The sequence below is a fragment of the Carcharodon carcharias genome, chromosome 5, assembly GCF_017639515.1.
Source record: "Carcharodon carcharias isolate sCarCar2 chromosome 5, sCarCar2.pri, whole genome shotgun sequence".
Classification (NCBI taxonomy): Eukaryota; Metazoa; Chordata; class Chondrichthyes; order Lamniformes; family Lamnidae; genus Carcharodon; species Carcharodon carcharias.
In genome coordinates this window covers 141331051-141907766 of record NC_054471.1, presented here as the reverse complement: position 1 = coordinate 141907766, position 576716 = coordinate 141331051, and the positions used below count along the sequence as shown (strand labels likewise).

The 576716-nt window shown below is 42.7% G+C and overlaps 3 protein-coding genes and 1 non-coding gene across 6 annotated transcripts; 2 read left to right on the top strand and 2 right to left on the bottom strand.

Annotated features, from left to right (window-relative positions):
• The first annotated feature begins 95578 nt into the window (after positions 1-95578).
• Positions 95579-413032, top strand: bach2b (BTB and CNC homology 1, basic leucine zipper transcription factor 2b). Of its 3 annotated transcripts, XM_041187260.1 has the most exons (7): positions 95579-95698; positions 174791-174872; positions 199212-199320; positions 338857-339111; positions 386387-387925; positions 406487-406693; positions 411830-413032. In XM_041187260.1, the coding sequence occupies exons 3-7, from the start codon at positions 199285-199287 to the stop codon at positions 412313-412315; spliced, it is 2523 nt and encodes an 840-aa protein (XP_041043194.1). In that variant the 5' UTR covers positions 95579-95698; positions 174791-174872; positions 199212-199284; the 3' UTR covers positions 412316-413032. The 3 variants fall into 3 exon arrangements, with proteins under 3 accessions (XP_041043194.1, XP_041043193.1, XP_041043195.1); XM_041187259.1 differs by lacking the exons at positions 95579-95698; positions 174791-174872 and adding an exon at positions 146577-146691; XM_041187261.1 differs by lacking the exons at positions 95579-95698; positions 174791-174872; positions 199212-199320 and adding an exon at positions 335623-335719.
• Positions 404262-404368, top strand: LOC121278521. The gene has a single exon (XR_005943185.1). It is a non-coding gene; the product is annotated as a U6 spliceosomal RNA (small nuclear RNA).
• Positions 413033-472092: 59060 nt separating the features above from the next.
• LOC121277768 (gap junction alpha-10 protein-like) lies at positions 472093-480465 on the bottom strand. Its single transcript, XM_041187406.1, has 3 exons — positions 479820-480465; positions 475127-475665; positions 472093-472168 (listed from the first exon to the last, which is right to left on the bottom strand). The coding sequence occupies exons 1-3, from the start codon at positions 480463-480465 to the stop codon at positions 472130-472132; spliced, it is 1224 nt and encodes a 407-aa protein (XP_041043340.1). The 3' UTR covers positions 472093-472129.
• A 63-nt stretch (positions 480466-480528) lies between these two features.
• LOC121278014 (calcium and integrin-binding family member 4-like) lies at positions 480529-575176 on the bottom strand. Its single transcript, XM_041188014.1, has 6 exons — positions 575128-575176; positions 573186-573220; positions 541246-541342; positions 531459-531606; positions 519993-520099; positions 480529-480643 (listed from the first exon to the last, which is right to left on the bottom strand). Exons 2-6 carry the CDS (start codon positions 573197-573199, stop codon positions 480617-480619), a joined length of 393 nt encoding a protein of 130 aa, XP_041043948.1. The 5' UTR covers positions 573200-573220; positions 575128-575176; the 3' UTR covers positions 480529-480616.
• Between the last annotated feature and the right edge of the window lie 1540 nt (positions 575177-576716).

The following is a 576716-nucleotide window of genomic DNA, read 5'->3' as shown; positions in this document are numbered from 1 at the left end:
TAGCCTCCGCTCCTACTTTTTTTACCTTGTAATCTTTTCAATCTTGTATTGTCTGACATGCCAACTCAGCCCAGGCGAGAAACGTGCAAGGCAGCATGCTGCTGGAGCCTTCTGTCAAAGACTGCAGAGCCAGTTGCTAGTAGGCCACACCCCTTTTTTTACAGCATCAGCTGCCATAAATCATGTGAGTCTAAGGGTCCAGCCAACGAAAAGGTTGGTTTATCAAGAAAGTGGTTAGAATTTGGAGGGGCCCATCGGGCATTTGGGAGGTTCTGGTCCTCAGGGATGGGAGAGAAAAGTTGGAGACCTGAGAGAGTGGACAGTCGGGAGTGTGGGGGTTGAGTTGGACAGTCAGCAGTGGGGGAGGAGGTTGGATTAGGTTATCCCTTGGGGTTAGTCAGAGATTGGGGGAGCCCAAGAGGGATGAGTTCCATGGTGGGGCAGCAGGGCATTGGGGGGAGTCCTGTGGGGGAGGAGTCCCTGGTGGGAGGAAGCCCATGGGAGGGGGGGGGGGTGAAGGTGGGGGCAGGTGTCCCGTGACTGGGGTAGTTGGGGGGATGGGGAGTCCCCTGGGGGTCGGGCTGCAGGAGGGTTTCGGTTTGGGTCTGTGCAATAGTTACCCAGAAGCTAGAAGCCAGAAGTACTTTTAATTCTTCTAACTTTTTCTGGGTAGGTATTGGTGTAAGACAGTTGGAACCATCTGAAGTTTGTGATTTAAATCACATTTTCAGATGACTCCCAATGCAGGGCAATTGTCCATCAGAAGTTTGCACTTCCTGGGCATTTGCTGTGCAAACCTTACCTGGGAACTTCCAGGGTATGGTGAGTTCCCCAGCACATCTTTGGGGAACCCCTCAGTTTCACTGCCTTGGAGCTCAGAAGTTATGGCTTTTTGTTGCCCAAAGAGCTGAGCCAATATGCCTCTTCACAACAAGGAAAGTCCCTCACCCACTCTTGGACAAAGTCAGGGTTACTGCAGGGGTTATATCTCCAGTTACCATACCAATAAATAATGTTCAAGAATGGTCACAGCCAAATGGCTCAATTAGAATCTGCAAAGACTTGACTCAAATAATTACATCAGTGGCACGTGAGATCAACCCAATGGAAGAAGTGGATGAGAGTCTTGCCAAGTTAACTAACAGCACCCTGTCCACCAAATTAGATGCAAACAGTGGACAAAGAATCCAGACTGCTGACTACTTTTATAATGCCATTCGATCATTATTGCTTTAATAGATTGCTATTTGGAATTGTATCCACTCCAGAAATTTTCCAAAGAACAACATCTCAAAAGACATGGAAAGAGTAATATGTCAAACGGACGACATATTCATACTTTACTCCAAGAGAGAAAAGCTTGCCTGGAGAGTGAGACCAGTCCTGAAATTCTTACAGAATGCAGACCGAACATTGAATGAGTAATGTGAGTTCACCAAACCTATGATTAAATTTCTAGGGCACATGGTGCAAGCTTCAGGAATAACAGCTGACCCACAGAAAAAATAATCACAGAGTTTCCACAGCACAGGAATGTTACAGAGCTACAGAGATTCTTTGGGATGGTCAACCTAGTAGGCAAGTTCCTACCAATGTGAAAGAAATCAATGAGCCATTGAGACAGCAGTTGAGACAAGGTCAACAATGGTGCCTGAATGTGGACCAGCAAAATGCTTTTCAGAAAATGAAAAATCCTCTTAATTTCCCTGGAAATGTTAACACACTATAACCCAGAAATACCAATCATAGTAGCAGTAGATGTATCGTCTACAGGTCTGGGTGCAATATTATTCCAAGTACAGAGAGACAGTAAACGTAGACCAGTTTATTATGCCTCAAGGTCACTCACAGACACAGGAAAAAGACATGCTACAATTGAGAAGGAAGCAATATGGGCGTGCGAGAAGTTCTCAGACTAAGTGATGGGATTGTGGTTTAAAATTGAAACTAACCATAACACACTAGTCACATGAAAGAGATTGCGAAGATGCCGCTTAGAATCCAACACTTCAGACTGAGGTTTATGAGGTATGATTCCATAACCGAGTACATTCAAGGGAAGCACCAGACAACAGCAGGTACCTCAACTATACCAGCTGAAGGAACCAAATGGGAGGATTTAAATTTCATTGAGGATATGTAAGTGTATATATAAGTGTATACTAAACATCTACTGCAAAGAAGCAGCAGGAGATAATACAAGCACAACAGCAAGATAACAAATGCATTCGGATAAAAGAATTCTGTCTGGAAGGATGGCAAGACTATTCTCTTAACAATCCAGTACTACAGCTGTACATCGAACAGAGAAAGCACCTCACAATCATTGATGCTCTCCTAGTTTTAAATGACAGAATAGTCATTCTGAGAACAATTCAGCTTGATAGTCTTCAAAGAATTAATCAAGGTCACTTAGGGATAGCAAAATGTTGAGTGACAGTCGAGCAATCAGCCTGGTGGCCAGTTATTACTTGTTCTGTAGAACAAATATTGAATTGCCTTACATGTGCAGTGAACAGCCAAGAGTGAAGAGAACCATTGTCACCTTCGACTTTTCCATCAGGGCTGTGGGAGTGCCTGGGAATGGATTTATTTGATTTTAAAGGCAAGATATTCCTTATTGTCATTGATTACTGCTCAAGATGGATTTAAGTGAACTGATTGCACAGCATCACATTGGAAGAAGTCACCCAATCACTGAAGAGAATTTATGCAAGATATGGCTTTCCAGACATCATAATGTCAGACAATGGTCAATGGACAATAGCAATTTGCCAATTAATTATTCAAAAATTTTGCGAAGGAGTATGGATTCTTTCATGTGACTGGGTCACCTTGGTATCCTCAAGCAAATGGAGAAGCTGAAAGATGTGTTTGAACCATCAAAGACTTGGTGAAGAAAAATGAAGATCTCAATTTAGCTCTTCTCGATACACCACTACAAAATGGTGTCTTACTATCACAGTTGGAAATGGGAAAATGACTGACAACCCAACTTCCAGCTCTGCAACAGAAACTAGAACCTAATATCACCTCAAGTGACTGTGAGAGGGTAAAACAACATAAGGAAGAACAGAGATACAAACAGGCTTGTAACTTTAACTTCAGGTAAAGAGCACGAGACTTATCAATGATGAAGCCTGCGTAGAGAGTCTGGGCACAAGACCAGCAGAAAAAAGGTGTACTAATTAAAAGAGCTCCAGAACTGAAATTGCAGGATTGAGGCAGACCAGCTGAACTATATGGAGAAACTGCAGTGCCTTAATATCCTTGGAAGGAAAGCCAATAGAAACTTAAGCTTACTACTCAGAACCTGATGGAGGTAAAGAAGAAGAAACAAGACAAAGCCCTACCGCTGCTCAGGAGAAGGACTCCCACACTGACAGAAGGGAGAATGCAGAATGTCCTCAACCCCAGAAAGAGATCAGAACAAGATCAGGGAGATTTGTAAAGGTGCCTCAGAGACTAACCCTGTGAAGTCTGAGACTTTGGGGGATATGTAGGAGGATGTAAATAATTGGGATAAAGATTTGGAGGGGGATGTAGAGGAACAGGTAACATCAGAAGCACCTAATGCCGATGTAATGATGATGTAATAACACATGACTGAATAATAGAGATCTGGAGGGAGCAGAAGTTCTAATCTCATGCAGAATTCCTAAGATGTACAATAGAACTGTAAATAAATAATAATGGTTTTAACAAGCTCCAGTCTTAAGCAGCTTACTTTGGGAGACTAGACAAATGCCAAAGAACCCTAGCCCGACCCCAAACACACAATGAAACATAGTCCACTCTATGATCTGGTGTCCCTGCTCTCTTTGATCCTGATCTAGATCAATAAGATTTAGCTTCACTGCTTCCTCCCACCCCAAGACCTGAGCTTCCAGTCACTCCACACATATGCTCCAGGTACTAGACTCTCAATTTACCAATTTGCATAAGCTGAGCCCCAGGCCTCCATGCTATCTCTTAGCATAAATCTAAAGAGGCAAGGCATCATACCTGACCCCTTCCCTAACAGCTCCATTTCAGGGCATCCTCCCTTTCAGACTAGTCTCATGATTCCTGCCAGCATAAGACCTTGTTCCACTTCTTGCAGGCCCAGGCCCTGTCCTCCTTGCTCCCTTCCAGGCTGAGAGCAGTGCACTACCTCAGGTTTGACCGTTGCCAATTACTATCTCTCAACTCCAAGTCCTAACTACCAGCTTCCAGTTTTGACATTACTGGTCAGGGCTCTGACTCTGGATGAAATGCAAAAGGAATAGGAATTCTATCCATGCCTGGTCCCATACTCTACTTCATCCACTGTATCCAAGGAGAGACAGGATAATTTCTGTGACTGTCCAGGTTACATTTAAATTTCAGACATCTCAGCTTGGGCCTTTGGAAGAAATCATCCTAGATTTGCACTAAGTGTGGTAGCAGGCGGTAAAACGACGTTTTACCTGTCAGCCACAATGGCAGAATTTCACGCCATATCATCCTAAACACGTTGCATTAATTATGCATTCCCAGGAAACATGCCGTTTCCATGGCAGGTGGACTTTCATTCGCCCACCACACTATTGCCTCACTGCTTCATCACGCCAGGCGCCATATTTAAAGTCCAGCCACGCTCACATCTCTCAGTGCTTTCAGCCCACACCTGCTGCAAAGAAGACATGGCCTTGAAAGACAAGAAGACCGCAGCCCCCAGCTTCAATCACTTGTCCCTCAAGCACTTTTTGAATGTAGTGGAGGCTTACCGGGATGTCCTCTACCCCTGCTCTGGCCGCAGGATGGGCAGCAACATCACCAATCTGGCTTGGGAGATGGTGGCAGTAGTTTCAGTAACAACACCCTGCAAAAGAGGACAGCCATCCAGTGCCGCAAGAGGATGAATGGTCTCCTCCATTCTGCTAGAGTAAGTCACTCTTGTCACCACACTCAAGGCACACACTCTCAAACCCATCACACATCCACAGGGCCCTCACTCACCACCAGTTCAAGGGACATCATCATTCACTCTCTCACACACTTACCATTGTCCTCATCCCGCCCATGGGACCACTCACTTAGGCCAGGCATACTTATCATCTAGCCTGGCTAGCATCCTGATTACACTCTCTCTACCTCTATTCATGCAGATCAAGCTGGCACAAAACAAGAAGGAGAGGTCGCAGACCAGTGGTGGAATGCCCGAAACCAAGATCCTCATGGACTTTGAAAACAGAGCCATCCAGCTGGCCGGCGAGTATCTGGACATTCCTGTACTGACAGTGAGGTCACTGGTGCTTTACCAAGTGAGGATCCAACAGTGCAACATTCATTAGACAACCATGCTGTGGGCGATATGTCCTGTTTCACAGGCCACTGCCATGCAGTAATTATCTCTCTTTGCTCTCACAGGGCCTCCAATCAAGCCACATAGAAACCTCTGAAGAGAAATCTGAAGTCACCCTCCTTGAAGTCCCGTCACAGTTCTCAACGACAGCCTTCACCAGTGCAGAGACACACACCTCAGTGAGACTTACAGTAGCCTCAGGATCACAATCTGGTGAGCACATCACACTTTCTGATCCACAGCAGGCAGCACCAGGGACTTCCCAAGTGTCTGACACTGGGAGGACTGCTGGAGGCCAGAAATTTGCTTAGTCCGAGTCAGATGACGAGCCTCTGGTCTCAGTCATGTCACAGTTGCTGGAGTTGCAAAGGCAAGCTCGGGAACATCAGGAAGGGATGTCCACTGCAGTCTTCAGAGGGGTCCATCCGCCTGAGGTGATAGCAGCGGCATGCCAATGCACCGCGGTCAACATTGGTAGGATGACGGCTGCCAAGGAGCCCTTGGTCCAGAACGTCACTCCTGCACAGCTGCGCGGGATCAACTCCATCTCTCATGCCACAACAGTGTGCATGCGAGAGGGATGCCAAGCAGCCCAATCTCACTCCAGCTACCCCTGCTCCTCAAGGAGTCAGCCAAGGGCCCTTGGACACCCATAGGGAGGAGGATCAGCAGGTGCACAACCCAGGTGACTCTAGGAGTATCCAACCAATCTGAATCCCCTTTTCATGTGACTCTAGCAGTTCCAGCTCCACAGCTCGAAGAGGGTGCCACTGCCATGCAGCAGGACCCCAAAAGCAGGCCAAGGCTCTCCAGGTCTCAGCCCTCCAGAGGATATCCGTCAAGGTCATCACAGATAGACAGATGAGTGAAAATCAGTCAGCAGGCTTCCTCACCTCCTCTGTTGATGTCCAGGGAGCACCAAAACGGCACAGCAGTGTTAGGAACGTTAAGGAAAATTATTGCACAGCCTGGGCACGTGTGTTAATCACTTGTACATACAGCCCACTATTGTCAATTACCTCCCAAGAATGTCTCCCTGCCTATGTGTCCTTGTTCTGATGAACAGTGTTTGTGTCACTCAGATGTGAACCTTTCCACACATGATAAAGGCAGGTGTCTTAATCCAGGGCCTCTTCTCTATGCTTTGTGCAGCCTTCAGACCAAAGTGATGGTCCCGTCTCACGCTCCCTGGACATATTACTGATGCCTGCATCTCGACAGTGCTGGTCATTGCTGCCAGAATGTCGTGGGCAGGGGCCACAGAGTTCCGTCATACTCTCTCTGCATTCTCAGCATCTTTAGGATCAGGCTGGCCCTCATCTCTTCAGCATCTGTGACCAGCGATGCTGTGCTCCTGAAGGGCTCAGGTGTTGAAGATGGATAAAGGATCAGATACTTTTAAAGTTTTGTTACTGCATCCCCATGATATGACCCTGATCACAGAGGGCAAACAAGCTGCCCTTGGCCAGATAGGAGTCAGACATTCTCAGAGACTATGTGAAGATCTATGGTGTCTCGTCACTGCATGTTGTCATCATCCACCTCAAATCTAGCAGCAATGAGGGTCTTCTGACATGCCTGCATTGTCTGGCCAGTGCGAGGGCCTCACTGCTGTCATTGTCACCTTCGAGGACCTCCTCACCCTCATCACCATTGCTATCCTCCTCACCGGAGAAGACCTCCAGCTCCTGCATCTCCTTCTCAGCCAGCTCCCTCCCCGTTGCAGCACCAGGTAGTAAAGGGCTCAGCAGGCGACCACGATGCGTTACACCCTCTGTGGATTATATCGCAGGGCCTCACCAGACCGGTCCAGGCATCAGAACCTCATTTTCAGCATCCCAGTGGTTTGTTCCACCAAGGTGTGAGTTGCAGCATGAGATTCGTTATAGCTTAAATCTGCTGCAGTCTGAGGCTGCCGCACGGGTGTCATCAGCCACATCCTCTGTGAGTAACTCTTTTCCCCGAGGAGCCAACCCTGCAGCCTCTGTAGACCCTGGAAGACGTCAGGGATCTGAGACCAACTGAGAACGTAGGAGACATGCACAACTCCTGTGCGTCCATGGAAACCATGCGCACACCTGTAGGATGAGTTTGTGGTGGTCGCACACCAGCTGCACATTCAGCAAATGGAAACCCTTGTGGTTGACATAGTTGACTGCTTGTTGCGATGGAGATCTGAGTGCCATGTGAATACAGTCGATGACACCCTGCACCTATGGGAAACCCGAGATCTGGCAAATCCAATTGCTCTTGCATCCTGGCTGTCCTGGTCCCAAGCGGAATGCACAAAGTTGTGTGCCCTCATGAAGATGGCATCCGTGACCTCATAGATGTATTAGTGGGCGGAGGCTTGTGAAATCCCACAGAGGTCACCTGTAGAGCCCTAAAAGGAGCCACTGTCTTAGAAATTGAGCGCTGCTGTTACTTTCACGCCACTGGCAGTGGATGCCCTCCATGTCTCCATGGTGCCAGATCCTGCAGTAGCTGGATCCCTAGACATGTGCAGTCTTCTGTGACACTGGTTTTCAGTCATCTGCAGGAATGAAAGGCGGTGTCTATATACCCTGAGTCTAGCTAGGCACCAAACAGCGATGGCTCGCAATGGCTCTTCAGCGACATGTGCAGGAGCCCCAGCCGCCCCTTCTTCCAGAAGATGCTGGTCCTGCCTCTGCACAGCCCGGCATCTCAGTCACTCTCTTCTCCATTGTCTTCACTCTCTGTAGGCCATCAGGCAGACAGCTAGTTCGCCAGGCTCCATGATCCCGATGTACTCCTCCTGCAGGATGAAAGAGAGAGAAGCATGGGTTAGCATGGGTGTACTAAAAACTTCTCTTAGTTATGTCTGAAGGGCCCTTAACATATCCCGGAGAGTGCTGGCCACCACTTGGATGGCCAGAGATTAGTGTGCTGCCTGGCTGCCCGAAACCCCACCCACTTCCACCCCACTTCACCTGACCGATTGGTGACAGCTTTTCCCACTGGACTGCATGCTGTGCTCTCTGTTCGGGTGCAGGAATTCTCATAATCCCTCCTGCAAAGCTGGTGGTTAGCTTGAACCATGGGGGAGACTGGTCCAAACCTGGATAATGACATTGCAAGGGGCTGTAGGCGCCTCCACCAGTGGGGCTGTAAGCACCTCCACCAGTGACTGCTCCACGGCCAGCTTTAGCAAGGAGATTGTACAACATGCCCAGTCATCCAACTGTTCTGCAATCCATTAAAATGCTCATGAGTTTGCAGTCTGTCCCCGAGGAGTAAAAAGCTCTGGAACACTTGGTGGCACTTTGATGCCTCTGCAATTGAGTGGACAGATAAGCTAGAGTCCTAACTCCAATCATATCAATGTGGTTGCAGGTGAACTCTCTGAGCTGATTTTTTAAAAATACTTTTCAAAAATGTTATTATTTTATGTACTCATGTAGGTTTCAGCCAAGCTCTCCATACTCCCTGGCAACAGAATACTCAGTAAAGCCCCCCTCCACAACCCCAACACACTGTTTCTCTCTCCACGGAAGCTGCCAGACCTGCTGAGGTTTTCCAGAACTTTCTGTTTTTATTTTAAAATGTTTTGCTTGCGGAAAAAGGAAAACAACTATTATAAATTGAAAATAAAACAAGAAATGTTGGAAGTATGTAGCAAATCAGGCAACATCTATAGAGAAAAAAAATGAATGGTGGTTTTAGGCAGAACTCTCCTTCAAATCCAAAGAATAAATTTCATAACAAGAATTCTCCCGTTCAGAGTGAAAGCAGGAAGCAGCATCAAAACACTCAGCAACATAAAGACAGAAAAGGCCAGGGAAGGGGCAGAGGGTGTATGTACCTCATTTGAAAAGGTAAGAATAGATGGGATGTGCGTGGGTTTCCAAGGGATATCTATTGTCTCAAGGGAAGTGAATAGCATTAACCAAGAGTTTCTTCAAAGTGAGAATAAACTCAGCCCAACACAAAAGGTGGTGGTAGGTGAAGATTAGTTAGGCTGCTATCAACAGAATAATCAAAAGAAGTTTTGGAGACTGTCCATGGACTGACAGAGTGATCATACTTCCATTGTGACAAAGAGACAATGAGAGCTGGAGAACTTGAAAGCATCATAGTCACAGAGAGAGTTAGAAAAGTCACTGATATAGATGTTAAAGGCTGGACAAGAAGAAAAAGAATGGAATCTGAAAAACTCTGCCCAAAACACCAACATGTATTTTCCCTCTGCAGTTCTTTGCAGTCACGTAATTTCAACATTTTCTGGGTTTTCTCCGATTTTATTTGTTTTTATTGGTATAAACTAATGTTGGTTAGCAGTATTCCTGGATGAATAGGTAACTTCGGGCTAAAAGCTTTGAATCTTAATTTTCTGCCAGACCACAAATTTCAGCCAAAGAATGCACTTAATAGTAATGAAGAATGACAGTTGGATATAAATACATAAAACAAAATATATTTAGTTAATTTTTTAAAAATATTTTTCAGGCCAAGTACTTGCAGCCCTTCTAGCACACTCTTGGCAAGTGGGCCAGCAATTGGATCAGAACTTGATGCACCAGCTCCCAGCATCATTGTTTGTTTAAGTTAGAACCTCCATTCACTGCAAACCAGGTCAATGCCAGAGGGACTACTGATTCACCAAGTGGACAGTTTAGAATTGACATGTTGCCCTTTCAGCCTGTGGAAATGCAGACTATCTTGAGTTCCATGTCCAGGCCTGAACTCATGCATAATTTTTTGGTCTCTTTATAAGGAGTCATATTTCTGGAAGGGTCTCCAGCCCTTCCTGGACCAGGCAATCTGTCACGGGTTTTTGCCTTCCTTCTCTGTCAGGTGCTGAGGCGCACCAATAAAGCAAAAGGGATTTCAATTCTACAGATTGGTTGTCCCTGTCCGATCTGTCACATGACTGTACAATAATCTAAAGCTACCAGCAAAGGCAGAATAACTGACCAGGATGCCATATATTGAATTATTTCCTCTCTTTGGGGCAATGCCAGGACTACATTTTGCAAGTTCCCACATTGGCGCATTTGAGACTATTAACTATCAGGTAACATGGATTAAAATCCATGATATCACCATGTGCTGGTTCTCCAATGCATTGTTTTGCTCTTACATCATAGTTTTAATTTTGTTTGAATTTTACATCCAAAAGAGAATAATTTAGGGTGCTTTAGGAAATTTATCACATTGTAATGAGGGAATGCATATTCCATTTTTAATGGCCCATTGTGTGATCAAAAAGAGGGCACAGGTAACATGATTCAAATCACTGTCTGAGAAAAATATGATCTGAAAATAATAACATATTCATAACAATTTGTTTGGCATACTTCTTTGTGTTTTAGGAGACAGATAAACCTTATGGCATCCTTTTTGGGTGAGAGGTGGCTTGGTATGGAGCATGAACAAAAAACAAGTGAGCCAAATGTTTCTGTGCAGTAAATTCTTTGTAATTTTATTTAATTATTTTAACTATTGTAATACTTAAAATAAGCGATCATAATAGTTTGGTGTTCCAAAAGCGCAGCCAAGATCGGGTGTTGTCCTTTATCTCAAATAGCTCCTCGGGTGTACTGGATATTAACATGGGGCACTGTAGCAGGGACTGTTCAGCTGCTCACCTCGACATCTGGGGCCAATTCCCAGCTTCCCACTCGCTCGTGCTGCCAACAGTGAAAAATGGGTGATGCAGTGTGACATTTAAATTTGATTTATGTCGTTGGATTGTACAATTTGGAACAAAACAGGAAAATGTTGGCCTTTCCATGACTCTGTGCCTTCTTCTGTAAAATGTGATCTGATGAAAGTTGATGCTATGTGTGAGTCACCATACATTCTATACAATAATCATTTCCAGAGGACTTGAACTAAAATCTGGATTTTCTTCGCATAAAGATGACAATTGTGCTATTTTTAGAATTTTCAGTGCTCTACAAACAAGCATTAAAAAGCAAGCTTTCAACTAATATCTGTGAAGTATCAGATGCCCACGCATTATTCATGCTCCCAGCTTATATTTGCAAGTGGTAACCTATAAAACTAGACAATTTTGTCAGAAGAGAGCAAACTGTTAATGGTTTCATGAATATGTAATGATACACAACTAATGTTGATCCAAAGCAAAATCCATATATGTGTAAACTGATGAGTCATCACAGGGTTTAATTTCTATTTCAATCATCAGATAGACTGCAATAGTTCAAGAAGGTGGCCCACCACCAACTTCTCAAGGGCAATTAGGGTTTGGCAACAAATGCTGACCTAGCCAGCAACACCTACATCCCATGAAAGAATAAAAAGATAATTGAGTAAGAATGGATAGCTGCGTGCACTTTACTTAGCAATTGAGATTAGGCAGATTATTGAACAGATGAGAATACAAAACAAACACTTTAAAAAGTCTATCATTGGCAATTTCTCCATGGAGTAACAGTAGCTTATATTATTAGCACTTAGTCTGACCACATTATTGTGGGGCTAGTAATTTATTTTCCTTTGTGGTTTTGTTACTTCATTAAACATATTGAATAATTTTATAGGCTACAGTAACATGAGATCTGCAAGTTGAGTAGAACTATATGATTTCCGCATGTTCTATGGGTTCACTTGTGTTAATATGCATCTACTTGAGCATTTGCGTTATTTGTCACATTTGGAGTACAGGTATAATGTCTCAAATCCGCTATCCAAAAAACAGCGATGTTTGAAACCTGACATTTAAGCTGCGATCACTTGACTTTCTCTCCTCACCAACACCCTGGACTGATTGTATGGCTGGGGAGTTGATTGGACTGCTCCCACTCCAGCACCAACACTTCACTGAAGGAGGAACCCATTTACATGCGTAAGAAGAGCTTCTGCCAGGCTTCCAACAAGGCAACACTGACAGATCTGAAGTAGCTCCAAAGAATTTCCTTGGTTGGTCTCTATTTTTTTCAAACCTTTTCGATGCTTATTTGAAAATCACACTCTCAACAATCTATATGCCCGACCCGAACCACCTGACCCGAAAACCAGCAAAATCTGAAATCTGGCAGTGACATGGTCCTGACGTTGTCGGTTTTGAGACACTGTACCTGTATTTGATTTTAAAAAACTGCAAAAAAATTGTCTAAAAATTTTCCATTCTTTTTCATGCCAAGTTTCTCTTTACTGCTCCTTTCCCAAGGGCACTCAACTCCTACAGGAGTTCAACACTTGCTGAATAAATGTAAAACAAGAACTTTTTTCTTTGTCTCAGATTGGATTTTGTAGTTATGTTGTTGAGGGAGTGGGGATGGGGTCAAGAATCCACAGCCCTTCCAACACATGTCTGCTTCAATTCTGGTGCAAGTATATTGTTGGACAGCAAATTTGGCCAGAACACAGGTACTTTGGGCCGCAGTCCAATGTTAGGAATTACACTGAACATTTACGGAGTGGTGTGAGGCCCGGGATGGTGATTCTAAAGCTAGGAGGATGGAGTATAAAAGTAGGGAAGTCTTTCTACAACTTTTCAGGCCATTGTTGAGACCAGACCTAGAGTACTGTGTACAGTTTTGATCTCCTTACTTAAGGATGGAAAAACATGCATTGGAAGCAGTTCAAAGAAGGTTCACTCAGCTGATCCCTGGAATGAATTAAGATGAAAGATTGAGCAGTGGGCATAAACTCATTGGAGTTTAGAAGAATGAGAGGTCATCTTATTGATTCTGAACAGCCTTGATAGGCTAGATGCTGAGAGAATGTTTCCCCTTGTGGGATGGGGGTGTACCTCAAACACAGGGGCACAGTTTAAAAATAAGGGATCTCCCATTTAAGGCAGAGATGAGGAGGATTTTTTTTTCTCTCAGAGGGTTGTTAGTCTTGACTTTAAAGGTACTGTACTGGGTTTGAGCAGTCATATATTGTCTTGGTGGTATTGTGTGCAATTAAGAGTCTTTTTGTCAATTTTGAAGAAATGGCTAAAAGGTAGCTTGAACTTAGGATGACACCTTATCTTTAAACAAAATCATTCATTGGTTTAATTGATTAATCATATCTGTTGGGCAGAATATCTTTATTAGAGGAAATCTGTTTCTTTCTGACATCATGATAAGAAGTGTTATTAATATTTACGTTTAATGGCTTTAGTATCTGTGCGGCTTGGGTTAAAATATGTTGAAGAGGATGTAACTTTGTTTGTAACTGCTCTGTATCTACAAGGATATGCCATTTGATCACAAGGGATTGCAAACTCAGGGAGCCCAGGGAATAAGAGATGGACATTTGTCTTCAGTCTACATGACAATAGCTACAGAGGTGGGGTGACACCAAATGACTTGTACTCTAAGCCAATGAATGAGGTGAATTTGGACTATTTCCAGATAAGGGATTCCAAAATAATGAAAAGTAGGGATAAAAGTTGGAAAAATCAGAGTTTTTGTCGGCACAGTTTCACCATGACCTCTGTGGTATGAGACACAGTAACATCACTTCAGAGACAGAAGAAGAAAGGTACCAAATGTGCTGGTAATGCTCAGGGAATTCTAGAACTTTAAGGGACATAAAACATACACCTTGTCTTTACTGTTTTTGTTAAGTATATGTAAAATCCTGCTTAATTAATTCTACTTGATTAATAAATTCTTGTTATTCACACCCTGCTAGGTCAGGCACAACTGAGGGCAATATTTTTAGAAATTAAGATTAGGAACTTTAGAGATTTTAATTAAAAGGGTTTTATACCTCAAACCCCCAAAACCTTACAGACTCCTAAACCAGATTCAAATTTTTGTTCCGTTTATCTTAGAGCCACTTTCCAGTAGGGTCCTGATATAGCTTTGAATCCAAAATCCCAACATTTTCTGGATTTTCCCACAGTAGACATCCTAGCTGCTCCCCTAGTGTAAATTAAGGAACTTCTGCCAACCAGTAAGCTTAGCAGGGTTAGCGCTGGATGTCTCAAGTGATATACCTGGCACTTAATTCAGGATGAGGCCATTATGGATTTTTGGCCCCAAGTTGCTTATGAGCAGGCAATTGATGATACATTTATATCATTCTTACAGCACTTCTTCACATTAAAGCATCTCAAAGTGATGCATATAGCAAATTGCTTTTGGTGTACTATAATTACTGTTATGTAAGTAACGTTATTATCTTAGAATTTTTAAAAATTCATTTATGGGATGTAGGTATCACTCGCCAGATCAGAATTTATTGCCCATCCCTAATTGTCCTTGAGAAGGTGCTGGTGAGCTGCCTTTTTGAACTGCTACAGTCCATGTAGTGTAGGTACACCCACAGTGCTGTTACAGAGGGAGTTCCAGGATTTTGACCCAGCAACAGTGAAGGAACGGTGATATATTTCCAAGTCAGGATGGTGAGATGCTTGGAAGGGAACTTCCAGCTGTTGGTGTTCCCATCTATCTGCTGCCCTTGTCCTTCTAGATGGTAGTGGCTGTAGGTTTGGAAGGTGCTGTCTAAGGAGCAGGAATTGATGAATTCCTGCATTGCATCTTAATTTATCATACAGAGGTGCAATGAAACAGAGCCAGGTGTGGAATTGACAGGTGTGGACATGCCAGAGCCAAAAAGGAAAGGTAAGAAACTCATAAGGATTTGAAATGGATAGTCCCTAAAGCAAAAGAAGTGACCACGAGCATCAACGCTCAGAATTATGAGAAGTAGGGCTATGCAGGCTGAGCTACCAAAGAAAAGAAAAGAGGAAAACTCGTAGTATAACAAGTAACCAAAATGAGACAAGTGAAGAGGGCACTCAGTAGAGTGCATACCTCCACCATGCTTTATTAACTCAACGTTATTACAATTCCACAGCTCTTCCTTAAGACTTTTCCCCGCCTCATTGATGATCTGTACTTACAAAGCTGAAAAGTAAATATTTTTATTAAGGGCTTCCATCTCACTGAGGAGGCATAATGCCAATCCACACCCACCAACCTGCTCTGAAAATTTTACCCACATTTTGACAGCTATGACAAATTCCAACACAGCAACTGAGACAACCAACAACATTCTAAATCAATCAACAACATTGCAAATACAACAATCCACAACATTCCAAAAAAGTCAATTCATCCAATCTCCCAATGTTAATGGATACTTTGAAAAATTCCAGGTCCTGTATCCAGATCCGCATCTTTGCCAAAAACCAAACAGTTCTTCCTATCTGTGTACCAGGTTTTGTTAAAATCTGTCCATTAATTTTTGAGATATAAGCCTGGATTTTTACTGAATTGGTATGGATTGGGAGCCCTTTAAAAATGATAGTCAGTACCCAGTTCAATGAGTCCCAACCCCATTCCTGGGGTTTCCAATTTTCAGAAGTACCTTTAAAGGGTGCGAGCAGGTTTTGATCAAAAACCATGTACTTCCGTTTTGGGCAGATCCATTGTGGGTTGAGGCATGTCCTAGTCCTCCAAAATTTTCATGGACTCAAGCCAGGTTTTCCATGGGCAGAATTTTGCCCTCGGATGGCGGGCAGGCCCCACCGGCTCGGCGGCAGGCGGACAGCCAACCTCCACCACCGAAACGGGGCCCGCCGCCATTTTGAGTGGGTGGGCCAATTAAGATCCGCCCAGCGGCCTGCCCAACAGGAAGTGCTATGTGCTTCCTGAGCGGGGGGAGGAGGAATTCCCCATCTGTCAAAGTACGCACTGCTCCCTGAGGCAAAGTCCTGTCTCAGGGAGATTAGTGACAAGTAAGAAAAGTCAAAAAATAGAAAAATTTAAAAATTATTAACATGTCCCCTCATGTGACAGGGTCACACGAGATGGGAAATGTTAATGAAAATGACATAAACTTTATTAGACTTTTTAAAAACGGACATGAAACCTCATCCCACCAGTGGAGGAGGTTTCATGCTTTATCAGAAGCCCGCTGGGGCTCCTGGCCTGCCTGCCAGCCTTAAGATTGGATGGGCAGGTCTTTAATTATCTTAATTAGCCTATCAAAGGCCTTAATTGGCCATTGACAGGTCGGCGGGCGGACAGCTGATTTCACCTTCCTAAAAAGTTAAAGGGACCAGGATGACGGTCCGGGTCATTTTCCCATCCGTGAGTGGGCCCCGCCCCAAATCGCCAGCGGGAAAATTCAGGCCCATGAGTTGTGGTTCACAGAACCTTAGAGGTGTCATGAACCATAGTCTGCATGAGGGAACCTTTAAATGGTAAGTTCAAAAAGTCCTCCTTGTGCCCCCCATGCAAGCTATGTCCACCAGCCATGCCTATGGCTCCTCATGCCCCCTATGCCAAGCTTTCCCCCACCCACTTCCCCATGGCCCTCATTCTCCTCAAGCCAAGGTATGCACCCACAAATAATCCTTATGCTTCCTCACACTAAGTGATGGCATTTACATGCCCATTTACCAACTATAAACCATATAGAAGCAATGAACCCTATAGTGATGGTAGTATGTGTGAGAAATGCTTTTTAAAAGTCATTCATTCATAACTTTACACTTTCTTTAAAAAAAAAACTCCATTTTACTGCCAGGCAATAAAAGTGTCAATCATCCAGACCCTTTAAAGTTTCAATGGCTGAAACTGCAGGCACTTGAAACTTCTTAACCTTGTTTAAATAAACATTGTGAAACTGACAGAAGAGATAAGAGAGCTAGAGCTGTCAATCAAACAATATTTTCTCTGGGGCTCAGGGGTTTTAGTACTCAAATATGTCTGGGCTCAGCCAAGGACAGATAATAAGACCTGACTGAGAGCCCAGAGATCCATTAGTCTGACGAAACCCAGCCAAACATTTATAATGGCTAACTTGTTCCTAAAACCCATAAACAAGGCTGCCGTGGTCGACCCATTGTTTCAGCATGTTCCTCCCCCAAAGAACTGTGCTTTCATCTTATCTTGGCTCTATTTTTCCTCCCCTTATGTGGTCCCTTCCTATCTACATCCCTGAATCTTCCATTGCCCAACATCATATCAACAGTATCCAGTTTCCTGACCTAAACCGTTTTCACATAGACATCCAATCCCTTTACACCCCCATCCCTCAACCAGGACAGTCACAGGGCTCTCTGCTTCTTCCTCAAATGAAAGTCTAACCAATACTGATGCACCAGCACCCTCCTCTGCCTAGCTGTGTTTTTTCTCAGTCTGAATAACTTTTCTTCAACTCTACTCACTTCTTCCCAATAAAAGGTGTCGCTATGGGTAGCTGCATGGTCCCTAGCTATGCCTGCCTTTTTAAGGGATATGTGGAACATCCATTATTCCAGTTCTCCTCAGGCCCCTCTCTCATCTCTTTTTCCAGTACATTAATGCCTGTATTGGTGCCACTTCCTGTTCTCGCCATGAACTGGAAAATTTCACTGACTTTGGTGTGGATTTTCATCCAAGACTCGGGTGCATAGAGTCAGGAAAATTCCCTGCCCCACGCACCCGACTTTTAAAAATGGCTGTCAGGCATCAGATTTTCAGTTTGGGTGAAGAGCATATTAGAAGTCTGGATGGGCGACCAGGAGGAGTCGTGAGGAGGATGCTAGGTGAGGAGGTGGACTGGGCAGAATGCCGGCCTCAGGGCTCCATCTCCGTGTCCAAACCAGAGTGAAATAGTAAGCAATAATTGAAAAAAATGCATAGGCCAGAATTTTCCCGTCGGCAATTTGGAGGCAGGGCCCGCTCGCCGACAGGAAATTGACGCAGGATGACATCAGGATGAACCCCCGACGTCATTCTGCCCCACTTAAGTATTCAGGAAGGCGGGCGGATAGCGAAATCAGCTGTCCGCCTGCTGACCTGTCAATGACCAATTGAGGCCATTGACAGGATAATTAAGGTAATTAAAGGCCCTTCCCATCCAACCTTAGGGCTGGCGAGCAGGCCAAGAGCCCCAGCGGGCTTCTGAAAAAACATGAAACCTCATCCACTGGTGGGATGAGGTTTCATGTCCGTTTTTAAAAACTTTAATAAAGTTTATGTGCTTCTTATTAACATGTCCCATCTCGTGTGACATTGTCACATAAGGTGACATGTTAATTTTTTTATTGTGCTATTTTTGATGTTTTTTAAACTGTCAGCACACTCCCTGAGACAGTATTTAGTCTCAGGGAGCAGTGCGCTCTTTCACACGCGTGCGCGAAAGAGTGCACTTTGACAGTTGGGGAATCCCTCCCCCCCGCACTGGAAGTGCATAGCACTTCCCATCGGGTAACCCACTGGGTGGCACTTAATTGGCCCGCCCACTCAAAATGGCGATGGAGCGCGTTTTAGTGGCGGAGTTCGGCTGTCCGCCCGCCACCAAGCCGGTGGGGCCCACCCACCCAACAAAGGTTAAATTCTGCCCATAGAGTGTTAAAACAAAGGTTGGGAATTTTAAGTCTTGACAGCTTGATAGATCCCCTTGACAAGTGTTTTTGAAGGTTCTTCTTGGCACTTCATATGGATCCTCCTGACAGGTCCTCTTGACACTTTTAAAAGGCCTCCTGGCACTTTTGACAGGTCCTCTTGACCGTTTTGACAGGTCTGTTGACAGTTCCAATGAACTTGAAAGTTAATATATTTATGCACATTTTACACACATTCATGGCGATGTTTAACAATTCCAAAAGGCACCTGAATTCCTTCAAAGGTATCCCAGGACCAGATCGAAAGAGATACCGTACCTCCCTAAAGGGTACCCTGTCTATCCAAACAAATCCACAAAATTCAGATCTGCTCTTACTAGGTCTAATCTGCATCTTCTGATTTTACACTCCTGGGCCACCAAAATCTGATGTGAGTGGAGGCAGCTGGTGATTTAAATGTACCAAATGCAAATTACCCCATTCCCTCACCCCCGTGAAAATAGAAAGTGCCCTGTTCGGGGATGGGACTTCTGATTTTTGCTATGATGGAGAGGCTGTCAACTGATAGGCTAACAATGATAGGGTTCCCCTTCTCCTCACCTTCCATCTCACCATCCTCCATATTCAACAGAGATTTTCTCCATCTTTAGCAGCTCCAGCATGATGCCACCATCAAACACATCTTCCCTTTCCCTCCCCTCTCAGCATTCCGAAGGACCGTTCCCATCTTGATACCCTGGTCCACTCCTCAATCACCACTAACATCCCCTCCCTTCCCTACAACGCCTTTCCATGCAAGCACAGAAGATGCAATACCTGCTCTTTCACTTCCTTGCTTCTCAACATCCAAGGACCCAAATACTCCTTCCAAGTGAAACAGCAATTTACTTGTACTTCTTTCAATTCATTATACATATTCCCTGTTCACAATGTGGCCTCTCCTCCTGGGGAGAGTGTCCTGCAGTCAGCTTTGCGGTGAAGCAGTCTGGGAAGAGTGTCCTGCAGTCAGCATCATGGTGAAGCAGTCTGGGAAGAGTGTCCTGCAGTCAGCATTGTGATGAAGCAGTCACTTCAAAAATTGATGTCAGCACAAAGGTGAGTGCTGATTGGTGAGTAGTGAATAAGTGTTTTACTCCAGTATTTTTCTCCAGTTTTTCTCCAGTTTAAAATAAATTAAGCTAAGGAAAGGTAAGAGTTCTAGTCTTTATTTAAAGCACATAGATAGTTTAACTTTTTTTACTGTATTTAACTTAAAGTAAGGGTTTTTTTTCAACTAGCAGCATGGCAGGGCAGCTCATTCTCATGTTATGTACCGCCTGCAACATGTGGGAAGTTCCAAATGCTCCTTGAGCTCTGACTGACCACATGTGCAGGAAGTGCCACCAGCTGCAGCTACTTGAGATCCGGGTTTCGGAGCTTGAGCAGCAGCTGGAGGCACTGACATAAATCTGTGAGGCTGAGAGTTTCATGGATAGCATGTTTTTAGACGTGGTCACCCCACAGCTTACGGATGTGCAGACAGCAAGGGAACAGGTGACAATCAGTCAGAAGAAATGTGTCAGGCAGGTAGTCATGAAATCCCCAGGGTGTATCTCGCTCAAGAACCATTTTTCTGTGTTAGAAAATGGCAAGAGTGTTGATTCCTCAGTGGAGTGCAGCCACGCTCATGGCACTGTGAGTGGCTCAACTGCACGGGGGGGAGGGAAAAGAGGGGAAGAGCAATAGTGGTAGGAGACTCGGTAGCAAGGAGAACAGACAGATGTTTCTACTGCCATAGGTGTGACTCCAGGATGGTATGTTGCCTCCCTGTTGCCAGGGTCAAGGATGTCACTGAATGGCTACAGGGCATTCTAAAGGGGGAGGGCAAACAGAACAGAGATCGTGGGATATATTGGTACCAATGACATAGGTAGAAAGAGGGATGAGGTCCTGCAAGCAGAATTTAGGGAGCTAGGAAACAGATTAAAAAACAGGACCTCAAAGGTAGTAATCACTGGATTACTTCCAGTGCCACGTGCTAGTGAGTATAGAAACAGGAGTTTAGTCCAGATTAGTGCATGGCTGGAGAGATGGTGCAAGAGGGAGGGCTTTAGATTTCTGGGACATTGGGACCGTTTCTGGGTGCAGTGGGACCTGTACAAGGCGGACGGGTTGCACCTGAACCGGAGTGGGACCAACATTCTTGCGGGGAGGTTTGCTCGTACTGTTGGGGGGGTGGGGGGGGGGGGGGTGGAGTGGTGGGGGGGTGGTGCGGGTGTTCAAACCAACTTGGCAGGGGGATGGGATCCTGAGAGAAGGTTCAGCAGGGGAAGATGCACAGCCAAAATTAGAAGAGAGAGCAAGTGAGTCTGGAAGCCATAGAAATTATAGGTCAGTTAAGGCACAAGGGAGTTTGGCAAGGTTGGATGGTATTTATTTTAATGCAAGAAGTCTGACAAATAAGGGAGATTAGTTGAGGGCACAAATTAACATATGGAGATGTGATGTCATTGCTGTCACAGAGACATGGTTGAGAGAGGAGCAGGATTGGCAGCTCAATATTCCAGGATATAGTATTCAGGCGAAACAGGGAAGGAAGTAAAAGAGGAGAGTGTATCGCAATATTTATCAAGGAATCAATTGCAGCAGTAAGGAGGGATGACATCTTAGAAGGCTCCTCAAATGAAGCCATATGGGTAGAACAGAAAAACAAAAAAGGAGCAATCACATTGGTGAGAGTGGACTATAGGCACCCAAACAGTCAGAGAGAAATAGAAAAGCAGATATGTAGACAAATTTCAGAGAAGTGTAAAACTAATAGGGTAGCAATAGTGGGGGATTTCAGCTTCCCCAACATTAACTGGGTTAGTCATAGTGTGATAGGTTTAGAGGGAGCGGAATTCTTAAAATGCATCCAGGAGAGCTTTTTCAGCCAATACGTAGAAGGCCCTCCAGGAGAGGGAGCAGTCCTGGACTTAATTTTTAGGAATGAAGCTGGGCAAGTGTTAGAAGTATCAATGGGGAGCATTTTGCTGATAGTGATCATAACTCTGTTAGATTCAAGGTTGTTATGGAAAAGAACAAGGGTGGGCCAGAAATCAGAGTTCTAAACTGGGGGAAGGCCGATTTTAATAAGATCAGATATGATTTGGCCAGAGTGGACCGGGAGCAGCTACTTTTAGGTAAGTCTGAGTTAGAGCAGTGGGACTCATTCAAGAAGGAAATAGGGAGAGTATATGGCCAACATATTCCAGTAAAGACAAAGGGTGTGACCAACAAACCCAAGGAACCCTGGAGGTCGAGGGATATATAGGATTAGATAAAGAGAAAAAGGGAGGCTTATGGCAAATACCGAAGGCTCAAAACTACGGAAGCCCTAGAGGAGTATAGAATGTGTAGGGTGAACTTAAAAAGGAAATTAGGAGAGCAAAAAGGTTGCATGATAAACATTGGTAGGTAAAATAAAGGAAAATCCAAAGTTATTTTACAAGTACACTAGAGTAAGAGGATAACTAGGGAAAGAGTAGGGCCCATTAAGGACCATAGTGGTAATTTGTGTGCGGAGTCGGAAGATGTAGGTAGGGTTCTAAATGAATACTTTGTGTCAGTGTTCACAAGTGAGAGGGACGATGTGGGTATGGATATCAGGCAGAAGGACTGCGATATAATTAAAGAAATTAGCATAGAAAGAGAAGAGGCTCTAAGTGGCCTTGCAGGCTTAAAAGTAGATAAATCCCCAGGCCCGGATGAAATGTATCCCAGGCTGTTGAGTGAGGCAAAGAAGGAGATAGTAGGGGTATAGGCAATAATTTTCATTACCTCTCTGGCCATAGGTGAGGTGCTAGAGGACTGGAGGACAGCCAATATGGTATCATTATTCAAGAGGGAAGGAAGGGATAAACCAGGGAACTACAAGCCAGTCAGTTTAACCTCAGTTAAAATATTGCAAGCAATTCTGAGGGACAGAATTAATCTATACTTGGAGAGTTAGGGATTAACCAAGGACAATCAGCATGGTTTTGTTAATGGGAGATCATGTCTGACCAACTTGATTGAATTTTTCTAGAAGGTGACCAGGGGTGTTGATAAGGGCAATACATTTGACGTAGTCTACTTGGACTTCAGCAAGGCTTTTGATAAGGTCCCTCATGGGAGACTGATAATGAAGGTAAGAGCCCATGGGATCCAAGGCAATTTGGCAAATTGGATCCAGAATTAGCTGAGTGGCAGGAAGCAGAGCGTGATGGTTGAGGAGCGTTTTTGCAACTGGATGCCTCTATCCAGTGGGGTTCCACAGGGATCAGTGTTGGGTCCCTTGCTGTTTGTGGTATATATAAACGATTTAGACTTGAATGCAGAAGGGTTGATCAGTAAGATCGCGGATGACACAAAAATTGGTGGGGTGGTAAATAGTGAAGAGGATAGCCTTAGGTTACAGGAGGATATAGATGGGCTGGTCAGATGGGCAATGGAATGCACAATGAATGGTAGGACCCTGGGAAGTATTGAGGATCAGAGGGACCTTAGTGTGTGTGTCCACCAGTCCCTTAATGTACGGGGACAGGTAGATAAGGTGGTTAAGAAGGCATATGGGATACTTGCCTTTATTAGCTGAGGCATAGAATATAAGAGTTATGCTGGAACTGTATAAAATGCTGGTTATGCCACAGCTAGAATATTGCATGCAGTTCTGGAATCTGCGTTATAGGAAGGATGTGATTGCACTAGAGAGAGTGCAGAGCAGATTTACCAGGATGTTGCCTGGGCTGGAGAGTTTTAGTTATGAGGAGAGATTGGATAGACTGGAGTTATTTTCCCTGGAGCAGAGGAGATTGAGGGGGGGGCATGATTGAGGTGTATAAAATTATGAGGGGCATAGATAGGGTAGACAGGAAGGAACTTTTTCCCTTGGTGGAGGGATCAAAAACCAGGGAGCATAGATTTAAAGTAAGGGGTAGGAGGTTTAGAGGGGATGTGAGGAAGAATTTTTTCACCCAGAGGGTAGTGGGAATCTGGAACTCACTGCCTGAAATGGTAGTAGAGGCAGAAACCCTCATAACATTGAGGAAGCATTTGGATGTGCACTTGCGATGCCATAGCATACAAGGCTATGGGCCTAGTGCTGGAAAATAGGATTAGAATAGTTAGGTACTTGTTTGACTGGCAAAAACTCGATGGGCTGAAGGATCTTTTTCTATGTTGTAGACCTCTGAATCTATGACTACAGTGGAGAGACCAAATGTAGGCTGGGTGACCACTTGGCAGAACATCTCCATTCAGTCCACAAGCATGACCCCGAGCTTCCTGCCACTTATTATGTTATAATTCTTCATCTGGCTCCCACTCTGATCTTTCTGTCCATGGTGTGCTACAGTGTCCCAATGAAGCTCAAGGAACAGCACCTTATCTTTCATCATGGCACTGTACAAACTTCTGGCCTCAATGTTCAGTTCAGCCTCTTGTTCTATGTATTTTTTCTGTTACTTTTCTTTTGCTGGCTGTTTCTTTATCCCTTCATGTTGCATTCAGGTGGCTGCTATTTTGCCATTCATGCCTCATCTGGACACAACGGACAGAATTTTGCCCTCGGTTGGTGGGAGGGCCCCACCGGCTCGGACGGCCGACCCCTGCCACCGAAACGGAGCCCGCCTCCATCTTGAGTGGGCGGGCCAATTAAGGCTCGCCCAGCTGCCTGCCCAACAGGAAGCGCTTTGTGCTTCCTGTGCAGGGGATGGAGGGATTCCCCATCTGTCAAAGCGTGCACTGCTCCCTGAGGCAAAGTCCTGTCTCAGGGAGATTCGTGAAAAGTAAGTCAAGTCTAAAAATAGATAAATATTAAAATTGTTAACATGTCCCCCTCATGTGACAATGTCATACGAGATGGGACATGTTAATAATAAACAAATAAAATTTATTATATTTTTAAAAAACACTCATGAAACTTCATCCCGCCAGTGGATGAAATTTCGTGAATAATCTGTAGCGCGCTGGGACTCCTGGCCTGCCCACCAGCCTTAAGCTTGGACGGGCAGGTCTTTAATTATCTTAATTAGCCTGTCAATGGCCTCAATTGGCTATTGACAGGTCGGCAGGAGGACAGCTGATTTCACTGTCCACCCGCCTTCCTAAAAATATAAAGGGATCAGGATGACGTCGGGGATTTCTCCTGATGTCATCCTGCGTCATTTTCCTCTCGGCGAGCAGGCCCCGCCCCCAAATCATTGAGGGAAAAATCCTAGCCAACTTTTACTATAGCCATTACCACTCTCTTTAGCTTTTACATGATGAAATATTTTGTTAGTTAATCTCTCCTGCCCACTCCTGCCCTCAACCCAACACGAACCTTCCATTTTGTTCTTTCTGCCTCCTCCCCCTTTCTACTGGTTTAAAAACTCTTACATTTCTATCTCTCTCCTGTTCCGATGAAAGGCTATTGACCAGAATTGTTGACTCTGTTTCTCTCCACATATGCTGGCTGACCTGTTGAATATTTACTGCATTTTTGTTTCTTTTTCAGATTTCCAGCATCCACATATTTTGCCTTCACAAAATTGTCAATAATTGGCTCAAGTTGCAGTAAATTTGTAAATTTACATAGAGAGAGCACAAGAATGGGTAATGTGGAAATTACAAAATGCATGTTAACATTTTTAATGTCCTTGACAATAAGTACACTAAGAGCTCTACTTCAGCCTAATGGACTCCATCTTCCGATGAACAAGATTTAATTTGCTGATAAAATAAGATGATTAGTGGGGATTAGCAACAATTACTGTTATACAAGCTGGAAATTAATTTATTGATTCTCTGAATAAACAACAGCAGAGCTAATCAAATAGTATGTTTGAGCTGGTTAATCCTAGCAATATCACCCTCTTGATCTGAACCCAAGGCAAAGAAATAGATGGCAACAATGATTTTTACAGAGCAGTGCTGGCTAATTGGGTATAGTTTCTTTTGCATATTCCTAAAAATTCTTAAACCAGAAAAGCCACAGGGGATTATCCCAACCCACTTCCATGGAAGATCAGCAGAAATCTTTGCAAAATGGCTGTTTATTCTGTTCCTCACCGAACCTATAGCAGGAGAGGTCCACAAAATTTCTACACTTTGCATTCTTATGTAGAATAGGCAAAATATGATCTAACTTCATGTCCAGAAAAGCAGCTTGTGAATCAAATGAAGGCCCAAAGCCCCTGAACCCTGTCAATTCTATCCTCCAGACCCAAGCATCACTGCTTTACTTGTATTTTTGTGCTAATATTTGTGTTACTACAATACACTACATTTGCACATGAATGCACAATGCTCCTCCAACTAGCAGTGCTGTTGGAGCCATACCCAGCCTATTTGTTATTTATTGTTTGGTCCTGAGTGAATCCTGTCAACCTGCAAGTTATATGACATTATCCCAAATCATTTTTTTAAAGGAAGAAACTGTTCCTGTAGATATTTTTTAATGCAGACAAATGAAATAGAAGTGGATCTTTAGTGATAACAGAGATTCATTTTTAAAATATGTTATTTGAATTACTCACTGGAGAGTTGTCTTCACAACTGGCAATCTGAACCTGGGCCAGAATTTCAAATTTGGCGTGCGGGCTTGGCGGGGGCGGTCAGGGAGCCAATTGCCACCCGTGATTTCACACTGGCGAGCCAGTTCAGGTCCACCCTGAGTAGATAGCAAGCAGCAGCACTGTGCGCTGCCTGTACGGGTGGGGGGAGGAGGGAGAGCGGGCCTGGAGTGCAGTTCACGCGTGCACGCGAAAAAGCACTTCAATCTCCCTGAGGCAAGGAGCTGCCTCAGGGAGATCGAAGCACTTATTAAAAACATTAATAATAATAGTAAAAATTTAATGAAACATGTCCCCTCTTGTGACTGTATCACATGAGATGGGACGTTTTTAATGGTAAAAGGAAGTTTTTATTTAACTTGTATTAGTTTTAGGAAACCTCATCCCGCTTGTGGATGAGGTTTCCTAAAAAATGTAAAGGCAACTTGGCCTTTTCCCCTGCCCATCAATGGTAAGGTTAGCTGGCCAGCGTAAAATTCAACTTAATTACTTTGTTAATGGCCTTAATAGGCCTTTCAATTATTGGTGGGCGCACCGTCGAATGAAATATTGCGCGAATTCACAATGACATCGGGACGCATGCCTGATGTCATCGCGCGTCCTTTTACGTTCTAGTGTCTTGGGCCTGCGCCCACACACCGAATGTAAAATTCTGGCCCTGGCTTCCCATGAACAGCTCAAATCTGTGTCCACATTAACTGGAAAATCAGAAAATGTAAACAATATGAAGGGCATTTGCAAGATACTGTGCTATTAAAGTCACTGAGCACCCATGGCTCCCCATCTGCTCTTAATCTCAGATATGTGAATATAGGGACCTGGAGAGCAGAACCTCAAAGAGGGAGGTAAAAAGCAGAAGAGTCATTGTGTTCTTATATACCGCCTAGTGGCTGGTTTCAGAGTGACGATATTCGTAGAGACTTGGAAGCTATCATCTTGTTGACCAGAGAAGGTACATACTTTGGATGTCCAAGAATGGGGAAACAAAACAAGTGCTTACAGTAAGAAAAAATGGAGTCAGCAAAGAAATGGCTATATATGCCCCGATTCACTTGACTATTTTGGTTTGTCTTGCTTTTCTTCACAATTCTGATTCTAAACTGCTGCAAGAGCAATTTTCGAGGTATTTTTCATTTGTCTGCAATTCACAAACATAAAAAAACATGGTGCATAAAACCACAAATATTTGCACAAAACCCTCAAGAAAGTGTTTTGATATACAAAGTATAAATTGTTCATAGGGTTTGCACAGTTGTAATTAGCTCATAACCTGGAACATGAAGAAAATAACAGATGAATCAAGTTTATTTGACTGGTTTCAATTTTTTTAAACAATTCCAAGTCTAATGCACATTAGTTGTAAAGAAATGGACTATGGTTGAATATAACAGATATGTTTATTCACATAACAGAACACCTCTGGGTGAAAAACAGAAAACCACATTAAAACCAAAAAACCACCAACGTGTTATCCTCACACCTATAACAGAATTTAACTACACAATAATAAACACACCCAACTTCAACTTCATTAAAAAATGAAACCATGAGCACTAATCTATTGATTAATTTATTTTTAAAGAAAATGGGAATATCCTATTGTTTTGTTGCATCTGCCTCATGCTGGTCCAGATACCTCATCTCCCTCTGAATTACTAAGGCTGCCGATACATCCTGATTCATTCAATTTGAGTACAGTATAATTGTTTTCTCTTCCAGGTGGCTCAATACTAGTTCCCATAAATTTAGGTTATTCCCTACAATCTGGAAGCATTTCCTCTCCAAAAATCTGCCATTGGCAGAGATTCAATCCCAAGGGTCAGCCATTACCCTACTAGCAGTAGTAAATTTATTGAATTAAGCATTACCTTGCAGTACTCCCCCAAATATTCTTTAAATTAGATATTAAACACAGAACATATTTAAGAGGCTAAAGGAATTAAGTTCATAAAAACAAATTAATATATGCAGCACAAAATTTTGTAAGGCACTAGAAGTACAATATATGAAAATATATACATCAAGTGTAGCAAAATTGTAAGCATATTTATAAAAAATGGTTTTAAGATTTTAAAACATCTAAAGCACAAAGAAATTCTTTGTCTACAATTTGAGAACTACACAATGGGCCAATAGCATTTCTGAAGAACCGTGTCATCTTAAAATAACAGTCCCTGTAATTTTCAAAGATAAAGCGCTACTTACTGCTACAGAAAATTCTGTTGCTTCCATCTCTTCATATAGTTTTCTGTAAAGCTTTTGTATATTACCATATTTCTCCAGTAGCAGATTGTGAATTAGGAAGTAGTCACTAATACCAAACTGTCAACAGATGTAAAACTATTAAGGTGGATTAAGAATGGAGTGGGCTGAAACATCAACATGTTGCACTGCAGCTTGGTGAGATGTGCATTCATGCTCACAATTCTCCCTTCACTAAGTTCTTTTGGGCTGATGTTTCTGCACAGAAGTAAAGTGCTTCGCTGTCAGAAATTGGAAAAATTTGAGGGAAAAACTCATACATTTATTGCTAATGCTCTACGCTTACTAAAGACCATTTCAGTGAAGCAATGGGGGATGCCTGAGAGAAGGTAGTTCCCTGATATTTTGGCCTGACTTAGTATGATTTTTTGATCAATGAATAGAAGATATTTTTACCAACAGATTGCTTCACACTGAATAAGGAGCAACATAAGAAGAGGAGAAGGTTATTCAGCAATTTGAGCTTGTTTCATCATTCAAATTGATCATGGCTGAGCAGTACCACAACCTCATTTGTCTGTCTTTGATTAAAAAAAAATTAAATTACAAACAGTTTTCTCAATTTATGGAATTTATTTTACATTTATTTCATTGGCCTTTGCACCATTTTGTCCAGATTCTATCCCATTTATCACCCAGTATAATGATCCATAGACACATAGCTAAATGCAGAGGCTAGGTTAATTACAGACAAATTAACTCAAAGTTGTGTATTTTTCTATATTTTAGTAACTAGGGAACTTTATACCCTGAAACATAGACAAATGCACATTTTTGTGTTTATTTGCAACAGTAGACTATTGTCATGGGAAAGCGTATCCATTTTGTTGAGAGACTGAGAGCACCTTGGAACATCTTACTTCATTAAAGTAACTACATAAATGCAAGCTTTGTTCCTGTATCCCTATTATGAATTTAACATTTCTCAGTCAATGAGAACCATATTATAATTCTTTATGAAATCCACTTTGAAGAATAAGCTGGCCTCTTGTGAATTCTTTCCTCAGACTACTCAATAATCAAATCATGATCATCCAAAATTTTTTTTGCATACCAATAAATTTACATGATAACATTCAAGTTAAGCAATGTTAATGGCACAACAGTGTGTGAAATTAAAGTTAAAATTTTGAATTTCAGATCATTTAAATTAAATTACTTTGAATTAACATGAATAAACTTTATTTCACTAAAGACATCCAGGGAGAAATTGATAAGGAAAACAGGCACATAACGTACCAGTTTCTGGGTATTTCCCCAGATGCCTGAAAGGTATCCAAGCTCATATGGGTCAGTTGAATTTTTACCCATCATGGGTGGCCATCTAAGACAGGCATTAGAGAATCTAATTTTAATATTGTTCATTTCTGTTTTATGGATTTCAAACGGGCATAACAATAACCAATTTAATAGAACAGAGACTCATAGCCAATCTGCGTGGATAGATGCCCAAACTTTGACTTGTATTTCAAAGCCCTGAGTGGCCTAACTCACTGTCTTTAAAGGAACAGCTCAAAATAAGAACCCCAGAACATCGACACATCAGATTTGAGGATTTGGAACAGAGCTGGAGTGCACCTCCTGGCTCCACCAAACAACCTCAGCTCCTGGTGGCCCACGCTTGTTCTATTCCCAATTCCAATCCCAATCCCAATCTCAGTCACATCCATGCCCACGACCTAACCACCGGCCTTAGCATGGTGGGAGGGAAGAATTGGTAAGGTCCTGAACTGCCCTCGCAGCTGATCTAACTTATTCTGGTGAAGCCCAAGGAAAACTTCAGTTGCTCCTCAGGCCTCTCTGTTCCAGTGCTGTCTACTTTGGGGTGTTAACAAATTTATGGCCCCAGATCCTTTACAGGTGTACATGTGGGGACCTAATACCTGTTTTAAGATGCAATAGGAGCTGTGGGCCTGAATATGAAAATGGAGCATTTTGTATGATTGAGCAGACCAGCAGAACCTGCAAGTGCACTTCAGCAAGACCTGTCCTAATCTGGCCTTATCAGGTGGAGCAGACCTGAGGTCCTCAGTAGTTCTCTATGCATACTGTAGTTAACTGAGAATTTTAAATTTATTCAGCTTCTATTGAAGCTATTTATTGCTGCAAAAATATAATATGCCCCTTCCTGTAATGGGATTGATTATCTTTATAATGCCAGAAAATGTCTAGGAGACTTTTTTGAGCTCTTCCTGGGGCCTCAATGGGACTCTTGCCAGTACAAAATGCTCATGTGCTGGCAATGCATCGGGAGCAGAATAGAATACTCTCAAACATTAAAAAAACCCTTTTTAAAAATCATTGTACAACAATTCTCTAATCAATAAAACAAAGAAAAGTCTCTGGAGAACCCATTTCAAATATGTACTGTAACCAGCCATGAGGCACAATGTTGTACAGGTTGATGTCTTGGCTCGGTGGTAGATCTCTCAGAACTTTGTGGATTCAAGCTCCACTGAATGATTAAACGTGTAGTGATTTTATTCCTGCAGGATTTCTCCTGACCACCCCTGCAACTTTGGTGAAAGATCTGTTGAAGCTCCAAGACACTGAGATAAAAACAAAAAACTGGGGATGCTGGAAATCCAAAACAAAAAATAAAAAATACCTGGAAAAACTCAGCAGGTCTGGCAGCATTGGCAGAGAAACGTACAATTGATGTTTCCAGTCCTCATGACCCTTCAACAGAACTAAGTAAAAATAGGAGAGGGGTGAAATATAAGCTGGTTTAAGGGGCGGCTGGGGTCGGGGGTGGGGGGGGGGGGTGCGGTGGGAGGGGAGAGAAGGGGGGTTGGTGGTTGTTGGGACAAGCAAGCAGTGATAGGTGGAGAGAACCAAAAGATGTCACAGACAAAAGAACAAAGAGGTATTGAAGCTGGTGATATTATCTAAAAGAATGTGCTAATTAAGAATGGATAGCAGGACAAACAAGGTACAGATAGCTCTAGTGTGGGTGGGGTGAAATAAGACTAAAAGGGCATAAAAGGTATGGATAAATGATCGGTGGGATACATTAAAAATAATGGAAATAGGTGGGAAAAAACAAGGAGGAGGGGGAAGAAACGGAAAGGGGGTGGGGATGGAGGAGGGAGTTTAAGATCTAAAATTGTTGAACTCAGTATTCAGTCCGGAAGGCTGTAAAGTGCCTAGTCGGAAGATCAGGTGCTTTTCCTCCAGTTTGCATTGAGCTTCACTGGAACAATGCAGCAAGCCAAGGACAGACATGTGGGCAAGAGAGCAGGGTGGAGTGTTAAAATGGCAAGCAACAGGGAGGTCTGGGTGATGTTTGCGGACAGACTGCAGGTGTTCTGCAAAGCGGTCACCCAGTCTGCATTTGGTCTCTCCAATGTAGAGGAAACTGCATTGGGAGCAACAAATACAGTAGACTAAGTTGAAGGAAATGCAAGTGAAATGCTGCTTCACTTGAAAGGAGTGTTTGGGCCCTTGGACAGTGAGGAGAGAGGAAGCGAAGGGGCAGGTGTTGCATATCTTGCGTTCGCCCAAGACACTGCCATTTCTGCAGCATTGCTGTGGATTTTACACTGAAGATATGGCAGACAATCAGGAGAATGTCTGGCCAAGTTCAAGCCCATAATCTAGGCCGACACTTGAGTGATGTTTTAAGGAAGAACTGGCTTGTTAGAAGTGTTGTTTTCTGGATGAGATGTTAAAGCAAGGCCATGTCTGCCCTCTTGTGTGGATGTGAAATGTCCCATGAAACTATTTGTGAAAAGAAATAGATTTCTCTGAAGTAATTCCTCAAGCAAAACCTTATAATCAGCAGAGAGGAGGTTGAAGATTTCCTGGAGAGTTTGGGAAGAGTATCCCTGATTTGCCTGGCCCTCAAGGAATCCTGGCAAAAATGGTTTGGAAGATGAGATTGTAGAATATTTTCATGATAGTTCCCTAGAACAATATGTTGTTAAACCAACAAGGGAGAAAGTTATTTTAGATCTAGTATTGTGTAATAAGGCAGAGTTAATTAGTAGTCTCATTGTAAAAGATGCACTGGGAAAAACTGATCATGATACAATTGAATTCCAAACTGAGATTGATAGTGACATACTCTAGCCTAAACAAGAATCTTAAACAACTCCAATTTCATAGGCATGAGGGGAGAGCTGGCTAAGTTTAATAAAGTAAATAGACTATAAGGTATGGTGGTAAATAAAAGGTGGGAAACATTTAAAGAAATGATTCAAAATGTTCAACAAAATCATGTTCCCTTAATTATAAAAACTCAGTGTGGAAGATCCATCTGTGGCTTATGCAGTAAATTGTTGATAGTATTAGTTGAAAGAAAAGGATTATAATGTTGCGAAAAATAGTAGTAAGTCTGGAAGAGTTTTAGAAACCAACAAAAGGTAACCAAAAAACTGATAGAAAGGGAAAAAGTAGAATAAGAGAGTGAATAGCCATGAATATAAAAGCAGATTATAAGAGTTTCTACAAGTATGCAAAAAGGAAGAGAGTAGCTAAACTAATTTTTGGTCCCTTAGAGGCAGAGACAGGAGAAATTATCATGAAGAGTGAATTTCAACAAATATTTTGTGTCTGTATTCACAGTAGAAGACACTAAATAAGAGGTAATAAAAGGCCTAATAAGAAGGAGGAACTTATAGCAATTAATGTCAACAGAGAAAAGCTATTGGAGAAACTTAAGTGACTAAAAGCCACTAAAACACATGGACCTGATGATTTACATCCAATACTTCTAAAAGCGGTGGCCGCAGATGTAGTGGATGCACTGGTTATGGTTTTTCAAAATTCTGTAGATTCTAGAATGGTCCCAATGGATTGGAAGTTAGCAAATTAAAACCATTATTCAAGTAAGGAGGAAGACAGAAGGCAGCCCAGTTAGATGACCTCAGTCACTGTGAAAATGGAATTTATTACTAATTATGTCAGAAAAATGCACATAGAAAATCATAATGTGATCAGACAATGTCAATATTGTTTTACATAGGAAAATTGTGTTTATCTGAGTTTTTTGAGGATGCAGCAAGTAGGGTAGACTAACGAGCCAGTAGATGTAGTATATTTGGATTTCCAAAAGGCATTCAAAAAGATGCCACATAAAAGGATAATGTACAAGATAAAGGATAATGAAATTGGAGGTACAATAATATATTAGGATGAGTAGAGGATTCGTGAACAGACAGGAAGCAGAGAGTGTGGATAAATGGGATATTTCCAATTTGACAGTCTGCAACTAATGGAGTGATGTAAGGATCAGTGCTGGGGCCTCAACTATTTATAATCTATGTTAATGACTTAGATGAAGAGAGCGAAAGTAATGTATCTATGGTTTCTGATGATACAAAGCTAGGTGAGAATGTAACCTGTGAAGGACTTATCTGCCAGACTGGGCCTGTGGCAGGTTGTGAGGTAACCAACATGAGGGAGAAAAACAACTTTACTGTACCCTCACCAATCTACCTATCACACTTGCACCTGTCCATGACAGCATCTGGTAAGAGTGACCACTGCACAGTCCTAGTGGAGGCGAAGTCCCCTCTTCACGCTGAGGATATCCTACATTGCGTTGTGTGGCACTACAACCACATTAAATGCGATAGATCCAGATATAGCAGCGAAAACTGGCCATCCATGAGGTGCAGAGAGCCATCAGCAGCAATAGAATTGTACTCCACCATAATTTTTAACCTCTTGACCCAGCATAATCTTCATTCTACCATTGCTATCAAGCCAGGAGATCAACCCTGGTTCAATAAGGAGTGCAAGAGAACCTACCAGGAGCAGCACACCACATAAAAATGAGGTGTCAACCTGGTGAAACTACAATACAAAATGAGCTGCATGCCATTCAGCAAAAGCAGCATGTGATAGAGATAAATGATCTCTCAACCAACGGTTCAGATCAAAACTCTGTAGTTATGTCACATCCACTTGTGAATGATGGTGGACAGTTAAACAACTATCCCCATCATCAGTGATGGAGGAGCCCAGCACTTCAAGGCAAAAGACAAGGGGCAGAATTTTCCATGCCTGCTGGCATCAAGTGTGCTCAGCAGCGTGAGCAGACAATATGGCAAAAAGGCCAGAAATCAGTTTCATAACATCGTGAAACCGGTTTGTGATCATCCGTTCAGCCCGTTGAAGGCGCGCAGTGTTCCTCGCCACCAGATGTCGGAAACCTCATTGTAATACATATGCATATTATTATAAAGTCAGGCCTCTGGAATCATTCCCACCCCCCACCACCCACCCCCCCCCCACCGCCTCCCTCCCCCGCACCCCCCCGCCCCAAACTCTGCTGGATCATCCGCACACCGACTTGTTTCACAACAGCATATAGAAGGTGTGCACTTTGAGGGGAACTCGGAGGTGACTACACAGTATCGATGCACAGCGCTCGCCAAGGCCGCCTGTTAGACTTCAAGGTTGAGGCACTTTGGAGGGGTGGGGGCAAGTGCAGCCTTGTGGTTGATTGTAGTGCACAAGCACGCGCAGGGTGAGGGGGAAGGAAATGGCCACACATTAGGGAAACCTTGTATAATGCGACCATTGTTCTGCAGCTGAGACAGTTCAGTGGCAGCCACATTGATATGCTTGGAGTCGGGCCTCTAGCTTTTCTGCCCACCCAAGCAACGCAGAGGCATCAAAGTGCTGCAGAGAATTTCACCCCTTGGGAACAAAGTGCAAACTAATGAGCATTTTAGTGGACTGCAGTACAGTTGGACAACTGGGCATGTTGTACAATCTCCTTGCTAAAGCTGGTGATGGAGCAGTTACTGGTGGAGGCACTCACAGCCTCTTGCGATGTCAGCATCCCAATTTGGACCAATCTCCCCCATGCTAGTCTCAGCTACTCTCCTAACCAGTGCTGCAAGGTAACACTATTAGCTTGAACTATTGGAGAGACTGGTCCAAACCGGGATGATGACACTGCAAGGGACTGTGAGTGCCTCCACCAGTAACTGCTCCATGGCCAGCTTTAGCAAGCAGATTGTACAACGTTTGTAGTGGTACAACTGTTTTGCAGTCCACTAATTCACTCATTAGTTGCAGTCTGTGCCAGGGTGAGTGAAAATCTCTGGAGCACTTGGTGGCACTTTAATGTCTCTGCATTGAATGAGTGGACAGGTAAGCTAGAAGCCCAACTCTAATCATATCAATGGCTGCACTTGAACTGTCTCAGTTGCAGAGGAATGGTCACTTTATATAAGGTGTCCCTAACACGTGGCTGATTCTCCCGCCCACCCTACCTCCCATCCCGAATACTGGTCCACTACATTAAACTGTGAGGCAACCCATGTCCCCTCCCCACAAGTCGCCCCAATGTAGGGCTGCCCTTGTCCCCCGCCCTCTACAAGCCACCTCAGCTGCAAGGCAGCCCTTGACTGCCCACTAGTTGCCTCAATGATGGGGCTGCACTCGCCCACTCCCACAAGTCGCCTCAACCGCAAGGCAGCCCTTGACAATCCCCAACAGTGCGCTTCAAGCTTGAGTCAACAGGCAACCCTGGTGAGCACTACATATCATTACTGTGTACTCACCTCAGAGTTCTTGCCAAAGTGCAGCCCACCAAGTACACGCCTTTTCTCTGCTGATGTGAAACATGCATGTGCGCTTTCCCACTGACGTGGATGGGGGAACGATTCCGGTGGGCTGGCCTAATCATGATATGCAGATGTATTACAATGAGGTTCCTGATGTCCTGTGGCGGGAAACGCATCCACTATCGATGCCGTCATGAAACCGATTGCGCCATATTGTCCACTCACACCACCGAACACACCTGATGACAGCAGCCACAGAAAATCCTGGCCCGTGTCTTCTTTGCAGCAGTCTGGAAGCACTGAGAGGTGTGTAAGCAGCTGCACTTTAAATACGGCGCCCGGCGTGATGAAGCAGTACGGTGATTGCGTGGCGGGCAAATGAGAGCCCGCCCGCCATGGAAACAGCGTGTTTCCTGGGAATGCATATTTAATACAACAGGCTTGGAACAATACGGCATGACAGGTAAAACAGGTTGTTTTACCCACCCGCTACTGCACTTAGTACAAATCTGGGATGATTCTGCCCAAGGCTAATACATTTGTAATTATCTTCAGCCAGAGATCCAGGTGGATGATCTATCTCGCCTTCACCTGAGGACCCAACATCACAGATGCCAGTCTTTAGCCAATGCAATTCACTCCACGTGATATCAAGAAATGGCTGAAGACAACGGCTGCACCAAAGACTATGGGCCCTGACAACATCTGGCAGTAGTACTGAAGACCAGTGCTCCAGGAATAGCTGCAACCATAACCAAGCTATTCCAGGTCATCTACGTGACAATGTGGAAATTGCCCAGGTATATCTTGTCCACAATATCAGGACAAATCCAATCCAGACATTTACCACCTATCAGCCTATTCTCAGTTATCAGCAAAATGATGAAAGATTTCGTTGACAGTGCTATCAAGTGGCACTTACAAGGCAATAATCTGCTCACCAATGCTCAGCTTGGGTTACACCAGGACTACTTGGCTCGTGACTGCATTACAGCTTTAGTCCAAACATGAACAAAAGAGCTAAATTCAAGAGGTAAGGTGAGAGTGACTGCCCTTGATATCAAGGCAGTATTTGATGGAGCGTGGCATCAAGGAGCCCTAGCAAAACTGGAGTCAATGGGAATCAGGAGGAAACCCCCCCACCCCCACACATCCCCCACCCCGGTTGGATTCATACCTAGCATAAATAAAGATGGTTTTGGTTTTTGGACACCAATCATCTCAGCCCACGGACACAATTGCAGGAGTTCCTCAGGGTAGTGTCCTAGACCCAACCACCTTCAGCTGCTTCATCAATAACCTTCCCTCCATCATAAGGGCAGAAGTGGGGATGTTCACTAATGCTTGAGCAGTGTTCAGAGCTATTGGTGACTTCTTAGATATTGAATCAATCATTATCTATATTTTTACAATTGTGTGGCTTATAAGATTCTTCACAGTATCATTACAGTGCAGAAGGAGGCCTTCAGCCCATCAAGTCTGCACTGGCTATCTGAAAGAGAATTCTAATCAGTCCCAGTCTCCTGCCTTAACCCGTAACCTTACACATCCTTTCTTTTCAGATAGCCATCAATTTCCTTTTGAATACCGCGATCAAACTTGCCTTCACCGCCCTCTCAGGAAGTTCGTTCCAGACTCCAACCACCCTCTGGGTGAAAAAAATTTTCCTCACACCACTTCTACTCTTTCTGCCAATTATTTTGAATCTGTGCCCTTTAGTTCTTGATGTTCCCTTGAGTGGGAACAGTTTCTCATTAATTACACTGTCCATATGCCTCAAAATCTTGAATACCTCTATTAAGCCTCCTCTCAGCCTTCTTTTCTCCAAGGAAAACAGTCCCAACCTCTCCAATCTATGCTCATAGATACGGTTCTTCACCCCAGGGATTATTCTTGTGAATCTCCTCTGTATTCTCTCCAAACCTACACATCCTTCCTCAAGTATGGATGTAGTACTCCAGTTGAGGCCTATCGAGTGTCTTATACAAGTTCAACATGACCTCCTTATTCTTAAACTCATTGCCTCTATTAATAAAGCCTAAAGTACTATATGCTTTATCAACTGCTCTCTCAACATGCCCTACCATCTTCAATGACCTATGTATGTATACACTGACGTCCCTCTGTTCCTGCACCTCCTTTAGAGGCTCTCCCTTTATTTTATACTGTCTCTCCCTGTTCTTCCTGCCAAAATAAATCACCTCATACTTCTCTGCGTGGAACTTCATCTGCCACTTGTCTGCACAATCCACCAACATGTCTATGTCCTTTTTGAAGTTCAAGACTATCCTCATCACAGTTGACATTTCCAATCTTTGTATCATCTGTAAATTTTGAAATCATGCCCTGAACACCACAGTCTAGGTCATTAATATATATCAGGAAGAGCAAGGGTCCCAACACTGGGGATCTCCACTACAAACCTTCCTCCCATCTGAAAAACATCCATTAACCACTACTCTTTGCTTCCTGTCACTCAGCCAATTTCTTATCCAAGTGCCTACTTTTGCTTTTAGTCCATGAGCTAGAATTTTGCTCACAATTTTGTTGTGTGGCACTGTATCAAATATCTTTTGAAAATCCACGTACACCACATCAAAAGTATTGTCCTTATCAACCTTCTCTGTTACCTCCTCAAAAAATTCCAGCAAGTTAGTTGGCTTTCCTTATTTATCCTGCACTTGTTTAAGTGACTATTGATTTTTCCCCGAACTATAGTTTCCAAAAGTTTCCCTACCACTGAAGTCAAACTGACTAGTCTGTCGTTGCTGGCTTTATCCTTGCACCCCTTTTTGAACAAGGGTGTAGCATTCACAATTTCTCTAGCCCTCTGGCACCTCCACTGTGTCTAAGGAAGACTGAAAGATTACCACTAGTGCCTCTGCAATTTCCACCTCATTTAGTCCTGGTACCTTAGCAATATTAAGGAACAATAACCTTTCTAAAACTTCCTCCTTCTCAACTGTAAATTCTTCTAGTGTACCAGTTACCTCCTCTCTCACCTCAGCCTGGGTAGCATCTTCTTCTTTTGTAAAGACAGTTTCAAAGCATTCATTTAATACCTCTACTATTTCTCCTACCCGGACTTGCAAGTCCCCTTTTTAATCCCTAATCAGCCCTACTCTTTCTTTTACCACCCTTTTATTATTCTATGCTTATAGAAGACCTTGGTATTCCCTTTTCTATTAGCTGCCAGTCTTTTTTCATGCTCTCTCCTTCCTTTTCTTATTAGCTTTTACACTTCCCCTCTGGTCCTTTTATATTCAGACTGATTCTCCATTATATTTTCTACCTGACATCTGTCATACACACACTTCTTCCTTTTCAGCTTCACCTCTATCTCTCTTGTCATCCAGGGCTCTCTGGATTTATTTGTCCTACCTTTCCCCTTTGAGGGAATATATCTTGACATTGCCTGCAATATTTTTTCTTTGAAGATAGTCCATTGATCAGCCACTGTACTTTCTCACATGACTCCGATGCATTCTCATCCCATTGAAGTTGGCTTTCCCCAAATGAATTATCCCCGTTCTGGATTGTACCTTGTACTTTTCCAACCAACCTAAACCTTATGACATAATGGTCACTGTCCCCAAATGCTCTCTCACTGATATTTGATGAACTTGGACCAAGTCATTTCCCAAAGCCAGGTCCAACAATGCCTTCCCTCTTGTTGCACCAGAAACATACAGCTGCAGAAAACTATCTTGAACACATTCGAGGAACTCTCACCCTTCTTGTCACTTTGCACTATTGCTATCCCAGTCTATATTTGAATAATTGAAGTCCCCCAGTATAAATAGTCTATAATTCTTGCACCTCTCTGTAATTTCTTTGCAGATTTGTTTCTCTACATCCCTTCCACTAGTTGGTGGTCTAGATGCTACACTGATCAATGTTATTGCACCTTTTACATTCCTTACCTCTAGCCAGAGAGATTCCATCCTTGATGCCCCTGGAACATCCATTCTCCCCAGCACTGTAAAATCATCTTTCATTGAAAATGCCACTCCACCCCCTTTTCTTCCTTTCCTGTCTCTCTAAGTGCCTTGTGTCCAGGAATATTTAATGCCCAGTCCTGCCCTTCCTTGAGTCAGGTCTCTGTTATAGCAATGATATCATAATTCCATTTGTCAAACTGTGCCTGCAGCTCACCAATCTTATTAACCACATTCTGTGCATTCTCATACATGCACATTAGCCTTGATTTTGGCTTTTTTACTTTCCCCCCCTTCCACCCAATCTAATGATTTACTAATGCCTACTCTAATTCTATCAAACACTCCAAGTATTCTATCTTCCTTGATACTACTTAGTGATATCCTCCTTATCAGTTAATATTTGAATATTACTGAGAGAAGAGATATGTCTAAGCTTTTCACCTTGCACTCATCAGGACACTCACAAGAATACTAATAACAGGGGGGAAAACAACAATTTATGCTGTATGTGAAGAGAGTGCTGATTGGTTGGCAAGTGGTGTTGCCATGGAAAATGCACCACTGACAGTGACTGACAGTTAACTATCAAGCATTGTTTGAAATTTAAACCAGGCTGCTTGACCCTGATTGGTCAAGGCATTACCCTGAGGAATGAGTCAATGAATGGCTGTCACTTATTTTGTTTAGCTGGAACAGGCACAATGTAAGTATATGTTCTTTCTGCCTGCAAAGAACTGGACCCTGTCTATTAATATATGCAGCTTCCAGTACACACAAATGCACCATATTGCGAGCCCGACTGACAATCTTAAATTAGTTGTCAGCACAATTCTTAGCACATTGGATAACATTTGCTAAATAATTCTCAATCGCAGAATCACAATTAATGTTGGACACTGTTTTGAGTTTTGCAATCACGGGCTGTTTGGGTATGGTCTCTTGCAAACAGCGGCTGGGACATGCTGTTTGATATGATCCGCCAGACTTTGGGGTGTACGGCCTACATACATGGCATCACACTGACACTGAAATTTATACACCATATTACTCAGTTGTGTGATAGGCTGAACATCTTTTTGCCTTGATGGCAACATCCTGTTAGTGGCGAATACCACTTGTGATGCTACTGCATTGTAGCTCCGTGACACACCTAGCTTCACCTGTTGCTCAGATTTTTGAGATACCTTGTCCTTCCAGGGTAATTTGAGGTACACTGGCCACTTTTCAGGGCCGAAAGTGACGGCCATGGGTCAGTTCATGAGTTTGCATGATATACACCGGGAAACGATCCCACCAGGGTAGCCATTATCCTGCAGGATGCCTTTGATAAGCCCTATTTCAGCATCAAGCTTGCATGGTAACAAATGGCTTGGGCCCTATTTACAAGGTTGCTGATAAGGCCAATTTTATAGCACGTGGAACTGTAAGAATCCCAATGCGTGCATTGACCAGTGAAGGAAGGCTTGCGGTAGACTGTGGTAGAGAATCCACCTGGTAGATTTCTCAACCAGTAGGTGAAGGAAGGGGAGTTCATTTGATTGCTCCATTTTATACGTAAATTTGAGCGCAGGATGGAGCCCATTAAGACGTGTAAGGTAATTGTTACATGCAGCTGCGGATTTAAATATAGCAAATGTATCATCCACATATCAGAAATATTGCGAAGGGTAGGAGGTTAGTTTTCATTCCATCGAAGACACAGTTCTCATGGAACCCAACAAAGATGTTTGCGAGAGCTAGGTCTAGAGGGGATCCCATGGCAACACCAACTATTTGGGCAGACAGAGTGTCATTAAAACTGAACTCAACTGTGCAAATTGCCGAGTTCATAAGTTCAATGGATACTGATGCATGCAATGGTGACGGGTCTAGATCGCCATGATATAGTACTACTGCGCAAATATCTATGGCTTCCTTAAGTGAAACATTGGTCAATAGACTAGTAATGTCAAATGAGCACATGGTCACAGCATTGCTATCAATATGCAAGCCTTTTAGGGCCTTCGCAAATGTATGTGGAAAACTTGGTCAAAACTGGTTGTAACAATTCACCCAACCATTTGGTTAATTCATACTGTGCAGAGCCGGTCATAGATAAGTTGGGGCATAGAAGGGCATCACTTTTGTGTGTCTTGGGCAGCCCATACGTAAATGGATGTAGCAAACCGCGAGGACAAACCCTGTCATATATATCACACGGTACCTCATCACTCTTACACAAGTCCAGCAAGTATTTTTTTAGGCTACTTTTGAGCAAGGCTGTCAAGTCATGTTGAGCAGCAGGTCCATTGGATACGAATTTGGACCCGTCATTAAGAAAGGCCTGTATTTGGTTGATATAGTTATGCTTGTTAAGGATGCCTATTCCTGTCCCTTTGTCAGGTTTACTGATGTGTATGTCTGGATTGGTCTTAAGACCTCTCAACGTTGTAAGACGTTACATATGAAAGTCCAGAATCCCACAATTTGGGTGTGCTGGATCAGCCAGGTGCACTTTCAAGGATTAAGCATCTTCAGTGGATGCTGGTTTGTGGTAAGATAGTTGGGAGTAGAGGAGTTCAAACTCAGCTAGTACCGCTTCCCGTTTGATTTGGGATGAAGGCACACCAAAACTGAAACCATGCACAAGAACAAACTCCTCGCTTTCTGAGAGTAAATGCCAGGGAGATTTGTTACTTATTTAGTGGCATCATTAATTGTGTTGCCAAAACACTTCTGCCTAAGTGAGTTTATGGTGTGGACATGTTTCAAACGGATACTGTTTATGGTACGGTCATCTATTGAAGCAATATAGCAACATAAACGGATCAAATTGAGAAATGAAAGAAATTTGCAAACCTCAGACTATGCGCAGTGTCGGGCCTGGTGTAAATTAGTAATTACTAATCTATTCAATCTCAGTTAGTATTTCTCTACTTCCTACTGCCAGTTTCTCTCCTCTCCATTCTGAATTTCCCCTCAGGGTCCAATCCTCCCCTTCAGCACTAGCAAACCTCCCCATGAGGACTGTAGTCCCAGTCTTGTTAAGGTATAACCCGTCCTTCTTGTAAAGTCCCACTTGCTCCAGAACCAGTCCCAATGCCTCAGAAATCTAAAGCCCTCCCTTCAATTCCACTTCTCCAGGCACATGTTGAACTACTCAATCTTCCTATTCTTATGCTCAGTAGCACATGGCACTGGGAGTAACCCTGAAATTACTGCTCTTGAGGACCTGATTTTTAATTCCCTTCCTAACTCCCAAAAATTTGTTGTCAGGACCTCACCACTTTTCCCAATGTGGACCACGACCTCTGGCTGTTCACCCTCCCCCAAAAGAATGTCCTGCAACTGCTTTGTGACATCCTTGACCCTGGCACCAGGGAGGCAACATATCATCCTGGAGTCACATCTACAGCTGCAGAAAAGCCTGCCTGCTCCCCTAACTATGGAATCCCCTACCACTATAGCACTTCCTCCTCCCCTCCTGTGTAGCTGAACCACACATGATGCCACAAACTTGGCTCTTGCTACAACATCTGAGGAACCATCTCGCTCACCAGTTTACAAATGGAAAAATGGTTAGAGTAAGATAGCTTCAGGGGATTCCGGCACTACCTGCCTGTTTCTCTTAGATACTCTGGTGGCCTCCCATTCCCTCTCTCCCTGTGTACTTCTTAGCTGTGGTGTGACCACCTCTCTAAATGTGCTATCCACATAATCCTCAGCCTTGCGGATGCACCACAATGACTCTAACCATCGCTTGAGTTCCACAACCTGGAGCTCAAATTTCTGCAGCTAGTGATGCTTCCAGCAGATGTTGTCATTGAGGGCAGTTTGTGCTTGCACAACTTCCCACATCCCTCAGGATGCACATTCCACATGGCTGAGCTGCACTGACATACTTTAAACTTTACATAAAGTGTTTACTACTCACCCAATAACTCATCTACCACTCACCAATCATCTCTTCTGTGTGAAACTGGGAAAGGCCTATACTTACCAACCAATCAAATTATGGTACTGCTGTGATGTCACTTATGGATGTTATCTATAAACTCCCGTCTCTCTCTCTCTCGATGCTGTTTTATGGGCTCTGTCTCCCTGAACTCCCGCTACTTTATGGACTTTCTTATGTTGTTTAATTAGCTTAATTTAATTCCTATCTTAATTAACTTAGAATAATTCCTATGTATACCAGGCCTCTTTCTCCCGTGCACCAAATTTCCACATGAACCTAATTTGCTACTCATTCAGTCTCTGTCTCACTCCGGCTTAGTCACCTGTCTCCTCACGTGCCCCTTACTGATTCTTATATTATAGAATTGTATCTTTCAGTTTATAAAGTTATTATAGCTTGGGACTGTAGTTTTAAATGTAAGGTAGGTGAAGGGCATCATGTGACCTGTGCTAGCATCCATCTGACAGTAAACCTAGGTGTACTTACAAACGTATGAACAAGGAGCAGGAGTAGGCCATTCAGCCCCTCAAGCCTGCTCTGCCATTTAATAAGATCATGGCTGATCTGATAGTAACCTGAAATCGGCATCCTACCCACCCCCAATAACCTGTCACCCTCTTGCTTACCAAGAATCTATCCACCTCTACCATAAATATATTCAAAAACTCTGCTTCCACCACCTTTTCAGGAAGAGAGTTCCAAAGACTCGCGACCCTCTGAGTGAAAAAATTTCACCTCATCTCTGTTTTAAATGGGTAACCCCTCATTTTTAAACAGTGACCCCCTAGTTCTAGATTCTCCCACAAGAGGATACATTCTCTCCACATCCACCTTGTCAAGACCCCTCAGGATTTTATATGTTTCACTCAAGTCACCTCTTACTCTTCCGAATTCCAGTAGATACTAGCCTAGTCTGTCCAATCTTTCCTCATAAGACAACCTACCCATTCCAGGCATTTGTCTGGTAAACCTTCTCTGAACTGTTTCCAATGCATATATATCCTTCCCTAAATAAGGTGACCAATATTGTACACAGTACTCCAGATGCAGTCTCACTAGTGCCCTGTACAACTGAAGCAGAGCCTCTCTACTTTTGTATTCAATTCCCCTCACAATAAATGACAACAATCTATTAGCTTTCCCAATTATTTGCTGCACCTGCATACTAGCCTTTTGTGATTCATGCACTAGGACACCCAGAACCCTCTGAATCTCAGAGCTCTGCAATCCCTCACCATTTAGGCGATTTAATTGTTACAGATCAAAGGGACTCATTGGTTTATTGAGAGGAAGGTGCAAGGTACTTATGGTTGGAGGCAATGGCTGCAATCACTGACTATACCATGAAAAGACTCTGAGGCCTGAATTTTCACCACAACAGAAAGGGTCCCTGGCTTATCCAAAATGGCGCTGGAGGCCTGAATCTGGAAGTCCCACCCTTGAACTCGGCTCCCACCATTATCACGGGGGAGATTGGGAGATGGGTCGCACTTTAGATATGCACGCTTCACAGAAGCAGCTGCACATATAAAACTGCAGTTGCCATCAGGCCTGATTTTCACAAGGAAGGAATGGGAAATATAATTTATGCATTTGAGACCTATCAGGAGAAGGTCTAAAGTTTGCGAAGTTCTTTGAAGAGGCAGGGTACCTTTTTGGTTAGGTCCAGCGCCCCTTTTGAATAATGCTGAAAAGTTGCAGCAAACTGCCACAGAAGTGGCAAAAAATCAACCACAGTAGACCTAGACAGAGGGTGGGGCTGCTGGACCTGGACAGGCAAAATGTTTTGCCACTACTGACTCGGGCACCCAGGTGGCAGGAAGCAGAGTGTACCAGAGAAGGGAGCTTTGCATATTGTGCCAAAAATGAGGCAAAATGGGATGGCACCTTCACACATTGACAACATAGAGGCCAGTAAACATGCCAAAGTTAGGCCAGAGCGAGGGCACCAAGCCAGAAGTTAGAGGCATTGCATTATACACCAGAAAGGAGGAGGAAGGACAACAACAATGTTTGATCTGACGGACAGGTGTACCTACCTCAGAGGTCATATCTCAATACGATTGAAAACCAATGCAGAAGGCCACTGAAGTTAAGTTGAGAAGTGGTCACCGACATATGTGGCATGGTACAACAACAAATTGAACCACGGCCTCTCGATCCTCATGCCCTGCCAGTGGTTGTCAAGGTTACATGGTTCTGAATTTTTATACGTCAGGCTCTTTCCAGGGCTCAGCAGGAGACCTCTTCAGAAATCTCACAGTCACTGATGCCTTGTTTGCTTGTGTGGGGGAGCTCATTAACTTTCCAATGGGTATGGCGTCTCAAACACAGAAGCCACAGGTTTTGCACTATTAGTAGGCTTCCCTCAGGTGCTGGAGTTATCGACTGAACCAAAGTCACCATCAGGGCTCCAACTCAACAACCAAACACATTTTTGAAGCGAAAGACATTCCACTTCCTGAATGTGCAGAAAGTTTGTGCAGCAAGGTTTTCCTACATGTCTGCTCGAGGTTCCCTGATAGTTGCCACAACACATTGGGCGGAATTTTCTGACCTCTCTCACCAGCGAGATTTTCCGGTCCCGCCAAGGTCAATGGACTTTTGAACAGCTCGCTGCATTTTCCGGACCCCTCCCTGAAATCTTTTCAGCTACATGCACAGATCTGTGATGGTTTTCAGGGAGAACAAGGGGTACTTCTGAAGGAGGGGAGCCAACTGCAAACTGAGCCCAAACAGAACTATATTAGCAGCCATGTGGTGACCCAGAATACAACAGAGCAGGCTATTGGCAGTGTCAAAATGCACTTCAGGTGCCATGACCACTCAGGAGGAACCCTACAATATTCCCCTGCAAGGGTGTCCCAAATAGTAGTGGTGTGCTGCATGCTGCACAACATTGCACAGCAGAGGGGCTTGTAGCTGGAAGGGGAAAAAGCCAGGCCCAGTGCTCTGACATCTGAGGAGAAGGATGATGAGGAAGTTGAGGAAAAGGAGGAGTTTGCCCCTGTCCATTCTCAGGAATGTGACATGGAGGAGGAGGGTGGCAATGGCAGAGTAGCTGAAAGACCAATCCATTTAGCTATGGTTGATTCTCTGCAGGTGAAGGTCATCGTCAGAAGCATACAAATCCAAAAGATTCACCTAAGGTCCTGCATTCTCACACTTACCATGAGCCAGTCCCTGGTGAGCAGCTTCCACATAATAAACCTTTTACATGGAAGCCACAGCTACTTAGGGAAATACCCATCCCTAACAAGAGACAAAACCAACATCAAGGAGATTGACTGAGTTAGATAAATATGGCTGAAACCATCACCATTATCATTGATATCATAACCATTGGCCTCCACATATTGCAAACACACACTTGAAAAGTCCTTTAAACCTGGACCAATGCTGGTCAACGAGGCACCAAAGCTGCCACCCTGTGCCCACTCAAACCTAGCTGAGAGTGCCAGTAGGAAACATGACCTCAAACCAAATACCTGCTGACGTGATTACATGTGTTAACAGAGATGCAGATAATTCGCATTGTGCAGGATGAGATGATAACTGTGCTCGACCAGCTCTTTAATGACCTTCCGCATTGTCCATTCGCCTCCATAGTCCAGTTTCAGGATTGGGCGACATATGAAAAATGCAATGCTGTCACAAACCTCAGCTCCCTTACAAACCTCAGCTCTGCCACCTGGAAGACAAACACTTCCAAATTGGTGGCGAGAGCACACAAGCACTATTCACCTGCAGAGTCTCCACTTAGTTGCCTGTGTGACAGTGACGTGTGGATGATTGCTTTGCATGCAGCATTCATGCTCGAGCTGCACCTGATGAACTCCATCTGATCATTGAGCCCGTTCATTGAGCCTCCCTTAAACTCAATCATGGATGGACAATAAATGATGTAAGGAGCATCTAGTTACTTGACCCTTTGTTCACTACTCCCTTATGTGAAGGACCAGAGAGGGAAGAAGCGTCCCACTGTCTCATAAATATGGTCACACCTTTGCTCCTGATGATGTGAACGTGAGATGGAATTCAGCATGCAGTCTTCAGTGTCACTGGTAAGAACGTCCTTCATTATGTTAACATTCGCATTGATTTTTGTAGTGTCCAAACACACCGAGACATCTACAAGTATATTGACTTATATTCACAAAGTGCTTAATTGTGATATTTGCAAAGTTAGAAGTGTAACCACAGTGAACCCATTAGTGCTGTAGGTGAGTCAGCGTCCTTTGCTGGTGCATGCTCCTACGAAGTGCCACCCTGTGTTGCCTCAGAGGAGGTGGAGGCAGACTGCTCACTTCTCATTTTAAATGGAATTGTAGAGTGTGGCGGTTGTTCTCGTTCTGCAGGAATCCATTGGGGACCTGCTTTAGACTGCGGCCTCTGCATCTCTGCATGGGCAGTTTTGGTCACTGACTCTGGAGAAGGGCTGAGGAGTTGGCAGAATGTGAGGGTGCTGAGAAGCTCTCAGTACCTTCACACTGGTCAGTGACCTGCACAGCCCTGGGTTGGCCTTCAGATGAGGTTGGTGGGACTGGCTGCTTGTGCACAGCAGTTGTTGTTTCCAGCAACTGTAGTGCCAACAGTGCAACTTGTCCTGTTGAGGGTATGCAGTTCCTCATGTACTCCATAGGTGTCAGCGCTCATGCTTGAGTGAACTGCTCCAGTCTACTGAATGAGCCCTGTATGTTTTACTGGCTGATACACTGTCCTGCATCCACTCTGAGTGCTGCTGTAGGTGTCTCTCTATGAGAGTGACCAATCTCTCATGGTTGGATCTCATGTGATCGAGCCCCCGGGATAATGTGGAGCTCATCACAGTGATAGATTCCTCCATTTGCAGTCCTGGAGCTCCCACTGCCTCAAGGAACTCCGCCAGATGTCCACACACCTGCTGCCAATTATCTAAATATGGTGCCCTGAAAGTTGACTTCTGAGGCTCCATGTCCCTGCCCACTGGAGCATCATTGTGACTTTCCCCCACTTCCAAGAGGGACTGTGCACCAATGTCTCTGCATTCTGGTGTGGTGCCCTTCACCATGTGCCATCGACTCTATGTGTGCACGCTACACACCTCAGACGTGCTGGTATCTGTGATAAAAACAAAAAAACTGCGGATGCTGGAAATCCAAAACAAAAACAGAATTACCTGGAAAAACTCAGCAGGTCTGGCAGCATCGGCGGAGAAGAAAAGAGTTGATGTTTCGAGTCCTCATGACCCTTCGACAGAACTAGTTCTGTCGAAGGGTCATGAGGACTCGAAACGTCAACTCTTTTCTTCTCCGCCGATGCTGCCAGACCTGCTGAGTTTTTCCAGGTAATTCTGTTTTTGTGCTGGTATCTGTGTTGGCTAGTACGATGTGACACTGCCTCATTGAACATTTCTTCCTCCTCCTGGTGCCTGAGGAATGAAGTGGCCCAGGGTTGGGGAGGGGGTAGGGAGGGGTGAGTGAGAAGCACTGGGACCTGTTAAAGGAGTTAGTGAGATATAGACACAAGCTATGCGCTATAATAAAAAAAAAACTGCCGATGCTGGAAATCCAAAACAAAAACAGAATGACCTGGAAAAACTCAGCAGGTCTGGCAGCGTCGGCGGAGAAGAAAAGAGTTGACGTTTCGAGTCCTCATGACCCTTCGACAGAACTAGCAAGCTATGCGCTGCTGATTATGAGATTCTACAAAAGGTCTCTTGCTGAGTGAGTCCTGGAAAGAGCCTGATGCATAAAGATTCAGAGGCACGTAACCTTGACAGCCACTAGCAGGGCATGAGGATCAAGGGACTATGATTCAAGATATTTTTGTACCATGCCACATATGTCGGTGGCCACTTCTCATCAATGAGTACTGAAGGGCAAGGGGGGAGTGAATGGCTCCGCACAAATGCATGGTGCCATGGATTTTACTGCTGTCATTCCCAGATGGCTTACTGTACTCCCAATCACTAACTACCCTACTGGCTTACTCCCTCTGAGTCATACAGGTCTGCCATGCCAGTGTGCTTCTGTGAGGGATGGGCACATCCTGATAGATGGGTAGCAAGAGGACAGGTGGATGGGGAAAGGTCTGGGGCAATTTAAATGTATATCAGACATCCCCAGATGCATAATGCAGAATACTGTTAGCAAATCTTTGAAGCTCCTTTAAAACCCCAAGAACTCAGTCTTCAATTTAAGTGCAAATTAGTCTTTACTCAGCTTAAGGTGCAGGCCTGGCTGGTCCTATCTCTTGCTTGCTAACTCTTAATTGCCAAGATGCTGCCATCTCCATGGCTGTGTTTTGTGATGCCTGTCCAAGCTTTAAGTGTCTCAGTGTCCTCCTTCAGAACAATGTGAATTGGCAGCAATGATGATTATTTTTTCTTATGGAAAGCCCTTGATGGATCATCCGTTCCAGGATCAGCAACAAGTTGGGCAACATTTAGAGTTTGCACTCACCTGACTGCTCAATGATGTCTCCTCCAAGGTACAGTGGCAAGAGCATCAACTCCCTGGTTCACAGATGGCCCTTCTTACCAGCCCACTTTTTGAACCCAAACAAGATGCCCAACCCACACTGGGCCCACCTCCACCTCTACACCAATTCCGGGGGTGGCAGGCCTGACTCCCATTACATTCCACCACCCCCACCCTCCGGAACTGAAATCTTAATATCTGGAGAACTTTCTCACAAATCAGGTTTGAGGAGCTAGGAATTTTCCCTGACTCTACAGGCCCAAGTCTCCCTAAGCCTCAGAAGTGTGTTAAGGGAGTTGTACACAATGGTTTCGTGAATAATACATTTACATCTAAGATGAAAAGGAGTTGGGATCAAAGGTAACTAATTAGCATTTCTACTTAGATACAAAGTTAATACATTTTCCATTGCCATGGGGAAGAGGGTAAAGAAACCTATTTTGCCTACAGAATATAAACCCAGGAATATAACAGACAGACAGAAGTTTCAGTTTTGTCTTGTGGCTGTAGCCAACTGAGAGTTAGAGAGCAAGAGATAGAACTAGCCAGGCCTTCAACTTAAGCTGAGTAAAGACTGACTCTATTGTTCAACATGTAGAATGTGTTTGCACTTAAATTGAAGACTCAGTTCTTGAAGTTTTAAAGGAGCTTGGAAGATTTGCCTAGCTGGGAGCTAGATCCTTACAGCGAAAGATAGTTCTAGCAATAGAAGCAACCCAGCTAAGAAAATAAAAAGGAAGCAACCTATCAAAAGCTGGGAGCATATGTAATGAGGTTTGACTGAGAGCCCTGACATCCATTATGCTTGTTGAAACACCTGCATCCCAGAAAAAACATTGATTGACAGCTCAGACTCTCTGACCTTTGCTGTCAATTTCACAATGCTTATTTTTGCAAGTAGTTTCAAGGGTTTGTGGTTTTTATTATTGATACTTTAAAGTGTCTGGATGATTGACACTTTTATTGCCTTCTAAGTTAAGCCAATAGTAGGAAATTATGAATGAATTCCTTTTTAAAGCTTTTCTTTTTGCACATCCTGCTGTCACTATTGAGTTTATTCGTTCTCTACAGTGTTTAGTGGGTTAGTGGACATGGAAATGTCACAGCTTGGCATTGGGGGCATGAGGAGTCATAGGGAGTGGGTGGAAGGGCGGAGCTTGGCATGGAGAATGAGGGGCCAATGGGGTGGATGGAAGGGCAGGTGAGTCAATTACAATACACTGCAGATGCAGAGACCAATATGAAATGAAGCACATGCTATTTATTTACACAAACAACTGAGCACTAGCATGATGTGTGTTTCTCCAACCAGACCCTACTCTAGACTAATATTAATATGGCAACCTGCACTTCCAGCTATTCGGTCTTACAGTCACGTGGTCAATCTGCTCGCATTCTCTTAAAGGTGGGCCACACCTCAGATTACCGCAGGTAAGACATGGCGAGTGTTTGGAGGGTGAGGGGGTATGAGGGGTGAGGGCTGGAGGGCCAATGAGTTTTTATTTTAACCAGGATGAAGTCCCACTGCACCGAGGCGGGCCTTTAAAGAGCACCCAGCAGCTCTATGGCTGCCTACAAACTTCTTCCCAGGTTGGCTAACCCAAATCCAGCCTGTGCCCAACCCTTTGCAATGAAAATCCCACCTTTGCTGGCACTTTCTCCCAAAGCAGTCGGACAGAGCCGGAAATGTTACTGACTCCCACTACCCACCTCAAAGATGAAAACTCAGGCCTATAATGCCGTTCCTTTACCGTTGCTGGGTCAAAAAACCAGAACTCCCTTCCTAACAGCGCTGTGGGTGTACATACAGATGGAGTGCAGCAGTTCAAGAAGAGGGTCACCACCACCTTTTCATGGACAGTTAGGGATGGGCAACAAATGTTGGCCCTGCCTGCGACACTTGCATCCCATGAAAGAATAAAAAATATATAAATCAGTCTCCCAACTGCATTTTTGGAGCCTGATTTAAGTATGTTAATGAAGCGTCTTGCCTCTCCCTGGTGGGGCATCATACACCTCATAACCTGCTACCATGAAAGTAACAGCAGATCGAGTTAGCCCTTTTTTTTCATTTTTAACCCCTCTCCCCTGACTCTCTTCTGGGTGTGGAAGGGGCAGTAATATCGAGGCCAACATGTGGGAAAAAATGCGGGATCAATTTTAACAGTTTTGATGGTAGCCCACTCATTTCACAGCTCTTTCCCATTGACTTCAGTATTCCAGAGATGAATGACAGTGCCTCCCGGAGCATTTCCCAGCACCATCAGAAATGTTATAGTTTTATTTCAACATCAATCAAGTTAAATATCATTTTTGTATCTTCTTCTAGCCTACTGCTCTAGCTACCAATTAACACATCAGCAATTATTTTTCAGCTGTCAGACAAGAGTAAATTTTGTGTGAGGATTAAACACTTTTGGAGTAAAAATATCTATCTTGAATTTTTTTACCGTACTTCTCAACAAAATGCAAACTTCCACCAGTGGAGACTAAAGGCATAATATTCGGATACTGCCATTTGGATGCAATGGTTACCAAAATGGTGGGACAGGCTCAAGGGCCAAAAGAGATGACACCTGGTCCACGAACACTCAATTTTACAATTGCACAAACAGTTTTGGTTAGGTATCACTTTGCATAAGCCGTTATTTATAGTTTATCAATGTATGATTCTATTTATCTGTGGCAATGTGAAAGTTGTGAAGATTGAGTGGTACACTACTAACTTTATTATTTTCTTCTTTCCATGCAGTACACCTGGGACTTCTGGTTTAGTCATAAGTCAAACAATGGCACCACCTCCAGCAACATCTGCACCATCAGAAACTTCTTCACTACCAGAAACTCAAATTGCAAGCAGTAATTTGCTGCTTAGAATTGCCCCTTCAGTTCAAACGTCAGTTAGCTTTCTTGCGCCAGCAGAATGAAAATTAGCGTAGTGGAATTAGCAGTTCCAGCTAAGGGAGGTGATTTGGACTAGCCCGTGGTTGGTCACAAGTGTTTCAAATACTAGGTGCTCAAACAGAGAAATGTGAAGATGACCCAAAAATTCTTCCACTTGGACAAATAGCTCCTCTGAATTGTGTACTCCTTCCTCCAACTCACAGAGCATAATGGCTTGATCTATCACGTTCAAAGACAAGCCATGAAAATGTTGAAATGGCAGTCAAAATTCCTGTACTTTTTTAAACTTGGATTGTGTGGGCCTACATTGCACCTGAAGGACTTTATGCCAAATATAAATTAGTTTCTTATATAGTAATTTCTAACATAACAGAAACAGGTGGTGGAAGATTGGGACAGGTGCGATCTCAACCCTTCCCCCAAAACAGATTTCTGCCTAAAATCCAATGTTCCACCTCTGTGCCTTGATGCATAAGTTCCAATCTGCCCCCAATGAGGCTGAAATCAAGTGGTGTGGAATTCTTACAGAAGGCTGTAAACCTTCCATCCAATGGGAAACCAGGTCTAAAAGGATTCAGGAGACTGAATCTCACACGCACACAATACAAGTCATGGCCTACTGTATAACCTGGGCTTTGCCGGCTGCATTTCACACCCTGCAACATTCAATCGTATATTAGATGGTTAAATCTACAATGCAATACTATAAATAGGAGGTAGGGAAACCTAACTGACTGCCTTAAAATTGGCAAGGATAAGGTGTTCTTCAACTTCACAGGCATGATGAGATATTTGATGCATACAAAATAATAACCTTTATAATGATTTACAGTTTTACAGTTATTCCGCTCAAAAGCAGAGTTCAAGTGAGTTGATAATAAACTGGAGAAGAACTTCCAATACAACAGTTTGTTGTTAGCAGAAATCAAATAGCAATATGGAATATTCTAACCCACTAGTATCTTACATGTTCAGCTTTCTTTTTTGAGAGTTGAGATAAAAATCAATTATGCATTACCACATTTGAAAAATAAATACTACAGACGGGTGAATCAAGCTGTAATTTTTTTCTCGATCTGTCTATATATAGGCATTATAAAAATGTTTGGCGAATGATTACGCAGGAGTAAAATGTTACAGTGCTTACTGACTTCATAGATGACAGTCTGTGGTCAGCCCACCCACCCTTGTGTGGGAGTATAGAAGCTTCTAAACTTTTCTTGTACATTTTACTTGCTCCGCACTTTACCTTCTTTGCTGCATAACTGATAACACAAGTGTAACTTCTGTGAAAAATTAATATTTTGTGAAAAAGAAATGACGTTTTAGCAACATTTGAGCCAGAGATGGCTACTAGTGACCCAACAACCTTTCTGTAAAAGACCAGCAATATTAGTTATGTAAAAGGAATAAACAGCTTGAAGGATTGCTGCTGTAAGTAGTCTAGACAAGTTTCCTGTACTCTGCATTGAATTGTAATCTTTATGATAAACATATTAATCATATTTCTATATTTAATAAATTATACCTTAAACACACTATTACAGTATTCAGATCTCTCTCTTTCATTGGACTAGGAATAACAATCTTGGGGGAAGATTTTCTCCATTCACTATTGTTGTAGGGTGGCCAAGTTGTACTATTAGTGATAGAGTTGATCTGCAGACACTTATTGAGTGGAAACTTTAAGTTTATTTACAATATACTCTGCAGCAGCTACATGTGTGCTTTCAACTCCAACTCTAACTCTACACTGACTGCGAAGGTAGCCCATGCTATTGGTTACCACAGATCATGTGATCTCTCCTAACAAGTATTATTCTTAAAGGTACATTGTACACCACATAAAATCACAATGGCTACAACTATTTGTATCATAGTCATAAGCATGTGTACGAAGAATATGATTTAGATTTTACTACAAAATAGCGAATAGAGGGAATATTCTTCCATTTTCATTAAAGAGGGAGCCTGAATATCAGGGTGTCTTTTAAAATTAAATAGTTTTGATTTATTTTTAACTTTATATTGCATATTTTAAATGCTGATGACGTTGTGGGAGAAGTTCTGGTGTTCATCATAGGGCAGAATTTTTGATTCCTGTCGGAAGCAGAACCAGAGGTTAGAAGGACCAAAGATTTGTGTTGGAGAGCGGCATGCTGGCTTGCCAGCATGTTACCGCCTCTGAGCTATTTTTGTTCTGAGAAGAGCAATGGGAAGGTGAAGGCTACCTGCCTGCAAGCAGTGAGTAGCCTAATAGGTCAGTTAAATGGCCAACTAAGGTAGGTCAGCGGAAGTCAACTGGAATTCTCCAGTCAGCTTGTGGGCCATCCCTGGAGAGCAAAACACACCCAGGGGATAGAGGAGGCCTCCAAGTGGCAATCTGGTGGGGGGTGGTGGGCAGTGACTCATCCCGGTAGGGACCCTTCATAGCTGCTATGGCTAGCAGGCAACAGCTGGAGCCATTGGTTGTACAGTGCAGGGATTGTCATTCCATGATATGGCCTGTCAGCTGTAATCTTTTTCATGTGAAAATTTTTTAACCTCTTTTCACAAGGTGTTATCAACATGAGGCAACCTCTCTTTCTCTTATCTGCACTGGCATTTGGATGATGGGAATGCTTCATGTTGGCCTTCCAGCCTTGGGATCCTATATACCATCTTAATTGGCATGCTCTCTGGCCACTTGTTGGCCAGCACTACAAAAATCACATTGGGCATCTGTTGCCAACATAATATGGGGCCAGGGCCCAGAAATTCACCCGAAGTCATGGGAAAGTGGTACCTGATCTCAAAACAAAATCCAACCCATTGAGTTTGAGTTTTAAGAAAGATAGGCAACCACCAATCTTTGTTCAACTGTAAAGACAATCATAACATCAGCAGATAAAATGTAATCCAAGATTCAAAGGTAATAGTTCAAAGTAGCTGACTTAATTACTGCGGTGAATTGCTTGACCTGTACAAATGATTTGTTTTTCAAGCTATGTATGGGCTTAAGAGGGTGGAAAATGGCACTTAATAAAGACGCAGATGGAAACTAGTTTTTAACTGGCATGTTACTCACAAACTAAATTGTCTAAACTAGTAAGAACCCACCACCATAACTATAGGCACTGAAACTTCTTGCTAGCAACGTGTGAGGAAGATTGTCTACACAGGCTCCAGGTCAAAGTAGTGCTGCATCAACTGCTGGAAATAAACTTGTAAGCAGCCTACAGGAAACAGTTTATGTTGAATGGTCAAAAAAACACACAGGTAATAAGAATAAGATCCTCACACGCTCAAAGAAAAAAAATGACATAGATTGAACAAAATGTGATTCCATTCTTCCACTGAACATACAGACATACATACAAACATACAAATTAGAAGCAGAAATAGGCCTTTCGGTCCCTCAAGCCTGCTCTGCCATTTCATAAGATCATGTCTGATTTGATTGTGGCCTCAACTCTACTTCCTTGTCTACCTCTCTATAACCTTTGACTCCCTTGTCAATCAAATGACTATCTAACTCAGCCTTAAAAATGCTCAACAACCTTGCCTCCACCACTCTCTGGGGAAGAGAATTCCACAGACTAACAACTTTCTGAGAGAAAAAAATTCTCCTCATCTCTGTCTTAAATTGGAGATGCCTTGGGCAGAATTTTATGTCCCGCGGGCGGGCATGCGCCTGACCCGATCAGGTGTAAAATCAAGATATTTTGCTTGGTGGGTGCACGCAAAAGACAGAAGTGTGCCCGCCAACAATTAAGAGGCCAATTAAGCCCATTAACGGCACAATTCACACCAATTTTTTGTGGCCCGTCCAACCTTACAGTTGGCAGATAGGCGAATCAGCCAGGTTGTCTTTACATTTTTCATCAAACCTCAACCAAGGGCGGGATGGAATCTCTGTTATGAAATAAAATAAAAATAAATATATGTGAACACCATTTTTATGAGGTATATTTTCAGGAACTTATGATGCATGGACATTTTTTGCTGCAGCTTTTTAAATGTTTATTTAATCATTTGAAGGCTGCAGCTCCCTAAGGCAACTGTCTGCCTTCAGGGAGCTCTCTCACAGCGCTCACCCTCAGCCGCATTGATGTCAGAGCCCACCCTCTTCCCGCCCCTATCCTGGTAGTGCTGAGCATTTCAGCACGTGTTTCACGCTGGCTGGCCACTAATTGGCCAGCCAGTGTGGAATCGATGTCGGGGGCCGCTCATGGTTGAGGGTCCGTTTCCCAGCCACTCCCAGTTCTACCGATGGCACAAACCCACCCAGGGTAAAATTAAGGCCCTTATTTTTAAACTGTGCCCTTATTTCTAGTCTATCCCACAAGAGGAAACATTGTCTCAGCATCCACCTTGTCAAGTCTCCTCAGGATCTTACACGTTTCAATAAGATCACCACTCATTCTTCTAAACTCCAATGGTTACAGGTACAACCTGTCTGACCTTTCCTCCTAAGATAATCCCTTCATCCCAGGAATCAGCCAAGCAAACAAAAATATGACATATCATCTGACTCCACAGATTCCTGGTAAGATTCCATCATTTTGTTACATCACATTATATTTAATAGTCTCAGCTGTTATGAATCTATGTTGCTTAAGTGATGTTACGATAAGCAATAAGTTGCAAATTCTTTAAAGCATACTAACTATTCATGGCTTCTAATCTGTTGCATTGTCAAAATTGTCTTCCTTGACATTTAAACATTTAGAAAGCTATGTATAGGCTTATTTTCTGATCCCAAGGCTGAGGTATCAATGTTGTAAACTTTTCACTCATATAAATCGAGAAAGACAGACCCCTAAATCTACCACAAAATATTTTGCCTTGGATTTTTACTGGAGTTCTCTTGATCTTTGGCCCTAATTTCTAAGTACTCAGTTTGTATTGTTTTTCCATGGGTTCAGCAATTTTCCACCAAGATTATGGCGGGAGGTTGAGATAACCTAGTGGAAATTCTCCACCATAAATCTAAAAAGGCCTGATGATGTAATGGTTACGTTACTGAGTTTAGAGTCCTGCACTAAAAATGATGATAAGTTCAAGTCCTTCATTAGCACCTCAGGAGTTTGAAATCAATTAATTAAATTAAGTTGGAATGAAAAGCTAACGTCAATAATGGTGACTGCAAAATTATCAGACTGTTGTAAAAGCCTACCTGGTTCACTAAATTTCTTTAGGGAGAGAAATTTTATCTTGTCTGGCCTATACATAACTCCAGAACCACAGCAAAGTGATTGGCTTTTAACTGTCCTCTGAACAGGTATAATAAACCATTTAGTGATGCAACTAGGGATGAGAAATAAATGCTGACCTTCCCAGGTCCCGTGAGTGAATAAAAAAATGTAGCATCTCTCCCACCACACCCTTCCACAGAAATGTCAAAACCTTATCATGTTTATTGCGTCTCTTCCAAAAAGTACCATGGGATTGAAAGGGAGAAAATCACCCTCAGTTGTTTGAAAGCGGAACTTGCTACCACGTGGAGTAGTCGAGATGAAAAGCATATGCCTTTAAGAGGAAGCTAGATAAGTAAGGGAGGGAGAAAGGAACCGAAGATTATGCAAATAGTGTTAGATGTAGTAGGCTTGTGTGGAGTATCAAACCAGCCTACAGTGGTTGCATCAAACAGCCTGTTTCTGTGCTGTAACTTATATATAATTCAAAATTCAACAGAAAACCCTAGGTTCTTCACGGCAAAAATAAATATCTCAAAAAGAAAATCTCTAAAATATGTATATTTCTTGAAGAGACTGGTGTCAGAACACAGCATTTGAGTTCCCCTAAGCTTCCCTGAACATAAGGATCATGCCATGAAAAATAATTAGTGCTACATTACTTCAGTATTGTGGAGATAGGGCATGGTGGGGGAATGGATTTTTCTATTATAATGAAAAATATTCTTCTGGTAATTTGAACAGCCATCAACCAAAAAGATTTTCTGGGTTGAATTATTGAAACACAAATGAAAATACAAGGACATCAGAAAAAATTAGTCCGGTAAATACTACCACTTTCACATTTCTGAATCGCCTAAGCTGCTAGCTCACACAGCAATCTGTGGAGTGATCAAAACATATATACAATGACTCCATGAAACCAGAAGATCCAGAAATAGCCTCATTGACCTGCTTGTAACAAAAATTTCTGTAGTTTCTTCTGCACTTAGTTATTAAACTAGCTGGAGCACATGGATTCAGGTCTCATTTCCAAAAACTGTAATGTTACAAATAAGGTATCTTCATTGTATAAAATCATAGATTTGGTTGCAGATAAATTTTAAAAGTTATGCAGTAATGAACTTTTATTATTATTGAGATACAATGAATTGACCAACTTCATGCATCAGATTTCAAAGACATGATTCAAACCTTACAAACAAAGCCAAAAGTGACTGGTACGAATATTTTATGAGAAAATGACAATTTATTGCTGATAAGAAAATAATTGTGACAATTATGTAACTAATTAATGAGCATGGTGAAGACTATCTCAAATGTTATATTAAAGTACTTTCATAATTAAATTCAGTTCTGTGACCTCAACATGATATTAAACCATTTCTCCTCACATGCCCCATACCCTGAAGATATATTTTTCCATGTACACATATGGTGTGAGAGAGAGGTAGAAAGTACATCAATGGCAAAATAACTGGGCACAGAAGAAAATAGTGCAAAATGTACATATGGGCAGGGAAGGTACAGTTATGCAATAAAGTTCCCTACACAAATGCACACAACATAAGAAATAAAACCAGTGAGTTAGAAACATAAATTCAGCTAAAAGGGTATTATCAAATAGACAATACAAAGCTACAAGCTGGGTGTGATTTGGAACTAAACATTTCAGACTAAGGAAAGGGATATTAGAAAAGAAGAACAGGGCCAGGCAGTAGCAATATTGATAGAAAATACAATTGCATAATAGGAAAAAGGGATTTTAGTAAGGATGATCAGGCAATGGAGACACAGGGGGTAGTGTTAATGAACAGCAAAGGATGAACAACAAAGCATGAACAGCAAATGATGCAAGACTCTCAAAGTAGTTGTGTACAGACCTCCTGACAGCAGTGATGGAACCAGAGGATGCATAAATGCAGAGATCAGACAAGGGAGCTGCACAAACAATGGCTGTGATGGTAGATTTTGATTTTCACAAAGAGCAGCCAGCTGGAGTAGTAGAAAAAATGAATTTCTAGAATACATTCATGGGAATGTTCTAGGACAATACTCATTTGATCCGACAAGACAACAAGCCATTTAAGATTCGATGATGAATAATGAATTATTTAACCATCCAACAGTAAAGGATCAGTAAGGGAGTGGATGGCCCCCTCCTGTTCCTATGTTTCTAATATCTTGCAAATTGTGGCCATAATATGATCACAGTATCACAGTATCTTTACAGTGCAGAAGGAGGCTATTCGGCCCGTCGAGTCCTCAATGGCTCTCTGAAAGAGCATTCCATCTAGTACCACTCTACTGCCTTATCCCTGTAACCTTGCACATTCTCTCCTTTCAGGTAGCAATCCAATTCCCTGGTGACTTCCTCAATTGAATCTGCCTTCACCACCCTCTCAGGAAGTTTGTTCCAGACTCCAACCACCCTCTGGGTGAAAAAATATTTCCTTACATCACATTTACTCCCTTTGCCAATTGTTTTGAATCTGTGCCCTCTAGTTCTTGATGTTCTCTTGAATGGGAACAGTTTCTCATTATTCACCCTGTCCATTCTCCTCAGAATCTTGAATAAGTCTATCAAGTCCCCTCTCAGCCTTCTTTTCTCCAAGGAAAACAGTCCCAACCTCTCTAATCTATCCTCCTGGCTACAGTTCTTCATCCCGGGAATCATTCTTGTGAATCTCCTCTGTACTCCCTCCAATGCCTTCACACTCTTCCCCAAGTATGGCGCCCAGAGCTGGACGCAGAACTCCAGATGAGGCCTAACTAGTGTCTTATACAAGTTCAACATGACCTCCTTACTCTTGTACTCAATGCCCCTATTAATAAAGCCTAAGATACTATATACTTTATTAACTGCATTCTCAACATGCCCTGCCATCTTCAATGGCGTCTGTACATATACACCAAGGTCCCTCTGTTCCTGCACCTCCTTTAGAGGCTCTCCCTTTATTTTATACTGTCTCGTCATATTTTTCCTGCCAATATGAATCACATCATACTTCTCTTCATTGAACTTCATCTGCTACTTGTCTGCACAACCCACCAACATGTCTATGTCGTTTTGAAGTTCAAAACTATCCCCATCACAGTTGACAACATTTCCAATCTTAGTATCATCTGTAAATTTTGAAATTATGCCCTGTACATCACAGTCTAGGTCATTAATATATATCAGGAAGAGCAAGCGTCCCAAAACTGACCCGTGGGGAACACACTACAAACCTTCCTCCAATCTGAAAAACAACCATTTATCACTACTCTCCATTTCCTGTCACTGCACTAATTTCTTATCCAAGTGCCTACTTTTGCTTTTATTCCATGAGCTAGAATTTTGCTCACAAGTCTATTGTGTGGCACTATATCAAATGCCTTTTGAAAACCCATATACAGCACATCAATAGCATTGCCTTTATCAACCTTCTCTGTTATTTCTTCAAAAAATTCCAGCAAGTCAGTTAAACATGATTTTTCCTTAATGAATCCATGCTGGCTTTCCTTAATTATCCTGCACTTGTTTAAGTGACTATTGATTTTTCTCCAAACTATAGTTTCCAGAAGTTTCCCTACCACTGAAGTCAAACTGACTGGTCTGTAGTTGCCAGCTTTATCCTTGCACCCCTTTTTGAACAAGGATGTAACATTTTCAATTCTTCAGTCCTCTGGCATCTCCCTTGTGTCTAAGGAAGACTGGAATGTTATCACTAGTGCCTTTGCAATTTCCATTCTCACTTCCCTCAGTACCCTTGGATGCATCTTATCCAGTCCTGCTACCTTACCTATTTTAAGTAAAGATAGCCTTTCCAACACCTCCTTCCACTTAATTGTAAGTCCTTCTAGTGTACTGGTTGCCTCCTCTCTAACTTCGGCCTGGGAAGGACCCTCTTCCTTCATAAAGACAGATGCAAAGTATTCGCTCAACACCTGCCCTATTTCTCCAGCTTTCACAGGCAAGTCCCTTTTTTGTGCCTGATTGGTCCTGCTCAGTTTTTTACCACCTTTTATTATTTACATGCTTATAGAAGACTTTGGGATTCCCTTTTATGTTCGCTGGCAGTCTCTTTTCATGCTCTCTCCTCGCTTTTCTTATTAGTTTCTTCACTTCCCCTCTGGTCCTTCTATATTCAGTCTGATTCTCCATTGTACTTTCTACCTGACATCTGTCATACGCGCACATCTTCCTTTTCATCTTTACCTCTAGCTCTCTCATCATTCAAGGTGCTCTAATTTCTTTGTCCTACCTTTCCCCTTCAAGTGAATATATCTTGACATTGGCTGCAATACTTTTTCTTTGAAGATAGCCCATTGTTTAGCCACCATCTTTTCTGCCAATATTTGATTCCAACTCACCTGATGCATTCTCATCCCATCGAAGTTGACTTTCCACCAATTAATTATCCCTACTCTGGATTGTTCCCTATCCTTTTCCATGATTAATCTAAGCTTTATGATACAATGGCCACTGTCCCCTTGAGGCTGTCCCAGTGATATTTGATCCACTTGGGCCAGTTCATTCTCCAGAAACAGATCCAAATATGCATGTACTGTCATTGGACTGGAAACATACTGCTGCAGAAAATTATGTTAAACACATTCCAGGATCTCTCGCTCCTCTTGTCCCTTTATACCATTCCTATCCCAGTCTATATTTAGATAAATAAAGTCCCTCGTTATGATTACTCTTTGGGCATAATTTTGATGTCAGCGAGCGGGGATGGGCCCATCATGCCGACGTGTAAAATGACACACGATGATGTCGGGTGTGTGTCCGGACATCACTGCACATCATCGTGATATTTCAGAGGCCGGACATGCTATGAGCTCCAAGGCATGCCCACCATTAATTAACGGGCCAGTTAACGACCTTGAAGCAGCAATTGACAGTGATTTTTCGCAGCCTGTGCGATTTTCAGTCCATCGCATGGGCACAATAGGTAGGCGGGTAGGCCACATTTTGAAAAACCCCATCCACAGGTGGGATAAGAGGGGTGAGTGGGCTCGCTAATGTGAGTTGTTAGTACTTATATTTTTTAAACTTACTGCTACTTGCTTGTGTGAACAGAACAATTTCAATTCTCTTCAGAGCTGCTTTGAGAGAAAGAACAGGCTTCAGTTCAGGACTCTGGAGGAATCTTAACACTTGCGGCCTGGCAGGTTTCAGACAGCCTTCCCTTACCCTGGCAATAGTGATTGTGCTCTCCGCAAGGGTCACCTCCTCTGAGGAGGAAGAGAGGGCCAGAAGGGGGAGGAGGCCAGGAGTCTATATTCACCCTCCAGGGAAACCACCTTTGGGAGGACAGGCACAGGCACAACGGGCACAGGGCCAACAGGAAGTCCAAGGCAGAAGGGGCCACAGAAGGCGCCACTATCCTGATGCCAGGGTTTACAGGCAGCGATGCAGCTACCTCATTATGTCTGAGGTGCAGTGCCAAAGGAGGCTACATCTCTCAAGAGAGACAGTGACCTCCATCTGACAGATGATTGACCCTGAGATCAGCTCCAGCTGTGTGGGTGAACATCCCGTGCCAGTGGCACTGAAAGTCACGGCTGCCCTCAGCTTCTATGCCTCCGGCTCTTTCCTGGGGACAGTGGATGATCTTTGTGGAGTCTCCCAGTCAATGTCCACAGTTGCGTCAAGCTGGTGACAGATGCTCTGTTCAGGTGTGCATTGACTTTCATTCACTACCACTCGGCGGAGTGAACCAGAGGCTCTGCAGCGATTGCTGGCTTCCCCCGCGTCCAGTGTGCACTCGACTGCACACATATGGCCATCAAGGTGCCAGCGAGTGAGCTGGGGGCCTTTGTAAACAGGAACGGATTCCACTCCATGAACGTACAGATAGTGTGTGATCACAGGATGCAGATTCTGCAAGTCTGTGCAAGGTACCCAGGCAGCTCCCACAATGCCTACATCCTGAGACACTCTCAGGTACCAGGGCTCTTCAGTGCTCCAGCCCGGCTTGATGGATGGCTGCTAGGTGACAAGGACTATCCCCTCAAAAGATGGCTCATGATGCCCCTTCGCCATCCAATGTCAGAGGCTGAGCAATGGCACAACAGGAGCCTCCACAAGGGCTGTGGTAGAGAGAACCATCGGTCTTCTCAAGATGCGCTTCTGACGCCCGGACCCTTCAGGGGCCGCACTCCAGTACCCCCCAGATCATCTGTCACTGATAGTGGTTGTATGCTACGCTCTCCACAATTTGGCGCTAGAAAGGGGGAATACAGTGGAGGAAAAAGATGTGACGCAGATGCTCTGGCTGTAGATGATGAATCCAGTAGTGAGTCTGAGGGCGAGCACGCTCAGGGGAATGCTGAGGGGATAGACACTGATCCGGGTAACGTCCAGAGAGGCAGGGACACCCAGGAGGCTTTGATCCAATGCACTTCAGCTAGCCCACCACAGATAGACCTGCAACACATGCCAGGGCTGCAGGCTCCATACTCGGTACCTGAGAGCAACATTTGCCTGTTCAGGAATATGAACTATGTGCCTTTTTAATAAAAATCAATGACAAACAAGTTACTCATAACATCATGGGCTCCCCTTCACCTGCAGAACGAATGAAGCACCCTGAGGCTTGTTGAGAACCAAAACATTTAATGATTAACTACTTGCATACAGAAATCAAAGTTATATTAAATGTTGTTAAGTAGCACACCAACTTAAAAACAACTGAAACGAAGGTCAAAAGAAAATCACCAGTGATAAGTCCGTGGTGTGCCTAATGTGATTTATACTTACGCTTGTGGGTGCTACGTCTTGGTGCTCCCCTTTTGCTGCCACTGGCATTGGAGACAGCCTGCTCACTCTGCTGTCCTGTTGGCCTTGATGACCTCGGCGGGCATCCTCTGGCCCGTGGAGCTTGTGCTGGCCCCAACTGGGAGGGAGCAGCCAGTGGCATGGCTGGTATCTCCCTAGTCGCCGCAGCCTCATCAGATGACACGGTAGCTGGTTTAGGGGCGGAGGAGCCGTTGCCCTCATCCGGAGCGCCTGAGAGGAGCCTTAGAGACGACAGGCAGTTTGTGTGCCAACGTAAAGTCGCTTTGGATCTCCCTGCTCATCATTGATGGATGGGCACCTGGCTGGGATACTGGGTGCCCAATCCATCTCCCACACAGGCACTAACCACCTGAGGTCAATGACACTGTGAGGGCTTGCAGGTCCAAGCGCATCCCCAGGAAGCCCTGATTGTTCTCTTGGAGGAGCCTCTCCATGGGAGTCGCCACTCTCTCCATGGAGGAGGCGGTGCACTCGGCCAAGAGGGCCATTGCATTGCTCATGCTCCGCATAGACTCCTCCATCATGGTGACCACGGCACGCATTGCCTCATGTATTTCCACCAGATTCTACCACACACCCTATTGGACTTCCAGCATCTGCTGCCTCAGGGATGACTCCAGAGGCACATCATCGGACGCCGACTGAGCATGTTCCTGGTCCCCAGCATTCCTCTGACTGCCGGCGTCCTGGGCACTCTCTGTCTCCGCCTGCACCTCAAGTGAGTATGAAGTGCCCTCACCGCTGTGCACCTAGCACTAGCCAACGATCTTATCCCCACTGAGGTGCTGGTATCTGTGCTGATGCCTGCCTGGCTGAGAGGGTTTGACACTGGTACGTTTATATCTTCTGTGCTCTCAGGGGTCAGTGGCGGTCCCTCTGCCTCCTCAGTCCGGGCGGGTTTCAGTGAAGCTGAAAGGAAGAGCAAGGATATTTGATTAGTAGAAGTTGTTACACTGTTAATGTGCAGGACTGGCACACGGATGTGCTCTTCCTTCCATTATCAATGGGGATCCCATGTTGGAGGCTGAAATCAATAAACAATCAACAGTGGAATGTTTGCACTGACAGACATTGTGGCCTCAGTGCACGGCACTCTTACCTCCCAGTGTCACCCCAATCTCACTGCGGCTGCTTGACCTGAGTGTATGGCGCCTCTCCAGCTCCAGTGCCTCCTGCTCGTATCTGGTGATGATGAAAACGTGGGGCTGCCCTCCGCCAGTCCACAGCCGCTCAGCATTATTGTGGGCTGCCTTCTCTTGAAAGGAGAGAGGAGCATTGATTAGTCCACCCTATACCTGCATTACCATTGCAGCCTGGCCAACCTCACCTGAGGAAAACCTTGCAGGGCTCATCCGATTCACGACCCTGTAGCCACCGTACACTCACTCCAAGCAGCCAGGGCTGACCCCCTTGCCCAGATGCTGCCTCTATCACATTTGTCACTCACACTCTAAGACCTTCCAAATCCATGAGCACTACCACCTAGAGGGACATGGGCAAAAGATAGATGGGTACACCGCCACCTGAAAGTTCCCCTCCAAGTCACTCAGCATCTAGGCTTGGAAATATTTCGGCATTCCTCCACTGTCGCTGGGTCAAAATCCTGGAGCTCAACCCCAAACACTATTGTGGGTGTACCTGCACCATATGCAGTGGATACAGAAGGCAGCACAGCAGCACCCTTGTAGGGGCAATTAGGGATGGGCAATAAGTGCTGGCCCACATTGCGAAGGCCACATCCCGTGAAGGAATGAATGCAAAAACAAAATTCTGATTTGGGGAGGGGTGCCAGCAGGGGTGGCCAACATAACTGCTGTGATAAGTGACCCATGCCAACATGGTACTCACCCTTAAACCGCTTGCAGCACTGCACCCAGGTGCGTCTCACCACACGGTGGGTGCTGACCCTTTCTGCCACCTTCTCCCAGGCATGTTTTGTTATGTGGGGAGCGGCCTCCTCCTCCTGTCCCTTGGCACAAAGATGTTGCGGTATGCTGCCACCTCCTCGAGGAGGTCAGTGAGGCACTTAGCCGAAAATCTCGGGACACACTGCCCCACTAATCAGCCTGGTCTGCTCTCCGAGAGTGCTATCTGACATCCTCATGTGCGACATCAGTGGCAGCCTTTGGAAGGCTGCCTGCGCCATTTCTGAATAGGCCTCTGGGTTGCCATTGGACCCAGCGGTCATTGGCCTCCTGCCACCCGCCTGCTCCTTCCCGCTGTTCTCAGGAGCTGCACGCTAGGCAGGCCTTAATTGGCCTGCCTGCATAAAATGGCAGCACGGAGCCAATTGCAGGCGGCGATCAGCTCCACACTGCCCGCTCCTGCCCAGCCCACCCGCCATAGAAAAACACTGGCCTATAATTCTTGCACTTCTCTGTAATTTCTTTGCAAATTTATTTCTCCACATCCCTTCCACTAGTTGGTGGTCTATATACTACACCGATCGATGTTATTTCAGCTTCTTCATTCCTTATCTCTAGCCACAGAGATTCCATCCTCAACTCCTCTGGAACACCCTCCCTCTCCTGTACTGTAATGCCATCTTTAATCAATATTGCCACTCTCTGCCCTTTTCTTCCTTTCCTGTCTCTCCTAAACACCTTGTACCCAGGAATATTTAATGGCCTGTCCTGCCCTTCTTTGAGCCAGGTCTCTGTTGTAGCAATATCATAATTCCATTTGTCAACCTGTGCCTATAGTTCACCAATCTTATTAACCACACTCCATGCATTCACATACATGAAAATTAGCCTTGATTTAGGCTTTTTTACTTTCCCCCTTATCCTGGCCCCATCTAATGACTTACTATTGCCTATTCTAATTCTATCAAAGTATCCAAGTATCCTATCGATAAAAACAAAAATAAAAACAAAAAACTGCGGATGCTGGAAATCCAAAACAAAAACAGAATTACCTGGAAAAACTCAGCAGGTCTGGCAGCATCGGTTCTGTTGAAGGGTCATGAGGACGCGAAACGTCAACTCTTTTCTTCTCCGCCGATGCTGCCAGACCTGCTGAGTTTTTCCAGGTAATTCTGTTTTTGTTCTCCAAGTATCCTGTCTACCTTGATACTACTCTCTGATATATCCTCGTTATCAGTTGGTACTTCGCTACTTCCCACTGCCAGTTTTTCTCCTCTCCACTCTGAATTTCCCCACAGGTTCCCATCCCCCTGCCGATCTAATTTAAACTCTCCCCAACAGCATGAGCAAACCTCCCTGCAAGGACATTCATCTGTCCTGTTAAGGTGTAACCCGTCCTTCTTTTACAGGTCTCATCTGCCCTAGAACTAATCCCAATGCCTCAGAAATCTAATTCCATTCTAACCCTTCTCCATTTCTCCAGCCACATGTTCAACTTCTCAAACTCCCTATTCTTATGTTCACTAGCATGTGGAATAATCCTGAGTTTACTGGTCTTGAAGTCCTGCTTTTTTAATCTTTTCCTAACTCCCTAAAATCTGCTTTCAGGACCTCATCACTTTTCCTACCTATGTCATTGGCCCCAACATGGACCACAACCTCTGGCTGTTCACCCTCCCCTAAAAGAGTGTCCTGCAGCCGCTCTGTGACATCAGTGACCCAGGCACCAGGGAAGCAACATTCCATCCTGGATTCATGTCTACAGCCACAGAAATGCCTGTCGCCTCCCCTAACTGTGGAATCCCCTACTACAATAGCACTTCCACTCTTCCTCCTCCCCTCCTTGCTGCTGAGCCACCTGTGGTGCCAGGAACATGGCTTTTACTACAGTCTTCTGACTGAGTTTGATGTTTGGTTTGAAAGAGAGAGAAAAGAGAGTGTCAAACCACAGATTATATTCAAATAATACAAACTTTGAAGAATTAAGAAATGAACTGACTACAGTAAACTGTGTTGAACTGTTAATGGGTAAATGGAGATATTCAAAGAAAGTATTTGATACAATACATAATCAATACATACCTCTGAAAGGCAACGGCTCCATTTGTGTCAGTAAGCAATCACAGTCAGTCAATGAGGTAAAAAATAGTATTAAGCTAAAAGAAAACATTACATAAATGCAAGGAAAAGTGAAAATGCATCAGGCTAGGAAAGCTATGAAAAGCAACAACAGGATATAAAGGAAACAATAAGAATAAGAAAGTATTAAGTCATAAGAATAAGAAAACTTCATATTCAGAATAGATTCAGGAATTGTGCCTTTGGATTAGAAAAGTGCATACTTCTCTCCTTTATTCAAGTAGGGAGGGAGGGAGAAACCAAAAAAAACTATAGATCAGTTTGTTTAACATCATCTGTGGGGAGCAAAGACAAGTATATTGAGTCAAAGTAAAGATCAGCTATTGGCCAGGGTTTTACGGGCCCACCGCAGCATGTTCCGCACACCCCCCCCCACCCCCCCAACTTGTGTGGGACTTGAACCTAACTACTCAGAGATAAGAATGCTCCCAACTGAGCCACAACCGTCACAAGCTTAACAGCTTGAAAGTATTTCTTTAAATGTTTTGGTGAAAAATTTCGACTGATTATCTTAGTTAATCAGTGAAAAAGCTTTTGAAGGATAGAAGGGATGATGGTGATAGACAGATTTTTAGTTAGTAACGGGTTGCGAGGTTATGGGGAGAGGATGGGAAATTACAATTGAGGCCGAAAGGAGATCAGCCATGATTGTGTTGAATGGTGGGACAGGCTCAAGGGGCTGAATTGCTTATTCCTGCTCCTAGTTCTTATGTTCTTATGTTCTTATGAACTTTCCAATCACAAGGGAGTCTCTTCTATAGGTTTGCAACATGATTTGATGCCTCAAATAGAAAATATCACTTCAGATCTGCATAGAGTCACAGAAGTCTACAGCACAGAAAAGGCGCTTTGGCCCATTGAGTCTGTGCCAGTCAAACAAGTACCTAACTATTCCAATCCCATTTTCCAGCACTAGGCCCATAGCCTTGTGTGCCATGGCATCACAAGTGCATATCCAAATACTTCTTCAATGTTATGAGGGTTTCTGCCTCTACCATCCTTTCAGGCAGTGAGTTCCAGATTCCCACCATACTCTGGGTGAAAAAATTCTTCCTTACATCCACTCTAAACCTCCTGCCCCTTACCTTAAATCTATGCCCCCTGGTTATTGATCCCTCCACCAAGGGGAAAAGTTCCTTCCTGTCTACCTTATCTATGGCCCTCATAATTTTATTTACTTCAATCATATCCCTCCTCAATCTCCTCTGCTCTAGGGAAAATAACCCGTTTATCCAATCTCTCCTCATAACTAAAACTCTCTGGCCCAGGCAACATCCCGGTAAATCTCCTCTGCACTCTCTCTAGTGCAATCACATCCTTCCAAACTGTGGATTCCAGAACTGTACGCAATATTCTCGCTGTGGCATAATCAGCGTTTATACAGTTCCAGCATAACCTCCCTGCTCTTATATTCTATTCCTCAGCTAATAAAGGCATGTATCCCATGTGCCTTCTTAACCACCTTATCTACCTGTCTCACTACCCTCAGGGACCGGTGGATATGCACACCAAAGTCCCTCTGATCCCCATTACTTCCCAGGGTCCTAACATTCATTGTGTATTCCCGTGCCTTGTTTGTCCTGCCCAATTGCATTACCTCACACCTATCCAGATTAAATTCCATTTTCCACTGATCAGCCCATCTGACCAGCCTGTCTATATCCTCCTGTATCCTAAGGCTATCCCCCTCATTAGTTACCACCCCATCAATTTTCATGTCATCTGCAGCAAATGTGTCCAAATTGATTTACTTTCAACCTCTCTAGGGACATGTGTATATATGTTAAAAATATGTCTTGGTGACAGAGAGCAGATATTTAACAAAGTGGCCACTCTAACTATTTAGGCAACTGAACTTAAGCAACCCAATATATCATTATTATACAGTGAGCATCAAATCTAGTATACCTGATTTAAGGAGGTACAAGCAAATTATTGTCTCAAATGGGAAGACTGTTTGAGACTCTAGACAACTGTGTTGGGAGAGGCAAATGATTTTGCAACTCTTACAGTTACATGGAAAATGGTGGCAATCTACCTCTGTGATACTCTAGTTCACTCTTCTGTCAACTTACTGCTTTCCCAAGGTGCAGGACATCATTAATTGTAAATATATATAAAAACTAACTATTCATAAGTCCTGTGGCATAAATATCCCATGGTTTTAAAGGGCAAATCAGATGTAACCCATGAAAGAAACACTATATATGCTGCACAGTTCTTGGAGAGTGCATATTGGTGCTTTCATTAGGAGGAAACCAAGTATGCCACAACTCTGAGAAGGAGAAGAAGTGTTGTACAGTTGGCTCCATGGAAATATGAGCTACATGCTGCAACCACCAATGGTGCACATCTTCACAACATCATACTCCAGCAGTGAACAAGTACATCAAGGAATTATGATTAAGTAGGGTCTTCATTGAGTTGACATTTGGGATGCTAAAACTTTGGAAAGTTGCACTAACTTGGAAAGGTCCTTACTCTTCTAGAGGAAGTGTGTAATATGATATTTGTAACCTGCGTCCTGCTCAGACAGAGATCCAATCCATGGGTTTGGATGATGAGCAGCAGCAACCCATGGAATGGTAGAAGAAAAAATGATGCTTTGCATTTTCTGAAAATTCTGTACATTCTACAACTGAATTATTTGGTAATTTAAAGCTGTTTGGGAAGCATTACAGGGTCATTACTGTAAATCAATTAAGATTTATTATTCTTTATCATTTCTGCCAAAAAACTATGCCCATGAATTTGAACATTCTTTAAAAAAAGCCTGCTTCTGCCATTTTGTTAGCAAGGCTTCAACAGTGCACATGGCAGCTCTCAGGATAAATCTTGCTCAGGCCTTTTAAGGGAATGAGTGGAATTTTCCAGAAAAGCCTGCGAACCTCTCTAGACATACCTCTTTGACGGAAGATCCACCCACAGACACCCCTATTCAAATTTGAAGGGTCGATAAAAATCTGGCAGAAATCCTGGCATAACTGAGAGCTTCCCCCAACTATTGGCATACCCTGGGTAGATGTCCTGCTTTCATGCCTCTCCAAACAATAAATTTTGGGACCATGGAATTTTAGAGGCGACCATTGCAACTTTGTTAGCTCTGAAACAGCTATCAAATTATTCACATTATCATTTCCTTCTCTTGCTTTAAAACTATCTCAAGATAATGAGCAGACACAGGTCAGTAACACACTGACAACCATGGTGCAGCATTTAGCATGCCATCCGACAAAGTTTGACTGCCACCATTTTAATGGGGTCCTTCATAAGAGGACCAAAGTGCTCACTGTAAATAGGCAGGCACCTAATCACCCCATGTAAATTGTTATCTTGTGGCTTACCAATGACCCTAATGCAATTTTGAGTTTCCGCTTGACGGAGTGTGCACAGCATAATCCCCATCAAGTTTAATTTTATGGGAAACAACCAAACCAGCAGTCATTGAAGGCTTTTCCAAAAATGAAAAAGATGAATTTTAAAATTATTTCAATGGGTCTGAAAGTAGCATGAATGCTCCTCAGAACCCCACAAAAATTGGTCTGTCTGTTTGTCATCTACCGTTCTTTATTGAAATTTGGTCTGCTTGGCTTCATGATGGAGGTGCCAGATTTCCAAGCAACTCCCCCACTTGGCCACCCCAGATGGCAAATTTTCCTATTCATGTTCCAAACACATGAGCAGCAAGCCAACAGCATGCTAATGCAGCCAAATGTGAAATTTCAGTTGGGCCTCCCACCAGTGGCATCAGGTGATTGCTGGGTGTGCTTCACCCATTGCTGGCATGGTGAATGCCCAAGCTAAAAATCACCCCATAGGTTTATGTGTGTTTTATTAACGACATGCAGTGTTGATCTTTTCCTGCAAAACCCAGCCCAATGGATACGATGTGTTAGCAATGCGCATTATTTTAATGTGCAAATTGCGCAGGAAATTCAGAAGATCAAGAGATACGGAATGAGGTGCAAATCTTCAAAACTTGCCAGTCGATTTATGCCAATCCACCTATTTGCTTTTCACAAAGTCACATTAAATCCTGAATTTCCCCATTATTTTTAAGAGCCTGTTCAATCTGCACATTAATTACCTATTAAATTCACCACAGCAAGTTAACTCTGGTAACTAACAGCCCGAGTACATTTTTAATGGTGTGATAACTGCTAATCCAATGTCAATCAGCTCTCTAGCACAAAAATTGAACTTAAAGTTTTGTTCCTTCACATTGTTCTTAAAGATTTTTAAAATGTTATATTTCTAAGCTTTCTGTTTTTTCATACTTATCATTTTTTCTTTCTTTATCTAAACATATTTTCTCTCGTTATTTCTCATTCCGTACCTGTTTTGGCTCTAATTAACCCTCCTTCTCCATTATTCCACTGTTTCTTTCTCAACATTAAATTTTCTTTGGCTAAGGAGATAGACTGTTGAACTCTCCATTCACTAAAGTTCCCATTACTGCATTGCTCCTGCCATGCCATTATCAGTCTTTGATGCAAAACAATTTTGAACTGAAGGCGTAGGAAAATTTTTAATTAGTGGAGCATGCAAGGAGATACCCTGCTCCAGCAAGGTTAGTGTAAAGAAAACTTTCATGGGTATCACAAGGCCCCTGTGTTTTAGGAGAAAAGGAAAGGAACAATCAGAACAATAATAGTTTAGGAATAGAAATGCAATTGCTGTGTATAACGATTCAATGAAATCTGTGAATGCAGGAAATAAGAAGTTAAAGTAGAAAAGACTAAAAAATTACATTTCAATTCAGTCAACAACTGGGAGAGGAAGGCAAATTAATATTTCAATTTTAGTTGCAAAATCAGCCTATCTTCATTGAGCTGCTGTGCATTTCCAACATGTTCTGCTTTTATTTCTAAATGGTAATTATTATTTTTTAAATATGGATATGCTTGCCCTGATCTAGGTATTTGAATAAGAGTTACCATTAGAACACCAATCTGGAGTGTGTCAATAGTCCAAATTGAGTATGTGCTACATGGCTTATGTAGTGAGGTACCAATGCTAGCCTGTAGCTGTACAATAACTGTTTGACTATGTGACACTATGACCAGTGAGTGCCAGGGAACATTAGATTCAATCTAGCTTCTGCAATCTGGAATCACTGTCTCAACGTTTTTCTTTTTAAATACTCAATAATTTTAAACATATGCCTATTGAAAAATAAGTTGGAGAAGGGAAGACAATATCTGTCAAACTGTAAGAATAATAGGGACATTATCTGTCACAATGTAAGGCTGCTAATGCAATATCGTATATGGGTTTAAGAAAATCTTGATGAGGCAGTAACATAAAAAGGAAAAAAAGTTAAGGAGCTATTGACAGGTTAACATAATGGTTCTATTATAGATAGCATGAACTAGATTTCTGATAGGACTAAATCTGACTGCTGGCTGAATGTCATCAGGAACAGCACAGAACAAATAAATTTAGAGTTTTTTTCCTTGGTCATATGGCAAGTACCAGCTGTCCAAAAGCTTTGAGATTGTAACCAAAGCTAGTTATTTGTAATTTTTATTTAGAATTAAGACAAAGGGGGCTAAATTGGACAATCCCCTCAAACAGGTGCGGAGTTCATGATGCGTGATTATCCCGCACCCATTCAGTGTAATGCAGGCAACATGCCAACTTCATACTGCCTGCTTATTATCATGATTACAGCATGCAGCAGGTGCTAACCACTCTACTGAGTGGTTGCATGCCTCATAGGGCCCAAAATCATTAGAGGCTAGTGCCAGTTAAATTCACACTGCACCTCTTAAAGTGGAAGTGCATTATGGCTGGAGCAGATGGTGAGTGTCCCTGTACAAGTTCCTGAGATGGATAAGGACTAAGGGCAGGATTTTCTGGGCCCCTTCGTGGGCAGGACTCACTGCAGACAATGCGGCGTCCCAGCCAGAAGTCCATTGACTTGCGACGGGACCGGAAGATCCCAGTGGCGGGAGGGTGCGGAAAAGCCCACCCTAAGTTATAACACAACATGAAAGACAGTGGGCTCTAAGATTCTTGGATGCTGCGCTGGAAGCTTTAGTGGAGAATGTGCAAGGGAGGAGAGAAGTCCTAGAGGCCCTCCAAATGTTCAGAAGGCAGTGGGACCAGGTAGTGCTGGACGTCAATGCCAGAAGTCAAGTCCCAAGGACCTGGATGCAGTGCCACAAAATGTTCAATAATATTCATACCAGTGGTCAAAGTGAAATAAAAGCAAAATACTGTGGATGCTGCAAATCTGAAATAAAAACAGAAAATGCTGGAAAAAGTCAGCAGGTTTGCAGCATCTGTGGAGAGAGAAACAGATATAATGTTTCAAGTCCGTGTGACTCTTCTTCAGAGCTAAAGAGAAATGTAATGGATTTTATATTGTTTAAGAAGGGATGGAGTAAGTGGAGCAAAATATAAGGTCAGGGATAGGAGCTCCGGGGAGATTTGACAAAGATGTCATGGACCCAAGACAAAGGGAATGTTAATGATATTATTAAAGAATAAAGAAGGTGCTGATGGTGGCATAAAGGTAAGATAGCAGAATGTGTTAATAGCAGAACAAGGGTCAGCATTCTGTGAAAGAAAAACATAAGAACAAGTGACAGATGACGCAGTGGTCGGGGGAGCAGGGGGTAGTTGGGGAAAAAAACTTAATTGAAAAAGGGGTCAAGATGGAGGAGAGAAGTTGTTGAGCCCAATGTTAAGTTCAGAAGGCTGTAAAGTGCCTAATTGGAAGATGAGGTGCTGTTCCTTCAACTTGTGTTGGGCTTCACTGGAACACTGTTCCCTTTACCTTGTGTTCATGGTATCTTTGTTAAATCTCCCCTGAGCTCCCACCTATCTCTAACATTCTATTTTGCTCCACTTGCTCCATCCCCTCTTAAATAGTATAAAATCTAATACATTTCCACCTTTCTTTAGCTCTGGAGAAGAGTCATACAGATTTGAAATGTTAACTCTGTTTCTCCCTGCACAGATGTTGCTAGGTATTATGACATAGCAGATGATGTGTGCCAGGCAGACCAAATCCACAAGGGAAGCTTGGTCATGCTATCACAATGGTTTTGCAATTTGTATTTATTATGAGAAGATGTGTGCACTGAATCCAGAAGTAATGAGTCCACCAAGACCTTTAGAGGTTTTAAAAATTAAATAAAATTTTTATTAACAAAATAAAAGATTTCAAGCACAGACACAAGGTTACAATTGCTTAATACTATAACAGCTCCTAAAATTCCTAATTAACATGACTCCCAGTTACACGCCCCCTTTAAGGCAACAGTCCAAAATACATTTGAGGTTCAAAAAATACAAGCCAGCAGGTTAACACAGTACCCACTTGACAGTGTAATACCAAACGGTTTTCTCCAACTCCAGTTGCTGGACACGCAGACTTAATCACAAATGGCTGGAGCTTCGTAAAGGCTATTTCACACACTCTTGTTAGATCTTACATGGTCTTTCATTCTCCTTTATATACATTTCTCTCTCCTTAATATGTAAATTTCCTTGTTCCATAAACCTATGGAACTGTGCCTTTCCCTTAATATAAAAATGTTCATATTGCCAATATTTTCAGTAACCATTGGGAAAAATTAAAAATTGCTTATCCGGCTAGTTGTAAAGAGACTAACATCCCTTTTAAATCCAAACAATCCTTCACTTATCTAAAAATGCAAATACCCTTCAAACTTTACATGTTTACTCATTAGCATTTCAAGTACATTTCTACACCTATCTTCTTTTGATGATTTCAAGCTTACAGTCTGCCTGACTCCAAGTGTATGCGCCCAACACACCCGAGCATAAAATGACACGCGATGACGTCAGGCGAGCTTCCCGACATCATCGTGCAGTCTCGTGATATTTCGTTCAGTGGGCGCACACTGGTGTCAGCTGCGCACTCACCAACAATTAAAAGGCCTATTAAGGCCATTAAGAAGCTAATTAAATTTAAGTTTACGCTGCCCGTCCAACCTAACAGTTGCTCCAAGCGGCCTTTACATTTTTAGGAAATCTCATCCACAGGCGGGATAAGGTTCCCTAAAGTAAATAAACATCAAATAAAAATTTAATATTTGAATTAAAAGCATGACCCAGCTTATGTGACAGAGTCACATGAGGGGACATGTTTTATGACAATTTTATTTCCTATATTTTTTTTAAAACAGCACTTCATCTTGATGGAAGCACTCTTTCGCGTGCATGCATGAAGATCATGCTAGGCCTGGTCTCCTTCCTCCCCCTGCCCGCACAGGCGGCGCTGAGCGCTGTCTCTCACGTTCCACGCTGGACAGGCGTCTGCCAGCGTGAAATCACAGTGTGGAACCGATCACGAGTGGCAGTTGGCTTCCCAACTGACCCCGCCTGCCCCCATTAACACCCCCAACAAGGGCAAAATCCTGCCCCAAAAGTAATTAAATCGTGCAGATAGAACCATTTACATTCACGTGCATAAACCTACTTTACAACAAACCAGAAAAAATATTAAGAAAATTACTATACTTTCATAACACAGACCTGCTGAGTTTTTCCAGCATTTTCTATCAAAGTCAATGAATTCATTTTCCAGTGCCATATGCCACCAACTGCACCGTTAACTTCAGAAGCTGCTCAAATCACCATCACCCCATGACTCACCTATCAACAGTTCTATCAATCAGAACTCTTACCTAACATTTATAGCTGCACCTCATCCTCAGACACTTAACATTGTTGCAAGCTTCACACCTACAATTCACAGCTTGCACGGACTGCTATCTATTCAACCTTGGCAGACACATCACCCAAATGGATTGCACCACAATATGACACACTTTGCTGTCACTCGCCAGGCAAGGCAGCGCATAACTGGAGGCAGACATTAACTAGCAGGGGATGCACACACCTGTATGTCCTGGCATACAGGAGGACACGTTATTCACCATCACTGTGTGGGTACTGGAAGGAAACCCTCTACTCTTTCCTCTAACTCCCCTGCTCCCCCACTCAGCATCGGTCCCAATCTCTCAGTGGGTGGAAATTCTGCCACTGAGGACCTCACTCACTGGAAAGGCTGGATGGTGGCCACTTAAGTCCATAAAAGGCACTTGATTCTGTCAGGCCTCCCCCACAGGATTGAAAGGAGCTCCCCACCAGTCCTGTGATGGGTGAGTGAGACCCTCATCGGCCAAACTGAATTCCGTCCTGTGCATAATTTAAAGGATAACATAAGGGCAGGGTCTGCATAGAGAAGATGCCTACAGCCAGGACAGCAGACAAGGTAGGGGACAGCTAGCCGGTCACAGCTTGCCAAAGGCCAGTGTTGCACACGAGTTCTGGTAGAGGACTCAGATGGGCAACTCATTGAAGTGGGTAACAGAAAAAGGCTGATGAGTATGCACAATGAAATGTTTAGTGTACTGGCTGGTCTGCCAGAATTCCTGCAAGCATTATCAAGGAACATAGAGGAGTTCAGCAGCATCTTGACACAGGATTTTGTGCTGAGCTTGGAGATCATCCTTCCCATTGAGGAAGCAGTAAACCTTTGGACCTAAACATGATGCAGCCTCTGATGGCCAATGTCTCAGCTTCCATTGCAGGTAAAAGGAAGGTTGGCATTTATATGGCACCTTTCATGGCCACAGGTTGTCCTTTGCAACCTATGAAATACCATTAAGTAGAAAAGTAATGTAAGACAAAAGCAGCCAATTTGCATACACAAAGCTCCCACAGATGGCATTGTGTTAATGACTAGTTAATCTGTTTTTGTGATGGTGATTTAGAGATAAATTTTGGCCAAGACACCAAGAATAACTCACCTGGTCTTCTCTTAACTAGTGCCGTGAAAATTTTCACATCCTCCTGAGATGGCAGATGGGGCTCAGTTTAACATCACATCCAAAAGGAATGACAGCACCTCTGACATTAGGCATTCCATCAGTACTGTGCCAGAGGATCAGTTTTTGATTTTTGTTCTTATGTCTTGGAGTGGGACTTGAACCCACAACCTTGTGACCAAGAAGCAAGTGTGCTACCAATGGAAGCACAACTGACATAACATAGGTTTTAGCCATCCAATGCCCGGGTGCTGCAAACACCCGGTTTCTCAGATTGCTGCCATCATGGCCACTAGTGTTCAAAGCAGCTTTCCGTCTGTCACTGCAGTCTTCCGACAGATAACTAAAATTGCTGAGGCACCATCCCAGGAGAATGGTAAAGGCACCATTGAGCATAAACATACTGTCATTATAAGCCCACCCCCGTTGCCCCTTCAATGCACTTGTTGTTCCCTGTCGGCCAGCCAACCCACAGGGCTGCCACCCATGCTAAGATGTCCCAGTCTGAAGCTGTGCCTTCTAGAACCATTCCTACTTGAGGTCACCTTCCAAGACCATCTGCAGTCATCTCACCCTCACTGAAAGTCATGCTACAGCCACTGCGGCAGCACTGCATTGGAGCACCAGAAAGGCAAAGGCACGCGGATGGCAGGCAGTAAAAGAATGCACAAGAATAATTAGCTTTTGTTTATGTGCAATATGGCATACTTTGATTTATAAATTTGGTTTGGAAAGTTTAGCTTGTGATGGGTTTTATTTTTTAATTATGGCCAAGCAGGCAGCTTGGGGTGACCAAGCTGGCATTGGCTTGATGTAAATGAGACATTATCGGGTGGGTCTTGGGACTTACCACAGGGATAGATCCCTGCATCAAATTTGAGCCAGCTGCCAGCATGCATCAACTTCTGGGGTATATTGGAATGAGCAATGTAAAAGAAACTGTTCACCAGGCGCTGATGTGTGATACTGCATAATAGTAACTCATGGGTTGATATGTGGCATTTTATCAATGATAGGAAATTGAAATCAGGGAATGTAAAAAGTCCAGAAATATAATACGTGTTTCTTTTATTATCTTATTCAATTATTTTCTCAAACAATTCCAATATATTTGTCAGGCATTTATTAACTCAAATCTTTCAAAGGGACAATTAAATTTTATTCTTTATAATAACCTTCAGAAACTCAACAACTTAAACACGCTGAAGCATTCACAACCATCTTCAATAAGAAGATCCACTTTGGCCTCCTCTTGAGGTTCCCAAGATCATAGATACCAGCTTTCAACCAATTCAGTTCACTCCAACAACAACAACAACAAAAAGCATCCACAGTTTTTTTGTTTTTCTATCAGTTCACTCCATGTGATATCAAGTATGCTGAAGGCATTGGGTACAGCAAAGGCTATGGGCTCTGATAATATCCTTGTTGTAATGCTGAGGTCCTATGCTCTAGAACTAGCCACTTCTCTAACAAAGCTGTTCCAGTACAGCTACAATTCTGGCATCAAAATGGAAAGTTGCCCAGCTACATCGTGCTCAGTGATGTTCAGTTTGGTTTTCACTAGGGCCATTTGGCGACTGACTTCATTACAGCCTTAGTCCAAACATGAACAAAAGAGCTGAATTCATAAGGTGAGGTGAGAGTAACTGTCCTTGATATCAAGACAGTGTTTGTCCGAGTGTAGCATCAAGGAGCCCTTGTAAAATTTAAGTCAATGGGAATCAGAGGGAAAACTCCACTGGCAGAAGTCATACCTACCACAAAGGAAAATAGTTATGGTTGTTGGAGCTTTGTTCACAGTCTTAACTCTATTCACAATTCTTCAGATAAAACAATCTGTGTCTGCATGTAGAAAGACCTGGGAAACATTGAAGCTTAGCCTGAAAAGTGGTAAATAACATTCACGCTGCACAAGTGCTAGACAATGATCATCTCCAACAAGAGAGAGTCTAAACACTTCCCCTTGACATTTAATGGCATTACCATTGCTGAATTCCCCCACCTTCAACATCCGGGAGATTACCACTGACCAGAAGCTTAACTAAACCAATCACATAAATACTAAGGCTCCAAGAGTGTGTGAAAGGCTGGGAACCCTGTGGTGATTAACTCACTCCTAAATCCCCAAAGTCTTTCCGCCATCTACAAAGAACATGTTAATCATGCAATGGAATATCCTTCAGTTACTTGATGAGTGGAGTTCCAACAAAAGTCAAAGGGCACAATCTTCCGGTCGGCAAGCAGGGACGGGGCCCACTCGCCAACGTGTTAAACTATGCGGGATGACATCGAGTGGAACTCCCACCTTGTGTCATTTCCATTTTCAGGCCTGCGGGGGCACAGCCGAGTCAGCTGCGCGCTCGCTGACCTGTCAACGGCCTATTGAGGCCATTGGGAAACTAATTAAAATCATTAATGGACCTGCCTGTCCAACCTTAAGGTTGGCGGGCAGGCCAGGAGCCCTGGCAGGCTTCAGAAAAAGCATGAAACCTCATCAATGGGCGGGATGAGGTTCCATGAGAGTATTTAAATTTTTAATAAAGGTTTCAATTAAAGTTATCAACATGTCCCAACTCATGTGATAGTGTCACATAAGGGGACATGTCAGGGAGATTTTTCTATCATTTGTATTGCAAATTTTAATTCGGAGTCAATCTCCCTGAGGCAGCACTTAGCCTCAGGGAGATGAATGTGCTCTTTCATGCACATGCATGAAAGAGCGCACTCCCGGCTGAGGGAATCCCCCCCTCGCCCACATAGTGAGTGCATAGCGCTTCCTGGCGAACATCACGCTGGGTGGGCCTTAATTGGCCCGTCCGCTTAAAATGGTGGCACGCCCCCAATCAGGGGCCCACTCTCACACTTCCCCTCAATGGGAGGGGGGTGGGGGGGGGGAATTTTTCCCAAAGAAGCTGAATATTATCCAGAACAAAGCAATCCTAAACCTAACCCTAACCTTAAACAATAACTCCCTCCACCAGCTCCCTGCCTGTAGTGTGCACAATCTGCACAACACACTGCAGCAACTTGCCAAGGCTTCTTCAACAGCATCTTCCACACACTCAACTTCCAGCATTTAGAAGGACAAGGGCAGCAGGCACTTGGAAAGAATACTACCTGCAAGTTTCCCTCAGGTCACACACCATCCTGACTTGAAAATATATCACTTTTATTTCATTGTTGCTGAGACAAGATCTTGGAACTCCCTCCCTAAGTGCCCTCAGAACAAGGACTGCAGCAATTCAAAAAGATGGTTCACCACCACTTTTTCAAAGAAAAGTAGGGATGGGAAATAAATGCTGGCTTTATCAGCAATGCCCACATCCTGTAAATCAATAAACCTTTAAAAAATCCAATTAGTCCCACTTCCCCACTCTTTGCCCAAAGTACTGCCATTTTTCTTTTCTTTTCAATTATTATCCAATTCCTTTTTGAAAGTTATTGAATCTGTTTCCACCACCCTCTCAAATAGTGCTTTCCGGATCATAACACCAATTGTCTAGTTGAGTACTTAGCAGTAATGAGACTTGCAGCAAGTGTGAGGTAGAGGCCTCTCTCAAGTGCCGACTGCCTTATGACAAGACAGGACAAACTGATGCTGTCAGTAATAATGGAACTGGTGCCTTAGAAGAAAACTCACCCAAACACTTTAATTGTGTAGGTTTTTTGCACTCAGATTACTCCCTCTCCTTCTCCTCTAGCCAAATCCTAGTGGGAAGCTGCGGGAAGAGGCTACCATCTCAGACTCCACTGAGATATCTTTACTTCTTTTTCTCATATTTATTCCAATTTTCAATCACTTTCTTTGTCAAAGAAACTGCAGTTATAGCAAGCAAGAGACCCACTGAGGTGCGGAGAGCATGTCCATTGCTCTTAAGCTTTTTTAAAGACAAGTAGTATTGATGAAAATAAGTGAATTCAATTATAGTTGTTCTGTATGTCCATTTGATGGGAAATAAAGCATTTAACTTTCCATATCAAGTGTCATCACACCAATTGTTTGCTTGATCTGTCTTTGGAGAGATTGAAGGAATACATATGGAATTTATGTCACAAGGGGTTTCCCATGTCATGATATTGCACTAGTAAATATCAGGCAGCGAGAATCAGCTCTCGTAAAGGTAAGACACTTAGAGGAATGATTAATACCACCGAACCAAAAGGAGTACCTATACCAAACTTGAACTTGTAACACCTCTTTAAACCTTTCTAATTTCTTTATTGCTTCCCATCTATACTATTTATGCTCTCTCTGATTTTCTTTCATAAAAATTTGTCACATACCTATTAGTTGATTCTTTATAAACTTAAGGTGTCTTCTCATCCATGGAACTTATGGTTTGGTTGAACCCTCCTTCCTTCTTGTGTGAATATGTTTAATTTGTGCCTTGGTCATCAGTTGTTTGAAAGCTTCTCACTGTTTGTCTGAAATCTTATTGGTCATGTTCTTATCAATTTATCTGGGATTGTTTTGTTTTTTTTAATCACGTTGAAATTTGTTTTCTTTTGCTTCCATGTATCTTTATGTTTGATAGTCCTCTCCACCTGCAATCTGTATATTGAACCAAGAGTTATGGTTATGTTTCCTAAATAATCACCTACTTGGGTCCACTTCATTTTCTTGATCAAGATCCAGCATTGCCTCCTTCTTTGTTACAATGACAACAAGAACATTTAATTAACAAAATATCTTATGGTAATTTACATAGAAATATCAAGAGGAACAGAATGCCAGTGTGAAGGAGTTAAATTTAGAAGTATGATTGAGGAAGGTAGCTTTTGAGAAGTTTTTTTTAGCGAAACAGTTAGAAGTAGAGAGGCAAAATAGCTTAGGCTGGAGGCAGTATTGAGAAGACATTTGTAATCTTCATCTCATCTCAAACAATCATTCATTCAAGCAGCTTGACAACTTTATACTACAAAGTGATGTCATTCCTCTGCTACTACGTGTTGCTCAACAGTACCATACTAACTGTTATCTCTTTCCCCCTTTTCTAAGTCCTTCTGAAAATTTGAACCCAGTGAATGAGGACTCAGAGAAGGATAATCCTCTCAAAGAACTCTATTGCTTGTCCCATCACTCCCAGACAGCAGCACAAAGATTGGCACCCCAGGTGGGTTAGACAGTGCATTGGTGATACACTCAGTGTGGAAAGGAATGATCTCTGATAAGGACAGAGATGTTTGACTTTCTATTTCTCTTGATCAACATTACACCTCCAACACCACCACCCAGCACTCTGAGCATTTTCTTCCCCCTTCCCTACATGCTTCTTTATCAACCGTAAGTGGTCACTGTACAACTTATTTCTCATTCTAATCAGGAATTCACAAATTTCTATTCCTCTCTCAAGATGCAACCTGTAAGAAGAAGGCCCACATTTATGTGCACCTCTTTTGGCACCCACTTTCAGGCTCTTTTCCTTTCTCTCTGCAGGTCAAAATAGCTCACAATGCAAGGGAGAGAAGCAAAACCAGTTCAGGAGCAACAAGCAAACAGGTCTCCAAAAGAATTCTACCTTTCAACAATTACAACTGTATGAAGTATTGAAAAATCAGCAAAGAACCATGTATGTAAGCTTGGAGGATTTTGCTTCCAGCTGATATAAGGTTCTGTGGCAGTGCTTCAACACCCTGAAATCTAGCATGGAGCAATTAGTCCTCTGCACAGCCAGCCAGACCTTCACATTTGTTGCAAGTTTCAACTGCCATTGAGTCTCTTGGCTCCTATGTGCACATTACATTGAAAAGGTTGATGGATTACATAGAGACTTCAATTCACTCTCCTGCAGAACAATGGGAGTGATGATTCACAAGTCTAAAGCAGTATTTTTTCCCCTTTATTCTTTCATGGGATGTGGGCATTGCTGGCAAGGCCAACATTTGTTGCAGTGATGTTTCATAGCAAGTTATGGGCCAGCAGTGTCAGGATGTCACATATATGATTGGCTCTGTTTTGGGTCCTTTATTGCAGGTTGGAAGAACTAATGTAAGAGATACTGAGGACCTGAATGCAGACATGATTGAGGAAAGTTTGAGATCTACACGGATGCACTTACCAGCTCTTTCCAAGAAGTTTTGGCTTCAAGCTTTGTCTTCTTTGTCCTCCCACTTCAGCTTCTTCCTCATCTTCACTTGAGCCTTCTCGTCAGATGAGTGGAGGATCTCCATGGCACACTGCTTTGCTAGCAATATTGTGCAAGATGCAGTACAACAGGCACAACCCAGGAGACATTCTGGGGCCTGTACCACATGAACGTCTAGAACTATGGTTGATGATTGTTCTCGTGGTCCCATGCCTTTGGTTGCATCTTCACCTGGTACTCTGAAGTGGATGGAGTAAGAAGATTATTGACTATCATAGCAAAAAGGCATTATTACATAATAATAACCGACTACAGCCTTCCATGATTCTGATGGTGATCCTTACTAACTGCATATTGATTCAGTGACAGCTTTTTCTTTTGATGAAGGATGCTGACTGATTATTGGGTGCCCTGGTATGTGATGTATAACAGCCTGCACTTGTAAAAAACCAGCTACTGCAGCAAATCTCTGAATCTCAGAGCCTTTGTAGTGTTGTAGATATTAATCAGGAGATTAGAGAAGCATGCAGCATGAGTAATACAATAGTCATGGGTGAATTCAATCTGCAATAGGTAAACCTAATGAGCACTAATGCTGTGGAGGGCGAGTTTCTAGAGTGTGTTAGGATGGTTTTCTAGAGCAGTATGTTGAGGAACCGACTAGAGAACAGGTCACTTAGAACTATAATATTATGTAAAAAAAAGGGTTAATTAATAATCTTATTGTAAAAGAAACTTTAGGGCTGAGTGACCATAATATGATAGAATTTTATATTATGTTTGAAAGTGAGGTAGTTCAATCCAAAGCCAGGTTAAATTTGAACAAAGGTAAATATGAAGATATGAGGGGCAAATTTGATGAGATAGATTGGGAAAATACATTAAAAAGTATGATGGTACATAGGCAATGAATAGTCTTTAAAGAATTTAAAGTCAGTCACTGGTAGCTAACAAAGAAAGTTAAGGATTGTAAAAGATTAAAAGAAAAGACTAATAAGGTTCCCAAAAATATAGTAAACCTGCAGATTGGAGCATTTTAGAATACAGTAAAGGAGTAGCAAGAAACTGATAAAGAGAGGGAGAGTAGAATAGAATAGAAACTAGCAAAAAACATAAAAGCAGATGGCAAAGACTTCTATAGGAACCTAAAAAGGAAATGTTTTGGTAAGACAGATGTGGGTCCATTATAGGCAGAGTCAGGAGAATTTATAATAGGGAACAGGGTAAAATAACACTGAGGAAGATACAAGAAATCTCCCAGAATTGGAGATCAAATGGCATGGGGAAAATGAAGAATTGAAGGTAATTATTACTAGTAAGAACGTTGTACTGGAGAAATTGAGGGGACTGATATTCTACATCCCAGAGTGATGAAAGAGATGATTATGGAGATAATGGATGCATTGGTCATCATTTTCCAAAATTCTACAGATTCTGGAATGGTTCCTGCAGATTGGAAGATAGCAAATGTCACCCCACTCTTTAAGAATGAAGGGAGAGGGCAAACAGGGAGCTACAGACCTGTTAGCCTTATATCAATAAAAGGGAAAATGCTAGAATCTATTATAAATTATGTGATAAATGGACACTTGGATAATCATGAGCTGATTGGGCATAGTCAACATGGATTTATGAATGGGAAATCATGTTTGACGAACCTGTTGGAGTTTTTTGAGAATGTTACTAATAGAATTGATAAAGGGTAGCTGGTGAATGTAGTATACGTGGATTTTCAGAAGGCTACCACAAGAGGTTGATTAGCAAAATTAAAGCACATGAATTGGGAGGTAATATACTGAAATGGATTAAAGACTGGCTAACAGGCAGAAACAGAAAGTAAATATCAGCCTAAACATGTCGGCAGGCTGTACTAGAGGGTTTCTATAAGGATCAATACTTTGGCCCCAGCTGTTCACAATATGTATCAATGATTCAGATGTGGAGACCAAATGCAATATTTCCAAATTCGCGGATAACAAAAAGCTAGGTGGCAGCGTGTGTTGTGAGGAAGATGCAAAGTGACTTCAAGAGGATTTGGACAGACTTAGTGAGTGGGCAAGAACATGTCAGATAGAATATAATGTGGGAAACTGTGAGGTTATCCACTTTGGTAGGGGGAACAGATGTGCAGAGTATTTCTTAATAGGTAAGGGATTAGAAACTGTAGATGCCCAAAGGAACCTTGGATGTCCTCATCAATAAGTCACTGAAAGCCAACATGCAGGTGCAATTAGGAAGGCTAGTGGTGTGTTAGCCCTTATAGCAAGAGGATTTGAGTACAGGAGTAGTGAAGTTTTGCTTCAATCGTATGGAACCTTGATTAGATCACACCTGGAGTACTGTGTACAGTTTTGGTTTCCTTACCTTAGGAAAGATATTATTGCCGTAGAGGGAATGCAATGAAGGTTCACTAGACTTGGTCCCATGATGGTGGGGCTGTCCTATGAAGAAATATTGGGAAAACTGGGCCTGTATTTTTTAGAGTTTCGAAGAATGAGAGGTGATCTCATCTATACCTACAAAATAATTAAAGGGTTAGACAGGCTAGATGCAGGTAAGATGTTTCCCCTGGTTAGGGAGTCTAGTACCAGGGGACACAATTTCAAAATAAGAGGGAAGCCACTTAGGACCAAGATGAGGAGAAATCTTTTACTCAGAGGGTGGTGAATCTTTGGAATTCTCTACCCCAGATGACTGTGAAAGCTCAGTCACTGAGTATGCTTAAAGCAGAGATTGACAGATTTCTAGATAACAGTGATGTAAAGGGGTAGTGTGGGAAAAAGATATTGAAGTGGACGGTCAGCCATGATTGTATTGAATGGCAGAGCAGGTTCGATGGGCTGAATGGCCTACTCCTGTTCTTATGTTGCTAAGTTCATTTTGATTGTTAGCATTCATTATGAAGATAGCTGATAGCTTGGGCAAAAAAGGTATCAGTGGACTCTTTGTCTCTCAAAGCTAAGTCCACCTTAACCTGAACTCCATGTTTGAATCTCTCCAATCACATTTATGCCCCAGCCACAGTGCCAAAACAACTTTTTTCAAAGCCACAAATTACACCCTATGTGACATTGCAAAAGTAAATTATCTCTCCTTGTCCTTCTTGACCTGTTCATAACTATTGTCACAGTTGATGTCACCATCCTCCTTTCCTTCACACCATTGTCAAACGAGGTGGGACTTCACTCAACAGGTTCCATTCTTACCTCCTTACCATAGCCAGAGAACCACCTGAAGTGGTTTCCCCTCTTACTCCCATACCATTACCTCTCATGTCCCCCAAGGATCTTCCTTTGGTCTCCTCTTATATCACATCTACTGCTACTCCCATGCAACAGCATCTGGTAGCATAGCATCAGTTTTTATATGTACTCCGGTGACACCCAGCTCTAACTCATCATCACTTCTTGTGACCCTTCCACTGTCTCTGATTTATCAGACTACTTGTCTGAATTCAAGTGCTGGATGATCAGAAATTTCCTCTAATTAAATATTGGGATGAACAAACCAATTGTCTTCAGACCTGATGATAAAGTTTATTCTCATCCAAACAATCCAGCCCTCTCCCTGATAACTGAGATTGAACTAGACTGTTTCCAATCTTGATGTCATAACTGACCCCAGGATGAGCTTCCAACATTTATCATACCGTCACTAAGTGTGCTTACATCCACCCCCACAGCATCACTCAATTCTGTCTCTGCCTCAACTCATGTGCTGCTGAAACTCTTGTACTTTATTAACCTAATCTTGACTATTCCAATCCATTCCTGGACGGTGTCCCATCTCCTACCCTCTGTAAACTTTTGATCATCTAAAACTCTGCAGCCCATGTCCTAACCTTCGCTAAGTCCCATTCACCTATCACCCCTGTGCTCACTGACCTAAACTTGCACCAGATAATCAATGACTCAATCTTAAAATTCTCAAACTTGATTTCACATTCCTCCATGGCATTGTCCCACCCTATCTCTTAATCTTAAGATCCACAACTCTCCAAGATATCTGCTCTAATTTTGGCCTCTTGACTATTGCTGATTTCAATTGCTCCACCATTGGTGGCCAAGTCTTCAGTTGTTAAGGCCCTAAACTCTGCAATTTCTTCCATAATCTCTCTGGCTCCTTACTTTGTTATCCTCCTTTAGGACACTCCTTAAAACTAACTTTTTGAGCAAGTTTTTTGTCATCTACCCTAATTTTCCTTATGTGGCTCAGGGCCAAGTTTTGCTTTGTAATGGTTCTATGGAGTGTCTTGGGACGTATTATTATGTTGTTACGATCCTTGGCCAGACCCCAAGATGTTGGTGAGATCAGGTTAGGGACCAATAACGTTTTGTTTAAAGTAGACAATGTTTGAGATTCAAGATGTTTACTCAGTGAAGACAGCTGCAAGACTCCACAGGTTTTGAACAAACAAAAATAAACTTTATTATACAAGGTCAGAAAGGTAAAAACAATTTACAATATCTATCTTATACTCTAGCATTTGGGATAAGAGTGAGGCACATGTGAATTAACAAGCCAACTGTGGTCGAACACACCACACTACACAATAAATGCCAAATGTGACAAAAGCAGATTCCATGGATTTCTCAACAACCCACCCAAACATTAGTTGCACTGTGAGTCAATCAATCTCATTGAAACTCAATCTCTCTTCAACTTTGAAGATCTCACCCTGAAATTCTCTCCAAAAATCACTTGAATGGTTTCAACGACTGCCCACCTGGCAAGGTTTCGATCTCGTCTTCTGAGATTCCATTGCTCTGAATTTCTGAGTACACTCAAACATCAACTCACAAGCACAATTTCAGCTCTTCAGCTGTACCAAGCAGAATGCTACTGCTCCAAAGGTACACCTTTGCCCCAGCAGCCCTTTCTCTAGCTTGAAGCCTATTTCTCAGCTCCTTTCTTTTTTTCTTAACTGGACTGGTAACTGTTTCTGTTCCCTGTCTTTGTCCCTTACCTGGTGTTTCCTTTTGAGACATCTCCCTGTCTCCTCCCTTGTCACGACCACCCCCGCCCCACCCCCCCTCCCCCCACCTCTCCCTCTCTCCCTGGGACACTTCTCTTCAGACTAAAGCTGACTAACTGGCTGAAACTGATTGTTCACTGACCCTTAAACTGATCTGGTGACCTGTCAAAACACTCCAAGAGGGTCCTACCCTTGTTACTAGGTAGAAACAAATGTCGTCGTAATCCCAGAGGGTCATAGGCTGTTCTCTCATTAGAGAGAGATGGCTGGTGGTGAGTTTAACCTGAGGGTCACCACACCTCAGGCAAGAAGTAAGGTTGAGGATCTCTGTCAAACGGAAATTGGCATCACTCTACATCACAAACCGGCTGTCCAGCCAACTAACAAGCAGTGGAGCACCCTGTACCTTAAACATTACAATCTCCATAATATGCTAACATAGCACACGGGGCACAGAAAAAATTGATTTCATAACAATGCTAATGCTGTTATATAATTACTACTTGTTGTCATACATGCTTGTGGATTGCAAACTGATGGGTGCAAGGCATGCCATCTGTTGCATCTTGGTAGTGCCTCTAGGGCGGAGAAGTTAACCTAGAAGGAAAAAACTGTAATAGCTGGGAAATGAGAATACAGTCCAAACTGTTTTTTTCTTCTGGGAAGAGTGTGGATGACTTTCACTGTTCCAGGAAAAGCATAGTTAGTGGGCTGTATATCTTTCTGCAGAAATTCTTTGACGCTGTAGCTAAGGGATATGCAGCTTCCAAACTGAGTGGGTGAAAATTATGTTGAAGAGCAAGGGAAATCAGAAGTTGTCATTTTTGCTGGAGTCAATAACACAGGAAGAAATAGGTCCTGCAAAGGGATTTTCGAGAACTTGCAGAGACATTAGTCAAATCCAGCACAACACCAATGATTTATCCCCTTAAATATAACTTTAGTCAGACTGTAACTGAAGTTTGAAAATTTCCTTGAGACTAAACTGTCCCTTTATTCAATTCTCACGTATGATTTGTCTCTCACTACTCACTTGCTGGTTAATTTAAATTAGCACTGTCTAAATTTTCACATAGTTGGTCAATCAAATAATTTATTATCAGGCCAAATCAGTCTAAAGGTATTGAAAAAGCAGGTTCATTTTTTTAATGTTCATTCATGAGATGTGGGTATTGCTGGCTAGGCCAGCATTTATTGCCCATCCCTAATTGTCCTTCAGAAGGTCTTGAACCGCTGCAGTCGCTGTGGGGTAGGTACACCCACTGTGCTGTTAGGGAGGGAGTTCCAGGATTTTGACCCAGCAACAGTGAATGAACAGTGATATGTTTCCAAGTCAGGATGGTGCGTGACTTGGAGGGGAACTTCCAGGTGGTGGAGTTCCCATAAGTTTGCTGCCCTTGTCCTTCTAGATGGTACTGATCATGTGTTTGGAAGGTGCTGTCTAAGGAGCCTTGGTGAGTTCCTGAGTTACATCTTGTAGATGGTACACAGTGCTGCTACTGTGTGTTGGTGGTGGAGGAAATGAATGTTTGTGGATGGGGTGCTAATCAAATGGGCTGCTTTGTTCTGGATGGTGTCAAGCTTCTCGAGTGTTGTTGGAGCACCACTCACCCAGGCAAATGGAGTAAGTTCCATCGTATTCCTGACTTGTGCATTGAGGATGGTGGACAGGCTTTGGGGAGGCAGGAGGTGTGTTACTTGCCACAAGATTCCTGCTTTTGTAGCCACAGTACTTTACATGGCTAGTCCAGTTCAGTTTCTGGTCATGGTAACCCCCAGGATGTTGATAGTGGGGGAATTCATTGATGGTCATGCCATTGAATGTCAAGGGGCAATGGTTAGATTTTCTCTTGTTGGAGATGATCATTGTCTGGCACTTGTGTGGTGTGAATGTTACTTGCTACTTGTCAGCCCAAGCCTGGAAATTGTCCAGGTAATGCTGCATTTGGACATGGACTGCTTCAGTATCTGATGAGTCATGAATGGTGCTGAACATTGTGCAATCATCAGCAAATATTTCTTGGTATTTGAGCAGTCAAAGTTAAGTAAACTAAAGTTAGAAGCTAATTAGATAAACAAGTATAATTTCAATATTTGTCCATCCCAATGTGTATAAATGTCCCACTCTACTGGACTCTTATTATTCAAGCTGTGAGTACTAGTAGGGGGAGTGTTATTGAGCTAGGGTTGAAGCGCATGGTCTGTCCCAGGATTTGGTGCTTTGTTATGGATTGTTTCAGAATATGATTTCAGAAATGCAAAATAAGTTGTTAATTTAGCAAATAATATAAATTAGGGAGGGCACTAGAATTGAGCAAAGAAGCTAAGGATCTGAACATTATCTGTGAAGCCTTCCACATTGGAGAAAATGAGATACTTATTTAATAGATACTCTCAGACTAACAAGAGGAGAGAAGTTGAAAGAGATCTGGGTATAGTAGTAAATGCAAATTGTCGATGTTGTCATTTAAGAGCAACAATTTAAACAAACAGAATGCAAAGCTCTTGGTAGAATATAAATCCAAAATGATAATGCTGAAGCTGTATGGTGCTCCAGCTAGGGCTAGCTTGAATATTATGTTCAGTCCTGGTAACCAAGGCACAAGAGGAGCTTCCAATTCCTGGTAGCTGTGAAATGGAGGGTAATTAGGTCGATCTCAGATGTTAGATGGCTGAGTTATGAAGAAAGGTTGTTACAATTGAACTCATAGGCTTACGATAATTGGCATTATACCCCAAAATAGCTTTATTTTCTAGGTTTTCAGCAAATTAGTAGATTGAAAAGATAAAAAAGAAAATAACTAGCTTTTTGGTGCTGCAAAATATTAATTATATGACACTGTGTACTAAAACTAAATCAACAATTTCATATTTTCAAGAGCTTTACGTTTTATTAAGAATCCTAAAATTAAAAAGAAAACTAAAATTGTGCAAGCCTGCTGCTTAAAGCATAATTTTAACAGTAAATATATAAAAATAGAAAGTGCTAGAAAAAGTCAGCAGGTCTGGGAGCATCTCTGGTGAGAGAAACAGGGTTAACATTGCAAGTCCAATATGAATGACTCTTCTTCCGCAAATTTAATGTCTCCATACTGAAACCATGGAGTTGGGCTTGAAGGAAGTTTGGATTGGAGAATTGGGGCTGCAGTGTTGTAACCCAATATCTGACTTCAGCTACCTTCTGAATACAACTCCCCAATGACACCATGGAGCACTAAATTTCCACTTATATTTGCTTACAAGCAATGCATTATCAATACACTATCAATGTATTTAAAGTAAGGAATTGAGGGACTTTTAAGTTTCTCCAGGAATATGCACTCTTTTATCAGGTTGTAAACTACAAACAATATGGTGATTTTTTACTGATATGAATGAAGTTTTTTTTCTAAGATGAGTGTTGTTCTCGTGATCAAGAAGTGATTATGTGCCTTTAACATCAGGACTTTTTCTTCCCCTTTTCCTTATAACCCCTTCCCCCTCTCCTGAAAGCACCGTTTTACTCAGTTTTTACTTGACATCCCCACAAGTTCACTTTTAGCAGGAGTTTCTATGGGGACTGATTAGAAGTGAAAAGCCTGGTTGATTTCCCCCTTCCCAGCCCTGGTCTGCTGATAGGGTCTGCTGCTATCCGACGTAAATTGACTCACCAAAATTCTGGGGGCTTTTAAATCTGAGATCTTTTTGTCCATACATCCCAGTTGTACACTGCCTTAACCAGTTAAGCATTGGCAAGAGCAGTTTTGATAATACAATTTGTACCAGTCATCTGAAGTGATTCAAACTATATAGTAACCCAATCTGCAAATGTAAAATGCAGACTTCCCTCTTAACCTTGTAGTTTTCCCAGCTAATATTCATCCGAACGCTGGGACACTTGGTAGTTAAATTTATTTGGTCATTTCTGTGTGGCTTTCGTCTTGGCAGTTTCTTCAAAATGACATGCATGACAAAATCAGCTAGATAACCGCACACAAACCATTGTGTGGGTACCGTGAATGACAAGATGTTTTCTTGACATCAAACGTACCCCGCACTGAAGTAACATTTTCCATTGTAAAGGTCAACGAGGAGGATAAATTCGCCCACTCTAGGATCTCTACAGTCCCCGAATCCCGAGGTTGAAGTTTAAGGACTTAATTTTAAAATACTTTCAGCTTTATCAACATTGCTCCTAAAGCGTTTCTTTTCCCCATATCAACTCAGGGTAAGTATTGCCACCGGTTAAAAGTGTGACAAACGAATCGATATCCTTGTCGCAAAATCTCTTAAATCGTTTCTCACAAACGAATTCTTGATTTCGCCGAGCGAAACTTCATTTTATTCGAAAACGCACTTTCATACTGGGTGCAGATCACTTACAATTGGCAGCCGATGACTGCTTTCTTGCCAATTATGATGACCAAGTTGCCTTTCGGCAACGAATTAGGCAGCACTTCTACTGAATTCCAGTGATACAGTATGCAATGATTTTGTGAACTGGCGCTCAATCACCCGTTAACGCAACTATCATTTACTATTTGCTGCTCAAGGTGTGACTGCAGGCAATGTGATTGTGAAACGTTCTGATTGTATTTGAAGTGTTTTCTTGAGGTAATGTGTTTGTAGTGTGAAGACCGTGAAGAATGAACTGAAATGTGCAGTTTCCAACTCATTACAGAAACACGAGATTAACTGTGCGAACTGCATTTATTGGAAGCAGTTGATGGCAAACCGGATGAAACATATTATTGATTTACATGGCATGAATACTGAAGAAGAAAACATTTCGAGATGTCGTCTTTAGGTTACGGCACTTGATCACTGTGGGAGTCTCTGAGCAGAAAGAATGAAATTGGGAGGGTGGGGTAGGTGGGTGTTTAGAGGGAGAGGGTCATTTAATCAAAGTGAAGCACCGAGGGACACACCGCCGCGCGCGTTCGTCACAGCGCGCGCGTCCGCTCCTCCCCTTGCGCGCGAGGAAACGACAGACACCACTGCACATGCGCTGGGGCATGCGAGTGATGGAATCCCAATGAAGCGAAGCGGAATGCGCGCATGCGTACTGCCTCTCCCAACCTTCCAATTCGGAGGGGCGTGCACGTAGAACGTGCGGAGGGGAGTTGGAAGGGAATGAGATGATGGGGGCGGGGAGAGCGCACGAACGGCAGTACATGCGCGCGCACAGCGGAGCTTGTACATTCGACATTACCCTGGAGCGTTCCCGGGGTTTGCAGCAGCAGTAGCGGCGCGTGCGTCAGAGCGAGAGAGAGAGCGCGCGCGCGCGCGTGTCGGCAGCAGCTGAATGTCAACAAAAAATGAAACCAAGTGAGAGTGAGTGAGAGAGAGGGAGGGAAGGAGGAGGAGGAGAGGCGGCGCTGCACGGCGCAGGGAGGGGGGCTCGCTCTGTGTTCTCACTGCACAGTTCAAGATTGCAAGCTCTTCACCTCCACGTTGTGGAGAGAGAGGCAACTAACGCATTGGAAAACATAACTCAAACACGCTGCCCTCTCTCTCTCTCTGCCGCCACCCCCCCCCCCCCTCCACATATTCAAAACAAGCCAGCAGCCACGCCGATTCAGCTCAACTCAGCTCCCTCCGCCGGTGGCCAGGCTCGTTTTGGAAAGCTTTTGGCGCACAGGATCATGAGGTATTTGTTTTGAACTTGGAGCTGGCTTGAACATAGTCGAAAGTTACCAGGGTAAGGAGAATGCAATCTTTTTTTTAAGGTGGTGGGAAAGGGGGGGGAGAGTGTTCATGACCTCTGTGATACAAGTAACTGTACCGATGTGATTTGCTGCAGAAAAGGAGCTAAAGCAGCCTCACTGACAAGCATGGTTGCTGATTGTTGGTTCGAGCTGTCACGATGCGGACATGCTGAATAGAGTTGGAGCTCAGTCCGAGTCGAGGCCTTGACCGAGCTCTAAACAGCAGCAGCAAAAGGCATTAACAGCCTGCCGCCTCTTAGCCTTGGCATCTCGCTCCAGATTCTGCCTGACACAATGGCATTCTGCACCGATCTGCTCATGTTTTGCCTTTTAATGGTTTGTTTGTTGCAGAGTCACATCTCAAACACCGTGTTGTGAACATGCAAGTATTTTGCACATTTATGCATACAATATGTTTGGAAATGGCAACAACTAGAAAAGTGACGAGGCAGTTGTGAAATAATATCGAGTATGTTTTCATGTTCTTTACTGTAGGTGCCTGGATAATGCAACAATCCAGCCTAAAATGCAGTACTTGTGACAATATATTGCTTGTATATATAAACAGCGAATGTGTTAGTAAGTCTAAAAGCAATGTTTACATGAAAAGGATAGTTTGTCACAGTAAATGATTTATTTGCACCTTCTTAACAGTGGCGTTGAGTAACGACTGAGAATTCTAAATCAGTTCAGTTTATATGATGAGATTGACCATGGAAAATTATAGGCCAAAAGACTACGTAATGTCCAATTTTGTCAATGAAAATTCATGTATTGCTGAGTACGCGACCGAGATCATTTCGGAGCGCTCTGGCTAGCAGCTTTCATACTTTCGTTGCAACTTGGACCATCTTAAAAAAAGCCGGGATTTTTTTTGCAAATGCTGCACGAGCTTATTCTGACAATTGAATCAGCACCTTGAGTAAATATCGTGGATATTGTTTCCTGCATATGATTTTTAACGGTGACGGTGGCGAAATCTGAGCATAAAGCCAGTGCACTGGCTGAAGGGTGCACACATTTTTTTCTCAAGAATATCTTGCCACAACATAATGTGTTGCGTTTCTGATGTATAGGTTTTACGACAATTTTCCATGCACTCAGTGTAGTTGTTGTTGAATGAAATACGCTATTCTGACAAAGGAACGCGTCTCGTCGTAGTCTTGTTTATGCGCCCTTGTGGAACTAGAGACACATTGATAAGAACAGTGATGTGTAAATGACCTGGTGCCTGTCATCTTGCCGCTACTAACCTAGATTTGAGATGACGCTAGTGTACATTTAAATACAAATTTGAAACTGTAATTTTAAAGAAATAAAATTTCTCTGCAAGGAAGGGCGTTTTTCTGTGACCTTAATGTAATCGGGAGGTTGTGGATGAGCAAGTGTGACTTTGGGCAATATTTAGAGTCCCGATTGTTTACAGTCCAAGCTTTTGGCTTCCTCCGTGGTCTTGGCAAAGGTCCCAGTGTTGTAGAATAGATCCAATACGGCCATGTTCTCAAACTACCCTGTCCAAGATAACTATCAAATAAATACGATTTTTAACATTGCTTAAAACATAGAAAACCAAGGCTACATACTAAACATTTAAGATTTTTAGATAATAGATACTAAAATAAACTTCAGTATTTACCTCTTCAGCCCAACTCGAATGGGTTTGGTCAGAATTCATATTGCTATGATTATCAGAATAAGAAATTCATACCCTCATAAAGACCAGGCTGTGTAAATGAATGGGTTTCCTCTGGTCATGTGATCTAAAGCTTAAGTTAATCAGCAACCTGCTCCTAACATTTCCAATTTTTGGCGGAGTTATTCAGAATGAGGTAACTGGAATAGAAGATACTGTACATTCATATTTTGGTTCAACCAAGAATAACTCCCATCAATTCATGAATCTTGTTTTTAAATCATAAGGCATTGCATAAAACATATTGGTGCTAAATATGATCCCAACAATTGCATTAACTCCTCCTACATTTATATGACTAATGGACTTCTGCACAAAAACAGTAGATGGAAGGACTGCATTTTAATTTACATGTTTGCATTACAAAATCCCAAGAAAAGACTGGTTCCGTCTAATGACCATGGGTGAATATTTAAAATTTATGACCATGAGTGAATTTAAATATTATAAAGCAGATACCGTGCGTACGTTTTAAAGCTAACAGACACTTTAAAATGTGTAAATGAAGTAAATTGATAACATTTAAGATAACAGCAGATCTACCTAAAGGTCAGCCGTGTCGGAAAAAGAAACATTATATTGTTTAGGATATTGTTTCTGATAAACGGGCCCACCAGTAACCGAAACCTGTCTTGTTCTTTCAGATAGCGACTTCCCTTGTAGTTATAACATTTTCTGCAGAATGTCATCGTTTTTTAAAAAAAATCTATACTGCTGTCATTGCTCAGCATCGCCATGCAATGTTATTCTCCACCTACCCAAATAAATATTACAACTGCAAAACATTTAAAAAATGTATCTGAAGGTGCATTGAAATACCAAGCTAGGAATATCTTATGTAGATCGAAACTGAAACTCCTTCATATTTGATTATATTTTCTATTTTATTATTTCAAAATGCCGCAAATTAAATATCATGTCGACACTTCTTACTTAATACGAAATCTAAGCAGTTTATGGAATATAGGCCTATAATTTTAATACAGATCACTGATTGTGTGCATTTTATGTGAAAGTGAACAATATCTGATGGTCGTTTTTCATTGCTACAAAGATTTGTTTCTCGGTTTAAATCCACGCTCCATATTTTGCTGGATTGCTAGGAGCCATGTATAAGTACAAACCAGTTCCAATCATCTGGATTGTACATTATCTTAAAGGTATTGCACACACATTGTCTTGGGAGAACCTGAACGAACGCTCGAAGAACCCTGCATGCAAATAATACTCATAAGTAGATGCACAACAACAAACAGATGCGCTGATAATCGCCTTTTGTGCAGCTGGGTAGTTGTCTGGTGTCTAATTGTTTACTAATCTGTGGTTTTAATGTAATCGCACACAGCCGTGATAAAGAGCGAGCGGTCTGCCGGTTGGCAGCCTAGTTGTGTGTACTGTATGCCTCTGTTATTTGTGCGTTGCGCCGAGTTGCTCCGGCTGTGTGTGTGTGTGTGTGTGTATGCGGTGACCGCGCGTCAGCACTTTCAGGAGCCCTGCGTGCACTTCTGGTGCTGACTCACCTGCGCACAGACCAAAACGTGACGCCTGCCCCACCCCCTCTCTCTCCCCCTCATTGAATCATCCCAACCCACTCACCGGGCACCGGCTGCTCTGATTGACAAGCCGCCACCACCACTCCGGAGCGGCAAATAGCCTCTGAAAAAGGTCACTTGAACCAATAGGCGTGAGGAGCTGGGCGCTGGGCTGATTGGTGGGCTGGGTCAGCGGTTGGAACGCTGTGCGTTGCAGTCATTGTTGGCAGTGTTCGGGATCGGATTGTTCCAGCGCTCGGCGTTTGGACACTGCGAGTTGGCAACTGCCTTCTACAGCGCTGGGGAGCGCCGCGTTGCAGCGATAAAGGCAGCGAGAGTCTGCCCGCCAGCAGCCCGCGCAAAATACATAAATAGATCCGATGACTGTACAAGACCGAGGAGGTCGGAGCTGATCTTTGATTTCCGCCACTGAGTAACCAACGGGTGACTCATCAGCATTGTTGTTACTGATAACATTGTGATGAAACGCTTGGTTGCATCCCAGTTGCTGGTGAAAGGTCGGAAAATATTAAGGCACTATCGATTAGCTGAAGCTTCATGACGACCAGATCTAACCTTTGTGTATTGCAAGTTACCTAAGTTTGTGGGTGCCCCAGAGTTTACAGTCGTGTTTCGTTAGAATAAGAGCGCCACTAGCTTCCTTTGTCCCCTTTAAATAAAAATGAGTAATCTCAAAGGTGATCAAACAGTGTAAAATCTTGTGATAATTGTACGTAATATTACCTGCTGACCCGCTTTGAGGCAAAGGGCTTATTCAAGATCCAGTGTAAACATGCTGTTTCATATCTTCCACAATGACTCACTCTTTACAGCTATAATTCACACCAGCTGGCTGAGATGCAGGAAAGTAAGTGAGAAAACATGGAATTAGAAGAGAGTTTAACCATCAACCTGTATACTGCAAGGCATGGCGCAGTGATGGCACAATTGTTTGTAAGTCAAAAAGTTGTGGATTCATGTTCCACTGGAAAGATTGTCAATCCAGTGCAGTACATAGAGGGAGTGTTACATTGACAGAGATGCCACCTTTGGGATGAAATATTCAATTTGGGGAGTTTTCCCCGGTGTCCTTGCCAATATTTTCCCCTCAACCAACATCCCTAAAACTAATTGTTGTGGTACTTTGCTGTATTAAGTTGGCTGCCTACATTGCAGCAGTAACTGCACTTTAAAAGTACTTAATTGGCTGTAAATAGCTTTTGGATAGCCTGAGGTCATGAAAGGTTCTACATAAATACAAGCCTTTTCATCATTTCCACTTAGTTCCTCTACTCTTCTGACTCTATCTTTTGTGTTCTTCATTTCATTCCATTTTTAGTGGCAGAGCTTTCGGCTGTCTTAGTTGTGCACTCTCTCCTGCCTTGCTATCTCTCTCTCTGTCTCTCTCTCCACCTTCAAAGGCATTCTCAAAATGAACCTATTCATTTTTACGTTCTTACAATATCTGCTTGATAATCATTTTTGCCTCTGAAGTGCCTTTTGATGTGGGGTTGCCAACCATCAAGGATTGTCCAGGAATTAATCATTTACTGGGTATTGCTACAAGTACCTGGGGGAAGAATACTGGACATTAAAAATTGTGCACACTTCTCATTTTCTTTGAATATTTTCATTTAATAGCTTTAAAATATTAGAAATGGGGAGTAAAGGGACTGGATAAGGCAGATGGAGGCAAGAGGTCATGCGATGTGATACCTTCAGGAAAACACACAATGAGAATTGCCAGCGATAACATTTTAGGATGTTAAATTACTTTATAAACGTTATTTTTATTTCACTATCCATCCTTTTGTGGACTTTATATTGCATTCATTTAGCCTCTCAATGGAAAGTTCTTCATAAATACGTTTTGATCTCCAAGAGAAACAAGCTAAACATTAAGCCTTTCTGGTGGCTGCTTTTCACAGATGAGGCACTCTTTCTCAGACTCAACCACATAGGTGCTTTTGATCTATAAAATGCAATATTAGGACATTGGAGTTAAATTTTAAGATGTACAAACATGTAACTTACAGAATATGATGTTTTCAAATCTTGGTATAAACAGGCAGTGATTGTCAATAAGATCTCTTAAGGAATTTATTGGGGCTAATTATCTGGTGCCATCTGCCATCCAGGCATAGTTTTAGATTGGCACTAGATCTTCTGGAAAATGAGTTTTGAAACTATCCATTTGCTATTTTTGAAAGAACTTTGCCAAGCATTTAGACTTTCTTTTACTGTTGTTTCTATATATTAAAAGTCTTGTTTATATCACATGCCCTCACACGCTTTTTGTCACGCTTCTTAACATTCTTTAAGCACAGCTGATACTCAGCAAATTCTATGATATCTGAGTGAATTTTTCATTTGATTGATTCCTGGCCTAGCCCTCACCTCTCCTGACTTCCACTTTCTCAATACCTAGTACAGATTACAGATAAAAAAGTTAAGATAAACCAAAAGAGTTTAACAGCTTGTGTAAATGTAGGAAATAATTCCTATAATTTGCGTAATTTACAAATTTCACCTCTTCCAGGTCCCTTGAAGATTAAAAGCAATCCTTAAACGCTTTATGTTTTAGTTCACTCCCTCCAAGAGCACAATCCACAACACATCCCAAATTTGTCAGTCTATCTACCAAACAAAATCAGGGTTCTGCTCTGGCCTCTCACTGACTCCTGCATTTATTTCAAGAATCTACAGCAAGCAAGCCATCTAGCCTTAAGGAGTCTCACATCTGTATTCTATTAATTCTATAGAAAGAAAAGGTATAAAATCTGCTTGTGTGCTCTGGGTACACATCAGTAGGGCATATTGTGAATTTTCACATGCTCAGTTAAGGGATGGGAAACCACAAGTTGGCAGTTTGTAATTTTTTGTGATAGTTGTATCTAGTGTCCACCGGAAGCACCAAACAGAATTTTTTCCAAATGTTTCTATCCGTAGAAAACAAGACATTCACTAACTCACTATGAGAAGGGCGATGGGTGATTTACTACCATATTAAATAATTCATTGTGATCTGTAACTTGGTGGTTGCAGCCCATCTAAACAACATGTAAGTAAACCTGAAGAGAAAATGTAAGGAACATCTAAGCAGCATTTTGTTTGGCTCAATGGAATATTGAAACTTAAAAGGAATATATCATGAACGAGTGCTTGTAGGTGCAGAAGCGAAGACCTAAATCATTTAACCGTTGATCCTTGTACTCCATTTTAATGAGAATGTTCATCGAATGTATTTTCCCGTTAGTGGAAATTGGGTACAATTGGCAATGAACTAAAAAGGCAGCAAAGGGGTCTGCAAGGTGGGGGAATTGTATATTCTCTGATCACTGCAGCCAATTTAAGTTCTTTAATTTCATTCAAACAAGCAAAATGCAACATTGTGCTCAAATTTCAGACGAGTCAAACTGAGAACAGTCAAATGCTATGAATTAAATACTAAGATAATCAGCTGAGTTGCCTCATGTCTGCTTTTATTTATTTTTTGCTAATCTTCATCAAAATTTCCAGAACCAAATAAGCAGTCAATTTTGATGAAACATTTCCATTTAAACTTTTCCAAGACTGAAAATTTTCCTTCCCCACATGGATATAAATCATCATCAGCAATGCATGCTGCATACTGAGTTTCTGGCCCTGAGGTTCTCTCTGCTTACTTAGTGCAAGAAAATCAATTTTTTTTGTCTTAAGTGATTTCAAACTAATATATTTCAACTTTTAATAAAACAGTAGAAAGTGCTTAGAATGATCAGCGATTAGTCAAGTCCTTTTTTTAGTAATTCATAGGATGTGGGTTTCGCTGGCTGGGCCAGCATTTATTGCCCATCCCTTGTTGCCCTTCAGAAGGTGGCAGAGAGCTGCCCTTTTCAACTGCTGCAGTCCACGTGGTGTAGGTACACTCACAGTGCTGTTAGGAAGGGAGTCCCAGGATTTTGACCCGATGACAGTGAAGGAATGGTGAAATATTTCCAAGTCAGGATGGTGTTTGACTTGGAGTGGAACATCCAGGAGGTGATGTTCCCATCTATCTGCTGTCCTTGCCCTTCTAGGTTATAGTGGTCGTGGGTTTGGTAGGTGCTGTCTAAGGAACCTCGGTGAATTCCTGCAGTGCATCTTGTAGATAGTACATACTTCTGCTACAGTGCGTCGGTGGTGGAGGGAGTGAATATTTGTGGATGTGCCAATCAAGCAGGCTGCTTTGTCCTGGGTGGTGTCAAGCTTCTTGAGTGTTGCAGGAGCTGCACTCAGCCAGGCAAGTGGGATGAGTATTCCATCACACCCCGGACTTGTGCCTTGTAGATGGTGGACAGGCTTTGGGAAATCAGGAGGTGAGTTACTCGTCAGAGGATTCCCAGCCTACGACCTGCTCTTGTAGCTACAGTATTTATATGGGCAATTCAGTTTCTGGTCAAATGTAGCCTCCAGGATATTGATAATGGGGGTTTCAGTGATGGTAATATCATTGAACATCAAGGGGCGATGGTTAGATTCTCTCTTGTTGGAGGTGGTCATTGCCTGACACTGTGGTGCGAATGTTACTTGCCACTTGTCAGCCTATGCTTGTATAATGTCCAGGTCTTGGTTTGTTTGAACATGGACTGTTTCAGTATCTGAGGAGTCGCGAATGGTGCTGAGCATTGTGCAATCATCAGCGAACATCCCCACTTCTGACCTTATGGTGGAAGCAAGGTCATTGATGAAGCAGCTGAAGATAGTTAAGCCGAAGACACTACTCTGAGGTACTCCTGCAGTGATGTCCTGGAACTGAGATGACTGACCTCCAATAACCACAACCATCTTCCTTTGTGCTAGGTATGACTTCTACCAACAGAAAGTTTTCCCCCTGATTCCCATTGACTCCAGTTTTGCTGGGGCTCCTTGATCCCACACTCGATCAAATGCTGTCTTGATGTCAAGGGCAGCCACTCTCACCTCATCTCGGGATTCAGTTCTTTTGCCCATGTTTGAACCGAGGCTGTAATGAAATCAGGAGCTGAGTGGTGATATTTGTGGAGCTGCCTCTTCCAGTGCATTGTTTAATTGTCCACCACTATTCAGGACTGAATGTAGCAGGACTGCAGTGCTTAGGTCTGATCTGTTGGTTGTGGGATTGCTTAGTTCTGTCCATCACTTGTTACTTATGCTGTCTGGCATGCAAGTAGTCCTGTGTTATAGCTTCACCAGGCTGACACCTCGTTTTTAGGTATGCCTGGTGCTGTTCCTGGTATGCCCTCCTGTACTCTTGAACCAGATAATGGTAGAGTGGGGAATATGCCAGGCCATGAGCTTACAGATTGTGGTTGAGTATAATTCTGCCTCTGCTGATGTCCCACCGCGCCTCTTGGATGCATAGTCTTAAGTTGCTACATCTGTTCGAAATCTCTCCCATTTAGCATGGTTCCAGTGCTACACAACACGATGGAGGGTATCCTCAATGTGAAGGCGGAACGGCTGTGTGGTGGTGGCCACTCCTACCGATACTGTCGTGGACAGAAGCACCTGCAATAGGCAGGTTGCTGAGGATGAGGTCAATTATGTTTTTCCGTCTTGTTGGTTCCCTCACCACCTGCCACAGACCCAGTCTAGTGGCTGTGCCCTTTAGGGCTCAGCCAGCTCGGTTAGTCGTGGTGCTACCAGAACCATGCTTGGTGATGGACCTTGAAGATGTACCCAGAGTACACTTTGTACCCTTGCCAGCCTCAGTGCTTCCTCCAAGTGGTGTTCAATATGGAGGAGCACTGATTCATCAGCTGAAGGAGGGTGGTATCTGGCAGTGAGCAGGAAGTTTCCTTGCCCGCATTTGGACTGACGCCATGAGACTTCACAGGGTCCGGAGTCGATGCTGAAGACTCCCAGGCCAACTCTCTCCTCACTGTTTGCCACTGTGTCGCCAGGGATGTCTTGGACATTATTTGTCAGATATGATTCTGTGAGGATGGCTATGAGACAGTCTTGAGTTGTTACATCTGTTCAAAATCTCTCCTATTTAGCATGGTTCCAGTGCTACACAACACGATGGAGGGTATCCTCAATGTGAGGGCAGAACTTTGTCTCCACAATGACTGTGTTCAGTCTGTGAGACAGCTCTCCCACTTTTGGCACTAGACTCCAGATGTTATTAAGAAGGACTTTGCAGCGTTTGCCGTTGTCGATTCCAGTGCCTAGGTCGATACTGGGTGCATTCCTTTTAGGCTTTGTAGCGGTTAGATACAACTGAGTGCTTGCTAGGCTATTTCAGAGGGCAATTAAGAGTGAACCACATTGCTATGGGTCTGGAGTCACATGTAGGCCAGAAATCCAGGATATTAGTGAACCAGATGAGTTTTTCAATTGACAATCGTTTCATGGTCTTCATTGGACTTTTAATTCCACATTTTTTTTTTATTGAATTCAGATTCCACCATCTGCCAAGGTGGGATTTGAACTCAGGTTCCCAAATTTACCCTGGGTTTCTGGATTACTAGTCCATTGACAATACCAATATGCCATTGCCTCCCCTACTGCTCGTATCATCACTTTTAAAGCCATAGAATCATAGAAAGTTTACCTCACAGAAGAGCCCATTTGGCCCATCGTGCCTGTGCCGAACGTGAATCTTTTAAAAAAATATATGCTGCATATAAAATCATTGTCTAGCTTGAATTAAGTTAATGAACAATTTGCGCTCATCATACATTCTGTACAATGTGAAAAATAAATTTTGCGATATGCTGTTTCTGCCATGATGTATGACTTTTCAAATTCATTTTTTTCTATCTCTGATTTTAAATTGCACTTATTTACCAAAGTTCAAGTGTAAAGGAAGAACGAGCTTGTACTTATGGAGCATTGTTCATATCCCAAAACACTTCAGAACCATTGAATTTATTTTTAAAGTGTAATTGCTGTTACCTGGGGGAAAAAACATGGGCCAGAATTTTGCCGTCGGCGTGCGGGGGCAGGCCTGACACGCCGACGCGCAAAATGATGTGTGATGACGTCAAGCGTGCGTCCTGATGTCATCGTGCGTCATTTAGATATTTCGTTTGGTGGGTGCGCACCGGAGGTGGCTGCGTGCTTGCTGAACTGTCAAAAGGCCTATTTAGGCCATTAGGAAAGTGATTTAGCTAATTAACAGCTCAAGCGGCCTTCTCATTTTTCAGGAAACCTCATCCATGGGTGGGATAAGGTTTCCTGAAAGTTTAATAAAATAATTAAACAAAATTTGTGAAGTGCACAAACATGTCCCAGCTCACGTGACAGCTCATGAGGGGACATGTTTAAATAATTTTTCAGATCATTTATTAAAAATTTGTACTATCAGCTTAATCTCCCTAAGGCAGCTCCTTGTCTCGGGGAGATTCCTGCGCTCTTTCATGCGCATGCGTCAAAGAGCGCAGGCCCCGACTCTCCCTCCTCCCCTCGCCCACACAGGGAGCGCTGAGTGCTACCGGCCTTGCGTCACGCTGGGCGGGCCTTAATTGGCCCACCCACATAAAATGGCTCCCGCCCAGCCCACCCGACACAGGTAAGATCTTGCCCATGATAGCATCAAATCAGTTTGTGCTAAACGAGATTTCTGATGCAGTAAATGAATGAATAACTGGATAATCTGCTTTTGGAAGTGTTATTTGAGGGAGTAAATGTTGCCCAGCCTACCCTGCTGTACTTCAAATAGTGCCATAGGATCTTTTACGTTAAGTTCAAGAGGTAAGTGTTTAATGTCTCATCTGAAAGCTAATACCTCTCAAAATTCAACATTTAGCAGTGCCCTGGTGTTAGCTTAGTTTCAATGCTCAAGACCTGGTGTGTAGCTTCAACCCACGATGTTCTGACTCAGAGGCGGAAGCTCTACCAATTGAGCCAAATGTATAAATCTTTAAGTACTGATAAATGAAATAAATTCAGCACTACTTAGGCAATCACTTTTTTTAAAAAAAATTCACCTTACCATGAAGTCTGAATGTTGCTCAGTAATTTGTATTTATAAAGTGCTTGAAACATAGATAAACATCTCAAGGTGCTTCACAGATATGAGGAATACAAAAGATAAGCCAAAGGAAGAGAGGTTTGGAATGAGCAGAAGTTTGGTTAAAGAAGGGCATATGGAGGAGATACAATTATAAGGCTGCTGAGATGTTCTAAGAATTTTATTACTGTAGTGAAAAAGGAAATATTGCAGACTGTTGTTTTTATTTTGCCTGACTTTGCATCTGTTCTGCATTCTCCTTCTCCTTTCATCTTTCCTTGCTCTCCAAAATATTATCTTTAATTTTCTGTTATTATTATTTCTCACCAATTTATTTTATTTTCTAAATTTTCAAACCCTTGTCTACTTAGCAATTGATATTTTATAGCAATTAGTAAAATAAAATTTATCTCCCTTCATCTAATTTTATGCTTGTCCCTCACTCTAATTCTTTGTATATTTTCTAGTGTATTTTTAAAAATCTTCTGCTCTTTCTGTCTCGCTCTTTGGTTCTTGCTGGAAGGTCACTGAGAAAATGGGTGAAACTTTTAGTTTTGGCGAAGTATAAATGAAGCAGATTGGTTGCCCATTATATGCCCTGCCTGATTTTTGTTTCCAGTGACTTAATTGTAAAGAAAAAGTGGGTGGGGTTTAAAACAGACAGCCATTTCAATCCATGCTCACCTATAGGGCTGGCAGCTGTTGAACATTTTGCCTGATATTTCATGCTGCTGTTTCTACCTGTCTCTGAATATATTTTTCTTTGTCTTCTTTCCTCACATTTGTTGTTCCCTTTGTGTGCTTGCTTTATGTACTTCTCATTCTGTGTATGCCTTTGATGCATTTTTGGCGGCGCTCTAAATTGGTGATCATGGATTGGTGGGTATTGGATTTCCTGTCCATTATAAAACTGGGCGCAATATTTTAAATGTGATCTAACCAATGATTTGTATATGTTCAGTTCTGGGCTTTTGCTCTGACATCAATGCCCTTATTTAGAAAATCCAAGCTCCCATTTGCTTGTACACCTTTATCAAAACAGCTTCATATACCTGAACCTCTAAGTGTCTCTACTCCTTCAAAGTTTACTATTTAGTCTTCTTGTTCTTCCCTCATTTTTCCTCTCCCCAAACTGAATCACTTTACAATCCTGTACATTACATTTAATCTGATATCTATCTGCTCAATCTGCTAACCTGTCTGTGACCTATAAGTGTTTGAAGTTGTCTTCACAATTAGTCACAAATTTTAGTACAAATTTTCATTTCATTTTCAAAAACATAATGGTTCCAATACTGATTCTTGGAGCACACAATTATTCACGTTCCAGTCCAAAAGCCATCCATTAATTTGTTTACTATCTTTTAACCAATTCCATGCTGCTATGTTCCCTCTAATGCCTTATTCTTAATTTTATCAAAATATTCTATACTTTTTGAAATTGCATGGGTACCTCATCCACTGCTTTGCCCTTATTAAACTCCTGTTATTTCTTCAAAAATTCCTTTTATATTTGTCAGATATAACCTGCCTTCTACAAATCCATGCTCACTGACCTTAATTTCCAAGACTTTCAAAGTTAATTAATCTTATGTTATATTATGGTCTCTGGAAGCTTATCTAGTACTGAAGTTTGGTTGACTGGTCTATAATTTATCCCTTGGTTTCTTTTCCATCACAGTTTTTATATTGGCAACCAGTCCACTGGCACAGCATCCATATGCAAGAATGTTTGAAAGAATGTGATCAGATCATGGTCTTGCATTTCCTCTATAACTTCTCTCTGCATCCTGGGGTGTGTGCAGCCAGGGTTCCAGTCCTTTTTCTATCTTGATCTCTGCCAATTTTTCAATAATATTTTTTTATCTGAAATTATCCTATCTAATACAGTACTTCCTTATATGTACCCTTCCCTTCCCATTATCACCCTTTTCTGTGGAAATTGAGTATCTCTGCCATTCCTTCATTGTCCATAAAGATTCCTTTCATGCCTCTAATGATCTTATCTTTCTTTTGCTGTTCTGTTACTTTTTCTGTGTTTATAATATTCTTTACTGTATTCCTTTATTCTCCTTTTTATACTTGCCAGTGTTTATTCATAGCATTTATTAGCCTTTTTATTCTCCTGAGCATATTGGCATTTGGGCACACAAGTGAAATCAAATAATTTATAAAAAGAGAAGAATCCAAAAATAATGGAAGGAATAGAAAGTTAACAATGTAAATGAACAAGATCAGAAAAAAGATTTCCATTTGCATTGCACTTGATTAACATCTGGAATTGCTTTAAGTACAAGGGTAAATTTTTGGCTGTGTTGTAATCTGGCAGACCGAGACAAATTATCCCTGTAGCACAGTGGGTGTTAAAGTGCATAGGATAAGAGCAGTAACAGAAACAGTGGCCTGCTATTCCCTGGTCAAATGCTGGCAAATTTAATGTGCACATCATTATTAGTGTGTAAATTGTCTAGCAATTTATGATGAGGAAAAGATACTTGTGAGTTGTATGAATAGCCATAAATTGCTGGACAGTTTTGTTAGCCTTATGAAAATGGCAGCTTCCTGTGAGTTTCAAGAAATCGTTTCATTTGCGGATTACTCACTAATTAAACTTGTTGTGTAAAGTTATGAATGTTATTTAAGTATAGGACCTATTTAACAATGATATTTATGTTCCTCTCTCGAATCCTCCAATGTTGCTAAATTATCAGGCTTTTATTCTGACTTCTTGTACTAAATGGGCAGAAATTTCCTCCAACTAAATATTGGGAAGATTGAAGCCATTGTTTTTGGCCCCCCACTCTCAACACCGTTCCCTAGTTACTGATTCCATCCATCTCCCTGACAACAGTCCGAGATTAAGTCAGTCTGCTCATAACTTTAGACCCTGAAATGAGCTTCCAACCACATATCTGCATCATCACTGAAAATGACTGTTTCCATCTCTGTAACAGTGTCCAACCCTGCCTCATGCTCATCTGCTGCTGAAATGCTCATTCATGCCTTTGTTACCTCTAGACTTGACTATTCCAATGTCTCCCACATTCTACCCTCCCTAAACTTGATGTCATCCAAAACACTGCTGCCCATGCCTTAGCTTGCAGCAAGTCCTGTTTCCCTCACTATGGGCTTTAGCAGTTCAAGAAGGCAGCTCACCAGCACCTTCTCAAGGAGAGCTAGGGATGGGCAATAAATGCTGCCTAGCTAGCGATGCCCACATCCCGTGAAGGAATAAATAAAAGAAAACATCACCCCGTTGCTCACTGATCTAAATTGCCTTCCAGTAAAGTAATATCTTCATTTTAAAGTTCTCATCCTTGTTTTCAGATCCCTCCATAGATTAACCCTCCCTTTCTCTGTAATCTCCTACAGCCCCCTGGCTGTCTGAGATATCTCTGTTCTTCTGATTCTGGCCTTGTGAGCATCCCCAATTTTAATCTCTCCACCATTGGTTGATGCACCTATAATTTCCTAGGCCCTCAGCTCTAAAATAACCTTTCTGCACCTCTCCACCTCGCTACCCCACTTTCCTTCTTTAAGACACTCCTTAAATCCTTTGACCAAGCTTTGCTTAATTAACCTAATGGCACGAAATTTCCCGTCAGCGAGCGGGGGTGGGGCCTGCTCACCGACACGTAAAATGACGCGGAATGACATCAGGCAGACCTCTGACGTCATCCTGCGTAATTTGCATTTTCAGGTAGGCTGGGGCGCTCTGAGTCAGCTGTGTACCTGCCAATCTGTCAGCAGCCTATTGAGGCCATTCAAAAAACAATTAAGTTTATTAGTGGACCTGCCCGTCCAACCTTAAGGTTGGCGGGCAGGTTGGGAGCGCTGGCGGCCACTTGAACAAGCGTGCAACCTCATCCAGGGGCAGGATGAGGTTTCATTGCTGAATCAAAAAATTAAGAGACACTTTTAATTAACATTATGTCCATGTCCCAACTCATGTGACATTGTCACATGAGGGGACATGGATAGTGAATGAAATTTTCACTGCAGTAACTCACTTTACTTTGGGAACCTATCTCCCTGAGGCACCACTTAGCCTTGGAGAGATCAGATGCGTGTGAAGGAGCGTACTTCTGATTTTATGAACTCCCCACCCCCCCACACAGGAAGTGCATGCGGCTTCCCTGGGGATGTCACGCTGGGCAGGCCTTATTGGCCAGCCCGCTAAAAATGCCGGCCCCTCCCCACCCCGATTGGAGGGCCGCCCGTCCATGCCCACCCCCGCACTTCCTCCCCAACTGGAGGAAAATTTTGCCCAATATCTCCTTATGTGGCTTAGTGTCATATTTTGTCTTATAACGCTCCTGTGAAGCACTTTGGGATTTTTTTCTTTCACTTTAGGCACCCTATAAATATAAGTTGTTGTTCCTGTAATACCATCAACCATCTCTGGCCCAGGTAAAGAACAAATGAAACTGTAAACTCTCATTCCTATATGTAATAAATTGTGTTCAGCGATTTTTAAAATATGGACAATTTTTGTATTGCTGAAAAAAAAATGTCTTTGCTTTTTGTCTTGCACTTATCAGGACACTCACAAGAATGTAAATATAAGGGGAGAATCAACAATTTATACTGCATATGAAGAGAGCACTGATTGGTTGGCATGTGACGTTGTCATGGAGAATGCACCACAGATGGTGACTGACAGTTAACTGCCAAGCATTGTTTGAAATTTAAATGAGACAGCTTGACCCTGATTGGTCAAGGCATTGCCCTGAGGAATGAGTCATTGAATGGCTGTCACTTATTTTGTTTAGCTGAAACAGGCACAATATATGTACATGTTCTTTCTGCCTGCAAAGAACAGGACCATGTGTATTAATATATATAGCTTCCAGCGCACACAAGTGCGCCACATTGAGAGCCCGACTGATAATCTTAAATTAGCACATTGGACAACATTTGCTAAATAATTCTCAATTGTGGAATCACAACTAATGTTGGACACTGTTTTGAATTTTGCAAGCACGGGCTGGCCAGGTATGGTCTGCACCCTACCCATTGCGAACAGCGGCTGGGACATGCTGTTTGATACGACCCACCAGTCTTTGGGATCTACGGCCTACATACCTAGCATCACACTGGCACTGAAATTCAAAGCCATATAGACGTTCTGCCTATCACACAAATGAGTAATGTGATTTATGAATTTCAGGTTCCGCACTACCAAATGACTATTTGTATATCAGTGAACAATTTTTCTCATTTTTCCTTTTTTCTTTTTTCCCTCTGATTTAATATGATCTTGCCCTCTCTTCATTTCTCTTACTATACCTGATGGGACTCCAAATCACCAAATTTCCTTCTCTGTCATTCTTCTGTTTATTTCTTGATCCTTCATTCTCATTGTCCAAAGAGCATAGATGGACTGCTGTTGGTCCTGTGGATTTCCCTAGGTCCCAGAGACCCTTTTGACCTCGCCGCACCGTTAACAGTTTGCACTTCAGGTAATTTATGGTGCAAAGTTTCTTTGAGCTGGAAGGTGAGGGTAAAACCTCTTAGCTACGAGATGCCTCGATACACCAAATTCTGGGCCTTCATATTCTGTTGTGTAATGTAGCTGTACAGTTAATAGAATCTTTGAGTTAGCAAGAATAAAAACAGGAATTCCTGACAGTGATCACGCAACAAGCAATTATTACAGTGTCTGTTTTTTTCCACTTTTAATATTACATGGTAGTAGGGGAAGCAAAGTAGGACAAAGTCTCGGAAAATTTGGTGGAAAATAAAAGCCTCAAATTTGTGCTTCCATACAACTTTACTGTGCAACACCATGGAGTTTGACTAGAAAAAATGGTAGACTTGTTTAATATTTGTGTGATGGACACCACTTTTTGTTAACATTTAAATGTCTTTTTAAAAATACTTTGGGAAGGGTTTCAGAGAGCATTTGGGTTTGGAGAAAAAAAACAGTTCACCAACTTGCTGTTGCCAGCACCCCTTCCCACTCCACCCCACCAACCTCCTAAATTTTAATCTAGTTTATCTTGTCCATAATGCATTTTGTGGCAGCATTCTGTATGCTGAACACATTGAAATATCAATTGTCCATCTTTTCAAAGTATTGATTGTAATCTGAATATTGTCTTCAGTAAAATAGAAATTTGCTGGTGAAGCTGCAGACAGTTTTTCAAAAAACAAGGCCCCAGAGCCAGTTTTAGGTCAGCATTCGTTGCTCCCAATGCGGTTTCCTCAACATTGGAGAGACCAAAAGCAGACTGGGTGACTGCTTTGCAGAACACCTTCAATCTGTCTGCAAGCATGACCCAGACCTCCCTGTCGCTTGCCATTTCAACATTCCACCCTCCTCTCACGCCACGTCTGTCCTTGGTCTGCTGCATTGCTCCAGCGAAGCTCAACGCAAACTGGAGGAACAGCACCTCATCTTCTAATTAGACACTTTACAGCCTTCCGGACTGAATATCAACAATTTTAGATCATGAACTCTCTCCTCCATCCCCACCCCCTTTCCGATTTCCCCCCCTTTTTTCCAATAATTTATATAGATTTTTCTTTTCCCACCTATTTCCATTATTTTTAAATGTATTTTCATCCATTGTTTTATCTCTATCTTTTAGCCTTTCACCCCATCCCCACTAGGGCTATCTGTACCTTGCTTGTCTTGCTTTCTACCCTTAATTAGCACATTCCTTAGATAACATCACCACCTTCAACAGCTCTTTGTCCTTTTGTCTATCACATCTTTTGGCTATCTCCATCTATCACTGGCCCTCTATCCAGCTCTACTTGTCCCCCCCCCCCCTTAAACCAGCTTATATTTCATCTCTCTTCTATTTTTACTTAATTCTGTTGAAGAGTCATACGGACTCGAAATATTAACTGTGTTCCTCTCCGCAGGTGCTGCCAGACCTGCTGAGTTTTTCCAGGTATTTTTATTTTTGTTTAGACCAGTATTGGCTTATACAATTTAAAGTAGCACAAAACTGCATTTGGCCACACCTCTTCAAGGTGAAAGAAGTGTTACAACTCATTGGGCAGAATTTTCTGCCTATTGGGCAGGCGGGTTATCACCGGTGGATGAGGTTTCATGTTTTTTCTAGTTCCTGCCGGGGCTCCTGGCCTGCCCGCCAACCTTAAGGTTGGATGGGCAGGTCCTTTAATTGTTTTAATGATCCTGTCAATGGCCTCAGTTGGCGATTGACAGGTTGGCGGGCGCGCAGCTGATTTTGCTGTGCCGCCGCCTTCCTGAAAATTTAAATGGGGCCCTTCCCCCTGCTCGCCGATGGCGAAATTCAGCCCATTGACTTTAGATGCCTTTGCTGAGTTGTTCTTTGATAAAGGTAAGGAAATTTAAAGTTGTTTGCTTTTATTGATTTTAAGTATTTCTGACTGCACTTTGAGATTGAGGGACCAGAAGAAAAGAATAATAGTTCACGTGTTTCATAGTTTTGAATTAATTTTTCTGTGAATCATTATGTAAAGCTGTTGGTAGGATTAAAAAATCCAGTTGGCAGTTTAAACCATTTCCTTTAAATCGATTTGCCACTTCTCTTGTGATCTTTTTCAGGTTTGTTGAACTTGGTTCAGTTTAGGAGTTATGCCAGTTAATGAAATGAAACTATAAACCAGAAAAACACAAGTGAATGATAAAACTTCACTTCTTGGCCAGGCCAGCATTTAATGCCCTTTCCTAATTGCCCTTGAGAAGCTGGTGATGAGCTGCCTTCTTGAACTTCTGTAGTCCATGTGGTGTTGGTACACCCATGGTACTGTTAGGAAGGGAGTTCCGGGATTTGACCCAGTGATTGTGAAGGAACAGCGATATATTTCCAAATCAGTATGGTGTGTGGCTTGGAGGGGAACTTTCAGGTATTGGTGTTCCTGTGATTCATCTGCTGCCCTTGTCCTTCCAGTTGGAAGAGGTTGCAGGTTTGGAAGGTGATGTTGAGGGAGCCTTGGTGAATTACTTCAGTGCGTCTTGTAAATGGTACACACTGCTGCCACTGTGTGCTGATGGTGGAGGGAGTGAATGTTTAAGGTGGTGGATGGGTGCCAATCATGCAGGCTGCTTTGCTTTGGATGGTGTTGACCTCCTTGAGGGTTGTTGGAGCTGCACTTTGGTTATCACAGAATCACAGAGTGCAGAAGAGGCCCATCGAGTCTGCACCGACATGTGAGAAACACCTGACCTACCTACCTAATCCCATTTACCAGCACTTGGCCCATAGCCTTGAATGTTATGACGTGCCAAGTGCTCATCCAGATACTTTTTAAAGGATGTGAGGCAACCCGTCCCCACCACCCTCTCAGGCAGCGCATTCCAGACCGTCATCACCCTCTGGGTAAAAAAGTTTTTCCTCACATCCCCCCTAAACCTCCTGCCCCTCACCTTGAACTTATGTGCCCTCATGATTGAATCTTCAACTAAGGGGAACAGCTGCTCCCTATCCACCCTGTCCATGCCCCTCATAATCTTGTACACCTCGATCAGGTCGCCCCTCAGTCTTCTCTGCTCCAACGAAAACAACCCAAGTCTCTCCAACCTCTCTTCATAACTTAAATGTTTCATCCCAGGCAACATCCTGGTGAATCTCCTCTGCACCCCCTCCAGTGCAATCACATCCTTCCTACAATGTGGCGACTAGAAATGCACACAGTACTCCAGCTGTGGCCTCACCAAGGCTGTATATAACTCCAACATGACATCCCTACTTCTGTACTCTGTGCCTCGATTGATAAAGGCAAGTGTCCCATATGCCTTTTTCACCACCCTACTAACATGCCTCTCCACCTTCAGAGATCTATGGACACACACGCCAAGGTCCCTTTGTTCCTCAGAACTTCCTAGTGTCATGCCGTTCATTCAATATTTCCTTGACAAATCACTCCTTCCAAAGTGTATCACCTCACACTTTTCAGGGTTAAATTCCATCTGCCACTTTTCTGCCCATTTGACCATTCCATCTATATCTTCCTGTAGCCCAGGACACTCAACCTCACTGTTAACCACCCAGCAAATCTTTGTGTCATCCGCAAACTTACTAATCCTACCCCCCACATAGTCATCTATGTCGTTTGTATAAATGACAAATAATAGGGGACCCAGCACAGATCTCTGTGGTACCCCACTGGACACCGGCTTCCAGTCACTAAAGCATCCTTCTGTCATCACCCTCTGTCTCCTACAACTAAGCCAATTTTGAATCCACCTTATCAAATTACCCTGTATCCCATGTGTATTTGCCTTGTTTATAAGTCTCCCATGTGGGAGCTTGTCAAAGGCTTTGCTGAAATCCATATAAACTACATCTACTGCACTATCCTCATCTACACACCTGGTTACCTCCTCAAAAAATTCAATCAATTTTGTTAGGCTTGACCTCCCTCTGACAAAGCCATGCTGACTTTCCCTGATCAAACCTTGCCTCTCCAAGTGAAGATAGATTCTCTCCTTAAGAATTTTCTCCAATAGTTTCCCTACCACTGATGTGAGACTCACTGACCTGCAGTTCCCTGGCTTATCCCTACAACCCTTCTTAAGTAGCGGAACCACATAAGCTGTTCTCCGGTCCTCTGGTATGTCCCCCATGGCCAGAGAGGAATTAAAAATTTGGCTCAGAGCCCCTGTGATCTCCTCCCTTGCCGCCCTCAGCAGTCTGGGACCCAAATCATCCGGACCTGGAGACTTGTCCACTTTTAAGCTTGCTAACACCTCCAATACCTTGTCACTCCCTATATCAATTTGCTCAAGAACCTTGCAGTCTCTCTCCCCGAGTTCCATACCTTCATCCTCATTCTCTTGGGTGAAGACTGATGAGAAGTATTCGTCGTCCTCTGGCTCCACCCATAGATTGCCCCTGGGTTATAAGAAATGAACAGTGAGACAGGCTTCTTTCATCCTCTGTTTCTGACACATACACATCTCGGTCTCCTCCGGAGGTCCCCAGCATCACAGATGCCAGTCTTCAGCCAATTCAATTCACTCCATGTGATATCAAGAAACAGCTGACGGCACTGGATATTGCAAAGGCTATAGGCCCTGACAATATTCTGGCAATAGTACTGAAGACTTGTGCTCTAGAACTTGCTGCGCGCCTAGCCAAATACAGCTAGAACACTAGCATCTACCCAGCAATATTGAAAATTGCTCAAGTATGTCCTATACACAAAAAGCAGGATAAATCCAACCTGGCCAATTACCGCCCCATCAGTCTACTCTCGATCATCAGTAAAGTAACGGAAAGAATCATCAATAGCGCTATCAAGCGGCATTCACTTAGCAATAACCTGCTCACTCACGCTCAGTATGGGTTCCGCCAGAGCCACTCAGCTCCTGACTACATTACAGCCTTGGTTCAAACATGGACATAAGAGCTGAACTCCAGAGGTGAGGTGAGAGTGACTGCTCTTCACATCAAGGTCTCATTTGACCGAGTGTGTCATCAAGGAGCGCTAGCAAAATTGGAGTGAATGGGAATCAGGGGGAAAGCTTTCCATTGGTTGGAGTCATACCTAGCACAAAGGAAGATGGTTGTGATTGTTGGAGGTTAGTCATCATAGCTCCAGGACATCACTGCAGGAGTTCTTCAGGGTAGTATCCTAGGCCCAACTGTCTTCAGCTAGTTCATCAATGATCTTCCTTCCATCATAAGGTCAGAAGTGGGGATGTTTGCTGATGATTGCACAATATTCAGTACCATTCATAACACCTCAGATACTGAAGCAGTCCATGTTCAAATGCAGCAAGACCTGGACAATATTCAGGCTTGGGCTGACAAGTGGTAAGTAACATTCACGCCACACAAATGCCAGGCAATGACCATCTCCAACAAGAGAGAATCTAACCATTGCCCCATGCCATTCAATGGCATTACCATTGGTCAATCCCCCAATGTCAACATCCTGGGGGGTTACCACTGACCAGAAACTGAACTGGACTAGCCATATAAATACTGTAGCTACAAGAGCAGGTCAGAGGCTAGGAATCCTGCAGCGAGTAACTCACCTCCTGACTTCCCAAAGCCTTTCCACAATCTACAGGGCACAAGTCAGGAGTGTAATGGAATACTCTCTACTTTCCTGGATGAGTGCAGCTCCAACAACACTCAAGAAGCTTGACACCATCCAGGATAAAGCAGCCCACTTGATTGGCATGCCATCCACAAACATTCACTCCCTGCACCACTGACATGCAGTAGCAGCAGTGTGTGCCCCCTACAAGATGCACTGCAGAAACTCTCCAAGGCTCCTTTGATAGCCCCTTCGAAACCCACGACCAGTACCACTTAGAAGGACAACGGCAGCAGATAAATGGGAATATCACCATCCAGAAGTTCCCCTCCAAGCTACTCACGATCCTGACTTGGAAAAATATCGCCGTTCCTTTACTGTCTCTGGGTCAAAATCCTGGAACTCCCTCCCTAAGCACTGTAGGTGTACCTCCATTGCATATAATACAGTTGTTCAAGAAGGCAGCTCACCACCATATTCTCAATGGTAATTAGGGATGGGCAATAAATGCTGGTCCAGCCAGTGAAGCCTTGAATGAATAATTAAAAAAAACATTAACTCCTCAAGTAACCATGTACAGTGGTACTATAACATTGTACCATAGTACTTCACAATAGTTGATCTCTGTTAAGCAGATTTTGTTCTTCAGAAAGTTGCTTGTATAATCTTTTTTCTTTTTTGCCTCACATATGCAGTTTTGTTGTGCAGTTTCCCTTCTTGTTTCATTACTCTATCCTTTTGGGTTCTCTTTTAGCTCAAAGTTCATGTTATGCTTATGTTGTAGCACTCTGATAGAATCTTTCACCATCACTGCCACCCTATCCATGTGCTCCTCCTGTTCCCTCCCTTCCACCCCGAAAATGTCATTACTAGGAATATTAAGTTCCCAGTCCCTTTATCCATTGCAGCTACGATATCGTATCTCTTCATCGTCATTAATGTTTGGCTATCTGATGAAGACAAGAATGAACTTGTCAATGATGATGCCAGAAATCAAATAGCTTGCTGAAACTCGCTGTCAAACTTTCATGTGAAGAACGGGTGTCTGGCTGAATTATTGGTGGACACTAATACTCCTGTAAAGTGTTAGAAGAAAAGTAGAGATGATGATCAGCAGAAAAAGGAAATCTATAAAAGTCATTCAACTTTCAAAGATGTAAGTTGAGTCCACCAATTAGGGCTATGTAACAGCTACTGCTGACAAACTGTGACAGATTTGGTGGCTTGCATTAATTTACAAGTAATAAATTTAAGAAAGCATATTGTAGAAAGTCTTTCATAACCTATCATTAAGGCAGTCACAGTCTATTAGTTCATCCTTTATGTATAGACATATAGAATATAGTGTACAACAGTATTGCAGCAAATGAAGGGTTTAATCTAGGGATAATTTCTTTCAAATATCAGACAGAGATTTCTGGAATACACATTCAGTGTAGTTTTCCAACTTTGCATTATTGTGTATGTATTCAAAATTTGATTATGTGTAACACATGATTTTTGAACTATTTAATTAACGGTTGGAATATAGTAATCTTGCCTGAGTTTCTAATATGTATTTCTGTTTGGCTAATTGGGTCCCGGCTAGCAAAATGAAATTGGACAGTTGCTCTTTGTGTTGTGTCTTTGTTAAGAGACAAGACTGCTATGTTTCTCATGAGATGTACCATGCTGCCACAGGTAATTGGGGCAGCATAGTTGAAGACAGCTATATCCTTTAATGCACAAATATGTGGGCATATACTCCAAACTCATACTCAGAAATAGCTTGCTTGCAGCTAATATCAAACATTGAGGTACTGCGGAGTGTAATTTGCTGGTGATTTAAAATTAATGACTGGAAAAATTTATACAACACACACTTGAATTTTCTATGTGTAATCCCGATGGGCAGAGATCCCTGCAAGAGTTGGAAGTCAAAAATTCCTCCTGCAAATTTTAATTCAGCAAGACAGTTGGGTTGAAGAAGACATATTTGCCTCCAAAGACACAACACAAAGAGTAACTGTCCAAAGTGAGAAGACCTTTAGTTAGTGGTTTGTCTGAATTCACAGTGTGTTGTTGCTCTGAGTTTGGCACTAACCATAATCTTGTTAATGCTGCCCCAAAAAAGGCAAGTGGAAATGTTAAACACATTGGTTAAATAAGGGTTATTATGTTATGCATTATATTACATTATAAGGGTAATTTACTGACTTGTGCTTGAGACATTGAGTGGGAAATTTGGGAAATTTGAATACACATGTTGCAGAATTTTCTGCTTATTTATCACTAATAGTTGAAAAATTGTGTTGTGTCCCGATCACTGTGTTTAATAATAGCTAACTCACAAGAGCCTCTCAGGACTGTGTACTAGAATATAATAATGGCAACTTCCACCGGCATTTCCCTTCAGTGAATGTAGTCTCCCTTTAAGAGGTGCATTCAGGCATTAAATGCTGTCCGAAACTTGCACTGGAGTTGTATAATGTGGTCTGGCCGCCTGCAGCTGATGCAATGGGTCAACCAGTCTACCAAGCTTATGTAAATGAGGTACAGCCCTCCTGCAACATTGGGTGGAATTTTCCAGACCCCCTGGCAGTGGGTTTAATGGCAGGCGGGGGGAGGAAACAATGTGGCGGGAGCTGGAAAGCCAGTTTCTCGCTGGCGTAAAATGTGCACTCCCACCAGTCATGACAGGTCACCATTCCTGCCAGAGGCCATGTGAAACTGTTTTGCAACCCGTTAATGGGATGCAGATGAAGACCTGATCAGAAATGCCCCCCCCCCCGCCCCCGCCACGCCCAAGCCACCCAATCAAAGTGCTGCCAGTGGATTTTCACACTGGTTCAGAATGCAAAATGAACCAACATGGCATGCAAATGTTAGACTTACCTGCAAGAAAACCTGGGGCAGCTCGAGGATATCGGAAGGGAAGTTGGAGCCTTTCAGTGACTGTACCCTACATGCAGCAGTGGGTGGGTGGAGCATCAGGTGGCGCAGACATGATGGGCTGAATGGCTTCTTTCTACACCATAGCTTTTCTATGGCTCTATGGTTCTAACCACGTGGATCTTCTCGGTGCATCAGCTTCCAGGAGTTGGATCTTCAAGCAGCAAGCGGACGACTGCAGGAGGTACAATTGGCTGGCAATGGTCTGTGCTGGGAGGAGGATTAGACAAGGAGGAGAGGAATGAAGAGGTGCAGTGGATGTGGAGGCCTAGAGGAAGGTGGGGGAGGTTGGGGGGTGGCAGGGGAAAGAGAGATGCTGTGGGTGGATCATCAAATAAGCAAGCTGATCTGGAGCAGGAAGGTGGGAAGGGTCGTGTTGGAGCACGGGCTGGGGATGGGGGGAGGTGGATGTACAGGTGTGAATGGGCATAGGGAGGTGTGCAGGTATGATTGGGCAGGGGGCTGTGTGCAAATGTGAATGGGCAGGGGATGTGCAGATGTGAACGGGCGGGGGGGCAAAACAGGCGTGGGGAGGCTGTGCATGTGTGAACGGAAATGAGGGTGAGGGGGAAGAGAGGAAAAGAGTTCAGAGGGTGGGGTCTGTATTGTCAATGCAGGAGTCCTGGTGGGTGTACTTGGAATCGATGATAGGAAAGGACCATGAGGGTGAAAGTAGGAGCCAGTAGTGTGAGAGGGTGAGAGTTTGGCAATGGTGGGTGAATGGGCGCTGAGGGTTGTTGGAGGGGATGCGGAAGGAGAGGTGGATTCTGAGGGTCAGCAGGATGAGGGGGGCATGTCTATTGTAATGGGGGTGGGCTCTTCGACATTTGCCTGCATGGGACAGAACGTGATGGGGAAGGGTTGAAGGGTCATGGTGGGAAGGTTAAATATTGCATATTAGGGGTCAATGGTTATGAAAGGGGAGAGTGTGAGTGACGGGGAGGGGTAAAGGTGTTGGATTTGACATTGAGTGTTGCTCACATCATGGCTGCTCACAACAGTGCAGGGCCTCGTAGTGGAGATCCCGATATGCTGCATGGGAGCTGGGTCATTGAGGGTGGGCAGAGATGCAGGTCATCTCAATTGGATAACTGAAGGGGAACCCCAGCATGTAGTACTTACAATGCTAGGGCATTGGGACAGGTAAGAATGTGCAGGGTAAAGACTCAGCATGCGCGGGAGACTTCTTGCACATGGCTCGCAAGGGCCCTGGCAAAGAGCCTTTGCCTCCTTGGACATGCCTGATTCTGGGGGACATAGACCCAGGTTTGGTGCCCTTCAGAAGATGTTATGAGGGGGGTGGGGGGGGGCAGTTCACCCTCAGGCTTAAGGTCTACATAACAAATAAACCACAACAGACCTCATTAAAATGCAAGTGGACTATATTTACAAAAGTGTTACAATATTAACAATCATAATGCAACTATGCGACCATATGTGAAATCAAAACTTCTTAATCTTTTGTTCCCTACCACTTTTAGGTGCTACCCTGACATCTGCAGTAGGGCTGGAGGCAGCCTGCTGACCACTTTGCCCAGTTGTCTTGGATGACATTGACAGCCGTCCTTGAGACCCGAGGCCTCGAGGAGCCGGCTTACTTTGGCTGTCCTGCTATGAGCCAGCTGCTCCCTCTGAGGTCACAGAGGACAAGGCTGAAGGGATTATAGGCAAGAGGGTTTCAGAAGGACCAGACACCTTCAGAGTGTTTTGAGCAGAGGTCCCAGGAGTGTCTAACAGCTGCTCCATCTGCTTTTGGGTGCCCAAGGACCCCTGCCTGAGTCCTTGCAGGAAAGGGGCACCTGGAGGGAGGTGGATGCATCCTGTCCCCCTCTCATGTAGCCACTGTGAAAGCACACCCATGGCTACTGCGATGGAGTGCAGGTCTGTGTGCATCTCTAGTAGAATTTGCTGGACCAGGTTCTCCATGGTGTCTGCTACCCTCCCCATGGAGACTTCCATACGTGTACAGGTCGGAATCACATCATCAAAGAGCAGCTGGATGGACTCCTGCGCCTCACATGCCACTCTGTTGAGGGCCTCCACCCCTGCCTTTTGCTGTCTCTCCAGTGTGGAAAGCCGATCCCAGAGGCTCATCATCAGACTTGAACCTTGCAGATACCTCTTCCCCAGCAGTCCTCTGAGTGCTGGTGAGCTTGGTTGACTCCACCTCCTCCTGCTGCGGACACGTGTCTGTGTAGTGACCACCAGAATGTGAGAGCCTAACTGAAAGACACCTGGTACCCACCAAGAAAAGACCTTGATGTCTTTTATACCTTTTAAATATGTGTGCGCCATCCACTCCACCCTGCTGTGTGAAACGTTGGGAAACCCCAACTGCATAATTAATGAGGCTGACATTGTGTGATTTGGCGCAAATTGCTACTAACCTCCGCAGTAGAAAAGACTCGCTGCTCCCCCTCCTGACTTTTTTACAAAAGGTTAGTATGCAGGTAAAGTAAGTAATTAGGAAGCTAATAGAATGTTATCATTTATTGCGAAGGGAATTGAATACAAAAGTAGGTGTTTCACTTGTACAGGGCACTAGTTAGACCACATCTGGAGTATTATGTACAGTATTGGTCACCTTATTTAAGGAAGGATGTAAATGCGTTGGAAACAGTTCAGAGAAGGTTTACCAGACTAATACCTGGATTGGGTGGGTTGTCTTATGAGGAAAGGTTGGACAGACTAGGCTTGTATCCGCCGGAGTTTAGAAGAGTAAGAGGCGACTTGATTGAAACATATAAGACCCTGCAGGATCTTGACAGGGTGGATGTGGAGAGGATGTTTCCTTTCATGGGAGAATCTAGAATTAGGGGTCACTGTTTAAAAATAAGGGGTCGCTCATTTAAAATGGAGATGAGGTGAAATTTTTTCACTCAAGAGGGTTGTGAGTCTTTGGAACTTTCTTCCTGAAAAGGTGGTGGAAGCAGATTCTTTGAATATTTTTAAGGCAGAGGTGGATAGATTCTTGGTAAGCAAGGGGGTTGATAGGTTATCGGGGGAAGGTGGGATTTCAAGTTTCTATCAGATTAGCTATGATCTTATTAAATGGTGGAGTGGGCTCGAGGGGCTGAATGGCCTACTCCTCCTTGTTCATTTGGACTTAGTTCTGGAAGGGAAAATTTCGCCCATTGTCTGAGGGCTCATAAACAAACTGTTCCCGCCCTTCTGTTAGAATTGGGGCCATAATCTAGACCTGAATCTGAGTGGGTTCCCTGTCTCCAGCCAGACATTATGACACTACATATGCTCCATTTTTGTCACCGTGCTTTCAACCTTTAAGCAAGATGTATAATATTGTGATGAGCAAAATTAATAATATTGTGATGAGTAAGATTTATAATATTGTGATGACTGTGAGTAAGACTGGTCACAAATTGGACAACCCCAAATTTCATTATTAATAGTATTCCTGTAAAAACAAATGAAAAGTTTGTAATTCTATCACTTTTTTGCCTTTCCCTCTTGACATGTAAATGATGTTAGAATGGAACCACAGATCTCAAATCGCTTCTAAAATCCACTCAGACTTTGAATGCTAAGTACTGCAGGACTTACATTTTTTCATTTTATTTCTGAGAACTGATTTGTTTTGAAGAATTCCTGTTGTATGTAAAGTGAAGATTTAAAACAGGGGAGTTGACCTTTTCTGTGGTGGGAAACCTGTTTTAATTACTTTTCCTACAATCGGTGTGAAAGAGAAAAAATGCTTTGTCTATAGTTCGTGGGCAGAATTTCACCCTTGTCGGGTGGGCTGGGCGGGGGTGGGTGGCTTCCTGACTGCCACCCACGATTGAGGCCAGAAGGCAATTCCACACTGGCAGGCCAATTAAGGCCCGCCCACTGTGAAATGCGAGTGGCAGCACCCAGTGCTGCCTTTGCGGGGTGGGGAGGGGGGGGATGCAGGGGGGCACGCGTGGTTGTGGGGGGGGGGGGGGGGGCGGGGTGGGGGGGGGGGGTGTCGGTGAGCGTGGGGCGAATGTGAACTTCACGTATGCACATGAGCAAGAGCTTGAAAATCTCCCTGAGGCACAGAGCTGCCTGACGGAGATGAAGAGTTTAAGAAAAAATAAATAAAGAAATTAAAAATGTTATAAAACATGTCCCCTCACTCTATCACATGAGCAGAGACATGTTATTAATTAAATTTTAAATTTTTTATTTTATTTTTATTTGCTTTAGGAAACCTCATCCCGCCTTGTGGATGAGGTTTCCTAAAAAGTGCAAAGGCCGCTTGGCCTTTTTGGTTGGGCGGGCAATGAAAAGTTCTATTTAATTGACCCTTTAATGGCCTAAACAGGCCTTTTAATTGTCAACGGCGCGGAGATGCGAATGTGCGTTGACATTGGTACTTGAGCGGGTCGGACGTGTACCCGCCCACCGAGCTAAAAGTTTTGACCCATGTATTTGTGCCCACAGAAATTATATATAAGTACAGTGTCATTTTTATCTGTAATAGAGTTTTGTAATATTATCTATTCCAAGAGTCTTGATAAATGTTACACCAAGTCCACCTCCCACACCCTATCTTACATTCATTATACTCCATTACCTCTCCATAAGTGGAAGATCAGCCATGATGGTGTTGAATGATGGAAAAGTCTCAAAGGGCTGAATGACCTACTCCTGTTCCTATTTCTTTTGAATGTGTTAAAATCATTCTCACTTATAAATCCTTGATAGATTCAACCCACCTTAGCTCTGCAACTACTCCCAGTTGTACATACCAACATATACTATCCATCTGACCCTGCTTGCTTTATATTCCTCTTCCTTTTGCTGGTAAAGCTTTAAGGAGTCCCTCCCTGGTACTCTGTATCTATGTTATGCAATCTTGGTTACATCTCTCTCCTCTAATTCTTCTTCCACCACTTGGTGTTATTTAATTCCAAATTAATGTTGAACGGAACACTTACCATGTAATGTCCCCATCAATTACTTTCAGGCCAGGTGTAATGCAACCTAAGTTAGAATAAAGCTCACTTTTCTCTGCCCCACATCTCAACTACAACCTCAAATGGCTCACTACACCAACATGATATTTTTCCATTTCAGTCTGAGAAAATTAAGGTTTTTCTATGCTGCTGCTCAGGTCCACCAGGAACAAGGTTCAAACTGCCTCACATTTCACAGCCAGTAAGTTTGGGAGATATTCTCCCCATCAATCTGGACCGTAATTAAACTTCCATCAGCAAACTTGCATTTGAGCTCCAACTAACTGATGTAGGTTTAAAGCCTGCTCCACAAGAGGGTTGCATTGTGGTGCAGTTTTATTTACATTGAATTGCAGGCATACTTACTGCATATCTGCAACATCTGTTTGTTTGAAACAGATTACCACACTCTTAAAATATGACTAATTAAAGTTAATTAACTGGCACTGCTAATCAGCTCTCAACTGTGTGTAACAGTAGCACTAATTAACTCAAGAATACTTATTTTGAGTCCAGTGTATTATATTTGGATATATTACCAAATTGCTACTGCAGTTCTCCCAAAGGTTAATGGAAAATCCAGATTACAACTACTGTATTGCTCATGGAAGCAGATTTGAAATCTAAATGCCTTCTTTCACAATCAGTGATGGCATCATGAATTATGTACCATCTATGCTTCCATATTTAAAAGAAATACAATTTTTAAAAAATTCGTTCATGGTATGTTGGTGTTGCTGGCTAGGCCAACATTTATTGCCCATCCCTGATTGCCGTTGTTCAGAGGCATTTAAGAGTCAACCACATTTGGGAGGACCAAGTATTTTTTCCCATTTGCAACCAGTTTTATTGTGCAGCACCATCTCATTCAAGCATTGGGTGGTGTTGATCTCATTGGAGAAAATGACTTGGAAATGTTTGAGCCTAGCATTATGACATAACCTACAAAGTTGAAGTGGTAAGATAACTGGGGAAATAATTAATACAAATTCAGCTGATTTACACTGACTAGCTCAACGGTTTGCCCAAGATATTTGCCAGAGGATCCATTCTGATGAAAGGTCTCTGCTGAAAACATTAACTTACCTTTAATACAAACAGAAAATGCTGGAAATACTCAGCAGCCCAGACAGCATCTGTGGAGAGAGAATGTTAGGCCAAAGACCTTTCATCAGAATTTACCTGTACTCTTTACATTGATTTACCTTTATTGTTTTCAGATGTTATGTATTTCTAAATATTTTCTGCCTTTATTTCAGTGTTTGAGCATTTACAATTTCTTTTTCTTTTTATCTTCTCAGAGAATGTGATTATAACACTCATTACTTAAACAATTAAACAGCAAATCAACCATTAGCAACAAATAAGTTGAATGGTATTAGTCAAGATAGTTTGTGGCTGGATGTGCTTTTAAACAGTTAATAATTGATGTATTTAATGATTATAAACCTTCTTCTTTCTGATAATACATCGTTATGTGCTGATATGAAATTCATGATCATCTCGTGTACTTTTATGCTTTGTTTAATAGCAAGACTTTAAATCCTAACCTGATAAAAGAATATTAAGTATATGTTTTGGGGGAGAAAGTGAGTTCATAAAATGTAAATTGAAACATCTTTTATAGAAGCATAAAATGAAACGGCATAGAGCAACGCAGAACTTGCTGTATTAAAAAAATCCTCAGATCACTGGTTCTTTTGCCAATCACTAAATCTGTGTCCTTGGTTACTGAACCTTCAGCCAATCTGCACCCTCTCCAAGGCCCTGACACTCATCCTAAAGTGTGGTGTGTAGAATTGAACACAGTATTGTAGTTGAGCCCTAACTTTTGCCTTATAAAGGTTTAACTTCCTTGCTTTTGTAACTTATTCCTCTATTAATAAAGCTAAGGATCCCACTTTTTGTTTAACAGCCTTATGAATTTGTCCTGCCGCCTTCAAAGATTTGTGTGTGTTCGCTCCCAGGTGCCTCTGCTCCTGCATCACCTTTAAAATTTACTATTTGGTTAATATTGCTTCCTTCTAATTTTTCCTATCAGCATGTATCACTACTAAAATTTATGGACAACCATTTGTTCTCATTGGTGGCGTTGACTTGTAAGATACTTGAATTTACATGTATCTTATAAGTTAACCCTTTTGCCGCTATAACCTTTGAACGGAGAACGCATTCAAGATGCTGGCATACATCTGGTAACACACAAAATTCTAGTAATATGGTCAATAAAATTGCATTGTATAACACTAAAGTAGCGTCAACTTGACCATGATTGTGCTACAATTATACACCAGAGAAGTAAACTTGGAAACATTAATATTTAGAAGAATAAGAAAAACAAAATAAAGGGTCTGTGGAAAGGTCAGTGGAATGGGAGAGAACCAGCTGAGTGGCATCTTTGTATGCTGTAGCATTAGATGTTCCAATGAACTCCCAACCATACCTTTGCCAGTACCATGGTACTAATATATTCTGAAAAAGATCATTCACCTTTTAAGGATTTTCATTTATGTCATAGCTGTACAATGTCAAAAAGTGTTCATACTTTAGTTTGTGATGGGCTGTTTGTGAGTTCAAAGAAAGAATTAGCATCTTGCAGAAAGGCCAAAGCAGATGTAGAATAGAGGATTTTGATGTGATCAACCATTTCCCTGAGGAGAATATAGGACACTGAAATAAATTTTCTGTGATTTTTTTTTTCTCCTAGAAACTTAGGAATAGCATGAATATTCCATAGTGACCCACATCCGAAACCTAATTCCCTATGCCTGTAGTTAAGTTGTTTTTGTTTTGTGTTCAGCAGCTTCAAGCGCACCTAGATTCTGTGCATGAAAAAATTGAGAGCATATGTCAGCGGTCGTAAGCAAATTTTGTGAAATGATATTTTTATTGTGTATGTATTATATATATCTATTTTGTAGATATATTGTGGCTCATATGATGCAGCTGGAAAGTGTGTGGGGACTGTCTGCTTCCTGTGAGATTCATACAGGTGGTGGAGGAGGGACAGTGAAAGGGCGTCGCACCCACTTCCTTTGTCGTACATAGTGACATACTGTAATCCAACAGCCCGTTATAAGGCTGATTCTTTTTGTGGTAGCTTCTCATTGCTACTGATTTGCCTGTCGTAGGTGTGTGACTAAACTTGTGGTTACATATGCCCGTTTTGGTTTGAAGGTCTGAAACCCATCTTGAATCTTGCATTCCCACTTCAGCCTTCACATTTTTTCCATAATCTCTCAGATTAAAATTATAAAAACTAAAATTGAGCTAAACTGTGCACTGTATAATTAAAAAGAACACAAGAAATAGGAGCATGATAGACCATATGGCCCTTGAACCTGCTCCGCCATTCAATACGATTATGGATAATCCTGTGCTTCAACTTCACTTTTCTGCCCACTCCCCAAATTCCTTGATTCGCTGAGAGACCAAAAATCTGTCTGTCCCAGTCTTAAATATATTCAATGATGGAGCATCCTCAGCTCTCTGGGGTAGAAAATTCCAAAGATTCATCATCCTTTTAGTGAAGTAATTTCTCCTCACCTCAGTCCTAAATGATTAACTCCTTATCTTGAGACTGTACCCCCATGTTTTAGATTCCCCGACCAGTGGAAACAATCTCTCAGCGCCCACCCTCTCATGTCCCTTCAGAATTTTGTCGCTTTCAATGAGACCGCCTCTCATTCTTCTGAACTCCAAAGAATATAGGCCCAAGTCACTCAGCCTTTCACCATAGATCAATCCCCTAGTCCCAGGGACCAATTTAGTGAACCTTCACTGTGTCGTTTCCAATACAAGTATATTCTTTCTTAAATGTGGAAACCAAAACTGCACACGGTATTCCAGATGTAGTCTTAAAACCCTGTATAATTGTAGCAAGCCTCATTTATTCCTGTACTCCAATCCCCTTGCAATAAAGATTGACATGCCATTTGCCTTCCTAATTGCATGCTGCACCTGCTTGATAGTCCTTGTACAAGCACATCCAAGTCTCTTTGAACATCAATGCTTACAAGTTTCACACCTTTTGAAAAAGTATTCTGCTTTTCTATTCTTAAGACCAAACTGAATAACTTCCCACATCCCTACATTACACTACATCTACCATCTTGTTGCCCACTTACTTAACCTGTCCAAATCTCTTCACAACCTCTTTGTGCCCTCCAAAGCTCATCTTTCTACTTAGCTGGATATCATCAGCACACACAGATACATTACTTTCTGCATCTTCATCTAAGTCATTAATATAGATTAAATAGCTGAGGCCCCACTACTGATCCTTGCAGCACACCATGATTCACTGCCTGCCAACTTGAAGAAGCTCCGTTTATGCACACTCTCTGCTTTCTATCCATTAACCAATCCTCTATCCATGCTAAAATATAGCCCCAACTCCATGACCCTTTATCTTGCCTATTAACCTTTTGTGTGGTGCCTTTTCAAAATCCAGGTATACGATATCTACTGGTTCCCCTTTATCTACTCTACTAGTTTTATCCTCAGAAAACTCTAATACATTTGTCAAACAGGATTTCCCTTTAGCAAAACCATGTTGACTTGTTCTAATCATATTATGGCTTTTTAAGTGCAGTTCCTTAATAATAGGTTCCAGCATTTTCCCAATGACTGATGTTTGGCTAACTGGCCAGTAGTTCTCTGTTTTCTTTCTCCCTTCTTTCTTGAAAAACTGTGTAACATTTGCCAACTTCGAATCTGATAGGATCATTCCCATCCAAGCAACTTTGTGAAGAAACCTTGCAAATGTTGCATTACCACATCTACTTGATTTACACTGCTAGATTCTTTTAGAAATGCAAATTTCATCTGGATGCCAGCTTTTGGAGATATTTATGGGGATGTTCTTCATTAAGTGGGATGACAAATTTCTTCACTTCCCAGAGACAATCCCTGGATGTGTTCCCAGGCAAACTATGTCCACAGAAGAAACCCTGGTTCACAAAACTTGCCCCCAAATACTCCAGCTTTTAATGTCTTGTAGTGGACTATGCCTAATGCATTAGCGAGTTACAGCACATAGTGTGTCGTGTAAATTGCCTTGGATAAAGGCGTCTGCTAAATGTCTTAATAATAATTGTGTCAGAAATATATATAATTAATTATGTTAATAATCTTATTATAATTATTTGACCCTGAAATTAGCTTCCAATATCATATTTGCATCATCACTAAGATTGCCTATGTTACCTTGATGTTACCTTCGTAACATCACCCGACTCGCCCCTGTCAGCTCATCTGCTGCTGAAATCCTTATTCATGCCCTTGAATACCTATAGCCTTGACAATCATAATGCATTCCCCCACATTCTACCCTCTGTAAACTTGATGTTGTCCAAAGCACTGCTGCCCCAGTCTTAACTCACACCAGGTCCTGTTCACCCAGCAAACCTGTGCTCGCTGACTGACATTGGCTCCCGGTCAAGCAAAGGCTTGATTTTAAAATTGTCATTCCTGTTTCCAGATCCCTCCATGGCCTCGTTCCTCCCTGTAATCTCCTCCAAATCCACAACCTTCACAGCAGCACTATGAAACAAAATATGACACCAAGCCAAATGAGGAAATATTAGGTCAGATGTCTCAGCTGAGGTGGGGAGGGGGAGAGGTGTAAGAATGGTATCCCAGAGTTTGGTATCTTCTGAGATACTTGCGCTCCTCTAATCCTGGTTTCATATGCATGCCTGATTTTAATCACACCACTATTGGTGCTGCACCTTCAGTTGCCTAGGCCCCAAATTCTGGGATACCATTCCTACGCCTCTCCGCCTCCCCACCTCATCGGAGACATCTGATCTAATATTTCCTCATGTGGCTTGGTGTCATATTTTGTTTCATAGTGCTCCTGTGAAGTACCTTGGTATGTTTTATTATGTTAAACATACTATATAAATGTAAGTTGTTGTATTATTACAACTAACTATGTTATAAATGGTACAGCACAATTGCAGTTTCCATAGCTATGAAACTGACTGAATGGCCAATGACATAGAACACATGCAAAATTTGAGATATGGTGAAAGGTGAAAATGACATTGTTGAAAAAGTGTAATTGCTCAGTAACCAATTTCAATTGCGATTTTCCATATTTTGACCAACTGGAAAGGAAAGATCCATATTATATTCAATATTTCAGTATTTTCCATTTGAGTAGAGACAGGACATCTACAGAAGAACATGAAGGTACCATTAAACATAAAACTGCTCCTACAGCAAGCACTGGTTTGAGCATTTTTACTGATTTTTTTTTTGAAAAGTTGAGCCAACAGTGACTAGGCCGTATAGACAATCGATATGAAAAGTTAATATTCCTGAACAGTATCATTGCATTATTTATAAATGGTGTCTGAATGTGCTTCAATAGTGTGAAGCCACATGTACGGTAATTCTTTGCACATTTGTTTTATGTTTGTAGTGTATATGTGAAACAATTACAAAAAACGCTGCTAAAGATTTTTGCCTTGCTACGCTGCACAACCCACATTTTCCATCCTGGCTACTTTGCCATAGCCTCACCCTGTCTGTCCTTGGATTCGCTTAGAAAGTATATGGTCACCCGATCGTTAAGGTTTCATTCCACTTTGTAATAGTTTAGAAGTCACAATTCATTTTATTGTTTATTTGATGTTGTTCACTGGTAAAAGCATCATCCTGTTCAGGTTATGCACTACCCATTACTTACTTTAGACAACTTATTTGTGGGACAAAATTGTAATGAAGCTGACTGGAACTTGGACAGTTCCGCTGGCTAAGTTATTTTAATCCAATTTGTCTATAGACCGGAGAAAAAAGCAGGGTATAAAATAGAAATATTAAGTTGTCTGTTAGAATCTACAGTGTTATTCTTCAACAGTTATACATTAACAGTGTATTACATAGGATATGTAAGGTGCATGTCTGTGTATGAATCCTAATATGAAATTATCCTGCTGACACAAAGAGTGAGAAAAAGTCTAAGAAACATATTTGTTTATCAAATGTATTGGAGAGTGCAGGATTCTTCCTTCCAGGAACGTCTAGTGAATGGGTAACATAAACATTTTGGCTAGCTAATTTGGGATCTCCTGAAATAATCACGTTTTAAGTCGCCTTTGTCTACCATGTGATTAACTGTGGTGAAGTATTTTTGCATGCACGTGACATACTGTAGTTTTTGATGTAATATATTCATTCGTATTTACCTTTTGGGTACAGGACATCGGCAACAAGCTCCATTAAATATGTCCCATTTTATACCTATATCCCAATAAAGAAGCAATGACTGGCATATATGGTGTAGATTACTTTATCACATTCTCAGCTTTACATCCAGTGAAGTCTTTTTGAAGTGTAGTCAATGTTGTTATGCAGGTAATAAATGATTAAATCTATATACTGCATTTTAAGTTTTAAAGTTCAAAGTTATATTTACTTTTACTGTACTAATGTTTCGAATGTAATTAAAAGTTAGCAGCCTATCAGTAGCATGTTCTCACATTACAATGGTCTCCATTTTGTGACATTTCCTTCATCTCTTACCTTTGCTACACAGTTCGTATTGATTTGTTTGCTTTGCAAAGTGCTAAAACACAGCAATTTGCAAAGAATATTATCAACTTTACTATAGAAATGATTTTTAATAACCTCTTCTCTGCAATTTGAGTATTCTGAAACATTGCGAAAAGTAAAATTTTATACTTATGTTGTTATTTGCATGCCACTGGATGCCCCATTTTGGGCAGCTTGTGTAACAGCTTTGAACCTTAATGGGGAGATGATAAATATCTTTAACAAGCTGTCACATGGAGGCAACTCAGCTGGGAAAGTTCTATACTGACCCTACCTGAGTATTGAATTTTAGCCTGGCGCTCTGATTGAACAGATTCCACAGAATGGAGTCATTGCTGCTAATAGTTCTCATCATTGTTATTGCAGGAACGGCCCCTGACTGCTTGTAAAGGGGTGGGTTTCCACAGGGGTCTGGGAAAATGAATTAAAAATATGCGAGTGTCATCCACCCGCTGGGAACTTGCTATCCATCTGACTGACAAGAAAAGTAACTGAAGAATCAGTTGGAAAATGGTCAACTTTTACATTTGATCTCTGCAAAGGATGTTATTTCTTCCCAAAGAGCGGCATTAAGTTGGTTTTGTAAAAGTCAAGAACTACTGAAGTGTCTGGAACTGCAGAGGAAAACCTGAGAGGAATTTCCACAGGTTGCAGTTGTTAGGTTATTTCTAAAAAGGGTTTGATAGATAGAAACTCGCAGTGAATTTTCACTGCAACAGTTTCTGAATTGTTTTTCTTTATAGAGTGTCAAATTCGGAAGTGTTCTGTTGTTTATTTTCAGACCTAATGAGTCAGCGTGAGAGTGCTGCAGCAGAATGCAGAGTTTTGTAAGACTAATACATGCTTCAAGTGAAGCTCCTGTGTATGATTCATAAAGCTTTTCAAATACAGTTCCTTGCTAACAAATTACTACTGTCTGTTGGCTAGTTATCAGTATGCAGCGAATCAGCCCCGAATGCTATCGGTACTACTTGTGTTTTTCACAAGTCACGTCTTGAAATTGCTCCATGTTAAACGCTAGGCAATGCCAAAGTGAAGTTTAACCGGTTTTTGTACGTCATTTGCACCTTGAGATATAATTACAATATTTATCTCATTCACTTGGCATTTGCTCATATTGTCAATCTAGTAATAACGTTGATCTTTTTTCAATGTTTGCTCCTTTCCCTTACGCCCATCTCCCAATGAAGGAGTTGATTCATACTGGCATGCAGATTTATGGATGTTCCCAGCTCTTCAGTACCTTGCTTAAGTTGTCATTCTCCATGTATTTGTCATGGAAATGAAAGTTAGCAATTTATTCAATCATAGGGTGCAGCTTTGTCAAACTGATTACAGTCCTCATCCGATAACCACGTATAATTTCTATTAGGGATCAGCAGGTAATGATCCAGAGCAGGAACTGAGACTGGATTAACAGGAACTGTTTATCCTTCCTCTTCTTTAGCAAAGTTCTGCAGAGGGGACATGGAACACGGTTAAAGTCATCATACTAAACATGCAAAATAAATAAATATCTAACATTAGCAAGTGGAGACTAAAGACATATGGCTTTAAATAAATGAATAAGTTAATTAGAAGTGAAAATATCCTGATAAAGGCTTTTCCAAAGAAATTATGGAATCATAGAATGATACAGCACAGAAGGAGCCCATTTGGCTCCATTGTGTCTGTGCTGGATCTTTGGTAGAGCTATCCAATTAATCTCGCTCTCCTACTCTCTCCGCCAAGCTCTGTAATTTCTTTCCCTTCAAGTATTTATCCAACTTTCTTTTGAATGCCACCTTTGAATCTGCTTCTGCAACCTTTTCATGCAATACATTCCACATCACAACAACTCACTGATTCTAAAAAAAAGTTTCCTCATGGCACCTCTAGTTCTTTTGCCAGTCACCGTAAATCTGTGACCACTGATACCTACTTTTTGTCTCTGAAAACCTTTTTAATTTACTCAATCAAAAACTTTATGATTTAAAACACCTATATCAAATCTTCATTTAACCTTCTCTGTTTTAAGGAGAACAGCCCCAGCTTCTTCAGTCTATCTACATAACTGAAGTCCCTGGCCCTTGGTAACATTCTAGTAAATCTCTTCTGCACCTTCTCTAAGGCTTTGACATAGTTCCTGAAGTGTGTGTAGAATTAAACACAAAATTCCACCTGAGGCAAAGTGTTTTATCCGAGTTTACCCTAACTTCCCTGCTTTTGCACTCAACATCCTTCTGTTAATAAAGCCAATAATCCCACATGCTTTTTTAATACCCTTGTGAAATTGCCCTGCCACCTTCAACAATTTGTCCACACCAACCCCACCCCCAATCTCTGTCTCTGTACCTCCCTTGAAAGTCGTCCCATTTAGTTCATTTTACTTCTCCTCATTGTTCCTACCAAAATGTAGAGCTTCACATTTCTCTGCAATAAATTTTATCTGCCATGTGTCTGTCCATTTCCTTGATTTTATATGTTGTCCTGAAAATTGTTACTACACCTCATTGCCTACTATGTCTTTGCCTTTTGTGTCATTTGCAAAGCTTGAAATTATGCCCTGTATACCAAAGTCCATTAATATATATCAAAAAGATTGTATACCCTGGGGCACACCACTGCATATTTTCCTCCAGTTTGGAAAACAACCGTTCACCACTACTCTGTGCTTTCCGCCTCTAAGGATTTAAAAAAAAATGTAATCCATTTAACCTGATGGACTTTAATTTTGCTAAAATGTCTGTTATGTGGTACTTTGTCAGATGTCTTTTGAAAGTCCATATATACAACATTAACCTCATCAATGCTCTCTATTACTTCATCAAAGCACTCTATCAATTTAATCACATTATTCATACATGATTTTCTTTGAACAAATCTGCTTTGAGTTTAATTTATTAGCCCATACTTTTCCCAATGCCATTTCATTTTGTCCAGGATTACTGTCTCTCAAAGCTTTGCTACCACTGGCTGACTGGCCTCCAGTTGCTAGGTTTAACCCACTCCCTTTTTCAATCCTCGAGTCCTCTGGCACCACTCCTATGTTGAAGAGGGGGCTTCTGCTGAGATGAATATAAGAATCACTTAAAAAGCCTAGTCAATGAGGAACATTGCAAAGTTAGCTCCAGCTGTAAAACAACAAATTCTTACCACAGTATAACAGCAAGATGATGCAGAGAACAAAACTGAGAACTCAAGATTAAGCTAATGGGGTAAACTAAGTTTGAACATGATAGTTAATGGAATAAAAGTTTCCTTTCTTCAAATAACCATTGTGGAAGACAGATAGAAAACAATAAATAGCTACAATTCAAATATAATTAACAAGTTCAATATAAACATGTCGTATGTCTTAGGCTAAAAGGGCTCAAAACAAACAATCTGTTGCATTTATCTCCGTACAGAGCAACAGGAGGTGAGCTTTGTGAAGTCTTAGCAGTTATTATGACGGAGCTGACTAATCATGGTGGTGTACCGGTTATGTTGCTGGACTAGTATTCCAGAGACCCAGACTAATGTTGTGGGGATATGAGTTCAAATCCCACCATGGCAGCTCGTGGAGTTTAAACCCAATTAATAAAATCTGGAATTGAAACCAGTATCAGTAGTGGTGACTATGAAACTATTGTTGATTGTCATAAAAACCCACCTGATTCACAGATTTCCTTCCCTAAAGGACATTAGTCACCCTTATCCAGTGTGGTCTACATCTGACTGCAGATCAATAGTAATGGTTGACTCTTAACTGCCCTCTGAAATGGCCTAGCAAGCCAGTCATTTCAAGGGCAGTTAGGGATGGTCAGCAAATGCTGGCCTTTTCAGTGATGCCCACATCCTGTGAAAGAATACATTTTTAAAATGTTGCCTATTTTCAAAGAAGGCAACAATATAGAAATGCTGCTACAGCCACATAAGTCAATAACAGACAAAATAATAGAATTAGTAATCAGAATTAAATTTAAAGATTATCTGTATGATAACCAATGTAGTTTTAAGGAAAGATTCATCTGACCAATCCCTTGACTTTGAGAAAATAACTCCATTTGTAAACTGTGGAAACTGCCAGACTTACTTTGCTTTTCAAAAAGAATTTGTTCTTTTTGTTCTTTAGTGTTTTACAAAAATGCTTAATTCAGAAACTGACTCTTAGGACTGAGTTTTAGCTTTGGGATTGAGAAACAGGAGTTGGACTGTTTCCGACTGTTTCCAAACCCGCCCTTGGTGGGGGAGGGGGGATGCGGTAGAGTGCGGGGAAACAGTCACTTGTTTGAATTTTGACCAGTGTGGCCCCTTAATTGGTAAGGAGACAGGTTCCTTGTCCAACTAAGGGCAGCGGTTGGGCTCTCTAAGCTGGACGGCCTGTCAAAGATCTTCCATCTTCAGAGGAGCAGCCGGCTGCAATAAATGGTGAGTAACTGGGCTACTTCAACATAAAGGTGCTTTCTCAGCCACCTTTTAAAAAATAATAATTAACAAAATGGAGGAAGCAGCTATGCCATCATTATGGGTGGATGGGGTGAGGGGAATGGGGAATCCCTCTATAGGATCGCCTGTGGCTGCATCCTCACCCAGACAGGTAGGGAGGACCAGTAGGCCTTATAGGAGTGGTGACACTCCAGCCTGCCATGGGGTGCCTGCCTCCAGGCACTTGAACTGACCCCCTGTTGAGATAAGAAATTCATTTCTGGTTAACAAGGTTCCTAATGAACATAATTATTTGCCCGCCTCATGGTTGATGACAGCACACTATCTGGCCTTGTAATTATTGGGCCCTGCCTGCTTTCGTTCTTGATCTCGGTGGACCCCAAACATTTAGCCCTTCTTCTTTGACTCTATTCTTTGACTTCTATTCTGACTCTGGGTTTTTCTTCACAAATCCTGGACTTCGTTTTGGCCTTTGCGCAGACCTTGGATTATATCCTTACCTTCACACTGAACCATGTTTATTTTTTGCCCTTTGTGTTGACTAAAAGTTGATATTTTGCCAAAGGTTTCAAGCATCCTGTTCTCTTGATCTTTATTGTCAGATGAAAGTTCCTGTCGGGCTAAAAATTTCCCACATTTGTTGCGTCTCTCTATATGCAGAGTGGCTGCCTGTATGAAGATGAGCTGCAATACTCCTCCTCCTCCTCACCTTTAACCTGATCCCTCCTCCTTTGTTGATTCTGTTCTTTCTGTTTCTGTTTCTACTTGCACCTCGACTGACCACCTCCATCTCACCTTGCTCCCAGGTTGAATTCTTTTCTCTGCCACCCCAGATTCTCATCCCTCTTGGAGAGGTTCATTGTTTCCTGCCTTAACTTAGGCTGTCCAACATTGCATTTGTTAATTCTTTCTCAGCAGTCATCATAATTATATTATTTTCTTAATCTAGTGTCTCCTCCACTCACTTTGAACCCTTGGAGTTGAATCATGTACTCATTCTTCCTTTTCCCTACTCTTGCCCTTCCTGAGCAAATTGTCCTCTGTTTCATCCCAAATCAGCTTCCTAACAGACTCTCCCGTCAAGCCTACTCTCTTGCATCCAGAACTCTCTTCATCCACAACCTCATACTGTTGGGTCTTAAGTTTTGTTTGTAGTTGATATCTCCTTCCTGTTTGCTAGTTCTGACCTATCTGGCTTAATTTCCCACCTTGTCCTGCAGTCTAACCACAGTGGTGATGGTGCAACAGACATCGCCATGCCTCCTCACCTGACTTCTTCCCCACATTCTGGCATTTCACTCTCTTTCACCCCTGCCACTTCTGCTTCAATATTCCCTTGTCCGCGGCTAGACCTCCCCCAACAAAACTTCCTATCTTTGTGTGTTCTCTGTCACTGCACTGAGACACAGCTGACCATAGCAATTTCAACATCTGCCTGAACCTACTATTTCCCCAACAAAGCTGACTTCCTGTTGTTGCTTCTTTCAGCACCATCCTTCCTATTGACTCCATCGCTCATACACAAGATCGCCCTTTTTACTTTGTTAGCACATGTAATTTTTTGAGACTGCTGAAATCTCAAATACCAACTGGACCCACTATAGTTTCTCTTCTTTCCTTGACTGAAAGCCCTATCTATCTCCGCCATCACATTCCAGCCCAGAAAAAAAACTAACACTGGATGTTTTCACACATCTCTCCCATGCTCCAATCTTGTCTGAATCAGGCCCTCAACTTTACAGTTACATTATTTCATCTATTGATTTTCTCTGCTATCATTTCATCTCCTTCAATGTTGTTGTCCTTATTAGATCCTGGACAATCCTCACCACTCCACTTGGGTACAACAGCCATCACCCTGGCCTCAAATCCATTGCCTGTAAGCTGGATCACGGCTTGCAAGTGTGATCTTTATAAAGTATGGCTCAATCACCTCAAGGGCTACTATCACTCCTATTCTTTGATCACTTCTATTATTGCTCTAAAATAATCTTGGAGCACAGGAACAACTCTAAAAGAGGCTTGTCCAACCCTTTTGCTTGGGGGCTGTGTTTCCATTTTTCTTACTCAAAGAGCCAATGAGCAAATATTGGAAAAATAAGATTTGGCACAAATTAAACTGAATTTCAAAAAAAAGTTGTGGTATTAGGGAAAGAAACAATTTGCTGAGCAAAAACAAAGCTGCGGGGCTGCAAAGAGGGGCATCGGGGGCTGGTTGGACAAGCTTGCTGTAAAACTTCTCTTCTCCCTGACCATCTTCGTGGACATAATTCATCCTCACCTCTGACACTGAGTATTAAGAGTTCATGGCAAAGTTGAGGCTCTGTTACTTCTGCTCTTTCAGCTCCTTGCAAATACAGAATGGGGCCACCAATAGAGGGAATTGAAGAAGAGGACAATAATTTAATAATCAGCATTTTGGAGGTCAGGAACAGGAAGAAAAATAATGTCTGCTATCTCTCAGAACCCTCATTCTGATTGCCCTTTTTCATGTTCAGCTTTTTATCTTGAATTTCCTAATGCAATGTGTTCCAAATAGGCTGCATCCAAAACAGGTTCTCCAACTACTAAATGCCTTCTGGACCCAAGCTTTTGACTGCTGCCCTGTCACTTTCTTTAATTTTGTGCCCAACGTAAACCAGCATTGGGAACCTTTGAGTTTCTTTATTGGTCCCTCACTTGCACTGTTCGAAGCCCAAAGATTACTCACTAACATAGGGTTTTTCTTTTTTTATTTGAAAGACCTATTACTCAGTAACTATCTTCACCTCCTTTCCTGGTCCCACACCAGCCTGTGGTCATGCATATCATTAGCTGAGAGGGAAAGTGGATGATCTGCTTCTACGGCTGACACATTGCTGGTTTTCCTGTGACTGAGGTGAGCTGAACTTTATTATACAGAGGCACGGGAAATTTCCCTTTGTAAAAGAAGAAGGCTCAGCACCGCCCCCTCACGTGCTCAATTCTGATTATGACCAATCCTTGTGGATATGGGTCTGAGGAAACCTAAGTTTTACTTTTATTGTGGATACACCCAGTATCTGTTTTTCAAGAAGCTACATTGTAAGAGTTAGCAGAAGCTTTGAAAATAAGGATATTATCACCTTTGTTCTAGTATCATATAAATTTGACTGCAAGAGTATTCTTCCAAGGTTTGGTAACTCCGGAGTTTGGAGAGGAATCTTAAGGGGTAGAAGTTTGTCTTGGGCATTTGTGCAACACCAGTGTTATCAGATCAGCTGCCTGTCATAAGCAGCACCTGATAGTCAATTCCATTGCAGTCTTTGAAAGTAAATATCAGACACTGCTTATACCAGGCAGTCAGTTTTGCTGACACAGCCTGTTTTGCACCACAGACCCAACTAATTTTTATCCACAGAAGTATAATACTTTGTGCTGCTCAAATTTTTTTCTGATTTCCCATGCCCCATCCCAAATTGCAGCTCCTCTCAATTGTTCTGCTTATTGTGATGCTAAAGCCTGAAACATGTTACGTTTTTATTTTCATACATTTCCCATGTCTTATCCCTGACAGCCAGTGAAATTTATTTCCAAAATCAAACTGACAAATGGTTATGCCTCACCTCAAACAAAATAGCCCCATGCGCCCAAGTTCTCAGCTTCATTGCCAATTAAAGATTGCAGACTTTAAAGGTCATAGGATCACAGTGATTTGCAGGAAATCTGTGCAAATGTTAATGTTTCACAAATGTATGATATCCACTGTGCCAGAAAGGCTGCTGAGGAAGTTCATTTTGGGTTAACAGATGTTACAAATAGCTCCATAGGTAAAACTTTAATTTTTGAAAGGCTAGGGAGGTTCAGGAGAATGAGTTATTATGCTATTTAAAAAAAAACTTTTAATCTGTGTGTAAACAGAATTGAAGCTACCTTGAACAGTATTGGAACAAAATTCAATTATGTTACTTGTGTATTATTGTAAGAGGGAGAGGATAATCCATGACAAACATTAAATATGAGGTTCATAGGGGACAAATTACCCATGTGTTATAGAGATGTTGTCGAGGTACCACTCATAGTTGCATTCCACATGTTGCTATCTATCACATCTATACAAAATGTTGTAATACAAAACTTTTTCTTTAAACATTTAATTTTAATCTGGGCTGCTGTAAAATGTTCGAAGTATTTTAAAACTTCAGTGCCTTTATGTAAAAGTGTCTTGCCTTTTTCAAGAATATATTAAGTGACATTTTGAAAACTCATTGGAAATACAAATCATGAACTTAATGTAGTTGTAGCCCCAGCAATTATGAAGGAGGACTTCTGCATTAGCTAATAGTAATAAAATCTTTATACATATATTCCCTATAGAGGTAATTTTCCAACTCACTGCTCACTTGTGGGAGTGTAAAATCAGAACATTACGCCTTACTTATACATTTTGCTATAGATAGGAGAAGATTTACATTATCAACATTTATTACTCAATCTTTTGAGAGCTTCTATCATACTTGATGCAGCACAATTACACACTAGATTTTCCATTTAGGCACAATCTTAATTGAATGCAAGATTCAACATGAATCACACCCACCCAATGTCCCACCATAATTTCTAGGTCAACCTCATTTAAATACTGTGGGCATGCTTAGGCACAAGAAGCAATTCTGTTTTGGAGCTTGCTAGTTTGGAGGTGGAAATGGCACACTGCAGGAGTTGATGAAGGTTTGCAACAGCTTTAAAGGGCTCAAAGGTAATTATCCAACACAATTATGTTGCACACTAAAGTTCTTTAACAAAAATTGCTGGAGAGTTGCAGCAATGGAAATGCTACTGGGGGAGGCTGGCAGATGAAACAGATCTTATTTGAAAAAGAGAAATAAAAGCTCCCCAGGAATAATGAAATGAAACAAAGACCTGCATTTATATAGTGCCTTTAGCACCCTTAAGACACCTGTAGGTGCATTACAGCCAATGAAGTATTTCTGCACTGTAGTCACGGTTGTAAGAAGAGCGGCAGTCAAATTGCGCACAGCAGAGTCCCACAAATAGCAATATGCTGATAACCAAATAATCAGTTTTTAATGATGTTGACTGAGGGATATACATTGGCCAAAACATGCAGGAGAACTCCGTTGCTCTTTTTTGAAATGTTGCTGTGGGGTCTTAGTTTAATGTCTCATCCAAAAGACGGCATCCCCAACAAAGCAGCACCCTCTCAGTACTGCACTGCAGTGTCAGCCTAGATCAGTGGTTCTCAAGCTTGTTAGTTGAAGGAACTCATTTCAATGGAATAGTAATTTCTGACTCACCCATCCAAATTATATTCGTGTATAATGCTCATGTAGTATGAAAGTGCTGCATGTAAAGACTGTTTTAGTAATGCTTTTAAGGAAACAGGAATTTACTTACAGAAATGGGTGAGCGTGCTTCTCACTACTGAGTCTGTCTGCCTCATGTCCTGTTTGACAATGAGACTTGTAAATCATTCTATATAAACGTCAAAGTTTTTTGTTTTTCAGAGAAAAGTGAATGGTAGTTCCCCCAAAACACCAATAAAAATCCCTTGTAATTAAATATAGAATTTGATTTACTTAGTCTGGTAAAGCAGTGACCCTGCAGAGCTTTGGGAAACTGGCTGAAGGATAGTCTGAAACTGGCTTAACAGCTTTGTGCATCTCCTTGAGTGCACCAATGCAAGCGGCTGCATTAGAATCCTGGCTAAATTTGCCACATCAGTCTGCATGGCACTTCTAACCAAAATGCTCAATGTCATAAAAGTGGCAGGTGGTTCTGAATGTCTACGTAGTGGTGAGATCAGATCCAAGCCCCCAACACTGCGCCCTGAGTGGTAGCCTACTCATAAAGCTGACACTGCTCAGTACGCACTTTCCGATTATTTTGTGGACCCCTGGAAAGTCTGTAAGATCTTCGGTATTCTGTAGGGCCCAGTTTAAGGACCACTAACCTAGCTTATGTGCTCAAGTTTCTGGAGTGGGATTTAAACCCACAACCTTCTGAGTCAGTGCTATCAATTAAGCCACAGCAAGAAAGCTGCTCAGGGCAGTGGAAAGAGATGGTCAGGATAGGTTAGGGCCAACACATCACACATGGTGACTCAGTGCCACTCAAAGTTCCCTTACTATGATCTTCCCCTTAGAAGAGGAGTAGGCCATCCAGCTTCTCCAGCCAGTTCCACAATTAATTTGAATCATGGCTGGCCTGTACCACAACTCAATTTTACCCAGTATTGTTCCAAATCCATTTTTCATTATTTCCTCTGGATTTGCACCAGTTGCTCTTCTTATTCATATAAAACAGATGTCCAAGGTTGCTAGATACTGTTGAAATGGCAGAAGTGAGTGTAAAGAGCCTGTCTCCACCAGAGGCACCAACCACACTGCTGCTTGGTTAATGATCATGACCATTCACACTATTTTCACTACTGGGTCATTTCAGGCTGCCATGGGGACATTATTTGCATTAGCAATCATTTGTGCATAAAGCAGTGGATGATTGTTTGTCACAGCAATTCACTTTCCTTTCCTGTGGGGCCATCAGCAACAAAATGGAGCAGGATTTTTTTGGATGGCAGGATTTACCATCCCACCACCTGGAGAGGTTGTGAGGAATCCTCTGCCCCCCTCCTCCCCTCTGCAATTATGGCAGCTCTGCAGCCATTTAAAGCTCTGATGTGGAAAGAGAGCCTTTCAGGGAGGTAAGGCCCCCTTTCCAGCTGAGGCCTGAGTACGGTGACCCCCAGCCCCAGCCCCAAATCCCTCCTGCCAGCCTCAGTATTGAGGTTGGGGGGGGAACTGGCCCTGAGTGGCCAATAATTGTCCACTTGAGGGCCTCAATTGGTGTGAGGGTGGGTAGGCCATGCTAGGTCTTGCTCACATGTAAAATTACGGACATGTGGGGGCAAGTGGAGGGCAGTGGGAAGGCCTTCTGGGGAATTTCTGGCCTGGAATCCTGCCAGTGGGGGACTGTAAAATTCTGCTCATAGATTCTGCCACAACCATGACCAATGACATCTACATGATTTTACAGGAAACGGCTGGACCCCAGTGTAATGAGATCCCTTCATGCATCCCAATAATAATTAGAACACCTCTGGCATGTTAAAGCTGCACTTTGGGTGTCTGGGTATATCATAGGAATATATCTGGGGCAACCTACAATCTAGCCAAGTTCGGGTCTCCAGGCTCATTATTGTGTGCTGTATCCTGTATAACTTTTTCTTATAAATAGACTGCTGCAGGACCTGAATCAGAGTGATTACAGCACAGAGGAAGCCATTTGGTCAGTTGAGTCAGTGCTGGCTCTCTGCAAGACTGATTTAGCTAGTCCCATCCCTGGCCCTTTCACTGTAGGTTTGCAAATTATTTCCCTTCAGGTTCTTAACCCAAATCACTTTTGAAAGCCATGATTGAACCTGCCTTTATCACACTCCCAGGTAGTTTTATTTTCAGATCTTAACACTCATTGTGCAAGTAAGCTTTTCCTCATGTTGCTTTTGGATCTTTTGCCAATCACTTTAAGGGAAGAATTTTCCCCCCGTTGGGGGAGAAGTGCAGGAACCGGCACAGGCAGGTGCACCTCCGATTGGCGCCCCCGATAGGGGCGATGGGGGGACGCGCTGCCATTTTACGTGGGTGGGCCAATTAAGCCAGCGTGACGTCCGCCAGGAAGCGCTGTGCACTCCCTGTGCCGGTTGGGGGTGGGGGGTGTGGGGGGGGTGTGGGGGGGGGGGGTAGCAATTCCCTCAGCCGAATGTGCGCTCTTTCACAGATGCGCATGGAAGAGCACACCGATCTCCCTGAGGCTAAATGCTGCCTCCGGGAGATCGGCACCAAATTTAAAAATGGTAACGGTGCACAAACAAAATTTCCCTGACCTGTCCCCTCATGTGACACTGTCATATGAGTTGGGACATATCCATCACTTTAACTCTTTAATATTTATTAAGTTTTTTAAAACCCTCATGAAACCTCATCCCGCCCGTGGATGAGACTTCATGTTTTTTCTGAAGCCCGCCAGGGCTCCCGGCTTGCCCACCAACCCTAAGGTTGGATGGGCAGGTCCATTAATTATGCCAATTACTTTTTAAATGGCCTCAACAGGCCGTTGACAGGTCAGCGGGCGCGCAGCTGATTCAGCTGCCCCCCCCACCAACCTGAAAATTGAAATGATGTGAGGTGACATTAGGAGTTTTGCCTGACGTCATTCCACGTCGTTTTATGTGTCGGCGAGCAGGCCCCAACCCCTGCTCACCGACCTAAAAATCATGGCCTAAATCTATGTTCTCTGGTTTCTGACCCTTCTGCCAATGGGAACAATTCCTTTCTACACTCTCTGGACCCTTCATGCTTTTGAATACCTCCATCAAATGTCCCCTCAACCTTCTCTTTTCTAAGGAGAGGAAGAATGCTCTCAAGGCAGTTATAAAGAGAAGCAAGAGTCAGTGTCCTGACAAGGATGAGGAGTCCAACCCATTGCTAGCTGCAAGAGATATTTGTATTGTTTTCATCCAGGAGATCTTCTCCTGACTACCAAATCTAGATCAAGAGCCATGTGCATTATTTCCCCCTAATCCCATTGCTTTCCTTCACAAATGTATCAAACTTCCTCTATTTGAAACTCACCAACTCTACATTCATGTCAGCAGATGAAAACACCAACAAGAATAATGTTTGCATGCATAACAACTTCAATACCACATCAATTTTAATGATAATCCATTGCTTGTGCTTGTGTGCACCTCATGGATGGTTCTTACCACTGTAATTGCCCTGGGTGTGACTGTGATGCATGCGCAGTTAAACCTATCCTTGTGCTTCTTTCAGGTGATATCTGAGTGGCAGGAATGTATTAGGTGCTGCATTCCAATAGAAGCCTCTTGAGAATGAGGTGACCATCATTACAAAGTGGCAAAGTCTCAAGATGCTCTTGGTTCAGGTCACTGTTCTTTACTGCTGCAAAGACAACATGGTCCTTGCCCATTCTAACTCATGTAAGTTTGACATCCTTTGACCCAGAAGCAATACAGTAAGGAAATTTGTAATTTCTTTAAAATGTCTGCGGAATCTATAATTGTTTTTAAGAATGTTTGAATAGGACTCTTAAGCATTTACATTAGTTGCAAAGGATCAGTTGTAATTTTCTAGGGTAATAAGAAATACTGGTCTATCTGACCTTGTGACCCTTGACCAGGAAGTAGTCTGGATGGCAGTTAAGAATGAAGCTGTGTGGCTGGCAGACACAAAGGAGAGTTACAAGTAGAGGAGTTGGAGTTTGAAGGTGATCAGCTTACAGATGCTTAAGCAAAGAGAAAGCAGACAGACACAGAATGAGGAACGCAGGAAGTTCTTGTGAGGAGAAGAAGCAAATCACTCAGCAAGAGGTCAGTTTTTCTTTTGGGCAAAATAGGAGACAGGAGACATGGCAGTATTTTGTGAGCTGGCTGAAAAGGCCTAAAAGCTGCAAAGCTCTGTGAAGAACTCAGAGACGCAAAAGAGCTGGGTGTTTTTCAAGGAGTGGCCAAACCATGAACTGGGGTGCTTAGTGCTTTGTCGGATGAAAAGGAGTTATGGAAAGCTGCACCATCAGGACTGTCATGAACCGAGGTGAGAAGGTTTGTGGAAGTATGCCTTTATGATGATCGTACCCGTGAAACTCGAAGGTAAAAACTATTTCCGGATAGGGCTCCTGACCTACCCTGTATGCAGAAAGAGCAGTATACTGTGGAACAGTGTAGTTACATAGTGCCGCATTTGTGCAAGGATTGATGGGAATGCTTGTTGTTGTGTAAGATGTATCTTTGTTGTATTAATTATTTAAAGTGAAATTTACCATTTTTTATTTGAAGAACCATTTGTCTGTTAATTAAAGCTTAATTTGCATTGATTCTAATTTGTGTTGAAGTAAAAGTTGCAAAAAGTGAAATCTTGTTGATAATTACTTCTTTGGGGGTCATTTGGTAAATTTTGTGGTTTGGGGTTCCCCCACAAGGATTGCAACACAGGGATCGGAAAGGATTTGGTGGTTCGATTTTATGCTTCTGAAAGACACCATCATCAGTGCCTATTTCTGCAGTGTCACCAGTGCAGTGCATTGGTTCAGTAAAGTATCTGTTTTTGTTTCACTATCAGTACCCCTTGCTCTTGTACTTATGTCAAATCATTTATATTAGCAGAAAACTGAAGTTTTATAAGCATTAGTGACGTATAAATATTGTCTTTCAAAAATGAAAATGATCAGAAAATGAAACACCTAACCAGAATATTTATTTCAAGTTGTATGTTATAACCAGATTTCACTGGTTTATAATGCTTTTGACATCTGTTAAACAATATTTGTCATGTTATTGAAAATACTTCAATTTAATACATTTACCTGCTAAAATTGACATCCGTGTATTTTGAGCAGAATTACATAAAATTTTGCTGTTGGTGATAATTGAACAGTTTTGTTTCTCTTTGCACAGTGAGATTTAGTAATCTGTCACTCCAGTACTGCATCTCAAGAAAGTCTGGCTGGTTTTCACAATTCCGTGCATCAAATTGTCTAAAAATTGTATTTGTGGATTTGAAGGAAATGTTTCTGAGTGTATTGCAGCATTTTTCAAAGCATACAATTAAGAAAAAGTGTAGGTTGTTCTGCCAGCAGTATTTTTGGCTGAGAAATGTGTATTTTCCATGAGGAAAGTGAGTGCATTTCCGTCTCATGGGTAACACAGGAAATAATCGCCTACAGTTATTTCATGCGTCAGCTGTGATCCACATTTTTTTGAAGTTATTCTGTGAGGTGCGGAGGTTTCATTATGGTTTCTGAAATGCGTGCCTGAGGTAAAAGGTACTGTAGGTGAAAATTGGTCTTTTGTTGTCTGAGCACAGTTCATTGCCTTTTGGAAAGAATATAAACTAAACATGTTATAAAAGACCTAAATATTTTACTGTAGTTAACAACATTTAAGGGTTGTGTTTTCTCATTTCTTTTTCAGATTAAACAATTTTACAATACACTTGACATTGTAGTTATGGGCTAGAAACAAACAGATGGGTGTAAGCAGGCAGGTGTCTCCTGAATATGCGGCATATATGTCTAGAACACATCCTACGCACTGTGCCCTCCCCCAACACCACCGCCAAGTTAATTTCTTTACAGTTGAGATAAATCAAATCTCGGAAATCTTCAGGCACTGACCACAAGCAGTTTCTGGTAACCAAACATTGTCAGCACTTGGACTTTCTGTCTAAATCAGTATGGCAATTTTGCCCTTCAAATTCATCTTGATGCTTTCAGTTTGTTGATTCTTCTGCATAACTTTCTTTTGCAAATTCCTCATTCCGTTCTTCCATTCTTTCAGTTTGTCCTTCAGCCCCTTTATTCCTTTCACTTTCCTTCCTGTTAAGAACAAATGTTCTGGTACTTCTCTTTTTTGATGGTCTGATGTTTTAAGATTATTGGTTTTCTTTTACTTGTTATATTCTGCTATTTTCTTTTCTTTTAGTTTGTTAATTTCTGCTTCCTTTTCAATCTACCTTACTGTACTTTGCATTTGTTTGTTGCTTCCTTTTCCTATACTGATAGTGCAGTTTATTAGTGTAGAGCTGTGCAACAACTACTGTGATTTACAAAAATAACTTCTGGCATATTAAAGGATAAATTTACAATTTTTGCCAAAAGATTAGGAGCTTTTGTTTATGAGGAGGATTTGTTAGGATATGGAATGTTCTACCAGCATCAGGGTCAGAGTTAAAATCTGTAATAGCTTTAAAAATGAAATATAAATAATTTTAATACTTTTCTCTTTAAAGTATTAGGGAAGGACAAGGAAATGAAACTAAAGCTTTCAGAGGCTCAGTTTATGGGCAATAGACTGATTTACCTCCCTCTGTGCTATAAAAGTTTTAGATTATAAGCGTTATTTTTTAATAATTTGCTGGAGTAAACGGGCCTTGATTGAATAAGTAAAAGGATGGGATGCTCTGCTCAATGTAAGATCAAGGCAAATTAAACATCTTAGAGTATCTGAAAATTGTCACCTTACACTCTGAAAGGACCAACTTTCAGCTGTTCAAGCCTGACATCTGGTGTTCTGGGCCACAGTGCTTCATATTTACATTGGGTTACTGTTAATCCGCCAGCAAACATTTACAAAATAGAAAGTAGTACGGTTCTCTCTTTTTATGATTCTATGTTCAGATGATTTGTTATTTATTCACAGAATCCCACATCTGCATATTTTTTTTAGTGCTGTTTTTATGAAAATATTCTTACGATTCTCACGGTGTACTGGGGTTAAATAATATGTCCGGGGGTAAAGTGCAAGTTTGAAAAAGCACTCATTTGTCCCAATTAAAGTATAATGACCACAGATGAAAGTGGAACAATGCTGAATTCACCAACATGGAGAGCGATTTCATAAAGGAATTATTGTCTTTCCTTAAATCCTGATGAGACCCAGTTTAACTCTCTATTTTTTCTATGTGGGTAAACTCTTCATCTGGGCAATGTGGGTCCAACTCGTTCATACTACAAAAGAGTAGCAGCCAGTTTTTGCACTGAAACTTTGTTCCTGACCAGCATGGTCCCTTGTTTTACAGAACTATAAAGGACTATATGAATGTACCAGAGCAGTAACAAACTTCACAGCATAGTCCTGGACTGTGTCCCACTGGGACTGATTACTTACAGTAAAGCTTAGCTGCAAACAAAATGTAGACTAAATGGCTTTTTATATAATAAAATATATTTCTATATGGAACAGGCTATGGTAAGTTTTTCAGACTCAATTGAAAGCATGTGTTCTCATAAAGTATAGCAATCTAATCATTTGGAGCTTGTTAAGGATAAGGCTAGACAGGTTTAATATTATGTTTCCCGCTTGCCTTTTCATTGTTGTAAGTGGCATGCATTAAGAAGCATCAGGAGCCTCTTCCCATTGCAGAAATCTATTCCCTTGCCTTTGTGCTTAAAAAAAAGGACACAATAAGAGTGAGTGATAATCTGTAGTTTATTGTATAGGTTGACATTCTTTTAATCATGACCACTCTACTTTGGACTAATATTTGAAGTTAATTTTTAACTTGTGACTCCCTCTTAGTGCTTGACCATGGTGTCTCAGTACAATAAGGCACTTAATGCTCTAGTCCTGTTGATTGTAGACATTCTATTCAACAAGGTAAAGGAAAGGATACATCCATTCTGAACCCACCTGCAATTGTCCTACAGTGCAGTCCCAATGAATTGGTGATTGAAAATATCGGCTATTGATTTCTGTATTGCATCAATATTGATCATTATTAATTGTAAAGCTTCAAACCATGTGACTCCACTCTGCTACAAAGGAACATTGAATACTTAGACCAGTTTTAGTGCTGCATTTCAGTTTTAAACAAAGCTTTTGTTTTATGATACACTGGACATGGCTGTTCACCTCCAATCGTTTCCTTGCCTTTCCTGTTGCCGGTTTTAAAAAGTTTTTATTGGAAAATTATACATGTGTAATTTATGACTTTCATGGGTAGGATTAGTGTACTGTAATGCCCTAATTAGAGGCTTTACTACCTAATGGCTCATAACTTCCGTGGAGTGGCTACCAAAGTCGGGTTGCCACTCCGCTCATACTTATGTACCTGGAAATGAAGCCACTCCTTTCTCGCCCGACCTTCTGACTCAGGCTGGGCGAGAACATTATGGTTCTGAGTTCCCGAGGCCTTTTGTCAAGGGCAACTGATTCGGAGGTAAGGAAGCCCCTTTTTTTTACAGCACTAGCTGCCGTAAAGCAGGTAAGGTTAAAGTCCAGCTACTTGAGCAGCCAGGGAGAAGGTATGTGGGTAGGGTAGGAGGGGTCAGGTGGTCAGTGGGGAAGGTCAGTTGATCAATGGGGGTTGAGGTTTGGGTGGTCAGTGGGGGGGAATAATTTGGTCGGGGGTGGTTGCGGAGGTTGGGTGGTCAGTGTGGGGTCAAGAGGAGCAGTCATTGCGGGGTGGTCAGTTTGGGGCTGGTCAGCGTGAGGTGTCAGTTGGTCAGGGTGCTGCTCAGTGGTGGGGAGAGGAGGGAAGAGGACGAGTACTGGTGGGTTTTTGGAGGGTCCCATGGAGAATCTGAGGGGCTAGTCAGGAAGGTTTAGTAGGAGGGAGGTGTCCTGTGGGGGGCCAAGGGCATGGGGGGAGTCCCGATGGGGGGGGGTTGGGGTGGTCAGTACTATAGCTACTCAGAAGTTACAAGTGGTTTTAATTCTTCTAACTTTTTCTGGGTAGCTATTGCTTCAAGGCAGTTGGAACCATCTGAAGTTTGGAGTTTAAATTGCATTATTGGATGGTTCCCATTGCAGGGCAATTGCCCAGTGGAAGTTTGAACTTCCCGGGCAATTGCCATGCAATCCTTACCTGGGGACTTTTTTGAATTTTTAAGATCCAGTGGTTCTGTTTAAAGAACAATAGGGAATTTACCAGGAGTTCTGGCCAAGAAGCCCTCTTCAACCAATACTACCTAAACTAGAGAAATGGGCGGAAATTTTCCCGTTGGAGACAGGAACTGGGAGTCAGGACTAATCCTGACGTCGTAATCCCTGCGCTAGGTGCAGAGACAGAGATGGGCTGATGCTGAAGCGACCGGGTTAAAAGGCTCACTTGCATTCCTAGAAGCATCAGCCCAGTTCTTCATTGCCGTTAGCAGTTCCTCCAAATAAACCTGCAGGTCAGTGTAAAGCTCCTCCTCATCCTCAATCCCCCTTCACCCTATCCTCCCTTACCTCTCTAACGCACTCGCTCTGCATGCACTACATAACCAGAACTCACAAGCATTATAATAGCATTTGGTGATCGTTGAAAGCTCATAACTCTGTCAAAATAAATAAGCATAACTTGAATAGGCATTTATAAAAATATTAACCACTTCCATAAAGGTGTATTGGGCTCAGGGCCTGCACTCTTTCCAAGCCATTCATGGAGGTGGGATTGCGGCGCTGGGATTAGTCCTGACTCCTAGTTCCCATCTCCCAACGGGAAAATTTCGGCCCTTCTTTTTAGTTTAGATAGTATTGGTTGAACAGGGTTTCTTGGCCAGAACTCCTGATAAATTCTCTATTGTTCGTCAAGCAGTACCACTGGATCTTAAAAATCCACTTATATGAACTGCGGAATTGACTGGTTGAAATTCAGGGATTTAATTGGTTTCTCTCTGGCGAAAACAGCTGGCAGCGGAAATGGAGGCAGACTTCTGGATCCGCCACTTGGTGGACATTTGTTTCCCGAATTTTGCCCTGTTTGGTCCCAATCAGGACCCACCAAATCCAGCCCATGGTCTTTCATCTCATTGAACAAAATGGCTGCCACAGTTGTCTCATAACATTTCAAAATTAATTTATTGTTCACAGCACTTTGAAATGTTTTGACAAACCTAATAAGGTGCTATATAACTGTAAGTGTTATTTTACATCTAATATTAATCAGTTCCCAGGCTAGGAGCCAGTCACAAATCAATAAGAACAGGAATTTTCTCTGTAGTGTTATTTCTGAAGCTTCAGTTGGAACAATGACCAATCATTCGTGACATGACAGTTTCTCATCCACCAAAATGCCCCAAGAATGAATTTTACGAATACTGAACAATATATTGAAAATGAAATCATTCACGAAATAAACATGAGCTTGCATTTTAGCTTTGTAATCCTACCATCCAGTTGTTGTTATGTTGTCTCTCTTCAAAACAGAACGAACATTACATCTGCACTAACAATACTGCACTGACACATCTCTGTTCACCATGGCCCAGCACAACTCAGGTCTGACTTAAAGAATACATGTGCAATATATGCTGATGACTTCTGTCCTTCGCACCCTCCAATGTTGGCGTTACATGCTTCATGCTCTTCTGCCTAGTTCCTTCCACAGCTCTTTGTTTAGTGCCAATTCTGGCCATTCCTCTCTCCCTGCTTGGTCGTCTTTGTGGCTTTGCCCTCAGCCAGAAAAAGAGAAAGAAGGGGTGTAATCGAAGCACAGGGAAAGAGTAACAGACAGACATGAGAATAAGAGGAGAGTGACAGAGACATAGGTCACTATGTATAGGGACGCTGTTTGTGAATATTGGATCGTGAGACAGAGAAAGAAGCAGAGAAGAAGGATAGAGTTACTGGGACCACAGAGCAGCTGTTGTAGAGCATGATAGAATATTGCTTAGCAGAGATGTCCTAACACGAACACATGAGCTGGAGTAGTGAAGTTTTCCTTCAGTTCCCAAACGTTCGCAGTCAATGAAGCATTGGGTGCTGCACATACAATGTAGAACCCTTCCCTGTGCATTTGGCATAACTCTAGTTCTTGAAAAACAATTTCAAGGCCTTGATGGGAAGCAAAGTGGTAAAATCAGCCCAGTACAGGTAACAGGTATGGTTCAAATTATCCATGAGCAATGCTGTGAGGGATTATCTAACTTTTAAAAAAATCATGTATATCTAACCTGCTGAGAAGCCAAATTAAATGTGTGATTTTATCGCAGAAATAATGAAATTGCAATATGTTTTTTCTCTTGAACTTTTCTTAAATATTGGGGGATAAATTTCTGGGGCTGTTCTCCCTTTTTTCTGCTGTAACTTTGGCTGAACATGCATGGAAACTCTGGAAAAGTTGTAGAAATGGCATTCCTGCGCCATTTTCTGGGGCTACCCTGGCACTTCTGAAATTATGGCAGACGAGTGGGAGAAACTTTGCAGAAATTCACCTCCATAGTGTTTACAAGGCTGGAGAAATTAGCCTGTTAAGTTGACAGTAAAATAATGTGGTAATAGTATTCAGTCACACCATGTTGGTTTTCTTTCAATCACAAATGAATCAGTCAGTTAGGTGCATTTTCTTGACATTAAATCTTTCTCACAGACAAGAATCCTGAAGCTTACAGCTAATTTACCGAGAACTGTAATGCTTGCGTTGAATCCATTATAAGAAGCTGTTCTGTACTTGGATAAAGCTCAAAAATTGTTAGATTCGATAGAGTTGTGGTCATGTTATTGGACTAGTAGCCCAGGAGCCTGGGCTAATAATCTAGAGGTATAATAATTCTGGTTTGAGAATTTTAGTTCAGTTCACAAGATCTGGAAATAAAAAGCTGGTATCAATAAAAGTGACCATGATGCTGTAGGATTATTGTAAAAACCCAATTTTTAAAAAATTTCTTCATGAGATGTGTGCATTGCAGCCTACATCAGCATTTATTGCCCATCCCTAATTGCCCTTGAGAAGGTGGTGCTGAGCCACCTACTTGAATTGCTGAAGTCCATGTGGCGTAGGTACATCCACAGTGCTGTTGGGAAGGGAGTTCCAGGAGTTTGACCCAGCGACAGTGAAGGAATGGCAATAGGGTTCCAAGTCAGGATGCGTGGCTTGGAGGGGAACTTACAGGAGTGTTCCCATGCATCTGCTGCCCTTGTCCTTCTCAATGGCAGGGATCGCGGGTTTGGAAGGTGCTTTTGAAGGTGCATCTTGTAGATGGTACACACTGCTACCACTGCATTGGTGATGGAGGGAGTGAATGTTGAAGGTGATGGATGGGGTGCCAGTCAAGCAGACTGCTTTGTCCTGGATGGCGTTGGGCTTCTTGAGTGTTGTTGGAGCTGCACTCATCCAGGCAAATGGAGGGTATTCCATCACACTCCTGACTTGTACCTTGTAGATTGCGGACAGGCCTTGCGGAGTCAGGAGGTGAATTATTCGCTGCAGAATTCCCAGCCTCTGACCTGCTCTTGTAGCCACAGTATTTATATGGCTAGTCCAGTTTAGTTTCTGATCAATGGTAACCCCCGAGGATGTTGATAGTGGGGGATTCAGTGATGTTAGTGCCATTGAATGACATGGGGAGATGGTTGGATTCTCTCTTGTTGGAGATGGCCATTGCCTGGCACTTATGTAACCTGAACGTAACTTGCCACATATCAGCCCAAGCCAGAATGTTGTCCAGGTCTTGGTGCTTATGGGCACGGACTACTCCAAGACCAAAGGAGTTGCGAATGATGCTGAACATTGTGCAATCATCAGTGAACAAACCACTTCTGCCCTTATGATGGAAAGAAGGTCATTAATGAAGCAGCTGAATATGGTTGGGCCTAGGACACTACCCTGAGGAACTCCTGATGTGATGTCCTGGGACTGAGATGATTGACCTCAACAACCACAACCATCTTCCTTTGTGCTGAGTATGACTCCAATTGGTTCATTAACATACTTTAGGGAAGGAAACCTGCTGTTCTTAGCCAATCAGGCCTGTATGTGACTCCAGTCTCAAACCAATCTCCTTGATTCTTAATTGCCCTCCGAATTGGTCCATTAAGCTACTCAGGGCATCTAAGCATTGGCAATAAAAGCCCATTTACTGGTAGTGAGACCCACATCTAGATGAATAATAGACAGAAACTTAGAAGTAAATTACAATATCTTAGATGTTTTCTGCAAGTCAAACATGAAATCAGTTGGAATAATTGATTGGATAAAAAAGGAGTAAATCGTATTTTCCATGCCCTGTGCTTACACTTTGCGTCACTTAATGGAAAAATTGATTCACTCGTTCACTGGCTTGACAAATTAAGCATAGAGCAAAAAAAATGCAGTATTGTTATGAGTTTCGGTTAAACAAACCTGTGCATAAGGGGAACCGTCCAAATAAAATAATTTTAAGTAGAAAGATGGTTAATTTGAAGAGCTTGTCCAGCAAGGATTGAATTTAAAGCTGCCTGACAGAAAAATCCTCTGGTATTGGACTATTGTTTTTCAGCCTTACTGGTTTACTCTGTTCGCTGTTTAAAAAAAATATGTTCTGGTGAGGCTCAGAACCAAATGTTGGTACATTCAGTCTTCAGATTTTAATTTTGTCATCCTGAGAGCCCACCTGCCTTTGCTTTTGGCCATCGTTGTCAGCTGTTCCTCAGTTTGAGGATGACATCTACTCAGGATCATGAGTTTCTGCCAAGAAAACGAGAACGCAAGAACAAAAGAAATAGGAGCAGGAGTAGACCATGTGGCCTGTTGAGTCTACTCTGCCATTCAAAATGATTATGGCTGATCTTGGATTTCAATTCCACACTGCTGCCTGCTTCCCATATCCCTTCATTCCCTGAGAAATCAAATATCTTCCTATCTCAGCCTTAAATGTATTCAACGACGGTGCATCCACAAACCTCTAGGGTAGATAGTTCTAAAGATTCGCAACCCCTTGAGTGAAGTAATTTCTTCTCACCTCAGTCCTAAATGATCAGCCCCTTATTCTGAGATTGTGTCTCTGTGCTTTAGACTCCCCAACCAGTGGAAACAATCTTTCAGCATCCATCCTTTCACAATCTTATCTTTTGATGAAATTGCTTATCAATTTTCTAAACTCTAGAGAACATAGGCCCAATTTACTCAGTCGCTCACCATAGGACAACTGCCTCATCCCAGGGACCAATTTAGTGAACCTTCACTCTGTTACCTCCAATGCAAGTATATCCTTTCTTAAGTGTGGAGACGAAAACTGCAGACAGTATTCCAGATGCGGTCTCACCAAAACTCTGTACAACTGTAGCAGGAATTGTTTATTCCTGTGCTCCAATTCCCTTCCTACTTGCTTGCTATTCTTGCATGCTAACTTTCTGCATTCTTTGTACAAGCACACCCAAGTCTCTTTGAACATCAACATTTTCAAGTTTCTTACCTTTTAAGAAACATTCAGTGTTTCTAAGCTTATGACCAAAGTGAATAACTACATTTCCCTACATTGTACTACATCTGCCATCTTGTTGCCCACTCACTTTACCTGTCTATTTCTCTTTACAGCCTTTGTGTTCTCCACAGCTTGCCTTTCCTCTGAGCTTTGCATCATCCACAAACTTAGGTACATTACTCTGTTTCTTCATTCAAGTTATTAATATAGATTATAAGTAGCTGAGGCCCCAGCACTGATCCTTGTGACACATCACTATTCACTGCCTGCCAACTCGAAAATGCACTGTTTACGTCAACTCTCTTCCTCCTGTCTGTTGACCAATCCTCGATCCATGCTATTATACTAACTCCAACTCCATGAGCCCTTATCTTGCCTATTAATCTTTTGTGTGGTACCTTATTGAATACCTTTTGGAAATCCAGGTATACTGCATCTACTGGTTCCCCTATATCTACCCTACTAGTTCCATCCTCAAAAAACTCTAATAAATTTGTCAAACAGGATTTCCCTTTAGTAAAACCATGCTGACTTGTTCTAATCATACGATGCTTTTTTAAGTGCATTGTTAAGACTTCCTTAATAATAGATTCCAGCATTTTCCCAACAACTGATATTAGGCTAACTGGCCTGTAGGTCAGTGTTTTCTCTCTCCCTCCTTTCTTGAAAAGTGGTGTAACATTTTCTGACTTCCAATCTGATGAGATCGTTCCCAAATCCAAGGAATTTTGTAAAATCATAACTAGTGCATCCATTATCCATTGGATAGGCTGGCATTGTTTTTCTTAGAACTGAGGAGGCTGAGGGGTGACCTGATTGAGATTATAAGGGACCTAGATAGAGCAGACAGGGATGCACTGTTTCTCTTAGTGGTGAGGTCAATTACCAGGGGGCACAGATTTAAGGTGATTGGTAGAAGGATTAGAGGGAACATGATGAAAAACTTCTTCACCCAGAGGGTGATGAATGTTTAGAATTTGCTGCCTGGTTTGGTGATGGAGTCAGAAATTCTCAACTCATTTAAAAGGTACCTGGATCTGCTGTAACCTGTAAGGCTACGGACCGGGTGCTCAAAGGTGGGGTTAGAATGGGCAGCTAGTTTTTTATTCTTTCTTTTTCGGCTGGTGCAAATACGATGGGCCGAATGTCACCTTTCTGTGCCATATCTTTTCTATGGTTCTATCTCTGCAGCCATCTCTTTCAGGACCTAAGGGTATAGGCCATCAGGCCCTGGGGATTTGTTGAATTTTAATCCCTTAAGTTTCTCTAATACTTTTCTCTTAATTTCCTTAATTTTCACATTTTCACACACTCTATAGCCCTTAGGTTACTGTCAATTTCTGATACAAAACTTGTGTTTTCTACTGTGAAGACAGAAAACATTTGTTCAGTGCCTCTACCATTTCTTCATTCCCCATAATAATTGTTCCTGCTTCTACTTCTAAGGGACCAATGTTTACTTCAGCCACTGTTTTCCTTTTTTTTATATTTATAGAAGTTCTTACAATCTGCTTTTATATTTCTGGCTAGTTTAATTTTACTCTGTTTTTCCTTTTTATCAATTATTGGTTTCTAAAACATTCCTGATACTCAGGCTTGCTACTATGTTTTCAAAGATTGTAAGCCTCTTCTTTCAGTCTAATACTATCCTTAATTTCCTGAGTAAGCCATGGATGGGTCTTTCTGGTTGAGTTTCATTTTTCAATGGAATGTATTTTTGTTGAACATTTTGAATTGTTTCTTTAAATGTCTTCCACTGTTCATTTATCACCATTCCTTTTAATCTATTTGCTCAATTAACCTTAGCCGGTTCACCACACATATCTATATAATTGGCTTTGTTTAAGTTTAAGATTCTTGTTAGTGATTGGGGAATGTCATTTTTACACTTAACTTGGAATTCAATGGTATTATGATCACTATTTCCCAGTGGATCTTTTACTATGACATTACTAATTAATCTTGCTTCATTATACAATACTCGATCTAAGATAGCTTTATCCCTCATCAATTCCATAAAATATTGCTCCAAGAAACTGCCATGAAAACATTCTACAATCTCACCTGATAGACCAACTCTTGTCAATTTTATTGTTCGTGAGTATATGAAGATTAAAGTCCCCATAATTATTACATTGCTTTTATTACAAACTCCAATAATTTCTTGTTTAATGCGCCATCCAATGGTATAACTTCTGTTAGAGGGCCTATAAACTACTTCCACCAGTGTTTTCTGACTCTTGCTATTCCTAATTTCCACCCATACTGATGCTACTTCATGATCTTCTGAGGCCAGATCCTTTCTCACTACTGTCCTTACGTTATCCATTACTAACAGGCTACCCCTTCTCCTTTGCCATTCTGTCTGTCTTTTCTAAATATTGTGTAACTTGGAATATTTATTTCCTAAGTTTGATCACCTTGTAACCATGTTTTTGGAATGGTGATTACATATAAATCATTTACCTCTATTTGTATCGCTAGTTCATCCATCTTATTGCAGATGTTTTGAGTATTCAATTAAAGGACCTTTTAATTTCATTTTTTTTAGCTCCTATTCCATGGAAGGTTTGTTAACTCTGTCTAATTCTGCTTGTCTTTACCCACATCATTATACTGTTCCATTGCCTCTTTGGATTTCTAAATCTCCCTTCACCTGAACCCTTTGTTAGTTTACAGCCCTGTCTGCAGCCCTGCTAATATGATTGGCCAGAACATTGGTCCCAGCCTGGATTTAGCTAAACTCATCCCAGTGGGATAGCTGTTTTCCCTGAGTACTGCTGCCAGTGCCCCATTAATCAAAGCCCCTCTTTCCACACCACTCTTTGAGCCATGCGTTTAATTCTCTAATCTACTTGACCATATACCAATTAGCGTGTGACTCAGATAACAATTCAGAGATGATTACCTTTGATGTTCTGTATTTTAATTTGGTCCCTAACTCCTCAAGTTCTCTTGGGTAGAACCAGGGATGATGTTCTGCTATGTTGTTGGTTGCCACATGGAACATGACAGCTGGATTCTCCCCCTCCCATTCCAAGCTCTTCACCAGCTGCAAGGAGATGCCCTTAACCCTGGCACCAGGCAGGCAGACAGCACAACCTTTGGAGCTCCCAATCACAGCTGCAGAGAACAATATCTGTTTCACTGACTATACCATCTCCTATCACTACCACATTCCTATTTGCTCCACCCCACTTGAATGTCATCCTTCGCCTTGGTGCCATGGTTAGTCTGCTCATCCACCTTGCAGTCTTTCTCCTCATCCGCTCTGGTACCTGTTGGACAAAGTTGGGGACTGAGGCTTCTGGGTCCTGAGGCCATGGGTCTTCCTATGACTGAACAGCTGATTCTCCACCTTCAAATCTTTGAGCACGTTGAGCAGGACATCCCACGAGGTAGTAGGATCCGGAGTGCAGGGTTTGCTTCCTTTTCTTTGCTTCTCTGCCTCATCATTAAGCTATTTGAACTCAAAGCATGATGCAGCTTGATGGACAAAATTGTCGTTATCCTGAACAATTGGTAGCAAGCTGCTCCCAGTCTTTAATGTCAATCCTGACTTGGAAATATATTGCTGTTCCTTCACTGTAGCTGGGTTAAAATCCTGGAACTCCCTTCCGAGCAGCACTGTGGGTGTGCCTACACCACATGGACTGCAGCGGTTCAAGAAGACAGCTCGCCACCACCTTCTCAAAGGCAACTAAGGATGGTCAATAAATGCAGGCCCAGCCAACGAAGCCCACATCCCCTGAACGAATAAAAATTAATAAATAAAAATGCACCCACAAAAATGCACCCACATCTCGTGAAAGAATAAAAAAAGACTTGGGAAGGGAAAGACACAGAAATAAAGGATGTGGGGTGAATATCATTCATGGTTCCTCAATATCGAAGCAGCTCATGCCCATAGCCAGAAAGACCTGGATAACATTCAGATGCAGGCTAATAAGTAACAAGTAATATTCATGCCTCAAGTGCCAGGCAATTACCATCTCCAACAAGAGAGAATCTAACCATCAGCATCCTGGGGGTTACCATTGATCAGAAATTGAACTGGACAAGCCATATATATATATATTATATATATTTTAACCCAGAGGCAGGGAATTCTGTGGCAAGTACCTCACCTCCAGACTCCCCAAAGCCTGTCAACCATCATGCTCACATGAGCGATGGAATACTCTCCACTTGCCTGGATGAGTGCAACTCCAACAACACTCAAGAAACTTGACACCAAAACAAAGCAGCCCGCTTGATTGGCACCCCATCCATCAGCTTTAATATTCACCACTGGCATACAGTAGCAGCAGTGTGTGCCAAATTTAAGATGCACTGCAGCAGCAACTCGCCAAGGCTCCTTCGATAGCATCTTCCAAACCCATGACCTCTACTACATAGAAGGACAAGGGCAGCAACCACATGAGAATACCACCTGTAAGTTCCCCTTGAAGCCACACGCCATCCTGACATGGAATTATATCACCATTCCTTCACTGTCACTGGATCAAAATTCTGGAGCTTCCTCCCTAAGAACACTGAGGGTGTACCCACACCACATGGACTGCAGAGGTTAAAGAAGGCACCTCACCACCATCTTCTCAAGGTTAATCAGGGATGAGCAACAAATGCAGGCCTTGTCAATGATGCTCACATTCCATAAATGAATAAACAAAATTGTAGTAATGCATGATCACGTTCTGGTAATTTGCCATTCATAACTAGTGTTGTATGCTTAGTATGTTTAATATCCAGCATTATGTGTTCAGTTGCTGCTTTTGTGGTTAGTTTCCATATTGCCAGTTTCTAGCATTGTGTGGATTGCATTTGGTACCATGGACTGTATTTGACACTGTGTGGTCTGTATTTGGCACTTTGTGGTCTGTATTTGGCACTGTGGTCAGTTTCCGGTGTTATTAAATCTTTTACAGTTAAACTAAATTAATGCTTCCACCAATAATAGAAAGCTTGCCAGAACCATAAGAGAAGTGGTGCTTTAAAGACCGCTACACATAAGTTAGCACTTACCTTACCCATGAAGTCATTGAATTGTCTTGAACACAATGTATTGCCATATGTTAATGGGCTGTAACTTCTGAGCTCCAGGGTGTTGTATTGGGGGTGGGTGGGTGTTGAGTGAGTACCTCAAAGATATGCTCTGGCTTTCTCCTCCGGAAGTTCACAGGTAAGATTTGCATGGCAATTGCCCAGAAGTGCCAACTTCCGCTGGGCAATTGCCCTCTCCTGGGAACCATCTGAAAATGCAATTTAAATCGCAAACTTTGAATGATTCTGACTGGGTTACATCAACAATAGTTATCCAGAAAAAGTTAGAAGCATTCAAACCTCTTCTGACTATTGCACAGACCCACACTGACCTCAAGGGGACTCCCCCATCCCCTAATACACCCCCCCATGTGACTCCCCGAACCCCCGAGAGGACTGCCCCCACCACCACCCTCCCCGCCCAAACCTCAAACCACGGGATTCCCCTCGCCTCCACAGGGACCCTTTTCCACACCAACCCCCCCACCCCCCGCACCCGAAGCCAAACCTGATTCTCACCCCCACCCCTCTAAGGCCTGAATTGGCTTGTCACCACCAACCACCAGACCTGACTCTCACCTCCTCCCACCACCTCCCACTGCTGAGGCCCTACCCACCCCTGGCCCCCGCCATTCGATGCACAACCAAACCACGTGTCCTCCCCAATCCCCGGCCCCAAAAGCACCGTAACAAAGGGGAATGGCCTCCTTGCCTCTGACAGAGCTGGCCTCGGTGCTAGGCCCCGGGGACAGGCTGCACTGCCTGTGTCTTGCCCGGCCTGAATTGAAAGGTCACGTGAGATAGGGTTGAAAAAAGTTTTAGGTAATTAACTAGGAGAGGAGTGGCAATCTAATTCTGACTGCCGTTCTGAGGAAGTTCAGGCCCAGTATTTGATGTATTGTCATGTGTTGGAATTAATTATTGACAACAGTTACAAAATCACACGTGTATTAATTCTTCAAGAATGTTTCTTTCCACCATAAGAGTTCTTCCATTGTTGAATGGAATTGTTGCTGTCATGTGAAATTATCCCAGACCACTAATACAAAAGCAAAATGCTGCAGATGCTGGAAAACTGAAGCAAAAGCAGAAAATGCTGGAAATAGCAGGTCAGATAGTATTTGGTCAGTGAACTGAAATGTTACTTCTGTTTCTCTCCCCAAGGTTTTATTTTAATTCATCCTTGGGATGTGGGCTTCAATGGCTGGGCCAGCATTTATTGCCCATCCTTAGTTGCCCTTGAGAAGGTGGTGAGCTGCCTTCTTGAACCACTGCAGTCCATGTCATGTAGGTACACCCACAGTGCTGTTAGGGAAGGAGTTCCAGGACTTTGACCCACTGATAGCGATTTACTTCCAAGGCAGGATGGTGAGTGACTTGGAGGAGAACTTCCAGATGGTGGTGTTCCCATCTATCTGCTGCCCTTGTCCTTCTAGATAGTAGTGGTTGTGCGTTTGGAAGGTGTTGAAGGGGCCTTGGTGAATTCCTGCAATGCATCTTGTAGATGGTACACATTGGTGCTACTGTGTGTCGGTGGTGGAGGGTGTGAATGTTTGAGGATGTGGTGCCAATCAAGCGGGCTGCTTTGTCCTGGATCGTGTCAACCTTCTTGAGTGTTGTGGGAGCTGCACTCATCCAGGCAAGTGGGGAGTATTCCATCACACTCCTGACTTGTGGATGGTGGACAGGCTTTGGCGAGTCAGGAGGCGAGTTAGTCATCACACCATTCCTCGCCTCTGACCTGCTCTTGTGGCCACAATATTTATATGGCTAGTCCAGTTCAATTTCTGGTCAATGATAACCCCCAGGATGTTGATAGTGGGGGATTCAGTGATGGTAATGCCGTTGAACAGCAAGGCGCAATGGTTGGATTCTCTCTTGTCTGAAATGGTCATTGTTTGGCACTTGTGTCGTGCGAATGTTACTTGCCACTTATCAGCCCAAGCCTGATGTTGTCCAGGTCTTGCTGCATTTAGACATGGACTGCTTCAGTATCTGAGGAGTTGCTAATGTTGCTGAACATTGTGCATTCATCAGCCAAAAGCCTCACTTCTGACCTTTATGATGGAAGGACGGTCATTGATGAAGTAGCTGAAGATGATTGTGTCGAGGACACTTCCCTGAGGAACTCCTGCAGTGATGTCCTGGAGCTGAGATGACTGACTTCCAACAACCACAACCACCTTCCTTTGTGCTAGATATGACTCCAACCAGTGGAGAGTTTCCCCCTGATTCCCGTTGACTCCAGTTTTGCTAGGGCTCCTTGATTCTACATTCGGTCAAATGTGGCCTTGATTTCAATGGCAGTCACTCTCACCTCACCTCAGGAGTTCAGCTCTTTTGTCCATGTTTGAACCAAGGCTGTAATGAGGTCAGGAGCTAAGTGGCCCTGGCGGAACCCAAACTGTGTGTCAGTGAGCAGGTTATTGCTAAGCAGGTGCTGCTTGATAGCACTGTTGATGACCCCTTCCATTACTTTACTGATGATGGAGAGTAGACTGATGGGGTGGTAATTGGCTGGGTTGGATTTGCCCTGCTTTTTGTGTACAGGACATACCTGCGCAATTTTCTGCATAGCCGGGTAGATGCCAGTGTTGTAACTGTACTGGAACAGCTTGGCTAGGGGCGCGACAAGTTCTGGAGCACAAGTCTTCAATACTGTTGCTGGAATATTGTCAGGGCCCGTAGCCTTTGCAGTATCCATTGCCTTCAGCCATTTCTTGATACCAGGTGGAGTGAATCAAATTGGCTGGAGACTGGCACCTGTGATGCTCGGGACCTCCGGAGGAGGCCGGGATGTATCATCCATTCGGTCCTTCTGACTGAAGATTGTAGCAAATGCTTCAGTGTTATCTTTTGCACTGATGTGCTGGACTCTCCCATCATTGAAGATGGGGATATTTGTGGAGCCTCCTCCTCCAGTGAGTCGTTTAATTGTCCACCACCTTTCACGACTGGATGTGGCAGGTCTGTAGAGCTTCGATCTCATCTGTTGGTTGTGGGATCGATTAGCCCTCTGTATCACTTGCTGCTTAGCACACAAGTAGTCCTGAGTTATGGCTTCACCAAGTTGACACCTGATTTTTAGGTCTGCCTGGTGTTCCCTCCCTGACCTGGGTGAATATTTCTAGCATCTTCAGTTATTGCAATCTTATTAGAGTGGTGTATGTCAGTGTACTTGAGATTATTTGTTTTTTAGGTTTTCCAGTCTTCAAGCGTGACCTTTCATTGCAAAAAATCAGAAACTGCAAATAGAAACTTGGATGCATATTTGATAGGAAGTGGGCTTGTAGATATAAAAACAGAAATGCCCAGCAGGTCTGGCAGCATCTGTGGAGAAATGAAACTGAAAACATTCGCACTGTTCTCCCTCTGTAAGTGCTGCCTGACTTGCTGTACACTTCCAGTATTTTCTGTTTTTATTTCAGATTTCCAGCATCCACAATATTTTGCTTTTGGGCTTGAAGATGTACAGGTAACCAAGGGACTATTGAGAAACATTTGAATAAAGGAGTCGCACAGAAGACTCCACATAAAGAAGGAATAGAGACCTAGCTCTCTGTGGCCGCGTTGTTAATACAATGTGGAATAAAGAGAAACACATTGGGAACATAACTTATCCCAGGAGCAAACACAACATCATAATGCAAGTGGTGTGCAGTTGTTAACTGATCCTACCTCCTGGATAAATAATGCCTCCATGTGTACTTTGTATTTTTATTTGTTGGCATTTTAAGGGAACAACACAGTTTTTTTTATTGCAGCACCTGATCTTGGTGAGAATAAATTCTTGTAAATTGATGTACAGATGGCGCATTAATGTACATTAAATTCTTTGGTTTCCATTTGCCTTTCTAATCCAGCAGTTTTGTGCAGGAAATGTGGTTGGATTAGGATGTCCTCATCATTATAGCAGTGCAGTAAATCAACAGCTGCAACAGGTTTCCTGTTGCCTAACGTGCACAATTAATTTAAAGTCTGGCTAAAAAAGCTGTCTCTTGTGTACTTTTGATAATGGGAAACTTAACATAACTACAGACTTTATTAAGTCCTTAATAGCTGGGGATGAGTACTACTTATATCTTGCTTCAAATAATATTCCAAAAATGATCTCTGGGGAATCATTACATGTTTAAAATTGTAATTTTATTTTAGGCTTACTTTCTTTTTTGTGTGAGGGGGAGGGGATGGTTATGGAGGCAGTGGGGGGGTGGGGGGTGAGGGGTGGGTAAGGAGGATTTTTTATATCTTGCTGTGCTGCTAGATTAAATTGTTTCCATAATTCACCATGTGCAGGATCTCAGCTACAAAGCTTCACTTTAGTTGTTATTTTTTTCCACAGTATAGATTAAAGTTCCTAAGATTATTTAGGTTTGTGAACTTGACGTTTTCTTTAGATTCTTCCTGCATGATAAAACAACATCACCCATAGGTATAAATATAAATATATTTGATTGTTACAGTAGGTAAGGGCATGCATAGTATGGTGGGGTGGTGTGGTATAGGTTCAATTCTCCCACCTGCTCACTTTGTGTCCTTGCCTATGTTGCTATTGTAAAACACACCAATTAGTGGAGTGGACCTTTGTGGAAGCAATTGAGCAGATTTCCCCATGTATCTTGTAGTTCCTTTCAGCTCAAACACTATCCTGATTGGAAATACATTGCCTTTCCTTTGTGGTTGGTGGGTCAATATCCTGAAGCTTCCTAGCTAGCATCACTTTGGCTGTTACCTCCATCACATGGACTGCTATGGTTCCAGAAGGTGGATCACTGCCACCTTTCCAAGGGCAATTAGGGATGGGAAATATCAATGACCTGACAGCCCATGGTCAAATTAAAAACAATCTTAGTTTCAGTAGGAGAGTAAATTATGAGACAACTGAGGTGGGGTGGAAAACGAAGTTTCAGAACCCAAAAAATGACACAGTTTTTTTTAAAATTGTGGACGATGGAAATCAGAAATAAAAACTCAAAGGGAATAGTTTTGACTTTGTGCTGTTATTAAAGCGTATTATCAAAGCGTAAAACAAGATGATGGCTTGTCCAGAGCTCATTTCATATCGTTTTGATTATTTTGCATTATCACACAAAGTCAAAATAACTCTCAGAATGTAGGAAATAGAAGTTTACCAGCATCTGAAAAGGAAGATGATAAGTTTTCACCATCACTATTTATTCTGATCTTGGTATGTTACATTCATAGCTGGATTATGTAAAATCGTATGTAATTATTATTGTTATTAAACATAGGAGAAACTGAAGATTATTTTTGTAAGTATTAACATTGTTGTGGAAGTTATTCATTTGTTTTTGATATGCATAAAGCAAAGATAATGCTCGGAGGCAGAAACAATGTACATTAAACTGATGTGAAATATAAGGTTTATGGTTGAGTAAATATTTCACTGTGATAGTTGGTAGATTGCCTTTATTTAGTAGCATTTTTGTTGTATTGTAGTCTAAAAGATTTAGTAATGGAGCCACACTATTCTGTGATTTGATTTGCAGTCAATTTGAGCAACCCATTCATTTCCTTTTAAATTGATGAATGTTTGTGTGATCAATTTTTTAAAAGTTTTTATTTGTGATCTAGAGGTGAAACTCATCTTTTGTTACACTAAAGGAAAATGACCTTTTTGCCTAGCTGCTAAACCGGCAAATGTGCATCAGTCAATCATTGGACACTGTGCGCCTCATGTAAGTGCTTATGTCCAAGGTTAACTTCTTTACACTATTGGTATGGACTGAGGATAATTGAAATGCTCATAAACTAGAGGAGCATGTTTAAGACAGCAGTAAAGCTTCATCGATTGAGAACAGAGAAGTCCATTGGAAAGCATGACTGATTGTAGAGAGAGGAGCTTGTATTTGAGAGTAGTACGAGATGTACGAGATTGTGGATAGAGGAGCTAGCAGGCAAGACAGGGAAGTCTGTATTGGGAACAGCTAGCATTTGAAAGAATGGTAGCTGCATAGGGCATTGGAGGACTCTTATTCATTTCTCCAGAATAGCTGAGAATGGTAGTAAGCAATATTAGACATCTGGTGTGATGCTGTATATGCTTGAATTTGTATATTGTTAATGGCATTTTTTTTGCAGTAACTCTTGCACAGATCAGCATGCACAAGTATTCAGTGCCCTTGTACAGCAGGATCTTATTAAACTTTACAGGATTTTGACAGCTGGAATTCCATGGGAATCTCAAGAGAATTATGCAGCAAGGCAAGAAACAGTACAAGAAAAAAAAGCCCTTTTACTTGCACAGTGGAAGCAGCTGGAGAAGCAATGACTTTTGGCCAGGATATGGGAAGAGTTATCTTTACTGTTTCCAAAGTGACTTTAGTCACAGGCAAATGTAATCTACTTAGGATAGTTTGTATGTGAAGTAGGGCACTGGTAAATTGACAATTTTTAATGAGTCACACAGAAAATATGAAAACATAGCAAGGAATGAAGCACATGGAAGCTCAGTGGGCTTTGTAATTTTTTTTGTTCACTATAATTGTGTTGTGTCCTGTGCACTTGTGAGATGTGTGTGACTCCCCAAGCGTTTTCAGTGGCCCCTTTGCTTAGTCATCTGCCAATTGTATTCCAAATCCAGGTGTTCAGAACCATGTGAAAATGAAATGAATTAAAAATGAAATTGTTGTGCAGTGCCTCAACTCCACACTCACCTTCATCCCTCCCCACCCCAACTTATCCAGTTAACCTGAGAGCTCATCACATGGGAATTACAGGAAAGAACCTGTGTTCTGTCACCTTCCGGCAGAATACCTTGTTGCGTCAGTCCCCTGTCACCTTATCAACCTGCTCGTGTCAGCCTGTAGAAATTCGGTGGAATAGCTCAATATATTGGAGTTTCAATCTGTGCCACCAAAGGAGTGATAGAGTTCAGATTTGATCTCCAGCTCTCTATACTATGAGTTAGCAATCTCAAGCAAGGTGCTGAATGGAGGCTGGGTTGTTCCCAAAAAGAGGAGATTGGAAAATGCAGAGGGGGAATTTCCAAGCTGATTACACAGGAACAGGGGTAAGCCATTTAGCTCCTTGAGTCTGTTTTGCCTTTGAGTGGCTAATCTCCAACCTAGTTCCGTAATATCCCTTAATATCTTCGGATAACAAAAATATATCGATCTTAGCATCAGTTGCCATTTGTGGAAGAGTTTTCAAATTTCTGCCACTAATTTTGTGCAAAATGTTTATTAATTTCACCCCTGAAAGGTCTGGCACTATTTTATGAGACTGCCCCTCAGACCTAGGCTCCCCAACGAGCAGAAACAGTTTTTATTTACCCTATCTGTCCCCTTTAATACCTTGAAAACTTGGATCAAATCACCCCTTAGCATTCCAGGGAATGCAACCTTAGTTGCATTGTTGAAGCTTTGCTAATGGCTCCTTTGACAAAGAAAATGAAATTTTGTAATTCTTAATATTTCTTCTGCACCGACTTTTGACCGAGGCAAGCTAACAGCTGAAAATAATGTAGTATGATGTTCCCAGAACGGTATGTGACTTGTGACATCATTGCTGCAGTTACCCAGAAGTGAATATAGTTGAATACAGGGAAATCTTGCATGTGCGATTTCTAATGTATTCTACTTACTCTGTGGCCCTGTAGAAACTGAATTCAGATTTCATCCAGTTTAGCTGAAATGAGTATCACATCCCAGGGTCCGATTTAATAGGTTGCACAGATTCAGCTTGAGTATAGGACAATCTTTAAATTATCAGTCAGTTGCTCTAGCGAAGGACCACAAAACACTCAGCAGACGTTTTTAAAAACAACGAACATGTAAACCTCCCACTTAACTGTTAGACCAACTCCAAGATTAGAGGTATTGGAAAGTTTCTTCCAGCCTCGGTTTGAAGAAAAATAGCAAATAGCATCTTTGAACAGTACAAGTTAGTAGGACTTTGAGCTGCAGAGTAGCAACAAACTTCCGTGGTGATGAATCAGATGAACAGTTATAAGATTTTAAATCCTAGAGGGCTCCACATTTTGATGTTCTTTTTCATAAGATTTTGTACATGGTGAACACTATACTGACTTTAAAAATTGGTTACTGCTGCAACATTATGGACATGGGAGAGGGACAGACTGAATCCCCTAATGCTTCTAACCTTCTGCCTGTAATAAGAGAGATGTAATTTTGATATGGCTGAGTTGTGTTTCCCAAACCCCATTTATGTCTAATCAGTTTTTTTCCAAAGTCACTAGTAGCTGGCTTTCTTGGAATTTTAAATCAGGAGCATTATTTATTCGCACACACATGGGAGGAAAAGGTTTGTCACTACTAGATGCACACAACATACATCTTGTTATGACCAGGTGAAGAGGAGTGAACTGCCTCCTCTTTTTTCAGCCTTCTGGGTTGGTCACAACAAAGGTTTAAGTTTCATTTTCACGAGAATATTCCTTTTCTAAATCAGAATTTATTTAACTATTTAAACTGTGAGCAATAAGGAGCCAATCAGAGAGAGCAAATTTATTAACCATCAAACCCGAGAAAAATAATAAAAAAGCGATGTGTCACGCACACAGATATCAGAGATAAAGGAAGCTAGAGTCCAATAAAAAAGGTTAAAAGAATATACGGTTAAGTGTCCTTTGATTGTCCTTGAGGCATAGATTTTTAAACATTGTGGCCGATTTGGATTAGCTGGTTTCATAGATACAGTCAGATGTAGAAGGTATTGCAACTATTAAGAGATCTCAGCTCACTGGTAGATTTCTAATAAAGTTGGCTTCCAAACCAGGTAATATACTTGTTCCAAAAGCAAGAGAGGGAGAGAGAACCATGGCCTGTCTCTTCTGCTGGAGTCTTTCTTGAATTTTTACTGCAGTGGCCGACAGTCTTGCTCTGAAATATTTCACCCATTGTGTATTTCCAAGGGGCTTTGGGTGGGTCTGTCTGTGGCAGCCATTATTTCAATGTGGTGCTGAGCTGCCTTCTTGAACCGCTGCAATCCATGTGGTGTAGCTACACCCCCAGTGCTGTTCGTGAGGGAGTTCCTATATTTTGACCCAGTGACAAGTGGAGGAACAGCGATATGTTTCCAACTCAGGATGGTAAGTAGCTTAGAGTGGAACTTTGATGTGCCTGCTGCCTTTGTCCTTCTAGATGGTAGTGGTCGTCTGTTTGGAAGGTGTTGTCTAAGGAGCCTTGGTGAGTCCTTTTGGCAGATTTGGCAAATGGAGTTTAACGTGGATAAGTGTGAGGTTATCCATTTTGGTCGGAAGAATAAAAAGGCAACATTATTTAAATAGAGAGAAACTTCAGAATGCTTCAGTGCAGGAGGGATCTGGGTGTCCTCGTGCATGAATTGCTGAAAGCTAGTATGCAGGTACCGCAGGTAATAAGGAAGACAAATGGAATTTTGGCATTTATTGCTAAAGGAATAGAGTATAGACATAGGGAAGTGTTGTTGCAATTGTACAAGGCATTGGTGAAACTGCACCTCGAGTACTATGCACAGTTTTGGACCCCTTACTTGAGGAAGGACGTAGTTGCATTGGAGGCAGTTCAGAGGAGGTTCACTAGATTGATTCCAGAGATGCGGGGCTTGTCTTATGAGGAGAGATGGAGCAGTTTAGGCCTATACTCGCTAGAGTTTAGAAGGATGAGAGGAGATCTAATTCAGGTATATAAGATGCTAAAGGGGAGAAACAAAATAGACGTGGAGCAGTTGATTCCCCTTGTGGGGCATTCTAGAATGAGAGGCCATAGTTTTAGGCTAAGGGGTGGTAGATTTAAATCAGAGATGAGGAGGAATTACTTTTCTCAAAGGGTCGTGAATCAGTGGAATTCACTACCTCAGAGTGCAGTGGATGCCGGGAAGCTGAATAAATTTAAGGAGGAGATAGACAGATTTTTAATTAGTAACGGATTGAAAAGTGGTGGGAAATTGGAGTTGAGGCCGAAATGAGATCAGCCATGATCGTATTGAATGGCGGGGCAGGCTCAAGGGGCTGAATTGCCTACTCCTGCTCCTAGATCTTATGTTATGTTCTTATGTCCTTCAGTTCACCTTGTAGGTGGTACATACTGCTGCAACTGTGCATCGATGTTAGAGGGAGTGAATGTTTCTTTGTAGATGGGGTGCCAATCAAGTGGGTTGTTTTGTCCTGGATGGTGTCAAGCTTCTTGAGAGTTGCTGGAGCTGCACTCATCCAGGCAAGTGGAGAGTATTCCATCTCAATCCTGACTTATGTTTTTTAGATGGTGGACGGGCTTTGGGGAGTCAGGACATGGGTTACTTGCCATAGGATTCCTAGCCTTTGATCTGTTCTTGTAGCCACTGTATTTATGTGGCTAGTCCAGTTCAGTTTCTGGTCAATGGCAACCCCCAGGATGATGTTGGTGCGGGATTCAGCGATGGTAATGATATTGAATGTCAAGGGGCAATGGTTAGATTCTCTCTTGTTGGAGATGGTCATTGCCTGGCACTTGTGTGGCACAAATGTTTCTTGTCACTTGTCAGCTCAAGCCTGGATTTTGTTCAGGCCTTGCTGCATTTGGACATGGACTGTTTCAATACCTGAGAAGATGCGAATGGTGCTGAGCATTGTGCAATCATCAGTAAACATCCCCACTTCTGACCTTATGATGGAAGGACGGTCATTGATGATGCAGCTGAAGATGGTTAGATGTTTGTGCCAAGGACACTGCCCTGAGGAGCTTCTGCAATGATGTGCTGGAGCTGAAATGATTGACCTCCAACACCCACAACAATCTTCTTTTGTGCTAGGTATGACTCCAACCAGTGGAGGGTTTTCTCCCTGATTCCTATTGACCCCACCTTTGCTTGAGCTCCTTGATGCCACACTCAGTCAAATGCAGCCTTGATGTCAAGGGCAGTCACTTTCTCCTTACCTCACCTCTTGAGTTCAGCTCTTTTGACCATGTTTGAACCAAGGCTGCAATGGGGTCAAGAGCTGATTGGTCCTGGCAAAACCCAAACTGAGCGTTGGGGAGCAGGTTATTGCTAAGCAAGTGCTACATGATAGCACTGTTGATGACCCCTCCTTCACTTTATTGATGATTGAGAGTACACTGATAATTGACCGGGTTTGTTTGAAGTTAGTTTCTTTTTCATCTTCATCCTGGAAGGTAGCCTTGCATTTTTAAGTAGCTTGTTCTGTCTCATTTCAAATTGCAAATTTCCAGCCAGTTGAGAGTTGAAAAATCATATTTCCAAAAATAAAGAGGCATAGCCTTGTGACAACACAAGAACACAATAAGAGAAAGGAGTTTCATTTCTATGAATATTAGAACCAGACAGAATAGTTAATAGTTTGTGTGAATATCAGGGTCCAGCGAGAGAGGTTCTTTCACTCAGGATTTGATCCATGTGAGTCCAGATAGCTGAAGATACAATTTTGTGGAGCTTTCTTCAGAATAAGAGATGTACAGCAAGTTGATAAAGGCAGCCTCAATAATACTTTTAGCTAGAGGACCAGTTTGCTTTTCCTGACGAATTTAGGATCTTTCAGGTTTCGAGGAGGCCTTCAACTTTAAGCCTTGTGACCTGGTAGAAAGACTAAATGTTAATAGCCAGGTTTCTACAGTTAGTCTGAACTCTGCAATGCTCTGTCTGCAAGCAAGCAGGAGTTAAGTTAAAGGGCTTTCAGAAATAAAAGAGTTTTGTTCAGGTGACAATTGGCCATTGATATACGATGGGAAGCAATCAAAAACGAAGTAGCTTCTAACTCCCATGGTCAAAACCATCAACATACAATGGAGGTAGATTGGAGTTCTTAGCACTTTATTGTGCATAATCAATTTCGGTAGCTCCCCGTTGTGACCTCGCAGCTCTGGAGTCAGGATGTCTGAGGGTTTGTTGTCCTTGCTATTTTGGGGTGGTCCTGAAAATGGCAGATGTGGCCTTCCACAAAACTGTGGTTGTTGCACTTCACTTTTAGAAGCTTCCAGAAGCTTGGCCAACTTGCAGTTCTAAAAGTCAGGTGATTTGTGGCAGCCATTTTAAAAGCCCAAAAATGTCAATTTTTAAAAGAAGGTACTTTTTTTAAACAATTTGTAATATTCTCAAATGTGCTCAGCATGACACCTGATTAAACACAAGTTGGCCAGTAGGAATAGACGATTCGCTAGCTCATAGCTATATAAATAAATAATGTTTTTAAGTTCCTTTTCTTCTCTGATGAATCGATTGCATGTGAGGAAATATGTAGAAATGGTGCTGAAATAGCAGGTAAAATGGAAGCTTTGTCTCCTTGTGATTCAGAAAATGCTAAAAATTTACTCGGCTGCTAGAATTAAAGTGGATCACCAGAATTCTCTTTTTTAAGGTTCTACCTACCCTTCAGATCAGCCTAATTCTGACCTATTTTTATCCCAATTGTACAACAGGAACTCATCTTAAAGGAAAGAAAGATGGCACCAAAGCTCTCGTTTGTTGTAGGCTTTGATCTTGGGCTGTGACCTACAGCAGGTAAATATTGGGCCCTACCTGAGAGTGGAAGAGAACCTGTAACAAGACTGGAGGAATTTGAATTGTTTGCCTCCACTTTTCAGAGTCTAACCATTAACTTGGCGGACCAGGATATCTTGTAGCCTCCTGGTCTCTTCTGTAGATGGAAAAATAACACTGATAGGAGAGGATGCTTTTATGACATTTTCAAAGCCTGAAGATAATTTTAGGCAAATTTATAAGCTTGGCATTTAAATATGCATAGGTATATTATGTCTTTAATCATGTGATATATATTAACCCTCTGGTGCTTTAATAATTACCCTCATATCATCTTTTAAACTTTAAGAGGAACTTAATACCTTGCAATGTTTCATTGTAATTCCTATGTTTTACCTGTTAATAATTTATTAGAAATTATGCAATCATACAGGGACCTTGAACAGTAAATGCATGCAAGTGAAACCGGAAATTGTGATGTGGTTACATTGACTCTACTGAACTTATTGGTGTTACTAAATGTCATTGTTCCTAAAAGGAAAATCAATGTGCAGACTCTTGAAGTCACCATTTTGGATGTCTGTAGGTAATATCTTTACTTGTCATGTTGCTAAATCACTGGTGTGACTTGAAAAAACTGCTTCCTTCCCTTCCACTGTTCGTAATTGCAATTAGTTTGAGTAGTCCACTCTCGAGTTAAATGGGTGATTCTGCTGTTTGTCTTATGACTTTGAACTGTAACTTACTTTAGCAGATGGTCAGTATGCCTGAAAGAGCTTATTGTCTTCAGCCTAGTATTGACATGTGTGTTTATAAATCTTAGTATTTTTGTGCAGGTATTGCTTGCCTGTTCAATATTATATTTATTAATTATGGTCTGTAAACTCAAATAGGATTTGTTTCATGTGCCTTTGGGTTTAATTTTTATTCATATCTTGATACTGCAAGAAAAATGGGACATGATGGATACAACGCTTTCTCCGGAAGTAACCAGCCACTGTGGGTACAGTGTTTATTTTATTAGAGATCTTCTTCAAAAAGAAAATCTTGTATTTATATAGTGCCTTTCGTGACCTCAAAATTTCCCAAAGCTTTTTACAATTTTTGAAGTACTTCAGAAATTTCAGTCACTTAAAAGTGGAAAATACAATAGCCAGTTTGCTTACAGCAAGGCCGCACAAACAGCAATGAGCTAATGACCAGATCATCCGTTTCTGATGTTGGTTGAGAGATAAGCATCGCCCAGGACACATGTCGCATGGTATATGCTTTCTGAGCTGCACTGTCAGATGTCTTATCTGTCAGCGATACATTTGGAGGGGAAAAAAAACTTTATTTCACAGTTCTATTTTAATTTTTTTAATTTGCTCATGGGATGAGGGCATCGCTGGCTAGGCAAGCATTTATTGCCCATTCCTAATTGCCCCTGAGAAGGTGATGGTGAGCTGTCTTCTTGAATCGCTGCAGTCCATGCGGTGTAGGTACACCTACAGTGCTGTTAGGGAGGGAGTTCCAGGATTTTGATCCAGTGACAGTGAAGGAACGTCGATATATTTCCAAGTCAGGAGAGGGTGTTGCTTGGAGGGGAACTTGCAGGTAGGTGGGGTGTTCCCATGCATCTGGTGCCCTTATCCTTTTGGGTAGTAGAAGTCACAGGTTTCGGAGGTGCTGCAGTGCATCTTGCACCTAGTAGATACTTCTGGCACTGTGAATCAATGATGAAGGGACTGAATGTTGGAGATGGTGGCTGGAGTGCCAATCAAGTGGGCTTCTTTGTCATGGATGGTTTCGAGATTCTTGAGTTTGGTTGGAGCTGCATTCATCCAGGCAAGTGAAGAATATTCCATCACACTCCTGACTTGTGTGTTGTAGGTGGTGGACCGGCATTGGGGAACCAGGAGGTGAGTTACTCGCTGCAGAATTCCTAGCCCCGACCTGCTCTAGTAGCCACAGTATTTATATGGCTAGACCAATTCAGTTTCTGCTCAATGACAAACCACAGGATGTTGATGATAGGGGATTCAGTGATGGTAATTGCTCTTCACCCGAGTAGCTTTCTAGTCCATTTCAGAAAGCAGTTAAGGGTCAACCACGTTGATGTGGATCTGGAGTCACATGTAGTCCAGTCTGGGCTGGGTATTGGGGCTGAGGATGGCAGATTTAGTGAACCAGATAGGTTTTTACTGCTGCCATGATAGCTTCATGTTCACCATAACTGAGGCTTACAATTCCAGATTGCTTTGTTAATTGAATTTAAATTCCACCAGCTGTCGTGGTGGGATTTGAACCCATGTATTAACATGGGTCACTGGATTACTAGTCCCATGCCATCGTCTCCCCTGTTTTGTCAATGCCCAAACAAATCAGAAATTAAACTTTCCTTCAGTGATACATGATTAGACGGTAGAAATGTACTAAGGATTACACAGTAACATGGAAGGAGGCTGATTTAGAGGAATACTCACATTTTGAGTTTTGCCCTAGTAATTAAGTTTATTAGGCATGCAATGGATTTAAGATTTTTTTCCCTTAATTTTTAAAAATTTACCATATTAGGATTATTAAGGCCATCACTGGACTTCTATGACAAATTTTCCCGGCATTTTAATCTAGTAGTCGTGATCCTTTTATTTCTTTTTATTTAAAAAGACTGGACTGGCAACATTTTACATTCATGTATTTTATTTCAGCTCTACGCTTCTTTTGGCACTGAAGTTTGAGATATGAGTAGGTGGCAGTCATTCAGTGTCACTTCTGTGAGACCTGGAAATAAATTTTGGGGAACTCCATGGGCTGGGTTTTCAGTATGGAGTCAGGAGCCTGACATCTGGATAAATTCTGAGTCCCAAAAATTTTAAACTGTACTGGAGGTCAGGATCGTGAGACAGCCTTCAGGACTGTGATTTTCAAAGCCCGCCTGCACCAGGCCCCGTTCCGCATCCCTTTGAAAATCTCGGCCCATATGGTGGGTGGAGTAAAACACTACTTTTTGACATCTGGAGCATGTCCCTAAGGCCAGTCCAGACTGATGGGTCTTCTGAAAAGCTGGAATTTTTCTGCCCTGTTGGCATTGGGCGTCATGGCAGTTGCGGAGTTGGGGGGCAATATAGCAAGATGACCAAAAATCGATCTCACGCTGTCATGAAATCAGTTTGCGATTGCCTGCTCCATCTGTCAATAGCGGGCCACGTTTCCCGTCGTCACACCTCGGGACCCTAATTCCAATACTTTAGCATCTCGTTATAAGTCCTGCAAGCCGGAGTCATCTCCCCACGTTGGATCATCTGGGTACGTGATTGCACGGCGTCATGTTTCACAACTTACATAAGCGATGTGCAGCTGCTGAACTGCACTTCGCTGGCAACTTTGAGGTTTGTTTGCCTACCTTGCTTTGGGCAGCACTCATAGTCATCAGTGCAAGGCTTCGTAGGCAGCACCACATCACTTTCAGGGTGGTTCATGGGTAGGTCTCTCCCTACCAGGCCAGACATAAGGCGGCAGTGGCTTTTCGATGGCTGCAGGGCTAGAGCTTGCTTGGGAAAGGGGGAGAAGTGACCTCAGGCAAGTGATGAGGCCGCAGAACGAGGGCTGTACTGGGGAAGGGGGGTATCCCAAGGAGTATGTGGGGCACATGTTGATCTGTGCAAGTGGCCTCAAGATGGTGAGAGCCGAGGAAGCAGTCTCCAGAGAAGATGAGGCCAGATGGTGATGTGAGGGTGTGTGCGAGAGAGTGAGGTGATGTCCCTTGAGCTGGCAGTGAGTGAGATGCCAGTGAGTGTGTGATGGCCTCATGAGTGTGTGAGTTTAGAATGATGAGATTGTTGTCTTAGCATGGCAGCATGGATGAAATCATCCATTTGTTTTCTGCACTGCATGACTGACCTCTTGTGTGCTTGCATTGATACTGACCACCTCTGCCACTGCCTCCCAAGCGGGATTGGTGAGACTGATAGGTCTCCTGCGGCCAGAGCGGGGGTAGAGGATATTGTGGCACACCTCCACGGTGTCCAGAAGGCGTCACTGAATCAGGAGGGGTGCTGCGCTCTTCTTGGCTTTTGAAACTGTGTCTACAACGGTGTCCTCCTGGGTTGCAAGCTTTGAGAATTGTGGGCCCAGCTGCAGTTTAAATATGGAGCCCTGCATGAGGAAGTGGCGAGGTAACACTGTGGCGGGCAATTCGGAGTCCGCCCAGCAACAAGATGGCGTGTTTCCTGTGGCTGCATAATTAATGAGACGAGAATAAAATTTGATAGAGGTGTTCAAAATCATGAGGGGACTGGATAGAGTTGTTAGGGAGAAACTGTTCCTGCTCGTTGATGGATTGAGAACAAGACGACACGGATTTAAAGTGATTTGCAAAAGAAGCAAATGTGATGTGAAAATGTTTTTATTCACACAGCGAGAGATTTAGGCCTGGAATGCACTGCCTGGAAGTGTGGCGGAAGCAGGTTCAATCGAGGCATTCAAGAGGGCAGTGGTTGATTGCTTCTATTCAAATACTGTGCAAGGGTATGGGGAAAAAGCAGGAGAACTGCACCAAGTCATGATGCTCATTTGGAGAGCTGGTGCAGACACGATGGGCTGAATGGTCACCTTCTGCGCTGTAACAATTCTGTGATTCTGTGAATGGGGCGAAACAGCGCATTATGGATGGCAGGGAAAATGACTTTTTTCTCACCCGCTACCGCACTTTATGCAAATCTGGGACAATTCTGCCCAAAGTCTCCTCTTTCTGCTGGTTTTAAATGACCTAAATGTGTTTGAACAGTCTCAACCCAGTTCCCCAGTGAGTGTGAACCCACATTATAAAATTGCCTATTCTGTGATAATAATTGATACCAAATGATTGATGTTATTTGTAGTTGGAAATGGAAAAAAACAATATTGGAGTAGTAGGAGCTGCTGTTTTGAGGTTGAGCTGAGACAATTGTTAGGGCAGACTAGAGAGAGCTTTACTCTGCAACTAGTTGTCTCAAACCCGACTCAGAAATGCTTGATGCTGGCATTAGAATAGAAAAGTTCTACCCAGCAATGACATAATTTTCAGCACGCCCCGCCTTACCACCTATAAAGAGCTCTGGAAAAGTCTAATGACTACAGTGATCCCATATCAGAACAGTCTTTGGAAAACTAAAATAAATAAAATGACACATGGAGGTAATTAAAGATAAATTTTGTAATGTGCAAATTTAGAGTTACTGGAATAAGAGTTATAAATACATTTAGAAAATTCTTTGAAGTATCCTTTAAATTGTTGCCATCTAAATACAGGCTTCACTGTGTATTCATTTTGCTGCTTCTCTTTTTTTTAGCTTGCTAGATTTTTTGTTGATCAGCGTACCAGTTAGGCCATTGTTATTTGTGCTTCAGCAATTGAATCTGTGATTGTGCCTTGCTAGCTTGCACATTAATAATGAGAGCCAGTTTTCCATAAATTGTGTCAAGGCTTAGCCACTACAGTCGCTCACTTTGAGCTGATATGATTTTTTAAAACGATAGGTAACTCTAGTTCTTGTCTTCACATGGTTGAAAGACAATTGGAAATACATTTGAAAAATAAAAAAAATACAGCGGCTGTGGGGAAGGACCAAAGGGTGGGACTGATTGGACAGTGGGCTGCATGACCTCCTTCTACACTGTATGGTTATAGCTTGGTAATAAATTTAGGAGTACATTTTTATGCACCAAATTGTTTATTTAAGGATGAAAGAAAAGTTTTCTGTATAGCCACTGCCAGTGAAATTAGATCAAGTTCTCAAGTCATACAAGGAGCCAAAATCAATCATACCAACCTTCCTGTTTTTAAGGTGTTATGATCCTGTTAGGGACCATTAACGTTTGAAGAGAAATCGAAACACTCGTAGGTAACTGACAGAACTCCACCATAAGATTCAAGAACTTTATAAGAATTAAACAAAACAAACACTAGTTTGTAATTATGTAATGAACTTAGTTCTGCTTTTTACTCCCCCACCCACCCACCCACCACCAACAACGCCTTTATATATTACGAATCTTGAAGGTTATTTCACTTCTGTAGGGACCAACCTACAAGGTATGGCACAACCACCTAGAAGTCACATGGGTTTCTCCTTAGTGTTCCATTTTTTTTCGGGGTTTGAAATTCCATCAGAATCCTTCTGTTAGCTTTTGGCTAAATGATCATCTAAATTCTCATCAAAACCTCATGACTGTGGACTTCTCAGCTCACATTTAGGCTTCATTGCACTCTTGCTTAGGAATTTAAACATCAGGAACACCTCTGGTTCCTAATGGCCCTCTATGCTCCCACAGCACCTGCACAGTTGCTGGCCCCATAACTGATATCCAGCTTCTCTGCCTGTTCCAGGCTGTCTGCTTCAAAGCAAGCTGCCTTCTGCCACAAGGCTCTGTGAAGACCACTGTAGATTTCTTCCTCAAGCTCTGAGATAGTCAAATCTTCCAGCTTATTTCCCCCTCACAAATTCCAAAGTGAGCTCGAGCCTTACATGAAATCCGTGCAGTGAAAATTAAGTTAGTATTTTCTCTGCTCAAGATGCAGGCCTGATCAACATTTGTCTACTTTGGATCTCCTAATTCAGTGAAATTCAGCCTATACCTGGATCAAAGCTGCCAGACCCTGCTGAGTTTTTCCAGGTAATTCTGTTTTTGTCAAAACTACAACTGTTTACTTTCTGAGCAAACACCCATTTGAGTAATTTATATTCCTAATGGAGGTAATTGCCCTCTCTCCAGACTCCCTGGGTCTACAAAGAGGCCCAGAGATGGGTCATCCATTACTTCAGTGTTTTTCTTCGTTATCAACTCTGACCTTGTTAGATAAACACAGATTAATTAAACCGAGGCTTATTTGATTTGCCTGCTACATTAAGGCTGTTTATCAGTTTCTTAAGCAGGCTTTTCCATTTGTTATAATTGTAGCTGATGTTAATACTGGACAGGTCCGATCCCAGGGTGGATCTATCATCCTAACCTTTATTTTTTGTTTAGAAACTTGCAGGGCGGCTACTGAACAGAGTCACAGAGCTGATGAACTCCTAACAAAAGAATAAAACATTTATTAAACAAGAAAAAATGAACTTTGTGACAATCCTCCTTCACCCACAACTATACCTTTACAGATATATACAGCTTTTTAAGGATAACACAAGTCACAAAAGCTATCTTATACTTTCATGTTCCTAGTACACACACGGTCCATGAAACCAATAGGTGACCTGAAAAAAAACCTCTGAAACCAAGTGACAGATGCCACCCCAAACGATGTTATGGACCCCTCATCAACTCCCTCCAGATGCTTGTCACACCATGAGCCAACTGATCTCACTGAACTCCGTCTTTCACATGAGGGTTTCCAATCTCCACTCACGAAGAACTTGCTTTGGAATCTTCTCCTAAGCGACACTTTCTCACAGGTTCCTTCCACAAGGTCTACCTTTAGGGTTTCGAACTCTCCTTCCAGTGTTCCTCTCCCCTGGATCGCCATGTGCATTCAAGCTTTGCCGTCCACGCACTCTGTCTCAGATACCCAGCCCTGCCAACAGAACACCATGGTTTCACATGCTCATAGTAAAGAGTTACAGACCTTTGGCCGTCTCCTTGCATCTTCAGGCTTGTTGCAAGCCTATTTTGCTTTAAGTCTGCGTGCTGCAGCTTTCTCCCTTTAAGCTTGGAGCCTTGCTCTCTGATTCTTACTTTTACTTCTACCGAACAGGATCTTGTTTTAAATTCCTGTCCTTGTCCTTTGACTTAACTTAAAGGGCTTCTTGGGACCTTCCTCTTTATCCTTTGGGACTTGCTCCCTGCAGTTCCTTCACCCAGTAGGTTCTGACAACTTGGTATCTCTCTTGAGATCCAGAACTCACTTGACATTCACTGTTACTTTAACTTCAGAGCAACTCACCTAAGGTTCGTTGACTTATTTTCCTCAGCAATCCGCTAATATGTCCAGCTAGAGAGAGACTTAAACTGCTTCCTCCACCTTAAAGCATAATCACCAACTGAACTCAAACTACTTTTCTGTTTCTCTCTGTGTGAGCCTCCTGTTGCTAGGCAGCAGCCAAATTTTTCCTACCCTTGTTTGTTTTAACTTCCCTTCAAGAGTCATAAAATGCAGGCATCTTTTAAGGTAAAACTCAAGTTCCCCCTTCACACACAAATACAGAAATACAAATTAAACTTAAACTTAAAGCTAAAAGTTATTCCTAACACCCACAAATACAAGTACAACTGACTTAAACCGTCTCTGGTTTTTAATACATTTATCTTACATTTAACCCTTTAATTCCCAAAACTAAAAGATATATTCTAAAACATTTGAATCATGAACTAGTTATTCGCAACAAAGGAAATATTGAAGACCTAATTTCAAAACAAAATTGCTCATTTTTTTCACGTTTTTACCACTTTAATTTTCTTTATGCCAAACTGCTGTTCTCTCCTTTCTATCTGTCAAGTTTGTATTTTCCTGATCTTGTTTTGCAATTAATGAGTGATAATGTCTGCTCTTTGCCTGAAATCAATAATTATATAGCGATCTCAGGGTTATCATAGATCACAGCATAAGGGGCAACCTTTGAAGCAAAAACAGGGGCCGACTTATACATCAAGTGTAAAATGTGAACCGATGGTGTTGGGGTAGGTGTTTGCCATTCTGAAATGTGAAAAAAATTGTTTGTTAGTTGCCATGCGCAGTCTGCTCTTTATGGGCGTGTCTTAAACTCCCATGCATCTTCTTGTCAACACGGCATACTTGATTCCATGCGCCAACCTGTAAGGCAAATATAACCTTAAACGTATTTTTCAGCTAAAAAATTGAGGCTGACTTCTTATGCAAGTGTAGCCTTAAACAGGCATTAATTAGCTGAGAAATGGGGAGTCAACTTATACTCCAAGTGTAGGCTTGAACATCCATTTTGTTGTCCAAAAATAGAAGTCGTCTTATTCACTGGGTTGACTTATACACCACAATCTACAGTATTTAAAGAAACATGCACATTCAGGAGGAGAAAAACCTAACTGGTCTTATCTCTCTTTTCTGAATATGACAGTTAATATATTTAGCTGAAATTAATCTCCAAAGTCAATTATTGGGTACCATCAAACTCGTAATTGCTTTACATCTCACAACTCATATAAATAATGCCTGCATAGTTTTGCCAGCAACCACAGCAGGATAATACCTTTCTGAATGATGAATAGTTGGAATCAAATGATGCAGAAACAACGAAAGGTCGTGTTCTAATTTGTTAAAGGATATAGATAATTGTAATGGTAAATATTGCATAGCTCTGTTGGAATCTATTAGGTCTAGACCATTAAAAAGCCGAGACACTTTGGAATTCTAAATCGAGTGGCCTACGTTTTTTCCAGTAGCGAGGTACTGCAACAAAAGGAAGCTGATAAAAATGTTGACAGTGATTGAGTTTCACATTTTCCACACTGTAGCCCTTTGTGTGCTAAGTATTGCACATTTTCTGGTTTGTTTTCCTCTTGTCTCATTTTTTTTTGGTACTGGGAGGTGACTTGGTTTTCTCCTGGCTTTATTATCAACCAGTTAGAAACAATCTCAGTTTTGGTTTACAATGAAACAAAATAATTCAACCAGAAATGGAGGAGAATTGATTTGGAATTTCACTGCTCAAAATGGCTCTGGAATGATATCGATACAACAGTGGCTTGAATAAACTACCTCAGCCATCAGTTAATGTGAATACATTACAGCACTGTAAGAAGTTACGGTTACTTCTCAATTTGGAAGACTTTAGAATTTTGATACAGCATTGATGGCTTGGTTAAAGATTACGGTAATGCAGTTCCAAGGATCATTGATAGCAGAAATCAACAAAATCTGTGGCACAATGGGAAGAATTACTCTGGTCCTTATGAGTACATGCATTCTTGAATATTTATCTGGTCGGTATTTCTAATAAAATCATAAATGCGCTCAAAAAGCATTTATAATTTCACTACATGCACCAACAGAACAACCTTCATGAATGCAATTAAAATTATACTAAAAATAGAAATCAAAGGATGCCTTCCCTCACAAGCGTAACGATGAAACTCAGTTCCATAATTACAGTGACACAGCACCAACTGAATGGCATAACGTAGCACTAACTGATTGGCATAACATGGCTTTGTAGAAAAATTCTATTTTGACAATATTAGTAAGTTCACAATCACTGGTAACCTTTTGCCCTTAATACTTGAGTTAAGCATTATCTTTGCAGCATGGAGAAGAAAATCAGACTGGCAGGATCACAACTGTTCTGTTGCAGGGTCATGAGAACTCGAAACGTCAATTGTACTCTTCTCCGTCGATGCTGCCAGACCTGCTGAGTTTTTCCAGGTGTTTCTGTTTTTGTTTTGGCAGGATCACAAGCCTGGTTTAGTTAATGCAAGTGATATTTTATTGCACTTTCACTGTGATTTGAGATTTTTTTTTTGTTTGTGCTCAAGTAAAAGTCCTGTAATAGCTTTAACAGGGATGTCATTTAAAAATAAAAATTGGTGACCAAAGGAAATGTTCACTTAGCAATTTAAATAACATTTCTGATTTCAGGGGTTCTCAGAGTTCAGATCTATGACAAACCTCATCAAGTTTTGTTGTTTTGTAAAGTTTTGCCCATACTTTGTTGACTTGATTATGCCCTTGTGATCATTCCTCTCTACCTATTGTTAGGGTAACTTTACCTTGGAATTAAAGTTTACAAATTTGCCTGCACAAAGTTAATGATAGCAGAAACCAAATAGCATGAATGTTATTTGGAAATATTCACAAATTACCTTCCAAACAAAGTGCCTTTTGATGGAGCAAAGAATGTGTTTTTTTTTATTTTTATTTGATTTGTGTAGTGATTCAGTTGTTCTTTACCCACATCTGCTGCTTATTATACTCTTGTTCTACAGAAAATTGGCAGCCGTCAAAAAATCTTTGTATTGAAACATATTTAGAAATCATTACTGCACTTCCAGACAATTAGGAATTGGTATTTGTTTTGTGTGGCTGATAGTTGTTACATAAGCCTTTTTGTGAGAGCACTAAATCAGAATTCACTTCTTGTGCCGAGCAGCAGATAGCGTAGAATTGGCAGGAAGGTGACAAATCAAGTAAATCAGGAAATTATGATAAACAATGTGTTTTTTTTAAAGTGCAATGAATTGACAGGTTGTTTACAGAATATGTTTCTGTGCCCGTTAAGAGTATGTGAGGAGTCTCGACCATGCCTCAGGGCAAATATGGTTGGATATTTTGTAACTTTAGGAAAAATGAGAAATTGATAGGATAATAATGAAAATGTGGTTGGTGGCAGCCATTCCTGAGAATAAAATTAAGAACAGAGCACTTCAGAGTATATTATTGTCCCTGACAGGTGACAGCTTTTTCTGGTAATTGAATCTAAACCTGCACGGTGATCATGTTGTAGAACTGTATACCATTAATTTAGTTTACAAATGGGCAATCTTGAAGTATTTGTTTAACAATACAAATAGTTGCATCATTTAAATGTTTAAATAACAATAACTAAAGATAGTAAATGATTTTGCGGTTGACCGACATTTGGATTTAAGTCTAAATTTAAGTCTGTTGGTTTGACAAATATCAAAACTTCGAATTAACAGACCCTACTGAAACAGCCGTGGTGTCCTTCCAGTAATTAGGCGTGAACTCATTAATTTTATTTTTATAAAAATGTTATTATAGAAACCAATGAGTATTTCTCTTTGCAAAAGAAAAAAAAACAGCAGATGCTGGAAATTGTTCTGATGAAAGGTCATCGACCTGAAATGTTAACCCTATTACTCTCCTGCTCTGCTGAGTATTTCCAGCATTTTTTGCTTTTATTTCATTTAGCTTTGATTGTGAAAATGCCACTATTTAAATGGCCCAAGTGTTTTGCCTCATTTAAACTCCAAGGGCAGGATTTTCCCTGTGGGGCTTCAGGCTCTTCCTGTCAGGCTCAAATGGGGGTCAGACCCGCACTGTCCAGGGAACAGTAACTCATCTGTGATTTTCCTCGAATTGAACATTTAATGGCCAGAGGTTGGGCTTGCTGTCCAATTAATGACAGCGATGGGCTCTCGAAGCTAGAGGGCCAATAGAGGGAAGGAGAGGGCATCCAAGAAGGAAGCGCCCTTTCTCTAACTTTTAAAATCTTAAATAATTTTCTTTTAAAGCCCTTCACAGCCAGCTTACCATTCTGGGAGGGGTGGGAGAAACCCTTCCACTGGGAGACCTGCAACTGTAGCCACGCTGGCAGGCAAGGGAGGGACTCTAAATCTACATGGAGTGCTGGCCTCCTGGTCTGCTGCTGGAAAGCCACCTCCAGGTGGCTGCACTGTCCCCCGCCGCCTTGTGGCCATTCACTGTCTGATTTGGCTACCCATTGCTTGTGGGTTGGTAGCCCTACCACTGACCCCATCCTCATCCTGTCTCTGGGAAAATGGGTTTGGGGCGAGATGGAGTCGAGGGACTGGCACAACGGCCGGTGGGGTGATATTTCCTGTCCACTCACCTTCGTGCCCGCCCCCTTAGGGCCTAAAAATACAGCCCCAAGAAACTCAAAATTGAGATGGTTGTGCCTCCTCCATTATTCCTCTGCTAACCCAGAAAGTTATTGGACCAGTAGCACAATTGATGCACTCTGAAGTGCTCTGTTCTTATTTTTACTCTCAGAAGGGATTTCCTCATCACATTTACATTATTATTCTAACAATTTCACATTTTCCGAAAGTTACAAAATATCCAACTGTATTTGCCCTGTGGAATGGCCAAGACTCCTCACACACCTTAATGGGCTCAGAAACATATACTGTAAACTAAACAACCTGCCTTTTTCTGAAGATTTCATGACACAGCAAACTTCTCCTCAACGTCCAAGAGGACAGATAAATGTCCATTGCACAGATCTTTGTCTTTGCTGCTCTTGATGTGGCATACATTGACCCGACCCCCAATAACCACTTCCGGTTTCCTTTACGCCTTGTAGTTGCCCTTGAGAGCTTTGTTCTACCTGTGTATTGGCTATGCAGTGAATCATAAAGATGAATTTCTGCCTTACCAGCTAATAGCAAAGCATGAAAAGACTGTGACACTAAATTGCCTACCTCTGCCCTTCCCCATCTATAAAACAATGGGCCAGATTTTTGTGGAATTGTGGAGACTCCGCAAACCGTTAAAAGTGGTGAACGGGACCCGGACCCAGATGTCCTGTACCCATTTCCGACAGATCCCAATTTTACTGGTAGGGGAAGGTGGGGGGCATAGCATGACTCACAGGCGGGAAACCGAAACCTAGCAGGGCCATTTGAACCCTGCGATGAGTTCAAACAGACCACATTTTCACTGTAGCAAAGACCTTATTCCACAGTGTGGGAGTCATGAATTAATGGAGGAGATGTAAAAGCTCATGAAGGGCGGATGAGGTCTGTAGAACTGTCAAGCTATGAATTTATTTAAATAGCCAGCCCTTTAAAAATAAAAAAAAACTACCTGCCTATGTTTGTGAGAGTTGAAAAAGTCTGTTCCGTTACTACAGTAGCTGTTTGAGGGAATTAGCCCAAGGGCTATCATTTTATTATTATTAATGGCTGGCTCCTTTCCACAGCCTACAATTATCCCAGCAGGGGGTTGTAAATTCATAGTTTGATTGATAGCTCAAAGATGTTATTGAAGGATTAGCTGTCTCTCAGAGGTTATGAATACAGGTCAGTTTGTTTTAATAAACGATTAAATATCTGAGGGGCTTTTAAAGTTCTGAATGGCCTTTCATGAATGTGCATTTCTTTTATTATAGTGAAAGCTGTAATAGATATTTAGAACTTTATTTCGTTGCAGCATGGCTCTGTGGTTTGGCCATGGTGGATACTGGGTAAGTTGGAATGGAGAGTGTAAGGATAAAGATTGGTAGTTGGGGATGCATGGGTTGATAGTACATTGCCATTAAGTGTGCATTTAGGCCAGAAGGTTCATGGGGGTGTATGGGGGACATAATTTACATAGAGATTATGAGGGGCCATGGGGCTAAGGTGAAAGGCATAAGTTGGCATGGATGCAGCCTGAGGAGTGAGTGAGGGGGATGATGGGGTGTGAGGGGTCAGGGTTAGAGGGGCCAATTATTAGCATAACAACTGGGATGAAGTTCCAAGAACCGAGGCAGGCCTCTTAAATAGCCACCTTTGCGCCTGGCTGCCTTTGTGACCATTTCCGAATTGTCTCTGGGAGCAGTGGGCCTGACTTCATCCTGTACCCGCGCCCCCAGAGCGAACATTACTCAGGAATCACTTTCCTGAGGCGGGTGCGCCGATCTGGGAAATTTCCTGACTCTAGCCATCCGTTTCGGAAGCGAAGATCTGACCCAAAATCCTATTTTGTATGTTTTAAGTTGTCATTAAAAATTAGATTGGCAGGGAAAGAACTTCAATTTTAGAATATTATTTACTCAATATCTTATCTCATAATCATATATTAGTCTAGGGGTGATCATTTTGTTCCCTTTCTTTATGCTTTCATGGGATGTGAGTGACGCGAGTAAAGCCAGCATTTATTGCCCATCCCTAATGCCCTTGAACTGAGTGGTTTGCCCTGCCATTTCAGTCGATGGTTAAGATGGTTATTGTACGTCTGGAGTCACATGCAGGCCAGACCTGGTAAGCAAGGCAGATTTCCTTCCTTCCAAAGAAAATTAGTCAACCAAATGGATGTTTACAAGAATTGATGATAGTTTCATGGTCACCACTGTTGAGACTAGCTTTCAATTCCAGATTTATTAATTGAATTTAAATGCCACCAGCTGCTGTGCTGGGATTTGAACCCTGTCCCCAGGGCCTTGGCCCCTGGGTTACTCTGGATTAATGATGCAGTGATATTACCACTATGCCACCATTTCCTTTGGCTGTATTACTTTTTAAATTCTGAGGTGAACTTATTAACTATAAAAAATAAATTGCCTGCACTGGAGCTTTTGTAAAGATCATAAGATTGTAGGAAACTAGAAGGATTCAATAATATAGCGATGAGTTAGGTTTTTTCAAGATGTATCATTAAAGAACTCTCTCACATGCGTGTGCATGCACACATGCCCAACCGCACCCCCACACAAACACAGATTGACGCACACACACACAACTTCTTTGAATGCAGCAGTGCATCTATACGTTTTTATTATTGAGTCACGAACCCTAGAAACATGGACACAAATAGTTTCACTTCCTATTAAGTTCCTGTTAAATCATCTGAAGAGTTTCAAATGGTTAGATAATTGGATAAGAATCAGGAGTTGCTTCTGCTCTTGCAGATTATTTTTCTCTATTCATTTATACATTTTCAATGAGTGACCACAATCATTCCAATTATGTATTTTAAATGTACCAACCCATATAGACGTTTTCCAAATAAAAATCATTGTAACAATTCAGGAGTGACTAACTTTTTTTGTTGAACGGGGAGTGCCGATGACCACATCAAGAGAATCGGCCAAGAGAAATTAGTGAGCAAGCACTCAATGACTCATGTATCTGAGTGCTGACTAACAATGATATTTTACTATAACGATTCACCAATCCCCGAACAATCAGTATTTTTGGATTTTGCGGCTTGTGGTTCTTCCTTCCCCTTTACTCCCATGTGAGGTACTTTCCCATCCCTTCTATGCTCACCTTCATTGGAATGAATTACTTTTCATTGACATTCAATTTCAACTTGGAAATGTAGACAGTTCCCTGGAGTGTGGTCTTAAATTCTTATTTGGTGGGTAGGGTGGTGAAGCTTGTGGGGTTGGGGTGGGGGTAGGGGGGGGGTGGAAATTAAGGGAGAGGTAGCAACACCAGCTTATTTAAACCGATATTGACTAATTACAAAAAAAGTCAGCAGTGGGACACTTCAAGTAGCATTTTTCACTGGGGGCTCTTACAAATACATTAATATCAAGATATTCCATCGATAATTCAAAAATAAAGTCTCTTAAATAAATATAACACATTCATTTCTTTTTTGTAATGCAGTCCTTAATGAATGCTATTGACCGAGAAAACTAAAATCCATTGTAAAGACATGTGCAAATTTACTGAAGAACAGAATACTGTCTCAAGATCTAATTATTGTAGCACAACTAATTCCCTGGAAGATTTTTTAATCAATATAAATGAGGTACTTGATAGATTAGAGGGACACATGCTAGCAAATGCCCTGAGGCAAACATCATATTTCCTAGGGTGCTGAAGAAAATTTGGGACATTGACTACAGCTGTAAAAGAATTATTGAATCGTGATAAATTATAACAAGAAGCCTGTACTTAAAATCAAAAAGGATGATTAATAGACAAATTGTTTTGAGGGAATAATATGCAGTACAGAGTGAGAGATGCAGTAGATGTACATTGGATTGATTTCTAGAAAATATAAAATGCTGCCCTGGAAGTTAGTTGGGAAAATTAGGACGCATTCATAATATTAAAGATGGTGGTATAAAGAGGGATTTGCTAAAAATCAACAAAGCTTTTAGTAAATTGATGTTCTTGGACTGGCAGATGATGACTAATAGGGTCCTGCAGATAGCAAAGACTGATTCAAGAAGGCATTAGATGGATTTCTGTAAAGCAGGGGCATTGCATCATTTGAAAGGTAATGATAAATCGTCCCTTGATAATAAATAGTCTGGAGTCTCCTGGGACTTGTCTGATTGTTTCTGAAGGGTTGGAGAGGATTTTTTGCAGAGGGTTGCTGAATTGGCACAATGTCTCTGTTTTTTACCTTTCCAAGATGTGAGCAGGTGTGTAACCAGCCAGTGGATGATTAGCACGTAAATGCTTGATATCTTTCTATGTCCTCTAACACGTAAATGTATAGAGCTCCTGAGATGAGGCAAAATTCAATCACAGCAAGGAGAGTGCATCTTGTGCTAAAGTTTCTATGTGTGTTTTGAAAAATTTGATCCAGACATCCATGAGCACGTTAGCCTAACATAAATTGCAGATAAGATTGGCTTTTAGATGTTTCTGTACAGCAATACCTTAAAAATAAAGTGTCAGAATGGATTAAGATGTTAAGGCCCACTTGACAATTCTCCTTCACGCCAGTTGAAGATCTTACAAATAGGATGGATGTCGCAACTGATGATTTCTATGGGTTTTTGGAAAGTTGGTGACGAGGTTTCATATAAAGGCCTTTTAATGAAACTAATAAATTAATGAAACATGTAAATCCAGGGGACTGGATAAGAAAGAAAGTCTTGTGCTTATGTAGTGTCCTTCATGACCATAGGGCATCTCAAAGCATATGAAGTATATTTGAAATGAAGTCATTATTGTAATGTAGACAATTTGCTTACAGTTCAGTCCCCACAAACAGCAAACACTGTGATAATGACAGGATAATAATTGTACAGAAAAGAAACAGCATGCAGCACAACGTGTTCAAAGTACCTAGCTGAAAACTAGTTTATTCCGGTTTGACCATATATACATACATACATACATAAATGGCCTCAAGAGGGTGCTAATCTGTTTCATTAGTGTTGGTTGAGGGAGTGGTGCCGTGGAATCTTTTCTGTCCGCTTGAGAGGACAGACGGGGCCTCAGTTTAATGTCCCATCCAAAAAAACACCACCTGCGACAATGCAGCAAACCCTCAGCACTACCTGGAAGTGTCAGCTTAGATTTTGTGCTCAAATTTCTGGAGCAGAACTTGATTCTACAATCAACTGGCTCAACTGTAAGAGTGCCACCACTAAGGCATGGCTGATACCTATATATATTTATAATGAGGATAAAGCTCAGGGAAAGGAGAATGCTCATGGACCACTGCTTGGAACTTTATTGTTTCCTATCTGGATAAATCATCTGGATGCAGAAACTAATTGTAAATGTATTAAAATTACATATGTATATAAGGACATACATACAAGCATACAAAATAGGAGCAGGGGTAGGCCACTCGGCCCCTCGAGCTCGCTCCACCATTCAGTAAGATCATGGCTGATCTGATTGTAACGTCCCTGATAACCTTTTACCCCCTTGTTTATCAAGAATCTATCTTCTACCGCCTTTTGAGAAAGGGAGTTTCAAAGATTCACTATCCTCTGAGAGAGAAAAATTTCTCCTCATCTCTGTCTTAAAAGGGCAACCCCTTATTTTTAAACAGTGACCCCTAGTTCTAGATTCTCCCATGAGAGGAAACATCCTCTCCATATACACCCTGAGAAGACCTTTCAGGATCCTAAAAGTTTCAATCTTACTCTTCTAAACTCCAGTGGATACAAGTCTAGTCTGTCCAACCTTTCCTCATAAGGCAACCTAGCCATTTCAGGTATTAGTCTAGTAAACCTTCTCTGAGTTGCCTCTAATGCATTTACATCCTTCTTTAAATATGGAGACCAATACTGTACACAGCACTCCGGATGTAGTCTCACCAGTGTCCTGTGCAGCAGAAGCTTAACCTCCCTACTCTTTTATATTCAATTCCCCTTGCAACAAATTATAAAATTCTATCAGCTTTCCTAATTACTTGCTGTGCCTGCATACTAGCCTTTTGTGATTTTATGCAGTAGAACACCCAGGTACCTCTGAACCTCAGAGCCATACAATCCCTCACCATTTAGATAATATGCTTATTTTTTTATTCTCCCTGCCAAAATGGACAGTTTCACATTTTCCCATTATACTCCATTTGCCAGGTCTTTGCCCACTCACTTAATCTATCTATGTGCCTTTGTAATAAAAACAGAAAATGCTGGAAAAACCCAGCAGTTCTGATAGCACCTGTGGAGAGAGAAACAGAGTTAATGTTTCAAGTCAGTGTGATTCTTCTTCAGAGCTGAGGAAGAGATTAGATATCCTTCAGTTGTACAGTCTGAAAGAAAATTAAGGGGGAGTGATTGAGGTATAGACATCATCAAATGGTATAGGTTTTAAGGACATTTCTTTACCCGAAGAGTGATAGATGTAAAATCTGCCGGGTGGGGTGGTGGAGTTAAAGATAATGAGGCAGTTGGGGATTTGGATTCGAGTCCGGGTGAGTTATGGTTGTCAGTCTGCTAAAGAGCCTTTTCTCACATTTGGCTTTTCCTTACGTTGTGAACAATTTAAATTTACAAAATAGTTCACTGATCTTTTTTGTCATGGGGTGGGCAAAAGTCTGAAAAATGCTTCTGCATGATGAACTATAATAATCTTTATTTATTTTAACTATATGGCATGAGATCTTGACTGCTGCATTTAACTCTTCAGATCAGCTATTGCCCAAATGTACCTTGGAGTTTCTACAGCCTTATAGAGCCAAAAGTTTTGTTTTGTTTCCCTTGTTGCCCTGCACTGTCTGCTGCTGTTAGAAGCTGCAAATTAATTAGATAAGATGTAGTGTGTCATATCTGAAGAAAGCTCTATTTGTATATGCTTACTGATAATAAGGTATAAAATGCTTCTGTAGTTCTGTTCTGAGGGTCTTTTAGCTAAAATGCATCAAGCTCAAATCAAATTAAAGTTCAAGTGTGTTGTTCCTTTTTTGACAATAAAAGCCCTTGATTGTTTTACATCACAGGCTTAGTGTCGATTAACTGCTGGTAACAGTGGGACTTTTTAAATCAAAAGTTCCCTACATACAAAGGTCAAGAAAGGATGCTGGAGACTTTTCATTAAATAAAGTTAAGAGTGATGCTTTATTTTGATAATGTGAGCAAAATAGCTGTGTCAATAGGACCTTGATGGTAAATTAAATATTCTAGTTATGCAAGTCTTGCCCTAAAATAAATCATATCCTCAACATGTTTACCTATCTACCTTTCATTTATTCATCAGTCTTTATACTATTTGGTCTTTTATGACAGTGAACATGGGTAGACAACATCAAATGTGGTCTGAAGGAGAAGCTGGGTTATAGAGTGTGCACAGTTGGACCAGGCATTTATAAGTAATTCAGTCCCCATTTTAAAGACTCACCACATTTTGGGGGGCAACAAGTTGGGGGGTGGCTATGGTGGGATAGGGAAGTATAACTAAAGAAAAGAAGTCTTTCATTATCCTTATGGTTTCCTTTGGCTTTAAGGAGGAGCTGGGGGTTTCCAGGCATCTGACAGCCCCCAGGAATACTCCAGCAGTAGAAAATGGCCTTTAATTGACTCAGGATCGCCTTGCAAGCAATTGACCAAGTTATAACTATCCATTTGTTAGACTTGGTAGCCTTAAAGTGACCTAATTATGCACTTTGGTAAGAGAAAGGTACGTTGCTCTTGGTTTTTATAAAACAGCGTGCTCTCTAACTTACTCCGAGCCACACCACCGGAATTAGACCCATGAGGGTCTAATATGTAATATTATGTAATTGGGAGCATGGGAGGGATACGTTAAAGAAGGGAGGCAGAGACTGATTTACAGAAAAATTAAGATTCGGAGGTATAAGTGTCAACCTTCAACATTAGTTTGGATATGTGGACCAGGGGGCAATTGATGAAAGTATATAGGAACAGGATGAGCAAATGTGGTTAGAAGTATTTGCTTGTGTGGAGAGTAAATGCCAAAATGGATTGCTGGATGCATTGCCTTTTTGCATGCTGTACCTTCATGTATTTTTTTCCCTATTTGGCGATGCTAAGTGGTGGTGACTCTCACTTGGTACGCTGAGCTGGTGCTATAAAATGATTTGTGATTCCTGAGAAGCTCACAGTTTTATCCTTTAAAACAATCCTCAAAGTTCAAAATCCTGATTTCACCTATATCCAAAACCTAAAATTATGTCATCCTATCTGTTTGAGTAAACTGCTGCAATAATTAAAGTCATGGGTTTGGTGGATAATGCAAGGAACTGAGGTTCAGGCTATGAACTCATTGGGTAGAATTTTCTGCCTGCCGGGCGGGCGGGCCTGACTCAATTTCCGGCGGGTGGGGAGACGATCCCCGCTGGAGAAATGGGCCCTGCTACCATTTTACATGGGTGGGCCAATTAAGGTCCGCCCAGTGTGAGGTCTGGCGGGAACCTGTGCGGGCAGGGAGGAGGGGGGGGTGGGGGGAGGGATTCCCCAAAAGCAAGGGTGCGCCTCAGGGAGATCGCTTACACTTTTAAAAAGATTAAAAATATAAAAGAAAATTCCCTAACATGTACCCCTCATGTGACAATGTCACATGAGATGGGACATGTTCGTAAATGACAGTAAAACTTTAGTAAACTTTTTAGAACGCTGCATGAAACCTCACCCAGCTGGTGGATGAGGTTTCATGTTTTTTCTATTCCCGCCGGGGCTCCTGGCCTGCCCACCAACCTTAAGGTTGGACGGGCAGGTCCTTTAATTGTTTAAATGATCCTGTCAATAGCCTTAATTGGACATTGACAGGTCGGCGGGCGCACAGCTGATTTTGTTGTGCCCCCCCTTCCTGAAAACTTAAATGGGGCAGGATGGCGTCGGGGGTGCCGTCCGACGTAATCCCGCGTCATTTTATGTGTTGGCGAGCGGGCCCCACCCCCTGCTCACCAATGGCAAAATTCTGCCCTTTGGCACAATAGCTGATTTGTAATACCAGCAGCACCGAGGATTTTAAGCAGTATTATTTTAGTATGCTTAACTTTCCAGAATTGTTGCATTTCAATGAGAAGGTTAAAATGCTGTGCAGTTAATAATTTTACGTTGGGGATTTATCGTCACCAAGACCGCTGAGCGAATTGCTCTGGTTTCTGTGTGTCTATATTGCTTTTAAAAAGAATGTGGTTATGATGTCATTGCATATAACGACCAGACACTTCCCTCCCCCCTCCATATTAAATGCAGGTAAACCTGTGCAGGCTTTGTATTTAGTCATGATAATGGTCACATTACAACCTCTCAATTTTAAGAGGGCTTTTGTTCTGCTGTGACTAACAGTGCAAGAATAATATAAGGACTAAAACATTGGTGTAGCTTGTTTATTTATAAACAGTGACATGTGCTGTGTTGTGTTCAGCCTCTATTTATTGTCTGATTGTGTCTTGAGTTCATGTTCTTCCTGCTGCAGTTTTCCTCTTCATATTCTATGTGCTGTTAAAAAGGTTTCTTACCTATCTGAGTAATGAAGACAAAAATGTTTAGAGTTTCATATTAGGTGAGATGAGGTTTGCTTTGGGAGCATAAGAATTAGAGGAATGATCACGCCAAGGTTTTATTGCTGCTATGGAAAGTACAGTTATTGCATATAGGAACCAGATGGTATCTTGAATCACCCGTATGGCCTGTGGAAAAGCTAAACATATGGCATTCGCTTCAAAGAGAAAAAAGTGCTTACAGATCTAGGATTGTCATCCTTACATCACGTTTCAGTGCTCCTTGGTTGATGTCAAAAATTTGAATAGCTGTTGTGTCCCATAAGAAAATTGTCTGCTTATTTTGTTTTTGGTTGGAATGCATTTGGTGTGATTGCAAAAGTGTGTTTTATTTTGTTTGTTTCCCCCAATCCAAAAAGACTTTAGCGTTAGTTAAATGTCTTCTCCCTATAATTAGCACTGACTATTGTAGTGTGGAGCTGTTCGACTTAAGCAATCACACTGTCACCTTCCTGGTTGTAGTGAGATTGTTACCTCTGTGTCAGTAGCCGTACAAGTACAACATGAGAGGTTGAATTTAGAGATCATTGCTTCTGAGCTGGAGCAGTGGCACGGCCTATTTAAGGAACTGCTGAGCTCATTCATCTGCTTTTCTCGGCCTGTTTCCTTTTATTTTTAGCCAAATCCATCAGGCCTGACAAGTGGGTAATTTGAGCCAGCTAAAGGGCTTTGCTTCAGGTCTCTTTACAAAGTAACTCTTCTCTTCCTTCCTGGGAAGGCACTGAACTTGGCCTGATCTACTCAAGATGGATCTGTTGAGTCATGTGAGATCATGTACACAAAAACATACTCAGGCAGTGTGTGGAGCGTAGCAAATCTACTCAACAGCAGCTAGACAGAGGAATGTAGCAGATTCATACTTGTATAAGGTAATGTCTAGTTTACAGCAGGGGTTAGGCTGAAGTAAAGGCTTGACTTGAAAACCTCACTTGGGAGAACAAGATAGGGAGTAGGTAAACCATAATAAGAGCAGGAAAAGGCATTTATTGAATATTTTAAAAGGCATCTTTAAAATAAAACCTGTTTTCATTGTGCATCCTTTGTACTGTTTCAATGAGCTAAATGACTGGAGTGGTGGGGGAGGAAATTTCTAGTTAGAGTGGTGATCACATTCTGTTATGTTGGCTGGATTTTCACAACCAAAGTGGATATCTTAAGTCGGGAAATTTCCTGACTTGCAGACCCACTTCAACTTAAAGCATATGGTCATACAAAATTTACACTCTGGGGGTGGTAGATGTTTGGCTGGTGCATGCCTGAGTGCGGAATGAAGTTGGGTCCGCCAACCCCAGAAGCAGATCTTAGATGGATAGAGGGGTGGGTGAGTGCCAATGCAGGCTTGTTAGAAGGCCCACCTTGGTTCTCTGGGATTTTGTCCCAGTTGTAGCCCTCAACCTCACACCAGCCCACTCCACAAGGCCCCTCACACCTTCCATGACAACTCATGCCCCTTCCATGTCCGGTCATGCAGTGTGTGCTATGTACATAACCAATGATATAATAACAATGGCAATTGTGGAACTGCTGAGAAAAAAAACACCCATTCAGAAATGTTCTTTGGGGAAAAAAAACTGCTGTTTCCACAATCCCATAAAAATGTCAGTCAGTCAGACCATTAAAGTATCAATAACAGAGGCTTCAAACCTTCTCACTTGACACCTCTCAATCTTGTCCAAGTAAACATTGAGACATTTACAAAAGAGAACAGAGAAAGAACAACTTATTATAGTCACTTATTATAACCACTTAATGATATAAATCAAGCTAAGTCAACAATTCACTTCATTTTTTTATACAAGTATGAATCCCTGCTGAGCAATGCTTTTTCTGGTCTGGGCTCTCAGCCAAGCATGCGTAATGAGCACAGGTGGAAACCCAGATCTGGATTTTTGCCTTGTATTCCCTAGAGCTTTGAGCTTAATTTGTAACCCTTCATGTGGAACTTAAGGAAAAGCGTTTTGGAACTCTAACTACAAAGCATCCTAGATTTTACAACTATTTGTTCTTTTGGCAGAATATTGCTTGTAACACAAGGGTAACCAAACAAGTAGGAAAATGTTACTTTAAAATGGGCAAAAGAGATTGAATGGAAACCACATGAGTAGTTTTGAAAGATATTCATTAATTCAAAGAATTAATTAAATGGCTGAATTGCTCTGGGAAGCTTTAGAAGTTGAATGAAAAGGTACTGATGGGAAGATATGTTCTCCTCTATTTTGTAAGACTGTCCATCCAGACAGGCTAATGTAGTCTTCTCTCTAACTGTTTTTAATTCTAGTATTCTCTTTGCACAGGATAAATTGGAAGTGGAGTCAATTTTATGCTGGAGTGAAGGCCCATTGGAGGTGGGGTAATGGACTGTTAAATATGCACTCAGAATGTAGTGACTATTCAGCCCTCGGGGTAGGTGATTCGTTTGTTTGGAAAACTATAATGAGATGTATTATTTGGGCTTTTAATGGCTTGTGATGCTCTGTTTTTTTTCTATTCTGTTTATAATATAAAATTTGGCATTGCAGATTTACAGAAATATACACTTTGTATGAACATCTATTTCTGAAAGCAGCAGAAAAAATAACACCTTTAAAAGATTTAAAATGCATTTCTGTGTTTGCATAAAGTAAAACCTGACCTGTAATTGATGGACAAATAATCTTCCTGAGGAGAATGTGGGATGAAGGGCATGTGAGGGCATTAAAATCTGTTTACCAATACTGAACAGTAATGGACAATAAATAAATCATTCAAATCAAAATGCATATTATATGTTAATATTAAAGATGTACTGAAAAATAATGTAAATCTGTTGCCTTGTGTCAACGGTTAGCCTAGAGCCATGATTTTCATGTTGGGACCAAGTTTTTACCCCTGTGCCCTGATTTACAGTTGAAACATAACGATATCCATAAGAAGGTGCATACAAGTCCATAATGTCCCAAAGTGAAAGAAAACAGTGTATGAATTCCTCCAAAGAAAATAAATAAGGAAATAAAATGGGGTTGATTGCAACATTTTTTTTCCTCCAGCCAAATTTCATCCTTCCTTCCTCCTACACTCCCTCCCTCCCTGTTGACTTCTTGCTGCGGTACAGTTTCACAGATGCTGATTGGCTTCAAGGATGCCAGCCATGTATAAGCCTTGACAGTAAGTGCTAGTTGGTTGTTTGCCCACCATATGTTATCACAGCCTAGTATGATCCTAACCTCATGCAGCTCAAGGGCCTGAATTTTTCCTGTGTCGGGTGGGCTCAGCGGGAGCAGGCAGGGGCGGTTGCGGAGCCGATTTCCGCCCACTATCGGCTTCGCACCGCCATTTTACGCGAACAGGCCAGTTAAGGCCCGTCCAGCGTAATATGAGAGCGGTGGCACTGAGCGCTACCTGTGCGGGCGGGGGGAGGAGGGAGGAAGCGCGAAAGAGTGCTTCAACCTCGCTGAGGCACAGAGCCTTACTGAAAAAAATAAATGAATTTAATAAAAATTTAATGAAGCGTCCCCTCATGTGACTGTGTCACATGAGATGGGACATACTTTTATTTTTCAGAAAAACTTTTTATATATGTTTATAAAGGCTTTAGGAAACCTCATTCCACTCATGGATAAGGTTCCCTAAAAAATGTAAAGGTCACTTGGCCTTTTTGCCTGCCCGTCAACCATAAGGTTAGACGGGCAACGTAAACTTGGCATTAATTACTTCGTTAATGGTCTTAATATAACAGGCCTATCAGTTATTGGTGTGCGCGCAGTCGACTCTGGTGCGTGCCCACTGAACAAAACATCACGAGACAGCACGATGACAGATGTTGGGATGCTTGCCCAACACCATTGCGCGTCTTTTTACGTGCTGGTGTGTTGGGCTTGCCCCCCCCCTCACCCCCATGCTGACTGAAAAATTCTGGCCCAGGTGTGTGCTGTATAACAATTACAAACTGTGACCCCACTTTCTCTCTGTGATACTGAGGACCGTGATGGATCCTCTTTACCACTTTACTATTTGGGCTAAGCTAACTCCTCATGAATGGGGGATCAAATCTGAATTTTCCTGGTCTGTGTACCTTAGTTGCTCACTGAATGAAGCTGTTGTACTAGTGGGGAAGCTTAGTACAAATTAAAATATGCAGCTCAATTTGCTTGAAGGAATCTGTTATTGCCAGTATCATTTTAGCTGTAAGGTGTATCTTAGTTACCTAAAGCACATAGTACACTTCTGGTATATGTGTCAGCCCATATTTTTCAAATACAGTGTTTTAAACAAGCAAGAGCTGAACACCGAGGGAAATAAACTGTTTTCCAAATTCAAAATCTGCTTGGATTAGTTGGAAATGTACCTTCAAGATTAAGAGACTTTTCTTGAAAATCAGCCAGTAAAATGAACAAAAGGATGCAGGCTGTGATTTGCTGAATTGTGGTTCATTTGGTTTAAAATTAGAATCTGTTTATTGCTGTGAAGATATGATGGCGCTGTGACAGGAATAAGAGATCTGACTTAATTGGTTCACTGACGTTGCAGACTCTTGGAATGTAATGGAGCAAATCAGGGAATGGAATAGAATGAACAAACTTAGTGAACTTGCATAGGACAAAATCAGGTGTTTCTTATCACAAAAAGCCAGCGAGTCATGTCTGATGAATGTTTATTCTCATCTACTGTGATAACAAAATCAGCAGTGATTGTATCATGCTGCAGGAGGTCAACAGGAACATGTGCTATGGAAGATTTCATGATTTAAACTCATGCAATATCTTAATATTCAGCATGAGAAGAAAGCTGTAGGACGTTATGGACCATTTTACAATCCTGAGCAGCAGGGAAATTGGTTTAAATAAAAGGGATTTCAAATATTTTCACCACATTGTCAAATTTTGAAAACATAGTGATCAATTAATATGTTGAGTATTATTGTGTGAAATAAGAACAACTTAGAATAGAATAGAATTAGCCCAGGATGACTCGAAGGTATCTGAGAGCAAAGGTAGACACATCACTGTCAATTTCTAGGCATTGCAGTGAAGCAATTAAAGTACCAGATGCATGGATATATAGCTAGAACACAAATCTACTAAGATTATGGTGTTTGGTATAATTATTGAAGAGTTCTACAGTCAGATTACAGTTAAGCTACATTTAAAGTTCATTCTTTGGGAACTCAACTGATGTAAGGATGATGTTTCAAATCTCTAGTGTACTTCGTAGTCTTCTGGGTTATACACTCAAGGACGCAAAGGTGATCTTATAAATAAGCACGGTTCTGTTCCTCAGGCTGCAAATATTAAAGAAGCACAGAGAAAAATTACAAGAATAATTTCTGTATGCGGGGGGGAATGAGCTAAATGGAGTGATTTTAAAAGCTCAATCTTCTAGAAAGGGAGGTTAAGGGGGATCCTCATTGAAATATATAAAATATTGGGTATTTCGATAAGATAAATGCTTAATGTATTAATTGGAAATAAAGCAGATTAATAGAGCCAGAATAGATACAAATAACAGATTTAGAACAGATACCAGAAGGAACTTTTTGATGGAAAAGGATGATAATGATCTCATATTATCTCTTAGCCAAAGTAGCAGTCAAAATACAGTTGGATGTGAGGTTAGATTACCAGAGGGATAGGCTACAATTTGCTTAATGGCAATTTTTCATCCTTGACACTTCTTATCTTGTTTTCTTATTTTTTATAAAGAAAATCCAGATGCAGAGGACTCAATATTTTATGAATGAAATTAATAATGAAGGCCTGTTATGATTTATAAAGTTAGTATCTGCATTGAAGAAAAGAGGCAGTTGCTGAATTACAACAGCAATCCCAATCATGTCGACATTTTCGCCAGGTGGAGATGACCTGTGAACTCCCATGCCACTCCTTGGTGAGCCTGCTTGGCAGTGTATCTAAGCAGTTCTGTATGGCACTCCTCTTCTTTCCTGATCCCAATCTGGTCCAGATACCACCTCTCCAGTTTGTTAACTTCATTATGCCACCAAAACACTTGTAAATTGTCTAGATTTGAAGGTGATGGCAAAAGATATTTGTGCTGTTGAACTGCTCAAATAGCGACTTTAATATCTCTGGAATAGATGCAGTGCTAAATAATACATTGAGAATGGACTGCATTCTTATTTCAACATAACCTTTATTAAAAGCTTCTGGATAAGGACATATGAGTTCCACATGTGCCTCCTGCAAAACATTGTGGGTCTTCTTATGCCCAGAGTACTATGCTGCATGTATTTTGGAGGTTTTGAGGGCCTCCACACTAGCAGCAGAGGTTTCCAAATGCGAGTTGGAAGTAACAGAAAGGGCCAACTTGTGAATTTGCCACCATGGTATATACTTCTCCCTTTTAGTGAACACAAATCCTATTGATGAAGAATGTTGATGTGATTTTTTTTTTGGTTAGTTGAAATTCTTTTACATACATTTTCTCTTTCTGTCCCATGCAGTACACTCTATCAAATTTTATCCCCTTTTGCTGATTGGAAGGGTTTAAAAAAAATCCCTCTAATTTTCTGCCCTCCTGAAGCTGAAGTTGCTGATTCACACTGAGGTGCAGTTATCTCATTGCTATGAGGCGACACTAGTGATAGATTATTTTGCAATTTATAAACCCTTAAAAGCACTCCACCCTGATAAACCAGTGTAGAAATATTACCATACAGTAGCCATCAAAAGTAGGACAGGTGACTTCTAAAACTACATTTGTGTTCAGAGCTTTCCAACAACTCATCACCTCAATTATAAATCAGTTTAATAATGTCATTGAGCCACCCTGGTATAGTACAGTGGTGTTATATTTGTGTTACCGTTTACTGTTGATCACTTCAGACTTCCAAGAGTTATTATCACTGAGAAGTAATTTGCAGTGTACCTTGCATGATGGCTACATGTCAGTGAATCAAGACCAGGTTCTAAGTGGTTTATTTCGGTTTAATTTACCAGAGATAAAATATGCAAGGTGAAACAGTTCCCCTCATTCGCTTGACTGCCGAGCACAGCAACTGAGAGATTAAGTATCATATTAAATACACTGTCTCCTGTGCAAAAATTGGGCAGATTCCTCCTGCAAAGGTTCTGCAGAGGCAGGCTCGAAGGTGGGACAAAATTTTTGAAATGAAGATATCAGATCAGCAGCTGCGACGCATTGCCCATATGACTTAGCTGGAAGCGGGCCATCAGTGGCAGCGGTTTCCTGCCTAGCAGCGGCTAGTAACCAATTTGACTAATTAAGTGCCCAATTGTGGGCAGATTGGGGTCACTGCCTGGAGCTTGCCAGGAGCAGTCGAGCCCCTCCTGCAAAGGCCCGGCAGGGGTCTGGAGGTGGCTTGGTGATGGCTGTTTGGGGGCCCGTGAGGTTTTTGTACACTCACCACCACCACCAGATCCCCCTCCTGCCAACCCACACTGAAGCTATGGCCATAGTTCATTTTTACAAGATGGAAACATCTTTAGAGGGTGCCTCCAAGATGGTCATGGTCCCCCTGCTATAGTGGCAATGCCTACCTCTTCTTGGGCCTGCAGCCTCAGGTAATCTGCCCACTGACCTTAATTGGCCCGAATCTCATAGTCATCGGTAAATGAATGCTAATCACGATTCACTACAATTACAGCTGCCCACAGACACTTTAACGACTTTTGTGTGGGAGTCTGATACAATACGCTGTCCTCTCCAGGAGACCTAGGGCCTATTTGAACTGGGCAAGCAATGGCATGTCTCCAAATTCAATCAGGTTAAAGAATCATTACTGAAAAATGTGGAGTCCAAACCAAGGAAGTGTAAAAATTGTTCAATATAAATTCATACAAATATCAAAACAAGAGATTTTCCAGGGCCTCAGGAGGCTGAGAGGTGTGGGGATGGGGAGAGGTGGTGGGGTGGTGCCGCCAAAATATTGGTTGGGAGTGTTGGGGGTCATATGTCCGTTAGCTTCCCACTGTCAGTTTACAGTTTACCAGTATTTTGCCAGTGGCAGCAAAAGTGACAGATGACCCCTCTCCCTCACAATTGAGGCCCTTAAGTGACCAATGAAAGGTCTCTTCCCACTACCACTGGTAGTTTACCACTGGGGCCTTTGCCACATAGGAAGACCACCAGGTAAACCCTGGAGGCCTCTGAAAGGGCTTGGAGGGTGCCCTCCTGATCAGGTACCCGTGGCCCATGGATGATCCCCTGGCGGCAAGGGTTGCCTTTGCAGATACAACCGCCCTGCCGGCACCAACCATCCAGGTCCCCCCTGTACCAACATCCCCCAATCGCATTCTGCTTGACTGACCAACCTCAACCACATTCACTGAGTTCAGGGTGGTGTCCTTGATGTGGATCCAAGCTGGTTGAAGTCCCAGCAGGGACTGAGGAGCTGCTGGCTTTCCAGTTGGCTGGCAGCTTTTGAAGGCAGGATACCATACTTTAAAGGGATGGAAACCATAACGTCGCACAGCTAATTGCATAATGCACATAAGACCCTGTAGGGGCTCCCAGAACCAGCCAATGTGGAGTTTCCCTAGACTTTCTATCAGATGGACGAGGCCCCCATCCCCTTGCAAATCCTAGCCAAAAAACATGGAAAGAAATATGGGATTAAGAGAGTGAGGTAAAAGGGTGAGGTAAAAGGAAAGATAGAAACAAAATAAGTTTTTCTAAAGTTTCTAACAATAATATCTGAAACAATGAGATTCCACACTAGTAAAAATAAATTATTCTGTGCCAGCTAAATTGTTTGGCAGTAATTGGCAGTAATCTCATGCTGTTAAAAATTATGTTGCACTTGAATGGATAAGTCCTAACTCTTTCTGGTACATTTATCGGGTATGTAGTGGGTAAGAACCACAACTTAATGCCCTTCATGAGTTTGAATGCTGAATCTCTTGGAAAGGTGCGGGTGTAGTTCAGCTTGTGAATTAGCAAGGGGATTTGGTCATGATTTCCATGTTTAACTGCGCAAATATGGGTGCTCAAAGCTGCTGTCCAATTTACAGCTTAATAATGTTGAGTGCTCATATCCTCAGCAATATTCCTACCTCAAAATCCGACTTTTGTTTATTTTTGAGCATATTTCTTCTGTCATAACACAAGGTGTATGCATTAAAGCTGTTTTTTTGTCAAAGTCCTGTAGAACACTGATTATTTATTTTACTGTATGTTAATGCTGGGGAAGGGAGTATCTCAGTCTCTCAGTTTTCTCAAAATTGAAGATTCTGTCAATTAGATGCAGCTTGGAGGGGGAAGGTCCCTTATGAATTTCATTTTCAGAGAGCTTTAGTTTGTAATTTCCATCACTTGCTGCAAACCATTATAAATATGCCTACAAAATGCACCTTCTTGCTGCTCCCACTTAAGAATCCCTTGGAGCTGAAATTGATCACTTGTCTCATAAACTTGTTGAGGGTACATGAACCCAGTGTTTTTTTTAATTAATTCATGGGATATGGGCTTTGCTGGCTGGGCCAGCATTCTATTGCTCATCCTTAGTTGACTTTGACAAGGCATTGGGAGCTGCCTTCTTGAACTGCTGCTGTCCATGTGGTTTAGGTACACCCACAGTGCTGTTGGGAAGGGTGTTCCAGGATTTTGATCCAGCGGCAGTGAAGGAGTGGCGACATATTTCCAAATCAGGGTGGTGAGTGACTTGGAGGGGAACTTCCAGGTGATGGTGTTCCCATGTATCTGCTGTCCTTGCCCTTCTAGATGGTAGTGGTCATTAGTTTGGAAGGTGCTGTCTAAGTAGCCTTGGTGAATTCCTGCAGTGCATCTTGTAGATAGTACACACTTCTGCTACTGTGTATTGGTGGCGGAAGGAGTGAATGTTTTTGGATGTAGTGCAAATCAAGCGGGCTGCTTTGTCCTGGGTGGTGTTAAGCTTCTTGAGTGTTGTGGGAGCTGCACTCATCCAGGCAAGTGGTGAGTATTCCATCGCACTTCTGATTTGTGCCTTGTAGATAGTGGACAGGCTTTGTGGAGTCAGGAAGTGAGTTACTCACTACATGATTCCTAGCCTCTGACCCTACTCTTGTAGCCACAGAATTTATATGGCTTGCCCAGTTCAGTTTCTGGTTAATGGTAACACCCAGGATGTTGATAGTGGAGGATTTGATGATAGTAATGCCATTGAACATCAAGTGGCAATAGTTAGATTCTCTCTTTTTGGAGATGGTCATTGCCTGGCACTTGTGGGGCGCAATTTTGCTTACCACTTGTCAGCCCAAGCTTGGATATTGTCCAGGTCCTGCCTCATTTGGACATGGACATACTTCAGTATCTGAGGAGTCACAAATGGTGCTGAACGTTGCACAATTATCAGTAACCAAACCCACTTTTGACCTTATGATGGAAGCAAGGTCATTGATGAAGAGTTGAAGTTGGTTGAGCTGTGGACACTACCCTGAGGAACTCCTGCAATGATGTTCTGGAGCTGAGATCTCTGACGTCCAACAACCCCAACCATCTTCCTTTGTGATAAGTATGACTTCAACCTGCGGAGAGTTTTCCCGATTCCTATTGACTCCAGTTTTGCTAGGGCTCCTTGATGTCACACTTGGCCAAATGTGGCCTTGATGTCAAGGGCAGTCACTCTCACCTCACCTCACCTCACCTCAGGAGTTCAGCTCTTTTGACCATGTTTGAACCAAGGTTGCAATGAGGTCAAGAGCTGAGTGGCTCTGGTGGAACTCAAACTGGGTATCAATGAGCAGGTTATTGCTAAGCAAAAATTGCTAAGCTTGATAGCACTGTTGATGATTCCTTCCATTACTTTACTGATGATCGAGAATAGACTGATGGGACGGTAATTGGCCAGGTTAGATTTGTCCTGTTTTTTGTGTGCAGAACGCACTTGAGCAAAATTCCGCATAGCCAGGTAGATGACAGTGTTGTAGCTGTACTGGAATAGCTTGGCTAGGGACGTAGCAAGTTCTGGAGCACAAGCCTTCAGTATCATTGCTGGAATATTGTCAGGGCACACAGCCTTTGCCCTATCCAGTGCTTTTGCATGGTGTCTTTGCATTGTGTAGTCGTGCTATGGAACCTTACATGCTGGGATCATAAATTGGGAAACTATTGATTTTCTTCTCATGGTCTTCCATCCATTAATTTAGCATGTGGAGCATATACTTGGTCCTTTAATTGGCCCTTAAATCTTAAGATTGGCATCTTAAATTTGTTTGTAGCAGAAAAGAAAGTTCTACTTCTCAATATATGAACCAATGGCATCACTGAATTATCATTTTCTGAAATAGAACCAGTACCAATTTATTCCTGACCTACCTGACTATATAATTGTATAAATAACATATCAAATACACAAAGAAATGAAACAAACACCCCTGAAGTAATTTAGTCTACTTGCTTGTATGACATTCTACTTTCTTGTCTTACTGTTATTTTCCAGAGGCCCACCTGTGTCTCAAGGGGAGTTTGGGGGCGGTGGGGGGAGGGTTCTGAGCATTTATGTTTTCTCTCTTTGCCTGGGGCTTACTTGGGCTTTGGCACTCATTTCTTCATCGTACAATTGACCCATTTGTGCATGCATGGCAAAGGCTCTGTTCTCCATTCAACAGTTGGCAGAACCTTGCAAGTTTTTGTTTTCTTTCAGTAATTTTTTTCTTTGCTCTTTGTTGTAGTCCTTTAATCCACTTTCGTTTCATTTCTTCTGTACAGCTTTTGCTGCAGCTTTTCAAATTTGCCTTGATTGAGCTAAAGAGAAATTTGGGCTCTTCAATCTTGAAAAGAAGAAACTACAAAAAGGACTTTGTAACAGTACAGAAGGTATTGAACTAAGAAATTCAGATCAATCTAAGCTCTACCTGATATTGGGATAAGGGGACACATGTTTAAACTAGTGAATGACACTACTAGGACCGACATTAGGAGATCCTTTAGGAAAGGAGGGATTAACACCTGCGAAGGATTTTTGAGGATACTAAAGTAAAAAACATGTAACGGGCAATTGAATGCTTTAATAGAGGTTGGGGATTTGTAGGTTTTTTCCAATTGTATAAGCTACGATAAGCTGAAAGGCCTACTTCATTTGAACCTATCTTGTGAAATGTATTGTTCTCACCAAGTACGTGAATGCTTCAGATCCTGATTGATGAATTACTGACGATCCAATTTCTGGAGAAAAAGAAGCCTGTTTTGTTGTTTTTGCGTCTTACTCACACTGACCATTCTACGTTTATAACTTCAAAACTGGCTGGCCTATTTTTTGGTGAAGAAGTAAGCAAAGTTTCAAAATGATCAATTGTGTTTTAGCTTCTACTGTTCAGTTTTACCTAAGGCCACTTTTTTTTCTCTATCATGGGCTGTAAGCATCATTAGCAAGGCCAGTATTTGTTGTCCTTTCCTAATTGCCCTTGAGAAGATGGTGGTGAACTACGTTCTTGAACCACTGTAGTCCATCTGGTGTAACAGCCACAGTGCTGTTCGGAAGGGTGTTCCAGGATTTTGACCCAGTGACAGTGAAGGGACGACGACGTAACTCCAAGAGAGGATGTTGTGTGGCTTGGAGGAGAACTTGTCCTGTGGTAGAGGTGGCAGGTTTGCATCTGATAATGCTGCACCTCATATAGTGAACTCAAGTATCAGTCTAAATCGTGTGTTGAAGTCTGGAATGTGACTTGAGCCACAATCTTCTGATTCAGATGGAAGAGTGCTATCAACTGAGTCAAGCTGTTACCATAATTATAAAAGTATTTTAGCAGTTAACATAGTGAACCACAAAATGTCAGAATTTCTAGAGGATCAGTAATCCAAAGTCTGGATTAATAATCCGAAGAATGAGTGCTCAAATTCCACCATTAAAGCTTGTGAATTTGAACTTTTTTTTTTAAAAAGCCTAGCAATAAAAAGATGACCTTCATCTTTTGATCAATATGATGATCTTGATAGAATTGGATTGTCGCAAATGCCTACTGGTTTACTAATATCCTTTAAGAAAAGAAACTGCCCAGGCCTGCTCTGTATGCGACTCCTGTCCCTTACCAATAGGATTGACTCTTGTGAATATGTAAGTGAGACACATCAGAAAGCAACACCTTTTCCTAGTTCACAAGTACAGCTGACTATCCAACATAAAGCAAAATTGTTTTAGAGATCAATATTATCAACTCTGGTTGAGTAAATAAAGAAGTGATGCCCTTTTGTTATACTGTAATAAAGTATTAAAATTAAAGTATACTTGCTCACTGATGCTGAGATTGGGTTCTACCAAGGCTGCTCAGCTCCTGACCTCATTACAGCCTTGGCCAAACACGGACAAAAGAACTGACCTCAAGAGATGAGGTGACGGTGCCCTTGACATCAAGGCAGCATTTGACCAAGTGTGGCATCAAGGAACCCTGGAAAATTGAGGTCAGTGGGAATCAGGGAAAACTCTCCACTGGTTGGAGTCATACCTAGCAGAAAGAAAGATGGTTGTAGTTGTTGAAGACTAATCATCTCAGCCCCAGGACATCACTGCTGGAGTTTCTCAGGGTATGGTCCTAGGCCCAACCATCTTCAGCTGCTTCTTCAATGACCTTCCCTTTATCATAAGGTCAGAAATGGCATGTTTACTGATGATTGTGCACTGTTTAGTGTTATTTGTGACTCCTCAGATACTGAAATTGTCCATGTCCATATGCAGCAAGACTTGGACAACATTCAAGCTTGCAGAAAGTAACATTTGTGCCACAAGTGCCAGGTCATGAGCATCTCCAACAAGAGAGAATCCAACCATTTCCCTGTGACAATCAACTGCATTACTATAACTGACCTTGCCACCATCAACATCCCGGGGGTTACCATGGTCCAGAAGCTTAACTGGATCACCCATATGAATTCTGTGGCCACAAGAGCAGGTCAGGGACTGGGAATTCAACAAAGAGTAACTAATGTTCTGACTACCCAAAGCCTGTCCACCATCTGCAAGACATGAGCCAAGAGTGTGATGGAATACTCTCTACTTGTCTGGATGAGTTGCAGACCAACAACATTCAGGAAGCTCGACAACATCCAGGACATTGCCGTCCGCTTGTTTGGTGCCCTATGCACCAACTTAAACATCCATTCCCTCCACCACAAGACAGCACCATATACAGGATGCATTGCAGCAACTCACCATGCCTCCTTCAACAACACCTTGCTGTCTGTGATTAGAGTATGTCGTGGAAGGTGGGGGTCGTTTTCTTACCCTAAGAGTAGTTGTCCCAAATTAAATACATCCAGCAGCAAGAGTTTTAAAATAAAGAAGGTCATTTATTATTTATTGCCCCGAAGGTTTACAAAAATGTGACGTCTCTCTCACTCGACTCGCACACACTCACCCAAGGACTAGATACAGATGAAGAAAAAAATGATTATAATGAATAATTGTATTAGTCTCCCATTTATGGCAGGCCCGTAGTTTCTGAAGTGAGTTGATGCTTTTCATTGAGGTGAGGGCATTGTAAGCAGAGAGTTCTCAGTAAGCTTGTAATTGAATTTCTAGGAGGTTGGTTCACGGGTGAGCTTGAATTTGGAGCAGGTTGGGGAGAGTTCTTCTCCCACTTTCAAGTTATTGCTGTTTATTATCTTGGCTGCTTAGTTGATAGCAGCTGGTTCGATGGCTTTCTGATAGTCACCCTCTCTCTGCAGAGCTGATTCTTGTTGTTTCAAAAGCAAGCAACAAACATGCCTGTCTCACCCATGTGAGCCTGCTATAAGGCCAAAGTTCTTTTCCAAATAAGGTAGGCGGTCAGGTCGATAAACATCTTGTGTTGTTATTTGACACTTTGAAATATACCCAGTTTGGGTTTCGATGAGGGACTATCATAAAACAATTATCCAGCCTTTAGGTGAGAATCTAAACTAAGGCCTGGTCTTCAAGCTCAGATCAACATATAAATAAATCAACATTTAAAGATATTATTTGAAGACGAGCAGAGCATTCTTCTAATATAGTCTCAGAAAATGTGTACCATCTACAAAATGCACTGCAGGAATTCACCAAAGCTACTTAGACGACACCTTCCAAACCCACGACCATTACCATCTAGAAGGACAAGGGCATCAGAGACCACGTGCAAGATCCCCTCCAAGTCACTCATCATCCTGAGTTGGAAATATATCACCGTTCCTTCACTGTCGCTGGTCAAAATCCTGGAACTTCCTTCCTAACAGCACTGTGGGTGTACCTATACCACATGGTCTGCACCAGTTCAAGAAGGCAGCTCACCACCACCTTCTCAAGGGCATCTAGGGATGGGTAATAAATAATGGCCCAGCCAGCGAAGCCATCATCTCGTGAATGAATAAATGAAAAAGAAATGCTGTAAACACTCAATACATCAGGCGGTATCCATGAAGAGAGAAACAGAGCTAATGGCCGGGATTTTCTGGCCCTGTCATGGACGGGACCCGTCGCGGGTGAGGCAACACCCCAGCCAGAAGTCCATTGACTTGAGGCGGGACCAGAAGATCGCGGTGGCGGGTGGGTGTGGAAAATCCTGCCCAACATTTCAGGTAGCTAACCTGAATGTGTTCTGATGAAGGATTTCCAGCATTTGATTCACAGTATTTTGGTTTTGTTGTAGGCAGTTCTTTTGGTGCCTTGATCGACATTCTTCCCTAAGCCAGTAATAGATTATTGGGTTATTCATCTCATTTACTGTAAGCAAATTGGCTGCCATGTTTGTCGACATAACCAACAAGTGACAATATGTCAAATGTAATCCGTTGGCAATGCAGTGCAGGAGGATGTGATATGGTGCTACAGGATTCAATTCTTTGCTTTAAAATCTACTCTTTATATATAAGTGAAGAACATCTTAGATAAATACACTAACTTGCAAGATTTTAAATTGTTTTCCTTCAAGATGTATGTTTGCAACCAAACATGTCGAAAATAATCTTGAACAAATTAATTTCACGTAACAGAATTTTAATGGTTAGTTTTGTTAACACCACGAGGAGTGGCAACGACTATCTCCATTATAATGCTTATAGATGTAGGATGGGATTTTCCGTGTCCACCAGTGTCTGGTGTGTTTGGTGGCATGAGCAGATTATATGGCGAGAAGACCAAAAATTGGTTTCACGACGCTGTGAAACCAGTTCGTGATTGTCCGCTCCGCCCATCTGATGGTGGGCTGCGTTCCCCACTATCAGACATTGGGAACCTCATTGTAATACGTCAGCATATCACCATAATGCTAGCCAGCCGTGGTCATCCCCTCCTCCCGCTGGATTATCTGCTCATGTTGGCGGGAAAACATGCCAATGTGTTTCACAACCGCACATATAAGTTGAGCACTTGGTGGGCTGCACTTCGCTCAGGACTTCAAGGTTTGTTTGCCTATCTTGCTTTGGTCATCAGCGCCAGGTTTCACAGACAGCACCACATCACTTTTAGGGGGGCTCACAGGTAGGTCTGTACCTACCAGATCAGCCATACGTGGTTGGCTTTTCAACAGCTGCAGGGCAAGGTCTTGGTTGGGGAAGGTGAAGAAGTGGCTTCAGGCAAGGGAAGAGGCTGCAGAACAAGAGCTATACTGGGGAAGGAGGGTATCCCAGGGTGTTTGAGAGGGCACATGTTGATCTGTGCAAGTGGCCTCAAGATGGTGAGGGCTGAGGAGACAGTTTCCAGAGGAGATGAGGCCAGATGGACATGTGAGGGTATGTGTGTGAGAATGGGTGGTGATGTCCCTTGACCTGGCAATGAGTGAGATGCCAGTGAATGTGTGAAGGGCTTGAGTGTGTGAGTTTAGAGTGATGAGATGGTTGACTTACCCTGGCTGCATGGATGAGATCATTCATCCTCTATCTGCATTGGATAGCCAACATCGTCTATGCAACATAGGCACTGATCACCATTGCCATCGCCTATCAAGCCAGAGTGGTAATGTAGCTGCCCCTCTTTTGGCCAGAGTGGGGGTAGAGAACATCACAGCAGGCCTCCACAACAACAAAAGGTGCTTGAGGTCTGCAGTCGTCTTGCCTTTCGGGGCCATGTCTTCTTTGCTGCAGTCCTGGGCTGGAAGCACTGAACGCGGCTGTATCTAAAATGTGGTGCCTGGCGTGATGAAGCGACGAGGTGATAGTGGGGCAGGCGAGTCAGAGCCCACCTGCCATCAAAATGGCATGTATCTGGGAATGCATAATTAATGCGGTGGGTGTGGGATGATACACCATGAAAAGCCGCCATTGCAGCTACCGGGTAAAACAACATTTTACCCACCCTCTATTGCACTTGGTGCAAACCTGGGACAGTTCCACCTGTAATCTAAGATTGGATTTGGCTGAGCACACCTTGTTTTCAGTTTAAAGTGGTATTTAATCTTACATAAATAGTTACTCTGCATGGTTGACCAGTGGAACCAACTGAAACATCATACAGTTATGCCAACATCTGTCAATCAGTGTTTTTTTTTTAACCTTTGCCACTGAAGAATGAGAAGAAGAATAGTTATATTGGACTCAAAGCATTAATTCTGTTTCCCTCTCCACAGATGTTGCCAGACCTGCTGAGTTTTTCCAGCACTTTCTGTTTTTATTTCTGATCTCCAGCATCCGCAGTATTTTGCTTACATCTTAATAAGAAGGTTTCTTTTCTGAGCTTTGTAGTTATAGAGCATCAATCAGGCAGGGAAAAATTCCTAAGGAAGAACTGTGTCATTGTACTAATGTTGAGGGAACACAGTGGCCTCTTCATTTAAATTGTCTTACTCAGTGATTGAGTTGAATGAGTGGAATGGGATTTCTTAATCAGGTCTGTAACTTAATGGAAAGCAGTATTGATCTTTATTCAGACGATGAATCCTTTTTTGAAAGAAAGCAAATATTAAAGCACATATATCTGGAATTCTCCTGATGGCTCAGTTGGCGAAGCAATTGAGGAGCTGAACAATGGTGACCAGCAAAGTCCCAGGTTTATATCCGGGTCTCTGCCGAGATAGCTGATCTCAGCAAAGCAGTGACAAGTATTACAATAGGCTCCAATGGCCCAGGGCTAGGAAAAGTGAAGCAAATCAGGCTTCCCATTCCTGTTACTGACCCAGTGATGTAGAAGTTTGTGTGTGAGACCATCAGGTAAGGAAGGGGTTAGGCATGGCTTTGCCCTTCCAGTAGTCAAATAACCCACTGAAACTCACTAACATTTTGTCTTAGTGTGAGTGTTTTTAAAGCTTTTAATAATTATTTCCAAATGCACCCGACTGAAAGTCTCAACTTTATAGAGTAGCTCTGATGCAGTACGGTTCTGCAGCAGACAAATGGGTGTTTGGAGCAGTGGATCATGTCATATACAGTACTGCATTCAGAAAGGTGGCTATGAAGTCTAGCCTCATGAAAAGTAGGTCAGTGTTTGTGACCTAGGCATAGGATGAGGCAGCAGTTTACGGCTTACTGGCTGTTAAGCAGCAGTAACTGTCATCAGGAAACTTGCTTTGTGTGACTGAAACATTGGGTTCCTGTCTTACTTCTGTTTTTATAAGCATTTACAAACATACAGTTAGCTCGGTGGGAAGTCTCTCAGGACAGGGCTCTTGCACTGAGAAACCAGGCGGAGAAAAGCCTCTCCTTGTAAATATAAGCTACCTTCTTTTTAAAATAAAAAATAATCCATGTTAATTGCACTTCAGATTCAGCCACTTACCTAAAATGAAAATTTCTTCGTTGGGTAGTTCCCACTTAAACAGCAACTATGTGTAGGCAGCTTTTAGAATAATTACTATATCATGCAATAGCAGCTGTAATATTGTCAGATTACATGGGAGGCATGAGAGAACGTTGCAGGTGTCATGGGCAGAATCTGTGTTTTCTTACTGTCCATGATGAAAGTGTTTTATATGTCGGGGGGTCGGTGGGGGTCATTTTCTTACCCTCAGAGTAGTTGCCCCAAAGTAAGTAAATCTAGCAGCAAGAGTTCTTAAATAAAGGTTATTTATTATCCCACACTTGCCCCAGAGGTTAAAAAAAATGCGACAACTCCCTCACTCAAGTCGCACACACTATCATTCACACAAAGACGAGATACAGATGAAGAAAAACATACAATAATAGTGTATAACTGTATTAGTCTCCCTTTCATGGCAGGCCTGTAGTTTCTTAGGTGAGTTGATGTTTTTTGTTGAGGTGAGGGCCATGTAAGCAGAGGGTTCTCAGTAAATTGTGAGTCTTCTTGTAATTGAATTTCCAGGAGGTTGGTTTGTCAGGTGAGCTTGAATTTGGAACAGGTTGGGGAGAGTTCTTCTCCCACTTTCAAGGTTTTGCTGTTTGTTACCTTGGCTGCTTAGTTGATAGCAGCTGGTTCAATGGCTTTCTGATGGTCACCCTGTCTCTACAGAACTGATTCTTGCTGTTTCAAAAGCAAGCAACAAACATGCCTGTCTCACCCATGTGACCCTGTTATAAGGCCAAAGATCTTTTCCAAATAAGGTAGGCGATCAGGTCGACAAACGTTTTGTGTTGCTATTTGACATTTTGAAATATACCCAGTTTGGGTTTCGATGAGGGACTATCATAAAACAGTGGGAGGATGATGGGGATTCCTTCACATTTGTCTAACATACATTAAATTTCAATGTGTCTTTTTTTCCTGGTGTACTAGAAAGGCGAGTAGGCTAGAATGCCATAGCCCTTTCGTTGATGTTCCACATTGAATAAAGGGATGTGTGAATTTCCGAGATGGCAATTAATGTCCATATGTAATTAGGTATTGGCTTGAGTTTCAGGACTTTCTGGAGCCAAAGGTCACATGATTGGCAGTAGCCATTTTAACGGTCTGCTTTTGTTCAGAGTTTTAAGGTATTGTCTGAAACTTCATAATATACTGGAATATGACACCGGATTGTTTTAAAATCAAAATTTCTGTTTTGTTTACTAAGATGTGTAAAATGACTTAGAAGCCAAAAAGATTATGTTTTTAAGCAATTCTGTAAGTTTAAACATCTTTACTATGATCTGTCGTGAATGAAGGGGTTGTCTATTCATATCATTATTTTGATTGGTATATTGTTTTCTGAATAAAAAACCCATTTTCTGTATTGCTGGATTCAACAAACTATTCCTTTAAGTATCCCTACTGATTCAGTTCATAAATGGTCTGCACACAGACTGTAAAGATGCTAAGTTCCAATCCTTGCTTTGTTAATTGAATTAAAATACCTTATTCTAGGGCTAATTACAATTGGCCTTAGTGTACCTGGGCTAGGGAAGGAAAAAAAGCCACGATTTTGACTGCTTTTCACCATCTAAATGCTGTCACTGGAAAATGTGCATGTGTGAAATTTGGTGGAGGAAAGGATCATGACTCAGTTATGGTTCTGGCCATAATTATTTGTCCGCAGATACTCACTGTTCAGTCTTAGACATCAGTTACTAGAACTGCACTGATACTGCTATTTATTGGTTATGGTACCAGATTAGTAACACAGATTTTGAGAGTTTCAATCCTATCGTAGCAAGTTTTGAAATTTATTTCAATGAACCTGTTCATTTGTGGGCTGGAATCAGGAAAATTATTGTGAAAGCTGTTGGCTTATTGTAAAACGTCAACTACTTCACAAATGTATTTCAGGGGAATGGATCCTACCGCCCCTACCTAGTCCGAACTAACAATGCGTCATCCATTAGCTTAATTTCAGGGAAGGCTGCAATTAGTAGGCCACCTCTGTAGTTGCCACCCTATTAGAGATGGCTCACAGCAGACAAGTATAGGAGGGCCATTTGGAGGGGCTAGCTAGCAGGCAGCCTGACTTAGAAAGGTGAGTGCTACTTTTGCAAATGGAGAGTGAGAGGGGAACCACAAAATGGAGGCATGCACATAATAGTGGAAATTCCATCCAATAGTAGGCAGAACCATCTTGAGGGAAGAGGGGCGATACCTTCAAATGACTGTATCTGTCTACTGATGTGCTGCATAGGACTTTGCTCCCTAAGACATCAGTTCCCAAAGTCAGATAATGGCACTCTGACCTCCTGCTGTGTTCTCACCTCCTGGTTGCTTTGGACAAACTGCCATCATGTTATGAAAATGCTGGCTAAACTGGTCTCTCAATAGCGTAATGAGATAGCCTTTTGGAAAAGCTGAGTTATTAAAAAATCCCAGAGGGAAACTTTAAACAATTGTCATAACCTATATTTTCAAGTGGTATGTTTGAGGTGCAACTCTAAATTTAGGAATTAGACCACCAGTTCTCGAGAGGTTTTATATTAAACTAAATGAAATATTTTATTAATTTACACAAGCTAAATACATTTACATGACTACAAATTACTACTAACATAACTTTTAACAAATTCTTAAACTTATCTCCATTAAGGCAACAGCAACCCATAAATTTTTAAGCAGACACCAGGCAAAACATTTTCACCTTATGAATTCAAAATGAGGGGTTTCTTTCACTGGGGAGTCAGTTGGAGGCTTACAGCTGCTTTGATCTTACATTACCTCTGCTCTGCACACACAAAAACTGCTGAAGTTATACTTAGTACAGCTCATTGGATGTAAATTCTCATTGTATCACTAGCCTCTCCTAACAGGAAAACCCCTTTATAGTACCAATTTTGTTAGCAGTATAAACATATTGCTTGGTCTCTACTAGCTAGGTGCCAGATTTCACTCACCTTTTTGAATGCTCTATTCAAAAAAATGCAAAAGCACTCTACCTCTCTTACATCTCAGAACTAGTACACATCAGACTAGCTGGCTTTAATCAAATTAAGACACAGACTAAACGTTTATTTTAAAAGAAAAAGTTTTCCAATAATATATACATTAATAGCTTCATGACAATAGTCCTAATTGGCATTTTGCTGCTGCCATGCAAGGTCACTGTCCATGCATCCAGCCTGCCCTGAGGAAAAGCAGCCGGAGTTGGGAACAAGTTGGGGAACTGGCCCGATGCTTCTGTTCAGTATTTATGCTGCCGCCACCATGAAAGACGCCTCCAAGGGACTGGGGAAATTCCGGTCATGATGTCTTGTGAAATAGCAAAGCATAAAAATAAAAAAAATAGCAATATGTTGGGAACATTATTACCGTGAAGCTGCTCAAGAAATTACACCTCATCTTGACTTGCAAATGCATTGTCATTCCCCTACCATCACTGGGTCAAATTCCTAGAATTTCCTACCTTACATCATTGAAGGAGCGCCATCACCCACTAATACCGCAGCAATTCCATCACCACTTTCTCAGGGAAACTGAGGGATGGTCAAGAAATACAGTCCTGCTAACATCATTCCATCCCAGCAATAAATTTCAAAATAAACTTGAGTAAGCTGTGAGAAACCTCCTGCTCACCTATGGAACTATATCTCTGGATAAGTGAGCATATTCCGGACCAGAGGGGAACAAAGTAGAAGAAACTTTGAGCTCTGAAGAAGAGCCATATGGATTTGAAATGTTAACTCTGTTTCTCCACAGATGCTGGCAGAGCTGCTGAGTTTTTCCAGCATTTTCTGTTTTTATTTAAGAAGAAACTTTGAACTTGTACAAGATCATAGTTCGATGGCTGTCATAGGAATAGAAAGGTAAAAAGGCAAAAGAAAAGGAGCAATATTGCTAGTGATCAGGGGTTGTAGTTGTAGCCATTTGGTGGTACAGAACTTGAATATTGTTGAAAAAAGAGGCATGTCTAAGCTTTTTGTCTTGCACTCATCAGGATAGTCACAAGAATACCAATGTAAGGGGGAAAATAACAATTTACACAGCATGTGAAGACAGTGCTGATTGGTTGGCAACTAGCGTTACCATGGAGAATGCTCCACTGATAGTGAGTGATGGTTAACTGTTTGAAATTTACACCAGGCAGCTTGATCAATCAGCAAATGGCTATCACTTATTTTAGTTAGCTGAAATAGGTGCAGTGAATGTACACGTTCTTTGTCTGCAAAGAACAGGCCCCTGTGTATTAATATATGTAGCTTCCAGTACATATTTGCCACACTGTGAGCCCAACTAACAATCTGAAATTGGTTTTCTGTGTAATTCTTAGCACATTGAGGATTATTTAGCAAATGTCCAATCATGGAATCACATCTAATGTTGGACATTGTGTTTTGAATTTTGCAAGCTCATGCTGATTGGGTACGGTCTGCACTCTGCCCTTTGCGAACAGCGGCTGGACATGCAGTTTGATATGATCCGCCAGCCTTTGGGACGTACGGCTTACATACCTAGCATCACACTGGCACTGAAATTCATATACCACATTACTCATTTGTGTGATAGGCAGAACGTCTTTTTGGCTTGATGGTAGCATCCTGTTAATGAGGAATTCCACTCGTGTTGCTACTGCATAATAGCTGCGTGAAACAGCTAGCTTCACCTGTTGCTCAAATCTTTTCAGATACCTTTACCTTCCAGGGTTAGCTGAGGTGCACTAGGCACTTTTCAGGGCCAAAAGTGATGGCCTTGGGCCCAATCATGAGTTTGCGTGATATACAGCGTGAAATAACCTGATCAGGGTAGCCATTATCGTTCAGGATGCCTTTGAGGTGCCCTATTTCAGCATCAAGCTTGCATGGTGAACAAATGGTGGGGTGCGGGAGGTGGGTGGCAGGCATGAATTGGCAGGGATGGGGAGTGGGAAGTGTGTGGGGGTTAATGGCATATGAGGGGTGAGGGCTTGAGGGCTGTTTTTGGTTTTACTTTTTTTTAACAACACCAGGGTGGGCCTCTTAACCAGTCCAACGTGGCAACCAGCAGCCATTTCCTGGCTGTCTCCGAATTCTTTCTGGGTGAAGTGGGTCCAACTTGGGTTAGCAGCATCCCCCCACCCCTCCCCGACTGCTGGGAACATTTTCTTCTGAGTCGGGTTTGCAGGGTCAGGAATTTTTCCAACTCTGCGCTCCCGAATCAGGAATTAGAATTTGGTCCTCTGTGTCTCTCCAATTCTGTCCTGTTGTTCATCCCCAATTTCCTTCACCCCTCCGTTGACCAAGTCATCAACTGCCTAGGCCTAAGCTCTAGAATTCCCACCTAAACCTCTCTGCACCTATTTGTCACGCCTCCCTCACAGCAGCACAGTGGGTGTACCTACACCACTACAAAGCTGACATCTTCTTATGTGACTCAGTGTTAAATTCTTTTGACAATAACCCTGTGAAGTGCTTTGGGACATCTTACTATGTTAAAGATGCTATATAAATGCAAGTTGTTTTTATTTTAATAGACTGGATTACACATGTGAAGAAAAATACTCACACAAAGTTCTTTGGACCAAATGTATTTTTGCTTTGTAACCTTCTGTGAAAACGATCCTGGTCTAAATTAACAGCAATTACAATTACTTGTTAAAACCCTTACTCAGGGTTTCAAAGTTTCTGGCAGTTCTTGGGATGCACACTTTCGATTTCTTGGCAAATTGGTTTGTCATGCCCCTACCCCATTATAAAAAATTAATGACTTTCCTAGATGTGATAGTTCTACTGCTAATTCAGCTCTTGATATTTTTAGTATAGGCAAAAGATATTTTGCAAACAAAACGTTAGCTGGAGATTTTGTTTTAATTCAGCTTGAGAGAATACATACCAATTTTACCTAAATTAATTTGTAAAATCCTCATTTAAGATGAAGCACATTTATGAAAATAATTGAATGCAGCTTGAATCAGTGTAAAGTTGTCTGCTTGCCTCTCTCTCTAGAAAAGTAATTTCTGACTTTGTGCTTCCAGTAACTGTCCTCTTGCTTCATTGAGTGTTTGAAATCTGGGTTCTTGCTACCCATGATTTTCTGACCATGGTCAGGGAATCAGTGTGCCGCTTATGCTCAAATTTCCATTGTATGCTCTCAGTTTTAACACAAAATCGAAATGGTGTCCAATTGTACATCTTGATATCTATGGTCTATGTGTTTTTAACCTAAGTTTTTTCTAACGTATTAATGGTAGCGCAAGATTTCTATAAATTGTTTTTGCTTTTGTGTTGCTGCACAAGCAGAAATCTAAAATAAAACTGGATTCATTTCAGTTAGATCTATATTTAAACCAAGCTGGAGGGAATTGATTTCATCTAGGTTTGCTCTACCAGTTGTTATTTCTGACACTTTTTTGGGGGGGAGCAATTGAGAAAGCAATTGAGGATCAGCCTACCGAGTGAGGTCTGATTATTTTTTGATATTCCTGGGTAGATATTTGTAAGTAGATTTGAACACTATACTGTGCACCCCTGACAAATGTGAAGCATTTTTTTTGTCTCATGTCAGAGGCTATGTAGTTAAGATAAATTATGCTGTTGTGCAAAAATCTTCATTCAGTTGCTTGCCAATGCCTTGACAATGACTGTGACAGGCAGATTTGAAGAATTTAGCATAATGCATGAGAAGCCGTTGTGGGTACACTTTAGAGAGTTAAGAATGTGATCAGGCAATGAAAAGCACATGTTAGGGTATAGGATGAAGGGGGGCTTGGCCTAAATAGCCAAGTGGTTATGGTACTGGGCTTGTAATCCCAAGATCAAGAGTTCAAATCTCACAATGGCAAACTATGAAACAATGTAACTTCATCTGAATAGGAACAGATGGAAATATGTTTGTACTCAAGAGTTATAGGATGAAGGGAGTCATTAGCCAATGGATTTGCTTTCTCCCAATCCTCCCCTGGCAAGATAGTGTTTTACCCAACCATCCTTTGCGTGTTTAAATGCATCAGGTATTGGTTGTTGTGATTCTTTCCAACTAGGCTCAGGAGAGATGATAGAGGCTTCCCCCATCCCACCTCAGTTAGAAGTTCTTATATGCAACTGATGGTTCTGTGGCTCACTGGAGAGAATATTTAGAAGGCAAGGAATTCCCTGGACTCTTTTGAGAAGGAGGAATTGTGGTGGGACAAGGCTGCAGTGTGTTGCCGTGTCTGCAGGTAACTCTGTCCCAGATTCAGCGCACGTGGCCAATTGAATATTTTGGGTGGATAACTACACCTACTGTGCTGTTTAACAGAGATACCCAGCCTGCCTGAGGAGAGAGAAGTCTGAGAGCACCCTGTCACTCTGAAAAGAGGCCCAAAATGGGTATAAGGCAATTATTTTTTTCTTTCAGTTCTTTTCCAGAACTTCTGCCATCTCAAGGAGGGATCAATAGATGTTCTCTTCTAAACTGCTTGGTTCTTTCTAGACCCAGAATGGAACTCATGATAGATCCAGCTGGACATTTGAGGGAGGAGGTGGGCAGAATTCTTTGGATAGACATTACCAGAAAGAAACAGGTCTAAGAAGCACCTCCCCCCCCCCCGCACCAGAACACAATTTAGTGGGGAAGATGTGTGAAGCAAAAGCCTGACAAATCTGTACTCTGAATTGAATTGTGACCCTGCACCAGAATAATGGAGAAGTTTCCCCCTCCTCAATTTGGAGTTTTTATCCTTGATTCTCTAATACTACTGATGCCCCTCGTAATTTAAAGATTCAGATGCAGCCATACTTAATATCTGTTTGGTTATTGTTTCACGTGTGTACTGATAAAATGAGAGTTATTGACCCATATGCATTTGAGTAACTCAGCACTAGCAGGTGTAAATGTCTACTTTCCGAACAATGAGCCTCCTCTTTTTGTATTCAGTTTTAATATTTCTGTCTTTCAAGCACAGGTTATAAATGAAAGTGGCTCTTTCACAAAATTGGTGATGTCATCACTATTGAATACACGATTTACTATTCCAATGCTCTCTCGGCCAACCTTCCATCTTCTACTCTCCATAAACTTGAGCTCATCAAAAGCTCTGCTGCCCATATCCAAACTCACAAAAAGTCACATCAACTCTTCGCCCTGTGCTCATTGACCACATTAGCTCCCAATCCATCAATGCCTCAAATTTAAAATTCTCCCTGATGTATCAAATTCCTCCATGATCTGGATTCTCCCTGTCTGTAGAACCTCTTCCAGTCCTACAATCTTCTGAGAATTCTGCGTTCTTCCAATTCTGGCTTTTTGTGCAACCCTGAGATCCTTCACTCCAACATTGGCAATGAGGCCTTCAGCTAACTGGTCCTTAAGCTCTAGAATTCGCTGCCTAAATTTCTTCATCTCCCTACCTCTCTCTCTTCAAGATGCTTCCTAAAATCTACCCCTTTGGCTGAGTTTATGGTCCTATTGTCTCCTTTGGCTTGGTATCATTTTTTTCTGATGACTCTCCTGTGAAACGCCTTGGGTTAATTTACATTAAAGGCGCTATGTAAATGAGTGTTGTTGGTTGTTTAATGTTCATTGGTGAAAAGATGATGTATTAAATTGAGATGTTACTGGTATAATTTTAATTGGCATTTACATGTTGATGCTTATATTTTCTTGTGGGAGGACAGATAATTGTTGGCTTCTATGCTGAGTCAGCTCGATGGGCAGGGGAGTTGATCACAGGGAGCATCAAACGGGCTGGCAATGGGCTAGAGTTTCTTTGTGGGCCCAAAAAGAATACTCCTACTTCTCCCAGGCCTATAATTTTTTTTAAAAACTGGGCTGTTCTTGAACAGCTTCCAGCTGTGTATTTAAGAATCGCGGAACTCCTGGGATGGATTTTACCTGTTGCCGGGGGTTAATGCGTGGGCGAAAGGAATGTCAACCAGCAGCTGACGCACCTGGAAGAAGCCTGTCCAGCAGCAATAACATGCTGGGGGCAGGCTAAGCAAGCTCACATTGGGACCTCCGCCCCTCAGTGGACAGGAAGTCCCACCCTCGAGAGCTGCCAGCCAATCTGATTCCGGCGGTGCCAGAGCTCAGTAGTGGCTGCTGCTGGGATTGCAAGGTGAGCAGGAGGAAGAGCGATGGCTGCCTTTACTTTCGCCCCTTTATTAGTTTTGTAACCTCTAGCCTTATCTGTTGATTTACTCTTAGATTTCTGCTCCCTGTACTTTCTGTTCCTCCTTGTCTGTTTATCATTTCCCACATTAATGCCCTTAGGACAGGGAGGAATCTAAGAGCCTAGGGAGGGGGATGGGAAGGCTGGGTTTTGGAGGGCAGGTGGCAAGGAACGAAGGTTGCATCTTGGAAAGAGTGCCCTGATGCATACATGGCACCCTCTGAATGATGTGCCCCCGCCTTCCTGATTTTTTTCAACTTGGCCTCAAAAGGCGGACAGCCCACCATTGTCTCCCTGCCCACACCAACTGTGTTATAGTGTAATATCCCAGTCAGTTGGCTTGGTAACAAGCTCAATTGACCATTAATTATTTATTTAAATATGGCAGGCAAGCTGCTTATTTTGGTGCCTGGCTTTGTGCTATATTGCAGGGGAAAGTTCAGGGGTAGGCAAGGAGGTGGTGGGTTGGGCACTCCTCATATTATATGTGCCTCCCCCACCCCCTGCTCCCGGAAAACATGCCTGGCGTTGAGAGCTGTAAAATCCAGCCCCAGAAACCATAGGGCGGAGCATGTGTGGCACATTTGTAACTTAATTTTGCAATTAGCATCCAACAGCCACCCTAGGACCTCAATATGCATATTAAAGTAGCCTTAACTCCATGTTAGGTGGGCGGTCTGCTTTCTGGTTTACAGCTCTGCTTGAGTATTTTATAAGGTGGACCTTGGATGTTAAAGAAGCAGCCGAGTTTGTTTCCCTCTTTCCAATTGTTAACTACCCTTCCTACAAAGGTTAAATGGATGACCACTAGTTGAATTTTTCTGTTTTATCCCTCAGAGCCACATTGGACTGTTAATCTTGTTTATGTACTCCATTTATGTAGTGGAGCTTGAACCCCTTTGACATATAAGTGATTTGCGATGACTTCTGATCACTTGATGCCTTGTTATTTTGTTTTCTTTCCCTAGTCTCCTGTTGTTTTATCTTCTGGTAAGATGGGGCACGGGCACCAGTACTGAGGAAAGTGGAGGCTTTACCATTGGGACAGTCTACACCTGAACCATGCTAGGACCAGTGTTCGAGCAAGCCGCATAACTAGGGAAGCAGATAGGGTTTTAAACTAAATAGTTGGGGCAAAGGAACAAATTTGGGAAAATGTAGTAAATCAAAGAGTGGCGAAAAGACAAGAGAGAAAGGTATCAATGTGGGAAATGATAAACGGACTGTGATGTTGTTATGACGTGGCAGGTAATGTGTGTCCCAGGCGGACCAAATCCACACACCACGCTATCAAAACGGTTTTGCAACATGTATTTATTATGAGAGATTTGTACACTGAATTCAGAAATAACAAGTCCACTAACACCTTTCGAGATTTTAAACACTAAATTAAAACATGCATTAACAAAAGAAAAGATTTCAAGCACATATATAAGATTACAGTTACTTAATACTATAACAATTCCCAAAATTTCACATTAACCTGACTCCCAACTACATACCATAAGACCATAAAACATAGGAGCAGAAATTAGGCCATTCAGCTCCGCCATTCAATCATGGCTGGTATGTTTCTCAACCCCATTCTCCCACCTTCTCCCCGTAACCTTTGATTCCCTTACCAATCAAGAACCTATCTATCTCAGTCTTAAATACACGCAATGTCCTGGCCTCCACAGCCTTCTGTGGCAATGAATTCCATAGATTCACCACTCTTTGGCTAAAGAAGTTTCTCCTCATCTCTGTTCTAAAAGGTCTTCCCTTTACTCTGAGGCTGTGCCCTCAGGTCCTACTCTCTCCTACTAATGGAAACATCTTCCCCACGTCCACTCTATCCAGGCCTTTCAGTATCCTGTAAGTTTCAATCAGATTCCCCCTCATCCTTCTAAACTCCATCGAGTATAGATCCAGAGTCCTCAAGCATTCCTCATATGTTAAGCCTTTCATTCCTGGGATCATTCTCGTGAACCTCCTCTGGACCCTCTCCAGGGCCAGCACATCCTTCCTGAGAGATGGGGCCCAAAATTGCTCACAATATTCTAAATGTGGTCTGATCAGAGCCTTATGAAGCCTCAGCAGCGCATCCCTGCTTTTATATTCTAGTCCTCTCGAAATAAATGCCAACATTGCATTTGCCTTCCGAACTACCGACTCAACCTGCAAGTTAACCTTAAGAGAATCCTGGACTAGGACTCCCAATTCCCTTTGCACTGCAGATTTCTGAATTCTCTCCCCATTTAGAAAATAGTCTATACCTCTATTCTTCCTACCAAAGTGCATGACTTCACACTTCCCCACATTGTATTCCATCTGCCACTTCTTTGCCCATTCTCCTAACTTGTCCACATCCTTCTGCAGCCTCCCCACCTCCTCAATACTACCTGTCCCTCCACCTATCTTTGTATCATCTGCAAATTTAGCCAGAATGCCCTCAGTTCCTTCATCTAGATCATTAATGTATAAAGTGAAAAGTTGTGGTCCCAATACTGACCCCTGCGGAACTCCACTAGTTACCGGCCGCCATCCTGAGAAAGACCCCCTTATCCCCACTCTCTGCCTCCTGCCAGACAGCCAATCTTCTATCCATGCTAGTACTTTGCCTCTAACACCATGGGTTCTTATCTTACTGAGCAGCCTCCTGTGCGGCACCTTGTCAAAGGCCTTCTGGAAGTCCAAGTAGATAATATCCATTGGCTCTCCTTTGTCTAACCTACTAGTTACCTCCTCAAAGAATTCTAACAGATTTGTCAGGCATGACCCCCCCTTGATGAAATCATGCTGACTTTGCCCGATTTTACCATGCACTTCCAAGTATTCTGAAATCTCATCCTTAATAATGGACTCTAAAACCTTACCAATGACTGAGGTCAGGCTAATCGGCCTGTAATTTCCTGTCTTTTGCCTCAATCCTTTCTTAAACATTGGGGTTACATTAGTGATTTTCCAGTCCTCTGGGACCCTCCCTGACTCCAGTGATTCCTGAAACATCGCCACTAATGCCTCCACTGTCTCTTCAGCTATCTCCTTCAGAACTCTGGGGTGTAATCCATCTGGTCCAGCTGATTTATCCACCTTCAGACCTTTCAGTTTTTCTAGCACCTTCTCCTTGGTAATTGCCACCATGCTCACCTCTGCCCTCGACTGTCTTCAAGAAGAACTTTGGGGATGTCACTTGTGTCTTCCACTGTGAAGACTGATGCAAAATATCTATTCAGTTCCTCTGTCATTTCTTTGTTCCCCACTACTACTTTTCCAGCGGCATTTTCCAGTGGCCCAATGTCCACTTTTGCCTCTCTCTTGCCGTTTGTATATCTAAAAAAAAGTCTTGCAATCTTCTATTATATTACTGGCTAGTTTACCCTTATTTCTTTTTTAGTTGTCCTCTGTTGGTCTTTGGAGGCTTCCCAATCCCCTGGTTTCCCACTGCTCTTCGCCGCATTGTATGCTTTCTTTTTAGCTTTTATGCTGTACCTGACTTCCCTTGTCAGCCATGGTTGCCTCGTCCTCCCTTTAGTATGCTTCTTCTTCCTAGGGATGAATTTTTGCTGTGTCTCCCAAAATATTCCCAGAAACTCCTGCCATTGCTGTTCCACTGCTGTTCCTGCTAGACTCATCTCCCAGTCAATTCTGGCCAGCTCCTCCCTCATGCCTCCGTAGTTGCCTTTATTCAACTGTAATACCGTTACATCTGATTCCAGCATTTTCCTCTCAAATTACAGGGTAAATTCTATCATATTATGGTCACTTCCTCCTAAGGGTTGCTTCACTTTAAGCTCCCTTATCAAATCTGCCTCATTACACATCACTAAATCTAGAATTGCCTATTCCCTAGTGGGCTCTACCACAAGCTGCTCCAAAAAGCCATCTCGTAGACATTCCACAAATTCCTTTCCTTGGGATCCACTACCAACCTGATTTTCCCAGTCTACCTGCATATCGAAATCTCCCATAATCACTGTAACCTTGCCTTTCTTGCACGTCTTTTCTATCTCCCGGTGTACCACGTGCCCCACATCCTGACTACTATTCAGAGGCCTATACATAACTCCCATTGTGGTTTTTTTACCTTTGCTGTTCCTCAACTCTACCCACACAGATTCTACATCATCTGTCCCTACATCATTTCTTGCTATCGATTTAATTTCATTTCCTACTAACAAAGCAACCCCACCCCCTCTGCCAACCTGCTTATCTTTTTGATAGGATGTATATCCTTAGATTTTTAGCTCCCAGTCCTGATCCCCTTGCAGCCATGTCTCCGTAATGCCCACCACGTCATACCTGCCAATTTCAATCTGCGCCACAAGCTCATTTAACTTGTTTTGTATACTGCGTGCATTCAGATACAACACCTTCAGTCCTGTATTTCCCGTCCCCTTTCTCATTGACGTCCCTTTATCTGATGTGCTTGAAGTTAGATTTCTAGCCCTTTCCAAACAGTGTCCTATTTTGTGTTCTGGAGACATTAATAGCTTCTCCTGGGCTCTCCTTTCTTTTCAGTTTTTTCATAATTTTCCATGAAGTTGAATACACCTCCCCCCCCTCCCCCCAACCACCCCCCCGCCCCCATACCCTAACCTGCTGCTTTGTTTCCCATTAGTCATACTTCTTGGAGTTTTACCCTCCCCCCCCCCCCCGCCCCCCACTTTCTACTTTAAAGTCCTATTGACCACCCTGTTTACCCTTTTCGCTAGAACATTGGTCCCAGATCAGTTCAGGTGGAGACTTTCCCAACGGTACAGATTCCTCCTGTTCCAATGCTGATGCCAGTGCCCCACGAAATGGAACCCCTCTTTCCTGCACCACTCCTTTAGCCATGTGTTTACTTCCCTTATTCTCGCGTCCCTATGCCAATTTGCATGTGGCTCGGGTAGTAATCTGGAAATTATAACCCTCTTTAAGGCAACAGTCCAAAATAGATTTTAGAAATAAATAGCAAGCCAGCAAGTTTACCACAGCATCCACTCTACAGTGGAATTCCAAAGCCTTTCCTCCATCTTTGGCTACTGGACACAGCAGGCTTCTGCTAAAGTGGCTGGAAGCTTCCCCAAGGATGTTTTACACAGTTCTCTTAGATCTTACATGGCCCCACAAATAGCCTTCCATTCTCTTTATATATGTTTCTCTCTCTTTAATCTGTAAATTTCATTGTTCTATATGGCTTTTGGAAACTTACTTTTCCCATAATATCAAAATCATTCCCGTTGTCAGTATACTCAATACCTTTGGGAAAAATAAACACACTGCTTGACCTTGCTTATCTTGTTAGTTGTAAACATCCTATCATTCCTTTGAAAGCTAAATAACATCTACACGTATCTAAAAGTGCAAATTTCCTTTACACCCTACATGCTGCCCTCATCCATGTTTACTCATTAGCATTTCAAATGCCTTTTACCCCAACTTCCTTTAATAATTTCAAGCTTGCAATCTATCTGACTCTAATTCTTAGCAGGTACAAGGGAAGCAAATCAGCGGATGCATTAGTGGAGTACAGAAAGTGCAGGGTGGAGCTTAAGAAAGCAATTAGGAGAGCAAAGAGAGGATATGAGAAAGCTCTGGCTGGTATAAGTAGGGAAAATCCCAAGACATTCTATAAGTAAATCAATGGGAAGAGGATAACCAGGGAAAGAGTAAGGCCCATAAGGGACCAAGGGGGCAATCTATGGAGCCAGAGGATATCAGTAGAGTGTTGACCGAATACTTCACATCCGTCTTCACCCAAGAGAATGAGGAAGAAGGTATGGAACTCAGTGGGGAGAGACTGCGATGTTCTTGAGCAAATTGTCATAGGGAGTGACAAGGTATTGGAGGTGTTGGCAAGTTTAAAAGTGGACAAATATCCAGGTCTGGATGATTTGTGTCCCAGACTGCTGATGGAGGCAAGGGAAGAGATCGCAGGGGCTCTGACCCGCACTTTTAATTCCTCTCTGGCCACGGGGGAGGTGCTAGAGGACTGGAGAACAGCTAATGTGGTTCCGCTAGTTAAGAAGAGTTGTAGAGATAAGCCAGGGAACTACAGACTAGTGAGTCTCACGTTGGTAGTAGGGAAACTATTGGAGAAAATTCTGAAGGAGAGGATCTGTCTCCACTTGGGAGAGGCAAGGTTTGATCAGGGATAGTCAGCATGGCTTTGTCAGAGGGAGGTCATGCCTAACAAATTTGATTGAATTTTTTGAGGGGATGACCAGGTGTATAGACGAGGGTAGTGCAGTAGATGTAGTTTTCAGCAAAACCTTTGACAAGGTCCCACATGGGAAACTTATAAAGAAGGCAAATGCACATGGAATACAGGGTAATTTGATAAGGTGGATTCAAAATTGGCTTAGTTGTAGGAAACAGAGGGTGATGACAGAATGATGCTTTAGTGACAGAAGGATGCTTTAGTGACTGGAAGCTAGTGTCCAGTGGCGTACCACAGGGATCTGTGCTGGGTCCCCTATTATTTGTCATTTATATAAACGACATAGATGACTATGTGGGGGTAGGATTAGTAAGTTTGCGGCTGACACAAAGATGGCCGGTTAACGTTGAGGTTGAGTGTCTTGAGCTACAGGAAGATACAGACAGGATGGTCAAATGGGCAAATAAGTGACAGATGCAATTTAACCCTGAAAAGTGTGGAAAGAGTAATTGGACAAGGAGATCTTCAATGAGCGTGACACTAGGAAGTTCTGAGGAACAAAGGGACCTTGGCGTGTGTGTCCATAGATCTCTGAAAGCGGAGGGGCACGTTAGTGGGTGGTGAAAAAGGCATATGGGCCACTTGCCTTTATCAATCGAGGCATAGATTACAAAAGTAGTGAGGTCATGTTGGAGTTATATAGAACCTTGGTGAGGCCACAGCTGGAGTACTGTGTGCAGTTCTGGTCGCCACATTATAGGAAGGATGTGATTGCACTGGAGTGGGTGCAGAGGAGATTCACCAGGATGTTGCCTGGGATGAAACATTTAAGTTATGAAAAAGAGGTTGGATAGACTTGGGTTGTTTTCGTTGGAGCAGAGAAGACTGAGGGGCGACCTGTTCGAGGTGTACAAGATTATGAGGGGCATGGGCAGGATGGTTAGGGAGCAGATGTTACCCTTAGTTGAAGGGTAACGAGGGGACATAAGTTCAAGGTGAGGGGCAGGAGGTTTAGGGGGGATGTGAGGAAAAGCTTTTTTACCCAGAGGGTGGTGATGGTCTGGAATGCACTGCCTATGAGGGTGGTGGAGGCGGGTTGCCTCACATCCTTTAAAAAGTATCTGGTAAGCACTTGGCACGTCATAACATTCAAGGCTATGAGCCAAGTGCTAGTGAATGGGATTAGTAGGTAGGTCAGGTGTTTGTCACGTGTCGGTGCAGACTCGATGGGCCGAAGGGCCTCTTCTGCACTGTGTGATCCTGTGATTGTATGAATTCAATTAAATCACACAGACAGAGCCATCTATACTCACAGCCATAAACCTACTTTACAATAGACCACAATAATATAATGAAAAATAATGATCGGTTCATGACAATGGGAATGGACGGAAAGTATAGGGAGTACAAATCTAAGAGTAAGTTAGCAGATAAGGCTAGATGTTACAAAAATAATAAATAGATAAAACTAAAGGCTCTGTATCTGAATGCATGTTGCATTTGACTCAAAACAGATGAATTGAGAGCGCAGTTAGAAATAAACAAGTACAATCTGATAGCCATTACAGATACATGACTGCAGAGACAGGATTTTTACCTGATTATTGAAGGGTACATGACATTTAGGAAGGACAGGAAGCTAGGAAAAAGTGGAGGTGTGGCTCTGTTAATTAATGATGTTGTTAGCACATTAGAGAGGGATGACCTAAGATCAGAAAGCCAGGACGTCGAAACGGTTTGGTGGAGGTGAGAATTGTTAAAGGCAAGAAGTCACTTGTGGGAGTGGTGTACAGCCCCCTAACAGTAACCGTACAGTTGGATGGGGTAGTAAGGAAGAAATAATGGGAGCATGTCAGAAAAGTATGACGACAATCATGGGGGATTTTAATCTACACAAGAGCTTGGAAAATCAAAGGTAGCCTAGATGAGGAATTCATAGAATGTTTTCAGGACAGTTTCTTAGAACAGCACCTTCTGACACCAACCAGAGAGCAGACTATACCAGACCTGGTATTGTGCAATGAGATAGGGTTAATTAATGATCTCATAGTGAAGGCACCCAAAAGGTAGCAGTGATCACTTGATTGACATTTACTTTCAGTCTGAGGGAGAGAAGAGTGAGGACGGTGAGTGGTTTGGAGGGGAATTTTCAGGCGGTAATATTCCCATGTGTCTGCTGCCCTTGTCCTTCTGGATGGTAATGGTCATGGGTTTGGAACATGCTGTCTAAGGAACCTTGGTGAGTTCCTGCAGTGCATCTTGTTGATGGGACACTCTGTGTGTTGGTGGTGGATGGAGCAAATGTTTGTGGATAGGGTGCCAATCAACCAGGCTGTTTTGTCCTGGATGGTGTCAAAATTCTTGAGTGTTGTTGGAGCTGCACTCATCCAGGCAAGTGGAGAGTATTCCATCACACTCCTGATTGTGCGTTGTAAATGGTAGACAAGCTTTGGGGAGTCAGGAGGTGAGCTATTATCTGCAGGATTCCTGGCCTCTGGCTTGCTCTTGTAGCCACATTATTTTATATGGCTGTTCCAGTTCAGTTTCTGGTCGATGGTAACCACCAGGATATTGAAAATGGGGGATTCAGCAATGTTGATACCATTGAATGTCAAGGGGCGATAGTTAATTTCTCTCTTCTTGGAGGTGATCATTGCCTTGCACTTGTGTAGCACGTACGTTACTCACCACTTGTCAGCCAAACCTTGATATTGTCTAGGTCTTGCTGCATTTGAACATGCATTTCTTCAGTATTTGAGCTAAATTGAATGGTGCTAAACATTGTGCAATCATCTATGAACATCCGAACTTCAGACCTTCTGATGGAAGGAAGTTCTTGATGAAGCAGCTGAAGATAGTTGCGCCTAGGACAATACTCTGATGAACTCCTGCAGTGATGTCCTGGAGCTCAGATGACTGACCTCCAACAACTACAACCATATCCCTTTTTGCTAGGTATGACTCTGACTAGCGAAGAGTTTTCCCCCGATTTCCATCGACTTCAGTTTTGCTAAGGCTCCTTGATGTAACACTCGGTCAAATGCTGCCTTGATGTCAAGGGCTGTCACTCCCACCTCACCTTGGGAGTTCAGCTCTTTTGTCCATGTTTGAACCAAGGCTGTAATGAGGTCAGAAGCTGAGTGAAACTGGTAGAGCTCAAACTGAGCATCAGTGAGCAGGTTATTGCTAAGTAAGTACCGCTAGATAGCACTGTTGATGACCCCTTCCACCTCTTTATTGATGATTGAGAGTGGACCGCAAGGGAGGTAATTGGCTGGGTTGAATTTGTCCTGCTTTTTGTATACAGAGCATACCTGGGCAATTTTCCACATAGCCAGATAGATGCCAGTGTTGTAACTTTACTGGAACAGCTTGGCTAGAAGTGTGGCAAGTTCTGGAGCACAAGACTTCAGTACTATTGGTGGAATATTGTCAGGGCTCATAGCCTTTTCACTATCCAGTGCCTTTAGCTGTTTCTTCATAACACGTGGAGTGAATCGAATTGGCTGGAGACTGGCATCTGTGATGCTGGAGACCTCAGAAGGAGGCTGAGATGGACTATCCACTTGGCACTTGACAAAGGTCACTGGTGAACTAAATGGGTTTTTATGACAATCAACAATGATTTCATGGTCATTATTAGACTTTTAATTCCAGATTTTTATTGAATTCAAATTCCACCATCTGCCATGGTGGGATTTGAACCCAGGTCCCCAGAGCTTTACCCTTGGTCTCTGGATTACTAGTCTGGATGCACTGGCAGACACTTAAGAGAATATTTCAGAATACACAGATTAGATACATTCCAACAAGAAAGAAAAATTTCAAGCAGTGGACCCACCATCCATGGTTACCTAAAAAAATTAAAGATAGTATCAAACTTAAAGAAAAAGCATATAATTGGGCAAAGATGGGTGGCAGGTCTGAAGATTGGAGAGAATTTGAAAAACAGCAAAGGATGACCAACAGCTTGATAAGGAAGGAAAAAGTAGAGTATGAGAGAAAGCTAGCTGGAAATATAAAGACAGATAGTAAGAGTTTCTAGAGATATTTAAATAAGAAAAGAGCTGACAAAGTGAGTGTTGGTCTAATAAAAAGTGAGTCTGGGGAATCAAAATAGAAAATGAGGAGATGGCAGATGAATTGAACTGGTATTTTGCGTTGTTCTTCACTATAGAGGATACAAGTAACATCCCTGAAATAGCTGTAAATCAGGAAATGAAAGGGAGAAAAGAACTTGGGAAAATTACAATCACCAGGGAAGTGGTACTGGGAAAATTGTTGGAACTGTGGGCTGACTAGTCCCTGGACCCTGATCAACTTCATCCTAGGATCTTAATGGAAGTGGGTTGTGAGATAGTTGATGCATTGGTTCTAATTTTCCAAAATTCCCTAGATTCAGGGAAGATTCTATTAGATTGGAAAATAACGAATGTAACACCTTTATTCAAGAAGGGAGGGAGACAGAAAGCAAGGAAACTACAGGCCAGTTGGCTTAATAACTGTCATTGGGAAAATGTTAGGAGCTATTGTTAAAGACGTTTATAGCAAGGCATTTGGAAAAATTCAGGCCAATCAGGCAGAGTCAACATGGTTTTGTCAAAGAGAAATCATGTTTAACCAATTTATTGGAGTTCTTTGAAGGAGTAACATGTTCTGGGGATAAAGGGGAACCGGTGGATGTACTGTACTTAGATTTTCAGAAGGGATTTGATAAGGTACCACATCAAAGGTTGTTGCGAAAAGTAAAAGCTCGTGATGTAGGAGTAACATATTGGCATGGATAGAAAATTGGCTAGCTAACAGGAAACAGAGGGTAAACATAAATGGGTCTTTTTCTGCTTGCCAAGATGTAGCAAGTGCTGTGCCACAGGGATCAGTGCTGGGACCTCAAACTCTTAGAATTTATATAAATGGCTTGGCTGAAGGGACCGAAAGTATGGTTGCTAAATTTGCTGATGACAAAGATTAGTTATGATAGTAAGATGCGAAGAGGATATGCGGAAGCTAAAAAAGGATATAGCTAGGTTAAGGGAGTGGGCAAATGAAGTATAATGTGGGAAAGAAATTAAAAGGAAATATGTCATCTAAATGGTGAGAGATTGTGGAGCTCTGATATTCAGAGGGATCCAGGGATCCTAGTGCATAAATTGCGGTTCAAGAAGGCAGCTCACCACCACCTTCTCAAGGGCAGCTAGGGATGGGCAATAAATGCTGGCCCATACCCTGAAAATGAATTTAAAAAAGGCTAGTATACAGGTACAACAAATAATTAGGAAAGCTGATAGAATGTTACTGTTTATTGCGAGGGGAATTGAATGCAAAAATAGGGAGGTTATGCTTCAGTTTTACAGGGCATTGATGAGACCACATCTGGAGTACTGTGTAAAGTATTGGTCTCCTTATTTAAGAGGAAGGATGAAATTGCATTGGAAGCAGTTCGGAGAAGGTTTACTGAACTAGTATCTAGATTTGGTGGGTTGTCTTATGAGGAATGGTTGGACAGGCTAGGCTTTTATCCACTAGCGTTTAGAAGAGTAAAAGGCGACTTGTTTGAAACATACAAGGTCCTGACAAGGTCCACATGGAAAGAATGTTTCCCCTTGTTGGAGAACTCAGTACTAGTACCACTGTTTAAAAATAAGGGGTCGCCCATTTAGGACAGAGATGAGGAGAATATTTTCTGAGAGCTTGAGAGTCTTTGGAACTCTCTTCCTCAAAAGGTGGTGGAAATAGTGTCTTTGAATATTTTTCGGGCAGAGGTAGATATACTCTTGTTAAACAAGGGAGTGAAAGTTTATCGGGGTAGGTGGGAATGTGGAGTTGAAATTACAATTAAATCGACTATGATCTAATAGCGGAGCAGGCTGAAAGGGCTGAGTGGCCAACTCCTGCTCCTAATTCGTATGTTCGTATGTACATCTTTATTGTCACTTACTAAACACGTTGCAGGAGGGCTTCCATTGTTTTCTAAATTGTTGTTTTGTGAATTGAAAAGGTGACATTGTGATCTGTAATCCCATTGCCTAGAGTTCATGTTGGTTTCAATTTTCGATCTTGTCAGTTCTGTGCTGTTGAAGGTTCAGCCATATTTGTTAACTGCTAAATAAAGGCATAGAGTCTGACCATCAGTCAAGTAACTGGTATACAAATAGCAAGATGTCCAAATATGATTTTGTCTTAAATAGACCAAACTTTGTTTTGCAAAGATAATTGTTATTAAAAATTATGAATTCATCAGCTTTTTAAAAATAATTTATTGCTTTTTATTTATATCTTTTGCTTTTGTTGTGAATTTATATCCTCCCCAACTATCATCTCTATCCCACGGAACCTCATTGACTCATTGTTCCCCCAGTGCATTTATTTCTAAATTCTATTCCTTGCTTATGGATTCTTCTAATCCTGCTCTAACTTTCTTATGTCCTCAGCCTGAGTGCCCTCTTGCCCTACCGTGCAACTGGTGAAAGATTCCTCAGGTGTTTCAACTCTTTTCTTTGGAACTCTCTCATCAGGCTTCAGCCCACTGACTAAATTACAATTTAAGTTAAAATCAACATGCAAACTGATATGAAATGTGTGCTTCTGTGTTTTACCAGATGGTCCTTTGCTGACTCATTGCATAAGTTGTGTTAAAGGGGCGTTGGTCATAAACACCTATAGAAAGGTTTGACTTGTGCATTGGGTATTATGATATGTTTTAACTAACTGCTAAACACAGAAAATGGAAGTGGTTAATTTTATTACCAACATTAGTATATGGATATTTTATTTGCGAATTCATTTTCAGTTTCTCTCTGTACTTCACTACTTGTGGAAGTTTACTCCTAATAATTTGAAGTTGTTTTTCTGGGCTAGAAGATTTGAATTATCCAATAATTCTGGGAACTTCATTCTAACATTTTGAATTAGCAAATTAAATGACTTTGAATAAAGAAGAGCATATGATTGCCAAAAAGATTGTAAAGGTTCTCCTTCACAGTGGGAGATTGGTGATTGGTAAAGAACAGGGAATTGTCAAATTTGTCGCAAAATAACATGTTTACGAGAATGGTTCCAGGAATGAGACACTTCAGTTATGAGGAAAGATTGGAGAAGTTGGGACTGTTTTCCTTGAAGAGGAGAAGGCTGAGAGGAGACTTGATGGAAGTTTTCAAAATAATGAGGGGCCTGGAGAGAGTAGATCGGGAGAAACTGTTCCCGCTCGTAAACGGATCAAAAACCAGAAGGCACGGTTTTAAAGTGTTTTGCAAAAACTTTTTCACACAGCGAGTAGTTAGGGTTTGGAATACACTGCCTGGAAGTGTGGTGGAGGCAGGTTCAATTGAGGCATCCAAGAGGGCATTGGATGATTATCTAAATAGAAACAATGTGCAGGGGTATGGGGAAAAGGCAGGAGATTGGCACTAAGTTAAAATGCTCAGAGAGCTGGTGCAGACACGGTGGGCTGAATGGCCTCCTACACCATAACAATTCTGTGACTCTGTGATTCTATGTCTTAAAGTTCAGTACATCTTGCCCAGTTCCATGGAGAGAATGGAGTGAGTGAGGCAAATTATATTGACGTTTAGCTGAGTTCACACAGTCCATGGATTACTGATATTTATTTAGAAGCTTGCTGACCTGACCATAGGACAATTTTCCAAAAGCAGCCTTGGTGCAATACCACAACCATCAGGAAAGCATAATCGAGCAATTGGGGTAATGTTCCCTTTGATTTTCAGAAATGTGCTCATGGTGAGCAAGGCTCACCATCATTGCATATTGGGAGTATTGAACCTTGTAAGTAAAAGCCCTATTTTTTTCTGAGATGATTTTCTACATGGCCACAAAAAGATATAATCTTGGCCATAATTTGATTTATCTGTAATATTCTAATGGATTTAAAAATGATGCCATATGATCGCTAAGTGAGCAGAAATATCCATCTTCCTCTGAGGTTATTTTATTTCATTTTTTGTGGGACAGCTGTTTAGCTTTGTACTGATAGCCTATCTATTAATTCATTGCCAACAGGCTATAATGCCTAATACTTACACTTGACAACAGTCAGTGGATTAACTTAAAAGTTTCATGACTCCATTGAAGCTAACTAAAAGATGAAATTTCAACCAAATGCACATAGCATGAGGTCATTCCAATCAATACAATACTTAAAATACCTCATTTTAGCACATGACATCAGCGTTAGACTTTGGGTGGTGGGATAGATTTCATTTTATATGGATCCCCATCTTCAGACAAGAACTTAGTCATTCATTGCTTTTGGCATATAGTGTGTGGTAAAATGAGAATGCCTTGAGATAGCACAGCACTAATCCAAGTCTGCAGTATAACTTATAATGAAGTGAATTTTTTAAAAATCAATTGTATTTCTTTGTAAATCATTTAGAAAAGTCAAAAGATTAAATCTCAAGCTCTTGTTAGACTCCCTTGAGTACTATAGAACAAAACTCTGCAAGTGGAAAAGACAAAAGGAAAAGCTTACCCACTAACCTGGTTATCTAATTTATAACATATGATGTAATCTCAAACCCGTTGCAGTATTGCAGGTGAATGAAAGTAAACCAAGATTTTTTCTCTTTACATCATTCTTATTTATATTCTTCCATATAGGAGCTTTGGCACATTGGAATTCTAATAATAGTTGTTTAACCTTTTGAAGTCTGTTACTTTATCTCTGTAATGCTACATTATCCTCAGTAAAAGTACCATTGTGTTGGCAGGTGAACACTGTACATTAAAAGATAGTCTATTCAGCTCTGAAAGAGTTTTGCTATACTTGAACAAATGTATAATTAAAATTGTTATTTAAAAAGTCCAGTTTTATTATGGGTAACTACAAACAGTGAAGTATTGCTAAATGAATAATCATTAACACCTGGGTGTAATTATTAAGGTATAACCTGAAGCTGAGCTCAGACATAATGCCATAAACATTAAGAGCCAAAATTGAATGTCATATAACAATTATCTGATTGAGCTGAGATAACGCACTTGAAATCACTCAAGGATTTTTTTTCAGTAAATAATATAGTATATGTTACAAGCTTCATAAAATTGTTTTATTCAGATTTGCGCCCTTTTCTATTTTACCAACAGCCATGAGCAGTATGGACATCAATGGCCAGTGTACACCGTCCTGTGATACTTTATGAAATTTCACACTGAAGGATCAATGACTCTGGTACAATAACTGCATGGTCATTGAGTAATAATCAACAATTGATTACCACTATAAATTAATAAATGCAGTAATTGGAAAAATACGGCATCATCTCAATCTGGTTATGTGGTACACTAAGCATTCTGCTTCAGAGTAGCATTTTGTTTAAAAAAGAACTATGCCAATTTTTTGCAGTGACATTTGGCTTGCCATTTTCCATTTTTATCATATAAGTGTGGATATTATTGAAAAATTGGGCATATGATCATCTCTCATTTTTGTGCCGTTGATTAGGCAAGGTCTTCTGTTAAAATCATGGCTAAGCTAGATGTTTTGAATTATTTAACTGGTTAATACAGGTTGAAATTCCACAGCCATATGCCAGACTCCTGTAAAGACTTCAGCAGAATTCTGGCAAAATGACTGCAAATTTGTCAGGAACCCGAATATATTGGAAGAATGGGGTAGTGGTTGGGAGTGGTAGGTGAGAGAGAGAGAGAATATGGTGACTGGGAAAGGGGCAGAACTATGAGAAAGTGGCAGGGGGTGCCTGGACGGAAGACCAAGCGGGGTCAACACAGCGAATGGGAGGACAAGTAAGTCAGAGATTAGTGAGATGGGGGTTGCTGCTGGTGAGAAGAGCAGTGGTAGGCAGCAGTTTATAGCAGTTAATGTTTATGACATTAATTATAGTGGAGTCCGAGGAGTACTCCTGCACCTCCTGACTCCATATTCAAGTTAGTGTTGTTTTTAAAATACACCTTTTTGGTGGCAGCCTGCAGTGGTCCCTTTTTTAGGTGTATTGACCTTGTATTCCTAAATGCAACCAGTCCAGCAGCACTGTATTTAGGGCAAGCCAATTTAGTAAAGGAGATATTAAATAAACATTAGGCTCCTTATTGGATATGACTTCCAGGTGAGCTTTGGATACCCTGTTGGTTGTTTTGCTGTCCTTTTTACACTTGTAATTCTATTTTCATTGCAAGTAATTTTTACCATTGCTTTTGGGATTGAATTCCATGAGTTAACCTGTTTGTTAGTAAATCCCAATGATGTATCAAGTTTGACATAATTGAAAACTTGTTAGAGTTCCAGCATCATAACCTAGTTAGAATCTGATTTAGATACTTATATTCTCTGTGGTCAACATTTTATAAGTTTACAAATAAATATGATGGTGTTTTGTTTGGTGACAAATTAATTTTTTTGTGAATTTATAATCGGACCTACTACCCACCGAAATTATTCTAGAGGTAATTAACATATTAGAATATTCAAATTTGCTGCTAATAATTTTAAGGTATTTTAACAGCTAAGATGCCTTAAAGCATAATTGGAGTCGAAAACAAGTAACATCTGGACAGGATTGTTTCAGGAAAAAAAATACCCTGGATTGAACTTTATTCACAAAGCTGGATTGCTGCCCATTGAGGCAGCCTATTGTTTGGAAAAATAGTGCCCTGATAAACAATTGGTACATTTAGAACAAGGAAAGATGTAATTTCTGGCTGCTTTCAATTAACATAAAGTCAAACATTCATCACATTACATTAGTACTGCTGTGAGAAGCTACATATATTTAAAAACAAAAAAACTGCGGATGCTGGAAATCCAAAACAAAAACAGAATTACCTGGAAAAACTCAGCAGGTCTGGCAGCATCGGCGGAGAAGAAAAGAGTTGACGTTTCGAGTCCTCATGACCCTTCGACAGAACTTGAGTTCCAACTCAAGTTCTGTCGAAGGGTCATGAGGACTCGAAACGTCAACTCTTTTCTTCTCCGCCGATGCTGCCAGACCTGCTGAGTTTTTCCAGGTAATTCTGTTTTTGTTTTACATATATTTAATGTGTGTTTGAGGAGAGCAGCACTCATTCAAAGGGAATGGAGTATAAAAATAGGGAAGTCTTGCTAAAACTATACAAGGCAATAGTTAGACCACACCAAGAATACCATGAACAGTTTTTGTCCCCTTAACTAAGGAAAGATATACTGACATTGTAGGCAGTCCAGAGAATGTTCACTAGGTTGATCCCAGGGATGGAGGGAATTTCTCATGAGGAGAGGTTGAGTCGGTTGGGTCTGTACTCATTGGAGTTTAGAAGAATGAGAGACAACCTTATTGAAACATATAAGATTCTTAGGGGGCTTCATAGGGTAGATGCTGAGAGGTTGTTTCCCCTTGTAGGAGAGTCTAGGACTGGAGGGCATAATCTCAGAGTAAGGGGGTGCCCATTTAAGAAGAGATGAGGAGGAATTTCTTCTCTGAGGGTAGTCAATCTGTGGAATTCTTTACCGCAGAGGGCTGTAGAGGCTGGGTCGTTAAGTGAATAGGCTGAGATAGACAGCTTTTTAATCAGTAAGAGAATCAAGGGTTTTGGGGAAAAGACAGGAAAGTGGAGCTGAGGATCATTAGATCAGCCATGATCTCATTGAATGGCAGAGCAGACTCGATGGGCCGAATGGCCTACTTCTACTCCTACGTCTTATAGTCTTATGAGACTTCCAAAATCTGAACTCCTCTATTTAGCTTGTGGGACTTAAATAGGCCAAGTAGCAGATTGAAAAATTGCGCTGTACTGATACAAAACAAATATAAAACATAAAATATGCCTTCATAATTATTTCACTGTAGTAACTACAGTTAATTTTGCAATGTGATTTGCTTCCTTTCAAGGCCAGTTGCACATTTTGACCACTACTGGCGGAAAAAGTTCAGTTATTATGGTAGTTTGAAGGAGCTTTAACAGGCAACAGGTAACTTTAATACAATCCAAAGGAGTGCTACTCTTCGAATTTCAACTTGATTAATAATGGTCAACAACAAGCATAGTGGTTGAAAGAAAAAAGTGAAAATATTTGTGATCTGAAGACAAGTTTACTTCGATATGCACTGTATTTTAGAAGTGTGAAATTGCCCCTGTCACAGTCACCTTATCCTCCTGAAAACCCATAAATACGATTGGTTTCCACTTTCAATGCCATCGTTCCTGTGTATGGGAGTTTGGCGCCCCCCATGATGCTTATCCTGTTTGTGAGAGTCATACTGCATGAATTCAACTGCAGTTTTACTAGTGCTGAGTGACCATGGCAGGTGCCCTCTAAGGAATGTCTTCTACTGTGGTCTTGATCACCATCTGGAGAAAATGTACAAGCCAAAAGAATGCACTGCAGACATTTAGAAAGAGAAATTTAGAAAGGGTAATGTTCCATTTTAATCCTGCTATGCAATAAATTTTACACTGTGCAATGTTTAAAATTAACTTAACATTCTTTTACAGGTACAAAAACTTCTCAGATATGCTAATTATGTTTTGGTTTTGCATTTTTGCAATAATTGACAGTATCACATAAAGCATGATCTCTTAAATTACAATTATTTGCAGGCTCAAGAAAGTATGCATTTTCATAGCTTTTATCTAGAACTGTTATAAGAACATAAGAAATAGGAGCAGGAGTAGGCCATTTGGCCCCTATGGCCTGCCCCACCATTCAATAAGATCATGGCTGATCTGCCCCAGGCCTCAACCCTTCTTTCGTGCCAGCTCCTCATAGCCCTCAACTGCCTGATATTTCAAAACTCTATCTACCTCCTCTTTAAATACTTTCAGTAATTTAGCCTCCACAACTCTCTGGGGCAGAGAATTCCAGACACTCACTACCCTCTGAGAGAAGAAATTCCTTTGCATCTCAGTTTTAAATGAGTGTCTCCTTATTCTGTAACTATGTCCCCTTGTTCCAGATTCCCCCGCTAGTGGAAACATCTTCTTAACATTTACCCTGTCAAGACCCTTCAGAATCTTGTATGTTTCAATAAGATCACCCCTCATTCTTCTAAACTGTAATGAATAAAGGCCGTTCTTGATAAGTCAACCCCATCGCCCCAGGAATCAGCCTGGTGAATCTCTTTTGAACTGCCTCCAATGCCAGTTTTTCTTTTCTTAAATACGGGGACCAAAACTGTACACAGTACTCCAGGTGTGGCCTCACCAACCCCCTCTACAGTTGTATCAAGACTTCCCTATTTTTAATCTCCAACCCCGAGCAATACAGGTCAAAATTCCATTTACCTTCTTAATTACTAGCTGCAGCTGCATCCTGGGGAAGATATCATGACTGAAATGGTTAACATGTTCGAATAACATTGTTTTGTCCACTAGTTTAATAGTTATATCAACCTACTTCAAATGGATTAATGGTTAAAATATTGGACAAAGCAGCGTTTTTTTTCTATTCGTTCACAGGGTGTGGGTATCGCTGCCTATGCCAGCATTTATTGCCCATCCCTAAATGCCCTTGAGAAGGTAGTGGTGAGCTGCCTTCTTGAACCGCTGCAGTCCGTGTGGAATAGGCACACCCATGGTGCTGTTATGGAGTAAGTTCCAGGATTTTTACCCAACGGCAGTGAAGGAATGGCGATATATTTCCAAGGTGGGGAGTGGCTTGGTGGAGAACTTGCAGGTGGTGGTGCTTCCATTTTAGATGGTAGTGGGTATGGATTTGTAAGGTGCTGCCTAAGGAGGCTTGGTGAGTTTCTGCAGTGCAACTTGCATATGGTATGCACTGCTGTCACTGTGGTGGAGATAGTGAATATTTGTGGATGGGGTGCCAATCGAGCAGGCTGCTTCACCCTGAATGTCGTCAAGTATTTTGGGAGTTGTTGGAGCTGCACTCATCCACACAAGTGGAAAGTATTCCATCACAATTGTGACCTGTGCCTTGTAGATGGTGGACAGGCTTTGGGGAGTCAGGAGGTGAGTTACTTGCCCCAGGATTCCTAGCTTCTGACCTGTAATTGTAGCCACAGTATTTATATGGCTAGCCCAGTTAGTTTCTGGTCAATGGTAAGCACCAGGATGTTGATAGGGGATTCAGCAATGGTAATGGCATTGAACGTAAAGGGGTGATGGTTAGATTCTCTCTTGTTGGAGATTGTTATTGCCTGGTACTTGTGTGGCACAAATGTTACGTGCCACTTGTCAGCCCAAGCCTGGATATTGTCCAGGTCTTGCTGCATTTGGACATGGACTGCTTCAGTATCTGAGGGGTCGCGAATGGTGATGAACATTGTGAAGTCATCAGTGAACATCTCCACTTCTGACCTTATGATGGAAGGAAGGTCACTGATGAAGCAGCTGAAGATGGTTAGCCCTTGGACACTATCCTGAAGAACTCCTGCAGTGATGTCCTGGAACTGAGATGATTGACCTCCAACAACTACAACCATCTTCCTTTGTGCTGGGTGTGACTCCAACCAGCAGAGAATTTTCCTCCTGATTCCCATTGACTCCAGTTTTGCTAGGGCTCCTTGATGCCACAGTTTGTCAAATGCTGCCTTGATGTCAAGGGCAGTCACTTTCACCTCACTTCGGGAGTTCAGCTCTTTTGTCCATGTTTGACCAAAGGCTGTAATGAGATCAAGGTTCAAGCAAGGCTATCCTGATGGCGTAGAACTTTGGGGGGCTATTTTTCTCTGCCAATGGGAAGCTGGTTTGCATGCGAATGGGAAGCTGGTTTGCATGCGTATGGGAAGTTAAATCTCCTGAAATGTACTTGAGGTCAGTTTCTTGATGTCCATCCTGGCTACTTCCAGCTTTGTCCGGTGCCAGCGAGGAACTCCTTTGGATCTGGTGGAAAACCAATTAAGATGATTAAAAAGAATTTTTTAACCCTGCATTCTAATTTTCCCAGCCAACAGATGTGTTCCATACTGTTTATGCAGTTTGCCAGGTCACTGAAGATGAGTGCACAGCAGGAAGTCATCGTGGACTGAAATTTACATGCTCGCCACAGTGAAAGGCTAATGCTGACCAGAGTCATCCTTTCAGCTTAAATTCACTGATTTCTTTGGGACCAGCAACTTTGTATAGTAATTTTCAAGTGCCTTGGAATACACTCAGCTCAATCTTAACCTTCCCTGCAACATGAGGGCTACCTGGGCTGCGATAATGTAGCCTCCTGAGAAGCAGCAGCAACTGATCCAGCGCAGAGCCACAGCGACAGAGGCAGCAACTCCAGCATCAGTTGCCTTCTGCACAGATATCTGCAGCTGCATGGGACAGAGGGGATGGACAGAGAGCTGCACCCTTAAGAAGGTGATACCTCCAACAAGGTCTTTATGTCAAGGGTCAGCCTCCTCGACTTCCCTGAACAGCAGTGCCTTAGAAAACACAGCCTCTTGTAGTGGATGGTTGCAGACATCTGCTGCCTTCCGAAATCAGACCTTCACCCAAGAAGACCATGTGCCCATGCATTGCTGCATTGCCCGTTTCTGTCAAGGTCACTAGAGGCCTCAGATTCTTCGTGCCTGGCTCCTTCCAGGTATCTGCTGGTGACATTTGCAGAATTTCATGACCTGTATCCTGAACTGCACCACCCTGGTCCCTGATGCCTCGTTTGCCAAGGCCCCCAACTATTTTCACTTTGACACGGATGAGGCCAGTCACACCCGAAGGGCTATTGGCTTGGCTTCACTCACAGGATTTGTGCAGGTCTGGGGGTGTTGGGCTGCACTCGTCTGTCAGTCAAAGGACCATCAGATCAGCCAGGCTTCCTAATAAATCGGAATCATTTACACTCCCTTAATGTGCAGCTGGTGACCACCGCAAGAACATCATGCATATCTGTGTCACATTCAAATCAACGTGTGGTCCTGGATCTCATACCTGGACCAAAAGAACCTTTCTATTGCTTGCCTCGGAGGACTAAGAAGGACAGAAACTTTGGACTTGAATTTCCTCTAACCACTGCTACTTTGTTGTAACTTGACTGGAAATGTGGCTGAAAGCCAATTCATGCATTTAAGTTGGGTAACGGCTGCACTTCTGATGAAGTTATGGCACTGGTGCAGGAGCACCTCCAGAGAATTCCTGGCTGTGACTGCACTCTGAAGGCCCAGAGTTATGACCAAAATGGAATTGTGTTTTACAACCTCAAGGGCAGTTTCAAGAGGTGTTGGTGGCTATTGGCAGCGCTCTCCAGGATAGTTAATATTCTCCAAATCGCCCCGCCACCCCTAACCCATATTATAATAAATTTGACGCTCTGAGCAAATTCCTCACTTAACTGCGCCATTCTGTGGGGGTTGGGGGAAAAGAACAGGTACAGGGGTCACACATGAATATATTGTACAGGCACACATTGAAAATATTCTGTGCCTCAGTAACAATGTATGATTTATTATCAAGAGAGGAAAAAAAACAAGAAGCAACTTGTTGAGTTGGAATTTGTCCTATAGAAACAGAAATGCATTCTGATCACAAGTTAATAAAACAAATACAGCCTCTTTTTATTTGATAAGGTTAACAGTTCAAAACATGATTTATAACAAACTTCCTTTACATCCTTATACTTTTGAGACTCAGTTTAGATTTAAAAACCACCTTACCTTTTCAGCTACAACGCTCCTGAATCAATGGTCATGCATTTTCTGAATTGAGGTAATTTTGTTGTCCACTAATTTTCTCTATTTTCTAAAACAAACCCATAATTCATGAGTTTTTGTAGACTAAGCAAGGAGAAACTGTTTCCACTAGCAGAAGTGTCATTTCCACAAAGCAGAGGGGTCAGTAACCAGAGTGGATAGATTTTAGGTGATCATTAGATAATCGGCAAAAGAATCTGAAGTGAAATAAGGAAACTTTTATTTTTGTGATAGAGGCGGGAAGCTTGAGTTGGGCAATCTCCCCACTTGGCAAACCTATCTCCGTGGAAACGAATCTCGCATACATGATTCACTCTGGGGGAAGAGAGGGGCATGATTGAGTCAGGCCTGCCACCTGCGGAGGTGGCCACAGAGGTGAGTGAGTGCCACGGTGGGCTGGTTAAAAGACCCGCCCTTGTTCTCTGAAACTTTGGGCCAGTTTGATGAAAGGTTATTAGGTTCTCAAGTCCTCAGAACCCACCCCCATGCCACTTTCATGTCCATTTGTACCCTCATTCCACCTCATCTCCTGACTTCCCAAAGCCTGTCCACCATCTACAAGACGCAAGTCAGGAGTGAGATGGAATACTCACCACTTGCCTGGATGAGTGCAGCTCCCAGAACACTCAAGAAGCTTGACACAGTCCAGGACAAAGTAGCCTGCATGATTGGCACCACATTCTCAAACATTCACTCCCTCCACCACCAAGGCATAGTAGCAGCAGTGTAGTAGTACTGCAGATGTGCTGCAGAAATTCACCGAGGCTCATTAGACAGCATCTTCCAAACCCACGACCACTACCATCTAGAAGGACAAAGGCAGCAGATAGATGGGAACTCTACACCTGTAAGTTCCCTTTCAAGTCACTCATCATCCTGATTTGGAAATATATCACCGTTCCTTCACTGCCACTAGATCAAAATCATCAAACTCCCTTCCTAACACTGTGGGTGTACCAACACCACATAGACTGCAGCAATTCAAGAAGACAGCTCACCACCACCTTCTCAAGGACAACAGGGGATGGGCAATAAATGCTGGCCCAGCCAGCAAAGCCCACATCCCGTGAATGAATAAAAAAACCCTATGCCACTCATAACCTCCATGCCACCTCTATAACCACTCACTCAGTATTTACGATGGGCACAGCTCAGGAGGCACATGGAGGTGAAAAAAATTAGACCTCTAATAATCTGAGATTTTCAGCCCATATACACTTGATACTGAAAAAACTCTCATTAATGAAACCAGTCAAAGATAAATCCCCTCAAGTGGTCAATCTGATAAGCAAACAAACAAACAAACTTCTATTCAGAAATCACATTAAAGACAGCTGATCCTTTAATGGCCTCTTAAAACTGACATCAAAATGTAAAATCACCCCCTGCTGAGATGAGTAGCTTTAGAGCTTTTGAAACTCAGCCAAGCATTCACAATGGGGTCATTTGTAATAATAGCCCATGGTAAACGTCAAATTTGAAGTCCAATGAAATTGCAGAAATGGACATGGTTTTTTTCTAAGCTACACCAGATGGCCTGTTAATCAGGAACTGCAACTATGAGTCTTTCTTTTCTCTGACAGTTGCAGCCGTTTTTCATATTTAAAGGGCTGAGGATTTAAATAACTTCAGATTATGACACTTTTTAACAGACCTTATCTGCTCTTCGCAAGCATTTACAACTTCTCCATAAAGTTGTGACTCCCACACTATGGGTTTACGCCCTTGGAACAGTGGAAATGGGGTATGTTTGAACTTGGCACTAATTTCAAATGGCCCTACTAAGTTTGGGTTTCCCACCTGTGTGATTCACACCCTGCCCCCTACCCCTGCCAGGAAAAATAGTATTTGCTGGAAATGGGGGCAGGACTTCTATATCTGGGTAACAGCTGCCATTTTTACAGGCCTCCGGAGTCAGCCCGACTCCGCGAATAATCGACCCTGAGTTTTGTGGTCTGGAAGGGTGGAGGAAGCCAATTTCATAGTGAATTTTCAAAGGAATCGCACAAAAACCTGAATGGGAAAACATTGTAGAGCTACAGGGAAATAGAAGTGAGGTGGGATTGATTGGATAGCTCTACTAAAGAGCCAGCTCAGGCTTGAAAGGCCAAATGGCCTCCTTTTGACCTGTACCCTTCTATCATTCTGTTCTACCATTTTTCTCCTTGCAAAGGTCCTTTTTCAGGATTATTTCACTTCAAATTAATTTATTCAATTACTTAACATTATTTGTCTCCACTTGCTAATGTTGGGCATGTTTTTATCTGGCACTTTTACTATTATACTTTTAACTGTGTTCCACTCCTTTTCTGCAGAACTTTGCTATAGAAGAGGAAGGAAAAACAGTCTCAGTTCATGCTCTGAATCATGACCTGCTGATTCCTAATAGAAAATTTGAGAGTGATTCTATGATAATACAGCAGTAACTCGGTATTCTCACTCAGAGAGGCTCTATTGATATCTAATTTGAGAAACCTCACCTTGCATCCCTTATTTTTGTTATAAACTCAGAATTCACTGTTCCATCCTCCACAGTAAATTCCAGTGATATTTTGGCACCTATTAATTTTCTTGTCAATATAATTCATTGCTATATGTGATTGTTAAGGTAGCTGTGTTTAAAATGAAAGACATATTCCTGGTAAAACATCTTGAGGTTAACATAGTGTTTCACGTACAATGTTCCACATGGAAATCTATCAGTCTTTAGTGCAGTTTAGTTTGATCAGTTTGGTAGCTTGTGCAGGAGGGAATGATATATTTTTTTTACCTTTTGTATTTTGTTTCCCACAATGTTTGCATCCCTGCTCCTTTGTTCAGCTGATTGCTCTGACTAGCGATGTGCTGAAAGGCCTCTCTCTGCCTGTGTTGGCCAATAGAAGGTGACAAGAATGGCCTGCAGTGACATGTCATCAGATTGGTGAAGAAGTATCACTGAGATACCAGTACAGTCTCTTGAAGTGAAGTTGTCTAGTTAATGTATGATGGCCTTGTTTTCATTATGAGTTTGCATACGGTGGGGATATTTTTCTTTTAATGTCATTGCTGCCTGTTACCAGCTGTGGAACTGATAATGCATCTCATGGGACATCATGGAAAAAGGAGTCCACAGCACTTAGTGTGCTGAGCTACTGCACCATCCAAAAAGAGCTAGAAATTCGTCATTTTTTTTTGAGTAACTAGTCCTGCAAAGATTATAAGATTATTGATATTCAGGTCTGTGATAAAGGCAGGCCTGGGGATATCAGTATAAAGATAACACTGTAGTTTGCCAAACTTCAACATTGATATGAAAGTGAAGTTACAACTGAAGGCAATGCCACCAGGTTTGTGTGAAATATGGAGCAATCTTGGTCATTAAATAAACAACTTCCTATAGTAGCAGAAGGAAATGACCCAGCAGGAATGTTAACTGCAGTGTATAGTATTTACTTTATTATGTGTTACTTTCTTAACACTCCACTGTCAAATACCAGGTCAATGATATTGTGAACTCCATATAGGCATACATTATACTTGACAGTCTTTAGATGTACCCTAACAGGTATTATTCCCTGTAAGTTACTAAGTGATTGGGTGATGCTGTAACGTATATGTAAAGCTCTTTTGTGTCACCACCATAGAGCCTATCAAAACATGACATCAGCATCGATTAAACCACAAGTTTTGATTTTTGATATATTGAAACTGACAGATTAATTGTACCATCATCGAGAAAGATATCTTGCACTGCCATAAATTTGGCAGTTGCCATTTAGGAAGAAAGAACTTGTATTTTCATAGTGCTTCTCTTATCCTTGGAATGTTCCAAACCATTTCACAGCCATTTGGGTGTATTACTGTTGTATTGTGGGCAAACATAGCAACCAATTGCACATAGATCCCACAAGCAGCAGTAAGGTGAATGTCTAGATAACCTTGTGTTGGCCAAAGGGTGAATGTTGTCTAGAGGACTGGGAGAACTTTCTGTTCTTTAAAAAAATTGCCGTAAGATCTTTCGTTTCCACCTGAACTGACAAGCAAGGCCATCCTTTAGCAACTCATCTGAAAGACTTGCTCCTTTGACAATTCAGCACTCTCCCTCATTACTGCGCAGCAATGACAATTGATACAGTATGGGAAAAAAGTGCAACCATGAGCCGAGGTGACTTATTTCTAGATGGTTGAAGAGGGATGGTGATGGGGGAATTATATAGTTGGAGGATGTAACAGAAATTAGGAGGAACGAGACCATGAAGGAATTTAAATTTCAACACAATGATTTTAAACAAGATTCATTGGGAGATCGAGTGCCAGTGCACATCAGTAAAGATAGCTCTGCTGGTAAGCAGGCCATGTTGTGGAATAGGATACAGGCAGAAAAGTTTTAAATGAGTGAAAGTTTACAAAGTAAGTGGGGGAGGTAGGGTGAGAGGACAGCAGGAGAGCATTGCAATAGTTGAGTCTCAGGCTCAACAAAGGCATGATAAAGGGTTTCAGCGTTAGATGGGTTATTAATTCTTTGCTCAATACAACTGAATTTAAGTGTTTATTTTTTAGGAATAATTATGCTTTTCCATTTTATTAATGTTGGGAATCCAATTAAACATACACAGAAAGATACTCAGTCAAATGTGTAATAACAGTGAAGTATGTATCTTAAATGGGTTTAGATTGATACGATTGATCCTGTTTTTGAAGCAGTAAATGACAGTGAAATGTACTTAGAGCAGCAGGAAGCAATGTAGTTTAGTGCAATTATCATTATTACATATTTATGCAATAGACATCGTCTTTATTATCGCTTCATCCCTGTCTTTGAACAATGACTGTGGTCCCTTTCCTTGATCTCCTACTGCATGAAAAGGCAGATTTATTTGCCTACAGTTCGGATAGGAGAAAGCAAATTCCTTGTGAATAATTCCCCTACCTTAAGGTGGTTATTTGACTAGACTTGTTTAAAGTCTTTACATGCTATAGGGTGTGGACAGAGCTGAGGTAAGTTTTAAAAGATAATTATCAAAATATCTCAGCAGAAAAAAGTCCTGAGTTTACGTGAGGCTTAATGTCAGCGGATGAAAATTTTTTTCAGCTAATTTGCCAATACAGAATGGTTGTAACCTTTTTTCTTCACAAATCAACAGGTAGGTGTTGACAAACGTCCACACATTGCTATATACTGCTATTCACGACAATCGGAGAACAAGTAGCCTCTCTGGGACTTGCTGATTCACTTGTGTACTTTCTTGTGTTTGGGTAAGGCATTTGGGCTGCGAAAACAGTTTTGTAGAGTCTCTGGTGATGGCACAAAGGAAGCTTGGACCTCCAACAATGTCGGGCTGGATCATGTTCAGCACAATGCCGTGGTTGTAAGGACACCAGCAAGGGAATGCCATGCAGTGTTGAAAGCATGAAAGTGAACATTGACATTAAACAGTGCCTAATTGGTCCTACTAATGTCCTAAAAATATATAAATAAAAACAAAAAACTGCGGATGCTGGAAATCCAAATTGGTCATACTAATGTCCTCCCTTGATTGCTCCCAGCTGAAGGTGCTGTATGTGAGCTCCCCGCTGGTGCACCCCCCGCCTCCTCCATCGCACTAGGGATCGCCACGGCACTTCCAGCTGAGGTGCTTTCCTTTTTCTTTTGCTGCTGCATAGTGAGTGGAAGTAAATCTGGAATGGTAAGCTACTTTCAGTAATGATGACCATGAAACTCCAGGATTTAGAATTGTGGTAAGAACGCACCTGGTTCACTAATGTCCTTTAAGAAAGGAAATCTGCTGTTTTTACCTGGTTTGGCCTGTGTGTGACTCTAGACACACAGCAATGTGTTTGACTCTTAAGTGCCATCTCAAATAGCCTAGTCCCAGGTCATCACTGCAGGAGTAGCTCAGGGCAGTATCCTAGGCCTAACCATCTTCAGCTGCTTTATCAATGACCTTCCCTCCATCATCAGATCAGAAGTGGAGATGTTCGCTGATGATTGCACAATGTTCAGCACCATTCGCCACTCCTCAGATACTGAAGTAGTCCATGTCCATATGCAGTAAAACCTGGACAACATTCTGGCTTGAGCTGACAAGTGGCGAGTAACATTCATGCCACACAAGTGCCAGACAATGACCATCTCCAACAAGACAGAATCCAATTACCTCCCCTTGACATTCAATGGCACTACCATAGCTGAATCCCCTGCTATCGACATTCTGGGAGTTACCATTGACCAGAAACTGAATTGGACCAGCCATATAAATACTATGGCTGCAAGAGCAGGTTGGAGGCTGGGAATTCTGTGGCGAGTAACTCATCTCCTAACTCCGCAAAGCCTGTCCACCATCTACGAGACACAAGTCAGGAGTGTGATGGACTACTCTCCACTTGCCTGGATGAGTGCAACTTTAACAACACTCAAGAAGCTCAACACCATCCATGACAAAACAGCCCGCTTGATTTGCACCCCACTCTCCACCGTTAACATTCCCTCTCTCCACCACCAATGCACAGTGGCAGCAAAGGGTACCATCTGCCAGATACGCTGCAGCAACTCACAAAGGCTCCTTCAACAGCACCTTTCACACCTGCGACCTCTACCACCTAGAAGGGCAAGGGCAGCAGATGCATGGGAACACCATCACTTTCAAGTTCCCATCCAAGCAACACATAATCTTGTTCCTCCACTGTCACTGGATCAAAATCCTGGATTTCCCTTCCTAACAGCTCTGTGGGTGTAACTACACCATGTGGACTGCAGCGGTTCAAGAAGGTGGGTCACTACCGACTTCTTCAGGGCAATTAAGGATGGGCAATAAATCCTGTGAATGAATATGTTTATAGCATATGTTCAAGTTAGGACACCAAATGTGTAAATTGATTAGTTTGTGGTAAATTGAGAATGGAACAATTCTTCCTTCAAATGCAAATGTGTAAAATTGCAGTTTCTAGGATTGGATGTTATCCTAATTGGGCAGGGTGGGGAGATTTACTGATCTCTTCACCTAATCTGATCTTCATCTCAAGGGTAGGATTTGATCTCTGACATAAAAAGAATGTTGTGATCAAGCACATGCCAGAATGTTAATTGTAAAGTTAAATGTGTTGCAATGAAAATTGTGGGTTATGAGTGTTAAATATTAACATCCAGGTTAGCTCTCTTTATTGAAGAATGAAATGTATGGACAATATCTCACTTTATTTACTCATTTCATATGTTCATAACACACAGTCTTTTGTTTTTGTTGTGTGTCTATTTTTTCTCTGATTATGCCTTCTGTAAAACACCTTGGAATGTTTTTCTATATTAAAGATGTCACTTGTTGAATTTGGCAGCCTAGATCACTGACTCATTGCAATTTGCTTTCTTCAAGAACACATTTCAAAGAATGCAATACAACCTTTAGCTGAAATATGGCCCAAAGGTTGTACTTCAGAGATGGTAATCTATTGAAATTATATTTGCACAAGTTAATAAGAGCTAGGTGCAAGTAATTTATTAATTTTTGCCTTTCTAACAGTATTTTTTTATGAATTAAAGTATATAGATTGGGTGTACATTCAGGAGCCATATGCCGAAGCTGTAATAAGGAAGAGATTAATATGTTTGGAATGTTATTTAATAAAAAATAATGATTAGAGAGCTTCACCTGGCAATGGTTGGCTTTATTTTCAAAATTGTGAATGTTTGTCCCCCTGATGCATCATAGAATTTACCACAGAGATAAAAACAAAAAACTGCGGATGCTGGAAATCCAAAACAAAAACAGAATTACCTAGAAAAACTCAGCAGGTCTGGCAGCATCGGTGGAGAATAAAAGAGTTAACGTTTTGAGTCCTCATGACCCTTCAACAGAACTAGGTGAATCCAAGGAGATGGGTGAAATATAAGCTGGTTTAAGGTTGGGTGGTGGGAGAGAAGTGGAGGGGAGGGGTGTTTGTAGGGACAAGCAAGCAGTGATAGGAGCAGATAATCAAAAGATGTCACAGACAAAAGAACAAAAGAACACAGAGGTGTTGAAGGTGGTTCTATTATCTTAAAGAATGTGCTAATTAAGAATGGATGGTAGGGCACTCAAGGTATAGCTCTAGTGGGGGTGGGGGGGCATAAAAGATTTAAAAATAATGGAAATAGGTGGGAAAAGAAAAATCTATATAAATTATTGGAAAAAACAAAAGGAAGGGGGAAGAAACAGAAAGGGGGTGGGGATGGAGGAGGGAGTTCAAGACCTAAAGTTATTGAATTCAATATTCAGTCCGGAAGGCTGTAAAGTGCCTATTCGGAAGATGAGATGCTGTTCCTCCAGTTTGCATGGGCTTCACTGGAACAATGCAGCAAACCAAGGACAGACATGTGGGCAAGAGAGCAGGGTGGAGTGTTAAAATGGCAAGCGACAGGCAGGTTTGGGTCATTCTTGCGGACAGACCGCAGGTGTTCTGCAAAGCGGTCGCCCAGTTTACGTTTGGTCTCTCCAATGTAGAGGAGACCACATTGGGAGCAACGAATGCAGTAGACTAAATTGGGGGAAATGCAAATTAAATGCTGCTTCACTTGAAAGGAGTGAGGAGAGAGGAAGCGAAGGGGCAGCCCTTGTCCAGTCCCTTCCCACCTACATTCGTGATTCCTCTGACACCTTATGTCACATCAACAATTTCCAGTTCCCTGACCCCAACCGCTTCCTCTTCACCATGGACGTCTAATCCCTCTACACCTCCATCCCCCACCGGGATGGTCTGAGGGCCCTTAGCTTCTTCCTCGAACAGAGGCCCAAACAATCCCCATCCACCACTACTCTCCTCCGTCTGGCTGAACTAGTTCTCACACTGAACAATTTCTCTTTCAACTCCTCTCACTTCCTCCAAATAAAAGGTGTGGCTATGGGTACCCGCATGGGCCCCAGCTATGCCTGTCTCTTTATGGGGTATGTGGAACATTCCTTGTTCCAGTCCTACTCCGGCCCCCTTCCACAACTCTTTCTCCGGTACATCGATGATTACTTCGGTGCTGCTTCGTGCTCTTGTCGGGACTTGGAAAAATTTATTAATTTTGCTTCCAATCTCCACTCCTCCATCATTTTCACGTGGTCCATCTCTGACACTTCCCTTCCCTTCCTTGACCTCTCTGTCTCAATTTCTGGTGATAGACTGTCCACCAATATCCATTACAAGCCTACCGACTCCCACAGCTACCTCGACTACAGCTCCTCATACCCTGCTTCCTGTAAGGACCCCATCCCATTCTCTCAGTTCCTTCGCCTTCGTCGCATTTGTTCTGATGATGCTACCTTCAAACAGTTCCTCTGACATGTCCTCCTTCTTCCTTAACCGAGGTTTTCCACCCACGGTGGTTGACAGGGCCGTCAACCGTGTCCGGCCCATCTCCCGCGCATCCACCCTCACCCCTTCTCCTCCCTCCGAGAAACATGATAGGATCCCCCTTGTCCTCACTTATCACCCCACCAGCCTCCGCATTCAAAGGATCATCCTCCACCATTTCCGCCAACTCCAGCATGATGCTACCACCAAACACATCTTCCCTTCACCCCCCAGGCGGCATTCCATAGGGACCGTTCCCTCCGGGACACCCAGGTCTACTCCTCCATCACCCCCTACTCCTCAACCCCCACCTATGGCACCTCCCCATGCCCACGCAAAAGATGTAACACCTGCCCCTTCACTTCCTCTATCCTCACAGTCCAAGGGCCCAAACACTCCTTTCAAGTGAAGCAGCATTTCACTTGCATTTCCCCCAACTTAGTCTACTGCATTCGTTACTCCCCATGCGGTCTCCTCTACATTGGAGAGACCAAACGTAAACTGGGCGACCGCTTTACAGAACATCTGCGGTCTGTCCGCAAGAATGACCCAAACCTCCCTGTCACTTGCCATTTTAACACTCCACCCTGCTCTCTTGCCCACATGTCTGTCCTTGGCTTGCTGCATTGTTCCAGTGAAGCCCAACGCAAAATGCAGGAACAGCATCTCATCTTCCGAATAGGCACTTTACAGCCTTCCGGACTGAATATTGAATTCAACAACTTTAGGTCTTGAACTCCCTCCTCCATCCCCACCCCCTTTCTGTTTCTTCCCCCTTCCTTTTGTTTTTTCCAATAATTTATATAGATTTTTCTTTTCCCACCTATTTCCATTATTTTTAAATCTTTTATGCCCCCCCACCCCCACTAGAGCTATACCTTGAGTGCCCTACCATCCATTCTTAATTAACACATTCGTTAAGATAATATCACCAACTTTAACACCTCTGTGTTCTTTTGTTCTTTTGTCTGTGACATCTTTTGATTATCTGCTCCTATCACTGCTTGCTTGTCCCTACAACCACACCCAGCCTCCACTTCTCTCCTCCCACCCCACCTTAAACCAGCTTATATTTCACTCCTCTCCTTGGATTCACCTAGTTCTGTTGAAGGGTCATGAGGACTCAAAACGTCAACTCTTCTTCTCCGCTGATGCTGCCAGACCTGCTGAGTTTTTCCAGATAATTCTGTTGTTGTATAAAATTTACCATCCTCCTTGAATTAAATATAGGAAGCTAGGATGTACCGAGCCAAAAAAGACCGTTACTGTCTAGAGGACAGATTATCCGATTGGGAAATCTGCCCTTGTGTGATCAAAGTTGCCTTTTGAACATTGATGGTCATTTAAACGTTATTACTGGTAAGAGCCAATGAGCAGCTAATTTACGCAACCGGATACAAGCACTGTTGAGGTCTTTTTTACATAGTATTATCTATGTCTTAAATTCACCTCCTTAAAGACTGTCAGTTTAAATGATGATGCTAAGTGATTAAATTTTCCTCTTGTTGTTTATGACCTTATTCAAATTTTTCAAATAGTAAGCCTTTAACAAAGAATTCAATTCTTTTGCACTTTTTATGTTATATCAGCATTAGACACTTTAAGGTCAAGTACAGACAGCATAGGCAAATGCAAAGTAAAGATTCCTTTGCAGTGCTCAAACAATATGCCTTAACCGCAGCCTTGGAAGAATAACCCCTACTTCACTAATGTAAATGTGTGACTTCCAAGTGCTCGAATTGAAATTTTAGGTACTGAGTTTTGGGCAGTTTTATGCTTTGGGCTCACTCTGCTTGGGATTACATTGAGACTGCTTAGCTTCACCTTTAAATTGACAAAGAGGGGTGACTTTCACTGCTTCAGTGAAAATTATTTTCACTAATTAACTAAACCATCCAATCTGCCAGTCAGCCTTGATTGAAGTCTGTTATATGTATCTACAGTTCAATTTATCTGCTGTTGTGCAAGAATGGTAAAGTTTGTGATCTCTAGCCACACTTGAGATTTGCCAATTTTGTATTCATACCCTCCAGTTCTACAATACCCATGTGATTATGCCCTTTAAATATAAGAACATTGTCGATGTTGGTATATTTTAAAATATTTGTTGTTGAATGAAAGCTAAAAAATTGGAATTTAACTGTCTTACCCATTGAATTTTAATATATTTTAGGATACTTAACATTATGTAATGTGTTTGATGTTTTGTAAACAGAAATTGTGTAAAATTTTATGGAGAACAGGGATTGAAGCGAGCAGTTCAGATGTGTGTACAGAAATATACCATGACCACATTGGTTAGTTTGATAACCAGATAATTAGTTGATTATTTGTTTATTTTTCAGTTGATTGCCATTTGTAGTTGATTCTTCTAAAGAGAAAGTTAATTATCACAGGTTTACCCTCATTTTATCCGCTAACCTTAATGGCATTGATATCACTGCAATAATCCTGTTTGACTTTTGAACTGTTAATGTATTATTAAGTGATTGTGTTTTAAGACCTATTATCAGATATTCTATATAATGATATGAAATCATGTCTGTCTCAGGCAAATTGCACATGATGCTTATTTAGACACATGTAATGCAATTTCTGAGACATAATTTTTAAATGTTATGGGATTGATGTCCTAGTTGAGAAGAGAGTACAGTGTAAGGTAATAAGGTTCATAGAGATCCAGCTGTAATTTGTGTACCAGCACTTAGTGTTTAAAATTATGGTTTGAATTTGATTCTTACAATTTAGTTTGAATTGGTTACCTCTTGTGTGATATAAAAGAGTACAAGGTGAGGAGACATGTGGTCTAAATAAAAGAGTACAAGGTGAGGAGACATCATTGTCGTATACTCTAAATAATGTATTGATCATATATTATTTGTAACTTTGTCACTCATGAGTTATCCAGTTAGTCCACTTGTGCTGTGTAAATCTTACTTCGCAAATCCTTTATAATTTCCCCTTTATTTCCAAACTAAGTATCTCAGGGATTGTCTGATTTTGTTTTTTTACTTACTTTATTCATCCTCATGTTTACGTTTGTCTTTCCATAGACTTATTTTTTCATCTATCTTGACCTTTTGTTTTTCCACCATTATTTCTTCCAATCATCACAACTTTCTTTTTTTATCATTAATTTTCCTACCATAAGCTTTCTTTCATTCTATCAATTAGTATCTGTGGAGCTTCTGCTGGGATAGCTACAACAGCCTGTTCTCTGCAAATCTCACTACTTTCACTAATTGACTTACTTAGACACCTTTCTGCAATTCATCATTTGCTTCTTTTATCATGGCTTCATATAGATATTAAAGATAGTAGCCAATCTTGTCTCACTTCACACCCAATTACAGCATATTCAGTTTCACCAGTTGTTGCCCTGATTGGAGCAGTCTGTCCCATGTACAGAGCCATAATAATTCTTTTATCTCTCCAATCAACTCTGATCAGTTGCCAGTTTACCCAGTTGAAAGCTTTTTCATAATCCGCAAAGCATACACTTATTGCTGATATTCTCCGCTTCTGTCACTTAACACTCTCATCACTGCTATAGCCTCTCTGGTTCCAAACCCTTCTGTAAACCAAATTAATCACAGCTGTGTGATGACTTGCTTTGGCTTCTAATCTATTTATTTTGATCTTTAACATTACCTTGCATGTCTAACCAAAGTTATGGTATGATGCGCTACACATTTCATGGTATTTGCTTTCTCCGTTGGGACCATTGTTATCTTCAAAGTCTTCTGGCGATTCTCCTGTAGTGTACTTCTCCTTACTTAAATTTATCAATTCTCTTGTTACATCTCTGCAAGTCCTTTTATCATTTCTGCAGGGATTCCATCACATCCTTCTGTTTTTCCTGGTCTTGGTTTTTTTATAGCTCTAATATTTCACACACCAGAGGATAAATGGTCAACAGCTGGAACAGAAGTCACAACTTAAGTGCATGGGAAGCATCTTGTCAGAAGATAGTTACTGCCATAAAGAAATCACAACAATGACAAAGAATGCATTCTCCAAACATAAAGAATTGCTCAGCACAGAAAGGAGTAGAGATCTTAAGAAATGTGGAGAGTCTTGTATGGGGCTGAAGCGTGGATCCTGAGGAAAACACATACAAAGACTAGAAAGTTGTGAACTGCGATTTTGGAGAAGGATGGAGCGCATCAGTTGGAAAGAACATGAGCAATAAAGAAGTTTTCAGGATTGTTAATCAGTATCATTAAGAAAAGGGAACAAGATTGGATTGACCATTTCTCAGGAATGGGAACTTACTGAAGGAGGGAATTGCAAGAAGATTAAAGAGATGTAAACCAAGAAAGAGAAAGAGAATGTTAGAGAACTGTAAAGTGAAAATGGGAGGCTTCTATGTGCATCTGAAGAGGAAAGCTCAAGGCTGTGAGGCGTTGAGAAATGAACAGGGGACCTGCCTTTACAGGCAGATGACTTTATTTTTTTTCATTATGGGCTAGCAGATGACAATCCACTATTACTGAAAGAATGGGCCTTTTCATTTTTCTTTTACCACAATGCAAATGAGACTGAATTGATTATTGTATGAAGTTTGCCAACTTAAGTATTTGTTTGTGCTGCATCTGACTTGTGAATTACGCAGCTTTAAAGTAAAGAAAGATTATTGAGTCTCAAGTGCCTGATCTGAGCCCAGGTATCACCATAACTGATTGCAGCACTCTGCTACAATCTGTCTGGGTCATTGCCCACAGTGCTATTAGTACTTAATTTTAATAGGTGGTGTGCTGGCCAAGAACAGAGGTGGTAGCGGAACCAGAGAGTGGTGATCAGGGGCAGGGATGATAGGGCATTGGGCAAGGGATTTTAATTTTCTTTCACTTGGTGCCTTCCTTCATGTCAGTTCCAAATAATGCTCTTGATTAAATTTTTGGGAGGCCATAATGAGCCTCACACAATTTATGAAGGCCTTGGGTTTGTGTCCAATAATTTGGAAACATGTATCGGTTGCATTTCACAACACTGGGTGCCTGCCATTGCATTATTAGTCCCAAAGTATTTGGGACACTTGAAAAGCCCATTAATATCAACTTGACTTGATGATCCGCCCAGGATCATCAGTTGTCCTTAGATCATTGATTGGTAGAGCTTCAGTGAAAGTTTGCATTAGAAAAGCCTTTTTAATGTTTTTTAAGCTCTTCCTGTTCTATTCCTACTCCTATTTCTCATGCTCTTATTAGAAGGTGGGGTTGAGGTAGAACATCAGCCATGGTCATATTGAATGGTAGAGGAGGCTGCAAGGGGCCCTATTTCTTATTGAACAATGCTTCAATTACAGTTTATTGTTTGGTGATTTTGCAGAAAATATTTGGCTTTGCTTGTTTGTACACAAACATTCCCTAGATGGGTGAATATTAGCAAAAGTAACCCTTACCTGACTTCCTGGTTCTATTCCTGGTGTACATTCTGTGCTGGCTGGACTAATCCCATCAACTGAAAAAATATATCCTCCTTTCCCCAGTATTTCATTCTTGCATTTGCTGAGTATTTGTACCGTCTGATCAAATGAATTTATGCCCAGAAATGGGTATATGATTTTTGTTCCCTTTCCCTTTTCTCCAGAAGAGTGTTTCAAGTGGCGGCTATAACTTGTGATCAACATTTATGCAAGTGACATCATAAAAGTGGGCTATTATCAGGTGATAAGTTCAAATAGTTTATCATATCACATGGCTGGCAAGCTTGTTGTGACACATTCAGTTGCTGTCCCAGTGATAGCATCTATATTGCATAAGTAATGACCATTGATTGCGTTTTCGCTGACATTTTTGTGGCGACATTAATTTTTGTCAACAAGCATTTTGTACTAAGACCCAAAGCGGCTTATATTGATGAAAAGGAAATAGGCCCATAAATGGGGGCTGTGTTAATAAGAGATGCCTGTTTCAAAGTCTGGATTTAGCAAACAATTTTGGTCTGAATTGCTAATTACCATCATTTGAATTTGCCTGAATGTGCTAAACCAGCTGATTAGACACAGTTTTTGTGGAGTGGTTTATGTGGGCGCATCAACTTTAACTGGAGGTGTGGAGTGTTCTAGCTGGCATTTAGTGACTCATTGTGGTATTGCTGTGTGATCAAGGGAGAGTGTGTACAGGTTCTCAAGTGTCCTAGTGAAGAACACCATAAGAGGAGAGATGCCCTTTACCCAGGGAGGTGAATAACACCATCTTCCTTGCCTTCCTGTTCCCCTCTCGTGTAGCAGCTGGTGTGGCTCTGCCTGGCCTCATGTCCTCCCCCCATTCCTCTTCCTGACCAAGGAAGATTCCTAGCATCTTGCCTGCATGCAAATACTCCATTTCTCCTGGTGACTCCTATAAGGTGGAGTAGCATTGCACTCTCTCAGTTCTGTTGAAGGTTCATGAGGACTCGAAACGTCAACTCTTTTCTTCTCCGCCGGTGCTGCCAGACCTACTGAGTTTTTCCAAGTAATTCTATTTTTGTTTAGCACTCCACTTACTCTCTTTAGGTGAAGTTCTTAGAATTTCTGGAATAACTCTAGCTTGGGTTTTTGTGAATTATAACGAAGGGTCCCAGAAAGTGTCCTGTTGTGTTTCAGAAGCCCTCTTCACAGCTCCAGCAGCAAGTGAACATAGAAAGGTGAAAAGCTCTTTAAGTGGTGAGTATCCCTTTAAGTAGCACTTAAAACATGGCATTGATTTCAATTTCAAGCTGGTTGCTGTTAGGAGAGGGTGTTCAGTTGAAGTGCTTGCCACCAAACTGCAGTGCAACTTCTTTAATGACTATTAGTAGTATTTTAAGTGGTAATCAGCCCCTTAAAGAGCCTCGAGACACCTGTTCCTTGGGAAGGCTTCAATTCCTTCACCAATTTGGCAGCCTGTGCTAAACCTGGGTTAAACAAGCATTTCAGCTCCAAACTCTATCTTGGCCACCTCGGGATCATTTGGACCTGAACACATTGCCGAAAATCACCCCCATAGTTCAGAGGAGGTTTTCAAGCCTAACCATAAATGGTTACTAGATTATGGTAGCTTGGTATTATTATAGGTCCACCCTACTTGGAACTACATTAAGACTATAATAGATAAGGTGGATTTATTAAACAAATACTTAGTATTTTTTTCGCAGTAGAGGAAGAGGATAAAATAAATCAAGGAAAGGAACTTACTGGATTCAAATTTCCATTCTGCAGGGGTGGAGAGGGTCATATCCATGGGGTACCCAAAGATGTGCTGGGGGATCCCATTGCATGTCCCTACATAAGGATTGCACTGCAATTGCCCAGGAAGTTCAAACTTCCATTAGGCAATGACCCTGCACTGAGAATCATCCGATACTCCAATATAAACTGGAGACTTTGGATGGTTCAACCTCTTTTCCAGGAATAGCTACCCTGGAGAAGTTAGTAGAATTAAACTACTTCTAACTCCTGGGCAATTATGGTACTGACCCCAACCACCTCTCATGGGAACCCCCGACCCCATCCCTCCCAAACTACCCTCTCCACCCTCCTGACTATCCCCTCAACTGAAGGCCTCTGGAACCCACTGCACTGCACTATTCTCATCCGGCCCAAATTGGAAGACTGGATGAGAAAGGTGCGGCTGCTTTCCTGAGTAAGTAACTTGGAGCCGGACTGTGATTGCCGCTCCATGGAAGATATGGCCATATGTGCTTTTTAAAAAAACTGTAATTGAGAAAATAATGGGGATGAGCATAGATAAACTTTCAGGATCTGACAATTTCCATCTTGGTGCTAAAAGAAGTGGATGAGGGAATTGATGAAGTGTTAATTATAACCTTTCAAAGCACTTGTGATTGGGAAATTGAATCATTAGATTGTAAATTTACTAATGTCACTCATTATTCAAAAAGGGTAGGAGAGAGGTAACTAGAGGTCTGTAAGTTTAACTGCAGTTGTGGGGAAGCTACTAGCATTAGTGACAGAATGACTGAACAGTAGGACCTGTGCTGATCAGAGAGAACCATTGTGACTTTGTTAAAGGTAAATCATGTCTGACTAATATCATGGAATTGTTTGAGGAGACCACTATGATAGATAAAGAGATTGTCTATGGATGTTATCTATATGGATGTTATTAATATGGACCTCTTTCAATAAAGTTCCACATAAGAGATTAGCAGCAAAAAAAGAGGCAAAGTCTTTTTGCCTTGGGTTGGAAATTGGTTGTGAGATAGGAGATGGTAAGTGAGGATAAAAGGTAAATGGTGATTGGTGGGATGTGAAAAGTGTTATTCCCCAAGGATCTGTTCTGTAGCTCCAATTTTCTTCATATTAATTAATGACTTGGAGAGTACAGAGAGTTTGTATATCCAAATTTTTGGATGACCTTAACATGGGCAGACAGTAAGTAGTACAGATGGGAACAGAAAGTTGCAACGGAATGTTGAGTGAATGAACAAAACCATGGCAAACTGAACTAAATATAGGAAAGTGGTAGGATATGCACTTGGACCCAGAAAGATAACACAATATTTTCTAAATGATGAGAATCTAAGGAGGTTATGCTTCATTTGTTTGGAGCCTTGGTAAGACCCTATCTGGAATATTGCGTTCAGTTATGAGTACCACACCTCAGAAGAAGATATATTGGAATTGGAAAGGGTGGACTGCAGAACCACCAGTATTATAATTTAATCCTCTAAGTACAGGTATAAGGACAGATTGCATAAGCTTGGCTCAGATTCCCTTGTGTATAGAAGATTGATGGATGATCTGATTGAGGTGTTTAAAATGCCAAAAGGCTGTGAGTTCTGAGTTTTCAAGACTGAGAATTTTTTGTTGGATAAGGATATCAAAGAATATGAAACGAAGGTGGGGTGAAATGAATTTGAGTTGCACTTCAGTCATAATCTAGTTAAATGTCAGAACAGGCTTAAAAGGCTGAAAGGTGAGGAGGATAATCAGAACAAAGTAAAATTACTAAATAAATAAATTTATGAAGGTAAAATATTTCAAACATGTAACAGAAGAGGCATAATTGAAATAGACATGACAAAGTATTACAGGAATTTAGTATGTAAGTACAGAAAATCGAGCGGGCTCCATTACAAGTGTGTGACTTTGCCTATAAGTTTCCTTTCTGCATTATGTCCAGGTGTACATTTTCCTCAGTTAGTATACCTGAATTAGTGTGGGATCTTTAAATGCATGTTATCTCAAGCATTCAGCATTTTTGTTGCAGCTTTTTCGTGAAAGGATACCATAGGTGGAATCTCATGGAGGTGACGGAGGTCTCACCTGCCCTCTAATGAGCCAGTGAACCCCCTGTGTCATCTCTTTTCAGAAGGCCTGCTGCAACTTATGCCACCCAGGCACTTCTCAGGCCATTTGGGAACCTTCTCCAGGGATCAAGGACCCCATGGTCAGAGGTCCACCCACTGAGAGCTGCCGGCCAATTAGGTTGGCAGCTCTTCTGTACACAGTAGTGCCATTCAGGAGGAGGCCTCAGATTGAGGAGGAACCTGCGCACTGGTGAGTGGTGGGAAGGAGGTTGCTGGAGTGGGGGGTCGCAGGAGAGGAGGAAGGGGACTCAACAGCAAGTGTGGAGTAAGTGGCCCTCAGCTGGCATCTCCTTCCTGATGCAGGTCCCTTGGTCAGGTGCTAAGTACCTTTGAACGAGGGACCCCCTCCTGGGAGCCTGTGTGTTCCCTGCATGACAAGCTCCTGCACGCTACTGGACTAATAATGGCGGTGACAGGAGTGGTTCTTAAGTGGGCATTAGTTAACTACTTATGGGCTTCTGCAGTGGGGCGGGTAGGCTGTCCAAGGTCCTTCCCGCCATGTACTTAATCAGGTTGGAAGCAGGAAGGGTTTCCCACACACCACCTCCTGCCTGATTAAATACCCGCACCACCAAACTCACCATGGGAAGAGCTTGAGATTCCATCCAATGAGCTCAGCTGGTGATCAGAAACTGTTTGATACTGTTGCAATTTAACATGCCATTTAAAACCTCCAATGAGATATCAGTCTTTTCGATTGCCAGAAAGTATCCATTATTGCCTGCTTAATATGCTTGTCACCTTATTCAATCTGTTGGAGTAATTTTGTTACTCTGCTGTCAGACTGGGTTACTGTTCATGCCCCAGTAGAAAACACATACATATATGTTCTTATGCAGATGATGTAATCACTGTCCTACCCAGTCTATATGATCAAAGCGTTCAAATATTCATTGAATCTACATAGCTTACCCCAGGTTTAACAATATTATGTGATTAATTTGCTCTTTTCTTTGAATGGTGTATGTTTGGAAACAAATAGTGCTGTAAAAATTGTAAGAAAAATATTCTACTGGCTGATCCAGCTTTTTATTCCTTCAGATAGAGGCAAAATTATAGACCCCTCTAAATTTCATCTAAATAACATTGCTCAACATGACAGTAGTTCTGAGGCAGACCCTCTTCCTTTGATAATATGAGTGTGAACTTGGAAGGATATTATTTCTGCTATTGCAGAAAGGCAATGTGTGGGATCTCAGGAATTGTAATTTATGATGTTCAGCTTGGAGTCCACTTAAAAGGATTCATTTAATTACAGTAAAGAAAGATGTGCAGGTGATACTGTGTAATGCATGTTGGGATTAGTTGACATTCCAAGATTGTGCTGGAGAATGATATTTTACAATTATGCTCTTGTATGGTAGATCAAACAGCTCAATCACGACTTACTGTTTTGGATTTTTGACCAGGTGATATTCAAGAAACAAAAATGCCTGCCCAAATGCAACTGTGCCATCTAGATGGTCAAGAATCACAGCCACTTGCATCACCTAGGTTGGACACCACACCCAAATCTAAATTTTGCACACTTATAGGGCTAATTTAGACTTTGGGTTAGGTGTAAATCTTGTATAGTGGGCACCTGAATCATTATCTCATCTACCCTGATTTTTATTTTTTGCCTCAGCGTTGTTAAGGATTTCTGCTCTTTGTGGGAGAGGGAATGATTGTTGTTCAGTGGGGGAGGGGAAGCGATCACTGCACATTGAGGGAGGGGAAGCGATCACTGCACATTGAGGGAGGGGAAGCGATCGCTGCACATTGAGGGAGGGGAGTGATTGCTGCTCATTGGGGGAGGGGAGTGATTGCTTTTTATTTGGGGAGGGGGAAGGGAGAGATTGCTATTTATTTGGGAAGGGGAGTGCTTGCTGCTGAGTGGGGAGGGAAAACTATATGAGCTCAGTGGGGCTGAATAGTATGTGGTTGTTTAGACATATAGGAGATGCCTTCTCAATGCCGAATGGAGAAAGTTTGCTCAGAGTGGTGGATGCAATACTCCTCACCAGGGAGTAAAGAAAATAATTCCTACCCTATGTGGAGGGAGGTGGGAGTGGATGCGGCAGTAAGCATCTTAGTTAGGACCTACCTTCCAGCATGAACTGGACATGGGGAAAATCCCAAAGCCAGAAAGGTACACGCAATATTGTATCTCAGGCCTCGTTTACACAAGAGCAGTGAGCTACAGGTGCCTGCCTGTTAGGCATTGCCAGGGAGTTCACCAGCATAGAGGACCTTAATTTCAGGTCACTACAATGCAGATCCTGGCAGAGGGAGAGAAGAAATTAGGACAGGGTAGCAGTCAGAAGAGAAAGGGAGGAGTTTGAGCAGGCACTGGTAATGAATGGTCTTCAGCATTAAGGTTAATGCAGTTTTTGACGGAGCACTCCCATTAAGTCTGGCTGTTACTCAGTGCCCTCCCTCTATCTCCCGATCACATTAAGGACCTCACATTAGGCCACATACAGACAATGTTTTCTTGCACTAAGCCCTCCTACCCACTGCTGCAAATAGGGCAGCCCAGTTTTACATTTGGGGCAGGGGTCTTAATCAGGCAGTGGGCCACTCGTTTGCATGTGGAAAGGGTTTAACATCTATTTCAGATACAGACTCTTGACGTTTCTTTTTCCGCCATCAATGGGTGGTGCACTTCTGGCACATAATGAGTGTGCACTCCCCACTTGCCATTGTGAATGCTTAGGTGCTTGTTTTACACCTGTATAACAGGCACACTGCCATTGAATTTCTAGGCCAATATTTTCTCAGTGGGGGTGGGACTAGCCACAATACCTCTTCTGAGGAAGTGGGTGTTGTAATTGCAACCAAAATCTGCTCAGTGGGAGGAGAGGGCGTTGGTGTTAGAAGGAAAGAGGGGGCAAGAATGCAAAGTTTGCTAAGTAGGTTTCTACTCACCGGCAGCTGGTAGGTTTTGCTCGCTGTTTAGAAGCTGCTTTCCAGATTTCAGTTACTGATGCTATGTTGGCCCCAATAAGCTTTCAGTTAATGCTGAGTGGGGTGTATTGGTGTTCCTTGTTCATTGGTTTGAGTCACTGATGTTTTGCTGAAGTATTTTTCTGCAGTGCTGCTGTTGCCGCTTACTTAGCTACAGTTTTTTGGGTGGTTGTCATCAGAGTTGTCTTTGTGTTTCTCAGTGTCTGTGAGCTATCCATTCCAAGTGTTTGGAATGCATGCTTGTGTTGTTAGCTCTTGAGTGACATGCATGTCAGTAGCTTTCTGGAACCATTCTTTGCTGTACAATTTCCTTTTCCATCAATCTTCTTTTGGAATCTATATATGTGATTCATTTAATAGGTATTTTTCTCAAAATTTCATTTTGCAATTGGCTTTTTTCTGTCAGAAGATTTTTCTATCACCTGTACAATCAGCTGGTTCAGATTTTCCAACCGGTTGATGTCTGTATCCATATGTTGCACGGGCAGACATTTTCTTTAGACTGAATTTTCTGTCCCCATTGGCGTTGGATGTGAGCACACAATATGGCGAGAAGACCAAAAATCGGTTGCACAACATTGAGAAACCAGTTTGCAATTGTCCGCTCTGCCCATCAATGGAGGGCAGCGTTTCCCGCCGTCGGACATCGGGAACTTCATCGTAATACATCTGCATATCATGATAAGCCCAGCTTGCTGGAATCATCTGCCCCCATGCTGGATCGTCCAAGAATCATGCTGACCCTGTTTCACAACAGTGCATAAGCGACGTGCACCTGGCGGGCTGCACTTTGCTCAGGACTTCAAGGTTTGTTTGCCTACCTTGCTTCAGGCAGCGCTCGTGGTCATCAGAGCCAGGCTTCACAGGCAGCACCACATCACTTTTAGTGGGGCTCTGGGGCCGGTCTCTACCTTTAAAACCAGCCATAAGGCGGTGTTGGCTTTTCAATGTCTTCAGGGCTAGGGTTTGCTTGACGGGGGAAAAGTGGCCTCAGGCAAGGGAAGAGGCTGCAGGGCGAGGGTTGTACTGGGGAAGGGGAGCATCTCAGGGTGTCTGTGGAGACATAGGTTGATCTGTGCAAGTGGCCTCAAGATGGTGAGGGCTGAGGAGACAGTCTCCAGAGGAGATGATGTCAGATGGAGATGTGAGGGGGTGTGTGAGAGCGTGAGTGGTGATGTCCCTTGAGCTGGCAGTGAGTGAGATGCCAATGAATATGTGATGGGCTTGGGTGTGTGAGTTTAGAATGATGAGATAGTTGCGTTACCTTGGCGGCATGAATGAGGTCATTCATCCTCTTTCTGAACTGGATGATGAACCTCTTCTGTAGAACGTTGGCACTGATCACCACTGCCATCGCTTACCAAGCTGGAGTGGCGACATTGCTGGACCTCCTGCGGCCAGAGTGGTGGTAGAGGACATTGTAGCAGACCTCCACGGCGCACAAAAGGCATTCCAGGGGTGTGTAACTGAATTGGGGGGCAGCAGTCTTCTTGTCTTTTGGGGCCTTGTCTTCGGTGCAGCAGTCCTGGGCTGGAAGCACTGAGTGTACAGGGCTGCACTTTAAATATGGCACCCAGCATGAGGGAATGGTGCGGTGACGGTATGGCAGGCAAATGAGAGCCCACCTGCCATCAAAACGGCGTGTTTCCCGGGGTTGCATGATTAATGAGGCAGGGTTGGGATGATACGATGTGAAAAGCCGCCATTGCGACAGGTGGGTAAGACATCCCTTTTCCCGCCCGGTACTGCACTTAGTGCAAATCTGGGACAATTCAGCCCTTAGTGTTTTTCTACTTTACAGGTATATTGTTTTGGATTTCTTGTGGGTCCATGAACTAGATGTTTTACTTGAGAGTAATGATTTGGGATTTTTGAGGATTGTTTGAGAGGCTGTCATGGAATTTTATATGCTGTCTCACTGCAATCAATTGGTTAATCTTATGTTCACAGTGCCACCTACAGGTGCTGTACCTTTCAGCAACCTGAGAGTGGTCGTTGAGGGTAATTTTAACTTTTCCTGATGGTATTAAATGGCTCATGTTGGACTGTTTTGTCCTTTATATGCCCAGGACAGGAAATCAGTCAGTATGTATAATGGGAGCCCAAATCAAAGTTGCCCGGGGTATAGCTCATATGCCCGTTATTTTTATTCCAATTTTCCCTTTTTATTCCCTTCTTCCTGCTTGAAGACATTGACTGCTTGCTGAACTATATTACCATGAGAAATTGGTGCCCTCAAATAGCTTATCTAAGTAACCATTATTAATGTGTGTGCCCTGACAGTGTGGGCTGGAATTTATGATCCCTAGCAGGACCAAATGGAGGTGGGACCAAAAAAAAATGCCCATCTCCGTTCCCGCACAATTCGCCTGTTCTTATGAAGGATACAACTGACTGTGCTGTAGGGTCATTGAGAGTTTTCCCCAGACACATTTTTTAATTTCATGGAGGTGGCCAGACTTTAACAGTTGTCAGATTTTATACCAGCTGCATGGAGGCATGAACGCTGGATTGGAGGCGGGAAGAGATTAGAAGGTAAGTGAAATGGTTTTGCCTCCTTTGCAGTTGATCATTAAATGCTGCAGCATGAGTCATGATGGTGTTGTGATTGAAAGGTAAAACTACTGTCATACCCACTATATGAAGATATTACAAAGTTTAAAGTTGTATTTTTCAAAATGGACACAGTTTTTAAGATGGCTGACAATACATCATGTGACTTTGGCTCCAGGCAAGACCTGAAACTCAAGCAAATACCTCATTAAATATGAACATTCCCAGCCACTTGTGAATCTCAAAAGTCCTTTGTTAAGGATGAACTGTAAAAAAACAGGACTGTGATATTAGCCAATTTATCTCCTGCCTCACCATGGACAATAGAGATGTTGAAACTCAATGGGTGTGAAATAGCTTCATCGACCCTTCGTTGTATTGTGTTGGGTCCTCATCTCCAATACACAGACCCTGGTTGTCTCAGTGTTAAAGGCCACAACACAGGATGTGTATCGTCCCAGCCCACTACTTTATTTGGGAACAATCTTTGGACTTGTATAGGGCACATGGTTAGGGCACCCATGTTTGTACTTGCTTTTAAAAGTTACATAAGAAGCTGCTCGGGTCAGAGAAAGACCATCTGAAGAGCTATTGAATCAGCTGTAAGACAACACAGCCATAACTTGAAAGGAGGACAAGGAATCTCCCCCCAACCTGTTCCACCATCAAGTTCATCTGAGAGCCGACCTGCCGGCAATTCAACTACAAGAAATTTTGCAGCTTACTGAGAAGCCTTTCCTTTTACCAGACCACCACTCCAGTACCAATTCAGCTAAGAAACTACAGGCCTGCTATGAAAGAGACTGAAACCATTACAACTTGTAAGTGTATTTTTTTTTGTCCTCCCCCTTATCTAATTTTTGTGTGTGTGTGTGTGAGACGTCGTGTTAAAACCGGGCAAGTGTGTCATAATAAATTATCTTTATTTTAAAATTCACAAAAACATGCTGATGGAAGTTACTTAAATTAGGAAAAACCTCTTTGAGAGTAAGAACATACCATTAACCTCGCATATGTATAAATAAACTTTGATCACGAAGAATAAGAAAACACACAAATTCTGCCCATGACATTATACATTAAACAGTGTATTTGCCGAATTGTTACTTCTGCCAATGGCAAGCTGTCAAGTAAAATATCAACATTGTAACTGTGCAAAAATCTTATGATGAGATAAAAAAATTCACCTAATGGATAAAAAGGTAGGGTACATTTCACACTATTGAATGGGTAGCCTAGTATGATACCCAAGTGTAAATATTTGATCTTATCCCATTGCTTTTATGTATTCAGTCTAGACATCTGTTGAGATAGCAGTTCTGAAGTCTGTTTACTCGAGAGGTTTGTGCACTCTTGGCTGCAATCCAACAGCCTAATAGTTTTGCAAGTGTTTAACAATGTTTATAATGCTGCTTTGAAGAGCCTGTTCATTTATTCAGTGAGTTTATGGGCTATTCAATGGCTTACACCATTTATATTAGGGCTTGTGAGTTCTGTTCATAAAGAATAAAATGGTTGAGGGAGGCGAGACATTATGTTAAGGGGGAGTTTAAAGTGGTCAGATGGTTTAATTGTTTATAAGTGAGCCACTGATTACCTCAGAAGCACCAGGCCAAGGTTTTTTGGGAACAGAGGTGGGCCTTGTAACCTCCCTGCCCTGGACTCTGCCTGCTTTGGACTGCACTTGCTTTGGTGGCAGGTCCACCTCCAGACTGCCTAGGTCCTGGACCCCTGGAAGATGCCCTTTTCGCCAATCTCGCGACAGAGGCGGTATTGCAATGGTGGGATTAGTCTCTAGGTTATCACCTCTGACATAAAAATTCCCTCATGAGCGTCAGTAGGCTATTTTCCTTATGGGTAAACACAGCCATGTCCATTACTATGCACTTCCAGCAAAGATATCTGAATGAGGACTGAGTGATTTTTCTCTTCTATTACACAGGAATGCTGAGGCCCCATTGGCCCCACTTACTGGACAGAATTTTCCCCCCATTGGGAAGGAAGTTCAGGAGCGGGCACGTGCAGGTGTGCCTCCAATCGGCGTCTCCAATTGGGGCGTGCCGCCATTTTATGTGGGCGGGCCAATTAAGGCCAGCCCAACGTGACGTCCGCCAGGAAACACTATGTGCTTCCTGTGCAGGAGAGGGGTAATTCCCTGAGCCGAGAGTTCACTTTTACGCGCATGCGTGAGAAAGAGTGCACTGATCTCCCTGAGGCTAAGTGCTGCCTCAGGGAGATCGGTTCCAAATGTAAAAATGCTAAGAATAGAAAAATAAAATTTCCCTGACATATCCCCTCATGTGACACTGTCACATGAGTTGGTACATGTCCATCACTTTTAGTTGAACTTTTATTAAATTTTTAAAAACCTACATGAAACCTCATCTCGCCGTGGATGAGATTTCATGCTTTCTCTGAAGCCTGCCAAGACTCCCGGCCTGCCCACCAACCTTAAGGTTGGACGGGTAGATCTATTAATGATAATGAGTTTGTCAATGGCTTCAGCAGGCTCAATAAGCTGATTCGGCTAAGACCCCGCCGACCTGAAAATTGAAATGACATGGGGTGACAGGAGTTCCGCCTGACATCACCGCGCACCATTTTACACGTCGGCAAGTGGGCCCCGCCCCCCCGCTCACCGACTGGGAAATCTTGCCCACTATCTCGTATTTTCCTGCATTTTGCTCTTTCAAGCTGAGAAACTGCTTCCTGTGTCTGGAGGGCCTAGAATTAGGGTTCTTAGTTTCAGGATAAGGGTTTGGCTATATAGGACTGAGATGAGGTGAAATTTCTTCACTTGCAAGTTCCTGAATTCTTATTGAGTATATTCAAGACTGACATGGATAAATTTTTGAACCCTAAAGAAATCAAGGAAAACGGAGGTAGGATGAGAGAATGGAGTTGAGATAGATCAGCCTTGACCTTATTGAATGACGGAGCATGCTCAAGGGGCCATACGTATTCTTGCTCTCGTTTCTTAAGTTCTTAGTTTCTTTTACTTCCCTGTTGGAGCAGTCCATGCCTGCTTGTATGACAACCTTCAGCCCTGGGCTAAGCTGTTCCAGTACAGCTACAACACTGGTATCTACCTGATAATGTGGAAAATTGCCCAGGTATGTCCTGTATACAAGAAGCAGGACAAACTCAACCTGGCCAATTACTGCACCATCAATCGAACATCAGCAGAGTAATGCAAGGAACCATCGAGTAACACTTACAAAATAACTTGCTCACTGACGCTCTGTTTTGGTTCCGCCAAGGCCACTCAGCTCCTGATTTCCTTGCAGTCTTGATCTAAACATGGACATAAGTGCTGAAATTAAGAGGTGAGGTAAGAGCGACTGCTTTTGACTGAGTGTGACATCAAGGAGTCCTAGCAAAACTGGAGTCAGTGGGAATCAGGGAGAAAACTCTCCACTGGTTGGAGTCATACCCAGCGTTAAGGAAGAGGTTGTAGTAGTTTGAGCCAATCGTCTCAGTTCCAGGACATCACTGCATTAGTTCCTCAGGGTAGTGTCCTTGGGCCAACCATCTTCAGCTGGCTCATCAATGACCTTCCATTATAAGATCAGAAGTGAGGATGTTCACTGTGCAATGTTCAGCCCCATTCGTAACTCTTCAGTTACTGAAGCAGCCCATGTCCATATGGAGCAAAACCTGGATAACATTCAGGCTTGGGCTGAGAAGTGGCAAGTAACATTCGCATCACACAAGTGTCAGACAATGACCATCTCCAACAAGCGAGAATCCAGCCATTTACCCTTTACATTCAACGGCATTACCATCGCTGAATATCCCACTATCAACAGTCTGGGAGTTACTATTGACCAGAACCTGAACTGAATCAGCATATAAATACTCTGGCAACAAGAGCAGGTCAGAGGCTGGGAACTCTGCAGAAAGCATGTCCACCATCTACAAAGCACAGGTCAGGAGTGTGCTGGAATACTCTCCACTTGCCTGGGTGAGTGCAGCTCCCACAACACTCAAGAAGCTTGACACCATCCAGAACAAAGCAGTCCATTTGATTGGTATCCCATCCACCACCTTCAACATTCATTCCCTCCACAACCAGCCCACAGTAGCAGCTGTGTGCATCATCTACAAGATGCACTTAAGCAGCTCATCAAGGTTCCTTTGATAGCACCTTCCAAACCTGCAACCTCTACCACCAAGATGGACAAGGGCATCAGATGCATAGGAATACCACCACCTTAAAGTTCCCCTCCAAACCTCACCCCATCTTGGCATGGAACCATATTGTCGTTCATTCACTGTCACTGGGTCAAAATCCTGGAACTGTCTTCCTAACAGTACTGAGTGTATCTACGCCACTTGGACTACAGTGGTTCAAGAAGGCAGCTCATCAGCACTTTCTCAAGGGCATTTAGGGATGGGCAATACATGCTGGCCTAGCCAGTGATGCGAGAACCCGCAAACGAATAAATAAATATCTGCATGTCCTGCTACCTTCAGGGCCCTGTGCACGTGCACTCTATAAGTTCCTATGTTTCTCTATACTTCTCATCTACCATTTTATTATGTACTGCCTTACCTTGTTAGCCTTGCCCACATGCGTTACCTCACACTTTTCCAGATTGAATACATTTCCCCATTTTTTTGTCCACCTGACCAGTCATTGATATTTTCCTGGTCTACAGCTTTCTTCCTCATTAATAACACCATCAATTTTTTTGTATCATCTGCAAGCATTTTAAGGACGTATTCTATATTTGTATAAATCATTAACATACACCACAAAAAGCAAACGACCTATTTTTCAGTCCTGCGAAACCCACTGGAACCCACTTCCGGTCATAAAAACACCTGTGGACTATTTGTCATTCGCTTCCTCCCACTGAGCCAATTTTGGACCCAAATTACCCTTGGATCCTATAGTTATTTAGTTTTCTGAGCAATCTGCCACGTGGGATCTTGTCAAAAGCTTTACTAAAATCCATATGGACTACATCAAATGCATGGCCCTCTTCGGTCTTCCTTATTACCTCCTCAACAAGTTTTAAGCACATTGGTCAGATGTGAATGACCTTCCCTTAATGAGTCTGTGCTGACTTCCTTGATTAATCTATACCTTTCTAAATGTTGTTTAATACTATCCCCCAGAATTTTTTCCAATAATTTGCCTGTCACCTATGTTAGGCTGACTGCTTTGTAATTACTCTGTCTATTCCTTTCTCCCTTTTAAACCACGGTGGAATGTTAGCAGTCCTCCAGTCCTTTGGCATCATGCCTATAGCTAAAGAAGATTGAAAAATTATGGTCAAAGGCTCTTCTATTTCCTGCCTTGATTCTCTTAACAGCCCAGGATACATTTCGTCCAGGACTGGCAATTTATCTACTTTCAAATATGCCAATTTTTTTCATATTTCCTCTCCTTGTATCCCATCCAATGTTTTACACTCCTCCTCCTTTAACTACGACATCTGCATTGTCCCTCTCTTTGTGAAGACAGAAGCAAAATATTTATTAAGAACATGTCCACCAGTTCAGCCTCCATACACAGGTTACATTTTTGGTCTCTCATCAGCCCTGCTTTTTCCTTAGTTATCCTCTTGCTCCATATGTACTTATAAAATTTCTTTGGGCTTTTCTTGATTTTACTTGCAAATATCTTTCTCATGCCCTCTTTTGTTTCCTCATTTTCCTTTTAATTTTACTCTTGCACTTTCTATACTCCTCTGTTTTCTCCAGTGTGGACTCTTGTATCTGACCTAAGTTAGCTTTTTTACCTCATCCTACCCTGTATGCTTCTTGACATCCAATGAGCTGTGGATTTTGGAGTCTCACCCTTTTGCTAAGGGTGTGTTCAGAACAAATATGTTCATATCTCCTTCTTGAGTGCCCCCACTGCTCTACCATTAACTTAACTTCGAGTAGCTGTTTCCAGTCCACTTCTGCTAAATCACATTTCAGCTTATTAAAGTTGGCTTTTCCCCAGTTGAGCACTTTTACACTTTGTCTTTGTCCCTTCCATAACTGCACTAAACTGAACTGAATTATGAAAACTACCACCAAAATGCTTGGACACTGGTTGAAGGGTCATGAGGACTTGAAACGTCAACTCTGCTCTCTTCCGCCGAAGCTGCCAGACCTGCTGAGTTTTTCCAAGTATTTCTGTTTCTGTTTTGGTTTTACCCTTTCCACCTGTCTGTTTCATTCCCAAAAACTAAGTCCAGACCTCCTTCCTCTCTTCGAATTTCTACGTACTGGCTGAGAAAGTTCCCTGGAATGCATTTTAAGAATCCTGCATTCTTTATATCTTTTACACTGATTCTATCCCAGTTAATATTTTGGTAGTTGAAATCCTCTACTTCCAAGAGTCTCCCCGTGACCTCAGCTCAGCTGTCTTATTCACTAGACTCCTTGCGTTCAAGTATGTACCATTTAAGCACTGCAGTCTCCTGTTATTGATTTTTTAGCCTTTGTTTTCACTGTTTTCCATCTTCAGTTACTAATTTCCTGCCTTCTATTTCCAGCTTTGCTTTTCTCCTTTCTGAATCTACACTCAGGCTCCCAATGTACTGCCCGAGCTAGTTCAAATTCTTCCCAATAGCACTTGTAAACTTCCCCATGATGATACTGGTCCCTGCCCTGTTGAGGTGCAAAATGCCTGGTTGTACAGGCCCCAGTTCCCCACAGAACTGGTCCCCATGCCCCAGGAATCTAAAGCCCCCCTTCCGTACCATTTCTGCAGCCACACGTTCATTTGCATTATCTTCCTATTTCTGTACTCACTAGCGCATGGCATCAGGAGTAAAACAGAGCTTGCTACCTTTTGAGGTCCTCCTTATTTTTTTTTCCCTTAGTTCCCTAAAACCTGCCTGTAGGATCTCGTCCCTCTTTTTGCCAATGTCATTGGTACCAGTTTGGAGCAAGTCTGTTTACCTTACCTCCAATTCTGCAGCTGCTCAAAGATATTCTTCACCTTAGCACCAGGGAGGCACCAGACCATCCTGGAATTAGAACTGTGGCAGCAAAAATGCCTCTCCCCCTAACTTTTGAGTCCCTTATCAGTATTGTTTCTTTGACCTTCCTCCTGCACCGCTGTATAGGTGAGCCACCCATGGTGCTGTGGGCTTGGTTCTGGCTATGCTTCCAGAAATGAATACTGGTCGGAGAGTGAGATGTGCTCAAAGGTTTTCTGCACTACCCGCCTGGTCCTCTTTGACTGTTTGCTATCAATCATTCCCTCTCTGCGCACTCTCGAGCTGCACCTCCTGAAACATGTTTTCCACATAGCTTGCAGTCTCACGGATACACTGCAGTTACACCAGCTGCTGCTCAGGCTCTGAAATCTTGAATCATGAGAATCATCCTGGAGTTTCCAGATGGCACAGGGTGTGTATTTGATAGGACCAAGTTGCCCTGACCTACCTCTATTTATTAATCTACTGTCTGAACTTACATAAATAAACTTATGATCTGAATTGTAAAACAAAAAATCACTCATCAATCAGCCCCCTCTCTTGTGCTGATGCCACTTCAGGTGTTTCTTTTAATCTCTCTCCCTGACAGTCCTGTTCTTTACCTCTTGATCTATATTTATTAGTAGATTCTATTTTTCCTTTAGGAATTTAACTGGTGTTTAGCTAACTCCAAAACACACACTGACCACTAAAAACACTAAGCAATGAAGTTAATAGTTTTCTGTAACTTATTCTCCACGCTGCTCCTGGTCACCTCTGCTGCTGCTGGCTCTCTTGCACTGTTTAAATCTGCCGCTCTGCTCCTGATAGCCTGTCTTGTTTGGGTTCCTGTTGAATTTGTGATTATTTTTCCATTTGCTAGAGTCTGCCGCACCTGGTCTGCAAAACAAGGTTCACACTATTTTTGCAAAAGTATCTTATATTTTATCCCTTCCAGCAAAAGTGACTTTTTTTAAAATCATTCATGGTATGTGGGCTTCTCTGGCTGGGCCAGCATTTATTGCCCATCCCTAGTTGTCCTTGAGAAGGGTTGGTGAGCTGCCTTCTTGAACCATTGAAATCCATGTGGTGTTAGGAAGGAGGTTCCAGGATGTTGACCCAGCGGCAGTGAAGGAATGGCAATATATTTCCAAGTCAGGATGGTGAGTGACTTGGAGGGGAACTTCCAGGTGGTGGTGTTCCCATCTATCTGCTGCCCTTCTCCTTCTAGATTCTGGCGGCTGTGGGTTTGGAAGGTGCTGCCTAAGGAGCCTTGGTAAATTCCTGCAGTACAGTAGATGGCACACACTGCTGCTATTGTGTGTCGGTGGTGGAGGGAGTAAATGTTTGTGGATGTGACGCCAATCAAGCAGACTTCTTCGTCCTTGACGGTGTCCAGCTTCTTCAGTGTTGTAGGAGCTGCGCTCATCCAGGCAAGTGGGGAATATTCCATCACATTTCTGACTTATGCCTTGCAGATGGTGGACAGGCTTTGTGGATTCAGGAGGTGAGTTACTCATAGCACGATTCCTAGCCTCTGACCTGCTCTTGTAGCCACAATATTTATATGGCTAGTCCAGTTCAGTTTCTGGTCAATGGTAACCCCCAGGATGTTGATAGTGGGGGATTCAGTGTTCGTAATGCCATTGAACATCAAGGGACAATGGTTGGATTCTCTCTTGTTGGAGATAGTCATTGCCTGACACTTGTGTGGCCCGAGTGTTGCCACTTGTCAGTCCAGGCCTTGCTGCATTTAGACATGGGCTGCTTTAGTATCTGAGGAGTCACGAATGGTGCTGAGCATTGTGCAATCATCAGTGAACATCCCCACTTCTGACCTTATGATGGAAGCAGCTGAGAATGTTGTTACCTCCTGGGAGTTTGCAGTGTCCCTTAAGCTTGCATGATTCTTAACACCAGAGAGATTGTTTTCACCATCAAATTGGAACTGCAAAGGGATCCTTTCACTAGTGTTGTGAAAACCATAAAGTGATCCATGGCGACCACAATGGGACACTTTCACTGGAGCCATGGAGGCCACAAAGGGACACTTCCACTGGAGCCATGAAGACTGCAATGGGACACTTTCACTGGAGCCATGGGGACCACAATGAGACACTTTCACTGGGGCCATGGAGTCCGCAATGAGACACTTTCACTTGCAGCATTAGACTACAAAAGCAGCAGACATTTTACTTGCACCACAGAGATGATGAAAATGATATGAGCACTATGGAGACTGAAAAGAATCACTTTGATTAGTACTGCAAAAGGATCTCATTTACTAGTATCATGAGATGACAATGTGAAAATTGTAGAGGTTGGAGAGGAGACAACAATTGGAGAAAGAGAACATTGGCCTGTAAAACCTTAAGTAATCTTGAGCCATGCATAAATCAATTGTGCATTGCAATTTTCACAAATTGCCATCAAGTTGATAATTTGTTCTGTGTAACTAAAGAGTGATGATGCATATCATGTTTTTGCTTCTATCAAGAAGCTTATAACACTATCAGTTTCAATCCATAACAACAGCGAATGCACTTCATTTGGATTGTATGTGAAGAACTTTGGAATGCTTCTGAGAGATATGATAGGCATATATAAATACAAGTCAGTTATTTCTAACTTTCTACTCAGTCATCAAAACAACAAAGATCTGAATGTAATTGAGCACTGTCATGCTTAGTTACCATGGAACCAATTTTCATCTCTATGGTAATGTGTGAAAATATATATTGATTAAATGTAACACTTACTGCAGTGTTATCTGGATTGTGCAATTTTAATAATCTCCAATAATAATAGTTATATCTGTATTAAATTAATTGGATTGAAATTGCAGTGGGTATTATTAGCATGTAAAAGTGTTAACATACTTGTGTGATATTCCTCTCTCTGCTATTTAAACAAAGGCAATAATCCATTTAAAATAAGTAAGTAACGCCTTTCTTAAAGTAGCAAAGAAAACATGCACAAATGCAATAAGGTAGTTTGCTAGTATTGTAGAGCACAGCTTCACTCCATATGTTCTTATTTCTAAATTTGCAGATTATTGTACTGTATTTTTGCACCCCCAATGTTGAATGTAATGCAGCAGCTCTGAAGGCCTTATACACTACATACTAAATCTCTCGTGTTTGCTACCCCGCCAATCAATTTTAGTAATCAGAAACAAAGTACATTCATGTACATGAATCCAATAAACAGACTGTCAAAAATTATAGATGTATGTAAAGGACCATGGACTTGCGCTGGGTTATTGTTCCATGTATACTGTCAACACTGTCATCTATCAAAGGGGCACATTCTTCATCTGTGAGTCAAAACCACCAAGTTAACTAGATATGAGAAAAAACAATTGGTCCATATAAATTGCTCCCATAAAAACTGTCCCTCTGATCCTAGCATTGGACTCTCTCTTGAATGATTCAAGAGTTTTAGCCTCCACCATCCTACATGAAAGCCCATTTCAGTTATTAAATGTTCTTTACATAAAGTTTCTTTTTGATGTATCAATCCCAAATTTGCTTCTTTATAAGTTTACATTTTGTTTTCCTCCTTAGAGATTTTCTGTGTTTTGAATTCAGCATTTGCTAACAACAACTTATAAAGCACTTTTAATACAGAAAATATCTAAGGCTCATGATGGTTAGTTGAGAAAAAAATATGCACCAGGTCAAGCAAAAGAGAAGTTAAGAGAAGTGACATAGTCAGAGGTGGACTTAAATAGGTTTTCAGGGATAATTAGGTGGAGGGGGCTTGAACCATGCAACCAGTGATGAGCTCAAGAGGCGGTACATAAACCAGAGACAGAGGAAGAGAATGTTCAACAGGGGACTATAGGGCTGGAGGAGGTTATGATGGTAAGGTGCAGGGAATTTCTGAAAAACAAGGGCAAGGTTTTTAAGAGCAAAAAACTGCGGATGCTGGAAATCCAAAACAGAAACAGAAATACCTGAAAAATCTCAGCAGGTCTGGCAGTATTGGCAGAGGAGAGCACAGTTGACGTTTCGAGTCCTCATGACCCTTCAACAGAACTAAGTAAAAATAGGAAAGGGGTGAAATATAAGCTGGTTTAAGGGGGAGGGGGTTTGTTGGGACAAGCAGCCAGTAATAGGTGGAGATAACCAAAAGCTGTCACAGACAAAAGAACAAAGAGGTGTTGAAGGCGGTGATATTATCAAAAGGAATGTGCTAATTAAGAGTAGAAGACAGGACAGATAAGGTACAGATAGCTCTAGTGGGGGTGGGGGAATACTAAAAGGTAGAAATAAACAATGGGTGGAAATACATTTAAAAATAATGGAAATAGGTGGGAAAAGAAAAATCTATATAAATTATTGGAAAAAAACAAAAAGGAGGGTAAGCATTACCCAAACCTCCCTGTCGCTTGCCATTTCAACACTCCACCCTGCTCTCTTGCCCACATGTCTGTCCTTGGCTTGCTGCATTGTTCCAGTGAAGCTCAACGCAAACTGGAGGAACAGCACCTCACCTTCCAACTAGGCACTTTACAGCCTTCCGGACTGAATATTGAGTTCAACAATTTTAGATCTTGAACTCTCCTCCATCCCCGTCCCCTCCCGTTTCTTCCCCCTCTTTTTTGTTTTTTCCAATAATTTATGTAGATTTTTCTTTTCCCACCTATTTCCATTATTTTTAAATGCATTTCCACTCATTGTTTATTTCTACCTTTTAGTATTCCCCCAGCCCCACTAGAGCTATCTGTACCTTATCTGTCCTGTCTTCTACTCTTAATTAGCACATTCCTTTTGATAATATCACCACCTTCAACACCTCTTTGTTCCTTTGTCTGTGACAGCTTTTGGTTATCTCCACCTATTACTGGCTGCTTGTCCCAACAAATGCCCCCCCCCACCCCCTTAAACCAGCTTATATTTCACCCCTTTCCTATTTTTACTTAGTTCTGTTGAAGGGTCATGAGGACTCGAAACGTCAACTGTGCTCTCCTCCGCCGATGCTGCCAGACCTGCTGAGTTTTTACAGGTATTTCTGTTTCTGTTTTTGTTTTGGCAAGGTTTTTAAGTTTAAGATAAAGGAGGTATCCTGCTGAGATTGGCTGTCAGGGAAGAGCAGCAGAAATCAATTGTTAATTGTTTTCAAATAATGGGAAGACTGGACCTGAAAGGAAATTAAGCAACGTGTGAACGAGTAGAGCAGTATAATGGAAAATATAATATTTTGGTTGCTTTTAAATCTGTTGTGTGAGAAGGAAAGCAGTTTGTCCAGATAGGTAATTAATGAGTGATGTGAATTTATTGAATTTATGTGAATATTATCCTTTTGTACCAAGATAATGATGGTTTTGAATCTGTCTTGAATTCTAACTTTACATAACCTGAAGGAGTGAAAGCTAAAAAGCTGCTTTTACCACATAAAAGCCTAACTTTCATGTTGTCATGATTCTTTTTTCATCTCGGTATACAGTAATTTACTACCTGTTTTGGGGTATTGTGGTTTAATCAAAGATTGTGACCTATTTTTGCATCATAATTAAAACCTGAGAAGATGATCATTGTCAGCATATCATTATCCATAAGCAGAAACTGTTGTTTTCAGTAATGATATGGTGCTATCTACTTTTTTGATTGCTGTCATTTGCATTATCCCCATCAGCTACAACAATCATAAAATTCACTTCCCGATAGATACAGAGAAAAATATTGTTATTGTAATTAAATTAAACTATATATGAAAAAATAATATATAATTGTATAAAAAGTGTCATCTCAACTGACACATGGACAATAATGCTTCTGAGAGAAAAAAATTTGTGATGGGACAATAAAGCTTGCCACGACTCATATCCAAATAACTGAAGAAAAAAGAGCCCAAAGGAAACCAAGATCAGCATCTAGGCCACTGTGATGTCTGATGTTCTGTATGTTGGAAACAGCCCTTGTGAAAATTGTAGTTGTTTGAGAATACGCAACTTGTATTATTTGGAAAGGAATCATAGCCATCATGGACAATGATGAACAAACCGTCATCATAATTTATTTAATCACATCATGTATTTGGTATATATCTTACATTTTTGAGCGCTTACTGTCAACTTTTTCCTTTATAAAGTTTTATGTCTCCTTTTATACTGGAAACTTCCAATGCAGATTTGCCATGAAGTAATTAATTATACCTCCTTGCCAGTGGTGGCAATGCAGCACCCTAGTATTGTGCCTTCCAGATCCTCCTGCTGAGGGTATGGAACCTCCTGTGGTGCAACCAATTCTACCACCAAATTGCTGTAAATTTTGGCTAGTTAACTATAAATAATAGAATAAAAATAAAATAAAGACCAAAATGTGTAATTTTTAACATGGGTCGGAAAGCCCCTTAACTCTGCTTTATCTATAGATTACACTTTGTATATGAAATGCTACAGGAGTCAAATTTTGTGTGTGTATATAAAACCTGTTATGTGTTGTCAAGATACAAGGCACAAATTAAATTTGAGTTCAGCTTCATCTTCTAAGTCTATGATATCGATAAACTTTATGATGCATTCATTGCTTTGTATGCCACTGCAGAAATTCATCTTGCATATCAGTTGCTTCTCAGAGTTATGAATAAGAGTAAATTTTTGTTGGAGATTTTTTTAAATGATGGAAGAATTCTCTTTTTCCCAATTTCTTAGACTCCATGTGGCTGATATAGGCTTATTCTGTCACCCCAGGGGCCAGGAATATCTGAGTCTCAAAGCCAGAATGCAGGTTGTTGGTTGACTGTCTTCTGCAGAATAGACAGTGGTGCCAGTTATTCTTTCTGCTGAAATGGAACATTGTCTACCATCCTTCTAGTTTGAAGGACCAGTAAAGTGTTGTATCTCAAAGTGGGCTGGCATATTTGAATGCCAAATGAGGTTGGGATTTTATTCTGTAGACTAATGCTCTATTGCCTGAACTGTTGAGCCAGAAGAAGAGTGCAGTGCTACATGCGTCCCTACCTGCTGTACTTTTAAATTGCCCTTTCTTTCTTGGCATGAGTCAGATCCAGACATACACTAATTAATTAGTTTGCTTGTTATTTGCATGGGCATTGTAGTAATAAGTTCTTTATTAGATGTCAATGAGAACTAGTTAACCCGAAGAACATTGCAGAATGCAAGCTCAATTTTTCCATTCTCTTTGCATGCACAGTAATACCATTTTAGGACACCAGCAGAACATTCAAGAAATAAGATGACAATGATGAGCTAAATATGGTAGAAAGGACTTTTCTTTAGGAATTGTGTTTAAATGGAAGGTGTGGGTTTTCTGGATTTTTACGAAAATGTTTTCAGCCTTCTAACGTATAAGGGTTGCTTTAAGTACTAAAATAGAACCTGAAGACATTGATGTTTGTGTTGTGAGCGTGAGTGGGCATTACTGGTATAGTGTTCCACTTGATATTGTACTTTATCACATCAACTTAAAAAAATGCTGGAAAAGGTAATTTTGCAGTATGACTAAGTAAGCACATGATGAGTCGCGTGTTGTCTTCCCATTCCTCATTGAAGCGACTACCATAGCTCTGCAACAAGCAGATTCAAGCTGTGAACACTTGCCTGAGTTTTTGTGATTGGTATTGTTTGATTTTAGCAAGTTGTAAGCCTAAATAATATTCCATGCCTCTGTGCAATTTTGCTGAACAATGGGCAAAAAATTGAATTATTAAGATTAAATTGTGTAAAACATGGAAATGATTCTTGTCTTTTTCTTCATTTTTCTGATTTCCATTCTTTAATTAAAAGAAACACTATCACTGGCAAAGAAGGTGGAAGCCAAACCCCTCCCAGCAATTCTGTCAATGCCTCTACAAAGCTGAGTGCTTCGGAGGATTGACCCAACCTCATTTTCCCTCCTTTTTGGTTATACTGTTATTCATGATGTACCAAAGATTGGGAACTCTCTGTAAGAATAAAAACAGAGCTTCATTTGTATAATGCCTTTCATGGCAATCGAATGTCTCAGAACATTTTACAGCCAATGACGTGTATTCACTGTTGTCAGGTTAAAAGGCAACAGCCAGTTTGCACAAACTTCGCACAGTAAAATAATGTGATACTGATATGATATTGGTTGAGGAATAAATATTGGCCAGTACACCAGGGATAATTGCCCTGCTCTTCGAAGTAGTGACATGGGATCTTTTGCATCCACCTGAGAGGGAAGATAGGATTTTCATTTAATGTCTTATCTGAAAGACTCTGACAGTGCAGCACTCTCCCTCAATTCTGTACTGGAGTGCCAGCCCTGATTTTTTTGTTTTCAAGTCCTGGTCCGGGATTTTCTGTGCCTGCTGGCATCAGGCGTGTTCGTTGACATGAGCTGACAATATGGCGAGAAGGCCATGGATGGGATGAGGTCAATGAAAGTGTGTGTGAAAGAGCGAATTGTGATGTCCTTTGAACGAGCAGTGAGTGAGGGCTCTGCGGATGTGTGATGGGTTTGTGAGTGTGTAAATTGAGAGCGATGAGAAGAGTGACTTATCCTGGCAGAACGGAGATCATTCATCCTTTTGCGGTACTGGGTGGCTGTCCTCTTTTGAAGGGCGTTCGCGCTGACCACTGCTGCCACCACTTCCCAAGCTAGATTAGTGAGCTTGCTGTCCATCCTGTGGCCAGAGTGAGGGTAGAGGACTCCACAGCGAGCCTCCACTGCATCCAAGGATGCGTCATTGAACTTGGGCCTACAGTCTTTTTGCCGTTCAGGGCCATGTCTTCTTTGCTGGAAGGCTGGAAGCACTGAGATGTGTATGTGTGCGTGGCTGGATTTTAAATATGGCACCCAGTGTGCTGAAGCAGCGAGTTGATGGCGTGGCAGGTGAATGAGAGCCCACCCGCCATCGAAATGGCATGTTTCCTGGGAATGCATAATTACTGTAGCAGGTTTAGGACAATCCGGTGTGAGAACCCATTGCGGCCGGCAGATGTAACTCTGTTTTACATAGAGATAAAAACAAAAAAACTGCAGATGCTGGAAATCCAAAACAAAAACAGAATTACCTGGAAAAACTCAGCAGGTCTGGCAGCATCGGCGGAGAAGAAAAGAGTTGACGTTTCGAGTCCTCATGACCCTTCGACAGAACAGTTCTGTCGAAGGGTCATGAGGACTCGAAACGTCAACTCTTTTCTTCTCCGCCGATGCTGCCAGACCTGCTGAGTTTTTCCAGGTAATTCTGTTTTTGATTCCGTTTTACATGCCTAGCAGCACATTTCATGCATATCTGGGACGATTTGGCCCCAAGAGCGGGGCCTTAACCCACAACCTTTTAATTTTGAGGTGAGTGGCACCAGCTGACCCACAGCTGGCGCAGAATGTATGGGTAAACTCCGATTGCAAACCCAGTTTTTAGAAATTTAATTTGCCCTTTTTTCATGTTTTTCTAAGAATTATTTCATGCAAATCAAACTTACAAGGTGATCTTGAAGCATTTTGTGTACTTTACAAACATTGCATCACCTGCACTGATTTTGTTGCATTTGTTGTGTTTTGCAGCTAGTTAAAGCCTCATCGTTACTATAGACTGAGGTTTTGACCTCAAATGACGTGACTGTTTTACTATATCACAAAAGGAGAAAAATGAAAAGAATTGACAATGAAATGTTAATTTTTTAACTGTGTACACAGTTGTACATAAGCTGACATGAGGTCAGGCTGCATCTATTTGCAACAGATGAACCTGAAATTTTTGCAGAATGTGTGTGTTGTTGTTTAATAAATTGAGCATGAAAAAAGATTGATTTCATATATAACCTTCTCTGGAAATGACATGGAAGTACTGTATTTCTGAGTGTGGTTAGCAGTGCAGTAAAATACAATTGAATGGTTTGTACGCATTGTTTTCAATGTCATTCAGAAATAAGATGTGGTTTAATATCAGTTTAAAATCATACTTCTGGGACGTTTGGATTATTATGTCATGAGTTTGTGGACCTTTTGTTTACAGTATCTGCCTCCTGTGAATGCCAAACATGTGAATTGATTATAATTAGTGCTCATCTGTAGTAAATAGATATATTTCAGAAGGTTTCAACGGGATGTCACCAATTTAAGATACCAGAGTACTGATTAGAATTTGCCAGTGCAGTGCCTGAGGCACTATAATCCGGAAACTAACCAGGGATATGGCACTTTAAATCCTGGAAAGAAAAATTGCATTGAACTACTGTTGTACCTGCAGCTGATAGATGATCCAGGGTAACTGAGCAATGGCTGTTTGCTGGCATGTTGTACCCTGGATTGTTGAATCTGTTGTAATTGACAGGGTGTCGGGAAAAAAAAATTAACTGGAGATTGGGATAAAGGGCTTTAATAAATAAATGAGCCTGTTTTTTCCAGATTGGTTGATGGGTGGAAGGAAACATTTAATCAGGCTAGGGGAAGTCAAGGAGGGACCCCTCCGCCTTCCCACATTTGCCCTGATTAAGTCCGGGATGGCCAATTGAAGCCCTTCATTGGTATTTAGCCAGCGGAAGGTGGGAAACTCGCCAAGCAGAAAGTCCAAAAAGTAAAATCAAGGGGCCTGATTGAGGGATCCATTATTGGGAAAGGGAGGTGTGTGGGGCTAAAAGCCACCCGTTTGCCTTTGTTGCCAACCCCCCCTCTCACACAACCCCTATCCCGCACCACTCATCTGCGGTCTGGGACCCTCCCTGATCCTGTCCTCCAGTTGGTGCATAGCTGGCAGCTACCACCACTCCTACTGATGCTGCCTGCAGTGGACAGCTGCCAGCCTCTGATTGGCCAGCAGCTCTTGAGGGATGGGATTTTCATGCCTGGAACCCTTGATCTTGGGGAAGGCCCATCACTGGCCATATTAGCATTTAATATTGTGGGCCTTCCCCAAAGGACACAGCTTTTGCCGGTTCTCCATCCAGCAGTCGTGACCCACGTCACCTGGATTAAATTCCGCCCATCATTTCTCTATATCTTTGAGAGCTGTTGTGCATTTTTGGCAATTTTGTGTTTCTGCTTAATGTTGCCAAGAAATGTTAGCTGAGCTTCAGTCCTGCTACATGAATACAATCACTGTAAAGTCAAGTATATAAGCAACACCTACGCACAGCTCTTTATGATCTAAAAATGGCAGATGCAACAATGTAATATTTCACCCATAAACTTGTTTTTATGGTACATCACCTTACTGAGTTGGATGTTTTGACAAATGTTATGTCAATTAGAACTGTCCACATATCAGAACTTCGTCCAACCTGGTTAAACTCTAGAAAGCAGCCAGTGCTCTTGAGCCAAATCAGGAAGTTCTCTTTCTTCATTTCATACACCATCCTTCAGGATTCAGGGTCTCTGCACAAAAAAAAAACATCCTTCACTCAGGACACTTCTAAGATTTGGAGCTCAGAACTTAGGGACTGATATTCACTGGGGCAGTGGGTTGGGGAGAAGTTATGTTCAGGACCCCCGAATGTCATGAAGCTTTAACTGCATGGTGTTTGTGTTTTTTTTGAACATGTTCCCCACCCAGAAGCCAGCTGCCTGTCAGGTGGGGAATGCTTCAGAAAAAGCCACAGCCCAGGAGCAGATATGGAATCATAGAATGGTAACAGCACAGAAGGAGGCCATTTGGCCCATGGAGTCCAAGTTGGCTGTCTCACATAGCAATCCCTGGGCCGCTCAGGGTGCGAGGAAAGATCTGGGGCAGAGATGGAGCTCTCAGGCTGAAGAGAACCTGGGGTCGGTGTTGGGGCTGGGGGAGGGGAGGCAGAGGTGCACGTTGATGCTGGTGGAGACTTGTTAGCAATAAGTGAACGTGTAAAGTAGTGAAGTCTAAGTGTATGATGGGGGCTGGAACACAGAATTTATTAGTTGGAGGAGGTCATAAGTCAGATTTTGTGCCTTTGTCGGTACTGGAATTTGGGGTTGATCCAAAATCCACTGGTGTCCTTTACCAGAAATACTTCACTCGTGTAAACTATGAAGTCAGGATGGAATGATATAAATGGTCCTAAATTTGTGATTCCTGTCATCGCATTGTTATATAACAAGCACAGTTACAGGGATCTGCTTATTATGATGGATGTACTTATTTAATGGGCACCTGCCAAAATTTTCTGAGATTATTTTTCATATCATTGGAACATAGGAACTGGAGTAGGCTGTTCAGCCCCTTGACCCTGTCAGCTATTCAGTTAGACCATAGCTGATCTGTACCTCAACTCTGTTTGCCTAATTTGCTCTGTATCTCTTAATACTCTTACCTAAAAAAAAGGTCTATTTCAAATTTGAATTTTCAATTGACCCAATACCAATAGATGTTTGTTGAACAGAGTTCCAGATTTGCATGACCCTTTGTGTGATGAAGGGCTTGATGTTTTGGCGGAGATCTTTTTGTTGCTGCAGGGAGAACAGCAACCAACCTCATACCACCAATAGCTGTGACTATGGCAAAGAAAGTAACCATAGTTCTCAACTTTTATGCAGCAGACTCACCTGGTGAGCCACAGATCAGCCAATGTCATAAGATGATAAGAAACAGGAGCAAAAATAGGCCATTCAGCACATCAGTGTTCTGCCATTCAATAAGATCATGGTTAATCTCTTTCTGGCCTTAACTTCCCTGCCTTAATTCCCTTGTCAATCAAAAATCTATCTAACTCAGCCTTGAATATATTCAATGACCCAGACCCTACTGCTTTCTCGGGAAGAGAATTACAAAGAGTAACAATCCTCTGAGAGAAGAAATTCCCCCTCTTCTCTGTCTTAAATGGATGACCCCTTATTTTAAACTGTGCCTTTAGTTCTAGATTCCCTCATGAGTGGAAACATCCTCTCAGCACCTAACCTATCAAGTTCCTTTAGAATCTTGTATACTTCAATAAGATCACCTCTCATTCTTTTAAACTCCAATGAGTATAAGCTCAACCTTTCCTCAGAAGACAAGCCCTTCATCCCAGGAATCAGCCTAGTGAACCTTCTCTCTAATGCTGCCAATGCAAGTCTACCCCTCCTTAAGTAAGGAGACAAAACCTATACACAGTATTCCAGGTGTGGTCTCACCAATTCCCTGTATGGCTGTAGCAAGACTTCCCTATTTTTATGCTCCATCCCCCTTTCAATAAAGGCGAACATTTAATTTGCCTTCTTAAATACATGCTGTACCTGTATGCTAACTTGTTGGTGATTCATGTACAAGGACAGCGAGATTCCTCTGTACCACAGCATTCTGCAGCTTCTCCATTTAAATAATATTCTGATTTTCTATACTTCCGACCAAAGTGGACAATCTAACATTTTCCCATATTATACTCCATCACCAAAATTTTCCCCCACTCATTTAACCTATCTATGCCTCTTTGCAAACGCTTTGTATTCTATTCATTTTGCTTTCCTACCTATCTTTGGCTGAGCTTTTTCATGCCCACCAGCGTCGGGCATGTTAGGTGGCGTGAGTGGGCAAATTGGCACAATCGATTTCATGTCGGCGTGAAACCAGTTTGTGATCGTCCGCTCAGCCCGCCAATGGTGGTCCGCGTTTCCTGCAGTTGGTTGTCGGGAACCTCGTTTTAATATATATGCATATTATTATTAGGCCTGCCCACCTGAATCATCTCCCAACCTCCCTGCCCACTTCCCGTCAACGTGTTTCACAACAGCACACAAGCAATGTGCACCTGGCGGATGCACTTTGCTCGGGACTTAAAGGATTGTTTTTCTGCCATGCTTCAGTCGGCACTCGCAGTCATCAGCGCCACGCTGCACAGACAACACTTTTAGGGGGGCTCATAGCAGGTCTCTACCTACCAGATCAGCCATATTTGGGTGGCTTTTCAATGGTTGCAGGGCTTGGGCTTGCTTGGTGAAGGGTGAGAAGTGGCCTCAAGCTAGAGAAGAGGCTGCAGGATGAGGGCTGTACTGGGGAAGGAAGGTACCCCAGGGTGTGTGGAGGGCACATGTTAATCTGTGCAAGTGGCCTCAAGATGGTGAGGGCTGATGAGGCAGTGTCCAGAGGAGATGAGGCCAGATGGACATGTGAGGGTATGTGTATGAGAATGGCTGGTGATGTTCCTTGAGCTGGCAGTGAGTGAGATGCCACTGAATCTGTGATGGGCTTGAGTGTGTGAGTTAGAGTGATGAGATGGTTGCCGTACCCTGGCTGCACAGATGAGATCATTCATCCTCTATCTGCATTGGGTGGCCAACCTATTCTGTGCAGCATTGGCACTGAACACCACACTCATTGCCTACCAAGCTGGAATGGTAATGTAGCTGCCTCTCCTGCGGCTAGAGCGGGCGTACAGGACATCCCGGCGGACCTCCACAGCATCCAAAAGGTGTTGCAGTGACCATCACTAAACTTGGGGGCTGCAGTCTTTTTGCCTTTCATGGCCACCTTCCCTGCAGTAGTCCTGGGCTGGAAGCACTGAGATGTGTGCACATGTCTGGACTTTTAACATGCCACCCAGTGTGATGAAGCAGTGAGGCGATGGCATGGCAGGTGAGTGAGAGCCAGCCTATCATCAAAACAGCGCATTTCCCAGGAATGCATACCTAATGTGGTGGGTTTGGGACAATACTCCATGAAAACCCTCCATTGCTACCGCACTTAGTGCAAATCTGTGACGATTCCACCCTTTGTATCTGCAGCAAATTTGACTACAACAGCCTGTTCCTTCACCTAACTCATTGATATAAATCATAAATAGTTGAGGCCCCAGCAGTGTTCCCTGTGGCACGCCATTAGTTACAGTATGTCAACCTGAAAATGATCCCTTTATCCCGGCTATCTGTTTCCTGTTAGTTAACCAAACCACTATCCCTGCTCATATATCACCCCCAACACCATGAGCTCTTATCTTCAGTAACCTTTTATGTGACACTTCATTGAATGGCTTTTGGAAATCGAAATACAGATTCACCTTTATCCACCCTGTTTATTACATCAGAGAACTCTAATAAATCTCCCTTTCACAAAGCCATGTTGTCTCTGCCTGTTTGTATTATGATTTTCTAAATGTCCCACTACTACCTCTTTAATAAAAGATTCTAGCATTTTCCCAATGACAGATGGACCAACTGGCAGATAATTTCCTGCTTTCTCTCTCCCTCCTTTCTTGCATAGTGGTGTTGCATTTATGATTTTTCAATCCGCTGGGACATTTCCAGCATCTAAGGAATTTTGAAAGTTTGCAACCAATGCATCCACCATCTCTGCAGTCACTTCTTTTAGGCCATCAGATCTAGGCACTTGTCGGCCTTACCCCCATTAGTTTTCCTGGTACAAGTACATTTTCTCTAGTGTTCATGATGGTTTTAAGTTCTTCCCTCCCTTTTGCCTCTTGATTTTCTACTTTTCTTGGGATGTTTTCTGTGTCTTCTACTGTGAAGGCAGATACAAAATACTTGTTCAAAGTCTCTGCCATTTCCTTGTTTCCCATTATTATTTCCCTAGTCTCATCCTCTAAGGGACCAATGTGTACTTAAGCTACTGTCTTCCTTTTTCTATACTTGTAGAAGATTTTACTGTCTGTTTTGTATTTCTTGCTAGTTTTCATTCATACTCCAATTTCTCCTTTTTTTTTTTAAGTCATCCTTTTCTGGTTCCTAAAATTTTCCCAATCTCCTGGGCTACTAAATTTTGCAGCATTGTACACTTCTTTCAATTTGATATCATCCTTAACTTCCTTAGTTAGTCACAAACGGCGCAGCCTTCTCATGGAGTCTTTCTTTCTCAATGGATTATGTACACCTTTGTTGAGAGTTAGGACATATCTCCTTATTCTAATTTTTAGCCGCCATGGTAGGATTTGAACATACTTCTCTAGATCATTGATTCGGGCTTCTAGGAATACTAGTCTGTAATATAACCACAATGCTATCTTAGCCCATTTGCTGTACATTCTTGCAAATGTCACCAATGCCTTCTTTTTCAAGGAGAGTTTAGTTTATGCAACCTGACAATGAGTGATAATTTTTAGGGAATGGCAAGGTTCTGGAACTATTGATTGCATTTGCAGGCTTCATGTTAACTGTCATATTCAGATCGAACACAAAAGCATCCATTTCCATAGTTGTACAAGCCATTTACAATGAAATGCACAACATTTTGTGCATGAATTCTTGGTATGTTGGAACAGTCATGATGCCTTCTTACTTCACCAGCCCAGTGTCCCTGCTGCATTTCACAAACAGTGCTGCTGGGTGACAAGATGTACCCAATGTTCCCAAAACCCACCTTACCACTTCACAAGATAACTGGAGCTGCCAAGGAATGGCTATGATGAAGCAAGCAGTTAAGTCAATAAATCTAACTGCACAGCATTGGGATGCTTCAAGGTAGTTTCAATTGCATGTAGACACCCAGGGGTACCTTGCAATATGTGCTAGACATCATCTCTTGAGTTACAATAGCATTGTATGTGTTTCATAATTTTGTTATTGAGAAAGAACTCATGGATCACTGAGCCCAATGATGACATTGCCAGTCCCAAAGATCTGGCTTTTGACAAACATGCTCCTTGCTCCTCATATGTAGCCAGCACATTATCGTATTGAGCCTCACCACAGCATGGTATCCATTCCGCATTGCTCTGATAGATAGCTAAGCACCTGAATCAGCTACTTTTCATATTGCTGGGCAGGATTGGGGGCAGGAATGCTATCAACAGCAGGCCATATACAGAGAGTTATAGCAACTCTGGATATTAACAGGTACAATCCTGCCAATACATGGGGACCCAAGAATTTTGGGTCCAGTGCACTTTAGAGATCAACTCCATGTTGACAAAAGAATACAGGCCAGAGCACTAATAACAAAGATATTTTTCAGATAAATTATGCGACCTCAGCCCTTTAACTATATCGGTACCTTTTATGCTCCTTGGCAATCCCAGGTTAGATACTATGAAGAGGCTTCAGTTGATTGTAGTTAACTTTCCAGTGGCTTTCTATTCTTTTGCTCAAAACAGTCGCAATGGGAAGAAGAATTCACTTGTAAATCTAACCTTCAGTATGTGTGAATTTTTTTCTTTTCAAAAAATGTCAATACAATCAGCTGTTAATTGGTTACCCTTATTGCACTCTAGATGGAATTGAAAAGACATCATGCGAATATTATTTAGTCTGAGCTGATAACAACCAAAAAGCAAAGCAGGAAACTTCCCAAGACCTGCTTATTTGTATAAAGAATGAAAGTGTGACAGTGGGTTTAGAATTAAAAGTGCACAGGGCCAGAGCCCCGAGCAAGGTGGAGCCACAAAGAAGAAAGGCATAGTGTATCCTGTTCTAAAATGTTAGCAAGATCCCTGTCTATCAGATTATTTTCTCCATAGCTGACTGATCAAATGCCAGATTTTTAAATTTGGAGAGAAAAAAAAAGTGCCAAATGTTGCAGTATGACAGAGTAAAGCTGTTCTGGAAACAGACCAAATTGAGGTAAAACTGCCACTGCGATAATTATGGGATTACAATTCGGAAACTAATAGGAGCATTTCTATTTGTTTTGAAGATCCCACAGAATGCTTCTAAGGTAATAATAATTGCTTTGGGCCCAAATCTAGAGGATTTTAAACAGTAAAATGTAAAGTACCCAAAATAAGTAAATGCTTTATATAATTAAATTACAATTTCTAGATTGAATTTTGTTACCTGTGCATCAAATCTTTTATCCTTTATGTATATACCTTAGAAGTTAACGATACCTCTAAAAGGATAAATTTGACAAATATTCTGCTAGTTATAGGCCTCACTGAAACCTCTGAATCTTCATTATGATTTTATAGATATGATGCATTTTTATTAAATAAGAACACTTTGATATAAAGTACTTTAAACCTGATGACCCAAAATTTCCTGAGGCCAGGCAGCAAATGGTGCATTAGTTAGACTAGTCCTTGCGCATTTAATTTTGGCAATATTTTGTGCTGCAGGTTACTGAAAGATGGAAATAGTGTGGTGTGCTCTATAGAGCAACCAGGACCTGTCTAAACAGCCCAGGCAACTGGGTAATAAAAATAAAGTGATGGAAAACCTCAGCAGATCTGGCAGCATCTGTGGAGAGAGAAACAGTGTTAATGTTTGGAGTCCAATGTCATTTCTTCAGAGTTGGTAACTGTCTCCTTAACTAATCAGATTGAAGTATTGTGAAATTAATAGCACAAAGATTGAGAAGGAAGTGTGGAGTGAGTGAATTCAATACCAAGTCAGGTACGGAGAGGGAAGGACAGATTGGATTAACAGAGAGAGAGAAAAACGAGACTTAATTGAATGAAATGAGCCTTCACACTTGTACTAGTTAATTTGGTAATGTATTTAGTAACTGGGTTGATTGAATGACACTGAGTACACCTTGTGGTAGTTGGATGTAGATTTTGTGACATGGCACTGGATTCTGGAGGCAGTTTGGACATTTCAGAGCTTTGTTCTGAAAGTGAATAGCCATTTGGGTTATAAATGAGAATAATTTAAGTAGAAACTTCATGGGGCAGTGAAGAGGGACTGTGTGGGACTGGAACTAGGGTTCTGAAAAAGAAAATTGGACCAAAAAGTTTCTTTAGAAAGGGAAATGTGATGGTGTATGATGACCTACATTTCAGATTTTCTCCACTCTCCCACTCTAAGGATGTTACTAATCATCTCGGCTTGCAATATAGGACTTGTGCCAACACTTAACATTTTTGGATTGCAGGTCTTGAAATGTTAATTCTGTCTTTCTCTCCACAGATGCTGTCAGACCTGCTGAGTTTTCCCAGCACTTCTTACTTTTGTTTCAGATTTCCAGCATCAGCAGTATTTTGCCTTTACTTCAAAAGTACTTCATTGGCTGAAAGGTGCCTTTGGACTTGGGTTATATAAAATTGGAAGTCTTTCCTTTTATGTTTAATAGGACCCCTGTCCATCGATTGTGTGTATTTAGAAATGCTGATATTTATAGAATGAAATTCTTGGAAAAGAATGCTTGAAGTACCTTTGCAACTTTAGGGCAACAGAAATTGCTTAGAAGATGGAAGGTTGTATTTTTTTTCATACGCTTGGTCAACAAAGACAAGGTTTTTATACTAACCGTAGTGTTGTGTGCTGTATTTATAATCAGGGAACATTCAGGGGTACATTTATAAAAGCCTTACAGCAGAAGGGGCATGGCAGAAGGTGAAGTGGTAGACTCCTAGCAACAAGCAAAGGATTAAGAACGATGTGAATGTACAAGTGTCACGGCATGACAGTTTGCAGTACAAATGGTGCTGTCACCAAGTCCTGCTGGCGGTGCCAGGGGAATTTCTCTCTGTAAATTACATCACTGTGTCTAGCCTGAAGGCACAACAGTCAAAGGAAAATTAGGGAAATAAGAGAGAAAGGAGGGAGGAATGTCAGCATACTAACATGCCATTTAACTAGATGAGGAATAGAGATTCATGCATTCAGTTACTTTCCGAGTGGTCTTGTTTTCAGAGTTCTCAATTTGGAATGCGTCAGGCCATTATCAATATGATTTTACTTGTTTTTGCTGATTGCTAACCAGGACTGGAGACTTCCAGGAGTAAGAAAGAGCTCTGTGGTTCTTTTCTAAGTTAGGCTATTGTAATTTTTTTTACATGTTGACCATATCCATACAAATAAAAAAGAATATATTCTTGGTTATTTTCAATATATTTTAAAACGTCAAACCTTCAGTATGCTTGATTTTGACTAATTTTTGCATAAAGTGAGTGGGATTGTAGTCAATCCTTGTTTCTTTATAGTTTTTAATGATTAGCTTAAAGCAGGGGCTGCAATGATAATATTAATGTCCTATTGTTCTAATTTGTGGTAGATAACATGCTGAGCACACATATCATTGTAAGCAACTTACTGTATTAATGTAGGAAGAGCCTCAATTTGTTGTGATATGTACATGGTCAGTGAACGTTGGATCGATTGTATTATTTGCTCAGTATAATGTGGCAAATTCTGTCCGACTGGCAACACGCAGTAAGTAGCTTGCTCAGAAAATGAGACCACTTTGATTGTTCCATATGCGGCATTCTGGCCTGAATGTTCTGGAAAGAAAAAATGCCTGCAGTTGTGTAATGACTTTCACAATCTCAGTACATCCTAAAATGCCTCACTGCCAGTCAATTACTTTTAAAGTGTACAGTGTACTTGTTGTAATTTTGGGGGATGTGTGTCAACCAACTTGTGCACAGTCCACTAATAGCAATAAGATAAATGATCAGATGATTTTTTTAAAATACTATTGGTTGAACAGTAATTGTAGACCAGAAGACTGAGAGAACTCTCTGCCCTTCTGCAAATAGTGCCAAGGAATCTTTTTACACCTACCTGAGAGGGCATACAGGACCTTGGTGTAACAGCTAATTTGAAAGATGCACCTCCGATTAGTGCAGCATTTCCTCAGTACTGCAACTGAAGTGTTAGGCTAAATTGTTGGTTCAAGACCTGGAATGGAACTTAAACCCACAACTATTTTACTCAGAGGATACAGTGTTGGTTTAAAGCTAACGCCAAAATAAGAAAAGCTCTGTCACTTTCCAAAATATGGTAATGGTCAAACATAACAGTGAATTTGTGGAGAAAAATGACTTGCATTTGTGTAGCACCTTTCAGGATCTTGGGGTGTCCTAAAGCACTTCACCGCTGATGAAGGACTATAGTATTCTGGTACATCAATGAAAAATTGGACAGAAACAAAAACAGAAGTGGCTAGAAATTATAATTGTAGAGGAACTGTGTCTTTTGACTAATTTGGTTCAGATTGAATTGAGAATCTGGCATATACACGTGGATCATTTGATTTTTGTCAAACAAAATGACTGATTAGGTTCCTGGAAGAAGGGAAGGATCCCTTTTTTTAATCCATTCATGGGATGTGGGCTTCGCTGGCTGACCCAGCAATTAATGCCCATCCCTAGTTACCCATGAGAAGGTGGTGGTGAGCTGCCTTCTTGAACCGCTGCAGCCCACGTGGTGTAGGTACACCCACAGTGCTGTTAGGGAGGGAGTTCCAGGATTTTGACCCAACAACAGTGAAGGAACAGCTATATATTTCCAATTCAGGATGGTGAGTGATTTGGAGGGGAACTTCCAAGTGGTGGTGTTCCCATCTCTCTGCTGCCCTTGCCCTTCTAGATGGTTGTGGTCGTGGGTTTGGAAGGTGCTGTTGAAGGAGCCTTGGTGAGCTCCTGCAGTGCATCTTGTGGATGGTACATACTGCTGCTACTGTGCGTCAATGGTGGAGGGAGAGAATGTTTGTGGATGTGGTGCCAGTCAAGTGGGCTGCTTTGTCCTGGACGGTGTAAAGCTTCCTGAGTGTTGTGGGAGTTGCATTCACCCAGGCAAGTGGGGAGTATTGCATCATACTTCTGACTTGGTGCCTTGTAGATGGTTGACAAGCTTTGGGGAGTCAGGAGGTGAGTTACTCGACACAGGTTTCCTTGTCACTAGCTTGCTCTTGTAGCCACAGTATTTATACGGCTAGACCAATTCTGTTTCTGGTCAATGGTAACCCCCAGGATGTTGATAGTGGGGGATTCAGTGATGGTAATACCATTGAACATCGAGGGGTGACAGTTAGATTCTCTCTTGTTGGAGAAGGTCATTGCCTGGCACTTGTGTGGCATGAATGTTACTTGCCACTTAGCCCAAGCCTGGATATCGTCCAGGTCTTGCTGCATTTGAACGTGGATTGCTTCAGATTCTGTGGAGTCGTGAATGGTGCTGAACATCGTGCAATCATTAGCAAACGTCCCCACTTCTGACCTCGTGATGGGAGGAAGGTCATTGATGAAGTAGCTGAAGATGGTTGGGCCGAGGACACTTCCCTTAGGAACTCCTGCAGTGATGTCCTGGAGCTGAGATGACTGACCTCTAACAACTGCAACCATTTTCCTTTGTGTTAGGTATGACTCCAACCAGTGGAGAGTTTTCCCCCTGATTTCCATTGACTTCAGTTTTGATAGGATTCCTTGATGCCACACTCAGTCAAATGTGGCCTTGATGTCAAGAGTAGTCACCCTCCCCTTACCTCGGGAGTTCAGTTCTTTAGTCCATGTTTGTTCATCTTTCAAATCAACAGGAGAAGGTTGAGTTTACCCATCCCAGAAGTCCAGGATATTCCGGCTGAACTTGAAGAAATAACAGCTTCAGAATTACCAACTGCAGAAATGGGTGGTTGGTGATCAGGCTACACAAACCCACCCAGCAGTGTAATAATCAAAAGTGCCAGTTTACCTAGTTTAATCAGATGATCTGGCCCAATTTGGCTGTCAAATTTCCTACCATCATGGCTACAGTTCAAACTACTTAATTGTTAAGCATTTTGGCACAACCTGAGACCATGAAAGCTACAAGTCTTTCTTTCTACGCAGTGATTTATCAGCAGTAGTCGAAGGCATATTCTACTGAGAACCTGCAAATCCATTTAAATACCAAATCTATAAGCTACAAGTAATGGAAATGATAGATGATTTACAAGTTTACTGACAAGTGTAATTTATTAATACATAAAACTGGATAAGGGGTATTTATTGCCTGATGGCTAGAATGTAAAAACAGTTTGTAATTGAGCAATACATGCTAATTTAACCTGGAAGTGTTGAAATGGGTACTGATAGAAAAGTTTGTGCAATGACAAAATAAACTTGCTGTTCAGAGATCATTTCTTATGTACCTGATCAAATTCATCCATGCAGCTGCATCACACTCATTAGATCAGTCCAAATTAGTAGAAAAATATAGGCCCTATATTACTTATTATTTGTCCCAATTACTTAACAAAGTTATGACAAAACCTCTGGAGAAGTAGCTGGAAATGGCTGTTTATGCCATTTCTCTGGAATTTCTGCCAATTTGAATGATGACAACACAGCCAAGTAACGTGCAGTGCCCTTCCACTTTTTTTGAAATTACATTTTGGGCAGAAAAATAATGGAATTTCAACAGTTTTATGGAGTAGTTACTGATCTTGGACAGTGAGTTATGAGTTACCACACATATGCATAAGTCATTATTTATGTCTTATTCACAAATATTTAATGCTCACTGTTCCAGATGCTTACTCATATAAGTCCTGTATTCAATAATGGTGAGAGGGTCTGACATACTGATTTTTAAAAATTAATTTGTGGGATAAAGGCTAGGCCAGCATTTATTGTCCATCCCTAACTGTCCATGAGAATAAGGTGGTGAGCTGCCTTCTTGAACTGCTGTGGCCTAGGTACACCTACAGTGCTGTTGGGGAAGGCATTCCAGGATTTTGACCCAGTGACTGTGGAGGAATGGTGATATATTTCCAAGTCAGGATGGTGAGTGGCTTGGAGGGGAACTTGCAAGTGGTGGTATTCCCACGAATCTGTTGCCCTTGTCCTTCTAGGAGGTAGGGGATGTGGATTTGGAAGGTGCTATCGAAGGAGCCTTGGTGAGTTGCTGCACTGCATTTTGTAGATGGTACACACTGTGTCGGTGGTAGAGGGAGTGAATGTTGAAAGTGGTGGATGGGGTACTAATCAAGCTTTGTCCTTGATGATGCCGAGCTTCTTGAGTTGGAGCTGCATGAGAAGCAATAATATAATTTCTAACAATACCTGAAAGACAACCAAGTATCAATTCAGGATCTATGGGGAGTTAACTGATCTCAACCAGGCTAAATTAACCTCAGTGACCCTGAGTTAGGGAGAGGAAGGTGAACCAGGGTTCCCATTTCTGATTTCCAGCGGAGTTGCTGGGAGGCAATGGGTGTGTACGTGTGGATGTTGGGTCAATTTTGAAGACTTCAGATGTGATACTTTCCAGAGGTCAAACAGTCTACAGACACTACTTACTAAGGCTCCCACCTGAAAAAATAGCCAATTGCATGAGGTTACAAGAGGGCAGCTGGAGTCTGTGGAATTGGACCTCAGCATGAAGTCTATGCTTCAGGAGTGGAGGAAAGAAATCCGTCAGAAAAAGTAAATGCATATAAGGCCATAAGAATAGACTTTACCCATTTTAAGCACCTGAGTCAAATACTGATTCTGTGTTGATAATCCCATCTGACAAAGACATTGATGGGTTAAGTGGAGAAAGCTGACGCATCAGTTTACCTAATTTTTAGCTCCAAGTGTTTCTCCAAATTGGTGTAATCAGTGAATCTTTACCTGTGCGGTATTTTCAGATCTCACCTTGATGGACAGTGGTTTTTGCTATTGTCTTTGAGCGTTAGCCTTCTTTTATGGGAAGAATGAATTTGGAAATGTATTCATATTGAGGCTTGGTCAGCGTAAGTTCTAGAAACCTGTTTAAAATAAATGTGATAGGAACTGTAATAAAAATTCACCAATGCAATTTTATGCTACTCAGGTAGCCACTGCAGCACTGCCAGAATGTGATGCATTTATGGAGGGCATTGCATTTGACCCTGAAATCATCTGAAGTGCTTATTTTCAAGGATTACATAATGTTCCGAACCCAGGCTGTTTTCCCTTCATAGCAAAGGGATTGTGAGACCAATGTAGCAACTTTTGTCCCTAAAACCACACCCCCCTCCACTTCTCTGCCCCCACCCAAACCCCACCCCACCCCCCCCCCCCCCCCCCCCCCCCCCCCCACCACACACACACACACACACACACCTTAAACAAGCTTATATTTCACCCCTTCCTTGGATTCATCTTGTTCTGTTGAAGGGTCATGAGGACTCGAAACGTCAACTCTTTTCTTCTCCACCGATGCTGCCAGACCTGCTGAGTTTTTTCAGGTAATTCTGTTTTTGTGTAGCAACTTTACAGCTATTCCTGCTGGGACGAGTTGACACGGCACAGACTGGGGATTGAAGCTGGGACTTTTTGGGTTGCTTTGTCTCAGTTCTGCAATATTAGGGAAAAAAGTCCACTGATCCATTAGCAGAGTTTGGTATTATATTTCATAAAGACAGCTATCATTTGAACTGAAAAATTCCAGCAGGAAGAATCACAAAAGGTCAGCATGCAAGATACAGCAAGTAATTAGGAAGGCAAATGGAATGTTGGCCTTCATTACGAGGGAGATGGAGTATAAAAGTAGGGAAGCCTTTCTACAACTGAACAGGGCATTGGTGAGACTACACCTGTATAACTGTTTACAGTTTTGGGCACCTTAAGGAGGGACGTATTTGCATTGGAGGCAGTTCAGAGAAGGTTCACTAAGCTGATTCCTGGGATGAAGGAGTTGTCTTATGAGGAAAGGTTGGGCCTATACTCATTGAAGTTTAGAAGAATGAGAGGTGATTTTATCTCAACATATGAGATTCTGAGGGGGCTTGACAGGGTAAATGCTGACAGGATGTTACTCCTCATGGGGGAAATCTAGAACTAGGGGGTACAGTGTAAAATTATGGGGTCTTACATTTATGACAGAGATGAGGGGGAATTTCTTCCCTCAGAGGTTGTTATTATTTGGAATTATCTTTCCCAGCAAGCATTGAAGACTGGGTCACTGAATCAGTGGCGGATTTACAGTTAGCGGGGCCCTGTGCTTAGCTTCATTTTTGGGACCCCCCAGGAACCAAAAGGCAAAGCCAAGAAAATACACAAATTGTTCATTGCTCCTACACTTGTAAAAACATGCCTGTATGAATAATTGCCTTGTGAAATCCAAGTTTACCTCTTGTCTGAATGATGGTAAAGACTGTAAATATTGCGACGCAAGGCAAACAAACATGGGACTTGCTGCCAAGAAAAGCCAAAAACCAAGGGCAGATTGTACATAGATAGAGAGAGGGAGAGAGAGTGTCTGCAAGCAGGAGATGGAAGCTGACTAGATGCCCACTCGAACATCGATACGTCAGTCTGTTGTATTTTATTCAGAGACGGAGACAGCAGACTAGAGCCCTGCTCCAGTGCCAACAGTTTACTGAGGCAAAACAGCACCAACAACACATTTGTTACCTAGGAGACCCGAGAAACTTTGCATTTTACTGAGATCTGTCAGTGGTAGGGAAACTATCACGTCAGCAGTAGGGAAACCATTGGAGAAAATTCTGAAGGAGAGAATCTATCTCCACTTGGAGGGACAAGATTTGATCAGGGATAGCCAGCATGGCTTTGTCGGTGAGAGATCATGCCTAACAAATTTGATTGAATTTTTTAAGGAGGTGACCAGGTGTGTAGATGAGGGTAGTGCAGTTGATGTAGTTTATATGGATTTCAGCAAAGCCTTTAACAAGCTCTCACATGGGAGACTTATAAAGAAGGCAAATGCACATGGGATACAGGGTAATTTGATAAGGTGGTTTCAAAATTGGTTTAGTTGTAGGAGACAGAGGGTGATGACAGAAGGCTGCTTTAGTGACTGGAAGCCAGTGTCCTGTGGCATACCACAGGGATCTGTGCTGGGTTCCATATTATTCGTCATTTATACAAACGACATAGATGACTATATGGGGGGTAGGATTAGTAAGTTTGCGGATGACATAAAGATTGGCCGGGTGGTTAGCAGTGAAGTTGAGTGTCTTGGGCTATAGGATGATATAGACGGGGTGGTCAAATGGGCAGATAAGTGGCAGATGGAATTTAACCCTGAAAAGTGTAAGGTGATACACTTTGGAAGGAGTAATTTGACAAGGAGGTATTCAATGAACGGCATGACACTAGGAAGTTCTGAGGAACAAAGGGACCTTGGCTTGTGTGTCCATAGATCTCTGAAGGCGAAGGGGCATGTTAGTGGGGTGGTGAAAAAGGCATTTGGGCCACTTGCCTTTATCAATTGAGGCATAGATTACAAAAGTAGGGAGATCATGTTGGAGTTACATAGATCCTTGGTGAGGCCGCAGATGGAGTACTGTGTGCAGTTCTGGTTGCCACATTATAGGATGTGATTGCACTGGAGGGGGTGCAGAGGAGATTCACCAGGATGTTGCCTGGGATGAAACATTTAAGTCATGAAGAGAGATTGGATAGACTTGGGTTGTTTTCGTTGGAGCAGAGAAGACTGAGGGGCGACCTGATCGAGGTGTACAAGATTATGAGGGGCATGGATAGGGTGGATAGGGAGCAGCTGTTCCCCTTAGTTGAAGGGTCAGTCACGAGAGGACATAATTCAAGGTGAGGGGCAGTAGGTTTATGGGGGGATGTGAGGAAAAACTTTTTCACCCAGAGGATGGTGATGGTCTGGAATGCACTGCCTGGGAGCGTGGTGGAGGCAGGTTGCCTCACATCCTTTAAAAAGTACCTGGATGAGCACTTGGCATGTCATAACATTCAAGGTTATGGGCAAAGCGCTGGTAAATGGGATTAGGCAGGCAGGTCAGGTGTTTCTCACATGTCGTGCAGACTCGATGGGCCGAAGGGCCTCTTCTGCTCTCTGATTCTGTGAGATCTCATCACTCACTGGAAAATCTCAGAACAGTATCGCTCAGCAGAAGAACATGAGCTGCTGTTGTGGTTTCAGGACGGCCCACATTACAATCATTTAAATTAAAATCAAATGAATACTCCGTTCGAGGTCAATGTTTCAACCTCTGACCAAACTGGCCGAGTTTTTGCTGAAACTCGTCTCCCCACCAAAGCTTGCTGATTATTAAGAGAGAATGTGAATGTGCGGAATGAAGCTCTGGGACTGCCCAACATTTTACCTCCAATATCTGACCACAGTCTGTTTTTCAAACCAGTTTCTGGTGTCTTTCTGCGCTGGAATGAGAGCTAAAGAATGATTCTGAAGATGTGACTATGAAACCAGCTGATAGGGTGTAACCCAGAGCAGTGCCAGGCAAATTTATTTCTATTTATTTACTGTCATGGAGTCTAACTCAATATTGAGGTAAGAAGCTCACCGTAAATGTGTGTGTGGATTACAATTCCTCCTGTCCCAGTATGCTGGGCTGGCACTTTTAAAGCCACCTCATAGCTATACCAAAATTTAAAGACTTGCAATTATGTAGCGCCTTTCACGACCCCAGCAGCCCCAAAGCTGTGCAGCTAATGAGGTACTTTTGAAGCGGGGATGTGGGAAATGCCATAGTCAATTTACATCCAGTAAGCTTCCATAAATAACGTGATAATGACCAGAATCTGTTTTGTGTGATGTTGATTGAGGGTTAAATATTGGCCAAGGCTAACTTGCCTGCTCTTCTTCTAATAGCTTCAGAGATCTTTTACATCCAAAGGTTGCATCGCTGACAGGTCAGCAGTTCCCTGGAATATCTGTCTGGATGTGAGTGGGACCTGAACCCACAACCATCTGACCCAGATGCCAGACTGCCATAGCTGACACCTTTAACCTGTGGCCCTGGCTATTCATTCAAATAACCAGTGAGTGAGCTCCCTACTTGCATTGGTGATCATGGGCTGAGGGGAGTGGACGGACTTCACTATTGTTGGGTAAAACCAATTAGTTCATCTTGTGCCCCTAGGGGTCTGTCTGCTCTAGGCTTGTTAACAAGTAGCACACTTTGTATCAGTGAGAAAGTATATATGGGAAGTGAGGATTTATCCAAAAAAGGGGGAAATATAATTGCTGCGGCAACCTGGTTGGAAAAGGAACAATTCCTAGCTACCTGTTCATATCATTTCTGAACATTTCAATCTCCATTCAAACTTACTTTTCTAGGCATCATTTTCCTGGTGAAATAGCAGAGTCTTACTATTTACTTTGTGAGGTTTGGCACAGTCCTGCTTTGCGAAATGATTATTTTTCAGGAAAGCGAGCGCTTCTGAAAGGTGTTTTCTTTAGATGTGTTTTTGATCAGAGGCAGAGATGTTGCCGAGACCACCCCAGGTGCCTGTTGTTCCCATCACACACGACTAATAACTAATTTACTCGACGCTTCCTCTTTTATCTTTGCAAATGCAGCATCAGTTCGCGGATGCAGTTTGAATGTTTTGAAATCCGCCCCTGCAATGAATATATTCAAACCTGAGTTGGATAGATTTATGATGGACAAGGGGAGTCTAGGTTATGGGGGACAGGCAGGAAGGTGTAGTTAAGGCCACATCAGATCACGCATGATCTTATTGCCTGGCAGAGCAGTCTCGAGGGGCTGAATGGCCTACTCCCATTCTTATTTCTTATGTTCTTACAAGCAGTGGAATGAATGAAGCACACATTAAATGTTTTGATTTATTTATCAGAGGTTTTAGATAACTAATCATAATGTGTTGTCTTGCTCGTATGCTAACATACTACAATTAGAATTTTCTGGAGAACTTCGGTAAGCAAAGAAAGATGTGATTTACAAAAGATAAATGGATATTCACCAGGGAATAATGGTTTTAGTTTTGCCCTTGAAGAAAGAACCACTTTTCTGGTTATGAGTCAGAAGATTAGGTTGTCGAAAAAAATGTCTTTTAAAGCATTTCATAATACCTTTACAATATTAGCTGCAAGGCATTCCTCCATTACTTGATTCTTTGGAAGGAAAAAGAAGAAAGCTTTCATTCATAATAGCGTCAGTCATAAGTGAAGAGACTTTTGTTATAACATGCAAAAAAAAGTCCGGGATATTTTTAAATTCAAACGTTGAACCAAATAGCGCCACCATTCATGTAGCTGACCAAACACAAATCTGCATTACAATAGTAGTTTTAGTCAAATAGATGACATAAGATCTAAGAATTTTTTTATTTTCACTTTTTTAAACAATGGGGAAAAGCATTTTACATCAAAGTTATCGGATGGCTTCATTTGTTTATACCATGCTATGAAATAGCCAGGGGTTATAAAAGCATGAAGGAAAATAATAAGTCTGAGTCATTGTTACCGACATTACTTGATGTGCTGGCTTGTAGTGCTTTCATTGATTTCCTAGACTAAAGCTATTCTTCAGAGGTTACTCGATAGTGAACAGGAACTGAAAAATCGATATCAGACAGAAATTTCACCATGCAAAGCAGGGAACAATAAAGTTCACAGAGGATAACAGACCATTACTGGAAGGATAAGTTGCTAACAGGCCAGAAGTGTGGGGTGCATGCAGTGGAGATGCTCGTTGGGATTTGTGGGATCGCGGGCCAAGAGATTCTTAAAAAGCCTGGGATGGGGGGAACAAAGGCTGCTGATGTGATGAAGAGGACTAAAGTGCAGTAAGAAACAGCTCAGGGCCAGAATAAACAAACCTGCTGGAGGAATGACCCCTTAAAGTCTCCAGTGAAGACACCAACTTTGTTCAGTTAAGAATAAGATGCTAAAGAGATGCCAGCTCAACCAGAGGTTCTTATTGTCAAGAACTGGGAGGTTAAAAAACCTGTAACACACAAAACCAAAGGTTTTCCACAATCAATAGAGGTGATCAGATATCTGACTATTGTACCTTCCCCAAAGAAAGTGGAATACTCAGTTCTCTGATTGCTGTTACAAGGCATAGACTTTCCCAGAAAGGAATCTTTTTGTAGGAGTAACTTGGTTTTTTTTCTGTGGCAGTAGTTACTCTATTGTTACTATGTTATTTGGCCTGATTGTGTCTGTTGCTGTGCTGTTTCATCGTAAGACTGTAATGGTAGCATGTGGTAGCTTGTTACTGTAGGGCTAAACCAGTGAAAAATAACTGCTTGTAAGGAGCCTAGTAAAACTGATCTGCATCCCCTATGAATGAAGCTCCTCTCTGGGAGTGCAGGATTTAGAATTATTCTGAGAGTATATATTTGTTAATTAGTTACCTGTAGATTAACAGAAGATTATTTGAGGTCTGTCTCTCTTTTGCCCCCACCACCCACACTCAAACACTCAAAACTACGCATTCACTCTGTCTCTCCGAAATAAATGTACTGTATTTACACTTCCCCAGTAATATTTATGTACAAACACCTTAAATAGCGCCATTATAAAAGAGAGTTCAAACTTGCTTTCAACCTTTCCCTTTCTCACTATCATTTTTCCAGCACAGTACATGAAGAAAAATGCCTTTAGGACATCTACTGGCATGTTTAGTAATTAATGCATGGCAGCTGATGTACTAAAACACAGTAATTATGTATCCAGCTTTATTTAAGTTTCAATTCTCATTCATTTTTCGTACTATACAGAGGACTGTTGTTTTTACTATAAGAACATTGTCTAAGACTAGTGGCATTCCAAGGATGTGACATATTTGTGCACACTTTTCATTTTATATAACTGAATGATTGATTGAATTGAGGGCAAAGGATGAAAGGCATTAGGGAAACAACATTGACACTGGTGTCTCGAGACCATTATTACATGTTTGACATCAGTGCACGGATATGTTATTTTGTCAGGTTGTTTCCCTCTAGTATCTATTCTGTTCTTCCTTACCATTTTGTGTTTTCCAATTATCTTTTTAATTGATTTAAAAATGGAAAAATGGGATTCAGATGTCACATTTGAAGAAAGAAATAATTCGCATTAGCTATCACTATCATGGTCAGGAAGTGGCTGCAGAGACAGCAGAGGCCTGGTCAAAATATCCCAGAACTCACTGGATTCCAGGAGGGATTGGAAAACTGCTAATGTGATGCCCCTGTTTAAGAAGGGAGGGAGACAAAAAACAGGAAACTATAGACCAGTCAGCCTAACATCTGTCGTTGGGAAAATGCTAGAGTCCATTATTAAGGAAGAAATAGCAGGACATTTAGAAAAGCTTATCACAATCAGATAGAGTCAACATGGATTTGTGAAAGGGAAATCATGTTTGACAAATTTGCTAGAGTTCTTTGAGGATATAACAAGCAGAGTTGTTAAAGGGGAACCAGTAAATATAGCGAGGAATGTTCTGGATGCGTAAAATGATGCGCGGTGATGTCGGGCAGACGTCCCGACATCACCCCGTGTCATTTAGATTTTCAGTTCGTCTGGCGCACAGCCAGCAGGCGCTCAACTGTCAAAGGCCTATTAAGGCCTGTTTAAAAACTAATTAAAACAGTTAAATGAGCTGCCTGTCCAACCTTAAGGTTGGTGGGCAGGCGAAGAGCCCAGGCAGCCTTCGCATTTTTCTTGAAACCTCTCCCTTCCCCCCACCCCACCCCCACTAGGGCTACCTGTACCTTGCTCGTCCTGCTTTCTACCCTTAATGTCACCTATTAGCATATTTCTTAGCTAATATCACCACTGTCAACACCTCTTTGTCCTTTTGTCTATGACATCTTTCGGCCATCTCCACCTATCACTGGCCTGCTATCCAGCTGTACTTGTCCCACCCCACCCCCTTAAACCAGCTTATATTTCACCTCTTCTATTTTTCCTTAGCTCTGTTGAAGAGTCATACAGACTTGAAACGTTAATTGTGTTCCTCTCTGCAGATGTTGTCAGACCTGCTGAGTTTTTCCAGGTATTTTTATTTTTGTTTTTATCCCTGAGGATGCACTTAGCCTCAGGGAGATGAGTGTGCTCTTTCGCATGCATGCGCACAAAAGAGCGCACTCCTGGCTTAGGGAATCACCCCACCTGCACAGGGAGCTTATAGTGCTTCCTGGTGGATGTCATGCTGGGCAGGCTTAATTGGCCCACCCACGTAAAATGGTGGTGCGCCCCCGATCAGGGGTGCCGATCGGAGGTGCGCCCGCACACGCCCGTTCCTGAGCTTCCCTCCCGACGGGGGGAAAATTCTTCCCAAGGAACCTCCAAGGAGTTATGGATAGGATGAGTGAGTGGGCAAAAACTTGGCAGATGGAGTTTAATGTAAGAAAGTGTGAGGTAAGAATTAAATGGAGAGAGATTCCAAAAAAATGCAGTACAGAGGGATCTGGGTGTTCTTGTGCTTGAAGCACAAAAAGTTAGCATGCAGGTGTAGCTAGTAATTAAGAAGGTAAGTGGAATTTTGGCCTGTATTGCTAGGGGGTTGGAGTTTAAAAATAAGGGAGTCTTGTTACAACTTTACAGGGTGTTGGTGAGGCTGCACCTGGAATACTGTGTACTGTTTTAGTCCCCGTGTTTAAGAAAAGATATACTGGCATTGGAGGCAGTTCAAAAGAGATTTACTAGGCTGATACCTGGGATGAAGGGGTTGGCTTATCCAGAACAGCTGAACAGGTTAGGCCTTTATTCATTAGAGTTTAGAAGAATGAGGGGTGATCTTATTGAAACATACAAGATTCTGAGGGGGCTTGACAGGGTAGATGTTGAGAAGATGTTTCCACTAGTGGGTGTTCCTCGAACTAGGGGACATAGTTACAGAATAAGGGGACACTCATTCAAAACTGAGATGCGAAGGAATTTCTTCTCTGAGGGTGGTGAATGTCTGGAATTCTCTACCCCAGAGAGCTGTGGAGGCTGGATCACTGAAAGTATTTAATGAGGAGGTAGATAGATTTTTGAAATATCAGGCAGTTGAGGGCTTTGAGGAGCTGGCACAAAAGAGGAATTGAGGCCTGGGGCAGGTCAACCATGATCTTTTTGAATGGTGGGGCAGGCTTGAGGGGCCGAATGGCCTCCTCCTGCTCCTATTTCTTCTCTTCTTATGGGTGCAATGAGTCAGTGACCTCTTTCGATATAGTAAGGGAGGGTTATGGCAATTACATTAATATGATGTACCCAGATTGTAGAAATAAAAATCAGACTTCTGAGACTAATGGGAAAAAGTAACATAATTTTTATTTTGCTTTCCATTTTCCCTTTAATTATTTTAATTGAATTTACAAAACTCAAAACGTAATTAGTGCCCAACAAATACAGTCCTTGGGGAAGGCCAGTAAGATGGGGCTCTTTCTTTCACTGAGTTCTGATTTGTCTTGGCCTTGAGGAAATAAAAATGTGATTATGCAACCTCTCAAGTATTCTCTGGGAAGAGTTTGGTGGCTCAAATGTTAATTCTGGAAAGCTGGCCCAACTGAGAGAGTTTGGTTTGGATTTGGCTTTAAGCCAGCCAAATTCCCAAAGCTTTGCTGCACTCTACCTCCGACTGACAGCCACTGTACTTGTGCTCACTGCTATTATTGTTGCTCCTCCTCCCGCAATTATTGTTGCCCAGGGAATGGTAAAAACTGGTTCCTCATGATGGCGAAGTTGTGCAGCTTTCAGCAGACACGGACACATCTGGATACCTGCATTTAAAGCAGCTTGCTAATCATGAATACCTGACCCACTGTGACTATATATATTTGAAATTGTATAATGGAGCATGGAAAGAGAATCTTCTGGTTTGGTTGGTTTCTGTCAAACCTTTCAGCAATTTGGTGAATTGAGCACTAGTTTTGGAACAAAAACAGAAAATGCTGGAAAAACTCAGCAGGCTTAACAGAAGTAAAAACGTGATGAAATTTATACTGTTTAAGATGGGTGGAGGAGGTGAAGCTGGATAGAAGGCCAGTGATAGATGGAGGCAAAGAAGAGATTGCCCGAGATGTCGTAGACACAGTGGTGTTAATGGTAGTGGCACTAGCTAAAGGAGGTGCTGATGGTGTCATTAAGGTCAGAAAGCAGAATATGATAATAGCAGGACAAGGGTAAGCACTCTGGAAAGAACAACATGAACAAGTGACAGAGGCCCTTGTGGGGTGGGGTGGGGGGGAGGGGATGGTGGTGGAAATAAAGATTGAAAATAGAATAAAAGGTGGGGATAAAACGATGAATAAAAATGAAAAATTAAAAATAAAAATAAGTGGATAAAAATATAAATGAAAATGTATATTGAAAAAGGGGATAAAAAAAGGGCTGAGGATGGAGGAAAGAGTTCAGATTCTGAAGTTGTTGAACTCAATGTTAAATCTGAAAGGCTGTAAAGTGCTTAATCGGAAGATGAGGTGCTGTTCCTCCAGTTTGCGCTGGGCTTCACTCGAGCATTGCAGCAGGCCAAGGACGGACGTGCGGGCATGAGAGCAGGAAGGTGTGTTGAAACAGCAAGCGACAGGAAGGTCTGGGTCATGCTTGTGGACAGATTGAAGGTGTTCCGCAAAGCGGTCACTCAGTCTGCGTTTGGTCTCTCCAATGTTGAGGAGACAGCATTCGGAGCAGCGAATACAGTAGACCAAATTCAATGAGGTGCAAGTGAAGCACTGCTTCACCTGAAAGGAGTGTTTGGGCCCTTGGACGGTGAGAGGGGAGGAGGTAAAGGGGCAGGTGTTGCACCTTCTGCGATTACATGGGAAGGTTGTCATGAGAGGGGGATGAGGTGTTGGGGGTGATTGAGGAGTGGACCAGAGCGTCCCGGAGGGAACAGTCCCTACAGAATGTCAACAGTATAAATTTCATCACATTTTGACTTCTCTTTAGCTCTGAATAAGAGTCATACGGACTTGAAATGTTAACTCTTTTTTTTCTCTCCAAAGGTGCTGTTAGACCTGCTGAGTTTTTCCAGCATTTTCTGGGGGTTTTTTTTCAGATTTCCAGCATCCACAGTATTTTGCTTTTTTGGTAGTTTTGGGAGCTGAGACCTGCTATTTACTGCTTGTTTCTTGGGCTGGGGGATGTATGGCATGGTGTCCTTTGGGGGTCATTGTTAGTTCTCAAGAATGTATGAAAAGGAATCACAATCTCAAAATTTGCAATCAACAGCAAAATAGAGAATATAGGATAGTAAGCCTCTTTTGTAAGCAACTGCATTGTAAATTGATCTATTGATCTCAGCTTTAAAATTTTCACTCTTGGGGCTGAATTGCCCCAGATTTGCACTAAGTGCAGTAGCGGGCGGAAAAAAATGTTTTACCCGCCAGCCACAATGGCAGCTTTTCACAGTGTATTGTCCCAATCCTGCCTCATTAATTGTGCATTCTCAGGAAACACACAATTTCGATGACGGGTGCCTCATTTAAAGTGCAGCCGCACATGCACCTCTCAGTGCTTCCAGCAAGGACTTGCAGCAAAGAAGACAAGGCCTCAAAAGCAAGAAAACTGCAGCCCCCAGTTTAGTGATGTGTCCCTCGAGCACCTTTTGGATGCCGTGGAGGCCCACCGTGATGTCCTGTACCCCTGCTCCGGCCACAGGAGGGGTAGCAACATTACCACTCCAGCTTGGTAGGTGATGGCAGTGGCGATCAATGCCAATGCTGCACAGAAGAGGTTAGCCATCCAATGCAGGTAGAGGATGAATGATCTCATCCATGCTCCCAGGGTATGGCAACCATCTCATGACTCTAAACTCACACACTCAAGCCCATCACATTCGCTGGCCTCTCATCGCTGCCAGCTCAAGGGACATCACCCTCAACTCTCCATCTGGCCTCATCTCCTCTTGAGACTGCCTCCTCAGTCCTCACCATCTGGAGGTCTCTTGCATGGATCAACTTGTATCCCCATACACACCCTGGGATACCCCACTTTCCCAGTACAGCCCTTACCCAGCAGCCTCTTCCCTTGCCTGAGGCCACTTCGCCCCCTTCCCCTCGCAAGCCCTAGCCCTGCAGCCGTTGAAAAGCCAGCCCCACCTTATGGCTGGTCTGGTAGGTAGAGACCTGCCTGTGAGCCTCCCTAAAAGTGGTGTGGTGCTGTCTGCGAAGCCTGGTACTGATGACTGCGAGTGCTGACCGAGGCAAGGCAGGCAGACAAACCCTGAAGTCCCAAGCGAAGTGCAGCTTACCAGGTGCATGTCGCTTATGTAGAGTTGTGAAACACATTGGCATGCAATGACGCTGACATGCCCAGATGATCCAGCATGGGGGGATGATTCCAACGAGCTGCTTGCAATAATATGCAGATGTATTACAATGAGGTTCCTGATGTCTGATGGCGGGAAATGCGGACTGCCTTTGATGGGCAGAGTGGGCAATTGCAAACTGGTTTCACGACATCGTGAAACTTATTTTTGGCCTTCTTGCCATTTTGTCCGCTCACACTGCCAAACACGCCCCCAACCAGCAGACATGGAAAATTCCACCCTTGGTTTCAAATCTCTCCCTGCGTCACCCCTCCCTATCCAACAGTCCTGCAACTCACCAGGATCTCTATACTTCTCCAATTCTGGCCTCTTGAGCATCACTGATTTTAATTGCTCCACTTTGGCGGCTGTGCTTTCAACTGCTTAGGCCCTAAACTCTGGAATCCCCTCCCTAAGCCTTTAAAAGAGAAAAAAGGAGACATATTAAATACTCTATTCAAACTCAAAGAGGATAAAACCCCTGCTCCAGATAGATTGCATCTGTACTTTAAAATAATCTAAAGAAGAGATAGCTGAGACACTACTATACATAACCAATTTGTTATCTGTAGTGCCAGAGGACTGGTAGGTAGCCAACCTTATACCTGTATTTAAAAAGGATGTAGAACATGTCCAGAGAACTAATATAGACCACACACTGGAAAAAGTTCAAAAAAAAGGATTTACAAGGATGATACCAGAAATGCAAAATTATACCCAGAAAGAAAAGATGAGCAAGCTAGGTCTCCTCTCTCTTTAAAAAAAAAAGGCTAAGGGATGACCTATTGGAGGTTTTTAAAAATGTGAAAGGGATTGATAGAGGGAATGTTTCCATTTGTAGCCATCAATATAAGACAGTCACCAAGGAATGAAATAGGGAATTTAGAAGAAACCGCTACCCAGAAAGTGGTGAGAGTGTTGAATTTGCTACCACAGGAAGTGTTTGAGGCGAACAGTATAGATGCATGAAACGGGAGGCTGAATAAGCATATGAGGGAGAAATGAATAGAGGGTCATGCTGATAAAAGTTACATGAGGAAGAATGGGAGGAGACTTGAGAGGAGGGTAAGCATTGGCATGGATGATTTGGGTGATTGACCCACTTGCGTGCTGTATATTCGATGTAATTCTATGTTACCTCTTTGCCTTTCTCCCCTCCTTTAAGATATTTCTTACAACTTACCACTTTCTTCTGTCCTTAGGTGGCTTGGTGTCAAATTTTGTTTGATAATGCTCCTGTAAAATGTCTTGGGACTTTTACTATGTTAAAGGCACTATATAAGTGAAAATTGTTGTTAAAATATAAGATGAATTAACTCTTAAGTTTGTGTTTATTGTTGCAAATAAGTGCTCAATTTGCCTTGAATGGTGCCAACTCTACACTCAGACCGGTGTTTGGGCTGTTTAGACATTGAAGAGATCGAAATTACGGGCTGTATGTCCATTAAATCAGATACAGTTTAATATTATATCGTAATCACAGAGCCTCAAAAACATGAATGCTCTGATTATGTGGTTAATATGTAAAAATCAATCCTTTTTCCCTGGTTAGTTAGTTTCTTCATGTTAATTTCAGAAATCAATCTTATAGTATAATCAACCCTTCAAAAGCATTTTTGCATAAGATGCACAGCTCCTTAAGAGTAAATTATCAGGTGCTAAGCAGGAGAATTGATTATCAACCATTTAATTTTCCGCTTTCATATTTTTATTAATCAATAATGATAATCAATTGTTAACTCCAAGAATATTTTGATATTTGAAATTTATCATGGTAATGCATTTTTTGCACAGGCAATAAAGCTTGTGAATTGTAATTAGGGATTTTTGTAGCACTCTTCTGTGCATTTGTGGAATGAGTGGTTTAGAGTTAGGTTCTCTTGATGATAGCAGGGGAAGGATTTACATTCCACAAACTGTGGAATTAATATGATTGTTTCAAACTGGAATAATGAAAGTCAGCTATAATTCCAGAAATAAAACTGAGACATAAGGGGAAAGAGTAAGAGATCAAAAATATGTTGATACTGGAAATCTGAAATAAAACAGAAAATTCTGGAAATAGTCAGCAGCAGCGTTGGCATCTGCGAGAGGTTAACAGGTGATAAAGTTATGATGAATCACTTCAAAACATTAACCAGTTTTTCTCTTTCATAAACTGTGCATTTCCCCTATTTTCTGTTTTTATTTTAGGAAAGTATAGTTCCCGTTGCTTGAAATAAACATTGTACTTAGGAATCTTATACCGTATTGTGATTTACTTTGAGGTCTGTGTTACACAGTAACTGGTCAAAAGTGTGTGCGGTTTATGTCACAGAGGTAGAGGTGTGTCAAGTGCAGCAGTGTCGTAAACTATAAAAATAGTCAACACCAATGGACATAGAAAAAGTAATTTCTTACTACTTTGACAAAATGTGAGCGCAATAAATTACATTTCAGTGAAGATTCTTCATGTTTGTTGATTTAGATTCTGTTCCTGTTATTTGTTTGAAGCAGATGATCATTTCAGATGGATGGCAGGCTTCCAAGGTTTAATCAGAGTGAAATAATTCTGTAAAATAAAAACTCATACTGCAATTATACTGAATTTTGTTTCACAGTGTTTAATAGAGATAATCAATAAAGGGGGTTTTGCACAAATGTACATGCTCATCAGAATGAGGGATGGTGCTAGAAATGGAAAATTTGTGCTGTGAACACGTGCTGAGAACTGAGTTAAGTAAATCCAAACTCTCTTCACATGGGACATTAGCAGGGAAGGGAGACATTCAACTCATTGGTCTAGACTAGGTTAAAACCAAGATCCTAAAAGTGAAGTGATCCTACATCAAACTACTTGGCTACACATTCCCCAACATGGAAAAAGACAAAAGACAGCAAAGAGGTGTTTGGTATTGGTTCATGAGCTACAACATTAGACTGTAGTTTCTGCACTCGGAGACACAGGCCAGAATCTTCGGGTCGGCGTGTGGGGGATGGGTCCCGCTCGCCGACACATAAAATGATGCGTGGTGACATTGGGCGTGCGTCCTGATGTCACCACGCATCATTCTGATTTTCAGTTCAGCGGGTGCGCGCTGGAGTTGGCTGCGCTCCCGTCGAACTGCCAAAGGCTAATTAAGGCCATTTAAAAAGTAATTAACGGAGCTGCCCGTCAACCTTAAGGTTGGCAGACAGGCGAAGAGCCCAGACGGCCTTCGCATATTTCATGAAACCTCATCCACGGTCGGAATGAGGTTTCATGAAGGTTTTTAAACCTTAATAAATAATTTTAATATTTATTGACATGCCCCAGCTGATGTGACACGGTCTTAAAATGTTTTCTTTTCTTTATTTAAACTTTTCAAAATCAGCTCTGTGCCTCAGGGAGATTTCTGCGCTCTTTCGCGCATAGGCATGAAAGAGAGCAGGCCCCAACTCAGCCTCCTCCCCCCGCCCGCATGGAGAGCGCTCAGCTTCCCAGAAGGTTAATTCCTGGTCTAGGTTAGCATTTACACTTATACATTCTCAAAAAGTAACATGTATTCATCGGGCAGAATTTTACCCTTGGCATGCAGGATACACCAGTGCATGAAATAAAGCGCTTTGACATCAGATGAGCGATATTTCGCTAGGCGAGTGTGCGATGAAGACAGAGGCATGCCCGCCATTAATTAACCGACCAGTTAAGGCCCTTGAAAGACCAATTGACTCAGTGTTTACGTAGCCAATGCAATTTTTAAGCCGTCGCATGGGCAAAACAGGCAGGCGGGCAGGTCACGATTTGTAAAACCTCATCCATTGGCGGGATAAGAGGGATCAGTGGGCTTCACAAAGCGAATAGTGAATAGTTTCAAATATCGCTGCTGCTTGCTTCTGTGAACAGGACAGCTTCATTTTGCTTCAGTGCTGCATTCTGAGCATTTAGAGGCTTCAGTTCAGGACTCAGTGTTGCCTTCCAGGTCCCCGGAGGATTCACATCGCATGAGGCCTTCCAGGTATCAGACCTCCTTCCCTTACCCTGGTAAAGGGGATTGTGGCCTCCACTGAGGCACCTTCTCTGAGGAGCAAAAGAGGGCCAGAAGGGGGAAGAGGCCAGCTGTCCCTATTCAGCTTGCAGGAGAGACACCTGTGGGAGGAGAGGCACAGGCACAAGGGGTGCAGGTCCAACAGGAAGGCCAAGGTGGAAGGGGCATCAGAAGATGCCACTATCCTGCTGCGATGCAGCTACCTCAATATGTCCGAGGTACAATGCCGAAGGAGGCTTCGTCTCTCAAGGGAGACAGTGACCTCCATCTGTCAGAGGATTGGACCTGAGATTAGCTCTGACAATGTGGGTGGACACCCAATGCCAGTGGATCTGAACGTCACAGTGGTCCTAAGGGTCTATACCTCCGGCTCTTTCCAGGGCCCAGTAGGAGATCTGCATGGATTCTCCCAATCAACTGTCCACAGTTGCGTCAAACCGGTGACAGACACTTTGTTCAGGCGTGCATTGACTTTCATTCGTTACTGTACAGACAAGGCCAGCCAGGCTGAGCGAGCCAGAGGCTTTGCAGCAATTACTGGCTTCCCCCGCGTCCAGGGTGCAATCAAATGCACACATGTGACCATCAAGGCGCTAGCTGGTGAGCCAGAAGCCTTCATCAATAGCTTCCACTCCATGAACGTGCAGATAGTCTGTGACCACAGGATGCAGATTCTGCAAGTCTGTGCAAGTTACCCTGGCAGCTCCCATGACGCTTACATCCTGAGATACTCCCAGGTGCTGAAGCTCTTCAATGCGCCAGCCTGGCTAGATGGATGGCTGCTGGGTGACAAGAGCTATCTGCCACCCAAGAACAGAGGCCGAGCAGCAGTACAACAGGAGCCACGCCTCCACAAGGGCGGTGGTAGAGAGAACCATCGGTCATCTCAAGATGCGCTTGCAATGTCTGGACTGTACAGGGGCTGCACTACAATACCCCCAGATTGTGTGTCACTGATAGTGGTTGCATGCTGCACTCTTGACAATCTGGCACTGGAAAATGGGGATGCAGTGGATGAAGAAGATCTTGACGCAGCTGCACAGGTAACAGACAATGAGTCCAGTCGTGAGTACGAGGATGAGCACGCTCAGGAGAATGCTGAGGGCATAGATGCAGATCTGAGAAATATCCATGCAGGCAGGGACACCCGGGAAGCTTTGATCCAATACTCCTTCAGCTAGCCCACCAAGTAAGAACCACCACCACACGCCAGGGCTGCAGGCTCCATATTCAGTCCCTAACAGGACCAATTCCTTGGTCAACAACATACACTATGTGCCACTGCAATAAGGTTGAAGGAGTCACACGTCCATCATTACAACATGGCTTATCCTGCACCTACAGAACAAATGAAACATCCGAAGGCCAGTTGCAAAAGAAAATGGGGGAAACAAATATCGTCCATGATCAGGCTGTGTTATGCTTAAGGTGCTTTAAGTTTTCGCTTGTGGGTGCTCCGTCTAGGTGCTCCCCCCTCCCTGGCATCGAGATTGGAGACAGCCTGGTCACTCTGCAGTCCTGTTGGCTTTGATGACCTTGGCGGGCATCCTCTGGCCTGTGGAGCCTGTGCTGACCATACCTGGGAGGGAGCAGCCAGTGCCATGGCTGGCATCTCCCCAGTCGCCGCAGCCTCTTTAGATGCCACAGTCACTGGCAGTGAGGCAGAAGAGCTGCTGCCATCATCCAGAGCGCCCTGAGAGGAGCCCGCAGAGAATACAGGCAGCTTATGCGCCAACATTAGGTGGCTCTGGACCTCACTGCTCACCATTGATGGACGGACACCTAGCTGGGATACTGGGTGCCCAATCCATCTCCCACAGTGACACTGACCAGTTGAGGTCATTGCTGGTGTGAGGCCCCACAGGTCCCAGTGCATCCCCAGGAACCCTTGATTGAGCCCTGGAGGAGCCTCTCCATGACAGTCACCCCTCTCTCCATGGAGGAGGCATTGTTCTCGGCCATGAGAGTTAATGCAGTGTTTATGCTGCACATGGACTCCCCACAACGGAGACCATGGCATGCAAACCCTCATTTGTCTCTGTCAGATCCTCCTGCACACCCTGCTGGACGTCCAGCAGCTGCTTCCTCAGGTACACCTCCAGAGGCCCATCATCAGCCATCGCCTGAGCACTGTCCTGTTCCCCAGCAGTCCTCCAACTGCCGGCGCCCTGGGCATTCTCTGCCTCCGCCTGCACCTTAAGCGAGTGTGAAGTGCCCTCACCAATGTACAGTGAGATACTAGATGCCGATCTTATGAGGTGCCGGTATCTGTGCTAGTGCCTGCTTCACAGAGAGGGTGTGACGCTGGTGCGTGCTCAGCATGCTGGTCCTCAGAGGTCAGGGGTGGGCCTTCAAGCTCCTCACAACAAGGAGCTGCTGGTGAGCCTAAAAGGGAGAAGAAGTCATTAGACTGTCAGTGCGCATGCCTGGCGCCCTGATGAGATAGAGATCTGCATCATTGTGCCCTCGTCTTTCCATTATCAATGGGCATTCCAGGTTCAACACACATCAATATACAGACTATACTGCAAAGGTTGCAAGAAGCCACATTCTCACCTCAGTGCACTGCACTCTTACCTCCCTCTGGCATCCCAACCTCACCGCGGCCGCTCGACCGAGGTGCATGGTACCTCTCCAGCTCCAGGGCCCCCTGCTCATATCTACTGAGGATGAGGAGGTGTGGGGGTCCCGCTGAAGTCTGTGACCTCTCTGCATTGTTATGGGATGTTTTCTCCTGGAAGGATAGAGGAGCATTGATTAGTTCCTCCTCTACCTGCAGCGCCATTGCAGCCTGGCCAATCCCACCTGAGGAACACCTCGCAGGGCTCAGCCATTCGTGACCCTGGAGCTGCTAGGCACTCAGTTCAAGCAGCCAGGGCTCACTCCCTTGGCCAGATCCTGCCTCATTGACATTTGCCACCTCTGAGGTTCAAAGGGTGATGGGCAGCTCTTAACTGTTCTACGAAGTGACCCATGCCAACACGGTACTCACCCTTCCCGATCGCGGGAGATCGTTAAGCACTTCTGGCACGGGACCCATGTGCGCCTCACCACGTCATGGCAGCTGACCCTGGATGCCACCTCCTCCAGGAGGGCAGTGAGGCACTCATCCGAAAAATGCGGGGCCGACTGCCCCGCCGACCTGCCATCCTGCCTGCTGCATCCACCCGCTGCGACATCCATGCGCATAGCTTCTGCATCCTTCGGAGGCAGCCTTCCAAGGGCTGCTGAGGCCGCATTTGAATCGGCTACCGGATCACCATTGGACCTGGCGGACATTAAGCCTCCGCCCTCCCCTTCGCCCTCATTGAAAGGCCACGTCCCACTCTGGATGGGCCTTAATTTGCGATGCGCTGCCGATCGTGGGCGGTGGTTGGCTTCCCAATGCCCCCTGCCGAGCCTGCACGCCAAGAGTAAAATTCTGCCCATCCTGTGGAGAGAAAACTGGCAAAGGAGGTAACTGCTTCCTGCAAAGCCCTAATGTTTTGTGCCTCATTGTCATGCAAAAGGGCTTCATTTTTCCCATCAGCCCCCTAGTGTACCAAGTCAGGTGAGAGTTGAAATAGAAGGGCATAAAAAGAGATGCTTGTAGTATCGATTCTTGCCACTCAGTTCCTGGGCACTAGCGTGCTCCTTCGAGCTCCACAAAAATAAATTCAGACTTTCATTCTGCGCTTCTCTTGAGCTAGATGCACAAGAGCTACTGCACAAAGCTACATGCTCTGCCCAGCTGAGTCCTAAAATGGCAACTGGGATCTTTTGAACACGCACAGACAGCACATCATGGGAAATTGTGGGCATGCAGAACGTGATTTTCTACCACTAAAGAACTGGGCTGCAATTAGAACATAGCTCCCCATTGGAAGTGGAAGATCACAGAATCATCTTACTCTGAGCGTCGATGCAAATGATTAGCTGCTGGATTACTTCATACCATTAATGGGCAATAATTGTGAAACCATTGCAACGGGTTTCTGTAAAGCAGATAATTTGTAGCTGGCTATTGTAAAACTTTGGTGTGGCTAGTACATTTAAAGTTTCAAGTTGATAAATTGAAAAGGAGAATTAGTTCCCAGAAGGAGTCACAATAAACCATATTCATTCAACGAGAAAGGTCACTTTTCCAGGAAAGCTTGACAGGATTAGCGATACAGAAATCAGTAATATTTTCATTCTTAGCAATCATGAAGCATGTTTTTAGTTTAAAACCTGAGATACATTGTTACAGCCTTATTTCTCAAACCCAGAGGTTTGCACTACTCAACTAATTAATCAGATTAAACATAATTTTATAGCTTATAGTGGTCGAAGTTGACTCTTTGTGACAAGTTTCTGGAGAAAATCCCATACGTTGGCTCGAACATTCAGTTGCATTTTTTTGGCTGCGCAGGAGTACAGGGCTCTTTATCAGAATGGCAAAACACAAATAATTAAAATTGTTTTCAAAATCATCTTGTTGTTTTTGAAGATAGTGAACTTCTGTTTAAGACATGGATCAGTTACATCACTGCAAGCCAGGTATAGAACCCCCGTTCTGGTCAGCCTGTTTCATATCTGGCTCCTTTAGAAGTTGATGATAAGTGTATTTTGTGCAGTTGGTTATTGGTGTGAGCTATAGAGTTGGTTACTGTTGCACGAGGTTGTGACCTTGCCCTCAACCCCGACAATCCTTACATAAAGTGATTTCCTCCTTTCCAGATGTGCTGGAGGTATCGTGGTACAGTAAGTGTATGAAAAGGGAGGGAAAATAAGTTGAATCATCTTGGCACACACTTTGTGGGCCCCTGAATTAAAAAAAAATACACCTCTCATTTAGGGATAGAATGAATGTTTTGCGCACAGTACTTAAAAATAGTCTCTAACAAACCCAGTTTGAGCTAAAAATAAAACCTGTCCCCCACCCACAATAATTTCTAAAATAAACGTCATCTCCCACTCTATCTCTAAACTAAATGTCATCTCCCACAACTACCTCTAAAATAAATAAACATATTTTCCCCCTCCACACAGCTATCTAAAACCTTTCATCCACCGTTTGCTTGAAATGGATCTCTCGTCGCTCTCTTTCCAGCCAGCTAAAATAAATCGTCCAACCACAAGTAAGTTTCTTCCAGCTTCCATAGGATTAGTGTTGTACGATTTGGCTCAAAGCAAAGAAAAACTTAGAACATGGGGTCAAAAGCATACAATGCAAGGGCATAGGTTAAAACAACTATTTTGAATTAATTTGAAGTCCGCAATAAAGGAACTTGGAAGAATTTGGCTCAGTTTGAGCTTGTGTCTGTGCCTGTTGAGTCAAAGCTGACACTCTGCAGATTCTTCCAGGCATCTTTGTCCTAAAAGGAACTGCATCAACATCTTCAGGATTATGGTCAACTGTTAGCTGAAGATTTACTAGTAAAATTTAATGGTAAAATGAAGTTGACTATGTGCAAGCAAGAAGATGGCTGTGTTGGTCGTAATCTTTGTGTTGGTGCACATGCTTTTGCTACAGAAATGGGACTTGAATTTTAGCGCCTTCCAGGGGTGGGAAAGTGGAAGTGGGCAGGTGCAGAATTTAATGTCGCTAGCCTGCATGCCACTTACATCGTCTTCACCCCCAATTCATTTTCCCAAAGGTGGGATGGTGTTCGGCAGGGCTACCAGCCCACATGCAGTGGGTAGCCTATTACATCACTTAAAGGCCAATTAAGACTTGTTTACAGAGTATAACTGGGATTTTCCAGTTGGCCTCCAGCACCCTGCAGGTGGCAAAGGATGGTTTAGCTGTCTAGAGGTGGCCTCAGGGCAGGAGACCAAGGGGCCAGGACTCCAGACAGGCCCAGAGGTCTTCCCTGCCTGCCTGGATGCAGCAGAAACAGTTGGCCATCCTATGACTAGATCCCTTGCACACAGTGGTGGACTGGCTGCAAAGGCCATTTTTTATTTTAAATTTCAAACAGTTAGTTCGGGGCAGGGGGGGCATCTCCGTTTTTGGGATAACTTCTCTCTCACGAACCTGCCGTGACATTCTGCTGCTGCTTTTAAGCAAGAAAGACTCCTACTGGTTCTCCAGTTTTGACAGCTTGCCTGTCATCCTTAATTGGATAGCAAGCCCATCATTGACCACTAATTTAATAAATCAGGGAAAATCACAAAGAGTAACTGATTCCTACACAGTGCGGACTTTTGACCCCCATTTGAGTCTGACAACAGGGTTCAGAAGCCCATGACCAAAATCTTGCACTTGGGGTCTGAAAGCTACAGCATGTGGGCACCTTGAGACCTGAATACAAATTGGTCTAGGTCAACATTTATTTTTATTGTGGACTGGAAATTCACTCAAATCAAGAATTCTATAGTCTAGTTTTGCTCTCTACTCCCTATTCTAAACCTGTTTCTACATGAAAGTAGAAAAGAAACCAGAAGTGCTGGAATAACTGAGGGTTGATTAGTGTCTGCAAAAGAAAGACAAGTTTTCAAATATCACTACCAAAATTGATTCTGATAAAGGGTCACACCTGAAATGTTAACCTATCCTTCAGACTTTGACAGACTAATTTCCAGCATTTTCTGGTTTCATTATCAGGTTTCACAATTTTTCCTTTACCTCAGCATACAGAGGCATGGGTTGCTTTTGAGTCACTCTTGAGTAATGGATTAGGCTTTTCCCCAAAAGGTGTCACGTTGCACTTACCTAGGGAATTGGGAGGCTTGGAAAACTGTAACTGTTGATATTTCTTAAGTATTTTAGTGAGTTGTTTAATTAATGGGCAAGATTCGAAATCTACTCATAATAAAATGTACTTCTTTCCCACCATCACAGTAAATATTTAGTTTTCAACAATGTTTTAAATAGTCTCTAACACTACTGACTCACTACTCGGTTTGTTTCTCTATTATTCATGGTGTACCCAAGTTCACATCTGAGCATTTCATAACTGTTTGTGAGTATTAGAAATTGGTCAATTTAAAATGGATGATTCAATTGGTTGGGCAGTGGACACTAATTCCTATTATATATAGGTGATACTCAAACTTCATTTTAACCGTGCATGTTCTTAAACTTACTGCCTGGTGTGGAAGCCTGTCTCCTTCTCGTATGCTGTAGAGGCATACAGACTCTATGTGGAAATATGGCAGCCTTAAGGTCAGCAAAGTAGTCCTAGTGCTTTGCTGTTTAATCTTCTCCTGTTTCCTTTTGTTCCACCTCAAAAGCTGCATGTTCCCACATCCTTCAACTATGTGAAAGGTTGAGAATGAATTAATTTCTGATCGTCTAAATCTGAACCGTGTGCACAAGCTGCCTTCCAAAATTGTAAACCTTGATTGACAGATGCGACCTTACAAATCTTGGAGAAAGGAAGAATTATGGTGTGATGAAACATTATAGCAAATCAGTTGAGATAGAAGAAATCACAATTAGTTCAAAAGACAAGAATGCATTTTCTATACAGAATTACTAAGAAATGCTTGTATACAAAAATGTGAGAGTTTCACAGCATAGTTATCTGGTGTAGACAAGAGTATGCATAGAATTGATGGGAGGATCCTATATTATATGTTGATTATGATAAATACAGACTTTCTTTTTATCTATGCAGCATGTAGAAATAGATGGCTGTCAGTGAACAGCGTGGCAGTAATTCAACGAGGCTTTTCATTTGGCATCTTAACCCAAGTGGGAGAATCTTGAACTACAGTGCATATATTCTCCATTCTTTATCTAAATGAAATACAAAGCCCTAATTTACATTAAGGCTTCAGATGGCATTGTGAACTATCCAAGCTTCATTACCCTGTACTGACCTTGAGATTAGATCGTTGTCTTAAATTCAGTCAGTGGTTATTGGTTGTACTGGAAATAGCATATGGTGTATTTTGTTTAGGTGACTTACATAATTTTGTGGTGCAATGTGCAGATCAGTTTAAGATGTTGATATCTGATTCATGACGGCATCTTACATGATGGGACCATCAGCATTTCAAGGCTGATTTTGAATAGTCAAGCGGAAGAATTATGCTGTCAGTGTCCAGTAATACAGTAAAATTATATGTATTTTCTGCCTTGTTTTAGGGAATGGCCCATCATATTTCAAAAGACTCATTGTAACAACAATAATACAAAAAAATGGCCTGAAAGAGGAAATTTCCAGGGGTTGCCTTTCCAGCTTTGTTGATCCTTATGGGCATCACATGGAGGGAAAGGAAAAATGAATCTGAAGAAGAACGAGCCAGGGTAGTTGATAATCACAGATGTTGTGTGGAACTTAATACCTCCCAGCCAAGCTGGCAGTGAGTTTGGGGTGGGGGGCATTTAATTAGGCGAGAGGGTGCGGGTTGGGGATCCCACTACCTTTGCACCTCCACCTGATTAAGTCTGGGATGAGAAGGCTTGTGGACTCATTGAGACCCTTAAGTGGGCAATTAATGCCCACTTAAGGGTCTCACCCACTGCCATTGGGATTCAACCAGCAGCGGACAGGGGAAGTCACCAAGCAGGGAACTTAAAAAGCAGAACGCTTCTGAGAAGGGGTCCCTCATTGTCAGACACTCAGTGCCTGATCGAGGGACCTGGCATCAGGTAGGGGTGTCCTGCTGAGAGCACCTCCCTGCCCTTTCTGCTGACCCCTCTCACCCCTTCTACCGTGACCCCCATCCCACCCTCACACACCTTCAGCCTGGGATTCATCGTTGAATCTGGGATGCTGGTGGGTGCATTGCCAGCAGTTGCCACTGCTCCCAGTGGCACTGACAGCAACGGAGAATTATTGACCTCTGATTGGCAACTCTCAAAGGGTGTGAATTCTGCCCCAGGGACCCTTAACCTGAGGAAGACCCACAATGGCCACTTAATTGCCTGATGGGCATATAATTCCGGCAGGCCTTTCCCATTGGAGGCGATATGCCACTCCCACCAGTTCTCCAGCTGGCAGGTGAGACCCCTATCACAAATTCCGTCAATAATGTCCATAAGCCTACCAAACTGTAGAAGATATTTGAAGACTTCCCTATGATAATGTTTCTTCAGAAATAATGAGCGCAGTAAATATTCAAGTAACCATAAATGATGAGCATTGCATCTTTGATAAATTATTCACAAAGGATTCACTTTATGAATCAGACAAGTTATTCTTTTTTACTCTTAATGCTCATATTCATTAGTAACTTAAGATTACAATCAAATTTTGAAGTAATGGGTGCCACAGTGACCTTCCCTCCATCATAAGGTCAGAAGTGGGGATGTTCGCTGATGATTGCACAATGTTCAGCACCATTTGTAACTTCTGAGATACTGAAGCAGTCCATATCCAAATGCAGCAAGATCTGGACAATATCCAGACTTTGGCTGACAAGTGGCAAGTCACATTTGTGCCACACAAGTGTCAGGCAATGCCCATCCCCTTCAAGAGAAAACATAACCATCGCCCCTTGACATTCAATGGCATTACCATCACTGAATCCCCTACTATCAACATCCACTATCAACATTGACCAGAAACTGAACTGGACTAGCCAGATAAATACTGTGGCTACAAAAGCAGGTCAGAGGCTGGGAATCCTGCACAAGTAACTCACCTCCTGACTCCCCAAATCCTGTCCACCATCTACAAGGCGCAAGTCAGAAGTGTGACGGAATACTCTCCGCTTGCCTGGATGAGTGCAGCTCCAACAACACTCAAGCTTGACACCATCCAGGACAAAGCAGCCTGCTTGATTGGCACCCAATCCACAAACATTCAGTCCCTCCACCACTGACGAACAGTGGCAGCAGTGTGTACCATCTACAAGATGCACTGCAGAAACTCACCAAGGGTCTTTCAACAGTACCTTCCAAACCCATGACCACTACCATCTAGGAGGAAGGGCAGCAGATCAATGGGAACACCACCACCTGGAAGTTCCCCTCCAAGCCACTCATCATCCTGACTTGGAAATATATCACTGTTCCTTCACTGTTGCTGGGTCAAAATCCTGGAACTCCGCACCTAAGAGCACTGTGGGTGTACCTACACAACATGGATTGCAGCAGTTCAAGAAGGCAGCTCACCAGTACCTTCTCAAGGGCAATTAGGAATGGGCAATAAGTGCTAGCCTGGCCATTGACGCTGGCATCCCATAAAATGAATTTAAAAAAACAATTGTCTTGGTCTTTCATATTCCTTTTATTAATGTCAATAACAATATCAAGTGATCATACAAATTAAGATAAAAGGTATTGATGTGTGTATCTAGGAAAAAACAGCAAGCAATGGAATAAAAAGAAATGTGTCCACAAAGTCATGATGGTAATACTATTCATTCATGGAATTTGCCAACATTTATTGCCCATCCTAATTGCCCTTTGTTCTTGTGAGCATCACTGACATTCAGGTGACTGGAAGACTGTGTGTCTTAGAGTGGAACTGCGGGTGGTGGTATTCCAGTGGGATTCTGCAGGACTCAACGATAGTGAAAGAACAGCGATATATTTTTGGTGAACCGCCTTCTTGAATAATACTAAGTGGCTTGCTAGATTATGTCAGGAGGCATTTAAGGTGCAACTGTGCTGTGGATCTGATATCACCACATACAAGCCAGATCCAGTAAGGATGGCAGATTTCCTTCCCTAAAAGATATCAGTGGACCAATATGAACTGTCATTCTTCTTCCCCCAATTTCCCCAGTTCTCAGATATGAGACAGCTAGTGCCCATTGCCATCATATTTTCTCAGGTTTTCCAAGTCCCAGAGATCTTCAAAAGCTCCAATTGCTTTGTCTAATGAGAACCGTTCACTAACTAGTGTTCGTTTTTTCTTCATGATCAGTGTTGCAATATGCAGTTTGATCAGAGTTGCCATTGATAGGACCAGCTGATATGTTCGTTCAGATATCATTTCATCGCTGTCACTGGGTCAAAATCCCAGAATTCCCTCCTAGCATCATTGAGGCACAGTGCTTAAAAATATATTGCTGCTCCTTCACTGTAGCTGAGTCCTGCGGAACCCCACTGGAACACCACCACCTGCTAGTTCCCCTCCAAGCTACACAGACTTCCAGTCACCTGAATGCCAATGATGCTTACATGCACAAATAAAAAATTAAGAAGCATGGTTCCATTTGGCAGATTGGTCAGAAAAGTAATGGTCCATGAGATCCAAGGGTGAGCTGAAAAGAAAGTTATCTTAGTGGCTAGAAGCAAAGGGTAATGCTACAGATTTGGAAGGTGCTGTCACAGGAGCCCTAGTGTGATGCCACAGTATTTCTTATAGATTGCACACAATGCTGCCATTCTTCATCAGTGGCTGGAGGAGTGAATATTTAAGGTGATGGATACAGTGCCAGTTAAGCAGGCTGCTTTGTCCTGAATGATGTGGATCTTCTTGAGTGTTGTTGGAGCTGCATTCCAGGCAAGTGGAATGAATTCCATCACATTCTTGACTTGTACCTTGTACATGGCGGACAGGCGTTTGGGAATCAAGAGGTGAATTACTCACCACAGAGTTCCCAGCCTCTGATCTGCTCTTGTAGCCATGGTATTTATATGGCTGGTCCAATTAAGGTTTTGGTCAATGGTAACCCCCAGAATCTTGTCTGGAGTCACATATAGGCCAAACTGGGCAGGGTGGCGAGTTCGTTTCCCTAAAAAAAAAACAGATGTTTCTACAACATTCCAGCAGTTTCCTGGTCACCATTATTGATATTTACTTCTTTTTATTCTAGATTTATTTAATTAATTGAATTCAATTCACAAGTTGCCATGGTGGATGTGATCTTGGTGTTTCTAGATCATTGGTCCAGACTAGTCCAGTAACATAGTCACGATGCTACCATATCTATCACAATACTGGAATTCTGGTGCATGCCTAGCGTCTTATCTGTCATCTTAATAAATAAGAAATAAGCTGGGATTGCATAATGCTTATCGTATCCTTGGGATATCCCACAGCATTCACAGCCCAAGTAATTGTTTTTGCAATTTCAGCCAATTTTCACATTGCGAAGTGATCCATGACCAGATAATCTAATTTAGTGCTATTGCTTAAGGGATAAGGGTTGGCAAGGACACCAGGTGAAACTCTATGATCATCTTCAAATTGTGCCGAGGGATCTTTTATGCCTACCCAAGCAGGCAGACAGCACCTCATCTGATAGACTGAACTTTCAACAACGCAATATTCCCACAGCACTGTCCTGATTATTTACTTAAATCTCTGGAGTGGAGATTGAATCTACACCCTTCTTATTCAGTGGTGATTGTGCTACCACAGAGCTAAGGCTGACTTATGGAAGAGATGAATGACATTAGTAGTTAAGTGTTTATCATTGGAAGCAAGCAGTGATTCATGGATAGGTGGGCACACTTGTTTAATTTAGGGAGCATGATTGTTCCTAGGCATTTTCTCCAGAGCTTTAATTTTAGAGCATAAAGAGCATACATAGAGCACCAGAAGGACTGTGTGGAGGAGGTTCCCCTCTATCTTCTCGGTCAGCTAAGGATGAACGTTAGATACAGCCTTGCCAAAGTCTCCCTCATCCAGGGAACACATTTTCAAACTCGTGCTTTTTAAGGGGTTCTATGTACTCTTTAAATCTTTTACATCAGGTTATTTTTGATTTCAATCTCTCAATTTCAATGTTGTAAAGTTTTCAAGACCTTCATATTTACAGTAATAATTCTAGCTAAATACAGTGTAAATTTCACGGCATTTTCCTTGTGGTTTTTCTCAACTGACTGTAATTTGAGGTTTCTGTTTTCTTTTTGAAGAAGGAAACAAAAGTGCCTTTTGAATGAATTCATTGCCCAACCTGGATTTGTGGTGAAAAACAGTACCTCTATGGATTGTAATTGGCATTTCAACCAAAGCCCAATAATACTGTAATAATGAAAACAGTGCTCTGAGGAAATAACCTTCACACCATTGCAGCACCAGAGGCAAATAACGATTATAAATAGTACGAACGTGAGTTTGGAAACATCCCTTCTGGTCTAGCAGGCAGTTGCCCTTGCAACTTAATAAATTTATGACCTGTGATTTTATGGGTCTCTTAACTCAGACTGACATAATTGGAACTTCTAATTTTTTTTTTTAGGTTGTTTCCCATTAGCCAGCTTGTAACTTTTTTTTGAGAGAGATCATTGTTACAAACTGCAATGATTAGAAAACAAAGCTGTCATGAAACATATTACCTTCATTACATGCACAATGGGATACACTGAAGAATTACTTATTCAAGAATCATTTTATATCTATAATTAATACAAAACATTTAAAAAAAGCATTACTATCTGGAGTGGCGATACAGAATTCTTTTTGTATGTAAATTGAAAATAATTTAGAATTCTTTAGGTTATTTTTACAATTTTACAATTGAAATTGTAATTGTGAATTTTTTTTATTATTAAAATTACAGTTTTAAACCAGAAAACTGGTTTCATTGAGCACCTCGAATTCAGGGACGAAGTGAACATCAGTACAGGTAGTTAGATGTGTTCAAATTGTGCATGTTAATTCAGCTAGCTGGTGCTGACTTAATCACACTACACTGAAGGAAGCATGTAGAACAAGTCTAACATACATCTGATAAATATGATTATGTTATTGCGTATTATTCATTAAATAATTTTGCAACTATAACTGCATTTTATATATCAATCCAGAGATCTCCCTGTGTAATTATTGCACACAAGATGAATCTCTCGTAGCAGAGAAATGTGGAATATGTTCCCTGGAAATTCACATGATAGGATTAGAATTGCAGGTTTTATCAGGTGAATAAGATTCCAATAAGTATTTCTAAACTTGCTGCAAGGTTTAGCATAATAGGAGTTTTTGAGTAAAGTACTCCTGTTTCAAGATTATGAAAGGAATTGTCTCAAGTTGAACCCAGCAAGTTGTTCATTATAGTGAAGAGTTCAAATTTCAAAACCAGAAGTTTAAAATTTAAGGTGGGAGTAAGGAGGAAAGGCAGGCAGAAATATTTCACCCAAATGGTATTAGAATTGTGACATAAATTACCTTGATACTCCATTCAAGTGGACAGTACAGTGGGTTATTTTAACAATTGGGTGCTTCTTTGGAGAAAAGGGACTGGAAGGAAGAATTGATCTGGTCATCTTGCCTAGTGGTGCAGTAAGTATCTTTGTGAAAGTTTTCTTTGGGTGGTATTTCTAGTGAATAAATATGTTCCAAAAGAACAAATGGCTGAAATTCTACAGGTTAGGATGGTCACAGGTTGGTTACACCGTGATTGTACTGTAAGGTGCACTCCAGCACTGACCCTGTCAGAACACTGAGCTCAGTAGGTCAGGTGGGGACAGATGCCACCTCAGGCACATTTCCAAAGCCTGCCTGGCCATGGAGATTATTTCCAAGGACTTCCCTCTGATCCTGGCCATACTCCCCTTCTGCCTTTCAGTTAGGGACACAATCTGTCAAAAGGAACCCCACTTATGTCACTGCTCTTTTTAATGTATGTTAATGACCTGTGCTTGGGTTTGCAGGGTATACGTTTGCAGATGACACGAAACTCAGACAAATTGCAAACAGTGAGGAGGATAGTAACAGATTTCAGAAGTACCTACAGACTGGTGAAATAGCAGACTGATGCCAGATGGAATTTAATGCAGAGAAGTGTAAAATGATGGTTTAGGTAGAAAGCATGAGGCGAGGCAATATTAAATGGCACAGTTTTAAAGGGGTGCAGGAACAGAGACCTGGGGTCGTAAGTACTGAAATCTTTGAAGGTGGCCGAACAAGTTGAAACATCTGTTAATAAAACATTTGGGATCCTTAGCTTTTTAAGTAGTGGCAGAGAGTACAAAAGCAAAGAAGTTATGCTAAATCTATATAAATCACTGGTTAGGGGCCAGCTGGAGTATTGTGTCCAATTTTGTGCCCCACACTTCGGGAAGGATGTCAGAGTCTATGGTGCAAAGCAGATTTATTTGAATGGTACTAGGAATGAAAAACTTTAATTACCTGGAGATGAAAGAAACTTGTGGTGTTCCCATTAGAGTCAAAAACGTTATGGTGAGATTTATTAGATCAACATCATGAAGAATTTTGATAACAGAAATAAGGGGAAACAGTTTCCAGTGACAGATGGGTTGATGATCAGAGGACACACTTAAAGTAATTGGTGAAAGAACTGGAGGCAACACAAAGATAATTTTTATTTTACAGAGTGAGTAATGATAAAGGTGGAGTAATAAAAATACAAGAAATAGATGTATATATTTTATGAGACTTCTGCTTTTGAAATGTGGAAAATGTTTTTTTCTGTCTATGAAATCAAAATAACATGCATTTAATTTAACAGTTAATTTAAGCTTCCCCGGTGACTTGGCATGTATATGCTCTGCTTAATGTGGTACCGAACTGTTCAGAACATCACAGATTTGTTCTTTGTCTGTGCTGATTAACCAAGGTGTGCTTTGAATCGGGAGGAAAGTTCAGAGAGGGTCCCTGCTTCTGGCCATGGCCAGTGACTTACTCTAGGAGGCACACGTGCATTTACATTTGGAGAGGACAGGTTTTGCTTCCCCCGTGATTCCTTCCATAGTCAAATAATCTTATTTATAAATTGTCAAGGCTGGTGCAAGAAGGCCAACACTTTGGGTGAGGTGACTGGCATTCATGGAAGTTGGGAAGAGTTTCGAAAAAGAAAAAAACATTTTAAAGAGTACAGGTAATATGTAAGGGTTAGATCACTTTGCATTCTGACAGGCATCATTTGAATCAGACATAATCAGTTCTGTAGATAAGGGAAGGTAACTCAACATGTCTAGACCAGGCAGGAAAGGAAATTTATATTTGAGACTTGGAATTTCTCAAAGACTGTAATTCTCTGTGTTTTGCTCTTGTCATGCGAGATGCATGCATAGCTGTTTTACAGAGGATCATTTTTCAAATGGTTATCATCTACTTCATGCTGGTGCTCCCAGCAAGTTGGTAACCATACCTTGACAGGAGGCAATGTGAAGCCTGGCTGTTTACCTTTGTTTGGATTATTTAAGAATTTCTTGACAAGTTATGAATAAAGGAAGGGAAGAGAGAGGACTTGTATTTATATAGTGTTTTTCAAGACATTGGAGCATTCTACAGTGCTTTACAGCCATTGAAGTATTTTTTATGTGTAGTTACTACTGTAATGAAGAAATGAGGCAGCTGAACAATGTTGGTGAGGGATGAATATTGGCCAGGACACCAGGGAGAACTCTCTGATTTTCCATGAATAGAAGCATTGAGTCCTTTACATCCACCCAAGAGGGCAGAAGGGACCTCACTTTAACACCTCATCTGAAAGACAATCACCTCTGTTAGTGCAGCGCTCCCTTAATAACTGCACTGGAATGTTGTCCTGGATTGTGTGCCCAAGTCCCCATGAACTTCTGATTTAGAAAAGAGGGTGCTACCACTGAGCTGCAACTGACACCTAAAGAGAAAGGATGTCTGAATGATGTTTCACAGACAATATTCAGCTACTGCATTTCTTAATTAGCATTAAAAACGTAAAAAGGTTACAGTCTTAACGTTGATGTATAATTAACCTTTTTGTGCAGTTTTGTTGATATTGCTTCCCTACACTTAGCTTAATTATGATGTGCAAGTTCATGCTGCTTACATAACTGTCAGAATCTGCTAGCTGTATAGTGACTGCACTGCTGCATACCTTTGCTTAATTCATTAATGTAAGTTAGGAACTTAGTTGACTTTCTGGTTGTGGTGATTTGTAATAAAAATTGGCTGTAGATTTTCTCAAGCAGTCAACTCTTAAGTTATTCCTTAACAAAACTACATGAAAGATATTTAATTTTTTTGTATCTTTTTCTTACATGGAGTATATCAACATTTTCAACTGGCTGAGAAGACCCCAATAACTGCATGCATAATCCTCATACATATGCAAACGTGCTTATATGATGGAAATGTTTCACGGGTCTTTTGTGAGTGATAAATGAATAGTATTTCAGTACTTAGCCATGAATTGGAGAGTTGTTTGCATGCTTTTTTTCTTCCACAAATATCGTAGTTATTTTCACATTATAGTAAAGATGTGATTGCACTGGAGGGGGTGCAGAGGAGATTCACCAGGATGTTGCTTGGGATGAAACATTTAAGTTATGAAGAGAGGTTGGATAGACTTGGGTTGTTTTCATTGGAGCAGAGAAGACTGAGGGATGACTTGATCGAGGTGTACAAGATTATGAGGGGCATGGATAGGGTGGATAGGGAGCAGCTGTTCCCCTTAGTTGAAGGGTCAGTCACGAGGGCACATAAATTCAAGGTGAGGGGCAGGAGGTTTATGGGGGATGTGAGGAAAAACTTTTTTACCCAGAGGATGGTGACGGTCTGGAATGCGCTGCCTGGGAGGGTAGTGGAGGCGGGTTGCCTCACATCCTTTAAAAAGTACTTGGATGAGCACTTGGCACGTCATAACATTCAAGGCTATGGGTCAAGTGCTGGTAAATTGGATTAGGTAGTTCAAGTGTTTCTCACGTGTCAGTGCAGACTCGATGGGCCGAAGGGCTTCTTCTGCACTGTGTGACTCTGTAAGCAAATGAAGATTTTTGATGTTATTTGATGGCTGACTATAATAGCAAATTAGTATAAAGCCTCGGACAGGACTCGCATGTTTTTGTCATTAGAGCTCACATTTGATAGCAATTGCCACATATTTTGCAATAACAAGTGATTATAATTAAGATGTTTCACCATTAGTTTTTTTTTCTAATATTGGACTGTAAACTATATTCTTTTGTATTTTCCATTGTGCTTTGAACATTTTTGCACCATTTACAGTAAATTACTAACAATTATAAATGACTCTGTAATAGAGAGAGATGCCTACAGTCCTTTGTGGACTATGGCTAGTTACTTACTTACTCAGAGCAATGTCAAGGCACATAAGTACTGAAACATCAATGTGCTTCACTGTTTGAAGATTAGTTTCTGCCTGCAGCTTCACCCCAAATCTCCAGTAACAAACCATCATAAATCCTGGTGCCCGCTGCACCTTCATTTCCCTCCATTATTTTCAGTGGCAGAAAGATTGTGCAGACTGTACCAGAATTTCAGATGTGAACCCTTCCCTGGCAGGGTTTCTTCCAGGAGGTACAAAGTCTGAATGCTACCCATCATATCCCAGCTTCATTTGATACAGGTGTTATAGATTTACCTTCAATTGTGCCAAATGTTTGAGAGACCAAGGGTGGAATTTTCCATGCCCGCTGGTGTTGATGTGTTCAGTGGCGTGAGCGAACAATACAGCAAGAAGGCCAAAAATCAGTTTCACGACGTTGTGTAACCAGTTTGCGATTGTCCGCTTAGCCCATCGATAGCAGGCCGCGTTTTCCACCATCGGGAACCTCATTGTAAGATATCTGCACATCATTTTAAGGCTAGCCCACCGGAATCAGCACCACCCCACCACCCACCCACCACCACCACCTCCCCCCCCCCACCGCTGTATCATCTGAGCACGCAGACCTGTTTCACAACGTACATAAGCGATGTGCAATTGATGAGCTGCAATTCACTTGGAATTTTGAGGTTTGTTTGACTACCTTTCCTCGGGCAGCACTCGCAGTCATCAACACCAAGCTTCACAGGCAACACCACACCACTTTTAGGAGGGCTCACGGGCTTCCTACCAGACCAGCCGTAAGGCGGGGTGGATTATCGACAGCTGCAGAGCTAGGACTTGCTTGGGAAAAGGGGAGAAGTGGCTTCGAGCAAGAGGCTGCAGGGCTAGGGCATTAATTGGGAAGGGGGGTATCCCAGGGTGTGAGTGGGGACACATGTTGATCTGTACAAGTGGCCTCAAGAGGATGAGGGCTGAGGAGGCAGTCTCCAGAGGAGATGAGGCCAAAAGGAGATGTGAGAGGGAGTGAGTGGTGACGCCCCTTGAGCTGGCAGTGAGTGAGATGCCAGTGAATATATGATGGCCTTGTGAATCTGAGAGTTAGAGTGATGAGATGGTTGCCTTACACTGGATGAGATCATTCATCCTCTTTCTGCACTGGATGACGAAACTTTTGTGTGCAGCATCGGTACTGATCATCTCTACCATCGCCTCCCAAACCAGAGTGGTGAAACTAATGGGCCTCCTGCGGCCAGAGCAGAGGTAGAGGACATTGCGACGGGCTCCAGTGGCGTCCCAGGGATGCGCAACTGAATCGGGGGGGCTGCAGTCTTTTTGGGTTTTGGGGCCTTGTCTTCACTGGTGCCCTCCTGGACTGGAAGCACTGAGAGCTGCGTGCATGGCTGCGCTTTAAATATGGCACCCGGCATGAGGAAGTGGCGAGATGATAGTGTGGCTGGCGAATGAGAGCCTGTCCACCATCGAAACGGCGTGTTTCCCAGGAATGCATAATTAATGCGGCAGGGTTGGGACGATATGGCGTGAAAAGCCGCCATTGCAGCCAGCAGACAAAAAAAATTTCACTTAGTGCAGAATAGGACAATTCTGCCCAATTATTCAATTTAAATACAAACATCCATGGGATTTGTTCAAATACTTGTTTGGTTGACAGCTTTTTTAAAAAGTATACAATGGTCAGTATTTAGTCTGTTTGGTCCTGTCAATTTTTTGACAATATTGATCAATTGAGAGTTGGTCAGACCAGGTACATTCTGCAGGTGGCAAGAAAATGATATAAAAAGTATCATGATTAAAGAATATTACTTCCAACAAGGTTTAGCACAGCAGCTGGGAACTTTGTTTGTACTGCATGAGGTGTTAGTTCAGGGGCTAGTAGAGCGTACTTTTTTTCTGCTGCCATAGAAGGACAAGTAGGATCTCCTGAAAATATGGGCATATAGGTTGAAGAGCCACTCTGCCTGCCTGTTCCCAGGAAAGCAATAAATTTACCCAAACATCTGGGCACGTCAAAACACTGTGTGGGACAAAGGGCTTGCCTTCAGACGTAGATTGAAACAAGGAAGCCAAAAACATCCAGCATAGAGTGAAGAAACTCCAAATAATCACTGCTAACGCATACTTTGTTAAAAAAAAATTGCATGCTTTTAACCATGTTAGTGCCGTCTAATACTAATCCAGCGTCTTCCTCATTTCTTTTAGGGTCTGAACGGAATGTCTGTGGATGAGAAGCCTGAATCACCCATGTATGTGTATGAGTCAACTGTGCATTGTACAAATATCCTCCTGTGCCTCAACGACCAGCGTAAGCAGGATATCCTCTGCGATGTGACTGTTCTGGTGGAGAGGAAGGAATTCCGTGCCCACCGGGCTGTCCTGGCAGCGTGCAGCGAGTACTTCTTACAGACTTTGATCGGACAAACAGAACATGAACTGGTTATCACCCTGCCTGAGGAGGTATGGCACAGTAACTCACTTTAAACATAGGACATTGTTTAATCAGATCCTAGTTTTTGCAGGAAGTGTGGCATCAGAATAGTCCATACAATATTATGTTATTCTTCCCTTGACGCCTAAAATAGCAAAAGCCTAGTTTATGTTAACAAGTTATTTTTGTTCTCTTGACTTTATCATCGCAACTGGAGTTAAAATAATACAATAGTGTAGATTCATATTATGGCACATGGGAGCATCAATGTTTGCCACTACTGATGGATGAGATATCGGTTTTTAACTACAATCCCTGACATCTTATGAAGTTCTAAGTCTCCACTAAATCATTGCGTAATGCAGGAAAGGACAGCTCACATGAGAATTCTCCCCTGTACTACACTCATCTTCAGAGTAGGGACTTGGGAACAGATCTGCTCCTTATTCCCCTGCCCCAAACTGCAGAAAATTAGGGAAGTCGTCCCTTTGTAGAAGACCATATAAATTTGTAGCATTGGAGACCATGCAGCACATCATGTTTGTGCCAGCACTTTACAGGGAAAAGTAAGCACACACACAATATTTTAAAAAATAGCAATTATGGCTTTTTCATAATCTGTTGATAAATTTTGCTGCAGGCCAATCTTAAATTCAAGATCTTAAGTGCGCATTTTAAGGATCCCTTTGAGTAAAACATAAATGGAGTTGAAGGTTAGCTTCAACTATAATTACTGGTGACAAAAAAGGATGATTCAGGTTTTTAGTATTGGAGAATCTAAACAATTGAGGAAACTCAACTTCAGATTGTAATTCCCCTTTATAAGTGAACATAGGAACACAAGTAGGCCATTTAGCCCTTCAAACCTCTTCCACCATTCAGTGAGATCTGGGCTGATCTGCAATCTAAGTGCACATACCCACCTACGCCCCATATCCCTTAGTACCTTTGGTTAGCAAAAATCTATTAAGCTCAGATTTAAAATTGACAATCACTCCAGCATTAATGGGTGGAAGTAGTTTCTATCTACTCCATTTCCCTTAATATCTTGAAAATCTCAATCATATCACCCCTTAACCTTCTACATTCTAGAAAAAAGAACTTTAGTTTGTCTAATATTTCCTCATAATTTAACCCTTGGAGTCCAGGTATCATTCTGGTAAGTCCCCCTCCAAGGTTGTTATAGCCTTCTTAAGGTCTTATGCCCAGAACTGCTCACAGTACTTCAATCAGGTGTGGTCTAACCAGGGCTTATATAGCATAACTGCTAGCCCTTGTGTTATAGTCCTTATACAGTGACAGGAGTGTGCACCATCTACAAGATGCACTGCAGTCACTTGCCAAGGCTCCGCAACCACCTAGGAGAACAAGGGCAGCAGATGCATGGGGATACCACCACCTGCAAGTTCCCCTCCAAGCCATACATCATCCTAACTTTGAAATATACCACTGTTCTCTGTAGTAGCTGTGAATTGGTAGCATCTGTAAATGCAGATAAGATGAGCATTTAGCAAAGAGAGAATAGTTTTAATGGGGGATTTTAATTTTCATTTAAATTGGGCTAAGCAGGCTAGCTCTTGTCAGAAAGTTAGTGAATTTCTTTAATGTTCAAGGTAGTTTTCAAAAGCAATATATCCTAGAACGAACAATGAACCAACTATTTTAGATTTAGTGATGAGTAATGTGTCATATTTAGTTAACAGCCTAATAATGCATGAACGATTATTTAATTGCGATCATAATATGGTCGAGTTCAATGTCATGTTTGAAAGGGAGAAATGCAAAGCGGCTAAGATTCTATATTTAGGTAGGGCTGACCTACTGCTGTCCAACTGCTCCATTCAAACTGCTTTTGCACTCAGTGTACTTACAGCGAGGGAAACAATTAAATTGAAACAAAAAGGACTGGAAATGTTTAGCTGGTCAGAAGGCATCTGTAAAAAAAACAGATTACCATTTCAGGTTCAACCCTTCAGATTCTGATGGAGCTGCTCTGTATTATTTTATCCATTCATGGGATATTAGCGTCACTTGAAGGCCAGCATTTTATTGCCTGTCCCTAATTGCCCTTGAGAAGGTGATGGTGAAGCGCCTTCTTGAACTGCTGCAGTCCATGTGATGCAGGTATACCCACAGTGCTGTTAGGGAGGGAGCACCAGGATTCTAACCCAGTGACAGTGAAGGAATGGCAATGTAGTTCCAAGTCAGGCTGGTGTGTGGCTTGGAGGGGAACTTGCAGGTGGTGGTGTTCCAATGCACCTGCTGCCCTTGTTCTTCCGGAAGTTGCAGATTTGGAACGTACTGTAAAAGGAATCTTGGCCCGTGGTAGCATTGTTTCTTGTAGATTGTACACACTGCTGCCACTGTGCCCCTGTGATGGAGGAAGTGAATGTTTAAGGTGATCAATCAAGCAAGCTTCTTTGTTCAGGATGTTGTTGAGTTTCTTGAGTGTTATTAGAGCTGCAATCGTCCAGGCAAATGGAGAGCATTCCATCACACTCCTGACTTGTGCTTTGTGAATGATGGACAGCTTTGGGGAGTTACTTGTTGCAAAATTCCCAGCCTCTGACCTGCTCTTGTAGCCACGGTATTTATATGGTTGGTCCAACTCAGTTTTTGATCAGTGAGACCCTCAGGATGTTGATGGCGGGTGATTCAGCAATGGTAATGCCATTGAATGTCAGAGGGAGATGGTTAGATTACCTGTTGTTGGAGATGGTCATTGGAGTATGAGTTGGCATGGAGATAGCATAGGTTGACATGGGAGTATGAGGGGCCATGGGTTGTGGGTGAGAGGGCTGAGAACTAGAGGGCCTAACAGCTCCTAAAATAAGTGACATGAAGTCCAGTAGAACTGAGGTGGGCTTTCTGACTGGCATTGACTTGCACTTATGTGGCACGAATAAAATTTGCCACTTATCAGCCCAAGCCTGAATGTTGTCCAGGTCTTGTTGCCTGCAGGCACAAATTGCTTTGGTATCGAAAGAGTTGGAAATGAAACTGAACACTGCAGAATCATCAGCAAGCATCCCCACTTCTGTCCTCCTGCTGAGGATGGTTGGGCCTAGGACACTACCCTGAGAAACTCCTGCAGCGTTGTCCTGGGTCTGAGTTGATTGGCCTCCAACAACCACAGACATTGTTTTCTGTTTTTCTTTAGATTACCAGCATTTGTGAGACATTTTTCTTTTTATTTATACAACTAGATTGGATTGGGAAGTGAGCCAATTAGGGAAATTTAGGTATAGGAACAGGGGAAGGCAGGTGAATTTATTTACAGGCATTTCCTGCATAACTTCTCAATTGCAACTAATTCCAGTGGTTAGTTGATGGATGGTTTCTTTTGTTGCAGCTTTATATCTAATTTTTTATTGAGAAACCTGGGTGGTGGGCTAAGCATACAGGCTACCTTCAATTTTGGAAATGATCCTAGTTATTCCATGTTTACTGCACAAAGCCCTGCCAGTCACTAAAGTCTCTCCAGTTAAACTGTGATTAAAAACTTAATAAAAAGAGGGAGCAAGCTCAACATGGGTCTAAATAGAAATAAAGACGCTGTTTTAAAATGTGATGGTCTTGCAGCATTACTTCAGAGGACTAAAATGAACTTTTAAAACATTTTGACATGAAGTCCTGTATATTTGGTGGCATTGCTTTAAAAGTTGTGGTTATGAGTCTTGCATTAGTAAATGCAAAAAATATTGCTCATATTGATGTCATGCACCGTGAACGAGTTGTGCTAAGGTGTGATTTAAAACCTATGGGCCAGATCTTCGCTACCGAGGTGGGTAGCTCGAGTAGGGAAATTTCCAACTCGGCAGACCTGCCTCGGCTTAAAGGGTCCTGTTAGACCCAATTTTCCAGGGAAGTGAGGGCGGGATAGAACTCCTGGATGCAGATCATAGGTGGCCACAGAGGCATGTGAGTGCCGAGGCAGGCCAGTCAGAAAGCCCGCCTCAGTTCTATTGGACTTCATGTCACTTATTTTAGGAGCTGTTAGGCCTTCTAGTTCTCAGCCCTCTCACCCACAACCCATGGCCCCTCATACTCCCATGTCAACCTATGCTATCTCCATGCCAACTCATACTCCATGCCCCCTCATACCCCCGTCATCTCACCTCCACAGACACACACCCAACATCCACCATTGGCAGACCTCAGAAGCCATGTGGAGTTGAAAAAACAAAGTTTAATAATCTATTACTGAAAAACTTCCATCACGAAACGTACTCAAAGCTTTTAAAGTTCCTCAAGTGGTTAATTTGTGATTAAAAACAAATCAAAAAAGCACTTGAGCCAGTAGCCACATCAAAGACAGCTAATCCTTTGAGAGCCTTTTTAAACGTCTAATCAAATTGCGAACATAGAACCCCTGCTGAGATAATTGTAGCTTTTGAAATTCAGCCAAGCATTATAATGTCACAATACCAGCCCCTGGGAAATGTCAAAAAATAACTCTATTTAAGTTGTGGAACAGGTGATTTTTTTTCCCCTAAACTATACTATATGGCCCATCAATCAAAGCAGTCCAGCAGACAGTTTTTATCTTAACTTTCACTGACAGATTAAGCCTTTTTGCAAGTTTAAAGAATTGGAGATTTAAAAAAAAATCAGGCCATGACACTTGAGCCTTACCTGCCCTTCAAGAGCGTTTATTTCTACTCCATAAATTCATAGCTCCCAGACTGCGGGTTAAGGCCCTTGGAAAGTCAAAATGGAGTCGATTTGACCTCAACACTAAGTTCAAATGCCCTGCCGTGTTCGGGTTTCTACCCTATGTGAATCATGCCCCTCCACATTTCCCTGCCAGCAAAAAATGGTTCTCTCAGAAATGAGGACGGGACTTATGAATCAAAGTCTTGTGCGCTATTTTTAAAGGTCTACAGACTCTTCTTGACTCAGCAAAAATGTTGCCCTATTTTTCTGGTATTTGACAAATCCAGGAATTAAGATTTTGTTTTTTTTATTTACTTGTTTGAAGAAAATAATTCTCAATTTAATGTTTTGAAAGTTGGTCACCCCTTGGCAAGGCATTTTGCACTTTTTAGTTAACTCTTTAAATTGCCAAAATTACCAGTTTACTAGTTGAAATTGATCCTAAAGAGGAAGGTGCTGTTGTCTTTAAATAGTGTGGAGTTAAAGTTCTACAAGGGTTTTCCCATTTGTCCGTTGTAACAGATGGGCTCCAGAAACCCCTGCAAGTGCTTAATATCATCTACATGCTGCCCCTCATCTGAAGACGTTGTGCACAATGACAACAACTACCACATCTCTCAACTCTTCCATTGCAGTGCTGTCACCCTGTTTCTCTGATATCAAATCCTGGCTGAGCAGAAGTTTCCTCCAATTAAACATCGGAAAATTGAAAGCACGGATTCCACCCCTTTCCCCAGGAACTGAAGCAGATTGTTTGCAACCTCGGTATTCTGTCTGGAAATTAGCTGAGCTTTGGATCCTTTTTTCTTTAATTCATTCATGGGATGTGGGCATCGCTGGCTGGGCCAGTATTTTATTGTCCATCCCTAATTGCCCTTGAGAAGGTGGTGGTGAGCTGCCTTCTTGAACCTCTGCAGTCCATGTGGTGTAAATATATCCACAGTGCTGTTAAGGAGGGAGTTCCAGGATTTTGACCCAGTGACAGTGAAGGAACGGCGATATATTTCAAATCAGGATGGTAATTTGGTAGAGAACCACCAGGTGGTGATGTTGTTCCCATCTGTCTGCTGCCCTTGCCCCTGGTGGTAGTGGTTGTGGGTTTGGAAGGTGCTGCCCAAGAAGCCTTGATAAATTCCTGCAGTGCATCTTGCAGATGGTGCACACTGCTGCCACTGTGCGTCGGTGGTGGAGGGAGTGAATGTTTGTGGATGTGATGCTAATCAAATGGACTGCTTTGTCCTGGATGGAGTCAAGCTTCTTCAGTGTTGTGGGAGCTGCATTCATCCAGGCAAGTGGGGAGGATTGCATCCCACCGCTCACTTGTGCCTTGTAGATGGTGGACAGGCTTTGGGGAGTCAGGAGTGAGTTACTCGTCGCAGGATTCCTAGCCTCTGATCTGCTCTTGTAGCCACAATATTTATATGGCTAGTCCAGTTCCGTTTCTGGTCAATGGCAACCCCCAGGATGTTGACAGTGGGGGATTCAGTGATGGTAATGCCATTGAACATCAAGGGGCGATGGTTGGATTCTCTCTTGTTGGAGATGATCGTTGCCTGACACTTGTGTGGCATGAACGTTACTTGCCACTTGTCAGCCTATGCTTGGATATTGTCCAGGTCTTGCTGCATTTGGACATGGGCTGCTTCAGTATCTGAGGAGTCGCGAATGGTGCTGAACATTGTGCAATCATCAGCAAACATCCCCACTCCTGATCCTATGATGGAGGGAAGGTCATTGATGAAGCAGCTAAAGGTAGTTGGGCCTAGGACACAATCCTGAAGAACCCCTGCAATGATGTCCTGAAGCTGAGATGACGACCTCCAACAACCACAACCATCTTCCTTTGTGCTAGGTATGACTCCAACCAGTGGAGAGTTCTTCCCCCTGATTCCCATTGACTTCAGTTTTGCTAGGGCTCCTTGATGCCACACTCGGACAAATGCGGCCTCGGGAGTTCAGTTCTTTTGTCCATGTTTGAACCAAGGCTGTAATGAGGTCAGGAGCTGAGTGGCCCTGGCGGAACCCAAACGGGGCATCAGTGAACAGGTTATTGCTAAGCAAGTGCCGCTTGATAGCACTGTTGATAACCCCTTCCATTACTTTACTGATGATGGAGAGTAGACTGATGGGGCAGTAATTGGCCGGGTTGGATTTGTCCTGCTTTTTGTGTATAGGACATACCTGGGCAATTTTCCATATAGCCAGGTTGATGTCAGTGTTGTAGCTGCACTGGAACAGCTTGGCTAGGGGTGTGGCAAGTTCCGGAGCAGAATTCTAAAGTACTGTTGCGAGTATATTGGCAGGGCCCATAGCCTTTGCAGTATCCAGTGCCTTCAGCCGTTTCTTGATATCATGTGGAGTGAACCGAATTGGCTGAAGACTGGCATATGTGATGCTGGGAACCTCCAGAGGAGGCCTAGATGGATCATCCACTTGGCACTTCTTGGTAAAGATTGTTCTGAATGCTTCAGCCTTATCTTTTGCGCTGCTGTACTGGGCTCCTCCATCATTGAAGAAGTGGATATTTGTAGAGCCTCCTCCCCCAGTGAGTTGTTTAATTGTCTACCACCATTCACGACTGGATGTGGTAGGACTACAGAGCTTAGACTTGATCCGTTGGTTGTGGGATCGCTTAGCTCTGTCTATCACTTGCTGCTTATGCTGTTTGGCACGTAAGTAGTCCTGTGTTATAGCTTCACCGGGTTGGCACCACATTTTTAGGTATGCCTGCAGGCTGCTCCTGCACTCTTCATTGAACCAGGATTGATCCCCTGGCTTGATGGCCATGGTAGAGTGGAGGATATGCCGGGCCATGAGATTGTGTTCTGGTACAATTCGGCTGCTGCTAATGGCCCACAGCGACTCATGGATGCCCAGTCTTGAGTCGCCAGATCGGTTCGAAATCTATCCCATTTAGCACAGTGGTAGTGCCACAAAACACGATGGAGGGTATCCTCAATGTGAAGGCTTCGTCTCCACAAGGACTGCGGTGGTCACTCCTACCAATACTGTCATGGATAGATGCATCCGCGGCAGATAGTTTGGTGAGGCTGAGGTCAAGTATGTTTTTCCCTCTTGTTGGTTCTCACCACCTGCCTCACCCAGCCTAGCAGCTATGTCAGTAGTAGTGCTACCAAGCCACTCTTGGTGATGGATTTTGAAGTCCCCCACCCAAAGTACATTCTGCGCCCTTGCCACCCTCAATGCTTCCTCCAAGTGATGTTCAACATGGAGGAGCACTGATTCATCAGCTGAGGGAGGGCATTACGTGGTAATCAGCAGGAGGTTTCCTGCCCATGTTTTACCTGAAGTCTTATGGCACCAGGTCTAGAGTCGATGTTGAGGATTCCCAGGGCAGCCCCCTTCCGATTGTATGCCACTGTGCTGCCACTTCTGCTTGGTCTGTCCTACTGTGGGACTGAGCATCATCCACCCAGGGATGGTGATGGTGGAGTCTGGGACATTATCTGTAAGGTATGATTCCGCGAGGATGAATATAGGCTGTTGCTTGACTAGTTTTGGCATTAGCCTCCAGATGTAACGAGTAAGGAGGACTTTACAGGGTCGACAGGGATGCGATTGCCGTTGTTGTTTCCAGTGCCTAGGATGATGCCAGGTGGTCTGTCTGGTTTCATTACTTTTGTGCGGTTTGTTACATCTGAGTACTTACTAGGCCAGTTTGAGGACATTTAAGAGTTAACCACGTTTCTGTGGGTCTAGGGTCACATGTAGGCCAGACCAGGTAAGGACAACAGATTTCCTTCTCTAAGGGCATTAGTGAACCAGATGGGTTTTTACAACAGACTTTTAATTCTAGATTTTTTATTGAATTCAAATTCTGCCATCTGCCGTGACAGAATTCAAACCTGGCTCCCCAGGGCATTACCCTGGGTCTCTAGATTATTAGTCCAGTGACAATACCTCTACACCATCACCTCCCTCTATATTCTCTCCATTACAAAGCTTGCCTTCATCCTGCCCCTGTCACCTCAAGATGATCATGCCAGTGGTCTCCAAGCCACCCTCCCATTTTCTCACCATCCAAAAACTTCAGCTCACCTAAAACTATGGTCCTTATATCCTATCCCACACAACCGCCAATCACTCATACCGTGCTTTGTTGGCTCCTTAACCCTAACACCATAAATTTCTCATTCTCATCCTCACACCTCCATGTTTCTGTAACTCCTACCACGTTCTGAGAACTCTGCATTCATCTAATTCTGGCCTCTTGCCCAATCTCCACTCCCATTGTCTGACCATTCAGCCTCCCAGGTGCTAAGCTATGGAATTCAGTCTCTAAATCTTTCCACTGCCATTTCCTCCTTTAAGACCTTCCTTAAAACTTACCTCTTTAAAGATGCACATCCTCTGTCACCAGTTAAAAAGGCACTAAGAGTGAAAGCATAAATTAGGAACAAAGTAAATTCTATAAACATTTGTAATAAGAAAAGTATGTATTTTTGGAACAGGAAATCACTATTAGACCCAGCAAATCCATTCATTTTTGATATAATCTCAACTCCCATTTACATGCTTTTTTTGCTACAGTTGTACAGGATTTTGATGAGACTACACCTGGAATACTGTGTGCAGCTTTGTTTCCACATTTAAGAAGGGCTGTACTTCCATTGGAGACAGTACAGTGAAGATTCACTAAATTGGTCTCTGGTATGAGGGGCTTGTCTTACGTTGAGAGGCTAAGTAAATTGGGCTTTTATTCTCTGGAGTTTAGAAGAATGAGAGATGATCTCATTGAAACCAACAAGATTCTGAAGCTTGATACAGTAAACATTGAGAGATCGTTTCCACTGGTGGGGAATCTTATACACAGGGGCACCGTTTCAGTATAAGGAGACAATCATTTAGGACGGAGATGAGGACTTCACTCAAAGGGTTGTGAATCTTTGGAATTCTCTAGCCCAGAGGGTTGTGGATGCCCCATTGTTGAATATATTTAAGGCTGGGATAGACAGATTTTTGTCTCTCAGGGAATTAAGGCAAATGGGAGCAGACAGAAAAATGGAATTGAAGCCCAAGATCAGCCATGATTGTATTAAATGGCGGAGCAGGCTCAAAGGGCCATATTACCAACTCTTGCTCCCAATATCTTGCGTTCTGTGCCAAATCCCATTCTCTTCTCTACAGATATGTATGTACTGTTAACTTCAGTATAATCTTTGGTAGGTTACTCAACACTGCAAAAATTATTAGATTTAATGCAAGAATGATGGAAAGCTTGGATAAACGTAGCAGAAAACTGGATTCTGGAACCGGGTATGCCTGGTATAAGCACAGAGGGAGATTTTTTATGCTGACTTCATGCAATCATCTAACAGATGGTTGACCAGCCCATTATAAAATCTTCCAAATTTTCATTATGGAATGCAAATTAGATGAGTTCTATAATGGGCAGGCAATCCATCCCACCTTGCTCATGCAGTGATGATAAAAATTTACCTCTTTTCAAGTCTGAATTTAAATCCAATTGGAACTATTAGGATGAAACCTCATCTGTCTGCTAACTGCTGGGTACTATTTGAAATGCAGTTGGGTGGTTTTAAACCAGTTGCAAATGGACATTGATAGCAATACAAAGTGCCTGTGATGTGGCACAAATTGGCACCAAATAGGAAATCTTATTCATGGGAATCATAACGATGGTTGGTTGGGGGAGTGTAAAAATGCCCAAAGGAGATGTTTGTCTAAGGTTGTTCCCGACCACTGACCTTGATTAGCAGGAATCTATGTCACATGAATCTTAAAACAAAAATAATTCACTTTTTAATTATTCTAGTGGCTGGTTGGTGGACTGGGCATCTTCCAGTCAGTCGGCAAAATATTTAAAAAGGAAATTATTTTCATTTTAAAATTCAAAGATGCAGAGTCTACTAAAGAAATTCAGGCTGGACTTAACAAAGGGTCATGGTGTTGTGAATTCACTTGAAAGAATATGCAGTAGCCACAGCATCTCAATTATAACAAAAATTTGTCATCTAAGAAGCCCTTGTGTGGTCAGTGACAATGTAGGGCTGTGAAAGCTGGACCATCAAGAAGAGTGATGAGCTTCGAATAAGAGCATTTGAAATGAAAGAACACAGATTAATGTTATGTGTGTCATGAATGGCCAAGCAGACAAATGAGTGGGTGCTTGAGGAAGCTAGTGTTAAGAAGAATTTGTTTGAGGCAGTGATATCAAGGAAGCTCACATATTTTGGACACCTGATGCAAACAGAAGGGGAGTGTTTGGAAAAAGAGGCAAAACACCTGGCAAACATACAGAAGGGAGACCCAAGATGCCATGGATGGATAATACCAGAAGGTGGATTGGCCTCGCTGTGATGCAGGCAATGAGGACAGCAGTGAATAGAAATCAGTGGAGAAAGATTGTTCGTAGTGCGGCCAACCCTTGGAGCGAAGATGGATGAAAGACAAGACATGACAGTGGTTGATTATTGCAATTCTACCAACACTGTCAATTGTGACACAAAGCTCCATTAAAGATCTGCCAACAAAAGCTGCAAGAAATTGGCTACAATGTAATTAATTTATATTTGCTCAGCAAGGAACTGCTCTAAGAATGTTGGAGAAAAGGGCATTAGTTTGTATGCAATGGTTTATTTTTATTTAATTTAACTTTCTGAAGATTTTCTTTTGGACTTTAATAAAAGAATCTATGTAATTTGTACATGTTTAGAAGATAGGCGTTGTTTATATATCTGGCCTTCCATTCACTTAGTTACAGATCTCAGCTATGACATATTGAGGAGGTGTTAAGTAGAGGCTATAAAGTAAAATGTGTGTGTTAGAGAGACAGAGAGAATATTACCACATGCATCATCTTGGGCTGCTTTTGCAGTTCCAAGCAGCTGTTGTCAGCAGCATTGGCAACGACCTAGGAGCAGATCCTCCGCTGTCCACAGATTATCAGGGAATGATGTGCAGCTTCAATAGGCTCTGGAAAAGGGAAGGATAGAAAAAGCCTGAAAGGGAGCCTCAACTCCTCTGATAGCTCAGCTAGGTAAAGATGGTGAATAGCTAGCCATAAGGAGCTGAAGATGACAGATTCAATCTATCATAGGAACATAGATGGATGCATGAGTAGGTCATTCAGCCCATCCATCATGATTCACCATTCAATTAGACTATGGTTGATCATCTACCTCCACCCCACACCTCCTCGAACATGTTCAGTGATTAGCTTCCACATCTCTCTGGGGTAGAGGTGGTAGTAAATTAATGGAGCAGAATTTTGTGCCCCGCTGTTGGGCGCGTGCCCGACCCAATCGGGAGTAAAACAGTGTGCAATGATGTCAGGCGAGCAGCCCAAAGTCATTGCACACTCGTGCGATATTTTGGTCAGCAGGCATGCGTGAAATTCAGCAGTGCACCTGCTGACAATTAAGAGGTCTGTTAAGGCCATTAATCAATTAATTTAATCCTATTTTCCACTGCCCGTCCAACCTTACAGTTGGTGGGTGGACGAACAGGCCATGGGGCCTTTGTGCTTTTGAGGAAACCTCATCCACGGGCAGGATGAGATTTCCAACAGTAATTTAAAAAAAAATTTAGAAACATCATTTTTATTATGTCCCTGTTCATGTGACTGAGTCACATGTGGGGACATGTTTATATCATTTATTAAAGCTTTATTTTCCTTTATTAAAATCCTCAGCTCCCTGAGGTAGCTCTGTGCCCTCAGGGAGCTGTCAGCGTGCGCTCCCCCGCATATGTGCAGACTTCCGCGCACGCCGTCCTCCCACCCCCACCCTGGCAGCGCTGAGCATTTCAGCCCACCTTCCACACTGTCTGGCCGTTAATTGGCCAGCCAGCGTGAAATCACGGTTGGGGCCCGATCTTGGCTGGCGATCCATTTCAAGGCTGCTCTCGGGCCCGTCCGCTCGACGAAGGAAAAATCCTGCCTGTGGTCTCAGCCAGGATAGCACTGGGGCAGGACAATTAACTTCAGTTCCCTAGGTTAGGGGGAGTTTCTGCACCTGACTGTTATCCACTGATTCTTGCTGGAAAAGAGCATATATGCTTGTCAGGTGAGGGCTAATTGGATTTGGTTGCGCTGCCTCTGTGGGGAAATAGGTTGCCACCAATTATCGTCTTAAGATCATACATGAACATTTGTGGGCACTGGAGCATGACTCATCCCATAGATACAATGTCCCATTAAAGAGTCAGTATTTCCATGAGAAGACTAAGAGAGGGGGTGGGGAATAGAAAAGTAGGAAATGGGAAGCCCTGAACATCTGCTGAAGTTGTCCTGATCTCCTTTTGGAATCATGGTGGGAGATCCCGGGGAAACAGCACAAACTGCTAAACATTTACAAGTTTCTCGTAATACTCAGAAGTCTAGCAGCTTCTGTGGAGAGAAACAGACTCAACAGACTGAATTATCCCCCAGGTGTCAGGACCATATGTGGGTTCTAAGCACGCACGTGGCCTTAGCTCCACCCACCAGTGCAACTTTAAGTGAGGCAGTCTCCTCATTGGATGGCAAATGCAAAGGTGGTTAATTAATGACTGTGGGCAGACCAGGGAAGTAGCCCGCATCAATGTCTAAACAGCATCCTCCCCAGGATAAGTGAACGCTGCTGGGGAAGAGGGAGACCTAGGGAGTGCATCAAAATGGAGGTGCTCACAAAAGCCTCCTCTTCAGTGGTGAAAAAGGTGATTAACTTCTGTAAGGGGCTTCAGGGTGGAGGGTTAACTCCCCCCCTTCAGATGAATGGCTGTGACAGCTCCTGGACCCCTGTGAGCCCTGTGGCCATCTGTTGCTGCCAACTAATTCAGCCACCCCAGTGAGGGATCAGCTCTGCAGCTTTGCCGGGCTCCTGACATGGAGGGGGAGCCCATACAGCACCAGGCAAGTTGCAGTGCTAGTGGAAATTAGCCTTTGAATGAGACCTTAATTGGCTTCATTGCCTAGCCACCTCTGTGGAGCAGGCTGCTGAATCCCACTCTCTACTTCTGGAACTTACCTTTTCTTCCCAGGGCTCAGATCTCACCCTCACCAAGTGTTCCCAGGTCACCCGCAGGGTCCCACATTTACTGGTTCTTTTGCACACTTCAACCACAGCTGCTTGCTTTCTCCATTACCTTATGAGATGTGAAAAGATTTATTTATGTACTCTGGCATTCACTTATTTATCTATCTACAGTGAGTAAAGAAAGCAATATCTATAAAACACTTCCCAGGAATCAATAAAAATAAACATTTACTTTGCTACCACTTAGGAAATCCACAAACTACCCTCCAATTCCTTTCAGTGATGTAAAATAGAATCATATAATTGAATTTTAACTTTCAGACCTGCTTGCAGTGGGAAGGCTGGCAGCACATAGGGAACCTAGAAGTTTCAACATCACATTTCTCATAGGCTTTTTATTTGAGTCACTGCATTTGCCTCTGACTTTCAGACTCTCAACCAATTAGATTGAGCAAACGTGTTGACACTCTCCGTCAGTATATTTCAGCTCAGCTAGTCAAAGGGACCCTGCAAGGATCACCCTTGAAGTATTTGTAGAGGTCTTCAGACAGAGCCAGAATCTGGAGCTATGGAGACACAACGTAATAAGGCAGCACCACACTTCAATAATGCCTCTCTGGAAACAATGCTACGCTCTGTGAAGACCTCCAAGGGGATTCTGTCCGCTACAGACAGGAAGAGCCCTGCCAGAGAAAACAAGAAGGCATGGTTGGAATTCGCTGAGGGGTTCAGCAGGAAGAGTGCGGTGCTATAGTCCTACAGTGCTGGAAGAGATTTAAAGACCTAATCAGATCTGGAAAGGTGAGCATATCCTGATCAGCATCTAACCGCAACTCCCATCAAATTGCTTTTCGAAGCTTACACCAATACATCACTCCTCAGATCAACTTATCTTGCAGGTGCACCCAGTCCCCTCTGTCACATCCCTATTTGACCAACCACCATTGATGCTCATTCTTATCTTAATGCAATGTCACACACACCTGTTCCTTTCATTGACCCTCCACAAATGTTGCCTTTTCATCCTCTCAGCACATTTCATTTCTCACACTCATTAGTCTGTTATTTCCCTTCTTAAAGGAGATGAGAGACAGAACCCCAGGGAGAGGCAGAGAACTGGAGGTGGCCCTCCAGTCATCTCCATTTCGACAACTGCAGGGGAGGAAAGGAAGGATATAAGCCAAGTCTCAGCTTGCCTGACTATCAGAATTGGAGAGATAGTATCTCTCAGCTACCTGGTAACAAGAGTAAATATCTCACAGCCACACATCCCAACAATTGACGATCGTATCAAACAGCAGTCCCTTAAGCTGTTCTCAATAGGCAGAGCACTGACCTTACTCAGCCAGCCCGTGCTTTCAAAACTCAAAGCATAATGTCTAATGTTAGATATGATTCCACAGTCGGACAGCACCAGCTGAACAATCTTGATTGTGCTAAAAATCACATGAACAACCAATTCAAGATTATCAGTTGGGCTTGCAGCATGGTTCACTTAAGCTTGCTGGTAGTTTCATATATTTATAGGCAGGGATTTCTCCTCTGCAGGCAAAAGGAACATGTCCAGGCATTGCAATTTTTTTTTAATTGAACAAAAGCATGGGGAGGAACAATAGTTCCTTGTTGCATTCTCCATGGCAATGCCTCGACCAGTCGACTTGCCAACCAATCAGCACATTTTTCTCATGCAGTACAAATTGTTGCTCCCTTTGAAATTTGACATTCTTACATCTATCCTGAAGAGTGCAAGACAAAAAGCTTCGACAACATGTCTTTTTGTCAGAAATCTTCACAAGGCCAAGTTAATATGCATTGGCATCATAAAAGAACTTATTAAATCTTAGAAGATCTACTACATCCCACACAACTGTATATTGACAACTGAATAATGCATGGTACATTAGTACTCCTGTTCTAATACAACAGCATATCTTCTAACTTACCAAGAGCAATTCCTCATGGAATCTACCAATGTACATGTAGAAGTCTTGTGTCTAGCATATCCAGATGCCAAAATATGTTACAGTTGCAAAATTATGGGGTTTTTTTTAAAGTGAATTTTTCAAGCAGTAACAACTGTTGTCTGATTCATCTTACAATTTATAAGCCACAAATACCTGGATGTTCCTCTTATAGATCATATTAACAGCTCTTCATTCCAACAATGTTGCAGACCCAAGACTAACTATGTGCAATACCACGAGGGTTCTGCTAGTACATCACCATCCTTTCCAAGTCTCCCACCATCCCAACATGGACACAGCATTGTTTCTTCGTCATTGGGTCAAAATCCTGGAACTCCCTGCCTAACAACATTGCAGGAATACTTTGAATAGACAGACTGTAGTGGTTCAAGAAGGCATCCAACCACAATCTTAGCAACTAGGAATGGACAATAAATGCGAGCCTTGTTAGTGATACCTAGATTCAAGAAGGAATTTTTAAAAATCTTGTGTCTAACACCTTTGTTACGCTTAAAAGTGTTACATTCAAGCGTGTACTTGCACCAGATGGCTTCAATACCACATTCATAAACAGCAGCTAGTCACAACTGAAGAGGCAGGGAGCTTTCCAACCAACAAATAGTATCTTAAAAATATATATTTCAAAAAGAGAATCAAATGCATTTTATTTTGGTTTCTCCTGACATTGATAACCTGGAGTCTCCCCAAGGGAGGAGTTGGGGATTTACAATGAAGTACCAACCTACAACCATACTTCCCACATCTACAACAAACGTCATCTCCGATGTATATATTATAGCAATTTAACTTTTTTCGCATTAAGAGGAAAAGCCAGGTTGAACATAGCCCTACAGTAATGCTTTGTACATTACATTGGATAACATTCCTGTTGTCATAACACAGCATAATCTCTGATTTACTGTGAAGTGTGTTACGGGAAACCTGCTAAAGAACATAATTATGGAGTTATGTTCTGAATAAACTAGGATTGAATGAACTCAGGAACCTAGGCAATGAGTGTCAGCAGGTTCTTTTGCTTGAGGGGTGGGGTAGTGTCACTCTTCAAACCTAATTGTATCCTCAGCCACTATTCACACATTTGCATTTACCAATAAGGATCACAGGATAATATCAAGATTTTTACCCCTACTTATCTGTGAAGTACTGAGGCTAGATGTAGGTTCCTTACTTCCACCTTGGCTTGGATCAGCTAACTTATTGTAGATCAGATCAAACTAGAGATCTTCCTAGCACAAGGGGTGTTACATTTATCTACTGAGCCATGAGGGAAGCAAGATAAGGTTTTTATCCGGTTAGTCTGGGGAGGATTTAAATCCAACTCTTGGATGTGAAAGGGTAGAGAGCAAACCCAAATGCAACACTCATACCCCAGGTCAACATTCATTGTCTATTTCTATTTAAACAGTATTAATACCCTGTGTTTTTTTTTATTTTAGTTAAATCAACAGTTGAAACCAAGAAGCTGTTTTTTTAATCCTGGGACATTTAGGTATTTTCACCTGACTAAAGTGAGGGAATTTAAAATACCTTTTGATACTGTAATCAGCTCACTGGTTCTGCCATAAATTCTGTTTTATGTCTAATTTATTTAAAAATTCAGCCCCCGCTTCAGTGCCTTTTTAAAATAGATTGTGACGTTGTGCCATTTTATCTAAGCATCCTCATACAAAATTAAAGGCTGCTTTCCTACCTCGTCAGTTTTAAGTCAGTCACTTGGGTATGATCAAACCCGGAGCAATTCAGTCTGAAGTTGAATGCCTGTGCCTGTGCTGTACAGGATTTGTCTTTGTTTGACATGAAAAATATGCGTCTCCTTCGGTCTGTGCTGTTATTTGTAATAAGGAAACAAAGGCAAAACTGAGCACAAAGCAGGTCTGTGTGGCTATGTGTTGGATTTTGGCAACGTTCCTAGAACTGCTGTTGATTTTATGTTCTTTATTATGTTATACATACAATGTACTGACCTTTAATGGCTTCTGTTCATCAAATGCAAAGTAATGTAAGCCTAAACCCAGGAACCTGCATTAGCATAAATGTCCTAGTTCTGTCATTTTGATTAATTTGTCTCTTTGTCTGCACACTGTATGATGAGCTATTAACTGCTGCATCGCCTCATGTGTCAATGACTGCCTTTAATGACTTCAAATTGTACTTTACTTTTACCTTTTGTTTTTCTACTTTTCTGCTATTTTTTTATTCAGCGCTCTACAGATTTTCTTTTCGACGCACACTTTCATTAATAGCTTGCTGTAATGCTACAGTAATCACATATGGTGCTGGATATTCATGAAGCTGTGATCTCAGGGGCAGCAGCTGCTGATGCAAGCTGAAAATAGATCCAAAATACCTTGTGTAGTTCTCCCAGAGGTCCTCTATTTGCTGGTAACGGTCTCTGCCTGAGAAAGCTCAGTTCATTAAGACAAAGGGAAAAATTGAGGGGGAAATTTAATTTAGCCTCTTAGAACAGTGAGGATCGAGTTATCACATATGAAATTGCTGAGCAGCTTAAATTTATGTCCAAGCATTACCATTGATATAAAAAATGTAGGTTAGGGTCAAAACCTTGAATCATTAATTAAAGTTGTAGCTTTATGGTGTGTTTTTGGAATGCCAGGAAATTCATTTAGCAAAATCTGTATTACTAGGAATGACTGGTTCTGTATTATTTTTATGCATCAGACTGAAGTAAATTTGTGGAAACTATTATTACTTATGAAGCAAAAAATCCACGAGTGCTGCCAATTTGGCTTTAATGCCTTGTTTTGAGTGCCACAGTGGAAATAAAAGAATTTATATCTCTACTGTATCACTATGCCTAGTGACAGAAGGAGCAATAAATATAGCCATTGGAATTTCATCGCCAAGAAATACTGGCTCTCTGTGGCACTGATAGAGTACTGCATACCTCATGAGTACAATGGAGCTTAATTATGACCAAGAGAGTACTGTCACTCATTTAAGGTGAATGCTTAAAGTAATTGTTTCCTAATATCTTTAATGCAGATTTGTTTGTCTAAAGATAACAGCCACAATTTTGTGCAGGTAGCATGGGGAGTGGGTGATACCGACTTTCACAATGGAAATTCCACCACCCCACCCCTCTTCCCGCCCCGCCCCACAAGCTGTATAGTTAAAGCTTGTGCAGGAAGATTAGCTTATGGCACCTTTGCCTGGAAATTAGTGAATTGGGCAAGGTAGCAGCTGTTAAAGGGCTGCTGTTAAACATAAAAGAGGAGATTGTGATAGAAAAGCAGACTAACTACTCCCAGTGGCGCAGCCAGCGGCAGGTTCTCCTTACTGCTGAAGATCAGCTGCAGTAGGTGCTCCAAAGGAAGTTGGCCTTCTTTGGAGTTTGAGACAGTGCCCAGAATTTTCAACCCCATTGGTGTCAGGTGTCATGGTGTGTGTGAGCAGACAATATGGCGGGAAAGCCAAAAATCGGTTTCACGCCATCGTGAAACCAGTTTGCAATCGTCCAGTCCGCCTGTCAATGGTGGGCCATGTTTCTCATCACTGCACGTCGGAAATGTCATTTTAATACATCTGCATCTCATTTTAAGCCCTGCTCGCCGGAATCATCCCCCCACCCCCGCCAAACACTGGATCACCTGGGCACAATCACACCACCATGTTTCCCAACTGTACATAAGCGACGTGCACCTGTGGAGCTTCACATTACTCAGGACTTCAAGGTTTGTTTGCCCACCTTGCTTCAGACAGCACTCGTAATCATCAGCACCAGGCAGCACCACATCACTTTTATGAGGGCTTTTTACCTACCTGACCAGCCGTAAGGCAGGAGTGGCTTTCCAACAGCTGCAAGGCAAGGGCTTGCTTGGGTAAAGAGGTGAAGTGTTCTCATGCAAGTGAAGAGAGTGCAGGGCGAGGGCTATACTGGGGAAGGGGAGTATCCCAGGGTGTGTGGGGGGGCACATGTTGACCTGTGCAAGTGGCCTTGATATGGTGAGGGCTGAGGATGCAGACTCCAGAGGAGATGAAGCCAGATGGAGACATGAGGGTGTGTGTGAGAGAGTGAGTGGTGATTTCCTTTGAGCTGGCAGTGAGTGAGATGCCAGTGAATGTGTGATAGCCTTGTGAGTGTGAGAGTTTAGAGTGATAAGATGGTTGTCTTACCATGGCAGCATGGATTAGATCATTCATCCGTTTTCTGCACTGGATGGCCAATCTCTTGTGTGCAGCATTGGCACTGACCACCCCTGCCACCCCCTCCCAAGCTGGTCAGACAGTTGGACCTCCTGCGGCCAGAGCAGGGGTAGGGAACGTCTCGGTGGGCCTCCACGATCTCCAGAAGGCGTCCCAGGGATGCATCACTGAATTTGGGGGCTGCACTCTTCTTGACTTTTGGGGCCATCCCTTCACTGGTGCCCTCCTGGGCTGCAAGCATTGAGAAGTGTGTGTGTGGCTGCAGTTTAAATACAGTACCCTGCGTGAGGAAGCAATGAAGTAACGGCATGGCGGACAAATAGGAGGCTGCCAGCCAGCGCTACGGCATGTTTCCTGTGGCTGCATAATTAATGAGGTGGCAATGGTATGATGCCATTCGGAAACCCGACATTGTAGCCAGTGGGTAAAGCAACTTTTTTCCCGCCTGCTACCGCACTTTGTGCAAAGCTGCGACGATTCCATCCAGTGGCTTAGTGGTAGTATCACTGGACTAGTAATCCAGGCTGATGCTCTGGGGAGCTGGTGAAATTTAAATTGAATTAATAAAACCTGGAATTGAAAGCTAGCCTCAGTAATGGTGACTATGGAATGGTCATCGATTGTCATAAAAACCCTTCTAGTTCAGTAATATCCTTTAGGGAAGGAAATCTGCCATCCTTACCTGGCCTGGCCTACATGTGACTCCCGAACCACAGCAATGTGGTTGACTCTTAACTGGCCTCTGAAATGGCCTAGTAAGCCACTCAGTTCAAGGCAATTAGGGAGGGACGACAAATGTTGGCCTTGCCAGCGACGCCCACATTCATGAAACAATAAATTTTACAAAAAGCCCTCAATAAAACCGTGGTTGCCAGCTTTATGGAGTTTGATTTCCATGTCAGTGGAGCACAACTCCAATGTTCCTGGCTGCAAATGAGGAACAAATGCACTGGTGTCAGGGGTAAGTTGACAGTAGGTGCGCTCTTCACTTGTGCACCAATTTTTTCAGGGGTCCAAGCATGACACTTAGCTAAGTTGGAAACTGTTGCATCCTTAGGGAGGCACCCCTTCTATCAAAGTCACAATCACGGCCTCTTTGTTAATGGTGGCTAAGGTGTATTTCACCGTTTCCATGCTGGTAGAGGCTGAGGAGTGAATAACAAGCACACATTGAGGTGTCCAAGGCCAAGATGCTCCTGCTGCTGTTAGGAAATATCAGGGGTCAAAAGCTATAAATGCAGAGACAGCTCTGTTATCCTAAGGGCCAACCACTAATCTTGCTCTCCTTCAAATAGCGTAAGAATGATGCAAGTAAGGCATCTTAGTTGTTTTTTATAAAATGGTCTTTGATGTGTGAGATGTTTCTGTGACCATGCAGCATTGTGCAGTAGATGATACAACCGGGTGGCAGCCCATCTTTCTGGTACAGAGTTGGCAAAAACATGTGTCCAGTGACAGTTCAGGCGCACATGGATATGACCTATAAATTTGGGGTCACAGGCAATAATGAGTAACATCAAAGTGCTTTGCAGCCGCTGTACCTGACTTTGTTGTCTTCGCGCAAAATCCTCTGCAAGTTGTGCAACATGTTGTGAACCCCACTTTCAACACTTTGCAAGGTCTGACATCAAAGTCAACAGTAAGCAGAATGAAGCAGAGTATTGGCAGAACAAAAAAAAATCCCCAAAATGAGGGACAGGGCAAATAGAGGACTACCCAGAAAAAAGCAATTAACACAGCAACCTGGAGCAAAGGAACATGAAATTATAACAAGAAAAATTTCACCAATTATGTATATTTTCCTTTTAAGAAACCTCCCTTCAGAAAGCCATGTCCCCGCGCTCTGAGTTTTGCCTGCTGATGTATAAATTCAACATGGGGCATTTAACAGTTGTATTTAAAGATTAAAATTGAATCATTCACACTTGTAAGGTCACCTTGTTATTTCAGAACAACAGTTGCACAAGTTCATTCACCCAATTTTCCAACCAGTGCTCACTGTGTTCAAGATCTCGTCAGAATCCACCCTAATATCTGTAGTCGAGATGCCCCTTCCATCCTCCAAAAGGAAAATGATGGAATTATAGGGGCGTAGTTTTAACTAAGATAAAAGTAAAAAACTGCGGATGCTGGAAATCCAAAACAAAAATAAAAATACCTGGAAAAACTCAGCAGGTCAGGCAGCATCTGCGGAGAGGAACACATAACGTTTCGAGTCCCAGCTTATATTTCACCTCTTTTCTATTTTTACTTCGTTCTGTTGAAGAGTCATACGGACTCGAAACGTTAACTGTGTTCCTCTCCACAGATGCTGCCAGACCTGCTGAGTTTTTCCAGGTATTTTTATTTTTGTTTTAGTTTTAACTAATCTATGTGCAAAGTACAAAGCTGACAGGGTCGGCTGCTTGTTTTTTATAATGGCTGAAATTAATGATGAGTAAAATGGGTGACCAATCCCCTCAGTTTACTGCCTGAAGGATAAGATTAAAATTGCTACCGTAAACAAATCAAAAGAATAAAGTAGGTTTGGTTAACTTGCAGGGCAAGGCCTCAACTGCCCTCTTAATCTGTCCTTGTTTCTGGTCCCTCACCACGGAGGCCCAATAATGCAGGCCTTTGACAGCTTAGGTGCATGGTTGGAGGCCATGTTACAGTAATACTGGACTTCAATTCTGCCTTGTAGCATAACTTAATACCAAACAGATCATCCAAAACAAATTAATTTGGGAAAATTGAGTTTTACATGTTAGATGCAAAATTCTGATTGCCAAGCAAGTAGCATACATGTAGCCACATCTGTGTAGTAAGAGGTGGAACAATTTTGTGTGCGGCATGAGTCGTCATAAGCAGAAGCAGTTTTATAAGCTAGGTTTGTTACTTTTACAATGCACAGCTTCAAGTGTGGATTTTCAGTACCTGTGGAGCTGAAAACAAGGAAGAGCAACTGTGACCATACATGGAGCCTGACCTGAGACTGAAGCTCTCCAGCTTGGAACCAGACATCACCTCATTGGTGTCTCGTCAAAAACAGCATAATTTCTCTGATTAATTCCGATGTTTTTTTTGTGGTGGCAAGCAAAGGTGGATGGGGTAGGACTGATAGGTGACCTGCCAGAAGTGGTCAGTCAATCAAAGAAGATGGCCTACTTCTGGATCTCAGAAGGCCTGTGAGGGTCCTAGGGGCAGACTTTAAGTTGTATTTTGCCTTTTTAATCACACCTGACTCTGTACCTCAGATAACTATACCCAATTTGTGCCTTCTGTTTGCTGCTACATGACCTGAAATACAGGCCAAAATTTTGCACTGGCCGAGTGGGTGCGTGATAGACGCGAATGGTTGGGAAATGGGGCACGATGACTTCGGTGGGGGGGTGGGGTGCTTCGACATCATCACGCTGCCTCACGATACTTCGGTCGGCGAGCGTGTGCAGAAGACAAAACTGTGCCCGCTGACAGTTAAAGGGCCAATTAAGCCCTTTTAAAGACCAGTTGACAGCGATATTGAGTGGCCTGTGTACTTTTGTGCTTGGTGCACGAACCAGACCACTTGCACGTTTTTCATTCATTCTACATCCAGGGCGGGATAAAAGGCCACAGGATGTTGACAAGGTGGGGAGTTAGGGGTTTTGCTGTGAGTTGTTTGGAGTTGGTTTAGAGATTGTTTCTGGAACTTTTTGGTGTTTTGGAGAACTCTCTGATTTTTAAGCATTTGCAGAAGCTTTCTGCTGGGAGACCCCTTCTGTGCAGAAACCTGTGCAACCATCTTTACAAAAATGAGCATTGTGTACTCTGCTGGAGGGACCTCCTCAGAAGAGGAGGAGAGAGCTAGAAGGGAGAAAAGGTCAATTACCCATTGGCACCATCCTGAGTCAGCCTTATGGCTCGAGAAGCGGCGCCAGAAGGGGTGCAGGGCCAGCAGGAAGTGCAAGGCAGAAGGGCCTGGAGAAGGCACCATTACCTAGCAGGTAGAGTGTACAGGCAGTGATCACATGACCTGGATATGTCAGAGGTTCATTGCCGAAGAAGGCTCCGCCTCTCCAGGGACACTGTCAAGGAGTAATGCAAAATAGTCAACCCCAAAATAGCCTCCAACTGTGTAGGTAGCGACTGTATGCCAGTGGCCCTGAACTTCTATGCCTCAGGTTCTTTCCAGGGGTCAGTGGGAGATCTATGTGGTGTCTCACAACCAGCTGCCCACAGCTACATCAAGCTGTTCACTGATTCACTGTTCAGAAGGGTCAGCACCTTTATTCACTTTAAGACCACGAGGCCAGCCAGGCAGAGCAAGCCAGGGACTTTACTGCAATTGCAAGATTTCCCTGTATTCATTGACCATTGACTGCACACGTGCGCATAAAGGTGCCAGCAGGGGAGCCGGGTGCCTTTGTAAATAGAAAGGGTTTACACTCTCTCAACATTCAGATTGTGTGTGACCACAAAAGTCAGATGCTGCAGGCCTGTGCCAGGCATCCAGGAAGCTGCCATGATACCGACATCCTCCGTCACTCCCAGGTGCCAAGGTTGTGACAACCATAGGCCTACTGAAGATGAGGTTTCGCTGTCTGGACCACTCAGGAGATTACTGCAATACCTCATGAACGCATCTCCCTTATCATTGTCTGCTGCGCACTGCACCATCTTGCTCTCTCTAGAGGGGACCCATTGAAGGATAAAGACAGCAATGCTGTTCCAGAGGATGATTTAAGTGTTGAGTCTGAGGAGGAGCCTGAAGAGCAGGATCCTGATGTGAGTATCCTTATGGGAGGGAGACCAGGGAGGCCTTGCTTCAGAGGACTTTCATTTAGGAATCCAAAGCAAAGAGTCAAGGTGATGGTAAGGGAAACACCACCGTACCGATCGGTGCTGATGTGTGACCCTCCACTCAAGTCCTGACTTCTGGAATAAACTTTGCAGCCCTTCATATGTTTGACACATGTCTCCCAGGCCTCTTTCCTAACAACTGCATGAAGCACACTAAGGCCATTATCTAACATTTCAATATTGAAGGAAAAGAAATACATATATGCACCAGTACACTTGTGCCAAAGAGAAATTATTCACCCCTGAGACCCCTTGTGTGATCATTGTGACTTAAATTTCCACTTGAGCGTTACATATTGGCACTTCCCCCTTGTTGGCAGCTGGATTGGAGGCAGGCTGCTGACTCTGATGCCCTTTAGCCTTGATGACTTTGGCGGCCGTCCTGTAGTATCAGAGCCTGTGTAGGCCCCGCCTGAGCATAAGAGTCCACTGCCATGACTGGGCACTCTTCAGTCGTCGCGGTCTCAAATGCAATGGTCACTGGCAGAGGAGCTGCTGCCATCATCAAGAACGCCCTGAGAGTGGCCTCCAGATGCGAGCTGCAGGTCCTCCACCAACATGAGGTTGGTTTGAACTTGTCTGCTCACCATAAATGGTTGGGCAGCTAGCAGAGTCACTAGATGCCTCATCCATTTCTGACATCAGCAGTGACCTACTGTGGTCACTGCCAGTGTGTGGGCTTGCAGGTTTGAATGCAACCCCAGAAGCCCCTAATTCTGTCCCTGGAGCTGCCTCTCCATGAGAGTCGCCATTCGGTCTATGGAGGAGGCTGTGCATTTGGAGCCCTGGGCCAACACAGTGCTCATGCTCTGGATGGACTCCTCCAACACTGAGATCATGGCGTGCAGACCCTTAGGGATCTCTGCAAATCTCTACATGCATTCTGCAGGAAAGCCAGCATCTGCCACCTGATGGACGACTCCAGAGGCTCACCATCTGCCCCAGACTCAGCATCATCCTGGTCTTCAGCAATCCTTTGGCTGCCGGCACCCTGGGGACTCTCTGCCTCTGTCAGCTCCTCAGGCGAGTGTGACGTGCCCTTCACCAGTTTGGACTGTCACCTGCTCTAAAACACACATGCCCCCCGACGTGCCTGTATCTGCTCTGGTGCATGGTGCAGAGGGAGGATGTGATAGGGGTGCATCTGGCCGCAGATCATCCTCTGATGCCAAGGGAGTGTCATCAGGGCCCTTCTGGGGTTGTGATGATGTTCCACTTGAGGGAGGAAGAAAAAATGAAAATATGAAATAGCATTACGAACTCAGAGTACATGCAGTTTGGTTGCTTCTTAGAATGGACATCTGGCTCTCAGAATGGACATCTGGCTGAGCAAAGCTTTCCAAACGAACAAGCAACGGGGATTAGTGGATTTCACATGTCAGACTTATAACTGCCCTACATCTCTCAGATCCTCCCCCAACCTCTTCCCTGTCCATTGGACTCTTACCCTCCTCTGAGACCCCTGCCTCTCTGTGACCAGTGGACCTGGCTCCATGCTCACAGGACATTTCCAGGGCTTGCTCCTCCGCCTGACTTAGAAAAAGAAGGTTTGCGATCCCATCACCTGTCCGTCCTCACTCCTGCGTGTTGTGGCTCCTTTTCTGTAAGGATAAAAGTGCTGTCATTAGTCCCCCTCAACATGCCGGAAAATCCCAGCTCCCCCCACCTCCCCAAAAGACACAGGTTCTGGTGCCCATTACATTGCTGCACCTCACCCTTACATACATGCCAGCCATAGTCTACCAAGGCACAGGATTATGTGCCACCTTAAGCTCTGCATTTCACACTCATAAGCACCAACAAGTGCAGCCACTCACAAAGACTACGTAAGGATCCAACTGGATTCAGTACTCACCCTGGCAAAGTGCAGAAGGCCATTGAACATTTCCCTGCACTGGATCCAGGTCTTACGTATGACATCATGCCTGCTGACCTGACCTGCCACCTCTGTCCAGACCTTCTTTGTTACGTGAGGTGGCCTCCTCTTACCGTCTTGCGGCAGCACAACGTCATGTCGGACACTGCCTCCAGCAAAGTCCACAGACATTCATCCGAAAGGTTGGGGGAGGTGGGGGGGGAGCAGCCTCGCTCCGGGCATTTCCATCCCATCTGGCATGGGCTGCAGGTGCGGATGACATACTGCAGACAGTAACAGCACAATAACTAAAGTGATGAGTCAAACAATTTGATTTTTAAAGCTGCTCCCTGAAGCTCTTGAATACAGTCTTCCAGCCTTCAGGGAGCTCCATTTAAACTCCTGCCCGCATCATTACTGGCCCTGGCACCCACTCACTTCCCGGCCGGCAGAGCTGAGCCTCTTATCGCTCATTTCATGCTGGCTGGCAGTTAATTGGCCAGCCAGTGTGAAATTGATGTATGGAGCCGATCATGTGCGGGAACAAGTTTCACATCCACTTCCGGTCCCGTCGACCATGCTCACCCGACAAGCTAAAAACTCAGGCCACAGTTGCAGTTGCAATCAGATTTCCTGCTTCTTCTTCTTGAACAGGAAATACCAACAGTCCTGGTCATAGACAAGAGCCGTATACATTACCTGTACTGGTTGAGTCTACTGCCAATGTATTTTCTAGGGTTTTGGGGACAAGAAAATCATTTCAATAGCCTTGAATCTCATTCACTAACAGGAATTCATTCAGTTGGTTTCAAAAGACAGCCATAGTTTTCTCTTTCACTACCCCTGCTAGTAATCCATCCCATCTTTTCTGTCAGCATTCTACCTCTACCGAAAAAAAGTTGCCGCAATTCCTTGGCCACAAAAATCCATGGCTGTAGGTTCTCAGTGCACTGATTGCTGACTGGTGACCTCCGGAGTGCCTGCCTACCAAAATACACTGGGTCAGATGGGGGGGGGGGGGGGGTCATTTTACTTAAATGATGCCACAGCAGCCCCTGTACAGTGCTAGGAATGCGCTAGAATCCTTCCTGAAAAAGGAGGCCAGGGAATGAGGCCTACAGTGCCAAGTCTGGAGGGAACAGGGGCTCCCAGGCACCGCTGGAAGGAACTACCAGAACACCATTGGCCCCTTTATTAGGTGGACTGAAAAAAAAGGCCAAATTTTTTAACATTGTTGGGGATTTAAGCCATGGTGCAGGCCTGAATCCTCATATGGGCTCATTTCTGCTAAACGGTGATTTGGCACACCTATTGTTATTCGACTCTAACACCAGGCTGAGGTCCTGGAAACACCCATCAATACTACATTCACTTCTCTTCCTTGGCCTTCTGAAGCTCCAATTCTGGGTTCTTGAGCACCCCTGATTTCCTTTGTGCCTCCATTGGCAGGCAGGGGTAGCAGAAGTGTGGAATTCTCCCCAAAAAGCAGTGATTGCAGGGTGAATTGAAAATTCCAAGAGTACTTATTGATAGATTTTTATTAGGTAAGAGTACTGAGGGGTATAGAGCAAACTTGGTTAACTGGGGTTGCAGTACAGATCAGTTACGATCTTGTGGAATAGCAGAACAGGCTCAAAGGATGGAATTACTCATAAATTGAAAGCTACTGAAGTTTCATTGCATCAGACAGACTATATGTGACTATATGGCCAATGCATTTAAAACCCATTAGAAAAGTGCATTTGGAACAAAATAAATCCGAATGTATCATCGCAGCTTAGCAAACAATGCCAACAGGAATGTTTCATACATTCTTGTCATCCTTACTTAATCTTGATACAATTGAGTTTGAAAGGAAAGACTATTATAGAATTAACTAAATCTCAGTTGTTACAATCCCTACAGAAACCTACAACTTTTTAAAAGAGGTAGAAAAGGTATGAATTCCCCAGTGACCAACACAAAGGATTGCACAACAAGACTTTTACTCTAGCAAACACACTAAAATCAAGTTAGCCTAAACATTACTCAATAGACAACAATTAAATAATAGAAAACGTATTCCCCAGCAACTTGGTAACGTAACCAAAAACACCACCCCACATTTATACGTTATAACTCATTCTCAACAAATACGTAACCTTGTATTCAAAGTCCCAAATGGCTCCTGGCAATTCAACAGGCTCTCTTATCTCTGCGTCACCACTGTGAATCTTCCAGTGCCCTTTTAAACAAATTCCCCTTCACTCAATCTTCTGAGCATTCTCGAATGGACTTCCAGCAGCAAGGGATCCACTGTGCCTCCTTGATCCCGAACTCTCCTCAACAAACTTTGTTCTTTTGTTCTGTCCTCACCAGCACTCTGCTTGATGATTAACCCTGAAGCAGTCCTTTCCTTCTGCCTGCAGCACCTGTTTTGGGTCTTATTTCCCAAAACTTTCAGTCTATTTGCCTCTGAGAGTCTGGGACACTGCAAGCAGCAAGAAGAGTTGCTTTCTCTTTGTGTTCAGGTGTTAAAACTCACACATGACTTTAAATAGGATTTGACATGACAACCAGATGGCATGGGCCAGTCCCTGGGCAGAGTTCAGTACAACTTCACACCATCTCATGGATTCAAGGATGAGGAACTTTAGTTACTTGGATAGATTGGAGGAATTGGGACTGTTTCCCTTGGGGAAGAGAAGACTGAGAGGAAATTTGATAAAACTATTCAAAATTATGAGGGGTCTGGGCAGAGTAGATAGGGAAAAATTGCTCCCATTGTTGGAAGGATCGAGAACGAGAGGGTGTAGATTTAAGGTAATTGGCAAAAGAAGCAATAGAGACATGAGGAAAAACTTGCAGTGAGTGGTTAAGATCTGGAATGCGCTGCCCGAGAGTGTGGTGAAGGCAGGTTCAATTGAGGCATTCAAGAAGGAATTGATTATCTGAAAAGGAAGAATATGCAGGGTTATGGGGAGAAGGTAGGATAAATGGCACTAGGCGCATTGCTTATTTGGAGAGCCGGCACAAACACGACAAGCTGAATGGCTTCCTTCTGTGCTGTAACAATTGTGATCCTCCATTCCAAGGCATTCTATTTTACCTTAATTTAAATAAAACACATTTTAAAACGTAAAGTCTTATAGAGTCTAGCAGTCATAACACTGAATATCAGGTATACTTTGCCAGCATGGCTCAATTGGTAGCACTCTTACCTCTGAGTCAGAGGCTGTGGGTTCACAAAATCTAGGCTGATACTGCACGAAGTACTTAGGGAGTGCTGCACGTTAGGAGGTGCTGTCATTCAGATGAGATGTTAAACTGAGGCCCTGCCAGCCCTCGCAGATGGACATAAAAGATTCCATGGCACTATTTTGAAGAGAAGTCTCAGTCAATATTTAAACCTCAACCAACATCACTAAAACAGATTACCTGAAGAGAATCTCATTGCTGATTGTTGAATCTTGCTGTGTTTCCTGCATTATGACTGTAACAACACTTCAAAGAAAAAAATGGCACTTCATTGGCTTTGGGATGTCCTGAGGCAGTGAAAAGCGTCTAAATACAAGTCTTTCTTCTTCCATTTGTACCCTTGCATTGTAACTAATTTTAGCGCTCCAAGGTTTGATCTTTCACTTGTTAAAGAAACATAGGAATAGTTGTTTGGTAGTACCGAACTTGAGTGTTACTGAAAAAAGAGACATGTCTAAGCTTTTGGTCTTGCACTCATCAGGACACTCACAAGAATACCAATATAAGGGGAAGATGAAAATTTAAACTGTATACTGTATGTGAAGAGAGTGCTCATCGGTTGGCAAGTGGCGTTGCCATGGAGAATGCGCCAGTGATGGTGATTGACAGTTAACTGCCAAGCATTGTTTGAAATTTAAACCAGGCAACTTGATCCTGATTGTATGTACTTGTTTTTTCTGTCTGCAAAGAATAGGATCCTGTGTATTAATACATGTAGCTTCCAGTATGTGCGAATGCACCACACTGCAAGCCTGACTGACAATTATAAATTGGTTGTCAGCATAATTCTTAACACACTGAGGATTATTTATCAAATGTTGTCCAATCGCAGAATTACATCTAATGTTGGACACTGTTTTGAGTTTTGCAAGCACGGGCTGGTTGGGTACGGTCTGTACCCTGCCCGTTGCGAACAGCGGCTGGGACATGCTGTATGATCTGCCAGTCTTTGGCACCTACGACCTACATACCTAGCATCACACCGGCACTGAAATTTATATGCCATATTACTCATTTGTGTGATAGATTGAGCGTCTTTTTGGGTTGACGGCAGCATCCTGTTAGTGGTGAATATCACTCATGTTGCCACTGCATATTAACAATGTAAATCAGCTGGCTTCATCTGTTGCTCAAATTTTTGAGATACCTTACCCTTCCAGGGCAATCTGAGGTAGATTGGGCAACATGAGTTGGCCAAATGGCTGGGCGAATTGTTACAACCAGTTTTGACCAAGTTTTCCACATACAGTGTGAAGGTCTCCTTCACGTTTGTGAAGGCCATACAGGACTTGCATATCGATAGCAACGCTACGCTACGTCCATGTGCTCATTTGACATTGCTAATCTATTCACCAATGCTTCACTTAAGGAAGCCATAGATATTTGCGCTGTAGCACAATATCATGGTGATCTAGACACACCACCATTGCATGAATCAGTATTCATTGAACTTATGAACTCGGCAACTCAAGCAATTGAGTTCAGTTTTAATGACACTATGTATGCGCATATAGTTGTTATTGCCATAGGATTCCCTCTAGGCCCAGCTCTCGCAAACATCCTTGTTGGGTTCCATGAGAAATGTATCTTTGATGGAAATACACCTAACTTCCTACTCCTCATAATATTTCTGATATGTGGATGATACGTTTTCTACATTTAAATCAGCAGCTGCACGTAACAATTTCCTTACATGTCTTAATGGGCTCCTTCCTGCACTCAAATTGACCTTTGAAATGGAGCAGTCAAATGGACTCCCCTTCCTTGATGTACTAGTTGAGACATTTGCTAGGGGATTCTCTACCACGATCTATCGCAAGCCTACCTTCACTGGTCAATACATGCATTGGGATTCTCATAGTTCCATGCTCTATAAGATTAGTCTTATTGGCAACTTTGTAAATAAGGCCCAAGCCATTTGCTCAGCATGCAAGTTTGATACTGAAATAGGGTGCATCAAAGGCTTCCTGCAGGGTAATGGCTACCCTGATCAGATCATTTTGCGCTGTGTATCACTCAAGCTCATGAACCGGGCCTAAGGGCATAATTTTCGGCCCTGAAAAGTGCCCAGTTTACCTCGTTACCCTGGAAGGGCAAGGTATCTCAAAACAATTTGAGCAATAGGTGAAGCTCTGTTTCACGCTGCTACTGTGTAGTAGCAACACGAGTAGTGTTTGCCATAACAGGATGCCACCATCAAGCCAAAAGGATGTTCTGCCTATCACACAAATGAGTAAAGTGGTATATGAATTTCAGTGCCAGAGTAATGCTAGCTATGTAGGCTGTACATCCCAAAGACTGATGGGTCGTATCAAACAGCATGTCCCAGCCGCTGTTCGCAACAGGGCAGGGGACAGAATGTACCCAACCGGCCCATGCTTGCAAAACTCAAAACAGTGTGCAACATTGGATGTAATTCTGCAATTGAACAACATTTGCTGAATAGTCCTCAATGTCCTAAGAATTACGCTGACAACCAATTTAGGATTGTCAGCTGGGCTCGCTGTGTTAAGCATTTGCGTGTACTGGAAGCTACATATATTAACACAGGGCCCTAGTCTTTGCAGACAAAAAGAACATGTACATACATTGCGCTTATTTCAGCTAAACAAAAGAAGTGACAAAATAAGCTGACTCATTCCTCAGGTCAATGCCTTGACCAATCAGGGTCAAGATGGCCAGTTTAAATTTCAAACAATGCTTGGCAGTTAGCTGTCAATCACCATGTTGGTGCGTTCTCCATGGCAACATCACCTGCCAACCAATCAGCACTCTCTTCACATACAGTATAAATTGTTGTTTTCCCCTTATATTGGTATTCTTGTGAGTGTCCTGATGAGTGCAATACGAAAAGATTAGACATGTCTCTTTTTTCAGAGAAAACATAGGAATAATTTACATCTGTATCATCAACTTTCACAACCCTATTTCCTCCCTTCTCATAAACATCACTTTTTAGTAAGTTAGTAAATTGCACCATTTCTTTTTAAGATTTTTAAAATTCTTCTTTTGTCTCTTAGCAAAGCCAAATGCCAAATCATTTGACTCGGTTGGATTTTCAGAAGTATATCCGCTCATTTTTGTGCCAGTTTTCAACAACAATATTGCAGGCATTGCACTATGAGACACTACTTCCTTAACATTTTCATCTGAAATCGCTCGCTCTGCTATAGTAATGAACACATTAAGCTGTTTATTTTTACATTGTTTCATGCCTTTGAGAAATTTTAGATGAAGATGCTGTGTTCCCGTTCTAGAAGCCCACTGTGACACTTCAGGGCCAATACGTTTCCAGTTAGTAAGAAGGAACCATTGTCATTGAAAATGCATCCAGGCAATGCTTAATTTTTTAAATATTTTATAACTGCATGGTATAATGACAAGCTGCATCAAAACTCATTTTCAAATTGTGTATTTATGATATTGTTCAAACAATAATGATACATAGCTCCTCTGACTCATTATTCTCTCTATTAAGATGATTTGCTGAACACTTTCTCATGTTTGTAGTGCTGCCGAGATAATGTCAGGTTTGTTTTCCATGTAAAATCTAAGATGGAGCTAAGCTGGCACAGAAACTGTAATAATTGGGGCAAAGGTATTTTACGTTGTAATTGTCAGCTTGGCTCAGCTGCTGCCCCCTGAATCAGAAGCTCCACTTTAAACTATGTAATCTACACTATACATACACACATTTACAAAATGAGTGCACACATCTGCTTGTTCAGGTGCATGTTAAATTCATGGCATTTATCAAAGAATATGAGGTAATCTTCATGCTGTCTTAGCCAATTTTCTTTCCTCATCCAAAACTGATTAACTGGTCATTCATCTCATAGCTGCCTTGAGGATTGTTGCTGTGCACAATCGAGCTGCTGCATTCCCTTACAAAACCATAGTCACTTACTTCACAGAAATTCATTGTAGGTGGGGCACTTTGGAACATTTCTGAGACAAGTGGTAAGGTGCCATATAAGTCTAAATTCTTTTCTTTCTAATTAAAGAAGACAGGTTTGGCACAAAATTTAGATGTTATTTGAATGTTCCATGTGCTGTTTGGGCCAAAATGGCAACTGCAGGGTACAGCCATATTCCATATTGATATGGGCATTAGTATGCACGCCCAGTGAACAGTGACCAAAAGTATTCAGTGCAGGCCAATTGATGTTAATCAGATATGAGACCAGCAGTGCTATTTTGGAGCTCAGGACTCCAGATAACACCTTCCCTTAAACTTGCACAGCTGAACACTTTATAAGTTAGTTGCTGGTTGGTTTCTTCTGGTTTTTGCTTCCATTACTGGATTACTGCTACATGACTGATTTTACAACCATCCATTATCGCAGTAGGGTTCTTGCCATTTCACAGTTTGATTGACAGCTACAAGTGGTTATAGACTGTTTGAAGTAAGGACTATGAATTTCAATGCCTGTTGTTATAAGGGATTATGTAGTTGAATGAAATGTTTGTTATAAAGGTTTATGTAGTTGAAGGGATGTAAATGTAATAAATGGGTTTTTATGGCCAGGCCATTGAGGTCGGCGAGCGGGGAGCAGAACTCCTGACTTCGCCCCGTGTCATTTTCACTTTCCAGGCCAGCGGGGGCACAGCCGAATCAGCTGTGCACCCACCGACCTGTCAACAGCCATTTGAGGCCATTTAACAACTAATTCAACTAGTTAATGGAACTGCCCATCCAACCTTAATGTTGGCGGGCAGGCTGGGAGCCCTGACGGGCTTCAGAAAAAGCATGAAACCTCATCCACGGATGGGATGAGGTTTCATGTAGGCTTTTAAAAATTTAATAAAAGTTTGATTAAAAGTGATGGACTTGTCCCAACTCATGTGACAGTGTCACATGAGGGGACATGTCAGGGAAATTTTATTTCTCTACGTTTACCATTTTTAAATTTGCCGCTGATCTCCCTGAGGTAGCACTTAGCCTCAGGGAGATGAGTGCGCTCTTTCGCACACATGCACGAAAGAGCACATTCTTGGCTGAGGCAATCCCCCCCCCCCCCACCCCCCTCTCCGCCTACACAGGACTCGCATGGCGCTTCCTGGCGGACGTTGCTCTGGGCAGGCTTTAATTGGCCCCCCAACGTAAAATGGTGGCATGCCCCCAATTGGGGGCCCGGATCGGAGACACACACACACACGGCCACTCCTGAACTTTCCCCCGTTATGAGGAGGGGGAAATTCTGCCATATGAATGAGTATTTTTTCAAAAGACACTTTATTTAAGTCTGCAATAGACACTTTATTTTATCTCATCTCTGCATGGGTCTGCCCATGCATATTGGCTGAGTTGGCATGGTAGGTGTAAGGGCAAAGGGTGGTGAGTAGGGTGAGTAGGGGTATAAGTTGGCAAGTGTTGGCACTGTTGGTATAGGGGCTGTAAAGAGCCATGGGTGTGGGTGGAGGGGCATCAGTTGGCACTGAGGTTAGAAAGGGCCTTGGGGGTGGGTACAGGAATGAGGTGGCATGGAAGCTATGAGAGGCCATGGGAGTGGGCGGGCATGGATCAGCCATGGAGAGTGTTTGGGGGTGTGTGGTATGTTTCATGTTTTATATTTTTTATTAATATTTTGGACACAGTGCTGAAGCCCCAAAGCAGGCCTTCCACCCAGCCTTCCTCTGCACCTGGCAGCCTCCTCAGCACTTCCAGGATTGCCTGCCCCAAATTCTAATGTAGCCTGCTGCCATCCCCCAACCCTTGACTAATCCCGACGTCCAGGCAGCCATTTTTAGAAGTCAGGTTCTTGGACCCGGGAATTCTCCCAGCTCGTGATATATGGGGGGGTGTGGTGAATTTGAGCAGTGTCTGAGGCTAGTGGTAGGATATGAAATTGAAAGATGTATTCACTAACCAGGACTATGCGTGTAAGTCCAGTGAAATTCTTGCGGCACTGCATCCACGTCCTTGGGGCTTAGCTCTTGACATTGACCTCCGTGGCTATCCTCTTCCATTGTGTCTTGTGTTTGAACATAAAGGATTTCCTGAACTCTGCTGGTTACATTCACCTCTCCTGCTTTCCACCTCCTCCAAGATCTCTGATACAGTATCCAAAAGCCTTGGAGCGTACTTTTCCGCATGTTATGTCATTGTTATAAGTGTTACAGAGCAGATTCAGGCCCTCCACAAATGCCAGCACCTGCTTCAGCCATAATGCACCTCCTTCTTTCAGAAGTTAGAAATAGACTAAACTGGTGCTAGTTGCTTATATTGTGCACCCCCTCAATTCCCCTCACACTCTCCCCTCCACCACAGACATTCAACCAGTCAAGAGTGTGCGGTTAGTGCTGGTGGCTGAAATCATTGAAAGCAGCTGGTAGCACGAATGCGACCTCTGCCTCCGTTTCCAAGGGTTCTCGAATTTAGTCCCCATTAGTTTTGTGCATTTTTTCCTAGTGTTCTTTTTTTCGCCAAACAATTACTCCTTTTAAATAAGGCATTTCCTTTCCTTCTGGTCCAACATGGTTTTGTCAGATTTTTTTCAGTGGTGGTGTATGTTTAATGTTAGTGATCCAGAAGTCCCCGAATAATTACTGACTGAAACTCTTGACCCATGAGTCACAGCGAACTTCACTGTTTATTTGTTTGTATGCGGACACATGCATTTACATATCTGGACTTGTTTCTATATATATGTGAGTATGGTAAATATTGTATAGCTGTCATAGATGAGTAAAACATATTCTAAATTTTCCAGTCTTCTGTAACCAGCTTGAGGGAATAATTATGAATAAACTGCTTCATTAAGTCTCCAACATAATTTTTCTGTGGCTGTACTGTTGCTGTTGCTTACCAGCTTGCCTGTTCTTTATTTTAAACACACATTAGCTCCTCCATTGCTTAGCTTTCCAGCACCTGTTTAAGTTGTTCATGTTAATCTTCCTACTAGCATTTACTTTTTGTTATTGTGGTGGTGAACAGGATTAGAAAATGAAATCTAATGGAGAAAACATTATAACAAATTGGTGCAATAAGTTGTTTTTTTTCCCCAAGATAAAAGTTTAAATATCTTCAAAGTTCTGTACTATGTGGTGAGTTCCTGATGTTGGTCCTAACATCAGGAGTCGCAAAGTAGTATCAGCCACTTCAACACTGAGAGCACATGTTATGGTGATCATGTTGATCTTTATTTTTTCCAATATTACTGTGGGATACTGTGAAGCAGGCTAATGGGGGGTATGCGTGTGTGTATGTCTCTAATTTAATTAAACTGAAGACAGTCAGACTGTAAGGTTTAAATCATCAAAGGGTTAGGTGTAAAAGCAGGCATTTTGAAGTGGAGATGAATACGTTAAGATGGAATACAAGTAAATGCAACACAAATAGGAATTTGCATTAGGAGATTTCTTATGTTCTTATTTAAGGTCTGGGGCAGATCAGCCATGATCTTATTGAATGGCGGGCCAGGCTTGAGGGCCCAAATGGCCTACCCCTGCTTCTATTTCTTATAAATAAGGGGTTGAATTTTTAACTGTTGAATTTCAAAGAGAAATAAAAGGAAGTTTTACAACTGGTAAAGATCATAAATTAATTAAGCAAAGTTATGAAGTTTATTTTTCCAGAAAGTAGTGGTCATAAAGAGAACATAAAAGGTTTTTATATTCTGGGAAAGGTAACTTCCAAAAAAAGTTGAGAATAATGGGTTTAAAGATGAAAGAGAAAAAAACATATTTAAGGAAAGATTGAAAACTGTATGGATGGTGTGGCCATTTGATATCTTGAAGAGTGTGCTGTGCGAGGACAGACCTGTGAAGTAAGCAGCCTCTAGCTACCCCAGAGAAGTGTTTGTTTTCCAGAAAGCAAGGTTTTATTACAAGCCTTGGATTTCCATTGCTGAGTGACAGGGAGAGAGAAGCTTGTGAAATACCTCTCCTATAGCAACAGTGGGAGCCTTACAGTAATATTACTGGGTTTTTTATAGATTAAGAATCTATGGGGACTGTTGCTTGGAAAAGGGTGTTCATTTGTGAGTCTAGCTAAGTAGAAATCTTTTGGGAAAGGTTGTAAACTAAATTTAACTGTAACTGTAATCTTGTGTGTTTTCTTTTGTTAATAAATGTTTTAATTTCATATTTAAAATCTCCAAACATCATAATGGAATCTTTACTTCTGACTTCAGTCCACGTACCTTCTCATAATAAAAATACAAATTACAAATCATTTTGATACCTTGACCAAGTTTCCCTTTGGGATTTGGTCAGCCCAGCAATTAGCACCTGCCATATCATAACAATGTGCACAGTTGGTAAGGGGACATGCTATTTTGGACCTGGTAATGTGTAATGAGAAAGGATTAATTAATGACCTCATGGTAAAGAATCGTCTAAGTAAGAGTGATCATAACATGATGGAATTTCACTTTCAGCTTGACGGTGAGAAACTTGGGTCTGAAACTAGTGCCTTAAACTTAAATAATGGCAATTACAAAGATATGAAAACTGAGTTGGACTACAGGCTGACAAAGGTCCTGGATATGATGGCCTGCATGCTCTGGTCTTCAAGGAAGTGGTTGCAGAAATAGTGGATGCATTGGTTGTGATCTTCCAGAATTCCCTAAATTCTGGAAGGATCCCAGCAGATTGAAAAACCTCACTATTCAAAACAGTAAAGAGACTGAAAGCAGGAAACAATAGGCCAGTTAGTTTAACATCAGTCATTGGGAAAATGCTAGAATCAACTATTAAGGAGATAGAGGTCATTTAGAAAATCATAATACAATCAGACAGATCAACATGGTTTTGTGAAAGGGACATCATGTTTAACAAATTTATTAGAGTTCTTTGAGAATAAAGGAGAACCAGTAGATGTGGTGTAATTGGATTTACAAAAGACATTCGAAAAGGCACCATACAAAAGGTTACTGCTCAAGATAAGAGTGCATGGTGTTGGGGTGATATATTAGCATGGATAGAGGACTGGCTAACTCACAGGAAACAGAGGCTCAGGATAATGGGTCATTTTCAGGTTATTGCTCATAAAAGAGACATGTCGAAGCATTTCACCATGCACTCAATAGGACACATCACAGGATATCACTATAAGAGGGAAACAACTATTAATACTGTATGAGAAGAGGGTGCTGATTGGTTCTGAAGTGATTGGTAGAGGCGTTGCCATGGAGAATGCACCAGTGATGGTGACTGACAGTTAACTGCCAAGCATTGTTTGAAATTTAAACCAGGCAGCTTGACCCTGAGCAGTCAAGGCATTTCCCTGAGGAATGAGTCAGCGAATGGCTGTCACTTATTTTGTTTAGCTGAAACAGGCGCAATGTGTGTACACGTTCTTTCTGCCTGCAAAGAATATGGCCCTGTCTTTTAATATATGTAACTTCCAGTACACGCAGATGCGCCACATTGCCGGCCCAACTAACAATCTTAAATTGGCTTTCAGCGAAATTCTTAGCACATTGAGGATTATTTAGCAAATGTTGTCCAGTCACAGAATCGCATCTAATGTTGGAGACTGTGCTTTGAGTTTTGCAAGCATAGGCTGGTTGGGTATGGTGTATACCTTGCCCTTTGCAAACAGCGGCTGGACATGCAGTTCGATACAATCCGCCAGTCTTTGGGACGTACGGCTTACATACCTAGCATCACACTGGCACTGAAATTCATATACCACATTACTCATTTGTGTGATAGGCAGAACGTCTTTTTGGCTTGACAGCAGCACCCTGTTAGTGGCGAATACCACCCATGTTGCTATTGCATAGTAGCAGCATGAAGCAGTTAGCTTCACCATTTTCAAGTTGGCGAACTATAACTAGTAAAGTTTTGCGGAGATCAGTGCTGGGCCTCAACTATTTACAATCTATATTAATGACTTGGATGAAGGACAGACTGTACTGTAGCCAGATTTGCTGATGAAAGAAAGATATGTAAGAAAGTAAGTTGTGAGGAGGATACAAAGAGTCTGCCATGGTCTATAGAAAGGTTACATGAGTGAACAAAAATTTGGCAGTATAATGTGGGAAATTGTGAGTTTGTCCATTTTGGCAGGAGATTGGAAAAGCAGAATATTATTTAAATTGAGAGAAACTGCAGAATGCTGCAATGCAGAGGGATCTGGGTGCCCTTGTGTATGAATCATAAAAGGTTACCCTGCAGGTACAGCATGTAATTAAAAAGGTAAAGGGAATGTTGTCCTTCATTGCAAAGAGAATGGAGTATAAAAGTAGGGAAGTCTTGTTACAACTGTACAGGGCATTAGTGAGACCACACCTGGAGCACTGTATACATTTTTGGTCTCCTTATACAAGGAGGGATATATTTGCATTGGAAGCAGTTCAGAGTAGGTTCACTAGGCTGATTCCTGGGTTGGCTTATGTTGAAACGCTGAGCAGGTTGGGCCCATACTTACTGGAATCTAAAAGATTGTACCCAAACGAACATAAAATGATGCAAGATATTTCGGTCGGCAGGCGCACGCAGGATTTGGCAGCACGCCCGCCGACAATTAACAAACCTATTAAGGCCTTTAAAGATCTAATTGAATTAAATTTTTCGCTGCCTGTTGAACCTTATGGTTGGCGGGCAGGCAAAAAGGCCAAGCGGCCTTTGAATTTTTTGTGAAACCTCATCCACAGGCGGGATGAAGTTTTGATCTGTCGTTTATAAAAAAAAAAATTTCAAACTAATTTCTAACATGTCATTGCTGAATTGACAGAGGAGATATGTTGTTAACATGTTTTAAATCTTTTTCACTTTTCAAGATCTTCATCTTCCTGATGCAGCTCTGTACCTCAGGTAGCTTTTCTCGCATGCACACATGCTCATGTGTGAACTTGCGTACTCGCCCTCTCCCCCTCCCCCACAGGCAACACTAAGCGCTGCAGCATGTGTTTCCCCACCGTTCCCGCTCGCCCCTGCTGAGCCCATCCAATGAGGGCAAAATTCTGCCCATAAGCTTCCGAGGGGGCTTGACAGGGTAGATGCTGAGAGGATGTTTCCTCTCATGGGGAATCTGGAACTAGGGGTCACGGTTTAAAAATGAGGGGTCATCCATTTAAGAAGGAGATGGGGAGGAATTTCTTTCCTCAAAGGGCTCGTTGGTCTTTGAAAATCTCTTCTGCAGAGAGCAGTGGAGGCTGGATCATTGAATATATTCAAGACTGAGTTAGATTTTTGATCAACAAGGGGAGCCAAGGGTTATGGGGCTCAGGAAGGAATGTGGAGTTATGGCCAGAATCAGATCAGCGATGATCTTACCAAGTGGTGGAGCAGGCTCGAAAGGCTGAATGGCCTTCTATGTGTTATGATCTTATGATGCAATGTTGAGTCACAAGAGGTGAGAAAATTTGTGAATATCTTTGTACACAATGGTCCATCTCTCAACTCGCTACTTGATCCATGCCCCAAGTCTATCCCATAATGGCATTATTGAAAATGATTGCCATTTATGTTGCAACACAGGACAACAGAGGAATGATAGCAGAGAATTTACGTTACTGGACTAGTAGTCCAGTGGTCTGGACTAATTGTCCGGAGACATGAGTTCAAATCCACCTATGGCAGCTGGGGAATTAAATTAATCAATAAAATCTGGATTAAAGCTAATGTCAGTAATGGCGACCAAACATCCACTGGATTGTCATAAAAAACCCATCTGGTTCACTATTGCCCTTCAGGGAAGGAGATCTGTCTTCCTTATCCAGTCTGACCTATATGTGAATCCACACCCACAGCAATGTGGTTGACTCTTAACTGCCCTCTCAAATAGCCTGGCATGTGATGCAGTAAAGGCGATTAGGGATGGGCAATAAATGCCTTCCTTGGCAGTGCTGTCCATCCCCATGAATGCGTTAAAAGAAAAGACAGTCTAGAATCAGTATAAATTGACCTGTTTCAATAATACAGGCATTATGACTCAATATAAGGGTCTCAGTTTTCAGCCATTGTCAAGTATTGTGAAAAGTTCTCACATAAAACATAAAAAGATGAAAAAAGGATATTCAATTCTCTATTTGGTTTTGGATCCTTCTAAATTTATTCAATCATCTGAAGGACGGAAATAACTTAAGGCAAAACTTCCAAGGGCAAAAAACTAATTTCTACACAGTTTCTACCTTACATCAGAGGTAATAATTATAAAAATTATGGAGTATCGACCCTGTACCAATTAAAGTTCACATTATTCAGTCTTGACCAGCTGCATTCCACGGATAACTGTTCCATGGTCCCAACAGGACTGTAATGAGCGTGTTCTGTAAATTATTAGATCATCCATGCCTACACTTGTTTGTGTAATCTTTAGCCTCTTTATAAGTAGACACTTACTCAAGTCCTTTTAAAGGAGTATTAACCACTTAAGTGTGGCATTAGTACAGCCTCCCCAGAATTCTAGGTTTTGTAATCTGCAATCTTACTGAAGCTTGCCAATTTTTTATAGCTGTCCTTTGTGATCACAGTTTATGTTAAGTAGTCTGCTTAAAAAGTATTGTCTATTTTATTATCGTGAAGACCTGGAACTCACGCTCTCCTAATTTTTTTTTTTGCAAAAATATACTTTATTCATGAATCTTCAAAAACATTTCGAACCATTTCAAAATCGCCATTACAAAAATACAATCAGGTTCAACTTTTACAACATGAATCACAAGGTGTATCAGTACAAACAATGAGTATTACAATCATTGGCAGACATTCATTTTAAGCTGTACAGCCTGAGGGGCTCTAAACAGTTCCCAGTCCCTCAGTGCACTGTGCTTTCAGCAATGAAACCAACTACAATTCTATGAACCTAACTTCATCATATTCGAGTATTTTTGTGTCTCAATCATCTTAACTACTCTTCAATGTAACAGTGTCAAAGAACCTAGAATCATTCACAGTATTCTAAAGGCAACAGTACCCTGAGTCTTACAAGTTTAAAATGATTTTTGATAATTAGTCTAGCACTATTAAGGAGCATTTCAGTGCGTAGTCAGGTTTTGTTAATAAATCTCACACTAATGTAATATCGATACAATGTCTCAAATTGTGCTATCTGAAAACTGGAGATGTCCAGAAATTGGATATTTTTAAGCTGCCATGCATGGATCTTAATTTTTATTAAATGAGTAAAATAGCTTACCGTCTTGTTTAGCTAGGCGCTGCATTAGCATGGGCCGCACCAGACTAGGTACGGCTTCGAGTCCTGGTCTTTTTCCCTGCTCCGAGTGGTCTGAGTGACCACTAACCCCACCCCAATCTGAAAATTGGCAAAGTCAGAAATCTGGCATGGACTCAGCCCCAAGGTTGCCAGTTTTGAAACATTGTGCGTGTATTTCTTGTGAATTGTCAACTATCACATTCAAAGCATCTTTGCAAATGCTTCCTGAAACTGTTGGTCACTGCATAGAACCATGGGGGTGAGTTTAACTTTGTGTGATAGCGTAAATTTCCAAAATTGGAATTGAAAATGAGGAGAGATGTAAAACGGTCTGCTGATGTACTATCACCCATTTCACACTATTACATAAAGTCAAAATTATCCCCATGGGCTAGATTTTGAGGTTTTGTGCAGTTTCCTATTCCAGAAGCAAAGTCCCGTGATTTTGAGAGGGCGAGTTGTAGGATGCCAAACAGGCATAAAAATAGAAAATGCTCGAAAAACTCAGCGGGTCTGGCAGCATCTGTGGAGAGAGAAACAGAGTTAGCGTTTCAAGTCTGTGTGACTTTTCTGAATGTAGCGCATTGGATTGAATTCTGGAAAATGGGGCTGGGGCTTCCAGGGTAGGTGGGTTGTGTAGTTGTGATTGTGGAGTATATCCAGGGGTGCAGGAGGACAGATTTTCTTTGTGCCTGTGGTACAGATATAATTTAAGACATATCTTTTACAGAGCCTCTTCTCTTCCATTACCTTTTGGAACTGCTGAAAGCCTGCATTGCACAGGCACTGCTCAGTTTCTATGCAAAATGATGATTCATTTGTGTCTGAACCACCCAATTTCCAAATTGAAAGGGAAAGATCACCTGAATTAGGTCTCTTTTGAAATGGAGCCAGCCACATTCCAAGTATTAATGATGTAGTAGTAAGGCTACTGATGTGATTTTGAGTTTGGTACCACCTCCTTAATGGCAGCAAGGGCACTCAAAATTGATCCCCATTTGTTTGATTGTACCTGATTTTACTGCTTTGCTCTAATTTTAATACTTCCGTTCTTTTTTGTTTGCTTTGGTTAAAAATCAATTTGGGTGGGCCTTGCTTACCTAAACTTTTAGCCATATCCTTCCTTTGTGGGTAAGACATTGATTTATACTTGTGCCAATACTTGCATGGATCTTTTGCATACCAGCTCATCAGACAGCTGCTGTTGACATCATGTTTTGTATTGTTTACAATGTTTAAATGGTTTTATTTAGTTTATTGTTTTCAGTTTGCCTTGTCAGTGCTCTACAATTGTGGGCCAAACTTTACATGGAGACAATGCCTACTGCCCGCCATCTGAAAAGTCGAGGGCGTGCCCATCTCTGCTAGCCGAGGAAACCATGACCAGATTTTACGGGCGTCAGGAAGTTAATAAGGTTGTGGCTTCCATCCCCTTGTGGGCAGATGTCCCACCTCCAAGAGCAGCTGGCCAATCAGATGACTGGCAGCTCTCCAATCCCAGTAGCACCACTGGGAGCAGTGACCACTGCTGGAACTTCTCTCATTCCCCAAATGAGGAACCAAATAGAAAGTGAGTGGGATGGCCTCACGGGTATCAGCCAGGCAGTGGGGAAGGGGTTGTGGTGAGTGGGAGTGGGGCACGATGCCTGAACAGGAGGGGACACCGCACCCCCCCCACCAAAACCAGCGCCCACAGTAAAATATCAGCAACGATCAGAGGAGGTCCATCTGGTCCATATAGACCTAAAATGCTGATTGGAAGGGAGTTCCTGGAATTTAATCCAGAAGGAATGACGATACAGTTCCAAGTCAGGATGATGTGTGGCTTGCAGGTGGTGGTATTCCCATGCATCTGCTGCCCTTGTTCTTTTAGGTGGCAGAGATCACAGGCTTGGAAGATGCTGTCGAAGGAGCATTGGTGAGTTGCTATAGTGCACCTTCTAGATGGTACACAATGCTGCCACTGTGAGTTGGTGGTGGAGGGAGTGATTATTTAAGTTGGTGGATGGGGGTGCCAATCAAACGGGCTGCTTTGTCCTGAACAGTGTCAATCTTCTTGAGTGTGATTGGGGTTATACTCATCCAGGTAAGTGGACAATATACCATTACACTCCTGACCTATGCCTTGTAGATGCTGGACAGACTTTGGGGAGTTGAGAGGTAAATTACGCACCTCAAATTCCCACTCTCTGACCTGCTGTTGTAGCCACAGCATTTATATGACTGGTCAGCATTGGGAATTCAGTCAATGGTTCAGTTCTGGTCAATGGTAAAGCCCAGAATGTTGATAGTGGTGATTTCAGCAATTGTAATGCCATTGCATCTTAAGCAAAGATGGTTAGATTCTCTCCTGCTGGAGATGGTCATTGCCTGGAACTTTTGTAGCACAAATGTAACTTGCTGCTTATCAGCCCAAACCTGAATGTTGTCCAGGTCTTGCTGCATATGGACATGGACTGCTTCAGGAACTGAGGAGTTGCAAATGGTGCTGAACATTGTGCAATCATCAGTGAACATCCCCACTTGTGACCTTATGCTGGGGGCAAGATCATTGATGAAGCAGCTGAAGATGGTTGGGCCTAGGACATTATCCTGAGGGACTCCTGCAGTGATGTCTTGGGACTGAGATGATTGACCTCCAACAACCACAACCATCTTCTATTGTGCTAGCTGTGATTCCCCCTAATCCCATTGACTCCAGCTTTGCTAGGGCTCCTTGATGCCACGTTCAGCTAAATGCAGCCTTGATATCAAGGGCAGTCATTCTCACCTCCCACTTGGGGCTTCAGTTTGCCCAAGGGATGGGTATGTGCCCACCCCACCCTTACCCCCAACCCCCACCTGCCTGCCTGCTCCTGGGGAGGGATGGGTATGTAAAATTCCAACCTATATTTCACATTTCCTACGCCAATATTTAAAATGTTATATTAATTTATAGAAACAACTGCTGCTAATCCTCAGTTTACTAATTTTATTTACCCATACTGGATACTGCCTATCAATCTTGTATATCAAAGCCACATGCTAGAACATTTTTATCACCTGCTTTCAGTTGCTTAGAGTACTCCAGCCCAGATAGCTTCTCACCATCAATTTATTACACCTTTATTTTCTTCAAAAGTATAAGATACAGAATCATATTTATTCTTTTTTAAATGAAGCGAGTGCTTTCAAGCAGGTGGTACTGTGAATGTAACATTACTTGATCTAAAGTTATGTTACAGAGACTCCTGTTGGGAAAGTGCCAAACCCACCTTGGTAATTTACCAGATGAAAAAATAATGTTCCAGTTACCAAATGAGGAACTCATGAAATTTATATACAAGGTGTGTAAACATTTGAAAAGCGAAGATATATCACCAGTGCTCATGGAGAAGTTGACCCTGTGGGTGTGGCTGATGTCACTGAGGAGCGCAATGTAGATGAGGGAGAAGAAGAGTTAAGGATGGGTCTTTGGGGAATCCTGAGGTAACAGTGTAGGACAGATAAACCATTGATAGAGATGCTTTGGCTACAGTTAGATCAATAAAACTGAAACAAAGCAAGGCCAGTTTGGATGATAGAGGAAAAGAGTTGGAGGGTGATAATGTAATTAACCTGCCAATGATTGAGAACAAGTTGTAGGGATAGTGCATCATGGTCCAGTCACAGAAAATGTAATTTGTGACACTGGTTGAGGCCATTTCAATGATGTAAGAGGATAGGAAAAATTGATTGGCCGGGTTGAAACAGGAAGTTTTGTGAGGATTGGGCATGGAGATGGAGCTAACATATTCAAGGATTTTGGAGAGGAAATGAAGGTTGCAGATGCTTCTTATTTTGAATATCATTTTATATTCTGAAAATCTAACTGACTGAAATACATCTTCTCAGATCAGCAAAATGAGTTGTGTAACCCACTTGTCTGTTAAACATAAAGAGGCTGAAAATCATCCTGCAATTTGGGAGAGATGGTTTTGTAGAAAAGTCATTATTGCCTTATCAGTTCACAAAGCTCCTCGGCAACATCCTCAGGGAGACCAAGCAAATTTTGAATAATCATTTGAGATTCGAGCCACCCACCTTCCCTTTGAGTCATAATATCCTATTGCAAGGCTACACTGAGCACTAAGCATACTGCATTGTAGTATTGCAGTAGTATTGAGTATTGTAGTTCTGAAACAGCTCTTCAATATTATTTTATGAGAGTATTTCAACTAATTATTAAGATTATGAATTGTTTGCATCTTTTTGCTGAAATGTAGGTAACATTTTAGAAGTGAAAGACCTTTCATCTGTAGTGTACTAACATGCAGCGATCCTGCTTTCCAAAGTAAATATTAGTATGGAATATTCGGTGCTGACCCAATAAAAGATTAACTGGCATTTTTCAGTATTTGTTAATGACCATTAGAACTGTCAGAAAACCTAACTACACTTGAAGCGTTTTGGATAATAGCACTGCTGATGGTAATGCTGGCAATTTCCCTGTTTTTGCAGGTCACCGCCAGAGGATTTAGCCCATTGTTACAGTTTGCCTACACTGCTAAGCTATTACTCAGCAGAGACAACATCCAAGAGGTCATGCACTGTGCTGAAATCCTGCACATGCACAATCTGGAGGACTCCTGTTTCCGCTTCCTTGAGGCCCAGCTCTTTAATGAAAAAGACGGTTTCTATCTTTACACCAAAATGTCAAATTTCCAACAATCTGATGCACAAGAAGATGGGAATTCCGAAGGTGAGGAAGAACACATGCAATCAGAAACTCATAAGATCACCTGTTCCAGGGAAAGAATTTGTAATGAGACCCTTGAGTTTGAAGCATCTTCCAGGATGTCTGAGAAAGAACCAGCTGTGATATCCATCCCCGTTACATCAAATGATGATATGGGACGTTGCCCCAAATACAGGAAATACCAGCTTGCTTGTACCAAGCACATCAATAGCACACCACATACTAGTACCTCAGGTTTTCCAAGCACATTTAAAGAAGACCGGCCAGTCCATACCCAAACTCCAGGATATAGAAAGGCACAGATAAAAATTGAACCACACGCATCAGAAATTGTAGGAGAAAAGGCTATCCAGTGCTTGTCTGGAGGTGAACTTGGTGCAATGGAGCATGCAATTACAGATAAGGAAATGGATATTAAGCGGATGAGTCCAATGTGTGTTGATAGACCCAAAAGTAGAACACCCCCTTGTTCAAGGTTCATTAAAAAAACTGATGTAGAATCTACTGAGAGACAAAATCCACTGCAACAACCTTTAGACACCAGAACATCTTGTTCCCTTGAAGAGGGAATGACTCAGGGTGACCTCAAAACAGAATACAGGCCTTACAACGAGAACTTTGGACTGTCCTGCACACCTCAGAAAGACAACAATAGCTTTACTGTTGGATCTCCAATGACAGGACCATCTTGTGAAGTGATTTGCAAACAAGAACTGGAATCGGACAGAAAGAGTGTAATATTTTCTTCTGGTACCTTGGAGACGATGAACACTCCTGCTGCACATTCATATCCTGGTGGGAGTCCACTAGAGAACGAACTTACTGAACATGTGCCAAAGGGTTTGTGGAGTGGTACTAGCCAGTCACTTCCATGTTCACAGACTTGCGCATCTACTGGACTTTCAATGGAGCCTTTATTGCCGTTGAATTCATGTAGAATTCGACCTACCTGTAAAACCAGCTGCCCAGTGCCAATTAAAGTGTGTCCTCGGTCTCCTCCATCTGAGACCAGGACCAGAACTTCAAGTTCCTGCTCCTCCTACTCATTTCCTGAAGATGGAAGCGGTGGTTCACCTTGCAGTTTGCCCCAGTTTGAGTTGTCCACTTCTCCCTGTTCACAAGGAACACGCTTCCTATCTGCAGAGCAGCAAGAGCTAGGAATGATGGGAGATGCAATGTATAATCAATGTAAACCACCATTAAAATGTGAGCAGTCCTATGGCACCAACTCCAGCGATGAATCTGGATCCTTTTCAGAAGGGGACAGTGAATCGTGCTCAACTCGAGAGAGAGGACGTGAGGTACAGTAGCAATATTTTTAATAAAATATTTTTACAATTATAAATTCATCTTTCCTAGGACTGTCACACAACAAAGGAAATACTGCCAGTGTTACTGGATTTGGAGTGTGTTGTGGTGCCAAGTACCAGTCTGCCATTTTTAGGAATCGCGGAGTGATAATGGGTGTACATTTGAGTCCTGCTATAGTTTGTTCCTGATCTGAGCCATGTTGAGCAGGACAGCATCAAGTATAAATTGCAATGCTTTCCAGAAGGGGAGGAGAGAAAATCATGAAGTTAGAAATTATCCTCACAATGTTATTTTAGAAACATGTGACATACTCATATTAAATTCCTGCCTCCACTATTTTAATGAAGACATTAACCCATTTATTTTGCAAGGATTAATGTAGCGAGGAGAGGTTGGTGTATGATTGTTAAACATTCATACCATTTTAAGCACATCTGGGTGTTTGTACAATGTCATCATGCTATTTTTTTACCCTTTAGAGGACGGTCATGTCTGGGTAATTCTTGGCACCTCTACCTGCTGGCTACAGGGTACCAGGTCAGGTGTAAGGGGATGATGAAAATTATAGGAAAAGGGGAGAAATCCATTCAATGTTCCCCAAGGAAAGGTCAAAGCCATAATTTATCGTAAATACATAAATGATTATCAGAGGAACAACATGGCTGAGCAGTTAATAAATGTAGAAGTTGTGTGCACCTTTCAGACTTTGTCTTCATTCTGTTTAAGCATCCAGTTACTGCACTGTACAGTATTAAAGGACTTCTGTAATCTTCAAATAGTACCTGTCGAGAATGTGCAAAAAATTAACCTCAGTTTGATTTAGATGTAGTTGATAGGCACTGACAATAGCAATATTTATACCTGCTACATATAATTATACTGCACTTTGTCCTAGTTCTTTAGCTTGACATTTTTACATGAAAAGAAAAGCATATTAACAAAACTTGCTTTTAAACAGTCACTTGGTAGTACAGAACTTGAATATGGCTGAAAAGAGAGACATATTGCTGAAACTTTTCATCTTGCACTCATCAGGACAGATATAAGAGTACCAAATTTCAAACAATCACAACAATTTATACGACAGGAGAAAAGGGTGCTGATTGGTTGGCAAGTCACCTCCAATTGACTGAGGTATTGCCATAGAGAAAGCAACAGGGAACACAAAGCTCCCAAGTTCCTGGTTAATTCAAAAAAGGCACAAAGCTTGAACATATTCCTTTTGTTTACAAAGAACGGGTTTCTGTGTATGAATATATGCTGCTTCTAGCAAGTGTAAATGAACCATGTTATGAGCTCGACTGATATCTTAAATTTGGCGACATGTTGCTCTTTTCAACTTGTTTTTTTAGTGCCCTTAATATAGAAAAATGTCCCAAAGGGCTCTACAGAGGCCTTATCAGAAAATGTACTGAGCTAGGAAAGGAGATATTAGGAAATATTGTGATCAGATAGTTGGATTTTAACAACAACGTGCATTCTCAGAGTGACTTTATTGTAAAAGTGGATGTCCGAATGAGCTTCACAGAAATGTAATCATACAAAAATTGACACTAAGCCAAAGTAGTGGCTATCTGAAGGGGTGACTAAAGTTTGGTCAAAGTCTTGGGTTTTAAGGAGGGTCTTAAAGTAAGACCTTGCATTTATATAGCCTCTTTCGTGGCTCCAAGGTATTTTACAACCAGTGAAATAATTTTGACGTTTTTGTCATTGTAATGTAGAAAACTGGGAAGGAGGGTGACCACGTTGTAGCAACAGTGCAGATTATTTTGATGGAGTGTGGAGGAGCCCTTGTACCCTATAGGTTGGATGACTGGTTGGTTTCTCCTTCACAGGATTTTTCTTAAACACCTAAATTAGCTTTGCGTTTGCTTCAGGCAGCATCAGAGGCCATTTGTTCTGAAGACGCTGACAAAATGGTGACAGTGGAATTAAGGTGCTAAATTCTTCCCTGTAATTTTCGGGATGCCGCTGCTTGGTTTCTGCCAGTTAGGAGACCGCAAAATCTCCTTTTCCTAATTAGCTTCTAATTTCAGCCTGTGCTCCAGAGTAGGGTATTGTGCCGAGGTGAAAGTGTTCCACAGAGAGACAAAAAGATCAATGACTAGTCAACCTGCAACCGGCAGGTGGTGGAATTTGAATTCACTAAAAATCTGGAATTAAAAGTCCAATGATGACCATGAAACTATTGTTGATTATTGTAAAAACCCATCTGGTTCACTAATGTCCTTGAGGGAAGAAAATCTGTTGTCCTTACCTGGTCAACACGTGACTCCAGAACCACAGCAATGCGGTTGACTATTAAATGCCCTCTGAAATGGCTTAGCAAGTCACACAGTTGCAACAAACTGCTACAAAGTCACAAAAAAGGAATGAAACCAGATGGACCACACGGCATCGACCTAGGCACCGGAAATGACAACATCAATCTCAGCTCTGTCGACTCTGCAAAGTCCTCCTTACTAACATCTGGGGAACTAGTGCCAAAATTGGGAGAGCTGTCTCACAAACTAGTCAAGCAACAGCCTGACGTATTCATCCTCACAGAATCACACCTTACAGATTATGTCCCAGATACCACCATCACTATCCCTGGGTATGTCCTGTCCCACCGGCAGGATAGACCCAGCAGAGGTGGAGGCACAGTGGTTATTGGGAGGGACTTGCCCTGGGAGTCCTCAACATCAATTCTGGTGCCCCTGAAGTCACATGGCATCAGGTCAAACATGGGCAAGGAAACCACTTACTGCCCTCCCTCAGTGATGAATCAGTGCTCCTCCATGTTGAACACCACCTGGAGGAAGCACTCAGAGTGGCAAGGGTGTAGAATGTACTCTGGGTGGGGGAACTTCAATGTGCACCAGCAATGGTGGCTCAGTAGCATCACTACTGACCAAGCTGGCCAAGTCCTAAAGGACACAGTTGCTAGATTGGGTACGTGGCAGGTGGTGAGGGAACCAACAAGAGGAAAAAACATACTTGACATCATCTTCACCAACCTACCTGCTGCAGATGCATCTGTCCATGACAGTATCGGTAGGAGTGACCACCGCACAGTCATTTTGGAGATCTAGCAACTCAAGACTGGGCATCCATGAAGCACTGTGGGCCATTGGCAGCAGCAGAATTGTACTGGAACACAATCTGTATCCTCATGGCCCGGCATATCCCCTACTCTACCATTACCGTCAAGCCAGGGGATCAACCCTGGTTCAATGAAGAGTGCAAGAAGGCATGCCAGGAGCAGCACCAGGCATACCTAAAAATGAGGTGTCAACCTTGTGAAGCTGTAACACAGGACTACTTGAGTGCCAAAAAACATAAGCAGCAAGTGATAGACAGGGCTAAGCGATCCCACAACCAATGGATCAGATCTAAGCTCAACAGTCCTCCTACATCCAGTCGTGAATGGTGGTAGACAATTAAGCAACTCACTGGAGGAGGAAGCTCCACAAATATCCCCATCCTCAAAGATGGAGGAGCCCGTCACATCAGTGCAAAAGATAAGGCTGAAGCATTTGCTACAGTCTTCAGCCAGAAGTGCTGAGTGGATGATCATCACAGCATCACAGATGCTAGTTTTCAGCTAATTTGATTCACTCCACGTGATATCAAGAAACAGCTGAAGGCACTGGATACTGCAAAGGCTATGGGCCCTGACAGTATTCCAGCAACAGTACTGAAGACTTATGCTCCAGAACTTACCACGCCCCTAGCCAAGCTGTTCCAGTACAACTACAACACAGTACAGTATCTACTTGGCTGTGTGGAAAATTGCCCAGGTATTTCATGTACACAAAAAGCAAGACAAATCTAACCCAGTCAATTACCGCTCCATCAGTCCACTCTCCATCATCAGTAAAGTAATGAAAGGGGTCATCAACAGTGCTAGAAAGCAGCACTTGCTTAGCAACAACCTGCTCACTGACGCCCAGTTTGGGTTCCGCCAGGGCCACTCAGCTCCTGACCTCATTACAGCTTTGGTTCAAACATGGACAAAAGGGCTGAACTCCCAAGGTGAGATGAGAGTGACTGCCCTTGACATCAAGGCAGCATTTGACAGTGCGCGGCACCAAGGAGCCCTAGCAAAATGAGTCAATGGGAATCAGGGGGAAAACTCTCCGCTGTTGGAGTCATACCTAGCACAAAGGAAGATGGTTGTGGTTGTTGGAAGTCAGTCATTTCAGCTCCAGGCCATCATTGCAGGAGTCCCTCAAGGTAGTATCCTCGGCCCAACCATCTTCAGCTGCTTCATCAATGATCTTCCTCCCATCATAAAGTCAGAAGTGGGGATGTTCGCTGATGATTGCACAATGTTCAGCACCATTGGCGAATACTCAGATACTGAAGCAGTCTATGTCCAAATGCAACAAGACCTGAACAATATCCAGGCTTCGGCTGACAAGTGGCAAGTAATATTCGCACCACACAAGTGTCAGGCAATGACCATCTCCTACAAGAGAGAACCTAACCATCGGTCCTTGAGATTCAATGGTATTACCATCACTGAATCTCCCGCTATCAACATCCTGGGGGTTACCATTGACCAGAAAGTGAACTAGACTAGCCATATAAATACCGTGGCTACAAGAGTAGGTCAGAAGCTAGGAATCGTGTGACGAGTAACCCACCTCCTGACTCCCCAAAGCCTGTCCACAATCTACAAGGCACAAGTCAGGATTGTGATGGAATAATCCCCATTTGCCTCGATGAGTGCAGCTCCCACAACACTCAAGAAGCTGGACACCATCCAGGACAAAGCAACTCACTTGATTGGCACCCCATCCACAAACATTCACTCCATCTACCATCAATGCACAGTAGCAGCAGTGTGTACCATCTACAAGATGCACTACAGGAATTCACCAAGGCTCCTTGGACAGCACTTTCCAAACCCACGACCATTGCCATCTAGAAGGACAAGGGCAGCAGACAGATCGAACACCACCACCTGGAAGTTACCCCCAAGTCACTCACCATCCTGAATTTGAAATATATCACCGTTCCTTTACTGTCGCTGGGTCAAAATCCTGGAACTCCCTTCCTAACAACACTGTGGGTGTACCCACACCACGTAGACTGCAGCAATTCAAGAAGGCAGCTCACCACCACGTTATGGATGGACAATAAATGCTGGCGCAGCCAGCGAAGCCCACACCCTGTGAATGAATAAAAAAGAAGTCAACCTGCAGGCACTGCCTAGAGATAAGCTAAAGAGTGGTTTTGACAGATGGGAACAGATTGTTTTCCCATCCTCACTATATTGTGGGTGATTCCCTTTAAAGGGATTTTCTTTTTGCTTTAATTATTTGCTTGACTTGTGCCAACCATTTTGAACAAGAGAACATTTTTTGAAAGGGTGACTGTGAATAAAACCTACCATAATTCAATATTTTACACTCAGATCATAAAATTGCCAAAGGAAAATTAACATCCCCAATCTGGCACAGTTTAGTACAATGATATATGCTGCAGATGATTAATGGATAGGGATCAGCTTCGCATGCCTAAACCACATTTAGGACCAGGCTAACTCGCAGAGACTGAATGAAAACCTGAATTTTTTAAAAAAATGCTTGCGTGCATTTTTAACCAAGAATGTCATTATTTCCGTTGCACTATAAATAAACACAATGAATGTCAATAGGTTTAGAGAGGAGAATGAGGTATCAAAAATAGCAGCCAGCAAGGTTGAACACAATACACTGTGAAAGAGGAAGGAAACTGTTAATGTATTGGGCAGTGCCTATAGGGGATTGGTTTTTCAGTCTCCTTTCTGTATTTTACATAATTGCAATATTGCTTTATTAATAACTGATGAGTGCAGTGACCTGCTTTGATTATCACTGTTAATCTGTGATCATAATATTCTTGATATTTCCAAATCCCTAATTGTATTGGAAGCCCTGTTTTAACAACACAAAGCAGAGCTTTGGTGATGGAAGTACAATAATTTGATCTATCTGAGTCATTGGTCAATCCAAAATATCACACGAATAGCTTCTGATTGCATGTAATTTACTAAAATCCCTGAGCATTGTACAAAGGCAGATGCTTAATAACAGGCAATTATGAAAGTGCTGCTTTTCCAATGTAGTCATAATTCACAGTTTACACAAACCTTCGTTTCCATTCCATCTCCGTTTCTCAAGTTCTGTGCTGATACTGGAGTAGTGCTGTGCTGATACTGGATCAGTGCATCTAAACGAGGCATAATGGAAATTTGTCAGTAAGATGACTCCCAAGTATAGCCTGTAACTTCTAAATGTGGGAATTCATGACTACAAGTTTAGTGAGCTGACTTCCAAATAACCTGAAGCCACAGAGTCATTCCAGATTCCCACTTTGAATTAAATTGTTTCCAGCCATAAAGCATAAAACATATATTTTGTAAAGGCCAGACAGCCCAGTGAGCCTGTTCCTTTGTCAGATCATCCACAATCCACTCTTGACTTTATGCAATCATTTAAACATCTGGAATAAGGTTATGCAAATGTCTTCCCCCTATATCAAAAGGGTAAATAAAACAGATCTCCAGACTGCCTCCAAGCTTGCATCCTATTTCACACACTCTAGATAGCTGCCTTCCATGGTGGAACATTTTCATGTTCTGGTCAGCTCAGGATCCATTTGCCACACAATACTCAGTTGTCTCTGGTAAACTGTAGTTATGAATTCTAGCTTTCCAGGTTCCTCCTCGACTCTCTGATATGAATAGCAAGATGATGCCTCCTTAAAGGTCCAGGCCACCCTGCTCACTTGAATAACCACGGCCCTAAATTTTCATTCTCAAGGCGGGTAGAGTGAGTTGGGAAAATTCCCAACTCGGCCCGCCCACCTCGGGGGATGCGCGGGGTGGGGGTGGGGGCACAGGGATGGGGGCAGATGCAGGCTGGAGCCAGACCAGTGCCCAGGGAGAAGGTCGGCAGCAGTCACACGGGCTGCCAGGTGTCAAGGTGGTTTAAAAAGCCAGTCTCAGTGCTGTGGGACCTCAACCCAGTTAAAATAAAAACAGGCCCTCCAGACTTCACCCTCCATACACTCTCCATGACACATCATGCCTACACCCACCCCTTATTTCCCCTTATCCCCCCATGCCAAGCTGTGCCCCTTCACCCACCCTCCATGGCTCCTCATTCCCAATATACCAAGCTGGGGCACTTCCATGCCCAAAGACCCACTTTATACTATATAGAACCAGTGAACCCCTAGTAACAATAGTATGTGTGCAAAAAAAGCTTAAAAAATAGCCAATCACATTCATTCATTGGGCAATTGATGGGGCTTCAACAGAATAATTAATTTCTGGGCTCTCAGCTAAGCCTCATTATGTATTCTTTGCTGAGAGCCCAGATGTCCATTTGAATACTAAAACATCTGAGCCCCAGACTAAATATTGCTTGGTTGACAGCTCTGGTTCTCCTATCACTGCTGTAATTTTCATGATGTTTATTAACAAAAAGTTGAGGTTTCAAGTGCTTGCAGTTTCTACAATTGAAATTTCAAAGGCTCTGGATGATTGACACTTTTATGCCCTGCAGTATTGTCACTATACGGTTATTGGTTCTATAGTGTAGAGTGGATCAGTAGATGTGAAAGAGCCACAGCTTGCAAGGGGGGGTTTGGCGGGGCACAGCTTGGCATAACTTGGCATGGTTGTGTGAGGGGCCATAGGGGTTCTTTGGGGGGCATACCTTGGAATGGGGGGGACATGAAAAGGACCTTTTGAACATACCCTCATGCAGACTATGGGCAGAAATTTTCGCTCATCGGGCGAGTGCACCCAATCCGAACAAGCATAAAATGACACGCGATATTTCAGTTGGCAGATGCGCACAGGAGTTGGAGCCATACCCACCATTAATTAACAGGCCAGTTAAGGTCCTTGACAACCCCATTGACAGCAAGTTAACGTTGCCCGTACGATTTTTCGCTCATCACACGGGCAAAACGGACAGGTGGCCAGCCCACAATTTGCAAATCCTCTTCTACAGGTGGGATAAGAAGTATAGCAGCATTGTCAATGTCAGTAGTGAGGAGTTTTGGAGATAACTTTCTGCTGGTGGTTTATTGGTACTTGTCAGCTTAATCTCTGTTCGGGGCTTCATTCTTAGCATTTCCACATGTCATTTCTGGACTCATTGGTGTCTTCCAGGCCCCCTAAGGATTCGAACCGTGTGGATCTTTCCAGGTATTAGACAGCCTTCCCTTCCCCTGGTAATGGGGATTGTAGTCTCTGCTGGTGGCACCTTCTTTGAGGAGGAAGAGAGGGGCTGAAGGGAGAGGAGGCCAGGTATCCCAATGCAGCTTCCACAGGATGGATCTTTGGGAGGAGAGGCGCAGGCACAAGGAGAACAGGGCCAGCAGGTAGCCCAAGGTGGGTGGGGCCATAGAAGTTGCCACTATCCTGCTGCCAGGTGTCCGACGTGCAATGCCGAAGGAGGCTCCATCTCTCCAGGAAGATTGTCAATTGCCAGATGAGTGGGCCTGAGATTAGCTCCAACTGTGTTGGTTTCATTCATTTCTGTATGGAAGAGGCCAGCCAGGCTGAGCGAGCCAGAGGCTTTGCAGCGATTGCTGGGTTCCCCCGCGTCCAGGGTGCCATCAACTGTACACATGTGGCCATCAAGGTACCAGCGGGTCAGTTGGGTGCCTTCATCAACAGGAAGGGATTCCACTCCATGAATGTGCAGCTAGTGTGTGACCACAGGATGCAGATTCTACAAGTCTGCAAGGTACACTGGCAGCTCCCATGACATGTACATCCTCAGATACCCCCAGGTGCCGAAGCTCTTCAGTGCTCCAGCCCAACTGAATAGATGGCTACTGGGTGACAAGGGCTATCCGTTGAAAAGGTGGCTCATGATGCCTTTCTACCACCCGAGAACAGAGGCAGAGCAGCATTGTAATAGAAGTCAAACCTCCACAAGGCGGCGATAGAGAGAACCATTGATCTTCTCAAATTGCGCTTCTGATGCCTGGACTGTTATGGGGGCGCACTGCAATACCCCCCAGAGTGGGTGTCACTAATGGTGGTTGCAAGCTTCCCTCTCCACAATTTGGCACTGGCAGTTGGGGAGCCAGGAGGAAGAGGATGTTGACGCAGCTGTACAGGTCCTGGATGTTGAGTCCAGTCATGAGACAGAAGATGAGCACGGTGAGGAGCGAGACCTCGGTTACCTCCAGGGAGGCAGGGACACCAGGGATGCCTTGATCATGCGCTCCTTCAGCTAGGCTGCCAAATAAGAGCTACCACCTCATGCCAGGGCTGTTGTCACCATCCTGGATTGCAGAAATGACCCTTTCCTTGGCCCCCAAGATACATTCAGTACCTGTGCAGTAATGTTTCGAGCCACCCACATCCAGCATTACATACTGGTGTACCCTGTACTTCCAAAACAAATGAAGCTTAGTCAGGCCAATAACACAAAAGCAAATGTAATTTAATGTTGGAACTCACATCGTATTGAACAGAACAATATTCGGTGTAGATGGTCACACCATTAATAAAGAAAAACAAGACGCGGAACAAAAACTCACCCGTGACCAGTCCCTCTTGAGCTTAAGGTGCTTTAAACTTACGTTTACGGGTGCTACATCTTGGGTACTCCCCCCTTGCTGGCTCCGGCATTGGAGACAGCCTGCTGACTCTGCTGTCCTGTTGAACTTGATGGCCATGGCGGTCACCCTCTGGCCAGTGGAGCCTGTGCTTTCCCCGCCTGGCAGGGAGCGGCCAATGCCAAGGCTGGCATCTCCCCAGTCATCGCATCCTCATCAGATGTCACAGTCACAGGCAGAGGGGTGAAGGAGCTGCTGCTGTCATCCAGTATGCCCTGAGAGGAACCTGCAGAGACAACAAGCAGCTCATGCGCCAGCGTTAGGTCACTGTGGACCTCCCTGCTCACCATTGATGGACAGGCACCTAGCTGGGATATTGGGTGCCCCAATCCATCTCGCACATGGATACTGACCAGCTGAGGCCAGTGCCTGTGTGAGGGCTTGCAGGTCCAAACGCAACCCCAGGAACCCCTGATTCTGTTCCTGGAGCTGCCTCTCCATGACAGTCTCCACTCTCTCATGGAGGAGACAGTGCATTTAGCCATGAGGGTCAACGCAGTGCTCACGCTCCGTAGGCACTCCTCCACAATGGAGACCATGGCACACATACCGTCTTGGATCTCTGCCAGATCTTCCTGCATGCCCCACTGGATGTCCAGCATCTGCTGCCTAATGGATGACTCCAGAGGCTCATTATCAGCCTTCGAATGAGCATCGTCCTGGTCTCCTGCGGTCCTCTGACTGCTGGCACCCTGGGTATTCACTGCTTCCGTCTGCACCTCAAGCGAGTGTGAAGTGTCCTCACTAATGTGCACCAAGATACTGCCCACCAAACTAATGCCCACTGAAATGCTGGTATCTGCGCTGGTGCCTGGTTCAGAGAGTGGGTGTGGCGCCGGTGCTTGGGGAGCACAGTGGCCTTTCAGGGTCCGGAGAGCGAATGGCTGCTGGTGAACCTAAAAAGGAGAAGAAGGACATGTCATTAGGTATAGTCATCGCACTGTCACTGTACATGCCATGCACCCTCGTGAGACAACGGAGATCTGCATCATGGTGCCCTCGTCTGTCAAGGATTAATGGGGTCTCCAGGCTCAAGGCTCACCTAAATGAAGAGACTACACTAGAATGGTGGTACCAGCCGAAATTCTCACTTCATTGCACTTCATCTGACACCCCAGCCCCACCGCCACTGTTTGACTGAGGTGCATGGCGCGTCTTGAGCTCCAAGGCCTCCTGCTCGTACAGGGAGATGATGAGGAGGTGTGGGGGTCCTCCGCCAGCCCTCGACCTCTCAATATCGTTGTGGGCCATCTTCTCCTGAAACAACAGAGGAGCATTGATTAGTCCACTCTCTACCTGCAACCCTAGATGAGGAGCTCCTGGCAGGGCACTTCTGAGTCGTGGCCCTCAAGCCACAAGGTACTCAGTTACAGCAGCCAGTGCTCACCCGCTTGGTCAGTTCCTGCGTGATTAACAGCTGCCACTCAGATTCTAACACTCCTGAACTCCACAGGGGGATGGCCAGCCCAAAACAATTCAACACACTGAGCCTTGCCAACACGGTATTTACCCTTCCTGAGCGTAGCAGGTTATTGGAGTGCTTCTGGGTCTGCACCCAGGTGCGCCACACCACCTCGTGGCTTCTTACCCAGGCTGCCACCTCATCCCATGCCCTCTTTGTGAGGTGCGGTAACCTTCTCCTCCCATCCTTAGGAACAAGGATGTCCCTTCTGGCAGCCACTTCCTCCAGGAGGGCAGTGATGCACTCGTTGGAAAAACGGGGGAAGGCGGGGGGGTGTGGGGGGGTGGGGGGGGCGAGTGCCATGCCAACCTCACCTCCCGCCTGGCATCTACACCTCCATTTGCAGCCACGTAGTTGCTGCAACTCCGACACAGGCAACTTCCCTGGGGCTGCCTGTGCCATTTTAAACAGGCCACCAGGTCGCCACTAGACCCGGCGGACAGCAGGCCCCACCTACCCCTTCCCGGTGGCTCCCCAGATGATATTCACGCTGGACGGGCCTTAATTGGCCCTCCCAGCATGAAATCACAGCTCGGCCCTGATTGCGGGTGGCTTTCGGCCCAGCCCTGCCAAGCCTGCCCGACGAGGACAAAATTCTGCCCCATGATTCACGTTCCATGAGCTATGACTCATTGAGAACCTGGCTTTACTCCATGAAAACTGCAGAGGACTTGGACATGCCGATCCCTACAATGGAGCCAGCCAGTTTGGAGGTACAGAGTGTGAGCTTTTGATGCAAACCAGCCCACAGCCTTAAAAGTCACTCCAAAAAAATTGGAAACCCCGGGAATGGGGTCAGGAATCCTGGAATCAGGCCCCAGTTGCCATTTTGACTCAGTGAAAATCCAAACTCCCCATACCCAGGAATAGAGACAAGGTGTATGCCTATGCACCTGGGCACACCTAAGGCTCAGTACTCTGGCAGAGCAAGCTAATCATAATTTCATAACTTAGATCCCTACATCCTCATAACTTAGTTCCCTGATTGTTGCATGGTCTGATAAATATTACAAGACTTGCTGCAGAATGTCATACCATAATAACTCACTTGCCCTCTTAAAGCTAGTGACCTTGAAAGATGACTAGCCAAAGAATCAACAGTATTGAGAATTGACCAGTTTGGTTTGAGGTTTGGACTGTATCATGATTGAGATCTATAACCATCAAGGCAGTGATAAGTGTCATAGCCTGTACATTACAAGCCTGCTCAAGTTCTCACTTACTAAGTAATTGTGTAAAAACTAATACTGCTGGCTTCATGGATATGTGAGATCTCTCTTTTAAGTATTACCAAGCACACCTAGGAATACTTGCAAATACAGAAAAGGAATTTGACACTTTAGTTTGGATTTTAGCAACTTCTCCAATTTTAAATATAAAATGTGAACGCATTATGATCACTGTTACGTAAAAGTACATTAAAGTCTGATACTTAATGTTGGAAATTTGATCATCCCTATTGCTCATAATCGAATCCTGGATGTTTTCTTCCATTGTTGATTCTTTGACAAACTGAATCATTTAACAATTTTCCATTAACTCTAGAAAATCTTTCTTTTTCTCACTAATATTTCTCAATTTCTAGCAAGTTAAAATTTCAAATTACTTTCGTTGTCCCCTTCCGTTTCTCATCCTAAAGTTCCAGATCAAAGCTTCCCCCCTTTTCTACGGCGTTTATAGCGTCCCTTAGAAATAGTTTTCCTCTGTTAACACCTATTAATTCTACCCAAAGTGATTCTGTGCCTGCCTTTTCCTTTTTTATATCTCTTTCACTTGTGCCTCAATACTGGAGATAGTATGTATTGCCCCATCTGCTCCTTTCCTCCTGATGCAATCTTTTCTAAACAAGTTGTAGCCTTCCAGATATATACCACATTGATTGGAATTATTCCACCAGCTCTCTATGATGCTAATGATATTGAATCTATCAACTCCTGCAAGATCTTCCTGATCACTCCCCTTACTTATCACACTTTATTGCATTGTTACCTCTAAACTTGACTATTCCAACACACTCCTGGCTGACCTCCTACTTACTAAATTTCATAAACTTGAGGTCATCCAAAATTCTGCTGCCTGTAACTTAACTCGCATCAAGTCCCATTCACCTGTCATCCCTGTGCTTGCTGACCTACATTAGCTCCAGGACAAGCAACTCCTTAATTATAAAATTTTCATCCTTGTTTTCAAATCCCTCCATGGCCTCACTCCTCCCTCTCCCTTTAATCTCTAGCCCCATAACCCTCCAAGTTATGTACACTCATCTAATTTTGGTCTTTTGAACATCCCTGATTTCAATCACTCCAACTGCCAAGGCCCTAAACGCTGAAAGTCCATGCCTGAACCTCTCCAAATCTCTACCTCCGTTTCTTCCTTTAAGACATTCTTTAAAACCTACCTCTTTGACTAAGCTTTTGGTCATCTGTCCGAATATTGCCTTATGTGGTGCAATGTCAAATATTGCTTTATAACGCTCCTGTGATGTGCATTGGAAAATTTTATTATATTAAAGTTGCTAGAAGAATTCTTGTGCCATGGTGGTTTGTGCCATGGTGATTTATTCTGTGTTAAGAATTACCTGGTGTGGCTCAGGAGCCCCCACTCTGTCCTGGCAGTCTCTGCTGCATTTGCTGCACAGGAAGACAGTGGACTGAAAAAGTGCACAATTTGCTTCCCTCTATTTTCTCTGGGCCCTATTCTCAGCCAGCTGAGCTTTCCGTTTCAGCTCACTTCTTCCAATGCCCTTCCATACAGTCAGCTTCCAGAGGTCACAGCCATCAACGACTGTCTCCCAATTGTCAGTGGCTGCCATCCTCATATCGCACAGGCAGAAGGCTTGCTCTGGGGCTCCAGCACTGTGCCCAAAGTTTGAAAGTAAAGATTAAAACATGAAACATCCCTCCAACCCTCACCCTGCACCACCGTCACCAACCCCATGCCTCATTCATGCCATCCCATGCCACTAGCCATTCCGACTAACCCATCATATCCTCCATGTCAACCTATGCCCCCATCCTGATAACCCCTCATACCCTCAATGTGAAACTATGGCCATCCATCCGCCCACCCATCCCCATAACACTTTGTAGCCGCTATGCTAACCTATGTCCCTCCACATACCCCTTGGCCATTTATAGCCTCCGTGCTAACCAATGCCCCTCCACCCACCTCCCCCATGGCCCTTTGTAGTCTCTCTGATAACCTCTACCCCCGCTCACCCATAACTCCCACCCTCATGCCAACCTATGCCCCTCCACCCACCCTCCATGGCCATTTATGCCAACTTTGTGCCAACTCATGCCGACCATGCCCATCTCCCTACATGCTTACACCTACATGCCAACTCATCTGCTATCCACCATGGGCAGACATTAGGACCAATGCAGAGATGAGATAAAATAAAGTCCTATGAAATTAAGTTCTAAATGTGTATTGCAAACTTCACTATATTGAAGAAAACACTCTCATTCATAAAAATCTATTTGCTACATTTATATTATTTAACTAAATTAAGTCTTACAAGAACAAGCATTTCATTCAAGTGCACAATCCTTTAAAACAATGAGCATTGAAATTCATCCCAGATCAAAGAGTCTATAAGCACTCGTAGCTGTCAGTCAAACTCTGAAGTGGCAGGCACCCTACCATGATCACGGATGGTTGTGAAATCAGTCATGAAGCAGTAATCCAGCAATGGAATCCCTCATGTTTAAGTGAACAGAGTGAAATTGCAAGCAATCATTTTTTTATAACACTCCAGACATTTTTTTTCAAAGACTTAAAGGGCAGGACTTTTAAATGCCGTGACAGCTGGACAGATCCCTTTAACAGGTCCCTTTGACAGGTGCTTCTGACAATTTTGACAGTTGATTTTGGCAGGTCTGTTGACAGTTCCAATTAGCTTGGCAGTTAATGAGTTTATGCACTTTTATGCCTACTTTAAGCAACTCCAAAGGGCACCTGACCTCCGCCAAAGGGCACCCTAGTTCCCCCAAAAGTGTCCTTGGACCAGATTCAAAGGAGTACCTTACCTCTCCAAAGGGCCTGGCTATCCAAACAAATCCACACAGCTCAGACCTGCTCTTAACTGGTCTAATCTGCACACTTCAGGTTTCACGCTCCAGACCTACCAAAATACCACTTCATTGGAGACAGCTGATGATTTAAATGGCCATTTGCCTCTGTAAACAACATATGTGCAAATGTGCCCTGTCCCTCAATCCTGCTCTCATGAAAATGGCAAGTGCCCTGTTCGGGAGCGGGACTTATGATTTTTGGTCATTTCTGCTATTGTTTCAGCAATTATCAAGACAGAGGAACTACAGTTATCACTCTATAAGTACACTAAAAATCAAGGCCAAGTCGCTGAGTACCAAATATTGTGTATTGATTGACTGAGGATTGCTACTGCAATGAGGAGTTGATTTGCACATTGATGATGCAACATAAATGTTGTATAGGCCAGGAGATACGGTGTACTGACCATGTAATTGAGGTATGCTCTATATTGTATAGTGTTTATGAATGTCCCATTTTTGAATAGGCAGATAATAACTGGGCCAGTATAGGAGCATTAATCTAGCAGATACCTTACTTGCTGCACTCCTGGATTCATCCTACCATGAAACTCGTGATTCATTTGTTAGATTTATTGATAATTGCAGCCCAGGTACAAATAACCACTTGCCTTGGTAAGTCACTGGATTTGCTACTTTCATCCACAATTCTCAGCATGCCCTTCCTACTATTTTTGGCTAAATTTTTAACAGCCCTTGATAAATTCCTGTCTGCGCTATTTTCTTACAACTGTTAACCCGTTTAAAATATTAATAATTGGGCAAAAATAGTCATGAACATGCTGACTAGTGAACTAAAAATGGGGCACAGAACCAATATGAGTTCTAGATATCACCTGACCTTTGGGAGATGCAAGCGGTGGGGCAGGCCAGGGCTGGGGCCAGTGTGGAGAGTGTCTATTTTTTGCAACAAGGATTTATTGTATGTTTATTAAAGAAGTACCAATTAAGAAAATGTTATTTCTAAAACAAGATTCACTAGCTCGTCAGAGTAAACTGCTCATTTATCTTGTAAATGTAGGTGCAGCAACTTAAGCTGTTGAAACAATTGCTTTAAGTTAAATGACAAGATTGCTTGGCCTAAATAGCCAAGTGGTTATGGTACTGGGCTTGTAACCCCAAGATCAAGAGTTCAAATCTCACGATACATTGATAGATTTCACTCATTTAGTGCTCGCTTCGGCAGTACATATATTAAAATTGGAACAATACAGAGAAGATTAGCATGGCCCCTGCGTAAGGATGACATGCAAATTCGTGAAGCGTTCCATATAGCTTGGCCTAAATAGCCAAGTGGTTATGGTACTGGGTTTGTAACCCCAAGATCAAGAGTTCAAATCTCACAATGGCAAACTATGAAACAATGTAACTTCATCTGAAACAGATGGAAACAGGTTTACTCAAAAGAGTATCAAGAGTTCAAATTTAAAAGATTTAAAAGATTATCAAGAGTTCAAATCTCACAATGGCAAACTATGAAACAATGTAACTTCATCTGGAAACAGATGGAAACGGGTTTATACTCGAAAGAGTTACTGGGCTTGTAACCCCAAGATCAAGAGTTCAAATCTCACAATGGCAAACTATGAAACAATGTAACTTCATCTGAATAGGAACAGATGGAAACGTGTTTGTACTCGAAAGAGTTAAATGACAAGATGCCATTATAATAGCCCAGAATTTATGTGGGCCATAAAGATTGGATTAAAAGAGAAAACAAAAGACAAAATTAAAGTAAGAAAAAAGTAAACTTTATTAATGACTTTCCTTCCAGCATAAGGTCAGAAGTGGGGATGTTCGCTGATGATTTTACAGTGTTCACCAACATTTGTGACTCCTCAGATACTGAAGAGTTCAAATGCAGCAAGATCTGGACAATATCCAGGCTTGGGCTGACAAGTGGCAAATAACGTTCACAAGTGCCAGGCAATGACCATCTCCAACAAGAGAGAATCTAACCATCGCCCCTTGAAATTCAGTGGCATTACCATCGCTGAATCCCCCACTATCAACATCCTGGGGGTTAACATTGACCAGAAACTGAACTGGACTAGCCATATAAATACTGTGGCTACAAGAGCAGGCCAGAGGCTCAGAATCTTGCAGCAAATAACTCAGCTCCTGACTCCCCAAAGCCTGTTCACTGTCTACAAGGCACAAGTCAGGAGTGTGATGGAATACTTTCCACTTTCCTGGATGAGTACAGCTCCAACAACACTCAAGAAGTTTGACACCATCCAGGACAAAGCAGCCCACTTGATTAGCACTCCATCCACAAACATTCGCTCCCTCCACCAACGATATACATTGATAGCAGTGTGTACCATCTACAAGATGCACTGCAGAAACTCACCAAAGCTCCTTAGACATCACCTTCCAAACCCACGACCACTGACATCTAGAAGGACAAGTGCAGCAGACACATGGGAACACCATCACCTGGGAATTTCCATCCAAGCCACACACCATCCTGATTTGGAAATATATCGCCATTCCTTGACTTTGCTGGGTCTAAATCCTGGAATTCCCTTCCTAACAGCACTGTGGGTGTACCTAGACCACATGGACTGCAGCGGTTCAAGAAGGCAGCTCATCACCACCTTCTCAAGGGCAATTAGGGATGGGCAATGAATGCCAGCCTAGTCAGCGATGCCCACATCCCATAGATGAACTTTTAAATATTAAATCTTTAGCTGTAATGAATTTGAGCTAATTGTGCATAATTTTTCAATGTGCATATTCTGCTGCACTATCGCCTTAGTATTGACGGTGTGTTTACATGATAGATGCACATTTTCAATGAAATGCAGCTTTATTGTAGAGTTTTCCCAAATAACTTTCTCCATTATGGACTACATTTTCCAGTTGCTGCTGAATATCAGTGAAAGTGTTTTGTTGTGCATTGCTGACACAGCTGTGCTGAAAAGATGAAAGTGCTTTCACTGCCTATTGTTGTTATTCTAGTGCAGGATATATGATGACTCATTCTGTTAGTGCCACCTGCAGGTTGAAAACTGTGTTGCAAAATGTTTAGCTTTTGGGTACAAACACTCTGCAGATCATTCTAGAGATCTGTCATCTCTGTTAAATGCCAAGTATTCAGCAAATATTGTTATTGTAATTTGCTGTAAAATACATTTCTAGTTTATGTAACTTGCAATAATTGTGACTGGCATTGTGTTTTATGTTACTTTCACAAAGCTTTTAGACTTTCTGTACAGATAGAACCCACATTTATAGAAGATGTTCCTTTGTGTCCTGTTACGTTGATCATTGCACATGTATTTTTCTTTCCAATTAAATACATTGTTGAATTGCGGCCCTGCTAATAATATAGTTAGAATTCTCCTGTCCCTCTGTATCAACTAACCAATTCGTTTTGTCCTGTCCTGTAGGTCAAACTTCCCTTTCCAATCGATCAAATCACAGATCTTCCAAGGAATGATTTCCAAATGATGGTCAAGATGCACAAGTTAACCTCGGAGCAGCTAGAGTTCATTCATGATGTCCGCCGACGCAGCAAGAATCGGATTGCAGCCCAACGTTGTAGGAAGAGAAAACTGGATTGTATTCAGAACTTGGAGTGTGAAATTCAAAAGTTGGTGAGTAGACTGCAAACCTTCCATCTGTTTGTAATCAATTTTTGTGAGCGCCCGTTTTCTGCCAGCCTTACACCCGGTTATGAAAGTAAAACAATCTCTCTTTGCTAAAGAAAAACTGATTTTTCTGATGTTTGGAAGGAACCAGGGATTTGCATCTAGCTACCAATCTACGGCTAAAGAACTGATTTTTAATTAATGTAAGGATGTCCTCAAGAAGAACAGATCTCCACTTAACCTCAAGACAATCTTTTTAACAATTAAACCTTAAGAAAGGCAAAAATTTATATTAATAAATTATTATATTTTATATTGCATAATGCTCCAGTTCTTCCAGAAAAGTTGATCATCATAAGTTGGTAGATGCACTTTTACATTAATGGACTGTTAGCTATTTCCCATGGTTTCAATACTGATACAAGTCTTTCCTCCTTATGAACCAAAGTGGGCTACTGAATGTATCAGTTACTCAAAGAGGATTTCAGTGGTAGATTAAACCTTGCTTGAGATCATGCCTAGGCTATAAATTATGGAATAGGTTTGTTAGCAATATATAAGGACCTTTCGCATATCTGCCATATCTCAAAGTCTTATACTGGAGACCATCTCACACGCACGACGTTTGCATCTCATTTGCCCATGTTTGGCTCAGGTGTAATGTTCATTAGGAAATAGCAAATCTTGTAATCTTTAAAAAGAGGCATAAAGAGCAAAAGTAAACCAACCATTGCAAACCTGCTGGTTTCTTCCAACTTTGATAAGACAAGGAGTTGTCAATGCACAAACAACTGCCACACTAAAGAGACTCCTCACAGCAGCAGCATCATTAGCTAACTAATGTCCAGAGGTGCACAGAAGTCATTGAAAGGTCTTAAAGGTAAAGGCAAGTTAAACACGTTAGCAGCAAACCATCACAACCAGACTACTCCCAAGCAGTGCCTTACAACACATGTATGTTAAGCAAAATGTTAAAACGTTTAACCTGCTTATATGGTTGAAGCCTCTAGTTTTGGCTTTCCATTGCCTTTCATACTGTTGTGGGTTTTAGTTTCTGACAACATACTTTTCTTAGTACATTAATCCAAGCAAGGATATCAGCATGAAGGTGTACGACAAATACCAGCACTGATGGATTGGGGCCAGCAAATTGCATTGCGGAGATTGCTATTTTCATCTCTCTGACATCAGCAGCACTAGTCTAGTGAGATGTTTGCATCATGCAATCATAGGAATAGGCGCAGAATATAGCAGTTAGCAAAGCAATGGCTTAGATCACTTAAAATTATAATTAACAAATAACTGTAGCTAAGTTATGGTTAGAGCAATGCAAAAACTAGAGAATTTAAAGTCTCCCTCTCCTCCCCTTAACGTGCTGTCCAGTACGTGACCTGCTAGAAGCAGAGGTGAATGTACACACCTCATTTTTTTCAAATAAAAATGGATACGAGTGACCTTCATCCACTTAGCTCTTACAGCAACTCAGTGTTCCATTTAACACCAACAAGCTTAGTTTCTATTCAGCCATATATTTGCATATAATTTAAAATTACATTTGCACCAAGTTTTATTGCAGCATTATACAAGGGAGTAGATGCTAACTAGGAGTGGTTTCTACCTCAGTGGTGACAGCAAGGAGGCTACCTTAATTTATAACTGTCAGGATTCACTTAATGCCTCCAGTCCACTGTCTGTCTGCAGCAGACATGAAGAGGATGCGGAGGGGCTGTTGGAAGGTGAAGAGTGGGTAGCCCTTTGGCTCTTTGCCAGCTTTAAGGAAAGTAGCTGGGTTTAGCTTTTGGGAGTGTTTCGAAGGTGGGGAAAGTGGAAAGGAAGCCTTGGGCAGGAGGATGTGATTTTCTTTTGAGGGCCCAGGAGAAAACTCCTGCTCCTCCTGACCCCACAATGAAAAGTTTTACATCTACTTGTCTTCAAGTCTGCTTCTGCCGAGCGGGAAAACTGCAACTTTTTCCCTGCTCAGGCCAGGTTAAAATGCTGGCCGGGGTCTGAGCAGGTAAATAACCTGCTCATTTTTAACTGTATCTCCCTTTCTGCTAAGCAGGTAGGGTTAAAACTGACTCCATAGTTTGTGTTCAGTTCAATTACATTAAATCAACCACCTCAATCAGTTGAATGGCAGATTGAAAAGCAATCCAATTTCATATTAACCAGTATACTTAGATAATACATTGCTGTTTTGAATAAATTGATGATGTTAATAGTTATATATTATTATGAATAGTATTCAGTGTAGTAATTAGGTATAACTCTAAATCTGCAAACAAATACTACGTTAAAATGTACTTAATGACCACCTCTGAAGCTATCCAGATGTAGGCCTACAACTCAGCGTGAACTAATGTTACAAACACATTACAAAAACAGAATTACCTGGAAAAACTCAGCAGGTCTGGCAGCATCAGCGGAGAAGAAAAGAGTTGATATTTCAAGTCCTCATGACCCTTCAGCAGAACTGAGTAATATTAGGAGAGGGGTGAAATATAATGTAGAGGAGAACGCATTGGGAGCAATGAATGCAGTAGACTAAGTTAGGGGAAATGCAAGTGACCTCTCCTCCCTCCCAGAAACATGATAGGGTCCCCCTTGTCCTCACTTATTACCCCACCAGCCTCCGCATTCAAAGGATCATCCTCCACCATTTCCGCCTACTCCAGCATGATGCCACCACCAAACACATCTTCCCTTCACCACCCCCCCCCCCCCCCCCCCCCCCCCCCCCCCCACCCCGGCAGCATTCCGTAGGGATTGTTCCCTCCGGGACACCCTGGTCCACTCCTCCATCACCCCCTACTCCTCAACCCCCATCTATGGCACCTCCCCATGCCCACGCAAAAGATGCAACACCTGCCCCTTCACTTCCTCTCTCCTCACCATCCAAGGGCCCAAACACTCCTTTCAAGTGAAACAGCATTTCACTTGCATTTCCCCTAACTTAGTCTACTGCATTTGTTGCTCCCAATGCAGTCTGCTCTACATTGGAGAGACCAAACGTAAACTGGGCGACCACTTTGCAGAACACCTGCGGTCTGTCCGCAAGAAAGACCCAAACCTCCCTGTCGCTTGCCATTTTAACACTCCACCCTGCTCTCTTGCCCACATGTCTGTCCTTGGCTTGCTGCATTGTTCCAGTGAAGCCCAACCCAAACTGGAGGAACAGCACCTCATCTTCCGACTAGGCACTTTACAGCCTTCCGGACTGAATATTGAGTTCAACAACTTTAGATCTTGAACTCTCTCCTCCATCCCCACCCCCTTCCGTTTCTTCCCCCTTCTGTTTTTTTCCAATAATTTTATAGATTTTTCTTTTCCCACCTATTTCCATTATTTTTAAATTTATACCTTTTATGCCCTGTTAGTCTTTCCACCCCACCCCTACTAGAGCTGTACCTTGGGTGTCCTGCCATCCATTCTTAATTAGCACATTCGTTTAGATAATATCACCACCTTCAACACCTCTTTGTTCTTTTGTCTGTGACATCTTTTGATTAGCTGCTCCTATCACTGCTTACTTGCCCCTACAACACCCACCCCCCCCCCACTTATCTCTTCTCTCCCCCCACCCCCCACACACACACCTTAAACCAGCTTATATTTTACCCCTCTCCTAATATTACTCAGTTCTGCTGAAGGGTCATGAGGACTCGAAACGTCAACTCTTTTCTTCTCCGCCGATGCTGCCAGACCTGCTGAGTTTTTCCAGGTAATTCTGTTTTTGTTTTGGATTTCCAGCATCCGCAGTTTTTTGTTTTTACAAACACATTATCCCACCGAATGAGTTTCACTGAGAAACATAATTAGATGCAGTCGCTCATCCTGGCACTTATTACAGAGAGGCATTGAAGCCAGAAATGGACAATTTCCTGACCTAGATCGATCACAGTTGTGAACAACCTGAAAATGTGAAGGCAGTCAAAATAAGGATTGTAACGATACTGTAAGAATATCATTAAAATATGCAAACATCACTCAAGGGTTTGGCAACTGCAGTGTAAGACATATCCAGTCCACCTGAGTGCTTCAGGCACTTTGTTGAGTTTACAAGCTATTTTCTTCTTCCTAGCATCCTGTTGTATCCTTGGATTCTAAGTTTTCTATTCAATATATCCTTTTATTATTAAGCTGTTCAATTCTACTCTCACGGTTGCAGCTAAGCAACACTGAGGAAAATTTTTACAAAATTCAACTATCCAGGATCCTTGAACTCCGAAACCAGCCTACTGCTTATAACAGGACATATACCAGTTTACTGCATATTACATTACTTTATTCCCTTAGTTTCCTCTCTTCAAGTTGCTTGTTACTGCTGAGGTATATTTCCACTGGCACTTTGTAGTTCTCAGCCATATGACTATTCTTCATGTGTAAACCTAGAAAGTAAGCACTAATAGGCACTTCAACAATGCAGTTAAGCAATCCTGCCCAGTTTAAGCCATCCTGTCCAGGCCTAATGCCCACAGACTTTTACTTTCATCAAGAGTCACTGGACAGCAATCGAAGGAACCATGACTGTTTTTTATCAGGTTTCTTTAGCTCAGAGTCACCAACTCCAAAGGCAACTCCAAGTTGATGTCCTACTGAGGAAAATTAACTCGCCACAAACTATGAAGCAAACCTCAGGCCTTACTGACCTGTGCAGCTCACTGCTATGTCAGATGATGCTTTCAGCCAAAGAATTATCAAAGGATTTTCTGGTTTTGGAGCACAAAGGGGGCTGGTACAGCGCCATTCCCAAAATTATTCCATGAATCTCTCTCTTTTTCCCCGTGCTGCATGAACACGAATTCTTGAAGCAATGCAATGGAGATATCAAAAGATGCCACTTGCTGAGGAGGAGGAAAAGCTTGCCAGAAAAAGATTAACCACCCCTCACTGACTTCATTTGCATGAATTATCATAAGTAATACGAACCTTGGGTTATCATTCCCTCAATATGTTATTGTCTTGAAAGATACCAAGCCAGCGTGTTTACTTTAGCTCTTAACCTGTAAACAATAATTTGAAGTTACGTTTTGTGATACATTATTAAACACTGTGCAGCAATAGTAAGTACCACTTTAAAGAGCACAAGTACTGTTAAGAACCTACATTACATAACTTATCATTTTTCTTTGTTTCTCCCAGCTGTGTGAAAAAGAGAAGTTACTGACAGAAAGGAACCAGCTGAATGCTTGTATGGGAGAACTGTGGGATAATTTCTCATGCCTTTGCCAAGAAGTGTGTGGGGATGTCCAGTTAAACCCAGAGCAGATACAGTCATTGCACAAGTTTTGTCCAGTCTTTAGGCCGATGGATGAACCTGCAGCTACAGGCAGCACCGCCTTGCCACTTGCTGGATTAGAACAGAAGTTCTTGAAGACACAGTCCGTTGAAGATGATCTGCAGTGCTGCTCGGAGCAAGGCGGGGCTCATCATCAAGACCAGTGGTCACCTCGCCACAATGCAGGAGTGTGCACTTCAGGAAATCTGCAAGGGCTACTCAACCAAGAAACATGCTCGGAAAGGGGGCCTTCACTCGAACAATGCAGTCAAACTGTGACCGTAGATTTCTGCCAGGAAATGACTGATAAATGTACAACTGATGAACAGCCTAGGAAAGATTGCACCTAGTGACTGTTTAATTCTTCCACCTTTTTTTGTTTCCATTAAAGTAAGCAGGAGGTTCACTTAATCAGGATGCAGGCAAAATTCATCTATTGATGTTTTTTCTCTTTGATGCACACTACAACAGTCTTAAACTGCAGCAATACTCCGTCTAGGTATTACTCCTCAGAACAGCTGAGGTTTATCCTCAATGGTGCTATACCTTGCTTGTGCAGGGAACTTGACAGTGATGCTGTTATTTTATTATGATTATTAATTATTGTTATTAGGATTTTGGCCTTCATTCTGAAATGGAAATAGGTCAAACAACAACCCATTTTACCTTGAAGGACCTAATAAATAGCCCAGTAGTCTTTCAGCAAGCTCGGTGGCCCATGTCACACAACAACTCAGGAAAACTTCTGAATATTCGACATAACTCAGTACACATTAGAGATGGTTTTTCATCTACATCTATATACTGTAACCTACTCCTGCATCCTCAGTTTTAATCATTAGAATACTGGAACTCTCCATCTGGATCGTACAAAGAATCTGGTTACAACATTCCCATTTTACCTTCTGCAGAATCTGACCGACACTTTTAAGAATTTAGACAGTTAGGTTTTCACACTTGAGCAATATCATCTTCTTTGTAAGAAAAAAGAATAATTTGATGTGTATTTGATGTAAATTAAAATAAGACATCTCTGGCACTGCTTTGAAAGGTGCCTTTTGAGCAGGGAAGATTTGTTATTATTGCTGATGTAGAACAATGATGGTCAAAACTGCCACTTGCATTCTGTCATTGGGTTCTTTGCTTTACTACCTGGTGCATTGCACACTTGTTTATAAGAACAAACAAGAGAAGATATTCAGAAAAATATTGTTAGGCTATGTACCTTCCCTACCTAACCAAACAGTGCGAGCTAATACATATTTGCTGTAGCAATTACCATGCTTGCAGAATAGCCAATACCAACTTTTGTAAGTTGGGCTCTTGGTATTCACCAATATTTCCATTTTTAACTCTTAACCTGGGTTTAAAATTATCATTACGTCAAAAGAAACTTCTGATTGGAGTATAAGTTAAACACTGTCCAAGTGGACAGATATAAATGCATGAGCTACTGAATCTAAAATACTCTTATGTACAAACTTTTAAGAATTATAAACTTTTAATTTGTTTGTTACATGCTTTTCAAATTTGCACATTTCTAAAATCCCTGCCACTGCTGCTTTCTTACTAAGTGCACATAAGATTCTTACCCCAAATTACCTTTCAAATTCTCCCTCCTTACCTCTATAAGGCTAGCCACTTACCCAGTCATTTGAGGTACGATTGGGCATTCACAACGTAAGCAATCCCGAGTACAGATTTCTTAACTCTCATCCAATGGCACAGTAAACTCATTGCACAGACCCTCTGTAGACAGAGCTGTCCCCACCTCTTGTTACATTTGCAGTTTGTACTGTACTAGATGATCACTCAAGGGACCAGGTGACATTTTTGTCTTTGCTATTTGATTTAATCAAATCCAGTGAAAACAGATGGCTCATTAATCAGCCCTAATTCAGCTAATTCATTTTTGAATGCAAGGAAGTAGCGGAAATTAAATTGTTCCATCTTACAATAAACTTCCAAAGTACTTCGTTGGATGTAAAGCATTTTGGGACGTCCTGTGGTCGTGAAAAGCGGTATACAAATTCAAGGTGTTTTTTTTATTATTAATATAGAAAAAATGTTCCTATGAAACTGGGAAAAGAGTGGTAAAAAGTTATAGGAGAAATTGGTGCCATCACCGAAAAGTAGGAAAGCATTCTGTTTCCCACGTCTCTGTCCTTAACTTAATGGATAGAGTGAAAAAAAGACAAATCCTTCCAACTGCCCTCAATTGTAAGGGCACCAAGTTGGTCTGAATTGATAATGTACATTCAAATGCAGGACACGCAACTTTTTCTTGCTACTGAGAGCAACAGCTTGCCCAAGTATGAAGTCTGAAGTAGTTGAGGTGCAGAACACCAGGTAGTTAAAGCTGGGAGAGGAAAACATTAGAAACCAGTTAGATTGATTTTTTTTAAAGTGCCACTTCCCTAAGGGTCAAATTTGGAAATAAATATGTGGAACTTAATTTGCATTGGTTTGTTCAAACAGAGCTGATACTAACAGAAGTTGTACCAAGTAACTGCCATTACTGTTTAGTCCATAAATTGTTGCAGCAGTTAAAATATAATTCCAAACATATTTAGAAAATTCTAAGCACTGTATTTAAATTTTCATTTGCATATTCATAAAATAACCTGGTTTTCTTGAAAGTAAGCAAATATCTCTTTGGACACATGTTTGCAAGTGTCAGTTTTTACCTTATTATAAGTTTTATTTGAACACACAACTTTTGTTTCTGATGCAGCTAGGTGTGTTTAGCAGTCACTATTGCTAGACAACACTTCCAGTTTCCAAAAAAAGGAAATGTGAACTATAAAAATATATGGTCAAGCTCGTGCATTTCAAACCACTGCTCAAACAGCATTTTTTATGCTTCAGGAAAGTTAAGCTTAGTATCCATAATTTAGCAGTAAACAGTTTGCATATTTGCTTATTGATTATATAACATGTACTTTTTTTTGTTGCTATTCTGAATCCTGTTACGAACAAAACTGTTATCAGGTGATTAACGGGAAACATTATTAATTCCCGAGTGTTCTTGTAATACACAGTACCCAGACAACCTCATTTCATTTAGTTATATATTGTTGACAAGTTAGTTATAGAAGTCAAATTAGGTATTTCTGTTCATAATCTAAAGGTACCTTCTTTTATTTCAAATTGATTCTGGAACAGACAAAATTATGGCCATCATATCTTGCCCTCAAAATAATTTAATACTGTTTTTTCATATATGTAAATATTGTAAGATTTTGGAGACATAATAACTGCTGTATACAGTCCAACGTAATTCTCAATGCTGAAAGAGAGACATGTTGCCTAAGCTTTTCATCTTGCACTCATTAGGACAAACACAAGAAAGCCAAATTTCAAATAATCACAACAGGAGAAAAAGATGCAGATTTGTTGGCAAATTGACTGGCTGAAGTGTTACCATGGAGAAGGCAGCGGGAAACTGTAGGCTTCCCAAGCTCCCTCACAAATTCTTGTTCATGAATTGTCCTTGTGAAGATCTTCAATTTGTTTGCACTTAGCATCCCTAAAACAGCAGTTAATTTTTGGAAGTTTTGCTGAAGAAAACAATGAGATTTCTATCTTAGGAAACAGTAAACCTAGCTTCTACAGGACTCGTGGAAAATACCTGATTTTACATATATTGTGTAGTCATCCATTCAAAAAATTTGGAATTAAGTTGTCGCTTTTTTTAAACCATCTGTATTTCTACTGTCTAAAAGGCTAACAGACTGTGTTTTCTTTGAACTCCAATGGATAATATACATCTACAAGATTTTTGCATTTCATAAACTGACCAAAGTGTTATATTCAGTGTTTTGAGAAGTTGTCCCATGAAAAGTGGTTCTTCATCCTTTTCAGTATTTTTCATTTATTATTTGCAATTTTAGTTCCACCATCTTCCTAAATAAGCAGTCTCGCCATGAAAACATTTTTAAAAGCTTGCAATTTCAGTCCTAGTCACTTGATCTTAGCTGGGACACTGACCAAGAAACTACAGGTAACTTCATTGCTTCTGGGTTAAGGAAAGGAAAGTAGACCGGGAACACCAGTGCTGATTAGTGTCCTGCAAATCTAATGTATCTGTATGGATCAGGTCAGGATAGGATCAAGCTTGGCAGCATCGGCGGAGAAGAAAAGAGTTGACGTTTCGAGTCCTCATGACCCTTCGACAGAACTTGAGTTCGAGTCCAAGAAAGAGTTGAAATATAAGCTGGTTTAAGGTGTGTGTGGGGGGGGTGTAGCGGATAGAGAGAGAGAAGTGGAGGGGGGGGTGTGGTTGTAGGGACAAACAAGCAGTGATAGGATAATATCACCAACTTTAACACCTATGTGTTCTTTTGTTCTATTGTTGTTGACATCTTTTGATCATCTGCTTCTATCACTTTGGATTTCCAGCATCCGCAGTTTTTTTGTTTTTGTTTTTATTTTTGCTTCTATCACTGCTTGTTTGTCCCTACAACCACACCCCCCCTCCACTTTTCTCTCTCTCTCTGTCTCTCAGCACCCCCCCCCCCCCACCCCCCCACACACACACACCTTAAACCAGCTTATATTTCAATTCTTTCTTGGACTCGAACTCAAGTTCTGTCGAAGGGTCATGAGGACTCGAAACGTCAACTCTTTTCTTCTCCGCCGATGCTGCCAGACCTGCTGAGTTTTTCCAGGTAATTCTGTTTTTGTTTTGGATTTCCAGCATCCGCAGTTTTTTTGTTTTTATATTTTGGATCAGTCTTAGATGTGTATTCAAAAAGCCTATCAGCACTCACTGCTGAGGCACAGATATGAATGATGGCCACTTGTGGAGCCATATGCTACTATAGAGGCAATGCTCACCAGAGGGAAAGGGAACAAAAATGAATGGCAATGTTTTGCTAAAGCAGTAAGTGACAGTGATATCTACTTTGGCAATTTATGCATATATATACACACACATATATATATATTAAAATTGGAATAAATGTGTAGGTTATTTGAATGACTCCTGTATGCAAGCACGACTTGCGAATTCTTGAAATAGTCCCATTTAAAGAAAAAAAAATCTTTGCTGGTGGGCATCAAAGTCATTATCAGACTGAGTAGCATTGCAGACCAATGTCACTGAGCTGATTTAGCACTAAAAGTCCAGGTTCTCATGAGTATTTTGCACTTTGGGCTTGTTATTTTCAAAGTTTCATTTCAGCATCCTGTGGTACCAAAATCATATCAATATTTGTACTGCAGTATTTGGAGTATCTTTAGCTGTAATAATTGCTGTACTAAAATCTTTATTTTACCTGTTTTTCTTCTTATATCTATTTTACTTTTTTTGCACAAATCTGTGCATTCTTTTGTACTTCACCAACTTAGCTCTGCCAAACTACTGTCTACTTTAGAGTTTGGACCACATCATTTAAAATTGGCTCTCAACCAGTCAAAAGTTGCATTTTAAAGTCCAGATTGTCAGGATGGTTTATTGAATTTTAATCCATTGTCAGCAGAATGATTGGTAAAACTTTGGATAATTGGGTATTTCCAGCAAGTGCAAAAAGTAGAAAACAATAACAGATAAGGTTGGTGAAGTCAGCAGTACTCAGGATATTTAATGCATACAAATGAAGTTGAATCATCCTAGAGTTTGTGTCCCTGCTAATGTTAGTTCAGCTTCCTTGTAGTTAAACTCAGTAACTCCTCTGAGCATATACCTTGATGATGTCATCAAAACTCAGCAGTTATATTCAAAAATCAATGGATGCTGATAAAGATGTTGAAAATTCTTTGTAACCAACTGACTTATAAAAAGGGTTCTGATTTGTGAAAGCTGATCTTTGACGTTAACCCTCAGAGCATCAGCAAGTAAATATGCCAATATAAAATGAAAAGTATAATACGACCTTTTCTGTCTGTTTAAAAGTGGATAAAGATGCCTCACTGAAAAAGTCAAATAGCTAGCATTGACCCTGTGGGATTAAAAGTGATTAATTGTTGTGCAAAGACCTCATGAGTCCTACTGGGCAACATCTCAGAATACAGATCTCAACGTTACCTGTTCTGATTGTTGCCTTGTGCCATTTTACTATGTTAAAAGTGCTATATAAATTCAAATTGTTGTAATTGCGTCAAATGGACATAGGAAAAATAGTCTGATTCCAATATTGTATACCATGTGGCCTCAAGAAAAGTGTGATTCACATTCCAATTCCTTAATGGTCAGCATGCAGTGATAACTAGATACAGGTTACTGTATCCAAACATAGAAACAATGTTAAACAAATAAAAAAAGATCCCACAGTTCAGTCATCAGGCAGAATTTTACTGGGCCCCGCCAACAGGTTTGGAGGTAGGGGGCCTGTAAAATTCCCCGGGTGGACTTCCCACCACCTAACTGCCCACCTCCAACCAGTCTGAAATTTTGCAGGGGTCAGGTGAGGCCTAGGATGGCCCACCTCCCCTTGCCTAATTGAGGCCCTTAAGTAGCCAATTAATGATCTCTTAGGGATTGCTTCTCCCCTAGCTGCAATTTTGAGGCCAGCAGGAGGAAATCAATGACCGGGGGGAAGTCTGGCAGGTTACCTTTCACAGCCCCCGGGGAGGGGAAAGGGCGGGGGGGGTGGGGGTGGTACACCTCTCTCATGGGCACCCTTTCCCGATCTCCACCACCCCCCATCCCCCAGCCTTTCTTCAGAACATCAGCCGGTCCCCACCCCTCACCAGCCTACCTCCCCTCCAGTCTCTGCCGCAAGACCCCCCCCGTAATTACCTGGTCCTGGGCTTCCGGCACTTTGAATCTCAGGACTGCGTGTAGTCTCAGCGGTGGCCATCACTCCCGGTGGCACTGCTGGGACTATAGAGCTGTTCAGCCAGTCAGACCAATTAGATTGGCTGGCAGCTCTCTGAAATGGGACTTACTTTCGACTGAAGGGCGGAAGCCCAATCTTCAGCCAATTAACACTCTATCTGAATTAACTCCACCACCTGAAGAACCCTGCCAGTCGCAGGGTAGAAAAAAAGAGGTTTGTGCAACCTGGAACTCAATGTTTGAAAAGGCAATAGAAGTAGAAACCTTCAACTTAATTAAAAAACACTTTTCAGATGCTGTAATCTACAAGGCTATGATGGACCAAGAGCTGGAAGGTGGGATTAAAATGGATAGGTCCTTTTCATCCAGCATGGACTCGATGGGGTGAATGGCCTCATTCTGTGCCATTAAGTCTTTGTGTTTCTATATTCAAACTCTTGTTCTCTTTTAGTCTATAGCCCTATAAAATGGCCTCATCCATTCCGACTTGAATAACAACACAACTAAAATTTGAATCGATTTTTCAGATGCTGAACAACTTTCATTATCCTTCAAGCATTTTTTGATTCTATTTCCAACATTAATGTTTTTGTATTATTTCAGCATATACTGTTGATTTCTAGAACTAGTGTGATTTACACTCCAAAGGGGAAATTTTAACTCCTCGTGGGAATCCAGCAGGAAACATGGGATGCTAACATGGAAGCTGCAGGAGCCCTTTTACTGGCTTGGTTTCATCTGCATCCCAGCAGTCCAGCTCAACACTCAAAAACAGGCATCGCCGGTTTCTGATTCTTAAGCTTTAGATGACTCAGAGGCCAGCAGCCGAGTAAGACACTGGAGTGGAGGGGTTTGCAATTCCAGGTGGATTTAAACAAGTTTTGGGGGTAGGTGTACCTCCAGAGCAGCAGTAGCCCAAACTTTCCTAATATTCCACCTGGCTCAACGAAGAAAATTTCTGACAATTACCTTACAGGGCTTCCACTTCTTTCCCATTAGGTTTAATCAGCTGCCCTCCTCAGTGGGTTATTAAAATTCCATCAGGGTCCTATTGAAGTGGCACTTTGAATAAATTTTATGAGGCTGCACTCCTGATCAATTGAGCAGATCAATTATCCAAACAATAACAGCAACATTAAGATAGCTGGAGCATATGATTCAAGCAGCAATTTTAATTCTGGTTCCTCCCCCAGTTTCCGTCAGGTCAAAGGAGTCTACAAAGTTGGATAAATGGATGTCAGTGCAAGATTGTAATCAGATGTACAAATACTACTACACACAAGTATCATTTACCAGCTCGGCATTTAAATCTGGTAAAGCCAGACAATAATAACAGTAATACATGCGGGGAAAATAAAAACCTTAAGAAATTTTGTCTCTTCAACTTGACAAGTATTATAGTAAATGTCATTTTTTTTATAAGTAAAGTGCTGCTTGTTGATTTTTGTTTGATAATGGTGCTGCACCGGAAAATCACATGTTCTTAAGAGAATAAATGGTTCGTGTCATATACGAGGTTGGCATTTCTGTTTTTGCTCCAAACCAACAGTTACATTAGGATCATTTTTCCATCACAAAACTAAAATACTGTCACTAGCAAGTGACATTGCTGCCATTTCTCATCCATTATGAAAGCCCTATTAATCTTGCCAAAAGATTTTGTAATTGCTGTTTATACTATGGCAGTTCAGTGTAAATTTGTTTCTTTTTGAATAACTTTTTTTGAGATTAGGGATAATTCCATCCTTCTCTTTAATGTAGAGTCATAGAATGCATTGCTAATTTAAACACCTGTATTATTTAATGTATAAAAATACACAACTGCCGAATTTATACCCAATTCTGAGTAACAGGTGAAGTGACTTAAAACCAAATGGTCATCAAAATACCTTACTTAGGAAGCCCCATCGTACCACAAACAGTTTGTTCCAGAATCAAATTGGAATCGAATGCACCTTCACTCTTGCCTTATGTAACATGGAATACTCTGGAGGTCATATTCATGATGGGATGGAAATAGTGCATATGAGGCAAGGGCAAGACAGCCCCTGTCTCAGCAGCGAGAGATATTCTCTCGAATGACACATATCTACCTGTATATTGCTCCGTACCTCTCATACTTGGTCAATGACTGTTATCATCAGGTGTTTTTTCTACATACTTTTTACACAAATTCTGTGTGGGATAAATGTAGTAAGTAGATTCATGGCATCATTTCAACGTTTTGGGTCTGAAGTTTGTAGTTGAGTTCTTCTTATCCCAGGTGACTGTTCTCTATGGTGTTTTTACTGTCATTATCAGATAGGTGTAAACGCTTCCTTTTTGTTAAAAAAAAATGTTGGAATGAAGTTAAAAAAGTCACAATGTAAATACAGTATTGTGTAAAAACTTTCAGTTGAACTGCTAGTGTTAAAAAAATTGTCTTGACATCATTTCTGTTCAAATAAATGACATATCATTGCATAGCATAAAAGACTTCTGAATGTTAAATGTATTGTAATTGCCGTTGGCCATCTCTTGTGCACAATCCAACCATGAGTAAATTAACAAACACTCAATTAAAAGGATACACAATTTTGTTCTAAATGATCCGGTTATTTAAGAAAAGTTCCCCAGTATTAAGCTGGCATAACTGTTCGGAAGAAATGGCAGCCAAAATGTTTGCTCTAACTACATTCTTTAGCACCTAATCCAACTAATTTTACAACTGCGGTGTTCTTACAAACACTATTCAATGAAGTATCTCATCAAGTTTAACACCCAATTTTCAGATTTTTCTGCAGTTAGTTCAGGGGGAGATGGTGGTGTAGTGGTAATGTCACTGGGCTAGTAATCTAGAGGCCTGGACTAATACTCTGGGGCCACAGGTTCAAATCCCATGATGACAGCTGGTAGAATTTAAAAATTCAACTAATAACTCTGAAATATAAAGCAATGGTGACCATGAAACTCATTGATTGTCATAAAACCCATCTAGTTCACTAATGTCATTTAGCCCTTACCCAGTCTGTTTTATATGTGACTTCAGATCCACAACAACGTGGTTGATTCTTAATTGCCCTTGAAATGGCCTAGCAAGCCACTCAGGACAATTAGGGATGGGCAACAAATGTTGGCCTTGCCAGCGATGCCCACATCCCATGAAAGAATAGAGAAAAAATAGCTCCAGATAACTGACTTGCTAGATAGTACTCAGGGGAAAGCAGATTTTTCACTTGTCACCTGACTTAGGAAATTAATCTGGAAATCATTGACACTAATATACCTTGCACATATAAACCAATAAATTGATATCTTAGTTCTTCTGGGCAGAATTTTCCCTTCTGGAGTAGAAGTTTGGCAATGCGACTGGATCAGCTACACGCCACAGGGGTAAGTGGCACTTTGTTTTCACTGCAACCCGGCACTCAGAAGGGCAGCAAGCATTGTAGGTGTGCAAGTGCAGAGGAATGCCAGACAGGAGTTAGGGTTGCAGACCTCAGCATCAGATAGGAAAAGTGGATTGAATGTGAGTCATCATGCCCTGCAATGTGTAGAGTATGTGTGTGTGTAACACTTAGTAGGGTTAGCACAGGAGGACGCATCTCATAGGAATGCATGCTCACTTGCCGATTATGGACCCTTTGGGATAACATCCAATCCTAGGTGCCCTACTTCTCCATCTCCACTCTGCCAATGACCACATCGCCTCCAGTAGGTGAGGCTGATAAGGGTGTCCAGGAGACCCTCCGCAGGGGAGCCCTCTAGGTCTCAGAACGCCTGCCAAGGTCATTTCAGGCAACGGGGCATAGCAGCAGGCTGTCTCCACCTCAGTTGTGGATGTCGGGGCTGCCTAGGTGTAGTAATAGAAAAAGATTAAGAAATTTTAAGGACATAAAGGTGGCACAGATGTCTAATCACTGTACATAGGAAACACACTTGTAAATATGTGTTTAATTTCACTTTATTCATGTATGTTGTATTTTCATTATGCTGCTAGTTGCTGCAATGATCACATGCATTTTAAGGGCGTTGCACTTCATTCCCAATCAGTCTTGTATGCTGTGGGCCTATGGATACACTATTTATTGGGTCACATCATCTGTAGTGGCATCTCTGAGTATCCTGAAATGTTGGGCATCATTTGTAGAGATGCGGCCTTGGAACGCATCTGGAAATCCATCAGGTAGCGTTCACCAGATTATTATCCCTCTGAGGCTGCTGTCTGTTTCGTGTTTAAAGACAGCCATGTATCTCAGTGTTTTCTCATTGTAGATCTTTATTGAACGGATCTAAAATGGCAGCCTACAGAGCTGAGTGCCTCATGGAAGAAGTCATCTGACTACAGAAAGATAGGACACGTGGAACTGATTGCATTTCAAACCCAAACATCCACCTGAACAAAAGGTACAAACATCGCCCTTTCCTAGTGAACAAAAGACAAATTTGCATGCATAATCATGAATGATTGTGAGTTACCCAAGTTACCCACCACTATTCTCATACATTAACAATTGTTGTGGTTCCATTGCCATTTTTGGGTACATGTGGACCTCTGGGATTGACTGTAGTTCTGTACTCAGTACAGCTGGTGACATCCCATCATCCTGATCGGCCAATTATTGTGAAGTAACAGCTTCGCTGGTTGTTCGGATATACCTGCATTTGCACAGGTATATTTGGCCATTCACTTCCACCTCATATGATCAAGATGACAATTTTTCTACACATGTCCCACATTACCACGTGGGCTGACTCCTGTTGAGGGTTTGGACTTTGACTGGCTCCTCATATTTTTCCATGGCTACATATTGCTTTTTCATAGAGTCTTTCAAGGTCACAAATTTGCAGGCCTTTTCTGCCTGCGGATTTACCTGGCTGAAAATCTGGTTGAGTTTTATCAACTCCTGCTTTGATTTGCCAACTGATAAATTGAGGCTCTTTTTTTCCTCCTGGTACCTTTGTGTCATCTCTGAAATTGGTTTGTTCAGATCTCGAACATTGAAGAGTTCAGTTTATCATACATTTTCAAGGTATATACTCAGTTTTAATGTTGCACTTCAAATCTTCCACTTCAGCTTTGTTGCAAACTTCTTCCTGTCGAACTGCTTCATTTACCTTTGGCTCGTGCGTTTCATTGCACTGATGTGGTTGGCAACCACCTTGTGGTTTACTTGAATATTGTCTCCCTCCCTCTCTCTGGGGTCTTCTGTCTCCCTCCCTCTGGAGTCTTTTGTTGCTCTTTCTCTGTTGACACATTCAGGGTTATCAGTCCAAGCTTTAAACTTACGACTGTTGCATCCTATCTATGATCTGGAACTCTAGATCTTCTTGCCATTGCATTGTTCTCTCAGAATAATTTGTCCTCTCAGTATAAGCATTGTACCATCCTATAGTCTCAACCCTACTTTTGAAGACTTCACACAAATCTGTGAAGGTCATGATGTTGCATGACGCACCAGTATCTGTCTGACACTTCTTGTTTCACTTGAAACTCTCCTTCTGTGGTCATCATTGTTACGGTCACAAACCAATTTATCCCCAGTAGACTTGACAGAACTAACCTATTCGATAACATATAGTGCTTCATCAGACTCTTCTGCCGATATCTCTCCAGTGGCCATCTGTATAGGCTTGTTTTGCTTCTTTCTTGCCAAACACTTGTGTGCGAAATGATTCTGCTTCTTGCGGTTAAAACACTGCTTTCCCCATGCTGGCAATCCTCCTTTTCCTTTGTATGATGTCGACAGCAGTATTTGCGTAATGCCCTTTGTCTGCGATTGCTCTCCTCTTTCAGCCTGGAATGTCTCTCAGCATAATGTACCTCATTGTCTGCTCTGCCATACACAAGCTGAACATTTTACAACTTCTACATTTCTACACACATCTATCACTTTCTTAGGTGTCAGCTTATCTTTCAGTAGATTTTCTGATAATAGGGGCCTTGTAAGCCTTTTTTATTATTCATCCACGGGATGTGGGCTTCATTGGCTGGGCCAGCATTTATTTCCCATCCCTAGTTGCTCTTGAGAAGATGGTGAGCTGCCTTCTTGAACTGCTGCAGTCCATGTCATGTAGGTACACCCACAGTGCTCTTAGGTAGGGAGTTCCAGGATTTTGACCCAGCAACAGTGAAGGAACGGCGATATATTTCCAAGTCGGGATGATGAGTGGCTTGGAGGGGAACTTCCAGGTGGTGGTGTTCCCATTGATCTGCTGCCCGTGTCCTATAGATGGTAGTGGTCGTGGATTTGGAAGGTGCTGTCTAAGGAGAGTTGGTGAATTCCTGCAGTGCATCTTGTAGATGGTACACACTGCTGCCACTGTTCGTCAGTGGTAGAGGGAGTGAATATTTGTGGATGTGGTGCCAATCAAGTGGGCTGCTTTGGCCTGGATCGTGTCAAGCTTCTTGAGGGTTGTGGGAGTTGCACTCACCAGGCAAGTGGGGATTATTCCATCACACTCTTATCTTGTGCCTTGCAGGTGGCAGACAGGCTTTGGGGAGTCAGGAGGTGAGTTACTTGTCACAGGATTCCTAGCTTCTGACCCACTCTTGTAGCCACAGTATTTACATGGCTAGTCCAGTTCAGTTTCTGGTCAATGGTAACCCCCAGGATGTTGATAGTGGGGATTTAGTGATGGCAATGCCACTGAACATCAAGGGGTGATGGTTGGATTCTCTCTTGTTGGAGATGGTCATTGTTTGGCACTTGCGTGGCGTGAATGTTATTTGCCATTTGTCAGCCCAAGTCTGATATTGTCCAGGTCTTGCTGCATTTGGACATGGACTGCTTCACTATCTGAGGACTTGCGAATGGTGCTTAACATTGTGCAATCATCAGCGGACATCTCCACTTATGATGGAAGGAAGGTCATTGATGAAGCAGGTTGGGCCAAGGACACTACTCTAAGGAACTCCTGCGTGATGTTCTGGAGCTGAGATGACTGACCTCCAACAACCACAACCATCTTCCTTTGTGCTAGGTATGACTCCAACCAATGGAGTTTTCCTCCTGATTCCCATTGACTCCACTTTTGCAAGGGCTCTGTGATGCCAACCATGGTCAAATACGGCATTGATGTCAAGGGCAGCCACTCTCACCTCAGCTCAGGAGTTCAGCTCTTTTGTCCAAATTTGAACCAATAGGCTATAGTGAGGTCAGGAGCTGAGTGGCACTGGTGGAACCCAAGCTGGGCGTCAGTGAGTTCATTATTGCGAAGCAAGTGCCACTTGATAGCACTGTTGATGACCCCTTCCATTATTGTTGGTGCAGCAATTGGCTGGGGTGGATTTGTCCAGCTTTTTGTGTACAGGACATACCTCAGCAATTTTCCACATAGCCGGGTAGATGCCAGTGTTGTAGCTGTACTGGAACAGCTTGGCTAGGAGCACGGCAATGTCTGGCGCACAAATCTTCAGTACTATAAGCCTAAGACTATTTAATCTTTAATCCAGTCATCTTTTAGCTGTCCAAATTCACATGGTTTTGCAAGCTGCAGTCATATATTGATCTGTTGTTTCTGTTTCACCTTAGGCCATAGTGTTGAATACATAGCATTCATATGTAACATTCACTCGGCATTCACAGTGTTCATTCACGGCTTGCAAGATCTCTGCCATCTGTTTTCTTCATTGTCGGTTAGATTCAGGGTAGCATACCGTTTCTAACCGTCCTTCCTCAACAGTGTTAGCAGTATGGCTACTCTTATCGGTTCCGGCTTGTTAGTTAGCTTGTAGTTTTGTCATTGCAAGTGGAAAAACTGCCAAGTCTTCCACATATCACCATTAATTTATACAGGAGAAGGGAGTGGAAAGTTTACTGCCTTGTTCACTCACGCAGAATTTTACTTCCATTTTGTCCATGTCCTTTTTAGTAGCTTTTAGCAGATGTGAACATTTGTGTGTGCCTTTCTGAGCTGTGTCTCCTTTGCAACATTTCCAGGGCTTAATTTATATTTTCTCCACTTCTTGACACCATGGGCAGAATTTTACACCAGGATTTTACAGTACTGCCAAAATCAATGGACTCTTGAATGGCTCGCTGCATTTTACGGCCCTGCCCCAACCACAGTGGGGCCATAAAATTCTGCCCCATGTTTCGTGTGTTTAAAGACAGCAAAGCTTCTCAATGCTTTTACATTGTAGGTCTTTATTGAAGTGATGTAAAATGGCAGCCTACAGAGCTGAGTGCCTCATGGCAGAAGTCATCTGACTACGGAAAGCCAGATGGGACAATGAGAATTGACTGATTACATATCAAACCCATACAATCCTCTTTTCATACCAAACAAAAGATACAAACACTGCCTGAGCACTGTCCGCAACTAAGTCATTGCATGTCTTGCAGATGCCCTCATGAGAGAGTTCTTTGCAAGGCATTGCCCCCATTTGGAGAATGTGTTAGTAAGATATGAGTGTGTCCCTGCCAAATTAAGAGTGCATGTGGCTTCCAACGTAGCATGCAGTGGCCTGTAGCACTTTTCCTTCCAGGTGCCAGAGGTCACGGGAACATGCAGTGTTATACAGGTACTGTTGGATTCTTGCTGACACTGATACCACAATGTTGTTGGAGTAGCACGTTTTGTGCTAGTGAGGTCTGTTTCATTTCAGATTGGCCCATATACAGGATCACAATACCAGCAGATTTAACATGAAACTGTAAAATGTAATGCAGCTATCAAAACATAAGAGCAATGAAATGAAACAAAAATGTCCGTGTCCACTGGGGATCCCTGGCCTCCCAGCCAACAGAGGTTTTGAACCCACAGTGAAATAGAGATGTATCAGTGTCTCAGTCGGCCTGGAATCTGGCGATAAGGTTGTCATGGGCCTGTCTGCACATCGCACCATTGCCCTGGATTTTGCCTCTGTGCCTGCAACATTCACACCCTCATCAGCAGCATCATCTTCCCCTTCCTCCTTGTCAGAGGATAAATCTGACTCCTCCATCTCTCCCACTGCAAAAACATCCCCCCTTTGCTGAGTAAAGTTGTGCAGGGTGCAGCAGACCACAATGATTCAGGACACTCTGGCGAGTACTGAAGTGCTCTGCCTCAACAGTTCAAGAAGTGGAACCTCATTTTTAGCAGTCCTATCATCTGCTCTATTGTTGCCCTTGTTGAGGTATGAGCAGCACTGTACCTCTCCTTGGTGACACTTTGTAGGTTGCACGTTGGTGTCATCAGTTAGGCACTCTTCACCAAGGAGTCAGCCCTGCAGTCGATGAGGTGGAGCAAACTGTTGTGGCACCTGCACATTGTTCATGATGCAGGCATCATGAGACCTCCCAGGGTAGCGCTCATACACCTGAAGGATTTGTGTTCTGTGATCACATACCAGCTGCACATTCATAGAGTGAAACCCCTTTCTGTTAATGAATGCAGCGGGCTGATCCCAGGGAGCTCTCAGCACCACATATGTGCAGTCAACCACCCCTTACACTTGTGGGTATCCTGCAATAGCAGCATATCCCGTTGCTCAGGCTGCCTGGCTCTCGGAGTCCGTACTGAATTTTACAAAATCATTTGCTCTTCTGAAGAGGGCACCTGTCACCTTCCAGATGCATTTGTGCGTAGCAGACTCAAATATTCCACATTCTCCAGTGGAGCCCTGGAAAGAGCTACTGACGAAGAAGTTCAATGCCTCTGTCACTTCTAATGCTCTTGACACTGATTGCCTCCCCGGCCTCATAGAGCAGCTGGCATATGTAAGTTGTCACATCCCGTCACATCCTAAGCCACCTCTGGCATTGCCTCTTAGACATCTACAAGTTGCTGCACCACTTGTGTTAAATTAGATTATGCACCAATGCTTGCCATCGCACTGGCTCCTGGTTGCCAGCATCCTGCACTGCTTGATCCTCTCCTTGTTAATATTCTAGCAGCTGCTCTGCATGGCCCTGGGCCACACTCCATCAGTTCCTCCGCAGATATTAAATTGCTATCAGAAGTGCTGGGTGGACATGCCCCATCATCATGCCTGCCTGAGGTTATCTGTTTAAATTGCAGGAATCGATCTAGTCAGCATAATTTTTGAGGCCCTCCCTCCTGTCTGGAGCATTCCTCCCAATGGGAAGCCCTAAACTTAACATTGGACAAACCCTTAACTCCACCCACAGGGAAAAGAAGTCCCACCCTTGAGAGCTGCTGGCCAATTTGACTGGGTGATAGCTGAGTAGTCCCAGCAGCACCAGAACTCAACAGTGGCCGCTGCTGAGACTACAAGCAGCCCCAAGGAGAAGATCCACGGAAACTGGATTTGCGGGTGAGTCCGGGGCTTTTGGTCAAGGTGGGACTGGGAACCACGGAGGACAGGGGTGGGGAGAGACTGGTGGGAAAGAATTCTGGAGGCCAGGTTGGAGGCAGAAAAGAAGGGGGTACCATGTTGGGGAGTTGCCCCCGATGGGCACAGGGCACTCCCCCAAAGGAGGTACCCTCCTTCCTGCCTGAGGTTGTGAAAGAGTGAGCTGGCCTTCTTTGTCCTGTCTTCCCCAGTCACACGTATCTTTTTAAGTTTTTATCATTTATTGATTTACTATGAGACCCATTATACAGAGGTAACCAATACAGTAGAAGCCATGAGCCTAGAAGCAAATTTGCAATCCAGCCTATCTGTACTTAATTTCTTGCAAACACTTGGTCCATTCTTCTAGTCTTTCCTCCAATTTTAAGGGGCAATCTTGCCAATAGGAAACACATTCCATGTGAGCCCAGTCTGCATTGCAACATAACTCCAGGCTATAACACAGAATGCTACACCTCCAAAAAGAATAGCATTTCCATATTTGTCATGAAAGTCAGGACTAGTTTTGTGGTGAGCTTGTCCTGTTACAATTTGACGAATGCTCTGACCGGACAGAGAAAGCAGGCTCTTGGTCAAAGGCACCATCTCCACCGTGCGCCCATTTACCCTTCAGGAAAATAAAAATATGGCAGAGGCAGAAACAGGCCCTTAAGTGACCATTAATTGGGCTATTAAGGGCCTCAATAGGCCTAAGATCCTGTTGGCTGCTGACGTCTTACCTGCCCACTGTATTATGGGAGACAACTCAAGAGTAGGTGGGAAGCCCAGTTCTATTTTACATGTCTCACCGCAACTCTTGCAAATATGCTGGCTTGGGGAGTGCTTTAAATCTCCCCCCAAAGTGCCCTTGCCCAGGTGACCAAATTCCTAAGCCTTATGGCAATCAATAGCTTAGGTACTCAGACTCAAGGATCTCAGACAATTTTAAGCATAGTAGACCTGAGGTGACCTGATTGAGGTCTATGAAACAATTAAAGGGATGGCAGGTGTCCCTGTTGATAGATTATTCCAGGTTGAAAGTCTGGAAAGAACCAGAGGCACGAGTTTAAACTATGTAGGAGTAAAAATAGACTGGGTGGTAGGCCATTCTTTTCCCAGAGAATTGAGAGTCTCTGGAATGTATTGCTGGCTGATATTGGTGGGGGGTGGGGGGTGTGGTCGTGGGAGGTGGGGGGGTGGGGGTCGCAGGGGGTGGGTATGGGGGCCGGGGCGGGGGTGGGGGTGGTGATGACTCTCTGCCTTCAAGAAGGAGGTAAATGAACTTGATTGGGGCAGAGATCACATCATGTAGAGATAAGTAGCTTTATAAATAACCTCGGTCCATGTGATCTCCTGAACTGGTTTTGATTGCCTGAAGAAGTTTCCGTGGTATTTTTTCCTTTATCAGATGTGAGTTTTTCCCTCTGGCTGTTTGCCTGTCCCAGGAGATTAGATGGCTACGCAGGGAAGGGACATGTTTTATCATGATGCTCCAGCCATCTTGGTGAAGGGCAGGCTTGATGGACCAGCTGGGCATTTCGTACACATAGGGCAGAATTTTGCCCTCGGATGGCGTGCAGGCCCCACCAGCTCGGCAGCGGGTGGGCAGCTGAACTCCACCACCAAAGCAGGCCCTGCCGCCATTTTAAGTGGGCAGGCCAATTAAGGCCCGCCCAGTGGGCTGCTCGATGGGAAGCGCTATGCACTTCCTGTGCCAGGGTGGGGGGGAGGGATTCCCCATCGGTCTTTCGCGCACTGCTTCCTGAGACTAAGTGCTGTCTCAGGGAGATCAGTGAAAGTGTTACAAAGTTAAAAATTAGAAAAATAAAAAAATTATTAACATGTCCCCCTCATGTGACACTATCGGGCATTCCTCCTGATGTCATGCCGCATCATTTTCCCGTCGGCAAGCGGGCCCCACCCCCAAATTGCTGACAGGAAAGTTCAGGCCATTATTTCATGTGTTCGTACATCGACTTTCTTATCAATTAATTTACTTTTGAAGTATATTCACTGTTGTTAGGTGTACAATCCAGCTAATATACACACAATGGATATGATGGTATAGTGGTTATATTACAGGACTAGTAATCCAGAAGTCTGTACTAATGACCCAGGGATCTCACCATGACAGCTGAGGAATTTAAATTCAATTCTTAAATAAACCTGGAATCAAAAGTTAGCATCAGGAATAGTAACCATAAACTTCCAGATTGTTGTAAATTTGTTCATTAATATTCTTTAGGGAAGGAAATCTGCCATCCTTACATGATCTAGTCTATATGTGTCTCCTGATCCACAGCAATGTGGTTTACCCTTAACTGTTTCCTGACATGACCTAACAAGCCAATCGGCTGTATAGGTATGGACAATAAATGTTGGCCTTGCCAGTGATGCCCACATCCTGTGAATTAATTAAAAAGAAGTTCCACAAACAAAATATTTTGCAAGTGTTGGGTCAGGGAAGAATGTTGGCTAGGACACCAAAACAAGTCACTAATCTTCTGTGACTTGTACCATGGGATCTTTTACATCTGAGTAAGCAGGAGGGACCTTGGTTTGATGTCTCACCTGAAAGGTGGCACCTCCAACAGTGCAACGCAGCCTCGCTACTGCATTGAGAGTCAACCCAGATTGTGTGATTTCTGGCACGGTTCACAGAAATTTACTGCACAGAAGAAGGCCATAATTTTATATACTTCAGTTAGGTCTCCCTTCAACCTCCTCTGTTCCAAAGAAAACAATCCAACCCACCCAATCTTGCTGATTACTAAAATCCTCCAGTACAGGCAACATTCTCATAAATCTTCTCTGTACCATCCCTAGTGCAATCACATCTTTCCTATAGTGCGCTGACCAGAGCTGTATGCAGTACTCCATCAGTGGCCTTGCTAGTGTTTTATATGATTCCAGCACAACTTCACAGCTGTTATATTCTAGGCCTCAGCAAATGAAGACAGGTACCTGTACCCTTCTTGACCACCTTATCTATCTGTCCAGCTAACTTCAGGGATTTGTGGACATACATTCCAAGGTCCCTCTGTTCCTCTGCGCTTCTCAGTATGCTACCATTCATTGTGCATTCACTTGCCTTGTTAGCCTTCCCAAATGCATTGCCTCATATTTCTCTTGATTGAACTCCATTTGCCACTGTTCTGCCCAGCTGACAAGTCCTTTGCTATCTTGCTGTAGTCTACTGCTCTATTCTTTATTGCCAACTATACAGCCAATTTTTGTATCTGCAATCTTAATCATGCCCCCTACATTTAAGTCCAAACCAAATATATGTTCCACAAAGAGGAAGGGACCTAGTACTGAGCTCTGTGGAACCCCACCGGAAACAGCCTTAACAATGACAAAAACATCCATTGACTATTATCCTTTGCTTCCTGCCTCATGAGCCAATTTTGGATCCAACTTGCCACTTTGCCTTAGATCCTATCGGCTTTTACTTTCCTTACCAGTCTGCCATGTGGGCCCTTACCAAAAGACTTGTTGAAATCCATGTAGATTACATCAAATGCACTAGCCTCATCAACTCTCCTTGTTACATCCTCAAAAAATTCAATTGTGTTAGTTAGGCATGACCTTCCCAAAGTGTACACAGGCACTTGCAGAAATCATTTTGAGCATTTGCAGAGCCCAAACGATGGCTGCCATGTATCTAAATTTTGCACCAAAAGTCTCCAGCTTATGTTCAAGCAGTGATGTGGGGTTTGAGCTCAAAACCTCTGATATGGAGGAAATTGTTTTACCATTGGATCAAGCTGAAACAAAAAGGAAAAACTAAGCAGAAGCGTGAATGAAAATTTGAAAAAAATACTGGGGGGGGGGCATTGTATAGGGTTTCTACATATTACATCAAAAAATTATTACTCATCTCTTTTTCTAAAAACGGATGAGGCATATAATGGTGCCATACTGCCTTCTTTCCCCAACTGCCCAAGAGAAATTCCTACCTGATCATTCTGGCAAGATTACACCAGTTCCTAACAAGTTAGAACAGGCTTATCCTAGTGAGCTTCATTCCTCTAAGCCTTTCCCTGCCTATGTCTGCTGGATAGCTGAGCGTAGTGGTTACAATAACTGTCACCATGTAGGAAGGAAGGTTACTACTTTTAGGTATCCAACTTATTTGTTTTACCTCTCCATGACCCTAGGCTATATAATAATCATGTTCACCCGAATTAAAATTCAGGATGTTTAATAATTACACATTGTAATATCTGGATCTTTTCTATCTAAGCAGATTTGTATTTAAAATAGTGGATAATTAATAATTATTGATTACTTTTAGTTCATTTGAGAAAATGACAGGTTTAGATAAATTAGACAAAGAAAAGCTGTTTTCATTCGCTGTTGGTACAAGGACAAGGGAACCCAGATTGAAGGTTTTGGGCAAGAGACAGAAGAGATGGGAGGGATTTTTTTAAAACCCAGTGTGTGGTAATGACCTGGAATTCCCTGCTGAGGAGGATGGTGGAAACGGAGACCATCAATAATTTCAAAAGGAAATTGGATAGGTGCTTGAGGGAAATAAACTTGTAAGGCTACGTCGACAGAGTGTGGGAACACGATTGACTGGATTGCTCAACAGAGAGCCATCATGGACTCGATGGGCTGAATGACCCTCAGGAATTATCAAATGGCAGGGATTCTTGCCCCTTCACCTTTAGAGTTAGCGGGGAACACACCCCGCTGATACCAGCTGCCCTGCAGTTGTTTAAGCAGTGTTAATTAGCAGGAGAAAGGACTGCCACCCCCCATCCATCATAAGGTCAGAAGTGGGGATGCTTGCTGATGATTGTACAATGTTCAGCACCATTCGTGACTCCTCAGATACTGAAGCAGTCCATGTCCAAATGCAGCAAGACCTGGACAATATCAGGCTTGGGCTGACAAGTGGCAAGTAACATTCACGCCACACAAGTAACAGGCAATGACCATCTCCAACAAGAGAGAATCCAACCATTGCCCCTTGATGTTCAATGGCATTACCATCACTGAATCCCCCACTATGAACATCCTGGAGGTTACCATTGATCAGAAACTGAACTGGACTGGCCATATACATACTGTAGCTAAAAGAGCAGGTTAGAAGCTAGGAATCCTGCAGTGAGTAACTCACCTCCTGACTCATCAAAGCCTGTCTGTTATCTACAAGACACAAATCAGGAATGTGATGGAATACTCCCCATTGGCCTGGATGAGTGCAGCTCCTACAACATTGAAGAAGCTGGACACAGTCCAGGACAAAGCAATCCGCTTGATAGGTACCACATCCACAAACATTCATTCACTCCACCACCAACGTACAATAGCAGCAGTGTGTACCGTCTGCAAGATGCACTGCAGAAATTCACCAAGGCTCCTTAGAAGCACCTTCCAAACCCATGACCACTACCACCTAGAAGGACAAGGGCAGCAGATAGATGGGGACATCATCACCTGAAAGTTCCCCTCTAAGTCACTCACCATCTTGACTTGGAAATATACCGCCATTCCTTCACTGTCCCTGGGATAAAATCCTGGAACTCCCTTCCTAACAGCACTGCAGTGGTTCAAGAAGACAGCTCACCACCACCCTCTTAAAGGATGGACAATAAATGCTGGCCCTGCCAATGAAGCCCACATCCCATGAATTAATTAAAAATCTCGAGAGAAGGTATCACCTCAAAGAGCTGCTGGCCAATTTGAATGGCAACAGCCCTGCACTGGCCAGGACTAGGATCACAAGGAGTCCACAGATCCAAAGTCCTGAAGCCTGGACCAGGTAATTACAGGTGATCTCATGACAGGGTGGGAGGTGATGAAAGAGGGGCAGATTCGTGATGAAGAGGCCGGGGGTGGGGGAGATGAGGGGTTGCAGGCAGGGACCACCTTGCACTCTTATTGTGGGATGGGGGGGCACATCTTAAAGGGGGGTGCCCAACCTAAGCAGGGTGACTTGCCAGGCATCCCCCCCACAACCCCTGAAATTCTCCCGCTAGCCTTAAAATTGAGGCCAGAAGGGAAATGTAGAAGTAATTGTCATTTTTTAATGTATTTTTTATTTGAAATTGGTTCGATAACTGATTTGTCAGTAAATAATTAACATTTGTTATGAGAATCAATAAAATAGCTGGTAATCCTAAATCAACCTCAGTTATAACCCTGAAGATCACAATTCGTTCATTACTTATTAAATATTTTTAGTTTCTGATCAATTTTAATATACATTTATTGCAAAGTTCTTTACAATGTACTTTGAATGTGTTACCACTTGTTTTTAAGTTTTCACTGGATGGTTTTAGGACCAGTCCTCCAAGGGTTCATGCTTTATATTCTTGCCACACTAACAATAGTTATTAAACCGAAGGACGAGTTTCATTTCAACACATTTTAGACATCATTATTTTTGTGAAAATGTGACTGAAATTGAAGCACATGAGATTACAGTGGTATGGTATTTGTTTATAAACCTGTTTTCCTTTTTAGGTCTATGAGCTATTTCTGTTAAGTCATTTTTGGTATCATTTGCATGTCATGCCACCTGCCTGACCTTCTTACTAACCAGAACATATTGCTTTTGCATCAAAAAGGAAGCAGAATGTTGATTACTTAAACAGGTGCTCCTTGAGTCATAAACTATGTCAAGTGACAAAGTGGGTTTTAATGATTACGTTATCTTTCAAAGCTGCATTCTGGAGCCATAGAGTGGATGGAATGAAGTCCTTGCTCACAATACTCCATGCTCCAACTTCTCAGTCTGAGGTGCTCTAATTGTACATCAGGAACTTCCTCATAGACAGAATAAAAGTTAAACAGACAGTATCCTGGGCCTGGAGTTTTAGGCCCCGCCAGGACTGGGAATGGAGGCAGGCAGGCAGTTGAACTTAGCAGCATCAGCTGGTGTGTCAGGTTTCCCCCACCACCATTCTTGCCATCAGTGAGTTTCATTAGGACTGGATGGGGTTGGAGGCAGGGGTTAGGAGGCTGGTCCCAAGAACCCACCCAATTCATAAATAAGGTCAGTTAAGGTAGTTAAAGAACTCATTGAGGTCTCGTAGAGGGCCAGTTTGAGATTTTGGTGGGGGACATGCTGGGTCAGGGCAGACCAGGTGCATGGAGGTGGAATGACAGTGAGGAGCCAGTCATGGTCACCTCAGAGAATTAGATGGGCACATAAAAGGGAGAACGGCTGAGAGGAGTACTCAGAAGTTAGCACACAGGTGCCATAGAGTGTGCACAGGTTGCAAGGAGAGTACTGACTACGTGCTCTGCAGTCCAGATATTTGTCACCTTCCTGGCATTGTGGGGGGGCAGAAGAGGACCTCCAGGTCGGCAAAGTGAGGGGCAGCCCTGCCACAAGTTCCAGCCCTCTGCCTTTCCTGCTCTATGACTGATGTTGCAATTGAATTAGCAGAAGTAATGGCTGCCGTATTGTGTCTGCACCTCTTCAGTTCCACTTCCCTTGACTGCTAACTTGCTGCCCAACCCATCCTCCAGCCAATTAACAGGCTGCCCCTCGTGAAAATCATGCCTGTGACCGAATCACTCGAGAGCCAACTTTGCAACCAAGGAACAATCCCGACATCCGTTTCCCAACCCCAGAAGGACAACTGGTTTCAGAGCCAATAGGCAGAATGAGGGACATGGGAAATACAAAAATAGGGACAGTTAAGAAAGACCTTATAAAGATAAAAGAAATAGGGAGGCTCATTGTCAAAATAAAAACTGTCTAGTAGCTGATCCCTTGCTTTTCTGATTTAGGAATAATAGAGAATAGTTTAACATTCAACTGTTGTGATTTTAAAGGTTCCTCTCTTCTTTTTACATTTATTGCAATCCCAGCACCTTGGATAGATAGGACACCACTCCTTGTCAAGTGGAAATGACGACAGTAAATACATTATACATAATTGTAAATTTGTATTTATGTTAAGTGCAAGGTTGTTAGAAATTGATTTTAGCTCATTTTCTGGTCTCAAATAGGTGGCAAGCTGAGAGTGTACCATGAGTCAGAGGACTGAGACAGAACCGTGAGCATATTGCCGATTTCATAAGGGTGAAGATGGGCTGAATGTGACCCTGAGGTAACTCCTAGGACAAGATGATAGACGTTTGGAGAAGGGGATAGAGGGAGTAGATTGGTTGAGAGGGGGTTGAGCAAGGACTAAGCCTGTGATTGCTCTGCAGTTGGGAAGAGCAGAAGGTTTTCTTCCAGTCCCACAATCAGATAAATATTTTCTTTAAAACTGACCTTGGGCAGCTTTTAAGGATTGCTGGGTAGGCCATAGGTAGAAGCTGCTTATCCTGAATGCAGCAGGCCTGACATTGCCAACAGCTTCCAATAGGACAGATGCTTTTTTAAATGACAAATGCTTCCAATACACAACATGCTGTGCTTTACCAAGAGCTCTCTCCTGCAACTTTCGACATGATATAACAATGGTTTGAGATAAACCTATGCTAGTGCTTGCTAAAGTGGTAAGAGTGGGTGACGCAGAGAGCTGTGAGGTACTTGGTTGAGATTGTACTTTGGGCTCTTGTGCACCTACAGAATCAAGTAGTGAGGACCTGGGGAATAAAATCCACCGAACAAGATTGGCTGAAAACACCAACACATTGATCGGAGTTTTCCGGCCCATTGGCGTCAGGTGTCATGGCGGATGGGGGTGGACAATATGGTGAGAAGGCCAAAAATCAGTTTCATGTTGTCATGAAACCAGTTTGCAATCGTCCGCTCCACCAGTCAATGGCAAGCTGCATTTCCTGCCACTGCACATCGGGAACCTACTTTCAATACCTTAGCATCTCATTATAAACCCTGCTCACCGGAATTAACACCACATGCTGGATCATCGGGCACATTGACATATTTCACAACTGTACATAAGTGACGTGCACCTGGCGAGCTGCACTTTGCTCAGGACTTCGGGATTTGTTTTTCTACCTTGCCTCGGGCAGCACTCACAGTCATCAGTCATCAGTGCCAGGCTTCGCAGGCAGCACCACATCACTTTTAGGGAGGCTCACAGGCATGTGTCTACCCATCAAACCAGCCATAAGGTGGGGCTGGCTTTTCAGCAGCTGCAGGACTAGGGTTTGCTTGGGGAAGGGGGAGTAGAGGCCTCAGGCAAGTGAAGAGGCTGCAGGACAAGAGCTGTACTGAGTAAGGGGGGTATCCCAGGGTATGTGTTTGGGGGGGAGGGGGGTGGTGGGGGTGGTGCACATGTCAATCTGTGCAAGTGGCCTCAAGATGGTAAGGGCTGAGGAGGCAGTTTCCAGAGGAGATGAGGCCAGATGGAGGTGTGAGGGTGTGTGTGTGAGAGAGTGAGTTTTGATGTCCCTTGACCTGGCAGTGAGTGAGATGCCAGTGAATGTGTGATGGCCTTGTGAGCGTGTGAGGTCAGAGTGATAAGATGGTTGCCTTACCCTGGCAGCATGGATGAGATCATTCATCCATTTTCTGCACTGGATGGCTGACCTCTTGTGTGCAGCATTGGTACTGACCACCTCTGCCACTGCCTCCCAAACCGGAGTGGTGAGATGATGGGCCTCCTGCGGCCCAGAGTGTGGGTAGGGGGGGGGGGGGGGGGGGGGGGGGGGGGGCGGTGGGGGGGGTGGTGGGGCCCGGGGGGATGAGGGTGTGGGGGGGGTGGGGGGGTGGTAGTAGAGGACATCAGGGCACGCCACCATGGCATCCACAGACGTCCCAGGGATGTGTCACTGAATCCGGGGACTGCACTCTTTTGGCTTTTGGGACCATGTCTGTACCAGAGCGGTCCTGGGCTGTAAGCATCGAGAAGTGTGCACACGGCTGCAATATAAATATGATGACCTGCCTAAGGAAGCTGCAAGGTAACGGTGTGGTGGGAAAATCGGAGGCCACCTGCCAGCAAGACGGGGTGTTTCCTGTGGTTGCATAATTAATGCGCCAGAAATGGGACAATATGCCACGGAAACCCGCCATTGCGCTCGACAGGCAAAACCACTTTTTCCTGTACTTTGTGCAAATCTGGATGATTCCGCCCATCAGCCTTTTATGTTACTCTTACAAACATGGGCTGAAATGGGAATGTTTTCAGATGTCAGTTGAGAGGAAAGTTGACTGGGGCCTATAAGTGGTGGTCAATTCTCCGCTGTCCCAGTGGAGTTTCGCTCCCTTTGTGTATGTATAAAAAGTGGGATGTGAAACATTAAAAGATACACTAAGCAACATGGCAAGGCTTAAAGTTTTCTTGGGGAGACTATGTAACCAGGTGACCCTAGGAAAAGACATCACCCATGACGTACTTTGCAATCCCTTGCAGAACTTCACCACTATCAGTGAATAAATCAGAAAAAAAGCATGAAATTCTTTAATCTTATGTTCTTACTCTCAGTTTTTGTATCTTCTAGGAGATTGTTTAACTTGAGACTGGATCAATGGCTGCACTGGGGTCGCGTGATGCTTACATGGGAGTCAACTTTAGCCATTATAGAATAATGCTAAGATTCAACCCCAACCTGATGGAAAACAGGATTGAAGGCAGTAAAAATGGAGTGGAGGATCGGGCTGACTGCAATTTTAAATGCCAAAACCGAGGCCATCCACCAGTGGGGGACTTTTTAAACATACAGATAGCCTTCCAATTACTTAAATCAGGCTCGTTCTGGTATTTTAAACTGAGGTCTGAATGGGGAGCTGCCCCTCCAGCTCTACCTGCTGGGAACAGGAACCAGACTCAGAGAAGCCCCAGTGATTTAGGTTTTTTTTAAACTAATTTGTTTGTGGTTCCTTGTTCCTTGTGGGCCTGGGGGAAAGGCAGTTATGACACAGGACTTATAACCCAGAGATTGTTAGCTTAAGTTCCATGATGACAAATCATGAAACCAAATTCATTAAGTCTGGTCATTTGTGAGCATCAGGAAAAACATGATCATGGGAGCTATCAGGTTCCCATAAAATTCAACTAATATTCTTCAGAGAAGGGAAGCCACCATTTTTATCTACATGTGACTCCAGTCCCACACTACTTGACTGACATTCAAGTGAACTGACCAATCAAGCTACCCAGTTGTATAAACAATTACTGTACTCAGGGCAATTAGGGAAAAGCCCTGACAAGGATCACTCGCATCCCAAGAAAAGGTTTACAAGATAGGATGTGGTAGACTGGATGGATCAGTTGGTCTTTTCCCATTTATGTGTATGTGTTTGGGAGAGGCTTCTGACTTTATCCAGCTCTTGTCCCTCCATTGCCTCCAAACTCAGCATCTCCAGTACCATCTCTGCATAAACAGCCGTGGATTGTTCCCTAGGTTCATAGGTGTCAGTTAAGTGTAGCTTTCTTCTGTAAAGAAATAAAACAATGACATATTAGAACAAGGAATACAAGAGAAAATCTGTGTCCTTGACCCAACCTCCCTGGGTTGCAAAATCGGTCAACATGTGCCATAGAGGTGCCCTGTGTACTCGGGCCTGAATTTTTCCCGCGTTGGGCGGGCTCGGCAGGAGCGGGCGGAGGCAGCCACAGAGCCGACCACCCCCACAATCAGCTCCGCACCGCCATTTTACATGGGCGGGCCAATTAAGGTCCGCCCAGTGTAAAACATGAGTGGTAGCACTCAGTGCTACCTGTGCGGGTGGGGGAGGAGGAGGAATAGTTGGGGCCAGCGCATGCACGCGAAAGAGTGCTTCATTCCCCTTAAGGCATGGAACTGCCTCAGGGAGATTGAAGAGGCTTTTAAAAGAACAAAGAATAAAGAAAAGTGCAGCACAAGAACAGGCCCTTCAGCCCTCCAAGCCTGCGCCGATCATATTGCCCGTCAACTAAAACATTTTGCACTTCCGGGGTCCGTATCCCTCTATTCCCATCCTATTCATGGATTTGTCAAGCTGCCTCTTAAACATCACTATCCTATCTGCTTCCACCACCTCCTCTGGCAGTGAATTCCAGACACTCACTACCCTCTGCGTAAAAAACTTGGCCTGCACATCTCTTCTATAGTTTTCTCCTCTCACCTTAAATCTATGTCCCCTAGTAACTGACTCTTCCACCCTGGGAAAAAGCTTTTGACTATCTACTCTGTCCATGCCACTCATAATTTTGTAAACTTCTATCAAGTCGCCCCTTAATCTCCATCGCTCTAGTGAGAACAATCTGAGTTTCTCCAACCTCTCCTCATAGCTAATAACCTCCAGACCAGGCAGCATCCTGGTAAACCTCCTCTGCACCCTCTCCAATGCCTCCATATCCTTCTGGTAATGTGGCGACCAGAATTGCACACAATATTCCAAGTGTGGCCTAACCAAGGTTCTATATAGCTGCAGCATGACTTCCCAGCTTTTATGCTCACTACCCCTGCCAATGAAAAAATAAATAAAATCAATAAAAATTTAATGAAACATGTCCCCTCATTTGACTGTGTCACATGAGATGGGACATGATTTTATTTTTCAGGAAAACTTTTTATTTAATTCATAAAAGCCTAAGCAAACCCCATGCCGCTCGTGGATGAGGTTTCCTAAAAAATGTGAAGGCTACTTGGTCTTTTCGCCTGCCCGCCAACCATACGGTTGGACCGGCAGCATTAACTTGACATTAATTAATTCATTAATGACCTTAATAGGCCTATCAATTATCAGTGGGTGCGCAGCCAACTTCAGTGCGTGTCTGCCGAATGAAACATCGCTACTCAGTGCGATGACATCGGGATGCACGCCCGATGTCATCGCCCATCATTTTACATGCCAGTGTGTCAGGTCCGCCCCCGCACACCAACTGAATAATCCAGGCCTTGGTGTTGGTACCTGTTGCCTATAAAAAAAGCGACATCATTGTGATGAAGGCAATGATTCCCAGTGAATATTGATCATTCTTGTGCACTTGGAAAGGTGAACAACTGCTAAAAAGTGAGGTATTGTTCCTGTGTGATGCTACTTTACACTCAATGTTGTCTCACAAAGATCCTAATAGTATTTCACTGTTAAATTTGTGCAAAGTGCAAGTAGATTTACTTTGGCAACGTTATGCAACAAGGCAAACTACTTTCTCAGCTTTTCCTATGTTCAAGACACTAGCATTAACTCTTAGTTACCACCCGGCACTCTCTGGCAGTACTCTAGACTGGCAAATGGTCCTCATGGACCCATTCTTCAATGCAGCACCTCCCATGGGAGTACTTCTAAATCAACATCTAGAAATGTTGCTGCTTTGTCTCTATGCTTTACCAGCCAATGGCCAGGATATTGCCATCGGTGTGCGGGGATGGGCCCAACGTGCCAATGTGTAAAATGATGCAAGGTGACGTCAGGCGTGCATCCCGATGTCATCACTTGTTATTTTGATCTTTCGTTTCGCGGGCATGTGCCTGCCGAAATGTCAACAGCCTATTAAGGCCATTAAATAGTAATCAAGCTTATTAACAACGCTGCCTATCTAACCTTAAGGCTGGTGAGCAGGCGAAAAGCCAAGCGGCCTTCGCTTTTTCCAAGAAAACTCATCCACGGGCGAGATGATGCTTCCTGAAGATTTTATAAAATAATTTAATAAATTTTGCTACACTCACAAACGTGTCCCAGTTCTTGTGACACTGTCACAGGAGGGGATATGTTTAAGTAATTTTTTACTTTATTTATAACAAGAATTTTTTATCAACTTAGTCTTCCGGAGGCAGCTCCGTGCCTCAGGGAGATTGCAGCACTCTTTCACAAGCAAGCGTGGGCCCTGAATTTTGCTCCTCCTCCCCGTCCGCACAGGTAACGCTGAGCGCTACTGGCCGTGCATTACGCTGGGCGGGCCTTAATTGGCAGCGCATAGTCGATTGTGGGTAGTGATAAGCTCCGCGCCTGCCCCTGCCCCCACCTGCTCTCGCCCAGCCCGCCTGTCATAGGTAAGATTCAGCCCAATGTTTATTAAAGTTAGATCCAATTTTCCTTCAAGGGTGACGTTCAACCCTTTAGAAGCTTGTGGCACTGATTACTCCACCCCAACCCCTAGACAGTCAAAACAAGTCATGGCCTAATTTCTGAGACCACCAGAAAGGCTTGAGCTGCAGCACAAGGTTACCTTTGTGAAGTGTAAGTACTCAGCAGGCAGTGACCAATGATCCAGACATTACGGAATCAGCACTATATTTGCATTCACAAGGGACAAATACTGCTCATGACAAATCAAAGCATTCACGTTTTAAAGTTTTGGTAACTCTGAGCAGTTGAAACTTTATAATACATTTATCATTTGTTTGCTCTGAATCTATCATAGACAAAGTCATGTGCACTACTGCTGTAAGCATTCTGACTAACATAGTATTCAGCTGAAAGTTGTTTTCCTAACATCGTTTTGTGATCAGTTCATCCTACTGAGATCCAACTACACAACAGGGGCTTAAAAAAGCACTGTGGCAGGGCACAAAAATAGAAAAGTGTTGGAGTGCATTAGAAATTTGTAATTCCATTGACAGACATCAAAGAGGAAAGAATACCAATGAGTATTTAATTATCCTAGCGGGAAAATGATACAAGATACATCATGAGCATTTAATTAGACTTGGTCCCTATGTGGATCTAAATTATTCCCAATTACATAAGCTAGTGAAAGACAAGGCTGCAGGTGGTAACAGAAGGCAACAAAGACTTGTTTTGAATTGTAAAAATAATGGTACAAGTCATGTTTTGTAATTATTGTGCTTCATTTTTGATTTTTGATTATTGTGGATTAGTAGTCTTTAGTTTCAGACAAGAATGTTGAGTGGATTTAAAATGCGCTTAAGGTGCTCCCGGGTGAAAAGTTGAGGAATAAAATGGTGAAGCTGGATTTTAACTCAGCAAATGAGACTTGACTGATGCCGTTAAAGTTTCTTGGTTCAGACTAGATAAAAGGTCACAAAGTTAATGCCATTTCACCTGTAAATGTAATCCTGATATTGCAGGAATCAGTCAGTGGCAGTGTTGCCTCTGATTTGGGGCTTTTTTCTTATTCGTTCACGGGACATGGGCTTCGCTGGCAGGGCCAGCATTTATTGCCCATCCCTAATTGCCACTGAGAAGATGGTGGTGAGCTGCCCTCTTGAACTGCTGCAGCCCATGTGGTGTAGGTACATCCACAGTGCTGTTAGGAAGGGAGATCCAGGATTTGGACCCAGCGACAGTGAAGGTCACTGTCGCTGGGATTGGAGTGGTATGTACAGTGGTAGGATTTAAAGACCTGCAGCAGCTTAAAGGGACAATTAAAGATTCATTTTGGCTGCACTAGTTGCATTTACTCATCTTAGGAATGTTTGTAAGACCTGAAGAAATGCTAAACCCTGCCCTCAATCCTCACAGCTCAGTATGGAAACCCTAGGCATTCATGAAATAAGGAGGGCTGTCATATTTGGGTCTAGAGGGCTGCAGTTGTAGGAAGTAGCAGTAACAGTAAGTGGAAAGTGGCCATGCATAGCAACTTGGTGTAGCAAAACATTTACTTAGCTTACTAGGTTACCACCTGGCCAGTGTAGGCATAAATTTATCCCACAAGTCAGCAAGGATACACATCAGTGACTGACACAGGCCAATACTCACTGTGATAAAGCGAATGAACTTCTTACCACCAATGTGAACAGCGCATCAGTTTTGACGCCTTCATGGATTTCTTCCCTTATACATTTAAACCTATTGTCAGTCATGGCTCAGTTAGTAGCACTAAATCTTTGAGTCAGAAGGTTGTGTTTTAAAGTCCCACTTCAGAGACCTGGGTAAAAAAATCTAGGCTGACACTAAGGGAGGGCTCCGCTGTCAGAGGTGCCATCTTTAAGGATGAGTCTTTAAACTATAACCTGACCTGGTCACCCATTTGGACATACAATGCTCCAGGTACCTAAGCAGCAGAGTTCTCCCAGGTGTTCTAACCAATACATATCCTTCAATCAACATCACTAAAAACAATTAATCTGGTCCTTATCACATTGTCACTAGCAGCACCATCCATTCTACACAGTTGACCAATCAGCAGCAAGAATGGTAACATGAACTGACCTATTACAAAAACAATAGCCTGACCAATCAGCAGTAAGATCCTGTCCATGTTCCCATCCTCCCACTTTCACCTGTTTCAGAAATTCTCCAGACAATGGGTATAGTATGCTACCCAAAATATTGAGGCATATTAATTCTTACAAAGAACACTTTTATGGTAACAACTGTTCTTTTCAAAGCATTGCTTGATGTGGTGTAACTGTAAATTTGTCTTTCACAATGTTACTGCTCTTCAAACAACTTTTATCACATTGTTATTTGTAGGAGCTTGCTGTGTACAAAATGGCTGCTGCTTTTCCCACATTACAACAGAAATTACACTTCAAAAGTACATCATTGGCTGAAAAGTGCTTTGGGATATCCTGAGGTTGAGAAAGTTGCTATATAAATGCAAGTTTTTCTTTCCTTACCTTCACATGAGTAATTTGCATGGTGTATCAAATTCCTATGGGCTGCTTGCATACCTAAGAATTTTATGGATCCTTGGTGCATCTGAGTGCAAATGGAGAAGTAGGAGGACAGTTTTTAGAGAAGCTAGAATTCACTTGCATGATGTGGTGCTGCCAGTCACAATGAGCTGGACATTGAATGAGTGGAGTCTTTTCCTGATAGTATTGATATAAAGGGAGCACATATGGGCATTTTTGTTAAGTCTATGGCACGTGGTGCAGAGGAGGCCAATCGGCCCATTATATCTTTGGTCTTCAGTCCCTGTCACAAACTTTGTTCCCTGGTCACCAATTCCAGCCCCTGTTCCTGGCAACTGCCTGAGATGGACCAAACTGTTCAAAACTTTGGCATCTTATTTGATCCCTTGATAAGCTTCCAATCACATATCTGCACCATCAATGAAATTGCCTATTTTCATCTCTAACATTTCCTGACTCTGCCCCACCTTAGTTCACCTGTTGCTGAAACCTTCAATGCCTTTGTTACTTCTGGACTATTCCAACACAATCCTGGCCTCCAATGTTCTACCCTCTATAAACATGAAGTAATACAAAACTCTGCTGTTCTTGTCCTAACTTGCACTAAATCTCTTTCATTCATCACCCCTTTACTCACTGACCTGCATTGACTCCGGTTAAGCAACAGGGCCATTTTAAAATTCTTATTCTTGTTTTCCAATTCTGTCATGGGTGTGCTGCCCCCATTATCTAATCTCCTCCAGCCCTACAACCTTCTGATATCTGTGCTCCTCCAATTCTGGTCTCTTAATAATTTCCAATTTTAATCGCTCCACCATTGGCAGCTGCTGAGGCCCTAAGCTCTGGAATTCCCTCCTTAAATCTCTTTATCTCTTTCTTCCTTTAAGATGCTCTTAAAGCCTACCTCTTTGACCAAGGTTCTGGTCGTCTGCTGCAATATCTCACATGGTTCAGTCAAATTTTCTTCTGTGAAGTGCCTTGGGATGGTTTACTACATTAAAGGCACTATATAAATGCAAGTTGTTGTTGCTTTTATTTCTGGTTCTTTTCTGGAACAATCCAAATCTATTTCCACTGCCCTGTGCTTCCACTTCCATATGCTTTTAACTTACTCTGTTTCAATTAGTTCTCCAAACTTTCCTTAAAGGATGCAAATGTTTTTACCTCAACCACTTCCATGGCAAAGTATCCCACACACCAACAATCCTGCAAATAAAAGCATGTTTCACCTAACCTCTTTGCTCAGAATGAATTTCAAAACTTCCCTTAAATCTCTTAAAAATTGTTTTTCCTTAAAATCTATTCTCAAGATATGAGCATCGCGAACAAGATTGGTATTTATTGCCCTTACCTAGTTGCCCTTGAGAAGTTTGAGCTGAGCCATTTTCTCAAACTGCTGCAGTCTATAGCGAGGCACTTCCACAAGCAGGTTAGAGAGGAAGTTCCAGGATTTCAACCCACTGATCATGAAGGAATGACAATATATTTCCAAGTCAGGTAGCTGTATGACTTGGAGAGAAACATGGAGGTGGTGATGTTCCCCTGGGTATGCTACCCTTGTCAGCTTAAGTGGTGTATGACAGTGATGCTCTTATTAGTTAATAGTTCAATCCTGTAAATCAATTAATTTCATCATTACAACAGCACTTTAAGGATCAGTTAATACACCACTGCAGTACAAATAGTAAAGGGAGCTGATAAGAAGATGGCAATGTAGCATTAAACTTAGATGGAGGAACAGGAGAAAGAAGTGCCGTTATGACAAATGATGGTGCAAGAATAGGTGCAGGCTGTTACTTTGATCATGAGGTTTCTTATTTTATTCCTAGTGGAAGAAGCAGGTGTGTGGTCAGGGAGAAAGGGTCATTTTGTTCTGTAGTAAGGAAACACATGTTTGTGTCTCAGGAGTTGTTTCAGCAGTTGTCAAGGGGATTCATGAGCCTGAATTTTACCTTTGGCAGGCACACCCAATGGCTCGGGAACGGTCAGGAAATGGGCCCCTGACCGCGAATGGCCCCCAACCGTGATTTCATGATGGCTGAAACGCGCGCTGAAAAGCTCAGCGCTGCCGGGTTGGGGATGGGCAATGACATTTCTGCAGGTGTGGGTGAGCGCTGCGAGAAAGCTCCCTGATGGTAGAGAGCTGCCTCAGGGAGCTGGAGACCTGAAAAAGCTAAAATAAAGGTTTTAAAAGCTGAAAAAAGTGTTCTTGCATCATAATTAATCACCTAAAAATATAACTAATGAAAATGCTGTCCAAAGAAATTTATTTTTATTTTATTTCATCACAGAAATTTCATCCTGCCCTTGGATGAGGTTTGATGAAAAATGCAAAGGCTGCCTGGCTGATTTGCTCATCCGCCAACTGTAAGGTTGGACAGGCCATGAAAAATCAGAGTCAATTGCGCCATTAATGGGCATAATTGCCCTTTTAGTTGTCAGTGGATGCACTTCTGCACGCGCCTGCTGAGCGAAATATCGTCTGAGTGCGCGGTGACATCGGGACGCTCGCCTGATGTCTTCTCGCGCGATTTTATGCCTGCTCGGGTCTGGCGCACGCCCACCTGCAGGATGTAAAACTCTGCCCAGGGTTGTTTTCCCTCATCTTCAGATATATTCTGTGTAAGACTATATAAATGCAAGTTGTTGTTTGCCCAGACAAGCCATATTGTAAAAAGATGGGCAAAACTATGTTACTGAATGCAACCTCCATCAGTAAGCGTAAAGGAATAACAATATGCTGCAGCAGGTATCTACAGCAGCAAAGCCATTTATTATTCAAAAGCCCAAATTAAAGGCTTATTTTGACAATATGCCCAATCTCCTGCTGTAACTTCACAGGAGATTGGCAGAACATCCAAAGAAATTACATTAGTGGCCTTTTATACTATTTGTGCGGGTGGTTTGCCAATGCGCTGGTAGAGAATCCTAGTGGAAACCTGGTGTAAATTATTTAAGGCTATTTGTTTTGAGGGGAATAAATCATTGGGTTTATTTGGTCATTAGGTCAAAGGATTATGATTTGAAAACATTGCAGACAAACGTTAGGGATGTAAATAATGCAACCTTTCATATAAACTGTTTTATATGAAAACAAGCTTCTTGGTAATGTCACAGAAGTTCCAGATTCTTAAAATTCTGAAAGCTCTTCTGTGCATTTGCAATATAGTGAGTGAATGATGGAAGCTTTGGAATATTCCATGTTGTCAGCCATGCACAAAGTTATGATTCCCTTTTAGCTACTGTGTACCAAAATGATTTTTTAAATTTTCAAGTTGAAACATTCATGAGAGAAATTTTGATTTGCCTCAATTGATAAAGAAGAGAACATTCAAAGATGAAAAGGTTTTTCTTTATTTACAGTCATACTCTGTGCACTTTTGATCTATAAAGTCTAATACAGATCTATGATAAAAATTGTATTGCCAAGATGAAAGCCAAAAGCAACAAATTGACAACGCGCACTTTGACTAAGTAGGGTCTGGAGCTGGCTGCTCTATGTTAAGCAATATAACTTGAGAAAGCATAGTTAAAAATAAAAACCTCAGAACAACAGTGCAAAAATATTTAAGGCTACTTTACATAATGTAAGAGAAGTCATTCAAATTTTTTTAAAAAGCATAACAAGACCCCCATTTTATTGGTTTAATGAGGAACTTGGAAGAAATATGAAAAAGAACTTTAGAAAGACTGAGGTTCCTAACAAAAGGAAACCAAGGAAGTATCAGAAGAAGTAAGTGGAAAGACAAATTACAAAAGGCAGCATTGTGTGCAAATACCATATGTTAATGGCAGAGGCAAGGTCAGCAACGCCCACATCCCATGAATGAATAATAAAAAAAGACATGAATTTGTTAAAGTGTAAATTCAGATAAACTATTTGGATCCTTGACCTCAGTCTTAACAACAGCGGACAAATTCATTGTAAATGGGCTATGAAAGAAAGAACTTGTTTAATAATTCTAGCACACATTTTTGAGCACATGGTGACACAAAGTGTGCCTAAGTGGTGAGGCCTGAGGCACCTGAATATTACAGGGCACTGTGGTCCCCGCACCCCCAGCTAGAACAATGTTGTATGGGTGAAGATGGTGGGTGGAGTGGGGGGGGGGTTGTCCATGATCCTGACAGCTGTCCTGCAGCAATGTAATGCTGGAAGCAGCATTAATTGCCTTGATGTGAGTATAGTATGTTGCAAGGTCTTAAAGTTTTGTTATATTGTCCTCTCTGCAGCCCCCTCTGTTGGGGAGGTATAAATACAGTTGCACTTGTATTTACAGTATAAATACAATTGACTGTATATTGACTGAATTGACTGAATAATGGCTACCTGCAGCTGAGTATGCATTAGCCTTAACTCACAACAGAAAGATAGCGTTGAGGCTGGGATAGAATTTTCTTTTGCATTTTATTTGAGAAATTAGGACTGAAGGACATTGTGACACATTTTTTGGGACTTTTTAAAAAATTCATTCATGGGATGTAGGCATCGCTGGCTAGGCCAGCATTTAATGCCCATCCCTAATTGACCTTGAGAAGGTGGTGCTGAGCTGCCACCTTGAACCATTGCAGTCCATGGGGTGTAGGAAGGTAATTACATTCCTAAAGTGGATTTTGAGGAAGTTTCAACAATTTAAAAGATTGCTTCGTGTGCACATTGTATCCAGGTACACAGTGAGTCAGCATGGTTCTTCATAGGGAAAAATGGCACTGAAGACATATTTGGAGTCAATGGGGAAATACAACCCGAACAAAGAGGATTGGTAATTATGAACAAAGATTCATTTGGCTGAACACAAAAAATTGGGAGATGAGGATAAAGTAAATGTTTTCCTCACCGTGATGGGGTCAGATGCTTTTGAGGTGGTGTTTAACCAATGTTGCCACTTGACTCCAGTATTATAGAATATGCTGAAATTCTGGACTTGGCTTATGGTACAATTAAGAATAAGATTGTACTGAGTTCCATTCTGTGAAAGTGAGACTATTGCAGATTACATTCTCGAATTAAGGAAACTCACTCATCACTGTGGGTATGGCGCGAATTTAGAAATCAACTTTAGAAACATGCTTAAAGGAGGCCTAAAGAACAGATTAAGCTTTTGAACAAAGGCAATAAGCTGACATGGAAGTAGGCCTGCGATAAGCCACTGCTATGGAAATGGCAGAAAAAGAGAGTTGAAAATTGCAAAGTAGTTTGTTTCCTGAGCCAGCAGAGGAGGTCCGCCAGATTTCAGCAAGATCTAGGCCATATGGTAGCCAAGTTTACAATCAGAAATTTAGTTGCTACTGTTGCCATGGTAGTCACCAATCATTGAAACGGTGATGTTTCCAGTCAAAGTGCTATGCCTGTGTGAAAGTCAGTCATATCCAGAGGGCATCCAGGTGTAGAGGAAACAATAATGCTCCAGGTCATGGTGAAACTCCAGGTTACAAACATGCACCAGGTTGAGGTTGTGGTAGATCCAAAGCTAGTTCAGGAATTTGGAAATCCTGACAGATATGGAAAAAAAAGTTGATGTTATTGAGCAGGATGATTGAGAGTTGTATGCAGTCCGACAGCAAGTAAAACAACACATGGAAGATGAGAGTATTTGGGGTCAAGATAAAATTACAGCACCCACGGTAGAAATGTAAGTTGGAGATTCACAACTTACTTTTAACTTTGATACAGCTGCAGCCGTGTCTGTTATTTTTGGAAGGAGAGTACAAGAAGCCCCTGAGTCACATTCCATTCTGCAAAATTGATGTGAATTTGACAGTGTTCCAGTGCTAGGTCAAACTCGTATTAGGGTGGAATATGATGATACTTTCTATTGCTTGCCATCAGTAGTAATAGGAGGGAAAAAGTCTCCCTGATGGAAAGGAATTGACTTAAGATACAGTTAAACTGGGCCAAGTTATTTACAGAAGGGACCAGTAAGAATATGTCTGACATTGAGGAAGTGCCACAGGAGCACAGTGGTCTTTGCAGAAGGAGGACCAAATGATAAAATTAGACATTACAGGGCGGATGTCAAGATAAAGGACAATATACAGCTGACATTTTGCAAGGCTAAAGTATTTAATGAACGGCATGGCACTAGGAAGTTCTGAGGAACAAAGGGACCTTGGCGTGTGTGTCCATAGATCTCTGAAGGAGGAGGGACATGTTAGTGGGGTGGTGAAAAAGGCATATGGGACACTTGCCTTTCTCAATTGAGGTATAGATTACAAAAGTAGGGAGGTCATGTTGGAGTTGTATAGAGCCTTGGTGAGGCCACAGCTGGAGTGCTATGTGCAGTTCTGGTCGCCACATTATAGGAAAGATGTGATTGCACTGGAGGGGGTGCAGAGGAGATTCACCAGGATGTTGCCTGGGATGAAACATTTAAGTTATGAAGAGAGATTGGATGGACTTGGGTTGTTTTCGTTGGAGCAGAGAAGACTGAGGGGTGACCCGATCGAGGTGTACAAGATTATGAGGGGCATGGACAGGGTGGATAGGGAGCAGCTGTTCCCCTTAGTTGAAGGGTCAGTCACAAGGGGCCATAAGTTCAAGGTGAGGGGCAGGAGGTTTAGTGGGGATGTGAGGAAAAACATTTTTACCCAGAGGGTGGTGACAGTCTGGAATGCATTACCTGGGAGGGTGGTGGAGGCGGGTTGCCTCACATCCTTGAAGGGTCATGAGGACTCGAAACGTCAACTCTTTTCTTCTCCGCCGATGCTGCCAGACCTGCTGAGTTTTTCCAGGTAATTCTGTTTTCCTTTAAAAAGTACCTGGATGAGCACTTGGCACATCATAACATTCAAGGCTATGGGCCAAGTGCTGGTAAATGGGATTAGATAGGTCAGGTGTTTCTCACATTTCGGTGCAGACTCGATGGGCTAAAGGGCCTCTTCTGCACCGTGATCCTGTGATTCTGTGATCAGTGCTTTATGCACAGTTAGAAGCAGTGAGTAAAGAAGTGAATAGATTAGAAAGAATGTGGTCAAACACTGAAAACCATTGGAACAAGTACGTGTTGAAGTGGAAGGGAAAGATTACCTTATTTTTGTGGATAGCTATTGCAAACGGATAAAAGTTGATTCTATGCCCAATACAACAAGTGCCAAAATGAATGAGATTTTGAGATAAAAAGAGAAAGTGCTGGAAAAACTTAGCAGATCTGGCAGCACCTGTGGAGAGAGAAATGGAGTTAATGTTGAGTCCAATATGACTCCTTTTCAGAACACAGTTCAACTCAAAAAGTGAACTCTGTTTCTTTAACACAGATGCTGCCAGTCCAGCTGAGTCTTTCCAGTATTTTGTTTTTATTTCAGTTCTCCAGCATCTGCTGTATTTTGCTTTGATGAGGTTTTGAGAAGTAGGTTTGCAATTTATGGGTTGCTATAGGTGTTGAAACATTTCTGAGTAAGAATGGAGTCAAACAAACTCTAAAACCACCACATCAACCAGCACTGAATGACAACTTAAGGGCCTCAATAGGCGCAAGGCCGAGCAGGGCCCCTAAAGCCTCTCCCGCTTCTCGTAACATTTCAGAAAGTTTGGAGGCAGGCGAGTAGGGGATGGGCAGACAGTCCATTAGATTTTATAAATCCTCCTCCTTCAAACCAGCTGTGGGGGAATGCAAAATCCAGCCCATTGATCCAGCCTATTGTAATGATTCATGCAAGTGGTGTCACTTCTACCATTCTCCTGTTCCTCTGTAGCTTTCTTCACTTCACTAGGTTTCTTATGCCTCCCACCACATTGTGTTCCACTTTAACCATTTTACACAACCTACGCATTGGGATGTACCACATCTCTAATTATTTGCTTCCCTTTATCACATCAGTTTCACTCCTGATTCAGAAAAAGGGAGAATGTTCAAAGTAAACTAGTTGCAACAGCAATGAACTGCAATTAAAACAAAAAACAGTCAAAGCAATTGTTTTGCCACTGGCACACGTCACTGAACTGAAACAGAGCAGATTAATCTTTTTGAGTACCGGGTGTCTTTTGAAAGTTGTACCTTCATTAACTGCTAAAAATGATTTTTCTTAAATAACCATGTGCCCACCACTCTACTTAATCGCAGATCATTGTGTTTTCCTTCCCACTTCACTTTCTGCTCCTCCTTCTAAACTATGTACCTTGCAGTATTTTATAATGTTCAAGGTGCTATATAGATGCAAGACATTGCCGTTAAAATGTTAATCTTAACATTTTTCAATTCTGTCACAGGGTTATAGACTTGTGATGTGAACCCTGAACTTTTCTCTCCATAGATGCTGCCTGAACTGCTGGATGCCTCGAGCAATTTCTATTTCAGATTTCCAGATCTGCAGTATTTTGCTTTTATGTGGGCAAACTACAATCACCACCTTTCTTGTTGGAATTGATTGAGGGATAATTGTTTGCCAGAATGTTAAGAGAACTCCCTGCTCCTCTTTGCAGTTAATGAAATTTTTAAAGATCAAGAGAAATGTAAAACAAGCTGCAAATTCGCTTTGCACTATAGCAAGGATTTTGCACCAACTCTGAAAATAACAATGTATCATGGGAGTTGTAGTTTCCACTCAATACTTAATTCAGCAGATTTTTGTTTTAGTGAACAGCCTAGAGGCAGGTGTATCCTGTGCAGCACATCCCGTGCAGCTAATGCACATAAACACACATAATGGGGCAGAGGCTTTCAAGGTTAAAACCAAATAAGCTCAATGAGACTAATTACTCTTTTAATGTCTGGGATACTTGAAGCTAGTGCCTAGTTTTAGTTGATTTAATTGGATATGATTGAACCAAAATCCCCAATTGTTTACATGCATTGGTACATTGGCTGTTCGCTTTTCAATGTATCATGTGGGGCTTTCTGCTGGTGTGATTTCCAACCATAATTTTCCCCACATTTTTTTAAGAGACAGAAAAAGTTCCTGCCCTAAAGTGAAAATCCCCAATCATCATGTTAACAATAATACAGAAACTTTTAGCCATTAAAGCAAATGTAGAAAAGCACTCAGCCAAATTATAGAACTAAGCAGACAAAACACTAAAAATTGTCACCTCTAGATAACTGTATCACAGAAGTTTAGGAGAGGCAACATTCCCCATGGAAAATTCTGACTGGATTGTGGCCTAGAAGGGAATAAATTTTAGACAAGATACACAAGGTCACCCACTTACAAGATCATCTTAGATGAATAAATCCTTTTGCCCATTTAAATTAATCTATCCAGAGAGATGCTAAACTCCTCCATTGCATCATTTATTTGTTTCTAAATGGGTTGCACAGTTTGATTCCTCCACTTTAACTGGGAGCTCATTCCATGTTTTGAGCCCTCTTTTTATGAAGAACTTTCTGATCTTGCTCCTAAATTTATGTGCCCTTGACATAACCTCTCAATTTAATTTAAAACAACATGCAAGATTTCTTTTTTCCATTCCCATGACTAACTTTATTCCATATTAAATAATTACGATTGGCCCTAATATTCTAATGTTAGTGTCCCTGAAGGAGCTGGGTGAGGGTCACATCATAGGACCCATTAAATACAGTGGGGCTCCCCAAACATTATGTGACAGCTCCACGATATAAAGCATCAACATTTGCCAAGAGTAATAGTCTGACCAAATTTACCAGAAACCAGTGAATGCTCCATTTTATACCGGCGGCATTAGTTTTGTGTAAATCAAATGAGTCCAAAATGAACCATTGACATTTTTGATGAACTTATTAAGCATGTCCCCCTTAAGAAGCATTTCACTCAGAGAACCAATCTGGAATTCTTCTTGTACTACTGGAGAAACATCTTGGGTCTCTTGCCACACCACTGCTGAGAATTACTCAGGATTTCTCTGCCTTATCCTCCATTATGGGTGGAATTTTCCCAGAATTGCACCAAGCGCATTAGTGGGTGTGCAAAATGGAGTCCCACCCACCGACAGAAATGGTGGGTTTTCACGCCATGTCGACCTGAGCCCGCCTCATTATTTATTCACTCCTGTGAAACATGCCGTTTCCATGGCGAACAGGCTCTCTTTCACCTGCCCTCCATTGCCCCGATGTTGCATCACGTTAGCCGCCAACTTTAAAAGGCAACCGCCAGCAAAACACTCATCACCACCAGCTCACCACCGCTGCCTGGGAGACATGGTCAGCAATGGAAAAAAACTGCAGCCCCCCCGCTTTGACAACGGGTCACTGGAGCGACTGCTGGATGTTGTGGAGGCCCATCAGGATGAGCTCTACCCCGGCTCTGGCCGCAGGATGGGCAGCAAAGTAACCAACCCAGCTTGGGAGATGGTGGCCAAAGCAAACACACTATAGTGAAGGACAGCCACCCAATGCCACAAAAGAATTAATGATCTCCTCCGTTCCGCCAGGGTAAGTCACTCTTCTCACACTCTCAACTCACACACTCACAAACCCAGCACACATCCAGATACCCTCACTCACTGCCAGTGCAAGGGATATCACTATTCACTCTTTCACATACACCATCATTATCCTCATCCCGTCCATGAGACCACTCACCACCCACAGGAGCCAGGCATACTTATCATCTGGCCCGGCAGGCGTCCTGATACACTCTCCCCATCTCTATCCATGCAGGACAAACTGGCTCACAACTGGAGGAAAAGGTCGCAGACAGTTGGACCGATGCTGGAGATCAAAGTTCTGACAGAATTCAAAAACAGAGCCATCCAGCTGACCGGCGATGACTGGGCTTGGTCCTGTGCTGACGGTGCGGGTCCAGCAGTGCAACATCTATCAGATAACCATGCTGTGAGTTATGTGTCCTCTTTCACAGGCCACTGCCATGCACTAATTATCTCCCCTTGCTTTTGCAGGCACACCTGCCAAACAGCCGACAGAGTCCATGACCCAGGGCCTCCAATCAAGCTCCAAAGAAACCTCTGAAGAGGAGCCTGAAGGCAGCCTCCCTGAAGTCCTGTCATAGTGCTCACCCACACCCTTCACCAATGCAGAGACACACATCTCGGTGGGAACTAGCTTCGAGATCACAATCTGGTGAGCACATCATACTTTCTGATCCACAGAAGGTGGAGGCAGGGACTTCCCAGATCCCCAACACTCGGAGGCCATAAAGTTGCTGAGTCCAAGTCAGATGATGAGCCTCTGGACTCAGTCATGTCACAATTGCTGGAGCTGCAAAGGCAAGTTCGGGAACAACAGGAAGGGATGTCTGCTGCACTCCTCAAATTGAAAAGCCAGATGGAGGAGTCCGTCTGTCTTCAGTCTGAGCTAATAGCGCCGTCATTGCAAAGCACTGAGGTCTACATTGGTAGGATGGCAGGCGTCATGGAGACCTTGGTCCAGTACGTCACTCCTATACTGTTGCGCAGACTTAACTCCATCGCTGATGCCATAGTTGACCTCCAACAGTGTGTACGCGAGAGGGGCGCTAGGCAGCTCAATCTCACTCCAGCTACCCCATCTGCTCACAGAGTCAGCCAAGGGCCCTTGGGCACCCATAGGGAGGATGATCAGCAGGTGCACGCTCCGGGGCCAACCACCCAGGTGGCTCTGGGAGTGATCAGCCCATCCTAATCCCCTCTTCCTGTGACCTCTGCAGCTCCAGCTTCACAGATCCAGGAGGGTGCCACTGCCACAAAGCAGGACCCCGAAAGCAGGGCGGGGCCCTCCAAGTCTCAGCCCACCAGAGGACACCAGCCAAAGTCATCACAGACAGGGCGTCACAATCAGCAGGCTGCCTCCACCTTTGCTGTGGATGTCCGGGGAGCACCAGGATAGCAGCAGGGTTAGGAAAGTTATGTAAAAGTAGTTGCCCAGCCTGGGCATGGGTGTTGATCACTTGTACACATTGTTCTCTATTTTCAATAAACTCCAAAGAATGTTTCCCTCTCTATGGCTCCTTGCTCTGGTGAGCAGTGTTCTTGTCACTCAGATGTAAAACCTTTCTGCACAAGATAAAAGGCAGGTGTCTCAGTCTAGGATCTCTTCCCTGTGCTCTGTGCAGCTTCAGACCACAGTGATTGTCCAGCCTCACACTCCCTGGAAACATTACCGATGCCTGCACCTTGGTGGTGCTGGTCATTGCTGCCAGAATGTAGTGGGCAGGCGCCACAGAGTTCTCTCATTCTCTCTGTGTGCTTTCAGTACGTTTAAGGTTGGGCTGGCCTCCATCACACCAGCATCTGCGACCAACGATGCTGTGCACCAGCTCTTGAAGGGCTGAGGTGCTGAAGGCGGACACAGCATCAAATGCGTTTAAAGTTTCATGGCTGCATCCCTGAGATGGCCTTGATCATCGAGCGCAAGCGAGCTGCCCTCGGCCAGACAAACGTCAGACATTCTTAGAGGCTATGTGAAGATCCATGGAGTATCCTAATTGCATGTTGTCATCATCCTTCTGCGATTGAGCGACTATTAGGGCCTCCACTGAATCTCCATGATAAGAGAATTCTCTCAGAGGTTATTGGCGCTGAGATAAGCCAGACTGGAGTCAAACGTTCACAACTGCGATGTGAGGATATACAGGGATACCTCACTGTGTGTTATCATTATCCATCACAAATCTGGCAGCTATGAGGGTCTCCTGAGTGTGCTTACCTCATCTAGCCAGTGTGAGGGCCTCATCTCTGTTGTCGTCACCACTGAGGACCCCCTCACCCTCATTCCCATCAGTGTCATCCTCATTGGAGAAGACATGCAGCTCCTCCATCTCCTCCTCAGCCAGCTCCTCTCCCTGTTGCAGTGCCAGGTTGTAAAGGACGCAGCAGATGATGACGATGTGTGACATCTTCTGCGGACCGTATTGCAGGACTCCACAAGAGCAGTCCAGGCACCGGAACGGCATCTTCAGCATCCTGATGATCTGCTCCAGCAAGTTGTGAGTTGCAGCATGAGCCTCATTATAGCATTGCTCTGATGCAGTCTGAGGCCACCACATGGGTATCATCAGCCACGGCCTCTGTGAGTAGCCCTTGTCCCCGAGAAGCCTCTGTGGATCCTGGAAGACTGCAGGGACCTGTGAGTGACTCAGGATATGGGTGCACACTCCCTGGAAACCTGCAGGATGCGTTTCTGGTTGTCGCATACCAGCTGCACATTCAGTGAGTGGAAGACCTTGCGGTTGATGAAATCCACTGAGTGTAGCGATGGAGACCTGGGTGTCACATGAGTGCAGCTAATCACACCCTGCACCTCTGGGAATCCCGAGATCAGGGCAAATCCAATGGCTCCTGCATCCTGACTGTTCCAGTCCCGGGCGAAATGCACAAAGTGTGTGCCTTCGCGAAGATGGCATCCGTGACCTCATGGATGCATTTGTGGGTGGTGGATTGTGAAATCCCACAGAGCTCACCTGTGGAGCCCTGAAAGGAGCCACCAGAATAGAAATTGAGCTCTGTGGACACTTTCATAGTCACTGGCAGTGGATGCCCTCCATGTCCCCTTGGCGCCAAGTTCTGCAGTAAGTGGCAGATGTGAGCGACCAGGTCCCTTGACATGCTCAGTTGTCAGCCACACTGGTTCTCAGTCATCTGCAGGAATGGCAGGGGGCATCTATAGACCCTAGGTGTCACTAGATACCAACCAGCCACGGCTTGCTGTCACTCCTGGGCAGTGTGTGCAGGTGCCCCTGCTGCCCCTTCTTCCTTTATATGCTGATGTATTACAATTAGCCCGCTGCCAACCGATGGCGGGGAAGGCAGTCTGCCATTGGCAGGCTGAGCGGATGATTGTGACCTGCCTTCTCGCTGTCGTGAAGCAGGTCACACCATATTTTCCATCATGCCACTTATCAAGCCCACCGCCAGCGAGCTTGGATAATTCCACCCTGTGTCTCTTGCCCATAGAGAAACAAATTAGGCTCTTCTTCCTCTTCTATAAAGTCCACTAGCCTCCTGGTGAATACATGCCTACGCTACACTTTGGCTAATATTGAATAGGTCCGTGCCTCAGCATTAATAACTTTGTGGCATAGTCGTGTGTATAACCAAAGAGTGAGGAGTACAGCCAGATAGCATTGCCTTAATCAGTACGACAACAGCAACAACAACTTATATTTATGTAGCGTCTTTAACATGGAAAAATTATCCAATGCACTTCACAGGACATAACCAAAGCAAGTTACATACTGAACCCAAGAAGAAGAGATTATATATAAGATTCCTACCCCTAGAGCTTTACAGTCCTGTCAACTGTTAAGTTTAGTGGTTGACACAAAAGCTTAATGGTGCAACAAAATCCTTTAGAATGTCCATGGACTAAGCAGTCCCTTATACTGTTCGTGGACAGGTGTGGTGGTACTTTTAGGTTTTAATATCTGTTAGCAGATGTTGATAAAATGTTTCCCCTACAATTTTTTCTTAGTTGAAATAATTAAGAAATTATTTTCTTAATAATACCGAGGATGCTGGAAATCATTTAGTGCAAATCTGGGATGATTCCGCCATTAGCTCTGTTTCTCTCTCCATAGATGCTATCAGACCTGCTGAGTTTTTCCAGTACTTCTTGTTTTTATTTCAGATTTCCAGCATCCTCAGTATTTTGCTTTCTGCCTATTTCCTATACTGTACTCAATCCCATTCACCCATCACCCCTGTCCTCACTAACATAAATTGAGTTTATAGTCCTCTAACACCTTAAATTGTGTTTAAGTCCATTCTCGGCCTCACTTCTCACTATGTCTGTATTCTTCGACATTTTACCTGCCGGCCGCATTGACAGTTTTTCACGTCAAATCATCCAAAACCCGCCGCATTAATTATGCATTCCCGGGAAACACACCGTTTCCATGACGGGCGGGCACATCTTTCGCCTGCCAGGCCATCACGCCGTCACTTCATCACACCGGGCACCACATTTAAAGTCCAGCTGTGCGCACACCTTTCAGTGCTTCCAGCCCACACCTGCTGCACGGAAGACATGGCCTTGAAAGGCAAGAAAACCGCAACCCCCCGGTACAATGACGTGTACCTCGAGTGCCTTTTGAATGCGGTGGCGGCTCACCATGATGTCCTCTACCCACGCTCTGGCCACACAATGGGCAGCAACATCATGAATCTGGCTTGGGAGGCAGTGGCAGTGGTGGTCAGCGCTAATGCCCTGCCACCCAGTGCCGCAAAAGGATGAGTGATCTCTCATCTGCCAGGGTAACTCACCCTTCTCATCACACTCAACTCACACATTCACAATCCCATCACATGTCCACAGGGCCCTCACTCACTGCCAGTTCAAGGAACATCACTAGTCACTCTCTCTCACACATACCTTCATTGTCCTCATCGCGTCCATGGGACCACTCACCACTCACACAAGCATACTCATCATCTGGCCTGGCAGGATCCTGCTTACACTTTCTCCTTCTCTATTCATGCAGGACAAGCTGGCATACAACAATAGGGAGAGGTCACAGACCGGTGGAGTAATGCCTGAAATCAAGGTCCTCACATACTTTGGAAACAGAGTCATCCAGTTAGCTGGCCACAATCTGGACCGATCCTGTGCTGACAGTGAGGTCAGTGCTGCTCTACCAAGTGAGGATCCAGCAGTGCAACGTCCATCAGACAATCATGCAGTGAGTGATGTGTCCTCTTTCACAGGCCACTGCCATGCACTAATTATCCCTCCTTGCTTTCACAGTCACATCTGCCAAATAGCCGACAGAGCTCCTAGACCCAGGGCTTCCAATTAAGCCCCAAAGAAGTCTCTGAGGAGCAATCTGAAGGCAGCCTCCTTGAAGACCAGTCACAGTGCTCACCCACACCCTCCACGAATGCAGAGACACACACCTCGGTGAGACCTAGCTTTAGGGTAGTCTCGAGATCACAATCTGGTGTGCACATTGCACTGTCTGATTGACAGCAGGTGGCGGCAGGGTTTTCCCAGAACCCTGGCACTCGGAGGACTACTGGAGGCCAGAAATTTGCTGAGTCAGATGAGGAGCCCTTGGACTTGGTCATGTTACAGTTGCTGGAGCTGCAAAGGCAAGCTCAGGAAAACCAGGAAGGGATGTCTGCTGCACTCCTCAGATTGCAAGACACAATGGAGGAGTCCTTCTGCCTTCAGGCTGAGGTGATAGCGCTGGTATGCCAATGCACTGAGGTCAACACTGGCAGGATGGCAGCCGCCATGGAGACCTTGGTCCAGGACGTCGCTCCTGCACTGCTACGCATGCTTAACTCCATCGCTGACACCATGGTTGGCCTCCAATAGTGCGTACGTGAGAGTGGTGTTGGGCAGCTCAATCTCAATCCTTCTCCTCAAAGAGTCAGCCCGGGGCCCTTGGGCACCCTTAGGGTGGAGGATCAGCAGATGCATACCTTGGCACCATCCACCCATGTGACTCTGGGCATGTCTGGCCCACCTGAATCCCCTCTTCCATAGCAGCTCCAGCTCCACAGCAGGCCCCCGAAAGCAGGCCAGGGCCCTCCAGGTCTTGGCCTTCCAGAGGTCACCCGCCAAGATCATAACAGACAGGGCATCACAGTCAACAGGCTGCCTCCACCTCCGCTGTGGATGTCCGGCGAGCACCAAGACGTACCGGCAGGGTTGGGAAATTAAGGAGAATTACTTACATGTCCTGGGCATGGATGTTGACCACTTGTACATACTGTTCACTATTGTCAATAAACTTCCAAGAATGTCTCTCTACCTATGACTCCTTGTTCTGTCTGATGAGCAGTGTTCTTGTCACTCAGATGTGAAACCTTGCTGCACAAGATAAAGGCAGGTGTCTCAGTCCAGGGCCTCTTCCCTGTGCTCTGTGCGGTCTTCAGACCAAAGTGATGGTCCAGCCTCTCACTCCCTGGACACATTACTGATGCCTGCACCTCGATGGTGCTTGTCATTGCTGCCAGAATGTAGTGGGCAGGCGTCAGAGTTCCATTATTCTTTCTATGTGCTCTGAGCCCCTTTAAGGTGGGGCTGACCCCCATCTCTTCAGTTTCTGTGACCACTGATGCTGTGCCCCTGAAAGGCTCAGGGCTGAAGGCATACAAAGGATCAGATGCTTCTAAAGTTTCATGGCTGCGTCCCTATGATATGACCCTGATCACAGAGCGCAAGAGAGCTGCCCTCAGCCAGACAGGAGTCAGACATTCTCAAAGGCTATGTGAAGATCCATGGAGTGTCCTCACTGCATGTTGTTATCATTCTCCTGCAATTGAGTGACTATTAGGGCCTCCACTGCGTCTTAATGACAGGAGCATTCTCACAGAGGGTATGTGCAATGCTGTAAGCCAGACTGGAGTCAAACATTCACAGATGCAATGTGAGGATTTTATGGTGTCTTCTCACTGAATGTCATCATCACCCTCCACAAATCTAGCAACTATAAGGGCCTCCCGAGCACACCTGCCTCATCTGGCCAGTGTGAAGGCTTCATCGCCATCGTCAGCACCTTCAAGGACCTGCTCAACCTCATCACCATCGACGTCCTCCTCATCAGAGGAGACCTCTAGCTCCTCCATCTCCTCTTCAGCCAGTTCGTCTCCCCATTGCAGTGCCAGGTTGTAAAGGGCACAGCAGGCGATGACAATGTGTGACACCCCCTGTGGAATATATTGTTTGGCTGCACCAGACCAGTCCAGGCATTGGAACCTCATTTTCAGCAACCTGATGGTCTGCTCCACCAAGTTGTGAGTAGCAGCATGAGCCACATTTTACCGTCGCTCTGCTGCAGCCTGAGGGCGCTGCACGGGTGTCATCAGCCACAGCCTCTGTGGGTAGCCCTTGACCCCAAGGAGCCATCCCTGCAGCCTCTGTGGACCCTGGAAGATGTCAGGGTTCTGTGACTGACTGAGTATATAGGAGCCATGCATAGTCCCTGGAAATTGTGCATAGACCTGCAGGATGTATTTGTGGTATTCGCACACCAGCTGCACATTCAGCAAATGGAAGCCCTTGTGGTTGACATACTTGAATGCTTGTTCCAGAGGTCTGAGTGCCATGTGAGTGCAGATGATGGTGGCCTGCACCTATGGGAAACTTGAGATCCAGGCAAATCCAATTGGTCTTGTAGCCTGGATCTCCGGGTGAAATGCACAATGCTGTGTTCCTTAGTAAGGATGGCATCTGTGAACTTATGCATGCATTTGTGGATGGAGGCTTGAAAGATCCCTCAAAGGTCACATTTGGACCCCCAAAAGGAGTCACTGGTGTAGAAATTGAGCACTATGGTCACTGTCATGGCTGGATGCCCTCCATGTCACCGTGGTGCCAAATCCTACAGTAGCTGGTAACTGTGACCGACCAGTTCTTTAAACATGCGCAGTCTTCAGCGACACTAGTTCTCAGTCATCTGCAGGAATGAAAGGTGGATTCTATAGATCCTGGGTCTAGCTAGACCCTAAACAGCAACAGCTCACTGTGGCTCTTTGGCAGCGTGTGCAGGAGCCCCAGACATCCCTTCTTCCTGTGCAGCCAGGAGCCTCAGTCACTCCCTTCCCCATTGTCTACACTCTCTGTAAGCCAAGAAGCATACAGCTAGTTCACCAGGTTCCATGATCCTGATGTATTCCTGCAGAATGAAAGAGGGAAACATGTGGGTTAGCATAGGTGTACTAAAAACCTCTCTTGTTTAAGTCTGAAGGCCCTTTAATGCATCCCAGAGACTGCTGGCCGCCACTTGGATGGCCAGAGTTAGTGCGCTGCATGGCTGCCCGAAGCCCCACCCATCTCTGCCTCACTCTACCTGACCGACGGGCGGCAGCTTTGCCTATTGGACTGCATGCTGTGCTCTCAGCTCAATTGCAGGCATTCTCCAAACCTGCACTGCAAGGCTGCACTGTTACCTTGAACCATGGGGGAGACTGGTCCAAATTGGGATGATGACATTGCAGGGGGCTGTGGGCATCTCCACCAGTGACTGCTCCATGGCCAGCTTTAGCAAGGAAATTGTATAACATGCCCAGTCGTCCAACTGTTCTTCAGTCCATTAAAACGCTGATTAGTTTGCAGTCTGTGCCTGAGTTGAAAAGCCCTGGAGCACTCGGTGGCACTTTGATGGCTCTGCGTTGCTTGAGTGGGCAGATAAGGTAGAGGCCTGACGCCATTCTTATCAATGTGGCTGCACCTGGACTGTCTCAGCTGCAGAGGAATGGTCACTTTATACAAGGGGCAAGATTTTCGGTTCAGTGGGCGGCCGCGATCGGCGGGCCCGGGAGTGGCCAGGGAACAGACCACCACCCGCGATCGGCCCCTGACTGCGTTTTCATGCTGGCTGGGTCATTAACAGCCAGCCAGTGTGAAACGCGCGCTGAAAGGCTCAGCACTGCCGGGGTGGGGGCCGGAGGAGGGCGAGCACTGAAGTCAGCGCGAGCTTGAGTGAGTGCGGAATGAAAGCTCCCATAAGTAGAGAGCTGCGTCAGAAAGCTGAAGAATTCAATTTCAGTAAAAATGGATTTTAAAACCCGAAAAAAATACCCATGCATCAGAATGAGTCACCTAAACATATGGATGCTAAAATTTGTGTCCATTTTTATCTTTTCTTAAATTAATCTCAGAAACCTCATCCCACCCTTGAATGAGTTTTCCTGAAAAATGCAAAGGCCGCCTGGCAGATTCACCCACCCACCAGCTGTAACATTGTATGGACAGCGAAAAATCCCAGTTAATTGCGCCGTTAATGGATTTAATAGCCCTTTTAATTGTTGGCGGGCGCACGATGACGTCGGGGCGTGCACCCGGTGTCATTGCACGCTATTTTATGCTCGAATGTGCCAGGCGCCTGTCCGCATGCTGAGCGAAAAGTTCTGACCAAGTGCCCCTAATGTGTGGCCACTTCCCTCGATCATCCACCCCCCACACCCCCACCCCCCGCATGTTCTTGTGCACTACCTTCAACCCTAGGACTGCCTTCTCAACACCCCCACCCCATGTCACCTCAACCACAGAGCAGCCTTTGCCCCCACCCCCAAAGTCACCTTAATCACAGGGCAGCCTTTTCCCCCCACCAATGCCCCAAATATGGGAGTCTAGTCAGGAGGGCACTGGAATACTCAAATCTGGAAGTGACAAAGGCATGGAGGAGGTTTTTGGCTGACGTAAGGGCAGGCAATATTACTGAGATGGAAACAGACTTTGTAATAGCGAGGATATTTGGTCAAAAGGTTACAAAGTTTTTTTTATAATAGTTGAATAGGATGCTGAGTTTTGAAATGGTAAGTAGCAGAACTTTCCATTATCTTTTAGATGAAACACATTTTTCTTTGAACATATTTCCTCACCAAGGTCCTCAAGAGAACTTCTATGGAAGGTAATAACTTATGGGCTCCATTTTCCTTTAATGCAGCCTGGTACGTCTTGGTTCCATCAAGTGCTGCTCATTTTCCCAGACATTCAAGGAATTCCGACCTCCTGCAGCAAAGCCCTAATGTAGGTATAGGCGGGATAGAAAGTGGGTCAATCATCTCAGCTCCAGGACATCACTGCAGGAGTTCCTCAGGGTAGTGTCCTATACCCAACCACCTTCAGTTGCTTCATCAATGACCTTCCTTCCATCATAAGGTCAAAAGTGGGGATTTTCACTGATGATTGCACAATGTTCAGCTCCATTCGCGACTCCTCAGATGCTGAAGCAGTCCATGTCCAAATGCAGCAAGACCTGGACAATATCCAGGCTTGGGCTGACAATTGGCAAGAAACATTTGCGCCACAAAAGTGCCGGCCAATGACCATCTCCAACAAGAGAGAACCTAGCCATTGCCCCTTGATGTTCAATTGCATCGCCACTGCTGAATCCCCCACTATCAAGATCCTGGGAGTTACCATTGACCAGAAACTGAACTGTACTAGCCATATAAATACTGTGGCTATTAGAACAGGTCAGAGGCTGTGAGTCCTGTTGTGAGTAACTCACCTCCTGACTCCCCAAAGCCTGTCCACCATCTACAAGGCACAAGTCAGGAGTGTGATGGAATACTTTCCACTTGCCTGGATGACTGAGGCTCCAAGAACATTCAGGAAGCTTGACACCATCCAGGACAAAGCAGCCCACTTGATTGGCACCCCATCCACAAACATTCACTCCCTCCACCACCAGCACACAGTGGCAGCTGTGTGTACCATCTACAAGATGCACTGTAGGAACTTACCAAGGCTCCTTAGACAACAACTTCCTAACCCACAACCATTACCATCTAGAAGGACAAAGGCAGCAAGCCACTCACCATCCTGCCTTGGAAATATATTGCCGTTCCTTCACTGTCGCTGAGTCAAAATCCTGGAACTCCTTTCCTAATGTGGGTGTACCTACACCACATGGACTTCAGCGGTTCAAAAAGGCAGCTCACCACCACCTTCCCCATATTTACTCTATCAAGACCTCTTTATTGTTACAATCCCAGCTGATATTGGACAAGTCAGATCCCAGAGTGGAACCTGGCTTAATAGACCCTAGCTTTGTTTTTTTTGGAAACCATGGAGGAAAGTTACTGAGCAAATTCACAGGAGTCTGCTAATAAACTTTTAACACAAAGAATAAAGCATTTATTAAACAAGAAAAATGAACTATATTACACCAGACGAAGCAGTTGGAAAGATATCAATATAAACACAAGAAAATGATTCAAACTCACGTTATTCCTTTTACCTCAACAATTTCTTTGCAGACACATACAAATTCAGAAAGATAAAACAATTTGCAATATCTATCCTATACCCTAATATTCACAGTAAGAATGAGGTACATGTGAATTAACAGGCAGACTGTGGTCAGACACATCACACGCCGAAGTAAATCACAATATCTTTACAGTGCAGAAGGAGGCCATTCATCCCATCGAGTCTGCGCTGGCTCTCTGAAAGAGCATTCCACCTAGTCTCACTCCCCTGCCTTATCCCCATAACCTTGCACATTGTCTCTTTTCAGGTAGCAATCCAATTCCCTTTTGAATACCTTGATTGAACCAACCTCCAACACCCTTTCAGGAAATTTGTTCCAGACTCTAACCACCCTCTGGGTTAAAATATTTTTCCTCACATCACTTTTACTCCTTTTATTTTGAATCTGTGCTCTCTATTTCTTGGTGCAGAATTTTTCGTTCCAAAGGCGCACATGGCAGTTGGAAGTGTGCCCGCTGACAATTAGTCGGGCAATTAAGACCATTAACAGCACAATTGTCAGCGATTTTCCGTGGCCTGTCCAACCTTATGTTTGGCGGACGGGTCAATTGGCCAGGCAGCCTTTACGTTTTTGATGAAACCTCATCCAAGTACGAGATGACATCTTTGTTAGGAAATAAAATGATGAGAAATATCTAGGGACAGCATTTTTATAGGTTTGTTTTCAGGTGCTCGATTGTGCTGCATGGACATTTTTTTTGCAGCTTTTTTCTGCTTTATTTTATTATTTGGCGGTCTGCAGCTCCCCGAGGCAGCTGTCTGCCTTCAGGAAGCTCAGTGGAAGTGCTCACCTGCTCCTGCGGTGATGTCGCTGCCTGCCCTCTTCCTGCCCTTGCCCTGGCAGCGCTGAGCTTTTCAGCATGTGTTTCACACTGACTGTCCGTTAATTGGCCAACCAGCGTGAAACCGTAATTGGAGGCAGTTGGGACCCATTTCCTGACGACTCTTAGGCCCACCGATCGCGCATGCCCGACAAGAGAAAAATTCAGGCCTTGATGTTCTCTTGAATGGGAATAGTTTCTCACCATTTACCCTGTTCATACCCCTCAGAACCTTGAATATCTCTATCAAGCCTTCTCTCAGCCTTCTTTTCTCCAAGGAAAACATTCCTAACCTCTCCAGCCTATCCTCATAGCTACATCCTGGGACCATTCATGTGAATAAATGACAAATGTGACCAAAGCAGATTCCATGGATTTCTCAACAACCCACCCAGGCGTTTGTCGCATTGTGAGCCAACCAGTCTCACTGAAACTTTGTCATTCTCATGAGGGATAATCTGCATATTCGTAGAACTGGCCTTGGAATTCTCCCCAAAGATCGCTCCCACTCAGATGGCTTCGACAGGGATCCACCTCCAGGGTTTCAATCTCGCCTTCCAAGATTCCTTCCCCCCTAATCTCCATGTCGACTCAAACTTCACCTTCCAAGGGCAATTTCAGACCCTCAGCCATGCCAAGCAGAACACTAGTACTCCAAAAACCTGCAGTAGGGAGTCATAAATCTTCAGCTGCCTCCTTGGAACTTCCGGGCTTCTGTCAAACCCATTTTGCTTCAAGTCTGTTCCTGCATTCCCATCTCTGCTCCTTTCTTTCAACTTGACATCTGGAACCTCTTTCGGACCCCTGTCTTTGTCTGTGCCTGGAACTGTTTTGTGAGCCACTTCCTGTTCTCCCTTCCAGTGCCCTGCTCCCTGGGACACCATTCTGGTTCCAGGTCTCATGACCTGCAGCTTCATGCCATTTCAACTTCTTTGTTTCCTTTTCTTTTTCCCATGTGCCAATTCTCAGCCTAAAGGCGTGAAAATGGATGAACTGTGCATGTGCGGCCATTTTCCGGCTGGCACATGTGCAGAAGGCCCTAAGTTCTGACCACTGACTGCCAATTTCGGTAAATTTTTTTAGTTTCAATACATCATGTCACCTCTTAACCTTCTTTGTTCCAAGCAACACTATCCTAACTTTGTCACCTCTCTTCATTATCATTAATCATAATCATTAAACAATTACAACACAGAAGGAGGCTATTTGGATTGTCGTTTCCCTTCCAGATGTCTGCAAGAGGTTCTCACTAATCCCATTCCCTGCCCTTTTCCCGTAGCCCTGCCATTTTTTTCCCCTCCAGGTGCTTATCCAATTTCTTTTGAAAGTCACAGTTGAATCAACTTCCACCATACACTCAGGCAGTGCATTTTGGATCTTCACCACTTGTTGCATAAAAATGTTTTCCCTTTATGTGCCTCATCCCTGGTGATACCATTATCTGTACCCCCTCTAATGCCCTTACATCTTTCCTGAATTGTAGTGTCCAGAATTGTCCACAATATTTCAGTTGTGGCCTAACTATATATTTTTTTATTTTTCATTCTTTGGATGTGAGCATCACTGGTAAGGCCTTGGCAATTTCTAGCACGATCTCTTTGTTTTCACAGTCTGACCACTATAAATCAAAGTTATCCATACACTTTTTTAACCACCTTATCAACTTACACTACCACCTTTAAGGATTTGTGTATATGGACTCTCTGTTCATCTATATTTAATCATGCCATTAATAATGCACTGTTTCAATATTAGTACCCCCAAAATATGTTATTTTATGTTCTCTGCATTGAACTCCATTTGCCATGATGTCTGTTTCATAATCCTGTCTGTGTCATTCTAATAGTGGCATAACTTTAGCAACCCTCAGTTCTTTGGCACTGCATTCTAGATCTGCTATTTCTACCTTTGCTTCTTTCAGCAACCTAGGATCCATTCATTTCGACCAGGTGACTTATCAACTTTCAGTAATAATTTTTTTGGTATGTCTTCTCTCTCTTTTTATCCAGTCAATAACTTCTCTTTCCTTCAGTTCCTTATTCTTGATATTCCACCCCCTTACCCCACAAACTTTTTCTTTTTTTGTTAATGCTCCATTCTCCTTAAAGTATGCTCTACTCTCCCTTGCTTCCTGTGACATTGTATTGCCCCTGACTCTGACCTTTTCCACCTGTCTGTCTCTCTAACTCAGTTGTTTAACTTAATCTATTCATGCACTTGCTGATTCTATTCCTCTGCTATCCATTCTTCATTCCTTTCTAACATACCTGCACAAATCATTGGTCTAAAAACAGTTATTGGCCTCTTGCCTAATCTCTTGCTGTCAGCACCACAACTTCACAGGAATGAAAACTAGAAGAAATGACACATTGTTTGCATGGCAAGTTCTAGATAGCATTGCAAGGATTCTATTCTGAGCAGCACCCTAGGATCCTATACAGAGACTGACCAGGGAATTCCTTGGAGCAGCTCCACCCTGTTACGTGCAAAATCGGGTTCCATTGCAAATCTAGCAAAGTAACACCCATGGCACAGGAGGAGCTGACAGATTTCCCAGCCTCTGTGTTGATAGCAGAAATTTCCAGACTAATAAGGCCTTGATAGATCCATAATTTCCTTCCAATGCAAGAAAAAAATAGATTAAGCAATGAAATATCAACTATCCCAAAGCGACAGCTTTAATTACAAAATATTCAGTTCCTAAACTGAGGGACTGGATTTTAATAGAAATTACTATTTACCATTCCAGTTTTTAATTATAAAGAACACTATTCGTGATTCCATTATTACTTTCTCTTCTTTCTCTTGATAGGCACTTGAGGGAACTAAACTTGCAGGGCTGAGGATAGAGCGGGGGAATGATACTAACTGGATTACTCCACAGAGGGGCAGTATGCACTTGATGGGCCAAACAGCCTCTTCTGCTGCAAGGATTCTCTAACTCTGTGACTCTTGCCTCCCTGTTCAGTTTTCTGTTTTCTTACAGCGTGTGTACAGTGACACTCTCTGGGCAGTAAGAGAATTGTAGAACAGCTTTCCAGCCTCCACTTTCTCAACAGTCCCTTCACATTGACACAGCATTTCCTCGTCTTCAGCACTTATATCTAAATTATTGCTGAAATTATCATTTCAGCATGATACACTGCTTCTGCATGATTATTGCGCTGAACACAAATGTCCTTTTAACAGTGCAAATCTTCAGGGCTCATTTGTATAGCTGCATTGTTCAAGAGCACGAAAATTTCCTGAGTTTACGCTGTTCCTGTAACCACTGTAACTTTACACCCAACAAAAACATGTCTAACTGCTCCGCCTAGTATTTCAGACCAGTGTGAGGAACTGAAGAAGGTACCAACTTCATTTATTGACTACAGCCTTCTGGACAACTTTTATTTAACCCCCACCTTCCTTTACATGTAGCAGTAGTGATTTGCTTTCTTCCCTGAAAGGATTTCAGCACCTCTGACTTCGCCATCCCCAAACCCAAACTCAAAATGAATTCAGTGAATGGATGGGTTTCCCATGAATATAACACTTGGCCGTTCTAGTGGACAGGAGTTGGAGAATCGGGTAGCCTGGCTGAGCCACTTACTCCCAAGTTCAAATTGATAACATGCATTTCCCTTCAAAGTATTGCTGCAGGCCTTTAACCACCTGCTGCATTGCTGGCTTGCACTCCTTCCTAATCAACAAGCAATCTCCTGGAAGTGTGTTTCACGTTAGAACCTCACTTCTGATTTAAAACAGGGCTGAATATGAAAATTGCATGGCCCCATGTAGGCAACCACCGTCCAAGTCCCATTGAATGTCGTTCGAGTTGGCTCTCAAATTCAGCAGCAATTTTTTACAAATAAATTTAGTATTTTTTACCATATTGTATAGAAGTTTTTTAAAAAAAATTTTGAACAGGACAGAAGGACAGGTGAAGGAAGTGCCTCTTATAATTAATGAGATGTGTGCTGACTAAACATGAAAACTATACAACTGGTTAAATTTGCCAATTTTTATTTTGAGGTTTCTTCTGGTGAAGTACATCAAGCAATTTGCAACTCGCATCATTATACAGACTTATAAAGTAGATTGCTTTACTAAGCAGAGAGTGAAAGGCAAGAAAATTGTGTGGATCTTATAAAATATTTCAGAGTTTAAAAACTAAGCAAATCTGCAACAATAAGAAATGATCATTAAAGCTTTTATATCTCAGTATTTGTGACTTGGAAAATTGCTTTTCTGTTGCTTCACTTTGGAACTATGTTTGCATGAGGTCTTTGGTGCAATCATAAATTACAACACATTTCTTATGGATTGTCATCGCCTCACTTTTTCATGATGGAAGAAAGCTCTAGAAGCATGCCCTGAAAGAGAAAAATCAAAAAGTGAAGAATGCATTTTTATCACTTATTTTAATAAATTTAAGAAGAGACATAGAATCATATTGATGTACAGCACTGAAGGAGGCCATTTTGTCCATTATACCCTTGGCTCTTTGAATTAATATTTTTATTCATTCATGGATTGTGGGCATCGCTGGCGAGGCTGCATTTGTTGTCCATTCCTAATTACTCCTGAGAAGGTGGTGGTGAGCTGCCTTTTTGAACCACAGCAGTCCATGTGGTGTAGGCAATCCCACAGTGCTGTTAGTAAGGTAATTTCAGGGTTTTAATCACTGCGACAGTGAAGGAACGGCGATATAGTTCTAAATTGGTGTGGTGTGTGGCTTGGAGGAGAAATTGTATGTGGTGTTCCCGTGCACCTGCTACCCTTGTCCTTCTAGGTGGTAGAGGTCACAGGTTTTGAAGATGCTGTCAAAGGAGCCTTGGTGAATTCCTGCAGTGCATCTTGTATATAGGACACACTGCTGCCATTGTACGTTGGTGGCGAAGGGAGTGAATGTTTGTGGACGGGGTGCCAATCAAGGGGCTGCTTTGTCCTGAATGGTGTCGAGCTTCTTGAGTTTTTTGGAGCTACACTCATCCAGGCAAGTGGGGAGTATTCCATCACACTCTTGACTTGTGCCTTGTAGATGCTGGACAGGCTTTGGAGAGTCAGGAAGTAAGTTATTCACCGCAGGATTCCTAGCCTCTGATCTGCTCTTGTAACCATAGTATTTATATGGCTAATCCAGTTCAGTTTCTGGTCAATGGTAACCCCCAGGATGATAATTGTGGGGGATTCAATGATGGTGATGCCATTGAATGGCAAAGAGAGATGGTTAGACTCTCTCTTGTTGGAGATGGTCATTGCTTGGCACTTGAGTTGTGCGAATGTTACTTGCCATTTATCAGCCCAAGTCTGAATGTTGTCCAGGTCTTGGACATGGATTGCTTCAGCATCTGAGGATTCCCGAATGGCACTGAACATTGTGCAATCATCAGCGAATATCCTCACTTCTGACCTTATGATGGAGGGAAGGTTACTGATGAAGTAACTGAAGATGGTTGAGCCCAGGACACTACCCTGAGGAACTCTTGCCATGATGTCCTGGGGCTGAGAGTTATTCAATTGGTTATTCAATTCATCCCATTCCCCTACTCTTTCCCCATAGATCTGCATTTTTTTCCCTTTTTGATATAAATCCAACTCCCTTTTGAAAATTACTATTGAATCTGTTTCTACAACCTTTTCAAGCAGTACAGTCCAGATCATAATCACCCTTTGGGCAAAGAAATTTCATCTTTTTTCTCGTTCTTTTACCAACTATCTTAAAAGCATCCAACTAAAAATTCTATTTGGCCATGTATCTCATTAATTATAATTGAAGCTTCTTGAATACTTAACTGGACATTCACAACTATTTTGTCTTTTATCTGTTATTGCATCATTTTCAAACCCATCCTTGCACCTTGTCTAGCACGTAGGTTTGTTTGCAGCTACATATTATAAATTTAAATTACTTCAACACATCCAAATGCAAATGGTCATTTTACTGTATCATTCATGAATAATAAATGGCATTTTGTTTTTTAAGCAGACCTTTAAAAATTTTTCTTTAATAATCCCCCCACTACCCCATTTGCCTCAGTGTGAACCATGCAATGTTCCCTGGAATGTGAAATTCCAACTTTGGCACATTTTTTGTGGTTGCCTCACCCCTCTCTATGATGCTCAGAACTGACTCGGCAAGCCTTCTGTGAGAAATTACCTCAGCACCCCAGATTTGCAGGGCCTCATACAATTCGGTTAGTGACTTCTACGGCACTATGTGTTGTAATGCTCTGATCTCCTCTTCCTTTAGATGGTTGCCTCTACCGTTTGTACCACCAATCCTCCTACCTGAAACCACCACCACCACCATCACCCTCAGCATCTACATAATTCTCTATTAAAACATCAAACAGTATACAAAAATAAACTCCCACTTTTGTGACTCATGCATAGCCAAAATATTCCAGACAAACTCTGACCATGGGTACTTCACTGACCAGCCAGTGTACCACAACCTCCCTACTTGCATCCCATTCAGTATGAGCAATAAGAGTAACTGTTAATCTATCTACATTGGCAATCACAGTATAGCTGACCTTCCAAATTCACATGGCCTCCCAGTTTGCCTTGCAGAATTTTCCGGAGATTAGTGATGATTTACCTGCTGCACTGCTTTGCCGTAAACACCTTTAGATCTCTGACTTCTGCTTGATGACCCTTTTCAGCTTCACCTGTTACAAGCTGAGCAACTGGCGGTTAGCAGTTTGTCACCAAGAGGCATCTAGTCACTCACCATGCAATAGTTCAATCTGCTCCCAAGCCCACAATAATCAGCAACATGCCCCTTGTTGCCTGGGAGTTTTACACACCTAATTAAGCATATGTTACAAAAACATTGAACCATGTTAGATGCCAGTGGTTTGTTCCACAGAGAACTGTCAAACTCTGAATAAATTGCCAGCAGGTCAAATGAATGTGAATTACCTGCAAGTATTCAAAGAGGAGCTCGAGGGGTTTCTGCATGTGGTAAACCCCTGCATACGTAGGAGGCAGGTGAGTCAATGGGGCTAGTGTCTCCAGTTCCATGATCACCTTTATTGATTTGGAGAGGCATTTCCCCAGAGCTGATAATAGCATTACATTCTTGTCCCGCCAAAATAAAGTGGAACATACTATTTGGATCTTCTTTGGCTAAGTTACCTGTTCAGATCAGTTCTGCCCAAAAATGACCATCAGACTGGCATTTGTATGTCATAGGACCCTGATTAATATTTTAAATAGTTCCAAGCATTGACTTGGGGCCTCCCAAGCTGTCTATCATTAGACCCAAGGATTTTGTTGCATTTATGACAATAGCATTACAAGTTATACTTGTAAGTTATACTTACCATTGACATTCTGCGTCCTGAAGAAGCATGGGTAACAGGTGGACTCTCTTCTTTATATTTTGACTCAGAACTAGAGACATTTGTGGAATCTGGACTTTCAGGTCGGCTGGCCAATGCGCTTTCAGAAATCATTTTTGATTTAGACCCAGTGCAGCTGATCTTCCTGACAGTGGAAAGCTGACTGCAATCTTGAGCATCAGTAGAATCTTCTGGATAGTCTTTGTAAGAACTGACTCGACTCTGTTTGCGGAGAGTATTATAGGAGGGGGCTGAGATTTCCATTTGACTAGGAGGGTATGTTGTTAGTTTAGTTTGTTCCAATACGCTATCAATACTATGGCTGGCTTTTGAACTAACGTCATTCTGTTGGGGCTTTTTAGAGGCATTAACACCACTGGCTGAGTGATTTTGAATCTCTAAAGTGTGATGGGTGCGTTTCATTTGATTTGAGCGCTCGCCAATATGCTCATCATGACGCCATCTTGTGTGTTGTTCCAGGTCTTGTTGAAATTGGTCTCTTCCGGCCTGATCAGTTGGTTCTAAAAATCATAACCAAAAATGTTAGCCATTTATCTGATAAAAATAAAATACTGCAGATGCTGGAAATCTGAAATAAAAAACAGAAAATGCTGGAAAAGCTCAGCAGGTCTGACAGCATCTGTGGAGAGAGAAACAGAGTTAATGTTTCATGTCTGTATTTGAAGCTGCTTTGAAGAAGGACCATACAGACTTGAAATGTTAACTCTGTTTCTCTTTCCACAGGTGCTGTCACGCCTGCTCAGTTTTTCCAGCATTTTCTGTTTCTTTAGCCATTTATCTGAGTTCAATTAAAATGTATTTGCTTGGATGCAATGGATTAAAATATTCTCTATTTGATAAGTACATGTTTGTTAGACAAGAATCTTATAACTACATGAAACAATGCAATGACTCCATTCTACTTGCATGCCAGTTGATCTGTTTAACTGTTGCAACATATTGTTTAAAGTGCATTCAAACCTGCAGGCAGAAGCACTAATACTACAAAAGAACAGAGGACTCCTTTATTTGATGCTGTAAATACTGAAAAGATTGTTTTTTCTAAATGTAGAGATGATAAGCTATCAGTCTTTTTTTACAATAACATGTACTCTTAATTAGAAGTGGTCAAATCATTAGTTCATTTGGTAATTTTGAAGCAAAAAAAGTCACATTTGCTACTTTTTACAAAAATTGCCTTAATTAGTCCAAGCTCCAATGTATTGGGAAAAAGGCCATTCTCCATGCATGCTATGATTTCCACATTCACATTATATGGTAAGTTTAGACTTCTTTTTATACTGTAATCCTTTTTCCATTCATTTTTAAATATATTTTCTTTTACTTTATAATTTGTTCTGAAATGCTGTATCATGCAGATACAATCCAATTTCAGTAAGAAAGGGTCAATAAATGAAGCTGGCTCATCATGGAATTGGAAAACTGTTACGGAAGTAGATTAAACTGGTAATGAAAACACAGAATGGCTATAGCACTGAAGGAGGCCTTTCAGCCTGTTGTGTCTGCACTGGCTCTCCAAAGGGGCAATTTACCTAGTGCCACTCCCCATAGCCCTGCATATTATTCCTTTTCAAATAATAACCCAATTCCCTCTTAAATGCCCCAATTGAACCTATACCCACCACATTCTCAGGCAGTGCATTCCAGATCCTAACCTGGAAAACCTAAGCCAGTTTTTGTCACTTGCTGCATGAAAACAGTTTTCCTCGTGCTTCCATTGCTTCTTCGTCCAATTGCCTTAAATCTGTGCCCTCTTGTCCTTGATTCTTCCACTAATGGGAACAGTTTTTCCCTATCTACTCTGTCCAGACGCCTCTGGGACGATTTTCCCCTCATTAGGCAGGCTCGGCGAGGGCGGGGAGGAGCGGTCGGAAAGCCAATTAAAGCCCGCCCAGCATGAAATGCGACAGCGCTTAACATGGCCTATGGGGGGGCAGGAGGGTGAGTGTGAACTTCATGCATGCATTTGGGTGCGCGCTTGAAAATCCCGAGGCACAGAGCTGCTGCAAGGAGATGAACTTTTCTCAAAATAAAATTAAGGTTCCTAAAACATTATAAAACATGTCCCCGCATATGATTCTATTATATGAGCAGTGACATGTTATTAATTAAATTTTAAAATGTTTCTTTTTTTTTGTTGCTGGAAACCTCATCCCGCCTGTGGATGAAGTTTCCTAAAAAATGTGAAGGTTGCTTGGCCTTTTCGCTTGCCCTCCAACTGTAAGGTTGGACGGGCAGTGAAAAATTTATTTTAATTACCTTTTTAATGGCCTTAATAAGCCTTTTAATTGTCGGTGGACATGCTGCTGACTCCGGCGCATGTGCGCCGACTGAAATATCGCACGAGTGCATGATGACGTTGGGACACTCACCCTACGTCATTGTGTGTCATTTTATGCTCGGTCAGGTCGGGCGTGCACCCGCCCACCGAGGTAAAAATTCTCCCCCTCATCATTTTGAATACCTCTATCAAATCTCTTCCCAACCTTCTCTTCTCTAAGGGAAAACAATTAACAGATACTTTGGAAAAGTTGGGATACAATGGAAAAGTTGAGGTTTCTCATCCCTGGTACCATCTTGTGAATCTTTTCTGCACTCTCTTTAATGGCTTCACACCTTTCCTAAAGTGTAGCACCCAGAACTGCACACAATACTTCAATTGATGTCAAACCAATGTTTTATACAAGTTTAGCATAACTTCCCTGCTTTTATATTATGTGCCCCTATTAATAAAGCCTAGGATGCTGTGTGCTTATCATCCACTCTCTGAAATTGTCCTGCCACCTTCAATGATTTATGCCTAGGTCCTTCTGTTTCTGTACCCCATTTAGAATTGTACTCTTTATTTAAATTGTCTCTCTATTTTTTCATGCCATATGAATCATTTCACACTTCTCTGCATTAAAATTTATCTGCTAAATGCCCACCATTCCATCAACCACTCTACATCCTTTTGAAATTCTACACTATCGTCCTCACAGTGCTTCCAAGTTTTGTGTCACCTGAAAATTTTGAAATTTTGCCCTAATTTTGACCTAAGGCCTAGGTCATTAACATATATCAGGAAGAGTAATGGTCCTAACACTGACCCCTAGGGAACTCCACTATAAACCTTCCTCCAGTCCAAAAAAAATCTATCAACCACTGTTTCCTGTCACTCAGCCAATTTCTTATCCATGTCAGTACTGTCCCTTTTATTCCATGAGTTATAATTTTGCTCACAAGCCTGTTGTGCAGCACTTTAACGAATGCCTTTTGGAAGCCCACGTACATCATATCAACACCTTTTGGAAGTCCACATCAACATCGCATTCCCTTCATCAAATCTTTCTGCTACCTCATCAAAACAATTCCAGCAAGTTAGTTAAACACCCTTAACAAATCTATGTTGGCTTTTCTTAACTTACTGGCATTGGCCCAAGTGACTATTAATTTTGTCCCAAATTATTGTTTCTAGAAGCTTCTCCACCACTGAGTTAAACTGACTGGCCTGTAATTGCTGGGTTTATCTTTGTACCATTTTTTGAACATATTGAAAAATAAACTGATTGTATTTGGAAATAACAAATTACATATATTTATGAACATATTTGGATGTGATCTTTATTAGGATCTCAAGAATGAATTTTTTTTACACTTAAATCCAGCAATGGTGAAAACATACATCATCATACGTTGGCATTAAAATTTGCTCACTATTTTATGAAGCACAAGTGCAGTACTCCTTGACAGGATTCCCCATACTTTATTTTTTCCATTCCTCCATCTTTTACTGCTAATTTTCACACCTCCCTCTTTTCCTCGTGAAAGCGCTGACTCCTTGCTGGGTGGGCACCCTTCATGTGTGAGCTGAACCATGAATGTCAGCCACTTAAACGTGTACACTTAGCATACAACGTCTACAGTTTTTGCAGGAGTCTGTCTAGTAATCAACTTTCCCTTCTCCAATTGTCCAATATGTTGTCCAAAATCCATGACAAATTGAGAATCCAGATGTGGGGAATTGCAATTCCATTAGTGAATAAAATGAGTAATGGACACAGTTATCCACCAGAATACCAAAGTATGGTGAAAGAGAAAGTTTGGAAAGTTTTGTACTGAATGTCGATCCATGATTATTAAGTAAATATACTCAGGAAATGGATTTATGAATATTGTGTATGGTTTTTATTCGTATATATGTTGTTAATACAGGTGTCACCTATGTTTGTGACTTGTCAGCTATTTCTATTGAACAACATTGCTCTAACCTATGGATGCTGAGGCCAATTATGTCTACACATGTCTTGGCTAAGAACAGTTAAACTGGCACAAAAACAATTTAAACATGAGTAAAGATTGTTTTTTAAAACAAGTATTTAAAACACGTTGATAAGTTTAAAAAGATGAATTAAAAATAAAATCCCTACTATTTACTTAAAGAATACAGTGAAGTTAACTGCTTCACCAGTTTATGCGGAAACTCGAACCAAATATCTGATTGAATACTTAATCTAGATTGTCCCAACTGACGGATTTGACTCGCCCTGAGTCAACTTAATATTTTTATTTTCTAACTTGTATATTAAATGTAAAAAAGCCCATTCTTCATATCTGAATATTTCATGCAGCAGAAATAAAGGCAAATCTATGCTCTAAATAATACAGACCTCACCTTTAATTACATTAAGCGAAGTCGGAGTCAGCAACATACGAGGGTTTCCAGTATCCCCCTGCTGTTCTGGTAAAAGCTTATAACCACTTAGGGCCATTGGGACAAGTTTGTGAGGTGAGGAATTAGTCAGAATGCAAACTTGCTGCACAACTGAACTCTTCTTCGATTTGTAGATGCTCAACTCTGACTCCAGGTAAAGCCCCTGTTTGATCTTTCTGATTCCTAAGTGAATGATTTCAAGTATATTCAAAAACAAGGAGATGGCGGCTATGCTGAGCATGAAGACGATAAAAATAGTCTTTTCTGTGGGCCTGGAAACGAAACAATCCACAGTATTGGGGCAAGGCGATCGTATGCACTTGTAGAGAGGATCAAGTCCAAAACCGTACAGAAGATATTGACCTACCATAAAACCAATTTCCATCACTAATCTGGTCAGTATCTGGAAGATGTAAGTGCGTAAAAGTGTACCTCGGAGAGGTGCCTTATTTACCTTGCGCTGCTCTTCCAACTTTCTCAGTTCCTTTTCCAACCTTTTGTGCTCTTCCATTATCAGCTCAATTTCTTCCAGTTCGGCTCGGAGGTGAGCTTTCTTCCGCTGCCTTTCTTTCTCGAGTGCTCTCAGCCGGTAGAGTGCGTGTCCCATGTAAACCAAGGACGGCGAAGACACGAAGATGATCTGTAACACCCAGTACCTAATGAGAGAAATGGGGAAAGCCTTGTCGTAGCAGACGTTCCTGCAGCCTGGTTGCTCTGTGTTGCAGATGAATTCGGCCTGTTCATCATCCCAAACATCTTCAGCAGCAACCCCAAGAACCAGCATCCTGAAAATGAATAGGATTGTCAACCAGATCTTTCCCATGATCGTTGAGTGAACGTGCACCTCTTCCAAAATGCTTCCGAGCAAATTCCAATCACCCATCTTCACAACCTCATTTCTTCTCACTTAGAAAACAATGAATATGTAAACCTTTTCACCAATTAATCTTATCTATCCACTTCTCTAACCTCTCAGTGCTCAATGTTGTTCTCTCTGCCTGTTATTATTCCCTCTCCGTGTTTATTTGTCGATCGATCCTTTGGATTAGGGTCAATACTGCTGCACAATGTGTGACCCCCTCCCTCAATGGACACTGAACAATTGGAAAATGCACTATTTCAATGAACTGCTTATAAAAACTCGCTCTCTGCTTCAATTTTTGTCAGCTATTATCATTAAATGGTAGAATGGAGATTGTTCGTTCCATCGTATCTTTTTTGGTAGAACTATCTAATTAATTCCTGTCCCTTGTTAATTCCTCATAGCAGTTTCAAAGTTTTCCCTTCAAGTATTTATCAAATTGTCTTGAATGTTAACATTGAATCTACTTCCACCACCCTTTCAGGCAGGGTATACCAGATCATAACAATATTACGTAAAAACAAGGATTTCCTGAGGTCTTCTCTGGTCCCAATGACCTTAAACCTGTGTCATGTGGTTACTGAGACTCCTACTGGGGAAAAATTTCCTGGTTATTTGCTCTATCAAAGCAATTCATGATTTTGAACACCTTTGTCAAATCTCCTCTTAACCTTCTCTACTCTAAGGATAATAACCCGTTTCTCCAGTCTCTTCACATAACTAAGTCCCTCAACTTTAGTACCATTTCATGAAATCTCAACTCCAACCTCTCCAACCAATGAAGGCCTTAATATTTATCAACATTAACACCAATCAGCTTTCCAGAAATTTATCTCTAATAATCCATCTGCATTAACCTCAATAGTACTATGAACAATTTACCAGATTTGCTACAACTTTATTTACTACAATTTACTATTTACAATTTACAGATCCCCTACAATTTGCTGCAACAGTTCAAGAAGGTGGCTCATCACCACCTTCTCAGGGGTAATTAGGGATGGGCAACAAACACTGGTGACGTTTACACCCCACAGAAGAATAAAAAGAACCTAACTGATTATTTCAATTTCAAAACATTTAATGAAAAAGATAAAAGATTATCACATTAGAATACATATATCATGCTATGACTAAACTAAGTGCTCTTCATTGCTATTAATATTTGGACTTGACACTTACCAAATTTTTAAAAATTGATAACAGTTTCAAATTAAATATCAGGTCTCAGCAGATGTGCTTTTTTAGCTTTGGAGCTAATTTGTCTTGAACAGCAGAAGAAGAATACACACAATTGCACGATTCAAAGTCAAAAATCTAGGCTGACACTCCAGTTCTGCACTATTGCAGATGTTGTCTTTTGAATGAGATCTCAAACCAAGACCTTAATCAACTCTCTCAGATGGATGTAAAAGATCTCATGATAATATTTTGAAAAATAGGACAATTACCCCTGGTGTCATTGTCAATATTTATCCCTCAATCAACATCACAAAAAAATTGCTATTTATGGGAGTCTGCTGTGTGCAAGTTAGCCACTGCATTTCCTCAGAGCCAATAAAGTACTCTTAAAGTGTAGCCAATGCTGCAGGAAATGTAGTAGCTAATTAGCACACAGCAAGCTAGGCCATTTCCAAGGGCAGCTAAGAGTCAACCATATTGCTTTGGCTCTAGCAGTCACATGTAGACCAGGTCAGGTAAAGATGACAGATTCCCATCTCTATAGTGCATTAATGAACCAGCTGGGTTCATTAGTATTGAGACTAGTTTTAATTCCAAATTTATTTTTCATTAATTGAATTTAAATTCCACCAGCTGCTATGGTCAGATTTGAACCCATGTCCCCAGAGTAGCCCTGGTCTCTGGATTACTATTGCAGTGATATTACTGCTACACCACTGTCTCCCCAGTTTGATTTTACAATGTCTCGAATTCAGAATGAATCTATAAATACTGGAGGCAATGGCAACAATACTGAAAGAGTCCCTCAGGCTGATAAGCTATTCATTAGCACTGTTAGTATGTCCCCACAAATTACACTCACTGCATGCACAGCATTCTGGTACCAGGCAAGAAAGCCTGCAACAATCTAGATAAAAAATGGTGTTTCTTTTATTCTTTTACAAATTTTGAATGGCATGTACTTTTCTTCAGGTGATTCCATGAATGAAGTTTAAATTGTGATTTTTTAAGAAACAAACACTTTCAGAATGTTTAGCTTTTTTGGGAACTGTAACACGACCAGCAAGAAATCAATTGTTTTGCAAACTCTAGGACGCAGATCAATCGGTCATGTCCGATTTCATAGTTAACTGCTCGCGTGTTCTATTTTTGAGAACACTGTTAGATGTATTATTCTTATTGGTAATATCAACATAATAACAGGCATAATATTTCTTGTCTAATTACAGGATTAACTGCTTAATTCAGTAACTTGTTCTGCAGTCAAGACTATCAAAGATTTTCAATATATATTTAATCGTTTCTGATCATGAACGCTGATTGTAATATATTTATACATATCACATTTTGATCCTTTTATTAGTTCTACAAAAACATTTGTATCCATTTGTTCTTAAACTGATTATTTCCTTTACATTGCACTTCAGAAATAACCAGTAAACTTGCAGTTGTTCAGTTGCTTTTCATCTTCTTAACAATGCACATTGTGCAAAGTTACCTTGCACAGGCGTTTCAATGGACTATCTCTAATAGTACAGAATCTTGAAAACAGATGCTTATTTCCTAAGTTGGAAGGTCCTAATTTATTCAGGCCTGCAATGTGGCAGACATCTAATTCTTCCGGAGCAAATTCTGGCATCTTCCCATTAAATGAAAGCACAGCTAATAAGTATCAGACTGCCTGCCCAAACTAACAGTGGCAATGTGAAATTTGTGCAGCTTGTACTGTTAATAGATTGTGATGCTCATCAGTTGCAAAAAGCTTCTAGACTTGGGTAGACTCCCACCAGCAGACCCATCAGGAATCCTCTGATCTGCTCTGCCTCCATGATAGTACTCTCCAGGTGAGTTTTGGCCATAATGTGAAATGCAGCCATTTCAGATAATGGGATAAGTGCAATCTCTGGCACTGTAAGTATATTCTGACCAGATAGTTATGCAGTATTAACATCCATAAAGTGCATAAGTAGTCACTGCTTACCACTCTTTTCATGTAGGTCAGTAGGCCACTGCACCACATGGTTTGAATCTTATTCCAAAGAACTCCTATTTCATCAGCAGTCAATAATAAAAAACATTAACAAAAGTCTAGAAGCAGTTTAAATTCCTGTTCTCTTGAGCTTACATAAGAATCTACAGCACAGAAACACGGCATTTGGTTCAACTGAACTATGCCAGCTTCGCAAAAGCCATCTTCTATCCCTCTTCTACCTTCTACTCCTTTCTCCCTCATGTACTTACCTGGCTTCCACTTAAAAGCATTGATGCTACTTGCATCAACTATTCCTTGTAGTAGCGAGTTCCGCATTCTTACTACTGTTTGGTTAAAGAAGTTGCTCCTGAATTCTCTATTAGATTAATTGGTGATTATTTTTAATTTTTAGTCATTATCTTTGGACTCCCCCACATCTCTATATCTATCCTATTAAACCGTTCCAGGATTTTAAAGACCTTTATTAGGTTACCCCTCAGCCCTTCCATTTCTACAGAAAAGAATGCCAGCCTCTTCAGCCTTTCCTGATCAGAATAGCCTCTCAGTTTTGGAATCATTTTTGCCTACTGTCACCAGTGCCTTGATATTCTTTTTGTAATTTGGAGACTGGAACAGTGCACAGTACTTCATGGAGTCTAACCAAGGTTTGATACAAGTTTCACACAATTTCCTTGCTGTTCAATTCGATCCCTCTAGAAATAAACCCCATGCTTGGTTTTTTTTTTGCGGTACTGCAAGTTCAACAGTGAAAGTGAAGCACAAAATAAAGAATAAAAGCAAAAAATTAAAGTACTTAGAGATGATGAATGATTAGAAAATTGAACAGGCTTCTTTATGGGTGTGCGGTCTTTCTACTTAATTTTCCCAATGCATTACAACTTAGTAAACCAATATGTCTAAGTGCAGGAAGAGGAAAATCTATTCTTTGTTTTTCCAGAAAAAACTTGTAATGCTTTCAGAGCAAAGTATTTTAGTTTTGGCAGAACTTACATACATTTTACCAAACATTTTTGAAGACTCCTTAAATTCATCAGTTTTCAATTTATAATTTATTAAGGAAAACATGACAAACATAGCCTTTACTGATATTCTTAAAAATAAACTGAACAAAGCTTGATTGAGGAATTATTTTAATTGCATGTACATCACAGTTGGTATTTCTCTAAGTGCAGCTCTTTTCTTACTTTTGACCATTACCGTTATGAGGGAACAAGAAATTTATATTTAATTAAGCTGCTGGATCAGTGGAATTGTAGAAAAATATTAGGCTGCTTGGTTGACACTTAAATAGTCCAATTATCTGTTTAGTGTCATTTTTAAGTCTATATAATTTGCAGCTACATCTGCCTTTCTTTGATAACAATGGGAATTACATAAAGTATGCACACTAGCAACATAAGCATCATATTCATGAGTTCATAGATAACAACTCTGAGAAGATGACAAACTCCCATCACCTCTGCAAGTGAAAAAAACATGGCATGTTTTTGCATATATCATCCAAAATATACAAGCATGAATTGTACTCACATGAAAATTTATGACAATAAATTTAAAAAACTGTGGAATACTTGACTCAATATCAATTAAAGAACTTATTGATTCACAACTTGTAATTCTATGAGGATAATGTATCAATATTAAATAAGATGCTTGAAGACTTTGCATTTGGGAAATGTGCATTTCTTCATTTGTTGCTTCTTGCACTTTCATCCAGTCTATTTCATTCACTCAGAAACGAATTGTAAAGGATCTAAAAAAAAAGTTATTAAAAACAAAAAAAAAATCCATTCCAGAAACTCAATTTTTGTTGAATTATTCCCTTGGGAGGTCTTATAATTCTGTATTACACAGGACATACAGTGAGGGATATCTTCTGCTGTACATTAATAGTGACAAAAATGCTAGATGTATGTAAATAGGAGAGAAAGATCAATTGAATTGCTTTAGTTATTCATGTGGGCATCACTGACTGACATCTATTGCCTATCCCGTTGCCCTTGAGAAGGATGTGGCCACCTTCTTGAACCACTGGAGTTTGTGTGGTGAAGGTACTTCCACAGTGCTATTAGGTAGAGAGTTCCAGGAGTTTGACCCAGTGACAATGAAGGATGGTGGTATATTTCCATGTTGAATGCTGTGTGACTTGAGGGGTGCTTGGAGTTGTAGTGTTTCCATGCACCTGATGTCCTTGTCCTTTTAAGTGATAGTAGTCGCTGAATTCAATGAAGAGTGCAGGAGGGCATGCCAGCAGCAGCACCGGGCATACCTAAAAATGAGCTGTCAAGCTGGTGAAGCTCCAACACAGGACCACTTGCATGCCAAACAGCAGAAGCAGCATGCAATAGACAGAGCTAAGTGATCACACAAAAAACAGATCAGATCTATGCTCTGCAGTCCTGCCACATCTAGTCGTAAAGGGTGGTGGATGATTAAACAACTAACTGGAGGAGGAGTCTCCACAAATATCCCCATCCTCCATGATGCGGGAGCCCAGCACATACTGCAAAAAAACCAGGCTGACGCATCTGCACTACCTTCAGGCAGAAGTGCCGAGTGGATGATCCATCTCAGCCTCCTCCTGAGGTCCCCAGTGTCACAGATGCCAGTCTGCTGCCAAATTGATTCACTCCACCTGATATCAAAAAATGGCTGAAGGCATTGGATTTTTAAAAATGAATTTACAGGATGTAGACGTTGCTGGCTAGGCCAGCAATTACTGCCCATCCCTAACTGCCCTTGAAAAGGTAGTGGTGTGCTGCCTTCTTGACCACTGTAGACCATGTGTTGTAAGAACAGCCACAGTGCTGTGAGGGAGTTCCAAGAATTTTACTCAGCGACAGTGAAGGAATGGTGATATAGTTCCAGGTCAGGAAATTGAAGGTGGTGGTGTTCCCATGTATCTGCTGCCTTTGTCCTTCTAGGTGGTAAAGGTCGTGGGTTTGGAAGGCGCTGTCGAAAGAACCTTGGTGCAGTGCATCTTGTGATGGTACACACTGCTGGCACTGTACATCAGTGGTGGAGAGAGTGAATATTTAAGGTCATGGATGGGGTGACAATCAAGTGGGTTGCTTCGACCCGGATGGTGTTGAGCTTCTTGAGTGTTGTTGGAGCTGTACTCATTCAGGCAAGTGGAGAGTATTCCATCACACTCCTGACTTGTGCCTTGTATATGGTGGACAAGCTTTGGGGAATCAGGTGAGTTACTCTCCACAGAATTCCCAGCCTCTGACCTGCTCTTGTAACCACAGTATTTATATGACATTTCCAATTCAGTTTCTGGTCAATGGTAACCCCCAGGATGTTGATAGTAGGGTATTCAGTGATGGTAATGCCATTGAAATCAAGGGGAGATGGTTAGACTCCCTCTTGGTGGAGATGGTCACTGCTTGGTACTTGTTACTTATCAGCCCAAGCCTGAATATTGTGCAGGCCTTGCTGCATATGTACATGGACTGCTTCAGTGTCTGACGAGTTGCGAATGGTGCTAAACATTCTACAATCATCTACAAACGTCCCCACTTCTGACCTTATGAATGGAGGGAAGGTTATTGATGAAGCAGCTGAAGATGGTTGGGCTTAGGACACTACCCTGAGGAACTCCTGCAGTGATTCCATGAATGAATAAGAAAGGCAGCATGGCAAGTTGCTGCAGTACATCTTGCTGTGGCTGTGTGCCAGTTGTCAAGGGATTGAATGTTCAATTATAGTGAACAGTTGTCAATCAAGGGGCTGCTTTGTCCTGGTGTCGAACTTGTTGAGTTTTGTTGGAACTGCACTCATCCAGGCAAGAGGAGAGTATTTGGTCACACTCATGACTTGTGCCTTGAAGATGGTGGACAAGCTTTGGGGAGTCAGTTGAATTATTCACCCCAGATTTCCCAGCCTCTAACCTACTTATGCAGTCACAGTATTTAAATGGCTGGTCCAATTCAATTTCTAGTCAATGGTAAATCCTTAGGGTGTTTATTTTGGGTATTCAGTGATGGTGATGCCATTGAACATCAAGGTGTGATAGGAATTGGATTCTGTCTTGTGGATTCTGTTCAGTGGACTGATCACCCGGGAACGAGCTCCTGTATGCAGCTTACTAAGAAAATGGTGTTGTAAGTATATACTGTTGCTTAGTAGGTTAATAAAGGTTTTCAACATAAAGTGTATATTGCATCCAAAGTTTGTTTTGTGTCATTAATACCTAGTAAGGGTTCCGGTTGCACGAGGAAAGTGAAGACCCTATGTTTAAGGGTCTTACGATGTTCAGGACCGTCACTCTCAGCTCATCATTTGAATACAGCTCTATTGTCCATGTTTGAATCAAGGCTGTAATGAAGTCTGCAGCTGAGTGATCTTGGCAGGGCTCAAAACGAGCATTGATGAGCAGGTTTTTGCTGAGAAAGGGCTACTTGGTAGCAATGTTACCAGCACCTTCTACTAATTTGCTCATAATTGAGAGTAGACTGATGAGCTGGTATTGGCCAGATTGGATTTGTCCTGCTTTTTGTGGACAGGACATATTTGGGCAATTTTCCACATTGCTGGGTAGGTGTCAATGATGTAGCTGTGCTGGAATAGCTTGGCTAGAAGGCATGGCTGGTTCTGGAGCACACGCCACTGGGATATTATCAGGACCCATAGCCTTTGCTGTATTCGGTGCCTTCAGCTGTTTCTTAATTTCACTTCTATTAGCCTTGTATATTCTTCATCAACTACATTTGCATCTTTAGCAAGTGAGCAAATTAGCTATGTAACTTTTAAGACAATTTATTTTAAGTTTAGGCTGAGTCAGTTTCAGAAAATGCTCTAGTCAGAAATATGATCAAAAATTCGATTTGCTAACAGGGACAGTATGGCAGTGTGTTATGGAATTAAATGGAAGCAAGGGAAGAGGTTCAATTATTGTTTGTAAAACAGAATGGCTTTTTGATTTAAATTTGGCCTTATCTAAGCAAAATATTAATCAGCTTTCTGTCAGAAGATTGGAGAACACATAGTGGCAAATGCTGAACTGCAATCTTCAGTTCATATAACAAAGGTTTCTTTGTAATGGGCTCTTTTCTCATGCTATTATAGAGTTAGATATTGCATGGTGAACATAATTGTATGACTAGATATGGGGCAGAATTTTTCAGTTGACGGGTGGGCTTGGCAGGAGCAGGTGGGGGTGGCCACGGAGCCAGTCACCACTTGCGGTCAGCTCTGCGCCGTCATTTTACGCGGGTGGGCAAATTAAAGCCAGCGCAGTGTAATACGCGAGCGGTAGTGCTCAGCACTACCTGTGTGGGCGGAGGGAGGAGGGAGAGTCGGGGCCAGTGCTCTTTCGAACATGCGCGCGAAAGAGCGCTTCAATCTCCCTGAGGCATGAAGCTGCCTTGGGGAGATTGAAGGGCTTCTGAAATTATTAAATAAAAGGTTTATAAATTTATTTAAACATGTCCCCTCATGTGACATAGTCCCATGAGATGAGACATGTTTTTATATTATAAAAATTTATTTATTTATTCATCAATCTTAAGGTTGGATGGGCAGCGTTTACAATAACCTTAATTAGATCCTTAATAGGTCGTTTACTCTGGCGCACGCCTGCCAAACAAAACATCGCTACTCAGCGTGATGACGTCGGGACGCATGCCTGACGTCATCGCACGTCATTTTACACAAAGGCGTGTTGGGCCAGCCACTGCACGCTGACTAAAAAATTCTTCTCATGGTATAGTGAAAGTAATTTTTGGACTAGATTTTTCAATGAAAGTAATTGTTGGACTAAATATTGAAGCAAATGTAATTGTAGGACAGATATTTCAGTGAAGGTAATTGCAGAATGAGGTATTGCAGAATGAACCTAAATGTATGGCTAGACAAAATGCAGTGAAAGTAATTGTAGGACTAGATTTTGCAAAGTGTAAGTATTTGTAGGACTAGACATTGCAATGAATGTAACTGTCAGAGTATAGCTACTGACAGTGAAGGTAACTGTCGAACTAGATGTTTCAATGAAGGTAATTGTAGAAATAGATAGCATGCAGGTAAATTCCTGATCATAAAGGCTTGAGATCTACATACACAGGAAAACCAGCAATGCTGAACCTAAACAAATATCTAACACAGACCAGAAATTTGTAAAATGTCTTTAAGGCCATAAGATGTAGGAGCAAAAGTAGGCCATTTGGCCCATTGAGTTTGCTCTACCATTCAATGAGATCATAGCTGATCTCATAATCCTCAATTCCACTTTCCTGCCTTTTCCCCATAACTCTTGATGCTTAACAACCCAGCCTCTACAGCCCACTGCGGTAAAGAATTACACAGATTCACTAACCTCTGAGAGAAGACATTTCTCCTCATCTCTGTCTTAAATGGGTGGCCCCTTACTCTGAGATTATGCCCGCGGCTCATGGACTCTCCCACAAGGGGAAACAACCTCTCAGTATCTTCCCTATCAAGCCCCCTAAGAATCTTATAGCCAGAATTTTTGGCTCGTCAGGCAAGTGCCTGACCTGAATGAGTGTAAAATGACACACGATGACATTGGGCGAGCTTCCGGATGTCATTGCACACTTGCGCAATATTTCAGTCGGCGGGAGTTGGCAGCATTCCTGCCGAAAATTAAAAGGCTATTAAGGCCATTAAAGTAATAATTAAGTTCAATTTTTCACTGCCCGTGCAACTTTGCGGTTGGCAGGCATGCGAAAAGCCAAGCGGCCTTTGGATTTTTTAGGAAACCTCATCCAAGGTGGGATGAGGTTTTCAACAGCAAAGAAAAATTAAATAAATATGTTTAAATTTCATTCATAACATGTCCCCGGAACATGTTTTTTAACATTTCCAAATTGTTTATTTTTAACTTTTTAAATCTTCAGCTCTCTGAGGCCTCAGGGAGTTTTCATTGCGCACACCTGTGTGTATGCACGAACTTGTGCACTCGCCCTCCTCCGTCCAGCCACACAGGCAGCACTGAGCACGACAGCATGCATTTCACACTGGGCAGGCCTTAATTTGTCCGCCAGTGTGAAATAGCAGTCGCGGCCCAATTGCGGGTGGCAGTTGGCTGCCTGACTGTCCCTGTTGAGCCTGCCTGACAAGGGCAAAGTTCTGCCTTATATGTTTCAAAAAGGTCACCTCTCATTCTTCTAAACTCCAATGAGTTTAGAAGACTCAGCCTCTCCTCATAAGAAAATTCCTCCATACCCAGGATCAACCTAGTGCACCTTCTCTGGACTGCTTTCAATACAAGTATATCTTTCCTTAGATAAGGGGACCAAAACTGTTCACAGTTTCTAGATGTGGTCTAACTAGTGCCTTGTATAGTTTTAGCAAGACTTTCATATTCTTATACACCATTCCCTTTGAAATAAAGGCCAACATTCCATTTGCCTTCCCTATTACCTGTTGAACTTGTATGCTAGCTTCTTGCGATTCATGCATGAGGACCCCCAAATTCCTCTGTCCTGCAGCTTTCTGCAGTCTTTCTCCATTTAAATAATATTCTTCCTGCCAAAGTGCATAACCTCACATTTTCCCACATTATATTCCATCTGCCAAGTTTTTGCCCACTCACTTAACCTGACCGTATCCCTCTGTAGACATTTTGGGCGGAATTTTCCGAGCCTCTGGTGGCGGGCACGATAGGCGGCATGCTCGGAAAATATGGCACGACATGCTTCATGATGGGACGAGGCAGGTCGCGATCGCCCGCTCAGCCTGCCGACAGCGGGCCGTGTTTCTTGCCATCGGTCGGCGGGGAGCTAATTGTAATACATCAGCATATAATTAAAAGACCATCCTGCCCTATCATCTGTCCACATCGGCGGGAAAGCACACGGATGTGTTTCACAACAGCAAGCAGACAACATGCACTTGGCGGCCTTCACTTTGGGGAAAATTAGGTGAGTGAGCAGCAGCGTTCTCCACAGCTCACCTGTTTTTTACAGGCCTCAGGGGCGCCGGGGGCAAGTACTGACCAGCCTCGGAGGCAACTGCTGAGCGAGGTGGATGTCCGGGGGCAAGTGCTGGCCAACCTCGGAGGCAACTGCTGAGTGGGGTGGATGTCTGGGGGTAAGTGCTGCCAGCCTTGGAGGTGACTGCTGAGAGAGGCGGGGTCAAGTGCTGCCCTGGCGCTGCATCCCATGCACGGGCAATCGAGGTGGGGATCAGGGTAAATGAGAGAAGTGGTCACGCATTAGAGATACCGATATAAACTGACCATGCCTCTGCAACCGAGACAGATCAGGCGCAGCTACAGGGGTATGGTGTGGGGTCAGGCTCCTAGCCTGCCCACCAATGCAAGCAACACTGCTCACCAGAACAAGAAGCCATTGGCAAGGGGATATTCTTAGGAGTTTATTGACAATAGTGAACCGTATGTACAAGTGATTAACACCCGTATCCAGGCTATACAACTACTTTTACCTAACTGCCGCTATGTCTTGGTGCTCCCTGGACAACCACAGCGGAGGTGGAGGCAGCCTGCCGACTGTGACACCCTGTCCTTGATGACTTTGGCGGACGTCCTCTGGAGGGCGAAGACTTGGTGGGCCCAGGCCTTCTTTCGGGGTCCTGCTGTGTGGCAGTGGCACCCTCCTTGGTCTGTGAAGCTGGAGCTGCAGTGATCAGAGAAAGAGGGGGTTCGGATGGGCCAGTGACTCCCAGGGACACCTGGGTGGGCGGCCCTGAGTGTGCACCTGCTGATCTTCCTCCCGACGGGTGCTCGAGGGCCCCTGGCAGACTCTGTGAGTGGAAGGCGTAGCTGGAGTGAGATCGAGTTGCCCAGTACCCCTCTCGCGTACACACTGTTAGAGGCCATCTAAGCCCGCACAGCTGTGCAGGAGTGATATTCTGGACCAAGGTCTCCATGGCAGCCGTCATCCTGCCAGTGATAAAAGCAAAAAAACTGCGGATGTTGGAAATTCAAAACAAAAACAGAATTACCTGGAAAAACTCAGCAGGTCTGGCAGCATCGGCGGAGAAGAAAAGAGTTGACGTTTCAAGTCCTCATGACCCTTCAACAGAACTTGAGTTCGAGTCCAAGAAAGAGTTGAAATATAAGCTGGTTTAAGCTGTGTGTGGGGGGGGGGGGGGGGGCGCGGGGAGAGAGAGAGGGGGAGACATTCTCGCTCTCTCTCCCCCCCACCCCACACACCTTAAACCAACTTATATTTCAACTCTTTCTTGGACTCGAACTCAAGTTCTGTTGAAGGGTCATGAGGACTCGAAACGTCAACTCTTTTCTTCTCCGCCGATGCTGCCAGACCTGCTGAGTTTTTCCAGGTAATTCTGTTTTTGTCATCCTGCCAGTGTTGACCTCGGTGTGTGGCAATGCTGGTGCTCTCACCTCAGCCTGAAGACGGACGAACTCCTCCATCATGCCTTGCTATCTGAGGACTGCAGCAGACATCCCTTCCTGTTGTTCCCTAGCTTGCCTTTGCAGCTGCAGCAACCGTGACATAACCAAGTCCAGAGGCTCGTCATCTGACTCAGACTCAGCAACGTTCTGGCCTCCAGCAGTTCTCTGCGTGTCGGGGACCTGGGAAGTCCCTGCCTCTGCCTGCTGTGGATCAGAAAGTGCGATGTGCTCACCAAATTGTGATCCCGAGGCTACTCTCAAGTTAGGTCCCACCGAGGTGTGGGTATCTGCGCTGGTGGAGGCTGTGGGTGAGCGCTGTGATGGGACTTCAGGGGGGGTGCCTCTAGATTCCTCTTTAGAGGTTTCTTCAGGGCTTGATCGGAGGCCCTAGGTCATGGACTCTGTTGGCTGTTTGGCAGATGTGCCTGCAAAAGCAAGGGGAGATAATTAGTGCATGGCAGTGACCTGTGAAAGACACATCACTCACGTGCGATTGTCGGATGGATGTTGCACTGCTGCATTCTCACTTGGTAGAGGAGTGCCAACCTCATCACCAGCACAGGACCCCAGCTATCGCCAGCCAGCTGGATGGTTCTGTTTTCGATTTCTGTCATAACTTTTATCTCCGGCATCCTTCCACCTGTCTGCAACCTTTTCCTCCTGTTTTGTGCCAGTTTGTCCTGCCTGGATATAGATGAGAAAATTTATCAGGATGCCTGCTGGGCCAGGTTATAAGTGTGCCTGGCCTGTGTGGGTGGTGAGTGCTCCAATGGATGGGATGAGGACAATGACAGTGTATGTGAAACAGTGAATGGTGATGTCCCTTTTACTGGCAGGGAGTGAGGGCCCTATGGATGTGTGATGGGTTTGTGAGCGTGTGAGCTGTGAGTGATGAAAATAGTGAATTACCCTCACGGAAGGGATGTGATCGTTCATCCTTTTGCGGCACTGGGTGGGTGTCCTCCACTGCAGGCCACTGCCTCCCAAGCCAGGTCGGTGTCTTTGCTGCCCATCCTGAGGCCAGAGCAGGGGTGGCAGAACACATCTAGGCGGGCCTCCACAGCATTCAGCAGTCTCTCGAGAGACCCATCATTGAAGCGGGAAGCTGCAGTCTTCTTTCCTTTGCTGGCCATGTCTCCTGGGCTGAGATGGTGAGCTGGTGGTGATGAGTGCTTTGCCTTTTAAAGATGGCGGCCAGCGTGATGCAACAGTGGGGTGATGGCGGGCGGGCAAATGAGAGCCCGCTCGCTATGGAAACAGCATGTTTTGAGGGAGTGAATAAATAATGAGGCAGGCTTGGGACGACACGGTGTGAAAACCCGCCACTTTCATCGACGGGAAGGACTCCATTTTTCCCGTCCGCTACCGCACTTAGTGCAATTCTGAGAAAATACCGCAGCCTGTGTCATCCTTACCACTTGCCTTCCCACTTATTAATATATATTGTAAATAATGTGGCCCCAACACTGATCCCTTTGACACTCCACTAGTTACAGGTTGTCATTCCCCTTATCCCAACTCTCTGTCTTCCATGAGTTAGCCAATCCTCTATCCATGCTAATATACTACCTCCAACAACATGGGCTCTTATCTTATTAAGTAGCCTTATGTGCGGTACCTTATTGAATGCCTTTTGGAACTCCACATATATTACATCCACTGGTTCCCCTTTATCTATCCTGCTTCTAATTCTAATAAATTTGGCAGGCATGATTTCCCTTTTATCAACCTATGCTGACTCTGCTTGATTATATTATTTTTTTCTAAATGTTCTGCTATTACATCCTTTATAATAGACTCTAATATTTTCCCAATGACAGATGTTAAGCTAACAGCCCTATAGTTACCTGTTTATTGTCTCCCTCCCTTTTTGAAAAAGGATGTTACATTGGCAGTTTTCCAATCCTCTGGAACTTTTCTAATCTAGGGATTGTTGTGAGATTGCTACCAGGCATCCATTATCTTTGTAGCTACTTCCTTTAACATCCTAGGATGCAATCCATTAGGTCCAGGGGACTTATCGGCCTTTAGCCCCATTAGTTTCCCTAGTACTTTTTCTCCAGTGATAGTTATTGTTTTTATTTTTATTAATGTCTTTGGTCTGAAGTGGTTATCCTTGAACGACTCTTCCGAGAGATTTTCTCTCATGCTGCTGGAAAATGCTATCAGCCAGCTGTGGGGTTGGAAGTCTTACTGGATTAATAATGGCATGTTGTAGAATGGATTTATGAACAGGCCTGAAGCCTGTCTGCCAATTCAGGTGAATGCAAAAATAAATCCAAGACATGTTTTTGAAGAAGAACAAGAAGATCTCTGGGTTCCAAGCTAACATCTCTCAGCCACCACTTGCTATTTACAAATTGGCAACTGTGTTTGCCTGTAAAACAACAGTGACTACAATCAAAAGCAATTCATTGAGTATGAAAAACATTCCCCCGTTGGGGGAGTTGAGCGGGGGCAGGTGTGAACCCGATTGTCGCCCCCGATCAGGTCCATGCCGCCATTTTATGTGGATGGGCCAATTAAGGCCCGCCCATCATGACACGTGCCCAGAAGTGCTGAGTGCTCCCTGTGTAGGTTGGGGGGGGGCGGGGTTCTCTGAGTGGTTCCCTGCACTCTTTTGCACATGCGCGCGAAAAAGCACAGAGATCTCCCTGAGGCGCGGAGGTGCCTCAGGGAGATTTGTTTCAGTGTTAAACTTTTAAATAAAGGTTTTTAAAACTTTTAAAACATGTCCCCTCATGTGACACTATCACATGAGCTGGGACATGTCAAAGAATAAACGCGTAAACTTTTATTAGATTTTAAACACTTCATGAAACCTCATCCTACCCATGGATGACGTTTCATGAAAAATGCTGGGCGCTTTGCCTGCCTGCCTGCCAGCCTTAAGGTTGGATGGGCTGCTCAATAAATTGAGTTAATTAGGTTTTCAATGGCCTTAATAGGCCTTTGACAGTTCGGCGGGCATGCAGCCAATTTGGCTGCGTGCCCACCAAACTGAAAATTTAAATGATGTGCGGTGACGTTGGGATGCCTGCCTGCGCCCCCCCCCACCACCCCCCCCACCACCGCTCACCGACGGGAAAATGTTGCCCTTGGATATTCTGAGGATGCGAAAGGCAATATATAGATGCAAGTTCCTTCTTTACACCAAAAAATCCTGAAAGTTACAAACTGCAAGTTTAGCAACTTGAGAAGGAAAACACTGGAGTCCTTTTTGGGTTTGTTCACATGCTTCCTAATAAAACATAAGGGGACTGCAATTCATTGGATTCTTTCAGGCCTGGGACAGAATTTTACAGCGGAGGAATTTTATGGTGGGTCCTGTCGAAGTCAATGGAATTTTGAATTGCTCACCGCATTTTATGGTCCCACCCCTGCCCCAACGGTGCTGTAAAATTTCACCCCTGAGCTGGATTACAACAGGAAAGTGGTAAAAGCCCAGCAGAATTCTAGCTCCCTGGGGCAGAATTTTCTATGTGGCGTGTGGGAATGGGCCCCGCACATCTGCGCATAAAATGATGTGCGGTGATATTGGGCAAGCGCCGCCATGATACTGCATGCCACTGTGATATTTCACTGGGGTCGCGTGATGATGTCCGACACGCGCCTGCCATTAAGTAACGGGTCACTTAAGGCCCTTGAGGCGCCAACCAATGTCGATTTTTTTCGGCACCTGTGCAATCTTCAGGTCGGCGCATGGGCGCAACAGGCAGGACGCATTTGTCTTAACCTCATCCATGGGCGGAATAAAAGAGAGCTCTGGGGTCTCATGTGTGCATAGTCAAGCAGTACTTGAAAACGCATACCAGCTGCTTTTTCTGGACTCTTAACCTTCAGGTCAGCACTCTGCAGTGAGTAATCTTTTCTGGGCCTGCAGGTTTCAGGAAGCCTTCCCTTAGCCTGGGAATGGGAGATGAACTGTCCACTGGAGGCAGCTCCTCTAAGCAGGAAGGGAGGGCTAGAAGGGGGAGGAGGCCAGGAGTGCACATCCAAACTCCAGGGGAGCCATCTTTGGGAAGACAAGCACAGGCACAAGGGGTTCAGGACCAAGAGGTAGTCCAAGGCAGAAGGGGCTGCAGAAGATGCCACTATCCTGCTGCCAGGGTATACAGGCGGCGAAGCAGCTACCTCAATATGTCTGAGGTGCAGTGCTGAAGGAAGCTTCATCTCTCAAGGGAGACAGTCAACTGTATCCGTCAGATGATAGGGCCTGAGATCTCCACTAACTGTGTGGATGGACAGCCCAAGCCAGTGGCTCTGAAGGTCACAGCTGCCCTCAACTTCTATGCCTCTGGCTCCTTCCAGGGGTCGGTGGGTGATCTTTGCGGTCTCCCAAGCAGCTGTCCACACTTGTGTCAAGCAGGTTACAGATGCTCTGTTCAGGTGTGCTTTGACCTTCATCCACTACCATTGGGACCAGGCAAGCCAGACACAGCTAGCCAGAGGTTTCACGGCCATTGCTGGCTTCTCCCGTCCAGGGTGCAATAGACTGCATACATGGCCATCAAGGCGCCAGCAGGTGAGCCTGGTGCCTTCATCAACAGGAAGGGCTTCCACTCCATGAACGTGCAGATAGTGTGTGATCACAGGATGCAGATTTTACAAGTCTGTGCAAGGTACCTAGGCAGCTCTCACGATGCCTACATCCTCAGACACCAGGTGCCAAGGCTCTTCAGTGCTTTAGCCCGGCTTGATGGATGGCTGCTGGGTGACAAGGGCTATCCCCTCAGAAGGTGGTTAATGATGCCTCTCCACCATCCAAAAACAGAAGTTGAGCTGCGGTACAATGGGAGCCACGCCTCCACAAGGGCTGTGATGGAGAGAACCATTGGTCTTCTCAAGATGCGCTTCTGATGCCTGGACCACTCAGGGGGCGGACTCCAGTACCCTCCAGATCTTGTGTCGGTGATAGTGGTTGCGTGGTGCGCTCTCCCAACTGGCCTGCTCACCAGAAGCACTCTGGTGAGCTCTTCCACTTGACATTGTGAGCAGCCTTGCAAAGGCTGCCAGCGCTTCAGATAAACAGGCTACTGGACCTGGCACTCCCGCTGCTGCCCGCCCACTCCCACTACCCTCGGGAGTCGGGCATTACGCTGGGCGGGCCTTAATCGGGTCTGCACCTGCCTGTGCCCGCTCTGCCTCCCTGCCAAACAGAAAATTCAACCTATGATAAATTTCCATTGTATTAAATCAAGCAACCTCAAAATCAAGTATTGTTTTAATGGCTTCTAGTTCAAATTAACTTTAAATTCATGTGTTAATTGAAATAATTGGTGTAATTGAAACAAGGTTTCTTATCCTCTGTTTATTAGTTTGAGCAAAAATTTTAGATACAAACCTTAAGTGATGAACACTGCTTGAGATACATGTCTAATTTTTTTTGCCAGTTTAGCAAATGGAAGATAATAAAAGTTAGTTTATTACGCCTTTGAAAAAATGGAAATAATATGTATTCTGTATGCTAAACCAATTTTTTTAAGCTAAACTTACTTTTAATATGACTTACTTTTCAAAGTCAGGTGATCTCTCAATTACATTTTGAAATTCTGCAAATGACAACATTCCATCATTATTTAAATCTCCTTCAGCCAAGATCTGTTAGGGATTTTTAAAAAAAGAAGTGCCGTTACAAATTATAACTTTGAATTATTTAGTTTGCACACCTAGTGTCATACGTAAGTTCTTAAAGCTTGATAATGCTGAAAAAAGACATTTTGTCAAAGCTTTTCATTTTGTACTCATCAGGACAATCGCAGGAATACTAATGTCAGGGGTAGCAAATTTTATACTGTATGTGAAGAGAGTGCTGTTTGGTTGGCAAGTGGACTCTGATTTGTAGAGGTGTTGCCATGGAGAATGCACTAGTTAATGGTGACTGACAGTTAACTGACAGCCAAGCATTGTTTGAAATTTAAACCAATTAGCTTGATTCTGACTAGACAAGGCCTCACCTTGAGGAATAAACCAATGAATGGCTATCACTTTTTTTTTAGCTGAAACAGGTGCTATGTGTCTACATGTTCTTTCTGTCTGCAAAGGACAGGACCCTGTGTATTAACATACGTAGCTTGCAGAACACGCAAATGTGCCACACTGTGAGCCTTACTGACAATCTTAAATTGGTTGTCAGCATAACTTTTAGCACACTGAGGATTATGTGGCAAATGTAGCGGAATCAAATCTAATTTGGACACTGTTTTGAATTTTACAAGCTTGGTTTGTTGGGTCCGATCTGTACTTTGCCCATTGCAAACAGCGGAAGGGACATCGAAACATGCTGTTTGATACAATCCGCCATGACACCTAACCTCCAACCCTTCGCATATTTCCAATATATGGATGATACCTTTGCTCTATTTAAATCTGTAGCAGCATGTAGTAATTTCCTTGAATGTCTTAATTAGCTCCAACCTGCGCTCAAATTCACCTTTGAAATGGAGCAATCGAATGAACTCCCTTTCCTTGAAGTAATAGTTGAGAAACCTGCCAGGGGGGTTCTCTACCACAATCTACTGCAAGCCTACCTTCACTGGTCAATACACGCGTTGGGATTCTTACAGTTCTGCATGCTATAAAATTGACCTTATCAACAACCTTGTAGATAGGACCCAAGCCATTTGTTCATCAGGCAAGCTTGATGCTGAAATAGGGCACATCAAAGACATCCTGCGGGATAATGGCTACCCTGATCAGATCATTTTGCACTGTATATCATGCAAACCTATGACAGTGTATATCGCACAAACTAAGGCTGACACCTTTGGCCCTGAAAAGTGCCCAGTCCACCTCAGATTACTGTGGAAGGGTAAGGTATCTCGAAAATTTGAGCAACAGATGAAGTCAGCTGATTTACATTGCTACTATGCAGTAGCAACACGCGTGGTATTTGCCACTAACAGGATGCTGCTGTCAAGCCAAAAAGACGTCTGCCTATCACAAAAATTAGTAATGTGATATATGAATTTCAGTGTCAGTGTGATGCTAGACCATACATCCCAAAGACTGGCAGATAATATCAAACATCATGTCCCTTCCGCTGTTCACAGCAGCCAAGGTATAGACTGTACCCAACCAGCTCGTGCTTGCAAAACTCAAAACACAGTGTCCAACTTTAGATGTGATTCTACGATTGGACAACATTTATAAAATAATTCTCAGTGTGCTAAAAATTACACTGACAACCAATTTAAGATTGTCAGTTGAGCCCACAGTGTGGCACATGTGTACTGGAAGCTACATATATTAATACACAGGGCCCCGTTTTTTGCAGACAGAAAAAATGTACATACATTGTGCCTGTTTCAGCTAAACAAAATAAATGATAGACATTCATTGGTTCATTCCCCAGGGTGATGCCTTGTCCAATCAGAGTCAAGCTGCCAGATTTAAATTTCAAACAATGCTTGGCTGTCAGTTAACTGTCAGTCATCATTAATTGGTGCATTCCCCATGGCAACGCCTCTACCAATCAGAGTCCACTTGCCAACCAATCAGCACTGTCTTCTCATACAGCATAAAGTTGTTGCTTCCCCGACATTGGTATTTTTGTGATTGTTCTGATGAGTGCAAGATGAAAAGTTTTGACAAAATATTTTTCAGTAATACTCAAGTTCTCTACCACCAAATGACTATTTATAAAGCTTGATAGATAAGGTAAGATACAAGAAAAGTTAATTGGAAATTCCCATAAATTGTACTGTGAATGAGTGGCAGTTACATTTCATTTAACTGTTTTTTGACAAACTGGAAGATAAACTGGAACCCAAAGTCATCTTTTAATCATTGAACCTATTTTCAATTTGGCAAAGCAGTGGATCTAACATTTTGATCATTAGAATCTAATTATGTTCCAAGTTAATAATTGGGATTAGGTCATTGACATATAATCGACTTAAATTTCTTTCCACTGGTACCCAAATGCTCTTATTCAACCTCATTAATGTAGTTCTATTCCTATTTTATCTTGTAGAATTCCTAATTTCTAATTCATATTTCAATCACTCTATTCATTCACTTCTTATGTAATTAACATTTAATTTGTTTGCATATATATTTAAATTGCATTTTCAACAGTATACATTCAAAAGTGATATTTGTATTTGCCAACAGGCTGCAGCTGTACTTTGAGAGGCCCAGGGCATCCAGCCAGGACCAGTCCATCACAATGTTGGCAGCATCGAAAGAAGGTAGCTGAGAAGGAGAGGCACAGATCCCTGAAGGCAGGGGGAGTCAAGCAACAATTGCTTTAGTGGGATCCTCTTCGGTGAACCACCAGCTGATGCCCAATGAGGGTGACTAGTGTGTGCTCTGCCAGTTTAATACCAAAAATGGCAGAATCCTATGTAAGTCATGAGTTGCCCTTTAAGTGGGTCTAGCACCTGAATTGGGAAGCACTCTGGCCTGGAGAGGCATTGACACAGCCATAGGGAAAAGAGCAATGTGATGGCAATCATTACCCACCAAATTCAGGGTGCTACCACCCTGATTCCACTGAGCAAGGGGCCTGAAAATTCAGCCTGACATTTCTCAAAGATAACAGTCAATATTTGTGTGTGGCGTAGATTAGGCAGCAATGCATCTGATCTGCCTATCCTTGCAATCAGCAGGAAATCCAAGCTAGTTTCCTCATTTGCATACAACCAGTATCAGACTTTGAATACACTTCCTCACACCCTGTTTCCTGTAAGGACTCAATTCCATTCTCCAAGTTCCTTTGTCTCCGTCATTTTCTGTTTCAATGATGGAACCTTCTATACTAAAGGTTCTAATACATCTTCCATATTCTTTAACTGAGAATTCCTGCCACCAGTGTGTTTGACAGAGCCTGCGACTGCCTCTATTATATTTCACACACTCCTACTCTCACCCCTTCCCATCCTTTCCAGAAATACAGTGGGGTGCCCCCTTGTCCTTATTTTCCACTCACAAGCCTCAATGGATTCAATGGATCATCCCTGCCAATTCCACCACTTCCAGCATGATGCCACCACCAAACATATCTTCCCCTCCCCATGCAGCATTCCATAGGAACTATTCTATGCGTGATACCTTTGTCCACTCTTCAGTCACCCTAACACCCTCTCCACAGCACCTTCCATGTAAGTGCAGGAGATGCAACATATGCCCTTTTACCTCCTCCATTCTCAATGTCCAAAGACCCAAACACTCTTTCCAGGTTGTTATGAGGGTTTTTTCTTTTGAAAGAAAAAGATACAATATCTAATTTCTTTTTTTTTGGCTGGATTTTAATATATACCCATTACCCATTAAGACAATGGAAAGGCTGCCAGCCAGCTGAGTATACAACTTGCATTCCACCACAAGTTGGATGGAAGGGAACAGACACTCACACCCTCCTGAGGAATGTGAAAGACCTCAACTCCTGTTGACTTTCACACTATCTTGAAACTCTTCAAAAGTTTCAGAGATGAGATATCAAAATGTAATGATCTGCTCTTTTTTTTATTCACTCATGGCATGTGAGGGTCACTGGCTAGGCCAGCATTTATTGACATCACGAATTGCCCTTGAGAAGGTGATGGTGAGCTGCCTTCTTGAACTGCTGCAGTCCATGTGGTGTAGGTACACCCACAGTGCGATTAGGGAGGGAGTTCCAGGATTTTGACCTAGCAACAGTGAAAGAACAGTGATATATTTTCAATTTTCAGACTGGTGTGTGGCTTGGAGGGGAACTTCCAGGCGGTGGTGTTCCCATCTGTTGCCCTTGTTCTTCTAGATGGTAGCCATCATGTGTTTGGAAGTTGCTATCTAAGGAATCTTGGTGAGTTCCTGCAGTGCATCTTGTAGATGGTACACACTGCTGCCACTGTGTGTTGGTGGTGGAGGGAGTGAATGTTTCTGGATAGGGTGCCAATCAAGCAGGCTGCTTTGTCCTGGATGGTGTCAAGCTTCTTGAGTGGTGTTGGAACTGTACTCATCCATTTAAGTGGAGAGTGTTCCATCATACTGTTGACTTGTGCCTTGCAGGTAGTGGACAGGCTTTGGGAAATCAGGAAGTGCGTTACTCACCGCAAGATTCCTAGCCTCTGACCTGCTCTTGTAGCCACAGTATTTATATGGCTTGTCCAGTTCAGTTTCTGGTGAATGGTAACCCTCCAGGATGTTGATAGGATGTCCTACAACACAATAAGTACAGCACACACAGTAGTTAAATTCCTCTGGAATATACAGCCAGCAGGACTTTAAGTACTGTGTACCTCGCCAGAAGAGCAGCAGAGATGGAAATGATATACTGAAAGGCTGCAAGAGCCGTGTCTCTCTCTCTTTCTTGGAAGTATTGTGCACAGATATGGCAGAGTACCCATCCTATGAAGAGCAATCTACTGCAAACCAAGATCTTTTGGGGATAAAATGTGTAAATCTGCTCTGTATAGCTACACCTAGTAAGACAACTGAGCAAAATGGCTGCAATGTAGAAACGCCACATCAAGATCAGCAAAAATCAGTTAACCATATATTTCTTTGATTGTTTATTTTCTTCACGAATTGGAAAAAACATTTCAGTTTATCCTCATATTCACCCATCTGTACTAGTGTGTGTGTGTGAACCCAGGGAATGAGTGCAACGTGTGAATGAGGGTTACAATTTACCTACACAGAAAAATGCTGGATAAATGGTCTCAAAACGTTAACTCTTTTTTTTCTCCCCAGGTGCTGTTAGACCTGCTGAGTTTTTCCAGCATTTTCAGTTTTTGTTTCAGATTTCCAGCATCCGCAATATTTTACTTTTATCTTACAATTTACCTAGATTTTTTGAATTTGGGAAGTAGGGTCAATAAACTTATCTTGTTCTTTGATTTAAACACAGGAAAACTGTTTAATTAATTATTTATAATCAGAAAACATAAATTGTGGGACTCCTGCAGTATTGGCAAGGCACATCCTCACTAAATTCACAACTACCCTATTACAACCAGGTCTGGACTGATAAATTAGGGGAATCAATTTTTACCCCTCTTCACATGGTCGTAACAGTGATATATTTGTACTTCTTTCAATTTAGTATACCGTATTCATGCTGTGGTTTCCTCCTAAATTGGGGAGAACAAACACAAACTGGATGACCACTTTGTAGAACACCGCTGAGTTTCCAGCTGCATGTCATTTTAACTTTGCGCTTTGCTCCAACTCTGATCTTTTTTTCAATCACTCTTGGGGTGTGAACATCGCTGGAAAGGCCAGCATTTCTTGCCCATCCTTAATTGCCCTTGACCAGGCCTTGATGAAGCGTCTACAACTGAGCTTGCTAGGCCATTTCAAAGTGCAGTCAGGAGCCAAACAGATTGTATAAGTCTGGAGCCACCTGTAGGCCAGATTGGATAAGAATAGCAAATTTCCTCCCTTGAACCAGATGGGTTTTGACAGCAATCCAGTAGTTCCATGATCATTATTTTTGAGACTAGTTTTTAAAAATTCCAGATTGACGAATTGTATTTAAATTCCTGCAGTTGTCATATGGTGGGAGTTTTGAATTCATGTTTCCGGAGCACTAGTCTGGGCCTCTGGATTACTGGTCCAGTAAAATTACCACTATGCTACTGTCCCCTGTCTTTGGCCCCCTGTGGTGTTCCAAGGAAGTTCAATGCAAGATCAAGGAACAGCACCTCATCTTTCTACTGGGCATTTTACAACCTTCTGGATTCAACATTGAGTTCAACAATTTTAGATAGTAACCTCTGCCCCTATTTTGCTTACTTTTTCCTTGCTGGTTTGTTTTTCTTGCTCTCTTGTTTCTCTCTTTTTTCTTTTTCTTTGCTTTCGGATGGCAGCTATTCATTATCCTACCATTCACATCTCCTTTAGATACATCTTTTGTCTTACTTGTTCCAGTACCACTCCATTTGGCCTCACAGCATGCAGACTTTGGACATTTAATCTCTCCTGCTCTCCAATCTATCACAAACCTTCCCTTTTGTTACTTGTCCTATTTTCACTTGCTCAAACCTACTGTATTTTTAACTTTTCGCAGTTCTGATGAACGGTCACGGACGTGAAATGTTGGGCTGGATTCAATGGGGGCCTTGGGAGTGCACTGCGGGGAAGGGTAGTGGACAATAAGGAAGGAAGGTTGTGGATAGAATGCTCATTGCCATGGAATTCTCAGTGGTGGTGAAAATGGAGGGCAGCAATTAAGGGCCACTGAAGGGCCTGTTCCCTTTGTCACTGGCATTTTACCAGAGGTGGGGATATGCCTTCTGACGTTTAGGAGGAATGCTTAGGGTGGTAGCGCCCTTCTGATTGTGCACTCTGTGGTCCACAGAGGGCCCCCGATCGCAAGGGAAACACCTTGCCCTGCTGCCCTTACCAAACACCTGCCCACCCCATTGCAGATACTGGCCCTGGAGACCCAAAACCCACTTACTTTGGTACTAGAGCAACATTCATACACTTTCTCCTAGCTGATGCAGTCCCAGCAGTGACCACTGATTTTAGTGATGCTGCTGGTACTGAAGAGCTGCCAGCCCTCCAATTACCATATAATTGCCTAATTGATACAGAATCAGTTTAGGGCTGTCTGAAATGGCTGAGGCAGGTTTGCACTAGCTTTCATGCCCACCATCGGGGCCACTGCTGCCCTGACAAAGTTCAACCTGTTAACTCTGTTTGCCTTGTCACAGATGCTGCCAGACTTGCTGAACTTTTCCAGCACTTTCTGTTTTTATTGCAGATTTCCAGCATCCACAGTATTTTGCTTCAATGTCAGGCCTTTTTTGAACACCAGTACAAAGTGACGCCTTAAAGGCTGCTTGCGAATTGGGAGGGCAGGAAATCTAGCAGGCCAGCAGCTACAAAAGCAGCCTGCATTCTTCAAAGGAGTCCTACACATTTCAATGGTGATTAGTGGAAAATGATCTTCTGACACAGCATTAATCATAACTTCATCCAGGAGGGCCAAATTTTCTGACACAGCTCGTGGGTGCTCATAGAGCAAGCGAGCAGCAGAAAGAATGTCTTCTCCTCCTCTGATTGTGACAGGTAAGTAAGTGGTCAAAAGCAATGGAGCAGGTTATCAAAGTCAACCAATGCCACCTGCACTTTTCACAGGACCTGGCTGTAGTGTAGGAAAACATTTAACAACCTTAGCATGACTACAAAGAAAAAACTATTTTTCACTTTTCCCTTCCTCACTACACAGCATTGCATCACCTTATTTAACCCCAGAGCTATCAATCCTGCACTCACCTTTTTATTTATTTGTTCATGGGATGTGGGCATCGCTAGCCAGGCCAGTATTTATTGCCCATTCCTAGAGAACATGATGATGAGCTGCCTTCTTGAACTGCTGCAGTCCATGTGGTGTTAGGAAAGGAACGCTGGGATTTTGACCCAGAGACTGTGAAGGAACAATGAAATAGTTCCATATCAGGATGGCGTGTGGCTTGGAGGGGAATTTGGAGGTGGTGGTTTTCCCATGCATTTGCTGCCCTTGTCCTTCTAGGTGATAGAGCTTTCAGGTTTGGAAGGTGCTGTTGAAGAAGCCTTGGTGAGTTGCTGCAGTGCATCTTGTAGATGGTACTGTCATGAGGCTGTGTCCTTTATTTCAAATGAGATTTTTCAACTTTCAATTGATTGGAAATTTTGCAATTTGAACTGAGGCAGAGCAAACTGCTTAAAAATTCAAGGCCACGTTCCAAGGTGAAGGTGAGAAATGAACTAGTCACCTTCAGGGGAGTGTGAAGGGAGACGTATCCTACACTACAGACACCCATCGAAAATCGTAACTGTCTAAGGCAGAGATATTAAAAATGCAAAGTGGTGGATACTGAAACAACGACTGCCACAGACAGACATACCCAAAACCTCTTGGGAATACATAATGGGTGAGGTATTTCAAGGCAAGACTGCCCAGCCACTAGAGAGAGATTACAAGTGACACAGGCAGTGTCAAGAAAGACTTCAGCAAAGGAAACTGGCTGAAGGCTGCTCTCTCTCCCTCTCTCTTTTTGAGTAAGAGTGTCACCTGGTTCAAGAAGCCAACTCGACCAGAAGCCTACCAGCCAGCGAATGAGATCTCGTAATGATTGCAACACCTTCTATAGCTGACCGAATCGAAGAAACTAGCTAATCCATCTAGGTAGCAGCATTCAGCCATTCAGCCCTTCGAGCCTGCTCCGCCATTATGATCATGGCTGATCATCCAACTCCATAGCCTGCTCCCACTTTCTTCCCATGCCCTTTGATCCCTTTTGCCCCAAGAGCTATATCTAATTCCTTTTTGAAAGCATACAATGTTTTGGTATAAACTACTTTCTGTGGTAACAAATTCCACAGGCTCACCTCTGGGTGAAGAAATTTCTCCTCATCTCAGTCCTAAATGGTCTACCCCCTATCCTCAGACTGTGACCCCTGGTTCTGGACTCCCCCACCATCGGGAACATCCTTCCTGCATCTACCCTGTCTAGTCCTGTTAGAATTTTATAGGTTTCTATGAGATCCCCCCCTCATTCTTCTGAACTCCAGCGAATATAATTCTAATCGACTCAATCTCTCCTCATATGTCAGTTCCACCATCCCAGGAATCAGTTGGGTAAGCCTTCACTGCACTCCCTCTATAGCAAGTACATCCTTCCTCAGATAAGGAGACCAAAATTGCACACAGTATTCCAGGTGTGCTCTCACCAAGGCCCTGCACAGTTGCAGCAAGACATCCCTGTTCCTGTACTCGAATCCTCTGGCTATGAAGCCAACATACCATTTGCCTTCTTTACCGCCTGCTGCACCTGCATGCTTACCTTCAGTGACTGGTGTACAAGGACACCCAGGTCTCATTGCACATTCCCCTCTCTCAATTTATAGCCAGTCAGATAATAATCTGCCTTCCTGTTTGTGCTACCAAAATGGATAACCTCACATTTATGCACATTGTACTGCATCTGCCAAGCATTTGCCCACTCACTCAACTTGTCCAAATTGCCCTGAAGCATCTCTGCATCCTCCTCACAGCTCACCCTCCCACCCACCTTTGGGTCATCTGCAAATTTGGAGATATTACATTTAATTCCCTCATCTAAAAGATTTTAGGTGTTTTCTCTTTGCAGGCCAGGAGCTTTCTGCTACACTGCTCTCACACAAACCCTCGTCACCAGGTCAGAAGCTAATTAAAATGTTGTTGTCATGCAGCACCCTTGGTCTAGGACTCCTTACTGGTACCATCCTGTCTTTCATGGCACACTCTGATCCAGGAGTTTTTAAAAATTCATTCATGGGATGTGGGCTTCGCTGGCTGGGCCAGCATTTATTGCCCATCCCTAATTGCCCTTGAGAAGGTGGTACTGAGCTGCCTTCTTGAACTGCTGCAATCCATGTGATGTAGGTACACCCACAGTGCTGTTAGGAAGGGAGTTCCAGGATTTTGACCCAGTGACAGTGAAGGAATGGCGAGATATTTCCAAGTCAGGATTGTGAGTGACTTGGAGTGGAGCTTCCATGTGGTGGTGTTCTCATCTATCTGCTGCCCTTGTCCTTCCAGATGGTATTGGTTGTGGGTTTGGAAGGCACTGTTGAAGGAGAATTGTGAATTCCTGCAGTGCATCTTGCAGATGGTACACACTGCTGCTACTGTGCATTGGTGGTGGAGGGAGTGAACGTTTGTGATGTGGTGCCACTCAAGTGGGTTGCTTTGTCCTGGATGGTATCAAGCTTCTTGAGTGTTGTGGGAGCTGCACTCATCCAGGCAAGTGGGGAGTATTCCATCACACTCCTGACTTGTGCCTTGTAGATGGTGGACAGGCTTTGGGGAGTCAGGGGGTGAGTTACTCATCGCACAATTCCTAGCCTCTGACCTGCTGTTGTAGCCACAGTATTTATATGGCTAATCCAGTTCAGTTTCTGGTCGATGGTAACCCCCAGGATGTTGATAGTAATGTTGATGGTAATGCCATTGAACATCAAGGGGTGATGGTTGGATTCTCTCTTGTTGGAGACGGTCATTGCCTGGCACCTGCGTGGCGTGAATGTTATTTGTCACTTGTCAGCCGAAGCCTGGATATTGTCCAGGTCTTGCTGCATTTGGACATGGACTGATTCAGTATCTGAGGAGTCGCAAATGGTGCTGAACATGATGCAATCATCAGTGAACATCCCCACTTCTGACCTTATGATGGAAGCAAGGTCATTGATGAAGCAACTGAAGATGGTTGGGCTAAAGACACTACCCTGAGGAACTCCTGTGGTGATGTCCTGGAGCTGAGATGACTGACCTCCAACAATCACAACCATCTTCCTTTGTGCTAGATATGACTCCAGCCAGTGGAGAGTTTTCCTCCGATTCCCATTCACTCCAGTTTTGCTAGGGCTCCTTGATGCCACACTCTATCAAATGCAGCCTTAATGTCAAGAGCAGTCACTCATCTCACCTCGGGAGTTCAGCTCTTTTGTTCATGTTTGAACCAAGGCTGTAATGAAGTCAGGAGCTGAGTGGCCCTGGCGGAACACAAAATGGGCATCGGTGAGCAGGTTATTGCTAAGCTAGTGCCACTTGATAGCACTGTTGATGACACCTTCCATTACTTTACTGACGGTGGAGAGTAGACTGATGGGGCGGTAATTGGCCGGGTTGGATTTGTCCTGCTTTTTGTGGACTGGGCATACCTGGGCAATTTTCCACAAAGCTAGGTAGATGCCAGTATTGTAGCTGTATTGGAACAGCTTGACCAGGGGCACGGCAAGTTCTGGGGCACAAGTCTTCAGTATTATTGCCAGACTGCAACATTGTGTATATCTCTCATCCTGTTCCAGTAGACATGTCTTTCAAACTGCAGCATTGTAGGTTTAAATCCACAGTCCAACAGAAATAGAAAAAAATAAAAAGGATATGTTCTTTATACTAGTCTCAGTAATGGTAATCATGACAAGTATCATGAATTGTTGTAAAAACCTATCTTATTCACTAATGTACTTTAGTGAAGGAAATCTGCTGATCTTACATGTGACCCCAGACCCACAGCAATGTGATTGACTCTTAACTGCCCTCTGAAATGGCCTAGCAAGCCACTTAGTTCAAGGCAATTAGGGATGAGCAACAAACGCTGGCCATGCCAGTGACGTCCACATCCCAAGAAAGAATGAAAAAAAAATCTCCTAGCTTGATGGTAATGACAGTGGGGGATATGCTGGGCCATGAGGTTACAGATTGTGATTGTATAGAATTCTGCTGCTGCTGCCCACAGTGCTTCGTGGGTGCCAAGTTTTGAGTTCCTGGGCCTGTTCAAAATTGATTTTGCCTGGTGATAGTGTCATACAACACGGTGGAGGGTATCCTCACTGTGAAGATGGGGCTGTCTCCACAAGAACTATGTGGTGGTCACTCCTACCAATACTGTGACATGTAGAATAGTGAGGACAAAGTCAACTAGTTCCCTCACCAACTGCCGTAGACTCATTCAAGCAACCATGTCCTTTAGGAATCGGCCACTTTGGTCAGTAGTGGTGCTACCAAGCCACTTTTGGTGATAGACGTTGAAGTCCACCACCCAGAGTACATTCTGTACCTTTGCCATCCTCAGTATGTCTTCCAATTGGTGTTCAATGTGAAGGAGTACCGATTCATCAGCTGAGGGTGGCGGTAGGTGATAATCAGCAGGATGTTTCCTTGCCCATGTTTGACTTGATGCTATGAAACTTCATGGCATCTGGAGTCAACGTTGAAGAGTCCCAGGGCAACTCCGTCCTGATGTATATCACTGTGCCACCACCTCTGGTGGAACTGCCCTGCCAGTGGGACAGGACATACCCAGGGATGGTGATGGTGTGTGGGACATTTTCTGTAAGGTATGATTCTGAGAGTATGACTATGTCAGGCTGTTGCTTGACTAGTCTGTGGATGGATTTCCCAGTTTTGGCACAAGCCCCCAGAAGTTAGTAAAGAGGACATGCAGGGTCAACAGGGCTGGTTTTGCTAGTGCTAGTCTATTATTGTCATAGTGGTTCATAGATGTGGTAGTTGTGGGCCTGGGCTTACAGACAATGCTGGAGGAAAGGCACCTATTGAACATTATACTAACTGTGTACAATACAGACTTAGCACAAGGTTCTACATAGAACTATCTCTCTCCTTGCTCTGTTATCATGTGTTCTTACATCACTGGTGGTGTAGACATATATTTAGATAATTAACATTAATCCTTTACACCAAATCTCCCTCCCAAGTTATCTAATAAATACTATTTACATTATCCTACATCTCCCTCTGAATTCTCTATCTTCATCTTTGATTCACAGAGATAAGCATTGTGATAGTTTCACCAATCGTCCTGATCTTGTTTTCATCTCTCTTGGGGGTTGTATAGGATGCAAGGTCTCCACCTTCTCTCTTGAACTCTGTAGAGTAGCACATGAATCTTCAGAGACTATTGGTTCTCTGTTCAAGTTGTCTTCCTGATTATATGGATAGTTACTCCATTCAATTGATAGTCTTCTTCTTGTAGATATGAGTGTGCTTCTATTTCTTCTCATAATCCCATTCTCAGTCTCTACAAGGTAAGATCTCAGACTTTGTGTCTTTTTCAGTACTTGGCCTTCTCTATTCTGGTCTCTAATCCAGACTGATTCACCTGGTTGGAGTTCTGGTAACTCACACACACTCTGGTCAGATTTGCACAATACTCATCCTCCTTCTCCCTTACTCTCTCAATGTCAGTGGTTTTTAATATGGCATGAACATATAAGGAAGAACAGGAAATTGAGTCCATGGTCTTCTTCCCATCAGAAGTTCTGACAGAGCCAAACCATTCTGAAGTGATGTGGAATGGTAGCTCAACAGTGCTAAGCTGATATCATCATGCATTTTCAACAAAGCTTTGACTATTCTTACTCCTCTCTTCGCTTCACCATTTGCTTATGGGTACCTGGGCAAACTAGTTGTGTGGACAAATCCATAGTTTTCTGTAAATTTCTTTAACCCTTCACTCACATACTGTGGATCATTGTCTGAAATGTTAAGATTTGGAACACAACGTGTGGCAAAAATTTCTTTTAGCAAATTAATGTTTGCTTTGGATGTTGTTCCATGAAGACATTTAACCTCAATCATCTGGAGTAATAGTCAACAACTATGAGGAGTGTCTTCCCCTTGAGCTTGAAAATGTTAATTCTGAGACTTTCCCAGGGTCTGGAAAGGAATGAGGATACCATCAATGGTTCTTTTTGCTCTTGATGATGGATTGCACAAGTGATGCAGCTTGAAATCATGTCCTTCTGAAATTCCTGGCCACAGAAATGAATTTCGTACCCTTGCATGACATTTTGTAATGCTTAGGTGTCCTTAGGTATTCTTTGAGGGATTTTGAGTCTGAGGACGCTTAGTATGACCAACCTCCCATCGTACATTAATAAGTTGTCAACAATACTGAGATCTCTGCATTGCCCAAAGTACTGTTTCAGGATGAGATTGTTTGGAACATTTTCTGGCCACCCATTTTTGTAGTATTCTCTAATTATGGCACATTCTTCACCTGTTTTCTGTACTTTGCTTGCTGTATTACGTTCAGTCTCTGTAGTTGCTGGTAGGAATTTTGTAGTTAATGAGCCATATGATTCTACCTCCTGAACAAGATTCAATCCCCCTGTTCAGGTTTCCCAACAGGGATGCGACACAATGCATCTGCTGTTGTTTGCTGTTTGCCTTGCACATGTTTGTCTGGTTCCTTCACCCACTGTTCCAGGGAAATCTCCTGTTTTGTTTCCTCAAGATTTTCCAATTTAACTCATTTAAAGATGAATTGTAGATCTGTGCAAGCTATTCAACTTAACAGTGGACATTCTTCATTCTGGATCACATACACATTTTCTATGATTTCTCTTCCTTTCCACTGGAGTTTAGCAGTCAATTGTCCCTTGACCTTCAGCTGAATACCTCTTGGACCATGGAGTCTTATGGTCAATGGCTAGAGTAAGTCTGGTTATAACCACTTTTCTGTGTCTGAAAGAAGTGAAACTCCTGCTCCAGTGTCCAACTTGAAGTTTGTTATGTCCATTGACCAGAATATCTGCACTCCAATAGTTCCCATTTGATCCTGTAATTCCTCACAAAAATTGTACTTCTGGGTCTTTTTCTTCTTCATCTTCTTGAATGCCTTACATTTCTTGAATCTTGACTGTTTCTTTTTTAATTGTTTTGTTGAGAGCTGTTTGCTGCAGCAAACTGATTTAAAATGGCCTTTCTTTTTTGCAGAAACGGCACTCCACATTTTTGGCAGGGCATTCTTTGCAATGTAGCCTTTTCCCGCCACACTGAGAACACTAAAAAATGGTGGCTACCACGCCTTCTTCTCTTTATCTCTGTTTGGGGTTAAGTGCGCTGCAATTTCTATGTGTGATAAATTGGACTGTCTCAACCGTTTTTCACCATAATATTTCTTTCTTGCCTCAAATAAAAATTTTGTTTTGCTTTCTCTCTTCTGCTTGCCTTGTTATCTGTAGAGCTTTTGATATGGTCAAATCTTCCCTTGACTGCAGAAAATCTGACAGTGTCTCTTCTAAGACTCCCACAACAATGCAATCCCAAATTAATTTGTCTTTCAGGGCTCCATATTCACAACTTTCAGCCAATCGATGTAGCTAATTCATAAAGGCATTTTTGCTCTCTGCTAGTTTTTGGGTGCAACTATTGAATTTTGCTCATTCCATAATGGAATTTCTGAAGACTAAAGTATCAAAGGCTTTGATAACTTCTTTGTATGTTGCTGTGTCTTTGTTTATGCCCTATCTGACCATTTTGTCGCCTGCACTACTGACTGTGGTGTAGAGTAAGAGACTAATCTGCTCCTTGCTAGTCTTCTCTGCTAGTCTTGATGTTGTTCTGTACCTGGCAAACCTGTGACACCAGTTCTGCCACTTTCAGCTTGATCTGGGCCTTCCACATGGTCGAAGCACTCTGGTAAAGGTCAGATTTTTTCCATGTCTTCCTTTAACTGTTAGCTTCTCTGGAGTATGTTTGAAGGTCTTCCCATGCTATCCTCATCCTGAGGTCATTTCTCCTGCTGCTTCTTCCAGTCACTGGGCTCTTCACTTTTTTCTCCTTTTGTCATGTTTTTCCACTGTCACTATCTGTTATTGTAGTTCTGCATCTGGAGTTACAGACAATGCTGCAGGAAAGACTGTTGGTATACTCTACCTTTACTGAATATTATATTAACTATGTACAATAGCCTCAGCACGGGTCTCTACATAAAATTATCTCTCTCCATGCTCTGTTGTCATGTGACCTTATATTACTGGTGATGTAAAATATGTATTTACATACTTAACCTTAACCTTTAAACCACACCTAGGCTGTTTCCGTTCAATCCCGGATAGTCTATCTGGTTTCATTCCTTTTATACTTTGTAGCGATTTGATACAACTGTATGGCTTGCTAGGCCATTTCAGAGGACAGTTAAAAATCTGCCACATTACTTGGGTCTGGAATCACATGGAGGTCAGACCAGGTAGGGTATTAGTCAACTAGATGGATTTTTTTCAAAAACAGTTTCTTGGTGGCTTGTAAACTAGCTTCTAATTCATTAATTGAATTTAAATTCCACCAGCTACTATGGAAGGATTAGAATCCATGTTCTCTGGATTACTAGCTTAGTGATATTACCACTACACCACCGCTTCCTGCTCTTCCAATAGCTACTTCCCACATACCTTTCCCCCCGATCATAATGGGACATGCCATTAAATTTCTTACTGATTGTATTGTTACAGTCAAGACCTGCTATTGCTTTCGCAACTACTTGTTCTATTGGCCACGCTTAATGCTCCTTATTCATCACACACATTATCCTAAGCTGCCTCAGACTTCTACAAAACTCTTCAACAGGACACAATTTAACTCACTTCCAGTATTGCAGAAGTGCACACACAAAACACACACAATAAAAGGGTGAATGCCAGAACTGGGGGAAATTCTGCCTTTATACACAACCTAATGCCAATAGAGGAATCCATCATCACCATTATTATCAGAGAAAGGACATGCAAGATTGCACATAGCCAGATATATGTTATATAGAGCATATGCTTGGGCATCATCCCTTCCTTTTCTCATTATATGTAGCCCTCACAAACTCAACATGGCAATCTGGTAGTGCAAAGAACTGTCAATCATCTGCTACTGCTTACCCTTCTTACAATGTGTTAACTCTGTTGAATATTTTTCTAGGTTTATCAGATATTTTGAGCCATTCAGAAGCATAGACAGAGAGAAAACGATCTGGAAGATGTACCATTACTTCTTCTTACCCTTTTCAAGCACAGAAATCAGCACTCCAAAGTTAGTGAGTTGGGGGTATCCGCACTGGGTGATTCACTGAGAATAAGAGAGCAGGAGCAAATTCAAGGGGTAAGATGCTCCTGAAAACATCTCACCGGAGTATAAGCTTACGCTCTAACTCTATTGAAGAAGATAAAGATGGAACTTGGGCCTTAATGTTTAAAAAGAAAGATTCTTTCTGTGCACCATCAATTGCTTAATGCATTGGACTGTTTTTGAGAAAACCCCTACTGCATGTTGCAAAGTGTAGAGGAATCTACCAATTTGTGTGGTGTTTTGGTGTATGCCACCAACACTGGATGCAATCATGGAACATGTGATCACCTTAAAACATACTGCAGCAGGGAGCTTCCTGCAGGAGTCTGTAGCACTAATAATAGCATCACACAGAAATGCTTATACTGGGGCCATACACTTAACCAGCTCCTGTGCCTTGGATAGGATAGGAGACCAAATGAATCGGGTTTTCTTTTGGATCACTGATCTACATTCTGCTCTTCCCCAGATCAATGAAGTGTGTTCTAATAGTAGGAGCAGTCATGCAATGCGAAAGAACTGTGTTGTCATCTCTCAAGATAAAAGCATGTTTGGATTCTCAATCAATGCCCATCCTGGTGACAGAAAGCCAAGTTGCCCCAGATGCTGTATTATCGCTACCTGCAGCCACTGCCGAGATCCAAGACTTCCCAGATCATGAGCATTTCAAGGCTTTTTATTTTGACTGAACTACATAGCCTTCCAGCTTTAACACTGCACCATTTGGAGTGCACATGGACTTAAGATAGGCACTAGGGCCTGACAACAGAGTGATAAAAACCATTGTACATTTGCATAATGTGGTAAAATTATAGTTTTCTTTGAAATCTTTGGGGTAAAGTTTGTTAGTGGCAGCTTTGGGTGCAAAATTGGCAATGAGGCTAGAATGTACACTCAAAACAGGAAACCAGATGCCAGTCTGAAATTGTGACTTGAGGCTCATCTAATCCGGGCAAGCTGCTGATGCCTGTAACATCTCCACAGACTGTCTGTCTAGTACATGATTGAATTTTGATCCACCAATCTCATTGACAACTACCACAGGTTAATGCAAGAAGCAGGGAAGCAGAAGAACAGTGCATGGGGTACCAGTTGTAACCATCAGTGACAGTAGGAGTGCCATGGGGCTGAATTTTTTCTTTGGCATGCGGGGCCCACCCATGCACGCTAATGCGTAAAATGACGTGCAGCGATGTCGGGCATGCATCCCGACGTCACTGTGCGTCATTCCAATCTTCAGTTCAATGGGCGCACACCAGAGTTGGCTGCACTCCCGCCGAACTGTCAAAGGCTTGTTAAGGCCATTAATAATCCAATTAAACAAATGACAGGGCTGCCCATCCAACCTTAAGGTTTGTGGACAGGCGAAGAGCCCAGACAGCCTTTGCATCTTTTCGTGGAACCTCATCCACGGGTGGGATGAAGTTTCATGAAGCATTTATTAATGAAATAAAATTTTTTATTAAAATTCATAGACATGTCCCAGCTCATCTGACACTGTCACATGAAGGGACATGTTGAATAATTTTTAAAATTCTTTTTTCCAATATTTCATAATCAAATTAATCTCCCTGAGAGGCAACTGCGTGCCTCGGGGAGATTTCTGTGCTCTTTCACGTGCATGCACAGGTAGTGCTGGGCGTTTCCGGATGCATGTCACGCTGGGCGGGCCTTAAGTAGCCTGCCCACATGAAATGGGGACACACAGCCGATCGCGGGCAGCAATCAGCTCCGCGCCTGGTCCCGACCAGGCTGCCTGATGGGCAGAAAATTCTCACCATGGAACTGGAAGGAACAACCCTTTTCCACCTGGTTTAACATAAATATTTTAAAAGTTACTAAAATTCACCTTTTCATTGGCATCCAATTTCTAGGCCACAGTCAATTAAGCTGAGTAGTGCAGCCTGCCACCTGCTCTGCCCTAAGATTGCATATTTCCTGAGGAATTCCCAAAAAGCCAATAAACCCCTCATTCATGTTTTAAGGGGATGGTGTCAAATGGGTGCTGATTTTTTGTGAGTCTGTTTTGAACTACTGGGGAAGGCCTATCTCACCTGCCTCGAGGCTGTACCAGGGTAATTACAGCCAAGGAGACAAGGATATTAAAGGTGGAGCTGAGGATCAATTGATCAACAGCTGGAGATATTATGGTGAATAAGGAACCAAAGGCTAAATAGTTTTAGGGTATAACTGAAAATGACTTGGCGGGGGGGGCAAAGGAAGTTAAAATGAGATATGTGGGACGTGAAAATTACAACAAAGTGATCAGAGATGGTCTTGTGATGATTGAGCCTAGATGAATGGTGAGACCACATGAAAGATGTGGTGATGGGTATGGAGATGTAAGATATGGAGGAAAAGGTTTAGGAAGGACACAGGATTGGTGAATTAAGAGAAGCAGGTGGTTAGGAAGACAAATGGAATATTGTTGTTTATTGCAAGGGGAATTGAATATGAAAGTAGGGTTATTTTGCTACAGTTATATAGGGTAATTGAGGGACTACATCTAGATGTGTGCACAGTTTTGCTCTCATTTAAGAAAGGAGATAATTGCATTAGAAGCAGTTCAGAGAAGGTTCACTCAACTGATATAAAAACAGAAAATGCTGGAAAAACTCAGCAGGTCTGACAGGATCTGTGGAGAGAGAAACAGAGTTGATGTTTCGAGTCCGCACAACTCGTCTTCAGAGCGGACTTGAAACGTTAACTCTGTTTCTCTCTCCACAAATGTTGTCAGACCTGCTGAGCTTTTTCAGAATTTTCTGTTTTGATTTCCTAATTCCAGTATCTGCAGTATTTTGCTTTTATTTCACTCAACTGACTCCTGAAATGAGGGGTTATCCTCTGAGGAAAGGTTGGACAGATTGGGCCTGTATCCATTGGAGTCTAGAAGAATGAGAGGCAATCTTATTGAAATATATAAGATCCTGAGGGGCCTTGATAGGGTGGATGCCGAAAGGATGTTCCCTTTTGTGGGAAAAGCTAGAACCAAGGGACACAATTTAAAAATAAGGGGTCTTCAATTTAAGATGAAGATGAGAATTTTTTTCTCTCAGAGAGTGGTGAGTCTGTGAAACTCTTTTCCCTGGAGAGTGGTGGAGGGAGGGTCATTGAAAAATTTTAAAGCTAAATTAGACAGATTCTTGATTGACAAAGGAGTTAAAAGGTATAGGGGTAGGAAGGAAAGTGGAGTTGAGGCCACAATCAGATCAGCCATGATCTTATTGAATGGCAGAGCAGGCTCAAGCGACCAAATCGTCTGCTCCTGCTCCTAATTCATCTGTTTGTATGTTCGTAAGAGAAGGCATGGCAAGAGAAACTGACATGAAACTCAGTTATTGTAGAAGCTGGAGGATGAAAGGAGAGTGGATAATCCAGGAAGAAACTTGGGATGAAGCTTGAAGGGACAATAATTAATAAGGATTTTAAAAGAAAGATGACATGACTGAAGCAGGGCAAGGTGCTTGAAGGAGTGGATGCCAGAAGAGTAGAGGGAGACCAACCTTTAACTAAGTGAAAAAAACCACATGGCCACTTAGTGGTTTGGTTGGGTAGAGAACATATCATCTACCTTTAGGAAGAACAAATCTCCGGAAATCTCTGGGACTGGAACTAGCAAAAGAAATGTATGAATTTTTTAAACTTAATTTTGTACACGTTTTGTGGGTTTTGTTTGCATGACTTGAACTTCATGGGCTGAATTTTACTGGTCACCTGCAGGCAGGAAAACAGTTGGGGGGACCCATAAATTAGGAAGCCATGCCATTGACAGTGTACCCACCTCCAGTACACCCACCCCAACATGATTTTACAAATGCCGAAGGAGGTCAGGTGGGTCACCTGCCATAGCCCAATTGATGCCCTTAAATGGGTAATTAATACCCAATTAAGGGGCTCATCCTACACTGCCTCAATATGGTAGTGGGAGAGGCCTGCACCCAACTTGTAGCCTGTCAGGTTTAACCCTGCAGGCAGCTGGTCAGTGAAATGAGGATGCCTCCTTCCTGGGCCCCCTGTGTCAATTGGAGGCCACTTCCACAGTTTTGCCTCCCCACATCCACCTTCCTCCCTGCCTGTCCAGTATGTCCCTGACAGCCTGGCCCCAGTGATATCTCAGACTCAAGGCATTGTCCAGGTCCATCACTGAACACCACCTCCTTGGCCTACCTGCAGCACCAGCAATGGCCATCACTCCTGCTTGGTGTTCCAATTGGCCGGCAGCTCAATGGGGCATGATGTCCTCCTGGAGATGGATGGAAATCCCACCTCATATTAATTCAAGGATTGTTGCCTAAAAAATTAAAGTGGTGCGAGCTGCCTAAGCGGAGGCGAGCTCACCCATGAAATTTATACTGGGGTGCGGGTTGTACCTCAGTGTAAAATCCAGCCCCATATTATTGTGCTAAATTATGACAAATTTAAATAAAACAGTTACTTACAAAGTGAGTCAATGTTAATATGTTTCTTTCATCGATCATCCCATTAGTTAAGCGAAGTATGATATTCCGTATATCTTCTTGATCAATGTAGTTATTTCCATTTAAATCTATGAGCACAAACAAGGAAGATTATTACAATATAGTCTGCTAAACAAAAAGAAACAGATAATATGTGCCGGTTAGGTTTTACAAGAAATACATGTGCAACAGGCATATAGGAGTTTGACTCAGTGACAATACCTATAAAATAATTGAAATTAGCAAATCAAAAACACAAGTAAATATTTTACAATCCCAATCCTGTAATTAATGCTGGAACAGATTCATCTGTAATTAAGAAATCTTAACTGGTAAATCTTGCTGATGTTTTGATACCTCCTGGCAATAGCGTTGCCACACTATACATATCATTAACTCTCAAACTAATTTACAAAAAGAAATACAAAGTACAATAGTAACACTTCATATTAGCTTGACTCCTGTTGCTCTACAATCTATACCTTCATAGAAAAATGTATTTTCTTCTATTTGTTTCCAAATTATCATGCTACAGGAAGCTTCATAAAACAATTTTACAATGAAAATATTTGATGTTAAATGTGCTTCACCTGAATGTCAGAATGTTATGGGTTCAGTTCTCACTCCTATGACTTGAACTCAAAATCTAGGCTACTATTCCAATGCAGTAAAGAGGGAGCATCGAACTGTTGGAAGTGCCATCTTTGGGATGAGTGGTGAAACCAAAACTACTTAGGAACATTGGAACAGGAGTATGCCATTTAGCCCTTTAGCCTGTTCCGTCATTCGATGAGATGATGGCTAATCTGTGAACTAACTTCATGTACTGCCTGGCTACTCTGATAGATGTAAGAAATTAAATTGGAACCAACTGAAGAAAAATAGGAGGAAAAATAGAAAAGTACTTCAACCAACAATCCTTAAATAGTCATGTTTCTTATGTTAAACAAACTAGTGTACTTTGTATTGCTTTTTTCGTAAATTAGTTAATGATATGTAGAGTGTGACCACAGTATAAAACATCATTGACTTTATTGAGCTTTGGGACATCCTGAAAGGCGCTACATTAATATAAGTTTTTAAAAAAATTCTGCTGGCTGTCAATTATGATTAATATAATAACATATTCCTGGATATAATGAGCTAATTTGTATAATGTTTTCTTATAGGGCAGCATTTTCCCATCAGCAAGCAGGGGGGCGGGGCCCACTCGCCGACGTGTAACATGATGCACGGTGAAGTTGGGCATGCATCCTGATGTCACCGTGCATCATTTAGATTGTCAGTTCGGTAGACGTGCAGCCAACTCGTCTGCGCGCCCGCCGAACTCTCAAAGGCCTATTAAGGCCATTTAAAAAATAATTAAAACAATTAAATGGGCTGCCAGTCCAACCTTAAGGTTGGCGGGCAGACAAAGAACCCAGGTGGCCTTCGCATATTTCATGGAACCTTATCTATGGGCAGGATGAGATTTCATGAAGTGTTTAAAAAAAATCAGTAAAACTTTTTCCAAAATTCATTAGCATGTCCCAGCTCATGTGACATTGTCATTCTTTATTCTTTATTAAAAATGCTTTATTTAAAAATTTAACACTGAAACAAATCTCCCTGAAACATGGGATCTTTGGTGCATGAAAGAACGCAGGGAACCACTTAGGGAATTCCTCCCCACCCGCACTTGGAGCACACAGCGCTTCCGGGTGAGCGTCACGATGAGTGGGCCTTAATTGGCCCACCCATGTAAATGGCGGCACAGACCTGATCGGGGGTGCCAATCAGGTTTGCGCCCGCCCCCGCACAACACCCCCCCCCACCCCCCCCCCCCCCGCCATAAAATTAATATAACAATTGAGATTAAACTTTATATAAGGCAGGATTATGGACATTTTTACATTTTAAGGGCTGATTTTAAGCCTCACTGGCTTGAGAAAAGATTGTGAAATTGAGTCCACAGGCCAATGCTTAGCATGTTGTATTTTGTGGCAAAGAAATTTGTGAGTTAATTTTGAGGCTGTGCTGCTAAGGGACATGAACCTCATTAGAAACTCTAAAATTATGTAATGGATCCCTCAGGATTGATCTATTTGTTGGTTATGCCATTTAAGTTAGTGGACAGGGAATTAGTTGGCAAGTATTGCTGCTTGATTACCATTCAATCTTGGCTTTGCTTCACTCTTAAGTTGAGGATGGGCATTGGGAGCCCCAGTGCACAGCAGGTGAAAGTTTTATGAAGCTATTTAACAGGGCACTTTAAGTGCAGTAGCGGGCGGATAAAATGACGTTTTACCCGCTGGTGCGATGACGGGTTTTCACACTGTATTGTCCCAAACCCGCCACATTATTTAATCATTCACGGGAAACAAGCTGTTTTCATGGTGGGTAGGCTCTCATTTGACCACCTGCCATCGCCTTGCCGCTTCATCACACCAGGCGCCATATTTAAAGTCCAGCCATGTGCACACATCTCAGTACTTCCAACCCACGACTGCTGCAGGGAAGATATCCAAGAAAGGCAAAAAGACTGCAGCCCCCAGGTTCAGCGACATGTCACTAGAATGCCTTTTGGATGATGTGGAGCCCCACTGGGATGTCCTATACTCCTGGCCTGGCCGTAGGATGGGCACCGGCGTGACCAACCAGGCTTGGGAGACAATGGCAACTGTGGTCAGCGCCAATGCCCTTCAGAAGAGGACAGCCAACCGGTGCCACAAGAGGATGAATGACCTCTGTCCATCAGGTTAAGTCACTCTCCTCATCACTCTCAACTCACACACTCACAAACCCATCACACATCCACATGGCCCTCACTCACTGCCGGTTCAAGGGACATCTTGGGCAGAATTTTACGTACTGCGGGCGTGCCTGACCCGATCAGGTGGGAAATCGAGTGAGATGACATCAGGCAAGCATCCTGACGTCATCGCACTCTCATGCGATGTTTTGCTTGCCGGGTGCGCGCAAAAGTTGGAAGCGTGCCGGCCGGCAATTAAGAGGGCAATTAAGCCCATTAACGGCCCACATGTCTACAACTTTTCATGGCCTGTCCAACATTATGGTTGGCGGATGGGTGAATCAGCCAGGTGGCCTTTGCATTTTTTGATGAAACCTCATCCAAAGTTGGGATGAAATCTCTGTTAGGAAATAAAATAAAAAGAAATATCTGGGGATAGCATTTTTGTGAGATATGCTTGCAGGTGCTTGATTGTAATGCATGGATATTTTTTTTTGCAGCTTTATTTTATTATTTGCAGGTCTGCAGCTCCCCGAGTCAGATTTCTGCCTTTAGAGTTATCGTGCAGCTCTCAACCTGTGCTCGCTGTGACGTTGTTGCCCGCCCTCTTCTTGCCCCCACCTCAGTAGCATTGAACTTTTCAGGCCCACCATTCACTCCCTCACACTCACCATCATTGTCCTGTCCATGGGACAGCCCACACATGTCAGGCACACTTATCATCTGGCGTATCAGGTGTCCTGATTACACTTTCTCCATTTCTATCCATGTAGGGCAAGCTGGCACACAACAACAGGGAGAGGTTGCAGACTGGTGGAGGAATGCCTGAAATCAAGGTCCTCATGGAGTTTGAAAACAAAGCCATCCAGCTGGCTGGCCAGGATCTGGATGGGTCCCGTGCTGACGATGAGGTTGGCGCTGGTCTACCAAATGAGGGTCCAGCAGTGCAACATCCATCAAGCAACCAAGGCTGTGAGTGATGTGTCCTGTTTCAGAGGCCATTGCCATGCACTAATTATCTCTCCTTGCTTCCACAGGCATATCTGGGAAACAGCTGACGGAGTCCATGACTCACGGCCTCCAATCAAGCTCCGAAGAAACCTCTGAAGAGGAATCTGGAGGCATCCGCCTGAAGTCCCATCACAGCACTCACCCACACCCTCCATCACGCAGAGACACACACCTTGATGGGACCTAGCTTTAGAGTAGCCTCGCGATCACAATCTAGTGAGCACTTCGCATTGTCTGATCCACAGCATGCGGCGGGCAGGGACTTCCCAGGTCTCTGGCACTCGAAGAACTGCTGGAGGCCAGAAATTTGCTGTGTTTGAGTCAGATGATGATCCTCTGGACTCGGTCATGTCACAGTTGCTGAGCTACAAAGGCAAGCTCACAATCATCAGGAAGGGATGTCCTCTGCAGTCCTCAGATCGCAAGGCACGATGGAGGAGTCTGTCTACCTTCACTCTGAGGTGATAGCGCTAGCATGCCAATGCACCAAAGTCAACACTGGTAGGATGGCAGCCGTCATGGAGACCTTTGTCCAGGATGTCGCTCTTGCATTGCTGTGCGGGCTCAATTCCATCATCAATGCAATAGGTGGCCTCCCATAGTGTGTACGCGAGAGGGGTGCCAGGCAGATTGATCTTATTTCAGCTACCTCTGTTCCTCAAGGCATCAGCCTGGGGCTCCCAGGCTCCCATAGGGAGGAGGGGCCATCCACCCAGATGACTCCGGGAGTGTCCAGCCCATCCGAATCTCTGCTTTCTGTGATCTCAGCAGCTCCAGCTCCACAGGCTGAGGAAGGTGCCACGGCCACACAGCAGGACCCCGAAAGCAGGCTGTGGCCTTCCAAGTCTCGGCCTTCTAGAGGACACCCGCCAAGATCATCACAGACAGGGTGTTGCAGTCAGCAGGCTGCCTCCACCTCCGCTGTGGATGTTCGGGGAGCACCAAGACATAGCAGCAGGGTTAGGAAAGTTAAGATGAATTAGTTACACTGCCTGGACTTGTGCATACTGTTCAGTATTGTCAATAAACTCCCAAGAATGTCTCCCTGCCTATGGCTCTTTGTTCTGATGAGCAGTGTTCTTCTCACTCAGACATGAAACATTACTGCACAAGGTAAAGGCAGGTTGTCTCAGTCCAGGGCCTCTTCCCTGTGCAGCCTTCAGACCAAAGTGATGGTCCGGCCTTACGCTCCTTGGGCACATTACTGAAGATCGATGGTGCTTGTCATTGTTGCCAGAATGTAGTGGGCAGGTGCCACAGAGTTCTGTTGTTCTCTCTGTGTGTTCTCAGCCCCTTTAAGGTGGGACTGGTCCCCATCTCTTCAGCATCTGTGACCACTGAAGGGCAAAGGATCAGATGCTTCTAAAGTTTCATGGCTGCATCTCTATGATATTACCCTGATCACAGAGCACAAGCAAGCTGCGCTCAGCCAGATAGGAGTCAGACATTCTCAGAGGCTAAGTGAAGATCTGTGGAGTGTCCTCACTGCATGTTTTTATCATCCTCCTATAATTGAGCGATTATTAGGGGCCTCCACTGCATCTCCATGACAGGCACATTCTCACAGAGAGTATTCGCGCTGCTATAAGCCAGACTGGAGTCAAAAGTTCACAGATGCAATGTGAGGATCTATGGGGTCACCTCACTGCAGGTCATCATCATCCTCCACAAATCTAGCAGCTATGAGGGCCTCCTGAGTGTGCCTGCCTCGTCTAGCCAGTTGAGGGCCTCATCCCCATCATCATCACCTTCGAGGACCTCCTCACCCTCATCCCCGTCGGCATCCTCCTCATCGGAAGAGACCTTCAGCTCCTCCATCTCCTCCTCAGTCAACTCGTCTCCTCATTGTAGCACCAGGTTGTAAAGGGCGCAGCAGATGATGATGATGCGTGGCACCCTCTGCAGATTGTACTGCAGGGCTCCACCAGACTGGTCCAGACACCAGAATCTCATCCTCAGCATCCCGATGCGTCTGTTCCACCAAGTTGAGAACTGGAGCATAAGCCTTGTTATACCATCGCTCTGCTGCAGTCTGAGGCCGCCACAACGGTGTCATCCAGCAGGGGCAGTGGTCGGGGGGAGGAGGTGATTCCAGTGGGCTGGCCTAAAAATGATATACAGACGTGTTACAATGAGGTTCCCGATGTCCGACGGCAGGAAACACGGCCTGCCATTGGCAGACTGTGCGGACGGTCGCAAACTCAAGCTGCTGTGAAACTGATCATGCTTATTGTCCACTCATGTCATCAAACACGCCCGACTCCAGCGGAGTCAGCCAGCCCAAGTCACAAATGGACCCATGTGAAAACTAATGGGAAGGACCTACAAAAGGCCCACATATGTTGAAGTGCATGTTTTGGGCTCTTTTTGGGTTTTTTTATACATTTACTGGCACTTAGGCTTTCATTTTCTGAAGGCATTCATTATTTGTTTCACAAGAGGCTTGTTAGCAAATTTGGGCATTAGTTATGAGGGGAATAAGAGAGCCTTGGATAGCAAGTTGGTTGATAAATAGGTACAAAAGAATTACGATAAGTTGATATTGTTTAGACAGATGACAAATTAAAAGTGGCTTATGCTGAGGTCAGTGCTGGGATCTCTTTTGTTTTTGGTATATATAGAACTAGATCTTTTGAATTTGGGTATTATGAACACAAATGGTTTGGTAAACAGTATGAAAGTCTGCAAAATATTTCAGAAGTGTAAAACCAGGTTATTAGAAAAGCAGACAGTTGGAGGAAAAATAAGGATGGGAATATATACTTAATGGAAGGGCTGTAAGTGACCAAAGACTTCTTAAGGTTCAAGCGTATACTTCTATGAACGTGTAAGTATATGAATATAAAGCAATACCCAATTCCCTATTTGTCCATCTCTGGAAAAACTGTTCCCCACAGCATATACAATTATATTTTAAGTTGTCAAAAGTCTTCCTTTTAGTTCCCCATTAACCACAATACTGCTGCAGCTGTTGTCCTGGTAAACATTCTTTCTCTTCCAACTCTGATATCCTTGTCCTCAATTAAAATCTTATCTTCTCCTATCCTGGTAACTTTCCCAACTATAGCCCAACCATCACTCCCTTAATTCCAAGGGATGTATCTAGAGCATCTATGGCGCACAAAAGGTTTAACCATTTCTCACTAGATATGGCCAAACCACATCAAGTACCATGAGGTCTGACTATATGCTACCAAGATCACCTACGACTCTAGGATCATTGAGAAGAACAAAAATGGCTCATGGCTTCTTTCTGCTACTCCCAACCACTTCCTTTATTGCCTCTTCTCTGTCCTGTCTCCCCATCCCACTCCAGCAAGGACAAGGAACTATATGGACATCTTTGTTACTAAGAATGTGGCCATCAATGCAGCTACCTCTGCTGAACCCACTGGTTGGAGTTGTACCTAGCACAAAGGAGGATGGTTGTGGTTGTGGTTCCAGGACATTACTACAGGAGTTCCTCAGGGTCGTATTCTTGGTCCAACCATCTTCAGCTGCTTCATCAATGACCTTCCTTCCATCATAAGGTCAGGAGGGGGATGTTCGCTGATGATTGCACAATGTTCAGCACCATGCATTCGAACATATGAAATAGGAACAGAAGTAGGCCATTTGGCCCCTCAAGCCTGCTCTGACATTATATAAGATCATGGATGATTTGTTTGTGTTTGAATTCTATATTCCCATCTACCTCTGATAACCTTTGATTCCCTTGCCTAACAAGAATCTATCTGCCTCTGACTTAAACATATCCAATGACCCTGACTCCACCGCCTTCAGAAGCAGAGAGTTTCAAAGTCACACAACCCTCAGAGAAAAAAAAATTCTGCTCATCTCTGTCCTGAAAGGACACCCCTAATTTTAAAACAGTGCCTCCTAGTTCTGGATTCACCCACCAGAGGAAACATCCTTTCTACATCTACATTGTCAATACTGTTCAGGATCTTATATACTTCAATCAAGTCACCCCTCACTCTTCTAAACTCCAGTGGAAACAAGCCCAGTCTGTCAAACCTTTCCTCATAAGACAACCCTCTCATTCCAGTATCAATCTAGTAACCATCTCCAACGCATTTACATCCTTCCTTAAATAAGGAGACCAAAACTGCACACAAATTTCGAGACGTGGTCTCACCAATGTCCTGTATAACTGAAGCATAGCATCCTTACTTTTTTGTTCAATTCCTCTCATAATAAAGGATAGCATTCCATTAGCCTTCTTAACTACTTCCTGTATCACAATACTAACTTTTTGTGACTCATGCACTAGAACACCTAGATCCATCTGCACCTTGGAATTCTGCAGTATTTCTCCATTTAAATAATACTCTGCCTTTTCATTCTTCCTGCCAAGTGAACAACTTCACATTTTCCTACATTATGCTCCATCTGCCATATTTTTGCCCACTTACTCAACCTATCTATATCTGTCTGCAACCTCCTTATGTCCCATTCACAACATAATTTTCTACCCATCTTTGTGTCATTTGCAAATTGGTCACTGATATAAATTGTAAAAAGTTGAGGCCCCAGAACATATCCCTCTGGGACTCCACTCATCACATCCTGCCAATCAGAAAAGGATCTATTTAAGCACACTCTGTTTTCTGCCAGCCAGCCAAACTTCCATCCATGCTAATATGTTACCCCCTCCACCATGAGCTTTTTTTCTCACAATAACCTTTTATCAAATGCCTTCTGGAAATCCAAGTACATTATGTCTACAGGCTCCCCTTTATCTACAGCGCATGTTACTCCTTCAAAGAACTCCAATAAATTGGTTAAACATGATTTCCCTTTCACAAAGCCATGCTGACTCTTCCTGGTTACCTTGAGTTTCTCTAATTGCCCAGCTATAACCTCCTTCATGATCGATTCTAACAACTTCCCCACAACAGATGTCACACTAACTGGCCTATAGTTTCCTCCCTCCCTTCTTGAATAGAGAGGGGTTATATTTGCTACTTTCCAGTCTGATGAAACCTTTCCAGAATCTAGCAAATTATGGAAAATTAATACCAATGCATCTACTACCTCATTAGCCACCTCTTATAAGACACTAGGATGATGTCCATCTGGACCCAGAGACTTGTCAGCCTGTGGCTCCATCAGTTTGCTCAGTATTGCTTCCCTAATGATTGTAATTTCACCAAGTTCCCCTCTCCCATCACCTCCTGATTTACACCTATTACTGGAATGTTTTATGTATCCTCTATAATGAAGACAGAAGCAAAATACTTGTACATTCCATCAGCCATTTCCTTATTATCAACAACTAACTCCCCACTATCCCTCTGTAGAGATTCAACACTCACTTTACTTACACTTTTCCTTTTTAAATTCCTCTTGCTATCCGTTTTTACATTTCTAGCTAGCTTCCTCTCATACTCTAATTTCTTTCTCCAGATTAACCTTTTAGTCATTCTCTGTCATTCTTTATATTCTGACAATCATCTGACCTGCCACTCAGCTTTGTGCAGTTATATGCTTTTTCCTTAAGTTTGATGCTTTCCTTAACTTCTTTAGTTAACCAGGAATGGTGGGTCCTCCCCTTAGAATTTTTCTTTATAGTCGGAATATACTTTTTCTGAGTATTCTGAAATATCCCTTTAAATGTCCGCCATTGCTTCTCTATTGATTTATCCCCTAGCCTAGTATCTCAGTTCACTTCAACTAGCTCAGCTTTCATACCCACATAGTTGCACTTATTTAAGTTTAAAATAATAGTCTTAGACCCACTCTTCTTCCTTTCAAACTGGATGTAAAATTCATTAAAATTGTGGTCATTGCTACTTAGGGGTGCCTTTACTCTGAGGCTATTAATTAATCCTGTAACATTACACAATACCAAGTCTAATATAACCTGCTCTCTGCTTGGTTTCAGAACGTGCTTCTCTAAAAAACCTATCTTGAAAGTATTCTATGAACTCCTCAGCTATGCTACGACTGCCAGTCTGATTTTTCCAGTTTATGTGCAGATTAAAATCACCCACGATTATTAGCAACTCCTCAGATACTGAAGCAGTCCATGTCCAAATGCAGCAAGACCTGGACAATATCCAGGCTTGGGCTGACAAGTGGCAAGTAACATTCGTGCCACACAAGTGTCATGCAATGACCATCTCCAACAAGAGAGAATCCAACCATTGTCCCTTGATGTTCAAAACCATTACTATCCCCCACTATCAAGATCCTAGGGGTTACCATTGACCAGAAACTGAACTAGACTTGCCATATAGATACTGTGGCTACAAGAGCAGGTCAGAGGCTAGGAATCGTGCGACAAGTAACTCACCTCCTGACTCCCTGAAGCCTATCCACCATCTACAAAGCACAAGTCAGGAGTGTAATGGAATACTGCCCACTTGCCTGGGTGAGTGCAGCTCCAACAACACTGAAGAAACTGGACATGGTCCAGGACAAAGCAGTCCTCTTGATTGGCACCACATCCAGAAACACTCACTCCCTCCACCAATGACCGCAGAGTAACAGCAGTGTGTACCATCTACAAGATGCACTGCAGAAATTCACCAAGGTTCCTTAGACAGCACCTTCCAAACCCATGACCACTATAACCTAGAAGGACAAGGGCAGCAGATAGATGGGAACACCACCATCTGGAAGTTCCCCTCCAAGTCACTCACCATCCTGACTTGGAAATATATCGCCATTCCTTCACTGTCACTGGGTCAAAATCCTGGAACTATCTTCCTAACAGCACTGTGGGTGTACCTACACCACATGGTCTGCAGTGGTCCATGAAGGCAGCTCACCACCACCTTCTGAAGGGCAACTAGGGAATAAATGCTGGCCCAGCCAGCGAAGCCAACATCTCATGAATGGATTAAAAAAAATACTAATAAACCCTACTAATAGTAATAAACCTTACTTAAAAATAAAGGATAAGACTCAACAATTATTCCCTTCTGTTGGCATCAATTAAATACTTAAAATTTTTAACACTTAGGCCTGAATCTTCCAGTTGGCGTGCAGGGGTGGTTGGTGGGCAGGTGAAGAGCCCAGGAGGCCTTCACATTTATCATGAAACCTCAGTCACGGGTGGAATGAGATTTCATGAAGGCTTTATAAATTAAATAAAAATTTTTATTAAAATTCATTGACATGTTCCAGCTCAGGTCTGAATAATTTTTTTTCTTTATTTCAATTCTTCAAAGTAATCTCCCTGAGGCAGCTCTGTGCCTCAGTAAAGAGCGCAGGCTCCGACTCTCCCTCCTCCCCCTGCCTGCACAGGGAGCACTCAGCACTTCCAGGCGCGCGTCACGCTGGACTGGCCTTAATTGGCCCACTCATGTAAAATACCGGCATGCAGCTGATTGTGGGCGGCAATTGGCTGCACGCTTGCCCATGCCTGCTCTCACCCAGCCCGCCCGACGGGGAGAAAATTCTCCCCTTAATTTCCCGGCTGCTTAGACTCAATCCCTAATTTTGAGGAAGGGGAAAACAGTAAAAACACTCACCAGCCAATCCACCTCACCGCTCTGGGAAGAATACGTATATTATATATTTAACCCCAATATGAATTAAGCTTGGCATAATCCTTCTTCCTCAATCAAAATATAAATTGTAGTGATTTCCTCTCAAGTATCAACTTATTCTTTTTGTTAAATGGTTGGACTTTTATGCTCAATATTGGCTATACTTAATTTTGATCAAAAAAAGTATTTTAATGGTGAAAAACATACCATAAATTCGAAAGGCATAGTCTGCTTTTACAGAAAGCGATGCATTTTCACTAAAGGCTGACATCATTTCCAGGAATTCATCAAATGAAAATAATCCGTCTTCATTCCAACTAAACACCTTACATATTTGGTCTCTAAATGGATTCACCTGTTTCAGAACACAGATGAGCGACATTAACTGTAAATAAGGGTTAGATACTAAAATATTGCTCATGGTTATTAATAGCTATATTTTCTTCTTCCAGGAGTGCCAAACTCTCACATTTTCTTTCATCTCAATGATGACCAAACAAAATTTGACTTTCTTCCACTTGGTGGGTTGTGGTAAATAAATTTGCAATTATTAACAATTAGTCTCTTCAGTTCCAACACACTTAACGACTCTTTGTTAGGTCATTTTTTACTTTGAGTTTTTGCACTGAAGGAAGCAATCAACTATTAGGGCATGCAAATCTATTGTTTTCATGTTGATATCTTGGCTGCTGCTAGGGAAATCTGGCCCAGTTAGCTTTCTGGAAGTAGATATTTGTCAAGGTGACAAAAGACCAGACTTATTATATCACACAATTCCATTGCACCTCTGACATGCACATGAGGCTGGGCTCATCAGTTCTACTCATCTACCCATATCATCCACACAGAGTCCTTTTGTGAGGGACTGACTGCAGCATTTTGCACAGAGCCACATTCTCCCAAGGTAGAATGCAGAGTGCCAATGCCATGCAAGCTGTGAACACACAGATTAGAAGCAGACTCCTCCATACTCAGCCATAGCATTGAAGCCTCTTGACAGCCTATCAAATGAATTACATAACTCCTTGTGTGATGCCAACGGTTCTCTTTTCAGGGCTGTGCACCTCTATCCACATCTATAGCCTCCTCGGCAGAACTGGGAGGAGGCCTCATCCTCTGGCAAGCTGTCCTAGGATGTGCCTATTGCTGCTCATTAGTACTGGGTTAATTTCGGCACATGTGTTAATTTCAGCATGTGCAGGCCCTTCTGTCTCACTATTTAACCTATATAGACTGCCAGTGTCTGATCTCGTTTTAACAGCATGTGACAATGAATCCTCAGGAGGTCTGTCCTTCTCTGAGGTGCCTACTGCAGAAAATTCTTGCTGCTCAGAAGGACCTAGAAGAAAAAGAGACTATAGTTAGGGTGGCAGATTGAAGCTGGACATTTGCAGGTAACGATCTTGAGAATAGGACTTGAAGTTCTGGTATTTGCTGTATACGTGGTGAGGTGTTGATGGTTATAAGTAATATACAAACACTCTACTTAGCTAGAGCACCAGTTTCACTTTCCCCAAGGTTGCTGGCTCTGCCTGAGTCAATAATCTTCAGGACATTCTGCTGTGCTTTAGTGAAAATGATAATGTTGCCAACTCCTCTGCAGCCTTGTTTTTTTCCTTCCTGTTATGTGTGATCCTGTTCTCCTGAAAGAGTGAGAGAGTTGTTGAAAGGTGTGTGTATATCGTGTATAGCGAGAAATGGAGAAAAGTGAAAGATTAAAGCAAGATGAAATGAGGATGAGGAGTTGATGAATGTAAAGCCAAATTTGAGGAATGTGGTGAGAAGAGTTGGCGGCTATTCAAGCGATAGTATGTTAGAAGAGAATGTGTGGTGTAAATAAAGGTAAGGAAGAAGAGAGTTTGGCGGGCGTGAGAAAAATAGGTGTTACAGTTTGCATTGTGATTGTATGCAGAAAGATGTGATGGAGGGGAGTAGGAGGTGACAGGAATGTTATGAAGTACTGTTGAGAGGTTGAAGTGGTGAAGAGCTGAGCTCACCCTGGCTGCTCATTGAATCGAGATCCAGAGGGTGATGCTGGTGGCACTGACTTTTTCAGCCATGTCTGTCCAGGCAGGCTTTCTTATGGCCTTGGGATTCCTCTTGTGGCTTTTGGGGAAGTTTCTCCCTCCTTACCCTCACATGCTTCACCAGGACATTCAGCAAAGCATCAGAAAAGTGGAGGACAGCCCTTCAACTCATCTCTGTAGGTAAAATGAGTCCTCAAAATGTCCAAAGAAAAATCCAAGCAGGGGATACAATCTTGCTTTAAGACCCATTTTAATTGGGCCTTAAGAGTCATAGCAATTGTGCACATCGTAAGACTGAGCACCCTGATTCTCAAAGCTACCAGGAGGAAAACCCTCAATCATATTAAAATGAGGCACAGGAGTTAAAGTAAAAGCAAAATACTGAGGATGTTGGAAATCGGAAATAAAAACAGAAAATGCTGGAAAATCTCAGCAGATCTGGCAGCATCTGTGGTGAGAGAAACAGAGTTAACATTTTGAGTCCTTATGACTCTTCTTTAGAGTTGAAGAGAGGTAAAATGTGATGGATTTTATGGAAGAGAGGGAGTAGAGTAAGTGGGTTAAAATAGAAGGTAAGGGATAGGTGGGAGTTCAGGAGAGACATGAGAAAAATGTCATGGACACAAGACAAAGGGAGTGGTAATGATAGTGTTAAAGACTAAGGCAGGTGCTAATAGTGGCATAAAGGTCAGATAGCAGCATGTGTTAACAGCAGAACAAGGGTCAGTGTTCTCTGAAAGCAAAACATATGTACAAGTTACAGACTGGCTCTTTGTGGGGAGGGGGTTGAACAAGAATATATATATCAAAATGGAGGACAGAGTTCATGGTCTGAGGTTGTTGAACTCAGTATTGTGTCCAGAAGGCTGTAAAGTGCCTAATCAGAAGATGAGCTGCTGTTCCTCCAGTTTGTGTCAGGCTTCACTGGAACACTGTAGCAGGCCAAGGACAGGAATGTGGGCATGATAGCAAGTTGTGAATTAAAAAGGCAAGTGATAGGTAGGTCAGGGTCATGCATGAGGACTGAGTGAAGGTGTTCCGCAAAGCAATCACCCAGTCTGCGTTTAGTCTTCCCAATGTAGAGGAGACCGCATTGTGACCTATGAATGCAGTAGACTAAATCAAAAGAAATGCAAGTGAATTGCTGCTTCACCTGGAAGGAGTGTTTGGAGCCTTGGATAGTGAGGAGATAGGAGGTAAAGGGGCAGATGTTACACTTCCTGTGATTTCATGAGAGGGTGCTATGGAAAGAGGATGAGGTGTTGGGGGTGACAAAGGAATGAACCAGGGTGTCACAGAGGAAACAGTCCCTATGGAATGTTGACAGGGGAGATGAGGGAAAGATGTGTTTCGTGTTATAACAGGAGTTAAAGTGCCTGGGCTACTTGCTGAAAAGATACTAGGAGCTGGCCACCTGCTTCTCAACCTCAAGCTGATTCACGAACTAATTTAAAATCGGGGCTACAGTGAAAGTATTGCAAAGCAGACTAAGCATACTTAGAGCACATGTAAATCTTTTATGTCTGATAAATAGGGTTGCTGAACAACTCCACTGGATAATGATACATTAGCAAAATGGAGACCTGGCTTAACCAAGGGCAGAAATGGGAACTTGGCTACAAAGCTTTCAGGAGCACTAAAAAGGGGGAAAAAAAAGGCAGAGATGACAGCATTGTTCAAACAAGCTGTCACAGGTTGTAAAGTGACTTGTAAAGTCAAAAATGCTTGAGACTCAAAAACAAGCGGGCAAAATTTTCATGTCCCAAAAAGATTGGAAATGTGTGCGGGTTGAACAAAAAACAATTCTGCAGGTCTGCAATTTTGAATTTCCGATTGGAATAGTAACCCACAGAAACTTCCCATTGGCGCGAAGAGTTCTGATCAGGTTCAGGTTGTGAGCCTGCAGGCACGTCTTCTGACATCGGGGTTACCATTGACAGCCCTAGGTGAAACTTGTTCTTCATGCCCCCAGTATTTTTCTTGGGTCAGGCGGGTTTTGGGAAGCTTCTGAAAATCCACCTTGTTTGACAGTTTGTGAATCTGGGGGAAGCCTGCTGAGGAGTTGGGAAAATTCTGACAGGTAAGTGTTACATGGTTTGGCAGCTTCAAATATCATTATTAGATTATGTATTATAAGTTAGATGTATTTTTACTGCAGTTATTGATTTATAGCGCTCTGTTGTGCAAAGGACCATTACATTGATCAGCATTGTGTAAGTGTTGAGATGCATTAGAGTACTTTTCCGATTGGGAAACATTTTATTTATGCATTCAAAGTTTGGGAACTCTAGCATCATGATCTGAAGTAATTTAAATGTCCACAGCCCTTTAAATTTTGGGAAAATAAACTGGTCTGCAGTTTTCACTTAGAGAAAAAAATAGAGCCCTGCTCCTGGATTGCTTTGATTGACAAGACATCTCTTGTAGCATAGAAAAAAAATGGGCCATCTGTTTTTTGCAGTTTCAATAGGCCCCATTGTTTGCATTTCCAAGAGTTTGTTTTAACAGCTGGGGCCATTATGATGAGTGTGGGCAGAGGTGACAGACTCAGGTTTCTTAAGTCAGGAATTGACCTGACTCGCATTTCCTGAGCCCAACACGAAAATCCAGCCCAAAGTCTATTTGTTTAGAATTAAACAGAAGCTATTATGATGCTGGATGTATATGATGGGTCACAAAATATTGGAAAGAAGATGGAAAAGCAAATCTACAAGCAAATTTCAGAAAGGCGTCAAAATGATAGAGAAGGGATAATGGAGGTCTTGAATTATTCTAAAATATACTGGGGAAAACAGTGTAAAGGGCATGAAGGGGAAGGAATTCTGAAATGTGTACCAGAGAACATTCTGTTTCTTAGCCAATTTTATATCTATGTTGCCACTGCCCCTTTAATCTCATGGGCTTCAATATTGCTAACAAGTCCTTTATACTATACAATTTCTTTTGAAAGGTCAAATACACATCAACCCTACCACTCACATTAACCTTCTCTATTAGTTTATCAAACAACTAGTTTATCAAGTTTGTTAGCCATATTTTTCCTTTAACAAATCCATGCTAGCTGTAATTTGTTAGCTCATGTTTTCCAAATGGCAATTAATTTTGCCTCAGATTATGATCTCTGGAAGATTCCCTACCAACTATTTTAGCCTGACTAGCCTATTGTTACTGAATTTATTCCCTCTCCTCTAGTTTTGGACAGGGGTATAATATTTCCAATTCCAGTCCTCTGGCACCACTCCAAGGAGGAAAAGCTACTGCAATTTTCATCAGTACTAGGATTGCTTAGGATGCATTCCAGCTGGACCTGCTGATTTTTCAGCTTGGACTTTTTATTCCCACCAGGGGAAGGACTGGAGGTGGGTGGACAATGAAAATAACAACGCCAGCTAGCATGCTGGTTTTCTGTCACCATTCCTGATGCCAGCGAGTTCCATCAGAGTGGAGGGTGACCAGCTCTGTGAACCTACCTGATTTGCAAAGTTCAATTAAGGGAGTTAAGGAGCTCATCGTGAGCTTTTAAAGACCACGTGCAGATTTTGATTCGGGTGCACTCGCAGCACATTGGGTTGGGGGCAGACCAGGTGCATGGAGGTGGAAACGCAGCTGGGAGCCAGTCACAGCCATACCAAGAAATTAGGTGGACTCATGAAAGGGAGAACAGCTGAGAGGGACACTCAGTCATTGGCACAAATGCACCATCAGGTATACACAGGTTGCAGCGGGAGTTGTCACGAAGCACTCAGGCAGTGCAGGGTGTCATCACCTTGCTGGCAGCTTGGAGCATAAGAGGAGGAGGCAAAGGTTCCAGATACAAGTGGAAGTCCAACTGAGTGCAAGAAGGTCACAGCTGGCAATGGGAGCATGATTCTCAGATTATTTCAGGTCTAGTGGCAATCCGGAGCAACATCCTTCACTGCAAGGGCAGAGCCCTGGGCATGAGGAAGGCCAAGGAGAGGAACAAAGGTTAGGATTTCAATGGAGTCCATGTCCCTCAGAGGGCTTGGCTCTTGAAGATGGCAATTTGCTAGATCGACACAACTAATTGAAGAAGTGGAGTTGCAGGATGTGGAAGAGAAGGGGTAAGATGCAGGATACAAAGGTGCCCCAACTGTACAGGGAGGTGGCTGTGGCAGCATCATGGGGCCTGGCTTCACAGATGGTCTCTAAATCAAAAGGGGTCAAGGAGGCCAATGATATCGATGCCACATGAGGGGAGGCACCGTCATCGTCCTCAGTGACTGCCTCAACCCATGACTAGCATTCCAGATAACTGGAGGGGCCCACCAGCTGGGGCGCAACTGGCACTCCAAACCTCTCTCTACCGCCAAAACCACTGACTGTTACAAATGCTATAGAGTGTGCCATGATTTCTGTGAATGTCAGTGCACAGTTCCTGCATGCACTCCATGTGATGTCACATATCTATGAGCTTGACCGTTCTCTCAATGGAAGCAGAACAACATAAAAAACTCAAGCAGGAGTAGACCATATAGCTCATTGAGCTCATTCTGCCATGCAATACAATCATGGATGATCCTTGGCTTCAAATCTACTTTCCTGCGCACTGCACATATCACTTGATTCCCTGAGAGACCAAAGCTCTATCTCAGCCTTAAATATATTCAATGATGGAGGATTCACAACCCTCTGAGGTAGAGAATTCCAAAGATTCCTAACCCTCAATTCTCCTCATCTCAGTCCTAAATGATCATTTCCTTATCCTTAGACTGTGCCCCTGTGTTCTAGATTCCCCTGAGTAGAGGAGCTCATGCACTCAAAGCTCTGAGCCATGGTGGCAGATATGAGCTGAACAGAGTCCTCCATTCTCAGTCCATGACTCGTACTACCTCAGGCTACCCTGACATATTGGAACACATGTGTTACTGCTGGTCCAGATAGTGCATCCTTTCCTGTGACTGCCAAGACTCTTCATCTGTGCCCAGCTGAGCAGAGCTGTGCCTGTTCTCCATCCTCTGAGGGGACTGCCCACAGCTGCTTCTGCCTCTGTCACCTTTACCTGTTTATCTACAACATACTTATCAACCAGTGCCACCTTATCTATGTGTGTGTGAGGACCCACCAAGGTGACTGTATCTGAGCTGGTGGAGGTTGCACTGTAAGTTGTGGCTGTGATTGTTCTGATGTCCCTGCAGAGCTTGGCCCGGTGCAGACACAGGAATCTGTTTTTCACCCATGATGTTTGAACTTGTGGGAGGCACAAGAAGAGACCATAAGAAGCCCTGAAGAGTAGAAACCTCTGCAGTGCTGAGGCTTCTCAATGCAGCTGAGACTTCAGCATGCTGTCGGGCCTTGCTACCAGCTCCATCAGGCTCCATTAAATTCCATCAGTGTCTCTCTCTTCTGCTTCTTTATGTCTCTTTGTCCCTTTTCTGCCACTTTTCTCCTCTTAACTCTTCTTTTTGCTATTGATCTAGTACACTAAAATTCTCTGAACTTGAATAAGTCAGGTGTATCCCAAAGAGGAAAGTGCATGCAGAGTTTGAAGGCATCTTAGGTGTATATTGACAAAGCCAACATTTAGCCACCCACCCACCCCACCCCACTTCTTCCCCCACATCCGTCCCATCCCATCCCTTTCCCACGTCCCAGCTCAATAAAACCAGCTACATCTGTCTAGCTTACTAGTAGAGATTACTGGTAAACTTCCTGCTACTTGTCCAGTTAGGACCACCCAAATGGTTGGAACATGGGTGAACAGGGTTACCTGGAGGTGAAAAGAAAGAACTAAGGCCCTCTCTTATAGCTCTTCCCCAGAACAGGACTAGCTGGTCAATCATCAACACGGCTGTAGAATACTGCAAATGGGCCGCTGGAAAATGACGCTGGAGAAGTAGTAGTGGGGAACAAAGAAATGACGGAGGAACTGAATAGATACTTTGAGTCAGTCTTCACAGTGGAAGACACAAGTAACATCCCCAAAATTCAAGAGAGTCGGGGGCAGAAGTGAGTATGGTGGCCATTCCCAAGGAGAAGGTGCTAGGAAAACTGAGAGGTCTGAAGGTGGATAAATCACCTGGACCAGATGGATTACACCCCAGAGTTCTGAAGGAGATAGCTGAAGAGATAGTAGAGGCATTAGTGGTGATCTTTCAGGAATCACTGGAGTCAGGGAGGGTCCCAGAGGACTGGAAAATCACTAATGTAACCCCCCTGTTTAAGAAGGGAGTGAGGCAAAAGACGGGAAATTACAGGCCTATTAGCCTGACCTCGGTCGTTGGTAAGATTTTAGAGTCCGTTATTAAGGATGAGATTTCGGAATACTTGGAAGTGCATGGTAGAATAGGGCAAAGTCAGCATGGTTTCATCAAGGGGAGGTCATGCCTGACAAATCCTTTAGAATTCTTTGAGGAGGTAACGAGTAGATTAGACAAAGGAGAGCCAATGGATGTTATTTACTTGGACTTCGAGAAGGCCTTTGACAAGGTGCCGCACAGGAGGCTGCTCAGTAAGATAAGAGCCCATGGTGTTAGAGGCAATGTACTAGCATGACTAGAAGATTGGCTGTCTGGCAGGAGGCAGAGAGTGGGGATAAGGGGGTCCTTCTCACGATGGCCGCTGGTGACTAGTGGAATTCCGCAGGGGTCAGTGTTGGGACCACAACTTTTCACTTTATACATTAATGATCTAGATGAAGGAAATGAGGGCATTCTGGCTAAGTTTGCAGATGATACAAAGATAGGTGGAGGGACAGGTAGTATTGAGGAGGCGGGAAGGCTGCAGAAGGATTTGGACAGGATAGGAGAATGGGCAAAGAAGTGGCAGATGGAATACAATGTGGGGAAGCGTGAGGTCATGCACTTTGGTAGGAAGAATAGAGGCATAGACTATTTTCTAAATGGGGAGAGAATTCAGAAATCTGGAGTGCAAAGGTACTTGGGAGTCCTAGTCCAGGATTCTCTTAAGCTTAACTTGCAGCTGAGTCGATAGTTAGGAAGGTAAATGCAATGTTGGTATTTATTTCGAGAGGACTAAAATATAAAAGCAGGGATGTGCTGCTGAGGCTTTATAAGGCTCTGGTCAGACCATATTTAGAATACTGTGAGCAATTTTGGGCCCTATATCTCAGGAAGGATGTGCTGGCCTTGGAGAGGGTCCAGAGGAGATTCACGAGAACGATCCCAGGAATGAAAGGCTTAACATATGAAGAACGTTTGAGGACTCTGGGTCTATACTCGATGGAGTTTAGAAGGATGAAGGGGGATCTGATTGAAACTTACAGAATACTGAAAGGCCTGGATAGAGTGGACATGGGGAAGATGTTTCCATTAGTAGGAGAGACTAGGACCCGAGGGCACAGCCTCAGAGTAAAGGGAAGACCTTTTAGAACAGAGATGAAGAGAAACTTCTTTAGCCAGAGGGTGGTGAATCTATGGAATCCATTGCCACAGAAGGCTGTGAAGGCCAGGTCACTGAGTGTATTTAAGACCGAGATAGATAGGTTCTTGATTGGTAAGGGGAGCAAAGGTTACAGGAAGAAGGTGGGAGAATAGGGTTGAGAAACTTATCAGCCATGATTGAATGGCGGAGCAGAATCGATGAACCGAATGGCCTAATTTCTGCTCCTATGTCTTATGGTCAAATATGTCTGGTTCTGGTGTCAAATTACAAGTTAATCACAGAGGGTTGACTGTATTCTGCATTTCCACCAGCAGATGTCATTATGGAGTCAACCCAATGCTAAAAGGACGCTGCTTATTTCCTGAACATTAGTCGATAACTGACAAGCAGGGTTTGATCACCTCCTAAATAGACAGCAGGTACTAGGACCTTCTTACACTCATTGCTTAAGACACACAGCTAAACTTAAAATATGAAAATGCATTTACCTCCTTGGTCCAGCAAGCTTCCATATTACATACAAACTAGTAGAAAGACAACTTGAATAACAAGATAGGCATTCCAATGCTGGACACTTTACAGTTAACAGATCCTTCCACACACACCTTTATTGCTGGAATACTGCTGACCTGTTCCGATGTGATAACATGTGTTTTGAAGTCAGTTACTTCACCAGCCAACTGAATAAATTTTTGGCGAACACTGAAACATAAAATACATTTTTATGATAAATTTGTTAACTGGAGTATGAGAATACAATCACAGATTTTTTTTTACTCCCAATTTTCTCCAATGAAGCATTTCCCTATATTAAAACAGTAACAACACTATAAAAGCACTTTGAAACACTTGAGGTTGAGAGAGACACTGTGTGGAATTTTATTTTAACTGACCCACAGAGCGGGGAGGCTCTTTTTTAATTATTCATTCATGGGATGTGGGCTTCACTGGCTGGGCCAGCACTTATTGCCCAACTCTAGTTGCCCTTGAGAAGGTGGTGATGAGCTGTCTTCTTGAACCGCAGTAGTCCACTGGTGTAGGTACACCCACAGTGCTGTTAGGAAGGGAGTTCCAGATTGTGGGTTGGGAACCTGCTTATTCCATCAGTGAGCTTTGCAATTGGCATTAGCATCTTGCCTCTGGTTATCCCAACCAATTAGAGAGGGTCAGCAAGATAAGGGACTGAATCTATAATGGAAAGATCTGTGGTTAAAGCCTGAGCCCCCTGACGCACTGGTGCTCACAAATGTTGAGAGAACTGATCTCCTATCCATAGGCCCTGTGTTGGGAGTCTCGCCTCCTTTGAGCTGGATCTCTGAGTCCAACCCCTCTGTCCTGTAGAGCGACATGTGGCTGAAAAGACAGCTGGTGCTGCTGCTCCTTTAGTTGCATCAGAGGTGCAAGTTAGAACTGCATAAGCTCTTCTCATGCCACAGTGAAGGCTGACAGCAGAGAAGTGCAGATCAAGATGAGTGAAGTCTAAGGAAGGTGAATGGTTTCAAAGAAGTTGCAAATCAGCGTCAAGCAGGAAGAGTACACTGTCAGAAGAACTGCTGTAAGCACCAGTCTCTCACCTAGGTATAGTCACAGCTGTTTAGTTGCTCAGTTTGAAGGCTTCCCAGCCTGTCAGTTACGTTGAAAAAGCACTTCCTGCTCTTGCCTGGTTGATCCTGGCAAACTCCACAAAGTTTGAGAAACCTGTGCTCTGGCTGTTCAACAAGGCTGAATGCTGGATTAAATCCTCAGATAATTGCATCTTTGAATATTTTAATTACTTACCCGACAGATTCACAGGTGTTTCCCGCTCACCTACAAATCCACCCAGGTTGAACCAGGAAGTGGGCGGGACCCAACACACTACTTTAAAGATTTAAACACCACCCCCTCCACACCCAAATATGCCTCCCCTTGGCAGTTAAAATTACTTACTGTGTAAAAGATACATGTTTATTTCAGACTTACTAGGGTACAATTTCAGAACACCAGAAATGCTCTGGTACACCACTCAACATGACTTTTCTTCACAAAGTAACCAAGACAGTGTCAGGGTGTTATTTAGCCACAGAGGTATCATAGCTGAGTCTAATCACATCCTCAACTGATGTCCACATATATAGGCATTTTTCAACAGGAAATCAGGACACAGAGATCAATAGCCTGAATTTCCTTTCTGAGCCCAGGGGTTGGGTTAATTGTAGAATTTCAAGTGCTATCCTGACTGAGTTCCACTAAACCAGCATAGATCTAGAATCAATTCTGAGATCTTTTCATGTGTTGTAGTGCTACAATAGACACTGTCTATCTAGCTAGAGAGCTTTTATAAAAGTAGGCAAGGATTTGGTATGAAATTTAAATACAAACATTTAGTTTTGATAAAGTTGGTAAATTTTCAAGAGAATTCCACATGAAAGACTATGCATAAACTTAAGGAAAATGATATTCTAGATTAAATTTGAAAGTGAATAAGTGGTGCTCTCTAACAAACTGAGTATTTCCAGCATTTTCTGTTTTGATTTCAGATATCCAATATCGTGGTATTTTGTATCTTTTAATATTCCTCTTTCCAAGCAATTAATTCCATTAAAATAATTTATTGACTCTGGTGCAGCAAATTTGTAACTTTTTTTTATTCTTTCACAGGATGTGGGTGTTGTTGGCTAGGCCAGCATTTGTTGCCTTTGGTTGCCCCTAAGAAGGTGGTGGCGAGCCACCTATGCAAAGAAATCTTTTCTAACATCCCCATTATTTTTGTTTTGTGATTGTCTTAATATGATGCCCTCCCATTAACTCCTCATTTACTAGTGGAAACAATAGACATGATACCTGCAACAAACAGAGAGAGTGCATGTGAGGCTGAAAAACTTCACAAAGCCAGGAGGCAGGCGGGAAGGAACACTGGCAGCTGGAGACCTTTGGGGATAATCCCCAGTATATTGAAGGGGGGAGGGATGTGTGATCAGGAGGCCTGCGGGAAGTTGACAATTGGAGCAGGCTGAATACTTCCTTCAGGAGCCCAGGGTGAGCATTACTGTTCCTCCCAGCGCACAAGGAGTGCTGAAGAAGGCTCTTACCTTGGGGAGGCCTCCATTTCACAGCCAGGTTTTCCAATCTCTAGGAAACCCATGCAGCAGTAGTAAATTTCAAATTGGGTTCTCAAATGCATTGTGGGAGCCCAACCTAAATATGCTCATTCAGCATCCCACTTCTTCACAGTGGAATAGTCAAATGTCCCTATATCCACTGCCGTAAAAAAAATTCAAGTTCTAAAATTATGTACTTTCTGGATAATTCAAAACAAGAAAACAATTCTTTCAAAAGCCACTAGACTAGAGAGGACACTGAAAGACAGTGCATGGTGATTTGTGATTGCATTCCATATATTTCATTTTTTAACTCACACCTCTCCCCCCACACCATCGATCCTCTCCCGCACCTTGTGAGGTGGTTAATATTGACGCCAATGTCCCCTTTTACTCTAGCATAGCTCTTTTTCATTTCAAAGAATTCTGAGAGGTCAGCTGCAATGAAAATCTAACTTCTTGGGTACATAACTTCTGCAGCCTTATCTATTACCTTTGTTATGACCAGGTGAGAAGGGGTGAACTAGCTTCCCTCTATTAAACATCCTCGTTTGGTCACAGCAAAAGTTTAAGTTTATTTTTAAACTAGGATATGCCTTTTCCAAATCAGAAGGTATTTAACAATTTGAGCTGTGGGCAATAAGGAGCCAATCAAATAAGGTTTACTTGAGTCAAAGAAAAAGCAAATTTATTAACCACTGAACCTGAGAAAATTAATATAAACATGATGTTATTTGAAGGAGTAACATTCGCTGTGGATAAAAGGGAACCTGTAGATATGCTGTACTTGGAGTTCCAGAGGGCATTTGATAAGGTGCCACATCAAAGGGTATTTCAGAAAATAAAAGCTCATGGTGTAGGGGGTAACATATTAGCATGGAAAGAAGATTGGCTGGCTGTTAGAAAACAGAGAATATGCATAAATGGGTCTTTTGCTGATTGGCATGATGTGACGAATGGAGTCTCGCAGGGGTCTGTGCTAGGGCTTCAACTTTTAACAATTTATATCAATGACTGAGATTGGGGAGTGAAGGCATAATAGCTAAATTTGCAGATGGCACAAAGATAGGTAGGGAAGTATGTTGTGAAGTGGAGATGAGGTTGTAGATGGATATAGATAAGTTGAAGGAGTGGGAACAAATCTGGCAGATGGAGTATAATGTTGGAAAATTTGAAGTTGTTCACTTTGGCAGGAAGAATAAAAAAGCAGGGTATTATTTAAATGGAGAATGGTCGCAGAATTCCAAGGTACAGAGAGATCTAGGTGTTCTAATGCATGAGTCACAAGAAGTTAGTATGCAGGAACAGCAAGTAATTAAGAAGGCTAATGGAATGCCATCCTTTATTACAAGAGGAATCGAACATAAAAGTAAGGATGTTATGCTTCAGTTATGCAGGGCATTGTTGAGATGACATCTTGAAATTTGTGTGCAGTTTTGGTTTCCTTATTTAAGAAAGGATGTAAGGAGGTGGTTCAGAGGGGGTGTACTAGATTGATAACTGGAATGAGCAGGTTGTCTTATTAGGAAAGGTTAGATAGACTAGACTTTACAAGAGAGAGGGTTGATTAAAGTATATAATGTCCTGAACAGTATTGACAAGGTGGACGTGGAAAGGATGTTTCCTCTTGTCAGTGAATCAAGAACTAGGGGGCACTGTTTTAAAATTAGGGGTTGCTCTTTTTGGACAGAGGTGAGGAGAATTTTTTCTCTCAGAGGGTTGTGCAACTTTGGAATTTTCTACCTCTGAAGGCGGTGGAGGTGGGGTCATTGAATATTTGTAAGGCAGAGGTAGATAGTTTCTATTTTTTTTATTCATTTGTGGGATGTGGGCTTCGCTGGCTGGGCCAACATTTATTGCCCACCCTAGTTGCCCTTGAGAAGGTGATGGTGAGCTGCTTTCTTGAACCACTGCAGTCCATGTGGTGTAGGTACACCCACAGTGCTGTTAGGGAGTTCCAAGATTTTGACCCAGCAACAGTGAAGGAACGGTGATATATTTCCAGGTCAGGATGGTGAGTGACTTGGAGGGGAATTTCTAGTTGGTGGTGTTCCTATCTATCTGCTGCCCTTCTCTTTCTAGATGGTAGTGGTCATGGGTTTGGAAGGTGCTGTCGAAGGAGCCTTAGTGAATTCCTGCAGTGCATCTTGTAGATGAGACATAGAAAATAGGAGCAGGAGTAGGCCATTCAGCCCTTTGAGCCTACTCCGCCATTCATTATGATTGTGGCTGATCATGCAACTCAATAGTCTGCTCCTGCTTTCTCCCCATATCCTTTGATCCCTTTTACCCCAAAAGCCATATCTAACTCCTTCTTGAAAACATACAATGTTTTGGTCTCAACTACTTTCTGTGGTAGCGAATTCCATAGGCTCACCACTCTCTGGGTGAAGAAATTTCTCCTCATCTCAGTCCTAAGTGGTTTACTCCATATCCTCAGACTGTGACCCCTGGTTCTGGACTCCCCCATCATCAGGATAATCCTTCCTGCATCTACCCTGTTTAGTCCTGTTAGAATTTTATAGGTTTCTATGCGATCCCCCCTCATTCTTCTGAACCCCAGCAAATATAATCCTAACCGACTCAATCTCTCCTCATATGTCAGTCCCGCCATCCCAGGAATCATTCTGGTAAACCTTCACTGCACTCCCTCTATAGCAAGAGCATCCTCCCTCAGATAAGGAGACCAAAACTGCACAAAATATTCCATGTGTGGTCTCACCAAGGCCCTGTATAATTGCAGCAAGACATCCCTGTTCCTGTACTCGAATCCTCTGGCTATAAAGGCTAACGTACCATTTGCCTTCTTTACCACCTGCTGCACCTGCATACTTACATTCAACTATGATAAATGCAAAAAACTGCAGATGCTGGAAATCCAAAACAAAAACAAAAATACCTGGAAAAACTCAGCAGGTCTGGCAGCATCTGAGGAGAGGAGCACAGTTAACTTTTCGAGTTCGCATGATTCTTCAACAGAACCTTCAACGCCTGGTGTATGAGGACACCCAGGTCTCATTGCACATTCCCCTCTCTCAATTTATAGCCATTCAAATAATAATCTGCCTTCCTGTTTTTGCTACCAAAGTGGATAACCTCACATTTGTCCACATTATATTGCATCTGCCATGCATTTGCCCATTCACAGCTTGTCCAACTCGCCTTGAATCATCTCTGCATCCTCCTCACAGCTCACCCTCCCATCCAGCTTTGTGTCATCTGCAAATTCGGACATATTACATTTAGCTCCCTCATCTAAATTATTAATATATATTGTGAATAGCTGGGGTACCAGCACCAATCCCTGCAGTACCCCACTAGTCACTGCCTGCCATTTGGAAAAGACCCGTTTATTCCTACTCTTTATTTCCTGTCTGCCAACCAGTTTTCTATCCATCTCAATACATTACCCCCAATCCAATGTGCTTTAAGTTTACACGCTAATCTCTTATGTGGGACTTTGTCGAAAGCCTTCTGAAAGTCCAAGTAAACCACATCCACTGGCTTCCCCTCATCAACTCTACTGGTTACATTCTCTAAAAAATCCCAATAGGTTTGTCAAGCATGATTTCCCTTTCGTAAATCCATGCTGACTCTATCCGATTCTGCCACTGTTTTCCAAGTGCTCAGCTATTAAATCTTTTAAAATGGATTCTAGAATTTTCCCCACTACTGACGTCAGGCTGACTGGTCTGTTTTCTCTCTAACTCCCTTCTTAAATAGTGAGGTTACATTAGCTACCCTCCAACCTGTAGGATCTGTTCCAGTCTATAGAATCTTGGAAGATGACCACCAATGTATCCGCTATTTCTAGGGCCACTTTCCTAAGTACTCTGGGATGTAGATTATCAGGCCCTGGGGATTTATCGGCCTTCAATCCCATCAATTTCTCCAACACCATTTCCCTACTAATACTGATTTCTTTCCTCCTTCTCACTAAACCCTGTGTCCCCAATATTTCTGGTATGTTATTTGTGTCCTCCTTTGTGAAGACAGACCAAAGTATGTATTTAGTTGGTCAGCCATTTCTTTGTTCCCCATTATAAATTCCCCTGTTTCAGACTATAAGGGACCTACATTTGTCTTCACCAATCTTTTTCTCTTCACATACCTATAGAAACTTTTACAGTCAGTTTTTGTGTTCTCCGCAAGCATACTCTCATACTCTATTTTTCCCTTCTTAATCAATCCCTTGGTTCTCCTTTGTTGAATTATAAAGTACACCCAATCCATAGTTTGTTGTTTTTTTCTGGCCAATATGTGTGCCTCTTCCTTGGATCTAATACTATCGCTAGTTTCCCTTGTAAGCCATGGTTTGGCCCCCTTCCCTATTTTACTTTTTTGCCAGACAGGAATAAACAATTGTTGCAGTTCACCCATGCGCTCTTTGAACGGTTGCCATTGCCTATCCACCGTCATTCCTTTAAGTAACGTTTCCCAATCCATCATAGCCAACTTGCATCTTATACCATCATAGTTTCCTTTATTAAGATTCAGGACCCTAGTCTCAGAATCAACTACGTCACTCTCCATCTTGATGAAGAATTCTATCATATTACCACAACTAGATTGCCAATTATTCCTTTCTCATTACGCAATACCCAATCTAGGATGGCCTGCTCTCTAGTTGGTTCCTCAACATATTAGTCCCGAAAACCTTCCCGTATACACTCGAGGAATTCCTTCTCTATGTTATTGTTACTAATTTGATTTGCCCAATCTATATGCAGATTAAAGTCACCCATAATTACAGATGTTACTTTATTGCATGCATCTCTAATTTCCTGTTTAATGTACAGGACATACCTGGGCAATTTTTCACATAGCTTGGTAGATGCCAGTTTCGTCGCTGTACTGGAACAGCTTGGCTGGGGGCACGACAAATTCTGGAACACAAGTCTTTGGTCTTCTTGTTAGGCAAGGGAATCAAATTTTATCAGGATAGATGGGAATGTGGACTTCAAAACATAAACAGATCAGCCATGATCTTATTGAATGGTGGAGCAGGCTGAATGGCCTAGTGGTGCTCATATTTCCTATGTTCATATGATGTCAAGCATTCGACCCTCATAAAATCATTCGGGCCCATACACAGGCAATCATCATGCGTGATTTTAATATGCATATAGACTGGACTAATCAAATTGGCAAGGGTAGCCTTGAGGGAGAGTTCATAGAGTGCATTAGAGATTGTTTCTTGGAGCAATATGCTGTGGAGCCAACCAGGGAGCAGACTGTTCTAGATTTGGTTTTGTTTAATGAGATGGGATTAATTAATGATCTCATAGTGAAGGATCCTCTAGGGAAGAATGATCATAGCATGATAGCATTTCAAGTTCAGTTTGAGAGCGAGAAACTTGGGTCCCATACTAGTGTTCTGGAGTTAAACAAAGGTAACTACATAGATATGAGGGCAGATTTGGCCCTAGTGGACCGGGCAGGAAGACTATAAGGTAGGACAGTTGATGAACAGTGGCAGATATTTAAGGAAAGATTCAATTCCTCCCAAGTAAAATATATCCCAATGAGGAATAAAGATGGTAAGAGGGGGAAAAAGCAACCATGGCTAAGCAAAAAAGTTAAAGATAATTCAAAGGCAAAAACTAAGACATACCAAATTGCAAAGGTCAGCGGCAGGCTGGAAGATTAGGAAACTTTTAAAGATCAACAAAAGGTTACTAAAAAATTAAAAAGAGCAAAGATAAATTATGAAAGAAAACTAGCGCAAAATGTAAAAACTGATAGCAAAAACTTCTACAAGTGTATAAAAGAGAGTAGCTAAAGTGAATGTTGGTCCCTTGGAGGACGAGACTGGGAAGTTAATAGTGGGGAATGCAGAAATGGCAGTGATGCTTAATCAATACTTTGCCTCAGTTTTCACGGTGGAGGACACTAGTACCACCCCAATAGTAACAGGTAGTGCAGAGAGTATAGAGGAGGAACTTAGAACAATCACCATCACTAGCGAAAAAGTAATGAGCGAACTATTGGGATTAAAGTGTGACAAGTCCCCAGAGCTGATGGCCTACATCCCAGGGTCTTAAAGGAAGTGGCAGCGGAGAAAGTGGATGCATTGGCTATAATATTCCAAAATTCCCTGGATTCTGGAAAGGTTCCAGTGGATTGGAAAAATGCTAATATAACACCCTTATTCAAAAAACGGGGGAAGCAGAAAGTAGGAAACTATAGACCAGTTAGTTTAAGGTCTGTCGTTGGGAAATTGTTGGAATCCATTATTAAGGAAGTACTAATGGGGCATTTGGAAAGTCAAAATGCAATACATCAGAGTCAGCATGGTTTTATGAAGAATAAATTGTGTTTAACCAATTTGCTAGAGTTCTTTGAAGATGTGACAAGCAAAGTGGATGATGGGGATCCTGTAGATGTAGTATATCTGGGCTTCCAGAAGGCCTTTGATAAGGTGCCGCACAAAAGATTAATACACAAGGTAAGATCACATGGAGTTAGGGGTAATATATTAGCTTGGATAGAGGATTGGCTAACCAACAGAAAGCAGGGAGTCTGGATAAATGGGTCTTTTTCTGGATGGCAAGCTGCAACTAGTGGGGTGCCACAGTGTTCAGTCCTTGGGCCCCAACTATTTACAATCTATATTAATGACTTAGATTCAGGGATAGAAGGTACTATAGCTAAATTTGCAGATGACACCAAAATAGGTGGGAAGGTAAGTTGCAATAAAGAATAAGAAATTTACAAATGGATATGGACAGGTTAGGTGAATGGGTCAAAATTTGGCAGATGGAGTTTAACGTGGATAAGTGTGAGGTTATCCATTTTAGTAGGAAGAATAAAAAGGCGACTTATTATTTAAATGGAGAGAAACTTCAGAATGCTTCAGTGCAGAGGGATCTGGGTGTCCTCGTGCATGAATCGCTGAAAGCTAGTATGCAGGTACAGCAGGTAATAAGGAAGGCAAATGGAATTTTGGCATTTATCATTAAAGGAATAGAGTATAAAAATAGGGAAGTGTTGTTGCGACCGTACAAGGCATTATGAGACCGCACCTGGAGTATTGTGCACAGTTTTGGTCCCTTTACTTGAGGAATGATGTAGTTGCACTGGAAACCGTTCAGAGGAGGTTCACTAGATTGATGCCAGAGATGCAGGGCTTGTTTTATGAAGAGTGATTGAGCAGTTTAGGCCTATACTCGCCAGAGTTTAGAAGGATGAGAGGAGATCTAATTGAGGTATATAAGATGCTAAAGAGGATGAACAAAGTAGATGTGGAGCGGATGTTTCCCCTTCTGGGGCATTCTAGAATGAGAGGCCATAGTTTTAGGCTAAGGGGTGGTAGATTTAAATCAGAAATGAGGAGGAATTACTTTTCTCAAAGGGTCATGAATCTGTGGAATTCACACCTACCTCAGAGTGCAGTGGATGCTGGGACGCTGAATAAATTTAAGGAGATAGACAGATTTTTAATTTGTAATGGGTTGAAATATTATGTGGAGAGGGCAGGAAATTGGAGTTTAGGCCAAAATGAGATCAGCCATGATCATAATGAATGGCGGGGCAGGCTCGAGGGGCAGAATTGCCTACTCCTAGTTCTTATGTATCAGAAATGAGGGAAGTTAGACTCCAATGAAAATAAGTAAAAGAATATATGGTTGTGTTCTTTGCTTGTCTTTGAGGCATAGATTTTTAAATGTTGCAGGCAATTTAGGTTAGCTACTTTCTTGGATGCAATCAGATTTAGAAGATGTTACAACGATTACGAGATCTCGGTTCGCTGGTGGGTTTCCAGTAGATTTCGCTTCTCGAGCTGGGCAACACGCTTATTCCAAAAGAGAGAAAGTGAGCCCTCAGCTTTTTTCCTCTGCTGAAGATTTTCTTGACACCGCCTATGTCACTTGCAATCTCTCTCTTATGGCTGGCAGTCTTGCCTTGAAACATTTCACCCATTGTATATTTCCAGGAGGTTCTGGGTGTGTCTGTAGGTTTCAATATCCAGTATTTTGCATTTTTAATGTCTCTCCCTTAGAGAATTAGAAGTTTTTATAGGTATCTGGATTATAGGAAATGTCTCTCTCATCATGCTGCCCTCAGGGTGATTTGTTGGTTCTTCACCTTCACCTTGGGAGGTGGTCTTGCATTGTTTTATGCAATTTGCTCAGTCTCAGTTAAAATTGCAAAAGTAAGGGCAATTGTTGGTAAGAATGAGAGGCAAGTATGCATATTAATTAAGTGGGTTTGTATGATAAGTAAATGAGTAAGTCACGATAATGGAACCATGGAATCATGACAATGGAACCTGATAGGTGCAGGAACAGGAAAATCTGCTGCAAAATCTTATCACTGAAGGTGTGCTTCCTCTATTTTCATTTCTAAATCAAATCCACTTGAGAGCATAAAATAAAGCATAGCTATGTGCTCATGCATATTATATTTTGAGTACTTTGGTTTTTTAACAATAGCAATGAATAATGAAACTCATTTTGACTTCAAAATTTAACAAAAAGATGAGCTACTGTTACACATCTCACACTGCTCGAGGTGTATTATGAGTAGCTGATCTAACATTGCCTGTTTTAAAATGCCAAAGTAAAAATTCAGTTAAAGTAATGTCTCAGTTCAGTGCAAGAAATAAACCAATTTACAACAGGATCAGTATAAGCTAAAAAATTACAGCTGCAAATAGATGTATATTTAACACCATTATATGATATTCTTATGTCTTTTATTTTTTAACAGCAATATTAATTGATTTATTTGAAATTGATTAAGCTTCTTGTTAAAATAGAAGGCAGGAGAATATCATATGCATGCATTTGTACATAGCTTTGTATATTGTCATCAATAATCATTTCCAGTCTTATGCTTTAAAATTTTAAAACTGAAATTGCTCAAAATGTATAGATTGATGAGCATCTAAGAGGCTGCTTTGAACCCAAGAAGCAGTTGGTGCGTACTGAATTACTAGGCCATAGTTAGAATAAGCTCAAAAATGATTGAAAATGCTGCAAATAAAGTATCATAATTCAACTGAATGTCACTTTGGAAGTGAGAGCATAAAGGGTTTGATGAATGGGGGAGTTCAGTAAGGAGGTGTTCCTTTCCTTTTTCACCCTGTTGGAATTGGATTTTACTCTATTACAGGGAAAGCAGCTGGGTGTTTGGTGAATATCTGATCAGTGGTTAAGGTCTGTTCTAGTCCTGAGGTTTAAAACAACATACAAGCTGCTGGTAAACTAATAAAACATATAAAAAAGGAAAATAAATAATGAATATAATTAATTAATTAAAACACATTAAGGGTAGCAGAACTTGTGATGAGTCATGGCAGCAGCATTTGGGAGCTCCTGGGTGCCAATGTAATCCAGGGCAAATACGTCTGCAGTAAGTGGTGGTAGTGGTGGACAGTATAGTGAAGGGGATTGACACTGTTCTCTGCAGCAAATGCTGAGAATCTAGACAGCTGTGTTCCCTGCCCAGTGCCAGGCTTCAGGACATCTGCTTAGGGCTGGAGAGGAACTTGTAGTGGGAGGGGGAGGATCCAGTTGTCATTGTCCATGGAGGTACCGAGGCATAGGTAGAACTAGGAATGAGGCTCTGCATAGAGAGAATGAGGAGCTAGGCACTAAATTAAAAAGCAAAACCTCAAAGGTAATTGAACCATAAGCAAATTGGCATAGTGTACATAAAATTAGAGAGATGAATATGTCGCTCAAAGACTGGCGTGGGAGAAGTTGGTTCCAGTTCGTGGGGCACTGGTCAGTAGTGGGGAAGGTAGAGGCTGTACCACTGGAACAGTTCACACCTGAACCATGCTGGGATGAGCGTTCTAGCGAGCCACATAATTAGGGAAATAGAGAGGGTTTTAAGCTAAACAGTGGAGATCAAATTTGGGAAGATGTGGTAAATCAAAGAGTAAAGAAAAGACAATAGAGGAAGGTATTAATGTGAGAAATGATAAACAGACAGTGACAGGAAGGGACAGAGAGTGCAAATCTAAGGGTAAATCAGCAAATAAGGCTAAAGGTTACAAAAATAATAAAATGACAAAACTAAAGGCTCTGTATCTTTAGCATCCAAAACAAAACAGATGAACAGAGAGTGCAAATAGAAATAAATATGATCTGATAGCCATTACAGAAATATGGCTGCAGGATGACATAGATTGAGACCTGAATATTGAAGGTATTGACATTTAGGAAGGACAATAAGCTAGGAAATGTTGGAGGCGTGGGACTGTTACATAATGATGGTATTAGCACATCAGAGGGGGATGATCTAAGTTCAGGACACCAGGATATAAAAACAGTCTGGGTAGAGGTGAGAAGTGATGAAGGCAAGAAGTCACTTAACGGTGGATAAAGGGGAACCAGTGAATGTACTGTATTTAGCTTTCCAGAAAGTATTTGAAAAGGTGCTTGTCAGGAAGATATAATAATTTTCATAACGTTATTGGAATATATTGTAGAATAATAGTGGGGTGTGTGTCTGTGGGTCTGTGTGTGTGTGGGACTTAACTGAATTACAGGCAGCTGGTCTGAAGGGTTTGATGTATCAGAAGATAAGCTAGTTTTGAAATGTTAAGTAGGTAAACATGGGTGAAGTTTTAGAATGTGAGGTGTAAAGGGAACATTTGCATTTTTAAATAAACCAGACTAGCTTGAATTCAAAAGAGGGGGTGAAATGTTTCACTTAACCAGGAGAAGTTAAGAAACAGTGGACAGAATTTTTGGCTCATCGGGCAGGTGTGCACTTGACTGGAACGAGCATAAAATGACATGCGATGGCATCAGGTGAGCGCCCTGACGTCACTGCGCACTATTTTGGTCAGTGGCCATGCGCAGGAGTTGCCAGCGCGCCCGCCAACAATTAAGCGGCCTGTTAAGGCCCTTAATGAACTAATTAATTGAAATTTCTCGCTGTTCAGTTGGCAGGTGGGTGAAAAGGCCTTGCGGCTTTTGCACTTTTGGCGAAACCTCATCCATGGGCGGGATGAGATCTTGTCCTGTGATTTAAAAAAATAAAAACTTTTTGCACTCATATTTTACATGTCCCAGCTCATGTGACAGAGTCATGAGGGGATATGTTTTCAATATTTTAAAATTCCTTATTTTTAGTGATAAAAATTTTCAGCTCCGAGGCAGCTCTATGCTCCAGGGAGCACTTATTGCATGCACCCACCACATGTGTGAACTTCAGCGCCCCCGCTCCTCCTACCCCTAACCCGGCAGTGCTGCAGCGTGCGTTTCACGCTGGCTGGTTGTTAATTGGTCAGCCACTGTGAAATCATGGTCGGGGCCCAATTACAGGTGTCAGTCCGTTTGGCAGCTGCTCCCACTCGTCCCCGCCTGATGACCGGAAAATCCTGGCCAGTGTGTTTATTTTTCCCAAAGATTACTGGTAAGATTGGTACTATGATTGATTTTCATTATTAGAGAGGTAAACTCCTAAGACATAGTGAAACAACGGGAATTTGCATTTAAGGTAAAATATGTATAAAGGAGAGAAGGTTTTGTGCAAGGGAAGACATTTTAAGATCTAACAAGAGTGAAAAGCCTCCAGTATCTAAGCCTGAAGCTGCTATCTACAAGAAATCAAAGCTGAGAGAAACTCACTCTGAATTCGATTGTTCAGAGTATCTTGTTACTTTGCCTGGGTCTTTTAAGATATACAGGTAAAATTTTTCGCTTGGCGGGTGGGCGCGTGCCTTGGACAGGGTGAGGTTTCCAAAAGCAAATAAAAATAAAATAAAAACTTAAATTTTTCATGATAACATGTCCCTGCTCATATGATAGAGTCACATGAGGGGACATGTTTCATTACATTTTTTTTTCATATCGCTTCATCTCCCTGAGGCACGGAGCTGCCTCAGGTAGATTATGAAGCGCTGAGTGCTGCCGCTTGCGTTTTATGCTGGGCGGGCCTTCATTGGCCAGCCAGCATGGAATCACGGTCCAGTGCCAATCGTGGACAGCGGTCGGCTTCCCGACTGCCCCCGCCCGACATGGGTGAAATACTGCCCTATGTGTTTTACTGTTGCCTTAACGGAAGTGTAACTAGGAGTTAGATTAATCAGGGGAGCTACAAGTTATTATAGTAGTAATTTGTAAACCTGTGCATGTGCTTAAAATCATTTTTTTATTTAATAAAGGTTTAATTTAGTCTTGTAAGAAACCTATAAGGCTTGGTGGTTTTATTACTACTGAATTCAAAGCATGCATCTCGAAATATGTGCAAATTGCAAAACAGTTGTTTCAACTTTCCCTTTGGAATTTCAGCAGCTCAGCAGTTACCATCAGTTATGCCAAAGCAAAATTGGGGGCTCTTTGTGGAATATATTTGAAATTCCTGGATTGGTTTGGAGTTGGGTAGGAGTATGAGATGCACCTTGAATTCAGGAGTTGGTGTGAGGTTTTTGTTTTGAAGTGGTAAAACTGCAATATGGCTTTGGCAGTTGGTAAGACTTCCCTAGGAGTTAAAGTTATAACTCTGGGTGGTTTATGAAGGGTAAATAAAGTTAGGTTAATGGAATTGGTGGATAAGTTACATTTGGGATTACCTGCAAGGGTAAGGAAATCAGGCATAATTGAAGGTATAGCACAGCATTTGAAATTGAAAGGAATACCTGAGAGACAGAGTTCTCCAAGGGGTGGTTCATTGGAATGGGCTCAAATTCAGTTGCAAATGAAAAAATTGGAACTAGAGGCAGCAGAAAAAGAAAAGGAAAGTGAAAGGGCATTCCAAAAGGAACAGGTAGAAAGGCAGGAGAGAGAAAGAAAACAAGAAAGGGAATTAGAAATGGCGAGGTTAGAAAAGGAGAGAAAAAAAGAGAGACAGAGAATTCCAGCTTAAACTGCTGGCAGATAAAAAGGAAACACCAAGTGAAGAAGGACTTATTTTTAGAACAGAACCCAGTGGAAAGATGTTTAAATTTGTTCAAGCTCTTCAAAGTTTGAGGTAAAAGATGTTGAAGCATTCTTTATTTCACTTGAGAAGGTAGCTAAACAGATTAAATGACCACGGGAAAACTGGACATTGTTGTTACAATCCAAGTTGGTATGTAGAGCACATAAGGTTTGTGCTTCACTGTTGGTGAACTATGATGTGGTTAAAAAAAAGGCTATTTTGAGTGCATATGATATGGTTCCTGAGGGCATACTGGCAGAAATTTAGGAATATGAGAAAATAGCCTGGACAAACTTATATTAAGTTTGAGAGAGTAAAGGAAAGTAATTTTGACCGGTGGATATGGGCATTAAAGATAGAGACAACATGTACAGCTCTTAGAGATGTAATTCTTTTGGAAGAATTTAAATATTCAATTCCTTCGATAGTGAAAACACATGTTGGAATGGTAAGACAAGCAGCAGAGATAGCTGATGATTGAGTTAGTTCCAGTTCTTTCTCGTCACCCTTTTAGATCAAAGAAGGACAGAAAGTGGGAAGGTGAAAGGAAGGTGGGTAGTCAGGGAAGAGGAGTAGGTGGAAATTCCCAGGAAGCTTCTTCTCAGGATATAAAGGAAGGTGCTGAGGGTAGAGGTGGCACTCAAAAACTGAGGTGTTTTCATTGGAATAAAGTTGGGCACACAAAGTCAGTGTGTTGGAAATTGCAGGGAAAATCCGTTGGAATTATAGGGGTGCAGGAAAGTACTGGAAGTAAAAATACTATGGGTTCTGAGGTTCAGGCACAGGAAAAACCAATGGTTTGTGCACAGGTAAAACTGGAAGAATTGGTGATAAGTAAAGAAGTGTTTGCAATTTTCCCAAGAGAGTTCTGAGGAGCAGGTTGTAGAAATGTTTAAAGATTTTGTATGCAAAGGGAAAGTCTTTCCATGTGTACAGGGTGGAGTAGGATGTTAAAAGATGTTAAAATTTTAAGAGACACAGGGGCTAGTCAATCCTTAATGTTGTAGGATAGTGACACTTGTTGTTCAGAGGGAGTATTGCAGGAACAGGTGATAATGAGTGGGGTTCATGGAGATGCTAAATCTATTCCCTTGTGGAAAGTAAATTTAAAGAGTAAATAGAAAACAGTGATTGTTGGAGTAGTGGAAAAATTGTCCATTGTTCTGGTACCGAAACCAGATGGGACACAAAGTCTGTGTATGGACTATCGAAAGGTGAATGTGATGACAAAAAGAGATTCATATCCTATACCACAGTTGGAAGATAGCATTGAGAATGTGGGACAGTCAAAATTTATCACAAAGATTGACTTGCTAAGAGGATATTGGCAAGTACCGGTAATGGAGAGAGCAAAGGAGATATCAGCTTTTGTGATGCCAGATGGACTAAATCAGTTTAGTCATGCCATTTGGGATGAAAAATGCACCTGCAACATTTCATAGATTGACAAGAAAGTAATTGCAGGTCTGAGCAATTATGGCATTGATATTGACAACTTGATGGTTTTCAGTCAGACGTGGGAGAATTTATCACATCTGGAAGAATTATATGCTCGATTACAAGAAGCTAATTTGGTTTGGCTAAAAGCGAATTTGCAAAAGCACAAGTTATGTATCTAGCCCATAACATTTGAAATGGTAAGATGGCTCCAAGAGATGTGAAAGTCAAGGCTTTCATGGATTTCACTGTGTTTACAACAAAACAAGAAGTTTTGAGATTTCTAGGCATGAGTGGGTTTTACTGGAGACTTGTACCAAATTTTAGAGTGTGGTTGCTCCATTGGCTGAACTATTAAAAAGTAGCAAGAAGGACACAGGAATGTCAGAAGGCATTTTTATAGTTTGAAAACTGTATTAACTACGACACCAGTTTTGGCAGTACCCAATTATGACTAGCAATTTGATGCAAACAATAGGCATTGGGGCTGTATTGTTATGACGACACTAGAATTGAGAAATTGATAGGATATTTTCCACAGAAGTTGAATGTACAACAGAGAAGATATTCAACGATCAAAAAAGAGACTTTGGGGTTGGTGCTAGCACTGTAGCATTTTAAAATTTATGCTGCAAACAATTCATCAGAAACAACTGTTTATACAGACCACAATCCTTCAAAGTTTCTGGACAAATTTCGAGACATAAGTGCAAGGCTATTCAGATGGAGTTTATTACTGCAACCACTTAATCTACAGAATGTACATATGGCAAGAGGAGAAAATCTGATGGCAGATACATTGTGAAGGGTTTGAAGCTTAAAGGGAAAATTGGACATTTAAAACCTGGACACAGGAGTGGAATGATTTTTGTTGATATCAAAGATTTGTATATATATTATGTTAATGCATGCACCTGGTAATGTAATAGCACAGTAAGTATAGGGGGTAATGTAAGATGGGTTTAGAAAATGAAGCCATCTTTTTAAACGATGACAGTTTATTTCTTTAATAAGGAGGGGGAGTGGTAGGAAGACATATAATTTTCATAGTGTTATTGGAATTTATTGTAGAGTATAAGTGTGGTCTGTGTTTGTGTGTGTGTGTGTGCGTGCGCGTGTGTGTGGGACTTAGTTGAATTAAAGGCAGCTGGTCTAAAGCTATCAGAAGATAAGCTAGGTTTGGAATGTTAAGTAGGTAAACATAGGTGAAGTTTTAGAATGTGAGGTGTAAAGAGAGCATTTGCATTTTTAAACAAACTAGACTAACTTGAATTCAAAAGAGGGAGTGAAATTTTTCACCCAGCCAGGAGAAGATAAGAAACAGTGGGCAGAATATTGCCCTTGGTGGGTAGTCTTGGCAGGGGCAGGTGGAGGCAGTTAGGAAGCTGACCGCTGCCTGCAATCGAGAAGCTGACCGCCGCCCGTGAATGGGACCGGATTGAGATTTCACGCTGGCGGTCTAATTAAGGCCGCCCAGCATGAAAAGCGAGTGGCAGCGCTGAGCGCTACTTGTGCCAGGGGTGGGGGGTGGGGAGAGATGGGTGAGTGGGCTGAACGCGAACTTCATGCATGCACGCGAGTGAGCGCTTCATAACCTCCCAAAGGCGCTGAGCTGCCTCAGGGAGATGAAGCGTTGTTAAAAAAAGAAAATATAAATGTAATAAAACATGTTACATGTGCAGGAACATGTTATAAATTCAATTTTAAAACTTTTATTTTATTTTTATTTTCTTTTGGAAACCTCATCCACCCTATGGATGAGGTTTCCAAAAAAATGCAAAGGCCACTTGGCCTTTTCACCTGCCTGCCAACTATTAGGTTGGATGGGCAGCGAAAATTTTAATTAATTGATTATTTAATGGCCTTAACAGGCATTTTAATTGTTGGCAGGTGCGCAGAGTTGACAGCGAACTATCGCATGACTGCGCATTGATGTCGGCACGCTCGGCTGATGCCAACGTGCATCATTTCACGCTCGAGTGGGTCGAGCATGCGCCTGCCCGCCGAGCGAAAATTTCTGCTCAGTTTGTTTATTTTTGCCAAAGATTACTGGTAAACTTGGTACTATGGCAGAATTTTATTATTAGAGAGGTAAAGACCAAAGACAAAGGGTGGAATTTTCCCAAATTTGGAGGTGGGCAATATGACGTTCCACCCGCCGACAGTGAAGGCCAGTTTTCATACCATAATCGTCCCGAGCCCGCCATGTTACTTATGCATTCCCAGGAAACACGCCATTTCAATGGTGGGCGGGCTCTCATTCATCCGCCCACCATCATCCCGCTGTTGCATCATACCGGCCGCCATTTTAAAATGCAGCCACCAGTACAGCACTCATTGGCACCTGTTCACTGCCACTGCCCGGGAGACACGGCCAGCAAAGAAAAAGAGACCACAGCCATCTGCTTCAACGACGGGTCCCTCGAGCGGTTGGAGGCCTGCCAGAATGTCCTGTACCCCCACTCTGGCCACAGGATGGGCACCAACGTGACCAATCCAGCTTGGAAGCAGTGGCAGTGGTCGTCAGTGCCAACGCCCTTCAGTAGAGGACAGCCAACCAATGCCTCAAGAGAATGAATGATCTCCTCTGTTCATCAGGTTAAATCACTCTTCTCATCACTCTCAACTCACACATTTACAAACCTATCACACATCTACAGGGCCCTCACTCACTGCCAGTTCAAGGGATATCATCAGTCACCGTCATTGTCCTCATCCCCTCCATGGGACCACACAGGCCAGGCATACATATCATCTGGCCTGGCAGGTGTCTGCTCAAACTTTCTCCATCTCTATCCATCCAGGACAAAATGGCACACAAGCGAGAGAGAGGTTGCAGACCGGTGGCGGAATGCCCAAAATAAAGGTCCTCACGGACTTTGAAAACAGAGCCATGCAGCTGGCCGGCCATGATCTGGACCAGTCCTGTGCTGACGGTGAGGTTGACGCTACTCTACCAAGTGAGGATCAGCAGTGCAACATCCATCAGACAATCATGCAGTGAAATATGTATCCTGTTTCACAGGCCACTGCCATGCATTAATTACCTCTCTTGCTGTCGTAGGCTAAAAAGCCGACAGAGTCCATGACCCAGAGCCTCCAATCAAGCTCTGAAGAAACTGCTGAAGAGGAATCTGGAGCATCCTCCCTGAAGTCCCATCACAGTGCTCACCCACACCCTCCACCAGTGCAAAGACACACACCTCAGTGGGACCTAGCTGTAGAGTAGCCACAGGATCACAATCTGGTGAGCATGTTGCACAGCAGGGTCTTTCAAGGTGTCTGACACTCGCAGGACTGCTGGAGGCCAGAACATTGCTGAGCCTGAGTCAGCTGAGCCTCTGGACTTGGTTATATCACAGTTGCTGGAGCTGCAAAGGCAAGCTCGAGAACATCAGGAAGGGATGTCCGCTACACTTCTCAGATTGCAAGGCACGATGGAGGAGTCCGCCTGCCTTCAGGCTGAGGTGATAGCGCTGGGATGACAACACACCGAGGTCAACACTGGTAGGGTGGCAGCCGCTATGGAAACTTGCTCCAGGACTTCACTCCTGCACTGCTGTCAGGCTCAACTCCGTCGCTGATGCCATATTTGGCCTCCAACAATGTGTACGTGAGGGGGGTGCCGGGCCACCTCTGCTCCTCAAGGAATCAGCCGAGAGCCCCCGGGCACACATAGGAAGGAGGATCAGCAGATGGGCTCTCCAGCCAATCCATCCAGGTGACTCCGAGTGTGTCCGGCCCCCTGCATCTCCTCCTCAGCAGCTCCAGCTCTACAGGCCGGGAAGGGTGCCACTGCCACACAGCATGACCCCGAAAGCAGGCCGGGGCCCTCTAAGTCTCGGACCTCCAGAGGACGCCTGCCAAAGTTATCACAGACAGGGTGTCACATTCAGCAGGCTACCTTCATCTCGTCTGTGGATGTCAGGGGAGCAACAAGATGTAAGTAGTGGCAGGGTTAGAAAAGTTAAGGAGAATTAGTTGCACAACCTGGGCACGGGTGTTAATCACTTGTACATATTGTCCACTATTATCAATAAACTCCCAAGAATGTCTCGCTGCTTAGGACTCTATGGCTCCCTGTTCTGATGAGCAGTGTTCTTGTCACTCAGATTCAAAACCTTTCTGCAGAAGATAAAGGCAGGTGTCTCAATCTAGGGCCTCTTCCCTGTGCTCTGTGCAGCTCTCAGACCGAAGTGATGGTCCAGCTTCACACTCCCTGGAAAAATTACCAACGCCTGCACTTTGGCTGTGCTTGTCATTGTTGCCAGAATGTTGTGGGCAGGAACTACACAGTACTCTCATCTTCTCGATGTGCTCTCAGCGCCTTTAAGGAGGGGCTGGCCACTATGTCTTCAGCATCTATGACCACTGATCCTGTGCTACAGCTCCAGAAGGGCTCAGGTGTTGAAGAGGGACAAAGCATCAGATCCTTCTAAAGTTTCATGGCTGCATCTCTATGAGATGGCCCTGATCATGCAGCGCAAGTGAGCTGCCCTCAGCCAGACAAGAGTCAGACATTCTCAGAGGTTATGTGAAGATTTATGGAGTGTCCTCACTGCATGTTGTCATCATCCTCCTGCAACCGAATGACTATTAGTGCCTCCACCGCGTCTCCATAACAGGAACATTCTCACAGAGAGTATTCGCACTGCCATAAGCCAAACTGGAATCAAACGTTCACAAATGCAATGTGAGGATCTATGGGGTCACCTCACTGCATGTTGTCAACACACTCCATAAATCTAGCAGCTTTGAGGGTCTCCCAAGTGTGCCTGCTCATCTAGCCAATGTAAGGGCCTCATCCCCCTCATTGTTGCCTCCGAGGACCTCCTCAGCCTCATCAGAGGAGGTGTGCAACTCGTCCGTCTCCTCCTCAGCCAGCTCATCTCCTCGTTGGACCACCAGGTTGTAAAGGGCGCAGCAGATGATAACGATGCGTGACCACCTCTGGGGACTGTATAGCAGGGATCCACCAGACCGATCTAGGCACCGGAACCTCATCTGCAGCATCCCGATGGTCTGCTCCACCAAGTTGTGAGCTGCAGTCATTATACTGTTGCTCTGCTGCAGTCTGAGGATGCTGCACTGGTGTCATCAGCCACAACCTCTGCGGGTAGTCTTTATCCCCAGGGAGACATCCCTGCAGCTTCTGTGGGCCCTGAAAGACTCCAGGGATCCAACGGAGGATGTAGGCATTGTGCACATTCCCTGGAAACTGTGAGCACACCTTCAGGATGCATTTCTGGTGGTCGCATACCAGCTGCACATTCAGAGAGTAGAATCCCTTGCGGTTAATGTAGTCCACCATGTGTCATGACGGAGACCTGAGTAACACGGCAACACTGGTTCTCAGTCACCTGCAGGAATGACAGGTGACGTGCAGAGACCCTGGGTGTTGCTAGGCACCGACCAGGCACAGCTCGCTGTTGCTAATGGACAGTGTGTGTGACAGCTCGAGCAACCCCTTCTTCCTGAGGTTGCTGCTCCTGCCTTTGTGCGGCCAGGAGCCTCAATCGTCCTCTCCTCCGTCTTCTTCGCTCTCTGTAACCCATCAGGGATACAGCTAGGTCACCAGGCTCCTGATGTGGCACTCCTGAGGCATGAAAGAAAAAGAGAGAGACATGGTTAACACAGGTGTAGAGCACCTTCTCTTGCCCTGTGAGACAGCCTCTTAATGCTTCCCGGAGAGAGCTGGCCACCCCTTGAATGGCCAAAGATGAATGCGCTGCATGGCTGCCCTGTCAGCCTGCGACATGGGGGTGTCTGCTCCTAACCAGGATGCTGAGATTGCAAGGGGCTGTAAGCGCCTCCAGCAATGACTGCTACTTGGCCAGCATTGGCGAGGAGATGGTACAATGTGTGCACTCCAACTGCTCCACAGCCCAGTAAAGTAGTCGCAGACTCGCAGTCTGTGTCTGAGGGTGGGGGCGGGATGGAGTTGGGTAAAGTCTGGAGCACTTGGTGGCACTTTGGTGCTTCTGCATTGCTTGCATGGGTAGGCAGTCTAGGAGCCCGCCCCCAATCATATCACTGTGGCTACACCCGAGCTATCTCAGTTGCAGAAGAATGGTCAGTTTATACAGGTGTCCCTACTGCATGGCCACTTCCCCTGCCTACCGTTCCACCCACCTCGATTTCTTGTATATGGCATCCAATGCTGGGCAGCAGTTGTCCCCTTCCCTGACAAAAGTTGCCTCCCAGGTTGGGCAGCTGTTGCCCACAGGCAGCCCCTCCCCCCGACATCAGTCCCCTCCAAGGCAGGACAATAGTTCCCACCGGTAACAGTCACCTCCGAGGCTAGGCAGCAATTGCCCACAGACACCCACCAACAGTCGCCTCCGAGGCTGGGCAGCAGCTGCCCCTAGACTCCCCCCAACACTGACAACAGTCGCCTCTGAAGCTGAGCAGCAGTCGCCCCGGGACAACAGTCACCTCCATGGCGGGGCAGCACTGCACCCCAGACCACCCCCCACCTCCCCCGCCCGAGGCCTGCAAAGCAAAAGGTGACCCTGGCGGGCTCTGCAGAATGAAGCTGTTCACTCACCTAAGTTCCCCCTAAGTGCACATCACTTCTGCGCTATTGTGAAACATGTCGACGTCCTTTCCCACCAACGTGGACAAATGATCCGGCAAGGTTTCAAGAGCCTGGCAGGAACCTGCCTTCCCATCATCGTGAAACCAACTCACACCACCTATCATGCCCTTTGCCAGTGGACACAGAAAATTCTGCCCAGAGTGGAATTATGGGAATTTGCATTTAAAACGGAAAATATGTATAAAGGAGAGAAGGCTGTGTGCAAGGGAAGGCATTTTAAGATCTAACAAGTGTGAAAAGCCTCTAGCATCTAAGCCTCAAGCTACTGTCTACAAGGAACCAAAGCTGAGAGAAACTCACTTTGAATTCGACTGTTCAAGGTATGGTGTATCTTTGCCTGGGTCTTTTAAAATGTGTTTTTTACTGTTGCCTTAACAGAGGTGTAACTGGGGGTTAAATTAATCAGGGGAGCTAGAAGTTATTATAGTAGTAACTTGTAAACCTATGTATGTGCTTAAAATTATTTTTAAAAATTTAATAAAGTTTTACTTTAGTTTTGTAAACCTGTGACTTGGTGGCCCTATTACTACTGAATTCAAAGCATGCATCTTGAAATATATACAAATTGCAAAACAGTTGTGGCAGTTGTTTCAACTTTCCCTTTGGGATTTGAGCAGCTCAGCATTTACCATCAGCTGTACCGTAACAGTGCTACATCAAAGGTTATTGTGAAAAATTAAAGCTCATAATATAGGGGCTAACAAATTGTTATGTATAGAAGATTGGCTAACAGGAAACAGAGGGTAGACATAAATGGATCTTTTTCTGGTTGGTAAGATGTAATGAGTGGTGTGCCACAGGGATCAGTGCTGAAGCCTCAATTTTTTTACAATTGAAATAAATGACTTGCATGAAGAGATTGAAGGTATGGTTGCTGAACTTGCTAATGACACAAAAAGAGGTAGGATAGAGAGATGTGAAGAGGATACAAGGAGGCTACAAAGGGATATACATAGATTGAGTGGGCAAAGACCTGCCAAATGGAGTACAATGTGGAAAAATGTGAAATTGTCCATGTTGGCAGGAAGAATAAAAAAAGAGCTCTGAGATGCAGAGAAATCTAGGGGGCCTGATGCATGAATTGCAAAAGGCTAATATGCAGGTACTGTAAGTAATTAGGAAAGCTAATGGAATGTTACCGTTTATTGCAAGGGGCATTGATACACAAGTAGGGAGGTTATTCTTCTTTAGTGACAGCACATTTGGAGTACTTGGTACAGTATTGGTCTCCTTATTTAAGGAAGGATGTAAATGCATCGGAAGCAGTTCAGAGGTTTACTAAACTAGTACCTGGATTTGGTGGGTTGTCTTTTGAGGAAGGATTGGACAGACTAGGCTTGTATCCACTGGAGTTTAGAAGAGTAAGAGGCGATTTGATTGAAAAATAAAATCCTGAGGGGTCTTGGTAGGAGAGGATGTTTCCTCTTGTGGGAGAACCTAGTACTAGGAGCCACTGTTAAAAAATAAGGGGTCACCCATTTAGGACAGAGATGAGGAGAAATGTTTTTCTCTCAAAGGGTTGAATGTCTTTGGAACTATCTTCTTCAAAAGGCAGTGGAAGCAGAATCTTTGAATATTTTTAAGGCAGAAGTATATAGATTCTTGATAAACAAGGGGATGAAAGGTTATTGGGGATAGGCAGGAATATGGTGTTGAGGTTACAATCAGAATAGCGATGATCTAATTGAATGGCAGAGCAGTCTCGAATGGCCGAGTGGCCTATTCCTGCTCCTAATTTCTATGTTCATAAAACATTTTTGGTGAGGGACGACATATTAGTGTTCTTTTACAAATTCTGAAATAAATTTTAAACAAAATAAGATGCATCCAAACTATGTAAAAACAAGAGAAGTATTAAAAATAAAGTCAACTGGATCTGAGGTTACATGGATACAAAATTGATCAAGAGAAAATGCAGAATTTTTTTTCTGCTATGGTGTGAAAGTTGCAAGGCAAATGTACAGAAAGGCTTGTACATGCCCACATCACCCCCTGTGACTTTTTGAGATTTCCTGAGCATTCCTAGTAGTGACCCACCTGCTCCTGCTTATTTGCGTTTTGTAGGATGTGATTGCAGAAGAGAGAGCACAGAGGAGCTTTACCAGGATGTTGCCTGGACTGGAGAGTTTTAGTTATGAAGAGAGATTGGATAGATTAGGGTTATTTTCCTTGGAGCAAAGGAGATTGAGGGGGCACATGATTGAGGTGTATAAAATTATAAAGGGCACAGATAGGGTGGACAGGAAGGAACTTTTCCTCTTGGTGGAGGCATCAATAACCAGGGGGTATAGATTTAAGGTAAGAGGCAGGAGGTTTAGAGGGGATGTGAGGAAGAATTTTTTCATCCAGAGGGTGGAGGGAATCTGGAACTCACTGGATGAAAGGGTGGTGGAGGCAGAAACCCTCATAACATTTAAGAAGTATTTGAATGGGCACTTGCGATGCCTTGGCAGACAAGGCTATGGGCCTATTGCTTGAAAACGGAATCAGAATAGTTAGGTACTTGTTTGATCGGCGCAGACTCGATGGGCTGAAGGGCCTTTTTCTGTGCTGTAGACCTCTATGATTCTAATTCACCCAGTGTAGCCAACTCAAACTGACCCTCTAAATCCCCTGCACTTAGTGATCCTGTGCTCGTGCTTGTAAACTATGGTGAACGTTATGCTGATTGCAGTAAGCTACTAGTTAGTTGGGTAATACTGGACTCTGCAGCTCTTCATTGAGAATGCTGAAAGAAACACAAGAAAAAATGCTGCAATAGTGGATGAAAGCACCCAGTGAAATAGATGTTAGCAATCTAAAGACATTATGGTGGATTGTTATATCTGTGAACAAATAAAGGGTAGATAGTAGTAACCAGCTGTAAGGTTTGAGGACTCCAGCTTCATAGTCCTCTATGGGTTCAGCCTCCACCTTTTCAGCATGGCCAATTATACTAACTGTGGCCATCTTCAAATTCTGGTTCACTCTTCCCTGTAATTCAACACTCTGTCCTACAAAGGAGTGTTGAGATGTTGGAATTTTGATAGATAAATGACAGCCAAATGTTCAACCTACATCTATCTTATGTGTTTAAACATTCACCATGTAGAATAGTTCTACACTAAAGTTGGTTAGTTGAGTTCATTCTTTCAAATGGTTATGCAATAGAATTTCCAATTTTTAATGGCTCTGATAAAGTGTACCCAATCAAGCAGCTTGGATATTTCTTCGGTGAAGAAAGTGCCCTGGAATATCAAATGTAACCTTTCATTGTTGCACTTCATCCAAAAACAAGCACCATCAAACATGCCTCAAAATATGGTATTTCTCCTTTTGTGCATGAGCAAATAAATTTCCTTTAAAAGCAATTGCAATTTTTCCAGCTGCATGCTCCTCACTTCCTTTCTCCCCTGCTGACAGTGAGCTCTGTAGACAGACCCAATATAGGCCGGAAATCTTTAAGGATAACCTCAGATAAGTCTGCAAGACCAGCCTGATCTGCTTGTGGCAATATTACATTCAGTGCTTAGAGGTTCCATCACTTTAGTGCCACGCTTGGAAAATTTACATGATACATTTTTATGTAAACAAGAAAGAAAAATGAACTTAAAAAAATTATCAAATTAATTCAAGTTCTGAACATTACGTAGTCTGTGATTTGCTTTCCTTAAAACCTCTTTCCCCTATTTGTCTACTATCAATTACACAAAGCAGGCTCAGATTGAGGTGAAAGATATATACACTGAAATGCGCATCATTTGCTTCTCAGTATGCCTGCAAAACTCACCTTGTAAAAGATTAGCATACAATAATGATCTGTGCTACAGATTATATATTAGTTCATTTACTCATGTGATTGATCAATTACTCATTAATTTAGGCTGATTCTTGCTATGGTAACCACATTAACTTACATGAGATTTTAACCACTGGGTGGCAGACAAGGCTTGGTCTGGTGAAACAAAGCAAAAACGATGGAGATCGGAAAGCAGATTTATGAGAAGCACAAATAATAGATATCGATAGATGCTAATTACAAACAGAGACAGTTTGAAAGCAGGAATGCAGGGATTAAGCAATATGAACTATAGTCTGGAGGGATATTAAAGCAACTGTTGTGATGAATGGTGTGCTAACAGAAACGTAAGAAAGCATAAGAGGAATATATGAAATCATTCTCAAAAATTTGGAAATGTTTGACTATTTTGTAGATCAAAAGAAAAATATACTAATTTATTTTTAGATTCTTTTATAGAATGGTAAACTGCAGGATATAATGGCACCAAAATTTCTTGGGCTTTCATTGGACACCTGTCGTAAATGTGCCAGAATGCACTGGGAAATTGCAGGCACCTTGTGTCAGGTCCTGGCAGTTTCTGAGATTTTCTGGTTGGCCAAAACTAAAGATTTCTCCTTACAAGGTGAATGACACAGAGATTCTCTACAACAGAAATTCCTACTTGCTAGCTCAGTTAAGACGTGGCATAGGACAGACCAGTCGGCCAAATTAAGATGATATCTAGCTCAGGCACAATGGGGAAATGGCCTCTGTGCTGTAACCATATAATGATAATGGCCTGGAAATGGGTTGAAGTGGGTCCCACTGAGGGATCCAGGCCACGTCAGTGATCTAGACTTCTAAAGGCTGGGGAATTTGGATCATCCCCTTTCCATTGTGCTTTGACTGAGAACATGGGCCAAACATTCCATTGCTGAGCGAATGGATATTTTTGCTAATAAGATGCAGGAAATCTTTTCTTCAATAATGGATATGCTCAATGCATAAATACATATAAATATATAATGTCTGTAGCACATCTTCCCCGTCCACTGTACCTTTACATAAATTTATGAGGCTCCTGTTTGCTTTAGGTGGAAGTTTCAACCATCTTCAAAACCCTGTTTTGACAGGAAAGGCTTGGGAACTAAGGGGGTAAAGAAAGCAGCTTGTTTTGAACTACTCTCCTGCCCATATCCGTCCAGCAGATAGGGTTAAAATTTACCCCTCTCTGTCTGTGCCTGTTTCTTACCACTGTCCATTGGTGCCAATGTGAAGTCTGCATTCTTTATCCTAGCTTCATGCTTCTCCCAAGTGTTAGTTGAGGCCCAAGTGTCAGTACATGACGATCAGATGACTGGCTTTTATATTAGCAGAGAAGCCTCATGGCAGCCAAATCCCAAAATGGACATTCTGCAGATTATATTTCTTACCTGGCTACATTGGCAAACTGACTCTGAGCCCTTTCCATAGCCTGTGGTATTTGAGGTGGCTGGCTGGTATGGGTGTGTGCATGTAATGCCATCCTGTGCAGTAGCATCATTTATTCCCATTTCTGCCATGTTAATAGTATTGGAGCTGTCTCTGAGTGGCAACTGATCTGTAAGAAAGCCCTTTAGTACTCAGTCGAAGGACCTCTGCTGCAGATTTCACCATATGTTTCAAGATGTACTGCAGTGCAGTGAAGTCATGTAAATGAGTATTGCATGTGTAGATAATCCTCCAGACTTAGCATTGGTAGCACATTGCCTGATACAGCCCTCAGTTAAGGGTCTACAAGCATCCTTTTTATACAAGTAGTGCCCACAAGATCTGGAACCCCAGGTTTTTCAGCCAAGGGGCAATATATCCTCAAGTTCGACCTTCAAATGCTTCTCCTCACTCGTGCTTTGTATTTTACCAAGTGCGCCCTTTTTTAGTTCACATTGGTTGTATTGGGGTTGACATCTGGGTTGATTTTTGGATGGTACAGAGTGAGTGATAGTATACGGCCAGATGCAAAGAGTATTGGCTCTTTCTAGGACACATCTAGAGGAAGAGAAGGTATAATGAGTCACTCAGATTTTAAACACCAACCCCATACCATACTCTCCTCCACCCAGCTCACCTCTAGCAGACAGAAAATTATCAGACAATGGAGTTACGATTAGTTGAATAGATTTTCTCATCTAGAAATATCTTGTGAGCTATAACATACAGCTCTTCAATGCGTTTCATATTTATAGGCAAAATTTTGTAGCATGCATGCTCTGACCATCTACTGTGCACAAATTTGAAGGTATGGTACCACACATTGTTTAGTAGAACAGCTGGCTCATCTGAGTTCCCAAAAAAACAAACAGCTACAGTAAGACAGAGTACTGTTATTTTAGAATTACATTATGTCTCAATCTCATCATAACAACATACATTTACTTGGCACCTGTAATGCAAGAAAAAGTCCAATGTGCCTCAGAGGCATAAGGAAAATAGACACCAAGCTCAAAAAACATGGTCACATGTGCATAGGTAGGTTTTAAGGAGGGCCTAAAGGGAAGGTGAAGATGTAAAGAAGGAATTCCAGAATAAGGGGCTAATGATGGTGTGAAAGAATATGAGAGATGTAGAAGAGGCTGGAATTCGCAATAGGGTAGGGGTAGGGGGGTGCAGGGGAAGCTTTGGAAGAGATTATAGAGGGATTTAAACAGAAGGTTGAGAATTTTAATTTTGTTATTTTGGAGGACAAGGAAGGAACCAGTGGGGTAAGGGGCCAGGAATGCATGTAGAATATGGGCAACGGAGCTTCGAATGAACTGAAGTTTACAGAGAGTCAATGGTAGGAGACTGGCTAGAAAGGCATTAGAGTAATGCAGTTTGGAGGTGACAAAGAAAAATGTATAAAGGTTTCAAAAGAAGATGGTCTGAAGTAGGAGTAAAGGCATGCAATGTTATGAAGGTGGAAGTAAATGGTTTGCTATGATCAAAAATGAGGGTAACCCCTGCAGAAGATCCAGGTCCTTGTTTTATTTTCTGTTTCTGTTTCTATTTTGTAATCCTGCCTTTTTAATGTACTATTTGATTTGCAATATTTGCTTTCTCTTTAAAGTTGCCTTGAATTAATTTCTATTACATTTATTTTTCTCAATGTTCCAATTTTTGCATAACTTTTTTCATCATCATGCCTAGTTTTTCTATTTGTTATTTACATTTTTGTTGTTTTTATTAATCCCTTCCATTTTACTTCAAAGTTCTTTTAATTTTGCCATATTTTCCATTTTTTTTCTTTTACGGAATTTCTATTAAAAAAATGGATGGAAAATCAGACAATAAATTAAGCAACATAGGCCCAGATCTTCCAGTCTCCAGATCATCCGAGACTGGACATACCACAGAAGATGCACTACAGGATCCCTTGGAAGTCCCAAGGCATTGAATCTGTGGGAATTGCCCAGGAAGTTTGAACTTCCGATGGGAAATTCCCTGCTCCCCAAGACCTCCCGAAAAAGTCTCCAGCTCCGAGTTAGAGTTGGAGACTTCAAACGGTTCCGCCTTACTCACCTGGATAGCTACCCAGGAAATGTTGACAGTCTAACTCATGGTTAACTAGACAACTGACCTCGCCCCCCGCCCCCAGCAATCATTCACAAGGAACCCCCAATTCATCCCAACCCACCTGACCCCGATAATCGTCCTGACACCGTCTTCTCCATGACACCGCGACTCCAACCCAACCTGAATAGCCCCATCATCCAATTTCCCCCGACCTGACTCCCTCCTGACCTGACCCAATCCCGCAATCTGACCCCTCCACCGCAACTCATCCCGACGAGACCAGACTACTCACTTGACCCACCTTCCCACTCACCCTCCTGCCACCCTACCCACCTGGCACTCTATCTACCTGCCACCTCACCTACCTGCCAACCTACAATCCCACCTAGCAACCCCTGCCACCCTACCACCTCACCTTTATGTCATCCGATCCACCTACTACCCTACTCAGCTTTCGCTCTGCCACCCTACCCCCTTACCTCACTACCCTATGCCTTTACCAACTTATCTCACCCACCCTAATTTGTTACACACTTATCTTCTCTCTGTAGCTTTACAAAGAAGCTTTGAGACATTTAAACTCTTTACTTACCAGAATACAGCAGCTAGTGCCGTAAAAAGAGACGTGACTTCTGCATGGATTCCCTTCGCTGATGTCTTTGAGGTTTCCTACACTGACCGAGTTCTGCAGGATCCTCCATTGGAAGATTGGTGAGAAAAATTGGAGGAAGGTAAGTGGGTATTTTTTTTTGTCTGATCATGGTCAGAAATAGATGTTCTGATCCTGATCAGAAGATTTGGGCCAATGGTTGAGGGAATTCAATTGGAGTTTTCCTTCTTAATGTTGCTATAGCATCACGATGGAGTTAAAGTTGACAAAAAAGCAATGCAGTTGACCTCCAATGGAGTCACTTGGTTTTCTTCATAAGACACAAGATGCAAAAGTAGTTCATATATTCAAAGAAACAGCAAAATAATATTGTTTTACCAGGTTACAAAATTTACAACATAGAGAATCGATATTGACATACAGTAGTGAACAGATAAATGGCTAAAGCGATAATTATATAATTTTGACTAAGGTTCATGAGCTCAAATCATAGAAATTGACACCATAATGTTGTATCTGTACTGGTGCTAGCGCGTCATCTGAAGGTATACTTTAATCACATTTCCCTACTGGTAAGGAATCATAAAAAGTACAGCACAGAAAAATGAGCATATGCAACACAAAGCAGCATTATAAATAAATTTTCTTACTGTTGGATTTCCATTGTTGTCAAAAATGTTAGCTCCTGCGGAAATATAAAAACGATGATTAACACATAGCATTTTTCTTCAAGGCATTCTCAGCGGCTTGAAGAATATTCTACAGCCAATAATACAAAGCTTGCTGTCTATTGCACTGATAAGTAACAGATAGTCAATCTTGTTTTGTCTGGCATGAAGGCATCAGCCCTTTTCCACATCCACTGTGACTTGTTAATCAAGCCTAATGAAGTGGGCATAGGACAGCTTGTTAAGGCTCCAGAGGTTGTTCAAATAAGATAGCTTCACTGCAACATGAGTGCAGTGCATAAGGTAGGTGGGAAGAGTATACTTTTCCTGGGTATTCCTCTCCTCGATATGAAATAATCTTCATATATCTATACTTTGCAGATTTTCAACGGCTAATTCTGAAGTGAAGATCATTGCCAGGCAAAATATTGGTGCTCTATATGCAGCCAGCAGCCTTTCATCATCGGCTGGTATCCTATATTCCAACCCGAGTCCCAAGTAACTCAGCATCAAATTACATGAATGAGCTGATCTGCATTATGCAGTGGCGGTGGTGGTGTTCCCACACATCTGCTGCCCTTGTCCTTCTATCTCAACTACCTCCCCTTTCATTGTGATCTAGGCAGCAGCACCACCCTTGATAAGGACAGATATAAAGTACTCATTTTTTGCGTGAAGGTGTATGTACACCAACAGGTTCAGAGATGGGCTACAGTAAGGTTGAAATCAAGGCCTGCTTCGGTGCTTGGCACGAATCAATGAGTAGAAGTGTGAGAGAAACACTCGTGGGTTGTACAGTTGGCCATTTACTTGGTATCTGGTCCTCTTACATTACATTCCTAACACAACCCCAGCAGAAACCCCCCACCTCCTCAGCCCACCCCCTTCCTCAAACCATACCAGGCACCTATTCCTTCCTTGAAGCCCACCAGCTCCCTCCCCATTTCCTTGACACCCCCGTTCCTCGACACCCTCCACCCATCCACCCCTTCCTCGATAAACATTCCGGCAACCCCCCTTCCTCGATACTCCAACTTCCCCAACAACCCACCCCCATCCCCAGACTCCCCTATTTCCACAAATGCCCCATCCCCTCCTCCTCCTCAAACCCCCCCAAACTCCAGCCCCTCCTCCACACCACCTCTCTCCCGTTCCCGGCCACTCCTCCTCCTCCACAAATCCCCTGCCCCCTCCTCCTCCACAAAACCCCCATCGCCAGTCCCCCTCCTCCTCCATAAAACCCCCATCACCACCCCCTCCTCGACCAAACCCCCGCCCCTCCTCCCCCTTCCCCTCGACCAATACCCCCCAGTGACCAACGCGCCCCGCCCACTTCCTCGACGACCAACACCCCCGCCCGCCCCCTTTCTCGATGACCAACCAGTCACCCGCCCCCTCCTCAACGGCCAACTCCCCCCCGGGCCCGCCCCCCTCGACGGCCGACTCCCCCCCACACCCGCCCCCCCTCCTCGAGGGCCGACTCCCCCCCCCCGCCTGCCCCCCCCCTCGACGGCCGACTCCCCCCGCCCGCCCGCCCCCTCCTCGACGGCCGACTCCCCCCCGCCCGCCCCCCTCCTCGGTAACCAACCCCCCTTCCTCGATGTCCCAACCCGCTCCTTAACCAGCCAATACCCCCCACTCTATCCTCCCCCTTGATGCCCAACTCCTCCACAAAACCACACCCCGGCCCCTCCTCCTCCTCAACCAGCCCCACCACCCAACCGATCTCTTCACTCCCCCTCCCCCAACAACTTCCAGCCCAACCCACAGCCCGCTCCATATCCTTCCCCCCTCTCTCTCCCCAGCCCAACCGGTAAACTCCTTCATTGAAGGTGACCTGGTAATCCCAGAGCTCCTCGGTGCTCATGGGGTTTTCTACGTGTGATCTATGAGACTGGCCCATGGCTACCTCCCCTTCCGTTACCCTTGAAATCTCAGCGCTACTCCAGGTGGCCCAATGGGCGCGCGTTCCGCCCAACCCCTCACGTAAGCGATCCCATCCCCCGACCCCGTGTGCGCGCCCTCGCTCCCCGCGCAACCCCACCCCCTGCGCCCGTCCTCTCCCCCCCCCCCCGCTCTTTAGTCAGGTTGTTCTTTCAACACCCCACTGTGAAATATTAAAGTCTGATCACTAGCTGGTCCAAAGGAATGGAGCAGTGTTTCTTTTTGTTCAAATAATGTGTAGTGGTCCAACAAAAGCTTTTGGTCCAACACCAACAGGATAGGTGTCACAACTTCAGAACATGGTGAGGACAACTCTTGGTTCTTTCCTTGAACAAGGCCTGGCACAAATCCTGGGTCTGTGGCCAACCACATTGGAGATCCAGAACAAAAACAAAAATACCTGGAAAAACTCAACAGGTTTGGCAGCATCTTCAGATTCGAAACGTTAACTGTATCCCTCTCCGCAGATGCCGTCAGACATGCTGAGTTTTTCCAGGTATTTTTGTTTTTGTTCTAGATTTCCAACATCCGCAGCATTTTGCTTTTATCACACTGGGGATCGCTTGGGCTCACCAAATATTGGAAAACCAGACAGGCTAGAGTACATAAATGTAAAGGAATTTACCTGCTTTTCCTTTATTGACTCCATTCCTACATACCTCATTTTTTGATACTCATTGCCCCCAGATGATCTAGTGCACCCGGGCACTGATGCAAGAAACTCTTATTGATCTTAAACCTCCAGGAAAGTCCATAAAAGAGTATTGTTAACCACAGAAATCCAGCTCAATTCATATGTACGTTTCATAATTTAAATACTCACATATTAATTAAAGCACATTATATGCTTATAAGAAAATATTTTGATAATGTTGCCCAATAGCCAAAAGACAATAACTATACGCATGTTATTTCATTTTTGAAAGTAGTTAAACAACTGTTTCCTTGGATGAAATCATAGCAATTTGAATGATTATGGGTTTTTACATTAAAATGTTGTCACCTTAAAATCACCAGCATATTGTGATAGTACTTACAGATATTTAAATAACATAAGAATTACCATTATGGATTTGGTAACAGGAATGAAGTAGCTAGATCATTGCTACTTCCAATAATTTGAAATCCAGACTCAGTACTCCAGCTAGTTATTTGATTTGTAATCTCTCTGGTGCCAAGAGCAAAATCTTGCTGTGGTCTTGGGGGTCTTGCCTGCAAGCCGGAGAGCTTTGGGAAGACCCACCGAACCAATCAGGCAGTGCAAGGCCACCAGCAGGCCTTCCCTTGGAATCAAGACCCTTGGGGCAGAAATCTTCCCTCGTTAGAGCTGCCAGGCAATAAGCTCTTGCACTCAGCAACTCCACTGGGAGGCCGTGGCTGCTGCTGGAAGGACAGGCAATGGAATCCCAAGATTGTGGAGCAACCCAGACTACAAGTATGTTATATTGGGGCAAGGGTGAAGTGGCAGTTTGCAAGATGGAGGTCATGGGAAGAGATTGCATGGGGGTTGGCGGCAAGGGCAAGGGGGTTTGCTCTCAGTGCCCAGCCCCTTTTCCCGATGTCCAATCC

Excerpts from the sequence above, each read along its gene's own strand:
- LOC121278014 (XM_041188014.1), bottom strand. Across the intron at positions 531,607-541,245 it reads GCAGTATTCCAGCAATAAAG|GTGAATCCATTTAGAGACCA; the intron begins GTGTGTGTGGAA and ends GTTCTGAAACAG. Across the intron at positions 520,100-531,458 it reads CTATGCCTTTCGAATTTATG|ATTTAAATGGAAATAACTAC; the intron begins GTATGTTTTTCA and ends TTGTGCTCATAG.
- LOC121277768 (XM_041187406.1), bottom strand. The coding sequence starts at position 480,465 with ATGGGACACGCACTCTACCGGCTGAGAGCACTCGAGAAAGAAAGGCAG. Across the intron at positions 475,666-479,819 it reads TTCGCTTAATGTAATTAAAG|AACCAACTGATCAGGCCGGA; the intron begins GTGAGGTCTGTA and ends TATGATTTTTAG. Across the intron at positions 472,169-475,126 it reads CAGGACGCAGAATGTCAATG|GGCATGCTTCTAGAGCTTTC; the intron begins GTAAGTATAACT and ends TTTCTCTTTCAG.
- bach2b (XM_041187259.1), top strand. Across the intron at positions 339,112-386,386 it reads TTATCACCCTGCCTGAGGAG|GTCACCGCCAGAGGATTTAG; the intron begins GTATGGCACAGT and ends CTGTTTTTGCAG. Across the intron at positions 387,926-406,486 it reads CTCGAGAGAGAGGACGTGAG|GTCAAACTTCCCTTTCCAAT; the intron begins GTACAGTAGCAA and ends CCTGTCCTGTAG.